This window comes from Lacerta agilis, chromosome 3 (assembly GCF_009819535.1).
Source record: "Lacerta agilis isolate rLacAgi1 chromosome 3, rLacAgi1.pri, whole genome shotgun sequence".
NCBI classification, from domain to species: Eukaryota; Metazoa; Chordata; class Lepidosauria; order Squamata; family Lacertidae; genus Lacerta; species Lacerta agilis.
The window spans coordinates 31,994,846-32,555,932 of record NC_046314.1 but is presented as its reverse complement, the minus strand read 5'-3'; the positions used below and the strand labels follow the sequence as shown (position 1 = coordinate 32,555,932).

The following is a 561,087-nucleotide window of genomic DNA, read 5'->3' as shown; positions in this document are numbered from 1 at the left end:
TGTTTTTTGTTTAAAGCTCTCACCCTCTCTTTTAAAGGGAACATTCTGTTTGCTCTCCAAAATTTTGGTGCTTGTTATGATTAGAAGGTAGGGATTGCATGTGTTTATATATTTCACATTCTCTCTACCTGAAAAATACTTCATAAGACAATATGAAGGAAAGCAACAGGGAACTTTGCCCCAGTAGCCCAAATTCAAAGAGGAAAAATCCGTAACTGATGTATCTATTTGACATAGATATGCCATTTAATATAATAATGATCTCTTATTGCTTTTAATAAAAGCAATAAGAATATTCAGTATTTTCTCCCCTAAAAAAACATGTAATCTCTCTCTGTCTGTCTCATCTTCCAGCAAGTGAGGAAGGAAGCCTTACTGCATCAGTAACCGTAAAGTAACTTAGTTTTGTTGTCTTCTTCAGCACTGATTAAAATCTGAGCTGAAGAAGAATTCAGAAAAAAATAAAGCTCACCTTCATATTGAAGGTGACATTTCAAGTTGGCAGGGTTTATATTCCAAACCAGAAATTACACTTTGGTAGCATCATTCGACTTTCCCCTGTGTGTCAAGCAGAAACATGCAAATGAAAATCCATTCTAATTTATGCTTCCTCTTATGTTTTAAACTTCCTTATCTCACACCATCTCTTTCCAGGTATTAACACACACCCCTCCACGCACAAAACTCCCATCACCCTTTCATGTATATTGAGCAGAAGTCGGGAGATTGAAGAGCAACCATATGCTGGTGTTGTGGTTTGGTAATTTAATGCAAAACCAAACCTACAAAGCACATACGATACAGATCACCTCCTATCATTGAATAAATGCTTAAATGCAATGAGATAATTCTAAAAGACAATAAAAAGGGATGACATAAGCAGCAGAACTGATGAGTTTTTCTAGCCCGTTTTGGGTTTTTTATTATTATTACTTTAAAAAAAAACCCTTTCTTTAAGGAGATGCATTACATTGCATTAACTTTTTTCCCCACACTGTGAATGCGTAAAGTTGGCCCTGATACTATATTGATTAAATAGCTCCTTCTCTTACTATTAAGGGCTTGAAAGTTTGTTACCTAATTTGCTAAATAATTGCAGCAGACGTGCCATTAATCATCCTGTTGGCGTAATTAACATTATCAGCACACATTTTAAAAATGAATAATAAAAGCATTTAGAATATCGTGATTTCTAATTTGCTCATGGATCTTTAGCAGGTCCTGCTTTAGATAGATTTATTATTTGGTCTTTTACAGTTTTCCAATTGTAGGGCTGCTAATCTGCATTAGGCATTTTGGCTTTCACCCCACAGGATGTGCCTGTTTGTTAAAGGTTCCATTAAAGAAGCAGGGGAATCTTAAGTTTTGCTTCTGTATATATTTGTGATATGTTGCAGGTCTGGGGCTGTTTGGTGCCTGACTTCCACGAAGCACTTGGGTTGCATGGTAAAATAAAGAGTATAAATGTAGGAAGGTAAATGATAATAAATTATCATTTACCTTCCTACAATAAATTTTTGTTTAAAAAAATGATAATTTTTCATGCCTTTATTTAGCAGAGTTTCCTTAAAGGTAAAGGTAAAGGGACCCCTGACCATTAGGTCCAGTTGCGGACGACTCTGGGGTTGCGGCGCTCATCTGGCTTTATTGGCCAAGGGAGCTGGCGTACAGCTTCCGGGTTATGTAGCCAGCATGACTAAGCCGCTTGTGGCGAACCAGACTAGTGCACGGAAACAGATTTCTAATATGCAGAAGAGGAAAACTATGGTCACCCTGATGCAGAGGTTTTTCAGACACTATTCTGGGGGAACCCAGCAAGATAGTTAGTTGTGCATTCACAAAAAGGAGGATTTTGATCACCAGAAAGACTTTGGGCAGCCCTCAAATAGAAGATACCTTCAAACCCTCTTGACGGCCCATCTAAACAAAGGATTGGATAAAGTAGGGCACATGGTTAATCTACAGCTCATCTATTTCTTGAAAACTTCCCAGAGGTTCCAAAATGAGAACATTAGTCATGGTGGCCAGGTTCCTTGCTAGACCCTACCATGCCTAACACACCCAATATGTTTCTAACAGTGGACAGCTCCATCCAGCACACTCAGCTAACAGAAGACAATAGGCCTGAAATGATTGTGTGCCCTAGATCATGCCTCAGTGTCATCTGTAATTAAAAAGTGATTCCTCAGCAGACGAATACACATGGAAATGGCTTTCTGAAGGCAGAAAATATGAAAACCACAGTTTTAAAACCCTTGGGTCAAACTTGACATCATACCAATAATACTTAACCTTCCAAACAATAGAAGGTGATATTATCTGATCACCACACACACACACACACACACACACACACACATACATATATGTGAACACATAGATACATGTTGTGATCAAATGAGTATGTTAAGAACAATTGGAAGGAATTGAGATTTGTCAAATTACTTAAAGTCCTCTATACCGAGCAAAACTTCTCACTGTTCAAAGTTTAGTCAGGTTCTCACATGGTTATAATGAGTGATGCCTTGGGCACTTTTCCCCAGAAGTAGCTGAAGGCAGGATTCCCTTTGTTGAACTCTGGTCTCTGGACCTGTTTGGGGAACTTAAATCAATGGAGAAGATCTCAGTTACTTCAAAGGGATTTGAATCAGGTACTCAGGGAGTGCAGGCTTTATATAATAAATAGCAAATTTACCTAAAGCCATTCAGTGTTTCTCAGAGTTTGGCAAGTCTGTTAAACCTTTTCCTGCAGGACTGGCTAAGCCTAATCAAGACAACTGACACTATCTAAAGCTCACTGAATATGCCCCCTAGCAGTCTTTTAAAGAGCTGTGCTACCTAAATAGGAACGAGAAAGACTGATGTCAAAGCAAGCTAAAACCTGTGGGTTGGTAGTCCCTCAAGGTTAGGTAGTAGAGATAATTTTGTCAAAATGAGAATATAATGCTTCTTTTTCTGTGACATCATATTGGCACCTTGGGGAGGAAAGGCAGGATACAAATTCAATAATAAATAAATTATAACATTTATATGTTTTCACACACGGGGCATCCATGGGTCTGTGGACCACAACTAGAACAAAGAAAACTGTGAGCCTGAACTCATGCGTCTCCAGAGCCTTCGTACATCCTTGCACAACCTTCCCAGAGCTTGGAGAGCAAGAAGAGAGATGGGTGGGTTTAAAAGCTCTTTCCGTGCTGGGTTTTCCTGACATAGAAAGAGTTTCTAAGTCCACCATCTTGCTTACTAGCGTCTATAAAGGTTATACAAGGGCTCTGGAAGGCCCTGCAAGGCTCCCATAATGTTGCCCATTCAGCATACTGGTGTCAGACAGGTAGGGATGGTTAAGCAGGGAGGGTTGTGGTTCTGAGGATCTTGCTGACTTTGCATGATTTTGATTTTGCATGCAGACCTCCAAAATGTAGTCACCTCACAAGTTTCAGGCCTACTGTATAAGTTGCACAGTCATAGGCTCTGTATGGAGGTCCAGCTGATCCCACTTGCTTCTTTTTGCATTCAGTGTATCTGCTTTGCTGTGATGACACTCAGTTCTATTTCTCCATAGCGTTTGGATCAGGTCTGGCTGTGCAAGAGGTGTTATCGCAGTTCAAGAACACATTCCAGCCAGGCAAATGCATTCGAAGAAAGGACAGAGCAGGGCTAGAGAGGCCTAGAGGGCTGCATTTGGCTCATGGGCCAGGGGTTCCACACCCTTTTCCTGAGCCTTAAATTTACCCAGGAAAATGACTGTTGAAAGCAGTGCTGCTTCACAGAAATGCCTTATACATTACATGCATTTTGCAAAGAAGGCTACCACTGAGATTTTAAAATTGACATCTTATCTTCCTGGAGCACACAAGCTACTGAAGGCAGAGGATGCAATTTACCTTCCACTGAGACTATTTATGTGCTTTTTAATTGGCTCAAAGTAGTTTTGTACAAGCAACCATTAAATCATTGTTGAAGAGAATGAGCATACTTGATGGGCAAGAACATCTGTGTTGGTAATTTCTAAATAAATAAATCACATCTACTTAACTGCTTGAAACGCAATATGAAAGCACCATGTATGAATAGGCCAGTGACTGTATTAACAATCTCCAATTGTTTATAATCCTGATGATTAGGTAAGCATAGTTTTGGAGAGAGATTTAAAGAGACTTCTTATATTCCAGTCACCTCGTGAAAAGTGAAGGCAACTTCCCTGCATATCGGGTGCTAATCTTGATGAAGCATTCCACAGAGACCATTTTCCAACATTGATCTAAAATACCATTGGGAACATTTGATGCAGCTTGTGCCGAATTCAGACACTGAAAAAACATCCGTATTGATAATTTCCATGAATACATCTTGGTGGGTAGAAATGGGAAGCTCATTGTTGAATCATGCATGTGATAGGGGCTGTACCCACAGATCAGGCAAGATGGTTTTATTATTCTAAGACCTCTGTGCTGGATTGGGGCACTGCTGTTTCAATACAAATACTGGCTGTCCATCTGTCTGCTTGGAAAGCAAAATCCTGAAAATTCGAGAATGCCAATGATATAATTGCACTAGCCTGAAACAAAAGACACAACAAATGTGTTACGATGCTATTAAGTCCTGGTATAACTCACAACTTTTGTCATCTACATTAGCATATGTTGAAACTGGGGTGCTGTTTCTTAATGTTGATTGTTGTGTTGGCTTTTGTGTTTCTCGAAGTGCATCATCTCGTGCATGTCATGCAGCAGTTTGCTTTGGAAATTGAAGAAATATTCTGGTTCTGACTTATCAGTTGAAAGAAAAAGTCAGATACCCTGCCCAAACCCTTGAACCAGCTCTTTCTATCCCAGCTTGCTTGCTTTTAAACAGCAGTTCAGAATGAAAGTTGTGACTGTGAACGAATTGTCAACAGTGCGTTTCCATACACGCATCTGATAGCAAGCCCCCATTGGACTTAGTGGGACTATCTTTTGAGTAGACATGTACAGGATCATGCTGTAAGGCTGCAATCCTTTGCACACTTACCTGGGAGTAAGCATCGTTGAACTCAATGGGACTTACATTAAGTAGACAATATAGGATTGCACATTGGTTTCAGTGTGTTTAAGTGTAGTTAACTCTCTCTGATAGTGGCATTTTATGCAATCAAATATTATGCAATGTTTAAAAAATAAATGTGAAATCGTTCTTAAATATTGTGTGGCATTGTAGAATACTCCAAAACAAAGAGATAGGAAAATTTGCAAAGGCTGTATATAATGTTGAGATATAATGCTTAGCTCGGCCATCACAACCGCAAACCACTTCAGGTAGATATTTCTTTTTCACATGGGTACATACCATTATTTGAGTGCCTGTATTGATTTGGTCCCACTTTTCAAAAAGTTTGCCTGTCTTCTTTTATTGCTTTTTGCAAACATCTTCCATCTCAACAAGCTCTCGCGTGCTACTGAATTCAGCTTTATTCAGTACGCCCCTAATTTGAGCACCACTGTTCCAGTTTTTGGAATATTAGGTTGTACATTCATTGCCAGAGTCATATATTTCTGATTTATACCACAAGTCTATAGGGGATGGTTAAAAGTCTACTTTAAAAAGGTGGGGTTTTTTGGTCTATAAGGAAAGTTAAAATATATACAATTAATCATATGACATAATTCATATGACCCAATAAGGGTCGGAATGAATACTGAGGCATCACTTTATGTCCTATATTTTTAGTAGTGTGGCATTCAAATTTAAGTTTAGGCTGCAGATTTCTGCATTTTAAACCAACGCTTCCAATTTCCAAGAGAAAAATCATGTTCTGGATACTTTGCTTATCGGGGCAGCTAATATAAACAGGCTTGTAACTTCCTTTGAATCAAGGGAGATGTGGAATGTTAATTTTCTGTTGAATTATTTATAATAAATTAACAATAATTTATTTCCTGTGAGATGTGCATTTGCAGAACTGGCATTTTTGCTGTGTCCCTGCTAGGGATGCAAGTGTACCAAAAGAAAATGTTCAAGAGTTATAGAACATCAAGAGAAAATGATCTTTTTGACTATAGTGTTTCAGTCTGGTACTTCATAGGCTCATTTGTCAAGGCTGAATGTATGGGAATTGATTGCATTTTAAAATGGATTGGATACATTCCGCCCTGTTGTACACTTGAACACCAAATACAGCAAAGTTATCAAGTGATTCTGACAAGTTCTTTGAGACGTGTAAGATTTTGCACTACCCAAGCAATTTTTGGATCATTGCTCAAAAGCCAAACTCAGGATGGCTGAGTCGGTAAAGCACAAGACTTTTAATCTCAGGGTTGTGAGTTCGAGCCCCACATTGGGCAATAGATTCCTGCATTGCATGGGGTAGGACTAGATGACCTTCACGGACCCTTCCAACTCTACAATTCTATGTTTTTTATAAACATAATCACTATGATCCAGTAGATCCTTCAGCAAGCAGGGTATCCTGTGTGCAAACAGAGCCATCATGTTTCAGTAAATTACTTCTTAATTCATATAATTTAGTTCAGAATCACTTTAAGGTTTCTGAGCTACCTATCATGGATTGGCTGGCCAAAGAGGAATGGTGGGAGGCACCAGAACCCCCAGAGGAGGAAGGCTCAGAGCCAGGGGATTGGTGTGGGACACTGAGGAGAGATCAGGGGGAGAAGCTTGGGAGGAGGTGGCGGATGTTGAACAGACAACAAGTTTTAGTGAGCAGGAAGAGCCTATGATATGGAGCAGTTGAGACTCTGAGGCTGAAGCAGAGGGGGGGGTCAAGAGACTGCTGGAAGGGTCAAGGCGGGGGTCAAGAGACGGAATCCAGGGAGTCTCCCTCTCCTGCTGCGACAAGCTTCCCTTCTGCCTGGTCTCCCAGACCTGGCAGAGCAATGAGAAGAGCAGAACAGAGGTCAGAGGTGCGTAGAGACAGTTTGAGACTGCTTGGGAAACATCTGGGAGAGGAGGAGCCTTAGAAAGGGTGGCCCTGGCAACTGCTCCATAGAGGCAAGATCTTCTGGGGAGTTTTGCTAAGACCACTAGGCCGAGTTGAATGTTCGTTTCCTTGAATAAACTGTTAACACTGGCAATGGAGTTCTGCTTTCTTTATTGCTGACCTGCATCTGACTCTAGCCCTGACACTGCCCTTTTTATTTTATTTTTTACATTTTTGACCTTTCCAAATTTCCATAAAAAACATATTTTATGTCCTTCCACAAAAACAGACTAATTGGATTTTTTTAAACAATCCGTAGTTCTGACACATTTATGTTGATGTAAAATTATTGTGTGCTAGTTGATCCCAATCATTTGTTTAAATATATTTATATTTTAACAATCAAGACTAAAATAATTCTGTTCCCAAAGGCAAATTGCTCCTTTCCAGATTGTCCTCATCCTAAGGACTCATCCCTGCAGTTTAATTGGCTAACAGTCAAAATCATGTAACAGTTTGCCTGAAGTTGGTAACATTAACTGAGCACCTGAGGTAATGGAAATAAATGGTATGTCCTCTATTGTTCTGGCTGCTGTGTTTTCTCTTGACCAAGAACACTGGGGACATTTGAATGGCAGATCTCCAAGACTTACTTAGAAGTGTGGTTCATTTGAAATTGTTGTGTTCTTCTCAGTGAAGAACAGCTCAAACACTTTCTGTTCTTGCCTTCTCCCTTCTGCAACCATTGTGTTAAATGTTTGGGAGGAAGGACAACATACACATGAGAGGGGAAGAGGGGAGGACGGCAGATGATGGATGAAAGAAAATTGTTTGCTTTGAGGCAAAGAACTTGGATGATTTCTAAATACAAAGTTCCAGGTTGTATTCTCCGTTACCCTCTCATGAATACTGAGGAACAGTGAGCTTGATAGGTAATAAATTTCCCCAAACTATCCAGTAAACTTCATGGACAGAAAGATTTGTCTCTGGGTTTTTCATGATAAAGAACATAGTGATAGGACTTTACCCAGGAACTATGAATGCAAGATAGTCTCATGGGAGTACAGGGCACTAACCAAATTTGCAAATAAACAGATTTATACCATGGGCTATACCTATTCTGCTTCCTTAGACTTCTCCAAATCTTAAACAATGTTGGCTGTTTCTTTGTGCTTTAGTGTTCTACTTTAGCTTTCAGATGCAGGAGAAGCGAATGTTCTTTTAGTTTGCCCTGGTATAAAAAACAGAATGTGAATGTTGGGGGGGGGGGGTTTGGTCATCTGAGAAATCCAGCGATCATCAGAGAAATTACCAGGATAAGAAAAGGATGTATTCCTCTGTGCCTGCTTGTTAGATGGATTCTGTAGTCATTTCCATGTGTTCTTTGAAGGGGGCAAGCATATGTCTCTCTATGTGTAATTCAGACACCATAATCCCATGGAATGAGCCCTTTATACATATAGTTGTATGTGTGTTCTAGGGTTCCGACTGCCCTGAGATCTTTGGATGAAGGGCGGTATACAAATTTAATAATGATGATGATGTAACCACAAGGAGATTGACGTGGGCACAGAATTGGTTGCTCCTTCAGATAGCTCAGCATGAGACTCTTAATCTTAGGGTCATGCGTTGAGCCCTATGTTGGGTGAAAGATTCCTGCATTGCAGGGAATTGGACTAGATGATCCTTGTGGTCCCTTCCAAGACTACAGTGCTATGACTCTATGTATGACATGTTCAAAGAATGTCTGAGAGGGGGGGAAACTTGTGTGACCATAGCTGCCTAGATGCCTGTGGAAAACACTAAAACAAAACCCCTTCCTGTGATTTCAAGCAAAGAGGTATTGAGAAGCATTACTCTCTCCAGCTGTGGAGGCAGAGCATAGCCATCACTGCTATTGGCCACTGATTGTCTCATCTGCCATGATTTTGTCCAATCCTCTCTGAAAGCCATCCAAGTTGTTGGGCATCGCAGCATCCTTAGGGGGCAACTTCCATAGTTTAACTGCATGTTCATTGTGGTTCATGTTCACTTCTGTCCATGTTCAGTCTCAAAGTTTGCTTTGCGCTCCTGAAGTTGTTGCTGCTTTTAACCTTTCACGAATAGTGGCCCTTTTGGGTTGCATTGTTTGTGCTGCACAGCAGGTAGGACTTTGAGTAATCTTGGCATTCTCATGGATTTGAATGGCAAAGCGTTTCAGGTATCTTCCCGGTTTGAAAAAAATTGACTTGGAATTAAAAATGGAATTGAAATTTAAGCCTTGCATGATTGCCCCTCTTTAATCTGATTTATATAATGAGGATTATTAATAGGTCGGCGTAAGACTCTTAATCTCAGGGATGTGGGATCAAACCCCACGTTGGGCAAAAGATTCCTGCATTTGCAGGGAGTTGGATCTGATGACCCTTGTGGCCCCTTCCAACTTTGCAGTTCTATGAATCTGTGAAATAATTGTGCTCCTCAAGTGGGCCAAAGACTCACATTGGACAAACATGCTCCTCCAGTCTCCTAAACTGGTGCTGTATTACCTACTTCCCAAGCTTGGTGTTGCAGGGGAGGAATGAGCAAAACCTGCTAATCACAGAAAGGGACAATCCAGCCTAAGTTAAACACTTTGAAGGCCCATTGATTTTAAATGGGGATGATTTAAGCACTCTGCCACTGGAATCAATGAGACATAAATGTAGTTAAATTCTACCACTTTATGCCGTGTATTCCCTTTGGCTAGAGGTGTCCCTGACCAGTTCAGCACTCCGAAAGAGCATGCCAAATCACTATACACTGACATTAACTTTGAGGTTGTTTGTTTTATTTCTAGCAGGATTAATCTGTATAATCCAACATTGGAGCTACCTGAGTGTGAGCTAACACCACACAATAATCACAATAAACCTTCAAATTTATGTAAGTTAAACTATTTAACTTAAAACACAGATAGTGCATAGTGCAATTAAGCGTTCCATTTTTAAGAATAGTCTTAAACTTATTCATTGATAAGAAATGCATTATTCTCTTTGCTCAATCCTATCCCATTAAGACAGCAATGGTTTCGAATTATACTTTAATGCTTTTAACAAATATTTTTTCTCTCTCACCCTTGTGTTGCTCAAACTGGTTGAGTGGAGGTTTGGAAACGATTTATGCGTATTCAAACATCATTAGTTGCATGCACAGCTTTTTATATTTATAGTTTAATACCCACAATCAGTTTTGTTGCTGAATTCTTGCTGCAATAAAAGCAGACCATTAATGCTTTTAAACATTAAATAGTGAGGATGCTGCATTTATTGAAATAAAGGAAATTATACTGTCTTGGTTTCTCTGCCTTCCTTTAAGATGAAGCATAAAGAGATCCCTGCTTTGCTGTGCTTTAAACCTATGCTCTTCCACTACATTTAAGTTGCAATTTGATTTTGGAGCAGGAGGTGTCATTTGGCCGCATACAAATCAACCACGGATAAACACAATCAAGGAACATAGTGTTTATACAGATAGGGAATTGTCTACTTTTAGAGCATCAAATTAAGATAAATACAAATTACTTTGCATTTAAATAGGTTTGTTGCTGTTGTTTTTTAGTTTGAAGGGTAAATTCTCTTAAAGTTGTAGTGGGGAAAAAGAAATCTCCAAACTATATTATTTCCTGTTGAATTTTCTAAAGTGGAGGGAGGAGCAGTTAGCAGAAAGGGTGCAGTTTGAACTGGCTGAGCCTCTGAGTGTCAGTCTGCTTTCGAGAGTGAATAATGTTCTGTGTGCTGAACGTTGATGTTGCTGGCTTCACCATTACACATCAGCAGACTATGGAACTATGCACTGGTAAGAGAAGTGGCCGTGCATGCACCCAGTGCCTGGTAGCAGATAATGGTGGGTCTGCACCATTTACTTGGCCCTCCTCTGCCCAAGCCACTGCTGCATACAGTTATGAGTGCTAGACACCCTAAATTCTAACACAGTAGGTGTTAGAATTTAATTTAGGCTTGAGGTGTTAAAACCAAGAAATAGCCCTGGAGGTGAGGTGAGGTGAGCTAGACCCTGTGTGTTCAGTTGTGTACTAGACCCTTCTAAATTGCCTGGAATCAGCTAATTAAGTCAGGCTAGCCTCCTGTATGAAGTGATAACCTGGGGAAATGCACCAATAGTACAACAGAGGATCAAACAAACTCTGTGAGATGGCAAAGGGGTGTGGCCTCTTTCACTCTGCAGATAATGCAGGTTAGAGAAGTTTGTGGGAAGCAATGTGAGCCAGAAACTTAGAGTCGGAGCTTTGTGACCATGAGATGCAAAGTAGCAGGCAAGGCATGATGACTGATGTCTGTTTGGATCCAGGGCTGAGCCTATGGACAAAGCAGGATGCTGGGAACCCATCCATTGTAGGCTCAGGCTGTATATATGTATAAATAAACCATATACCATGAAGACACCACAGTCTCCACTGTGCCTCCTTTCCAAAAGGAAACAGAGTGCCTGGAACCCCCTGGAATCTCACACCACTCAGAGATTGGGGGTGGCATGCAACAATACCATGAAGAAAAGGGGAGGAGCAAGCCAGCAGCAAAGTTGGCACAGTGCAGACATGCCAGTGAAGCCGATCCAATGGTTCTGCCCATGTGTTTGCACCACACTAACCTTGCTGCCATCTGCCCCTGCCCCTATCCATCATTGTATGCAGCAGTGGCCCAGCCAAAGGCAGACTGGGTAAGTCCTGAAGCCCCACTGTGCCGTCTGCTACTGCAATTACCACATGGGAGCAAATGAGCCTGCTGCGGATATAGCCATGGTGTGCCTGTAGAAGCCTTCAAGACTATCTGAAAGTGCATATTCCTATGCAGGGTTTGGTAGGCTTCAGATGACATGTGTTGGGTCTCTTCTTGCCAGTGCAGCTTCAATAACATGTACCAGGCTTGCATCACTTATGAACCACCAAGCCAAATGCAGCCCACCATCTCTGCAGCTTTGCTCTGATGGCATCCCTGCTTTTGTGGTACCAGCCAGAAAGCAAAAGCGGGGGGTGGCTCTATCAAGTACCCTGGTGGGATGCCATATTGCTGGTGGCCTCAGGGGACCACCAGTTGTACAGATCTAATATTAACTGATCCTAGAATAGACACATTCAATATATAATACTGTTTAACAGGGGTGGTTTCAAACAACCGTTTTTAAAATGGTGGGCACTAAAAAGAATAACAACAACAACAACAACAACAACAACAACAACAACAACAACAACAAATATAGTGAAGTGGTAACTGCAATTGTGTGCTGGAATGGTTCTTTAAACCCTCTGGCTAATAGTTACATATGTAGTCAGACGACAATTGCCACATTTTCCTGCTTTCCCACCTTGTACTGTCTTGTAGAATTATATCCATGACATTCATATCCATCTCTTCGTTTCAGAAAAAGCATTAGTAAAAGGAAGAATGTCTATATCTGAAAAGTCCTCATGCCTGGATTTCTCTTTAACATCTATAGCTTCTTTCTCATAGAACAGAAGATAATGGATCTTTTTCTTACCACCTTGAAGAAAGGGAAAGTGCAGGTCACCAGTCTTCTCTATAAATCCATGTTCTGACAGGAGGTGAATCACTTCCTTTCTCTGTTCTACTTCTGATGGCAACCTTTTGGGTTGGGCTAGATTAACAGTCATGTGAAGTATGCTGTAGACTGAAGGCTTTTTATGCAGTACATTTATCTGAGAATTTGGGATTTATAACATTGGTGCTGCACACCAAGTAGGACTTTGAACAATTTTCACATTCTCATTTCCTTGAATGGGAAACTGCTCTACATATTTCCCCAATTAAATTTTTGCTATATTAAACTGGGATTGAAATTTAAAACCCATGTGACTGCCCTTCGTTAATTTGAATTGTGTAATGAGGGTGAAAAAATGTGCTCATCAAGATATTAATTAATAATGCCCCATCTTTGAGAAACATGGAACACCACAAGTTAATCTTCCTTTTTCTCTCTTCACATCTCTAAAAAGAGATCTTATAAAGTACTTGCTAAAGTGCTACAGAGTATATCCAACTAAGTCACACTCAGACTACTGAAATCAATGTACTTAAAACCAATAATCTAAGTACGGTATGACTAACGTTAGATAACATCCTATGAAAACATATTCCCCCCCCCAAAAAAAAATAGAAGGGTGGGAAGCTCTGTTCATCAATCATATGACTCAGGTGGGATTTATCTAGACAGCCACTCAATCAGATAATCAACCGCAGTTGTGCAATGCAATCAGACACACAGATAAGAAACCTTAATATGATATTTGTGCTGTTAGAGAAGCCTGTTAGAAAACACGATCTCATTCTCATTTTGAGAACAAACTAGTCTCTGGGTTTTACAGCATCGGCTGGATCAGCTAGAAGAATTTATGTGACTAAACTTTATGTGTAGTTCTTGACACGAAATATGCATAGCACAAAGTGTTTGAGAATATTGGAATCCTAAATTGTCTATTTGGGGCAATTCCTGTAAAAGATAAATAGATAGTGGATCCATTAACTTGGTACTGTACCCATGCAAATATGTTACAGAAGCAATTTACAACAACAACAACAACAACAACAACAACAACAACAACAAAATTTATTATTTATTCCCCAGCCACTCTGGGTGGCTCCCAACCGAATATTAAAACACAATACAGCATTAAACATTAAAAAACTTCCCTAAACAGAGGGATAAGTGAGCCGGGCCTGATTCTTGTGTTTGCATGGAAAATAAGTTAATTTTCCCTGATCCAAATTTACCTTAGATAATCGGAAATAGCCAGGGAAAAGGAGCTGGTAAGACACAACATAGCCCTGACTCTCCCAATGTTCCATGAACTGGTCAGTAAATGAGTAAGGGTGCCAGTGTACAGTGTAAGGGTACTTGCTTGTGCCTCGATAAAGGTTTCAGGGGATCTCAGTGCTCATCTTAAGCAGGCGAATATTGCAAGTCCCAAATTCTTCTCCGTCTTGAATTAAAATCTGAACTGATGAAGAATTCCTGGTTTACCACTCTTTTCATTTAGCCTTAAATCCCAGGAATGACACCATGTGCAGCCCAGAGAATCCTTGCTAAGCCATGCAGAGCTTTAAGCTTCAGTTCCCACAAGCTTCAAGCTAGTGGTGCTTGATAATGATGATTTCCTTACATTTATAAATTTATAATAATTAAGCCAGCCATTGTTAGTTGGCTGCGTTCTGATAAAGCAAGGATTCCTTTTCTCGCTGCCAATATGTAGCATCACCCCAAGAATGTAGCACACTCCAAAGATTCCTTGGTACAGCCCTCACTATAACTGACATTTGTAGAATATTCCTAGAAACAGCAGCCGTGCTTAATAATTCCTTATCCTTCAGCTCTGACTGGGCAATGAGGGGTAGGTGGGACACAGGACTCCCCCATGGTTGCAAGAAATGTGCCTTCTCAGTTGTTCAGTGAGCTGTTAAAAAAATAAATAATATTAAGTCACATAAGAGTAAAGTATACCTCTAAGAGAAATCTGAGTGTGAGGACTATGCCCTGATTACGAGGATTTGGAGAACTACTGAGCTAATGCAGTTGTTGTTGTTTTTTACAAGCTATGTATCATCACCAGCTTCATAAAACATAGTTCTGTAGTTCATCTTGGGAGTCGTGCATTTTCGCAACAGCAAAATGTAGTTGCTGGCATTAACACAATATCCTGCCCTGTCTACTCCTGTCAATGATTTTTGATAGTTGAAAATAAGTAAAGTATGAGTGATAGTTTAAAATATGTAAAGCTAAGAACTATGTATGGTTAAATGGGGGAAAAAATTCCAATGTTTTTAAATATATATATATATATATATATATATATATATATATATATATATATATATTGCAGGTTTTTCAGGGCTTTTCTGTGAAAAGGAAGCCAAGCCATGTGACTCAGGGCCTTGCTTGAATGGTGCTGTCTGCGTGGATGATGTTGACGGGTATGATTGTTTTTGCCCCGAAGGTAAGTTGTTCGACACAATGCATTTTTATTATAAGTGACAATTTGCCAAGACTGCCCGAAGATTGCAAGGTTGTCTTCGCGACGATCTTCAATGCATTCAAAACATCCTTCCTATCAAAATAAGTTGTTCAGTCCCAAAGTTTCATTTGCATCTATATCCGTCAAGGCAGCCTATTCGCATGAAGGTTGTAAATAGTTATATCTAAAAGTGTGAATGTATGTCTGACACGCTGTCTGTGATTCTTAACTATGTTACAACAACAGTAGTAAAAATAAAATAAAAAATCCACACAAAAATCAACTCAAAGCCCAATGAACTGGTCTGCAATACCTGCCTGTTTCCTAAAAATATGTGCCCATAGGGTATAAGCACCTGAGTAAAACAAATAGTAAACTAACAAAGATTTAGGAAGCTGTGATACATTTTCAGCACAGCACTAAGCACAAAGCATTTCCTTTTTACTCAAGAGTATATTATTCCTTTATTTTTCCCATTGGTTATAAAATTAGGGACACACACTGTAGCTGATTTGTCACTATGCCTTTAGTCAATTAATGCCTGTTTTAATCAAGCATGAACATGTCTTATAACTGGGGCTGAGAGTTAAAGGCACAGTTTCATTTTTTGTTTTTTTTAAACAAAATTTTATTAGCATTTTCATAATAAAACACAAACCCAACCCCACACCTACAAATACAAAAACAAATACAAATACACATAAAGTCAGGATTCTTCTTCTTATTTATATACCTTACAAAAAAAAAAAATCTAGTTCTGAATCTTGACGTTTGACTTCCCCCGCCTTTTCACCTTCGGTTTTAATTCAATATACTATTTCCTTAACAACATTTCTCTATAAAAAGATTTAACTTTGCTTGAAAAAAAGAAAACATACTTATCTCAGTCTTTGCATTATAACCTAAATCATAACCAGATATTCTTGTAGCTAAACTTATTTCTTCTGTCCTTTATCATGCTGCTTTTAACTTAAAATTCAATATCTCCTTACTTATTTAAAATAAACTTGTAATTAACAGACTTCACACTCCGATTTCGGATACCATGGCAGACCATTTAGATTATACATTTAATACTTCAACCCACTCCCCCTCTATCCATTGTCTTTTTCTGTCTTTCTCCAAAACCAGATCTCCAATTGTCTTCCTCTGAGTGTCCACAGATCCAGGCAGCATCCACAACAAACCCAGCATCGAGCCTCAGGGCGTTCCTCATCTCCATTCTGGGCTCCTCCGTTCCTTTTTCTCCTTCTTCTTGTAAAAATCTTAATTCCATGTCCCTTGCCCCCGAGCTGCCACCTCGGAGTCTGGATATTGTAAATTTTCCCATTTCAGGTTCCTTTTCCCGGATTTGCCCAGCCATTTCAGACCATCGTCCAAGCGCCCCTCCCAGCTCTTTGCCAAGGCTTGATTCCATTGTGTAGAACTTTTGAAAAGCCTCCTCTGTGGAAAGTGAATCCTTTTTATGAATAATTCCACTCAAGACTTGTAGTTTCCGATTAAGCAATTCCATCTGCAAGACAGTGAGCATTTCCTCATCCTTTAAATCAGAGTTCGATACCAGTGCGAGCGCAAAGTCCAGCATTTTAAGAGAGAGGGTATCAGATTTCAGTTCCTGTCTCTTCCTTCCTTTGTTTCAATTTTTTCCCACGACAAACCAAGTCGCCGCCATTTCTCCGAAGCCGGGGTATAAAGACCAAAACTTCAAACAGAGATATTTTTCCCCCAGTTAACCCCCAAAGGGAGATCTCAACAGACTCAGTTTTCAAATTCCAAATACTTTCTATTGATTGTTGTAGCAGCAGTCACTTAAAGAGTTAATTTCTTTCACCACCCGAAGGGAGGGAGGCGGGCTGCCTTTCTTCTTTCCCCCAGATCGTTCCAGGAATACAAAGAGTCAATCAATTACTCACAGCCTCTGGGTTCTTAACAGCTCCTTAATGACAGGTAGAACTTAGACGCTCATCACAGGCTTTGTCGCCGCATTTACATCCCGGTTGGGGCATGTCCCCTATAGCCCGGCTCCATCGTCCCTTCACCCCCACCCCCCCTTTACAGGGGGAGCGGGGGAAGGGTTCGGAGCCACAACGGGCACAGCCGGGGAGCCCAGGGTTCGGGACGCTCTTCCCGCACCCCAACCGGAGCCCCGCTATGCGGCTGCAGGGCTCCTAACCCCCGGGATGAACTGGGTGCTTCGCAGCCGAAGCATCCCACGACCACCCATAATGGCGTCAGCCGCCGGAAGTCCACAGTTTCATTTTTTGAAACTGCAGTGCTATTGCAATGTGAGGCTTGGGGTGGAGAAGGAATATTAAATATCTTAATTTCTTGGAACAATGAAGAAGCTGTCAAACCAGTTCCCCCCTCCTTACCTTTGAAGGTAAACAATTTATCCAGACCCACCACAGCCTCATTTTACTCTCCACCTATCCTGCTCCATCTCCACCATACATTGCCAATCCTTAACCATATGCAACATCCCAGGACATTTCGTACTCTCATTTTAAAATGTGTGGGGCATGAATCTCTTCCCTGCACTGGCACAGCACCCACACATAGAAAGAACCCTATAGGGCATAGTGGAGTCCAGTGCCCTTCCTCAAGGGCTTGGCCAATTATTCTTCTTTAGCCAAGAGCACATATCCACCCACCCTGCCCCCCCTCTCAAGGAAATGGAATAGAAAGAGGCTCTATTGAGGCCTATGAAGATCTCCTCCCAGGTAGTGACTGAGAGCAGCACTTATGGATGGGAATGGCCTGGGCACATCCTCATCCAGTCCTCCACCACCTGCTCAGTCTAAGTGTGTGGGTGCTGAGCTCACTCTGCCTCCCAGTGCACCAAAAGGAAGGAGATTGGACTCCACTCTGCCCTATAGGGTTCTTTCTATGTGTGAATGCTGTGTCACTGTGGGGAAGGCATTCATGCTCCACATATGCAGGATTTATTTTATTTTTATTTATTTATTTATTTAAAAAACCCCTCAGGAAGTTGCGTTGCAAAATATGATTTCCACTTATTGCCATATGAAATTATATCTGATAATTTCACCAGACTTTGTTTCGATTTGTGTCCAAAAATGTAAGTTTGTGTCCAAAATGTAAGATTTGTGTCCAAAAATGAGGATGACGTTCAGACAGGATAACGCAAGTGGGTTGCTCTCTTCCATTGCTGGACTCTGGGGAAAATAAAACTTGGTATTCATGGCGATAATTTTTGTGGATTGGTTGTTATCAGGAACAGAGACATGGGTCTGATTAAAGTCTGTATGTGAATGAGATCTGTTACTGTATACATTATTAATGAACTCAGGGTAATTGTAAAGTTTTATGACTTAGGGATCAGTAGAAATTGGTTCCACGGTCATTTTGAGAAATTATGAGAATATGCCTTGCACTGTGGGTGCTGATAGCTTAGCATTAGTCATGGTCTTCCCGCAGCCATGGCCTGTGACAGCACTTAATGATAGTCATTTTGTAGCGTGACCATGCATTAGAATAGATTTACAAGAGCATAAAATGTCACATACCAAAGTGGAGAGTTCTTTGTCAGCTCCTAGAGCAAGAAAAAACCCTATACACCTGGGAGTGACGATTGTCTGCAACACGGGTGCAAGGCGAGCATTCAGCTGAAAGCAAGCCGTAGAGAAATAAGAAAACCAGAGCGTGAAACTTTGTTGGCAGATTAGGCTGCAGACTTACGGTATACAGGCTCTCTTGGTAGTTCTGCCTCCATTCGAAAGTGTGAGGAATGGTTGCCTGGGGGTTGGGCTTTTCCTGCGGTGGCCCCTAAATTTCAGAACACCCTCCCCCTCAGAGGTGCATCTAGCACCGTCATTGTACAATATTTTCCACATTCATTATTAATACATTTCCACCGACCAAAAGATTCATAGATGCTTCTGCCTGTCTCCTCTATTTTAGCCAATCAAAATAATCCCTACTAGTGGGCCTCACCACTGTCTGCAGCAATTCTTTCCCACAGAAATGGCTTTGATAGGGCAGTAGATTATTTTGTCCTTTCCCCTCCCGTGTGGGTGTGTCATGCAACCTATCAATAAGCCCACTTTAAGCCAATCTGAACCATGCGTTGTTTTTGTGAGGGTGTTCACAAACCCGTCAGAACCATACATTCTTTTGGAATCTGCAGAGAGAAATTTGCTTCCCAGAACACTCTGTGGAAGAAACAAGCTAGCCGGCCATTCTTACAAATACTGTAATAGCTTTAGATCTGGTGAAGGACAATAACAACCTTGTAAAATATACAGTTTTGGGTCTTCCCCCCTCACCCCTTTGTTTTCCCTTATGCGCGGGTTTTGTTTCTCTTTCGCTCTTTCTCTTTTTTGTTTGTGTCTCACCATGTTTGGTGCACATACAGTTATGTACTTTTTGAACTTTCAATAAAGATGTTACTAAAATAAAAATAAAAAAGCTAGCCAGCCTTGAAGAAGTAGCAATCTTTTAAGCTTATTTTTGAGGGGGAGAAAGGAGAGAGAGAGAGAGAGAGAGAGAGAGAGAAGGCAAAAAGAGAAGTCAGAAGATTGGCGGTTCGAATCCCCGCAATGGGGTGAGCTCCCGTTGCTTGGGCCCTGCTCCTGCCAACCTAGCACTTTGAAAGCATGTCAAAGTGCAAGTAGATAAATAGGTACCACTCCGGCGGGAAGGTAAACAGCATTTCCGTGCGCTGCTCTGGTTCGCCAGAAGCGGCTTTGTCATGCTGGTCACATGACCCGGAAGCTGTACACCGGCTCCCTCAGCCAGTAATCTGAGATGAGCGCCGCAACCCCAAAGTCAGACACATCTAGACATAATGTTCATGGGTCCCTTTACCTTTACTAGTGTCTGTATATTCCTGGGAAAACAATAACCTGAAGTATACATTTAACTGATGTTTTAAAATGTGTATTAATTGTGTTTTGATTTTAATTTACTGTTTCAACTGTTTTGTTATGCTTTGGGAGACTCCAGGATAACTCCTCTGTTTTAGGAGATGATATAAATGCAGCTAATAGATTAGGCCCACTTAAGTAGGAGTGAACACCATTGAATTAAACAAGTAGACACAGGGTGGCAACCCAGGGTAGCCCCCAGACCCAATAGACTGATTTGTTCATGTGCTACCTTCCCATGACCATCTATTTTGTGTTGAGTCAATTAAAAGAAGTGAGCCTGGTTTTCTTTCTTTTATCCTCACAACCCTGAGACATGCTGTTAAGTCATTACTATGCCTCTTTAGGGCGGTACCTGTATATTTCTCCCTGTCACACTGGAACAGAAGGACTAGAATAGAAGTTAATGGTTACTGAGGTCTTTCTTAAACTAAAGCAACACTTCATGTCATGACCATGTTCCAAGACTCGGCACCTTTTTTTTTGTGTACAGTAGACGCTTTAGCAACCTAGTTCACCGAGTTGTTGTGAAAATGAAAAATCTAAGCAAGAAATATGCTATAGAAATGATAACCATATGGGTGATTGTTTCACACACAGGGCTAGCCTGGTGTCATGTTCATGAAAACCCATTTACGTAAAGCACTTCCTAAGTATTTACAAGTTGTGGTGCTCTGACACAGCTTTATGCTTGCTGCCCTTGTTCCTTTAAATGTGATCCTTCTTTAAGGACAAAGGGGGATAATTTACTAATGACAGATGAGGAGCAAGGCAGCTTTTAGAAGCGTTCACTGTGAGCCATAAAAAGAGAATTATTTCTGTTTTACAGAGTAATTTGATAAGGATTGATTTATTATTTACGAAAGAGAGGACTGAGAAAGGAGACACAGGTGTAGGTAAAGAATATACTGCCCCCCCTCTCTCTTTCTCCTCAACCAAGGATTTGAAGGCCTGAACTGTGAAATCAACTTTGATGACTGCTCCTACGGCTTCTGTAAAAACAATTCGACGTGCTTAGACCTGGTTGCAGACTACGCCTGTGTTTGTCCTCCAGGCTTCATGGGTAAGGTGTAACCCAAGGCTTTAAATGAAACAATAAATATTTAAAGACTCCATTATATCTTGCAAAATTAAAAGTAAATAAGTGCCCATAATGACATTTTATACACTGCCACACTGCTAATAAAAACAGAATAAGTAACACATTGCAATAACTCCCATCAATTATATTCCTTAATCCTCTGATCATAAGATGAAAGTTGGAAATGCTGATGTTAAAGTTTCCGAGTTAATTAATAGGGATGTTAAAACATACTCACGATTTTTTCAACACTAACTCACCTGGTTTGGGGGGGGGAATAGTAACTAGTTCAAGTACACACTATACTCAGACAAGTAATGGACACTCCACACATTAAAAAGCAGTGGGGGGGTTTGCGACGGTACTCTCTGGTACACAGTACCACCACCTCTTATTTGTACTGCCCATGTCAACCGTTTTGCGCTGGCACCCATGGCACTTTTATCAAGATAGGACTACTGGCACCTCATTTTTACCTCCTGCTCTGAAGAACTTTGAATATAATTATTAGCTTCCATGCCCCACTCAGGATTGGGGTACAAAAAATGTGTTGATAACTGTTTCTAAGAAGGGTTTTCTGTTTTCTTCAAGGATACATACATACTGTATACATCAGCTGATTAGGAATTGCATATTTGTTGTTGTTGTTGTTGTTGTTGTTGTTGCTTGTTTGCCACGGCAACTCACAGCAGCTTGCAATATTTTAAGCAAGACAAACACATCCATACATTAAAACCAGCAAAAAATAAATAAAAATCTGAAAGCCAATTCTATTTACAACAAAACAAAACAAAACAAAACTACAGTTAAACACACACACCCTTATAATATACCATAGATAGTTAAAAGCCAAAGGCCATTTAAAAAGCAAGTTTTTGCCTGGCACCTAAAGATGTGTAAAAATATCTAATACTTTAGAATATAGGCAAGTTAAACAAGTTACCAGGTAGTCTTTGCAGCCGTGTCCGTGATTCTATTTCACAACAAAAGAACACAGAAGGCTTTTACAGTAACCACCCTCCTTGTAGGTTAGTTACTGTGGGAAAGAAGACTCTGCTGGACTAGATGGACCCTGATCCCATAGGGCTATTGTCATGTTCACAATGGAGCCTCCATTTCAAGGGAGGCACTGTCTAGCTCTTCTTTAAAGCCTACCCTCAGCCCTAGCACCTCTACCACCACCATGATTAAGCTATGTTCTCTTTGGAGTGGGTGACAGAGATGTAGAACTATGCCAGAAGTGTACGTTATTCAAGTAGCAAGTGGATAGCATTGGTGGGTGCTGATGTTCACCTGACCTTCTGAAAGCTGAATTGCTGCTGTTTACTGGGAAGGAGAGAGGAAGAGGTGAATCAGTGGAGGGGGCGGGGTTTGATGTGGTGCAAACACACCAGCAGAGTCAATCTGGTGCTGCTAGTGGCATGAACGCACCACACCAACTTCACTGCCACCTCACCCCTCTCCTTCCTGTTGGGAGGTAAGGTAAGCACTGCCATCATAACAACCTATCCACCACTGTACAGTAGTCATATTTTATAGACAACTACCTGGGGTCAAAGGGTGAGACTCATGTGCCTTTTGCTCTAAAATGCATATTGAAAGCACTGCACACTTTCTTTACTTGCCCCCTTGAAATCCTTCGCAGATGGGGAACCTCAGATCCTGAGCCCAGATGGAGTCCTCTCTATCCAGCCCCCAGGACTTTCTTCCAGCCATACCCATTCTCCCAAGGCCACACCCCTCATCACTTCAAAATGTCCTTTTACCTGATTGGAAGGAGTCCTTAAGTCATGATGCTTATCTAGAAGGGAAACTGTAGAAACTTATAGCTTTTTGCATGACTGGAACGTTGTCTACTGTAGTCACAGTCACAATCATTGTTCTGCCCAGTTTTTGCCATTTCCCCCAGCATGCAAATCCTGAAATGTTCACCAGAGAATACACCCCCTGGGCTCAAAGTATTTAGTAATGTAATTCATCAATAAAATTGTGGCCAATTGTGAAATCATAAAATGGATAGGTGTTTCCTTGCCAACCAGAAGAGGCGTGTAAGAAACTAGGACAGAGAAGTAATGTAGAAGTCCAAACAGCATCTACACAATATCCTGGAAATCTGAAGGCAGAATCTATTAAAAATGTACAAATGAGGGCTTCCAACTTAAGGCCCTGTGTTTCAAGGACCTTCGAGAGGCGTCATATACTAAACTAAACAGTTAATTTCTCTATAAAGGATAAAGAGTTGAGCTACCAGTGAGTTGCATAAAATTAAAGGGAAAATCAATTATGGTTCAACAACACAATTTTCTCTCCCTGTTAGAAATTAACCAAAGTGCCTTGTTTACATGAAATCAGAGGCATAATTTGCTGAAAGTTTCTCATCTGCAAATAATTAGCATGATTTCTTTAATTAGAACCAAAGCTTAAGAGTTGAAATCATCTGGAGAAAATGTGTTCATTCATCAACTAAGAATAAAATGAGATGAAATGAGACTTGTTCTTCCCTTTTGGTGGTTGGTGTTTAGGGAATGCTACCAAGCTTTCTTATTTTCACGTTTCAGTTCATGTCCTTTATTTTGGAAACAAGAAAATGAAAACAATGTTTCCACTTGAGACATAGTTATAATTTAATGCATTAAGAATTTCTTTAATGTCTTTTCTGATCATGATTGAGATAGAGAAAGGTAATAATAACAACCACCACTACAATCACAAATTTTGTTCTCAACTGAACAACAATAAAAACCCAGCCAAGTATTCTGGTTTTATGATTAAAACACAGGCTTAAAAGTCATTAAAATAGACTCATTTGGATTCATTCCTACTACATTCAGTTTCAATTCCCTCTATTTACTCACTCTGTAAAATGGGAATAATAGTGATTAGGCATTCAGGTCTTTTGCATATACATATAAGACTAAAGCATTTAAAACACATAATTGTGTGATTTAGCCACTGTTATATGTCTTAAAAAAAAGACCTGTATAGTTGTTCTGTTACTCTCATTTTACAGATTAAAATTAAGATTGACTACTAGTGACTTGCAAATAGTTGCTAGATCCATAGCTGATGAGATTCTAGGACCCAAGACCCTACCACATTTCAAGCAGGTTTGTCTAAGAGTTTTATACCATTAAGTTTCTTGTTTTAAAAGCAATGGGGGGAAAGTATTTTATGCCAGAACTAGATGCAATTTACAGGCATGATGGTCCATTCTGAATGGATGGAGGCTGCCAGCTTTCAGAATGATAGGTACAGTGAGTCTCCCACAAGCAGTGCAGGATTTACGTATAAGCTAAACAAGCTATAGCTTAGGGCCCCACTTTCTTTGTGGCCCCCCAAAAAAATTAAAGGAAAAAAACCTGGATGTACATTTCCAGTTGTATTTCAGTTCAACCATTACTTTGATAAAATACATATTTTGTTATGTCCAAATGGCTTTAGATACCTATTAGGTCCATAAATCACCATATAGCATATATTCAACACAAAAAACAGTGGCAATTTTTGTTGTTGACAGCTGGACATATAAATGGCCCCATTACCTTCAGTAGCTTAGGAACCCACTAAACCTAATTGCATGTCGAGGTTACCGTCCCAGCTCCCCCCAGTAATTCAGACATGACACATTATTTTTGGTTTGGGTTTTTGGCATAATTTTGGCCACAACTTTATTTAAATACAGCCAATGTGAGTGGTTGCTTAGGCATTGGAACCGACTACTGTCCCCCCAGCCATGGGACAGCTGACATTCGCTTTTGAGGGCGAAGTCAGAAAAGGGTGAACACCTAAGGCAGAAGCGGAGTCGGGCAACGACCCAGGCTTCTCCCCCAAATGCTCCCTAGGACTCCGCTTGGCCCAAGCCTCCCACCATTGGGTATGGACAAAAAGCAGAAAGAGTCCCTGGATTCTTTTAACAGAATACCCTTATTTTCAGGGGTAGGCCCAACCAATTTCCTACCCCTGCCCCGCGCATTCAGAGGTAGGCCCAGCCTATCCATACCTCTGAAGCAGCGTTACTAGGGGCAGGCCCAGCCTATCCTGACCCCTAGTGCAAGCAAATTTATACCAATGCCTAACCGCCAACCTTACAAGTTGTGACGATTTGCTACGCAGTAGGCAAAACCAGTGACAAAAGCCAATCAGCCACCGGATAAATTCCTACCAGGCTCCCGCTTCAAAGCAGACAACCCCATGACAGGCATAGCAAGGTCAAGCAGCAAAAGCGCCGTTCCCAAATTAGGGAGGGCGGGCGGGAGATCCGTTGCACACCGCAAAAGTGAAACCAAAGTTTCACAAACTTAGGTTATAAAGGCAAGAGCTGTCAATCAACCAACTAGCAACATGCTAAACTCCCCAGCAACTTGCCTTAACCAATCCTAGCTGTGGCCAGCCCAAAACCCCCTCCCATCAACTTGGAGCTGCTCCTTTAACCCTTCTGCAACCCGTGCTCTCTTCGATGGGAGAACACGCTATATGGCCCTGCCCACAAGGGCAATATTTTGGGGTGGGTAAAATAAAGAACCACTTAACCTCCCTTAATAATTTGATGGCAGTCAGTATGGAAACTAGTAACATGAGGGAGGTGCCCCTGAGTAAGTGGGTAATACTGTAGTAGGTTGGCAGTGAATAGCACAACTGGCAGCTACGTAACCTAAGGGGCAAGCAGAGTTAGTTGAGTGGGGAAGAAAGTACCAGTCATAGAGGAGGTAATGAATCACAGCTACCCTAAAATCTTAAAAAAAAATATATGATAATGCTTTGAACGAGCAGACTAAAACCTAGAGGAGGGGGGTGGAAGCAAACAAATCGAATTGAGTAATAACTGAAACACACATACAGCAGAAGCAGCAGGAGGGTGAACTCAAGAGAAGTTTGCACAGAGCTAAAGAAAAATAAGAGAAAACAAACAGGATGACTAAACAACTAAAACAGGAATTCGTTTATTGGAAAACAGAAAGTGATCGGAATAAAAAGGGACAAGTACATCGTACATGAGACAACCCACAGCTGAACTGAGCGTGGCGGGGTGACCCCATACTAAGCTCTCGTCAAAGTTTGCAAACCAATGTGAGTTTGGGCGGGAGGAGAAAGAAAACCCAGCAGAATGAAAACAACTTGATTTAAGTTTTCGCTTTTAACTGTTTGTAATTGGTAAGGGTGCCAGTAATCCAGCATTCTTCTAAATGCCCTGCTTTCCTTCAACATCCCTCCCACAAACCGCTGTGATTGGAATGCCCTGGGGAAAGAATTGACTGTGATAACCTAGACCTGACCATCAAAACAAAACATTCCCCCTCTCCACCTCCCAATCTCACTGTTTCTGTAAACTTTGTCCTATGGAAAGACCTTAACCACAGTTCCAGGTCTGGATGACATAGTAAGCCACACCTTACCTTGCCATGCTGTCTTGTGCCAAAAGGACTTGGGAGAAGCAAAGCAGGTATGAACTCCACCCCAGGAGTCAGAACATTTGTGTGGTCCTCACTTGGCCATAGCTTGGCTCACTCTGATGTGAAAACCAGGCCAGTGTGGTTACTGTTACCTATCTCTGCAATATAATTTGAAATCTTGCAGCTTTAATGTGGCTTCACTCATGCATTCTGGAGGGTCAGGTGGAGTTGTTAATGGAAAATGCTGCGATTAATGGCAAGCCGTAAGCTGGCTATGGAGGCTGTAAGAATGGTTGTACCTGTGTTTTGTATGTAATATTATTTTAGTACTTCAGGTTTGCTACTGAGCTGCTGCTGAGCAAGGCAAGATACCACTTAATACTTGGAGATGGTGCAGCTAGTGACTCATTGTCCGCCATTTTGATATGCCCATAAGATGTTACTTGGTCTTCACTGGGGTCCTTCATTGTTTGCTTATAGTCCTTACATGTGTTTAAGTCTGTAGAGACACTCTGCCAACTATAATTATATTGCAGCTAATTGGATGTTATAATAACCATTCAAAATATATTAGTAAATACTTTCTTATTTGCTTCATATAATCCTGCCTATAAAGATCTAATTTATTTAACTGCTATCTGTGATCTATTTTTTTAAAAAAAACCTCCTTCCTTTAAAGCTGTCAGGCAGACATAAAATACAATGTTCCCAACCAGGAAAAGTTAAATTATGTAGTTGTCACTTGGATTATGAAGTAGCCTTTTTGCTATCCCAAACCCTACATGATTTATAGTTTTAACGTTTCATTTTCTTTTCTGTCAGACAAAAACTGTTCAATGGACATTGATGAATGTCCCTTCAAGCCCTGCAAAAATGGAGCCAGTTGCCATAATTTGATTGGCGAATTTTACTGTAACTGCTTGCCAGGTAGGTGCTCAGGTGGTACGTGGGTGAAGAGTTAAGACAAATGTTCGGGACAGAAATAGAACTAATTTCTTCAGATGCATTATTTTAGATTCAAATTTGCTTTGTACATGCCCCTGCCACCCCCGCCCCCATCACCCACGCACAGAAGCTATACAAATGTTCCTGCAATGCACAGCACATTTATTATTAGGACAGCATCCTCTATTTTTATGAATTTGGTTGCAGACCATGTCGCTTGAATACCTATCTGAAAACAAGGTGTTGCATACTAATGAGGAGAGGTTATTTTATATGAAAATATCAACTGCATTCATAATAGATCCTGCAGGGTGTTCCAATTCTAAAACCTTTAAATATGATAATACACTGATTTGCAGGACACAATTGTAGAAGAATTCTGTTGTTGTGCATAGGCTCTGCTGAAAAAACAACCATCCATGCACCTTAGCCTTGCGGGGTTTAGAAGGTTTAGTATGATAAATAGTGTTTTCATTTCTGTAGTTTCTATCTTTATTTTTTTTAATTCTAGAAATTTGGTACTTCGGATTGCTTTAATTTGTTAATCACAATACCTACGGCCTTCTCCCTCTTTCTTTCCTTCCGTTTTCATACATTGATAAAAGTTAATATCATGTTTTGTTTGGTCATACTTTTTTCATTAACTCCTAATATTTGGCACAAACTGGAAACTAAGGCCCCCAATCCTAATTCTGCCATTTAATCTCTGTTCAAGCAAATCAGCATGAATGCTCAGTAAACAGGTCATCTGGAACCCCCAGATTTGCAGTGGTAAACTGTGAGTGAGGAACCGATTCAGCACACCAAGCAAACTGCAAGCACATTTGCAAAGCTAAGCAGGGTCCAGTATGGTCTCAAACTGGATGGGGAACAGCTTGTTGAGATTCCTGCATTGCAGGGGGTTGGACTAGATGACCCTCACGGTCCCTTCCAATTCTATGATTCTATTCAGTTGGCAACTCAAGGTATCCAAACTGGGTCTGCTGCCAAATGTCTGATTGAAGCTTACATTAAATACCATGAAATAAGGATAGCAAATATTTTTATACCTTGCCTATAACATACCCCAAAACTGTCCTTATTTGGCCAGGATGGCCAAACAGAAACCATTAAGCTCCCACTGTGCCTGCCTTCATCCTGGGGCGCCCTGATTGTCCCTGCCAGTGGACGGGGCCTGTGGCAGCGGCATTAGGAAGGAAGCATGAGAGCTCCTTCCCAAAGCCTAGTTAGCGATTACTAGGCTTTGGAAAGAAGATGGGTGGACTCTGGGACACTGTCAGAGCCCTCACGCCTATTGCCCAAAGCCAGACAAGCCCTTCCTCTTGCTGCTTTCTTCTTCAGGTAAAGGAGAAGGGGCTTGCCCAGCCATCACAGCATTCCCTCACCTGAGTATTTTAGAATTTTGTGTTGAACAAAATGCTTTTTGTTTGCGACTGTATGCGGAGATGGGCAGTGGTGCTTTACTTAGATCTTTCAGGAAATTTAGCAATTTGATTGGAAGTCGTCTTAATTTTTCCAGTTCTAGCAGGAAAACATAATAGGGACTTCATAATGTTTTATTGTCCGGTATTTTTTTTCATTTCACGCCTTTACTGCCTCATTTGGGCTCCCTTCTTCCTTTGGATATATATTCAGTACCATTAACTTTTAAACTCCTGAAAGAAAGTAGCGCTCTCATTCTCCCGCCACAGGCCTGGGCAGTTCCCAAGCCTGCGCAAGTTCTGTGCATTTCTCAAGCCTTGCGGCCATTGCTACAATAAGGCGTGCTGCAGTGCAGGGTCATTCTAGAGGTGAACGCCTGCCCTGGAAAGCCAGCAACCTTCCTCCCCTCCCGCTGCATCCACTACACAAGCAGGAAGCAGGTGTCTGCAAAAAAGCGCAAATTGATCAGTGGACTCCAGCAAGTGAGCTATACCATAAATGTCCCCATTTCCATCGGGGGGGGGGGGGAATGTTGGAAGGTATGCTATAAATGCCTTCAATGTTCCAGGTTTATATTTTTTTAAAAAACAACAACAACATGTAAAGTATAATGTGAGATTATTATTTTTTAAAAGTTTCACAACCAGTAAATTGGGGGGGGGGGGGGAAACCTACGAAGTTATCTCCCACGAATCAGTTAATGTTTATATTCATGATCTAGACAAGGCAGCAAGCAGTGAAGCAGGATTTGCATATCCGACACAGCTCTTATAGGTTGTTTGGCCTACAGAGGACTGACTGGTTTTCAGAAGTAAACAATGCTAGTGGAATAGGCAAATTGATTTCAAAGCTGACTAATGCAAAGTAACACACATTGGGGAATTATCGCCCATCCCATAGTCAACAGTGCATCAGTGACTTTCTATTCCCCCCCCCCTTCAAAACCGGAGTATTGTATTGCAAAGAACAAGGCTTGCACTATCCTCTAAGGTCTATCTTGCTGTTTCTCATTATCACTCTTCTCCAAGACTGCAGTCCTGCACATTGACCTCAGCGTGATATAAGAAGCCGAGCTGTGTGCAGAATTCCAGGCTGGGAGGCACAAAGCATTTATAACCTGAATACACATTTTGATACTGCTCAGCATTTCTTTTACTACGTCAAGCATTTCTCTGAACACCTTGGGTGGGATTCACCTAATGTCAGCAAAAGCCTTGTTGCAAGGACTTATGCGTGCAAAATGGGGATTTTCCCCACTCTCCACCTGTGTGCCCGCCTCCCGGGGTTGTCAGGAGAACATTAAGGTGGGGGGAGAGGGATGATTGTGCCTTCTGGTTAGTTCCAATGTTTGCGCACTGGCTTCACTTGATTTAGCTATTTTCTACCTCAGGGATGAGGGACTTTTTGCACCTCCAGAGCCTCATTGCCTTCTGGACATTCTTCCAAGGTCCACATGCCAGTGGTGGCTGGGGCTAGGAGCAGAAGTGGGTGGAACAATGAATTTACATGCTGCCTTTGTACAGTAGGCAAGTTTCTGCAAACACTCACACACACCCTCCTTATTCTCCATCGAGGCAAACGAGGAATTGTCAGAGTTCAAGGACATATTCTAGCAAAGGCACTCAAGGAGGGTACAAAGCAGAGCTTCTGAGGAGTATGGCTTTGGGTGGCATGTGGCCTGGGGGAGGTCTCCAGGGCAAGATAAAGGGGCCTAGATAAAGGACCCACAACCCTGTTGTATGCATTTCTCAATATAGTTGTGGCTCTTACAATTGGTATATGTTGCTTACACTCATCATGGCAATAAATTACCAGCCACCAAAAGCTGGGCTTAAAAAGTCTTCATCAAATGTCTTAGAAAGTGTGCCCAGAATGGTACCACTTGAGTCAAGAGTAAACCATGCAATGCCTCATGTGCATTGAAATGAATTTGCCTATCATCTCTCAGCAGGACACTTCACAGTGTAGGAGAGGCAAGCATACCAGACTTTGATTAGGTTTGGGGGGGCTGTGGAGCTTGTTGATGATCCATGATTGGAGATCAAGTTTGCTGTGGTGGTTAGAGAGTGAGGTTAGGGGCTTGGAGACTAGGATTCCAATTCGCACTTGGCCATGAAGCTCACTAGGTGATCTTGGGCCAGCCATTGCCTTTTAGCCTAACCTACTTCCTACAGTTGCTGTGAGGATTAAATAAGAATCATCATATGCCACCATGAGCTTGGAGGAAAGGTGGGATATGAATGTAGCAATCAAAATAAAAATGATTTTAGTGTGTGGCCTTTGAACAGGATGACCACAATCCAACATAGTTAAGTCGTCAGAAGTCAATGTTCTGCTAGCAGGGAGTAATTCTAAATGGCAGCCACCATCCAAATGTCAACAAAGATCACACCCACATCAGGGACCCTCATGCCAAGTTTGGTGATACCTTGATACAAGTGGCATATAAATTTTATGAAACAAACAGACAGACATCTATAGACTGTATGCTTCCAGGACTGTATGCAGTCCTACTCAGGAATCCTACATGTTTGCATAGAAGCAAGTCCCATTGAGTTCAGAGAAGTTTCCTCTTCATTAAGTGGGCATAAGATTGCAGCCCAAATGAATTTATTCACAGCTATTCCTTTCTTCAGCACACAGCACTTGTAGCAATTTTCCAGGTGTTCTGAAAATCAGTTGATAATGTTGTCTCAGCTCTTTTTATCCTTCAAAGTCATTTTTTTGTACGAAACCTCATAATGTTTGTTTTCAGTGCCATTCTCCCAGAAAATGTGTAGTGTGGAATGGTTCATAAATCTAATTCATGGCACATTTTCAAAATGCATACAGCCCTATAAAAGCAGTTAAAATAGCAATAGCCTAGGAACAGGGAAATAGTATATGCTTGGCATTAGAGACCTGCATGTTCTAATGAAAATCTCTGTTAGTCACTCATGCAGTCATTTTGTTGTTCAGAGTGGTTGGCAGCCCTATTCCTATTCATCATCACAGCTGACCCGTGAGACAAATCATTGCCCTGAGGGAACTGCCCTCAATACCTTATTTCAGCCACAAGCAAAAAGGATGGTCTTGGAGAACTTTCAGCTTCCGTTCCCTATCTGTAAAGGGGGCAATGATTTATATATATGAATGAATCCAGGAATCCAACTGAGACATGTCTTAAACAGGCAGCAAAGCAAACAGAACAGCAACGGGAGGATTCCTGCATTGCTTCCCTCACCTCCACATTTTTTTTTCAAAAAGTTTATCAAGCTGCCTATCGACTGTTCCATGTGGCTAGCTGGCAGCAAAACAAATTATTCCTGTGCTTCTTTTCCTACTGTAAAACACACATTTTTAAAAAAGCCTTTCAAGCAGCTGCCTGCTGGCTATACTATGTGGCTAGCAGGTAGCAAAACAAAACAAAACAAAAGTAGCAAGTGGGTGGAGCTGAGGACTATTAAACAAAACAAAAGCAGGAAAAGTGCAGTCTAGAGAAGCGAAAAATAACAGCTCTTTAGGACCCCAGGGGCACCTACTGCCTGGCGTCCAAACAATCACAGCTTTGACTTCACTCATTGACTAAAACACTGATAGGTGGGAGAAGCCAGGCTGGTTTCCCATAACACCCCCCCCCCCAGGAAGGCTAGATAAGTAGAAGAAAAATTCCTGAAAACAAGTTACAGGGATCAATCAGAGCTGCACAAATGCGGAAAACTCAGCACATAGAAATCTAACCCAGTATAAAATTAGTAAAGGTAAAGGGACCCCAGACCGTTAGGATATAAGGGTCAAGGCAATCCCTAAGGTCCCCTGGACCTAGGTTGTTTAAAGGTAAAGGTAAAGGGACCCGTGCCTGTTAGGTCCAGTCGTGGACAACTCTGGGGTTGTGGCGCTCATCTCGCTTTATTGGCCGAGGGAGCCAGGGTACAGCTTTCAGGTCATGTAGCCAGCATGACAAAGCCACTTCTGGCGAAAAAACAGTTTTGATGAATCTCCCCAGTCTTTCTGGAACCTGCAACATACAAGCTCTCCTCCCTTAATGAAAGGCATTTCTCTAGCATGTTCTTAATTTTATCAAGAGTTCTTGCTTCAGTTGACTGTTTTAACTTACCATGTTAGCAAATGTGATAACAGCAGTTTGAGAACTGTCAGAGATAGTTAATAGAAAAACAAAATTGTCCCGTTGCTAGAAAATAGCCAACTTTATTATAATGCTAATTACTCATTTTTGATGTCATTCATATTGCATAAGCATTAAGCGGTTACCTGACTAGCTTTAAAAGAAAGGGAGCTGGCATTATTAAATTATGATATGTTGAGTTTAAAGGACACATGTCCACATACGGACACTGAAGGAACACAACAGAAATGGCTGCAGAGAAGTTCTTTCAACCAAGCTCATTGATAATTGGTGCTGATAGGCACCTCTAATAGCCTGCCCTGGCATATTGATCACAACGTTTCGCTTTCACTCTCAATCTTGTTATTTGTGTTGCTTGTATTGTTTAAAAATAAAGCAAAGGAACAGAAATGACATTCAAGAGCAAGTATAAAATCAGTGTTTTTGCTTGTGCTTACAGAATTGTAATGGACACTTATTTTCAAAGCTTTCACATTCTTGTTCTGCTTACATCAACATTTCCTTCTTCAAACAATAGCCCTGTAAATAAGATTCTTTACAGAAGTTGAAACGCTAATAAACTCCGCTGCTGACAGTGGTGACGGTGTCGAGATTTTCCGGAATTCAAGGAATTGCATGCCTTTTGGCATCTAATGTAAGAGTTCTTAACCCCATTCCTCCCTCAGAAAACTATTCTGATGTGCCAGAATTACTCAATAAGTTGTCAGCGCATTTGCTTTGAAAATAATTAAAGCAAAAAGTCAATGCTATGTTCACTTACCTGTGAATAAGTACCATAAAACTTGGTAGTGCTTACTTCTGAGCAGACACATACAAAATTGCACTGTTGGAACTGTACATTTCAGATCTTTTATGAGGCTGTGCTAACTTGTCACATCGCTTCAGGATCTAGAGAAGGCACTGGTTCCCTCTCTGCAGTCCCTTGTTCTTCAAGGATTCTTGATTTAAATCGGGGAGCTTATTTTGTCCGTTTAAACAAGCTACTTTTCTACCTAAACAAAACAATTGCTTTCTAGTATTTTTTTTTTATAAAAAATCATCAAGCACCATAATACATGTTTTTAGATCAAACAAAAATACTTTAAAATATTTTATAAATGTTTTTGTTTTATTTTTAATTGTATTGCTTTGCCAGCTTTCTGCGAGACGTAAGTGTAGCAGGCAGCCAAGCCCATATCCCCGCATGCAGGGTAGTTCACCGACAACCTTTCAGTTTATAGCCAGTGACACCCATATATATAACCCTGGAATCGCCGCTGCAGGGGGGCGAGTCACCACTCTTCCCCCCCCCATTATAGGGAAGAAAAGACTAAAGGATTCCACCCAAGGCCATAACCACCAAAGTTGTCACAAATTGCTACAGGGAAGACAAAACCTGCTAATGCAGGAAAATTTCTTTCCAGTCCTTCAACAGTTACCAGTCAAAGACCATAGCTGAGCCCGCTAAACAAGAAGAAAAAGTTAACCTGCAAACAAGAAACATTAACCAAGGGAGGGTAGGGTGGGTGGGTGAATCTCCAGAGCCATCTGCCTGGCTAATACAGTGGTACCCCGCTAGACGAATGCCTCGCAAGACGAAAAACTCGCTAGACGAAGGCATTCGTCTAGCGGAAGGCTGCCCCGCAAGACGAAAAAGTCTATGGGGCTGCCTCGCAAGACGAAAAATTTTCGTCTTTTTTTTTTTTTTCGTTTTGCGGAGCGCAGCTGTCATTGCCGCTCCGCAAGACGAAAAACCCGCTAGACGAAAATTTTCGCAGAACGAATTATTTTCGTCTAGCGGGGCACCACTGTACCGGCTCCTCCCCCTATTTATAATGAGTCTGGCCCCACTTCCCAGGAAACGAAACTCAAAGCTGAGGCTGGGCATGAACCTCTGAATAATACACTGAGAAGCAGGCAAGTTCCCTGGGAACTGTAGCACCGCACGCAATCCTGCAAAAGGCACCCACAATATAGTGTGAGTGCTCATTAGAGTCGTGAATATACATTCATCATGAATTTCTCCTACCACAGTATATCATTTTTAATGCATTTTTGCCTACTGTACATATTTTGGTTATTTTCATGAATATATGTGGTTTGTGCACACTTTACCCTAGTATATGCATATATGTTACCTGAGTGTTATACCTCATTGCAAAATCTGGCAAGTGCAAATTTTGAAGGATGGCTTTGTTTCAGTTTGCACATTGTTTTGCAAAGTGCAAAAGAGGTAGATTTGCCTTTAAATGAGAACTGAATCAGGTTTATTCCCACCCCTGCTGAAGTATGGGACCTCTGTGATACTGGCTTGCACGTCTCCACCCTAATGGCAATTTTGCTTTCTTTTGCTAGGGTGTGTGTCTCTTAAGTGACTGGGGTCTTGCTTAGGTCTGGACTACAGCCTCTGATACATGTCTCAGGGTAAAGCTGACTCCCCACATGGACTGTGAATTAGTTTCACAGTGTCATGCCACACTTTCTCAATTACCTTAGGGTAACATCTTCAGGCAATGAAGATGTCAAGAATCCTTCTGCTGCCATCCCACATACCTGGAAGTAACCCTCATTGAACTCAGTGGGGTTCGCTTCTGATTAGAAATGTAGAAAATGGCAATGTTAGTCACTAATATTGGGAGGAGAAGCATAAAAATGATGGGCATTACTTTGACATTTATTTTTCTTGAGTACCAACTTTGAAATGCTGTTAAAGCATTGCAACTAAAAACTTTGAGAAATAATGTTGATAGTTTTTATTTATTTATTTACCTTGTGGAATATATATATATCTGTTGCGGGGATTCGGTGCTGGAGCTTCCCGTGCGTGAGTCTAGGCCACCCACGCACGAGATACCAGTTGCTGGGGATTTACGGCCAGCGTTCCGCGTGCGTACTGGCACGGGCACCGGCCAAGCCTCAATATCTGAAGGTGCGTGAGTAAGTCGGAAATGAATGGATGCCTCGAAACTAAACTTGAAACCACTTGCGACCTCCTGTACTGTTACTAAAGCAAAAGCGACTAAACCAAGGGCAAAGTTAAAGCATTAAGTGAAACCCCTGACTTTTTTCCCAAAATTAAATAAAAACCTTTTCCCCAATAAAGACAGACACCGATGTTTCTTTTATGGCTTTGGCTGACCCGCATAGGCTCTTACACTGACTTTTGACCTACCACTATTCTAATCTTCTCCCTAAGCTATCAGTCCCTGCACCGCCAAATCTTCCGCAATGCTAAGGCTAGCTAGATCTATACCGCCAAATCTTCCGCAATCTAAACCTGTGCTAGGTCTAAAGGCTATCTAACCTTTACCGCCAAATCTTCCGCGAACTAGACCCTAACTACCACCTGCACGCGCTTCCAACCCGTCCAACCCAGCCAACCCTCAGCCCCAAAAACCCTTAACTAAACCCCAAATTAACCTAACCGAACTGAGATCTAAATAATACTGAGATAACTGAACTGAGATCTAAATAATACTGAGATAGATGGAAACTAACCTGCCTAAGCGGGGAGCCTCAGCCTTTTATTGAGAACCAAGTATGACATCACGATCGATATATTAACCAATAAAACCACTGTTGCTGCCCCCAAAAAGGCGGGAAGCAGAATAAACGACCATTGATAACTTTGAAAACCTCTGGAACTACAATTTTAGGCGGAGGGATCTCAGAGGCAAAATGCCTCCTGAGTCTTACTTTTACTTTCACTTTTGTGAGGAAGTACACATAAAATAGTGCTTAAATAATCATTAAATTAAACAATTAACCGCGGGTTCAAAGGAACCCACGAAGTGTACTCCTATATATATATATATATATATATATACACACACACACACACACACACATACTTTTCTGCAGTAATCTTTACTTATTCACTTTATTTCTCTGCTCAACAGGTTTTACTGGTAAGCTGTGTGAAACAACTATTGGTGGCTGCTTGTCACGACCTTGTGGCGCTTTCAGTCTCTGTGAAGATGGATTTGATGGTTATCGTTGTTTCTGTGCACCTGGTTTTATAGGTAGGTTTCGATCTAAAGATACTTTAAATTCATTAAGCAGACCCCTTTTCCCAAACTGCTGCATAGCAGCTAGTATTTTGTCAATTCGTTGTCTATCGGTCCTATATGGCTCAGTTCAGGCACCTGTGATTCCTGCATGATCATTTATGGGAAGATGCAAGAATCTGCTGATGGATTCCTAAACCAGCAGGAATTATGTGAAGGTGCTAACTGCATAAACACATATGTAGTGGGACTTAAATAAATATATAGTCACTACAATTTTTATGAGAAGGCCCTTTATGAAACGGCCATAATAATTTCACAAATAAAAATGGTGTTATCCCTTGGCTCATGGAGTTGGTTGGATGGATTGTAAGTGTTGCTCAGTCCAGCAACCTTTTGGCTGAGAATTTGCTCGGTGTCTGAATTAGATCCCTGTTACAGAGCTGCCATTTGTTCTCTAGTACCAAACCGCACATGGGATGCGGGTGGCGCTGTGGGTTAAACCACAGAGCCTAATGCTTGCTGATCAGAAGGTCGGCGGTTCGAATCCCAGCTCCTGCCCACCTAGCAGTTCGAAAGCTCATCAAAGTGCAAGTAGATAAATAGATACCGCTCCAGCGGGAAGGTAAACAGCATTTCCATGAGCTGCTCTGGTTCGCCAGAAGCGGCTTAGTCATGCTGGCCACGTGACCTGGAAGCTGTATTCCGGCTCCCTCGGCCAGTAACGCGAGATGAGCGCCACAACCCCAGAGTCGGAAACGACTGGACCTAATGGTCAGATGTCCCTTTACCTTTTTTACCAAACTGCACATAGCATATCATGAGATATTGGCTAAAATTATATGAGAATTTTAAAATAACCCATGGGATCTTAATAATTTGAATTGTCTATTCATCTATGCACTGATTAAGGTAGGACCGTGGGAGGATAAGCTCAAACCAGCAGTTAATCAGGGCTTTGCTTGACCTGGATATTAGGAAGAGGAGACTGCAGCAAAATTCTCCTTGTCTCCATTCTCCATCACTCTGCCTCCAGGATTATCTTTTGCAATTCCCTTGTAACTGGAAATGCATAATACTCATTCCTCCCCCTGTGTCAGTTTGCTATCCTGTCAATCAGAAGTCAAGGAAGAGGACCACATGACCTAGTATCCCTGGCCACTGGAGTTTTCTTTTCACTGTCTACTTGTGCTTCAATATAATTGATTACTGCTCCTGTGAAACCTCACGTGATTGCTGGATGTAGCTACTTGGAAATCAAAACTACCAGGGTGATTTTAACAGGACTCTGCATTTAGATAGTAGTTTGTGTTGGAATTTCAGTATCGGAACTTTGGCAGGCAACCAATTATCCTGGCTTTTGTTAGATGTGGAGTCATTGTTCACCACTTCCAAATGAAATCATAATGACACCAAAAAGTGTTCATTTAAAGTAGACAGCCAATGTGATTTTTTAAATATATATTTGTAGATTTTCACACACACACACATATATTTGTAGACATATATATATTTGTAGAAAAATTCACACAGGTCATCTGGTTAAGCATCTGTGTTGTAACTGTAGCTGGTGGTTTTGTTTTGCTTTTTAAAGCATTATTTATGGGAGTCTCAGTAACTTGTATTATTCAACACCAGATTTTGATGTTGTAAATCACGCTTCTACAGAAAATGTCATCTCTTGGGAGGAAAAGGGTTTATCGTGCTCTGCTAAAATAAATACTTGCTGCAATTCTAACACAACTTACCTGGGAGTAAGCCCCTATTGAATTCAATAGTACTTTATTCTAAATAAATATGTATTAATACATTTATTAAATTTGTATACCACCCTTCATCCAGAGATCTCAGGGCAGTTTGCAGCATAAAAATACAATATAAAAACACAAAATAAAAATAAGAATAATCCCCCCTCCCAGGACACATTTAATAGGGTCTCGGGTGTTAATCAGGCACAGGCTGGTTTTCTCTTGCGGCCTAAATGAATGAAGGCATCAGCCAAACTTCCTGGGGGGGGACCACTGGAGAAAAGGTCCATACTCATGTTGCCACCCTCTGGACCTCTCGTGGAGGGGGCACACAAAGAAGGGCTTCAGATGATGATCTCAGGGCCTGGGTGGGTTCATATGGAGGGGTGAGTCCTTGAGGTATTGCAGTCCTGAACTGTTATAGTTAGAATACAGCATGATTTACTCCCGAGTAAGTACATATTGAATGACATTGTTAGTCTTAAGTCTAATTTGAAAGTTAAGCACATGCTTCATTCTCTCTCATTAAAATTAGGGTTTAAAATGCTTGACAGTTGCTGAGCCCTTTCCCTTTGATTGCAGAGAAGTAACCAGTCATGCCCACCATGATTACAGCTCTTAGAGCTGACTTTAAACATATTTTCAGATTGCTAAAGGGTGATTATTCCTTTTATCATTGACCAACATCTTCCTTTTAGAATATTAATTTCAGTGGGAAAGCTTTTATATTTTCAAATTCTAGGTTCTAAAAGAATTTCATTCTAAATACCTCTAATGGGTCTGCGTTTACCCATGAAAGAAACTGCTGAAAGCAAATGTTTTCTTGGCTCAATAAATCACTACAATCGCCTCAAGGAACATACATCATTCCTCTGCTTTATTAAGGGGAACTTGGAAAAAAAATCTGCAAAACAACCCCAACAAAACAAAATAGACACAGTTGAGCTTCAGGACCACTCAGTCTAAACAGTATTATATCTAAATTATTTGTTTAATATATTTATATCTCAACTTTATTCCATGTTGGGATTCAAGGCAGCTTACAACATTTAAAATTATAATTATATAATGCAGAGTAATAAAAGCAAACTAGTAAAAACAGCAATTAAAATACTAGCAATCAAAACAGTAAGCACAATCTAGCCTTGTTTACTTTTGCAGCTTTGCTCTATGGACTTTTATCCGATAGGTGTAAATAGCATTGCAAGTAAGCATGCGCATGAAATCTGTGTGAGAGTGAAGTATATGCTTAACTTTGGGTGGCTAAAGAATGGAACTTCAACATAATGTTAGAATAGATCAAGTTGATCGACTGGGAACTTTGACATACTGTTGGATCATTGTGGCAAATGCCCTTAGGGATGGCCAACTTCCTCAAAATTGCCCTCAGAGAACTGAATACCAAAAGGAGTTGGAAATTTATAGCAATTTGTATGAAAAATGTGAGCGTTTTGTCTTCATGAGATAATGTTGCTTGATGTTGGTTACCTTTATGTCAAAGGTAGGATCCTGTGCATGGAAATTAACTCGTATTCACTTGTACGTTTGATTTTGTTGTTTCCATTTGCGCTGCCCTATGAAGAATTTCTCAGAAATGTCCTCTTCACTTATTTCAAGGTAATAACTGTGAGACAGAAATGGATGAGTGCCTAAGTAGCCCCTGTCGCAATGGTGCTACATGTGTCGAACAGCTTAATGCCTTCAGCTGCCTGTGTTCTGATGGATTTCAAGGTAACCAGGAAATTATCAGCCTTTAAAATGCAGTGGATACAAATAATCATATACAGGAGATTTATGCACACCCCAGTGCATGTTTAATTCAGAAGTAAATCCCTCTGTGTTTGCTCAAGTAAGTGGGAATAGGTTTGTGCCATTAACTTCATCCAAAGCTAGAAATGTAGAATCATGTCATCTATCTCAAATCCTAAAAATAACTGTATTCACAAATCATAATATATTACTGTAAAAATCAACAGTAGCGGCTCTTTCAGTTACCTGGTTACGTCAGTTGAGTGCTTTCGTTATCTCCTGCTGATAAGTATGTGAAACAAATGCTAGCTTTATTTAAATATTGAAGGGTGTAGCTAGTGGGCATGATCCCATTGCTTGCCTCAGGTCATGAGATGTACGAGCACCCCTGTTGTCACCCGTTGTCCTGTTGTGAGCTTCAGAATGAAGGAGAAGATATAGCAAAATAATCAACAAATGATACTAATTGAAGGAAGAAATGCTAGAGGTCCAGTGGAGGTGTCTATAGCACTGTCTCTTCCACCTATACTGAATCAGTTTAGATTATGGCAGCCTGGGGATACGGACAATCTGGCCACCCACCTGCCTCCTTGACCCTTGTCCATCCTGGCTTCTTAGAACTAGCCATTGGTGGGCTGACTGGTTGGGAACAGAGAGTGATTGATGCTTCATTGGAGAGGAAGGAGGTACCAGAGGTCGAGAAGTGTTGAGGTGTATATTTTTAGAACCCACCTGGTTTTTGTAATTGTCAGTTAAAAAAAAAATACTGTTGTTAATATTGCATTGTAATTCTGTAACCCTTCCTGCGACTTTAGGTTGAAGGACAGGTAATAAGTGAAATAATAATAATAATAATAATAATAATAATAATAATAATAATAGAGTTCTGTTCCTAAAAACACACCCAAAACAGGGCTGGGGGCTTTGGGCCTCCAGATGTTGCTGAACTACAGCTCCTATTATCCCTGGTCATCAGCTGTGCTTGCTGGGTCTGCTGGGAGTTGTAGTTCAGCAATATCAGGAGGGCAAAATATTCCTCACCCATGCCTCAGCACATAATACCACAAACATTCTCAGGTTTTTAACTAGTATAATGTGTTTTTCGTGTTTGAAATTTCTCCTTTTATTTTGGCGAGCATTCATTCACTACCTTATCAAGAACAGAAGGAAGATTTCCCTTCATGTCACGGCAAATGCAGTCTATTATATTTGTGTCATTTCTTTTCTCTTCCCTTTATATTGATACAAATTGATAAGGAAATTGCCTGCCATGAGTCTTGAGAATCAATTCAGTGTCAGTGAGGACTTTGTTCTTTGTGTGCCTTCTTAGTAAACCAGTGAAATATCTTGAATAATGCTTTAGAGCGACAGGTTGAAAGTATAATAACGTTACTGACAGAAAGTTCTGAGGAGTAAGTGGCTTTCCATGGAAATGCAAAACAAAATCATAGTCATGATTAAATGTCTGGATGCTGCAAAATATTGTCTTCTTTCCTTCCACTACTTTATAGGCACACTTTGTGAAATCGACATAAATGAATGTCACTCAAACCCCTGTCTCCATAATGCGACTTGTACAGACCTTATTGGTGGATATGTCTGTGTCTGCCTTCCTGGCTTCACAGGTGAGTGGCATCCATAATGGATCCTGTTTTCTATGAAAGAGTAGCCTTCAAGATATTCATTAAGACTAATTTGCTGCTGCTTCCTTCTTGTTTCTCTTTATCTCCTCTAACTTAATGGTTCACTTGCATTCCAGATGAACTGGATTGCCAGCCACATCTGTGAACTTTTCCAAAATAAAAGGAGCACTGAAATTGGACTGATTTACTAACAGGGCCATGCCTAGAATGGACCATGACTGTTCTATGCAAAGGGGTGATAAATATGTGCTTGATAATTGTTGCCAGAGAGCACTAATCTGTCTCCATACTGTGCATTTGTTCATGAGCACCTTGGCTCAGAACGCTTCATTTTGACTGGAAAGGAAGGCTGGAGAGTTCTAGAAAGCTAGGATAAAATCCACTTGAAGATTCCCATAGAAGATGTCTATTGAAAAGGACAAAGAAGTCTCTTCGGCCTCCATACACTACTGTGGGGCCTCATGAGATAATTAACGGTCTGTATCCTAGACAGACCATGAATGGAGGGGGCTAAGTGGCCAAGGTAGCCTGCTCCATCCCCTTGCTTTTGTTATTCTCATTGACCTCCACGAGTTTCCTGAGGTTCTCTAAAACTTCATGAGTCCTCCTCAACCTACCTGGACCTTCCAAGTCTCATTTGTTAGCAGACATGCGCTTCCAGCTGGGTGCCAATTCTTTACAGTAGAGCCTCAAGTGATTCCAAAAGAAGGTTCTTGCTATCATAGCTATCCAACTAAGTTTTAATCAAAGTGCACCCATTAAAATTAATGGACCTAAATTTGTCATACTTATTAATACCCATGGGCCTACTCTGAATAAGACTAACATTGGACCCAACCCTTAGTCTGGAATGCTAGCTTCAAAAAGCAATCATACCATGTAACCTATGTGGCTTGTAGCCATCTCACTCCTTACCTCTCCTCCTTCCATTTCTGGGACAGCTAGCCATTAAAATGCTATTTGTTATACTTCCTTGATTAAATAATAATCTTTTTCTGAAAACCTCTCATCTTCGTCTCTGTTGCTCCCTGAGTACCTTACAAGGGCACTTTGCAACCTTGACTTAAATGAAACAAAGTTTTGCATGCTGTGCTCTTATGTTTCTTTCCATAAGCATACATGGTTTGGGCCAGGCATAGGCAAACTCAGCCCTCCAGATGTTTTTGGCCTACAACTCCCAACATCCCTAGCTAGCAGGACCAGTGGTCAGGGATGATGGGAATTGTAGTCTCAAAGCATCTGGAGGGCCGAGTTTGCCTATGCCTGGTTTGGGCCATACAGTAGTTTGTTCTCTGGCAGAATAGAGTCAGGGTTGCCGTAAGAAGTAGCTCCACTATAAGAAGCAGCTTCACTACACATTTGAGCTAAATCCTCCCCCTTCACATGTCAAATGTGTTGCAGAAGGGCTCATTCCCAAAATATTGAGAAGTTATTTGCAGAGCTGTATAGAGGCACATGTCACCAAAAAGTAACATAATTCAAGGGGAGAATGTAAGTCGTGAGAGTGTGAAGTAAATAGATTCTGACAATAATATACTGTATGTAGGTATAAACCCCAGAGTCGTCCGCGACTGGACCTAATGGTCAGGGGGCCCTTTAGCTTTACCTAAGGTTCTTATTTGCTTGATTTTGAGCAGATTCTCAGCATGGAATGGATTTGGAATCTTGCGGTACAAATTGAACAATTATCAACTGACACCTGCCTGTCTTAGTAAATTGCTGCATCTTCAATTATCTTTTCAAAGGTATGCACTGTGAAACTGATATAGATGAATGTGCTTCGTTTCCTTGCAAGAATGGAGGCACCTGCATTGACCAACCTGGTAATTACTACTGCCAATGTGTGACTCCATTTAAAGGTAATGAACACCGAGGGAGAAGGGAAAGTAAACATAATTAACTTTAGAAAGCATTTCTGTCACTTGTCTGAACTCATTTCACTCTTCCGAGCAGCATTATTAGGCCTTTATTTTCTCAGAGCGAGCTTCAAAAGTGACCAGCCAATTATCTCTGAGGCTGTGACTAATGTGAAATAAACTTTGTTTATTCATCTGCTGAAAGAGTTCAGTTATTTATTAGAAGAGATGCTAACAAACATAGGAGAGGATCTTGGTAGCACATGGCCTCTTGGAAGGAAGAAAGGTATGGGCCATTTAACTTACTGATCCGGGGCTCAGAAGAAGCACAGGAGAGGCTGGAGAAAAGCTGCTCTCAGCCTCCCTTCTCAGGCTGCCTGCTTGGATTGAGTTAAGCAATCCTGTTTGCTGCAGTTCCTTATGTGTTGAAGTTAATAAAGTTGTGACTAGCATATTTTTGGCCTTGTGCCTTTCTGGAGTGTGGGGACACAACACCCGTTCTATAATAGCACCAATTTCATCAATGTTATGCATAACAAAGACTAACCAACAAACTCCCAGTACTTTTAGAATACAATTAAAACTATGAAATTAAATCAATTTAAACTATCATATAAAACCAGCAGACAGTAAAATAAACACAGGGCACCTAACTAAGGAGGTGAAAAATGTTGACACCCTTCTGGATATTTACTCATGAGTAGGATATTGCCCTGGCCATCAATCTGAACATGTGGAAATTCAGCCTTTAAGGGGAAAACATAGAACCAAATCAGCTGGACCAAGTTGGATGGCTTTAAAAAAAGCATTAGGCAATTTTTTGGAGGATAAAGCTATCAATGGCTACTTGCTTAAACTTAAACAGTCCCCCAAAGAATTCTGGGAGTTGTAGTTTATTAAGGGTGAGGATAGAGTTTAGGAGACACTTATGCCTCCCTCCAGAGTTCCCTGTGAAGAGGGATTGACTCTGGGTATTGTAGCTCGGGGGGGGGGGACTTCTTAACAACTCTCAGCACCCTTAACCAACTACAGCTCCCAGAATTCTTTGGGAGGAAGTCATGACTGTTTAAAGTGCTTTAAATGTATGATGTGAATGTAGCCAATGCTACATGCCCCACAACCTGCTTATACAACTGAGCTTTCTTTTCACCTCCTTACCACTGCACTCATCTGTACCAACCAAACTCTCTTTGAGTTTTTTTTGGGGGGGGCACTAAGGAAAGGTCTGGAATGGGATGCTGAGGTTGGGGCAGGGGAAATCATTGGGGGCTGCCTTGCACAAATGAAAGTGCCTTTACAAGTTCCTTTGGGTGCAACACATAATCTCTGTTGAGAGTTAGAGAACAAAGCACACCTAGCCATAGATCAGGAGGTTGTACCCAGTGCTGTTTTTCTAGGAAAACAGGTGCTGGAACTCACCACAAACACTTCCCTTGTGGTGGACTCGTAATCTGGTGAACCGGGTTCGCTTCCCCGTTCTTCCACATGCAGCTGCTTGGTAACCTTGGGCTAGTCACACTTCTTTGAAGTTTCTCAGCCCCACTCACCTCACAGAGTGCTTGTTGTGGAGGAGGAAGGGAAAGGAGAATGTTAGCTGCTTTGAGGCTCCTTCGGGTAGTGATAAAGCAGGATATCAAATCCAAACTCCTCCTCCTCCTCTTCTGCTGGCAATAACACCCACCTGAGAGGTGAAAAAAAAGCCCTGGTTGTACCTATTTTTAGGGTCATATGTTGTGCTATATAAAAGATCTTAATGTTCACCCATCTAAGCAGAATGCCATGGTTTGTAAATTTTAGAATCTTCATTGTCTAATTTTGTCTGGGCATTGCCATGCTTTCCCCTTCCTAAAGGAGATCTGCATAAACGTAGTTATATCATTTCTATAGAGAGGACTAAGAAGATGTCCTTGAAAATGATGGGGTTCTAAACCTGTCACCTTTTTTAGTCTTCTGAACAACAAGAAGAAAAGGAATAAGTACATTTTTTCCTACCCAATGGCTACCTAATTGAGCTGTGCACATTTTTCAGAACTTCCTTTGGGGGCAATTAGCCTCTCTCACTCTGGATATAAGCCACTCACCCTTTCTTCTACTTCTTCTTTTTCTTATCCTTCACGTTTGTTGCTTCTTTCTTTAAGGAGATCTTGATGATATTTCCAGAGACCATATTTTATAAATCTTCCATTATCTCAGTTTTCTTGTCTATGCATTGGTTTTCTGTCTGTCCACCTCCCCCCCCCAACTCAAAATTGCTTCACTTTTTCTCTGTTAGACAGAGCTCTCTTGATAACTAGGCTTTTCATGTTGCACAGCACCAGTATGCGCATAGTCCCCCAGCATGTAATTTTTATATGTAGTGGGGCTCAGGAGTGAGCACTGAGCTCACTGCTCCACTCCATTGCATATTGAACTTGAACTGGGGCCTGCATAAACAAACCCCTCCAATGTCAGCCTAACACATGCAGTTAATTCACCATTAAAAAGGAATAATCAAAAAACAAATGCATTCAGGAGTATCTTAGTCCTAATGGCACAGAGATGTAAACACAATGCACCTTTTATCTCCAGAACAACTGGTGATCAGCTAGTAAAAAGTGATAGGTTTTGAAGTCCTGAGCAATTAAAATGTGTCAAATAGCCAGGCTGTTTGTTTAAGGAAAAAATAAGTATGAAAGGTGAATTCCTGGATGCCAAGATCCAGATTTGGGGCAAGAGAACCCCCCCCCCCCAGAGATTTAAAAATCACAAAATATGCAGCAAATAAAGTGTGGAAATATAGGCTTTAAAAGTTGTGAGTTCCAAAACTTCCCTCTTCCCCCAGCATAATAAAAGACCACACGTTTGGTAAATTAAAAAATGGTTTACTTACAAACTGTTCAAAGGTCAGGTTCATGCACTTTGCCATACACCCATCAGAAAAGTTGTGCAGGCAGTCAAATTTGGCTTAGCTGTAAATTGGTGAAAGCGCCTAAATTATTTGTATGGAAACTCAAGACAGGCTTGTCAGAGCCATGCAGCTAAGCTTGAGCCACCAGCTTACCTCTTCACATGTTGAGCTTTTCAAGTAGACTGGGCGAGAACAATAGGCCTGATTACCTAGTTCCTCCAAAGGTGAGGGGAAGTAGGCATAGCTAAGCCTGGCAGGACAGCTTACTCTGTGGTATTAACTTCTTCATGCATTAATTAGACTTAAGCATGGTGGTTATATGAGGCTGGTTATCCCACACAGGTAATGCAGCAAATGGCTACAAAGCCACAGTTGGGTTTAAGAAGAAGAATACAGCATCAAGTATGAAATGAAAAGTACATGACTAATGTATCAGCAAATCCAGTATATCTGGGGTGTGGTAAAGTTGAGAAGTATAAATTTGCTCTATGTAAGGCAGATCACACCTGGAACAATTTTTCTGTTCTGTTAGCCATTTTGGTTGCTGAAAGGAGACAAAGATTCATAGCATGTTCATGTCTGAATACAGCCTAGTACACTATTCTTTAACATTCAACAAGTGTAGAATGGTTGAGAGATTTGAGGTGATATTCTTTTAATTATTTCCATGATGTCAGACAAATAAAACTGCTCTTTGATCCTAAATGTTTTGTGACTCAGTCATTTTTTAAAAATTATTTTTGCTGTGCTTCAATTAAGACAACGTGTTCCTGTTGTCTTAATTATTATTATTAATTAATGTCTTATCTGATTACAGGTGGGTAGCCGTGTTGGTCTGCCATAGTCAAAACAAAATCGAAAATTCTTTCTAGTAGCACCTTAGAGACCAACTGAGTTTGTTCCTGGTATGAGCTTTCGTGTGCATGCACACTTCTTCAGATATCTGAAGAAGTGTGCATGCACACGAAAGCTCATACCAGGAACAAACTCAGTTGGTCTCTAAGGTGCTACTAGAAAGAATTTTCGATTTTGTTTTGTCTTATCTGAAGAAGTGTGCATGCACACGAAAGCTCATACCAGGAACAAACTCAGTTGGTCTCTAAGGTGCTACTGGAAAGAATTTTTGATTTTGTTTTGACTATGGCAGACCAACACGGCTACCCACCTGTAAGTGTTCCTGTTTGTTGCAGCCCCAATGACACGTGTCCCCAAACGTATACCAAATAAGATTAAAGCTGAAATTGTAATTGACCATTAAACATTTTGTAAAAAAAGCTAAGTCAACAAGAGCAGCTCTGAGGGGAAAATGGAGAATAACTAGAATAATAATAAGAGTTTTCAGTATAGGAGACTATTATGGGTTGTTGTTGTTCAGTCGTTCAGTCGTGTCCGACTCTTCGTGACCCCATGGACCAGAGTACGCCAGGCACGCCTATCCTTCACTGCCTCTCGCAGTTTGGCCAAACTCATGTCAGTAGCTTCAAGAACACTGTCCAGCCATCTCATCCTCTGTCGTCCCCTTCTCCTTGTGCCCTCCATCTTTCCCAACATCAGGGTCTTTTCTAGGGATTCTTCTCTTCTCATGAGGTGGCCAAGGTACTGGAGCCTCAACTTCAGGATCTGTCCTTCTAGTGAGTACTCAGGGCTGATTTCTTTGAGAATGGATAGGTTTGATCTTCTTGCAGTCCACGGGACTCTCAAGAGTCTCCTCCAGCACCATAATTCAAAAGCATCAATTCTACGGCGATCAGCCTTCTTTATGGTCCAGCTCTCACTTCCGTACATTACTACTGGGAAAACCATAGCTTTAACTATACGGACCTTTGTCGGCAAGGTGATGTCTTTGCTTTTTAAGATGCTGTCTAGGTTTGTCATTGCTTTTCTTCCAAGAAGCAGGCGTCTTCTGATTTCGTGACTGCTGTCACCATCTGCAGTGATCATGGAACCCAAGAAAGTGAAATCTCTCACTGCCTCCATTTCTTCCCCTTCTATTTGCCAGGAGGTGATGGGACCAGTGGCCATGATCTTAGTTTTTTTGATGTTGAGCTTCAGACCATATTTTGCGCTCTCTTCTTTCACCCTCATTAAAAGGTTCTTCAATTCTTCCTCACTTTCTGCCATCAAGGTAGTATCATCAGCATATCTGAGGTTGTTGATATTTTTTCCGGCAATCTTAATTCCGGTTGGGGATTCATCCAGTCCAGCCTTTCGCATGATGAATTCTGCATATAAGTTAAATAAGCAGGGAGACAATATACAGCCTTGTCGTACTCCTTTCCCAATTTTGAACCAATCAGTTGTTCCATATCCAGTTCTAACTGTAGCTTCTTGTCCCACATAGAGATTTCTCAGGAGGCAAATGAGGTGATCCGGCACTCCCATTTCTTTAAGAGCTTGCCATAGTTTGCTGTGGTCGACACAGTCAAATGCTTTTGCATAATCAATGAAGCAGAAGTAGATGTTTTTCTGGAACTCTCTGGCTTTCTCCATAATCCAGCGCATGTTTGCAATTTGGTCTCTGGTTCCTCTGCCCCTTCGAAATCCAGCTTGCACTTCTGGGAGTTCTCGGTCCACATACTGCTTAAGCCTGCCTTGTAGAATTTTAAGCATAACCTTGCTAGCGTGTGAAATGAGTGCAATTGTGCGGTAGTTGGAGCATTCTTTGGCACTGCCCTTCTTTGGGATTGGGATGTAGACTGATCTTCTCCAATCCTCTGGCCACTGCTGAGTTTTCCAAACTTGCTGGCATATTGAGTGCAGCACCTTAACAGCATCCTCTTTTAAAATTTTAAATAGTTCAGCTGGAATATCATCACTTCCACTGGCCTTGTTGTTAGCAAGGCTTTCTAAGGCCCATTTGACTTCACTCTCCAGGATGTCTGGCTCAAGGTCAGCAACCACATTTCCTGGGGTGTATGAGACCTCCATATCTTTCTGGTATAATTCCTCTGTGTATTCTTGCCACCTCTTCTTGATGTCTTCTGCTTCTGTTAGGTCCTTTCCACTTTTGTCCTTAATTGTGGTAATCTTTGTACGAAATCTTCCTTTCATATCTCCAATTTTCTTGAACAAATCTCTGGTTTTCCCCATTCTGTTATTTTCCTCTATTTCTTTGCATTGCTCGTTTAGAAAGGCCCTGTTGTCTCTCCTTGCTATTCTTTGGAAATCTGCATTCAATTTCCTGTATCTTTCACGATCTCCCTCGCATTTTGCTTGCCTTCTCTCCCCCGCTATTTGTAAGGCCTCATTGGACAGCCACTTTGCTTTCTTGCATTTCTTTTTCATTGGGATGGTTTTCGTTGCTGTCTCCTGTATAATGTTACGAGCCTCCATCCACAGTTCTTCAGGCATTCTATCCACCAAATCTAAATCCTTAAACCTGTTCTTCACTTCAACTGTGTATTCATAAGGGATTTGATTTAGATTGAATCTTACTGGCCCAGTGGTTTTTCCTACTTTCTTCAGTTTAAGCTGGAATTTTGCTATAAGAAGCTGGTGATCTGAGCCACAGTCAGCTCCAGGTCTTGTTTTTGCTGAGTGTATAGAGCTTCTCCATCTTTGGCTGCAGAGAATATAATCAATCTGATTTCGATGTTGCCCATCTGGTGATGTCCATGTGTAGAGTCGTCTCTTGTGTTGTTGGAAAAGAGTGTTTGTGATGACCAGCTTGTTCTCTTGACAGAACTCTATTAGCCTTTGCCCTGCTTCATTTTGATCTCCAAGGCCAAACTTGCCAGTTGTTCCTTTTATCTCTTGACTTCCTACTTTAGCATTCCAATCCCCTATAATGAGAAGAACATCTTTCTTTGGTGTCATTTCTATAAGGTGTTGTAAGTCTTCATAGAATTGATCAATTTCGGTTTCTTCAGCACTGGTAGTTGGTGCATAAACTTGGATTACTGTGATGTTAAAAGGACTGCCTTGGATTCGTATCGAGATCATTCTATCATTTTTGAAGTTGCATCCCAGTACAGCTTTCGCCACTCTTTTGTTGACTATGAGGGCCACTCCATTTCTTTTACGGGATTCCTGCCCACAGTAGTAGATATGATAGTCATCCGAACTGAATTCACCCATTCCTGTCCATTTTAGTTCACTGATGCCTAGGATGTCAATGTTTATTCTTGCCATCTCATTTTTTACCACATCCAGCTTACCAAGGTTCATGGTTCTTACATTCCAGGTTCCTATGCAATACTTTTCTTTACAGCATTGGACTTTCCTTTCACTTCCAGGCATATCCACAACTGAGCGTCCTTTCGGCTTTGGCCCAGCCGCTTCATCAGCTCTGGATCTACTTGTACTTGTCCTCCGCTCTTCCCCAGTAGCAAGTTGGACGCCTTCCGACCTGAGGGGCTCATCTTCCAGCGTCATATCTTTTATATGCCTGTTGTCTTTGTCCATGGAGTTTTCTTGGCAGGGATACTGGAGCGGCTTGCCAGTTCCTTCTCCAGGTGGATCACGTTTGGTCCAAACTCTCCGCTATGACCTGTCCATCTTGACCTGTCCATAGCTTGCCCGAGTAATTCAAGCCCCTTCGCCACGACAAGGCAGTGATCCATGAAGGGGATAGCGGTAATTAGAAATCGGATTATAAGTAAAAGGTTTTTAAGTGCTCATGACAGAGGCGAGACAGGAGAGTAAAGATAATGGACCAAATGAACAATTAGCTTTCAGTGAGCACAGACTACGCATTTTGTGATATGGCTCAGTGGAGAGTTGTAGCTATCATAACACCAATATCTCTCAGATCTGAGACTCTCCTGAAATATGAAAGCAATATCTCCCAATTTAAAACACTTTATCTCTGGTTGCTGCTGGTTTTGGTGCAGAATCACCAAATGATTTTGTTAAATCCATTTGGATATTGAATAGCAGGCATAGGCAAACTCGGCCCTACAGATGTTTTGGGCCTACAACTCCCATCATCCCTAGCTAACAGGACCAGTGGTCAGGGATGATGGGAGTTCTAGTCCCAAAACATCTGGAGGGCTGAGTTTGCCTATGTCTGTTGAATAGCCTTCAGGTCCTGAGCATAACATAACTTCAATCACACTGCTGAAATTTGCCGTGCCCCAGGCCTGATTTGTCAGGAACAGACATGTCAAAATCTGTTCATAGGCATTTTGATTTGTTTAATTACCATCTTAGTAATCTTTGGGCTCTCAAAAATACTTCAGCCAAGGTTGAAAGCATGTAAAATTGGAGTGGGCATAGAGCTGAAGGACAACAGGGACCATGAGTTACAAGGAGGATCAAATATCCACGCAGACTCCAATATTTTTATATAAAATTGGTCCATGCATGTTAATGTGAAATAAACCCTGGTTTTTTAAGAAAAGTTAAGCTAAGATTCCCAGGTGACTATATCCGTCTTGCCCCTCATACAGGATTTGTCATCCATGAAGGTGGCTCTGCTATGAAGTACCTTCAGTCCAAGAAAGATAGGAAAACATCAGCTGGTTATATCATTTAATTAACAAATGGCAGACATAGAGAAGCCCTCCAGGTGTTGTTGGAGTACAGTTCCCATCAGTCCTAGTCAGTACTGCTGGGGATAATGGCAGTTGTAGTCCAAAAACATCTGAAGGGCCACATATCCCCCATTTCTGGGAAAATCTGACATACTAATGATAATGAATTCAGCCCCCTCTCTCACCTTGATCACCAAGATCCAGTGTGGTGTAGTGGTTAAGAGCGGTAGACTCGTTATCTGGGGAACCGGGTACGCGTCTCTGCTCCTCCACATGCAGCTACTGGGTGACCTTGGGCTAGTCACACTTCTCTGAAGTCTCTCAGCCCCACTCACCTCACAGAGTGTTTGTTGTGGGGGAGGAAGGGAAAGGAGAATGTTAGCCGCTTTGAGACTCCTTCGGGTAGTGAAAAGCGGGATACCAAATCCAAACTCTTCTTCTTCTTCAAGATGCTGTTCCATTAATCCAGCTAATGTTTCCTGAATGTACTGGGTTCCCTAGTTGATATTTGAGAAAATAGCAGTCAAACACCCCTACTGGGAGCTCCAAATTAACTCTAATAATGGCCAACATTTTTAAGGACCACCCTTTCAGGGCAGCATAGCATAGTAAAACTATTAGGACAAGTTAACAAGTGATGCAATAAGCTTATGGTGGGTCCAATATCATTTTATGATAATGGTGAAACAGCAACAAAATGCCCACTTTGGATGTTTCCAGAGGGGGGCTTAATATTGTAAATGGGTTGCAAACAGGTCATTGACAATAGTTTGTTTTTTAAAAATAATAATAATCTAATTTTTGTTTCACCAGTTCAAGAATTTCTGCTTGCACAACATAACTCCCCCCTCCATATCTTGCGCATTCCCTGAAACCTTTTCTGGGTCTCCCTCCAACCCACTGGAGAATATTTGTGGAGAGAATGGGGTGCGCCTGAGGAGAGGAGGAACACAAGTTCTGTTGTGCAAGTGAAGATCCGGAACAAATCAGTTGCCTACCAGCCATAGGACTTTTCTTGAATTGGGAGATGGGGAGAATACACACTGGCATTTTGATGAAAACAACATCAAGTGAATTTTGCAAAGTGTGAATTATGCAAAGTGTTTGCATACATGAGAAGCACCCATAGGGGAGAACCCTGTGATATCTAAACTATTAACAATATACCATATTTTTCGCTCCATAAGACACACTTTTTTCCTCCTAAAAAGTAAGGGGAAATATCTGTGCGTCTTATGGAGCGAATGGTGGTCCCTGGAGCCGAATTGCCCAGGGGCCAAAAGCAGATTGTGCTTTCTTTTCTTTTTTTACAAAGAGGAAAGGGGGTGTGGAAAGGACCCACTCAGCAGCTAATCAGCAAGAGATCAGGAGAGAGATAAGAGTCCCTGGCTCCCTTTCGGCCCTGCCCCCTTGCCCAGGCCTCCATTGTTGAATGTGCTGCAGAGGGAGGTTGTTTGTTTCCCCAGCGACATGTGACTGGCTGATTAGATTATCTGTCTGGAAACTGTAGAAACGGCTCCCTTTCCTTAAGAAGCTGCAGAAATGTGAGTTGAACCCCATAAAAATGGGGCTTTTCCTCTTTGCTTTCCCCCCTTGCAAAAGAAGCTTTGCTTTACCCCCTTGCAAAAAAGCTGCAAAACTTTGAGCTGATTGTCAAAAAAACCAGGGCTTTTCCCTTTGCAAAAAAAAGCTGCAAAACTTTGAGCTGATCCTCAAAAAAACCCGGGGATTTTAGAGGAGGAAAACCAGAAAAATATTTTTTTTCTTGTTTCCTCCTCTAAAAATGAGGTGCGCCCTATGGTCCGGTGCGCCCTATGGATAACAATATAGGCTATTATCATAAGGTAGGCTTCAGTGTAGATATATTTCCTTCAGTTCTGAGGCATTTGCTCATCCAGTTTCTTAAAAGAAACTCCATGTTACAACAAACTGGATTACAAACCGGTACATGTGTGAATACATGTTGGTGCCATTTCTGCATTGATTCTAAATTCAAGCCATTATGTATTTTAATGGCACACTCAGAATAAACATACAATGTATTATATATATATCACAGCAACTCTTGAGATTTTTGCTTTCCTATATGTGCATCTTCCAAATATTAATCAGTAAAGTCCACTTCACAGTTTGATTGGGATAAATGGCTATCCTGGATTAGTGACCATGGATTTTACAAGATGTGGGGCCTTGTAAATTTATTCTTAATGATATCTGACCAAGTCATGCTCAGAGTGGACTCAGATAAGTCACTTGACATGACTAGCTTAAGTCTGTCTCTAAATATGTACTCTGTACTCTCAATTTGACCCAAACACTCTCATACTGTAAACTGTCTCTTAAAGAAACACTATGAAACATGAAATAATAAGCAAGTGGGGCAAACTTGGTTCATTATACAGAGATATTTTCTTCAGACGTGTTTGTTTCTTGGAATAATTTGGTATTTCACATCTGTTTTTTCCCCTCCCCACCCCCTCCAGAACTTTACGCAGGTATGGCATACAATTTCTGTTCTTTCTGCATGGTGTCAAAGAGTGCGTCCCATTTGTTTTTGGCATGACTGCATGGCTTTGTTAATGTTATTGATTTGTGACTCTCCAGGGTCTGTGCTGAAGGTGCTAAGAGCTGCTTTTTCCAACCACAGGTTTTTTAAGGGGACGGAGGAAGGGAGCTCATGTTCCTCACTCATCTTGTGGAGGAAAACAATTTACCTAATTTGATACCCACCATGAAACACAGCAAAACTGCCCTTTCCATGGAATATTTTAGGGCTTCCTTGATTCCAAACACATATTTTTATGACTGGATATGCTTTGAAAAATTAATTGCAAGGGGCAGTTTTTTTGATCCAAAGCTCAATGTGCACTCAACTGTGGTCCCTGAATTAGGGGGCGACTATTTACATTATAACATTACTCTCCTGTGCTGAGGAAACAGGAGTGAGTGAATCTTTGGATAACTTGGTTTGTGATGTGCATGCAGACTTGCTTCCTGGTGCAATGATTGCAGATGTCACATATAGTCTAGGCAGCCTGGTAGATAGTGCTGGAGAAGAGTCTGTAGTTGAGGTGCATGTTGGCACCACTAACATGGAAACATGTTGTTGTGTGGTTTGGGAAGTAAAATTTAAGTTGCTAGGTAAGAGGTTGAAAGTCATGAAATTCAAGGAAGATTTTTCTGAAATACTGTCTGTTCCAGGCAGGGCTGGCTAGACAGTCACAGCTGAGTGAATGAGGAGGAGGGGTTTGGGTTTGTTAGACACTGAGGAAATTTTGGTACAAACAAGGCCTGTACAAAAAGGATAGGCCCCACCTGAACCAGGATGGAAACAGACAGTTGGCACTTAAAATAAAAAGGTGGCACAGCTGCTTTAAAACTGATTTGGGGGAGGAAAGCTGACAACAGTATCCAGACTAAATCACACACACCCCACCAAGGATGGGGGGGGGGGAAGAGTTTATGATCATCCAAATCAAGGAGGGAAAGAACTAGGCACTCAAAGTGCAGGGACACATGATAAGTAAAGACACGAAAGAAAACATCAAAGAAATTGGAGAACGGTTTTTAAAGTAAAGGTAAAGGGACCCCTGACCGTTAGGTAAAGTTGTGGACGACTCTGGGGTTGTGGTGCTCATCTCGCTTTACTGGCTGAGGGAGCTGGTGTACAGCTTCCAGGTCATGTGGCCAGCATGACTAAGCCACTTCTGGTGAACCAAATCAGTGCACGGAAACACTGTTTACCTTCCTGCCGGAGCGGTACCTATTTATCTACTTGCACTGCGTGCTTTCAAACTGCTAGGTTGGCAGGAGGCAGCAACCGAGCAATGGGAACTCACCCCGTCACGGGGATTCAAACCGCCGACCTTCCAATCGGCAAGCCCTAGGCTCTATGGTTTAACCCACAGCGCCACCCGTGTCCCTGTTTTGGCACAACACTAATAGAACAAATCATCCAACAGATGCAACTGATGAGAATTTTAAAGCTGAATTTAGCCTTTGTCAAAGTCATCATAAATCATTTTACAATATTCAGCCAAAGTTATAAAAAGCAAATTGTAAGGGATTTTTTTTAGCACCAGTATTTAGTTTGAAAATTTCACATCAAAAGCAAATAAAATTCTACCTTACGTGTTTGACTCTTATTTTCTACTGTTCTCGTGGGCATAGTATTAGTGATGCATTCCAGAAAACCCATTATTTAAAGCTACTAGGCTGAAATGGAGATTGATTAAAAATTATGATGTAGATTTCTTATATGCGGACAAATAGAAATAATTGTGGTCATTTGCTTTAGAGGTGCTAATAGCCCATCATTGGGAAAGTCAATGCTTTTCCTCACAAATCACAGCCCTGTCTTCAAGTAGTTACAAAGTCTCAGCTGTGTGTGACATTAGTCAACATCTTTCAGTGGCATTGTAATAGGCAGGGAAAAAATCCCACGCAATAATTTTCATTAGATCTGCACCCCCCCCCCCATAAAACCTTGAGGTGATTCACAGTAACCTTGAAAAACCTTTTAACTTTGTTATTAGAAATGCAGTGACAGGAACAGAAAATGGGAGGTGTGGGAACACAACTATCGTGATACCAGACATGATGGAGTGCAAACACGGGGACCATTTGGGAAATTGGGGGGGGGTATTCCTTTGCTGAAGTTTGCTGCTATTTTTAAATTGTACAAAAATATGATTTATATTCCCTGCCACCCCACCCCAACCTTGGCCACTGGAGAAAATATAAACGGAAAGTGACTTTAAATGCCACTCTCCCCAAAAGAAAAACTAAAAGAGCTTTTATGACAGTTAACACTTAAAAATAAAAAAGGCAACACTTCTGTTCAGTGACAGTTTTGCATAGCTTACTCTATCATGCAAGCGGGAGCGTATCTGAATTTGTGAAATTTCACACCTGTACTTGGTCAATGTATTCTGTTCCAGAAACGTTTCTTTTTATCACTGTCCTCGGACACCAAATTTGCTGATTTCTCGTGAAGAGAAATGCCACATTTATAGGTACACAATGTGTGTGCTGACATACTTACAGATGTGTTTATGTATTTGTGTGTATGTGTGCTTGACATGTACACATAAAGGGGGGGGGGGTTGTATTTAATTGAATCTGTGAAGTATTCCCAGTGTATTCTAGTATAAATTCCCAGGGATAGCCAGTCCTTTTGCCATGTGTTAGTGCTGCTGGCTTGATAAAGATAGTGCTTTAAAAACAAACAGTTGCAGGAGAAATTATAGCACTTGATGCAAGCAGAGTAAAGAGGGAAGTGACAGTGTCTGTCATTTTGGGTGCACTGCGGAAATTCCCCACAGAGACATAGTTCAGGGAACATCATATTTTTTAAAAGAAGCTCTGTGAAGCTGACTCATACAGGGGCACTGCACAGCAGGAAAGAGATCAGCTGTTTACCCTTTGCTCTTGATTGCTTTGGTGCTCAAATCTCTTTGGAAACAGCTGACACAGGGCCTTCCCAACCCCACAAGACCCCCCGCCAAGGATTGTGATCCCCCGCCCCCCGTGGCTCCATTTCAGAGAGCCAAAACCACACGCAGGAAGCTGTGCACCGATTACTGTGTTAGAAGCTCCAAAAAAGAAGAAGGAAGTTTTTCTGGGACTAGAAACCTGACACAACCCCAAGCAGTTCTCCAGCAGAGCACAAGCGAGAAGAAAAGGTGGGCAGGTTATCGCTGGCTGCCCAGCTTCCTTTCCACTTTTACTCTATCAGGCCAGTACAGGAACGGCTGCTGGGCAGAGCTGAATGGCAACATCTTTTAGAAGGGGAGAAAATTAAAAGGGCCCCCAAATTGACTTCAAGTGTCCACTCCTCTTCATCCCAAGGGAGCAGGTCCTTAAGGGACTTTGAGGCAGCTTGCCTCGCTGATCTGATCCTGAAGACACAGAGAACCAGCACTTGCATTCCCTTTTTGTATATTGGAGGTATGTGTGCAGGATCCCAAGCCATGCTGAATGTTCCTGCGTACAAGAAATATCCCTGTGCACAAAAAACTAGTGTATCAGGAGAAACAGTCTAGAATGCTTCTCCCTGATGAACTCATTTTTAAAGGCACGTAACGATGATGGGGCTGTATAGGGAAGTGTCCCTTCATGTGACCCCCACCTAAAATCTAAAGTTGTACAGACTCTGCTACCCTAGAAGTAGTACCTCGGGTTAAGAACTTTACCTCAGGATGAGAACAGAAATCACATGCTGGCAGCGCGGCAGCAGCAGGAGGCCCCATTAGCTATAGTAGTACCTCAGGTTAAGAACAGTTTCAGGTTAAGAATGGACCTCCGGAACGAATTAAGTATGTAACCAGAGGTACCACTGTATAGCCTAGGCAAAGGTTTACCATCTCAGTGAAAACTAAGCATTTATTACTATTGCTGTTTGTGGCAAATGTCATCTGGTTTCCTTAGAACAAGCATCTGCTTCCAGTTAAGACTGTACAGCAGCGGTTGATAGCAATTTGAGTCCTGCTGTTTTTGATACTTCACTAATTCAATCACCTAATAGCATGGGGGGTGGTGTTTCTTGTTCCCCAATACTATCACAGAACAGTCATTTGACCCGTGGATAATCTCTTACTCATATACATTACAAATAAAACAAAGTAAGTGTAATTAGGAACTGTGTGAGGTATAATATTATTATACACAATAGAGGCAGAATCTGTTATTCTGCATTTTTTTTAAGAAGAAAGTTCTTAAGCTACCATTATTAACATAGCTCTATGCTACTTCATATTTCCCTCCCCTGAGGAGAATGAAATAAGCATGAAGGTCAGGGGGAAAATATAAATTACTATATGTGAGCCTTCAGAATAGTATGCGGTCTTCAGCTGTTGATTTTAAAAAGCTTAAGAGTTTGACAGTCTGATAAGACGGAAGATTAAAGGAGGCCAAGCAGCCTGTCAAAATCATAAGGCAAGGAACTGTGGGTGTGGGAAAATTGCAGTGCTGAACAAGCTTTGATTAAGTGGGGGAAAGGGGCAAAAACATTTAGATAGGCATATTAACTGCAAGCCTATAATGTAGAAAGCTGCAAGAGGATTTTAGAGGTTGGTCATAGCTGCACATGTTGGTCTCCATGCTGTTCCTTGAAGGCTATAATTTCTTTGGCTTATGTTATATGAGCATGAAGGTCTTGTTTTCTTCTACATAAGTAGGATTATTTGGCTTCTACCACCAGGCCAGCACTGCCTCCTATACCCCATGTTGATTTTTTAAAGTCCTTCTGGACACTGCAGTCCTATACACCAGCAGTGGGGAACATCTTTGATCCTCCAGATGTTTTTGAACACAAACTCCCATCAGCTGCAGCCAGCATGACCACAGGTGATAAGCACTATAGCTGAGGAACATCTGGAGGGCTTCATAGGTTCCCTACCTCTGCTATACGCACTTATCTGGAAGTAAGACTCGTTGTCCTCAATGGGACTTACTTGTGTTGTTGGCATGTATGGGGTTGTGGGGGGTTAATCTCTTAGTTCTGGAAGCTAATTGGATCCATCTATTTCCTTGGATGGACGACATAATTGGTTTGTCGCCCCGCTGCAGTAATTGAGATGCAAGAAGCAGATCTTTCAACCAGGTAATTATATATATTTATGGGATTTATATCTTGCACAAATGATAAGCAGGGCGGGTCACAGGTGCATAAAATACAGTTAGAAACATATTGGCACATCTAGATACCATATAACGCCCAACATATTGAGAAGGTTTGTCTAAAGGCCTGGAGTCCTGGAAGGAGGGAACTGTGTGCTCCACAAGTGGGATGCCTTTGCAAAGAAAGCTCTTCAGCCTTCAACTCATAACAAATATAAACTCTCGACCTCTAATCTATAAGCAGGACACTGCATGGGGTGGGGGGGCAGAACCAATGTTATGTGAGAATGGTATCTTTTCTTCAAAACATAAGGTTCAACAGTGGAATTTGTAGAATTTTGGGAAGTGACTCTCTAGGGGAGGGGAGGAGAACACAGGCGACACTGGACTACAACTCCCATCATCCATGTCCATACTTGCAGGGGCTGAATTTAACAGGTTCCCTACCTTCTCCGTGTAGCATGGATCTGCTAGGAACTTTAAAAGGTGTATGTATCATGAACCCCACCCTAAAAATCCCAAACACTGTATTTCTGTCGGGAGATATTGGGCTGCTAACAAGGAATCTAAGAAGTGCCATCATAAAACTACACGTCCCAGACTTCCTTGAGGGAAACCCATGGCAATAATGCTAAAACACATTTAGTTTATAGTACAGATGGAGCCTTAAAAGTGATAAAAGGTAATAAAACAGGGGGGGAAATGTCTCACAGAAGCATCATATGAGATAATATTGAACATGAAGATAATAGTATTCCAGTAATAAGTAGTACCTAGAGATTTGGCAGCATTAACTTTTTTTCCTATTAAAATTATTTTGCTAAATAATAACAAACAGAGTTCACCAGGGAGTGTGTCAGCTTCTTTTTAATTAGGTTTTTATCCACCAGGAGTGCTTTGATTCTTCATTTTTTTTCTATTGCATTATGCTTTCTGACTAAAGTGAAAATCTAATTTACTTATTTCATGTAACTCATAAATCACAGAGATGCTGAGGATTCTTTTTTTAAAGATAGAAGTACAATAAAAAGCTGCGGGGAAACTGAAGTTTTGAGAAATATCTCATTAGATCTTTTACTTTCATTTCCCTTGAAATATCCATCTTTATTGTAGTTCATATCCTAGTGGGTACAACCATGTATCTCTAAATTCCTTTGTCTTGTGAGGCGCGATGTTTCCATCTAACACTGAACTTGAGTGGCCTCAATTGTTTAAGTTTGGAACGCAGAGGGGATATACAAAAATAATTCAATGGTGTCTGCATACTCAGGGGGACTCCGCAGGTAGGCTGAACTATGTAGGTTTGTATATTAAAAGATATTCAATATTGTCTGACTTACATAGTCACTAAAATCTGCATATTGCGTCCTTAGGAAACTATAGCTCATACACAATGTGGTGGCTAAGTTGTTGACTGGTGACAGTGTCTGAGGACATAAAACACCATTGTTTAAAGGCAATGCTACTCTAAACAACTTGGGTCTAGATTATCTGAAAGAAAACCTTCTAAACAGATCTATGCAGTCAATAAGGTCATTAAGGTAGGCCCTCCTGATTGTGTCCATCTGGTGATGTCCAGGAAAGGGGCCTTTTTTGTGATGGCACCGACTCTCTAGAGTAGCCTTCCCTGAGAAATAGGGCATGTACCAAGATCAGTACAATTTCAGAAAAATGATGAAAAAAATTCTATTCACGGTGGCTATTGGCGTCTAACACTATAAAAGATCAATAATTTTTTGACTGCTTGGTAGTATTTGATTATTTTTATTTTATATTGTATTATAACCACCTTGAGATGCACTTGTTCATGATTATTCCATTATGCTCAGAGGATTTGCTTTCAGGAAGCGTGCATGGGATTGCAGTCTTACAGCACAAACCTAAGTACTGTAACTTGCACTGTTTACTTAGAATTAAGTCCCAGTGTGTTCGGTGCGGTTTTTTCTCAGGAAAACATGCATGTGATTGCAAGTTTAGCACAACTAAGAGGGTTTTCTAAGCTATGTCTAGTTAATAACAACCTGTCATGGGACAGTCAGAAAGGGGTTTGGAGCGGGGGGGGGGGGCGACCAAGAGACTGTGGAAAGCAGTAGGGAGGAACGAGGAGAGAGGGACGAGAAAGGGTTAAAGGGAGACAGTCAGGTGGAGGAGGCAGTCCCTGATGTTGCAGAGGGTCAGCACCGCCAGCTGTCCAGCAGCTCAGGAACAGAGGAGTGAAGGGAGAGGAAGCCACGTGAGCAACGTAGGCCTGTTGCTTTGCTGAGACTACTCTGTTGGAGTGATGGATCGGATGCGTGAGAACTGAGCTCCGGCTTGTAAATATGTACTTAATAAATATTACTCAAACCGCAGCCAGCCTAGCAAGTGCATTTTCTCGTGGGAGGCTTCCACACGATCCTGACACAACCCACTGGCTCTCACACTGAGAGCCAGTGTGGTGTAGTGGTTAAGAGCGGTAGACTCGTTATCTGGGGAACCGGGTTCGCGTCTCCACTCCTCCACATACAGCTGCTGGGTGACCTTGGGCTAGTCACACTTCTCTGAAGTCTCTCAGCCCCACTCACCTCACAGAGTGTTTGTTGTGGGGGAGGAAGGGAAAGGAGAATGTTAGCCGCTTTGAGACTCCTTCGGGTAGTGAAAAGCGGGATATCAAATCCAAACTCTTCTTCTTCTTCTTCAAAGAGAAAAAGGGAAAAAAATATTGTTGATAACTCTAATATTTTAAAACTTACAGGCAAATACATGTTTCAGCAGGAAATTAATTTCAAGTGCATAAACTCTGCTCATAGGAAAATGGTGGAATTTGGCAAAGTATCTTTCTGAGCCAATCAGATTATTGGGACCAAAAGCCACACACAGAACCAATGGAGGAGGACATACACCATTCCCGAGTTACAGGCACTCTGCTTAGGCTATGTGACATGTAGTGGTACCTTGGTTCTCAAACACCTTGCTACTCAAATGCCCTTGTTGCCAAACACTGAAAACCCAGAAGTAAGTGTTCTGGTTTTCGAACATTTTTCAAAAGCCGAACATCTGATACGGCTGTCGGCTATTGTTTCCAGGGTGCCTGCACCAATCAGAAGTCGCGCCTTGGTTTTCAAACTTTTCAGAGCGAGTTAAGTTCGAGAACCAAGGTACCACTGTATTTGGTGCTTTTGTTTTTGCGTTTTTCTTTTTGAGGCTTTTTCGGTTAATTTGTTTTTGTGACTACAAACACTGTCTTTTTTATTTTATAGTACAGTACATTGATTATTGCTGTCATTTTATGGATCAATGGTCTCGTTAGATAGTAAAATTTATGTTAAATTGCTTCTTTTAGGGGTTGTTTTTAAAAGTCTGGAACGAATTTGTAAGGTTTGTATGATGGTGCTTCACGAGTAACGGAGCAGGAAACCAAACAGTCTTTTGGCAGTTTTATTGTGCAAACTATTTACAGTGCAGAGCTACAAAAAGCATGTCTGTCTCAGTCGCTGGCAGAATCCGGGAGTGGCCCCTTCCGGCTCCTTCCACAGCATAAGAGTTTCGGCACCCCAAATCTCCTCCTACCCTCCTTGTGTTTCATCCCTCTGCGCAATTGGGGCACCGGAAATGGCATGCTTCCCTCCTGACCAGCCAAGCGAGGTGAGGTGCTGGGGCTCTTTGCAGCATCCCCGAGCCCTCTCCTCTCCCGGTTGGCCCCTTCCCCTTCCTCCCCGCTGGAGGTGTGGCTGCTTTTTGCACTGGAAGAGGTGCTGCTGCTCAGTTGGTGTTGGGGCTCTCTGTATGCTAACGGACCCTCCATTCCCCTCAGCGGGCCAGGTGGCAGTTCCCTGACAGAATTGATCCATTTTTGCATTACTTTCTATGGGGAAGCTTGCCTTGGTTTTGGAACGCTTTGGTTTTGGAACGGACTTCTGGAACTGATTAAATTTGAGAACCAAGGTGCCACTGCATTTGTCAGCCAGGGCAGTAAGAAACTCTTCTCCCACTCTGATTTCAGTCCAAGCTGGAAAAGAACATGGAGGTTTTAAAAGCTCCTCTCACATTTAAGGAGGAGTTTTTGTGACACTGTTTAAATGTGTGTTTATCAGATTTACAAAACAACAACCCATACATCTTAGTTTTGTATGCATAGTCTACAGAGAAAAGAATGATTTTCTTATTTCTAAAACTGAAGAGCAAAGAAACTTCCGAATTTGTATTTTATTTTTTGCATGAGGCGGGGGAGGTAAAAGGATTAGAAAAGATTTTGTTCCAAGTGTCTTTAATTAGTTAACTTAGTAGCTAAGAACTGGAAGTTGGAAGAATTACCCACTATTGAACAATGGCAGATGAAGATGTTGGAGTATATGGAGCCTGCAGAAATGACCGGGAGAATCCGTGACCAGAGAGACGAAGCGGTGGAGAAAGAATGGGGCAAATTTAAATTGTATCTAAAAGAATATTGTAAGATTCAAAATTAGGTATTTTGAAGAAAAAGGATAGGCTGTCATTTATATAAATAGAATTAAATGATTTGTATGTTAGGAGAATCTAGAATCTAGAATTAGATTTAGAAAAAGTTTTTCTTTTGAGAAAGATTAGTTTTAAAAGATGTGATTGAGTTAAATTGGGAAGTTACGTAATATGTTTGGCAAGGGACGCAATAAGGGGAGACAGGGGGAAGTCCAGTTAAAGATGTGAAGAAAGTCGACATTTTTATCAATAGAATATTTTTGTTTTTATTTTTGTAGAATGTTTTGTTTTTTTGTAGTTTTGTATTTTTCTTTTATGTTTGTTTTTGTTGTGGTTTTTGAAAATTTTTAATAATTATTATTATTTTAAAAAAAATATTAGTTAACTTAGGATACAATACGGCACAGGATAGGTAACAACCAGTTTATCAGTTAAATGGTGCCAACTTTTGTTTTCTTTTTCTTCCAGGTTTTAACTGTGAATTCAGGCCCTGTGAGGGAGGGAATCCCTGTGAGAATGGAGCTGTGTGTCTGAAAGAGACGGACTTGGCTGCCTTTCCCCTTGGATTCCGGTGCCAGTGTCTGAAGGGCTTTGAAGGCCCACGCTGTGAGATCAACGTCAATGAGTGCAGCTCTAACCCTTGCTTCCATGGATATTGCTACGATGGTGAGTTTGGCATTTGTTTCTCCTTTTCGTACAACCCTCACAGCTGCATTTGAGAGATTTCAGGGAGATCAGCAGATAACGCTCTCCAGTACATGTGCCCTGGAAACAACTTTGCATCCTATTCCTGAAAGAAGGGGACTTTGCCAAGATGTCTCATTTCCTGGCACAGAGGTTTATCTTTCCAGAGGTCACCATTGAAGCTAATGAGAAATTCTAATGAGATTTTTTTTTTTAAGTTGTCTCATCCGATGCTTCAATTAGCCCAAATGCCTTTTGTGCAATATATTTGATGTTGGGTAATTTTCAGGTGCTCAGAAACAGCTCCTCTGAGCAACGTGGCACTGTTTGCAGTGAGTTTAACAAATAGGTATGAATATTGCATTAAAATGAGATCAGGGCTGATGAAAAGCAGGGTGCTTTGTCCAATGGGGTGGGATGGAGAGAGAGAAAGCTCTGTACCATGTTTACTAGAGTTTGAATCATCGTGTGAATTTTACTCTCACATTTTTTAAAGAAATGGAAGGATTATAAGTATTACCATTAAATCTTCATTATGGGAACAAGCAAGGGAAAGCCAAATATGAAGGGCAGTATACTTTGTATATTTCACTTCATGAACTGATTGGAAATAGAAAAAAGTGTTCAGTTGAATAGAGTTTTATAATGCCCTGAAACACTTGCAACGGTTAGACACCAGCTCCCATTAGATCTAAGTAGTAGAATTTTAATGCCATCAAAATCAACAGAATTAAGGCAGTTTATTGTCCAAACTGCGGGAGGCAGTGAAAGATAGGCGTGCTCTGGTCCATGGGGTCACAAAGAGTTGGACACGACTGAACGACTGAACAACAACAACAAATTATACTGTTCAGCCAAAGGTAGACAGTGGACTAAGATGTTAGGTTACTGTTTAGAATTGCTTACTTTAAAGGGGAACGGCATGTCTGTATGTCCTCAGAATCTTCCAAAACCTTATCCCAAATAAATTATATTCTAAGCAATAATGTTGCCAGAAGCATCAGTCACTGTCCCTTATAGTATCTAACCATAGATTCAAGGTATCCATACTTTACATTCCGTGGGCATTTTAGTACAGTGCCCCATAAATCTGCCTTTGGTCAGTAACTTAGCCATTGTTTCTCTTTCCCTATGGGTTTTAAATAGATGGAGTGCCAATTCTGTTGTGAACTCTGTGGGAAAAGAGAGTAAAGAGAACCACAGAAACATTTGTAATGGTTAAACTCATGGCTGAGTCATCTGCCCATTTCTGACATGGTACAGACTGGGGTTGCCAGTGAACTAGGCCCAGAAAGCAATTCACAGGCCCTAATCAAAGGGGATGTGAACTTTTAAATTCCCCAACTGCTTCTCTTGTTTGGATGGAATAATTGTTGACCTCCTTGCCTGACAAAGGCTTTGCCTTTGATGGTGGTGAAGTCCCACATTCTTTAGCATTGGTTTGGGTATGGTCTCACTTCACTCCTCCATGACTGAATGTGTCTAAATTTTTTGGTGAAGAGGCTTTGCTAGTAGTATGATGTCATGCCATCATTGTAGCAGAGTCACAACTGCTAATGGTCTTGTGGTTATAGGTTCAGAGTTTTTCTTTTGTAATTTCACAATGGATGTGAGGAGTATTCAAGTTAATCAGTATCAAAGAAGAAGGGCCATAGCTCAGTGGTTAGAACTTCTTGAATAGAATAGAAGTTTTCCTTCTATTCCACTCCTCTCTGGGATGCTCGCCTTCACCAAGCACACTGATTTGCCCCCAGTGTTGGGCTCAGTAACACCTTCTTACTTTTTTCTGAAATAAAATGCCCCAAATCTTGCAAACTTCCCTCATTTTGACTTCCCCTATGTGTCTGTCGAGGTGGATATTTGTATGACATGGTCCATTTTCAAGTTCATATATATTGAAAGATTTTATTTAGCTAGGAACATAGGAAACTGCCATATACTGAGTCAGACTAGTGTAAGGTTACCAGATTTTTTCCCAATGAACCCAGGGACACTTTTCAACTTCAGTGGATTTTTTATGGGGACTGATTTGTAAATCCGGGGACTGTCCCTGGGAAACGGAGACATCTGGTAACCTTAGAATAGTGGTCCATCTAGCTCCCTATTGTCTACACCAGGGGTTGTCAACCTGGTCCCTACCGTACACTAGTGGGCGTTTCAGGATTCTAGGTGGATGGTAGGGGGTTCTGCAGCACAAGCTGAATCCTCCTTCCATTGAGCACTGGTGGGCAGTAAGGAAATTTTGCCATCCAGAAAAGTGCATTATTGGATGGTAGGTATAAAAAGGTTGGCTACCCAGGGTGTACACTGACTGGCAGTTGCTCTCCAAGGTTCTCTCCCAGCCCTACCTGGGCATGCTGGGGATTGAACCTGGTGCCTTTGCATGCAAAACAGCTGCTCAACCATTCAGCCCTTCCTCAAAAGCAGATTATTTATTTATCTAACAAAATGTATATACTGCTTGATTGTAAGAAAACCTCTAAGTGGTTTACAAATTAAACAAATTCATGGAGGATCAGAAAAAACAATGGTTACTAGCTGTGCAAAAAAGAAAAGAAAAGAAGTTTAGATTTCCATAGACGTGGATATTCAGCAAAAAAAAATTAATTAATTTACTTGAAAGCTTACCCTTCAGGTTCAGATCTGAGTATCCATGGAAGTAAATAACTGTTGAGATTTGATAGACAAGTTAAAAAGGAGGTGAAGTGCTTTGTTTTAGCTCCATCTTAAAACTGTGAATCAAGAAAAATCCAAGCATCTCCTAGTAGTTGGGGGGGGGGGAGGTATTGGAACAAAGGGCTCCAAGCATTTAATGAGAGTAATAGCAGTTACATGTGCTGAGACTGAGTGACAGCCTAGATTACATGGTAAATCTTAGAGATAATGAAGAACCCAGGGACCTGTGTGAGGCTATAATAAATCTATGCCTGTAAGAACTGCAATCATTGCTGTCACCGGGTCCCTTGTATAGATGTAACTCTCCAAAGATACTTCTCTCTTTACATCACTAATGATGAAAAAGAGGAAGGACTGATTGTTAGCTTGGGAGGGGGCAAGAATGAAACATGGAAACTCATGAGAGTAGCTGATCAAGGCTGTCAAACCTCAGCTCTTGAGCAGTTTCTTTTAAATAAAGTGGCACAGTGTGAAAATGGCAGCTCAAGATAATAAATGTTTCTTTCCCTGTCTATTTCTTTTAAAAATAACAAATGCAAAATATCAAGGGCACAAGTTTTTTTCTTTAACCCAATAGAAGAAATGCACCTTGGGGGGAGGGATTTTTGGTGTGTTGGGATAGCTGGAAGGGAAAGACAGACATCTGCCATCTAGGAAAACATCCAGGAAGGATTTCCAGCAACTGAACATCATGTTCTCTAAAGCAATTTGTGTTAGCTTTATGTTAGCTTTATATTAGCACTGTGTTGAAATCTGCCCTGTTGTTAAGTCAGTTGGGGCCATGTAGGAATTGGCTACTGTGTTGGGTTCAGAACATCACGGTAGATGCTCTCTACTCTGTGATTCCCGGTCAAGATACTAGATTCAGGTGTTGGTCTGATGCAGTCAAAATAAATAAATAAAATTAAAAGGGTGGGGTTTTTCTCAGAAGGGTAGTAGGAGATGGGTGATTGACTCAATGAGTATGGTAAATCTGTTGACGACTGTTAACGACTGCAATTAGTCCTACAGGAAAAAGCAAGGGATAGTATGCAGATGACAGTCATTAACATTCATCAACAGGTTTATCATACCCATTGAGCCAATCACCCATCTCCTACTACCCTTCTGAGGAAAAAACCCCACCCCACCCTCCCACTGTATCTGAAGAAGTGTGCATGCACACGAAAGCTCATACCCAGAATGGATAAGAGCAGTTAATTCATATGGGGGGTGGGTAAAAGTTGAGAGCATTTGGGAACATAACTGGTGTGGAGCTAAATTGCTTTTACACCTGATGGCCCTAATGCTGGAGATGGGGAGGAGCACGCGAGTGTACCCTCTTCTCAAATTAGGTGGGTTACTTAATTGTCATGAATGGCTGCTGATGTCATTCTCTCCTGTATCAGAAATCCAGTTTCCCCATGGTTAGATTTCCTGCCTGTGTATGACATACCTTCTTTTCATTTCAGTGATGATTACACAATACTGTTTCAATCCCCGCCCCTTGCTTGTTCTCTCTTTCCATTTCAATTGCCCTTTATATTTCTGGAGAAAATAGGACTGCATTTCTAGGATTTATGTGCTATCTTTATTTAAGTGTTTCGCAGTTCCAGTTACAATCTAACTTGGTACAAAATGTGATTGACCTGCTTCCCCCTTCAAACACTGCAGTTGTTGATGGGTTCTACTGCTTGTGCAACCCTGGGTACGCCGGACAAAAGTGTGACCAAGATATTGATGACTGCCTCGTTAACGCATGCAAACACAATTCTACCTGTGTGGATCTCCATTTGGTTAGTACACAGTAAGCATTTCATTTTCGCTTTTGGCGGAATGGGGAGGAATGTGCTATGGTGACCTGTTGTATGTGCATGTACAAAAAAAAAACCAGACTCCCTTTCTGCGTAGCCTTCCAAGAGGACAGGAAACAAAACACTTTTTCATACTTGTACTTCAGGGGCAGAGAACTTGTTTTCAGTGCAGCGGCCACATTCACTTCTGGGCAACTTTCTGGAGACAGGGATGGGAGGGGCACATTTCATTGGTGAGTGGGGTGAGTGGAGCAATTAATGTGGATTTTTACCAATGTACAGTAGGTAAGTTTCTACACAAGCTCTCACATCCCTATTTTACATCCAAGAAGGACATACTCCAGCCAGGTTAAAACAGTCAAGAATGATGCGAAGCAGGTCTAGTGTGGTCTGTAGATCAGGGTTGTGGATGGGGAGAGTGTGTGTCCTGGGAAGAGTCCAGAGAGAGAGAGATGAGATGGGTCACATTTGGGCTGCTCCATTGAGGCCCTCCACCCCCACTGCGATGCATGTTCTAGCTTTGATGCAGCTAGAAGAAAACCAGTTTGCAATATAATGTACGGCTGCAGTTGTTTGATGTCTTACCTAGATGTGTGTTCCACTGAATGCAGTGCAGCTTGTGTAAATATGCATAGGATTACAATATTTAAAACCCACCAGTATTGGGAAATAGATATGAAAATATGGCTTGTCATTGATTCTAATTGTTAAATGCGCTGTATATAAACAGCAGAATGTATCATTTGATGTAATAAACCAGAAATGGTAGCTGAGGGAAGTCAACAGGGAGGGGAAAAATTGGAAAATGTATGTTTAACAATGATATTGGATACAGGTGGGTAGCCGTGTTGGTCTGCTATAGTCGAAACAAAATAGAAAATTCTTTCCAGTAGCACCTTAGAGACCAACTGAGTTTGTTCTTGGTATGAGCTTTCGTGTGCATTCACACTTCTTCAGATACCAAATATCCAATGATATTTGTTTTGAGAAAAGAAAATTAATAAAAAAATAAATAATAAAAATAATTGTTAAATGCATAAAAAACTAATCATCCTGATGTTTGTGGCTCTTTTTGGGTGGTTGGGTGGGTGAGGGGTTGCTACTTCTAATTATGGAATTGTCTGATGGCTTACTTACCCAGAACAAACTTACTTACCCAGAACAAACTTAGTTGGTCTCTAAGATGCTACTGGACAAATATATATATATATATATATATATATATATATATATATATATATATATATATATCTCAATTGCATCAGACCAACACGGCTACCTACCTGAATCTGTTACCTACTTTGCAGCTCAAAATGGGGGTCATTTTTAAACAAGTAGAGATGTGTGCCTGTGGTTAGATCTGGGGTTGAAGAGTCTTGCCATTTGGACGGGTTGGGGAGAGGCTGACAGGGAGTAAAGAAAGGGTGGTTGTGTTTCAGGAAATTTGGTTAATACTTATTTCGGGCAGGGAAGGTGGGAGATTTAACAACAAACTAGGGATAGGAGGCCTGAGCAGGCCTCAATTTATTCCCCGGGAGCTTACCGTAGTGTTGCCTGCTGGCTCAGTTGTTCCTGCCTCCCAGGGAGGTCCTTTGCCAAAGCCTTCCTGTGACTGGTCAGTTTGCAGGCAGGCTACAATCCAATGTCCCGGCCAGCAAGTGGAGTCTGCAGGCCACGCTCGCAGGCCAGGCGTTCCCCGCTCAAACTGCTGTTGCCGGATCGTGATCAGGGACTTTTAACCCTGGCTCTGAGCCCACATGGTACCTAGAGGTTTTCCGGGGAAATGTAGATGGTGGGAAGCTTAAGGCATCGAGCCACCCCATGGGAAAATACATATCGGGTTTTAAAAAATATATATTGGTGGGGGTAGGAACCCTTCTGGGTGCCAAGGGAAATGTCCACAGGCACTGCGGCACCTGCTGATATCACACTGGGAAATGCAGCCTTAGACTTTGATTTATGCCAAAAATCACCAAATGATGCTTACATGATTTATCTTTCTCCTCTCTTGGGAACAGTATCCTGGTGAGAATCTACAAAAAAAAAAAAAAAGAACAGGGGGAAATTACTTGCATGAATGGTGCTTGCTTCTCCCTGTGCTCACAATCTCTGTTTTCTTCTACAGCTAAATCTTGCCATAAAAAGCCTAATTCACTTCCATTTACAGCATCATATCTTAGATTTGTTTTCTTCATGTGTCCTGAGAGGCTTTTTGTTGTTGTTTTCTTGCCATCACTCAAGTCTATCCGTTCTCTTTCTACAGTAATATATCATATTCCTCTGTCAAAAACATATACCATTTTGTTTTAAATGGACTGTGACATAGTTAGAAGATCAATAAAATCCCCACTGGGTCATCATTCCCGAGAAAGCTGGGCCAGAGGGGGGGGGGGGCGAGAAACATAAGAACACCCTCCCCTCAGAGCATTTTTTTCAATATAGAAATAGAAACAAACAAACAAACAAAAAACACACATGGTTCAGCTTTATTTGAAGTATGCCATTTATGATGCTTTTGGTTGGCTTTTGACCTAATAATGCTGTTTTTTTTCTTTTCTTTTTGTGTAGCATAACATCATTGTGCACTATAATCACTTTAAAAATAACTGTTATGGACAAAGAGCATTTAATTGTTTTCTTTTTGTCAGATATATCCTTTGTTGGGTATTTTGACTTTCCTAGATGTGCAATTCAATCGTAATTATAAATGCAAATAAATATCAAGACAAAAGCCTTCTCCTAGATCTGGCATTTATAGTGCAGCCCTATCCATATCTCGTGAGAAGTAAAAATAAAAAAATCCTTCCAGTAGCACCTTAGAGACCAACTAAGTTTGTTCTTGGTATGAGCTTTCGTGTGCATGCAACAAACTTAGTTGGTCTCTAAGGTGCTACAGGAAGGATTTTTTTAATTTTTTTATTTTGTTTTGACTACGGCAGACCAACACGTGGCTACCTACCTGTAACTGAATCCTGAGCAGTAAGTCCCTTTGAGTTCAGTGTTGCTTCCTTCTAAGTAAGTGAGTATAAGATCACATGCTTAAACACTAGAATGAATTGCATTGCTCATATTTGGTACCGCTACATACACCATAAAATCAGTAATGAACTAATGGAAGGTGAAACATTGTGATAAAAGGCAACCTTTCAAACTCTTGGGGATTCTTTGTGGGCTCGGTTTTGTTCAGTACTTTCCTTGGTGACCTTAAAGAGGGGTGGAAGAATGTGATAAAGAGAATAAATCTGAGAATGACACTGCTAAGAGCATTAACAATGAGGAAACCAACTAGGAAGCCATGCAGGATTAACAGCTTGTCCTTATGAACTAAAGCAACAGATCTTAAATTCAACAGTTCACAATATAAGGTCTGGGGACTGGGGACCAATAATGGTCATTTTCACTCTTAGCCAGACAGCCTGACTGAAGGCAAATGGGGTGTCTTGGTACTGCTTAATCAATAATAAGCAGCCACCAATATGATGTTTCAGCCGTGAGGGCAAAAGCAACTATTGCATGTGTTATGTAATGCATTTCTTGTTGGCATAGGGAAGTATATTCATACTTTTGAACAGGAGAAGGATGGGACCTCACCTGAAATGATATCACCCCACTGAGTGATTGGGAGCGAAGGCGACAATATTCTTCCTTTCTCATAACAAAAGAACTCAAGGCCTCTCAATAAAATTGATTGGCAATGAATTCAGGGCAGATAAAATAAAGCTCTTCACACAGAGAATCATTAACTTACAAAATTTGCTGCCATAGATGTGGTGATAACTGCTGCCTTATATAGCTTTAAAAGTGGTTTAGGCAAGTTTTGCTGATCCATCAGGGTTCACATTCCAGTGTTGGAAACCCAGTGTGCAAATAGGGCAGCACTCTTCACTGAGCACATATTAGTATCTGGTACCCATAGCATCGTCAAGAGCACAAAACTTACACATGTTTTGTGGGAAACAAATTGATGTGGCATACAAATTGAAACAATCCTCTGGATTGAGCAACAGAGTGCTGGTGTGTTGCCTTGCAGTGAGGGCTGTGCTTAATGCCTTTTGGCACAGTCCAACTTTGTGATTGTAACAGTGGTGGTCCTCAGCTAGCAAGATTTATCTGCTGTCACCTGCTATTTATAATACATAAGAGATAAAACAGAATGTGATGTTGGGAGAGTCCAGTAGTGCACTCTGCTGAGAAAGGGATGAGTTAATGCTCAGTTTATTTGTTTTACATGCATAGGATCCTTCCATGGGGAGGGGGGAGGAAATATTTTGGAATTGCTCTCCTTGCCTTTCTCCTGTACACTTACATAAATGTAAAATTTTGTCAACAGGTATGAAAATAAAAATGGTTTTCCAGCAACCAAATCCTTTGTAAATTTACTCAAAGTAAGACAGGCTGTTCAACTAGTCTTGCTTCTAAAAGAGGCTTGTAGGATTGTAGCTGAACCATTGTTCCGAAATCATTCATCAAGGATATACATGGCCCATTGTCTTTATGCTCTGTAGGGATACTAAAACCTGACTGGAAGGAAGAAGATCGATGCCACTGAGATCAGTCTGCCCACCTGTGTTTCCTATAAAGGGGGCAATGGTGAACCAGTGCAGTGGTGTTATTTTTGCAGCAGTAAGAACCATTTGTCTAATGCCTTTTAAAACAATTTATGGCATCTTGTATGTATGTGAAGTGCATGGTGTTCACTTGTACTGTCAATATGATGGATTAAGGCAATGCCATAGCTGAAGTATGAGAGCAGATTAAAGGGATGTAGTACTTTCATCTGGAAAATAGAGGAGTGGTCACCAAAGCAAGCTACTACATCATCCTGTGACAAAACACTATATGACACAGGCTGACTTTGCTATGTTTATTAATATCCTCACTGAAAAAAGAAATTGCTGAGAGATAAAATCCTGACTAGGTGAAGCAAAACCAAAAGGAGATAAGATGACCAAGTCAAGAGAGCAATTGATGGGGAGAGCCAGTTTTCCTCCATCTTGTGGAGGGCAATGGGAATGAAAGAATTTAGCCCCTAAATGCTGGAATAATGTGCCAGACTGAGTGCCCATTCTACCATTTTCCTCTCCCTAGTGTGAGCCACTGTGGGTGGGATTATTGCTTAGACTGAGTATATATGTGATGGAAGCTCATAAGTGATTGTTTTGTCATTGTAGCAAGGTCACAATTTTTTCCTTCATTCTTCCACGGAAATCACTTAGTGCTAAAAACACCAGTAACCAAGTTCCTGTTTCCTAGCCTGCACTCCTTGCATCTGACATATTACATATGTATGCTGCAATTTTTTTTAAAAAAAATGGTGTTCAGTTTCAGCCATGTGACTCCCAGAAATCCCTGAGAAATTGCACAGCTCTTTGAAATTTATCTCATGTAGTTCATTTTTGTAGCAAGAGCTGTTTTTGAAGACTTGGTGCTGGTGAGTTGTTGAATAGTAATGCCTCAAGGTGCCTTTATCTTACTCAGTACTATGGATTTATTTCACCCATCTAAACTGAAGCAAAAGGATCCATAGGCTCTTAAGACTAACATTGGAACACATTTTCTGTGACATCCAAAATAGTGTTTTTCTGATTTATTAGTTATAGTGATGATATTTTATTCTATAGCAAACTGTGCGATAAATGGAAAAAGAAATTGCATAAAATGCACATAGAAATCTAATAGATGACAGAATAACAGGGAAAATAAGAGGAAAATCAGATGGGAGCCTTGAAACTTTACCCTCTTCTCAAACTGCAGCATCCCATACATCAAATTGGTCATAAATAATAGAAGAGAAAATTCTACTCTCTTGGTGGTTTAGTCCAAGTTACTATCTCTGTTAAAACAGTCATACCTATTCAGCAATGTGGCACATTCTGGTGGACTGAAATATGTTTCCAGGGCAAAACATAAACGTGGACTGATGTGTTGTGAGGCTTCCTCTGCTGTGTGCCCTACAAGTTCTCAGAAACCCAACCTCTCTCAACACTGGAGCTAATGAACTCTTCAGATTCTGCTGCTAGAATTCTTTCTCATCATGTGGCTCTCTTGTTTAGTCTATGGCCTGCCACGGGTGTAATGAACACCAGAGAGACTTCAAACTTCTGCCTTTGTTCCCTCTCACCGAGGAAGTCCAGACCAACTAAAGCTTTGTTGCATAATGTTCTCTCCCTTCCGCTCCTTTCCTTGCCCAGCTTCTAAGTTTCCTCTTTCTGTACCATCTCCCAAACTTTCTTAATAGAGCTCAGCCAGTAGGCCTGCATCTCTAACTTCCAGCCTTACTGGTCCTCTTTACTAGCTGTTTCTGCCAATGGCCCCTCACCCCCTTGCACAAGCTTCTTATCTTCCTAGTTATCAGTGCTTCAAAGCCCACACAGTGGTCCTTCCCTCTTGTTACTTTCCTCCAGTCTCTCCCTCCCTCCCCCCCTCTCTCTCTCTCTCTGTGTGTGTGTGTGTGTGTGTGTGTGTTGCTATGACTTTGGAACCACCACTGCTGGCTGCCTGTGGTTATTTTATCCTTACATGGGTGAGGCATGTCAATGAGCTGAAAGTTGTTTCCTCAGCACTCAGCTTCCCAGCTGTGCTTCTCCTTTCCTAGGTCAATTAGCAGTATGCAATAGCAGCTTCTTTGTTACCGCCACTCCCGCTCCTCACACATGCAATGGATGTGCTGGGTAAATATGAGGTTAGTTAGTTTTTATTTATTTATTTATTTATTTATTTTTATCCTCAGTTGAAGCACTAGTATGCATTGTTTTAGGCTGAATACAAATTAGTTTGATTGAGAACACAATAAAAACAAGTGTGAGAGAAGTAATTATTTCATATATGGTGGCTGTGGCTTAAATTACAGAGATTTCGGAAGGATAGTTTAGATTTTTATTTTTGCTAAATCAACTAGATGTTGCCGTGTTTTAATAACATATACAAAACTGCATATACTAGGAGAGAGTGCACAGAAATGTATATATGAATAAAATAACAAAGAAAAATGCATTGTATTGGTCAAGACTGCATTATAAAATGTCTAGATTACCGGGGGGGGGGGATGCAATGAAGTGTTGACAAATATTCATGAGGGGAAAGTTCACAAACTGATGCAGAAAGATGGAGAACTGATAGGGTGGTGGGGGCGAGAAACCAAAATTGCCAGATTTCCCCATCCCCAACTGGAAGGACATTGTTCAGATTATTCTATGGCTGATGTGATTTTCCACTGACTATCAGCAAGGAAAAATATCTGTTGCCAGGTTTCAGTCCAGAATAAAAAGTCATTTGCCTTCTCCTCATCTTTTTCTAGTCCAAAGCTTTTATTTTGGTGAAACAACAGTGTCCATGTAAGCAAAAGGCTTTCACAGCCTGGTTCTGGCTTCACAACCTGCTCTGCAGGAGTCTCAAAGCCACAGCCCTACTGCACCGATAAGGATTAACACATTGACAATACATCCTAACCAGATTTCTTTATAGGCTGGGGGGAGGGAGCATTGTTCCTCATGCTTTAAACTAAATGCAACATTAAAATCATGAACCAGGTTTGACACTCGTGAAGCCACATGGCAATACTCCCAAAGCGCTCTCTCTCTCTCTCTCTCTCTCTCTCTCTCTCTCTCTCTCTCTCTCTCTGTCAAAATATGTTTGAATTCCAGATGTGTTATCTCTCCATGCAAGGAAAGACTGCAGAGAGGAATCACAAGGGATAGATTGTGAGCAGGAATCAATTTATGTGCACTTTCTTTTTCTTACCTGGCAGAGGCACCCCTGTTCCCCTGAAGAACTAATTTGTAGAGAGTTTCATTTATTCTCAATTTCTTCCTCAGGAAGCAGTAAGCAGACAATGTGGTGTTGTCAAGCAGCCAATGTTTTGTTAAGCATCTCCCAGTCACTTGGCATCTTTTCCCTGATTCTGTTAAATGGGCCAGTGATTTTTCAGTAGGCACTAACCCAGCTGAACATATGGAGAAAATTCCAGACCACTGGTATACCACCACAAAATCTGAACATCGAGACTGATTAATGAGGGAGGGAATTACAGCCAGCATATTCCACACTGGAGTAGGAATCATGCTTATCCTTCCTGCAGGCTTTGGCCAGGATAACTAAAACAAAATAACCATTCTAAATCTAATTGGTCTATAGGCCATGGCCCTGCTTACATTTTAGAAAATGAAAATCTTAAGAGCTTGATGGATTTTAAAAATTATTTTCTTACCTACCTACCAACCAACCAACCAAAGTTGCCTTGATTTTTGCAGAATGAGGTACTGTCAAATAGGACACACAGTTTGCACTGTGAGGTCTTGGTGTTCGTTTTACTGAATTAACTTGTAATGATTACATCATCTGTTACCACCTGCCATATTTACTACAGCCAGCTGCATCTTTCCCGAGTGCCTGTTACATTGACCAAATGGGCACCTGTCGAGATGGTACTTATGATCCAAGTTTAATCATAAAGATTCAGAGTAAGAATAGACATCTAACATGATCTATCTAGTATCTGCACTTCTTAGACTTGTTCCATTCTGTCTCAGACACAGCTCTAACCAAGGACGGTTCCCTGCCATGTCAACATGTTCTAGGTGGGTAGTGCACACTAGCTCCTTTCTTATCTTAACTCCCTGTTCTTGGCTTAGCACTCCCCCACCCCCAGGCAGTTGCTTTCCCTTCTTTAAGGTTTCAGGTGTGTTGTTTGCAGACCGATCCTCTGCTTGTTGAGTCATAGTAAACAATTGCTATTCCCTGAGCATATTAACACAGTTTGCCTGTCTAGGTCATTTTTCTTTGCCCAAATTGCTCCCTGCTGTAGGGTTCCAGTTAGGCTGTTTGAACAGGTGAGCATGCACCTGGAACGTTGCTGGGAGTAGAGATTTGGGCATAGAAAATGAATATTGACAGACCTCTGCTAATAGGCTCAGGGACTAACTGTGGTTCCACAGACAGAGGCATGTCCTCTGAGGCAGCATCAGAACCATCCTGCACACATCAAGCAAACCAGAATTGCTTTGCATCAGTGATAAAGCAATATCAAATTCCTTGGCATGGTTCTCAGGAGTATCAAGTGAAGGTAACATTTCAGAGACTTCTTTCAACCCCTTCGTCCAAATGACAAAGAAAGCAACACTGAGAGAGACCAGATTATATAACTGCTGACCTGATTGTTGCCAGAGAATTTCCTATGGGATCAAGCAAGTCTACTGGTGGGCTTGCAACCCAGTTTGAATCATGAGGAAGCACCAGTTGTTGAACTGGAACCTCCCTGTGGGAGAACATGCATGCAGTGGTCATAATTTCCACAAGATCTGCAAACCCCAAAAAGAGACCCCCATTCATGCATCGATTCATCTCGCACTTGGAGGTGCTACTAGCTTACTGAACACAATCTTGGCTTTTTCATGATTCCACCTGCAAGCGCACAAGAAGGGCTAAGTGTATAAGCCAGTATTGACCCATTTAAGTAAATTATTGTAGGCTGGAATGCTTCACGCTTGCTAAGGAGTAACCTCCACTGAACAATGGAACTTGTTTCCAAGTGGGCATGCATGGAACTGTGCTCTAGTGGTATCAGACAGCCATATCTGCTGACTATTAGCTCTATTCTGGAGTTGGCTACAATAATTTTGTTGTTGTTGTTGTTGTTGTTGTTTAGTCAATTATTTGTGTCCGACTCTTCGTGACCCCATGGACCAGAGCATGCTAGGCACTCCTGTCTTTCACTGCCTCCCGCAGTTTGGTCAAACATACGTTAGTAGCTTCGAGAACACTGTCCAACCATCTTGTCCTCTGTCATCCCCTTCTCCTTGTGCCCTCCATCTTTCCCAACATCAGGGTCTTTTCCAGGGAGTCTTCTCTTCTCATGAGGTGGCCAAAGTATTGGAGCCTCAGCTTCAGGATCTGTCCTTCCAGTGAGCACTCAGGGCTGATTTCCTTCAGAATGGATAGGTTTGATCTTCTTGCAGTCCATGGGACTCTCAAGAGTCTCCTCCAGCACCATAATTCAAAAGCATCAATTCTTTGGCGATCAGCCTTCTTTATGGTCCAGCTCTCACTTCCATACATCACTACTGGGAAAACTGTAGCTTTAACTATACGGACAATAGGGCAAATTTACCTGGACAGCATTTTAGGTTTATGGCTCTATTACGGAATTGTGTTCCTTTTCTTGCTTTATTCAGTATGAAGAATGAGGTTTTTTTCTGTGTAGTTTTGATAAAGGAATGTGATGCTGGAAACTTTTATTTTTGCTTAGAACTGAACTTTAGGCCACCTTTGACATTAGCATTGCTCTGGCAAAAATAAATAAATCACAACGTCTACAAAGTATCACTCCACCTAATACATCCACAAAGGATCTAAAGTGCAACCAACTGTGTACTGGCTTACACACACACTTCACTACAAGGAGGGCAGCTGGGTTTTTTTGTTTGTTTTTTTAAGTAATCACATCCTCAGGTGGACAATAGAACTTTCCTAATATCAAAACTTTGGACTCTGTACTCAGTATATTTATATACATGAAGCCACAAAGATGACCATTTGAGTTGGCACTCAAACTGGCTTCATGGCAAGACCTGTTATATGCTGGAAAAAATTGTTAATCTTAATTCTTTCTGAACTATTAAGCCTTATAGCCATTTAAGCCATTTTGCAAACATTAAGGGCATGGACAGAGCAATCTTAACCACTGGTGAAGATTAGTATTTGAAGGAATTGTCTCTCTGCTAGTGGCGTGGCTAGTGGAGGCCTCCTCTGCACCCATGAAATGAGACTCACAGTGCATGCTACCACTGGTGACGGCTAAAATAAGGTCACAAAATGGGGCACTTGGGGGGGGGGACAAAGCAGAGTTAGGGATGGATCTGCTGAATCCTAAGTCAGTCTAGTTCCTGAAGAGTACTGTGGCAGCCTGGAGCTGGCAGTGCAACGTAAGTAAAACAAAGGAAAACACATTCTACCTTGGCAGGCAGGAGTGATCAGGGCTCTGGGCGTAGTGGGGGAAAAATCTGGTCTGCCCCCCACTTCACCTCAATTAGGATTGTTTTGTAAGTGATTTACAACCAGTCACTAATCCTCTCTCCCCACTGCGCACACACACACACACACACACACACACACACACACCCGCCAATGCTCCCAGAATACCCACTCCTGAGGATTTGATGTTCCTCTGGAACAGCATGGCACATGGCAGAGAGGGCTGCAGTAAGTAGGGGAAATCCACAAAGGACAGGAGCAGAGGCAGATTTAGGGGAGTGCAACTGATTCGGTCGCACTGGGTGTGGCGCTGCAGGGGGTGCCACAACTATGATGTAGAATGGAAGGCAAAAGGCAGGGGGCACTGAATTTTGGCATTGCTACTGTCAGGAGCCTTGTCTTATGTGACTAGTGCAGGGGTCAGCAACCTTTTTCAGCAGGGGGCTGGTCCACTGTCCCTCAGACCTTGTGGGGGGGGCGGACTATATTTTTTTTGGGGGGGTGAATGAATTCCTATGCTACACAAATAACCCAGAGATTCATTTTAAATAAAAGGACACATTCTACTCATGTAAAAACACGCTGATTCCCAGACCATCTGCGGGCTGGATTTAGAAGGCGATTGGGCCGGATCTGGCCCCCGGGTCTTAGTTTGCCTACCCATGCACTAGTGCAAAGACACCATGAGATGAAATCATTTACAAATAACTTCCATCATTCTTTATGCCTCTGTTCTGGCTTCTCTCTCTCTCTCTCTCTCTCTCTCTCTCTCTCTCTCCCTCCCTCCCTCGCCCCCCCCCCAGCTCTCTCTCTCCGTGTGTTTGTGCAGTGGGAAAGAACAATTAACAGATTATTGAATTTGGGTCTGGTTCATTTCCCTGAAATATCATTGTCATCTACTGGGTTTTATTTATTAATAAACCCAATAGATGATGGAAATCACAAGCAATCCTGGCTTCGCCACTCCCTCTTCTTATCTGCAAACAAATGGTCTCTCTGTGTGTTTAATAAAATATCAAAACAGCAAGATGCTTCAGTGCGCTCCATTATCTCATGACTTCTCTGCTTACAATATGCTGAAGAGTTTCTTCCTGTGTATTAGCTTTTTAAGAGACTGTACACACATTATGTATATTATGAGGTAAAGAGCGAGTACAGTACTTGAAAGCATTTCGTGCTATATAGGAAAAAATTGCTTCTTTTGAGCCTCGGCATGCATAAGCAGACACCCTCTGTCTACCAATGCACTGCTCAGCAGCATTCTATTGATCAAAGAAAATTTTATGCAGTCACAATAGCGCCTGTATAGTTGAAGTGGATAGGTCAAACTTCATTGTACCATTGTAAAGCATGAATGCTGCAAAACTTAACAGAATGGAGATGATTTCTCCAACTTCCCAAAATTTGGCATACAGTAGCTACACGTCGAGCATTATAAGTAACCAAATTTGAGATGGATCCATCAAGAAATAGCTCAATTTACCTTTTAGGACACAAAACTTCCCTTTGTGCTGCATTTCTGGGCACAGCTCTGGGCTTTAAAGCTCTATGTCCAAGCAGTTTGCTTTGTTTAGTTTTGTTTATTTTTACCACTGAACAGGAGCGAACGGCAACCAGGTTTTCTGTGGGTTGCCATTTGTTCCAATTTAGCACTAAAGAGCAGGCTTTTCAGGGAAAAGTGGTGGGGCAAAGGCAAAACCACTCGGACCCATGATTTCTAGGTACGGGACAAGCAGAAGGGTGAACAAGCTGTTAGTAATAGTCCTAGTGATATTAAATAAGAAGGGGAAATCTTGCAACTCCTAAGTGCCCAGCTTCCTAGTGCTGAATTGGGGAGGAGGCTTCTCTCTGCTGTAGTGACCCTTTATCTTCCCTATTTACTTCCATACACTAACCACCAGATATCAATATACAGTACAACATCTGGGATGGGGAAGCAATGGAGCTCTATATGCATGTGTGTGTAGATTACCTGCAAAGTCTTGAAATAGATGGCATGTATTAACCTCTGCAGAGGTGAGTTTCTTCAAAGTGAAGAATTCCTTGTAAGTGTAAGACATCTGGCAGTTCTTTGGAGAAGTTATTTTCAGCTCTGAAGAGGCATTAGTTTGTCAGAGCTCCTTTCATGCCAATCCTGCAGGTGTTTCAGTTAGCGCAGTAAGGACTAATTTAGCTTGTATTTAAGCAAGGACATATGTTTTGCTACTGAATGAATTTGTTACCCAGGAAAACTCTCTTGCTTGACAAACATCTCACTTTGCAGTGAAGGTTGATTTCCTTCCTCGGGGAATATCTTTGTTAGGCAGGGAGGGAAATTGATGTTTTATGTGTAATGCAGATACCTAGTAGTTATGCTTGAATTATATACAGTAGCCAGGAACCAAGGAATTGTGAAACCAGTTACATGAGCCAAAGAGCACAGGGAAGTAAGTGTAAGCAGTTCTCCAACTTCACAGGAAAGGTCGGTTTAGATCAGTTTGGATTGGCCCTGAGTTACTCAGTAAACTTTGTGAGGATTTGAACAGATCAAATTTGTAAGCCCTTGGACCTATGCATCTGAAATTTGGCAGGTTTCTTAGGCAGGGTCACCTCTCTTGGTATGTAGTTTTCATTCCGATGATCCACAAAACACCAAGGGCAGGGGCGTGAAGTATTCCTATTTTACTCAGTCCAAAACTTCAGATTCTGCCTTTTGCAGAAAAACTTCTGCAGCAAGTATAAGAACTTCAACAATTCTCATCCCTCAGAATTTGATGCTTGGAAATTTCATGCAATTAAGCAACATTTTTAAAAGATAACATTTTAGAAGTGTCCAGTAAAAAAGGTCCCTGACCTATTTAATTTGGCAGGCTTTATTTGCTCTGGAGGACCTAGTATGCTTACAAATTTCACCCACTTCTGTCAAACATAAACAGTAATACCTTATTATTATTATTATTATTATTATTTCCCAATAGTGAACGGGGAAGCAGGGAAATGAGGCAGACTCAACATATGAGTTAAATTAGGCAATCTATGAAGCTCCTCAGTCTCATTTAGAACAGAGGCGGAGCTAGCTGCTCTGGCACCCGGAGTGGCATGCATGCTGTGCACCCAGGGGTGGGGCTAGCTGCCCGTGGGGGCGGGGCTAGCTGTCTGCGGGGTCGCCACCCATGATGCAAGGGTCCCAGGGGAGCGCCGTCTGCGGCAAGTGTCCCAGGGGTGTGGGGCAGCTGTGTCACCCCCCCCCCCGGGATGTCACACAGGGCGGGTCGCACCTACTGCACCCCCTTCCTCTGCCACTGCTTTAGAAAGCACCAAATCAACTTTGAAACTGAATCACCCCTAGCCAACACACCAAGCTGGTTACCCCAGTACACTGCCTTGGTTGTCTGTGCCATATAGAGTGTTGCTTTGGAAAGAGGGGAGACTTAAAATCAGTTTGTGGAATTTGCTCTGAAACCTTTCCAATGAAGATGACAGCTTTTGGGATTAGTATACCTCATTGTTAAGCACAGCAATTACCTGCCTCCATAGAAAGGGAGAAAGTTATGACCTTGAGCTGGGTGGGAAAGAAGGAGATGGGAAAGAGGGAGAGATCTATAAAATTCTAGATTTGTAATTTGTGAACAAAGCTATCCCATGTAACTGCCTAAAAAGGCAGTGGGAAGAGGAAGTGAAAAAGTAACGATGCACATAATATTCGTGCCCAGAGAAAATGACAAGTTTAACGCTTGGACCATTTAGGAGTAGTTTATTGGTAGATGACCCGTCTTGTCAATTTCCTGCTGATGTTTCTGACATTTATTGGTGTGATTATGGTAGTTTAGAAGACGCATGGAACATCAGTGCAACATCAGTTGGGTTTTTTAAAAAAAAGAAAAGCACAGCTCATCTGACAAAGGAAGCACGAACCGTATTTCAGAAATGGTAGGTATAACAGAAATAAATCAAAGAGGTTTGTGTACATGCCTGAAGCCAAGTTAAATGTGGTGAAGCAGCCAGATTTTTCCATTTAGCAGTCTGAGATTTCTTTCTTGAAACTTAATTGCAACAATAAGGGCCAAGTAGCTGGGAGGTTAAAGAGAGACATTGCAAATTTGAGAAAAGACCCCAGATAGTAGCAGTTATTTTTTGTGGGCATCATTGAGACCAAAAAATACAGTTCAAATTTAAACATTTTCAATTACCAGAAAAGTCATTAAATTGCCTTCATTTGAGAAAGAGTGGGAAACCAAAGCAACCATTTTGTATAAAATAGTAAACCACATTAACTCCTGTAGTCCTCGAAGAAAAAAATACAGTCTAATTTCCTTTCTTTCTTTTTTAAATTGTATCAATTACAATAAAATTGAATATGTATGTGTCTGGCTAGGGGACTTTACATTTTCATTTAATATATTATAGCAGAGAAGATTGGATGGGTTCGGACATCTATTTATGGTCCTATTTCTATTTAAGAAACATAATGCATTCCAGTATATGATGGGTTGCATTTTCTTTATACTGGATGCCATGCCATTTATATGTTTGTGTATCACATTCTTCTAGCCATGTATACGTTGATAGAAAACATCTTCTGCTCTAATTGTCCTGTCAGCTAAAATTAGTGTTACCAAGATATTCCTCCAAACATGAAAGTTTTCGCTGAAGTTTAAGAGTTCAGTCTTAGGGAATGGATCGTAGACAGGATTTCATCCTGTTTAAGTCTTGCTGGTGGTGATCATCACAGGCCAATTCTGTCTCCTAATAGAATACACAAAACCTTCATTAAATTGTACACGTTCTGTAACATAACGTAAAATATACACTTTTTGATGTGTTGATCCATAAAACACACAGTTTGTGTGCATCTTTTACATAGGAGACACATTTCAGAGCACTTTTTGTGCACTGGAGCTGCATTGCAAAATCTAGAAAAGTGTGTGCCAAGCTGACTGGAGATTGTGATTCGATATGCAAGCAAATTCAGGAGTGTTGGATTAGTCCAGAATAATTCCTCTTCCCTCTGTCCCTATTCACTCCACTTTAACCCCTTATAGAATGGACTCCAGACTGTCCTTACATGGTTCAGTCCATAGGATTACCTAGCTTCTGACATAGAGAGGTGAAGTCTTCTGTCCGTCCATCCATCCACACCCCCCCATAGGTACACTGCTGATGCACCAAATCCCTTCATTTTGGGGTGTATTTTTGGAGTGCCAGAGTAACAGGTTAATGCCAGTAGCAGCTGGTGCTGTAGAGTAGGCTTGGGCCGTGTTGATTACCTGCCTGCCAAATATGGAAGTCACTGCCAATAACTGAGAGTGGGAGAGTTGAGGTTAGTGCAGTGCCGGAACAGGAGTGGGAATATTGGTTAGCTACAACATTGCGTCTGCACAATGCCTACTTCCCTGTCACCTGTCCCTCATAGTTACCAGCAGCCACCCATCCAGGGAGCCATGCTTCAGGGATCTATGGGTTTGAAGGATTATCATCAGTGTTCTCAGAGTTCCAGCACTCCTTTTTATAGAATAATAGCGCTGATTGTTCTGTATATTCTGAACTGTCATGGTATACTTCTAAATCTTACTATGGGAGTGGGTGGTCTTCCTAGATTTAGAGTGATAAATGAATGGGAACTTAAGATTTGGTTTTAGATAACTGCAAACAAGTTTAGAAGTTTCTCACAATTATTTGAAACGTGAATCCGATTGAAACACATTCTGTAGGAAATGCTTGTTATTAAGATACAGCACATTCTCTTACATCTCCGACCATGTAGATTTGGGTCTGATGTTTGAGGACTTGATATTAGCATGTCCTGTAGAAGTTGTATGCAAAGGTTACCTGTAGGGGATATAGATATGTCTTCATGTTATAGATCTAATGGTTTCTATTCCAGACATAAGAGTACTAAAGGAAAGGGACAAATGGAATGTGCCGTCAAACAAAAGAGCTTTTCTGGAACACTGCTTTCCTTTTAAATCACTGCCAGGGTCAAAAATGTGGGAGCAGATTGAAAGGTTTGGGTGTCCTTGTATGGAGAAATGAATTCTTCTGCATTTGTGTTCAGCTGCTTATTTGTGTAGCTTATGACCTTTCACTATTCACTGAACAATCGAGGTAAATGTCATATCAGATACACTGATCAAAGCCTCGATATTCTAAAGGTCCTTCAGAATCGGACTGGTTATTTGGTTTATTTGAACAAATAGCTTGAGGTTATTGTTTTTATTTTGGTTTATTTTGCTATGCAGGACCTGCCACCTTGAAGCCAACCTTCTTGGCATGGTTGCTTTGCCCATCACTGAATGTGCAAAGGGACAAAAGTGAATAAATAAATAAATAAATACTGAAACTCAAAAAAACTTCAGTAAAACAATGCCTCCGCTGTAATATTTATGATCTGCAAATATGCTTCAAACTGTATCCATTTAATTAGTATAAGTCAAACACCATTTTTAACATTTATTTTCTCAGAATAGGCCCCCAGCCTACCTATTGATCCTAAGAATGGTCCCTTTAAGAGAAATTGCTTTCCTAAAGAGCAAGCTTTAAATGGTCTCATTTCCTCAACAGTTATTTTTATTATTGTTCTTAATTGTTTCCTGTGGTGTTTTTAATGCTTATATTTGTCACAAGCTTAAAATGTTTATTACTGTAAACCTATTATGCCTTCTGAATGTCCTTACTTTAAGCTATTCCCCCCCTTTAATTACTATTTTATTAATCCTATCTAAACGCAATGAAACTTAGCATATTCTACCTCTGCAGAAATGAAATCTGTAAATCTCTCCCTAAAGTCTTGTGTGGATTGAATGTTTTATGTGAGCTCTTTTCAGTCATATACCATATAGCTCTTCTTTCCAAATGAAATACATTTAAACATGGATTCCCTCCCCCCTCCAACGAGGAAAATACCATAAAAACAGAATATAATTGTTTCTTTCGTCTTCTTTTATTACATTCTTTCAATATACAACAACATTTATACATATAAATAATGAAATATCACACCCTTACCCAGAAGCTGTTGTTTAAACAATACCTACATACATAATGGCCAAATAACATAAGTTCTTATCCCAAACTACTATTTGGACAATGCAATAATCAATTTAAGTTAACCAAAATGTTCTGTAATGTGAGAGGAGTCCTCCATTTTCCTTATTAACCATGTGCATAATAAAGGTGTACCATTCAATTACAAAAGAGTCTTTGTGTTTCAGGCCTTGTGCCAATTTCATTTTATTATTTAATTTTCCACAAGTGATTTTTGCCATACTTTGCTGTGCCAATTTGTCAGAGAGGCACCCTCTAAATTATTCCAATATCTCATTATTATGAGCCTGGCTGCTAGTAGAAAAGAACTTATTGGAGGTTTAAACTGCTGCTTAATATTGTCTCCCATGAAAAGATTTAGGAGAGCCCTCCCTGCACATTTAGTGACATTTTGTCCAGTGATTCTTTTATTTGGACAAATACTACCACCCACCCAAGAACTAAAGAATTCTGAAGCACTGAGATAAATAATATCCAGTTTTGTAACTAAAAAATAATGTCCATTCAGTTCATAACATGCGTGTTCTTCCACCCATATAATATCCTTGATAAATTCCAGTAATCGTGTGACTCTTTCTCAAGGATAATCGAAATAATTTAGAAAGCTCTGTTCATCCCTTCATCTTCAACATGTATGAGTGTCATCTTATGAAGATGAGTGTACCTCTGCATTATACCTGATCACATAGGTGGACCAGAACTGTTTCCCCTGTATGGGCAATCTTGATAGCTACAGCTATCTATTCTTAGCAGATTGTAATGCCTGAAAGGATCTGGATGTGATTGCTTATGGGTTCAAGACAAAGGCCTTTCACTTCACTGTAAATAATTTGCTGGCTCCCTTTCCAATGCAGAGCTTATAATTAACAGTTCACCTCAACTAGTAGGTGCACTAAAGCCCATATCAACCTGAATTATTTCACCCTCTCTGTAAATGGATGATTGACAGATGATTGTAGAAACATAGAACTACCATACATTTTGACATACACACAACCACCAGTGTAGTTGTGTGTGTTTTTTCTGTTCTCTACAAAACACATAGTGTTGGAGCACCCTTGGTAATATGAAATGTCAAGGTCACCATAACCCAAAGTGTTAGTCCAAAATAAGGAAAAACAGAACATTTCTTCTTAAAATGAAAGCCCGGAGGCTCCTCATGAGGCCAGAGGAACATCGCCTGGCTATTGTTTTATTGTTTTATAGATTTAATATGCTGTAAACTGCTTTGACTGTGTCGACCACAAACTATGGCAAACTATGGCAAGTTCTTAAAGAAATGGGAGTGCCGGATCACCTCATTTGATTAGTTCAAGATTGGGAAAGGAGTACGACAAGGCTGTATATTGTCTCCCTGCTTATTTAACTTATATGCAGAATTCATCATGCGAAAGGTTGGACTGGATGAATCCCAAGCCAGAATTAAGATTGCCAGAAGAAATATCAACAACCTCAGATATGCTGATGACACAACCTTGATGGCAGAAAGTGAGGAGGAATTAAAGAACCTTTTAATGAGGGTGAAAGAGGAGAGCGCAAAATATGGTCTGAAGCTCAACATAAAAAAAACGAAGATCATGGTCACTGGTCTCATCACCTACTGGCAAATAGAAGGGGAAGAAATGGAGGCAGTGAGAGATTTTACTTTCTTGGGCTCCATGATCACTGCAGATGGTGACAGCAGTCACTAAATTAAAAGACGCCTGCTTCTTGGGAGGAAAGCAATGACAAACCTAGACAGCATCTTAAAAAGCAGAGACATCACCTTGCCAACAAAGGTCCGTATAGTTAAAGCTTGGTTATCCAAGTAGTAATGCATGGAAGTGAGAGCTGGATCATAAAGAAGACTGATCGCCAAAGAATTGATGCTTTTGAATTATGGTGCTGGAAGAGACTCCTGAGAGTCCCATGGACTGCAAAAAGATCAAACTTATCCATCCTTAAAGAATTCATCCCTGAGTGCTCACTGGAAGGACAGATCCTGAAGTTGAGGCTCCAGTACTTTGGCCACCTCATGAGAAGAGAAAACTCCCTAGAAAAGACCCTGATGTTGGGAAAGATGGAGGGCACAAGGAGAAGGGGATGGCAGAGGATGAGATGGTTGGACAGTGTTCTCGAAGCAACTAGCATGAGTTTGGCCAAACCGCAGGAGGCAGTGAAAGATAGGCGTGCCTGGTGTGTTCTGGTCCATGGGGTCACGAAGAGTCGGACACGACTGAACGACTGAACAACAGAACAACAACAAACTGCTTTGAGATTTGTATTAAAAATATAAAGAGTTATAGAAAATTTAAAAATAAATAAAATGTAGGGAGACAAAGGTTTCTATTATAGTGCTCACAAACAACACCAGCCTCTACATTTGAGTCTTACTCCTCTTGAAAATCCTGCCCAAGACAATTGGTTTCTTATTTCTTGTATTCCAGTGCTTCCTTCTTGCACTGTTGATTCTCCTTAATCTTCTTGATTGTCCTTCTTGCCTTGAACTCCCTTCTTGGGTGTAAATTGTGCTGCAAATTCTTATCTAAGGAAGTGTAGATATTTCTAAGCTGAAATATATTCCATGTCACCCTTTTGTCATATTTGCATCCATATTTGAAACCTATTACTTCCACAAACTCTTCCCTTTCCTTCTGTTTCATTCTGCAAATGGACGTTCAGGCTGTGGCGTGCAAATGGTACATGCTGTGTGGCCCTCTTCATGTGTCTCAATGGAAACACGCATTGAGGCCATACAGGGGGGGTTGTTTAAAAGTCTATTTTTACCCTTTCTAATGGTTATGAACCCTACATAAAGTTTAGAAAGCATTTGAAGGTGGAAACAAATAGGAAGAAAGACACTTTTCGGGTGATGCCAAATGGGGCATCTGCAGGAGATGTCAGGGGCCACATAAGATGTGGCAATGTATACCGTTTGCCTGGCTGTTCAGTAGAGACTAGCATTTATTTCATCATTTCTGCCTCATCATGTTACAGCAAGTATTCCAAACGCAGGGATACCTGTCAACTAGGAATTGGTTTTTGATCATTGCATCAAGGCTATATGGCAGGGTGCATTTTTCATTGCATAATAACTTGGAAAGGTAGGAGAGAATATTACAACTACCCAGTCATGTGAATTATCCAATTCTACTACTCAGTACTGTGTGAATTATCCTCCCCCACTCACATAAGACTTTCAGCATGTAACATTCATCAATATGCAGTTCTACAGCATTCGGCAGCAAACTGATTACATGTGAAATTCAATGTATTTGGAAGTTCAGTGGTCTAAATGTGTAATGTCAGCCAAATAAAATGACTACACATTGTTCCACCTATGCTCCCATTTCTATTTAAGTGCATACATTTTATCCCTATAACTTTTGAGTACCCATGAGACTGATGAGATAAATAAGTGTGTACGATTTTGGTGTGCTAGCTGATGTTCTGGTGCCACTTTGCAAAGCATTACATCCTTCAGACAGTGATGAGATAAACTGGAGATAAGAATGTTGGCACAATCTGTGCTGCAATGTTCAGTTCCTTGAGTTTTTAGGGCATCCTTTGATATGATCAATTAGCCTTTACGTGAACCAAAAATGAAACAAAAGAGCTTGTGTTCATGGAGCAGTCATCTTAAATAATGCATGCCATGGAAATAAGAGGAAAGTGTATTGACTGAAGCTTCATATGCTGACAGTGAAGGTGAACAATATTCATCTGTACAGTAGAAGCCTACAGCCAAATAACTTGCTGATTTGTTCAAACCAGTGTGTGAAATTTCAGGGATCCCACTGCTTCTTGGCTCTCTTTACCCTCTTAGCTTTGCCCAAACACCATGCCACAGTGTTAAAAGATACACAGCATTTAAAAACAAACTAAATTGGTTGCATACACTTGGTGTGAGCAGAAGCCAGCCAGCCACAACTATCAGAATTCCCTTCCTTTGCAACTCTTCATGGGTTTAGACTCCCAGCATTAACAAGCTGTCTGTCCCTGACATCCGTAGCTCCTTCCTAGTCCTCAGACAACCCCACAAAATGATGCTGTAAGGACCTGTGTGAGGTTTTAATCCTAGCTAATCTGACAGCTTTCACTTCCCCAACTGAAGTGGCCTACACTACACATCTGATGACACCTTCTTTTTTGTGATGGCCAGTAGTTTCTGGCAAACATATTTTACTGAGTTAACTGATGACACCTTTGTTGCCTGACAGTTGGAATGGCTATGAACATTCTGTGCTGTCACTTAAGCTCAGTCAGTAGCAGAGGCATTACTAGGTCTTTAAAAGACTTGGGGTGCAGTTCTGTGACACAAATTGTTATATAAATTTGCATTTGCTACTTTATATTTAGAGATGCAAATTTGGGCCAATTTTCAGAGGGAAAGCCACCAGGAAAGCAAAATATGTGGGTTTTTCTTTAGTTTAAAAAAAGAAGGGGAAAGGCGGGAGATATAGGATCCTGTGCAAAAGAGCCAAGACTCTTGTCTCTGTGACAAGTCCTTACAGCATCCATGGTCAGTAGATGCCTAAGGCTTCACTGCCACAAGTACAATAGACTAAGCTGTAAGCTTCCACTCTTCGTTGGCAGAAACCACCAGTGCCAAGCCAAGCCTTTCAAATTTTCAAGATATCTGGGGATGCCTCCTACAAGATACTTTTTAAAGGTTTTCTAATGTCAATCACTTCAATTGTCATTCCAGACTGTTTTTGTTAGGTATGCAGTGGTTAAAATAAGAATAATAGTTGCATAATTCACTACTAATATGTATTTTTCTGTATATCACGTTTTTGACAGCGTGAATTTCTGAAAGAAGCTTCTTGTTAAGACTTTGAAATGGAAATGATGAGGCCTCCTGGTATTTTAACTCATTTCAGAATGTATTGATTTCAGTGTCAGCTGTCTTAAGTGATGGAAATAATGGGGTTTGAACGTGACCTTTTCAATCACTTTAACAAGTTCGAGGCTTTGAATATTGCTGAAAGCAATGTGCATCTTAGGCACACCCATTGGAATTATGACACAGCACAAATTGGCCAACGTTGCAAAGTAAGACATTAATTGAATGCATTTTGTGTGTTTTTAGGAAGAATTCAACATGTAATCTTTTAACATTGCTATTCTTTGGTTTTTGTTTTTTTTAATTCAATGTTCTTTTTTTCTTTTGTATAGATGTAATAAAGTAAATAAATTTTTTAAAAAAGAAAAGGAATTATGACACAACACAAATTGGCCAACATTGCAAACTAAGTATGATGCTGAGTATTTAATATTACACACACACACACACAGTGTGTGTGTGTGTGTGTGTGTGTGTGTGTGTATAACTCTTACATACAAAGAGAGAGAGAGAGAGGTATAGCTATAATCTGACAATATCCAAGGGATCCTAGGTGTGTGAAATAGGGATGTGCACAGCCCACATCTGTCTTATAGTCCCAATCTAAGGTAAAGGTACCCCTGACCATTAGGTCCAGTCATGGACGACACTGGGGTTGTGGCACTCATCTTGCTTTATTGGCCAAGGGAGCCGGCGTACAGTTTCTGGGTCATGTGGATCATGATTAAGTCGCTTCTGGCAAATTACTTGCACTTTGTGCTTTCAAACTGCTAGGTGGGCAGGAGCAGGGACCGAGCAATGGGAGCTCACCCCGTTGTGGGGATTCGAACCACTGACCTTTTGATCAGCAAGCCCTAGGTTCTGTGGTTTAACCCACAGCGCAACCCACGTCCCAATAGTCCCAATCTACTGGTCCCTAATAAGGTCAACCTGCCCTGGGCCAATGTGGGGATCATCCACCCTTCCTGGGATCTGATCCTGAATTAGTTGGGGGCAGAGCTAATGTGTTTGTTTGTTTTTTTAAAAAACCTAATTAAACATACAGCTGGGAGGAGATAAAGGAAGGTGGCATTGCATCTCTTTCTCTCCCACTCCCAACTGAGAGCAGGTGGGGTCAATTCTGTGGGGTGCTCCTTTGCTAATGTCTTCTCTTATGGAGCCATTGATGCTGCATGATGCTGTTTCCAGTTTGAGCCTCAGGCAGAAAGCATAGTCGGGCAGCGGGCTGCTACCTTCTTCCAGGAAGACACAGCTGGTGGTCAGGATGGCTGTTTGCCTTTTCTCAGGGTTTTCCTGCCAAATGCCCACCTCTCGTTCCTCTCAGATGCTCCACCCTCTGATCACTTTGAGCCATCGAACCCAACCAGGAGCAATCCATGGCATTGGTCCAATGCCCAAACCCCTCCAAATATGCCTCATTTGTCCTAATAGTTGGGCCTTGGCTGAATCTGGTGCATGGTCCTAATTAGAAAGCATTGTCGTGTACCTGCCTAAAGAACACTTCAGAGCCTGCATTGAGGCACAGCCTGGTCCTTTTTCTTCTTGCTTGTAGCTCCCTGTGCCTCATTGGCTATTATTCTGCAGGTCCTTCCCATACTTGCTTCTTCAAGAAGGCTCAGAAAAGACCAGCAGCAGTAATGGGGAACCTGAACATGCCTCATGTGTTTACAGCACTTTGGATCACAGAACAGTGTTCAATTTATTTTAAGGATCACCACCTGGGTTCTGCACAAGTCCTCCTAGTTTATATAATGCTGGATATATAATGCAGAACTGAAGCCCTTAGTAGTTTAGTGCTAAAGCCATGCTCCAGCCACACTTGCACAGGATTAATCTGAAGATTTTGCATAATTGGGATGCAGACCACTTGTTGCCTGTGATGGATGTTTCGTACATTGCTCTGTTGGTTTGCCAGATGTTCCACAGCTATTCTCCAGTAGCATAACATAGTCTGAGACTTCAGAAATGATGAATCTTATGTCTGTAATATGGTAAGAGTAAGAGGGATGCAAGTGCTTGGAAAATAAAGCTTTCCTAAATGCTCAAGCACTTAATTAGATGAAGATACACAGGGACTTCCGGTTAGGTGCCGGTCAATGGCGGACGGGAGTCCGACGGCTCCGTCCTCCGCCAGGCTTTAGGGACTTCTGTGCCTGCGCCACGGGTCCCTTAAAGCCACGGGAAGAGCGTCCCGTGGACCTGAGCTTCGTGGGTCCCAGACGTGCCGTCTCCGTTCCCGATTGACCCTCGTAAGGGGGAAAATCGGGCGAGCGGAGCGCCGGCACGGGACTGAAGAAGCGTCTGCCTGCGGAGGATCAAAGCAGCGATCCCGCCAGACTCGAGCACCCGGCACTTCCTGCATAGAAATCTCCAAAGAAACTCTGTAAGTTAAAGAATCGGATTATTTTTACAAGTTTTAAGAGCACTGCTTGCAGAGGAACTGCAAAAGGAAGCCTGTTCCCTTTAAACTGTTTGCGCGAGCTTGGTAGCGCTAAAAGATCAAAGCCGCGACTAACGGAAAAGTTTTGCGAACTCTTTAAAAGTTGATTAAAAGTTGTTTAAAGGATGTTTAAAGACTTAAAAACAGTTGATATGGCAAAAGAAGATGCCCCTCACCCTCTGGATTAGGATTCCGGGTCAGTAGCGGGCTGTGATACATTGTTGCCATTTTTTTTTCCTTTGTTGGTGTTTCAGTGACTGTTTACCAGTGGAGACATTCTGACTTTTTTGTAACCAGATACAAGTTACTTTGTGGACTTTGGTGGTAACACTGCAAGTTAGGAACTGTGACTGACTTGGGCTACACGAAAATGGGCCCTTCTTGGCTTTAAGGAACTTATATTTTGGAAAATTAAAACCCTTTGCCTAAAAGTTGGATTTTCGGGACTGGTGTGGGCTCCTGGCTCAGCAGCCTCTTTGTTCTCAGGACTGAGCTGCTGGCCACCTGGTGTTTACTTTTGGGACTGTTGGCCTTCTGCTGTGAATGTCTGAGATTGTTACTACAGAAGCTGGAGTGACCTTGAGATTACAGTTACAGAGCCCACAAGGAATGGAACTTAGATCAAAAGGAACTGGCTCTGAAAAAAGAAAAGGCTCTGTTTCCCTAACTCTACAGGAACAAATGGAGAAATTAGTTGTTAGTGTTGCAGAAATTGCAGCAGGATTGAAAAGCGTGACTGACGGGTTGAAGCAAACACAAGATCAAGTTTCATTAGGAAATACAGCAGTGAATTCAGCAATAGAAAATTACAAGCTGATATAAAAGCTGACATTAAAAATTCTACGCAGACCCTAGAAAAATCCATTGGACAAATTGAGGAGAACGTAAGGAAGAACAGAGAAGAGATCAATAGGATTGGGCAAGAGGTGACCACCTTGAAAAAGGACTCAGAGGAAATTAAAGTGGTCAAGGAAAAAATAAAAAAGGTGGAGGAAAAATTGGATAATTTAGATTTGGAACAGATAGAGAGTATTGGATCACGACAGAGGTCTGTTGAAGAGTCCCTCGCGTTTCTGCAACTACATCAAAGAGAGGGCAACATCCGCCTAAGAAATCTTCCAGAACTGGAAGGGGAAGACCTAAAAGACTACATAGTGAAGTTATTCTCAGGATTTTGGGAGATAGAAGAAATCAACGTCTCAGCACGCATAGTGAAGGCCTTCAGATTTGGTCCAAGAGGCTCCAGAGGAAAGAAAAGCAGCAAAACAGTCAGTGACTGTTTGATTGTGCTACACGATCGACACGACAGAGACTACTTTCTGGACTTGCATTATAGAAACAACCTGGTGGTTGAGCAGAATAAAGTAATTTTTTATAAGGATATCCCCAGATTTTTCCTTGACAAAAGAGTTCCCTACAACGATTTGGCAACTGAGCTTAGAAAAAGGAAAATCCCCTTCAGTTGGGAATTTCCAGAAGGCCTGGCATTTACGTTTGAAGGAAAAAAGATAAGAATAAGGTCCCTGGCGGAGAAGCAGAAGTTTTTGGACAAGCACCTGGAACAATTTAAAGGCACACCACTCGACCCAGCACAATTCTACAGGTTTCCAGAGGTATTTCCACCACCGCCGGGACCACCACCAAGCCTACCCAGCCCAGGCAAGGATCCAGAGGAAGACAAGAAAGGAGAAGCAACTGGAGGAGTAGACTAGAGAAAGAAAAATGGCGCTCAAGTTAATGACATGGAATGTCCGGGGATTGAATCAGAGACCAAAGAGACGCAGAGTGTTTTACAGCATAGAAAAGAAGAATTTGGATATAATATGCTTACAGGAAACCCACATAGCCCGACGTCACAGAAGATTACTACAGAACAAAAAATTAGGCCAAGAGTTTATATCATCGGATAAGGCCAAGAAGAGAGGAGTAGTGATATACGTAAAGGAGAAATATAGCCCAAGACAGCTTTTTAAAGATGAAGAAGGGAGATACATCGCAATTGAAATTAATATACAAGGCGAAAAATTCTTGATTCTGGGACTTTATGCACCAAATGATGGAAAGTCAATTTTTTATAAGAAAATACATGATTTGCTGTTGGATTATCTGGATTATAAATTAGTTTGCCTTGGAGATTTTAATGGTGCAGTTTCCACATTAATGGACAGATCTCAAAGAACTAAATTAACGAACGATGGGAAACTCCCAAAGACTTTTTTTGAAATGGTGGATAACCTGAATTTGGTGGACTCTTGGAGATTAAAAAATCCCACAGATACAGAGGCAACATACTTCAGCGAACCTCAGCAGTCATGGTCGAGGATAGATTATATTTGGATATCGAATGAATTGGCTCCAAAAATACAAAAGGCAGAAATTGGCCCTAAAACTCTTTCAGACCATAACCCTGTACAGTTAAATTTAAAAATGATTTCCAAGGACTCTTTTAGATGGAGAATGGATGACGCTTTGATGAGAGATACCAAGCTAGTGGAAAGAGCGGCGAAAAAGATGAAAGAATATTTTCAGATAAATTGGAGCTCCGAAGTGGAGAAAAGAATTGCTTGGGATGCAAGTAAAGCTGTAATGAGAGGATTTCTCATTAGTGAAAAAGCAAAAAAGAAGAGACAACAAAATGCAGAGATGGAGAGATTGTTGAAATCAATCAAAGAAAAGGAAAAAGAATTAAGAGGACATCCCAGATGTGTCAAAATCCAAAAAGAAATTAAATACTTGCAATCCCAATATGCTAATATAATGAATCAGGACATCGAATGGAAAGTGAAAATGATGAAGCAAAGAACATTTGAATCGGCTAATAAATGTGGAAAATTACTAGCTTGGCAATTGAAGAAAAGACAAAAGGCAAATGTCATCAATACCTTGGTAGTAAACGGAAAAAACGTGGAGAAACCTGAGGAAATCAGATGGTGTTTTCAAAGATTTTACAAGCAACTGTACAAGGAGGAGAAGATAGATGAAGCAGAAATTGACCGATTTCTGGAAAAGAATGGATTGCAAAAGGTCCCAGAGGAAAAACTAGTTACTCTCAACCACCCAATAACGACACAGGAGATAGAAGATGCAATAAATAACATGCAATTGGGGAAGGCTCCAGGACCGGACGGTCTAACAGCAAAATATTATAAGACATTGAAAGACTGGCTATCGCAGCCACTAAGAGAAGTATGCAACAAGATACTAGAAGGAGATAGGGCACCAGAGACGTGGAAGGAAGCCTTTATCACACTGATTCCAAAACCAGATACTGATAAGACTCAAATGAAAAACTATCGCCCAATATCCCTTTTGAATGTGGATTACAAAATTTTTGCAAATATATTGGCTACAAGGTTGAAAAGAGTGTTGAAAGACTATATACATAGAGACCAAGCAGGTTTCTTGCCAGGAAGACAAATTAGTAATAATACGAGAATTATTGTGGACATTTTAGAAAAACTGGAGAGAAATATAAATACAGATGCGGCACTATTGTTTGTTGATGCAGAGAAAGCATTTGATAAAGTCTCTTGGACATTTATGAAAAAGAATTTGGAAAGGATGGGAGTTGGTCAAAAATTCTTGAATGGCATTAATGCCATCTATACAGAGCAAAGAGCTAAAGTAATAGTAAACAGTGTGATATCGGAGGAGTTTGAAGTTGAAAAGGGAACAAGACAAGGGTGCCCTATCTCCCCTTTACTTTTCATTACGGTCCTGGAAGTTCTCCTAAATATGATACGAAAGGACAAACAGATAAAAGGAATTCGTGTGGGAGAGAAGGAATACAAACTACGCGCCTTCGCAGACGATTTGATGCTATCCCTGCAAGAACCGGAAAGCAGTGTCCCCAGAGCTTTGAGAATAATCGAACAATTTGGACTTGTAGCTGGTTTCAAGTTAAATAAGCAGAAAACCAAAGTTTTAGGAAAAAATATGAGTGCAGAACAAATTCAAAGAATACAGGAAGGCACTGGCCTCAACTTTGTCAAAACAGTAAAATATCTAGGTATCAACCTCACAACCAAGAATTTGAACCTGTATAAGGACAATTACGAAAAACTGTGGATGGAAATAAAGAAAGACATGGAAATATGGACAAGATTGAAACTGTCGTTAATGGGAAGAATTGCCGTGATAAAAATGAATGTCCTACCAAGGATGCTGTTTTTATTCCAAGCCATACCAATTTTGGACAAACTGGATTGCTTTAAGAAATGGCAAAAGGACTTATCAAAGTTCATATGGCAGGGCAAAAAGCCAAGAATTAAGTTTAAGATCCTAACAGACTCTAAAGAGAGAGGAGGCTTTGCCCTGCCGGACTTAAGACTTTACTTCGAAGCAGCGGCCTTTTGCTGGTTAAAGGACTGGTTTAAACTAGAGAATGTGGATGTATTGGACTTGGAAGGGTATGATAATATGTTCGGTTGGCATGCATACCTTTGGTATGACAAGGCTAAGATCCACAGAACTTTTAAGTCTCATATAGTTAGAAAATCCTTATACCAGGTTTGGTCTAGATATAAAGACTTGTTAGAGAGAAAGACCCCTAGATGGATCTCTCCAGTGGAGGCCAAGGCCTACAAGAGACCGAACATGTCTGCAAATTGGTTAAGATATATGGACATATTGCAGCAGGAAGGGGACTCTTTTAAGCTAAAAAGCTACGATCAAGTGAAAAGTCAGGTCCCCGACTGGCTGCATTATCATCAGGTATATGAAACATTCAAAATGGACAAAAAAGTTGGTTTTCAAGTAGAAAAATCAAAACTGGAAACAGAACTGATAGAATCGAACTTCAAAAACCTTTCCAAAATGTATAATCTTCTGCTAGAGTGGCATACAAAAGATGAACTGGTTAAATCCTCAATGATAGATTGGGCAAAAGATGTAGGACATAATATCATGATGGATGACTGGGAGAGATTGTGGCAAAAAGGTATCAAATTTACTGCTTGTCATGGTTTAAGAGAAAACATAATGAAAATGGTTTATAGATGGTATTTGACACCAGTTAAGATTGCTAAGATGAACACCAAAATGTCAGATGTATGTTGGAAATGCAAACATGCGAAAGGTACCTTTTTTCATATGTGGTGGTTGTGCCCAGCGGTAAGTGCTTTCTGGGATAAGATTTACAATGAGCTTAAGAAGGTAATGAAAGTTACCTTTTGTAAGAAACCAGAGGCATTTCTTCTGAGCATAACCAATGAAGAGATACCCAGTCAGGATAGAGTGTTTTTTATGTATGCCACAACAGCAGCTAGAATCTTATTGGCAAGAACATGGAAAGGCGAAGAGATACCAACGGTGGAAGAATGGCAGATGAAGATGATGGAATATATGGAACTCGCAGAGCTGACCGCCAGAATCCGGGACCAGAGGGAGGAGAGGGTGTCAAGGGAGTGGAAGAAATTTAAGGATTATTTAGTCAAAACAGTAAAATTGAATATCTGAGCAGAATTAAATAGAATAGCGGCTTTAGTAGATATATGTTAGATAAAATTGTTGGTAAGATATTTTTGTGTGAAAAATTTAATTATTAGGAATTGTGTTAAGATTTGGTGTTAAAGTTAAGATATGATTAAGCAAAGTAAAGTGTATTAAAAATTGAGTTAATGTGAATAGAACAAGATACAAAGCTACCTTGAAGATATATATGATTTTGAAGACAGTGGAGGGAATGGGGGAAGTCCCTCAAAATAGAGAAGATAGTAACAAGAAAAGTAAGAGGATAAATGTTGGTTTAAAGGTTTGTATATGTTTCTTTTTATTGTGATTGTTTGATTATGTTTTTGTAATGTGTTTATGTATTGTATTTTGTATTTTTATATTGTGAATGTTGTTGTTTATGTTATGTTTTCCCTTTGTCTTAATAGAAAATAATAAAATCTTATAAAAAAAAAAAATAGATGAAGATACACAGGTGTCCCTATGCCATCATCTCTCTCTCTCTCTCTCTCTCTCTCTCTCTCTCTCTCTCTCTCTCTCTCTCTGTGTGTGTGTGTCTGTGTGCCCACACCTCTTCAAATTGCTCTCAGTTTGACCTTTTCTACTGCAGATTAACACTTTTTCTTCAATATGAAGTAAAGAACTGCTGTTCTCATAATTGCAAAATTACTGCACTGGGCATCTTGCTCAGTAAAGGCTATATACTTGGCAAAATAACTTGGCTTTATTTTCCCCCCACCTGCTGCTCACAGCAATTATCTTGTTCCTTTAAGAATATTAAAAAATGCTGATTTGTTGGACCACATATCGTTATAAGTGTATTGAAGTTTGCAGTGAGTAGTAGGGCATTATTATCTTCCTTTGTTTATTTGCTCACAGTTTCAAAACAGAAAGCACATTCAATTATTCTATTTGGCCTGGATGCACGACTTCAGAAGCACTTTCTCCCAACTGTTTGCATGCTAGGTAACAGTGAGAACCGCGGTCAGTGTGACTCTTCTGTATGTCTGCAGCACTTATAAGTACTGGATGCTTTTACAGGTACAACTCCCTTCATCCAAGCTAGCAAGACCAGTGGTCAGGGATGACGGTACCTGTATTCCAAAAACAGCTGGAGACCCATTTGGGAAACACTGGTCCAAAGTGTTGCATCTTGTGAGGTTGTCATTGAGTCCCAGGTTTCTCCCTCTGTGTCTCTCAGAAACAATGAAGACAGACATGTCTTGCTCTGTTCTTTAGAATAGAGGCAGACATTCTCTGGACTCCATCACTTTCCCCCCCATTTTGCTGCTCCTGCAAAAGCAAGTCAGGCTTCTAGAATGGAATGTGCAGTGGTGCATCTCTTTATATAAGTGATGAAAAGATGCTGGAATTCCTGTGACAGGCATGTCTGTGTGTATAGTATGTCTGCCAGGACATACAAGTGCTTAAGTGTTTCGGGAGGAGAGCAGTGGTCCGGTTAGGAGTCAAAGGTTGTGGTGAGGATGCACAAGGTTCAGTGTTTTGCAAGTTTCTGTTGTGATAGGTATGGCGTTGTGAAATGTGAGAAGATGAGTTTGTAAACCTTGACACATTTGTGATTTCTTGAGGGATTTAACATTTCTATTCCATAAGGACTAAGGATGAATAAGATTCAGACACACATGCCTGTTTATTACCCCCACATGCCAATATTGATTGAGGACTTGCTTGTATGAAAACGCTATTACGTATTATATGCCACATATGGTATTTAGCTTTTAATGTTAGCATAGATACAAGCAAATTCTAGCTTCAATTACTTTAGGCACTATTCTCACTGAATGAGACAGGCCTGTTCCCCTTCATTGGAATTCATGCCCCCCCATACAAAAATAAACATGCACATACAATTGTAATCTTGGAAATATAGATTTCAGGGCCATAACCCTTCCCTATAGCATGTGTTTTTTTATATGGAGGGACTTTTTTATATGGAGAAATCGTGATTTAGTAAAAATCAGAGAAAATTCAGACCACTTTGTTGTGCAAGTCTATATAAGTACATCTAGCTTGTCCTATTGACCTCCTTGTTTATGAATCAATACTAACAAAAAGCATTGCTTTATTTCCCCTATACGACAGAGAGCAGAAAGCTGTTAAAAACATATACTACCTCTTTACAAAGACCTTCACAGTTCTTAATAAAGGATGAGCACAAGATCTCTAAAATCAATCTCTTTAGATACGTCTGTGAGTCTGAATGTTCTATCTTTATTTCAGAGTTTTACAGCAATTGCCTCTACTTGATTAACTGGTCCATACCATTTAACAATCTCATACAGAGTTGGAGTTCTTTCCTCTATAATCAGGACTTGCACATTTTGTTCTTTTCCATTTAAAAGGGCTGTTCAACATGACAGATACAAAGCATGATAGATTATTGCTACATAAAAGATCTTTTATTCCAAGAAGTGGAGTTTTGAGAAAGTTCAATTCTAGCACACACTGCCTATTTTGAGAACAGTAATTCAGATGCTTTTAACCAAAACTCAAATTGGCAAACAATTTAAAGCAGAATTATTTGGCTACATTTTCTAGTGGGCAGTCATATTTCACCCCAACTTTTCTTCTTGCTGAAAGTGTTAGAATAAGAGCAAAAGGGAAATAGCTCAGCTCCATTTTTATACAAGAAAAGACAGGTCGTCTCTAACGGTTTTGGAGTTACTTCTGTTACTGGTACAGACTACATCTCTCTGTTTTCGTTTTTCATAAAGTGGTTTTGGATATTTCAGCAAAGACTGCAACAGCAGCTCATAGTTCTGCATTTTTGTACTTCTTATGTGATACCATGAATGGGACTAATTGTATAGGACCTTCAGCCATGGGGTGAGAAAGACACAATTGTCCTTTCCATGTGGTATCAGCCTTTCATACATTACTAGGGATGGAAGAAGCATCTCATTTAAATGGATTTATACATGGAATTTGGTGGTTCCAGTTTGGGGGGGGGGGGCTTGATTTTTGTTGAGATCAAGGAATGAGATTGGATTGAGTCTGGGCAGAATATGTGCAGATAAGCTCAATACCAAAACTATTGGAAAATCCCAACCTTAAACATTGCTGTCATGATTCCTGTGCCACTGTGGCAGCTAATGAATAGGTCCTATGCTGTTGTTTGGTCAAATATTCTTAATAATCATATAATATTTTCCAGTTTTGCATCAGTCCAAGTGGATAGTGGGGTTCAACATTTTCCCATGATTAATGGAACTAAAATGCAATAACAGTTATATTGTTAATTCAGTCAGCACTGAGATATTGACAAGGAATTAATTACCATGTTTCCCCCACCCCTACTTCCTTTCAGGGCTACCAGTGTGTCTGCCTCCTTGGCTGGGAAGGGCCATTTTGTGAAACCGAATCCAATGAGTGTGACTCTGCACCTTGTAAGAATAATGGCACTTGCATTGATCTCTTCAATGACTTCCGGTAAGGAGCATTCTTCTCCACCATCAAATAATTTGGATGTTCCAGTGGTGACTTATTTTATTTGTACATTTGCTGGATTTCAAAATTGCTGCATAGCAAACAGCTTGTGATATAAACTGGAGCAGTGGCATTGTGAGGGTGGGAGCTAGGGAGATCCATGTTTTTCCAGGGCACATTTGTTGAAGAAGATCAAGAGACAGTGTGTTGCAGGTAAGTGTGCAAGTCTGGACAGTTCTCCCAATTTTCAAGACACTAAGTGGCATCCAGGCTTCAGTATGCATATCTAGCTGAATAGGGGAACTGCATTCACAGTTATGAGCAGAATATGGAGTTGGTCTCTCCAGTCGAGGAAACAGAGATGTGCTAATGGATAGAGATGGGGAAGAAATGGTTTGAAAAAGTATATCTATTAAGCAAGCTTGCATACAAAAGCATATTTATTATGAGAAATGTGTACTGGTATGTTGGCAGATGTTCATAATCACTTTTTTTTAAAAAAAGATTGCAGACTTTAATAAGCACTTTAAAAAAAAAGATTGCAAACTGAATTTAAGATTGGAAAAATGAGAAACTGAAATTGATGGATGAATTCTTTCCCACTCACGTAATTGTTTTTAAAAAGCTAAACCCCTGATCATTGGTTGTTTGGCAGGAGATGTAAGAAACTGGATTCCATCTCCCTCTGCCCACTTTTTAGCTTAGTAATGATTGGTAGGATTTTAGTGTGTGCAACAAAACTCACTCTCCACACCCTCAAAATGTGGGATCAGCTCTATTGGGTTTGATCTCGAATGATATACCCAAAAATAATATTATTGTTCTTCTTTATGCCACAGCAGCGGCAAGATTGTTGCTAGCAAAGAATTGGAAAGGGAATCCCGACAATTTCTGAATGGAGAATTAAAATGTGTGAGATGGTAGAGATGGCAAAGATAACAGCAAATATTAGAGGTCACTCTAATCAAGAGTTAATAAAAGAATGGGAAAGAGTAAAAGAATACATGACCATATCTTATTCTGGAATTGATATTCTGTATAATAAGGAGTAAATCGTACAGGGGATATGAGAGAATTGGGAAATATAGAATAAGGATAAAGGATATAAGATGTAATAACATGATCATAAAAGGTAATATAAGGTATTGAACAAATAAAATCACGTACAAGTGAGGGGGAGTGAAAGGGGTGGGATGGGGGAGGGAATAATTTCATTGTTTTTACTGTTTGATTATGTGCTGGTATGTGTGTTTGTATATTATTGAAACCAAATAAAGATTATTTTAAAATATTTAAAAAAATGTGGGATCAGCACAACCACTTCAAAAATTCAGTCTTGGAGTGCTTGAATTATAGCTGGAATAGGTGTGTGCGTATGTCTTAATGAAACATCTTCCTGACTCAATATTAAGCAAATCACCCCCCCCCCCTTCATGGTAATGTAAAATAACACTACTTTAGACAACTAATAACCTCCTGAGCATTCATCATTGTTGCCACCAGTTTTACTGTTTTCTTTCCTTAAATATACTATTATCACACAAATGGTGTTACCTAAATGTATTCTATTACTTGGTGCCACTGAGCACAATAACAAAACAGATTTAAGTGCAATTTTTCTGAGTTTATGCATACTTAGCTCTGGAGTGGGTTTGTGGTTGTTACGTTCAGTGATCACACAACTTGTCAGATGTGTTGATATATTTTGCTGCCTGAAATGAAGATGCCAGTCAGGTTGGAAATGCTCACCTGGCTGTGATCCTTGTTTATGCTATGGGATCCAGTTACAGGTGGGTAGCCGTGTTGGTCTGCCATAGTCGAAACAAAATAGGAAACAAAATAGGAAGTGTGCATGCACACGAAAGCTCATACCAAGAACAAACTCAGTTGGTCTCTAAGGTGCTACTGGAAAGAATTTCCTATTTTGTTTCCTATTTTGTTTTGACTATGCTATGGGATGTAACTCTCGCAGTGCTGTAAGGGAGAAAGCAGTGCAACCGTGTTAAGGCGTTTTCCTAATGAACCACAATCTTTTTTTCTTTCTTTTTCTTTTTTCTTTTTTGCTCTTTAAGGACAAGCAAAAAGGCCATTTATTGTACCATCTCTGAATGTTTTCTACTAATCAATACAAATGAGTTGTTTTGGTATCCTTGGTCTTTCAGCTTCCTTTCATTTGGTTTCTTCTCTAAGAAGGGGGATGCAACTGGATTCCTCTGTCCATCCCAAGGTTTTAAAAGCAATGCTATGGCTTCGTTTTTGTGGTGTTGCAGATAATCACGTCAACCCACAGTCCTAAAAGCTTCTGTATTTGTTTACAGCTCTTTGATAAGCAGTTGTAGGTCTCTTTGTGCCAAGCTCTTCAGTGTCAGAACGAAAGGATTCAAAAGCATTCTAAGAGCGAATCTTTCATTCCTCTCATTCTGTCAGTGCTGACATGAAATGATCCTGCTGGCAGGGAAAGGTCATCATGGACTACTTGACTGCACATTTCGGAGTAAGGCTGAATGCAAAAGCTTTGTAAGATTTAATAAGCTAACTCAAATCGTCCTTATTTATTTAATTGCCCATCTATCACAAGTTGTTTGGTTTGCTGATGAAAAGTCCCCCCCCCTTTCCCATTTGAGTGTGTGGCCAGCTTTAAATGCATAAGATTTATTATTCCCTCTACAAGATTGGTTTATCTGATATGAAATAAATCTCATCATGAGTCCAATAGTGAGTTCAAGGATTATTTCAATGCCAATTACAGAAATTGACTCCGCCTCCTAGGAATGTCAATGGGTTTTATTACATTAGAGCACAAAAGGCGTACGACTGTTCATACAACTATGAAATGGCTTTTTTTCATGGAGGAAACAGAACCACTTCCTCAGTGCGGGCGTGAAGAAAAGCTAAGGTTCTTAAGCTTTTCCAGGCATTTAGTTGTAAATGAAGAAGAAGAGTTTAGATTTGATATCCCGCTTTATCACCACCCGAAGAAGTCCCAAAGCGGCTAACATTCTCCTTTCCCTTCCTCCCCCACAACAAACACTGTGAGGTGAGTGGGGCTGAGAGACTTCAAAGAAGTGTGACTCGCCCAAGGTCACCCAGCAGCTGCATGTGGAGGAGCAGAGACGCGAACCTGGTTCCCGAGAATACGAGTCTACCGCTCTTAACCACTGCACCATACTGGCTCTAAGTCTGAAGCAGTGTTTCCTGCCAAAATACTACTGGCAGAGTCTGAAGCAGTGTTTCCTAGACTTGGGTCTCCAGAGAGCCAGTGTGGTGTAGTGGTTAAGAGCAGTAGACTCGTAATCTGGGGAACCGGGTTCGCATCTCCGCTCCTCCACATGCAGCTGCTGGGTGACCTTGGGCTAGTCACACTTCTCTGAAGTCTCTCAGCCTCACTCACCTCACAGAGTGTTTGTTGGGGGGGAGGAAGGGAAAGGAGAATGTTAGCCGCTTTGAGACTCCTTTGGGTAGTGATAAAGCGGGATATCAAATCCAAACTCTTCTTCTTCTTCTGTTTTTGGATTACAACTCCCATCATCCTTAGCTAGCAAGACAAGTGGTCAAAGATGATGGGAATTGTAGTCCAAAGGGAAACTTGGAGACCCAAGTGTGGGAAACACCGGTCTGCAGGAATGCCTGGGTATAAGGCAAGTTCTGGAAATTTCCAGTGGCGTCCATATAGAAAGAGGGGAGAAGATTAGTGTATCTCTCCCATGGTATATTGGGAAAAGGGTAGCAAGAACAGATTCCAGTACATAGGGTATTCCTTTTGTGACATGTCTTTTTAGGTCAGGGGGTAGGGAACTGGATCCAGCTGGTGGACTGGATCCTGAGTGCCCCCCAACTTCATCAGTCCCTTTACCTTATGGCTATCATGGGATGTCACCCACAGGAAATAATTGAAGAATACAGTAATATATTGCACACTGGGAAATTATGTCAAAAATTACTGTGTGTGTGTGTTCAGATTCTGCCGGATTTTGGCAGCTGTGCATAATGTATGGGAAACTAATTTTCTAATTATTCTGAAAGGTAGTGATTGTTCAGATGATGATATAAGCTGCATTATTTGCATCTGTACTTTTGTATTATTGAGTTCTCAACCACCTGCATGCATTAGGGACCTATAGGTAACTTACGAGAGGCAGCTATACAAATATTTAAATGTGTTTTTCCATTTCTGGCAGCAAATATGCTCAAGCTCTGCTCAGCAGAGCAACCCTTTCCTTGGCTCCTCCACCTGATGGGGAATAAAATAGGGCTTTTTTAAGATTACTAGTTCTTCATGCAAGGTACTAGGGGTACCTATTCTGCTTTATTGGCAGATATAAACGGAAACATTGGCTTGAATAATGTTTACCATGTTTTGATAGCAGGTTTTTCTAAGTTTTATGTTTCACTAGGGTTTTTATGTAAAAATACCTCTGTTCTGTGGAAACAAGTGAAGAATGAAGAAAAGTAAGCTCTCTGGGCAGGCAGCAATATAGCAGTTATTTAATATGTCTCATTTTGCTTGGATGGGGAAGCCACAATCTTTGTTCAGAGCAGGCAAAACCACAGAGCTTATGCATGTTCCAGGGTATGCAAAATGCAGTATGCAGTATTTGCAAGTTGTGCTAAATTTGTACAAGGATGCAACAGTCCATTACAAATTGAAAACGAAAAGTGTTGGACATACCACACTTTTTATTTGATTGGATGTTGGTGAAATTTTTGAATGATTTAGGATGGTGATTTGTAGGGTGGAAGGGATCTTTTGAAATGTGTGGAAGTTTGCCCAGCCACCCAACCTGTGTGAAGTTCATATATTAAACAATTAACTTACGATACAATCAGCATCAAATTCAAACTGTTTTTCTTGCCATTAAAATGGTGTCTCATTTGCCCCTCTCTGAAGAGAAATAATACTGAGGGGAAGGGGGGTGGCTACTTGATGTTTGCAGATACAGATTGGTGTGTTCCACCGTTATTTGTTAACGCGCTCCACATCCCACACTGCAGGGATAGAGTCACACCATGGCATCAACTGCAGACTGGACTGGGTCTGACCTGAAGGAGAACTGTAATGCTTAACTCCACCTCTGAGCCATTTATGAAGAAATGGGTCTGAATCTGTGGTTTGGTCAGACAGCGATCTTTGTGCATCCTTATCTGTGGATCTGCCTGCCCTTGATTTCATGTTTGTAACACCACAGGCAAAAATAAATAAATGCTTTGATGATGATGATGATGATGATGATGAAGAGGAAGAAGAAGAAGAAGAAGAGGAAGAGTAGGAGTTTGGATTTGATATTCCACTTTATCACTACCTGAAGGAGTCTCAAAGTGGTTAACAATCTCCTTTCCCTTCCTCCCCCACAACAAACACTCTGTGAAGTGAGTGGGGCTGAGAGACTTCAGAGAGAAGTATGACTAGCCCAAGGCCACCCAGCAGCTGCATGTGGAGGAGCGGGGATGTGAACCCGGTTCACCAGATTACGAGTCCACCGCTCTTAACCACTACACCACACTGGCTCTCAATGAGGCAGCAAAGGAAGATTCCAGTTACTTGATGGGGTGATTGTAATATTTTTACATGCTTACTGTTTTAACTAAATTTTTGCCACTGCAGAGTGTGTAAGCTTTCTGATGTATTAGCAACAGCATAAACAAGTTATGTGGTGAAGCAGCCTCCCCAAATTTCAAGATGAACAGATAAAGGCAAGCAGCAGGCTCCTGGAACCTTCCACTTATCATTGTATTCTTCTGCGTTTGGGCTACTAACAGCCATGCCCAGCTCCCTGCCTACAATATGGATGTTCTCATTATCCTGCTACTGGTATAATGAAGTTTCAGCCTCATCCCTCCCTCCACCTTCCATTTCCACCATGGGCATAACTTTAGGCCAGACAGAAGTTTAACAGCCAAACTATAAAATGGTCTGAGAAGCAGCTCAGCACAAAACCCGAGGAAGATCTGGACATGAAGTGCTGATGGATTGCCAGGAAAACAGCCAGATGCTGCTAGCAAGAAGTGTTCCAGAGCCTGGCATCTGGGACCAGTAAGCACTATACAGATTCTCCATCTGTGGCTGAAGCTGTTGACTGCTGCTGGGGAAGGTGCAGTTGAAAGCAGTAAGGCAACAGCAGTTTATAGCCTTGCCAGTAGTAGCAGAAGGCAAGCTGAACTCAGCATAGAAATTAACATTTATATTCCAATTTGCTTTTTCCAGCTCCATACCAATGTGTGTGTGTGTGGGGGGGAATCCAGTCGTTTACAGAGATGCAAGGTTTAGGCACACTGATTTGCAAGGGAGATGACCAACTCAAGGCATTATGTATGCAAAGCTGCAGCCATGCTTAACTTGCACTTCTCTCAAGCCAGCCCTTTAATCGTAACTTGGGTGTAGTGGTAGTTGGAGTGACAAACACAAGCAAGAAACCACTTAACCATAAAAAAGGCATAGTAAATCACTAAGAGGGATGAAACAGAAATCTATGGCTTTCAATCCCCACAGGGTGGGATCAATTTATCTGCTTGCACTCACAGAAGGAGAATGTGCACTCATGGAAAAGGGTGCCATCCATTCATGGATGACTATAATGACCTGTTTATTCAGCATTCATTCTGGTTGGTTTGCATGGAGATTAGATGATCCTGGCTACTTAATGAGCATTCATTCTATTTGTTTACAGGGAGGTCAGGTGCTATTCCACACTTTCCAGTGCATTCCCAGGCATCCTCAAACTCGGCTCTCCAGATGTTTTGGGACTACAATTCCCATCATCCCTAACCACAGGTCCTGTTAGCTAGGGATGATGGGAGTTGCAGTCCCAAAACATCTGGAGGGCTTAGTTTGGGGGTGCCTGCCCCCATCACTTTCCACCTGATCCTTTCAGGAAGCAGATTTGTTGCTCAAGACACACCATTCAACTGAAATTCCACAATCTAAATTTGCTGGCATGTGATTTTACTCCCACCCAAAAATAGTGATGGTCTAGAATCATCCATAGTCATTTAGAAAAAAACAAGTTGTTTAACAGTTAGTAAGGAACCAGATCCTACCTACAGTCTTTAGCAACAGCAGTATAAGTTGTTATTTGTGCTACTCCAGCTAAAGTCAAAGTCTGTAGGCTAACATAGGTTGAAATGGCTCCAAGACCAGACCAAAATCCATAGATATTTAAGATAGTGAGTAGAATAACCTAGAATGAATACGACAAACACCCTGGTCACCTGTGCAAGCTATTGATGTAGTGGTAACAGCAACAGGCTAAATTCTGTGTGAAAGGGGAAAAAACCAGACATGCTTGCTACCTATGGGCAATAGAATGAATCTCATTAGACAGCCACAAGGAAATTTCGATTCAGTAATGAAGAAAATGTCATGTCACCTTTTATTACAAGAAGAACTATATATTTTTAGACTTTCTTAGTCTGTTGGCAGGACACTTTGGCATAGTGACTGATAGTGAGTGCTGGGATAACATTGAGTTGAAGTCTAGTTATTTCCCTGTATGGGTGCTGGATGAATTAGATTTTAGTGAATTCCCATGTGAAATGGCCTGATCCAAACGAATGCATTCCAGCATCAATTGCGCAGTGTGGAGGGACAGTGGTGTGGGAAGTATTCATGTGATCCAGCCTCCATTTTTCAAATGGAGTCGCAAAGGCAGGTTGCAGCTACACAATGTTAGGAGGACATGCATTGGGTCTAAGGTCCCCTCCATTGCAGAGGGCATGGTGGGGTTGTGCCATTCACCTGACTTTTGTCTGGCTGAGCCACTATAGCATACCAAAACCAAGAGGGGCAGGGATGCCAGATGGGCTTCACTAGCGCATTTGCACAATGCCAACCTCACCACTACCTTGTCCCTCCCTGTCTCCATCCCTGTATGCTGCAGCAACTCAGTTGGGCTGCAGTCAGGTTAGCAGCACAGCCCCACCATGCCACTTGTGGCTGAGAAAAGTTTAAATTGCAGGACGTATAAACAGAGAAAACTAAGAGAAGGTGCAAGAAAAGAAAAGAAAAAGAAACTTAGTGACCTCATTATTTCTAATCTAAACCCTTTGTAATACATGTCTGCTGCAGATGAGTCATAACAAAATCAATTTTGTTTGTTCTTTTGCCCTTGATTCAATGGTTTTCTGAAAGCACAGTGACATCTTTAGAGAAATCCTAGTAAAATATGAAGTTTAAACAAACAAATATAAAATGGTGCAGGCACTTTACAATGGCTCATTAGAAATGAAAGGAAAACCCATCCATCAGTGTTTGGTACAGATGAGATATTTCATGCATGGCCAATGTCTATGACATACACAAAGAAGCAAAATTTTGAAAGTATTATGGGAATTGCCACTAGCATTAAATCCCATTGAACCATGGAGAATGAGTAATAAGCAATTTCACATAAATGTACAATATGTAGAACCGCTGTAAAAGCCATACTTACTGTTTCACAAAAAGCCATTAATAAAAACTTGAGGTTGTGTTTCTGGAAAAGGGCATGTTGTTTCTCAGGAGGGGTTGACCACCAGTTTTCCTGGGGCATCTGCTCTCTCTTCACCGCCCCCCCCCATACAATTAGTTTTGGTCTCAGAGTGAAGGCACAGTCCTAATGGGATCTGTTTATGTTCCCTTGCACCCTAGTACCCAACATAAGCCTTTCCTGTTTTGTGTTTCCCCAAACTTTCCAAAATAGTGTATACACCTGTACAGTATATACCATATTGGCCTGAATATGAGCTTCACTTTTTTTTTTTTTCCAAATCCCGACCGTGAAAAGTTAAAGCGCAGCTTAAATTTGCAACCTTACAAAAATTGGCTTTTACGATATTGCTGCTGAAACAGACATACGGTAAAACAAAATGGGTGTGAGTGCCTGCGGAATTTTAAGGGAGAGGCTTATATTTGGGTATTGTCTCCCCCCCACCCTTGAATTTTAAAGGTGTGGCTTATATTCGGATGTGGCTTATATTCAGGCCAATACAGTAATGCATGCCTGGAGACGTCTTACTTTGGTGACTCTGAGCATGCAGGAAAATGTCCAGAAACTATGAGGAACTATTTTTCTTATGCAGGCAACGCCCCATTTACACGGGGGTTACATTATGGGTCATCGCGCGTGTAACCCTGCCTTTCTGCGTTACACCCTCTTTCAGTTCCACCAATGGCAATGGTAGTCTTAGGCAATTGTTTCCAATTACTATGTCTGCACAACACCAACAGCAATAATAGACTTAAATGTTGCAGTAATGGGATTTTTCCACCAGCACAAGCATTTCTGCTTGCCAGATGGAAGGATCTTATCTCTCTCCTTCCTGCCTAGCCCACATGTGCACAGCTCTGGGGCTTCTCCCAATTCTGCAGCGCCAGTTTGACGAAACATGGGGGAGCATGGGGACAGGAGAGTAGGAAAGGCCCCATTGCGTTAGCAGGAATAATTGCGCTGGCTACTGCTAGCACAACTATTTAGTTGAATCCGGCCCATGATTAATAACAAAAGCTGCAATAATATAATATAATGTCACCTTTGACACCCTCCTCAGAAATACAAATAATAGATGTTATCAAAAGCAAACTGATATGTCTTATTGCTTTGTGTCCAGCATATTCACCCACATTGATGTTTTATTTCACTAGTAAAAAGTCAACCGTTAAAGTACTCTATTCAAAAATTATTTTGGCAGAGAAGAAAAACCGTGCATTTAGGAAATGTACACATAACAATTGTATATCTTACTTTACTTTGGAAATTGCCTTTTTTAGGGGAACATGTTAGTAATGTGAAACTCTTTCAGTATAAGTGATTTAAAAAAACACCAGTATCCTCCCCCCCCCTTTCCAGGTTTTTACAGATAATTGAATTTTATTTTATAGCCATCTTGTTTCTGTGTGCAATTTAAATTCTTCTATTATGTTAGATCAATAAGTATTATAGAGAACGACTACTGCAAACAATGTCCTAGTACAGCTTTTTTATGAAAAAGAAGAGGCTCGTTTTTTACTAGGACAAAAGCGGGCACATTCAGAACACGTAATTATCACATTGGCCTCCATTAAACGCCTCTTTGGCTATGTAAAGAAGGTAATAAAAGTTTTTAAAAGGAGGACTTTATCTCCAAAGTTCATGAAGCAGAGAGAAAAATTTCACCTGTAAAAAATGTACATCTGCATAAGAGTCATGGACACTCCCCTCCCTCTCTACTTTAATATTTGGAAGGGACAGCAATAAAATATTTAGAGGATAGTTTTTCGGAAATTAGTCATAAAGTAAGCCCAGGTTTTAAAAAAATGGGTCATTTCTATTGTGACAGGTAACAAAAAAGAAAAGAAAAGAAAAAAAAGCTTAAGCTATAACTTGCACATGGAGAGTGAATGAATATGACAGTAAATGTTTTTCTTTGCTATTTTATTTTTGCAGGAATTATACCCATCAGCCTGGTGGAGGGGGGAATGTCGTCCTCCTCCCCCTTAGGCCACATCCACACCCTATATTTAAAGAACTTTTAAATCACCTGGTTGTGACTTCCCGCAATGAATCCTGGGAACTGTAGTATACCCCCTTACAGAGCTAGAATTTTCAGCACCCTTAACAAACTATAGTTCCCATGTTTCTTTGGAGGAAGCCATGACCAGAGTGCTTTAAACATATAGTGTGGCTATGACTTTATTATTTACCCTTGGGGCTGCAGGAATGCTGCCCCACCCAGGGTTTAACAGTTTGAGTCTTCACAGTAACAAACTTCGTGAAATCTGCCTCATAACAGACGGGCTTTTTAAAAAATATAAGCATTGCTCCCAATTTTGGATTTCAATATTTGTTAACACTGAGCCACATATTATACAACACTAATGTGATTAAAAAAAATAAAAGTGTTCATACTTGCATCTTTTACCTACTGTTTTATATGACCTGCAGCACTGTAGCTTTCTTTTTCGAACACTTCAGTTTGCTCAAATGGAAAATTTGCTATTAAAATTTTAAGTATCTATGCAGGCCCGAAAAGCTTAATTAAATATGAAGTTTTGTAAATCTTGTTAATGGTTGAGCTTAATCTTTACTGCACAGTGTGGAGAAAGATGTATTTTGACTTGAGCTTTTTAAAACGGGTTTGTTTGTTGCATCCAACTATGGTGCTGGAGGAGACTCTTGAGAGTCCCATGGACTGCAAGAAGATCAAACCTATCCATTCTCAAGGAAATCGGCCCTGAGTGCTCACTAGAAGGACAGATCCTGAAGTTGAGGCTCAAGTACTTTGGCCACTTCATGAGAAGAGAAGACTCCCTGGAAAAGACCCTGATGTTGGGAAAGATGGAGGGCACAAGGAGAAGGGGACGACAGAGGACGAGATGGTTGGACAGTGTTCTTGAAGCTACTAACATGAGTTTGGCCAAACTGCGAGAGGCAGTGAAGGATAGGCGTGCCTGGCGTACTCTGGTCCATGGGGTCACGAAGAGTCGGACACAACTGAACGACTGAACAACAACAAAGTGATATTCAGAGAAGACCCATTGAAATCGATAGTTTATAGTTAGTATCACTAATTTAAATATATTGATTTTAATTGATCTACTTGGAGTTGGGCTCCGCTGCCTACAGCCCTGTCTCTTTTAAGTGGTATCTTCAAAAGTTTAATAAGGTCTTTCTAGAGAGACACTGCAGCAGATGCAACCTGTGCATCTTCCTAGTCCTCTCTCCCAGGATGTCTAGCTTTGAGTTGAAGGACCCCCTTGGCCCTTCCTCTTTGCCCAGGTGCCAAAGATAAATATTGGCAGGAGTGGGGAAGGATGGGAGACCATTTGTGGCAAGGGGACAATTAGTCATGCCAAGGGCTCTCTGAAGTCTATTGCTGGCCATGATGCTTGAGTATTACAGAATATTAGGAAGTGGCTTTTATATTCATACAAGTGGGAGCTGCAACAAAATACTGCAGTGTTGATTGCTCCTGTTCAGGATTCCAGTAAGTCTGTCCCATCCCACCCAAACCTCAGGCTAGTTGGTGTATGCCCCCCCCCCATATTTTTGTATTTCTGCAAACCTTGGGGTTTCCCCAACCCTTGTCTCTCTGTGTAGATGGTAGGGTCATTTTGGCTACATAAAGTACTAGGTGGTAAGATTAGTCTTTCACCACATACTCAGGTCAGATGACTAATCTGCATACCAGAATCTTCACATAGGCAAAGCAACTCGCACCCTGGGTGCCGAAAATAGAGGGGATGATAAACATTGTCAGTCCTTACAGCATACGTAGAATTCACAGTGTCTGTGCCTATCTGTAACTGTTATGGTGCATTTTATTTGAAGTTCCGAACTATTGGTATAGTAGTTCTTCTTATGCGAATCAAATTATGTAGTAAAATAATAAATATTAGTTGTCTTACAACACCTGCGTGTCAATTCTCACCCTTTCGTTTGCAGTGGATGTTAAGTCTACACACACACACACACACACACACACACACACCAAAAAAAAAATCTAGAACCTTTTCAGTGCCATTGAAACATGGAGCATGGTTTCTTTATTATGTTGATGTAGTTTGTAATATTTGTTTTTTTTCTTTGTATGATTGTTATTATTTGTTGTTTCTCTGTTGTATTTGTTGTTTTTTGATGTGGAAAAGCAATAAATTCTTTGTAAAAAAAGAAGAAGAAACATGGAGCATAATGCTTTCAGTGTTAATATTCAATGTGCAGTGCTTTGCAAGATAAGATTAGGCTAAAGGGAGACGCTAGACAAGAAGAGAGAATGTGATATGCCTATATAGGATTCAGTGAGTTACTGTTTCTCTCTGTAGACAAGCAAAAGGAACAACTGTAATATTTTGAATGCCTGTAAAATAACCTCTGAGGGATCACAATCTATTTATTTGTGTATTTGAGACAATTTCACCCATCCAAGATGGTATCTACTTCATTTTTAATGTTCTTCCCAATTCCCTGCTTCTCTGAGAACTATAAAACAGGCACAATATGCAATGTAATCATATATTGGCCTTTAAAACATTGTTAAAACCAACATTTCAGTAAAATATGTGACATTTTTATCGCTGGGATTTATATTTAGTATGCAATTAAATGGAAGGGCAGTTGTTTCATGTCTAATTAATGTGGGCCTTTATGAGCTAGAGGCTGACCATTTCACTTTCATTGTTATATTTGGATCCCTTTAAAGCCATTCAGCATGATGCAGTAGAGAGCGAGAGCGAGAGCAAGAGTGCCCTAGACCAGCCTTCGCCAACCCAGTGCCCACCAGATGTTTTGGACTACAAATCCCATCATCCCTCAACATGGGCCATTCTGGTAGGGGCTGATGGGAGCTGCAGAAGGTCCTATTTCCTTTCACTTAGCTTTCAAACAACGCTTTGACAGGGTTTTCTTACTTGATAACAAAGGGGAAATTGACCGTGCATGTACTGCTGGATTTTGTTGGATTCACACAACATTCCAGAAATCAATTTCTTGTTCCACTGTAATTGTTTCGTTGATCCGGGATGTATGTGTGTGTTGGCTGGAATACAACCATATTAAACTGAAATCAAAACAGTAATTTAGGAGCTGGGGGTGTCCCCTTTCCTTCATATGCCATTTCTTCCATAATCTCTGGGGTGGGTGGTTGTCTTTCTTATCCTAAAACAATTAAGATGTGACTGAGTGGTGTGTAGTCTTCCAAGTATATATATATTTATTCCAGCTTCACAGTGGCCTTTTTGTGACTTTGTTTGCATCGTCCGATAGGATTTACTGGCATCCTGATACGCCTTAAATTGTAAGGCTGTCTAGACGTGTAATTGTGAAGAACTCTGAGGAATTGTTTTGCTTTTTTTGTTAAAGCAGAGTAATGTCGAATTTCTTTTTAAAAATAACTTAAATGGAGGTTATAGGTAGGTAGCTGTGTTGGTCTGCCATATACCACCATATACCAAGAACAAACTTAGTTGGTCTCTAAGGTGCTACTGGAAGGAATTTTTTATTTTATTTTGTTGTAAATTGAGGTTTTCACACACGCACACACACACACACACGCACATACACACATATATCCTCCACTGCTGTCTTTAAACAAAAGACAAACCAGATGTTTTGAGTTTCCACAGGCAACATTTTGGAAAGTCCATGGACCTAGAGAAACATAGAAATAGTATATACTAAAACCCACAGCGGTATTGACACAGTAAAGTAGAGGAACAGAACACTCTGTCGGGACCCTGATCCAGGAAGATTATTGACATTTCAGTTCATTTCCCATCACTTTCCTAACTGCAAAAAGTCCCTTTAAAAGGATTTGTTGCACTAGGATAACAGAACATTTTGACCAATTTAATTGAGCTAGTATGAGCCTGAATCCCTCCCACAAAATAGTGGCAGTCTAGAGGCACCTTTAGAATGGCTGAATTTTGATAAAATTCAGTAGATATGTATGAAAGTGGCAATTCTAATAAATTTTAGTGGATGTATTTTATTGTCAGACTAACACGGGGGTGGCCTTCTAGATGTTAACTGAACAATGTACAAGTTTTATGTATTTACTCCAGAGCTGTCTAATAATAATAATAATAATAATAATAATAATAATAATAATAATAATAATATATTTATACCCCTCCCATCTGGCTGGGTTTCCCCAGCCACTCTGGGCGGCTTCCAACAGAATGTTAAAGTACAACAATCTATTAAACATTAAAAGCTTCCCTAAACAGGGCTGCTTTCAGATGTCTCCTAAAAGTCTGGTAGTTGGTTTTTCTCTTTGACAGGAACTGGCTTGACTTGAAAATAAAAGTCTTTAAGCACCTTAGGCCAACAGATTTATTGTTCCTCTCTTTGTCTTTAAGGTGCCATAACACTCTATATTATGTTTACTGCATCAAACTAAGATGACTACCCTTCTAGAATTCATCTCTGTTTAAATGAGACTAATTAAGGATAAGTAGTTACGAGATTCAAAGCTTAGGATGTGAACAGGGACACAGTACTTAAATCCATTCCGCAAACTATTTGTGACTAGTGTTTAAATTGAGATTTTTTAATTCTGATCTTTCAAATATGATCACATGTGCTCATCAGTTTAAAGGGTGATGAGAGAAAGGTAACATGCACATGAAGTGAAATAGAAATGCATAATAATTAATGTGCCTCTGTCTCAGATATTTTGTTCCTTGTGTGCTGTGTCACTTGATACACAATGTATTAAAAATATGCTATTTTACTGCTATTATAAAAGTGATTATGAGTGGTGAGACTGTGATAAGAAATGCATAGAAATGGAGAAATGAATCATAGGAAATTAAAAAAGGAATGAGGCAAAAAGGGCTGAACCAATTAAATTGGAAGGAGTCAATTTGAATAGAACGAACAATATATATGTATATGTATAAATACATAAGCCCTCTAAGGTTTCCCTGTATAAGACTGCACATGCAAAGGCATATTCTTTCACTGTTAGGATAATAATAGTCTCCTTCCTTTATCTCTCCCGCCAGCTTTCTCCTATCAAATGCTTTTCTCCCCATATAGGGTCAATATCCTCTTTTATCTTCAGCTTTGCAAAGAAAGTGAAATGCTAGGAATACCTGTGTTTGGAGGAGTCTTTTTTTAAAAAAATAAATAAATAAAGGATTTTTGGGTGGACTTCAAAAGGGTTAATCCTTGAGAATTTTGGAACTTGAAGGAGGATAAGGGAGGTTTGAAAGGCTAGAAAGGAAATGAGAATATGCCCTTTTACCTTTGGTATGTGGCAAAGATCCATTTTCAATATACAGGCATCGATTTTTGAAACTGTAGAATGAGTATCAATCCTATTCCAAGAGATACTCCAAACACAAAAGTACATTATAAAATATAAGCAACAGATCAATAATTTATACTGGGGCAAAGGCAGAAATAATTAATATTGGGCCAAAAGCACAGTCTTAGACTGGATGTATAATACTGGAAATGCCTTGTTGGGGCATAAAACGAGGGCATGTCCAGATTCTTTTTTGGTCTTAAATAGTCCATATCAATTTTGTACTATCAAAATCTTTGATATTACAAGATGTCCATCCACTCTTGAATTAGATTCCTGTACGCCGGCTCCCTCGGCCAGTAACGCGAGATGAGCGCCACAACCCCAGAGTCAGACACGACAGGACCTAATGGTCAGGGGTCCTTTTACCTTTCACTAATGGGATTAATGGCAGGACAACAAATGTGGATTTTGTGAGCTGTCAAAATCCTTATATTTTGACCTTGGAAGGATAAACACCCACTGTCTACAACACAGTGGTTTGAGGATCTCACCATTCTTCTTGTAATGTGTGAATTCTGAACTAAAAATCTGGCACAGAACCACAGAACCCAGGAAGTCATCTCCTGGAGAGCTGGTTGAGTTGTGTGTCCTGACTAGAGAAGTTAATCGGGTCCTCCCTCACAGAGGGCACATGTTGCGGTACGACCTGGCAACCAGACCCTGTGTTGTGGGTGAGAATTGTTTGGATAGCCACAACCCCCATTGGAGGGTCCCTCAATGCTGGGTTCAATCTGGCCAATGGGACGCAAGTAAAGGACATCAAGGGACCTATTTAACCCCATGCAGGGATGCCTGAGCTTCCTCTTGGGGTTGCTGCATTGGAACACCCGCCCACTTCTCCCTATATTCAGGGCTTGCGCTTGACCTTGTTATGCTATGACCTTGTTATGTGGCATCTGTCGTTGGGGCAGGGGCACGGCAGGAATTTTCCCCACTTGGATGATTGTCTGTTGCCACTTGGGTTTCACCTGCCGTGTAGCAAATCATCACAACTTGTAAGGTTGCGGATAGGCTCTGGTTCAAGTGATGGGGTGGCAGAACGGTCTGGCCACTCCTGTGCGAAGGGTATTCCGGTAAAGGAATTCTAGGGACTCATTGGTTTCGTCAACCCTGAAAGGGGTTGTGCCCGTGCCTGAATCCGGGGGATGTCAGGTTGGCTGGCGGGCACTCCTGTCTGCAGCTGTCCCTGGTGTTCACCCTTGGCTGACCGATGATTGCGCTCTGGGTCAGCGCTGCCTGCAGGGGTACCAGGAGCTAGTCGAACCAGAGCCTATGCAACCACTCACTTGATTGTAATCAATAAGGTTGTGACCTAAATTCTGCCAAAAACCAAACCATATATCTGAGTCGTGTGAATTTATTTCTAGGGAATGGTTAAAAGGTCTAAACATGCAACTACTCTGGAGAGGCTCTGGGCTCATCAAGATTAAATGTTAATCTACCATTAACTCAGCTCACGGTAGTGTTTTCAAACATAAACAACAAAAGACAGGAAACTTGCTTCATTCGAACACATTTCTCTTTAACTTTTTTTCTTTGCTGAATTTGTTGTAGACAAAGAAACAAACAAGTTAAATAAATAAATACTGGGCCGAAAAGGTCTTGCCCAACTTGTGGGAGGGGGAATCAATGGTGGGGTGGTGGATGATGATGGGGCTGTTACAAGTAAGATAGATTTGCTTATTTTTAGGGAAAAAATTTACATAGCAGAACATGTGTGCCTTTATTTCAAATGGTACTTGTTAGGTTATTTAAGTATGATTCAGCCATGTATGGTTCTGATAGCCGGCATCTTGGATTTGTCCACAAGGGTGGCTTGCAATGAAACTTGATAGCATGCACAGGAAACCAAATACAGTATACAGTGAATGGTTGTTGAATGAGCACTTGACACAGTTACTTTCAGCAGCTTTGTTGTCCCATGGATGTGGCGAATGGATGGGTTGTTTCTCCTCATCTTCCCAATGCTGGCTTTTTGAGGTGCAGATTATGGAAGGATGAGGTGGTTACAATTAAAGGAGAGAAGTTTAACCCAGATACCTACTTTCTGCGCTTGGAATGTTTAAGAGGAGGCAGATTGGAGGTTGCATTCTAGCGCTGCAGCCTTGAATAGTTTGTATTGTGGAAGGGCCTGTAGCTACGCAAAAACAAGTCCTTTGATTGATCCTTCAGCAAGCTTGGAAGAAACATCAAACTTGAAAAAGCCCATTAGCTTTTGTTTATCTCCCACCAGACAATGGGATGCAGGTCGCTTTTCCAGAAGGACTTGGTACGGTCAGCTCTGCTGGCTACACAAGGACATTTTGTCAAAATCTGGCAACTTCTTTTTAATGTAAAACATCTTCTGCCGCTACCTGCAGCAGATTTTGTTTGGCAGGCAATTAACTGCATCTGCTTTTCAATCTGGGATTTTTTTTTATTTTAAAAGTGCTGAAAATTTCCAAGGTAATAAACACCTCGCAGCACTTTGTCTTAGCAAATAGAAATATGACATTATTGCAAACAACAAGCCAATGATTCATTAAGCAGTTCCAGCAGCTATGTGTAACGGTAAATTGCAGCCGTGGTGAAAGAAAAGGGGAGAGACTGGCATTACTTAGGAATAGAGAGGCAAGCAAAATGAAGTCACGTGGGGATTCTGTTAGGGAGGAGATCAGGGCTGAAGGCATGCAACTAGCCTAACTAGCCCCTGCTTGTTTTCTTTCAATCCCCAAATGATGCTTTGTATATGGCTGGTTTATTCATTTGTTAGAGCAGGTCCAGTGTTCTGTTTTGCATCCATGTTTTCAAGTGGTGCATTCAGATTGCAGCTGAAGATAGGAGTCTTCATTATGTCGCAGCTAGAAAAAGCAGTGGAGTGTTTCTTGTTGGCACCCGGGGCGGGTGTGCTGGAGGGGGGGTGCAATACCAGAGCGACCCCTGCTCACTGGAGCCAGAAGGAGATCAGGTAAAGGGTGCATCCCCACCACACCATCCTCTGCCACTTATGATTTGTGCTTATTTGGGGGCATCTTACCCCCACACGTTGATGGTGGCATTTATGGAGGAATAGTCCTTGCTAACTACTTAAATTTATGAACACATTTGGCTCACATGCACAGGCACCTAGGAGTTGAAAAGCAGTAACAACAGCAGCAGGAGCAGCAGCAGCAGCACCCTAGATCTCAGGCCTGTCTCATGCTTCACTTTGTGGCATCGTTTGTGACGCTTCACATTGGCTGTGGGACAAAAGGGCAGCGTTTAACTCCAACAGCATTGAGATAGGGAGGAGAAGAAAAATGCTGTTTACTTCTTCCAATATGGGTGACACACATGACATTTTAGTTGAGGGAAGCACAGAACAAAGGAAAAGATCATTTCCTTCTAAAAGGCATGCGGTATATCAATATGTTTATTTTGGCACACCAGACCGGCGACAAATGCTTCCAGATAGTTAGTGTTGATTAAAATTAAAAGAAGCCAAGTAGGGAAGTGCCACTTTTAAGCAGGGCCATGAGGGTTATTTGGAGAGGAAACACAGGTGCATCTCATTATCCTCATCTGCATCATTTACTGCAAGGCATCTTAGAGAAGGGCAGGCTTTGAAAAGCAAGTCCCCACATTCCATGCTTAAAATGTAGATATTCTGCACTGTAACTCGGCCCTCCACACTCCTCCTTTTCTCTCCCAGTGTTCAAATGTGGAGAAACAGCAGCCTTCTAATATGTAGGAGTTTCTGATGTGTCAAGTTTCCGTTCAAAATGCGCTGGAAATGTCAGTGCATGTGGCAACTTTCTTTTTTTTATTTTATAAGAATTTATTGACATTTTTTACTTATGACAACATACACCCTTAACCACACCTACATTTATACACATACAAAACAAATACAATTATAAATCAAATACATACTTTGCCAGGATTTTCCTTCTTATTTAAGCATCTCATAAAAAAATTCTTTTTCTTAATCTTGACAGTTGACTTCCCCTGCCTTTTCACCTTCGATTTTATACCCATAATCTACTTTTTAACCTCTTCTTTTAAAAATTAAACTCAATTATATATATAAAATAAAACATTCATCTTAATCTTGATCATCTTAGTCTATAGACTCAATCGGCTTATATTGACTTTACTTATAACACATCATCATAAATCTTCATAAATCATTCTTATCAAATCTACACTATCTCCTCTGTCCTTTAAACTGCTGCTAATAACATAGAAACTTCAAATATCTCCTTTCTTATTCAAACAAAAAATAAAACTAAATATAGCTGACAGTGTTCACCCTCCGATTTCAAAATGCCATAACAGACTGTTTTAGATTTTACTTAATACTTCACCCCACTCCCCCTCTGTCCATTGTCCTTCTCCTGGTGACGCCAGAACCAAACTTCCAAATGTCTTCTTTTTCCAAATATCCACAGATCCAGGCACAGTTCAGAACACTCCTTGTAACGAGCCTCAGGGTACCCATCTCATCTTCTTTCAGCTGCTCCGTTTCTTTATAGCATTCCTTTTCTTCTTGTAAATATCTTAATTCTTTGTCCCTTGCCCCCGAGCTCACACCTCGGGGACTGGATATAACAAATCTTGTCGTCGTCTTGGGGCTGCCACCCCCAAAAAACGAATCCTTTTCCCGGAGTAGCCCTGTCATTTCTCTCCATCCTTCCAACAACCCTCTCAGCTCCTTAGCAAGGCTTTCTTCCATAGTATCAAAGATTTTAAAAGCCTCCTCTGTGGGCAATAGATTTCTTTTCAAACCCCCACACAAGACTTTCACTTTCCGATAAAGCAGTTCCAGCCTCAAAGCATTGAGCCTTTGTTCATCCGTTAGTCCAGAGTTCAAAACAAGTTCAAAGACGAAGCCCAGCATAATGGTAGAGGGGGAGGGAGTGGGTGTCAGATTACTATTCCTGTCTCTATGTTCGTCGCCATTTTCCTAAGCCGGAGCGCAAATACCGCAGCTTTAAACGGAGATATTTTCCGCTAGTTTACTTCCCAAAAGAAAATTTCAACAGTCTCATGTATCAAATTTAGATACTTTGTAACCAGTTCTGTAGCAGCAGTCACTCAAATTGGTTAACTTCTTTCACTCGAAGGGAGGGAGGCAGGCTGCCTTTCTCCTTCCCCCCGGATCGTCCAAAAAGCACAGTATCTAGTCCAATCAAATACTCACGACCACCGGGTTTCTTTAAATCCATACATCAAAGGTAGAACTTAGACGCTCATCACAGGCTCTGTCGCCGCATTTACATCCCGGTTGGGGCATATCCCCTATGGCCCAGCTCCGTCGTCCCTTCACCCCCACTCCCCCTTTACAGGGGGGGCGAGGGAAGGGTTCGGAGCCACAACGGGCACAGCCGGGGAGCCCAGGGTGCGGGACGCTCTTCCCGCACCCCAACCGGAGCCCCGCTTTGCGGTAGCGGGGCTCCTAACCCCCGGGATGGACTGGGCGCTTCGCAGCCGAAGCGACCCACGACCACCCGTAATGGCGTTGCCGCCGGAAGTCCTCGTGGCAACTTTCTAACATGCTGTGGCTGTCATCAGGACACTTAAGTAATAAAGGTGATCAGTACACTGCATATTTGTGTCACTTAATTAAATTAGGGCATGCAGTCTCATCAATGTTGCCTTTCATAGATCTTAGGGAAACTTTTACAGTTCAGAAACCAGGCTACGTATACTCTGCTCTACATGCTCACATGCAGGGGTAGGTATGTTTGAGAATGAGATTGAAGGGGCTGGGGAACATTTCAGGGCCGTATCCAGTGCTGCAGCTCTGCTGACGCAAGGGACTTTCATTTGCGCTATGCAGTTTCATTTTCCTCTCCTGTCCCTTATGGCCCGTTGGGCACCAGCCAAATCAGCTATTGGGGGGGGGGAGACCATCTAGAGCAGACTCTGAGGGGCATGTGTGGGGGCAGAAGAGGAAACTGAAGTCCTGTTGCATTGGCAGAATCCTTTTGGCACAGCATAGGGTACAACCCACGGGATGCTAGGTCTGCTCACAGCCGGCCCATTGAAATGAATGGATGTGACTAAGGACTCAACTAGATTTCCACTTTCCCCTCTGCTTTCCCCTGGGGAAACCTGATCTTTACAGCTGAATTGGAGCAAACGTCAAACAGGTTTCCCGCATATTGTTGTTGGATCTGATTCTGCGCTAAATAGCAGATTTTGCCAAGGGAAGTGTCAGGGCAAAAAGAAAACCGCTTGGACAAGTGTGAGTGTAGACGAGCCATAACTTAGGTTCAGTCATTTCAGTGGGTAGCATTCACCGTTGCACTATGATGAATGATGAATAGTCTGTATCTGCAAGCATTTCAGCTCGGCAGACAGAACAATCCTCTTTCTTGTGCTGTCATTCTCCTGACCCCCCCCCCCACCAGAACCAATTGTGGGGGGCTTGCGGAGGGGAGTGTGGGGGTAAAGCCTCATTGTGCAAGTGGAAGTCCTTGCATAGGGCTTCCGCTGATGGAGCTTGTTAGGTGAATCCCACCCAGCTGGTCAGTTCTTAGTTGGATACATCTAACGATGAGAGAAAATGCAATCAATAGAAGGGGGTTTTTTTGGGAGGGGGTCACACACTCAGATTGAGGGCCCATACCCTTTGGCCCCATCTTTCCCATCACTTACTCTGGCAGTCCTGTCACCTTCCTATCTTCCAAGATTTGAGGTAAACCCTGCACAATCAGGGTTCCCATTAGCAGACAGAGCCTGTGCAAATTGGATTCCCCTTTACAGATGTTTTCCCCTATGCATGGCTGGCAGAGAACCACAAGGCAGGCTCACTTGGTGCAAGTTTTCTGCTTATTGTGTGAGTGCCTGAAAACAACTTGCATCTTTCCTGAATTATGCTCAAGTGGAAAAATAGCTGAACTTGGTAAAATCTGTGTTCAAATCCCACCTTTCTCTCAGACTACCTTTAAAATCTAATCTCAGCACCATGAAGGATGTGCAAGAAATATACATTGGCTTCCTAGGTAGCTTCTCGCAGAATCGATGAAACTACACAAATACTTTTCTTTCTTTCTTTCAAAATAAAAAAAAATTAAAAAAAACCAGGAGGCTACAATTCCCAGAATTCTCTGAGATGGATTGATTGTTAATCAACTTAAAGAATTGTAGCTATGTGAGAGGAATAGGACTCTTCAGTTCCAAGGATTCGTTTAAAGTGGTATGATACCGTTGTGCGGATATGGCCTATGTTGGAACTTTCTCTCCGAGCACATTTGCCTTGCACCATCATTGCTATATTTCATCTGACATGCTAAGCCTAATGGCCTTTAATGGCAGAAAATATTCATATACCGGTACTCTTAGCTACTGCCTATTTGTTTTCTTTAAGGCTGTGCTGCTATAATTGTTAATTTCTTGTTTTATTTGACTGATTATTGGTATTTTTCTACTGTTCTAAATTGCATTTGCAACTGTGAGCCATTCTGGGGTCCTAAATGATGGGAAAGCAAGCTATGCGCATTTTACATACTTATATATTTGTGCGGCCATTTCTGCATGTGGAAGTCAGTTAACACTGAGCATGATGATGGGGCAGATATTTTATTTGTAGGACACATTGTTCAGATATGAATTCCTTTGTTCTATGTAGCAGGGTTTATTTTTACTTGTTGAGGAAAAAGCCCCTGGGAAAACTGTAAGTCAGTACCGAAAACACAGATCAAAGCAAAGGGGCAGATATAGGAGACTGTTGCAAGAGTTTATGTTTTTTGTTGTTTGATAAGATTGCATTCACCACTTTTCATTATCCTCTCTCTTCCCCCTTTAGTTGTTTGTGTGCAGCAGGCTGGACAGGGCAGCAATGCAGTGAAGATATAAATGAATGCGATTCTGAACCATGCCTGAATGGAGCCACCTGCCACGAGTCCACTGTCTATGGGCAATTTCTATGTGTTTGCCCTCCATTTTATATTGGAAGGACTTGCCAGTATCGCTACAACCCATGTGATGACCCCTACAACCCATGTATCAACAACTCTACTTGTTTGGCGCAAGTCAATGGGAAGCCATTGTGCATCTGTCAAAAAGGTAAATGGCACTACTTATCAAAATGGTTGCATCCAAGTCACACTGTGGAATGTTGTCAATTTTGCAGCCTTCTGAATTACTGTTTAAAACAGTGTAAGCATAAAGTTTGGCGCAAGGCATTTCCCAGTCCTATCAATACTCGTTGGTGTGTACATTAGGCAGCCGGTGCCAAACGAGCTGCATTCTATTCTGAGCCTTCATCCAGCATACAAAATAGTCAATGATCAATCAGGATAATAGTGGGGACCGGCCAGAGGCAGTGTGGTGTAGTGGTTAAGAGTGGTAGACTCGTAATCTGGTGAACCGGGTTCGCTCTCCTGCTCCTCTGCATGCAGCTGCTGGGTGACCTTGGGCTAGTCACACTTCTTTGAAGTCTCTCAGCCTCACTCACCTCACAGAGTGTTTGTTGTGGGGGAGGAAGGGAAAGGAGAATGTTAGCCGCTTTGAGACTCCTTCGGGTAGTGAAAAGCGGGATACCAAATCCAAACTCCTCCTCCTCTTCTTCTTCTTCTTCTTCTTCTTCTTCTTCTTCTTCTTCTTCTTCTTCTTCTTCTTCAGCCTGGCAAAGGGGAAGCTGCTAACCTGAGAGACAAGAACAGCATGGTTTGGTTGCTGTGTGCTTTCATTGCATTTGACTACATGGCTAGAGGATTCCGTGGTTCCATTGCAAATCCCCCCCCCCCAGCTTTGGCAGTAATATGGAGCACGGGGATCATGGTCTGGTGGTTATAAAGGCCTTTTTGAATATAGCAGCTTGCTGCCCCTAGCTTCTCTGATGAGTCCTGATCTGGCCAGGTAGAGCATTTCAGCCATGGCAGAAGGGGAGCTGAGTATGATCTCCAGGGAAGCTGGCAGTCCAAGTGAAGACCACCAGCAAGAAAAGGGAGAGAGGGTGTGTGTGTCTGAGGAGTGAGAAGGAGGCTGGTGGTGCTATTGGGTGGGTGGGTGAAACAGAACATCCCCTTAATATGCCATGCTGGGTCAGAAAATGGAGCAGCAGCGGTTTTAAAGGGGGAGATGGAGGCAGTGTCAGCTTCGGCTTTCTTCTGTGCATGTGGACAAGTTCTTCTGTGCCATCTGCAATGAAGGCAATTGGATGCAAACCAGAAGGGAATGCTGCTACTTCTGTGAAAGCATCTCGAGACAAAAAAAAATGGCCCTGCCTGGAAGCCAAAGCAGCTTCAGTCACATCTTTGAAATTCTAGACTTGCTGCAAGTGGCGAAAAGAAAAGGTGTAAAGAGAAGAGCAGAACAAAGTAGGGCATGCCAAGGCGCTACTGTCTGACACTTTTCTTCAAAAAATACCACGAGCACAAGAAAATAAAAGGAAGGAGCCTATGAGCATGTGCAGGAAGCATTAGTCTAGGGATCCTCATTTGAATGCTATGAGATGTGCAAAGTTTTAGAAAGGAGGTTGGTTACCCCTGCATATTTGGAAAGCAGATTCTGCCAATGTGGCAACCTCTGTTGTTGGACTACAGTTCCCATCATCCCTGATCATTGGGCATGCTGGATAGAGGTGATGGGAATTGTAGTCCAACAACATATGGAGGGCCCTTTGTAGGGTAGAACTGATGTGAAATAGATGTGATAATAGCCTTCCATACAGCTGGAAAGGGGTCCTCGTAATTTTAAAATGGCAGCTATCATTTGCTGCTAGTCATCATGGTAATAAATTACCTCCAGTACCCAAGGTAGTATGCCCTTGAACACCAATTGATGGGAAGCACGAGCAGGAGAGTCCAATGAGAGAGATCTCTTGTGGGCTTCCCAAACACATCTCGCTGACTAACAAGATGCTGGGTCTTTGGTCCAGCAGAACTCTACTTGGGTCCTTTTGCAATTGATTAATACTGCATTGCTATAAAAGGAAGATATCAAGATTGATTCGCGATGCTCCTTGTGGGGAATATCCCATTTTAACATCAGGAATAAAACTCTGGATACTTCAAGAGGTATTTGGAGCTTTTCTCTGAGAAATGCAGTGTGTGAGAACATGAGTGGTATTTTGTCTTCTGCCAATGCTTTGCAAACAGTAACTTGCTATTTATTGTTTGCTATTGATTAGGTAAATATTTTCACGCAGAGGTTCACAAGGTTGGTGTCAATTCAGTAGGCAGTTCCTGTTTACTCACAGAAAAGGCTGCAAGGTCAAACCATCAGACACGCCAGACTGAAAATATCCCAGAGTCTCCTCTGAGCTATATGCCACTTTGCTGGGAAATGCGAAAAAGCCACTTTGTGTAAATAAATAAAAGAAGAAGAAGTGTTGTTCTCCAGGGCTGTATCAGATCATTTCCATGCACTATTGATTTATAATTTGTATCCCGAGCTAGACTGATTTGCATGACCACCAGCAGCAAGCAGTTGCATTTAAATGTGCCTATTATTCTAGTACACATGCTACCAAATATCATTACCATAACAATACATTAGCACTAAATGTATATTTGTTAGGCGCCCAATTAATATGCCAATTTACAAAACAGCTTGCTGAAAAATAAAAATCATTCTGTTTTATAACTTAAATGAGTGAACTTTCTTCCCAGCCCAATACATGAACGAGCATTTACACTATGATGCTTTTTGAAGACTTACTTTGTGCAAATACTTTGAACGCTGCAAATTGATTGCAGTTGATGATGTTAATTTGTAATAATGTTGCTAACATTTTAAAAATGTGTTAAACGGCTTTAAGTAGCATATAGAGACTTTTTGGAAAAGAGAGAGAAAATGCCCAGTCAGTTCTCATTTCTTTTTGCTAGATCACATTAAATTAACCTGAAACTTGGCTCTAGCTGGCTAGCCTCTTCCTAATTTCTGTATTCACCCAAGCGATCAGTAGTATTTTCCTTTAGGAATCTAAGGTCGCTTCCAGATTACCTGTTTATGAAGCGTTCATCTTGATTTGTTTGCTCAAAGTTTACAGGGAGTGTTGATGACTGTTGAGCATTCATTCTGATATGTTTTGGGGGTATTATATGATGTTACATCAAGCAGTTGACTCTCTACATTTGCCAGTGCGTTTTCCTGTCACTTCCCTTATTGCAAAAAGTCCGATTTTGGAGGGAAGTGGGCTTCGTTGCCCAGGAATGCCAAATCAACTTTAGTTGTATAATCTGAATTTGCCAGCAAGACAGTGAATCCCACCTGGAAAAGTGATAGTCTGAAAGTGCCGTAAGGGTCTTTTTTGATGTTGTTTTGAACCCATACAGGTAATTCTACGATTTTGTGAACTAGGCCACAGTCACTGGCATGGGTCATCTCACAGTTTATTTACTTGAACCCAGCATGGGGATCTTTCAGAACATGGGTCAAATCCATCCCTGGCACTCTCTACAGACCCCTCTCCTTAGACCACACCCTGTTTCACCTCGCTGGCTCATTGCTGTCATTCCACTCCTTCCACAGTTGGCCCAGCCACCATGGTCACTTGCCCCTGACCACTTTCCCCAGAGCAAATCCAGCCCTTGCCGGAGGGGCAAGCACTCCCCACCTTGTTCTAATTCATCCAGAAATCTGAGGAGGGACAATCGCTGTCTTTTCCAGCACTGAGACCTGAATGCTGTGGTTTAAAGGAAACACTCTTAAGTAAATAGGAAAATAACATACCATTGAGATCTGCATCCTGATTTCTGATGCCTGTGTTCAAGCCTTCATTCTGTGGGGCCCAGAGATGGAGCAGTAAATGTAACAAGTGCCTTTGTCTAAAGAGAAATGTGTGCCATGGGTTGCTGATAAAATAGCAAGAAGTAAATCTGCCATATTTTCCAAAGTTGCGGAGAACGAAATCTATTAGATAATATATATTGCTTTTCTCTGTGTGTGTTTGTATCAGAGATTGCATGCCTCCATGATAAGAATGGCATTACTTAGTTTTATATTGTTCAGAAATAGATTTTAGAAGGCCCACTTTAGATGAAAAGAACCTGAAGGAATGTCATTTCATGCTGAAGTACTGACTTAGTACTGGAGATTATCTCCCTATGTTTGCTACTTACCGGTAGTAACAATAAAGCACACTACCCTGAACTTTGAATGCTCTTTTGTCAATATGTTTTAGCTTCTCTGGCCCAGTCTCAGCTCTCTTTTTTTTAGTTAGACCAGCATCTTCCAAGATAAATTATTAGATCTCCAGCAGCTTTTTATGCTGCTGGAACTGATTCAGACAACTCTGAAAATGGCAGAGTAGTAGCAAGAATGTGATTGCATGGAATGGGTATCACAGGACTTCACTAGTCGTTAGAGCAGAGATGGCAAACCTCTGGCCCTCCAGAAGTTGTTGCACCCGACTACAGCGATGGGAACAACATCTGGAGGCCACAAGTTCCTCCTGCCTGGTCTAGAGCTGTCTTATTACATGAATGAGGTATCCAACATTGATGTCAAGTTTACCTGAGTGGTGGATTTATTATTTGGCACTTTATCAAACCACTAGTGTGGCAAAAGAAATTGCAGGATCTTCTTTTAGAAATGCAAGAGCCACTGCATAGATGCAGTTAATATCACTGCAAAAGGGCTCCATTTGGTGTTGTATTATTGATGAATCACATGGTCAGGTGACAGAACTCAATATCCTCAGTACATATTGTAAAAGCCATACTTACCATTTCCTTAAATAATCAAAGTGAGATCTAATGAGACTCTTTTAGCTTGCTCCCAAATAAGTCCGAATGACTGATTACTACTGCAGCGTAGCTGGGTCCCATGTCCCCCCACCCAGCCCTCCCAGTAACGTCTAGAAAGAAGAACCGTGTGCAACCTATGTTGTTCCTTCTCACCCCAGTTTCCTGGGGCTAGCGAAACTGGCAGTGGAAGCATTTCCCCAACCCAAGCCATGATTACTCTTTACAGATTTGTAAGTTGTAAAGAGTAAATATCGCTCTAGAGCTGATGCAGCAAAGCCCAACAGTGTATATAGGCTGAAGCCCTTCTCCAAGTTGCAATAAAGGAGAGAGCTTTCTGGGTGGTTGTGGAATGCCCTCCCTAAAGTGGTGTGTGTGGTTCGAACGTTCCATTTCCACGCACATTGTAATTTTTTTGGTGCCTTAGCGTAGTGTATGATTTTATCTGTTGTCTTTTATCTGTTGCTAGCTGTTGGTATCCATCTGTCTCAAGAGACATTGGTGTGTGCCTCCGGGAGTGAAGTCAAACTGCTGTGTTAGCAGCACCTAAGTGACCTCAGCAAGGTGCAAGCCTGTGTATGGAGGTCTTGGGCTGCCCAGCCAACAAGACCTCCCTGTTGGCCTTGCAATATGTTTGGCACCAGCTTGGCTGCAGGAGTTGCTGGAAGTATGGCATACAAAGTGCCATCCTACCGTCTTGGGGACTTCACTTCTGATTTGTGTAAGGTCTGCTCCCTGTGTAGGCTTTGCTCATTAGCCTTATCTCCTCCTGAAGATATCCTGCAAGGCAGTGGAGGTTTAAGATCAGACTTTTCCTTCTTCTAGATGGACTACCCTCCCAGATTTACAAGCCCCATCTGCCCCTCAATTCCCTCTGCAGCACATGCAGAAACCAACATCTTGACTGTTGGACCCAATATTGGTCTTGTCTGCTCAATCTGCCGGAGCTTGTCTTCACATGCAAGGGAAGTCCTTAACTCACTGAGGGTTTGAGACCCATCAGCGAGCCTCACCTGGTTGAGCTGGTCAGTTGATGCTGTTTCCTGGGGTGTGGCTGCTGTTGCATTCTGACAGCTTCTAGGAACCACAGGTGAGAGCTAAGTGCAGGGTGGGGACCAAAGGTTGACAAACTACCCCAGAAGGAGTACAATATGTCCCCCCACCAGAGGTGCTACTCCTCCCCTAACACCCCACACACCCGATTGTTGCTAGTATTATGGTTTTATTATGTATCTTAATGTTTCATTATATGTATTTATTATATATACTTAACACTTCTACCCTGGAATTATATTGTATGAGGGGTGGTATACCAATGTTCTGAATAGGTAAATATAAAAGCCTGAGCCTTCTGAAGATGAATGCATCCATCTATTAAAAGCTTGTGGTATCCATTTCAAGCCACTGTCCCTTGTGATGTTTAAGAGGAAATGGATTATGGAGCGGAGGAACAGAAATTTTGTTTATGCTAGATTAAAACTTGTCATGCAGTAGATTTGCTTTGCTTTTTGAGATAGTATAGCATCCCTCTTTTTGATAAAGCATTTCCAACCTTTTAAACCAAGCTCACTTCCCCAGTAGAGTTAACCAGATGCTCATTTCTTGCGTTCAGTCCTATTTGTGCCTCTGTGCTCAAGCATTATTAGATGTGCCGGCATTCTTTGAGGAGAAGCATTGCCCATTAGGTTTGAAGGATAAAAAATGCTTCGAGTGTTTTCAAGTTCCATTTGGAAGGCATTCACCTGGGCCTTTGTTATCACTGATCCTGACATTCAAACTGACTAGCTGAAATCACTGATCCATACCCGTTTCATCTATCTTTCAGGATTTGAAGGTGCTTACTGTGAAATTGACAACAATGAATGCATCTCCAGCCCATGTAAGAATCAAGGTCACTGTGTGGATGGGGTTAACAGTTACAGGTGAGGAAAAACAGCCCAAGGGAATGACGCATCTAGATGTGACTTGGGGACACTTTCAGACAGAGACAATGGATTGTAGCTCATGTGATTTTAGGTGATTTGTGAATTACCGGTATCCAGTGCATGACTGTGATCATTATAATCAAGCGTTCTGCCGCAAGAGCTTCCCAACTTGTCTCTTTTCTAAAATGGTGCACCAACCAAGGAAATATGAACAAATATTATACTTCCCCGCACACACCCATTTCATTCTCTTTCTTTATTTGGGTGTTAAAGATTCTTTGCAGCTCACTAGCTGTCATTCTTCTCTCCAGGTGCTTCTGCAGAGATGGCTTTTCTGGGACATTGTGTGAAGTGGAGATTAATGAGTGTGCATCAAATCCCTGTGCAAACAGCGGAACATGCATAGATCTTATAAACAGGTTTGTGAGTGAAATCAAGTTTTTTAAAAATAGAATAAAAATTGTTCTGCTTTTCAATTGACTGTTGATGTAGAACTGCATGAACAAAAATACGTAGGAAGCTAGATTCACCCTTCACTACATACTTAAACTCTGGCTTTATAAAGGGATTGTAGTAAGAGGTGTACAATCTCTGGTGCTAGGCAGCCCTTAAATTTCCAAAGCGCTCTGCAAGTAAGAATGGAAGGGGAATCAGGTTTAAATGGATTTATTCATGGAATTGGGCAGGTCCAATCCAATAGAGCTTTTCTCACATTGGAATATCTGAGCCGCTTGTGAATGATGCAAATTTATATTGAAAAGTATGTTACATTATATGTATAATATGCATAAGAGAGTCAAGCTCTCTGTGTTACTTATTTAAATTATATTCTGTATGTAGCATAATCTTATAAGTATTAATACAAAATACAAAATTAATACCAAAGTTGTAGACAGCTTTTTATGTTGTTACTTTAGGACATTTAGAATCGATATTCCTATAATATGCATGCAATATTATACACATAATGGTGCATATAATACTAGTAGGAACTATTACAATCAGCCCAGGACAGAAAAGTATAGTTACTTCATGCATTCCTTTTTCAGGGCCATATTCACTCTGGTGTGGAGTGAGTGTTTTTAGAAATGAATTCTGTGGTGGTGGTGGGGAATCAAAAATGGGGGGGAAATATCATTGTGATTATTTTGATGTGGATGTGGTATTCATGACACTTAGATATAACGAGCAGCTTGTTGCGTGTTTAGACCTTTAACCACCCCCTTAAATAAATTCAGACAAGACTCAAATTTTGGATTGGTTTTGGGCAGAATTTAGGCCACAACTTTACTGATTACAGCAAGTGAGTGGTTGCATAGGCTCTGGTTCGACTAGCTCCCTGTACCCCTGCAGGCAGCGCTGACCCAGAGCACAATCATAGGTCAGCCAAGGGTGAACACCAGGGACAGCTGGAGACAGGAGTGCCCGCCAGCTAACCTGACATCCTCCGGACTCAGGCATGGGCACAACCCCTTTCAGGGTTGACGAAACCAATGAGTCCCTAGGATTCCTTTACGGGAATACCCTTCGCGTAGGAGTGGCCAGACCGTTCTGCCACCCCTATCACTTGAACCAGAGCCTATCCGCAACCTTACAAGTTGTGATGCACCAGCATAGGTCAGCCTAGGGTGAACACCTGGAACAGCGGAAAGCTGGGATCAGGCTATTCCACCACCCAGATGTCCCCTGGACTCAGGCACAGGCACAACCCCTCTCAGGGTTGACCAAACAATTGAGTCCCTGGATTCCTTTAATGGAATACCCTTCACATAGGGATGACGAGAGCATTCTACCACCCCTATCACCTGTACCAGAGCCTATCTGCAACCTTACAAGTTGTGACAATTTGCTACGTGGCAGACGAAACCCAATTGGCAACAGCCAATCAGCCAAGTGGGGAAAATTCCTGCTGTGCCTCTGTCACAATGACAGGCGGCACACGACAGCATAGCAAGGTCAAGCGCAAGCCCTAAATATAGGGAGAGGTGGGCGGGTGTTCCGATGCAGTGGCCCAAAGAGGAAGCTCAGGGACACACGCATGGGCTTATATAGGTCCCTTGATCTGTTTGGCTACTGTCCCATTGGTCTGATTACACCCAGCATCGAGGAACCTACCAATAGGGTGTTGTGGCTATCCAATCGCACCCACCCCCAACACAGGGCTTGGTTGCCAGGTCGCACCACAACACGTGCCCTCTTTGAGGGAGGACACAATATCTAGTATAAAAGTGGTATTGTTCATTGCTCTCCACTGAAGTTATTCCTCATCCACATCATAATAGGTTCCTTTGCCACTGCCCAACTGGTTACTATGGGTCGCTCTGTGAGCTGGATGTGGATGAATGTGAAATTATTCCTTGCTTGCATGGAGGAAGCTGCTTCAACAAGCCTGGCGGCTATCAATGCGTCTGTGCTCCTGGTTTCACAGGTATAGTACATTTGGAGAATGCTGTGGAAGCAAAGCGAAACCGCTCTGTAACATCTTGAGAGTTGAGGATGAGCAAAAGAGGTCACAAGCATATTGGAATACAAATCAATGTTTACCCTAGTGATTGTTGGATCTGCATCTTGTTAAGTACCTCTGGACCTTATTTACGTCATTTCTGATTTATTGGTTCCTTACCAATCCAGATATTTAGCTGAATTACATTAAAAGAGAGGTTACACAGAGCAGAGCAAAAATCAATATTTTGTGAATTCAGCCAAGAAAAAATAATTATTAGTATAGCTACTGAATAAGTTTTTCAAATACATATATCACAGCCTCATTTTCAGTTGTGTCAGTTTTTATCACAGTCACAGTTCAGATACCTAGTGAATCAACATAAATCCTGGCATATGTAAAATAAATAATTCAGACTCTAGCATTTTTAAAAAAACAACATTCCTTTACATTGCTAATTACTGAACATTTGACTTCCTTAAAATGGACTGTTGATAATTTTGATCAGGTAGTGATCTTTAAACTTACACCCGGAATTAATGAATTATTTACTGAGGTTCACAAACGCATCTTAGTAATAACTTAAGTGTTCATATATAATGCTTAGTATGTAATCGATGGTTTAGAAATAATTACTACAAATGCATATAAAATAGTGCAGTTAATATACAAGGAAAATAGTGCAAGCATAGCATCGTCACAAAGAGACCAAAGTAATCTCCTTGTTAAATCTTCCCTCTACCATTAACTCACCACGAGGCCTTCAACGAGTTACTTAGATCTTCCACCTCTTGTCTCAGTCCCATGGGGTTCTTCCCATTTTGACAAGAGCTTTACAAACACTGTGCCTGGGCTTGACTGCAGTGAAGCTCCGACTTCAGACTCTAGTCTCTTCTCACAGGTCTGAAGTCGTAATGAATGTGCATGGAGAGAAAGCAGACCAAGGGCTGCTCACTCTCAGGAGCAAAGGGGAAGTTGTCCTTTCTACACCCAGCCAGTGCAGACTATGTGCTATGTTCATCACTGCCCTCTTCACTTTAATGTTCTCAATGTTACCTGCATTGCATTGAGGCTGGCAAACAGCACAGGGGAAATTGTGAGGAAACTGGTGCAGGGGTTGTATGTATGTTTTGCATTCAGATATTCAATATTTGACATTTCCCGGTAGGCCTTGGAAATACTTCCTACCTGAAACCCCTGAGAGCTGCTGCCAGTCTGTGTAGACAATGCTGAGCTAGATGGGCCAATGGTTTGGCTCAATAGCCTACTGTGTGATGCAGCTTCCTATGTTTCCCTGTGTGGAGCATTGTTGTTGTTGTTGTTGTTGTTGTTGTTGTTGTCATGGTGAATGGAACCGGAGAGCCAAAATAGGTTAAGCAAGGCTGGTTGGGAATAAAGAAAGCATACTGGGCCAGGTTCAGAATTTGACCATGTGGGTTCAGGCCAGGATCTAGGCCTTAGTTTTCATGCTTACACCAGGACATAGTATTGAGGGAGTGTTCTAACTCTCTCAATTGAAAATACACATTTCTGTTACAAGTAACAGAATTTGCCAAGCTATACATCCATTGATCCACACACAGCCCACCAGCCATTGTGCAGCCTTAATCAGCACAAAGGCTATTATTATTATTATTATTATTATTATTATTATTATTATTACCCCATCCATCTGACAGGGTTGCTCCAGCTACTCTGGGTGGCTTCCAATATATATAAAAATATAATAAAACACAACACATTAAAAAAGTCCCTATACAGGGCTGCCTTCAGATATCATCTAAAGGTTGTATACTGTGGTTACTTAGCTCCTTGACATATGATGGGAGGGCATTCCACAGGGCGGGTGCCACTACCAAGAAGGCCCTCTGCCTGGTTTCCTGTAACTTACTTTTTGCCATGAGGGAACTGCCAGAAGGCCCTCGGCGCTGGATCTCAGTGTCTGGGCTAAATGATGGGGGTGGAGACACTGCTTCAGTTATTGTACCTCCTATTGGGCTTCGGTATATGGCAGTTAGTATATGAGTTAAACTAAAGAATATAGTATTCAGCTTAGTGGGTCTATTCAGACCTGTTCTATGTGCATGTGTACTAACTATTAATCATAAGACGGAGGCATACGTGATTTCTATGCATTTGAATTCATTTTTGGGTCTGTTAACCATATCGTTTTGATAAGGTTTCTAGCCAGTTCCCTTTTTGATTGCTGCTGTAAGTATTAGTTCCTAAACAGCAGTTGATGTTGTTATTGAGTTCTAGTTTTTATTGCTTGTAACAAATTATGTAAAGCTTGTTATACCCAGAATGCAAAATGATCTCATTTGCCTGCCTGAAAAAAAGAAAAGAAAAACTATTTGAAGTAAGTTATAAGCTATCAGCCTGTGAGCAGAGGTGAGTTCACAATTCCCATCATGCAGCAGGCTGACGTTTGGCATTGGATACAATTTATCGACCGCTTGAAAATTTGAGAAACATGTATTTTTAGAAATGTACTATATAGCTATGATGATACATGACTACTTTCTGTGTTTTATTGGCTTTATGTCACCTAATTCATAGGAAACGAAAACATATTGTTTGCGAGAGTGCCAACCTTCTCCGTTTTGGATAATGAAAAAGACAATTTAAAAAGTCAATATGTCAGCAGTTTAAAGGCACTGAATTTATGGGGATATAACCAGGCGATATATTTAGCTGATTAAAAAGCAAATACATTTCCAACTGCTTGTCCCATATACAGTGTATATATATATCTGAAGTGTTACATGTTGCCATAAAACCACAAACAATTCAGGACAGACGTTTCTACCCTTGCTTTGCATGCCTGTTGGCTAGCATGTCTCATTTAGTGTGCAGAGCCCTGAATCTTCCTCCTCTGGGGGCAGGAGCATTGGGGGCGGGGCTGATGGGGGTGGGCCTGCTCCCCTCTACGCACACTCATTCCTCATTTCCTGAAGGAGTCTCTGGATACGTTCTTTGTGACCAGTTCTTTTGCTGCATACAGCCATGGGGAAAGGATAGTGCAATCTCTTTGAATTCTGTGGTTTTTATATATGAAGACATAATAACAATCATCTGTTTCTTAGCAGGTCTTAAAATAAGGTAAATACAACCTCAGATGAATAACAACGCATGATATATTACACTGTGTCATGATTTATTTAGCAGAAATAAAGCCAAAATGGAAAAGCCATGTGTGAAAAACTAAGTACACCTTATGATCCAATAGTTTGTATAACCACCTTTAGCAGCAATAGCACGAAGCAATTGTTTCCTGTAGGACTTTATCCATCTCTCTAGTCATTGTAGATGAATTTTGGCCCACTCTTCTTTATAACGTGGCTTCAGTTCATTGAGGTTTGCTGGCATTTGTTTATACACAGCTCTCTTAAGGTTGAGGTCTGGATTTTGACTGGGCCATTGCAACACCTTGATTCTGTTTTTTCCCCATTCTGTTGTAGATTTGCTGGTGTGCTTGGGATCCTTGTCCTGTTTTATGGCCTAATTTTAGTCAAGCTTCAGCTGTTGGGCAGATGACCACACATTTGACTGTAGAATGCTTTGGTATACAGAGGAGTTCATGGCTGAATCAATGACTACCAGGTTCCCAGGTCCTGTGGCTGCAAAACAAGCCCAAATCATCACCCTCCCACCACTGTACTTGATAGTTTGTATGAGGTGCTTGTGCTGATATGCTGTGTTTGGTTTTTGCTAAACATGGCACTGTGCATTATGGCCAAACATTTCCACTTTGGTCTCATCTGTCCAAAGGACACTGTTCCTGAAATCTTGTGGTTTGTTCAGGTGTAACTTTGCAAACTAAAGCCATGCTGCCATGTTCTTTTTAGAGAGACGGGGCTTTCTCCTAGAATCCCTTCCAAACAAACCATATTTGTTCAGTCTTTTTCTAATTTGTACTGTCATGAACTTTAACATTTAACATGCTAACTGAGGCCTGTAGAGCCTGAGATGTAACTCTTGGGTTTTTTGCAGTTTCTCTTAGCATTGCACGGTCTGACCTTGGGGTGAATTTTCTGGGACGTCCACTCCTGAGAAGATTGGCAACTGTCTTGAATGTTTTCCATTTTTAAATAATCTTTCTCACTGGACTTAAAATTGGTTGGAGATGGCCTTAGAACCCTTCCCAGTTTCATGGGCAGCAGCACTTGCTTCTCTAAAAGCATTGTCGTCTTTCCTCCTTGGCATTGTGTTAAAACACACCTGAATTCTCCAGACCAGCAAACTGCTAAAACTTTGGCTTTTACAGAGGTGGGCACACTTGCTGATTGTCAATTAAGCAAGGGCATTTGATTAGCAGCCCCTGACTGTTACTTAACCCCTTAATTTATATGGAACAACTAAGGGTGTAGTTAGTTTTTCACATATGATTTCTCCATCTTGGCTTTATTTCTGTTAAATAAATCATGACACGGTGTAATATGTCATGTGGTGTTGTTCATGCGGTGTTGTTCATTTACCTAATTTTAAGGCCTGCTAAGGAACAAATGATTACTATTATGTCCTGATATGTAAAACCACAGAATTCAAAGAGGGTGCATTTTATTTTTGTCATGACTGTACATCGCTAAAGTTGATGGTGCAAAAGTTGCAATTAGTAAAGATGCACCTTGTTAGTAAAGATGACAACTAGACTGCCTTTCTTTAAATGTTACTATCTGTAAAAGCTTTGAAGCAGACTTCCTCAAACTTCGCCCTCCAGATGTTTTTGGCCTACAACTCCCATGATCCCTAGCTAGCAGGACCAGTGGTCAGGGATGATGGGAATTGTAGTCTCAAAACATATGGAGGGCCGAGGTTGAGGAAGCCTGCTTTAAAGCAAAAAAGTGCTTATCTATGCCCTTTCAGAAGGGAAAGGGCATATTGTTTACTATCCACACCCATAATTAAGACAGTCATCTATGATTGTTTAGTCAAGTGTGCTTTGGTTACCTGCCAAGACTAATCAAATACATTGAAAGTGATTAAGACTCTAACTTAAATCCACAAACCCACATAAAGTTTTGTGATGGAGATTAATCCTACAGTGCATAGTCACAGTGGGGAGTCATTCTTGATGTGAAAAAGTTTCTTCCCGGTGCACGTAGGTATCCGAAGTATAATCCTTATCTGCATTTTTCCATATTTCTGGAGCTCAAAAGAGACACAGTGTCTTTAAGTGTGCATTGCAGAGCTTATTTCCCTTATCAGCTCATCAAAATGATTTCACAGTGGTTATATGCTAATGGTTTTCTCCAGCTTATTGTGGGCTGTTATATTCCAGGACAGGAAAACTATTTGACAAAGGAGGGAAGTGACAACAAGAATGAGAATAAGTTTCAGAGAAAAGTCAGATTTAGAGTAATGAGTCAAAGATGGAAGTACAATTTAGACAAAGTCATTTCCTTCATTGCTGGATATCAGTGCACGTGGGTTTAGCTCTTTTAAATGAGGATGTGTTCCATGAAAGACCACTTAACAGTCTCAGTAACCAAGCTTTCACATACTACAATAATACAGACATAGCATTAGAAGAGCTTTACTGGGGCTGAGCAAAGTCTGTCTAACAGTCCAGCCTACCTCCAAGGTTGGCCAACCAGATGCATCTGGGTCACCTTCAAGTAGGACGGGGATGGGGAACCTGTAGCCTTCCAGCTGTTGATGGACTACAGCTCCCACCATTCCTGACTATGAGCCATGCTGGTTGGGGCTGATGGGAGTTCAACAGGATGACAGGCTTCCCATACCAGAAATAGAACAGAAAGGCAACAGGACTCCCCTGTTCTTTGTCCCCAGCACCTAGTATACTATTCTAGAGCACAAACTGGACATAAAGACTGTGCTCTTGCAATGTGGTTCTGCACATGCAAGTGAATTCCTTATTGTCAGCTACAGAGAGGACAATAGTGCTGCATTCTAATGCTATTATTCCACCTATTGTGCCTATACTGTATCCATGTGGCTCAGGATGGTTTTCAGGGAGTATAACAAAATACGACTGAAAGGCAAAAGTCATGTCAGGAACAGGGGATAAACTGTTTTTAATTGGTGTTTTAGTATAAGCAAAATGTTAATGATATACCCAAAGACCGTTTTGCTAATTGAAGTTGCTGTTTCTTAGGGTTATACCTCAGCTTGTTTTTTGTCTTTCTCAAGGAAAGTTACTTTTTTTACTGGCTCGTTATCAGTCTATATACTAATTGATATAAATTCATATTCAGTGTGGTAAGGTAGAATAAGTTGCTCTTGTGCTTTCTGGCAAATACAGGGGGATAAATGTCATGTTAATAATATGCTGTTCTATTCCATTAAAAAACATAGGACCAAATTTATTCAGAAACTGAGACACACAAGATTTTATTATGTATTTGTACTGCACTGGATTTGTTCATTATTGATGCAGTTTTAACACTCAGGGAAGTGAAAACAGGAACTTGGCAGAATTGCTTCAGAGCCTACATTGGACATCAAGAATTGGGCTGCTGTAATACAATCAGGCAAAGGAGGTGTCAGGGTTGATCTGGAAGAGGAGGAGTGGAGGCAAGCCCCCCCCCCCGCAAGGCTGCACCCACGGAAGAATCTGGGGAAACTGAGGAATTCATACCTGGAGAAGACTGGTGGCAGCACTCCTCAGAAGAGGAAGAATCAGATAAGGAAGTGGAAAGACCAGATCAGTAGGAGGAACAAGTTGAACCAGAATTAGGCCCTTGTGAGGAGAGGAACCGGCGGGACCCCCTCTCCTCCTCTCTTCTCAGCTGCAGAACGTAGAGCTGAGAGATGTAGGGAACAATTAGAGGCAGCCGCAGCTCGTAAGAGACATGGTTATGAAACTGCTACTTAAGGAAGACCGACTGCTCCATTCACCAGCATCTGCAACTGCTGTGCTGAAGCGCATGGTTGTTCTTGCTCTTCCTGTTCCTGATTCCTGTGTTCGTGACTTCGGCTTCCTGACTCCTGGCTTGTTCCTGACCGTGGCTTCCTGACTCATTGCTCATACGTGACTTCAGCTTCCCTCACTCCTGACTCGAACCAACTTGGGCTACTCCTGACCCCTGTGCGACTGTCTGTCCTCGGCTGGCCTTGACCTGGACTGTTACCGACTTAGGCTTTTCCTGACCCCGGTACTGTTACCTGACTTCGGCTGACTCCTGACCCGGACTGTTGGACCTCGGCTTTACATGACTCTGACTGCTGCTCTTCAGTGCGCCAACCTGTTGGCATCCTAACAGGAGGCCACACACCTGATTACCAGTATTGTAATATCATGTTTCACAGGACAGTGATGACTTCTGACAACCTAGAAATAATGTAAACCATAAGAGAGCATGCATTGTTTCTTTGGAATGCTGCTGTTTCAGGAGGATATTATCAAGAATTGATGGACAGTTTTAGCAGGGCATGTACTGCTGAAGTGACGTTGGGTACCTATTGACCACTTTGCCAGTTGGCCTATGTAATGTTCTGCTACTGTCCAAAGAAATAGACCCTGAGGTCTGTTTCGGGGAAGTGTTATTGCAGAATGATGAAATTCCTTTTAGATATTAATCATACCTGCAGTGTAATATCTTTTATTCCATAGATCACAGTAATTTCTATTCCCTGTCATGGATCAAACCTGATTCTATTTTGTCTTTGTCACTGAACAAGAGATTGAATTGCAGTCTTTATTTTCCCATTTCTTCTGTCCATAAACCACCCTCTTGGCTTATTACTCCATCATGATCTCTGAATTTTTAGGAACCTTGCACGACTGTCTCCAGAATTTGACTCAACTGTCACAGGAGCTGTCTCTAAATCAACTCACTGGAAAGTGTTAAACTGCAGTGGCATCACAAATAATGCCATGGTGTGCTTGGATGTGCTTCTAGTAACTGCACTAAATTTGCCTTCATTTGCTATCTGTGGGGCCCTGAAGTCTCCAAACTAGCTCAAAATAAGAAGGCTTTTCAGTTGCATTTATCTGGGTCCTGACATATATCAGTTTTCATACGTTGACAAAATGGAGATGGGGTTGCTGAAATTCACTTCAGCAAATCAATGTCCACTGTATTTCAGACATTTAGCATAACCTATATAAATCCCTTTATTTAAAATGGGTCACTATTCTGTGACTTATGTTCTTAAAATACAGTAATTATTGTCATTCAGCCTCGAACACATCCAGTTTTGGGATTGCTCTTTCCAAATGAAATTTCTTTGTCATTCCTAGTTTTCCCCTGTGAATGTTGCTCCTAGACTACTCACTCACCCCCATGTCACTGTGCTAATCATTCACAACATCTTCTGCTTTAGGCCCACCTGCTTTCCTTTCAGTCAGCTGGAGCTAAATCTCTTCCCCAACCCGATTTAGCACACAAAAGATGACAGTGAGGCTTTTATTATGGCAGGTGCATCTCACTCCTGGCTGTACGTGAGGGTTCCGGTTACGCTATGGAAAGCACGCAGACATAAGACTAGTCATTGTGAAAAGGATAACACCGTCAAATCTCAGTGCCTGATATCTGTAAGCAGAAGTGTACTGCTCTTCTGAATTTCTAATTGTGAGGCTTGCTTCTTGGGGCTTGACAAGGTTATTTTTGACACTCTGGTGATTCACCATTTCCAGCAGACTGAGTAACCACCACTAGAAGTGTGGGCCTGGTTATACATTGTGACTAACAAGAAAGGCATGAATTCATGTAACACCAAATTAGACATGAAATACTGTAATGCTGACAACCTGTAACCTTTACAGAGTGCCAGCTGTCATGCCGTTTGGAGCATGGCTTGCTAAGAAGGAACATCTCGCCCCTCTTGTCAAATTTCATTTTTCTTTCCCCCACCCCCTTTAATATTAAAGAGGGTGGGCATAACTAGCTCACGGTGCTTCTCATTACATGCGACATTTTCACTGAGGGAAGGAATGTATGTTACAGTGCTGATACCAATGCGTGGCTAATGTGGGTTTGCAGTTTGCTGCAATCCATCCATAATGGCATGCCTAATCAGTGCCGTAGCGGGAAATCTGGACCCATCCACCCACCCATCATGCAAGGCAACTGCGTCGCTCTTATCACAACAAATGAGCCCTTGATTCCCCTTTTTGCACTAAGCTCAGTGACAGAGTGTTCTGTTGACAAATTCTTCTGGCATTTCTGAAGTTTGGTCTCCTGCTATGAGTGGGCTATATATATAGTAACCAAGTTTGGACACTCCTGATACCGTATTCTTATGTTAGCTTCATTGTCACATCCTGCCATCTGCAATAATCTCTTTACTTGCAAAATGCCTGTCATAATGACAGTGGAAGAAAGGCCCTTGATGTGCCACATAAAGCACATTGCAGTAATCCAGTCTAGACCAATACAGGAGCATGGAGTGTATTGGTGAAGCAATTTGTGTCCAAAAAGGGCCATGGGTGGCAAACCTGTTGGAGGTGGGAAAAGACACTCGTAGCCACCAAATCTACCTGAGGGTCCAGTGACATGGTTGGATTCAGAAGTTACCCTCCCCTTCCATGCTGTGGACCTGCTTCTTCCAGGGGAATGTATTCCTGTCCATGACAGATCATACCCCCACTTTCTAGGCCTGAAAACTCAGAACACTTGGCACCTCTGTCTTTTCTGGATTCAGCCTCAATTTATTGCCCTACATCCAGCTCATCAACTCCAAGCATTGGTCTAACACCTCAAGCACCTCTCCCAATTTTGATGGGACAGAGCAATAGAACTTTATGTCATCCACATCAAGGGCATTTCACTCCCAATCTGGTGACAGTTTACAGAAGCTTCATATAGATGTTAAATAGTATAGGGGACAAGATGGAACCCTGTGGGATACCAAAGTGGCATCCCATAGCTATTTTCATGAAATTACCTTGGAAATAGGACTGGAACCACTGAAGCACAATGCCCCCAACCTCCACTTCCTTGAGATGCTCCAGAAGGATACCCTGGTCAAGGGTATTAAAAGCCACTGAGAAAGCAAGGAGGACAAGCAGAGTCACACACCCCTTCTCTTTCTCTTTAGTCCACTAGGGTGATTAAGAGAGAATTTGCAGCCCTGACACTCATGCAAGATGAGGAGGAAGGGAGGAACAGGGAAATTTCTGACCCAGCCTAGGTCTAGTGCAGCACTGGTTTTGGTCTCATCAAGTGGTAGCAATGCAGTCAACTCAGGGCTTCTTACCAACTGCCTTGGAGGTGTGGGGAGAGGATCACACCTGCAGGTGAAATAAGGTTCTGTACTAGGCTCCATGGGTGGAAGCTGGGCTGGGTGGAGGAATGACTGCAGCCTAGGATGAAGGGGAGTTGGCTAGTAGCCTCAGTTTTCAGATTTTGAGAGGAAATTGATTGTGCAAACTGAATTTATCATATATCCATTGTGGATTGTCTAGGCAGTCACATTCAGTAGTTGGAGCAGGAAGATGTTGTCTTACTTCCACCCTGATATGTAGGAAGAAATTAGAGGAGAGTAGGCCTATTGCCTAAACCAGGGGCAGCCAGCTCCCAAGAGACTGTGATCTACTTTCAGAATTAAAATCTGGAAGTGATCTTTTTAGGGGTTCAGCTCAAAGTTGTTGAGCTTTCTTGGGAGGAGTAAAGCCCCCTTTTTAGGGGTTAAAGGTGCAGGCTTTTGGGGTAGAGTTCATTTTTTGGGGGGGGAAGGCAAGGGAAGTTGGGGTTAAGTCACTCACAAACACATTGCTATGGATGAAAACAGCTACACAGAGGGAGCTCTGTCTTCCCTTCCTGAGTTCAAACAATGGAGGGTGGGGCGAGGGGGAAGGGCAGGAGTCAGATTTACCAACGTAGAGAAAAGGGAGCCAGAGATCGACCACGATCTACCAAAGCATTGCGGGGATCTACCAGTAGATAGCGATCAACCTGTTGGACATCCCTGGCCTAAACCACTAGGTGGACAAGTTCAGTAGCTCTTGTTAGTTGATTATAACAGTTTCTTTTAAAAAATGGTTCACCTGCTTTCTTTAGCATAGCAGTGCCTCTAAACCTCCAGCACTTCCATGCAAAAGTTGCTAAAAGAGAATCTTCCTATAGTTCTTCTGTAACATCCTGTTACAAAATAGGTAAACAAAATTGATACGTATTTTTGTTTTGCTGCAAATTAGAGCATATTCTAACAAATAAGTAAATTGGATGTAATTTAGGATAATGATCAGTTTCCTGAAGATCATTTCCCTGATTGCTGAGTTAATCATGTCCCTTTTCATAATCTTAGTAAATTGGGGTGGCGAGATATTGGTGAAAACACCTGGGCATCTCTCACATAAAATGTATGTATTCATACAGGGGGGAAACTCCTATGGCAAGAACAATGTATATTAATGATGTATAAAAGGCGGGGGGGGGGCACACTCAGCATGGTATAGATATTACTGTCATCGTCACCATCATCATTTATTAGAAAAGAAAAGTTTTTAAAAGTGATTTGACAAGATAAAAACACAACAAACGAAAACATTTTTAATCCTTTTTTTTGTAAATAAACACTTCAAAGTACACAAAATGCTCATCCTGTGACTTTCTAATTAGGAAATGTCTAAAAAGGGTAAAAGACCCCTGACAGTTAAGTCCACCCCTCTGGGGTTACGATGCTCATCTTACTTTACAGGGTGAGGAAGCTGGTGTTTGTCCGCAGACAGTTTTTCTGGGTCATGTGGCCAGCATGACTAAGCCACTTCTGGCACAACAGAACACCGAAACCAGAGCATGGCTTGGAAACACTGTTTAGCTTCCCACTGGAGTGGTACCTATTTATCTACCACTCCCTTAAAGATGAGCGCCACAGTAGGCAACTTAATTACCAAAGCCCGAGTAGACTAAAAGGTCTTAGCCTTAAAGATTGACAAGGATGGCACCAAGAACATCTCCCTTGAGAGAGCACTCCACAGACAAGGGGCCACCACTGAAGAGGCCCATTCTTGTGTGGTCAACCTCCACACCTCTCTCGGGTGGGGCACATTATATGATTCAGGTGGATTTGTTGAAGACTGTTGTTGTTTTCCTGTTTTTGTTACTTAGCGAGTATGAGAGCACATCTACATGCTGCTGCATCAGCAAAGGAGCACTCAGAACATGTGTGGCAGCCACAAATATTAGGAAAGCAAATGTTGAGGCAGGAGAAGAACAAAGGTGAAGGCAGGTTTCCTGCTAATGACCGAAAGTAGTCATATTATGTGATTGCCAAATGAATGCTGTACTTTTATTTGTATAACTGACCTCCAGTGGAACTCCCCCCTTCCTCTCCTGCCCCCTGCCGGCCCCCTGTGCAAATAGCCTCGAAATTTGCTTCAACAGGTTGGGGAACCCTCTGGAGCAGATTGTGGGGCATGCATGGGCGAAGGGAAAGGGGAAGTCCAATCAAATGGGTGGAAATCTGCTTGTGCAATGTTGGATACACTCCTGTGTCTTTTAGTGTGTGGCTTTAACTAAAAAGATTTTTAAAAATTGGTCAACCTACTTAATTTTGCCCAGTTTTGCAATGGATCTTTTCAACCAAAAGTGACTTTGAAATAAATACCCCCCCCAAAAAAAAGTTCATAAAAGGCATATACCCATGAATATAGTATTTTTAAAACATGTATTACGGTTCTTTAGCTGTGATAAAATGTACTGCCAAGTAATTGTGCTTAGAGTTGTACTGAACTTTTTTTAAAAAAAAATTATTATAATGCATTATTCCCACCTGCCCCCAAACATATGGCTTATGCATGTGATATCTAATAAATTAGATAAAGTTGAAAAAAAGCAATGAACATGCCATATAATTGCTATAGTATAAATTGTATAGTATAAAACCCTGATGTTGGGAAAGATGGAGGGCACAAGGAGAAGGGGATGACAGAGGATGAGATGGTTGGACAGTGTTCTCGAAGCTACTAACATGAGTTTGGCCAAACTGCGAGAGGCAGTGAAGGATAGGCGTGCCTGGCGTGCTCTGGTCCATGGGGTCACGAAGAGTCGGACACGACTGAACGACTGAACAACAACAACATAAATTGTAATGCCAAGTTTTGGCTCCCTCAGATTAAGTAAGTGACATCAAATCTAAAACTCACTGGCTGAAACTCTTAAAGAGGCCAAGTGTCTAATTCATTAGCCAATTAGTAAAGTCTAGGGGAAAGTCAAGTATTTCTACATCAAATATGTGTATTCTGCACCATAGGCAACCAACAGACATATCAAACAACTAATCAGGAGTGTACCTTTCAGTTCCCCCTGCTGAAGTGGAGTGATTACATTTTCTGCCAAATTAGGCCTCTGATGTGTCTTCAGATGACACTAAGTATGCTTATGAACTTGTATGCCGAAGTAGTTACCATCGCATAGGGAACCCAAATCTGTTGCTCAGTCCATTGCTTCTGCTCTGGATATTAAAGAAAAGACTACCTTTTAATGCTGAAGCAGATTGCAGCAGCTGAACATGAAGTCATATCAGTAAATTCTCATGAAAACGTAATGCACATTGTTCTGGATGCACAGCTATTAGGAGACAAGGAACAAAATGAGCATTGATTGGATGTCACCACGAAAGTCCTCTGTTTATCATCCATACGTTTCCCACCGCTTAGGGAATTATTCTGAAAATGTCAATCTGTGTAGTCAAGGTTACCACCTAAAGGCTAAAGCATAATGCTATGCATGTGCAGGAAATAAAAGGAGGCTAATTGTTTCCAAGGGCCTCTAGACACAACAGAGCACATAAGTCGGTTAGGCCTATTCTGTCTCTGGGAGATTGTCAGCACTCCGCGGTTAAGTGATTATTTGCTAGTGGTCAAGCAACTGACCCTTAAAAGCAGATCAAAGAAGAAATGAGCAAGCCCATTCACTTTCATTTCAGGGCGACGTTGCATTTTCTGTGGGAGGTTGCCCTCAAATCTGAGAGCTGTGCGCAAATGTAGCATGTTCAGTATGTTGCTCTGCTTGTTACTGTATACGGTAATTTTCAAAAGAAAAAAAACCCACATGCAGACCAGTGGCAGAGCTTCATTCTCTGGCACCAGGGGTGGGGCTGGCATGCGACCTGGGGGTGGGGCGTGTTGCCCAAAGGGGCGGGGCACACATACTGGGGGCATGATGCACAGCCAGCAGGGGCGTGGCACCCAGCATGGGCGCAGCCGCGATGGAACCCCACCAGGATCGTGCCAATGGGGGCGGTGCGCTCACATCTCCCCCACCTTCTTCCGCCACTGATGGAGACAAGCAATTCTGTCAGTATTGTTAATTTTGTGGTTGTCTTCGCTTAGTGAGCCCAACAATATTGCCTGGGGCTTACTAGATGCATTTAAGACATAGGTCTGGTTCAGCAAACGGCATTGCCATGCGTTCTGGCACTCGTCACAGTGTCCCGTTGCACCAGAAGCGGTTTCATCATTCTGGCCACATGACTCGGAAAGCTTTCTGAGGACAAACAGCTAGCTCCCTCAGCCTGAAGTGAGATGAGCATTGCACCTCAGTCGCCTTTGACTGGACGTAACCACCCAGGGGTCCTTTTATCTTCACCTACAAATTACAGTTGCTGTGGCCAGGCACGCCAACTCTAGGGAGCTGGTGTGTCTCCAACCCCTCAGTCTTTGTTGGAAAGGGGCTAGACCCCCCTCAATGAGGGGGCCCAGCACACATATGCAACGTCACTCGTGGTGAGAGTTGCATGTGCAGCTGGCTCCTCCAGAGCGCTCAGCCTTCCCCAGACAACACAACATGACGTGTGATATCACACACGCCACACGCTGGGTCCCCTCAATCTGGCGCCTCTGACTGAAGCTCTAGGCATTGTCTATCCAGGTGGGTTGCTTTGTTTAAGTTTTTTACTGTCAGTAGCTCCATGCAAACCTTGCCAGGTCACAAACTTCCTGACAGTCTGCATACACTCGTCATGCAATTTTATGGAGGCTACAAAGTAACTGATGAGCTGAACTTCTGTGCTCCATTATCACCCAAGACATGGTGATATTAAAAGCCCAACACCTATGTTGCCATACGACCGAGGGGATATTGAGTCACCGGTGAAGAATTTCAGATGTGAGGCTTAGCAGTTATATGATTTTTTTTCCCCAACCACAAGGCATATCTCAGCGACACCAGTGTTTTGTTTTTGAGAATATGCTGAGAGATATTACTGAGCTCTTGTCTGTTGAATCAACCACAACAAGAACAACAAAAATGGCTTTGGGAAGTATGCTTATCATCATCCTTGTGAGCCTTTAATTGTTCAGACTTTATGATAATACTAACAAATGCCACTTTGTACAAGATGACATTTCATACAGAGGAGTAATTTCTTTGTTGGTGTTTGCATAAATCTGGCATGTAAAATCTTGTGTAACGAATGCACAAAAGTCTATTTTGCAATTTGCAGGATAGCCTCACTCTCCTGGTATTTTAAGCACAGGCGCAAATATAATCCAACCATAATTCAGTACCTTCTTATTTTGTAAGTCCTGGTGAATTACAGTGGAACATTTTCAGTGGAAGAGTTTTGAGCACATCTATGGGAGTTAACTCTGCTGATCTTTGTCTGGGTTGTGCCTTTTCGTAGTTTCCACTCAGCCTTGTGTAAAAAGAGGTGAGGGACAACCAAAGAACTTGACTAATAGTTCTTACCCACCAAATACAAATATCTAGATAATCTTGACATATTAGAGATATCCTTTTTTATTTTAATGTCGCACACCATGGGTGCTGGAAATAAAAGTTTGCAAGAGAATACATCAAAAAGTTTCTTGAAGTGATAAGGATCACATTGTTCATACCACCACTTTTCAGATTAAAGGACAAATCTAGCCCTGAGATGCTCCATAGGCAGTATTTGACATTTAACTTAAATCAATGTTTAAAAAATTATCACCCTACGTGAACCAAACTCTGTTGAATGCAAATATTTCTAGACTTTTTGTCCCCATTTCTGGCAAAGTTAGTCACTTTTTCATCTTGTTGCTGCAAGGCAAAATTGTGACCTGTGAAGTATTATGCTGTGTAAAAACAGGGCAAATATATTTACCTCCAAGCTGACCTAACACTTCAAATTTCACCCCTCCATACAGCAACCATTTAATTTGATTTAATATCACTAAGCTAAAATAATTCCTTGCAATAAATTTGTAAATGACCCCAAAATACAAATTCTAAGCCTTTAGAGTTGGCCATTAACCTGTAATAAATATTTCAAAGATGAAATCAATAGCATATTAGGTTCAACAACCTTATCAGCCAGGTTTTATTCAACACGTATATGAGAAAGGAAGTTAAAATCTTGCTGCCGCTAATATAGTGAGGCACATGGCAATGGAGTGCTGGAGCTGGAATAGAAGGTACACTAGTTTTAAAGGCAAATCTACCCTTCCCATTAAGAGGGAAGGAACAGGCACCGGGGGGGGGGGGGGAGAAGAGGCTGTGCAAGGAGCTAGTCCTAACCCTTTTGGGTGTCCTGGAATCCTTGTGCCTGTAAATATGTCCACTTTTAAGCTTCACATGAGTCGGATTGGTTGGTATGAATGAATTTAAATTAGAAGAATCCGGCACAAATCCCGACTTATGAAACTTACAAGGATCTGAATTGTCTGGCACCTACTGAGGGTCCAGGAAGGGAGGAAACGTACACAAGTTCCCTGGACCCGTTTCTTCTCTTCTTGGTTGAAACCATCTTAGTCACCCTCTCACTTTCTCCCAGAAAATGGTGGTGGTGATAAGGAGAAGTGCTAGATGCAGCTGCCCAGTTGCTTATCGGCTCTGTGCATCACAAACAATCAGGCTGTTGCATTGAAGAACTGGGAGAAGGAGCAGCTGGTGATAATGGCACAGTGAGGACAGGTCACAGAATCCCTGAAGGAAAGAGAGAGTGTTGTCCAAGGGCCTCCCACACCTGCAGCTGGTATTGAACTCAGTGCTCCAGTCAGGAAGTGGGGATTGACCACCCCTTCGTTTTTCACAGAGAGCAAAAACTAGGAATTTTATCATGTTTGGCTTGGTGGATCACAATTTGTGTACACCTAAATGAGATCAACATTCTGGTTGCTGCTGATGGCTAAGTGCATGATGCAATGAATTAACTGATTACGACCCAGTTATTGATAAATCCTCTTTTGCCAGCCCTTCAGAGGATGGAGCTTTCCTCGCTCTGATGATGCCCCTTTCCCATCAGAATTCTCTGTGGATCTCATGGAGTGCCAGGGAGAAGGAGGCACCTGCCTGATCATATAGTAATATGCCAGTTCATAAGCACCCTCACTGTATTTTATAGGCTAGCAAGGTCCAAGCACACAACAAGCTCATTTGTATGGCAATTGTCTTGTCTTGAGGACATTTTTGAGACTTGGCTGATAGAATGAACACAGCAAGATGGCTCCCTTCAGGCACGACTTCTATTAACTATTGTTTAACTGTTTCCTGGGGGGATTAGTGTGTTGCAGCAAAAAGAACAAAGAGCCTTGTGGCACCTTGAAAGACTCAAGACCTCATCCCTATAATACATTTAAAGCACCATTATATCACTATAATAGACATGGTTTCCCCCAAAGAATCCTGTGAACTGTGGTTCGTTAAGGGTGCTGAGAGTTGTTAGAAGACACCCCCCATTCCCCTTACTAAGCTACAACCCCCAGAGATCCCTGAGAAGAGGGGTGGTTAAACGACCCCGCTTTTATTTGGGCACCAGGTTCAAACCTGGTTATTAGTGTTTAATGATAGCCTCACTATGCAATGACTGCAGCTTGTGTTTTAAAAATATTTATTGCCCACCCCACCCCCCACTACTGAAGTGTAGTTGGATTTGTACCCAGCCCTGAAAATCTTTGGCTAGGGGGCGGGATATATAGTTATAAACAAATACATATACATGCCAACCAGTAATATTGCATTATTTCTTATTATTGATTTAAAGGGCTCTCTTTCATTCATTTCCTAACTTTTCTTTGTTGTCCTTGCTGCACTGAGGTGATTTCTGTCCTCTCTCATTTGCTGGCTTGCTTTGATGCTAAATGTTTGCTGTTTCTTGCAGAGGTTTCTGTGGAATGAAAGAATTCCAATTAAATGTCTCTTGGAGCATTTTTCCCTCCATCCCAATCACCCACCCTGATGCTTGCGCTATTTCTTCCAGCTCTAACTTTAATGAACATAGTGGACCTAATGGCATTGTAATCAGTTGATGCTACTACTTAACTCAGTTTGAAGCCCTGGAACGCTGAAGGGGGGGACGGGACATGTTTGTTTTATTTGCAGGGTTTTCAATAAGATGGTTGCCTGCTCAGAGACTTGCAGGAGGTGTGGTTGTAGCATAATGCAATAAAATAAAGCCAACTTTGTTCTTGTAAGACCCGTCTATAAAATTTAAGTAATTGCACAATTAATATAGTAACTTTCCCCCTTAAATTCCTTATACCCATTAAGAACAGAAAGTATTCTATGATTATTGGTGATTTGTAGGAATTAAGATGGTTCATTAGGATGTTTTCATAATTTTTAAGTGCACATTACTACGTTAAGTGCACATTACTACGTTACCTACAAGTTCATTGGTCCATTATTTGGACCAATATTTTGCCATTTTTGGAAAAATAAATGTACAAAGGGAACAGATGACATAAGAGGGAGAGTTTGGTGCATGGTGGCAGAGCTGATTTGATGCTCCTGCCACTATGCACCACACTGAGCTCCCAACATTTCCCCCTCTCCTTCTCAGTAAGCAGCAGCAACTTGCTGTGTTAGGAAGCCAGGAGAGCAATGGAGCCCACTTGCATTACCTCACCAGCCCCTACTGGTGGCACTTCTGCTGATAAGTTCCTGCTGTGCATGATTTAACTATAGGCTCTTTCACACAATACATGGAACACAGGCACAATCTGCTTCTACACTTGTGCAAGTGTTTGTGCAAAAGACTGCACAATTTTTTATTTGTATGGATCGCCTATTGTGTACAAAGGTAACAGACTATACACTCAATGAGCATTGCACGTGTATAACTATGAGGGCATGTCTCAACTATCGGTGTACATAGGTTTACAGACTGCACAGCTGCTGAATGTAACATGTGTACTATATGTAGGCTTGTTCACATTTTGAACACAGGTGCAAGCTCTCTCTACACATGTACAAGTGTTTCTGTGAAAGAGCATATACTTGTTCATTTGTACAGCTTAGTTATTTGATACCTAGGTACACAGACTGGACTTATTTACCATTATATGTGAATTACTGTACATGTGTACAGCTCAACTATTTGTGTGAACAAATAGTGCATAGATTATACAATTGTTGAATGTAATATGCAGACATTTCTTAATACCATAGAGTGATTTGGTCACAGAAATAATGTACGGGCAGGTCCTGCTATCCGAAAATTCCCTTATCTAAAAATAAGGAATTATACCAAAACCACACTACAAACATGGCTGATTCTGATATCTGAACAGCTGGAGTTTCCTCACTTTTGTACTTGTTTGTGCTTTGCTGGCCACCAGAAACCATGGAGAGAGGGAGGTGTGTGAATGACTGGACAAACCAGAGAGCAGGGGAGATCAGACAAATCAGTTTTTTCCTTTGTCTCTGTTTTGCTGGTTTGCTGCAGCCATTTTAGGAAGAAATCATGACAGGGGGTGGGGTCATGGATTACCCATAGGAGGTAATGCAAATTGTCAGCTCATTATGCGAATGCTCACCTAACGAACAATTTCCTTAGAACACATTGTGTTTGGTAAGCGGGATCTGTGTGTATAGTGAATGTCCTTTTTGGATATCCTTTTGTTCATGGGAAGGCAGGCGGCTCCATTCTGCAGTGCTTAAAGTCCCTATATTTTTCTTTCATTTACTCTCACAACACCATCAGTGAGAGCCTAGCTGCTATCGATGCACATTTTGCAAAGCCTGGAATGTTACCCCACAGAAGTGATTTTAGTTTTCTGATGTGCTAGATTGAATAGAAGGCAATTCTTGTTAGTCTGGGTACTTCAGAGTTCAGGATTAATAGCAACTCTGTAAATTCAGAGTTTCTCAAATGACCAGAGGCCAAATGTGTTAGATCAGTATCTTTAACTATATTGTCAGAGTGTTTTTCCCTTCCCATCAACACCACTTCAGGTTCCCCCTGTTTTTCTTAAAGCTGGCTGCTCTCCCTCAAATACAAATTTACTTCAGGCATTGTGACAACTTAGTGACAGTATTGATTGTGGCTTCCAAAACTCCCCTAGGAGGTTTCTTCCAGACATTGAAGAATAAGGACCTTACAAGCGAGGGAATTGAAAGACCAAAGGCAGCTCTGGACCAAAATAGTTGCAGCGCTGCTGCCGTGTCTGTCTGTGCTTTGAAAGCATGTAAGTGGCGGTGCTTTCATCAAATGTGGCGTGATTTATACCAGGATGGGGAGCTTAATCCTGGCATCCCAGTCATATTCTTAGCTCTTGCTATCAGCCAGCCAGCCAAGGGTGCTGGAAGTGAGGCTCTGGCACCTTAAATGGCCAAAGAGTGTGGCCTCTTTGCATGCATGGTTATGGGTAATGGTCATAGAGCACCTGCCAGGTTCAATCACTGGCATATTCAGGTAGGTTTGCAGTGACCCCTCCTCCCGTTTCTGAAACCTGGAGAACCACAACCAACCAGTGTCGACAATACTGAGCTAGATGGACCAATGGTATGACTCAGTATAAGACAGCTTCCTATGTTAATATGTACTAGTGTCATTGGAAGTACAGAGAGGAGGGCAAGGTGTGTTGCCAAACTGGATAGATTTAAAATAGCAATAGCTCATTTGCAAGGGCTAGTAGTAACAAGCCTTGGCTTGAACAATCTCACCCATGCTGATGACAGTTCTGCCCAGTGCATCTGAGCTAGTAGGAGGGCTAATGTAGGTCGGTCTCTTTTTCCTCTTTAATATATAGTATGAGTTTTCATGTCGTCAAACGAAGGTATTAAAACACGGGTGATGGCAGCACTACCTATGTGTACACCAAAAGGCATCTGTTAGCGATCACACCTCACAAGGGGTACAGATGTTGGAGAGCCTGTTTGCAACACATATCAACAGTAATGCAGTGCCACTGAGCAATACCGCCATCAGGACAAAATGTTGCAAGGGATTTCAGAAGCTGGAATGGCTTCTGCAATTCACCGTCAGCACACACCAAGAAACTTAACTTGGCTCTGCATAACTGTAGAAAGCTCCCTGATCCAGTGAGAGAAAAGTGTTTTCACTGTTGGTTGGTTAGGTGCTTTCTCAGCTTTGCAGACAGTTTTACATGACCTACACTTGTTGCCTTACTAAAACTCTGATTAAAAACCTAGTTTGTTAGATAGCGGTTTTGTTTGTTTGTTTGTTTTTTGCAGGGTGGCATTGGAATTGGTCTGAGGTCTTGTCATTCACTCCATGCCTAAGGGTCATACCAATCTACCTACCATAGACAGCAGATTGAGACAATTTAAAGTCCAAACTTAGCATTAGGAGCAGTGCTTTTGCTCCAGGGGTACTCAAGGGTATGCGGTTACCGGCACCTCTTTTTGTTGTTGTTGTTAAAAAGTGTGGCACTTACTGTCACAACTTCATGGTGAGTACTGGCTGGCACCTGTTTTTCTAGAGAAAAAGCACTGGTTGGGAGTCTGGTTGAGGTGGCTAAGAGAGGAATCCGCTTGGTGGTAGTGGTGATAACAAAGTGAAGGAGTTGATTGCTTTGTTTTCCTCTCTTCTCCCTCAAAGGTACAGATTACAGCCCATGCCATCACAGGTGGTCAAAGCATTTATTTATTTGAATAGTATGGCTTACCTGTTGCTCCTTACAAGTGACTAGGGCTATGCCAGCGAATTCCTCCAACCAAGCTTGTAAATGCGGTAGGGAAAAATCAATTCCTGATTATGTTAGTTTGTTTTGTGCCAGGGCTGACTTTCAGCTCCCATTCCCAGTGTGTAAACATCTTGTACCTTGGCTGACTATACTGTTGCCAACCTGTTTAGGTGGAACGTTGCCTGCTCACAAGTGAGCTGGATGTATGGCCTGGAGCTTGATTGCCAGAGAAGAATGAAGCAGAAAGGCAGCTGAGCTGTGAAAGTATATAACAACAGTTTGTGTCAAATTTGTGACTGCTGCCCCACCCCAACAGAGACAGTTTTATTTCTTAAGTAAGGTATGACCAGTGCTCTTTTCTACACCTAAAGGTGTTGGGATGCTCCTCCCTCAGAAGACCCACCCCAGACCCAAAAAGGGTATCTTTGGGCTTTTTTGGGGGGGGGTCTCCTCATGAGGCAGCCTGTGTCAGGCTCTGTTCGCATGGCTGCCACATGGGCAGGCAGGAAGTAGGCAGGCTATTCCATTCTCTCAGGAGGAAGAGGAGTCTGTGTCTGCCCCCTGCCTGTGCAGAGGCAGCTGAGGCACGGGTGGGCAGCTTCTTTATACTGCTCCACTGAGGGACATGCTGTTGTCCGCTGGTGGCAGGGGGAGTAAGGAACAATGGCAGTTTCACTCGTGATATACCAGCAGGTGACACCGCCATTGTGCTGTGGCCCTCATACTGGTGATGTATCGCCCAGGCCAATTGCTGAGAGTGCTCAGCTGAGCAGCTTAACAAGCTCCCACCCCCCACCCATCTCTCCTGCTCACGAGAGCAGGAGCAGCTGGGAGCTTGCTCAGCTGAGGCGCAGCTTTCCCACACATCAGCTGTTAGCTGGGAGGTTGAAGAGCCTCAGCAAAGCTCTGCTGCACCTCTGTTTGCCTGCGCCTCTCCAGAGCCCTTATAGGATGTCCCCTATAGCGAGGGTCTCTTTGTGATCCAGCAGTGCAGCGGGTCTCTCCCCCCACTGCCGGGGTCCAGCTGAAATGTGCCAGATAGCCGTTCTGGTGAGTTCTGGCTGAAAAAAATGCCCTGGTTATGACCCTCTTTCCTCCCTACCAGTCAGATAAAATTAAGAGAATCTCTCTCTCTCTCTCTCTCTCTCTCTCTCTCTCTCTCTCTCTCTCTCTCACACACACACACACACACACACACACACCCAGCCAACCATAGTATCTATACCTTCTCTATTCCTCCTCCCATGGCAAGCTCTCCAGAAACAGCAGCAGAATCCAGTCGCTGAACTGTAACTTCTTTGGGAAGCCAGAAACCTACCTGAATAACCTTCCTCCCTCCAATTTCAATGACTTGTTGTGTTTCAGGATTATAATTGGTATGGGCAACAATTCACTTACCTCCATGTTAAATGCAAATCCCACTGGGGTTGATAAGAATTTAGCAGCCTAACTCTGCATATTTTCTATTTTTGGTCTTTCCTTCATTTGCAAATTATTTGTCATTTCCAAATCATCATGTTAACATATGATATCTAGACTGTATCTTGATATATGTATAAATGTGTGTGTAAACACACACACACACACACACCACAATTAGAAACATAAAGTTTAGAAGTGCCCCCCACCCAGGATGACAAAAACTTGTATTAAGGTGAGATGTTTCAGAGGCCAGTTATTCCATGTAAAAATTAAGCTGTGAATAGTAATGCTACCCAAGTTTGGGGGAAAGTAATTTTCAACATTTTTTTTCATTTCATTATAAATTGTTTCCCAATATTCTTTTACCTTTTTACATTCCCACCACATAGGGAAAAAAAGTTCCCTTCATTTCTTTACATTTCCAACACAAGTCTGAGTCTACTTTATATATCTTTACCAATCTACTCAGAGTTAAATACCTTCTATGAATCATTTTCAAACAGTTCTCTTTCAGTGAATAACACACAGTAAATTTTAGGTCATCTTTCAGAGTTTCTCCCAGAGGTTAAGATCTTTAACTAGCTCATCTTTTGTTTCCCATTCTAATAAAAAGTTATATATTTTAATTATTCTTTTTCCAATTGTGAGCTTTGGTCCAAGAACCCATTTTTTAAAAAAATCTAACTGAAACCTGCCATATAACTGGTGGTATTGTAACTAATCTGTGACTTGGCTCCTTAAGTCTTCCAATCAGGTGCAATTGGTATTGTACAGTGGCATCTAAAAGATCAGTTGTGAGCTCACACATTTTTGCTGAAGAATGTTCAGGATTAATTTAAAGTAGCAGGATAGTGCAAGCCCAGCACTAAGCATGATAATGATTAATGATACTACAAATATTATCCTTAACAAGAGTAAATTAGTAGATTTGAACTCGCCATCCCCAATTCTCAATACACAGACCTTCACCTTGTACACGAGATGCTCCATTAGCTGGGCTAATGTGAAAGGAAAAAATAGTGTCTCTGCAAGGCTATATAGTAAGGGAACTTGATTTTTTTTCCATGATAGATCTAATCAGATATATTCATGATTTCCTTAATTATGACAGTTTATTCCAATCCATTTAGTGTTTTTTTGTAAGGGCTGCACTTGTTGAATTGCAGAGAGAGAAAGTTGTAGCATGTGAGAAATCATGTACACAATTCCTAAAACAATTCCTAATTAATATTAGCACTGCAACTAATTATAAACTATGAGATATATATGCTAGTGTGACAAATTGGAAGTCCAGTTAAAAAGAATATATATATATGGGAAGAGAGTGACATTATGACCTCATCAAAGCATGAGAAGTAGGATAAAATTTGTTTGCCTTAGGTTTGGAGCGTATATGCAGTGGGATAGCCAAAGACCAGAGAGATAGAGTGACTGTTCTTTTGAAGTCCCATCCCCTGCAAGCTTGACACTATAGAAGGATTTTCAACCCTCTGATGTACAGAAGTGAATGACTTCAAAAGAAAGTATTTGGAGTTTATGCAGGTGAAGCAGATGCTCAAAAGGAGAGTATTGTGGAGCTCTACTTCTTTGTCCGTATACTAACAGCATTTTATCACCTCTTCTTTACAACAACAGATCAAGAAAGCCTCCTACTGGAATTTGATTTATTTATGTATAGTATCTTCCTATTGCTGGCCTGCGGGGGAGAGAGTAGCTTCTTTGGCACACAAGAGAGCATACAGATGTGTTTTCTATACAGTAAGCCCACAATTTATGCCCGGTTAACTTGTGCACATTCAGCTTTACATGTGTGGCAGATCAATAAATAAATAAATATAAAAGGGTGGAAAGTGGGCAGGGTTCCATGGGAAATGATTTGGTAATCCCACCCACCATTGAACCCAATGGGTTTTGACTATACACAATTTTTGCCTTAGGTGCAATCCCTGGCACGTAACCCCCACCTAAGTTATGGGCTTACTTATCATAATAAGGTGTTTTTCCCCTCTGTTGGTTGGGATGCTATATGAAGCGCATTGTGTTCATACATACAGAAATATGTATAAAATCAATAACATTGGGTTTATTTACATGTTGTCTGATATGATATACCAATGTGTTAATGAGATAACTTGAAGAATTTTGCGAGTAAATAATACTGCCAAGGAAGAAAACTGCTTACCTGCAACTCAGTAAAATACATGGAGATCTTTGGAGTCATGCTGATTCTGTACATCTAGTTTACTGGCATCTGTCGTGGAATCATAGGGCAGGATTCAATTCATGAGTGCTATCAGCAGTGGTAGTGCTGTAAGGATGGTATTTTGCTTCAGCCAGGCTTTACTACATGGTCCAAATTCAGGGTGTGCTTTTGGATGGTATGATTTAAGTTAGAGGAGGAGAAAAGTATCTGCATGTTTGGGGTTCTCCTGTCATTATGCAAAGTGTATGTGGCATGTGATAGCATGTGAACAAAGGACACAGGTCATGCAAACTAAAATTGTCTTTTTCTGTGTGCTTAAGTCATTGCTTAGCACACTGCCCAGGAAATGTGGGAGTTAATACTGGAGCTAAAGCACTTGCAGGGGCGCTGAAAAGACCAGTGGGGCTGAACTGCATGGTGACAAGAGGGCCCAATTCATATATTAGTGTACCTACGGCTTCCCAGTGTCTGGATCCCACACTACTCTGGAAATGATCACTGAAGTTAGGTGTCTTAAATTGCCACAGGGGGGAACATTAGAACAGGCATAGGCAAACTCAGCCCTCCAGATGTTTTGGGACTACAACTCCCATCATCCCTAGCTAACTGGACCAGTGGTCAGGGATTATGGGAGTTGTAGTCCCAAAACATCCGGAGGGCCGAGTTTGCCTATGCCTGCATTAGAACATGAGCAGTTTGCATCATTGCAGCCTTCTCATATTCTAATGTTGCTTCCATGGTATTTTTGCACCTAAGAAACTCTACTGTGCTGCTGTAGCTTAATTATATTCATCTAGGCTAGAGCTGCAGGCTTAAATGCATACAATGTCTGCGCCCACCATATATAAATAAATATATGGATTTTTTTTTTTAAGTACATAGTGTTTTGATTGTACTGTTGTCTTTACGTGCCCCCCCCGCCCCAGGCAACCAGTGTGAAGTGGATATAGATGAATGCGTTTCAACACCTTGTCTCAACAATGGAAGCTGCGTCGATGGCATCAGCTACTATAAGTGCTACTGCCGAAGTGGTTTTATTGGAATAAACTGCGAAACAAATGCTGATGAATGTTTGTCAGCGCCTTGTCTTCATGGAAGGTGGCTATTTTCATCTTTTATTATTATTACCCATAAGAAAAGAAGGGGAAGGGGAAGAAGAACTAGCAACATTTAAGATTTAATGTCAGGGAAGGTTGCTTAAGATACTTCTAATTACGCTGTTCCATAAAGTAAAAGTACAGCCACAGTTAAAGGATGACAGATGTTGCCAGTTTAAGCTAATGCAATATAGTGGGTACATTATCTCATTTCTTCTTTCATTTGAGTGCAATAACATAAAGTAATTTTCAATAACTGTGCATTAATTAGACTTTAATATACTTGCAAGGAGTTCTTCAGCCTTTGCATGCGAGCAGGTTGAAAGAGGATTCTTCTTTGGAGCGCAAGCATATGTGTGGAGGTTTGAACTACTTAGGAACAAAGAACATAAGAAGCTTCTTTTTTCCAAGTTGGACTAGCCAACTCAGTATTTTCTGCAAGGATTGGCTATGGCACTCCAGGGTTTCAGCCCTACCTGGAGATACCAGGGATTGAACCTGAGATCTTCTGCATACAAAGCAGATACTGTACCAAAGGGTGTTAGGTCATGACACAATACAGTTATAGGGACAGTTTCTATTATGTCGAGTGGAGTACATACAGGATTAGCCTGAGATTTGGGTATGAATACAACAGATTAATGTGAATGGTGCTGTGTTGTGCAAGTGTGACAAGTGACCTGGATGTTCTTTTTCAGATGCATTGACCTCATTGATGGGTATCGGTGCAACTGCGAAGCGGGGTGGACCAGTTCAAGATGTGAAAATGATGTTAATGTAAGTCTTCTCATTAAAGCAGAGGCTATTTACACACACGGACCCAAGCTTTTTACAAAAGAAGTATTCCCTGAGTTCTCAACACCAAGGAGGTGGAAAGGGTACAAAAGTTTCAGTAGTCTGGTCATCGGGGCAACCATATTATTAGGTCCAGTGCCTCAGGGGGAGAAAGGCTGCAGTGTTTTCCCTCCATTCACCACAAAGTGCAGGAAAAGCATTAAAACTCATAGGACTGATCTGCAGAGATGGTGCCTAAAGGGAGCAAAGTGCACGTTCCAGGTCCTTTCATAGTAACTGCCTTCAGCATAAGGGTCACATCCACACAATGCATTTAAAGTTCACGACCAAAGAATCCTAGGCATTACAGTTCACTCCCCACTGAGCACCCTTAAGCCTGAGCTCCCATGATTCTTTGGGAGTGGGGAAGCCATGTGCTTTCAATGTAAGGTGTGGTTGTGACCAGAATGTGGCACTGAATACCAGTTGCTGTTGGCTAGCAGTGGATGAGGACTGCTGATTTCAAGTCCTTCCTATGAGCTTCTTTGAACCGCATGGTTAGCCACAATAGGAAACAGGATCCTGGCTTTAATGGATTGTTTCAGTTTCCTGCTTAAAGCATTAATTGACTCAATATGTAGCATATTTGTGCTAGAAAGCCTTTTGTTATAATTCTTCGTAGGGATATCATAGCGCTTGCTATATTAAACCATTCAGTAATTTGATAGGTCACTGGGGATTTACATTCATACTCTGTTTACTACCTGCAGTCAGCACTCTGTATCCTTTTGAACTTTTCCTTTGGTTTGGATATTCAGTAAGCATGTCAGTGAGTCAACCATGTCATCAGAGCATAATATGAACCAATTAGCCGTTTTAATTCATCATATTTCTGATGCCATGCGGGTTGTAGCATACCACAAGTTCAACACTTAGGTCTTGAAAACAAACAGTTGTTCCTGGACTCTTTTTGAGATGCCATTAGCAAAGTGAATCATGTCAGTAGTGGCTGGTTGTAACTGGGGCTGGTAGCACACAGGGCAAGGCAGCTTACTAATAAACAGAACCAGGACAATCCATAGGCAATAATGAACACTGCATTTCTGCTATCCTACTGTGTGTCTTCCTGCACTTGTGGTCTGAACACAGTAGCTTGACCAGGTTGTAGGTTTGACCGGATGCAAGCAACGCAACCAGGTAAAATCAAGTTTCTTTTCTCCGTGACGGCTTCTAGTAATGAATTTAAGAAGTGCTCCCTTTTCTTTGTTATTTTGTTATTGCTGTGGCTTTTAGTTTACTGTGCCCCCCACCCCGTATTTACATTATAATTGTTTATATTCTTTTTTTCTTTTTCTTTTTGGGTAAACTTCTCTGGGAATATCACTGAAGAGTGGTATAAAAATGCATTATAAAGATTCATACTGGCCCAAGTGGTTTCACCACATTCCACCTCAGAAAGTAGCTAGTTATATGTGGCAGGATGGTAGGAATCAGGAATCCTGAAGCAGTGTGACTCATCCCGGAAATGACAGTCATCTGCACAAGTTCTTCCACCTTGGCTTTTTTGTTACTCTTCCGAAATGTGTCCCTGTGTAATTATCTTTGGTTAATGTTTGTGACTTTTCTTTAGGGAGCCTGACTTATTTGATTTTCCATTCTCATTTGTTCCAAAAGAGGCATTAAATTTTCTGCAGACCTTGTAACTTAATTCATTAAGGAACAGATGCTGATTCCTTCTGTAGTACTAGCAGAACCGCTTTATGTTTGTGTTGTTTCCCAGATTAATGGTGCTACATTTGGGGAGCAGGGAGGAGAGATTTAGATTTTCAAAAGAAAAGGAGGAGGAGGAATTTTCAAATGTAGTCTACGTTGCCTTTGAGCACAAGTTTTATCTAAAATTGCCAGTGCAGGAAACCTGATCCAGATCGCAATCCAGACTTGGTGGGATAGAATGCCTTCCAGCCCTTTGCTCCATCTGTAGTAGTCTAGGATGGGCTAGAAGAATCAGGAGTAGCTGAACTGGGAGAACCTAGGCTGGAGGAGGATCTCCCCTTTCCACCCCAAATTCAGTCACTTTGGAAAGGGCAGCAGGGATAGTGGATCTCTCCTCTAATCTTCCTGCAGACTTGGAAGCCACAGCAGAGGCTGTGGAGTGCTTTGATCAGTCATGGGAGGAAGCTAGGTGGCAGTTACTGAACAGGAGTCTAAGCAGGAGAGTGCAGTCTTGTTGCTTATGACTTGGCGCAACCTTCACACATGGGAGGAGACCCACCTATCCCAACAGGAGTTGTTGTTGTTGTTCAGTCGTTCAGTCGTGTCCGACTCTTCGTGACCCCATGGACCAGAGCACGCCAGGCACGCCTATCCTTCACTGCCTCTCGCAGTTTGGCCAAACTCATGTTAGTAGCTTCGAGAACACTGTCCAACCATCTCATCCTCTGTCGTCCCCTTCTCCTTGTGCCCTCCATCTTTCCCAACATCAGGGTCTTTTCTAGGGAGTCTTCTCTTCTCATGAGGTGGCCAAAGTACTGGAGCCTCAACTTCAGGATCTGTCCTTCTAGTGAGCACTCAGCGCTGATTTCTTTGAGAATGGATAGGTTTGATCTTCTCCCAACAGGAGTATATGCTTCCAAATATGATATTCCCACAAGGCAAAAGCTTGGCAGGAGGGGTGGGGAATTTGTTGGGAAATCTGTATTGCTTCTGTCAAGTTCTGAACTTCTTGCCATGCTTCTGAACTCCAGGATTAGGACTCCTGAGCACTATGTCCACTGCTGAGGCATACTTGACCAAGTGGAGTTTTCTCTCTTACTTCCAAGTAAGGGCCTTTGTCTGCGAGTGTTGGGTGGAAGAAGCTGCCCACACTTCCTCATGTGAAAAAGCCCCATGGGAGGAGTTACCTCATGATATCTTTCCACAGGGCTTTAATCAAAGTGCATGAAGTCTAGCTACCAAGTGCCTGAAATTGGTGCGCTTGCAGGTTTTGTTCTTAAAGGGAGTTCTTCCTTTCAACTCCAGTTCCCCTTTCCTCCCAAAAAACACTTCTGCACTTGTTTCTTTAAAAGCAAAAATGGCTACACTTAAAACAACCACAATTAACAGCTGCTAGAAGCTTCTGTTGAAAGCCCAGCAAAGTGTGTCATAGGATCTTCAGGAATTGCTGACATCTGAGAAGGTTGCAGGGTACTGACCAGTAGAAAGATTATTTGTAGAAGGAAGGAAAGGACACTCACAAACACCCCTTGTCCACCAAAAGCTCATCAAAAGCTCCACATCTCACATATGAGAATTTTGCTGGCATTTTTCTTGCTTTTTGATAATTTTCAAATACATGAAATGTTGGGCACAACCCTAATAAAATTTTCAATAATTTGACATTTGATAAGAAAACAGCACCTTGTGCCTGTTTTTATTCTCAGCTTCTTTTTCAAGTTTGATACTTCCTGATGATTTTTATGCTTTCTCCTATGAACTATTATTTTAGTTTGATTTGTTCTCCATAAATTTTGTAAAGAGCATATAAGAGAACAAAGCTGCAGGAGCAGTTTGAAATGCTGACAAGCTACGGGGAATGCATGGAAAGAAATAAAAAGAAGTCCTTTGTTTTTGGCTAGCAAGCACAGAACACCTCTTAATTTCAAACAGCAGATTGTTCTTTTCTTTTTAATGACTTTGAGTTTCCCATTAAGTATTTTCATTAAGTTAGTGAAGGACTAATGTTCAAGCTATAGGTTCAAATTCTTTGGCAGTATCCAAAGTTTCCCATCCTTCCTATGGGATGCATAATTCAATTACTTTATGTAACGCTTTCTAATAAATCATCCTATACATCCCAGCTGGAGTGCTGATAGGAAAAACATGTTGTTTTCACACCAGTCCCCTTGGGTTCAGGTATTTGCATTTAAGTAAAAGTAATGAGTATATCGTAAAAGGAAATCTACTTATCATTGCTCTTGGTAAACTGAAAAGTGTTCACTAGTTTGGAGAAGTTAGCAGTAACCCTCTGCCCCACCCCTTCAAAATGAAGAACTGTATTTCAAAAGCCTGGATGACAGCAATTAACAAACCTTATTGAAGATGAACGCATTCGTCAATCAGGGAGTGGAGGAATTCTGATTCATTTTGGCAATTACACTAATTGTGCTTTCCTGTAGTTTTGACGCAGTAAAAGTTAATTTGCCACAAGGTTATGTTATGTAAATGTGACATGGTTTTCCATTGGATTAGGAGAAAGTATTTGTCACTATATTTGTGTTATTATTTGAATAAGGATCAGTACGTTTGCTCTTATACATTTTTTCAAACTTTAGCTTTTCGAAGCAATTGTAAAAGAATTGCCCTCATCCAGTTTTCCATGTGAGGGAAGAGAAGGCAGTCAACTGCATGCTCACACAGCCCAGTTGCTTCTAGAATTATTCATTAAATGCATATCCTACCTTCTCTCCCAGGAGCTGAAGGCAACATACAACATTCTTCTCCCTCCTCCATGTGAGGTAGGTTAGAGAAGGGGGAGCTCAGTGTCACCAGGTGAGCTTCACAGCTGAGTGAGGATTTTAACTGGAATCTTCAAAGTCCTCATCTGGCACTCTAACCACTATACAACACTGCCTCTCAGTGGGAGAGCACTTGCGTCTTAGCCACACTTGCGAAGTAGATGTTGCCTTGGTGCACCCACCATGCATCACTGTTGTTTGGATCTTCTGAGTGAGACTGTAGGTGCTGGCTGCCTTATTCTCCTTCCCAAGAGGCTATTAAGAGGACAGGAGGAAGTCCATCTGAGTGCTGCAGCAGACACTGACCCATTTATAGTTTCATGGGCTCTGTTGCTACATACTTTCTTGGACTAGGTCCAATGGGCTGGATTCAGCTAATGGATCCTGCTAAAGGAATCTCCCACAAGAACATTTGCTACAGCAATGGGGCTTCCCCACTTTTCCTCCACCCATACTCCCAAAATTGTTTGATGGAATGTTTGTTACGGAACAATGTTGAATTCTTCCCAACTTTTTATTTGTATACAGTCATACCCTGGAAGTCAAACGGAATCCGTTCCAGAAGTCCATTCGACTTCCAAAACATTTGGAAACCAAGGTGCAACTTCCGATTGAGTGCAGGGAGCTCCTGCAGCCAATTGGAAGCTGCGTCGGACATTTAGGTTCCAAAGAACATTCGCAAACCGGAACACTCACTTCCGGGTTTGCGGCATTCGGAAGCCAAAATGCTCGACTCACAAGACGTTCAACCTCCGAGGTATGACTGTGTGTGTGTGTGTGTGTGTGTACCAAGATGTGACAATCAAGAAATAGCTAAACATGTCATATACTCTTGCACTATTAACCATTGCTTCTGCTGCCTTGCCTTTTTCTTCAAACACGCTTAGTTCTCAGATACTGCATATTTAAATATTGTAGTAGATAATAATTTTATTCAGCAGCATGACTAATATTCTTAGGAAAATGCAACAAAAATTCTTTTCATTCTTTTTTTTTTTGCCGCCATTGATCAGTGGGTATTGGCTTCTAATGCAGAAACTATTTTTTATTCACCATCAAATATTCTAGTGTGATATATGAAATATTAAAATGTGTAGCATTTGTTACATAGTTGTTTTCAACTTCGTTAAAATTTCTCTCATCTGATCTCAGCATTATACCTCACAGTATCCTCTGTACCATGTAACAATAACCCCGCCACAAGCTGTAAAATAGTAGCATATAATTAACAGCATATAATTAACACTGCATTTATGAAGTAAGAGATCACATATAAAGACATAAATGATGCATGCGGAACTTTAGTCTCCCTACCCCCCAAAAGCTATTTGGAACAGACTGAAAGTCCCCACTGGGCATGCATAAGCCATTCTGCATGCCATACAGAACTCTTTGGATTGTGTCTGCTGAATGAATAAATGAGTAAAGATCAGCTCAAGGGAAGAAAAATCTATACGGCTCCTCAGATGGGACGTTAATTTTGAAATCTTACCATATTTAGATGATTAGAGTTGCTGATACCCTTTTAATCTCTCTCATTTTGTTAACTCTTGCCCTGATCTAGCAAAGGAGATCTGTATGTGGTGTGGTTTCAGTCTTCCACAGCGAGATCTGCTGCCTAGACTGGAAAATGGCAATCATGGCTAGCCTGAGGCATTGTGCTCCCTAGGTGAAGGGCAGGATGGAAACCCCCCACCCATTCCATGCACAGAAGCTGACTGGGGTGGCAGTTGACTCTTACTTCAACCCTTGTAATAGGCCACCACAATCCTACACTATGTCTGTAGGATGGAAGGAGAGGAAATGAAAAGTCCTGGTTTTTTTAATTGTAATGCTCCAAGCATTACAATTAACTTCACCATGTTACCATTGCTTTGAATAAGAACACTTACACTATGATTACTATCACTCGGAATGGCATAGCCAATACAATACACGGTTTCTGTTACTTTAATAGTATAGTTATCTGGGTTTCAACTCCTCTCCCTATTGAAGCCTAAAGCCAGTTTTCCTGTAGCACGTCTATCCATTTAACACTCAACAAGGCACTGAAGACTAGACTTGCAGTTTTCCTCCTCTCTCCAGATTCAGCAGCAGTCTTCCCTCTGGTCCAGCAACCACTGTTACCTCAGGCTCTTGACAATCCTGCTGATGCTCAGCTGAAGAACTTTGCTGAGGGCTGCTTCTGGAGTCACAACTCTGAGAGCCAGTGTGGTGTAGTGGTTAAGAGCGGTAGACTCGTAATCTGGGGGACCGGGTTTGCTTCCCCGCTCCTCCACATGCAGCTGCTGGGTGACCTTGGGCTAGTCACACTTCTTTGAAGTCTCTTAGCCCCACTCACCTCACAGAGTGTTCGTTGTGGGGGAGGAAGGGAAAGGAGAATGTTAGCCGCTTTGAGACTCCTTCGGGTAGTGATAAAGCAGGATATCAAATCCAAACTCTTCTTCCTCTTCTTCTTAGTCTTCCTCTTCTTGCACCTTCTCAGCTCTAGCCAGTAATGTCAGCTCTCGGTCGCTCTCAGGCTTCCTGAGCATCTCTGAGCCACTTATTAAGTCTGCTGTCTGACTCCAATGTCCAGCTTTTCCTTCAGCTTAACCAACAGCCTCTTTCAGTGATTCCCTCCCCTTGACCAGAGACTAAGCTCTTTGTTCTCTCTAGCTGGCCAGTCAGCCACTGCCACCTTCACCGACCAGTCATTTCAACTTGGGTAGAATTCTGCCGCCTCATCTTCATATAACTGCCCCATTTGGATGAGGTAAAATGTCCACCAACTGAACAATCGGATCTCACCAGTTTCTGATGCTGTATAAAAAGACAAAAGCCTTGCTCTCAAACACATTCCTAGGTTTAACACATTGTAAACAATGGCTGTTTAATTTGTCCCTCGGACCCCTGGTGATACAGCTAGGGTTACCATATTTTGAAGAGCAAACAAAAAAAGAGGATACGTTTGCTGACTTCTGCTTTTAACTATGGATCACTATGACGACTCTCATTTTTTAAAAAAGAGGATGTTTCCTGGAAAAAGAGGACATATGGCAGAGTTTAATCCTTTACATCCAACTATGTAGAAATCTTTTGTGCTTTTTTTAAAGTTGCCTCTGAAAGAAGATGGATTTTCACACTGCCACTCCTCATACCCTCCTCACATCTGTGGCTTGAGATGGCTGCCTCACTGTGCCTAATTGTAGGGTGCTGGCATGAGAATCCTTTGCCTAAATTTTCGTTCTCAGCAACTGGGGCTGCATTTAACGCCCAGCACATGTGAAATTCAAATGCTCATATGGCATTCACAAGGCGTAATTCTCATCAGTATATCTGTCTTTCAGTACAAATGGGTGTGTCTGTGTTTTTGTGTGTAGCTTTCTGCTATCTGGAGCCACTGAACAGTTATCACTTGTGACTAGCTGTATAACAACAACAACAACAACAATTTATTTGTACCCTGCCCATCTGCCTGGGTCTCCCCAGCCACTCTGGGTGGCTTCCAACAAATATTAAAATACATTAGAATATCACAGATTAAAAACTTTCCTAAACAGGGCTGCCTTCAGGTATTTTCTAAATATCAGATAGTTGTTTATCTCTTTGACCTCTGATGGGAGGGCGTTCCACAGGGCGGGCGCCACTACCAAGAAGGCCCTCTGCCTGGTTCCCTGTAGCTTTGCTTCTCACAGTGAGGGAACCACCAGAAGGCCCTCAGCACTGGATCTCAGTGTCCGAGCAGAACGATGGGGGTGGAGACACTCCTTCAGGTATACAGGACTGAGTCCGTTTAAGGCATTAAAGGTCAACACCAACACTTTGAATTGTGCTCGTAAGCGTACTGGGCTTTGTTGATATGCATGTGAAGGTCACTAGATCTTTATTTAGAGTGGCTAGAAATCTTCCACACTTGCCAACACCTGTACAATCACAGGAATTTATAACTCCTCATAAGCGTATGCTTAACCTGTGATCAGGGCATTACAGTTAACCACCAAGAGATTTACTGATGAAGACCAGAACCCTGAGTCCATTGTTGTGCAGATACCCCTTTACAGGAAACAATCTTATGCTGCTAAGGCTTTGAAATCAATTTATTGTCATTTATCTCCTCAGGAATGTGAATCAGCTCCCTGTCTTAATGGAGGTTCTTGTCAAGATTTGGTCAATGCCTTTGAGTGCATTTGCTTGAGTGGATACACTGGTGAATTTTGTGAAGTGGATATTGATGTTTGCGCTGAACCTCTTCTGAACTCATCCCTCTGTTTCAATGGAGGCAAATGTGTTGATGGCCCAGGAAGAACTTTTTATTGCAGGTCAGTAGTCTGCTTACCTATAACATGAGCAATCAATATACATCAAGTTGTTAAGAAAACAGGAGGAGGTTATGTTATAGAGTCTTTTCTAAAGCAACATGAATGTTGTGATGTTTTTAAAAGGACTGTTGGAATCTGCAAAGGTTTAGCAATATAAGAGTTAACCTTTGTGATCTGTTTTGAGTTTTGCCTGATAGGAAAAGGGGGGGGGGTATGTTATTGTTTTAAGTAAACAACTAACTGAATATCTGAAATGCCTCCTCCTTCCCTACTGGGGTGCTGAGATTGGCAGAGGTGGCCCTCTTGGTAGTTCCTCTACCTGCAGAGGTTTGAGGGGGACAGCCAAGGAGAGGGCATTATCTGTGGTGGTCCCTAAATTGTGGGACTCCCTCCAAACAGAGGTGCATCTGGCACCCTCATTTCACAGCTTCTGGTGACTGCTGAATACACACTTCTTTACTCCAGTTTTTGACGCTTGAAGTGTATCTTTTCAGAACTCTCCTTATTTTTGTGTTTGTGTTAAACTGTTTCTAATATTGTGTTTTAATGTTGTAACCCACCCTGGGACCATAGGGTGAAGGGTGGGTGGTGCTGGTTGTTGTTGTTGTTGCTGCTGCTGTTGCTAACAAACAAAATCACTCAATCCAATTGGGTCCTTGGTGTCATTTGCCCTTGGTGTCTTGATTCAGACACTTGAGTCAGAGGCTACAGTGTCACCAGCTAAGAACTGGACTTTTCCACCCTCTCATCCCCTTGTGCATTCCCTAAACTTGTTCTTGGGGTTTCCCCTACCCTCCAGAGCAGATTTCAAGGGTGCAGGAGCACGGGAAGGAAAGGAGGGAAAGTCCCATTCCACAGGCAGACCTTGTTCTGTGCATGCAGCAACTTGGTTGAATCCTGCCCAATTGTTCTGTGGTCAGTGATGCATGATGTTGCAATGAATATCTTGAGGGCAAAATATGTGTAACACCTTATGAAGTCACACTTTTTAATGTGCAAAAATCATATATAGTTATGAGATCTCACCCAAAATTACACTGTGTGTTTCAGTAGATGTCCAGACAATTACAATTTTTAAGGGGACAAGTTCACCCATCCCATTTGTTCAGAAAATAAAAATCAGACTGAGGTTTGTGATCTTGCCTTCTTCACTAACCATAGTCTAGCACAACCACAGCAGATCAAAATAAGAACTATTTTTAAGTGCATTCGTAATATGGTGTGGTAGTCATACTGAGACTATAGCAGCTCAGTTTCACCCAAGATGCCATTTGCCTGAAATTATAATCACAGGAAAGTTGAAGTACTTCCTATGACAGAGTACTTGTAAATAAGTCTTCTCTCTGGTTTGGTAAGTTTTATATATTTGCTACTCTTTTGCCCTATTCACACAAAAGGTTGATGAAAAGATGGGGAAAGGAAAAGGGCAGAAAAATCCAAATCTATGAATAATGTTACATTAAAATGGATATATTCAAACATATTAGACTTTTTAATAATAAAGATATAATGGGATCTGTGAAGGTGTATATATAGGTTGTAAAAACATGACTTTTTTCAACTGAAGTGATAGCAAATATTATTTAAATGTATGATTTAGTTGAGACTCCTGCATTGCAGGGGGTTAGACTAGTTGAGCCTTGGGGTACCTTCCAACTCCACAATTCTGTGATTCTATTATTCTGTGATTCTATGCTGAAGAAGGCATTGAATGGTGACTAGAATTTGCAGAGAGATTCAGCATAATGTGAGTTCTGGTAATGATTTAATTAATTCTCTGCAGGAATAAAAACTTGGATATACACAAAGCTTTCAACATTCTCTAGGCTGTTTTAAGGTGCATTTATCAAATTCTCTTTGTATTAGAAATAATACTCAGAATTCCACTTTGACTTACTCATCTATTGAAAAGCTTGATAAAAAGGAATTCTAATCCTTTGTGACAATTTTCTGTGTGAAATACTAATATCGTCTCGAAAGCATACATTTCAAGATATCATTGTATGTTTTGTAGTTGGTGGTCTGAAGCAAAGCTGAAAGAAGTTTATTAAGCATAATTATTAGAACATAATGCCAACCATATATTAGTGGATTGTAACTTTTAACTATGTGAGGTAAGTAACCTGGTTTGCAGCACAATCCTATATTTCTGCTTAGAAGTAAATCCCACTGAGGTTTATGAAGCTTACCCCCAAGTAAACAAACCACTGGTTCTGTTAGCTAGGGATGATGGGAGTTGTAGTCCCAAAACATCTGGAGGGCCAAGTCTGCCTATGCCTGTCCAAGTAAGATTAAGATTCCACCCTGAAACAACAAATAATAATAATGAAATTAATGAATAGCTGTCTGTGTGCATCTCAGAAATGATGCAAAGTGAACATCTAAGGGAAATACATTTTCAGCTAGCTGTGAAAGCTTCTTGGGACAAAACATTTCTTACTTACAGAAAGTACAGTAGTAGGCACCTGTTGAATGTCAGCAGGATCACCGTTCCACAGAACAGGGGCAGCCACACTGAAAGCCCTGCTCTTAGTTACTGAGGAACAGGCCTCTGATATTTTAGGGACTTGAATGAGAAACTCTTCTGCAGTGTGCAGATACCTACTTGGCATAAGATGATCTCTTAAGTAGCTTGGACTTGGGCTGTATAGGGCCTTAGTACCAAAGTCTCATACCAGTAGCAGATTGGAGCCAGTGCAAAACACACAAACAAGGTGTGATATGCTGGTGGTAGTGTGTCCCCACAACCTAACCACCATGTTCTCTGTTAACTGCAGCCTCTGGCCCAGACTCAAGGGCAGCCCCACGTAGAGTTAAGCAAGAACAGCACATTTCATCTTAAAACAAAACATACAGCACAAATCTGTAGATATGGTTGTATGAATATGGGGGGGATCAATTATTATTTTCTTTTAAAAAAATGCTGAATCCAAACCCATTCATATTGTTCTAATCTTGTTCTTTTCTGAGACATGTGCTTCTCCTTTGGCCTCTTAAGTCCTTGGCTTTATTAACCAACCCTACTATTCCATTCTCTTGGCTATGGTGATCTATGTGATTTTGCTGATGGCATCTGATATGATAGAAAGAATATGAGCCAGACCCAGTGGGTTGCTTCACAGTCAATCAAATTAAGCAGCAGTGTGGGAACTGGGAAATGAGGCTGAAGACAGTGAGATCAAAGATAGTAGTGGCAAAAAGAAGAAGCAGCCGCCGCTAAGGGAACAAACAGGTGCTGAACAGTATTGAAATAATGTGGATATTTTGCAAGGTGAATAACACACACACCCTCCATGTGTTCAGTCACAATAAGTGTGCCTATCAAGAAAACATTGAAATCAGAGGAAAATTTGATGAAATCCTAATTTAATCTCACAGGCACCACTCATACACGGCGGATTTGTACTTCTATGATGTAGAATTTGGAATTATGCATTGCGTGTTGAGGTCCCCAAGCCACCCCTCAAATAACACACACTTCAAACAGGAATTTAAGTTTGAGGTTTGGGGCATAATTTTGGCCACAACTTTATTAAAATACAAAATGTGAGTGGTTGCTTAGGCATTGGTTCCGACTATCTGTCCCCACCTGGGGACAGACTGACATCCGCCCACCTTGCGGAAATCAGTAAAGGGAAAACACTTTGGGGAGAGAATGGGAGATGGGGGTCTGGCCCTCGCCTCTCCCCTAATGTTCCCAGGGGTTCTTGCGTGGCCCTAGCCCCTGAGCAGGGGGTACGGACAAAAGCATGGTGAGCCCCTGGATTCCTTTAATGGAATTCCCCGTGCAGCAGCAGCATTGGAGGAGCAGGCACAGCCAATCCTTACCCCTCCACCAACCAATTTAATAACCAATGCCTAACCGCCAACCTTACAAGTTGTGACTAATTGCTATGCAGTAGGCGAAAACCAAATGGCACCAGCCAATCAGCCAGATGGAAAAATTCCTACCAGGCCCCTGCCTCAAGAGCAGACGACCCTATGACAGGCATAGCAAGGTCAACACAGAAGCCTAAATTATAGGGAGGGAGGGCGGGTGATCCGATGCACGCAGTGAAGAGGGGCTCACGCTGCGTGCCAGGAACATATATAGCCTCTGGGCTGTCCATCAAAACTTACAACATTCAATTCTCCCCAACAACCCACAGAACCCAATCATAGTCCTTGGCCATCTAAACAATCCCACCCAGCAACAGGGGGGTGTCTTGCTGGCTCCCACCGCAACACGTGCTCTCCATGAAGGAGAACCCGCTTTGTTAGAGCTGGTATTGGATCCTTGAATAACATTTTGCATTCTAGCCCCAGCTGTGTCTTCTCAGACTGTACCCAAACTGAAAAACAAAACAGTTCCTTACTCTTTATTGTTGGTAGAATTATCATGCTCATGTCAATGAATATAAAGAAATGTATTTGTAACAGAGAAGGCAAAGCTGTGTGAGGCATCTTTGATTCAGACATAGCAAAATTGGCCACGAATCAACTCAAGCCTGCAGGCAAAATTGTATCATAAATATGGAGCTAAAGAGTGAGCATGTGGTGAGCTATAGATCTTCTCAGATGCTAAGAGCTCAGTGTTTCAGCTCTTAACTTATTATACCATATAAATTTGCCCTTATCCTTGTGCCCCATTGCACACAAGTCCCAAAGTACTTTATGCAAGGTCACAAACAGCTGGTGTTAGTGTCGAGAGCTATTAAGCAAATCTTTTCCTTCAGAATGTGGAGAGAACTGTATTTATTGGGTTTTTTAAAAAAAATAATGGAGGACCTGAATGTAAGAAAAGAACAATATCCCCTACACAAACATCCGCACACAGTAAGACATTGATCATTGCAGTTTACATGACATTTGTATAACCCGCAAGTTAAATAACAGAAGAATGTTTTGTGTTTGACCTCTATGGATGCATGAATTCCTTGCCTGGGGCATCCTATAGCTGTAAGCAAGCAGGTGCTGTGACAATTTTTACTTTTTTTTTAATGATATAAGTATATGCAAAAGTAGCACCTGGATTCCTAGCAAGCTGAATCAGCAGGTCTGTTGTACATGGATGTAGGATATCTTTTTGGTCTGTTGCATTTTTCAGATTTATACTGAAGTTCACCAAAGGCAAACCTTTAATGCATTCATCATTCTCTCATATTCTCATACCTTCACCATTAAAAGTCATCCACACCTGTTCAAAATCACTTTGAGTCATTGGACGCTGGGGAGATTAAGGGCCCTGGTGTTGAGTGAACACTCCTAGTCTGAAAGACGTGTTCACAGCAAGAAAAATGCAAACAAATGGTTGGACTCAGTGCTATTTTTCTAGAAAAAGAGGTGCTGGAACTCACCATGAACACCCCCATCATTCTCTTAGAATGGCAATGGAGCCCACCTGGCAGGTGCTGGAACTGAGTTCCGGCGTGTTCCAACTGAAAAAAAGCCCTGATTGAACCTTAAGCACTTGTACATAACATGGTGAGGAGAATAAACCAAGAGGAATAACTCAATTATTATTTTTTTAAAAAGATTATTCTTAAGGGTTGTTTTGGAGGTTGGGAGAGAAAAAGCTGATAGGGATTTTCACAGCATGCTTTTTCTATAGAGCGAAGCAGTTATTTTATACCACAGACATGGCCTTGAAGGGGGGGTGGGTGTGTGAGAGAGAGAATCTTTGCCTTGTACACGCACTAGCATTGCATTATGTCTTAAACTCTGGTATAAATTTCAGCTCACACTCTACAGAGACATGTCTAGGGAGCTGTAATTCACTGCCATCCTGGGCAGATTGCCACTGGAAGGAAGCTTCAGGAAACAGACTCCCAGCTGAAGCCCACCTACCTTGTTTTGTATTCTAATCTCTTTAATTAAAGCAACTTGCTGCCGTAATGAGAAGCGCTACACAAATTAGCAAATTAATACTAAAAGCATCCTCAGTGCCAAGGGGGTCTCCTGAATGCAGGTCAGTATGAAATGTAGATACAGATATCATAAAAGCAAGTTGACCCAAGCCTTCAGGACCACAAAAAAGAGACAAAATTGCTTTTTAGAAGACACTCATTTTTAAAAGACAAGCACAGCACACTGGGTAAAGCGGAGATAAACTGGGAAGTGATAAAGTGAACCCACCCTCAATATATTTTCAGCTCAAATATTTGGAAAGTGATGAAAGTCTCTCTCTCTCTCTCTCTCTCTCTCTCTCTTTTTTGGGGGGGTATGGCTGAAATGTAGTTTTATACCAAGAGTCAGCAAACATGTAGAATTTTTCATGCTTTGGGTGCTGATAAATATTGATAAGGGAGGAAGTTGGTGACTTTATGTACAATGCTTACCTCTGTGGAAGAGCACATTTCACCATCTGCAATAGCCAGAGTTTGCCCTTAGTATGTTTATACACTTTGTTCTTACATATGTTCATAACATATATTAAAGTTGGATTGTTGTGGTTAAGTATGTGTGTGTATAAAGGTGTGTATTTCCTTTAGTGGATATATATGCACTTCCATAACCATGGGCGCCATCTTGCCCTCAGGACTGTGGATGCCCGCTGCCGCAACGCGGATGTGTGACATCACACAAACGTGCATGCATATAGTGTGTGTGACGTCACACACTCGCATTGTGGTGGCAGCAGCTCCTCTTCCTCCTCCTCTCCACAGCCAGCAAGGCACCCTTTCTGTGGGGAGGGGCTCAAATTTGGAGACAGAGAGACTGTGCCTCCGTGTCCGATCCCCACCCCCGGGAAAAGGGTGCCTCGCTGGCTGGCTGTAGAGGGCAGAGCCAATGCTGCCTGCCGGCTTTTCTCATTGACTTTGTGGGTGCCCAGCCTCCACACTTACATTATTGTGGGTGCCCAAGCATCCATGCCCACTTGGAGTTGGCTCCTATGTCCGTATCTCAGATATTTCAGGTTGTAGCCAACAAAGTTCCACTGTTAGTGCAAGAACTTGTGCAACAGAATTTTTCCTCTTTCTCCTGCCCCTCTCAACATGTTCTGGGAGTCCCTAATTCTGCAGTAGATTGGGGGACGGTGGGTGTACAAGAAGTTTAGAATCATAGAGTTGTAGGGTTCCGTTTAAATATGGCCAGCACAAAAACCCCCAGACATATTTGCTCGAAATGTGGCAGGCTTAAATCATTCTGTTGTTGCTAGTATGTCTGCAAATTTCATTCATTTCTGTAAAAGGAAAAAAAGGTATAAGCTTTTTATTTTTTCTTTAGTGAGAAAGATAGGAATGAATCAATCTTAGATATATGTAAGCTTACTTAAGCATCCTACAGAAGCATCTTGGACCAAAGTGGGCTGTTTTCCAAAGCACCAAATTGGGGGTCCAAACTGAATGTGGTTCACGCACACCTGTACTGTATATACAGTTTGGAAATTTATTTTATTCAACACAAAAGAGGAACTGACTGAAAATGCTAGATGGGTATAGGAGTTGCAGGAGCTATGTTGATATGAAAGCAGGCAAAAGCATAATCCAAATTTATAAGCCAAACATTTTTTGATTCTGTATGATTCTAGCAAGTATTTTCTGTACATTCACTGGGAGGGAAGGGACCATGCAGAGTGCCCTGACGGAAGGCCTACTGAGATTTGTTGGAGAAGGCAGAATACTTGCATTACTGCTAGAATTTTATGCCTTGACATCAGAGTTGTCAGCACAGTGTCAAACAAGCACAAAGGAAAATATCAAGCAGAGCATTCTATTGACAGTACAGCAAGAGAGGGAGAACTTTCAAGTTCATGCCACCATCCCAGTATGTCAAGATAGCATCAGTTACTTTAGTCTGTGGACCATAATCACACATTTCAATATGAAAGGGAGTAGGGCTGGCCCAACTCAGTTTGATGCTTGAGATGGGGGAGCCAAGGTCCCCTTCCCATTCCAAGTATGAAAGGATTTGCTGAAATTGATAGTGCAGCAAAAATTTACAGAGTTTGAAAAACAAAATCGGGCCGACCACCCTGCACATCTCCTCTTACCACAATATTTCCTCCCTGGTCCCCCCCCCCCTTCTATGCTAGTGCTTTAAAGGGTGGGTGCCTAGATTCCAGCCTTAGACATTGTACATTTTCACCTCTTAAAACTCCCCCTACCCCTAGACACAATGCTACAGGATTGCCACCAGCAACACACTTGTATGGCACTTATTCCACTACTTCTTGCCTCCAGAGGGCACTGGTAAAGACCCCTTCAAGACCATGCAGAAACACTGGCTATTTACTGCTCTCCATTCCATTTCTCTGATTGTTCCTGCTTCTCTCTCTCTCTCTCTTGTACTTTATTAGGCATTTTACAAGAAAAACTGCAAGAGAAAGAATCACATACAAGAACCTTAGATAAAATATATATATACAAGGAAACAACAATTAAACTCGTAGGCTGATTGTATGTGTATTTATGTAAAATCTAGAATTTCCTCCTGTTGAAGTACTCATTGAAGCACTGCTGCCAAAAACTCGGCTACCCCCGCAGTCACCCCTTTGTCAATGTCAGAGAGACAAAATCCAGCACTTCCACCATGCTGCGGTTTCAAACCACCCAAAAGGGGGGGGACAACACACATTCACACAGCGTACTGTGTAGTGGACAATAAAAGAGAATATGTTCTACAGTGTCCGGGACATTCAGGGAACATCTGCAGTATCTCTTGTTTCTGGGAATATTCTGATATCTACCCCTGACAAATGTCGAGGGAAAGATATTCAGTCAGGCCAGCATAAATGCCCTATGTTGGACTGGTATTATTAGTTTGGTAACATAGTTGACCCTGCTATCTAAGATATTTAAAGAGCAAATTTTATTTACAGCTGCCGCAAGATTTTGTCTTTCGACATCCTTTAGTCTAATTAGGATATTGAGAAAAATATGTTGCTCGCTTGAATTGTACAAGGGCTCCAGCTCGATGCCTATCGATCTGATTTTATTTTCTAGGAGTTGGTACCATTTAGATTTATAGGAGTCCTTGAGCAGGTCAGAGAGCAGGCTTGATGGTGGACAGCGGAAATGGAAGCGCAACCAGTATTTTATAGCGCTAGTCCAGGCCCAGTATTCCACTCTTGTAATAAGTTGGGGAAATTGCTTGTGTTGGTGCAAGAGGAGCCAGTGAGAAGTGGCAGCACCACAATCTGACCTCCCAGCTTAGGTGCTTCTGCCGCATATTGAGCGGGGACAGGACAGGGCAGTGTTAAGGTTGGGGTGGTGTGAGCCCTCCAGCAGGAGGCTGTGAGTCGGATCCTCCAAAGGACCACCCTAAATGGTTGCTTCTCCTTTGTCAGCTGCTGCAGTCATTTTCATCATGGTTGCCTTTATGGTCATGGTATCTGAACAGGGATGCAAGTCCATTTGCAAAAGCCACTGGCAGCACAGGTGAAGTTTTTGCATTCATGGAAACATTCACTGCTGCTGCTGCTCATGTTCACTCCTCAAGGCTGTTCCTTCTTCACTCAGGCACCCTTCCATTTCTGCAAAGCGTTCTGAAAGCAGGTTTGTAGATTAAATGAGGGCAAGCCTCTTCTTCTGACTCATCTTTCTTCACTGGCTCAGTGAAGGTTGATGGAAATGTACAAAGGGGTTTTTGTTTGTACAATTTGTGAAGACACAACCCTACTTCACAGAGCCGTTTGTAGATGCTGCAGACAACTCTCATGATGTATTCATTACCTGTTATACTGTCCTCTGAGTTCTCTGAAGATCTTTCCCTGCAGAAATTTCTAAGGCTGTTTGGATTGAAGTAGGAAGTGCAATATGACTGCTTTTATTCAGTGTTGTTCTCAGTTTTGCTCATTAGCTTGAAGTATGGGTAAAGGTGCTTCTTAAATGTGTCCACTGTCACTGAGTGTAGGTGCCCACTGTTCAGTGGAGGGTGGTTCACTAGGGCAAATGGACCAGTTCACCATCAATCCCAGTCTGCCCTCCGCCAGCCCCCACATGCCTGCCTTCCTCCTTACAACCAGCCTAGGGAATAGAACTGCCTGTCAGCTTCCTCCTCCTCCTTTAGTCTTCATGTTGCCCTTGTAGAACCCTGCAGGGAAGAGGATGGGGACAAAACTAGGATTAGTTGGCTCTGCCTTCCAATCTCTGAGTGGTGTGAGATTCCAGGGAGTTCCTAGTTGCTTACCTAGGGTTCGTGTTTCTTTTTGGGAATGAGGCACAGTGAAGACTGTGGTGTCTTTATGATATATGGTTTATTTACACACACACACACACACACACACACACACACACACAACCTCAGCCTATGATGGAGGAGTTTGCAGCACTAACACCCCCAAATAGTCTTGTTTCTCCCAGAGCCACAGCCTTAGATTCAAACAGAAATCAACAATCGCTCTGAGTCTCTGGTTTTCAAACTTGTTGCTTTGCTCCTAGGTCACAACACTGCAGACTCAACTCTAAACTCTGGCTTTGTCCTTCTAACTAAACACAAGCTTGGAGAAGGGCCCCACCCATTTGCTTTCTCGCAGACCCCCCCCCCTTCGCATTGTTCTTTTAATCACCCAGTTGATCACAACACAGGAAGCTAGCCTGGCTTATGTTTTAACATTTGCTCAGTCCAGGGGTTAGAAGGTTCTCAACTCCCCACCCCAAACTCAAAACTACACACACGCATGCGCGCACACTCTCTCACACACACACTGCATTTGACATAGAGTTTCAGCCTCAACCCTTCCTCTTCCTTTTAATTTTTATTCCCAGGCTAGTTTGAAAATGTATGTCGTTTATTACCCAGTACAGTGGTACCTCGGGTTACAAACGCTTCAGGTTACAGGTGCTTCAGGTTACATACTCCGCTAACCCAGAAATAACACTTCAGGTTAAGAACTTTGCTTCAGGATAAGAACAGAAATCATGCTCTGGCAGCGCAGCGGCAGCAGGAGGTCCCATTAGCTAAAGTGGTGCTTCAGGTTAAGAACGGACCTCCAGAACAAATTAAGTCTGTAACCAGAGGTACCACTGTAGTGCCACCCTTCTATGCACCAATAAAGGCAACACATATATAATGAGCTGGCAATGTCTTGGCATACGAGAGAGTGGGTCAGAAATCAAACCCACACCTCCCACATGAGCAGTACAGAGCACTTGGACAGTGTTCTTTTTATCATAAAATTTTCACTGCAGGTTGAACTACTACATTTATTCACATTTTTACAAATCCTGTTCATTGTACTCTATGCCCCGGTGTGACATAATACTTACACTTTTAGAATTTAGCCAAAGTCTCCTGTAATGCATATATTAATGCAGCCAAGACATAAAACATCCTTGCTCTCAGTGGCATTAGCTAAGATAGTTCATTCTTGAAGAAGCCTTCGTGCTGAAACACTGAAACTACAGCAGCCGAGGGTAATGGTAAAGGTCACTTTCCACTCTATGAGATTTCTGATCCACTACAGGACGAATTAATGCATTTATCTTGGAACTAATCCCACTGGGATATCTCTTTTTCTCTGCTGATGATATAGTGGTGGGGTACACTGAGTAAAAGCACTTGATTTGCACAGCGGAGAGTGTGTGTAACTTCCATTCTTTGCAATCCTTAAGACAAAAATCAATTTGCTTCCATCTAAATCTATGGCGTTCTGCGGCCACAGTCCAAAGCAACTTTAGACACATTTTTAAGAGCTGTCATAAGCAATAGGTCTTCAAAACGCCCTATTTGCTATCAGTAAATTTGCATTATAACTCTTGTTTGCATGTATGTGCATATGCAACCCTCTTCATCCCTTAATGTAAAAGTTCTCCCTCTCTGTTCCTGGTTGTTTAACTATATGACCATATGGCTTGGTTGGAGCTATGGGCACAAGTGATGTTTTCCACCAATAAACCCAGCCTTGCTGACTTCCTGAGTCCCCTTCCAATTCTTCTAATGAATGGTACCTTCAGTTGCAGAGACTCTGTGTGTCTATTCCAGTGATGAGGCAAGTCTAAGACCACTTACAACCACTCTACTGCAACTTAGTGGTGAAGCTCAAAGTAACCACAGGATATGAAACTATACCGTTTCAACATGTCGTAAATAACATGTCTGTTAAATGTGTGGCTCATTGGAGCTTGTCTGAGCATGGGAAGTTCTTAACACAAGTTAAACGGAAAGGTTTTCAAGGGTGCTTATTGTTGCTGTTAATTCAGTGCTACGTATGTACATGTATTTGCTTGACTGAATGAAAGCTACCGCTACAATTTAATGTTTATTTAGTACTGGAGAGAATTTATTTTCACATTTTTGCATGTAGTTTCACTATTGTGTGAATTTTGTACAGATAGTGTTCTTGGATAACTTGTTTATCTGGTTTTTATGCATGTGGACCATTTAAAAGCATATTTTGAAATTAAGCAATATATTTATTAATTAAATAATAATAATTGCAAAATTCAGAGAAATATGAATTTCAAAGGAGAGCTGTTTCAATTAGCTTATTGGCTCAGGGGAAATGTGAATTTGGTAGGCTTGCATTAAACTGAGAAGCATATTTCTCCCCCATCCATACTGTCAACTTCCTCCAACTTTATTGTTCTGGACCTTTAATTCTCCCATCCAGAACCCTTCATCTAATCATGTTAGTCTGAGAGACTGATAGTTCATTGGCATTTAATCAAGAGGCAATGAGAGTAGATCAGATGTTCACTTCTGAACCAATCAGTGTTTGACATTCTGCCCCCTCTGTAATTCACCTGTCCAATACAAAAGCAGGAATGTCTAATTCGGCAATGATATAACTGTAAACCATTTGAGTAACAGACACTTCCTTTTATACAGCAAATGATTCTTTCTTTCTTTCTTTCTTTCTTTCTTTCTTTCTTTCTTTCTTTCTTTCTTTCTTTCTCAAGCTGCTAACTGAAGCCCACACATACAACACATCTTTACTGTTCAGGTTAGAGACAAAGTGCCAACTTTTAAATCTCATATTTGAATTATTTACATATCAAATGATCGTATGTCACAACAAACATTTACAATTATAGGGTGTGTGGGTGTGTGGGTGTGTGGGTGTCCCCCCCCCCCGGTAATACTCTGCCATTTTTACCTCATATTTTTCCAGTTCTCCACAAGTACCAGCAGGTTGTTCAGTGGAAGACATAGACATCTTTGCCTCCATGTGGAAAAAGCTGTGAACTGATTGTGGTTATATTTTCTGAACTAGATATATAGATAGTCAATGTGACTACACCTTCTTGGTGGTATGAATATGAGATTCCTGTCCTGAGGTAGATTCAGTTGATACATGTTTTGTGTACTTCAGTATAATACCTAATTTCTGAAAAGCAAGTGGCTCGTTTTTAAGCACAGGCAACAGCTAAACCAGATAGCCTTTCGTCAAGATAACAATGGCCCCTTGAAAGATTTAAACGTTAGTACCAGTAGTGCTTAAACAAAAGCCTCGTCTACTATAAATAGAAAAAGCCAAGTAGCAGATCTAGTTCAGGCTTGTTATTTTAGACCCTGCATGTTGCTGAATATTTTAGGCGCTGCATCCCTTTCTGGTATAATAGGAAGACTGTGTGCATAAATTTTAGTTGTTTTAAGTCTTAAGAATTGGCCTCTATGAGCAAAAAGAAGTTCTCTTTGAAGCTCTGTAAAAATCTAGGATTGGTGGGTGTTTATTTCAGTTTGTACTTTTAAAGAGACCTTGACAAATCCTATTTGCAAATGTCTTATTTTCGTTAGCTGTGGAAGTTCCTTAGGCTGCCAGGATGCTACTTGATATTTTCAGTAAAGGATGTGGCTGACAGAAACATGTAAATAAGGAGAAAACAGACAACTTCAGCTCACTGAAAAGTACACAGCATTCTGTCAAATGCTCTTTTATCAGATCTAATTACAATATCTATCCTCAGAGTATAGTCTGGCTGTTCAGTTTATTTTGGTCTCATAAATATATTGCTTTGTTTCTGGATGCTTTGCCTGTTATAAGATTACAGACTATGGAGACAGAACAGCCTCCTCACAATACTTAGTTCCAATTCCACATAGCATTTGTTTCTTTGAAACAACTAGCAATGACTCAGAGCGCATCCCACAATACATTTAAAGCAGTACCATACCACTCTAAACAGTTTTGGCTTCCCTCAAAGAATTCTGGTAACTGCAGTCTGCTAAGGGCACAGATAATTGTTAGGAGACCCCTCACAGAGCAATTCTCAGCACCCTTAATAAACTACAGTTGCCAGGGTTCTTTGGGGAGAGCCATGCCAGTTAAAGTGGGGTAAGAGAGCTTTAAATGTAAGGTGTTGCTGTAGTCCAAGTCTGATCGCTCTGAATGCTCATGCATGCCTCACCTTATCAGGTGTATGGCGCTTTTAGTGTTCCTATGGACATTTATAATTGTTAAACTTATCAAAAATAATAACACAGTAGTAATAGCTACACCACCGACCTTGTCAGCCTTGCTCAGATTTCTTAACTTGCCATATTTGGATCAGGGACTCCTTAAAGTTGACATGTTTAATCCATTCTGAAAGAGCTCCTTTGCCTGCAAATTTCATTTACTTCTGTGAAGAGGGGGAAAGGTTATAGCATTTGATGAAAACAGAGCTTTGGATTTTACTGATTTGATTTGGACCCCAAATGCTACAGATACAGATGGCTCGTAACTTACATTCCAGGGTTAGTGCACAAAGCCATAATCGTGCCTGCTGAAAGGTGAGGTGAAGAAGCCCTGTGTGGGGAAGCATTGGAGGCAGAAAGAGGGAGCAGAAAGGCAGACAGGAAAAGAGGCAGGCAGAAGTTGTGGCTCCATCCCAGAGCCATTCCAGCATTTGTCATTTGCGTGCAGCTCTCTCCTCCCTTCTGCAGCCAGAAACCTGCTATTTCTTCTTACTCCTTCTGCCTGTAGAGTAGTTTTAAAACTGAACTAAGGGGAAATGTTGTCAAGTGATGAGGTGTATCCAATTTGTAAAGGCTTCTCTTTTAGGGTCAAAATGGACTTAACTTATGGAACTTTTTACCACAAGTTAAATCAATTTCTCACTGACTACATGCTCCAGGATGCAGTTGTAGTAGATTATATTAAAATGTAAGACATTTCTGTGTGATCTTAGAGGAACAGTAATACTGGATCTAGGTGGATGGTCTATATAACTCCTCTAATATTGCTACTTTTTCTATGTCAGAGCTCCTCAGACTGTTCTCTATAATAGGCTCAAAATGAAGCTTTTTCCTAGTGGGTTAATGATATGAAGTGCTTCAGGAGTTGAATTCTCCCTTTCCTTCAATTGCTAAAGGTGAAAACATGAAGGTAGCAATCCTGATATCTGATCAGGGCTAGAATGATCTTTAACTGTGTAAATGAGAATAAAATGAATTTATTCCTCTGCACTTTCCATTTAAAACACTTGGGACAACCCATGATTGAATGGATGCAGTGAGCATCCTTCAGTCATACTTGAGAATGTGATGAGGACTCTGTCAAGGTAAAATGGAACAGCAGTTTACTTCTTTTCTGAAAGGTAGATTTTTAAAGAAATGAATGATTCTGCATGAGAACACTGGATGACAGACAGAATTTCTTTAACCTGCAGAGATAAAGCTGTAATGCCAATCTTACTTTCTCAGCCATGACCATGGTAAACCAATTACTTATATTAAGTAAAAAGAGCAATTGGTTCTATGAAAAATTTTATCATTGAATTTCGTCTTTATTAAATATCTTCTGCAGCCACCTTCTTAAATAAAGTCAAACTGAGACCTCTGATAGCAAAGGAATTATCTCTGAGCACACGTTAAAATCACTGGATTTTCCACAGATATCCCAGTTTTTGGAACTTCATGAAGTAGTTGGCAAGCTACATTGCCTGCATCACTGCCAAGAAATACTATTTTGATACACATGAACACCAAGATTTATATAATTTATTTCTGTTATCAGAGTTGTGTGCAGAGATCATTTAATATTTTTTGAGCTAAAATAAAAATCATTTTATTTATAGACTATCTTTGTTCTATGTAATGTTGTTGCTGCAGCTTTAGAATGGAAACAAACTTAAGTGTGTTGTTATACTAAGTGGGGCAAATATTTTGATTTTAAATGAAAGAAAGTAATAGAGATTGTGGTGCAATGTTATATCCCACTTACCTAATAAATGTAGAAGAAACAGGAATACTACCATAGTGCAGCCATTACTAAGACAGATCGGTAGAGTTGATTACTAAATGTTATTTATTGCTTTAGGAAACTTAAAGACCACACCTTCATCCAAGCATGGATTCTAAGGCAATGTATATAAAAATTCAAAGTGTCAATACAATATTAACAGCAGAAATCAAAACAGCATAATAAAATTTTATAACAAACCAAAACTATTCAACCATCTAAAATAATACACTAAATTTAGTGCAACCCAGTCAGATGGGCAGGGTACAAATAAAATTATTATTATTATTATTAATTATTAATTATTATTAAGCCTGGGCAAATTAAAAATGTTTTAACCTAGCACCAAAAAGGTAAATGTTGGTACCAGTCTTACCTCCTTCATGGGGGGTATTTGAAAGGTGGGGTGTCCAATGCTACTATCTTGCAGATGGTACTCAGAGAAGCCCCCCCCCCATCTAAGCATTTTATTAAGGATAACTAGAAATGGAGATGTGACGTCTGCACTTACAATGTGTTGTTTGTTTCACTTATCCCCTTGCAGTTGTAGTTGGGGAGAGGGATGGACTTACCCCAGCTCTCTCCCCTACATTTGTGTGGCATGCACATTTGCACAAGCAGGTACAACAATGCATTTAAACACATTTATTGGATTATGGCCAGTACAGTTGCAGCACAGACATTAATGGCACTTAACTACTAATCCATGTACCTGTGCCGTTCATTTCCCCTGGACTTGCCCTGATTTCTCTCAGTATGTTGGATCACATATAGGGGCCATCTATTCCAGTATCCTGTTTTCAGAGTGGCCAAACAAATACCTATAGGAGCCCCACAAGCGCTCTCCACACCAGCAACTCTCAGCAACCTCCAACACTGGAAGTAAAGGTAAAGGTAAAGGGACCCCTGACCATCAGGTCCAGTCGTGTCCGACTCTGGGGTTGCGGCGCTCATCTCGCTTTATAGGCCAAGGGAGCCGGCGTTTGTCCGCAGACAGCTTCCGGGTCATGTGGCCAGCATGACAAAGCCGCTTCTGGGGAACCAGAGCAGCGCACGGAAACGCCGTTTACCTTCCCGCTGGAGCGGTCCCTATTTATCTACTTGCACTTTGATGTGCTTTCGAACTGCTAGGTGGGCAGGAGCTGGGACCGAGCAACGGGAGCTCACCCCGTGGCAGGGATTCGAACCGCCGACCTTCTGATCAGCAAGCCCTAGACTCTGTGGTTTAACCCACAGCGCCACCTGGGTCCCATCAACACTGGAAGTACTACACAGCTATTGTCATCAGTAGTCTTCTCCTCTATGAATCTAAGACCCCTTTAAAGCTATCCAAAGTGGTGTCCACCACTACACCTTGCAGTGGCAAACCCCTTAGCTTCACAATGCACAGTGTGAAGAACCACTGTGTGGTTTTGTCGGCCTTTCCATCCTAGCTGCTCCTGATTTTCCAGCATGCTCTTCCCTAACTTCTCAGGTTGAGATCAGGCTAATGGTTTCCAGCACCTACCATGCTGCCTTTCAGTTGGTAAACAACAGATACTATAAATTTGCAAACGATCCTTGACAGTTGTTGTTTTCTCCTGGAAGTGGTTTCCAAGTTGGTACATACTGAGGCTATTGTTTTACCTATCGATAAATTGGGTGCTTTTCTTTGGATGTTTGCTTTTACACTTATATGGTATGTTCAAGCCACTCTTTGGTGGGGGGGGTGGGGGGAGCTGCACTTACGGAGTGTGGTTGTGCTGTTCATCCTCTAGCATCTTATAAATAGAAGTGCTAAAAGCAAACAGCTCAGATAATTGAATGTGAAAGGTTGTAGAAATATAAACTCGGTCCATGATTATTTTTATTTTCTTTTTTTGCTGTCTGCCACCACAGTACTTTGCTTTCTTTCTTAAGAAAGCAAGTGAAATGAACTACTTTTGATTTACAGCCTGTTGCCATTTATGATATTTTAGCCATATAGAAAATCTTCTCAAATATTTCTTTGAGACACCTCACATATGTCTGGGACTGTCTGGAAGGTGGGGTGGGGGGAAGGTATTATGAAGTTTGATACCTTCTGATACCCTTATTGTTTTTTGCCATGCACCTCTTACTTAAAATACAGGACCACAGAAATTCCTGCATTAAGTGATTTAAGGAAATGATGCACACAAGATGTGCAACTTTGTCATTGCACACATTTAATTTACCTATCCTGACCCAGGATCAGAGGCAACATGCCTTTGAATACCAGTCACGGGGGAACTACAGTGGGAGAGAGCTATTGTGCTCATGTCCTGCTTGTGGGATTTCCATAGGCATCTAGTGAGCTCCTTCGGTATGATCAGGGAGACTCTTCTTACGCTCTTATATTCCTATTCACCAGGGCACCTGTTCCTGGTATCCTAATGCCACTACACACCCACATGGTTTCCTACCCAAAGATAGTGATAGTTGTGGCAATGGAACACACTGGTTCTAAATTTGGTGGTTCAAGGCCCACCACCCCCATCACCTTCTGAGTGGTCCACTTGTAGAAGTAATTGCTGACCAGGGAACAAAATGAATTATACAAAATACTGCCAAGAATTTGGCAGTATTCTTTTTTCTACAGGAGCTCAAGGATTCCTCCTTTCCATCTCTTCTCCAAAGGGTTGAATGACTGGGACCAGTGACTGAGCTTGTTCATATTCTGATTTGCTCCATAACATTTTGCCTGCATTATCTGATATAATGAATTCTCCCAAACACAGCTGGTACAGCACGACAATGACTTCTTCCCAGTAAACATAAAGGGATATGTCTTAAGCTATGTCGCTTTCTCAAAATTTAAGGTGACCTATGATTCCAGATGCATTAATATTGGATGGAACCAGTATGTTGTTTATGCAAACTGCTATTGCCTGCTGATTTTTGAGTGAGATAGCATTTTGTATGCTGGTTTGTCTAAATGAGGCTCTGTGAAGCAGCTACAGTATATTGAGTTTAAATAAGAAAAAGTACTACCGTATATACTTGAGTATAAGCCTAGTTTTTCAGCACACTTTTTGTGCTTTAAAAGCTGCCCTCGGCTTATACTCAAGTCAACCATTCCTTAAGAAGTGTACAAGAACGGTGGTTCTTTACTCTCCCCAGGCAGCTTGTTCCATTCCTGAACTGCTCACATAAATGCAAACTTTAGACCCCAGAAGACAGAAAGCCTATCAGTTAAGGAAGTATTAAAACCCCACAGGTGCTCACTTTCCCTGGCTCCTGCTTAAACAGGACAGGATCCCAGCCTTCTCTGTATAACACAAGGGAACATTGCGCTGTGAGTTAAACCACAGAGCCCTAGGGCTTGCTGATCAGAAGAATGGCGGTTCGAAACCCTGCGACGGGGTGAGCTCCACAGCAGCAAAGGAGGAAGAGGAAGGAGCAGCCCAAAGGGCTGCTTTGGGCTGCTCGTTCCTCCTCTACCACAGTGGCAAAGGTGAACCGGCTTATACTTGAGTCAATAAGCTTTCCCACATTTTTGTAGGGAAATTAGGTGCCTCGGCTTATATTTGGGTCGACTTATACTCGAGTATATACGGTATATCTGTTTGTCTATTTCAAATCCCCTCTTTCCTAATGGCTTTTGACAATGTCCTATAAAAGTGAAAGAAGCAAAAATGGAGGAAGGGAGTAAAAAAATAAATCAATATTTCCTGTCAGAAAAACCTATTGGATAAGCACAATGGAGAGATTTCTAGATAAAATGTCACAGCGTATGTATGTGCCTGTGTCTGTTTGGGAATGATCAGTATGTGCCTTTAGGCTGGCAAAGTATAGGGTCTGAATATCATACTAAGCTTGGACTATGTCTTGTGGCTATAGTACTGAAAGAGAAAGATGCCCTCTCAAGTCCATCTGTTAAGTCCTTATTTCCTGACATTTATGTAGCTGCTCAGGAGATGACAAAGGTTTAGTTTTCTGTGAGGAGCTGAGCCTGTGAACAGGGGCAGGGGGGAAATGTGCTGTTGTTCCAACTAGCAGTTGAAACTTCCAGTCAGGATGGTTGCAATGGGTGTACAGAATGAGGTGCTGAGGAAAGAGGAAGGCAGGCCCAGACCACTAATGAGATAAGTACCCTAAGGGATGCCACCAATACAAGCCTTTCCCAGAGACCTGAAGCAATGTGTGAGGTGCATATTGCAGAGATTATTTGAAAATGGAGTGCAAAGCTTGAATGTGTGACTGGCATTCAAATGAGGATGCAGCTGGCTGCTGATAACTCTGCATTCTGCTTCTTTTAGGTTTGGAGTTGATTGCTTCAAGACATACACAAGAGAGAGAGAGAGAGAGAGAGAGAGGGAGAGAGAGAGAGAGAGAGATCTAACATTCACAACACAGGGTGGCAACTATTGCTGGCTGTGGATAGAAAGATATTCTTCCACTTTTATCATAACGCTCTTCTGCATGATGAAACTTGACTGTGTTTTCTCTCAAATCTCTTTTGGATGCTGTTGTTGGGAAAGAATGCAAATAAATCTACTTGGGTGCATGCTGTTGGGTTTTGGTAGTCAGGGCTGAAACTGACATACAGTCTTTCTAAAAAATGAATCAACAGGGGGCATTTTTAGGCATCCATTCCCCAATTACAATGAATGTGTGGAAAGGTCAGCCTGACTTCTCCCCTAAATCTAAGTGTATTAATCCGAATGCCTTAACTGAGCCTTCTGCACATACAGCTCTCACAGCAGTTTGAATGTGTGTTCATTCAACATGGTGAATCAATAAGTGGAAGGCCTGAGAATGAATAACTGAAAGGGGCTAGGGTCTTTGACTTATCTAAATGCATTTTTTTAGTCTGTATGGCCAAAAAAAAGGGGTCTTCCTTATCTTTCTATCAACATTCTAGTCCATAGGATAATGCACTTTAGCGTAACGGCACAAGAAACAAAGGTGCCTACAGTTTAAAAATAAATAAATGAATCTTCTTCTTAAAAACCTCATTATATGTAAATGTGGCAGGCAACTAAGCATTTCCCAACCACATTTCACACAGCACTCAATAATCAAATTTAGGTAGCAATAACATGCTGTAATTTTCTAGAAAGAAAAAATAGTGCAATATTTCCAAAGGAAGAACGACTTAGAGATTCTGGATCTGGCACAACAAGTGAGTAAAAGCTCTAAACTGATAATCCCCCAAAGGGCTAGTTTACATAATCAGATACAGTGGTACCTTGGTTCTCAACCAACTTGGAACCAAAACACTGCAAACCCAGAAGTAAGTGTTCCGGTTTGCGAACTTTTTCCGTAAACCGAACATGCTCTGTTTTGAGTGTTACGCTTCCAATTTGAGTGTCACACTTCCATTTTGAGTGCCACACTTCCGTATTGAGTGTTACGCTGAGGTCTGTCTGTTTTTGCTATTTATTTTGCGTTTTTATTTTTGCGACTTTTTTTGTTTCGTTTTTGTGACCATGTGGAACCCAGTTCAGCGACTGACTGATTGATTGTGTGACTGGAGTACATTGTTTATTGCTTTCATTTTATGGATCCATGGTCCTGTTAGATAGTAAAATTCATGTTAAATTGCTGTTTTAGGGGTTGTTTTTAAAAGTCTGGAACAGATTAATCCATTTTGCATTACTTTCTATGGGAAAGCACGCCTTGGTTTTGGAACGTTTTGGTTTTGGAATGGACTTCTGGAACGGATTAAGTTTGAGAACCAAGGTACCACTGTATGCCTAGCAAAGCTGAATTAGCAAGGGGCCCCATACTTTGAGTTCTTTTGTTTAAGTAACTATTGACCTCCTAGAAAGAATGTTAGGAAGCAAAACTAGCAGGCTGCTTCCACCTTTCAGTGTTTTTAGTCAATGAGTGAAGTCAGAGCTGTGATTGATGAATGAGTTGTTTCAACACTAGGAGATAGGAATCCCGGGTCCTAAAGAGCTGAAGAAAGCAGTCATGTCATTTAAAAAATGATAAATGCAAATGATCAAACACCCACATGGAATACAGATAAAAGACATAATGAGTCCACTTGATTTTTGACTGGATTGGTAATGCTCAGATAAATCATTCATCCCCAGATTTGATTGTTTTTCATGTAACTGCAGGATCACAATACTTTTTACGTAAAAAGTTAACTGAAATGCAGAAAGATATAATAAATGGAGTTGCAATGTTAATCACTTACATTACTAGAAACCACTTTCTGAAAAATGTAATGGTTAAGCTGTACTAAAAGCCTTAAATGATACATCCCTTGATTCTTGTGTTCCCTATACTCTAGGGAACTGTAGCAGAGAAGCCATAGTGCTTTGATTTTGCTTAGAGAAGAGCTTCATTTCATGGATTTCTCTCCTCTGTTTCCTGAGACGACTGGCATATTTTCTCAGGTAACAGAGCTCGAAGTGGTAATTAAACTCACATTAGTTCTACTCCGAGTTTTACAATAGCTTCCAAACAATATGCTGAGGAACAAATAAGCACCTATCAGCTTCCTAATGAGAAAGTCAGGCTGCCTTAAAATGTTTTTTAAAATGCTATTTAAGTTGAATTGTGGATGAACACATCCGACTTTCAGAGTCATTCATATAAGTGAGAGGAAACATAAACAACACCCAAGTGGGGTGCATTGCCAATATAACTTCTGCTGAGCATTAGGAAAGGAAGGGATAAGTTAGGGATACTTTGGTGATTTTTCGGTAACATACCTCAGCTTCAAACGCACTGATTTGCAAGCTTTTCTACAAGACAACTCATGTGTATAGCCAAACTCATATCTGCAAGGAAAACTCATGTCACTGTAATTTGTTAGGTCAGGGTCCACCAACCTTTGGAGGCCTGTGGTTATATGTGCAAACCGAAGAAACTGTCCTGGGCACTACACACACACACACACACCACAACCTATTCTGTTAGCTATAACAGAATGGTTCTTCCAGACCACTGCCAACATAGGAATATTCTCAACCCACATGGAAGTAAAATAGCTCATGAATTAAAAATGGCAAGAAACCACTTACCTGTGAATAGTCTTGTGAATGCTAGGCACACGGGGACTAGAACATAAGAATAGCACTTTAAATGTATGCCTGGTCTCACCGAGCCTCATACAGGAAAGTGCTCATGTAAATCAGCTTGTGTTTTCATATTCTGTACTTGTTCCAGTCACTCATATAAAGGGTTCCATTTAGACAAACTATTGATGCTCCTTTTAGATAACTACCTATGATTGAGGGAGATGAAAGTTGTTATATTCTCTCTTTCCATTCATTTCCTATCTGTCCAAGTAACTTTATTTTATATATATATAGAAATAGTATATAACTCCAATACATCCTCTTCTCACTTTCTGTCTAGAAGTGAACTTTTCATTTAAGTGCAATTTAATCTTTACATTATGTAGATTTAGAGATTTAATAAGATGCCGAGAGAAAATGGCAAACTTCACGAACTGCCTCTTTCACATATGAGTGTATTCTTTTTTAACATTTTTATACCTTGAGGTAGAAAAGCTTATTTATCTTTTCACCAGATATCTGAATACCAACATCTCATTATGTCCTTGGGGTACCCGACCATTTCTGATAACGCTTCGCAATTCCTGTCCTTCTCCTACATAAAGACACTCAGTGCATAATTCATTTCCTCATATCTGAAGAAAGGTGCAAAGGAAGTTATTTTGGTGCTAAGGTTAGCATTGGCTCTGAAGCAGCCAATCCTGTACTTCTTTGAGAGGCGTTGTTTGCATAATATACATACATAGAAACACCATGGTGCTTGCAAACCAGGAACAACTATCTAACTTTCCAATAATTGGTAAGCAGAACCTTTTAGTACAGTGGCAGTGTCCATCAACTTGGGCAGGGGCTACCAGAACTAACCAAAATCTCCCCTCACTGTAGTTATCGACTCTTCAGGAATGAAGAGTAAAAATGATTCAAGGTAAAACAAATAAAGAAATCTGTGCCCTTTAGAAGATGCCCCTATGACGAGTGCAGTGTGATATGAGAGAGAGAGAGAGAGAGAGAGAGAGAGAGAGAGAGAGAGAGAGAGAGAGAGAGATAGTACCCCTGCAATGAAAGTATTCTTGTCCTTTCTGGCATAGGTTATTAAAAGTGGGTATAACAATGTTCATGAGAGTCTACAGAAAACAAAGAGCAAATTCCGGGATGGCATTAGCGTGTGTTGACATGTGGCTAAAGGATTTCAACAGCTGGAATTCAATTAGCTACATGGGGAAATGCCTGCTTTCTGGCTGCCTAAAATGCCGAAATGCACCAGTCCTGCTGTGTGATTAGTGTTTTAGTTTTATTCATTCACATTTAAGTAGTCCCCTTCTGTGTGGAATAGCCAGTAACAACTTGGTTTCATGGCAACATAAGACCAAAATAATAAATAAATAAATAAATAAATAAATGCCCCCCCCAACTTGTTAATGCTTGTTTTTGTTAAGGCGAAAGATTACCGGTATGCATCCTCTGTAGGTAAGATTATGATCCTAAGGACATTTAGTTGTTGGATGTAAATTCTGGTGAAATGCATGGAACTCTCTTCCAAATGTGTGTGGAAAGGATTAGGCTGTAGAACTTTTCATCCAGCTTGGAAAGAAGGTTAACCAAAGGTTAATATCCTTAGAAGTGGAATTGATATTAAGGACTTATGACTACTACAGGAATCATTGGACATTTTAGAGTGTCTCTATTGCACTAGAAAATATCATTTTATAAATACACATCTATGTTATGAGTGCATCAATTTTATGAGCACACTTTGTCCAAAAAAAAAGTCCAGGAGAGTATCAAAGTTTTTACAGGTTATGAGTTGTTGTTTTTATCAGTGCCCACAAGACCATTTATTTGATTATGTATCCATGGTTAACCTTGGCACTTACATCATATATTCTCTTGCGTTTATACCAAAAGCAATCATAAATCACAAGACCTGGGAAAATGGTAGTGGGCAAACTGGGGACTATCAAAGTTCACCAGCTCCTTGTCAGAACAATTTGTCAAGCAATCACTCCTCTTGAACCCCTTGCAGGCGCTACTTTTCAGTAACCTTCCAAAGGCAAAAAAATGAAAACATGTATTTTGCTGGGTTGGGGGTAAGGAGACAGGTTTAAGTTGAGACAGGTTTAAGTTGAGTAGCCAGTCCCTTTAATGATTACTTGTATTGCTTTTAATAGTGTTTTAAACTTGTTCATTGCCCTGATGATATTGATGATATGGCAGTATAGAAATACTTCCATAAATAATCAATATAAGTTTATTGTTCTAGCCAAAGCCATGACAAACCTTCAGTGACAGTACAAAATAAACTGTACTGATCATACACCCATAATATGAGCCAACGTCTGTGCTGTAAGAGAGAGGTTGCCAGAGGCACCAACAAGCACAAGTCCAGCTTGATTTCAAATTAAACCTCCAAATCACAATTTATAGAAATTTTATCTAACTCCATTTTCCTGTTTTGTTGTTGTTGTTTCTTTTGCAGCCAGTGCATAGAGGGCCACACTCTGTGTTACAAAGATACAGTGGAACCTTGGGTTGCGGACATAATCCGTGACGGAGGAATGTCCGCAACCCGCAGCGTTCGCATCCTGAAGCGCCACGCCTGCACTGGCACGATTTAGCCTTCTGCGCATGCGCAAAGCGCGATTTAGTGCTTCTGCACATGTGCGAGTGGCGAAACCCAGAAGTAACCCGTTCCAGTACTTCCGGGTTTCATTTCCCTCAGTCCACAACCCGAAAACCCGTAACCTGAAGCATCCATAACATGAGGTATGACTGTATTATTGTCACTCAAAAGAAAATGGAACATTTCTGTCGGTATGTACTGTTCTGTTGGTATGTTTGTGTGAACAAAGGTTTCAGAGGTCTCCTGGGTCTCTCTATATAAGGCACAGGCTAATAAACAATGAGTGATGTCTCCCACCTGAGGTTGACCACAAATACAAAATCTTTCTGTGGGACCTTGTTGTACTGGCCATCCAAGACTGCACTGGGCATCATTTGGAAATACACTTCAAAAAAGTCATTTCTTAAGACAAAATAAAAAATAAAAATCTTTCCAGTAGCACCTTAGAGACCAACTAAGTTTGTTCTTGGTATTAGCTTTCGTGTTCATGCACACTTCTTCAGATACCATGCACACGAAAGCTCATACCAAAAACAAACTTAGTTGGTCTCTAAGGTGCTACTGGAAAGAATTTTTTTTTTTTTTTACTATGGCAGACCAACACGGCTACCCACCTGTAACTCATTTCTTAAGGAAACTGGTGAGGGTTTAGTCAGATAACTAGCCCCCAAATGCTCTGTTCTCAAGAGTGGATACAAAGGTGAAAATTTGGTGTTTCTGATTAGTTGCAAGTCCTTTCTGGATTTTTATCCAGAATCCCTTAGTTGACACTTTTTCAAAGTCAAAGCTGGAAAATTATGATAGTCTAAAACATTATGATAGTCTAAAACATATTGACAAGCTGCTTTCCAGAGTTTGTTATCACCTAATTCCATATAGCACAAAGCAGGAAAATGCTCAATAACAAAAACTGGTATTCCAAATCTTTGATTCTGGACCCTCATTTTGAAATTCTATACCTCTTCCTGGGAGCTCCTCAAATTAATGCTGGTAAGGTCCTGAAGCTTCCAAGTCAAACTCTGAGACCTTCTAACACAATTTGCAAATGTCGTAATGATAGGTAAATGCATTATGTTGCTTAACATTCTCAACTAACGTTCAAAGCAGTGTGTTTCTTATGCTGCGTTTTTGATAATTCACTTCAGGTTCACAAGTACTTTGCATTTTATCAAGTGTATTTGGTGTCAGCAAGTCTGTTTATAGCTCTGAAAATGAAACAAATTTGCCTGACGTTTTATCAGCAATCCCTTGGAGATTAGACAAAGTGAAGTAGTAAGGTATCATTGTGGAACATTCAAAAATGAACAAAGGCTTCGGCAGGCATCCTAAATAATTGCTCTCTCAAAGATTAAACGTTGCTGTGAATTTCAACCATATTTTCCACAGCTGATCATGCAGCTAGAGTGTCATATACTAATACTTAGTATTTCTAAATCTGTACTGCTATCATAAACCCGTTTACTTGGAATTAAGCCCATTGAACTCAATGGGACATACTTCTGAGTAGGCATGCATACAATGGTGCTGTTAGGAAGCTAGTTCCTGTGCAGTGTCTCAGGAAACTTGGCAGCAACCCTGTAAAAAAAAAAAAGTGAATAGTGCCTGCCCCCTCCCAGTGTCACTTCGAATGAAGCTACCGTGTTTCCCCGAAAATAAGACATACCCATAAAATAAGCTGTAGCAGTATTTCTAAGCGTTTGTGCGATATAAGCCATACCCCGAAAATAAGCCATAGTGATAGGCATGGCTATGCAGCGTACCGATGCGGAGCGGTTAAGAACACGGGCAGCAACTGACTTAATAAAAATAAGACATCCCCTGAAAATAAGCCATAGTGTGTCTTCTTGAGGAAAAATAAATATAAGACAGTGTCTTATTTTCGGGGAAACACGGCATGTCAGAACAAAGCATCATTTCAGGGCTGCAGGACACTGTAGGAGTGTCAGTAAGCTTCATCCATCCCAAAATCCCCCCCACCTCCCAAGTCATAAGAGAAGATGCTTTTTCAAACTTTCCCTGTTTTGCCCCAGCATCCCATCCAATTTTGGTTGAACTTTTAGATATCTGAAAGTGAAACCCAGTCCTGTTTTTTCTTCTTCTCATCATATTGCAAATGAGAGGCTGAGACTAAAATAGTGGCTTGCCTCAGTTGTCAGTCACACTAAGGTTTCACATTTGGAATATTATTTTTAATCCACCATGCTGTACCCTTTTTGTTGCCTGGGTTGATGATAGATGGATGTAGCTTTTCCCAGGCACTTAAAATGCTGTGCCCCCCCTCCCCTCGTAAAGACACTTTGTGTGGTTCCTCCAGAAAAAAAAGGTATGCCAGCAAGTGCCAGCACAGCAGAGGCAATAAGTGCTGCTGTTGTTGGGCCAGGACAGCGGACAGCTCCTCTTACATGAGTACTGGAAGTCTTGCACATATTTCTTGTAATGCAACATTGAAACAGGTTTTTGCAATATTTTATTTTGTGATAGCATCAGATGCAATCTCAAATCAACCAGCGTCCATCCAATCTGACTGGTTTCTCCTTGCTTTGTTCACATGTTCAGAAAATCTCTGTTGATGTCATTGGAGTGTTACTGGGGGATTTGTGTTGTTTCTGTAAATTCTTCATGAGACCCATTTGGTTTCTTGCTCTGACATGCACATGTGTAAAATATTTTGATTCTAGTTTCAATTTATGAATTAATTGGCATTCGAATGCTCACAAAGAACAAGGCATATTATTGTATACTTCTAAGAATATTGAAATAATTTTTAATAATTGCTATTGTCATAGAAACTGATATGGTGGATGACATGGAAGTATAAATTGTTCAGTGATAATGCTGAAATAGAATATAATTGTTTTTACTTGTATACATACCAGCATTATATTGTTTGAAGCAAATGGGTTGTGCCCATTATTAGTTCTACTCCGAGTAAACCCCTGAAATTAATGGATGAGAATTAGTCCTGCTGGGGGTTGGGTGAAGGTGTAGATTGGGTTGGTAAGCAACATGAGTAAGGGCAAAGCCCCTAGTATGAACATAAGAAGTGCCCACTGGATCAAACCAATGGTCCATCTACCGTATTTTTCGCTCCATAGAACGCACCGGACCATAGGGTGCACCTCATTTTTAGAGGAGGAAACAAGGGAAAAAAAATATTTTTCTGGTTTTCCTCCTCTAAAAGCCCTTTTTTGTGTTTTTTGTGTTTGTTTTTTGAGGATCAGCTAAAAGTTTTGCAGCTTTTTTGCAAAGGGAAAAGCCCTGGCTTTTTTGAGGATTAGCTAAAAGTTTTGCAGCTGTTTTTGCAAAGGCGAAAGGCTTTTTTAGGATCAGCTAAAAGTTTTGCAGCTTTTTTTGCAAAGGGAAAAGCCCTGGGTTTTTTTTTCCGAGGATCAGCTAAAGGTTTTGCAGCTTTTTTTGCAAAGGGGGAAAAGCAAAGCTCCTTTTGCAAAGGGGGAAAAGCAAAGAGGAAAAGCCCCATTTTTATGAGGTTTAACTCACATTTCTGAAAAATCTTAAGGAAAGGGAGCCATTTCTACAGTTTCCAGACAGATAATCTAATCAGCCAGTCACATGTCCTGGGGAAACAAACAACCTCCCTCTGCAGCACATTCAACAAAGGAGGGCGGGGCTGAAAGGGAGCCGGGACTCTTATCTCTCTCCCGATCTCTTGCTGATCAGCTGCTGAGCGGGTCCTTTCAACACTCCCCTTTCTCTTTGTAAAATAAAAAGCATGATCCTCTTTTGGCCCCTGGGCAATTCAGCTCCAGGGACCACCATTCGCTCCATAAGACGCACAGGCATTTCCCCTTACTTTCTAGGAGGAAAAAAGTGCGTCTTATGGAGCAAAAAATACGGTAGTTCAGCACCCTGTGGGAAGTCTGAAATCAAGACCTGAGCACAACAACCTCCTCTCCCTCCTGTGATTTCCAGAAACTGGTATTCAGAAGCATACTGCCTCCCACCATGGAGGGAAAAAATAGCCGTGGCAGCTATTGGTCCATAGCTACTGGTGAGTAATCTGCAATATATAGTATTATGATACCTGATGGCAGCAAGTGATAAAGGATTGGGGAAATTAAGTAATAAGTCAAAGCTAAGGAAAACACTGATGTGTGAGGCACCTCATGACAAAACAGAATAAGTGGAGTTGTTGATGTTGCTATCATAATCAATAATAAGGCTAGTTAACTTTTCACCATTCTAAGAGCTTGAAGCCACATTTTTTGGTATATAGTTGTGGAGTGCTTTGAAAGGTAAGGTGGAGGCCTGGTCTTTAGCTGCTCCACATTCCCACAGACTTTTCATTATACACTCATATATACTCTTTCAGTACTCGAAATGTGACATTTCTCAAGTGTTATTGAGTGTCATGTTGGGGAAAATGCATTTTGTCAAACTTACATGAGAAGTCAACATTTCTGCTCCTAAGCCACATACCCTTTGAGTAAGAGGCTTTCTGTGTTGCACAGGGCAGAGTTGAGGTGCTGCCTTGACCTGCACATTTTCAGGACACACTCGAAGTGCTTTCTTCTTCTTCTTTTTTTCCTGTAGAGAGAAATGGCCTCATTTTTCTTTCTTTCTTTAGATAAATCCTAACTTCCTTGTGAATAGAGAAGAATAGTACTAGTAAACAGATTTGCAAGCATAAATATACTGTTGACTAAAACTGCTAATCCCTCCTCTTTGAGTTGAAACTCTGTGAAGTGTGTAAAGGTGAACATTTCCACACTCTTCAGTTCTTTACACATGTTCCTTGCTTGTGTCATTGATGTATGGACTTTTCTGATTGTACATGCATGAGCATCATCAGTTGGTTGACCAGTCCTTGCCTGTTTCAAGCACGGATAGTGAAGCACATTCCTTTTACCCACCGAGCCAGAGTGGAGAGAAGAGCATAATACCAAATGAGCGAAGCTGACTTTGGCCATCAGTGAGCTCTAGGTTTCGCAAATGTCTTGCATTGCTTCATAGCATTATAGTCCGAGTTGAGTGGTGAAGCAATCAAATTACTAATTCATCAGGCAGCCAATTTTCATAAGGATTCACTCCATCTAACATTTTGGGATAAAAGGGCCCAGTTAAAAAGTAGCTGTGATTGATGAGTAATCCTACAATAAGCTGAATAGGCTATGGGTAGAATCGACATAAACAATCAACTCCTTTAAAAAAAATAAATAAATGGATGTACGGTGATGTCATTGTAGAATAATAAGAACACTTTATATAGAGACTGGAAAACAACAGAAAACTTTCTAGGAGATGTTTTCTTCTAGGGGGCAACTTGTTTAGATTGCAAATAGATTTTTGTTCCTGTTCAAAAGCAGAGAACCTCATTATAATGTCTGAATATTGTTCCAAATACCTGAAGGGAGTTTCAAGTGGTTCATCTTCAACCTTTGCTTGTCACCTGTGGTCAAACACTTCATTTGCTTTTTGTGAAAATAATGCATGCTTTTGTGCACAGTGAAAGAACTAAGAAGCAGTTTATTATTATAAAAACACAAGTAGGTTTCCTGTTTCATGTAATGGGTAGAGTCTGTTATTCAATTTGGCTTGTTTTAGATATGCTACTTAATTGTGTGTCTCTGCATGCTTTGTACAATGTATTCTTGCTATATTCCCAGGTGAAATATTTCACTTTATTTGTTTTAAATGCATCCATTTGTTAATGTGTTAGGAATGCTGCAGTATAAAGGGAGAAACTAAGCATAATACACAGGTCTGTGTACTATTGATTCGAAGCTCCTTTTTAGATAGGAAATGCTTCTTGCAGAGGGGGAGTTACAATTGAAACACTATGGGCAGAAAACAATTATGGGTGGGTGGATAATTTGGGTAAGGGAAGGAACAGGCAAGAAAAGAGGTTTGTGTGGGAGAGGGAGAGAGAGAGAGAGAGACCTTGTTGCTGCATTTGCATCTCTAATCCCAACTGCCCCTTGGGAAGTGACTTTCTCCCTCTTACATGGTAGTTCAACTAATGCTACACTCATCTGCATTCATCTAGTGGAGCCCCAAGTCTGCCCACCCCCACCCTAGAACAGTTCTATTGCTTCTTTTGATGCTCTGTTGTTCTAGATCGATGGGATGCAGAATATTAATGATGCATCATCATAACACACTCAGTTATCTTCCTTTGACTGTGTGTTGCTGGGGTTCTGATTTGGAAATCTTCAGATAAATCTTTTTTCTTGTCAAAATATATTTTGACTTTATTGCATGCTGCCCAAATATCTGTCAAAATGACAATATTAATATGTCCTGCTTTTTTCAGACTGTCCCAATTGGTTATTGTTTTGTTTTGTTTAAATGACTTTTCTGCTTAAGCTTTATATTTAGAAATAAATCAAGTGCTGCAGAGAAGGAACTAGTGTTTGTTTTGATTTCATTTCATATCTCCCATGTTGATAAAATCATTAGAACCAGAGTGACAGGTGTCTTCACCCTAAACCAATGTCTTGCTTCAAAAAGAGTATTCTTCCACTAAAATTCTGTGAGGTTCGCATAATCCAACATTGCTCAAAGCTTTATTATGTTGTATTACTGGTAGCGGACATGATGCTGATAGTGTTGCATCGTATATAGGAAGCTGTCATTCATTTGGGTCAGACCATTACAGTGATGAATTCTCTTGAAGCTAATCTGCCAGCAGTGGGTGGGGCAATAAATGGTAGTACGTGGGACCAAAGAGGTACTTCACACTGCTGGGGAGTGAAGGCCCAGATTGCATACTCCTGAACTTAGATTTTAAAAAAGGAAAGTTCCTAGGAGATTATGTATAAAGATTGAAGAATGTGTATATTGGCTGGGGAATGTACAAAATGCAGTGCAGATGTGCAGAATCCCATAGGCTTGTTGGGCATTACTGTTATTAGCCAAACAATGTACAAAATTCAGTTGAACAATGCACATTCCCCAAAGCCCCTTGGAGATTATGCCTAGTGGCTGAATAATATATAAAACATAGTCAGTATATGCACATTCCTCAAGGCGCTTTGGACATTGTGTATATTGGCTGCAAAATGTGCACAGTTCTATCTTCATGCAAGGATTATGTGCACATTATCCATGAGAACTGGTAGACATGCAGAATGGACAGTTGTTATACATTAACCACATTAACACATACAGTTTAGGGAATTTGCATAAGAGTCAGATGGGGTAACAGAGAGATTCATATTTCCCAAGGCCTGTTGGGGGTTATGCATAACAGTCAGAGAATGTATGTATATTGACTGGAAAATGTATATAATTCTGTCTCTTTTTTCATGGAAGGATTATATGCACATTCTCTTGAGGCCTGGTGAATGTGCACAATGGCTGGTTTTTATGCATGTTAGCTGCTAAATTTACATATTTATTTACACAGAGAGTAGTTGTATGCCTCTGTTCACCTTTAAATAATTCTTGAAGGACAACCTCAACCCCCTCAACCCCACAATATTTATGTGTTTGCGTCTGTGGGAGCATACTCCTATAAAGTCTGTATGTGTTATACTTGTCTGGACACCAATTTGAAGATACAGCCTTCAAATATAAATTCTTTCTTTCTGAAGAATTAATCTGATTGAATGGTGTGGGTTTTTTTCCCCAGGGAGCGCCAAGCCAACCTTTACAGAATATCTACAGAGCAGTATCTTGCACATAGGCTAAGATACCTGATGAAACACTTTAGAAGAAGTTTTTGATATCTCTCCCTGTTGAAGGGCTGATCTTTTGCCTGTCACCCTCAAAGGAACCATTGACACTCGTTATTAAAGATAAGGCATTTGAAATGATGCCCTCTCTACATTTTCATGCTTTTTAAAGATCAGTTCACAGAAAAGCTCATTGAGTCAACTGAAGTTCAATGTGTTCTCCCCCCCCCACCCTTTTAATCCTTATTTGCAGTTCCCTAATCCAAGGTTGAATGGATAACTTGTTTTCCTTTGAAAGAGCTGGTCTTGGGCACTGGCTGGCACGATCACAGATTTCAAGTAAAGTATCACACTCCATAATGTTTATCTCAATTGAATCAGTTTCAGTCTCAGAACCACTTGATGATATTCAGACTTCTATATTTCCAGTCACTGCAATGCTTTGCTGCCTGGGATTCTTTTTCATGGGTTATCTGCAAAAGGTACTTAAAATAATATCACTATCTCCCCATCACCAGTGCCCCCCCCTGAGTTTATGAGTCTTTATTATATGCTTCAGGATAACATTTCATATTGCAGGATATTCGGGGCATGACATTTACCTTCACAAATACTTATATTTGGAGGCTAACAATTACTCTAGTTTAAAAAAAAATTAAATTGTAAATTTCCATGTGTTTTGACGTTAGCAATTTGCTCTTTTTCCTGCTCAGTTATAAGGGAAATTGTTTGACCTACTCTTGCAGAGTGGCTTTTATGTTTCATCTTTCTGAGCAGTATAACCATGTTAAAGGTGACATACTCCTTAGCATACTTACTTGGAAGTAAATTCATTTGAAATCAGCTCCTCTATCTTCCAAGTAAATGTATCTGGAACTGGAATATAAATAGAGATGCTTGAGGAATTTTATATTAGTGAATTCCAGTGCAACCGACATTATCTGCACCTGTAGGACTAATGTATAGATGATTAGATAGTTATCCACCAGCTTTTGAACTTCACAATTTTTGTCTCAAATAATGCACCAGAATATGTTTAAAAATGGATGTTGTTTAGACAAAAATACATTTGAAATATGTGTTTAAATGGGGGGAAATCCTGCAGATTTTTTTAAAATGCAGGAATGGAATGTGATGGCCATATTAGTGAACACATGTGAAAGAGGAGCAGACTAGAAGTAGATTGATTGATTGATTCATCCATCCCTTAATATAACATACCTCCCCTAAACCCCATTATATGGATAGCGGTTCCGCTGAAATTTATAATACATTTCAGTTACATTATAGCCTTATAAACTTAGGATAAATCCCAGGATATATGATGGCAATTCTTCTTCATGTGATATGTACCTGAACATGAGTGCAGTTGGCTGTCCATTGCAAATCATGCCCCTGATTACCATTCCATTTTTGTCAACCATCTTCTTGCAGTTCCAGCCAGGTAGTACAAGCAAGACATTTCTGCAAGACATTTCTGCAGGCCCTTGTGGGTGCATAAAACTGGTATATCACAGATTGTGTAGCCTGGTCTAACTACTTTGTTTTACCTAGTGTAGAGGGATATTGCACATCAAAATCTTAATTCCTTTAGAACTAAAAAAAAAGAAACAAACAAAAAACCATCCAGATCAGTGAAGGTTGTCAGGCAGAATACTTGGACGTGAAAAAATCTCACAAAAGGTAACAGGATGGAATGAAGAAAATCTGCTTACCTCTTCTTCAAAGTTCCAAGGCTCAGAGAGATGTGAAAAGTCGGGGCTGAGCTGAGGCTTGTGGAGTAGAACCCCCAAGACAACCAAGGGCATGTCATCAACAGTGAACTTTTGAGTGTGTTCTGGAAAAGAACGAACGAACAGAAGCACTCAAGACCCAGACCTGACACTCCCTCCTAGCAGTTCACACTGGGGTTGACAGATTGACATGATCCGCTGTACAGAAAGCTACACACCAAAGGTCCAAGCATACCAGAAGGGAAGAGTTGCCTCCATCAACTTCTAGGAATGTGTGTGTGTGTGTGTGTGTGTGTGTGTGTGTGTGTGTGTGTGTAATATATTCCACCAGGACTACTGAAGCTGCTTCAGTTCAGAAGCCTATGTTATACTGCAGCCATGAGTAGAGTGCTCAAATAGACACATGCCTTCACACCGTGGAGAACTCGTTCAAGCAAGTGTGTGCAACGGCCCGTAACAAATACATTGTCACCTAAGGCACAGGAGAATTCTTGCATTGTTCAAATGGTCTTGCGGGTGCCCTTAACTGCCCCACAATGACACCAACTGTGCAAAGAACAACTAAGATAGTCCGACAGGAGCTGGTTGTTGTATATCTGCTTACCTGGCTTCACTATGATGTCTGAAACCACTGCCTGCTTCACCGCTTGGCGAGGGATCATAAGCAGGTTGACCTGTCATTTATGTGTAGACATTCTTGAGGTACTCTGAATGAATGGTTTAGTTCAACTGAAGTACAGGCTAATGCAATGTCAAACCAAGGCATATTTACAAAATAAAAAATAAAAAAGCATTTTGATGAATTGCTGGGAAAGGAAAAACAATGAAAATGTCATCAGAAGCTCTCCTTATGCTAATAACTGATAATTCATAAATGATTATACTGGAAAGTTACACTGGAGAGCCTGTCATCAATGTGAAATAGTATAGATTTCAGTAAGAATTACGACTTGCTATTTACAAGTTTCTCCATGGCAATTTGTCATACTTGTCATTCAACTAGATAGCGACACAGGCTTTATTGGAATGTGGAAGAGGAACGTGCAAAATGATGTGTATTCAGTTTGACTTCTATTAGCTTAGAAGAAAATCTAGATTCAGACTTTTTCCTATTTTTTTTTTTACCACAGAGCTAACAAGTGCTGGAGCTTTTGCATGCAGTATGTGTGAATGTGTATGTGTGGCATGCATTAAAAATATTTATAGTCCGCACTTTATTATCATCCAAAAGGCATCCCAGTTTCAATTGTAAAATTACTAAAACACTAACTTAATAACAGGAAATAAAGATAAACACCCATAAGAGCAGTAAAAATAAAAATAGCAGAGCACAATGCACGGACAACAAATCATTGAGGCAAATCACAATAGTGTCAGCTTTATTTGGTAGGGAAGTTTTGATAAGTAGAAAAACTCACAACATGGACCACCTACTGCTAGGGGTGGGGTGGGGAATCCTCTGGCCTGTAGGCCTAATTAGACTTTCCCACAAGGCCATTTCACCCAAGTCACATCCACCTGCTCCATCCCTGGCATTGTACATGATGTCAGGTGTGAGGCAGGTAAGGGGAGGGCTTGGTGAAAAGGGTATTTGTAGGAAGTACCTGTCAGCTGATTGGTGGTGCCTACAAAATCCATTTCAAAGTGCAGGGCAACATGATGTTTTGAGAGGGGAGTCTCAAGACATCTACAGAAGCCCCTCTCAGAGTTCTCTACCTTAGCCTGAATTTTCAATGGGGATTCTGAAGGTCCAACAATCATCCAAAGAGCTGACAATCAGCATTCAAAGCACTGCACAAAACTGGGCTTTGAAAGGGGTTTTTGAACACACCTATGATGTTAGGTGATTGACAGGTGAGCAGCTCCAACCTCCTGTCAAACTGGGCCTGGGTGGGGTGAGGAATATAACAATCCAGCCAACCAGGCTAGAAAGGTTCTGCATCCTTGATCTATGGAGACACCAGAGGATCAATTTGCTACAAAGCATGCAAACTGCCCCTCTGTCTCAAAGGTCAAGTCCTTCACAGGAACTTTTGTTGCTGTTATTTTCTGAGCAGTGACACAGATGGATTGTTTTCTGCTGCCAGTGGAAGTAGGTTTTAAATATTAACTGGGAGTTCTTAGCCTACTATGCAACTTTTACATTCTGACTGCACAGCTGACAGTCAGAAATGCAACCCAGTAAAGGTGTTTGGTTTTTTTCTCGCAGAAAAAAATAGCTTCCCTTTCTTTTTGTTTTAGCAATGATAAAAGGCGGGAAAGGATCTGTGAAAATAACTGCTGATAATTATGCCAATTACAACTGGGTTTTTACTCCTGTGCCAATTGCTAGAGTGCCCATTAAAACTGACAAAACAAAGCAAAACTTTCGGGGGGGGGAGGCAGATGTTTGTATTTATTCAGCTGTAACTTGTTTTCTAATGTTGATTAATGGCATGCATTGTTTGTCAAATGCGCTTTAAGGCATTGGTGTGAGACGTACAGTGTTAGGCCTAGTAACAAATATGAATTATGAATTATTACCTCTGATTGCCTCTGCATTTATGTCAGTTAGGATAACATCAAGTATATATCCCTCCCACGTGACGGTGGAAAGAGCCTCTGCATACAATGATGCTGAATTTTGTTAGTTCTCATTTGGCAAGTTTTAGATTATTTCGGAATTCATGCTATTTAAAATAATCCAGGATTATTTTAAACCGGTGGGAGAAAATTGGGTAGTAGCTGGGTTCCCCCCCCCCCACTGATTTTTCTCTTTTAAAAAGAATATTAAGAACTTGTAGAAAGACGGCAGTAGGAGCTGCAAAACCAGAACACTGTAATTTTATTTGGGGAAACATGGCCTCAACTTTTTTTTATCTTAACATCAAATCACAATGCTACAGTTCCTATTCAGAAATAATAATTAACCACAGTGAGCTTTTAACTCACAATATTTTAAAATGTCTCTTAATGCCTAAACAAATTAGTTAGCTCATTTGCGCATTTAGACCTTTAACCCTCCCCAAATAAATTCATACAAGAGACAGATATTTGGTTTGGTTTTTGGCAGAATTTAGGCCACAACTTTATTGATTACAACCAAGTGAGTGGTTGCATAGGTTCTGGTTCTACTATCTCCCTGCACCCTTGCAGGCAGCCCTGTCCCAGAGCCACGTTCATAGGACAGACAAGGATGAATACCAGGGACAGCTGCTGGTAGGGGTACCTATCAGCCGCCCTGATGTTCCCTGGACTCGGGCACCGGCCGGACCCTTTTTGGGGACTGACAAACCAATGAGTCCCTGGATTCCTGTACCAGAATATCCTGCATTTGCATAGGCATGGCCACATCACGTGCCACACCTATACCTGAACCAGAGCCTATCCGCAACTTACAAGTTGTGACTAATTGCTACGCGGCAGGCGAAACCCAAATGGCACCAGCCAATCAGCCAAGTGGCGAAAATTCCTACCGTGCCCCTGTCCCAACAACAAGACAACACACAACGGCATAGCAAGGTCAAGTGCAAGCCCTAAATCTAGGGTGAGGTGGGTGCGTGTTCCGATGCGAAAGGCCCCAAAGAGGAAGCTCAGCAGCCTCGCATGGGCTTAAATAGGTCCCGCGTTGCTGTATTTTACGATGCCCCATTGGTCAGATTTCACCTCAGCAACACGGGACCTATTTATCAGGTTGTGGCCATGATTTCCAATTACCCCCACAACACTGGGTCGGGTTGCCGGTCGCACCGCAACACGTGCCCTCTTTTAATGGAGGACCTGATTTCCTATAACTCAGCTGTATGAGTTAAACAGCATGAGTTTAATAAATAATTAAATATGGTGCTACATTCGATACTGGATTTCTTTCAGTCAACATCAGAATTGTTCACCATCTCAGATTCTTTGAATGCCAACCCTATCCAAAGTCCATAGAAAAAGTTTTATATGAATAAAGCCTAGATTTCTCTGTACAAAACACTAGTAAATCTTCTTCATGGGGGGGGGGAGAAGTGAGAGATACTGAATTTTTCAAAACCAGGCGTAAAATTCAAATGGAAGCAACTGAAACCTCTGAAAAGTTGGTTCTTTGAAGAGTAAACATGGATTTCAGTTTTATAAGTTTGCAGACATGAAGGAAGCCTTCTGTACCTCCCTTCAATGTAGATCCGTCCCCTGCAGCTTGGCAAAGGGACTGGTATTTTACCCAGTGGAGGGGATGTTTGTAGTTCATCTGAGTTAATGGAATTAATTACAGAAGGCTTTCAGAAGGAACAAAGATAGATGACACTGCTGTTTCAGACTACTGAGGCAAAAAGTAAGCTTTTTATTGAATAGAAGAGAGCAAGCGTGTTTTTATTTGTCTGAAAAAAGGCGATACTTGAAAGCCTAATCAAACACTTTCATAAACTAAGGATTGCATGACAATAAAGAAAGGGATACAGGAGCAATAGAAATTGTGTGTGTAGAGAGAGGGATTTGTGAAAACAATAAGAATTTGATGCTAGAAAATATATTGGTCCTCCTGAGGCCCCGAATATAAGATGTTTGGTGATCAGGGCCAACAGAAGACATATGGTGCCCTCAAATGGTTGCTCTGAGAGAGATAGCATAGCATCTTCTGTGACAATGTATGATATACTGTGACACACACTAGTGCACTTCATTGGCACAAATGAAAATATTGGGTTGGCGCATCACTAATGTTATTCCTACTTATTTCAACAGGATAAAATGTGACCCTTATGGTATGAATCAAATCCAGGTAACCACTTGCATTATTTTTGCATTTGGGATACCTTGCTGCTGCTGCTGCCTATTTCAAATAGACAAGAAATGATTTAAGAGCTTGCTCACAGGTTTTCTCACTTCAATTCAGGGGAGGAAGTGTGTCTGGACTTGCTATTTCTACTGGGGCATACAGAGTAAGGGCTCATCCACACCTCTGCTTTCCCCATGCTTAGAAAGCATGGGTCCAAGCGGTTTTCTCCTTGCCACACTCCTTTTCCAGGGAAAATCCACTCTTCAGCTCTAAGTTGGAACATACTGCAATCCACAGAATACCTGATTGTCGTTTGCTCCAGTTGAGCACTAAAGAGCAGTTTTCCCCAGGCGAATACAGTGTGACAAGAGGAAGTGTGGATAAGCCCTAAGTGGTAATTTTTAGGGTAGTATTATAGATGGCTGTCCACATAGTTGGCTCTCTCCTCCACAGTGCACACTGTTGACATACCCCCTTGAAGTGTAGTCACACACCACATGGGTTAGCAGAAAAACTTTAGGCAACTGCACTAGTAAAATACCCTATTGCAGTCACCTGGATCTTTTTAGTGTCTTCTTATTCAGGGCATGAAATATCGTCCAATAAAACATCCGTGATATTTCTGTCATCTCAGTTTGTGTTGAGGTCTCATAGAATTGCTAATTCCAAATGATCATGCAACTTTTCAAGGCATATTTATACTTCTTTGGAAGCATGTAGAAGCCTCTCATTGGAAAACTTAGGGGATCTCCTTGGAGATCTTAGGAAACTGTTGCGTAAATCACAACATATGGCATCCAAGCCAGCCAAATAATGGTCTGCCTGGGGCTTGATTAATCTTGTACTGTTGCTTCCTGCTGTGGATTGTACAGAAAAGAGGGTTTTCAAGTATTCCATAAGCCACAATACATGAACACCAAGTTGTGTATTCCTTGGTGGCTCACCAGCTGCAGGGGGCTATGCTAAGATCTCTTTTCAACCAAACCTCTAGTCCATTGTTATGCTGGTCTATGACTGTAATAAAGATTTGATTGATTAATCCTTTGCTTTAGTGAGTGGCAGTAATTATGAGAACTATGATAAAATTACATTGCATATTAACATCAACCTATGGATGGTTGATGAAATGGTTGGACAGTGTTCTCGAAGTGACTAGCATGAGTTTGGCCAAACTCAGGGAGGCAGTGAAAGATAGGCGTGCCTGGTGTGCTCTGGTCCATGGGGTCATGAAGAGTCGGACATGACTGAACGACTGAACAACAACAAAGCATGTTAATACAGAATTTGGGACTTAAGTGTGGGAGAGAGGAACCTAGGCTGTTACAAACCAGCACAAGTTGTGAAGTTAAGGGGAAGAACCCTAAGGAAAGCACTTCACAGAATCTTTTTTTCAAATTGTCAGCAAGCTCCCAGGCATCCTTCCATTTGGTTCATTTGGCTGAGAAGGTGAAGGCTGGCACCAGGCTAAGGTTTACATTTCCCCAAATGTCAACCTTATATAATGTGTCATATTATTGGCCGTGTTTCAGGGTTGTACTTTGGGAATTAGATCTTCTCAGCTCCATGTACTTCAAAGGACAATTTTATTGTGATGATTATCATTTTAAGAGTGTCGTTAGAATAAATATTTGGGGCAGATACTTGCCCTTCTAGTGTATGTATGTTCTGTTGGAAGCAAATGGTAATGGAAAATGTCATGAATGAATTCACATAATCTTGCACCATGTACCAGGGATTGTTCAGAAGACCCAATTCTCTCTTTTTTGAACCACTCAGTGGAATTGCAATGGGGAGAAACATGCACTGTAAATATATATAAGAATATATGCAATAATCTTACAAAGCAGGCATGGAATGGAAGCAACAGACAACAGGCTTAAATTCCTTGCTCGAGATGCTGTAAGACTGTCTTTGAGGTTCCTTGCAATATTGAAAGCTTTGTACATCCTGATAAAAGGACTGCTGCTTTATAATGGAGCTCACAATCTGATTTTTATATTAAAAGGATGTTGGCAATTAGTCTGTGGCTGGATATAAAGAATAATAAGGTAACAAAAAAAATTAGGCAGGTTTGAAAGAAATCAAAAGCGCTGAAAGAAAACCCCAGACTTGAAACATTTCTGTGTAACTGCTGAAAGCATGAAAGAGCTTTCAGCTTGTCAGATGCATGTTTGATGGAGCTGAGATTTCAAACATCTACTGCATTTTTATATTCGAGAACAATGCTCTTTTTTATTATTTTGCTAAAGAAAAAGCACTTGTTTCATTTATTTTGCCTGTTAGTAGTGCAATTCTTTGAACAGCCAACCTACTGTATTTCTACCAGCTACGTCTTGTCTCTGTACTTCTGTTTGTTTGTGTGTGCGCGCTTGTGTGTGTGCAAAATATTGTTATATTTGTACATTAATTTAGCACTATAGCTTGATACTTGGGTGATATAATGGAGGTGTTCATAGGATGGGATTGGAGTATCACTCTCAATTATGAAATCCACTCCCCTCCCCCTTTTAAAAAGAAATACATCAAGATTTGTTCTCTCTCTTTGGTATAGTTCAGCCAGTGGCCTTCATATAATAATGGTCATGCTTTGCACTGAATGTGGCTCGGATAGTTAATGTGATCCCTTTGAATAGCTGGACCAGCATGGTGGATTTCTACCCACTGCTTCGTGCCTCTGAACTGCAAAAAGTGAAGAAGAAAATGCTTCTTATTAGAAAAATGTGATTATATTTGTACATTAATTTAGCACATTAGATATATATTTGGTGATATAACAGAATGATTGTAGGATGGGATTGCAGTATCACTCTCAGTTACAAAGCCCACCCACATTTACCCCTCCTCTAATAAGAAATAAATCAAGATTTGTCCTCTCTCTTTAGTATAGTTCAGCCGGTGGCATTCATGTAATAGTGGTCACACATCGCACTGAATCGTCCTGCAGGTGCTAGAATTATCAGCTGACCTTGCTCTACTTCTTTAAGCCTGCATGTGAGCATTGATTAAATGAACGATAAGGTCCGTGATAGATCGATTTTTCCCCACATTTTTAATTTAGGAGGTAAAACATTCTATCACTGCCGAGACTGAAAATTATGGCTGAGATAATAGAGGTCTGACTCCAGTTGAAGTTAAAAAGGAAAAAGTTGCCCCTCAAATGTCAAGGCACCTCGTGGTCCAAGATGATTAAAACTAAACTGTTTGCAATATGAATCCCAAGGTGCTGCTATATCTCAGCTGCCATGACATTTCGCCTGTGACTTTTCATAGCTTGTTAATAATGTATAGCCACCCCAATATAAATTTCCAGTGACAGAACTGGCCTGTTAGAGTGGAGTAGTTAACAAGATTTATTCTGCACAGAAAATGCAGATTTGAATGGGGAGGAAATCAGGACGAATGTCAAAAGAACTTTTCACTGGGCTATCTTATTTCACGGGAACTCGGAAGCAACGTCTTTCATTTTGATTTGTTACTCTCTTCGGAGCCCTAATTATTAGAGGGAGAAAAAATATGCTTCCAACCATTTTCTTACTATCGAGGATTAAGATGCATTCAGACAAATAGGAACCCCAAGCAAACGTAGTAATAGGTCCCTGCCCATTTATCTAGACAGAATGTGCCTAGCAAACAGGTAAACGTTTTGGTGCAAGCATGGTCTCAGTAACTTCAATTGCTGTTAATTGCTCCCGAATAACCTCAGCAAACTCCTGCGTTTGAGGAAGACTGTTTTTGAGATGGTAGCCTTCAACCTGGCAGTTATACAAATTATTCATAAGCTGTGAAATGTCACCAGAGAGATGAAAGGAGATGAGAAAAGGGTACAGGTGAGAAACAGAGACAAAGAACAATGGGCTACGGCAGGATATGGATTAGAATTGGATTGGGGGGAGGTAGTTTGACATTTGGAGAGTCGCAGGTCCAATATAAGACTGAAGGGAGTTGTTCAACCAGAAGACAGGTAAACTTTGTCGATAACCTCTGGATATATGAACATATGAAGCTGCCCTACAGCTGGGGAAGAGACTGTGCTTTCATTCTCAGCCTGATTTGGGGAGCAAATAATGGCTATGGCCATAAGATCTATAGCTTTCAGATTGGTGTTTTATCAGTAGAGATGCAAACTTATGTTATAAGCACATTATTGACTAAAAAAGACTTTGGAAATAAACTTAAAATCTGTCACTGTGTTCCCTGTTAAATATTATACTATGGAATTTGTTAAATCTTTAGATGCCCGGATGGATTCTCTGGTCAGTTTTGTGAAGCAGACATTAATGAGTGCATCTCATTACCTTGCCAGCATGGCGCCACCTGTGAAGACCTTATTAATGGATACTTCTGCAGGTGTCAGGAAGGTAACCACTGAAATGAAATTTTGAATTAAAGCATTTTCATGTCATAAAGGATTTAACTCCTGAAGGACTTTTGAATGCAAAGAACATTCTTTTTTTACATACCAAGATAAAGCAGCACATACTGGAAATTAAGCTCTGGAGCTAATGCTTTTCTGTAAACAGAAAGTAATGCATCCGGAAACTGCTATTGTCTTGCTTCCAGAGTGATTCTGAGGTGCAAATTGATGTAACCTCTTGATAAAAATAGACACTTTTCAAGGGAAACCACTGAATGCACTTAAAATATTGTCTGAAGTCCAAAGGTAGAATGGGGTGTTTTAATTTGCATTTTAAAGTGGTTAATTGTGCCATGGTTTGGACAGAATGATTAAACATTACTGTGAAAGCAAATGGTGGAACAAATTGTTTGCACTTTGAATTAAGACAGTTCTTGGAATTGGGTTAGTGACTAGACACATCTAATGGGATCGTTTCAGACATTCTTCTTGCCTTCAAACATATCATCAGGTGGGAAAAAAGTAGTGGCTTTCTGAAAATAAATGCAACTAAATAAACATGTGCTTTGGATTAATACCCTTGTTTAGAACATCCCTGGCATCATGTGCTTCCTCTTTCCCTTCACTTCCTTGCGTCTTCAGCTTGGCTGGAATGCAAATAACCACACAATTAGTTCTGCCAATTCAAAGGACTTCTGGACCACTGTAAGGCAAGCAACTTACAAAACTGAGGGGGGGTGCTTTCGATAACATATTGTGCTATAGTACAAGGGACCTGCCAATCAAAAGTCATGTCTAAGACAGCTCCTTGAATTCTGGCCTTCCATGGCCGTATGCCTTTTGGCAGCATTTGACCCTTATTTTTGCAGCACACTTGGGATGTGAGGAATCTGTAACCAGGTATGTCAGGGGTGCCAACTTGAATAAAATATTGGTGGTAGGACAGGTAAACCCCACCACACATAATAGATCACCTGATGCAGTGTGCGCACACACCATTTGAATGGCAATGCCGCTAGGAGTTGACTCCTTTGAGATATGCTGACATTTTCATTTTCATCTTATACCAGGCACTGGTGGTTTGTAGCATCTTTAGAGATTGAGATTGGAAATATAGCATTGAGGGGAGGGGATCCAGTTTCTTCAGAGCCACTGCTGTGATCAAAATGGGAGCTTCCAGTGGCTGCTTTAGAAATGACAGTGTTGATAGTTTGCCTCGCTGTTGTTAGATGCTTAATGGGCACCATTGAGCCAGCATTAAGCACTTGGAAAGATTAAGAGGAGAGAGATTTAGACACATATGATTAACACTCTTCCATTGAAATCAGTTAGACAGGGGTGTGTGTATGTATTATATTAATATATCTCACATATTGCATGTATGATATATTTGAGAAGCATGTCATAGTATTTTTTTTTTCTATCTTGGCTTTCTGTTCTTAGGGAAACACGTTTTTTATTACAGGTAGGTAGCCATAGTCAAAACAAAATAAAATAAAAAATTCCTTCCAGTAGCACCTTAGAGACCAACTAAGTTTGTATTTGGTATGAGCTCATACCAAGAACAAACGTAGTTGGTCTCTAAGGTGCTACTGGAAGGAATTTTTTATTTTATTATGTTTTTATTGTTTTTTTAGGACTGCATACCCACATGTAAGAAGCATAAAGCTACACATGCCGACCCTATCCCCCCACCTGCCCCCCTGCCTCCCCAGTCCTTGACCTTCCCGTGTTGAGCAGAGGTCTGAAGTTTTTGTTTTGTTTGCTCACATTCACTTGAATACCAGCAGAATCCTCTGCATTGACCAGGGATCCATGTAACTTTGGGTTCTCAGTCAGATGGGGCAGAAGGCAAATGTGAGTACAAATTCCCTTCACTTCTCCCTGCTCAACACAGGACCAAGCAGGCATGGTGATGCACACTAGGGAATTGGAAAATAGGGACACTTGGTCAGTGTTTTATTTTTTACTATTTTGTTTGAATGGTGGGGGAGGGGAGGAGAGACATATCAAGAGATTTGGATGTGTACACACACAGAGAGAGACTTTTAACATGGATTTTACAGTAGCAAAGGTCAATGAGATTCACTTTTTTATTCTAACAGGCTGGGAAGGCTTCCGTTGTGAAGAGGATATCAATGAATGTGCATCAAATCCCTGCATGCATGGGATCTGCATCCAGAACGAACCAGGCTTGGGCTACACCTGTTACTGCAAACCTGGATTTGTGGTATGCTATTGAAAATCTCGCTAGATGTGTTATGATTGCACATACCCACAGTCCTCTCTGCACGTGGAAAACTATGTATCAAGGAAGATGGATTTTGCCTGCTCTCCTTCTTGAGTTGTTCTGTTTGAGTCCTCATCTGTTGTCTAAAATGGTGCAGTCACACAGGTGTCCACCTCTTTATCTATTATTTCTGGGAAGATGCTGAGTGTTTCTCTGGCAGGGGTATATCTGGATTCTTCCATGCAGTTTGTCAAAGTTAAATTTGGAGATTTAGGCTTATATAAGCCCCAATTGAAAATTACCTTTGTGCTATAAACTGGCTGTAGCAGCACCAGTCAAGTGTTTAGTGTGGCTTAGGTTTGCTAAGTGTGGTGTTGAGGTGTGCGTGTGTCACTCTTGAGCTGTGACACATGCACACCTCAACACCACAACTCTATGGCTGTGTTGTAAAAAAAAAAAAAAGCAACTGTAGAAGAGGAAAAAGCACCCTGCATCCATACCCCAATCAAGTTGCAGAATATTCTGTTTCCTAAGGGTGCTCTGTGTACATCCTCCCTTCCCACTTCATTAACCTTTTTTACACTTGAGCCAGGAATTGTGTCCATGTATACAAACCTGTTTCTTTGCCGTAGTGATTTTATCCTGCCTGTTCTACTCACACCAGATCTTATCCTGTTACCTTGTGCAGATTGCTCTTGCTGAATTTGGATTTCTGGCTAATAATGCACAACAAATTTCCTGTTCAGTAGATATGCATTATTTATTTGTCAGCTTTACAATAAATCTCCCAAGACATGCAAGCAGTTATTCAGATGAATCCCATTCTTTTCCTACTGTTGGGGGGGGGGGAGAGACCCGAATAGGGAAGAAACTGCTGTTTGAAGAAGAAGAAAAACAACGGTTAAGATCAAAGTGATTTACGTATGTGGTTTATTTAGTATCACTCCCCAATAGTTTAATTATATAATACATCAATTTGAAATCTCAGAGAGCTGAACAACTGCATTATTTCATCTCTGTCAACGCAGAACTTGGACTTTTTTTAATAGAAAAAGATGTCTTGGATAAATAAAAACAAAAGGAAGGGCCGGCTGGAATTATTTTGCCTGATAGTTCTCATTTGAAGCTTCAGACTGGGGCTTTCAGGGGACATTAGCCACATATTTTTGAGCAAAGATAAGCAAGGATAAGGGGAACTTTTACAGAGCAGGATATTCATGTTGGCCCAAGGTTTTCTGGACCAAACACCATAACATCGGACATGTGGGCTATATGGGTGGAATCCAATTGTTCCATTCCATGAGTAGAAGGACTTTTGACCCAGCAAATCCCTCCTGCTCCTCCGTGCATTCCCTTTCTGCCTCTTCCTGACAATCTGATCTGGATGGTTGAGGAACCCTCTAGAAGGAGAAATCTGAATATCCCCTCCCTGCCTCTTCCATTATTGGATGCCTTCGCTAGTTCAAAGACTCTTCCACAAATGGAAGGAGTCTTTCTATTTGCATAAAGGTACAACTGAGCAGAAGCACACAAACACACATACCTTGAATACAGAGAGAAGAAAAGGTCAAACAGGCCTAGTGCTAAATCGGGTCCTCCCTCAAAGAGGGCACGTGTTGCGGTGTGACCTGGCAACCAAGCCCTTGTGTTTTGGGTGGGAACTTTTGGATAGCCACAACACCCTATTGGTTGATTTCTCGATGCTGGGTGTAATCATACCAATGGGACGCTAGCTAAACGGATCAAGGGACCTACATGAGCCCATGCGCGTGTCCCTGAGCTTCCTCTTTGGGCCAGTGCATCAGAAAACACCCGCTCACCTCTCTATATATTTAGGGGTTGTGCTTGACCTTGCTATGCCATTGTGTGTCATCTGTCGTTGGGACAGAGGCACAGCAGAAATTTTCCCCACTTGGCTGATTGGCTGTTGCCATTTGGGTTTCGCCTGCCGCATAGCAAATCGTCACAACTTGTAAGGTTGCAGATAGGTTCTGGTTCAGGTGATCGGGTGGGAAAACACTCTAGCCATCCCTATGCAAAGGGTATTCCGTTAAAGGAATCCAGGGACTCAATGGTTTGGTCAACCCTGTGAGGGGTTGTGCCCATGCCTGAGTCCAGGGGGACATCTGGGTGGTGGACTAGCCTGTCCCTGGCTTTCCACTGTTCCAGGCGTTTACCCTAGGCTGACCTATGCTGGTGCCCTGGGTCAGGGCTACCTGCCACGGTGCAGGGAGCTAGTCAAACCAGAGCCTATGCAATGACTCACTTGCTGTAATCAATAAACTTGTGGCCTAAATTCTGCCAAAAACCAAACCAAAAATTTGAGTCTTGTCTGAATTTATTTAAGGGGGAGGTTAAAGGTCTAAACATGCAACTGTGTGTCGAGACCAAGATGCAAGGCAGGAATTGGGGGAAAAAAAGTCTGTGTGCACAATGTTGATATTGAGATTTTCAGAAAATTCCATCCCTACCCACAGTAGTATTTGCAACTCTTGCAATGTTGCTTTGACTAGTAGGCAGACTTTTCAAAGAGTGCATACTCAATGGAAAGAAAGAAAAGATCTGCATGCCATAGCAAAGGCCATCCTGTGGCTCCTTAGACAGGCAACACATTTCTTGATTCCCCAAGAGCTAACTTCAATTTCAGTGTATTGCAACCTGCTTTGTAAGGATGTGGCATCCTCATGCTGCACAAATTAAGTTAAAGTGTGGAATAAACTGTGTACTTTTCAGACAGTACAACATAAAGTAATTATAGCACCAGAATATATATATTTTTGTTTACACCCTTGTATATCACTTTGGTTCAATCTCCGAGAAGCATATTGTTAACTTTAAGAGGCAGACAACTTGGGAACAATACTGTTTTAGGTTATAGAATGTGATAGGGACTGTGAGATGTAATCTCTATTTTAATACCAGTAGTTTGCTCTTTGAACTGATTGGAAGTCAAAATGCCATAATTAAATTGCAATTGAAAAGCCTGGGTCTCTGTCATGAAATCAATAAAGGGAAAAATCTCAGTGGGGTTACATTAATTTTGGGAAGTGCAGTCTGCCCAGCTGAAATAAGACAGTATGTCTTTCTTTTCTTTTTGGGTGGGGGTGGGGGTGTGGGGGGAGACGGAATCAAAAGAAAGCAATAATTTGAACTATTTAATGTGACAAGGAAATGGAAATGGCCTTCATAATGACTTTTTAAAAACTTCTCCTCTAGGGCCGAAGCTGTGAGCTTAATTACGACGATTGCTTAATACGTACTTGCCCTGCTGGGTTTCTCTGTGTGGATGGAATAAACAATATCACCTGTTTACCTGCAGTCCCCCAAAGGGGACAAACCATCATCAAAATGGAAGGAGTGCCCCCTAGTGAGCCATTACAGAGAGGCCTCGCATCAGCCCATCCAAGCCTCCCGCCTTCTGACCTTTATATTTTTCAAACTTCCACAGGTAAGAAAGTATAAGTATTATGAATAAAAGACTTAGAGGTTCTAAATGAAATCCTGCCCTTTCAGTGTGTGCAGTTTTAAATTATTTTTCTGTGGATTAATGTCTTCTGCATTCTGTGTTCTCGTCTGTATTCTTTCAGGGTCCCCCTCCCCAAACTCTGAATTCTGCTCCCTTTAACTAAGCACCTGTCTTGTCTCTGTCATTTTGAATGCCATTCTTTGATTATTAGAACTCCTGGTTCTCCCTCTCTCCACTCCAGCTGTTGGCCTACACTGTATAGAGAATTGCATTTTTTTCCCCATAACTTGTTTGGCTTTTCATTTGAGCTTGGCTAATATGTGTGACTTCATATGCTCCCTAAATACGTCTCTGCCCCCTCTGTTAGTGCAATCCTCTTCAGACTGGAAGGCAGATGACGGCGCTTTGAGAAACTTGCCTTTCCTTTCCCTTGCACGTATCTTTCTTGTGTGCATCTTTTCCCAACCTCTTGATGTTTTCATACATAAGAATGCCTGTAACAAGCTCCTCCGGGTTTCGCACATTTCCACTTTTCTTCTCACTCCTTTGTGCTTCAAATTCAGAAAGGAAAAGAATCCGCTAGCATGGAAACCATTAAAAATGGAATAGTATCTTAAATGCAGTGGCCTGTTTTGAGTGTCATGTGTCTGAGCCCATTCATTCAACTACAGCTCTTCTAAACACTGTGCTATTGAATAGCAAACTTCAAAATGCATGCTTCGTTCCCTCTTTTGGTCTGATCTTTTTGCTGTTTTTCTTTCCTTTTTTTAAAAAAAGTAATATTTCTTCTTGATGTAGATAAGCAAATTAAATGTGACCCAATTTGTAAATATAATTATCTTTGTAACTTTTCCAGCTTATCGTGGCAGCCCCTCAAGTTCTCAATGGTACAGATCTGTAATTTATCCTTTTTATATTGATTCTCAGGGGGGAAATTGATTTAGCAAATTTAATACATCTCTTTCAAGCAATGCTATTTGTTCTGGCTACAGCCCCCACCATGTGAATAATGTGAGGCTTTGCATTTAGTCAGCTCTTGAGGTCACTAAAATTTTTCTTACACTTTTATTAAGAATATGATTTACGGAGTTGTATTTGTCTGCTCTGGGATGCCTGGGTGAGAATTAATGGTTTTCAGGTAGCAATGCAATTTGCTGCCGATCCAGCCTTGGGCCAGAGTTGTTCATTTTTTATTTTCTTCTAACTGCCCCCCTTACTTTTTATCCTCTAAAGGTCTGCGAAAGACAGACTTTCTCAACCATGGGATTCTCACAACCTCTAGCATGGCTAAATTAATGTCCAGCATACCACTTGAAGGCACGGGACTAGGATCATTAACCACCAATAGTGAGTCTTCAGCAGCATTCTTGCTCACTTCCTCAGCAGACATTCCCACCTCACAGTTGTTGGGATTTGCAGGTCCGTTTGCAACAAGAATAATGTCCGACATAACAACTGAGCCATGGGCAATGATTGATAGTTCAGGAGATTTAACACTAGTCTCACTTTCACAAGATGAGTATGATATAACCTCATTTATCACAGACTCGTTAATGAAGGTTCCAGTTCCCTCTGTGCAAAGTTTGTCAGTAGGGAACCATAAGGCTCTTGCTTTATCTGCTACAGACGTGAGTTCAGTAATTAGTAGCATACCAGAGACCTTGATTGAATTAAATAGTCACTCATTACTCTCCCCCAGATTCCAGCCTGCCACTCTGGCAATTGCATTTTCAGTTCTCTCCATGTTGCCTCAAGAGGATACTAGAGAGCAATTGGCTGCTTCTCTAATATCGACAGGCAAAGACTGGATTTTACCAAAGCCCTGTGTGATATCTGTTTTCCCTCTTGAAGCAGCCATTTCAGAAAAGGTAGGCGGCTTCAGCTCATCAGTTATGCAGCAATCCAAAAGGCAAACATCCTTTGACCTCAACTGGCAAACTGCAGGTTCTTTAAGCAAATTAAACCAAACATGTTCAACGGGTTCTTCAACTGACATGAAACTCTCCAATGAATTCTCAGATCAGGTTCTGCATAGCAAAGAGCCTCTCCTTCCTGAGGCATTCTGGATGAATTTGGTGTTATTAACCAGCTGCTCCACATTAATGAGATCTACTGCCGGTACTTCTGGGCATTCATTTGTTTCAGCTTGGGGAACAGCATCATCGGCAAAATTCACAGAAGTATCTTCCTTGCATCCTACTGAACAAAGCAGATATAAATTCACTACAGAAGGGTATTTTCTAACTAGGCCCTTGGAGGAACCAAGCACTGAATTCTCATGTGTTTATTTGAACTGCATAGCAACTGTTCTTTTACAAACCGTCCATTTAGAGCCATCGTTTCCGACCATCTCAGCTTCTCAGAGATCAAACATGTATTTGAGTCGGAAATTAACTGACGTGGAACAGCTGGACTACACATCACATGATCCAATTATGGAGATGTCTCAGTCATTGACTCAGGATACATTGTTAGCTTTTCATCTGAGCAATGCTCTTCAAGAAGAAAATGGTGCCCATGTTGCATCTCGATCCAGTAAGTCCACATCACATGAACCAAGAAGTTCAGAGAGGGTTTTTGATTTGCACCTTGAGCATGCAGGCACTTCAAAAAGAGGCTCAGTGGTTGCTTTTCTTCGTGGGCATTTATCAGCCTTTTCTGGTATGGCATCCTCTTCACTACTAGCTGACCAGCCACTCCCTACACAAACGTACTTTGCGAAAATCTCAGCAACACAGTACCTTTCATTTTCTGATGAAAACCAGGCTTTGACTGTAATAAATGGTACTTCACAGCAGTATTTGAAGTGGACTGATAGTACAGATGAAGAACATATGGCAAGTCCAGACATCCCCTTATCACAGTCACACAGCATGTCAGTAGTAGCTTCAACTGTTACCCCTTACCAGCTGACATTGTCTGGTGAGTTGTTGCTTTTTTAAAACTTCTGTTTGATAGATGCATTGTTGGCTGAAGGTTTATGGCTATTTTTTTTTTTTTTTGAGAGGACGGTTCATATGAAAGTGTGCATAACATATACAGTGGTACCTCGGGTTAATAGAATAATTCGTTCCAGAGGTCTGTTCTTAACCTGAAACTGTTCTTAACCTGAGGTACCACTTTAGCTAATGGGGCCTCCTGCTGCTGCCACCGTGCCACCGCCGCACGATTTCTGTTCTCATCCTGAAGCAAAGTTCTTAACCCAAGGTACTATTTCGGGGTTAGCGGAGTCTGTAACCTGAAGCATCTGTAACCCAAGGTACCACTGTACAGACCTGAAAGATCCGGTCATGTTTAAAATATTGGGTATTTTATATGTCACAAGCAGTTGTTATTTTAGAACTGCCATTTAAGCCTCATAGTCATTCGGAGTAGATGAGGTACAAAACCAGTGTTTGGGCTGTTCCAATTTATACTTCAGGTGAGGGTTCATATGCTCCTACATAATTAGAAAACTAGACCTCAGACTGATGAATCAGTGGCAAAATATGCTATAGCTGGATGGTATCTTACTACTAGTGGGAGTGGATTAACCTGGGTTGAGCACAAATTACTCTTATTGTAAACAATTTTTTAAATGCTAGAAAAGGGCTCCCTTTGCAGTGATATTTTTTTCCAGTATGTTTTTGCAAATATATACACTTGGTTGCTTAACCTTCTTTGATGTAAAGCAACAACACTTGCAATAAGTTTTATATGAACCAGCCATGCCGTGGAGATAGGAAGACAACCTAGTCTCCCCCAGCGTTACCTAACTTATAGTAAATACTTGTTTGTAATATAGATTACTTTCTTTCTGGCTTTGGATTTCCTCCTGTTTCCTCTCCAAGTTTGTTAGTCCACATATGAGCTGGTGTGTGCTAATGTCTCCATTTTGGCAAGCCTGTACTCAGAATGGCTTGGTTTGCCATAACTTATAAACTTTAACTTTTCTTTATTCTTCCAACCAGCAGACTTCCTAGACTTTTTCTTTCTATGCACCACTGCGATATATTTACCAAATGCCAACAAAACCGACTTCACTTCCCATCTGTAATGCTCATTATGTGTCCATTCCTGATTTGCTGAATCTCATTGTAATGCAATCCCATCCAGTACATTATCCCTAAATATGTGGGGTCTTCCAGGCAACAGTCAGAGTAATAACAATATGGTAAAACAGTGACTTCCAGGGAAAGCAATACCCTTTTGTTTCATACTACATGTAAATTTATTACTCAGTTGGGTGGCCGCCTCACTGGTTCTACGCAGGAAGTGGATATGGTTGTCAGAAATTAAACGAGTTTGTGAAATAAATAATGAAATAATTCTTTATGTCTGCATTTTTAGGTGGGAGATTTTCACCTGCTCTTCCATTTTTATTTTTATTTGCTATTTAATCTTCAGTAGATCCAAGTGTGAACCTTTAGATTTTGCTGCAAAGTTTACACAGATGGTGAAATGAGCAATAAGCAACCTGCTTAGTTCATCATCTAATAGCTGAGATGGGCACTATATTACATGCAATGGTTTTTAGCAAGAATAGCAATAATGACTCTTGGTGACATTGTCCACTCCAGGTTTTTCGGCTCCCCCGCCCCCAAAGCAAAGCATTTTCAGATTAACCACCACCACTGTTGCTGATTTAGCTCAATCCCTACCAACAACATCCGAAGGGAGCAGGCAAAATACATGAGCAGCAACTTCTGCTCCACATCCTCACTGCTATCACTGAGCAAAGGTGAATGTGCAGTAATGGCAGTTAGGAGGGAAAAGGCATTGGCCTCTACCTGCTTTCTCTCTTGTCACCTGCTGGCTCTGTTTCTTCGAGAGGGCCAGTGGATGGCAAAGGAAGGCAGAGGAGGAAAGCCAGAGGGCTTTGGCAGTGGACCAATAGCACAGGTGTGGGTCTTGCCCAGTGCCGCACAGCTCAACCCCTAGTGCAGGCTCTCATTGAGGTTGGTTAGTGTACCAGCAGAGGTGTGGGTCTTGCCCAGTGCCGCACAGCTCAACCCCTAGTGCAGGCCCTCATTGAGGTTGCTTAGTGTACCAGCAGAGGTGTGGGTCTTGCCGAGTGCCGCACAGCTCAACCCCTAGTGCAGGCTCTCATTGAGGTTGGTTAGTGTACCATTTAAGCTGTCTCATCTTACACTCTCAAAGGACAATGTGCCACTTTGCTTGTGTTTATCTTTTCCAGCACAGTGTGAATGCTGTGTGTGTGTGTGTGTGTGTGTGTGTGTGTGTCAGAGTAAAGTTAGTCCCTCTTTTGCCTAATCCAAAGGATTCACCTAAATCAAACATTTGCAGCATCAGATGTCATTCAACTACCATCATCTTCACCTAGCATGGTCAGTGGGCAGGAATTTTGGACGGTTTGGTCCAACAACATAAGGGGACCTAAGCTTGGGGAAGGCTGCTTTGAAGCAAAGATGTGATTTCTTGAATGTAAACGTTGTAGATTCTTTGCAAACTTATAAATAACAGAAAAATTCACCGCTCACCCCCCCCCACATACACACACATTCCTTTTGTTGTTCCTAGCTGCAGATACAGTTTCAGCTTTTCCTTTCTTCATGTACAAGTAATGTATGTAAAATATTCTGGGCAGAGATTTATAAGGGATATTTTCACTTCAGTGACACCTTTGCCTTCTAATGCTGGTTTATCACATGTTTTGTGGGTGTCAGCTTCTTTCACTACAGCTGCTATCACGCTTGTTAGTCATTTAAGCCTTGTCTTTATCAATGCTGCCAGGTATGTCATTATTATTCATCTCATATTTAATTTTGTCTCCAGGAGCCATGGCCAGGTGCTTATTTTAAAGTGAGCCTTGTGCTACCTATGCTACACTGGAATTTAAATTTATTAATTGCCAGGATCAGCAGACAGTGTTTGCCTACACAAGTGATCACTCCCCCCCCCCCCGGTCTCTGTTTCTCTGAGCTTGGCTTGGGCTTCTGGATTTCAACTTTGTAAGTTAGGTCATGGCCTCAATGTAGTAGGTTTACAGACCTCACTTGGAGCAGCCAACCTCCTCCGTGATATAGTGAGCAGCTGCCACAGCAAAGAAAAAAGCACTAGCCTAGCATGCTTTTACTTTGATTTAGGGAAGAACCGCTGCCCCAAAAGGCTTTTTGATGGGTTGTGACTTTGAAGCACACATTGCACTTCCACTGCTTCATCCTTAGTCTCTCTCAGTTTTACAAAGTACGCAAGTGGGGAAAACCATCTGATGTCCTTTGTTAACTATGGCCATTACACTAAAAATAGGACGCTTCTGCTGTTTTCAGATTTGAATACAGCCTGGCCTCACTTATGGGGGAAAACACTCTTCTGCTTAGGTAGGTTTTTTGGGGGGGGGGGGTATTATGTAGCATGTCCATGATGTAACAATAGTGCATTGGTGGGTGGCCATATACTGGACCCTCCACACATCCTGCAGCTTTATTTGCCGGTTTGAGGTGCCTTCCCAGTATTACTGCAATGTTATTGTAATCTGGAAGGGCATTCTTGTGCTATAGTGCAACAAAAGTAGGATAAAGAAACCCAGAACATTTGCATTGCGAAAGCTTAAAAGATTTCAACGGGTTACAGGACATGCATCGATTGGAAATGAAGCAGTATGTCCACCCTGAAATATTTGCAGGTGGAAACAGTATCGGAACAGCATATAACTGTCCCAATACTATCATGAGCACAAACATCATGAATGTACAATGAAAAAAGATGTTTAGAGGGTTCCTTAGTTGAACTGTGTCTTCCTGTAAAACAGGCTTTGATACATTCAGAATTCAAGATCAGAGAGGCTTTATAACCACAAAAGAAGTGTAACTGAGCTCCTCCTTAGCCAGATGTGTTTGAACATTTCATAGGTCATATACATGTGCACAATTTTTAAAGAGCGTGAATTTTATATGGACTGTTATACACCCAAGAATGACTGTTATACACCCAAGTATGTTGTTTGGTTGATTTCGTTAACTTATATTACTCTGTTTCTCCATGTTGCATGTGGACTGACATTTGGTGGTGCTTGGAAGATATGTACAGTATGTAGTTAAATAGATATCCCCCCTCACATACAAAATGGATCAGATTTTCCCACTGCTGTCATTTATCCGCCTAAACATATCATTGCTCAAAGACCATTCAGCACATTGCAAAATCAATCTTCTGTTTTTACAGAAATATTTTTTTTTTAAAAAACCAACAACATGAAATATACAGAGTTCTTCTTTCTTCTTTTTGAGATCTATTTTACATTACCAGTGCTCTAGCCAACTGCACAGAAATCTAGCTCACCACTTTTCCACAAACCTATACTGCATACAAAATATTGTCTCACAAAGAAATGTAATTGATCTGTAGGAAACACAACCGGAAAAAGAGACAACGCATGTGCTTCTTTAAAACACAAAAAATCTTTAATAAAACATATTTTATTTTTTTAAAGATGAAACTTTGATAAGAGATGCTACTGAGTTCTACCACAGACGGAATTTAGTGGCAAATCTTAGGTCATTCTGTTACAGCTCTGCAATTAATTACACTTTGCCACCGATATGCAAAGGCCCCGTGTACAAAAGTGGTGTCATCTGTTCTTGCACGAGTTTCACAGTTGTCATGTTGGCTCCTGGTTTGGAGATTTGAGGTGAGAAGCAGAAGCATGAATTTTGTGGACTGGTTCCAGTATTTTAAAAATATAGACTGACTAGGCACATAAGTAGTGAGTTCATCAAGAGCATTACAAGAAGTAAACTCAACAGCTAGATTGATCTATCAATCCCTTCACTTTTCCAGATGCCCACCTCAAAAACCTAATTAGGCACACCAGGTCTCCCCGTTAGTCTTTTGAGGCCATCTGACCAAGTCATGCCCATCTGCCCAATACCTGATGTCAGATGCGGGACAAGTAGATATGTGGCTTAGCCAAAAAGTGGTTTGATCAGGACTGGCATAGAACTATATGTAGTGCATTGAAGCCCTGGCAATCAGCTGATCAATGGGATGTCAAAGAACAGTGCATATCTATTTGGAAGCTGTGATGATCAGCTGATAGTTGGATTGCACAGTGATTTGAAGCCTCAGCAATGCTTGTGGTGCCAGGTCATCATCAAGCACGCAGCTTGTCAAACATGGCCTGTGAGGAGTGCAGGAAATACTGGCTGGATCCACTTCCATACTCCTGCACTATAAGAACTAAGAAGAGAGAACTCAACAAATAAAATGATGTATCTCACTTCCCCCTACCCGAATGTCATAACATTCTCTTTGGTTTTATTATTTTATTTTAATCAGCCAGCGTGAGAGGTCACTTATCTTCACATCAGAAAAATATCCTTCTCTGGTTCATATATATATATATATATATATATATATATATATATATATATATATATATATATATATATATAACAAAGAGCAAAGCACATCCAAATGGCACACACAGTCATGAAAAGATTCCATCCACCACATATCTAGTATCTGTTCAAATATTTAATTTTTTTTTATAAGATTTTATTATTTTCTATTAAGACAAAAGAAAAACATAGCATAAACACCAACATTAACAATACAAAAATACAATACATAAACACAGCACAAAAACACAATCAAACAATTACAATAAAAAGAAACATATACAAACCTTTAAACTAACACTTATCCTCTTACTTTTCTTGGTACTATCTTCTCTGTTTTAGGGGACTTCCCCCATTCCCTCCACTGTCTTCAAAATCATATATATCTTCTAGGTAGCTTTGTGTCTTATTCTATTCACATTTGCTCAATTTTTAATGTGCTTTACTTTACTTAATCATATACCTAATCGCATATAAATCTTAACTTAAACACCAAATCTTAACATATTTTCTAACAAATAAATCTTTCACACAAAAATATCTTCCTAACAATTTTATCTAACATAAACCTGCTAAAGCCGCTGTTCTATTTGATTCTGCTCAAATATTCAATTTTACTGATTTAACTAAATAGTCTTTAAATTTCTTCCAGTCTCGTGACACCTTCTCCTCCCTCTGGTCTGTTCAAATATTTAAAGTGCTTATTTGGATTGTTTCTCTCTCTCTGCACCTCTCTGGTGCTGGAGTTACATTAAATATTTCCTTCTGTTCAAGGTTAACAAGGGAGTTATTCAACAATGTTCATCACCAGCAAGAGCATGTGAATGTAGAAATATTTATTATATTAATTTTCTTGAGGATGGTGACTCATGGACAGGCATGCACATGTATTTTCCCCAAAAGAAAGATAATGGATTGCTACTAATGACAAATGAGGCATTTTCTGGCATAAAGGGAGATATATTTAGACTTTATGAGGAACAATAAAGTCTATAAACAATTGTGAGTACAATCCATCTAAAAACAGGAACATATGAATCCTATGATCAGTCTTCTCTGATCTTGGAGTACTGTCCCCATGCAGGGATAGGTCATGTGCTAAATTTTCCAGGACACTGCACCCTCCAAGCCTTTCGCTCTACTGTTCACCTTGGCTTTTATCCTTTCATTCATTCATCTTCTGGTTGCCTTCCTTTGCCCTTCCCTTTTCCTTAGCTCCATTCACCTCCTTGTTCCTCCTTCCCCCTTCATCTCACCCTTTTTATCTTTTCACTACTCTTTCCCCCCTCTCTGTCCTTCCCTTTTTCCTTTTTCCTTTTTCCTTTTTCCACCTTTCTCCTCTTCCTCTTACTTTCCCCTTAGATTTCTTCCTCAAAGGTAGACCCACATTGTGAATGTCCAGTCCCTTTTCTGATCTTTGTAAGCAACTCTGGAGGGGGGGGAGGTGGAAGAGAGAGTGTACAAAATGTAGTCTAGGCCTGCTGGGGATCATGCATAATGACTATTAGAGAATGTACAAAATTCAGTTGATATATGCACATTTCCCAAGTTCTGTTGGAGATTAAGGATATTGACCAGAAAATGTGCACAATTCCCTCTTCATGGAAACATGATGTGCACATTCTCCATGAGGCCTGGTAAATGTGCACAATGGTTGGTTGTTATGCACATTAACTACTCCACTTATACCCCATATACATATACACATAGAGGGATGTATATGTACATACACACATAAAGAGAGAGAGATATATTCTTATGGTTGTAATTCTGTGAATGTTTACTTAGGAGTAAGTCCCATTGAAATCAATGGCACTTGTTTCTGGGTAAAAATACATAGTTTTAGGCACACCCTTTCAGTTCTAGTCTGAGGCCTGAGGAGGACTCTTAGAATAAAGTTATAAACTCAAAGCTGGGGTGGGGTGGGCTCTGAGGCCTGGGCAAGTGTACCCAGGTGCCCTCCCATGAGCCTGGGTTTAGCTGATACATTTCATTTATCCTACTATTTTATTTTAAGGCATTATGTGCCAAAAATTCTATTCCAGACTTCAAGCTTCTTTCAATCTCAACAGAAAATAATAAGATAAACTGAAAATGTCCCATGGGCATTTTTCAGGCTAGTCTTATAAGTTCCTTTGAATTTTCCCCCTCTTAACAATACAGTACTTCAATTATGTGTAAATAAGTGGGAACAAATGTGAACCTTTTGTGCTTGAGTTAGAATATTATCTCCGTAATAAGGGAAATTGTCAAAACAAGAAGCAGCATAGGATCGTTTCTAAACTTTAATATTTCAGCGATACACGATCATTTACAATAAAGTCTTTGGGTAAATAATTTATGAGGAGAGCTTAACTTTACACCATTAATATTAATAATTACTTATACAGCAGCAAGCAAACAACCAGACTTCAAAGCAAATGTGTTGTTCCTCTCCATTTTCAGCTGAGATCTGACCTAGATTGTAGGTTAGAGAATGCTGTCAACATTAATACAAAACTAGGATTCCAATTTCTACAAAGCAGCATGATGATCTACCATCTTGCTTGAAAGTCTGAAATAGAATACTCCAAGTGATGTAGAACCAGAAGGCACTCTGTGGCTTATTATTACTACTGTACAGGAAAGGATCTGAAATATTTATTGCTTCAGCTGGACCACCAAAGTTTTCATCTAATGGTATGTGTATGTAAGCCCCAATCTAGCAGCTCTCTGGATCTTTCAGGAGCTTCTAATGCGTGCACGGAACCAGGGGTGGTGCATCCCGTTTTGCTGCCTGAGGCAAAATAGGAATGTGTTGTGCCGCTGCTGAAATCTCTCTTACCTGGGTTGTGTGGCAGCACCTGCATAGCAACAATGGGGAAAGTGGGTTCTGCCAAGATGTCATGTGCTGTGCAAGATTTCAGTGACATCTTGCCAAAAGCTGCTGCCAACACTGCTTCACCACCAGTGGTGGAGGAGATGTGGGTGCCACTTCTGGAGCTCCCACTGCCCAAGGCCTCACCCTACTTCCTTGGCATGGAGCTTCCACTTATGGAGAGGCCTTTCCATTCACTGCACTATTAAGTCACCATCCAGCCTGCTTCAGTGCCTGAGCTCTTTGGTGAAACATGGACCCAACTGCACAGCGTAAGAGAGCAACAGGCATTGGGTTCTCGGGGGGGGGGGACCCAAAGAGCCTCTGCCAGTTGTTGAAGGCATTTCTGAGCTAGATGGGCCATTGGTCTGATTGGCAGTTTTATTTGTTCCAAGGCAAGATTGCCTTCTCTGGTTTGGCTCTGGACTTCATGGCCAGCCATGACAACAAAAGGGCTGTCCCAAAATGTCATTGACCCAACGCACATGGTTGGAAACCATTTTGATAGAGGACAACGAGCATGCTGAAGCAGGGCTAGGAAATGAGAATACAGTTGCACCTGGATCTCTGCATCTGGCAACTCAGGACCGTAGACCCAGTTCCAAATTGGGGAAGAAGCATTTGCAGTGCTAGAGAGATGAATCAGAAATGGGGGGGGGGTCCTCGGACCTGGGGGGGGGCAAATGAAGCCCTGTAGCCCTCTCCAGCTGGCCTTCAGGACTCTCCCTAGGCCACATGCCCTTTCAAGCTACATCCCTCACCAGCCCTGTTTTGCTTGAATGATTTTAGCTCACTGGAACATTGCCTTGAACTGTGCTGACATTGCTGTTTGCCTTATAGAGGATGGAGAGGAAAGCATGAGTGTGAAGAACTAGGCTACTTTGTAATGGCAAAGTGCCCCTTTGATGCTCTGCTCACTTTTCCCTCTGACCATGGCCTTGTTTGCCTCTGGCCCCAAATGCCAGGGCCATGTGGCCCCTGAAACGTTAGCCACGAGCGAATGTGGTCCACAGGCTGGGAAATCTTACCCGTTCTGGTAGGGTTGATGGGCTGATTTTGACAGCCCTTTGGCCCTCCTTGGGTTGAGAACATACACACACTCACTTGGAATAAAAACAGATTGCACAAACCATCCCTCTCGTGCATCCAGGCAGGGTTGGAGTATGACCAAATTCTGTGGAATGATTGCTAAGGTAGTAATAGTAGTTGTTTTATATATATACTAATTTCAGCAAAACAAAACAAACAAACAAACAAACATACAAACCTGTCAGTATATGAAAGCTAGTGGAGTTTTTTCCACCCTACGTAAAGCATGGGTCAAATTTCAAATTAATTAAACAGACTATTTTGGTAAAAAAAAAAAAAAAAAGACAACAGGGACATTCATATCATTCCTTTCCAATAGGTTGACTATTTTTACTGCATGTTATGGAGAAAATGGTATATTGACTCAATATAACATTTTCTTTTTTTTAAAGGTATTTTATTATGTTGTATAAAATCAGCAAAGATAATTTTGTTAAAATCCAGATTTTTGGTAACTTAGTTATTTCTGGAGTTGTTTTAGAAAATGAGAAGCAAAGTAAGTAGTAAAGCCTGTGTAAGATCAAGATGGCTAGAATCCAATTTTCACTTTTTACAGGCGCCTGAATATTTTTTTCTTGGAGACAACAGCAGCTTTAGGGTTCTACAGCACACTATTTTCAGCACTTCGTAGAAATCATTTACAAACTCAGTAGGAAGTAGACAAGGTGATCTGCCCCAATTTAAATCTTAGTGTTTGCAGTCCATTCATAGATGCATAGGTGAATCTCTGAGTCTGAAATTCTATATACACTTACCTAGAATGTCCCATTGACATCAATGAGGCTTCCTTCTACATGTCATCTCAAGCCAATGTTGTATAGGGAGACTGACTCCTATCTGCTTCCAAGAGAAATAGCTATACAATCTAACAACCGAGTACAGTGATACCTCTGGTTGCGAACAGGATCCGTTCCAGAGCCCTGTTCACAAAATGAGCAGTGCACAACCTGAAGCACCGCGCCTGCGCATGTGTGCGGTGCGATTTCGCGCTTCTGCGCATGTGCAACGAGCCAAACCCAGAAGTAACCCGTTCCAGTACTTCTGGGTTCAGCGCGTTCATAACCCGTGCCAAACACAGCGAATACAACCAGAGGTATGACTGTAATGGCTTTGCAGGGCAGCATGTGTGTGCATGTGGTACCATGGTGTGAGGCTAGTTGATCAGCCCACTTTTAATGACATGCAATCAGCTAATCCTGGCTAAATTCTGAAAGCTGGTTTATAGTTACACATTAATAGGTATGTACCCAAATTGTTTGAAATGAGAACGTTGGTGATTCATAGTTGTATATCACTTGATGCAGCTCAAAGGAAAACATGCTGATTTTAGTAACAAATAATATTTCCCTAATGTCAGAGGGGACCTTTTTATGAGAATTGTGCTGATTACTTAATACACTTCAAATGATTAGATCTGATTAGCTATAGGTTGTTATTTTCTCTCCCCTGTACATCTTCATCCTTCTGGGTTTTAGATTCCCTGATTTCATGTGGTTTTAAGAATGTATCAAGGAAGAAAGGAAGGAAGGAAGGAGGGAGGGAAGGAAAGTATACTTGGTATCATATGTGTTAGACACAAAAGTGTAACTTATTAAGGTGTGGCTCTGCTGTGCACTTTCACATTGCCAGACAAAACAAGCAAGACCCAAGTGATTCCTATTCCAAACCAAGGTCATGCTAAATTGATTTTACAGTCTGGGGAGGGGAGAGGGGAACCATTGACTATCATCTTATGATTAGGAACTCAAATCAACTTCTGTGATCAAAGGTCTTACTATTGCGAGCGCATGTGCAGACTGCCCCAAGGAAAATGGGGGAGGGGTGCTGAAAGGGGGAACAACTCACACAACAACGCTTTGGAATTGGAAATGGCCACAACTTTATTGATTACAGGTGGTGGTAGGCTTTGGCTCAGGCACTGGGCATGTATCCTGAATCAGCCACATGTCAGAGGGGGATGATGTTGAACAGAGTCGTGCCTGGGTTATGGGTCACCCCAAGATGCAGGCCAGCTGAGCTGACCCCGATCCTAGGCCACCACTGGGAAGATCTATGGCCTCTCTACTGTTAGAATCATTGGCCCCAATCCAGTTCTCAGTACAGATAAGTAGTAAGCAAGGTCTCCTCTTATATTAATTGAAACCTTACCAACTGAAATCTAAGGAACAGGGTGTTACAGTTTGAGTGCAGGGACGCAGGTGGTGCTGTGGTCTAAACCACTGAGCCTCTTGGGCTTGCTGATCGGAAGGTCGGCAGTTCAAATCCACGTGATGGGTGTGAGCTCCCGTTGCTCTGTCCCAGCTTCTGCCAACCTAGCATACTAGTGCAAGTACATAAATAGGTACTGCTGTGGCAAGAAATTAAACAGTGTTTCCATGCGCTCTGGCTTCCATCACGATGTCCCATTGCACCAGTAGCAGTTTATTCATGCTGGCCACACGACCCGGAAAAGCTGTCTGGACAAACACCAGTTCCCTTGGCCTGAAAAGCGAGTTGAGTGCTGCACCCAATAGTCACCTTTAACTAGACTTAACCATCCAGGGATCCTTTACCTTTTACCTTTTTTCTTTTCCTTTCAGTTTGAGTCATGATCTGATGTGCAAGAAAATATCCTTTTGGATTTTCCAGCAGTTTGAGTCTGGAAAGGCACATTTCTATTCAAAGAGTTAGGAGAAATCTATAAGGCAAGAGGCTCCCCCCGTGAATTTCTGAATGAAAATGTCCAGCTACCACAGTATGTGCGCAGGTCCAATGGTCTAATGTGTGCGTGCATGGGGGGGGTGAGAGAACATAAATGGCTGCTTCATCTCTTAGATTTATGGAGTTTTAAATACTGTGCTGTTTCATTCTAGTTTAAGACTTCTCTGTGCCTTGGCTTACTTACATCGCCATTTCATTTCTCAGTGCTTTCAATGACTCTTATATAACTACAATAGATCCCTTGCATCCACTTGACTTCTAGCTTCTCATTTTCCACCTTGCAATAAAGATATGTGTAGAAATAGGACATGGGCCATTGAACGCATGCTAATTAGACCTTTGCATGCCCTTTACACTCTTAAGTCAATCCCTTATTGTTATGAGTCATAGTAGTGGAAATGAAACAATCAAAGAATGGTTATAATGGGCAGACTAAGTTGCAGGCTACACCTAATATTTTCATCACTGAAAGGCATTTTAACCTGTCAAGCCAGTGTTCATTATTCCCCCTCTCCTGATTGTTTTGTTTTGAAGAAGAGAACACTAATTGTCTGGATCATGTTCCTTTTGAGGACAGCTCTATACTTTCTGTATACAGTACTATCTAGAACACCAGAAACTATACTGGTTTGGGGGGTAATTTGCAGGGAAGAACCTGCAGGCGGAGGAATTATGCTTAACCTTTCCTCTGCTCTTACCTCTAGCCAAGGTCCTGCTCGATCCAACGGTGGAGGAAAAGCATGTGGGGGAATGGTTGCAAAAGAAAAGCAGGAGGGAGGTGAAGGGTTAGGCCAATTTGCCTGAATGAGCTGCTCACTTAAACACTATATGACCTGGGTGGAATACAGGGAAGGTTGTAGATCCATGATCAGAACACATTCCAGGTTTTTTTAAAAGGATGTTTAAATTATTGGTCTGCCTCCTCATCAGATGCTACAGTGTTCATGGAACTACATCACTCTTTGTATAGATAAGCCATATGAGCAGACTCTGTGTGTGTGTGTGTGTGTGTGTGTGTGTGTGTTTGTGTAATATATAAAATAATACACTGCTTATTATGGATCCATTACATGATAAAACAGATGTGATGGATCTGGCCAGTGCTAGCCATGATTGCTCATGTCTTGCTAGCTTGACATGACTGGTTTCCATTTTAAGTGCTAAATACTGGGGAACAGTGGGAAAAACTAGCTTGTCTTCCTTGAAATCCTTATTGGTTGCCTGTTGCATAGGAAGCAACACATAACTCTATACATACATAACCCTTTCCATATATCACCTTTAACTATCTGTAAATGGTCTGAAGGAAACTAGTTTGCCTATCCTAGGAAGGTGCAAATTTATTAGACATTCTCTTCTTCTTGGACTAATGATTCAACATTTGCACAGCTTCAATGGAACCAGCCTTCATTAACACTACCAGGGGAAAATTCATGTTACAATAAGCTTCCCTGCTGATGAGCTTTTCCCAAGCACTGCCTCTTGCAGTCTCAGTTATGTTATTTATTTATTGTAAAAAATGATCATTGGTTATATAATTGCATAACTTTTAAAACTGAAGTACAAAGGACAAAAGACAATATTCATATACAGTTTCGGGGGGGGGGGTAAGAAAGACAAATACTTTCAATGAAAAGTTTATGATGCTCTGACAAAACCCTTTCCTATCAAATATTAAGGATTAATTACCCCATATTATTATTATAGAAGGGGAGATCTTTACAGTTTTAAAGATTTGCTATGCATTTCTTAACCAGTCTTCCATCATAAGGTAACTGTCCTTTTCCTTATACATTGGGCCCATTTGCCCTACATATTTAAAGTAGTACTATACCATTTTGAACAGTCATGGCTTCCTCCAAAGAAAAGGGTGCTGAGAGTAGCTAGGAGGCTCAAGGCAGGATCAACAGTCCCTCTTTTCAGGGAACTCTAGGAGTTGCAGCTCTGTGACAGGGACGGTGGTCTGCTAACCACCCTCAGAATTCTTAGCAGACTACAGGTCCCAGGATTTTGGGGAGGAAGTTTTCATCTTTAAAGTGGTATGATACTGCTTAAAATGTATAGTGCTGATGGGATCATTGGCACTAAAATATAAAAAAGATTAATATAGCATTGATCATTTTATAAAATATATTGTAGTAGTAGTAGTAATAGTAGTAGTAATGTTATGTTTCAGTGATATTACTATTTCCATAATATCCTTACTTCTTTTGCATTCTGACTAGAAAAATGTGTTTAGGATCAATGGTGAACAGTTACCTGTTTCCTAATCTCTAAATTAATTAATGCTCCGCTTTGGAAACTAAGATTTTAGAAGCTGGCTAACTAATAGTATAAAGCTGCTGTGCTTTTATAAATGTGTAGATAGGTATATAGATGGTGTTTCTTTTTCTAGGAGTATTGCAATTTATTTAATAGTAAATTGATTTAAATTAAACTTTTTTTAAACAAATAATTATGCTTTGGACTATGGCTTAAATGGTAAGGCTAGCTTTTGGGTAGCCCATTCAGTAGCTTATTGTTTTGTTTAAATAATAATAATTCAGAACTCAACAGTAGACAACGGAACATATTAAGTTAGTGCATTTTATATGAATTCATGTATGGAACTGAACTGCAGGACTGGAGTGTGCAATTACAACCCTGTTCGATTGTTCCGAAAGTCCCCTTCTTGTGCTGTTTGCAATAACTTCTAAAAATTATGATGAAAGAGGGAATGGTTCTTTGGTTTTACCAACATCAAATTCATATTTCATGAAATCACAAAAACTTGAACACAAAACGGCTTCTTTCCCTTGTACTACACAAAGACTACTATTAATTTCACTTGACTATAGATAAATCATAAGTGAAGTAGAATTAAATATGATTCTAATGTTTGGGAGGTTTTTTTTAAATAAATAATAATAATCTACATTTGATTCTCTCATTCTTGGTTATGAATGAAGACATTAGAAACAATAAATACACTTACTATAAGGGTGGCCATTGTTTTCCTCTAGATGTACAGCTATCACCACAAAACACCCATGCTTTCTCTTTCTGTCTTCATAGAAATAGTTTCTATGGCAATCTTCATACCTATTGTATGCATTTTTTTGTATTCATGTAGTGTTCCATCTGAAAAGGAAGTACTGAAAAATGTACCAGTGTCTTTGCATTCTCCTCTTTAGAAACGCAAGAAAATGAAATATATTGTGTGTGAGGGAAGGGCTGTAGTTCAGTAGTAGTATGTCTGCTTTGCATGGACAAGGTCCCAGATTAAGTCCCTGGAATCTCCAGGTAGGACTGGGAGGGATCCCTGCCTGAAACCCTGGAGAGCTGCTGCCAGTCAGTGTGGACAACACAGCTAGATGGACCTATAGATCCAACTCAGTATAAGGCAGCTTCCTATGTCTTATGTTCTATGAAACCTTGAGCAAGCCTGTTAGTAAGCTTGCTCAGTTAGAGAAGGTTCAGTTCAGTCCATGGCTGTTGTACATATGTGGGTGTTTGCTTGTTCATATCTATTCTAAATCACTGCACTGAATCTGGAACTTTATGTTAAAAGACAACACATGGTGCCACATTGTGTGAAGGTGCTATTGAATATTTGAGGGCTCCGTATCCTTTATCTCTCTCATATGAGGCAGCTGAGGGATAGAAGATGGAGGGGTATGAGTATAGCAAGAAGGGAGGGACATTGACATATCCCTCTTCCTTTCCCCCAGTACCCCCTCTCACTTCTCCACAGCACCCTTTAACTCCATCTTGTTTCATCTGTCCCTCCCCAATTGCTCCTCCTCTCCAACTTTCTTCCCCACAGTCATCTGAGCTCTAATACTGTCTTTCTTGTGCACACCTCAGTTATGTCTGTCAAGAAAATCTTTCTGCCTGTAAAATATTGTGACAAATAGGGTCATACCGGTGTCCAGTGAAGTCTTCTATCAGTGAAGGGGAAGGCAGGTGACCCATGTGAGTTGCATGCAACACTGTTTCTGTTCATCTGCATTTTGGCTTTCAACAAATACTATATTATTTGCTTTGCTGTCTACTGTGGCAGAAAAGTGAGATTATTATGTAACTGCATTACTTTTATGATATTCTATATCGTTTCTTTTAATGCAAAAGAAGCACAATGCAGGGGGGGGTTCATCAATTAGGTAGCATTTGTGCACTGAAAATAACAGAACATACCCATGTTATTTGCAGGATCGGTTTCCATTACAGATATGGGATGAAGAAGTGAACATCAGCAATTTCTGCTTCCTTTTCAATCAGAGTTCCCTAGACTCAATTATGCCCCATGTTACTATTAAACACAATATGCCCTGCCACATGGACACAAAAGAAAAGTGGTGGGAAAACTCCTTTCTTGTGTTACCCAACACATATAGGCTTTACTTCAGCACCTGCCACTTTCCCTTAGATTTAGACTGAGCAATTGCAAAACGGTCTTCTTCCTTACAAGAATTCTCCATTAGGGACCAAATTGCTATTGAAGTTTCATTGCAATGCATACGGTTAACTGTGAATACTTGAAATGATTTCAACAAAGGTACCTTTTTCCTATTTAAGAGTAATTACTAGGTTGTTGCTATAGCGATTGCTAAATGTATTATGCACCATTTGCAGTGTAACCGACTGTGGGTACCATACAAATGATACAGATGTTCTTGAGCCTAATTTGAAAAAGAAAAGAAAAAGGAAAAAAAGCCCTGCTAAAGCACCGATTCCACTGACAATTTTAGGATATAAAGTGTATATTTTATATATGGAGGGTGTGTGATTAACATTTAATCTGCTATATTGGTAATGGGAGAGTAATCAGAAGTTTCCTTCCCTTCCCAAACTCTAATGGCATAATTTGAGAGAGAGCAAGATAATGTAGTTAAGGGCACAGTAGTTTTGAAAGAAAGACAGGAGAGAGAAGGAATCGTCAAACATCACCTCCCTCCCCTTCCCACTGACAGAATCCTCTGCTGGATCAAAGAGCCTTCCCTCATTGCAAATGATACCAATGAATGCAACCCATAGCCCACATCTCTACTGCACTGTTGCCACCTCTCACACTGTTCTGAAGATCCCCTACCACTCCGGAGCAGATTTTGGGGTGCACTGGAGCACATGTTTACATGTTCCAATGACAAAGGTTCACTGTCAGTACAAGTGGGCACCACTGGATACAACTAAGATTAGGGAGGAATCTGGTCTGCTCTGCGTTTTGGAGTGAACTTTCCCATTTCACCCCAATTGGAACCATGCATGGATTGGAACAAAGTTTGGTAAATTAAGTGACTTAGAGCCCTGCTGGATCAGCAAGTGGCCTATCTAGTCCGGCATCCTGTTCTCACAGTGGCCATGCAAATGCTTGTGGGAAGCCCACAAGCAGGATACAGGCACAACAGCACTCTCTCCTATTGCAGTTTCCAGCAATTAGTATTCAGAGCAGGGGCGGGCTTTGGTAATACGGCACCCTGAGCAAGGACAAAATTTGGCGCCATTCCCCTAAATATTTATTATTTTCACAATTAATTCCTTTTGGTACAGTTGCTTTTTCAATGGATCTTCTCAAAAGGGCCAGCTTTGAGTTGGTACCTGCATAAATATAGGTGTTTGCTGTTGTTATGCACCCCCACAGTTGGCGCCCTGTGGGGAAAAACCGCCTGTACAGCCCTAAGTCTGCCACTGTTCAGAGGCATACATAATGAATTGCACATGCACACACACAGACACAGACACAGACACATATAAAAAAATTGCTGATTGTATGTAAAATTCCCAGTTAGCTTATCTTTTATTTCTTTTCTTTTTTTCTAATATCCCTGGGAAGGGGGCTTAGGATTACAAAAAAAGAACAGGCATGGGACAGAAATATGCCAATCTGTCTATCCCTAGCAAGCCACAGCCAGTAGCTCTGTGGGTGGTGGTGGTGTTTGTAAAGTAGTCTGGACTAACTTGAAAGCTTAGATCTCTCTTGTGCCCACCTCAAAATCCTCAAGGTGTAAATTGCATGTGCCTTAACAGCTAATGTCTTGGGCAACCCTCTCTAGCTTTCTTCAGCATTGCGCCTTTTATTAAGCTTAGTCCAGGCATCCCCAAACTCGGCCCTCCAGATGTTTTGGGACTACAACTCCCATCATCCCTAGCTAACAGGACCAGTGGTCAGGGATGATGGTTTGGGGATGCCTGGCTTAGTTCCTCCACTTCCTATAAGGCTCTTCCCACTTCCAGCATTATGTGAGCAGCCAGCCAGCAGTGAACCAATCCCTTTTAAGGCTCTCCTATGTCACAGATGTGGGTGGTGCTGTGGGTTACAGAGCCTAGAACTTGCTGATCAGAAGGTCGGTGGTTCGAATCCCTGCAACGGGGTGAGCTCCCATTGCTCGGTCCCAGCTCCTGCCCACCTAGCAGTTCGAAAGCACACCAAAGTGCAAGTAAATAAATAGGTACCGCTCCAGCGGGAAGGTAAACGGCGTTTCCATGCACTGCTCTGGTTCACCAGAAGCAGCTTAGTCATGCTGGCCACATGACCCGGAAGCTCTCTGCAGACAAATGCCGGCTCCATCAGCCAATAAAGCGAGATGAGCGCAGCAACCCCAGAGTCAGACACGACTGGACCTAACAGTCAGGGGTCCCTTTACCTTTTTATGTCACAAATATATTACAAGACACAAACTTGACAATGCTGAAGACACTGGTGGCTCTTCAAAAGCTGTCGATTTTATACTTAGACACTGGGGGCATCACTACACTAAATGGATTTTTTTTTTAGCTTAATTATCCTGCTGTTTCCCCACTCAGCAGATCTTATTTAATTCAGAGTACTACATAAAGGTGGCGGAGGGAGCATCCTTAATAATTCTGTGTTTGACACTTTTCATTTAAAAGCACTTGATGGCTAACACTTAGCATTGTCTTCAGGGTTTTCAGTGAGCTTCTGGGTTGGCCTTAGGTAGAAGCAATGCAAATAATAGCTTTTAGGGACTTGTTATTTCCATGGTAACACACTGGGAGCATTGACATTTCTTTTTAAGCAACGGGGTGCTCCCATTGCCATGGTGATGATGGATGTATACATTACCTGGAGAGATCAATATACATATTCACCCAAACTCCTTATGAGCAATCGGTGTGGAAGGTGAGGCAGTTCTCAGAGCCTCATTTCCCAGAGCCCTAAAGGCCTGGGAAATATGATGCTGGCCACAAATGCACAAACCTATTCTTTTCCAGATGCCAGTTTGCAAGGCTGCTCACCTCAGGCATTCAGACTCTTGTGCCCTGAGTAAATCAAGCACAAGTTTGACCGTCCTAAATCATTGAAATACACATTGAGAAGGTAGGAGCAGGAAAAACTAGGTCTTTTAAAAGCTTGCTTTCTTGCACTTTCAAGACTTCCGAAGTACAGACATGTTATATGGGTGGGCCTTGCTCAGAACTCATGACGGTTAGGGAAATGGCTTTGAAAAGTTCGCAGAACTGCCTGTAACTTGACCAATCAATCAATAACAATTTATTCGACCGTCAGTCAGAACACAATCATCCATACAAATTTTAAAAACCTGAGACAACTCAGGTTTTTAATGCAAGTGGAAGGACTCTTTCCATTCACCGAAAGAATTGGGATCCAGCAGAAGTGCATAAGGTATCCTCATTCTGGATCTGAAGTGCCACAATCTTGCCTCACTGAATGTCATACCTGTACACTATAATGGTTGGAATATCAGACTAGGACCCCACTCTACCACAAAACTCATGTTAATCCCCTTTAATTGTACTTTAATATGGTCATGCACTTGAATTCCTCCTACAAAATACTGACAGTCAGGAGGTGACCATGATGGTGAGATGCTCAAACTGAGTCAAGCCGTTCCCTTCCTTATTCATTCCAATGGCGAAGAACGGAGAGCTGATTTCAGTACCACACCCTACTTCTCCAAACATTGCTGACCATTCATCTTGTGTTGTGCATATAGTTCCTATCTGGTACTAAGAAGAATAGAACACTAAATAATTGGATTCACAGAATGTTATTTTCACAGTTTCCAATCCACCAGTGTTTGTCTTCATAGAAGCCTGCTGCTGTATCAAACCTGGACAACTGGGACAAAAAATGTATAGTAATAGTGACGCTTGGGACCATAGCCTGGTTATCTCAAGTTGGAATACTCAAAGCCCAGTTAAACAGAAGCAGACTATGTGTTTCATTTGCATATTAAAACAAAGTTATGGTAAGTTAATTATATATTCAACTTGATTGTTTAAAGCTGGGTTTTAATGGATATGCAGATTATAAAACCTGGCTTCTATACAGGACAATTATGTGAAAATTTCTTTTATTATCAATGTAAATTACATTGTTATTAGTACATAAAATTTGCAGTATTTTTAATGTACTTAAGAGAGGATATTTAGCCATTTAATTGGTATAAAGCATTATTGCAGTTATAGTTAACTTGTGCTATCAAATTCTAATTCTATTAATTTATTTATTGTATGCTCAGTAGTGTTATTAGCAATTTATTTAATTAGCTTGTTACAAGTATCCTGCTAAATCCCAGTTAAATATCTGAGCATTCCACAGAGATCAGATGTCTTTTCGGGGATGTAATTACATTGTTAATTTACTGCTTATGTAACTTTGGGGTAATTAATTGGGAAGTCAGTTCTTTCTTATATTTATCTAATAAAACCTTAAGCAATAACATCCCTTCATATACAACAATGTTAATATCCGAGTCTGAGGCCTTTGATAACACTCATCAAAAGTTGGGTATACAAAAAGTTAATTTTGATCATAATAAAAGTAAATTTGGGGGATAAACTAAATTTGGGGGCGCTGGGCGGATCTTTGCATCCCTGCAGCACATATGCTAAAGACTGCGCTGATTTTACTACATCTGTTATGTAAGATCTGGTTCCTAGTACAACTTGGCTTAGGTGAACAAAAACACATAGAACATTTTGCATATTTTAGAAATGCAGTTCAGTGAAATCCCAAAGGAAATCCATCCCCTAATCCTACTTAATTTGTTCACTAAAAAAAATAGATACAAGGGGAGCAGGGGGGGGTCTTGGACCTGGTGTACACCTTCAGTTTGTATAAATATTTTATGGATGTACTGTGCCCTGGAATCACTAAGATGAACAAGCTAAAAATGCTCTAAATTTTTTTTTAAAATATCCTATAGCTTAAGCTGCAGCAACTGATTTTGGTGTTCCTTTCCTTGCCTACTTTTCAGTAAGACAATACTAGATATAATGAGCTGGGGATAACCTATATTAAGTTCTTTCAAAGTTTTCATTTGTCAGACTTTTTTTAAAGGCGGTAAACCATCTGTAGATGTTTCAAATGCGGCAGTATAAAAAGATTTTGGGGGGGGAGGGTTATGTGCAAAAAAGAAGCAGAGTGCTTTCCCTGAGCTTTAATGCACTCCTGAAAGAGCATGGAAGTGCTGTGTTCTATACCAATTCAAAAGCTCAGCTCAGTCCCAGGAGGAATTGAGTCTCTGTTGGCTCACATTGTGCTACATTCCACTCTGTGTAAACACAAGAGCACAGAAATAGGTGGACAAACATAACAGCTTCTGGTGACAGGATGAACAAAACATTCCAAAGCCTCCAACCTAGAGGTTTCTGCTAGGGCATCTTTACCCCAAAGTGCAACTAAGTATATTCAGAAATGGATAGTGAACCTTGGCTCTTTTGAGATACGGGATCTGATTACTTCTAGTTGTCATGCCGTTGCGTTTGCTAGCTGAGCTCTTGCTCTGTTTAGAGACACCAGGATTTACATGCAAGGAAGTTCTTAGAATAGGACTCAGAATGCCATATTCTCTAGCATTCCCCATCCTTCTTATTTCATGCAATTTTGCAATTGAGAAGTAGAACTTGGTGCAAGCAGGAAAGGCTGAGATTTCAGCTTATGATTAAGGGCACTGTTGGGCATTGTTGGGCACATGAACAAGGACCCTCCCACTGCATGGCCATAATACCGTGAGTCATTGCTGCTTGGCATCACCACCTGTTTGCTCATCCACCTTTTTCCTTCAGTGATAGAGGGAGCAAGCAAGTGTGGACAAGGAAGAACATTTGTCGTCATCTACTCATTCACTTATTGCCTGTTGCCTGGACAGGTGAGTAGGCAATAGTGGTTGGAGAGCAACAGAAGGAGGGGATGGGCATATAATCAATATACCCATCCTGAAATAATTTATTGAATGTTTTTGGGGAGCACAAGTCAAAGAGCTCTCTCCTCCCCACTTATAACAATGTATAAGGATCCTCAGGAGAAAGGTCGAGATCCCTTGTCTGAGGACTCCTGGGGAAATGAAGTTAAAATCAGGTTTTGGCTAGGAGGGTTGGAGAGTCAGCATAGGCAAGAGGAAGAGAGTCATGGTTGGGGCAGAGTGTGACAGGATTTGACAGAATGTGTGCAGATTAGGAGCTCCAGGGTCAGTCACAAAACAATAGATACTGCTTCATGAAATGGACCGCCTCTCCCAATATGAACTGATCTGGACCCTGCAATTATCACCTAAGGCCCTTCTTTGTGTGCCTCCTGCATGACAGGCCCGGAGGGTGGCAACAAGAGAACTGGCCTTTTCCACAGTGGCTCCCCATTTGTGGAATGATCTCCTCAGGAAGTCTTGCCTGGGCAACTTTGTTTCATATCTTTAGGCGACGGGCAAAAATGTTGCTTTATAACCAGACCTTTGGCTAATTAACATTTCATGGCTTTTTTAATATGTTTGTGGTAGGTGGGGTTGTTGGTTTTTGTTTTATTATGTTTTTTGTATTCTCATTCTATATTGTTACGTTGTGAACCGCCCTGTGATCTTCGGATGAAGGGCGGTATAGAAATTTAATAAAGAATGAATGAATGCATGCATGCTCTCCCCAAGAAAACATTCCTGGCACCTACACTGTCAGCCTTAGACACCAGGCTAAGAAAGATGTTTAGTGAGAGCTGTTCGGCAGTGGAATTTGCTACCAAGGAGTGTGGTGGAGTCTCCTTCTTTGGGGGTCTTTAAGCAGAGGCTTGACAGCCATCTGTCAGGAATGCTTTGATTGTGTTTCCTGCTTGGCAGGGGGTTGGACTGGATGGCCCTTGTGGTCTCTTCCAACTCTATGATTCTAGGTAGGCTTCTAGTGAATTGACTGGGATTGCATGAACTCTGTTTTCCATGGTGTTCATCTCTTAGCTGAGAGGAGTAGGCTGCGTACTTTTTACAATGTTGCTGGGTGAGCACTTCCTAGATGAAATCTGTTTGTTTGTTTGTTTGTTTGTTTGTTTGTTTGTTTCTATTGTATTTTTTGATGTTTGCTTTTGAATATTTGTAAGCTTTTTGTGTATTATTAAAAAAAAGCTTTGAGACTTCTTGTGAGGAAAGCCACAAGTGAAATTAATAATAACGATACTATTAATAATATTTGTAAGGTTGAGTCTAAAGATGGCAACCTTTTCTTCTCTTTTGACACCTTTTCTGTGTGTGATTTGCTTTACTAGGTTGAAAGCCTGCTGGTAGGGCCAGGTTTGCTTTATTATTTGCATGTTCAGGACAGTGCACAGGGTAATAGTGGTGTAGATTTTCAGTTCCTAGTATGGGCTACCTGCCAGAATGTGGCTTTTATTAGTCAAAATAACAGAATAGCCAGTGAGTGATCCTCTTCGCCTTTCCCCCTACACCAGTTTGAAATTGTAACTGCACTGTTGTGCTCTGAGACTATCAAAAATATATCTCATGATGCAACTTCTGCAAGAAAACAAAATATTAAACATTCTCTCAAGTCAAAACAAAATAAAATAAAAAATTCCTTCCAGTAGCACCTTAGAGACCAACTAAGTTTGTTCTTGGTATGAGCTTTCATGTTCAGCTAGACAAAATATTTGTTAAATCTTCATACAAATTGGCAGGTGTCTGCAGTTTTAAATTACACAAATTAAGCAAAAAGGTTAGGTTCCCCTGCACCCCACCCCCCGTGTGCTTTCTGAAGACTGCAGATTGTAGAGTACGTTTTGCAAAATAACACATCAGAAATAATACATGATAATGCTGCCTTCTTTTTGGAGTGTGCTTTCCTTGAAGGCACTTTTGAGTCAGTGTCATAATGCTTCCAGGAGAGCATAACAGGTTGGTATGTAAAATCCTCAAGACAGTGTTTCACCACAGTTCCCATCAGCTAAATGTTTGTGCAGTTAAAGTAGCAAATACCAGTTTCTTCAATATACAATGTTCCTAGTGGGCAAAGTAGATTACTTAATCGTCTTAACTGTATCCTACTGGTTTTCATCTCACTCATTAAGCTTGGTGACTTTATTTTTTTCTGGTAGGCCTCGTGTGCCTTGAACAGTTTTCTGACAAGCAGACACCTGCCTAGTGAATTCCATACTTGGCAAAGGTATTGCAGAATTAACATACTCTTCTGATGCCTAAGACCATCCTTCCCTGCCCCAGTGTTGATGGTTGGAGAGGGGTTTATGATGCAGTACTGTTGCCTCTGCCAGCCACCATTGACTGAGATTAGCACTGGTGATATGGGAGCTCCACTGTGGCAGAGGCCCAGCCTCTGCCAGAGCAGGCAATAATCTTCCACTTCCAATAGTCAGTGGAAAGCTCCAAAAGGGAGCATTTAAGGACAGGGCACTAGTACGTGCCTTGGCCAGCAGTGATAGCAGTTTGAAAAAACTGTATGTGCCAGATATATGTAACATTGCGATGGGCTCATGTTTCCAATACTGTTTTCTCGCTTCCCCAGTCAAACTGAAGAATACATGTTTGTTGTTGCAAGCAAGAGAAAATGGCATAGATAACATTTATTGCTGAAGAATATTGATAAAGAGCTACTGTGTGTGGTGATTTCAAGGCCTTGTACAAACCACAATGGGGATGTTTCAGATATCTGAAACTTGCAAATGTCCTTTCTGTAGAACTACCTGTACTGAGTTTGTATCCTTTGTTACACACTGAAAAAAGCCTTGTACATTCATTGTTTCGTTCCCTTTGGTCTTAGCAGTAGTAAGTTGAGGCCTAGGCAAACAGTTTTTCCGAAAATACAGTTCAAGTGAACCAAAACTGGCCTTGGAAATTATTTATTTTTAAGCCTTTGTTCTAATGCATGGTAATAAATACCGTTAATTGATATTAGATTAATATCTGCCATGATGGTTTATTTTGTTCAATGAACTAGCACAAAATACAAAATCTAGAATCTAATGTTTATTTTCTTCTTAACTATAAGGATTTTGGTCAATATATTGAAAAATTGCACAGTGCTAAAACAGACCAGTACAGGACCAGTACTAATTAACTGATCAGGAATAGGACTGCATAGCCCATGTTCTGGTACTTGCGGCCAATCTCAACATTATGTTAAATGCATGCTTTCAAAAATGCACATGGCATCTACTAGGCTAAGGCAAGAAGCTAATAATTATCAGGATCACAGTGTGCAGGGAGAGAAGATGTGCTGTGGTACTGAGGAAAACGGTTTCTACTGAAGCAGTTAGGTTGCATTAGAACAGGGATCAGCAAACTTTTTCAGCAGGGGGCCGGTCCATTGTCCCTCAGACCTTGTGGGGGGCCAGACTATATTTTGAAAAAAAATGTGAATGAATTCCTATGCCCCACAAATAACCCAGAGATGCATTTAAAATAAAAGGACACATTCTACTCATGTATAAACACGCTGATTCCTGGACTGTCCACGGGCAGGATTGAGAAGGCATCCGGCCCCCAGGCCTTAGTTTGGGGACCCCTGCATTAGAAGATAATCAAATATTGGCACCAGTGGATGATTTCCTTTCAGTTAAAACAGCAGCTTCAGGGAACAAATTTCCATCAAATTGCAGCAGAGGAGGAAAAGATCAGTTCCCCCTTTGGATGCAACATTCATTTTTTTAAAGCATGCACAATTAAATGCAAAGTAGAAGCATGCACATTTAAATACATGTGAAATGTAGTTTGGCCCTTAGTGTCCTGGCTGATTTAAACTCAGGCAGTCCTCTCTTAAGATTAGTCCTTTTTTCCTTTAGAAACTGACTGCCATCTTTAAGGAAGTGTAAAGCGCAGGGAATAGCACACTGGAAAACAACGCAGCCTGTTTCCAGTACTTGACAAATCTTTAAAGATGGTTGTTTCTAATAACAGAAGTGACTTAAGTTTATGAGTAAAGTATCTGAGCTTCTGTCTGCCATTTTGTTTCTAATAACATTTTAGAAACATTTTGTTCTAATAACAGAAGCGATGTAAGTTTATGAGAAAAGTATCTGAGCTTCCGTCTGCCATTTCCAACATCTGGAAGCCTTGGTCCCTAATCCTAGATGGAGTGTTGGAGTTGACTATACTCAGTGAGTGAGATGCACTGTGATATGCCCAGAGGCATTCTTTATTATTCAGATATGTATTTCAGTACTGAATCCTCATGTAAGGGGGGGACCCTCTAGGTTTGAGCCCTAACTCAAGCCTTGATTAAAAACTATTTCTAAGTTTGTTTTAAAAAGGTGAGACACACCAGGGATTTAATTTGACAAGTGAATGCAATTAATTCAGGAAATGTTGAAATGGAATTATTCAGAGTCAATTGCAGCAAATCTTCAGCAATCTATAAATTTTGAACACACTTTTTTGTTCATTCTGACATTATTTCATAATAAGGGAAGTCAAAAATGTACCAATGGAAAAGGAAAATAAAATAAAATATGTACATATTATATCAGAAAAACCTAATGTTTTGGTTCATAGAAATGTAACTTCTAAAGTGTCTTGTCATTGTTAATTTATCAAGTAGCTGTTGTACCAGCATGCAAATAAGTTAATATTCTATAGTGCAGGTATATTGATATTTCTATCTGAATTTTCTTTGCTCATTGTGAAGCCATTATATCAATTCAGCTAGATGCCTTTTAGGGCTATTTCTGCTATTTGTCCAGGGTTGTTAGCTTCCTGTTGCTCTCATAAATTTCTTAGGAAACCAATGAAAATCTGTATTTTCATTTTATGTGGAGAAAACAAGGGTGTATCCTACATACATTTATTGCCCGGGCCTAATGTCTAAACATGAGTTTTAGTATTGATTCAAAATCCAGTAGTCAATGTGCCACTACTGAACATCTAAATTATAATGAAGTATTGAGTAATCTTGTATATTACCATCAGATTTGAGATTATCAGATTCCAGCTAAAGATAGATGTTTGGTTCTTTTTAATTAAACAAGCTTATCAGCACGCATAGCTGACCCCCCCCCCTTTAATGGAACAACATATTTTCTGAAACCCAAATAAAAATATAAATTACTCAAATGGTTGTTTTGCCATCAGATGAATATGTTTGGCACATAATATGTCTGATCACATGGCATTCATTTCTAAATGAAAAATTTGTTTTCTTGCCAGCTAAAGTGCACAACTTTGAGCAATATTATTATGCACACACACACACACACACACACACTGTATATTCTGGTGTATAAGACTACTTTTTAATCCAGGAAAATCTTCTCAAAAGTCGGGGGTCGTCTTATACGCTGGGTGGAGAATCTGTGGACGAGTATATCTCAAACTCTGTATTTTAACTGGGAAAGTTGGGGGTCGTCTTATACGCCCAGTCGTCTTATACGCCGGAAAATAAGGTAGGTGTGTGTGTGTGTGTGTGTGTGTGTGTGACAAAACACTCAATTCAGTGGTCTTTCTGCTGATTAAACCAGTGTGGGAGAGAGCCACAGCTCAGTGGAAGACCACCTTCTTTGCATTCTCTGGTAGGTTTCGGCAATATCCCTGGGGAACTGCTGCTAATTGGTGTCAACAACACCATTGAGCTGGTTTGGATTTGGTGGATTTCTAGGTTCATATGTATGTTGTGTTTCAGTGCTGGATTTTTTTCCGTGGGCGCGGGGCACAATTACCAGTAGCTTTCATTTCATTCAACATTTCTAGCCAACCTCAATTTGAAGATAAGCAAAGGATATTTGCTTGACAAAAAGGCGAGCTTATGTGGCTCATTTCTCTAAAATGTACAAGAGTAGCATGGGACTGGACCATAAGTAAAAAAAGCTGCCATGCAGCCCTGGTGATGTAAGAATTGGGTCTAGGAAGACAGGAATTAAGCTTAATTGGTACATCAGTATATACACACTAATATAGTGGGACTCAGTTCTGAATAAACGTACATAGGACTACTTACCTTTTCCGTTCTAAAACATGTTTACATGCTTAATTGTTATACAGCATACTATGTTTAGCTCTTTATCATTCAGACAGCCTTAAAAATGTAAAATGCGGAAAAAAATAATTATTCTGTGCTGTAACACTTCAACTCCAGAGGTGACCTGGCTGGAAAACAGATGTGGAATGGCTACAAAGTGAAGCATTTGACATTTTCTGCACTATTATCAAGCAGTTTTCAAAGTATTTCTGTTTTCGTGCTGAAAATGCCATCTCTTCAAGGTTGACATTTCTGACATTATGCTTAGGAATAAACTGCATACGTTTAATTTTTCAAACAACAATATCTGCTGATCACAGCCACTTTAAACATTTAGCTTTGTATAATTATCCCGGTCTGTGCTACCTGATCGTGAACATTTGCCCCCTTAACCCGCCTCCAGTGCCACCATTATGACCCCTGCAGAGTGATGGCTGTCGTGCCAGTATCGCTGTTGAGGTTGGTCTATTTGGGAGAATATAGTTTTGTGGAATAAAAATAAGAAGTAAAATAACAGACCATATCCGAAGTTTCCATATACAGTATTGTCATAGCAAATCTTATAGTTAGACCAATGACACTGATCAGGAACTTCTGCTGTCTTGCAGTTGTTGCTTGAGCTGTTTTAATGGTTGGCTATGTTTTGTTACTGGATTAGATTGTCCTGCCCTCTTCTCTTAAAAGCATCATCTATTTTAAGCCAATCTTAATTCCTTTAAGAACAAAGGAAGAATGTTAATGGACTACTCCAAGTGTTTCATGCTGCTCCATAGCACTTCCCCCCCCCCCTTCCACCAACTGTAGCTGGGCCAAGTACAGGTAGAATCTTAACTGGTGTATTTTCAACACAGCCAACATTCTATATGTCACACTAGGTCACTTCATGCACTCTCAGATGTGGCAGATTCAGTGGAGGTTAACTTGCCGCCTCAGTGAACAGGAACCTGGTTTGGAGGTCCCTAAGGGATGGAAACTGTAGATAGCCCAGTTAGGAGAAAGGAGCAGATTTATAACCATCTCATGCATGGCCTGTGTTGCAACAACGGCCTGCATGTCCTATATCTGATTGCTCCTAAGCCTAATACAGTGAACCCAAACTAACAAACCTAGCAGCATTCTGCTACACGCTGGAGACTTGTGGGGCATATAGACACTGTTTGCAGCTTTGCCCTGCTTTGTTGTTCACTAAATCTGATGTATTATCGATCTCTTCACATTCATACAAAGACTGCTTTCTGGTCTGAAAATCTCAGTGGGAAGCTGATGATAGAGACTCAGGCAATTGTGAGTGGAAGTAGAACTTTTTTTTTAAGTTCCAAAACACCTCTCAAAGTGAAAATAAGGTTTGCAGCAACCCCCTCCCCAAAATTTCAGAGATTCACACCCACCCGCTTGAATCTTTTGGGGAAGAGGTGTCATTTTGTCACCACCCATAGAATTAACGTTCAAAAAAAGTCTTTTTCTCCCTCCCAAGTTTCATCTCACCAGAGCCTGCTGGGTCAAGGAGTCTCCCATCAGAGTGGAGAAACTTAACTGGATGCAACCCAGCAGTCTTTATTGCCTTGCTAACTAATACAGCACCTTTCTTGCTCTAACTTCAGCAACTCTTGAGTGCTCCAGAGAATTTAATTCTTTATCAAGTTTCTTGATTGAGAGCAAGGTACACATTCCTACTGAGTGGCTATATATCATTTAGTCACCTCAGTGAAAAACAGCCATTTCGGCAAGATTTAAAATTAAAGAAGTCATGGATTCAGGAACTTTGTGGGCCTCCCCTTTGTCCATAATGGATAAGAAAAAATGACTTTCTGATCTAGATGGAAGCACTAAAAATAGTGCTCTGTGCAATGGAAATTGTATAGTTATATATCTCCTTCCTCTGACTGACACATTCAATTAGCTTGTCAGTTCTTGGTAGTAGATAATTCACCGATGAAAGCTTTATATTGGCCATGAGACTTTTTTCCTTTCCTTTTGCTTTTGTGTACTTGTAAAAATATTAATAGTTTCCAGACCAATTAATACGTTCAAGTGCAAGATACACACATACATATCCTGTGGAACAAAAAACCAAAACTGTGCCACTGGAAGAATATAGCTATAATAATATTGAAACATAATTATCCCAAACATGGTAGTTGATAGTGATGTTGCATGAAATATAAAAATGAGTAAAGATGTGCCACATTATTCATCTGCCTTGATCTGAATCAAGGACTGCAGTGTTGAAAAATACTTTTCTTAAGTTCCCTTCCCAAATTTCTTGTGAGCATTTATTTCTTTGCTGCAGATGGATATGTTTCAGCAGGGTGTAGGATTTATGGGGCTGCATTCTTGGGCTGCATTAATAAGGGCCTTTGAGAAATCTGCAAAGTATTTGAAGAATAACAGTTCTGTTTCGACTTTTGATGTTCATTAACTTGGAGCGCTTCCATCATATAGAAAATGGCATCAGCACTAATGTATAATAAGAGAGGAGTCCCCCAGGATACTTGTCATCATGTTATTCATTAGCTGTCTTTTTGCAAAAGTTGCATGTACAATGCATGCTGTACTAAACAAAAGGGGGTATTAAAAAGCAATTAAACAGGGTGATCTTACGTTTTAGAACTCCATTTTTTAAACTCTTCTCACTGTTCCAATGATTGGAAGCATTTTAAGTTAGAATTTCATGTGTACTTAGTACGTGGTTATAACTACAGCAACAAAACAGAGTTTAAAAAATAAAATAAATAAAGCATATGGTGAAGGGATCTGAAGATGGTTAAAAATCCTTGACCAAAACCCTATCAGATCCTTTTTAGAATCTGGACTGAGAGTGGAGGAGAGCTCTTGCACCCCTCCTTCCTTCCTTCCTTCCTTCATTTCTTTTTTACAAAATTCATCCCATCGGAAACATGCTGGAACATAGGAAGAGTCTTGGTGGACTCTGCCAAAAGCACATATGGTCTAACACTTTTTTCTCACAGTGGCCAACCAGATGCCTATGGGAAGTTCCCAAGCAGAACCTGAACACAACAGCACTCTTGTGTATGATGATAGGCTTGGAAGCATTCATAAATTCCAGATGAAACTTCAAAAGCAAGAGGCTCAGTGAGACTAAGTTGTCAGGAGGAAGAGCTTCTGCCCTTTGCTTTTCCCCATGACTAACAGCATCATAATAAATTGTAATTAATGCCAGTTATGGTAGTCAGCTTTCTTTGGGTGGGGTGTATATACTGGGTATATACCGGGTGAGTCCTTTAAAAGAGGCCCCATGGATACAGAGTACACATGTTCCACGGGGCCTCTTTTAAAAGACTCACCGTGTGTGTGTGTGTGTGTGTGTGTGTGTAGGACTGGTTAGCAGCACATACATATATTAAAACCTTTCCTTACTACTCATCAGCCATCACTATCCTGATTGAGCCTTTGACAAAAAAAAATGCCTATAATGTCTCAAATATGAGTAGAACTGACCTAAATTTAAGAAACAGTAGAGTTAGCCACCATATATATCTCAAACAAATTACTGAACTGTGTTACATAGTAACAGCAAAAGCAGAACTCAGGTCAATGTTCTTGAATCTATCAATAATGTCTAGGAGTTATTGCTACATTGCAGAGTGTTGTTGTTGTTGTTCAGTCGTTCAGTCGTGTCCGACTCTTCGTGACTCCATGGACCAGAGCACGCCAGGCACGCCTATCCTTCACTGCCTCTCGCAGTTTGGCCAAACTCATGTTAGTAGCTTCGAGAACACTGTCCAACCATCTCATCCTCTGTCGTCCCCTTCTCCTTGTGCCCTCCCATCTTTTCCAACATCAGGGTCTTTTCTAGGGAGTCTTCTCTTCTCATGAGGTGGCCAAAGTACTGGAGCCTCAACTTCAGGATCTGTCCTTCTAGTGAGTACTCAGGGCTGATTTCTTTGAGAATGGATAGGTTTGATCTTCTTGCAGTCCATGGGACTCTCAAGAGTCTCCTCCAGCACCATAATTCAAAAGCATCAATTCTACGGCGATCAGCCTTCTTTATGGTCCAGCTCTCACTTCCGTACATTACTACTGGGAAAACCATAGCTTTAACTATACGGACCTTTGTCGGCAAGGTGATGTCTTTGCTTTTTAAGATGCTGTCTAGGTTTGTCATTGCTTTTCTCCCAAGAAGCAGGCGTCTTCTAATTTCGTGACTGCTGTCACCATCTGCAGTGATCATGGAACCCAAGAAAGTAAAATCTCTCACTGCCTCCATTTCTTCCCCTTCTATTTGCCAGGAGATGATGGGACCAGTGGCCATGATCTTAGTTTTTTTGATGTTGAGCTTCAGACCATATTTTGCGCTCTCTTCTTTCACCCTCATTAAAAGGTTCTTTAATTCTTCCTCACTTTCTGCCATCAAGGTAGTATCATCAGCATATCTGAGGTTGTTGATATTTTTCCGGCAATCTTAATTCCGGTTGGGGATTCATTCAGTCCAGCCTTTCGCATGATGAATTCTGCATATAAGTTAAATAAGCAGGGAGACAATATACAGCCTTGTCATACTCCTTTCCCAATTTTGAACCAATCAGTTGTTCCATATCCAGTTCTAACTGTAGCTTCTTGTCCCACATAGAGATTTCTCAGGAGACAAATGAGGTGATCCGGCACTCCCATTTCTTTAAGAACTTGCCATAGTTTGCTGTGGTCGACACAGTCAAATGCTTTTGCATAGTCAATGAAGCAGAAGTAGACGTTTTTCTGGAACTCTCTGGCTTTCTCCATAATCCAGCGCATGTTTGCAATTTGGTCTCTGGTTCCTCTGCCCCTTCGAAATCCAGCTTGCACTTCTGGGAGTTCTCGGTCCACATACTGCTTAAGCCTGCCTTGTAGAATTTTAAGCATAACCTTGCTAGCGTGTGAAATGAGTGCAATTGCGCGGTAGTTGGAGCATTCTTTGGCACTGCCCTTCTTTGGGATTGGGATGTAGACTGATCTTCTCCAATCCTCTGGCCACTGCTGAGTTTTCCAAACTTGCTGGCATATTGAGTGTAGCACCTACATTGCAGAGTACATTCCTTTAAACTGATCTGCAGTCTCTCTCTCTCTCTCTCTCTCTCTCCCTCCCTCCCTCCCTCCCTCCCTCCCTCCAAGTATTTTCACACTTACTCGACTATAAGAACTGTGGCCTTTCACTTTTTTGTACAGTACTCAAAGCGTTAACAAGAAACCGAACATCTGTACTTTTTGGATCTATGGATTTTCTTAGACGAATTGCTGTATCTCCAAAGATTGACATTCGGCATACAAGCTGTGATGGATAAAGGAAATCTGTAGTTTCACATTACATCTCTAAATAATTCTCCATCCTAAGCACTACAGAACATTGGCACACATGATTGTTGAAACAAATCAGGGATTAGCTTGGAAGAAAAGCATCTGAGACTCATTTTATCCTCAGCAGTGCAGATCAGACAAAAAACGGTTTGGGGTTTTTTAATCAGAACTCCTGCCTCTATTACCTCATGGTAACTCTTTGCATAATTCTGAGCAATATAGATTCCTCTTCACTGCACTCTCATTCCTTCCTTTGACCAATCTGAACATCAACCAGCTTTGTGGTTTAAAAGTTGAATTTAATATGATCATGTTATGTGCTCACAGAACATGAAATAATATGATAATCTTACTATGTTTTTGATCAACAATTTGTCCCTGTGAACTAGTGGGTCAAAACCAGTGTCAGAGGTTGGCATCGTCAGGCATCTGCTGAGGCCAACACCTTAGCAGGACCTCAGAGGTGACCTTCAAACCCAGCCCCCACCCCAAATACCCAACACATAAATGTAATGCACCTGTTTACACTACAGAGAAGAACGAAGCGATGACTTGTAAGGCCATTACGAATCCAGTCAGAGAAAGGGTAATGATCACTGCCATCCTTCTGCTTTGTGGGAGGAGACGATGGTTCAACATTCCATTCTCCTCCAATTTCATACCTTTTGAAGGGTTGTGAAAAGTAGCGGGGGTTGTCATTGGAGCTCAGTGCTAGCCAGAATTGACTCTTCTGCTTGGATTCTAGTGCATGGGTTGTTGTTTTTTGTAATGGACTGACGTCCAATTAATTGAACAGTTTCCTACAGTCTGAAGAGGTGCAGCACAAGCACAGGTTTATCATCTCAATGAGAACAGAAGCCTCCATATCTGAGGCCTTTTTGTGCGTGTAAAGAACATTGGATGCCCTTGAAAATGACAAATATTCTGCCTGACACGTTCTGAAAGACAGGCTTGGCACTAAGATTGTTCTTTAAAATGGCATGAAGCCTCTTTGGGATTATAGGAAAATATCACTGATTTTGGTGGGTTTAGCTGACATCTTCAGTGGGTATAGAAGCAGAAGTTAAATGTCAGCTCTATTTCTGAGCTGCTGTTTGAACCTTTGTGGTTTCTCAATGTTCCTGCAAAATGTATAAATTCTAGCTGACAAATCACAAGCAAACTGCAACAGTGAAGGCAATGCACTGTCTTGTGCAGCTGCAAGGCTTTGCAAATAGTGGGCTGGATGTCGTGGTCATGATCCTGAACTGCAGTGTGCAAAGCTCCTTAAAGAAACTTAACTAATGCAATTCTGTTTACATTTAAATAAGAAGTGACCTTAATTCACACTTCTCAAACCAATGCAGAAACTGAAACCTAACTATCCTTTGAAATTTGCACTTATCCTAATGTTCCAATACAGTTCTCCAACAAAACAGCATGTACAAAAATGCATGTCTTTGGGGAAGGATGTGCATAAATATGCATATATTAGTTAAAATTAACATACAAAAATATGTTATATTCCAAATGGTGAGATCAATGTTGTTTGAAAGCAGAACAGCTGATGGAATGGAGGCATGGGTACAATAGCATTGATCAATATATTCAAAATAAAACTTGTATTTTCTGCTTCAGCATTTGTCCTCAGAGGGGCAAATCAACATTGTTTCATTTTGATCATCTTTTGTTTCTCAACACATTGCTGGGCAATTGAAATTAAGTTCATAACAATCAGTTAGCAATCAGATGCATCCATGGAAATAAAACATCTAAACATAATTAATCAAAATCGTAGTTCATCTGGGAGAGTTCAAGGTTGATACGAGAAGGAAAAGTACAGCTTCAGTAGCCTGCATGGTGTCCTGCCAAGGGGCAGGGTTCTTTTGGGGTCTGGATTCAATGAACACACCAATGGAAGAACAACAAATTTGCTTTTATTTCAAGATACAATCAGCAGCAGACAAATGTAACATACCTGATAAAAGCCCAAGCACAATCTCCCCTTCTGCCACCCGGGGCACCAAAGGAGCGGTGAGAGAGACCCCCATGCCAGGAAACCCACAGTACCTGGTCTGTGGCAAAGCCCAATCGGTCCCCTCCATTCCTTTGTTTATATAGTTAACTTAATAGGTTTGGGTTACAGGTGGGTAGCCGTGTTGGTCTGCCATAGTCAAAACAAAATCGAAAATTCTTTCTAGTAGCACCTTAGAGACCAACTGAGTTTGTTCCTGGTATGAGCTTTCGTGTGCATGCACACTTAATTCCACCTGGCTATCAGGTGCCATTCCCAACTGGTCAGGCATCTGGGTGTGGCTTGGCTAAGATCATTGGCAGCTGAAGGTGTTCACAACTAATTGTATCTTCCTCACCAGTAACTTATTACAGCTGGACATCTTCCTTTCGGCATATACCATAGATAAGCATTACTTTGCTAATTTCAAGACTGAGGATGGAAAAGAGAGGAGGATATGCCACCTGACTCCTCGTGATTACAAAGATCTTCTGCGAGTTTCCACTACATGTGGTAAGGAAATTAACAAAGATAGATGAGATGGAACATAATCTGAATTGGATTTAGTTCATGTCAAACTGGCCATCCATTTCCCCACCCCACCTCCCAAGCTCATGTCAATGGAAGAGAGCATGTGTGGAGGCTGGACTGAACCCTGCATTTATTTCTTTAAGTACACTTCATATTCAAAAAGCTTCATAAAATCACTTCGACATGAACATAGGAAACACCTGATTGCCTTCTGTATTTCCATACTGCTCCTTATTTGCAATAATAATAATAATAATAATAATAATTTCATATTATTGGATAAAATTTGTCCTTATTTCATGAATTCCAAATGGATTTATTGACTTTCTGTTCAAAGCTTGCTTCTGTCCTTATTTCTCTTGTACACATTACATTTTTTTCATGCCACTCTAACCTTTTTCTCAGTTTGCTTTAAAAAAGTTTCTGAAATGTAGCTCTATGCTTTTCAAAATCATTTTTATTATGCATGGCAGCTAAAAGTGCTCGACTCAAAGCACCTGGGTTTTCTGAATAATACAGCCACGTCAAAATCTGTTTCTATGCCTGGCTGGCAGTGGGGAAGAAAGGGGAAGAAAGGAACTGCCAGGTTCTTAGCTATACAGCTGGAAAGTTATCCCTATTAAGATAGGGATCCCTATCATTTCTCAAACACTAGGGATGGATGAATTTGTTGATTTTGGCTCTCTCGGTGTCTCATTTTTTCCAATCTTAAATTCAGTTCTCCACATTTCTGCAGGTGGGGGGGACGACACACATGTAAATTCATCAGCGTATTAGTGTGATTTCCCCCCCCTAACAAATTATTTTTGTATGCAACTTTGCCTAATATACACAATTTTGCAAAGATGTTTCCCCAATATACCGGTAATTCTTTTCCATATGCCATTTTCACAGATGTATGCATTTTATGCACACTTTACCCTACTTTATGCATTTTTACTGGGATGGGGAAATTAGGAGAAATGTAAATTTCAAAGGACAGCTGGGTGTCGGTTCATGTATTCTTTTAGAGATCATAGATTTGGTAGGTTCACCTTTAAATGCAAACTTAATTTAATTTCCCCACCCCTGCCATCTTTGTCAAATATTTAAACAGATTGTTTGCTACTTTGTATTGTTTGACCTAAATTTACTGACTAGAGAAACTTGCATGTGAAATGTTACCCCATATAGAAAATTAGATCCCATATGCTGTAGTATGGGATAAATAAATGAAGTAAATGAATAACTAAATAAATGAAATAAATGATGATCATTTGCAGGGCTTTGAGACACAAATGAAAGAGCCAAGGCTATTCCCCTCCCCCTTTATTTGGGGTAGGGGTGTATTTGATGCCACTCAAAGACCTTTTTATTTTCGCTGGCTTTTAAAACCTTAAGCTTGTTTAGCATTTTGCTTTAAAATAAATAAATAAAATCTTTCAAATCTTAACCCAGAGTTGTTTCAAAGCAGTGTTGTGTGTATTGTAATATGCATTTGGTGGTTGTTTTAAATTGCTTTTATTTTGTGAGCCACTCTGAGAACTCTTTTGTTATAGGAAGGCAAATGAGTCATGCATGCAAGTAAGTTTTTTTTAAATACATAAAATAAAATAAATCAGTTCAGACTGTCTCAGATGACAGGGGAGATCTAAAACACCCATTGAAGCAGCTTCCCAAGCCTGACATCCTAATCGCATCTACCGTGGAGTAAGTCTCATTAAACTCAGTGGGAATTACTTCTGAGTAGAGGTTCTTGGAAACTGAGCCTTAAGCCCTGTCACATATTTGGAGAATCCCTTGATAAACCTTCTTTTAACTTTGGTTCTGTGAATTTTGGCTTTGAACTTCACAGCATCCATGTATGTTCATCCATTATTTCAACCAGAGAGTGATTCAGATTCTGTCTGATTAGACCTGGTCTGGGGCTATGGCAGGAAGCGCACATTCGTGCCCACACATTCAACAGCATATCATTGAACAATATGGTGATTTATATCCACCGAGATATCAGTTGAGTTATGCTACACCAGGCTGGATTGTTGCAATATGCTTTTGTAGTGCTACCTTTAATTTGGAAACACATGCACCTGAAGTTTGTATTAGGGTAAACAAGGAATCTTTACCAGCATACATGTACCATGGGCACATACAGAAGTGCATTTTCTGAACCCCTGGAGAGCTGCTAAAAGTCAGATAAAACTGAGCAGACAGTACTGCACTAAATGAACCAATGATCTTAGTATAAGGCAGCTTTATATGCTGCTGTGGCCCCGCACCAGCGCAATGCATTACTGTCCATAAGCAGCATTTAGTTATTATTCCGGAAAAGAAAAGTATTCTGTCTCCTCCTTTCTTCTGTGTGCCATGGCAAAGCAGGAGGTCTCTGTTCCTGATGATATAATACCCCCCAATTCTACTACGTGTCTTCAAGTACTGCGTGGCATATTGATGCACAGCCTTTTTTTTTAGGACACGATTTTGATTTAACACTATATTGTAACAGTTAAATTAACTTGTAGAGAATGAACAAAGATAAACAGACAGGTGGACAAATGGGAATAACTATCAGTGAATCTCTTTATTTTATGTTCTCTGATTTGTGTTCCGAGTAATGCTTTTGTATCGTTCTGGGCCTTGGAGGAGCATTTGGATGCTTCTAGAAGTTAATAAATTTTATTGCTTGTTTAAACAGCACCCTTGCCATTATGAGACCTGCTCCTGTAAACTACACTGAGGAAATCTATTAAAGAAAATCCATTCAAGTGCAGATTGTAAATAAACTCTAATTTTCTCTTGAATCAAACGCCACAATCTTATTCCCTTTAGAGTCTTCGTTTTCAAGTTGGTGATCACTGGACAATGCTCTTTTCTTTCACTGCAATCTGAAAGAGAACAGATGCTGGGGAAATGCCGCTCCCATTCTAGAGCGGGGCTAAATTTGCCACACACCCCACCCTCCCGGGTGAGGCCTTGTGCAGTTTATACTGGAACGGAAGCTGTTATGAGGGAAATGGGCTTTAGCATCCAACAGGGAATGGGTGGCTGCCCTCCAGCTCTGCTTCTCTATTCTGGCAGCACCTTCCCGCCCTGTATAGTGTAGGCTTTGCTAGTCATTGTTTATAGGGCTGAGTAGGAATTTTTTTTTTGGGGGGGGCTCTGATTGGCCTTTGGAACTCCTCTTTTTTTTGCCTGCATCACACTGTAGGGTAATTTTAATTGGCTTGGAGTGACTTAAGTTGGCATGAGCACGTGAAGAAATTTTGATTGGTTATACCCAAGGTATTATTGGGTTAAGGGCCGTCTTTGGTTACCTCCCACAGCCTTTGGCTTAAGTATTCCTTGGAGATGCCATTTAGGCATGTACTGGACTGTGCTGTAAAACGAATGCCTTGAACTGAATCCTGAAACAAAGATATAACTAGTGAAGCTGGCATGAAATGGTTATTATAATACCTGTCTTGGTTGTACCAGATAGTAGCCACCTAGCTGCTGCATTCTTGATAAATTTGATGCTTTATTTTCTCCTTTTAAAAAATAAATATATCTTAAGCATGGCACACAATTAGGTGTGGTGTTGCTCGGTCCCAGCTCCTGCCCACCTAGCAGTTCGAAAGCATGTCAAAGTGCAAGTAGATAAATAGGTACCGCTGCGGCAGGAAGGTAAACGGTGTTTCCGTGTGCTGCTCTGGTTCACCAGAAGTGGCTTTGTCATGCTGGCCACATGACCCGGAAGCTGTATGCTGACTCCCTCGGCCAGTAATGTGAGATGAACGCCTCAACCCCAGAGTTGGACACGACTGGACCTAATAGTCAGGGGTCCCTTTACCTTTATATTATAGAAGAAGGCATTTAGCTTTATTTTGCTATGGGGAGCCAGCCACAAACATGGAATGCCTGCATCTGCTGCACACTGGTGTGGACTTGTGAAAAACCAGCAGAGACTAAAGCTGCAGTCCTATACCCACTTCCCTGGGAGTAAATGTATGGAACTCAATGGGTTTGTTGAACTCATTGAAATGCTATACGTAGGCTTGCACTGTAAGGCTGCAATTCTATGTATATAACCTGGAAGTCAGTGAGATGTACTTTTGAGTAGACACTGTATTGCATCTGTTCTTGTCTTCTATAGGGATTAGATTTGTGGAAATAGCACAAAAACCTCCTTAACTAGAATTGCCTAAAAGTTGCTTTGCACACTGATATTGCATCTCTGCACTGACATCTCTTTCTGCAGTGTCAGCATAATGCTGTTATCTTTTGTGATGTCATGTCAACACAGGTGTCTTTGTACTCTATCTTTTATACATATATATTCAATCCTAGGTGCAGAAAAGCGTATCTAACTTCTTTATGGTACTTCCTTTGGTCTAGTTAGTTCAAGTGCTCTGGCACAGTCAACAGAGCAAATTACACACTGTTATGTCACTAGATTCGTGCATACAATTAATGGAATTCCTCAATATAAATTAGAGACCAACTGAGTTTGTTCTTGGTATGAGCTTTCGTGTGCATGCACACTTATCTGAAGAAGTGTGCATGCACACGAAAGCTCATACCAAGAACAAACTCAGTTGGTCTCTAAGGTGCTACTGGAAAGAATTTTCTATTTTGTTTCGACTATGGCAGACCAACACGGCTACCCACCTGTAACTCAATATAAATTGTTCTAATTATATTTGAAGGAGGAGTCTATTACAGTTGGCTTATTTGTGTTTTGTGTGTATCTTGAAAGGCATATTGCAATATTGCATCTTGGGTGGTATTGGTGAATAGTCTACCTTAAACTAAGGCTGTGTACAAATTACTGTTTACTCTGACTTCAGTGCACTCCTACATGTACACATTACACACAATCCAAAGGTACTCTAGTTTCTTGTGAAATATTGCTGTTTAACGTGCTCCCAACCCCCTCCACCAGCTTTCATCTAACTTGAGAATTGTAGCCATGTTGAATTTGTAGTAATGCACAGGTGTGTACATTTGAGAAACTGACCTTTCCTTTTAGTAGATGATGTGTTCAACGTTGTGTCTACCCAGCTACTGGCATCCCCACCCTAGCTGTAATCCATGTCGCCCCTTTGGCTCTGTCAGTGTCAGAACCCTGATGTTGGTTGGGCTAAGGTTTTGGAGGATCGAGAAGCGGCAGGGATGGTGGTTAATATCCAATACTGGATTTTGATCACTGAACTTCATCCCTGATATCAGAGGATAAGTGATTATAGAATTGCAGCCTCAATCACCATGATAATTATGAGAGGAGAAGGGAGAGGAGGGGGAAGAAAGAGGTAGAATTACCACACTTTTCTTTTCCCTGATGTCAGAGATGGAGATCCCATCTGTACTATGGCCCCCAAGATGCTTTTCCAAGGACCATTGGATGACACCTTAAATTTCCAACTAAACTTAGACAGAATTCTGTGTACGGTTTTCCGTAAATTTCAGTGATAACCCATCATTTCTTCATTTATTGGTCATTCCTCTTTTCCACAGCAGTTGGCAACATTTTTTTTAAAAAAAATCAAATATAAAAAAACCAACCCAAAGCATGAGGTGGCATTGTGCATAGCAGGACAACAAAATGCACAAGTGCCTTTTGTCTTTGTTTGGTTGTTTAAAGCTGACATTCCTGAACATGGGAAGTTTAGGTTGAAAACAGCCATTGCTTATTTTGTATAAACAACCCCCTAGAAATGCTTGCACATTTAAATGGTCTAGCAGTAATGCTGAGCTGCAAGAAAACTAAATAGCAAATGAAAAAGCAATAAGGCTTTAAAATCTAGTTCGGGGCCACCCTCTGAGCTGCAGACAGTACAATATTAAGGCCAAACTACATATTATGTGCGAGATCTCTGATCTCCCAACAAATGTATTTTCACTAAGCAGCCGCCTTGGAGGCCCCAAAATTGGATTGAAGCAGCAGTGCTGGGGGAAAGGGATTTAACCCTGTCCTATCTACTGTCTAAATCCCCCTCAGCTGCTGTGTAGCCCACTGTGGGAAAATACAGGCACCTGCATTTTTCTCCCCGAGGGGGCGAAATTTAGATTCAGAAAATGGTGGGAAGGAAAGGTTGCCCTTCCTTCCCCCTGTAGTGCTTCTCTAATCCAATTCACAAAAAAACCTGCACACACCCACACCTACCCAGCAACACACCACCAGCACGACTGTGCTAGCTTTTAAGTGAAAATGACGCTTTGGGAGATCAGTCAAAGATTTCCTGCATAATGTGAAGTTTAGTGCCTTCCAGTGAAGTGAATGAATAAGGATACGCGAGAAAGTTAGTGTATCTCGTCTTTCCAGGTCGGTTTTAGATTCATTTAAGCTTTCTGCCCAGCCTGGCAATGTGAAAGCATCTAACCCTTCCTAATCTTGCCATGGCTTTCTGTTTCTCATACAAAGTCGGCTGGTGGTTGCTAGGCAACCAGAACTGCCAAGTTCCATATGGAGGCTAGATATTAATGGCCATTACACACTTCCCTCACACCAAAATTAATAGGGAAGAAAATGTTACAGCAAGGTTGGCTGTGTGTGTGTGTGTGTGTGTGTGTGTACATATGATAGAGAACTTGTGAACAGGGCAACAATAATACAGGCAAAGGAGTTAATACTAGCAAGGATGTTCCTAGTTTTGTGTGTGCATAAGCCTGTGCCACTAAGAAACATTCGGGAAAGATAAATAGCATTAGGTCAGCATGGGAAAGATTTTATTTATTAGTCCTAGATATCTATATTGATTATTGGATTGTTTTTCTGCCTGTCAAGAGATAACAGACAAAAAATTGCATAAAAACACGTTGTTTATAATAATAATAGTAGTAGCAGCAGCAGTAGTGGTGATACTGTCATTTCTATTATTTTGCTTAATGTTCCTGCCTGTTTTCAAGAACTAAATGTATGGGAATGAAAACGTATTTCAGCGCTGTGGAATAGACACTTTCCCTAACGCTCCATTACCAGACCAGATAATCTGGTAAAGCAGTTACAACTAGCGAGAGGTGGACTGAGTTAAGATTACCTTGCCTCTCTAACAAAAGATGAAGTCGTTCTGTCTCTGTGATGCAGAGGAACCAAGTCTCATTAAAGCACGGATGGTGAATCTCAGGGGCCAAATACTGTCCTCAGAACTATTTGACCCTCAGATGGCTCTCCCTAGTCTTCACATCCACTGCACCACCTACTTTTGCATTGGGACCTAGAAGTTGCTCCTGGTGGAACTGGGACTGAAAGAGGGACCCCACCAGTGTATTAGGGTTTTGGTCCCAAGCAGTTGGGAGTAATAGAAACCATTTACAAGAAAGCTGCCCTATTTTGAAAGTTCTACCACTGTGTGCTCTTTCTGACCTATCCCATTGGCTATTCCCACTTAAAGAGTGGTGCTGAACGCTGACTTTTTGGACTAGTTCAATTTACACATGCCATCAGTAGTTGGCATCATTGGACACTTCCCAAGGCCCACCCTCCAGCAGAAGACCCATTGTTGGATCTACCACTAACTGCAGGTGATTCACAGAAGTATATCAACTGCAGTGATAAAAACACACAAAGTTCCACTGCAAAATGACTTTCCAAGGAAACGAAACATAGATGGCTTTGTAGATCGTGATGAAGTCACCACATTTCGTACTGTTTACAGTCCCAATCGTACAAACAGAACCTAATATAGCAAGGTTGCAAAAAACAACAACTGTGGTCATGTTACAGGAGACAGGTCTTATTTATCTTCGGTTGTATTAAACTTAACTTACCAATATTCACATGTCCCTCTTTCACATGGAAGAAGGGATGTGCAATCCTTTTACCAGTCAAAGACAACAGCAAAGAAAAATCAATGCTGCCAACACCAGTTATAATTGGTAGTTGCAAAACTGCTGGGAAGTTCATTGTAGGCAATACAGGGAATGTATAGTGCCATACTGTATTCCAAATGTGTACATATATTGAAATTGTCTTGATTACTTTTTGGAAATGTTTGTACCCCCAGGGTTGTATCCTTCTTAATCATGGATTACTTTCAAATGCTTGTGCTGAAGAATTATGCCAGAAGCTATACTTAGAATGGGAGCTATTACACAATAAGCTGATAGAGAATTATCTTAGACACATTAATTTCTATATTGTTCAATTGACCAAATAATTTCAAAGTGTTTTGCATCCACTTATGCAAATATTGCAATTTCCATATGTAACAGCAAAGCCCCAAACCTTCCTCTGCCTTAAATATTTCTTATCTATTGATTTATTTATTTTTGTCTTTCACCCAGCAAGGTGTGGAGGGATCTTCTCATCAATGATTCAGTTGATAGGTGGTGGGATCTGCCAGGTTCAGTACACTCAGTTTCTCATTTTCCCAGTCTTAAATTCAGCTCTTCATTGTGCAGCAATATGCATTAAAAAAATAAACCCTTAAGGGCTAAGGAGAGGAGTTTTAAAAATTATTATTACAGTTGGTATTTGCTGAGTTGTTTGTTTTATTTATTATTTTTTAGAAAATGTATTTCATTTGCTGCTTTATTGTATCTTTTTCTTTGTGTGACTATATATTATTATTTTTCTTGCACAAAAGCAAACAATAAATTCAATCAATAATAGTGAAAATATTATTTTTCAGAAATATTATAGGAATGTAGCAGTAATGGTTGACAGAATTTTCTTCTGCATTTGTGAGCCTAGAGACAATCTGTTTCTATTTTGGTAAAGCATGATGTGAAAGAAATACTATGTTGCTGTAAAAGAAAAAGGGAAAGCGTAGAGCATCATTTCAGGTTTTGGTTCTTTTTGCATGCTGCTTTGTCCATTTTTATATCTTACGAAAGCATTCTGGTTATCCTTGCTATGCAATATTTAAGAAGGGACTAGGATTTTGATTTTATTTCCCCTCCAGTAATCTTTATTTGAACACAACAGAGATAAAGAGTTTCTGTGGCTTACTTTCTCTGGGTGTTTCATGCAGACTCTTTTTTTTTTTAATCCAAAAATTAAAAGTTAGTAGTTGAGGGGCTCTGTTTATCAGCTATTTCGACATAAATTAATCTGCATCACTATCAGCTAGTACCACAACACAATTAAGCCAAACCATTTCACTTAAGTCTAATTTAATCCTATTAAATTCAACAGAAATATAGCATTTTAAATCTACATCTCCACCAACATCCAAACTGAATGTTCAAAAAGAAAACCAGTTAATGGAAACAGTCCCCCCCCCCGTCAGTGCAGTCCCCTTCATTTAAACAGCCTGTGCAGCCTATTCCACAGTGACATTTTGCTGCATGGTTGTGGGGCTGTAAGGAGAAGCTGTAAGGGAAACAGCCTCAGACTCCAGCAGTGATGGTAGACCACAGTAGCCCATGTGTTGGTAACCCCAAGACTGCCCTTGGGCTTGGTCTGGTGAAGAGTGTGTCAGCTGGTGAAGAGTGTGTCAGCAAGACTTCTAATGGGGGCACGTAACTGCCAACATGGGACACCATTGTTAAAACAGTTGCACTGGTTGACCATCTACTACTGAGCCAGATTCAAGGCCTTTGCATTAATTTACAGAGCCCAAGACAACTTAGGTCCAGGATAACTTAGGGACGGCCTGAACCCTTATATCCCAGCTAAGTCACTGAGATCATCTGTAGGAGCATGGCTGGTTGTTCCATGAATTGATCAGGCTCATGTAACATCAACATGAAACCAAGCCTTCAGGGTTATGGGGAAAACGTTCCTCCAATAGAGATTCAGCAGGCATCTTCTGTATTGACTTTCAAGTGTTTGCTGCCATGCTTATTCAAACAATTAAGGAGGGGGAAACGTTTTCTGTAATAGTCAGCTGGTAATGATTTTTTTTCTTTACTCTTATTGTGTTTTAATGGTTGTGAACCACATTGATTTGGTGTTTTTTTTTTAATGAAATTGTGGTACATAAATATTGTTAATATAAATAAACAAAACAAGAACCACATATGCAGGCTGGGACAGTGCAGAAGTGCTACCGTGTTTCTCCTAAAATAAGACACCGTCTTATATATTTTTTCGCTCAACAAAACACAGTATGGCTTATTTTCAGGGGATGTCTTATTTTAACCGTGTCGCATCGGTACGCTGCATAGCCACGCCTCTCCAGGCTGTTTTAATGGGAGGTACCAAATCACTATGGCTTATTTTCGGGGTATGGCTTATTTTTGGGGAACGGCTTATATTTCGCAAATGCATAGAAATCCTGCTATGGCTTATTTTATGGCTATGTCTTATTTTAGGAGAAACAGGGTATATGTGTGCTGAGGGCTCGGTTCTCAAGTGGGGCAGCTGGTGCATCAACTGAATCAGAGTCCTGCTCAGTCCGACACTGGGCTCCTCAGGCAGATGGCATGTCAGAAATGGCCTAAGCTGTCTTTGCATTTATTTATTTTTTAAAACCCAAATCAAATTGTTTCAGCATTCCTTTGTTTGGCTCTTTTTCTTCTTCTAACAGCAAGTTGTAAACGGAGCCTTCATCAGCATATATATGGCACTGAAGGCTATTGAGTGTAATCATGACTCTTACTGTTCTTCTCTAAGAGACAAGGGATAGAGCTCCACATGAGTTTTTAAAATGCAGAGGTTCATTTTCTTGCAAGGCGAGTAAGACATGTTTGTTCCATGGCAGATATTTGCATGGGTAGAAAGGCGCTGTGTTGTGCAAGGCGGTGCTTTTTTCTGGGGGTACTCAAGGGTATGTAGTACCAGCACCTTTTTTCAAATGTTAAAAGTGAGCACCTTTTCTTTCTTTCTTTCTTTCTTTCTTTCTTTCTGAAATGGGCACAAGGTAATAACAACACCCTCAGTGCCTTAGCACTCTGCTATCTTCCAAAGTCTTTGGGCTGCTCTCGGTTATGACAAAGTGAGTGCTAAAGAGGGTTTATTCATAGCTGTTGCTTTTCTTTGCCCAAGAGCCCCTTATGGGCTCCACTGAAAGCAGTTCTGGGTGTTAACCGCACTTTATTGTTGGCATAGCACGCCACATTAGCACGTCACGCGGCACAGACTCCTCTGGTTCCTTGTAATTCTGGGTTCATTGTGTGGAACCAAAGGTGAGGAGTGAGAAAGTTTCAAAGGCTCAGGGGGTTGTAACTTCTTCACCCCCAAGAGACTGCAGACAAAAGTCGTAAATTTTCCAGCCCGGCACGTTTCCCGATCCTTGCTCCGATTGGCTAATTAGCAGAGTAAACGCGCAGTGTGATTTATGTCTGAAGTGAGTAGATACAGTCTCAATAAAACTTCTGGAGACAGGTGCTTCTGGAGCACCCAGGGTCAGAAAGCATATCTGGTGTTCTGTTAAGCCTGTGTTAACCAGTAACCTCCACAAGGAGTATTATATCCAAGTAGCACTGTGTCTGGAAACACAGCAACTGAGGACCATTCCACTACTTTTATTGCAGCTAGCTGAGCCAGCATGGCTATAAGTACATTCTGTTGTAAAGCAAGAGGCTATGCTGAAAGCAACCTAAGAATTCAAGTATAAAGGGGGAAAGGGGGCATGTTCCAAAGTGATTTGTATGGACTTCTGAAAAGTGGAGCCACAAAAACCATACTTTGCACCGATGGTTGTTTGAGCAGCTGTGAAATATGTATTTTCAATGCCCATCTGAGAATGTTAGAAAGAATGTGGATTTCTGTGCACTTTTGGCTATTTTGTGTTTCTTTAAATTTATTTGTATGTGTGTGAGAAAGAAAGAGAGGCAGATATCTGTATTTTTGCGATCTGGAGATGGAATAGCTGGTTCTGTGCTCAAGTGCAACATTCATCTTCATGTGGCTCCCTTTACAGCTACAACTAGCCTAAAAGGTGTGGGAGGGGGATATTGATGCTGCAGCATTTAGTGTGCAATCCTGTGCATGTCTACTCAGATGCAGCCCAACTGACTTAAATGGGACTTACTCCCAGGTAAGAAACTTTCAGATCTAGTCAACCGGTTATAATAATCAGTGTGACAGTCTTTGAGCAATCAAAAACTGTCTCCAGTCTTATTTTTTAATGCTAATTCTTTTAATGCATAATACTTAGAAAAAGCACCATATTAGAAGAGGTATTTCTCACACGGGAGAATTGTTTCACTCACATGCAAATATTTTGCAGTGTAGGCTGCTATCCTATGCCTACTCACCTGAAATCACATCCAGGAGGACTCACTTCCGCGTAAACTTGCATAGGGTTATACTGCTAATGGATTCACTGTGCAGGAGTAAGTCCTGTTGAGTTCAATAGAGCCTACTTACTCTGTAGAAAGTGTGCTGAGATCTGCACTGCACAGCATGCAATTAGATTTCCTTTACCATCTGAGAGCCCTAAAGCCACTCTGGAATACTATGAAAGTTTGAGAAAATATGGGTTGTATTCAACATAGCACTAAGGATATTGTTCCTTCAGTGCAAGCATTTATGCTTGCCTGACAGAAGAATCTCTCCTCTCCTTTCCCTGTGAGCTGTTCTGTAGGGTCTCCCAACCCTCTGGAGAAGGTATGGGGGAGTTTTGGGGGGGGGAGTCCAGTTGCCCTAGTGGTAATAATTGCACTGACTAGTGCAACATTTTATTCAAATGCAGTCCTTTGCTGCTTTCAGTCATGTATCCATAAAAAAGCAATAATGGCATGTGGTCACAGCTACAGGTATTCTACCCATTGGTAACACTAGGATTACAAAGAAAGAGATCATATGTAAATGTGATCAGAAATGCTTTTATGGTCTAATTTAAAAAGTCTTGATAATGCACTTTAGGAAAAGAGGTGTTAAAACATTTAAAAGTAGAGTTCTGTGATCTGATAAGAGGGTGGATGTTATATATCACTGTAGACCTATTTTGGTCTTATTTCTGTATATTTATTTTTATTCAGATATTTTGCTTAATAATATCAAATGCGACAAATATTTCTGTGGCATTCTATAGTACTTACTTATCCTGGGAGCTATTTATTTCCCTGGGCCTTACTGAACAGTTTAAAGTGCAGATGAAAAGCTTTGATGAACCTGTTGTACCATTATGAACCTGTCCTTTCCCAGACCTCTTCTGCTCTGAAATAATAATATTCATAAGCATGTTTGCAAGTACTACTCAATCAAACTGGTTCAGAAGCTAGTTAAAATGATCGAGAGAAAAGCACTTGTTTAGTACACATAGGCCCCACTCCCTATTTGCATATGATCTGCAAAGAGACTGCAAAAATTATGAATTGTTTACTAAAGATTGATTGCTGACTTGGCACATGTAGACTATTCCCTGCCCTTGTTTGTGTTGTGTGATTGCTCAAGTCATCTCATTAACATGGTGGCCTTTTTCTTCCATCACTGAAAACATGGATGAAATGTCTACAAATTTGAAGGGGGAAGAGGGTAGCCAAAGACATTTAGCAAATGGAGCATGGTAACACTTGCAGCACAGGCCTCTCCCTAAACATGTTCATAGGGATATTCTTCATGCTGCCCAACATAAATAAGTTGGAGATGTCACTGAGGATTTTTTGTTTGTTTGTTTGTTTTTGCCTGAAGAGATGTAATATTTTGTGGCATTTGACCTTCAGAACCACTAAAATTTTGCTTTTGTGTAAACGGAAACTGATCTGTGCTTTGCCTCTGGTTCTGTGTAGAACCAAAATCTGCCTGTGCACAACCATGTTTTTATTGCTGAGGCTTAGGTCCACAGGCTTTCACTGAAGGAGCACAATAGGTAGTTGTACAATATAACTCAAGACAAGTTTGAGGTTGTCATTTAAGCAACAAGAGCAACCAATCATTGGTAGTTTACATTTTATTTTCACTTCTTAAAGGTCTTAGTAAAAGGGAATGTTTGATTTAATGCCAGTCATTCGACTTTAAAGCATTCTCTCTCTCTTTCTCTCTCTCAGCATTTTGTGAAGCCATTCTATTTTGCATCATACTCTTTTTGCCTCTAAAATTTAACATAATCTGACATACACTGTGGGCCCACCAAGCAAAAGACACATATTACCAGCCACATATTTCTAGCCTGCTGCGAATGTCACGGTCTCTTCCCCCTTCCCTCATTTTTGCAGTCCAGGAAAGAACAAAAACAGTACCATTGTGATAGAGTCTAGTGAGCTTGATAGTGTAGATCTCATGAATGCCATCATAGTATACCAGCACCGTATATAGTGCTATCTGCAGGTTAGGAACACAGCAACACCCCTTCCCTTGGTTCATTTAGCTGAGTCTGCACTCATTGGCAGCAGCTCTCCAGGGTTTTCAGGTAGGGATTTCCCCCAGTCCTACCTGGAGATGCCCAGGATTTAACCTGAGACATTCTGCATGCAAGGCTGGTGGTCTGCCATGGATCTATTGCCCTTTCCACAGTTTCAGAGGTCCCATGAGCCTGGTGTCTCTGGTGGGTTCTTTGCTACTGCTGCTGCTGCTAACACCAAATTAATCCCTTCTTTGCCTTTGGTCCCACTCCACACCATCGCCCATTGCGAGAGGGTATGGTGGGCAGGAGATGCTGTTCCTTCTCCTTGCTTGAGTAGGGCAGGAGAACAGGCAGTAGTAGCAAGGAGGAAGGGGATCAGAAAACTCCGGAGGCCTATAGTGCATCCCTTGCTGGGGGGGGGAATCTCTGCACATTACCAATGATGCCTACCTGTGATGTTGCTTTGACTGTAGCCTCCTGACCTCTAGGACATTTAGGCATGGCAACTAAGTATGGCACCGTATGCAAGGAGCCCTGTGTGGCTAGGTTTCCCCTCCCCACCCCATGTGTTTAAATCAAGCTGTGCCTTCTTCAGACAGTGGCAGTCACTGCTACCAGCTGTGTTGATGGCCACCAGTTAATGGTCATTTAAAGAGGATTAGATAAATACATGGTTAAATGGGTTTTTTGGGGGGGGGTTTACTCCAGTGATTTTATTAGACCTTTCAGTGGTGGCCGATCCAGGTTGGTTTTAGATCAGCCTGGGAACTGGGTGTTTCCATGGCTTCCACAGTTTAGTATCAGTTTTTCTGTAGATGTGTTGAAAATGGGTAGGCTGTTTAGTTTGAATTTCTGCATGTAGGAGTTCCAAAATGCCCAATTGGCTTTATTTTGTTAAGTCAGCTTTTTATTCAGTTTCTATCCAGTTTCTTAATGAGGACTGGGAGTAAGAGTTAATAATAGTTTTTTTAAAAAAATCAAAAACACAAAAAACTCCACCGAATAATAAAAACAAAACTGAAAACTAAAGAATTACCGGTGCATGTGTGAACCAGCTAAGATAAAAACTGTCCTGCTAAAAAGAGGAGGGCATGCTTATAGGGCTACTCCTATATTTGTAGTTTTTCCTGTTCTCTGGTTTTAAGCAAAGTGCTGTTTTCTCTCCTGTTTCCATTTGTAATCTACTCAGGTAGAAGCAGCTAGATTTTTGAACATTTAATGTACTGTGAAATTCTGCTCAGTGCTACTTGGGTGACTACAATCCATATATGCTTTTATCAAGCACCTTTCGTGTCCTCCTGTGATATGGGGTGCAGGGAAATTAAAATGTCAAAATAAAAAATTCGTTGTTCAAATAGTCATGAAGCGTGAGCCAGAAAGCCACTACTTCACATATCATATCATTCATAAACTCGGAAGGCGGTTTTAGGCAAATTCGGCTTTTCTGCAGCCATTTGCAATCATAAAAATGAACTACCTTACAGGGCTGTTGTAAGTATTACTTAAATAAAGTATGTAAAAAACTTGCATGGTATAATACCAACAATAAAAGCAGTGAAATTTCATGTTGAAAAAGTCACACAAAATATTCACCTCATGTAAAATCACAAACACAAAGGGAGATTACTTTTTTTTTTTTTTACATACTCGAAAACTGTAGCAATTGATCCCATAGAAAAACCACAGAGCTATCCTTCTGAAATTTGGGGAGATTGTTGCCCTCAGAAGAGGCAACTTTGCCTGAAATCTTCCTCCAATTCCACTCCCAAATTTTAAAAAGTTATGGACATTTCCTTTTTTAAAAAAGGACATCCCTGTCTGCACATTTCATCAAAAGACAGAAGACTCTAGCTAATTTTCATTAATTCCCAGTAGTAGAGAAATGAAGTAGCCTTGCATGAACCCTTAGCTGAATTGGGCAGCCTACGAAGCACCTCAAACCAATGCAAACTGCTTCCCAATACACCAAATCAGGGCCCAAACAATATATTGAAGTCTGTGCACACCTCTATATCTGACATAAGTCAATATTGTCCAGGGCAAATGGACTTATCCATTCACCATTTAGCTGTTTTCCAGTGTTCCAATTGCTTTGTTCCAGATATTTGTTTTCCTTGCTCCAAGCTACCAACTGAGAGTGCTATGTAAAAGGTTAGAGGAAATGCTAAGGGTTTTGATATGTAGAACAATAAACTCAAGGGCTTGTTGAGGACAATTTAGAGAGCGATTAGATGCTACTAGAGGGCAGGGCTTGTCAACCTTAGACGCTGTGCAGAAGGAGAAATTGCAGCAGGTGAAGCTTGTAATTGCATAGTCCTACAGGGCTGAGAAAACCTACTGAAATTCCCTCTTCTGAACAACTATTATGGCACAGAAGCCTTTGAACTTATTGGAGCTCTTTTCTTCTTGCTTTGATGCTTGAAGGGAGCTGAGACTGCCATTTGATTCCAATGTATACATTGGGTGATGGCTTCAATGATGTGAGTTCTGAAAGCACAAGGGTGTGTCACTTACATTTGGTTGGTTTGTTAAATACCAGAAATACTTTCATTGTGAAACAAGGGGGCAGTTGTTCCAATTGTGAAATAAGTGGTGCCTTTTTAAACATGAAATGTGCCACGGGCACCATGCTGAAAAAGAGTGGCATGCAAAACAGTGGCAGTAATTGAGTGCAGAGAAATTTATTGCAAGAATGTCTGGCGCCCCATGTTTTGAGCAATAGCTCTTCACTGGGATAGTGCTCCAACAAAAGATAGTGTGTGGATCTCAAAGCATGAGAATCACAAATACAGAATACAATATAGAGCAATTGTTCAAAAGAACTAAAGTATCATTCATTATCTTCTCAGATCTATAGGAAGAATAAAATAGACCTTCAGTAGGTGCATTTTGTAGTGTGGGTGACAAAGAGCTGTATGCAGCTCAAAACCTCTTTAGGTTTTATATATTCTTCTAATAAACTTGCCTTTGCATGTAAATATCAGCTATGGGCTGGATCCAGAATAATCCAGTTGTGGACAAGCTGAAAACAACCTCACCATTTCATTGCGGTTTTCACAGCTGGTGAGCTGGAGACTCAGAGAACAGCTGTGCAGGCACAACTTAGTAGTGAGCCGTGAGGGTGACATCTACATTGTGTAGGGATCATAGGAGCCAATTCTCAAGTGCCAATGTCCCTTCGGCGCCCACAAAAAAATATTAGAGGGGACCAGTCCCCACCCCAAGTTGATGGTGTGGCCATTCAAATAGTGTGTGTGTGATTGATCATCTTGTGATTGATTACGTGGGGTGGGGCTTACCTGCTCCTCCCCATGTATTTGAGTTAGCACCCCTGCTAGGGATTGCAGTTGTGGGTGGGTTGCAGAAAGTGAAGGAAAGTTGTAGTCCACAGTTTCTACATTACTATTTTCCCCATCACATTTTGGCTAGCTCTGAAAGCATGAGTACAGTTTTCCTATCTGTCCTTAGGTATTTTCCATAAGTTTGTCCTCAGTTTGCCCTTACATGGGGCCTTATAAAGTTCTCTGGTTGGAGAAAAGGGAGTGGCGTTTAAACCATAATGCTTTGTAATTGAATTTGGAACGAAAAGGAACTTGCCTCTGTGTTTGCCTTGCTCCAGACTCTTGGCATTGCTGCTCTAAAAATTGTCATCAGTGCTGATGTTAGAACCAAATGTGCTGAAATCTGTGGACTCCTTTGAAGCCTGAAAGCCAGACATGCCCTTCAAAAGGCAGTCAATTTCCAGTGTCACATATTGAAGAGGGCTCAGTTAAATTCAGGACAATTTTTATTTATGCATATGTATACCTCATACATAGTGGGATTTTCAAAGATCATAGGAATGAAATGTATGAGGAAATGCATTGATACATATTTTCAGAACAAGAAATGTTCTTTCTATTTTGTTATCTTTCAGCAACCCTTGAACATTCTTTGTGAAAAGATCTAAATAATTCTAATTCTATGTAGTTCTTCCTATGAAATGAGAATATTTCCCTGCTTGAATAAACTGCTAAAACGATCATGACTGGCCCATTGACCAACTGATACTCAGTTGTTTAACTCAGTGGTGTCAGGTCTGAAGATGTGCCTGACTATATATGTGGCCAGGTCATTGGTTTCACTGGTGTTATCAATTTGACATTTTACAAAAAGAAAAAGGAAACATTTAATACTACGGATGCTCACATTGGTCAATATCCACAGTTGCTCAGTTTTCTCGCATGTGATTAATGGAGAATTCAGTACTAAAGGAACCCTATTGTGTTCACCTATTGTGTGCAACCACCATGAACAGGCAGCTCAGGGCAGGTAGTCCAAGGATGTTGCAAAGAGTGCTGTCATCCCTGCTGCATAATAGGCAGTAATCAGAAGGTACCATTCTTCCCCATCATTGAATCTCTCTGCTTGTAAAACAACCCACTTGCTGATTTCTGCCTGTTTTTCAGTGCTGAATGCACAGGAACTCTGCCAACAAAACCTTCAGAGTCCTAGCTTCTATTTCTTTGCCTCAGTGGTAGGTAATCAACTAATGTGCATTCTTAATTCTCCCCCCCCCTCCACAATAGATTCTAGCTATATCCAATACCAAGGGAATTCTTACATGGAATTCGAGGGTTTTCGTTTGCAACCGCAAAACAACATCAGTTTAGAATTCCAGACCTTCAGCTTCGAAGGAACCATTCTTTATATTGAACAGAACCCAAGAACAGTGGGACATTTCGTTATTCGACTTTCTGTCAAACATGGGACCTTGCAGGTAATGTTTCAAATTATCGTTTAAAGTACGGTTTGAGCTTCCCCACACCACACCATCAGCAGCTAATACATTTGGGTACCCATGGATGCTTTTAAGTGTTTAGAAACAGTTCTTTTAAAATGGTGGTGGTGATGTCACTGTTTAAATTGCCCCCTTTCCGAATCCTTTTACAAGTGATAATTATGACACCTGGGGATAATATTCATGCATGATAGGGGAGGGAAGCTATGTGGGCATTGATAACAACAGTTCTCATGGAAAATGTACAGGAATAGAATGTGGCAGAAGAATGTGGCCCTGCTTCATGATCACTAGTTCATGATAATAATAATAATAATAATAATAATAATAATAATAATAATAATAATAATAATAATATTTTATTTATACCCCGCCCTTCCCTGCCAAACCGGGCTCAGGGCGGCTAACACCAATAAAATCACAACAAGAACATAAAACAATTCATTAAAATACAGATTAAAATACAATTTAAAATTTAATTTAGACTGCAGCCTCATTTTATGTAGTCCACCAATCACACCAAAAGAATGAAACATCAGGGTTAAACTAAAACCAACCCAAAGGCCAGGTGGAACAACTCCGTCTTGCAGGCCCTGCGGAAAGATTCCAAATCCCGCAGGGCCCTGGTCTCTTGTGACAGACCGTTCCACCAAGTCAGGGCCAGTACTGAGAAGGCCCTGGCCCTAGTTGAAGCCATCCTAGCATCCTTGTGGCTTGGGACCTCCAAAAAGTTATTATTTGAGGACCTTAAGGTCCTACCCTGGGCATACCAGGAGAGGCGGTCCCTTAGGTACGAGGGTCCTAAGCCATGGACTCTCAGGTGAAAACAAAATACCAGTAATGCAGTGAGTTAACCTATTAGGTACATCATAAATACATCCAAATTATTCAAAGTTTTAATAAAAAGTACATCCACATGGTTCTAATGACCCCCCCCCCCAAAAAAAGCCCATCTTGAGTGCCTTAATAGAACTATCATTCCCAGGACTCCCTTATAGGGGAACCAAGACAGACAAACTGGTTTCCATTTCTAGTGTGGATTTGCCTAAGAATGTCTGGCATTATCCGATCTGGTGCTCTCCAGACATTTTGGATTACACCTGGATGGTACCAGTTTGGCCTAATTGATCATGTAATAAAGGGGTTTTTTGCATTTGGCAGAACACAGAAATGTACACTTTTTCATATCATATACACATTTATTTCTTCCTGCACATAATCCACTGAAGGGACTTGCTTTAAAATTATCTTGCTGTGCAGCAGTAGCTATAGCACTGAGCAGTATTTATTTGCAGTATATTTTTATTGCACAGTAAATGGGTAGAATTTCCAGTTTTCCTGGATTGAGACTAAAAATCATGTCTTCTCATGGTTCATATGTATAAGAACTGCTCATTATCTTTACATTTATAATGAAAAGATTAATAAATAAATAAGCCCATGTAATTGCGGAGATGTGGCTGTTCCAGAAAATTTTGAATTGAGGGAAATTTTGTATCAGAAAACTTTCTGATGCCACAGCAAAGAAAGCTAAATACTTTGACACTGCTAAGCTCGCCTGATATTGAAGTCATCATCCATTCATTGTAACCCATGAAGTTATTCCTGTGGGAAAATAAACCCCTAGAAAAACATCTGCCTCATGTCACTGTGCGGATGTTAAAAAAGGAGTGTGCAGTACTGAAAAACACATAAAACCTACAGGAAGCTCCCAGTGTGATTTGTGTCTGTATGAGAAGAATCATGGCTTCCACAAGCATTGTGTGAAGGAAGAGACTTCAGTCCCCAGATCCTATTTCAGAGCACTTGTGATTTACTCATTGGCACACAGATGAATAGATCAGCTCCTGCTTTTCATTAATTCACATTAATGGATACCACAGAGTGCAATTAAAGGCATGATTCTACACAGCACGCATTGCCCAATGACGCTTTCCCATTTGCACAATGGGGCTTCTGCTTTCTCCTTTCCCAACCAACTGGAGCAGATTTCGAGGGCATGCAGCGGGAGCCGTAGAGGGGAGGAAAAGGAGAAGGCAGATGCCCACTTGTGCTATGTTTGCTCTCACCCAGTATATACAAATAAGCTATACACCACACAAGTATGTAAAGTGTGGATTAGCAAGCATGCTGATTGTCAGCACCGTTAATGCTGAAGGTAATAGTCTACGAATGGATCATCAGAAAATGAAGCTGATTTACTCATTCCAAATCTTATTTGCAGCAAAGGAATATTATTCATGCATTTCTTTTTCAGTTACTTTTTCAGTTATTTTGATCAAAGTTTTTTGGTGCTATCTGGCATGGCCCGGAATTGCATATGTACAGGAATTATTCTTCTCTGTCCGTTAAAAATGTGAACTTCACAGATGAACAAGAGAAACCCCTGCATGCATATCTGACATGGGCCATGGGAAAGGGAAGCATTTCCTCTTTCGCCCTGATTTCACTCATTCGTGTTTCAGCTTTTAAAAATTACTGATGCTTTGCAATTACAATAAATTATCTCCCCTCCTCGCTTCCTTTATTCAGTACCAATTTGTATGCGACAGCATAGGAGAAATTAGAAACATCAGTACTAATGTGAGAGTGGATGATGGACAGAAATACAGAGTGCACGTTAGGTAAGTTTATTCACTTATTTCTTTGTTTTGCCATTCACAGTGTCTGAGTTTGTCTTGGGGGATAATGGGCCAATTGATCAGTTCAGTCTGCAAGGTTATCCTGGTTCACACCCTGAGATGCAGACCTAACATTAATGAAGTCAATTGAAACTTGACCTCGACTTCAGCGAAGTGCAGTACCAATTATCATGGGAATGATGTAATTAATTAAGATTTGTGACTTGTTCCCATCCCAGAAGGATCACAGCAAGAAACAGTTATTTTCAAAGAAACAATATTCAGCTTGTAGGGTTATCTATAACCTTCAGCGGCTACTGGCTATTCCAAATAAATGGGCAGTTGATTTACAAGAGTTTTGCAGCCCTAACTAGGATTTCCATCCAAATCAGTGGTGGGGAACCTGTGGCCCTTCAGATGGCATTGGACTCCAACCCCCAAGTGCTATATCCAGCATGACCAAAGTTGAGGGGTAGTGGAAATCACAACCCAGGAATATCTGGAGGGACACAGGTTCCTCACACCTAATCTAAACTATTGTGTGAAACCAATAGTTTTATTGTACTTATCATTAACCATTGTTCAAGTTGATGCAGAACACTGGACTGGGGTTAAAGTATAAAGCCAACAATGGAAGAAAGGGACAATGTGCTACACAGAGGGGAACAGAGGAGCAGAGGAAGCAAATGTTGCTGAGGCTGGCTCCTGATGCACTAGCACTATGCTTGCACCAGACCACAGTGTTGAAGTCCTGCTGACAGCTTGATGCCCCTTCCCCACAATTAAGCACATGGTGTCATCTTATTTATTAACCTGGGACAATATGGTACAGTGAATTCCAATGGAGCAGAATACTTAAAAATTCAATAAGCAAGTTAACTGAGCAATAAGATATGGCAGGAGCGTATTGTTCTTTTTTTAAAAAAAATGGCAGTTTTGGTGCCTTAAGACTGAGACCATAAGGCCAGGTGCCTTTCTCCACCACTGCTTATCATTAGTAGACACTATCACACACCATGAAGTTTCTTATTGGAATTATAAAATGTTAATTTTGAGAGAAAGCGTGCAGGGCAGATAGAGCTAACAGCTTTTAAAGGTAAGACATGAACTCTCTCTGGTTAGATTAAAACCATCTCTACTAGTTTCAACATGCTAATGTTGATACTAATGGGTTTCATTCAAAAGAATGAAAAAAAGCTTGTGCTTTTCTTTAGAAATTTGCTGCTTGTGTGCTAATGCACATCTCATCCTTGCGGTTGCAATAGATGGTTGCCCAGACAATGAGCACAGTGACATTTAACACTCTGCTTAGGGGCAAATCTCACTTTCTACTTACGTGCCCCAAAACCATGGCTCATCCTCATACCTCCTGGCGCCAGGTAAAGGCAACTCTCTTCCTCCAGGCCTTTGAGTAGGTTTAGTGACTATTTGAGAAAGCAACAACAGACAGATGAGTTAATGCTATGCATTAATTGTGGTTTATTGTTTCTACATTATTGCTACCCACCCCAGGATCACTTGTGAAGAGAGGTGAAATATAAGTGTTACACAGTTTCTAAAGAATAAAAAAGATATAAGTGAATGGTTATCTCCGACAATACAATTGCGGATACATAGTTAGGAAAAATCCTTTCTGAAAGATATGCAGGCCTTTGATTATTGGGCTCATTCACTATCGTGTGATAGTGAAAATGACCAAAAGGACCTTCTATGGGGGTGTGTTTCTAACCATTCATCTGAGCACAAAATCCAGCAAGCTCATGTTCATGTTCTGGCAAATGCACATACAAAAAAACTAAGCTAGATTGAAACCAATTAACTCTTTCTGAATAGTGCAAAGTCATTCTTCGGCAGGCTATAGACTCAGCCACTGGTCAGTCCTCCCAAATTCATTCCTCCCAAATATCAGAAATCGGTTTCCCAACTAACTGAAATGGATGGGATGACACAGGCTTGCCAACTGAAAATGGTGGCCTTCACATGCTTACAATGTGTAGCTATGGAAACATGGTGGGGGGCGGAGGTGGCCCTTCCATGAGGTGGGGAAGAAGCAGGTGCCTCAGATGGTAGACATGCAAGAGACAGCACTCTGCCTGCCTGCCCGCCCCTCCACTCCTACTACTGGTGAAATGCCCCCTTTCACTGGGAGTGTTCCGGCAGGCTACTTTGCCGCTCCTCTTTAATGCCCCTGGGATGGAGAAGGTGAAAAGCCATGGTCCAACTTGTTTCATGGTTTCTTACATCTGAACATGGAAAAACAGTTTAAAATTTGTAGACTGTACTTGATGCTCAGGAAACATATATATACAGCACTTCAAATTGTTCACAATGCTCCACTTGCATTGTCTGGGTAATGTTTTTAACAGCACAGCAAGGGAGGTCCGTATTTTTTTCATTCATACAATGCAGATGGGACAGGGAGAGAAAAAGAGAAGGGGGGAGGTTTACCTGAGGCCAGCTGGTTAGGTTGTGGCAGAGCTGAGATTTGAACAGGGCTTCTCCAGGATCTGCAGCTCACTCACTTAGTCACTGTGCTAGACTAGTCTCATGACATCCATGTAATGCAGTGGATTGATGCATAATTAGACTGATAAGTGTAATTAATTTGGAGTCTTTCTCTAATTAAGCAATGGTTTAAATGGATTGACGTAGAAGGTAAATAAATGAAAGCTAATATATTCTGGGTGTGCATCAAGATCAAATGGGAGCAATCAAGGAAGACGGTTAACTGGCTTTTTAAAAAAGAAAGAAAGACTGCTCAGAGCAGCTGGTTCTTTCAGATTATAGTGCAAGAAAAAAACTTCTGCTACAAGGTATTGCTTTTATGGCACACAGGAAAATTATGGCACATTATTCAATTTGATGTGGCATTATCATGTATGAGAATTAAGCTGCAATATTATCTGGGCATTAAACATGCTAATACCAAAAAGAAATTGCTTTGAAAGGGCCTTCAGAAAATCATGATAACCAAGTCACTTTATTCCCAATATGTCTATTTCTATATTTTCAATTGACTTGATTAACCTGTGGAGTAAATTTTGGAAGTGTTATTTTGATCTTAGTCTTTTTTTCACAGATGAATGGATTAGCAGATGGGCTAATAACCTCACTTCCTGGGGGTAATGTCACACATTAGTAAATGTCATAAATACTTCATCCTCCAAGAATAGTTTCAAGTATCTTTTTATTGGGGGTTGGTGGTGAGTGTACACAATAAAGGAATTGGATTTAATGGCAATAAACCCTTAAGCAAAGCCATCATTTCACATTATGCTGATTTCCTGAAACTACCCAGTCCTTTTCTTTTAGAAGTGTTGACAACACACCAGCAACAATGAATTCAGGGTTACCAGAGACAAATAACCATACAGATTGATTTGGGAAACAATGTAAATTCCCTCACCATGTCACGGTGATTATCAAAATAATTCCAGTTACAGGTGGGTAGCCGTGTTGGTCTGCCATAGTCGAAACAAAATAGAAAATTCTTTCCAGTAGCACCTTAGAGACCAACTGAGTTTGTTCTTGGTATGAGCTTTCATGTGCATGCACACTTCTTCAGGTATCTGAAGGTATCTGAAGAAGTGTGCATGCACACGAAAGCACATACCAAGAACAAACTCAGTTGGTCTCTAAGGTGCTACTGGAAAGAATTTTCTATTTTGTATCAAAATAATGTTATCTGATGCATAGCTCATAAATCTTGATGCTCCTGGAAACATTTTTCCACCACCAATTACATGGCACAGTCGAGGTTGGCAGGCTATGCTGATACAGTTCCTTCAGGTGTCAGATTAACAGAATATATGAGCCCCATTCACACTTGCTTCCAGCACTGTCAAAGAGTTTACTTCCTTGGGATGTCTTCCTATGGCACTCCTCTAAGCATTTTAAGAATCATATTAGTGGGGTCAGGAGTGTGGTACTTTCAAAGTTCATCCTTGCCGGGTTGTGAAAGGGACCCCGCTGATCACTCAGTATCTGTAAATTCAGTGTCCCCCCCCCCATAGCACAGTCGTACCTCGTGTTACAAACGCTGTGTGTTGCGTTTGTCACAGGTTTTGAACCCGCTGAACCCGGAAGTACCGGAACAGGTTACTTCCAGGTTCGGTGGTTCGCGCATGCGCAGACGCATCAAATGACATCATGCGCAAAAGCGCCGAATCGCGCAGCGACAATGCGCAGACGCGGCGCTCAGGATGCGGACTGCTCATGATGCGAACGGGGCTCCAGAACGGATCCTGTTCGCATCCAGAGGTACCACTGTACAGTCCACAATAGATGTATTTGCCTTAAGCCTTTTCTTAGGCTATATCTTTGTGTATGTATTCAGTATACATGCATTTTAAAATCTCCACTATACAGTGGAACCTTGGTTCTCAAATTGACTCCCGAATGCCAAAAAACCAGAAGTGAGTGCTCTGGTTTTCGAACGTTTTTCAGAAGCCGGGTGTCCGATGCGGCTGTCAGCTATTGTTTCTGGGGCCTGTGCCAATCGGAAGCCACGCCTTGGTTTTCGAACGTTTTGGGAGTCAAATGGAATTCCAGAACAGATTACATTCAAGAACCAAGGTACCATTGTATAGGGATTTTAGGGAGTGCAGAATAAGATATGATGATAGCATTGATCCTTGAGGGCAGTGGCAAATTGCATAACCAATACTGTGTGTGAGGATCTCCCTGACTGATCAAAAGTTCAGCGGTTATCGCCTTTGACAGTGCTAATCTTACATGATAGATGATGGGAGGGCTTGTGAGGGGAGCAGAATACAGTTTTATCCTACTAAGCCTGATTCAGAGTAGACTGATTGAAATTAATGAACCTAAGTTACTGTAACCCTGTCTATTAATTGAAATGGGTCTGTTCTCAGTAGGTAAAGATAAAGGACCCTGGAGGGTTAAGTCTGGTCAAACCTAACTGTGGGGTGTGGCGCTCATTTCACTTCAGGCCAATGGAGCCAGTATTTGTCCGCAGACAGCTTTTGGGGCCATGTGGTCAGCATGACTCAACTGCTTCTGGCGCAATGGGACACCGTGACGAGTGTCAGAGCGCACAGAAACACTGTTTACCTTCCTGCTGCAGCGGTACCTATTTATCTACTCATGCTGGTATGCTTTTGAACTGCTTGGTTGACAGTAGGAACACCACTGAATACAACCTCAAACACACTTGACACCAGACAAATTGGAGGGCCGGTCAGATCTATACTGTGGCCCCGGGACACATTCCCGGGACCCAGGCCTTAAAAATAATGCATCTCAGTATTATTCAGTTCCACAGTTTCCATCCAGCAACTCCCACACCTTTGTTTTCTTATACTATGTGGTTCTAAAAATAGTCTTTATAAAGAGTTGTAGGGATTCATTAGAAGAAAACCCTGTGTGTGAAGTGCTTTTTATTATCATTATAATATCCCATAAGTAATTATTGGGAAAGTTCATTTGAGTTGAGGAAGAACAAGCAATTGCTATTTCTACAAACTTAATTGAACAAGATGTATGTAATTACATTTAATTGATCATAATGGAGTTAATAACAACCTAATAATGCCAATTAGTTGATACTATCCATTGTTTTATCGCCTTTCGAAGATAAAAGCTTAATGAGGCTATTATGCTATATTTTGACACAAATCACGTAATAGATCTTTTACAAATTGGGAGCATCAAAAGAGGAGTTTAGGCCTGAAGATTCAATATCATCATCAGAACAAATCTTTAGGCTAGCATATATATTTTTCTGGATCAGGATTTATCATTGAGAATTAACTCACTTCTGGAATATTTCTGTCATAGTTTCAAACTTTACTTTGTATCAACAATCGATAATTCATTTCTATTATAATTAAAGTTCTGCCACTACTAATAATGATTAATATGCAAAATTCTGAAATTTTTATTTCATTAAAGAATTTCAGTTACAGATTTATCTCTGCAAACGTTCATCTTCAATTAGGTTTCATTTTGTCATTCATAGCAAATTACACTACCTTGGATCAGAATGCACAATAATGTCACTTCTTAGTTTTCTTCAAAGTTCTTTTTAATAGACAAAAGAGTATTGTCAGTATCCTGTATGTTAACAGCAAGGACTCAGTTACATTAGTAAAGAAATATTGATATATGTTACACCGCTGTGACACCAAATCGCGCTGTGGAGTTCCGTCTTTTGCCAATGTGATTTCCCACTTTGAGGTTTACAACGCGTTTTCCTAAAACACTTTTTTGATGTGTCTAGATCCAGCCTAAGTATGGATCCTTTTTTGCATTTACATCCCATTAAAATGAATGAAACATTGCTGTAGTAATAATAATAATAATAATAATAATAATAATTTCAATGTCACTTAAAGTGCAAATAACTTCATATGGATTGGGACAACACTGTGTACTGGATGGTACTTCAAGAACATTAAGCTAACTTTGGTGGCAATAAATAGTTGAGAATGTGAATGACCAAGAAAAGTGAGAAATAGTTGAGCACAGGACCAGTTTGGTGGATCATTGTCTTCCTTTTTATGGAGTCCAATTGATACTCTATTCCCAGCATGAGTAACATTTAACAAGCTTGGCAGTAAACGAGATCTGTTTGTTTCATTACCTTTTAAGTTATTTTGCCAGGCAATCCAAAAGATGTTTTCAGTCATTGCTGACAAATGTCACTCAACAATAGAAAGACACCACATGCAACAGTTTGGGGACACTTGCAAATGCACAAACATTATTGTTGTGTTAAAGTCACCCTTTATCCCTGTGGTTCATCAACTGATTGTCTGACCTTTCCATCCATCCAAATTTGAATGGCTTTGGGCACCAAATCCAGTTCTACACAGACCGAGCTCATCATCCAGGTTGCAATTAGCCAGCCAGTTTTTAATGATTATACTTGTGGAAGCACAAAGGATAAAATGACACAATTGCTACTGGGTTGGGCAGTGGGACATAATTACCAGCAGCTTAACCACCAGGGGGCACTTGAATGATTGTGCATGCATTCTACATTTACAATTATGCAAAAATGGTGGGGGGGGGGAAGAGAGAGAGAGAAGGAAAACCTGTCTTCTCACTTGACCTTTAAAACACCCTATGTGCTGATTGTAGAAAAAAGCATTTAGAAACCTTGATGGAATATTTATACAGTATATGTACTATCAGGCAATTGTGTTAGCGGCAAATGTTAAACAATAATATCTTAAGGTTGATATTTTAATTTAGCCAGTCCCTGGAAGATTCAATCAAGCACAATCAAATGGTGCACGGCAGCACTCTTAACAAGCACAAGGAGAAAGCTGCTCACCAGCATGCTGAATTGCTAACAACTTGTCCTGCAAACATAAAACACCAGGAAGCAATTCCAGAATATTATTAGCTCATCGGCAAATGCATATATAACAGCTGTTATGGTGGGAAGTTATCGTGCCAATGGCTGTGTCTTATATCAATTGGAGGCCTGCAGCCAATGTCTGGATGTCGATCCCAACCCTCCTAACACCGCGAAGCACATAGTCAGTAGGATCTCTCTCCACTGAATATTCACCCTTTCACCCTCCCTCAGTTTCTTATGGGTTGCTGCATACATACTGTCACAAATTTCTTCTCCCTTTCCCTGCCTCTTTCTCCCACCCATTTATTTATCTGTCTTTTTTGTGTCTCTGCCCCCCTTTTCTCTCTCCATTCCTCTTCCCAGGCTGACCATGTACTGTTTGTGGACTGGGTTCAAGCAGCATAAAATGGCAATACTGATATCTTGAGGGTTATCAGTGCAACTTTAAGTCCTTCAAACATAAAAAGGCCAGAAACTGGGGAAGTGTTTCTTGGGAGCATTGGTGCCTTATATCTCCTGACTCAAGGTGACTTCAGCCAACTCACATCCCTCTCTTTCTCCCCTTCTCTCCTGCCACAGACAACTTGTTTCTCTGACCCTCTCTTCTCAAAACTACTGTTTTTCAAGCACACCTGCCCACTCCCTCTAGCTGGAAGGATATCACCTTCTCCAGGCTTTCATTGCTGTGTCCTTGAAAACACTGAAAAGACAGGGTGAGGCATTGAGAGATGATCATTTTGTGTTTTAGGGAGGAGGGAGAAAGGAATCATAATTTTGTTTGTTTCAACAGCTTTATATTTCATAACTACATTATTTCTCTCTTTTTTAACAATATCTACAGCAAGCACTTATTTCCTTCTTATAAGCCTGTAAAAGATCAAACAGATGTTGGACTAGAATGCACTTTATTAATCCATTCATTCAGTCAGCAGCGTCCATGTGCAGGACACTTTACAGAGACCAATTCTCTGGGTAAAGGAGCTTACAATTTGGCAAGTGAACTGAAGCTCTGTGCCAGAGGGTTCATGGAAAAGGTGGACTTTGAGTAGGAATTCAGAGGAGGTCATGGAGGTGGCATGTGGGACAACAGGATGGAAAGGGTGCAGTCTTTCAAGGGAGAGGGATGCCTTTGGATGAAAGAGGATAGTGCAGCTCAAAGAACAACACTTTCTGTGTTTCTGTGATACACAGAAAATAAAGCAGTAAATTTACATCACACACGTACTTAAATAAGTGGAAAATCTAAGGCTGTCCCTGCAGGACTCGACTTACCATGTGCCATGCTGAGCTGTGTGGATGAAGGGATGGATGGGGAGGTGAAGAGGATTGTACTCTCATACATTGCCCACCCTCCCAGCCAGTAGATTGGCTGGTCACCATTGCCACCACAACTAGCCTTCTCCTGTCCATTCATTGCTTCTGCTGCTGATCTCCTTCCAAGCCAGTTGAAGATTCCTGGCTGCTGACTAAGCCGTTGACACACTAGGCACTCCCTTGTTTAAGGTATTGTGGGTGAGGCTTGTGCTGCTGATAATGAGCGTTCACACCTTACACTGTGGGCACCTTTTGGGCTCCTGGGGACCTACCGGCTGATTGGGCTGGCCTGCCTCTCAGTGCTATTCTTTGGATGTTCCTGCCAAACCTCAGTTAGTCATTTAGCACTGCTGGAGGTGGGGTCAGTCGCATAAATAGGAGGCGGAGCCCGCAGCAGCCAGGCAGTTGGCTCAAGAACTTCACCCACCCAACCCTCCCTTAGTTTAATGTTCTTTTTGCAGGTTAACCTTTTTTCTTCCTGTTTATTGGGCACTGCTACAGTCTTTGACTGGTTGCTGTTGAAGAGCTGGGAAGAAATTTTCCAGCATTGGCAGGTTTTGTCTTCTCCATAGCAATTTGGCACAACTTTGGCGGTTTAAGGCCTTGGGCAGAATCCTTTAGTCTTTTCTTCCCTATAATGGGGTGTGTGGACATGAAGTGATGACTCACCTCCCCCTGTGGTGGCGATTTCAGGGTCCCCTCTTAAAGTGGTTGTAAATGGGTATCTCTGGCCATACACTGAAAGGTTGTCAGTGAACTACCCTGTGTGTGGGGATATGGAGTGGGCTGCCTGCGTACACATGCGTCTTGCAGAGCACCCTCATATCCCATTCATCCTGAGGAGCCCCAGTTCCCCCGGCTGGGGGACTGGGAGGGATACATGCCCAATGCCTAAGCCAAGGTCTTCCAACATTTGAAAGTTTAATAAAGTTGTGGCCAAAATTTTAATTCCATAAAACGTTGTCATGGGTCATTATTCATTCTGGTAGTCCCTGGGGGCTGGGTGGGGCTCCACCTGGTCATGCAAAATACTTTTTCAAACAACACTTTGAATTATAATAGTCTAAATTTTTCTGTTTTTCTAAAAAAAAATAAGAAGTAATTTGTACCATCATGGCAAAATGGTAGCAACACAGGTTTTCTCTGGGTGGCTTTTCCCACAATGCCTCACTCTGAGAAAGGACCCCCTCCTCCAGGCAAGGAAGAACATGCTTTGTCAGCTGTGGAAAGCAGCCAGGTAGGGAAGACAACGATAAGAGGGCAGGTTAGGCAGGAAGAACCATGTCGCTTCATTTGCCAAACTGAGGTGCCATATTGTCTCGAGCCGGCCCTGGCTATTTAAGAGGAATTCAGTTGCACTTCAATGAGAGTGAGGATTGTGGACAGGAGGAGACACACTGGAATTAAAAATCCTCTCATGAGTTGACATGGGCAACCAACTAGGGTTACATCCACACCATGTATTTAAAGCATTCTTATACCACTTTAACAGTCATGGAGGATCCTAGGAAGTGTAGTGTGTTAAGGGTGCTAATCTCACAGAGCAACAGTTCCCAGCACCTTTAACAAACTACACTTCCCGGGATTCTCTGCAGTATGAGAGGGCTTGCAATGTGTGGTAAGGACCAAGTGAAAACTCTGCTGTCCAAAGGCGACTGAATTCACACCTTATTTGCTCACAACAGCCTTGGTTACATGGCAGGGCCTTGTTTCCCCTCAATAATTTTATTTTACTTCATTTTGGTTACTGCTTTTACTTAGACATCCTGTTGCCACCAAAGCGTAAGAGTCTGAATCTTTTTTAATCATCCAACTGATCAAGCTTTAGTGATTTGACCTTGCTCTTAAGCAGCCCTCTGCTTTCTTGCTGTGCAGGAAAAAGGATAACCATAATGAAACACCAAACAGAGAGGCTGTTGCTTGATTTTCACGGGTCCTCACTGTGCTTCCTTTGATTAAGGGAGAACATTTCATGCGAGCTGGCTCAAGGAACATGAATTAGAGTTGTATTATAAAAGGAAAGAATAAAAATCACATCATTTGCCTTGTGCCAAGCATTTTCAGTGAAGAGTGTTTGTATGTTTGCCCCTTAGCGTTAAGCTGGAGCATCACACACACTGTTCTCAGATGTACATACTAAACAACTGCATATTAATATTTAAATTTTAAGTTAAGAAAAATGGTTTACAGAATGGATGGAAAAAATCCAGGAGTTTTGTTGTACCACCCATCATCAAAAAGATGTCAGGGCAGCATACACAGTGGCGTAGCGAGGTGGGGGCGATGGGGGCGGGGCGCCCCATGTTCCACTTGAGGGGGGGTGACACTCGGCACACACACCCCACCCCGCGACACCCAAGCCGAGCCCCGCCGGCGGGCCCTGAGCAAGCCACAGAGCGAGGCAGCCTTGCCCCGCAGCCTGCTCGCAAACCTGCTCAGTGGCCTGCTCACAAGCTGTGGAGTGAGGCCACTCCACCCCACAGCCCATCCAGGGCCCGCCGGCCGGTGCCGCTATGGAGCATGCATCGTGAGTCATACGCAGCTACACTGTGCATCCACGCCGCCGTCGGGGCCCCGGGTTTGCCACCCTGGGTGACCAAGCGGCTTCCTCCGCCACTGAGCATACAGCATATTCATATTATATTATTCTATGTCGGTGGCATAGCATGGGTTGCTAATGCCTGGGGCCACATGGATGGATGGGTGAGAAAGAGGGAAATGGATTGAGTATGCATGGACATTCAATGGCCTGACTGCATCTGCATCACCCAGGAGATTGCAGCTGCAGAGATAAGAAAATAAGAGTTGTTCCATTGTCTGTAGAGGTCACTTCCTGGTTCACATGGAGAAGCCGTTTTCAGCAGAGCCCAGTGACGGAAGTGTTGTTTTGAGGCAGCACTGGGTGTTGAAATTTTGCACCCCCAACAATTTTGGACCCATGGCAACTACCTCACACCCCTGCCATTGTTCTGTGTGTCTCGCTAGACGAATGCCTTGCTAGACGAAAAACTCGCTAGACGAAGGCATTTGTGCTGGCCCCAGGGGTTTGTCCGTGAAGCGAGGTCCAAGTCCAGTCCTGGGTCTAGGGGTCCAAAGGAGGTCAGTCCGGCGGGGAGCGAGGCAGGGAGCAGGTCAAGGTCCAAGGCAGGTGCAGGCACGAGGTTGCAGGTTGAGCATACGCTTACAACTATGTTGCTCACGCAACTTGGGCTGGGTCTGGCTGGCTTTTATCTGACCCTATGCTTAGGGTGGCCCCGATCCTCTGGAGACTCACCTCTCCTCCGGGCCTGGAGGCGAGCACTCCTCCTGAAAGCACTTAGCTCTCTTCGCCTCTCTGTCCTGAGCCTCTGCAGCTCAGGAAAGGCTGGTGGGTTACTGGACCCAGGGGCTGCCTCAGCTTCCTCTGAAGAGGCTGGGAGTGGAGCACCTGCAGGCAATGGGTCCTCCCTCCCATCAGGAGCCAGAGCAGACTCTGCTGATGGCTGCACCTGGGGATCCAGCACAGGTGGGGATCTTCAGGCTCAAGCCCTGGCCCCGGCTCAGCTGGTTCTGGAGGCGGGGAATCCTGTGCAGGCTGGGATCCCTCAGGTTCAGCATCAGAGTCTGACTCCCAGGCCATCACAGCATTCGTCTAGCGGAAGGCTGCCCCGCAAGACGAATTTTTCTATGGGGCTGCCTCGCAAGACGAAAAAAAAAATTCGTCTAGTGAAAACCGCGGTTTGCATTGCCGCTTCACTAGACGAAAAAACCGCTAGACGAAAATATTCGCAAAACGAATTATTTTCATCTAGCGGGGAACCACTGTACAGTCACTCCATTCCATTCCTCCTCCCAATGAAAGTCAGTTTATTTATTTATTTATTTATTTAGGAATATTCATACCCTGACTACTGACCAAAGTTCTTAAGGCAGCTTGCAAGATGAAATAGCCAATGCTGCAATACTCCCTACAGAAGTTCCCCACTGCACCCGCCTTTGTTCTCAGATGCTCCAGCGCATGACATTCAGCAGCTGAGTCTCCTGACCTAGAACTGACTGTTGAAGTGGCTAGATGTTAGTCTCACAAAGGCCAGGACTTCTTCACTGGGTGGCTTCTTCTTCTTCTGTGGGCTCATCCAAACTTCTGTTTGTCTCACAATTTCTTCTGTTTGTTCCATGATTTCTAGTCATGGACCTGAGAGGTCTTCCTTTCGCCCCACCGCTTTCACCAGGAAAACTCACGGTTTACCGCTGAATCAGAACAAACGTCAATCTGCATAAAACCCGGTTGATTCAGTGGTAAACCATGGGTTTTCCCAGAGAAAATGGTGGGACAAAAGAAAAAAAATCTGTCAAACCCATGCGGAGAAACCACAGGGCAAACACAAATGTGCATAAGCCCTCACAGATGCTCCACAACTGAACTGCATCCCATCCCCTAACAGAGACCCTTATTCTCCAATATGGAAATATACATTCTAATGGTATATTAATATTTCATTTAGACATTTACCAAGGAACAGCTACATAAGCATTTTATTTAGAAATATTTATTTAAAGAATGACTTTGAGTCATTCCCCCTTGCAACTGTTAAGGAGCTGTTCTGCACTTCCCTTTTCATACAGTGATTTCATTGTAATTACAATTGCACCCCAAAGACATGACAGCTTACAGCCTGATCATCAAATAGTTTATGTTTATGGGGTTCAATATAAGGTGAGCTGCTTGCCTCGTTTTCATTCCTCCTTGGTTTGGCAACACTCCAGTTTGTTTGCCTGAGAAGCGTTTATACAATGCATGGCTCATCTGCAAAACTTTCCCTCTTTCTATATTTACGTAGGCAAGACTTGGCAATGTGCGAGGCTGAAGTGACTATCCTGGGAGTAGCTACAAAAGCAAGCATGTCCAGCAACCATTGGTCGACTTTCATTTGGGATGCAACAGGACCAATATTTGTCGGTGGTTTACCGCATCCTTATGCAACAAAGCAGGTACAACATTATACATCTTGTTGTTTCAACACAGTCTCCGGGCTTCCTTGCTCAAATTGTCTAGGGGTGAGTTTCAGCACTTCACTGCGGTTCACCTAGAGTTCCCTGTGAAAAGGAGAATTAGACCGTTAAGCTACTCTGCAAATTGTAGCTCTGAGAGTGGGACTAGGGCAGTGGTTCCCAATCTTTCTTTGGCCATGCCCAACCTAAACATCCCTAAAATCCTGGTGCACCCCCTCCCCACCCTGTGACATATAATTATTATTATTAAAATGTGAACTCATATTCATGTGGAGGAAGCCTAAAAGGCAATTAATTGGTCTAAACAAGCTTCTAAATTGCCTCCCTTAAAAATCAAATTGCCCCCCCCCCCGTGGGGCATGTGCCCCATGTCGGGAACCATGGGACTAGGGTCTCCTAACAATGTTTAGCACCCTTAACAAACTACAGCTCCCAGAATTCTTTGGGGGGAAGTCATGACTGCTTAAAGTGGTATCATTGTGTTTTTACATGTATGGTGTGAATGTGGCATTCTACACAGGCCTCACTTGTTAGGAATTAATTTCAGAAAAAAGGGGAATTTTTTGCCCCTCTTATTACTCAATCATATCAGGGAAGACAATAGTTTAGATTTACATTAATTTTGATTTTTTTAAAAAACACAACTGAAGAGACCTACCTATTGAATATTATGGTTTTTGGATTTGCTAAAGTTGTAGGTGAATGCCTCTCCATCTGTTCAGCAACTCATTTGCATTCCCCACCGCTCTGATGTAAGCCAAACATCTCATGCACAACTTGCTGGCTTTTGGGATGTATTCCCACTTCTCCCTCAGATCTCCACCAAGGCCCTCAAGGACAGAGCCACGTACAGGAAGCTGGCATGCCAGTCTGCTGAGGCAAAATGAAAGGGGCCACCTTCATATAATTATTTATCCTCAAGGATGATCTGTGTATGTGCAGCCAAAGGTAAACCTACCTATCCTGCCAAAGGGGTTACTGATGTACTCTTAATGGGTTTAATTTGGCATAGTAGACGCAGCTGCAGTACTGGCAAGCCAAACATTATGTTAGATGCAACAGCAATTTGTTTCCAAAGTCTTCACCCAAGTCTAACTCAACGTCATTTGTGTGCCCAGTGTCCCTGATTCAGCTGCAAATGCAAATCTGGAAGGAAACTCCTCAAATTGATGCGGCTCCTTTGACAGTAACAAAAACAAACCGAGCCCTTCAGTGTCAGCAGTCCAGTCCCGTGCAATGCTCTGCCATCAGAGATTCAGCAGGTGCCTTCCTTTTCAACCTTCAATCACCTGTTGGAAATCGTTCTATGCTGCCAAGATTTATGCTGGCAGTTAAGAAAATATCCTTCTGCAATAGTTAGTTGAGTTCTGATTTTATTTTATTTTTATTGTATGGTTTTACGTATGATTGTTAAAAACAGCTCTGAAGTTTTAAATATATAAATAAATGGCTTAATTTGCACAATGATCCCTTGCAGGGCTTCCATAGGAGTGGCAGGAGCCAAATGAAGTTCATAAGATCCATAGTATAGCATGCCAAAACCAGGTCACATATAACCCTGTCAGTCCATTGGGGAGAATTCTTCTGTACCCCTTTCTAAATATGTTTGTTGCTTTTGGTGCCTCTAGATGTACATAGAAACCCCAAGAGGGATATATTTGTTTTGGAAAATGAATCTTCATGGAATGCTGGGTTGGTGGCATGGACTATTCTGAGTAAAGGGGCTAATTTGATATTGTTTGCACCAATTTAACTTTGCTATTCCTTACACAATACATCACACTGAACCGCATTGATGTGTGCCAGCAAATAAACACAGGGAATAATCTTTGACAAAGCATATGTGCTATCCAATTAAAACAACAAGACACCTCCTCAAGAAAACAAAAATCCTTAGCAATTTGATATTTTGTGACAGTAGAGTTCTTCATTAGTGCAATTACAATGCTGCATAGAACTATAACAGGTCAATAGTGCAGTCTTGGTGGCCAAAATCATATTTCTGACGCCCTCGCAGTATTCTCACCCTGTATCCAGTTTATAGAAAAAAAATGAATCCTACTCAAACCATCCCACGTATGAAAATTAGAATTGTAAGAGCGAGAAGCTGGGTCTAGCCCTACCACCATGTCTCTGTAAACTGTCTGCCCTACGAGTTGGCCCATGATGTTGAACCATAACCATACAGAGTTCTATTTTTCTAGAAAAGAGGTGCCAGAACTCACTGTGAATGCCTCCCTTGTTATCTTAGAATGATAATGGCGCCCACCTGAGAGGTGCCGGAAATGAGCTCTGGTGAGTTCTGGCTGGGGGAAAAACACACCCTGCTTCTACATCTTGGGAAAGGGGGCTACATGGATAGAGCAGACTCTGCTCTACAGACTTGCACCCTCAAATGTGGACAGTGGGAGGGCAGGGCTGATGGAGACAAGATGACTGGATACAGGTCATGAGTGCATCAATCACACAAAGAAGACTACCTGAATAGGCTTTTCCGCTTCTCAGTATCTAGATTTGAAAAACATCTGAGAGATACCTTGCTGCCCAATGTGGACAGAACAAGTAACCCACATTAGCAGCGTTTCCTCAGCCCTGTTCTTTCAGCATTGTTCTTTCAGCAATCACAATGGGTGTCGGCAATGGTTATGATTTACAGTTAATGTTGAACAGTAAAAGTGGTTTCATACAATGCAGGAAAGTAGTGGTGAGCTGTAGGAATGCAGGACAAGGAATAGTAGCCGTGTGAAAACATACTCAGGCCACATAGCTTGACAACTCTAAGTCCTAACCCTCCCCTGCTCAACTGAGATTTTTCACTTCCACGTCCCTCTCAGCTGTTAAAATGGCCGAAAGGTTTATCATGAGATGTTGAAATCATAGCATGTTGGATCTCCAGAAGATAAAGACAGCAATTGCATAGAATGCATGTAAGTCTAGCATCCTGGTTTTATGAGCAATGCTCTCTAAAGCAAGCTTTTTTTTTTCCTTTTCTCTTGAGTTTTATGAGAGTTTGACATAGCAAATGCATTTGTTTATTGGAATGGAAAATAAATTAGCCATTGGAGTCATTACAATTTTAAAGAAATCTAATCATGCTAGCATCCAAGGAAACACGGAGGTGGACAACATTGTGGTCAAAGGTACCTTCAAAGTCTCCTAAACTGCATTATTGTAGATGCACAATATTTGCTTTGCCTGCCGCCCACAGTATCTAAAGCAAATACAAGGGCAAGAGGGCTATGGCTGCTCCTTGAGGCAGAACCTCATCTGTTGCTGTTGCTGTTCTGTTTGAGACATGTGAGTTTCATTTAATGCATGGGAATGTTACTTCTGTTCTGCAGAAGCTGACTTAAGCTTGTGGTGGCCTGCAGTTATGGTGGTCTCAAAAAAAATTGACCGCAAGTTATGATGGTTTATTGTGTTTCTTTTTGTGGGTGGGGACTTATTAAAATTTATTCATGTTACATCATTGGGCATGCCATAGGCACGATCACCGCGCCCTCTCCAGGCTGGCAGAGCAATGTGATTGCCACCTTTTCCACCTTAGGGTTGCGATTCCTCATTCTTGTTAAAGGTAGAGCATGGAGTGTGCCTAGCAACAAATAATATGGGGAGAGGCAACAGGGTGAGCGGTTCTAATCCTGTGGGAATGGAGCCATAGAGGATAGGAGACATGGGCTTCTGGTTAATACTTTATCAGAATGCCATATATTTGCTGCACCTTTCATTATGACACTAAGCTTCTCTGTTGGTAAATAATGTAAATTCTATGCAGCTTAGTTTCCTGGTCTGTAAAATGGGAAGATGGAGAGAAGAAACACTACCCACCCAACCACCCACCTCACAGTGATGTTGAAAATACCTGAAGATGTTTTAATATAGCTTTGTGATGAAATGAGTTGTGCAACAGCAATAATTTCTAGCTTGACTAGAAGGCAAACACCCACACTACCTTTATCATCGCATGTTTCTCATTTCATCTTATCCCCCCACTTTCAACAGAAAATTACTACTGCAGCACCTGAGTTTTCTTTTCTTATGAAAGATTACGTGTTTGGTTTCATTACAAAGTTTAATTGTGCTGAGGAGTGGAAGGGTATGAAATAATGACAGTTAACATCTTCAGTGCTGTAATAATAAGCAGCCTAGACATATAAATTACTGCAGCAATTACAGCAGCACAAATAACACCATTAATGCAATCAACTGTTAGTGTGAGTATTTGACAACAACCTTTAATCTTCGTTCAGGTGCAGCTATTTCACATTCTCTGCACCAGAATGAAACCTAATTAAACAATTAATGGTACTGTAGTTAGCGTGAAGGTACTGCACTGGAATTTCAGAATTCAGAAATAAGACATTGCATGCTTTAAGCTGGTATTCAAAAGAACATTTCTCTTTGTGTCTGTTCATTTGCACCCATATAATATTGAATGTGTGTTCATGTACATACATTTAAAGAAGGGGTGGAATCAAAGGTTGTTAAATAGTTTGAGGATGTGTTGCCAGGATGGCAAAAGTAATAAAAATTGCTTCAGATACCAGAGTTAAGAAGAGCTGCTTGGATGAGGTCCAAGGCCCATCTAGTCCACCATCCTCTTCCACAAAGGCCAACCACATGCCCATGAGAAGCCCACCAGCAGAACCTGAGCACAACAGAAGTTGTGGTTACTAGGAGGGGGGAGCCTTCCACCTTCACAGTTCCTCTGAGCTAGGGTGCATTAGCAAGCTGTTTCCTGCATAGCTTGAGCAGATCACAAAGATATCTTCCAAATTATTGACAGCTCAAGACACATTTTGGAACCATCATCTAAAATGACCCACAAGGCCGGAGACCGCTGGTTCCATGCCAGATTATGCTTTTAAGGGGTGATAGTAGCAGTAAGGATGTCATGTGGCACACTTTACAGAGGATAGTCCTCTATTTGAAAAGCTGTCTAGTCCAATCCTGGCTTAAAGTTGTAGAACCCAAAAATGGGCCTTGAAGTTACCCATCTTTCTCCTGATTGCAAATGTTGCCACACACTCCAAACAATTGCCACCTCTGCCACATTTCAATCAGTTTCCTTTTCAGCATTGAAATGACATTCCTCAGCACCTGAAAAAATTGAGGCAGGAGCCTTGTAGTTTTTCTGAGCAGCTCCAGATTCCCATTATGTGGAAATCAGTCCCACTGATTTCAGTGGAATTCAGTCAGTTGAAGTATCTGTGCTTAGGACATAGCCAGAGCTGCAGCAATTTGCATATACATTGAAGAGGTCCAGACTCCTTTCAAAGAAATACACTTACATCAAAGTAAACCAGACCAGTAGGATATCAGATGGCTCCTTAGAATGCTGAAATTAAGTAATGGAAAAGAAATCATTTGGAAGGATCTTTGGCAGTCATCAACTCTTCGCTGCACTTAAGACAGCTTTTTAAAATGTAGGCAGAGTAGTCAATCGAAAATTATTCCATAACTTGTGTCTTTCATTTCTGGAAATCACTTTGGATTAAGCAGTTAATGTGAGAGTGGCTGGAAGAAATGAAGCTGGACAGAAATGGGCATAGCCCTGAACTCACTCAAATCCTCCTTCATTTAATTAATCAGTATGGATGTATGAATGTAGACTTTTTTTGTTTCTGTGTGTGGTTTTGTTTTGCCTTTTGTGACAATGAAGAGAGATTGAGGCTACTTCCAGCCATGTTATTGCTGGTTATTTTGGTGACTTCCTTGGTTGGGTAGGAGAGATGTTTTCAAAATCTGTTCTAGGGAACTCTGGGGTACCTCAGGATCTTTTCAGGGATTCCTCAATAAGATCAATAATGGTGAGCAGCTTATCCTCTACTGCCTATTTCCTCCTACCAAAAGCTTGACCCACCTGAAGCCCTCCAAATGTTTTGGACTGTAATTCCCAGCAGCCCCAGAGTTCCCCTGAACACAGTTTGAAAATCCCTGATCTGTATGTTGAGGAAGTAACCATGACACAATGACCAGAACATCCAGGATTACGGATTGCATTGCGGGGTATTGAACTAAATGACCCCTGGGGTCCCCTCCAGCTCTATAATTATATGGTTCTAGGAGTCTGGAAGGTGCCAGGCTAGCTAAGGCTACCCTGCAGTGTACAGTCATATGAGGGGACTAAGGGTGTTCTAGGTTGCCCTCTCAGGGTTAAGACAGACATTGCATAAAAGCACATTGCCCTGGGTTCTTCACCACCTCCGTGATACGATGCCACCTTCACGGTGTATATAGCAGAAACAATCACATGCTGGTTCGGTCCGCAAGTCACCAAGTCACCAACACTGTAGCATCTTGTTGCATGTCAATATCCCGACCCCTCCCGTGAATAAATAAGACACAAGATACCGTAAATAAGGTTAAATGGACAATAAAAGGCCACAACTTTATTGGTTCCGGATGTTGAGCGGTATTGGCTTTAGGCATTGGATCTAACTAGACTATATCCGACTCCAGTACGACGTGCTGGCAGTCCAGGAAGGGATAACCACTGTTGGGTGAGCCCTTGCTGCTGCACATCAGCTAAGGACTCACCCTGTGATCACCGATCTGGGGCGTGCCTTAGGCCCTCACCACCCACGGCTCCGGACACGGACACACCCCCCCGGACTCCTTTACGAAGTACCCTTCAGCGCTTGGGGGGAGGTGTTGGCCCGTCCTCCCCCCCACCTCCTAACCTTCCTGACCTTATCCAATGCCTAACCGCCAAACCAAAGTTGTGACGAGTTGCTACGAGGTAGGCGAAAACCACAAGGCGGAGCCAATTTGCCAGGTGGAAAAATTCCTACCAGGCCCCTCAACGGCGACCAACCGTGGTCCATAGCAAGGTCAAGGAAAACCTAGCCTAAAGGGAGGGTGGGAAGGGAAAGCAGGAACGAACGGGAGCCCAGGAAAAGAGGGCGAGCTCTGGCTGCGAGCCCACTTAAGTGCAGTGGGCACGCCCTAGCCGACTGCACCGGTTGGCCAGCCAGCTGGGCACCGCACCCAGAGCTCACCCAATAGCGCCAGGGGATGCAAGCATCCCCTGTGCACGTGGAGGGCTCGTGCTAACTGCAACCCCCCCCTCCTTTCTAAGGGCGGAAGGGGCTTTCTCAGCTGAACATGGCTATATGCACAGTTCTTCATAATGTTTCTCACCCACGTATGGTCACATTCAGCTGGGAGCGAGAAATGTTTCTACAGCTTTGTTTTTTTAGTATGTCACTCATTGTGCAAAATTACTGTGGGAATTGGTTGGAAGGGGATTGTGGCTGGCTTTAGATAACCAGTGCTGCCCATGGTCAACTTCTGCTGCTAATTTCTTCAGAGCTTGACAGTAGTGTGAGATACACACTTCGAAACCGAGGGCAATAGTTCAGTGGCAGAGCACACAAAAAGTTTCCAGCTTCAATCTACCAGTCTCTTAGGTAAGAAGCTCTCATTACCTGAAACCCTAGTTAGCTGCTGTCACCAGAGATCATGCAGAATTAGACCATTTAAAAATCAAACGGACAAATGACTTTAAAGTAACTTTTCATTCTGTTTATAGACACAAAGAATTTTTTTTAAGTGTTTAAATGTCATTTGTTTATAATGGTCACAATGAGCAACGCAGTTCCTTCTATTTTTCCAACAACTGCCCTTTTAATCAGCCCTGGGTAGCTGCTTTACATTGGTGTTTGTGCCCTAAACAGGACTCCCAGGGGACAGCCCATAGGGCATTGAAGATGACTACTGTGGAAAATCAGTGGACCAACCAGAATTCCATGCTGTAGCAGAGATTCATTTTGGATTTCTATTTCACAATCAATACAAGCACAGGAAATTAATAGTGATTCAACCTACCATATCTCCCCCCCCAAAACGCCGCGGCCCCCACCAGCCAATTTTTGGTATCCATGCTGGCGCAAACACAAACTCTTTCAGGTGATATTTGTTAACTGTATTCCTACAGTTTGCTGTGTGGGAGATGACTTTGTTTGATGCAAGCAGCTGCGGGACAAGCACATAATGAATGCAATAAATGCTGTAATGAATCAAAATATTTCCAGGGTTCTTCCTTCCTAAAGAGCTGGCAAAAGGCATTGCAGTAAAATGGCACACAACTGTTAGATAATTGGACATCTAAGAAAGAGGTGATTATTCATGGGATGGGGGAATCAACAAATCCTATCAAGATCAGTGATTCAGTGTTAGAAAAAGAGAAGCTAATGCACGTTGATCTTTTTTTAAAAAGCAATGAAAGCCTATACATACCTGCTCAGAAACCCCAATGCACAGAGTTCAATGGGGCTTAATCTCAAGTAGGTAGGTTTAGGATTGAAGCCTATGAGTTGTTGTTGTTGTTGTTCAGTCGTTCAGTCGTGTCCGACTCTTCGTGACCCCATGGACCAGAGCACGCCAGGCACCCCTATCCTTCACTGCCTCTCGCAGTTTGGCCAAACTCATGTTAGTAGCTTCGAGAACACCGTCCAACCATCTCGTCCTCTGTCGTCCCCTTCTCCTTGTGCCCTCCATCTTTCCCAACATCAGGGTCTTTTCCAGGGAGTCTTCTCTTCTCATGAGGTGGCCAAAGTACTGGAGCCTCAACTTCAGGATCTGTCCTTCTAGTGAGCACTCAGGGCCGATTTCCTTGAGAATGGATAGGTTTGATCTTCTTGCAGTCCATGGGAGTAGAGTAGAATAGCCTACAGAAGGGATGTGGAACCTGTGGCCCTCCAGATGTTTGTGGGTTCTGTCCAGCTTAGCCAGTGGTTAGGGATAATGGGAATTGTAGTACAACATCTGGAAGGCCACAGGTTCCCCAACAATGGCCTACAGAATTAGTTGGTTAATGGAGCCCAATCTTATATTGGGCCCTGAAAGGACTGAAGTGGCAATGAGACTGCTGTATACAAAAAAAATCCAGCTTGTGCCAGCCAGGATGGAAAGTGTGGGAATCTGTTCTCATTCTCTCTCTCTCTCTCTCTCTCTCTCTCTCTCTCTCTCTCTCTCTCTCTCTCTCTTTCATTTGCCCACTCCAAGCTGGCATACCAGAGCCTTCCCCTCCCCCTCCCTGAAACAGCCATCTCTTTGGATCCAAGGGACTTTGGCTCAAAAGTTACAGTGTCCTGCTGCCACCTTTCCTCCGAAACACCCTGTTTGGGGCATTTCTGTATTGAAGAGCAGGTGGTAGCTTACCACCTGCCTGGGCATAGCTCCAATCCTCAGGTGCAACAGAGCCACCCCCACCAGTAAAAATGCTCTTCCCTGCCAGCAGAGACCATTGGGAAGAAAATGTTACTCATACTCCCAGCCATTGACTTGTCATGGGTAGTGGTAGTAGGATCATGCCGCATTAGAAGATAAAACATATATAAACAAGTATACCGGTATATAAACAGATGGTGGCAAATGCCAATTTTGTTGTGTTTGCTGCAAAGCAGGATAAGGATCAGCTGCAGAAAACCTCCTGACCGTTTCTGATTCTATCGCAAAATGATCTCTGGATTTGGAAAAAAAAGGTTTCCAGCACCCTGCATGGAAAATGCTGGCCAAGAGCTGTCAGAATGAATAAGAACTTTTACCTAAATGAAAATGGTGCTTGAAACCCAGAATGGAGTCACTGGCTGCAAGCTAGACTTTCCCCAGTGTGAGCCGTGCCTTTGACCTGCTTCTGGTTGACAGGAATTTCAGCACTGTGGCACTCTCTGCCAGTGACTGCATTTAACTTGCACAGAGACATCTAGCGAGTGTTTCTGGAAACAATTCTTAACAGGTTTAAATAAGGAAGAAGTCAAGCTGCTGCTGCTTTCAAACCCCAGGCTTGAGGCAAAAAAACCTGCCGAGTCCCCCTGCTGACCAGAAATCATTCTGATTGCCACTGTCCAAACGTAATCTTTGCGGTAAGGGTTTCATTGCAGTATTTTACGCAACAGGGTTTTAATTGCTTCATCCTTTACAAATGCAGGGGCACTTGGGTGTTTGAGCTAGGTACCTGAGGCAATTTGAATCTCTTCTTTTCTAGAGTAATATGGAGCTGAGAATCATTTCTAAAAGGGAGCACTATATTATTTTTTACATGACAGCCATTTTTTTAAATGCAGAATTTATAAAGGAGTACAAGGGAAACAATACTTTCATTAGGGCATTCACATAATGAGAAGAGGCAGTGTGCTATGCTGTGCTGTAATAGAAAGAGTGTTGGATTTTGACCTGGAGGATCTGATTTCAAGTCAAAGAGAGTGATTTTTGAGCATATATTGCCAGCCCCAACTACCCCTTTTCATATTTTTTTTTTCAGTCTTCAGTAAGTCACATTTCCACATCACTTTTCATGTGCATTTCTTCCTCCCTCTACACATACCTTTGCGAAGAAACTTCCCTGATACAATGCATTTTTGTATGTGATGTTCACTAATATGTGTGTTTTAATCTGCACTTCCATCTAATCTATATATTTTATTTCTTGGGGTCAGAGAACTGCATCACTAACTTCAGATAAGGGTACATTTCAAAGATTGGTGTCTTTTGATTTATGCATTGTTTTGGGAAGGGTGGATTATACAGATTCACAGCGAAACTAATCCCCATGCAGGGTTAGCCAATCTTGCCCTTCAGATGGTGGGAAGTACAGCTCCCATGATGACTGATCATTAGCTTATGCTGATGGGAGTTGCAGTCTACAACTGGAGGGCAGCACATTGGCTCCCCTTTGACTGAAAAAGAATTCCATTAAAACCTTTTTATCCAGGCCCATTACCCAATGGAATTTAATCTATTAACAGCAGCAACCTTTATCTTTGGGGGGGGGGGAACTGGAGGAATGCAAAGACTCTTGCCTGTAAAGACTGGATAAAGAAGGTTTGGTAGCTCAGGTCTTAAAGAAATAAGTGAACAAGTAAGATTATGGGATGGCAGACAGAGTAACAAGGGTAGTATATATATTTTTTAATCAATTATGGTAAAATAAATTGTTGCATTCATATATATTAATGATTTAATACTTGATTTTGTGTGTGAAAAGTGTAAATGTTATATAGATGCAGATTATTGGGTTGTTTTAGTTGGGTTCTTGGATCCCGTTGAGGTTTCCATCGATAGAGTGGGGAAGGAAGCAATTTTTGCCAGCGATCTCTACAGCCCACTTCTGATGTGACTTTCCGCGTTGTTCTGAACAGCTCTCTGGAGCATATTTTATTTTTACAAGTTAAAGCTACTGGCAGACCAGTCCTAAATAAAGGGTCAACCCACCACTTTCCCCTGGGGTAACCTACTTTTTACCACTGAATTGGAGCAAACGTCAGTCGGGTTTTCCACAGATTGACGTTTGCTCTGATTCAGTAGTAAAGAGTGGGTTTCCCCAGGGTAAAGTGGTGGGTTGGACCTATACTTTCTAGGTGTGGGACAAGTGCAGAGTGAATGAGCCCTAATTGTGACAATATATCTGCCTCTGATACTAGCATAGTATTATGTTTTCGTCATATTGGGCAGAGTTAGTGATTACAGTACAGTCATACCTTGGATCCCAAATGCTCTGGAACTCGGACGTTTTAGCTCCAGAATGCTGCAAACCCGGAAGTGATTGTTCCGCTTTGTGAACGTTCCTTTGGAACCTGAACATCCAACAGCTTCCTGCAGCCAATCAGAAGCTGCGATTTGGTTTTCGAACGTTTTAGAAGTCAAACGGACCTCTGGAACGGATTCTGTTTGACTTCCAACATACGACTGTAATATTCCCAGGAACAAATGTAAAAGGTTGTCCATTAGTTGTTGGGTTTCCCCATATCTCGGACCCTCTTCCCAGTTCCAAGTCTGTCATTGTGTGAGTTTTTCCTCCCAGCCAAACCAACAACTTATCCACCCTCACGAAAGCTGACCTAAAAACTTATTGTGTCCTCAAACACCTGAACATTCCCTGTCTCTCCTCCGCGTCAGCAAGGACGTGGCAGTTTATTAGACTATATGTAGGAAAGGTTCATAAGCTACTGCAAATACATGTTGCAAAGATTTTCTAGTTTTGGTTCATGCAGTAATAATAATAATAATAATAATAATAATAATAATAATAATAATAATTGTACCATGCCCATCTGAGTAGGTTGCCCTAGACACTCTGAGTGACTGTACTAATAGCAATGTACTTAAATTTTGGGGAAAAAGAAGTACCTGGCTCCCAACCAGGATTTGGAATGAGAGAAAACCTGAAGGAAGCCCAGAGTTAGCAGGAAAACATTAGCACAATTTCCGAAGAAAAAGACATTATATGTGATTTGTTTTGAGGCCTACAACCCATCTGCCCAAGGAATGAGAAAAAGCAGGATGTAGGAACATCAGCAAGTGGGCTGATCAACAGAAACCAGATTCTGAGTGAGTAGTGGGTTAAGGAAGAAGAGGCCTAAAAACACATTTGAAAGAGGACAACCATTTATGTGTTAGTATCTTTAAGGGATTGTAGCAACATGCTGGTTAGCATTGTCCTCTAAAGACTGCTCCAGATATAAAAAAAAATTATTTGAGAATGTACCTTTTCAGCATCTCTGTAGAATAAATTAAATTGGAATAATTGACACCTTCTTATGTAGTTGAAACCATCACTTAACACAGGCACCTTCTCAAAACTGCATCACAAGACACTTGGTTACACTTTCACATGCTTTATCTACCCTAATTATGTGAATAAGGCTGTGATAAATGTGCACAAATCGGCTTTACATGATCTTGAGCGGTGCCCTAAAGTGCAGTTTTAAAAGGGAGGATTTATTCCACACTTCCAAAGCCTTTAGCATGAATGTTCTCACAGCATGACATTAATAAGTCAGTCGTTCACATACACAGCCTTGGGAACTTTTCAGATACGTTGCTGTGTGTGAAATACGAAGTTGTGACTGTATCAAGGTGTGCACACACTTCGTTTGTGCTGTCTGGTAAGAGCTGCACATCATTATTTGCTTTGGATGTAGACTGCCTTTGGTTGTTCATGCCTTGGCCCATGATTAAAATATTGCAGTGTGCTTCAGACAGGGCTATGTCTTGATGACTGGAGATAGGAAAAGATGGCCCTCACAGACTTGCAGGCCACAGCTCACATACATCCAGCGTACTGCACCATACCCTCAAACATCCTGAGTTCCCAAACCAGGACATGCACCTTCCTGCATGAGCCACGTGACCCGTGAGAGATTGCAGCCCCAAAAAAGCGCCTTTTCAGGAGGAAGAGCTTTTTTTCAGGGCAAGATCTTGGCATGAAATTGCAAGAGAGCATAGTGGCTGTTTTGGATACCATGACCTTGAAAGAGAAAGTAGGATGCCCCCCCCTTTCCAGGACACTTGTGGGGTACTCGACCATCCATCCATCTGTTCTGTACAGACCCTACTATGTCTGAGATCTGGGTTGTGAAGCCCTGGAAGATGCTTGAGTGAATGAAAGCCTTTGGTCCTATAGCTATTGCCAAGTTCATCAGGGAGAGTGTGGGAAGCAAGAGGGAAAGGGGTGGTATCTGAGAGATGGGTTTGCACAGGTCTCTGGTGGTGCAGCAAGAGAAAAGTGTTCATAGATTAATCACTACTCTCTTGAAACATATGCACCCAGTCCTATGCATGCCTACTCAAAAGTGAGATCTGTTTAATAAGGGATCCGTTTAACTTTTTTTCTGGTGAAAAAGGATGGTGAGTCCATTTTTTTTGTCTTAGTGTCCAGCAATATATACTTGAGTAACATGCTCAAGCATAACAAAATCGAAAATTCTTTCTAGTAGCACCTTAGAGACCAACTGAGTTTGTTCCTGGTATGAGCTTTCGTGTGCATGCACACTTCTTCAGATACACTGAAACAGAAGTCACCAGATCCTTAAATATAGTGGGGGAGTGGGGAGGGGTATTACTCAGAAGGGTGGTGGGAATGGGTGATAGGCTGATAAGTGTGGAAAACCTGTTGACGACTCTAAACGGCTGCAATTAGTCTTGCAGGGAAAGGCAAGGGGTTTCTGTTGACCAGCCCTTCTAATTCAAAGAAGAAACAAAGCTAGAGTGCTTCGCTTCGCTTTCTTTTAAACATAAGATAAAAAAAATCTTAAGATGTGGCTCTTAGGAACCGGCTTTTGAGAAGTTAGAATATGGGGCAAGGGTGCTGAAAGTGGCCCCTGCCATTTTATGCACTCCAAAGTTAAAGAAGAGTCAGTACCGCGAATATGGGGGGGGGGTTACATTGTCTTTTAGGTTTGGCTGGGTTAGAAGAGGTTGTGCTACTGGTATGGATACTAGTTAAGAGGGAGTTTCCTGTTCCTCAAAGGCAATGTATTCCAGTTGCATTTATTCATACGTTCATGTGCTAGCTGACAAAACTTTAAACAAAACTTTAAATAACTTGAGAATGAAAAGATAGTTGACAATGACTAATCATAATGTATTGCATGTGTATGCATTTTGGAATGAAATGTGACTCATCTGGCTACTCTTTTTTTATGGAGAGAGAGAGAGAGAGAGAGACCATCTTGGAGGATAAATTATTAACACTGATTCTGAAAGCTTTCAATGGAACAAGTACTTCTGTATGTCCATGTACACCACTAACAACCATCAATAAAAGCACTGATGAAGGAAGCCCTTACCTCAGTTGGTTAGAATGTGGTGCTGATAACACCAAGGTTGCAGGTTCAATCCCCACATGGGACAGCTGCATATTCCTGCATTGCATGGGAATGGATTACATGATCCTCATTGTGCCTTCCAATTCTACAATTCTATGTTTCTGTGGGCTGTATAACACTCCTGTGGCACTTCGGTAGCTATCTTTCCCCCAGGAGGTCAAAAAGCATCCACTCTATTTCCGCCCCCCCTTCCCTCACATTAGCTGGCCTTATTCATAAACATCTTCTGAAATATGTGTTTGTTCTGCAGTTCATTTAGCCTAGCGCTCACCATGTGGGTGGGTGTTGTTTGACAGGGATGCTTGTGAGACAGTGGTGCTCAGGGCAAGAAGGCAAGGCTCATAATTATTTTATTTTTATCTGAGAGGAAGAACATTATGTCTGAAATAGACTGATCACAAATCCAGAGGAAATGACCAGGGACTCAGTTGGCGGATTTCTGTCTTCTGGCAGTCATGATATAACATAAAATATTCACTAAAAATACAATTTTCAAGAGAATGCAGATTACTTTTCCTCCCCCTCCCCCCTTTTTTATATTCCCAAACTGCATTGTTAATTTGCACGTCAGTGTGCAGTATAGATTTCAGGTTGCTATGGCGATGGTTTTGCCCACACTAACTTGACATTAGCAATGCTGAAAAGAGCTCCGATGAAGACAGCAGCTGATATAAAGGCTGTAATGATGCAGCTTTTGACCTTTGACTGTTTTATCAGCAGCTATTGTTTTCCTTCTTAGGCTAACAAAAACAAGGATTTGATTTTAAATATTAGCACTCATGTGATGTAGAAACAAGGACGGTCAAAAAAAAAATTCATAAAGCCACACAGAAGGTTAAGGCAGAACTTCTCGAAGAAACCCAGTTATATCACGGGGAGTGATAAATCATTTGGCAGCTTTATTTGCGTCAGGAATCAATGAATAATTTCTCGCAAGGTCCGTGTCAACATTACACCTCTGATCGGATTACAATATAAGGTGAAGCCTGTCTCTCTGTGTTAAAATTTAAGAATAATTTTTGACCCTGGTCCAGAGACTGTCACTCACATTGGTAGGTTGCATAGATGCTGTTATGCACAAATATCTCTACCAAAAAGACAGCGCCTGTGCTTTGCTGGTGCTGATCACCTGCCAGGAATAGTGGTGTTCCTATAAGCTGATATCACCAACCATCCTGGGATCAGTTTACTAAAGGGATTGCCTTACCCCATACATGCCTGCTCATTCATTTCAATCTGCAGAACGTGCCACACATTTTTTTCTTCTACATTTGTGAAGAGTGTGGCAGCACCTGCATTCTACATCCCCCTGCCTATTGACATTAAGCAGGTACATTCACTATTTTGTTTTATTTCATTTATTTTCTGTTTCAGTACACCGATCCAGACATAGGGTTTGTTTAAAATATTATTGGTTTTAATTATGGTTTGATACACATTTGCTTTTGACTGGTCTGCATATTTTAATCATGTTTTATGCATGATTGGACTGCTTGGAGATCTATCTTGAGCAGTGGTTTATAAATTTACTAAGGGGGTGGGGTACTGGTGCATTGTGTGTGGTTCAGGAATATTTTGAGTGCTGAGTGGTGTTCCTACCATCCCCCCATCTCCATCAGAATATTCGCTTGCAAACTTAGATCATACTAAGAAGGGGAAACTATGCATGGAGCACCATTTTTATTACATAAGTGGCCCTTGCTTATATTGGGACCTGTTATTCTAGTTCTCAAAAGATTGAAGTCTGGGAACGTTGCGGAATACTGAAGCTGACACTATATGGTTGTTATGTTGCTAAATAAACCATACAGAAGTCTCAGGTCGAAACAGGTTCATGATTACCAATAGACCAACTCTCTGTGTTTGTGAGGAGAAGACAAAAGAAACAGAACTGGTTATGATGGTCCCTAATAATCTTGATTCTGCATTTGTACAGCAAAAACATGTTCAACACTAATCTGTCATATTGGAAACCATCTTTCCTTGGATCATTACCACGATTTTAAGTAAATAAATAGCTGTATAATCTGATTCCAGTTCAGGTTATATCATGAATTAGGTCAAACTCCACACTGCAGGGAAGTGTGTGGTTTCAGAACTGAGTCCATTTTGCATTCCAACAATGAGAGATGCCCAACTCTTGATTTTTCCACTTTCCTTTTTAGGTGACTGAACCCACCTACAATTTTACCGGCTGTATAGAAGTTACAGAAATCAATAACTTGGGACCCTTCACCTTTGCTAATGCTGTGAACAAAAACAATATTGGCAGTTGCAGGTAAATCACATTCTGTATCTTTTCCAGTCAAGAGCAACTGATTCTTTAACACTGTTGTGGCTTGAGGTACAGTTTCTCATTTTCAGACTGGTCTAAAAAACATGTAGGGGGGGAAGTATGTGTGCATTTCTCTTGATATACCATTTCTCCCCTTCTATATGTGGGAACAAAGTGTGGTGGTGGGGGGTGCAGAATAGTCCAATTAAGCCTGACAGCTTACATATTCTGGGCTTAGTGACAGTTTAGGCCTTTCAGGTTGAACAACAGAATGCAAGATAAAAATCAAGGTGGGGGGAATAGGTATTCATAATGGGTTTCTCTTCACTGTATTAGAATTTCCATCAATGTGTGTGAAAGGCAAGAAAACTGGTATCGTATGTAAATGAGGCCACCAAACTTTAAAAAATATTGGGGGGGGGAGAGTATTCCCGTTGCTAGCTATTTAGTAAGGTATTCATTTGGAAGTGGAGCAGTAGCCTAAAAACAGTCTTCCATGAAAGCCTCCTTCTAATATGGCTTTGTGGATTAAAATTAGCTGGACCATGTTCGCTATCCAAACCTAGTTACTATCTCTCATGCAAAAGGTAAACTTGTGACACCCAGTGTGTAATTCATGATGTCATATTGCTTCACTTGTTTCCTTCTAATTATTCAGTTCAGCTCATTTTGCAACTCGTTCTCTTTTGTAATTTTGACGCTGTTTTTTAAGATTTGATAAATTATTTTTGAGAATTTCATTGTGTGTTTTGGTTTACATAATTTTTACTACAGGCCTATGATAAATGTGTATCAGGAAAGGAGATTGCTTGCATAAAGTGGGGCTTAATGTAGCAGGATTTGGTGTCTAACAGTAAACAAAAATAAACAGAACATAATGTAGAAGTAACACTCACTAAATTTCTCTCCCAATGCAATGCCATGCAATTCTCAAGTAACTTTTATGTGCGTATGACATGAAGGCAAAATTTAATGTCATTATCTTTGCAGTCATTTATGTGTGTTTGTGTAGTATAGATCCATTGTGTTCTCTGAACCTTGTCTTACAACGCAGTCTTCTTCTTGTATTGCATTGCGATACATTTTCTATCGTATGCTCATTATTTTATTTTTAAGAAAGACGTTTCATCAAGTACTGTCATATTGCCTCAAATGTACTAGGTGGCAACACCCCCCCCCCAAGCTCAACTCTGTTGAAACCTTAGATAGATTAATGGAAATTCTAAAACTGTTTCAGAAGTGTCAGCAATTTATTTATTTAAAGAAAAAGAAAAATACCAAGAGGAATGTTGCTCAGCATTCAGCAGGCGAGGCCTTTTATACTCCTCAATTCTAATATCCTCTCCTTTTATGGTGCCAACTTTATCACCAGTGAAATTGGGTCTGCCTGATTCAACATTAACTGTCTTTTGTAGGTTTAAACCTATGCAAGCAAGCATCTTGTATTATGGTGTTAATTCTTGGTTGAGATGGAATGGAAGCTGGATGTGGTTGTTGGCTTTTGCAGTCGTGTATGACTTTTAGCCTGCAATAGATAGATAAACAAAAAATTTAAATGAAATTTTCAGATTTAATGGAATAGAGACACATAATTTACATTCTGGAAGCCTCTGGAAGTCTATAATAGTTTGTTTTTACGAAAAAAAAGTGTGGTTCCGTTTTTGTAGTACTGTTTCTGTGGGGTTTTTTAAACCACTGTATTAGCATTAAATAATTTAACTAGTGAAGATTGTCTCAACACTTTGTGCAGCATTCAACTAAGCTGTACTCAAAAGTTGACCTACTGAAATAGGCCCAACTAAATCATATAGGCATGTATAATTGTGCTTGGGAGCTGATTCAAATGCCCAGGGTGGCCATAGAGTACTTTTTAATGTGACTAGCACCACTAGTGGGTACAATCACACGAATAACTGTTTCACACATCCGCTCAAACATTGCCTACAGATGACTAGGTATGTAAACTCTTTTTTTAATAGAAGATTTTAAAGAAATAGAGAACAATAAAATGAATAAACAACAACACAGTCCCCATAAGCATGCAAAGGGATGAATACATTATTGCAATATAGCATCCCGTTGAATTTTACCCTGGAAGGAAAGCTGGCAAGAAGATGTCCCTCCAAAAAGACAAATTGTGATTGGGGTCCATGTCTTTCCACTCCTCCCTCAGTGACACAGCAGATAAATGGATGCCACATTTTGATAAATTTATCTGTTGGAGTTACCCCATAGCCTTTTTTGCATTCATGGGCAGGTTTATCATCAAAGCACCAATAGCCAAACCCTAGTGTACCTTTCAACAACAACAACCAAACAGAGGCGTTGTCCACCCACTTCCAATTTTGTGCCACTTCTCATCTGGCCACTACCAAGGAAGTTGGTCATCTTTTTGCATCCATTTCCGTAGGACTCATGTATAACTAACTTAGCCCAGTGTCAACTCTTATTTTGAGAGCTGCCCAGGATGATGGCACATACATAGGACTCCCCAGGAAGACATGAAAACAAAGAATCTTTCATTTACAGTTTCTAACAAACACTTGGACTTTTGCAGCTGACAAATTCTTAAATCCTGCCAAACAGTTCAGATGTTGTGGCCAAGGTAGGCCCACAGAGAGGTCAGTCCCTCCACACTGATAGCCTAGGCATCTGTCCATGATGGAGATACTCAAGTTCCTCTTTGCTGCTTTGCACACTACAAAAGAAGCGTTGATTCTCTTGTGCCTCTACTCTGTTGCTGCTGCTTGTAACATGTGAATTGAGAGAACTGAAGCTTTACTTCATTTGTTCTTTCTTTCTTTACTTGTGATCAGTGGCCTATATAGAACAAAAGCTTTCTACAGCGGTATTTCAGAATGCAATACCAAATCTGTGTTAGCTTGTAAAAACATTTTAGTATGTGGGGAGGGAATAGTGTGCAATGTTTATTATTATTATTATTATTTTAAAAAATGAGTTCTTTTTTAAAAAACATTCCATACTATTCCTACAAAACTTTGTGCAAACTTATCCCACAATCACACCGACCTCATCTTCTGCCTGTGATTCCTCTAACAAGTTTCCCCAACACTCTGAAGAGCTCCAGCTATCTAATCATTCTTTTAGCTCAAATGTGAATGAAAGCAAGTCCACATTCATGAAACACCCCCTTTTTTAAGGCACAGGTTTGTGAGTATATTTTAAACTTATGAATATTTAAGCAGTTTGGAATTTACTCAAAGATGTTCTGCCATTTCTATAACTAGATCTGTTTGGATTTCAAAATACCAAAAGGAAAGCTAAGGCGTGTGCAGAATTTAGTGAGCTTTTGAAAACAAACTCGATATGGGAGTTCATTAACCTTTTGAAGACTGTTTGCTTTCCTTCTTTAAAACAGTTCTGCTCAAGAGACAGCACATGCTATAACTAAATTTCAGGCAAAATGCCTGCAGCTATAAGGACAGCCAGACCTTGCTGGGGAAAAGGAAGACAATTCCTTCTTCTCCCAACCACAGCCTCACCCTGGAGGTGATAACGGAGGCTTTCCTCCATCACTCCCCTTGAGACCCAAAACTGTGAGCGGATGAAGCAAGTTGGCCTCAAAGGTGGCCTGTATCCTGACCCTGGGCATTGTAACCCTGAGCTGCAAGCCTTGGGAGCCACCCATCACCTTCAAAGGTGCCTAGGGTCACCAAGCTGACCTAATTGTTTCCCTTCCTGCACCTACCTGCCAAAGTAACCATTTAAACCAATCTATTTAACAGACTACCATCTCACCCCACATGATGCAGAGTAGCAAAAAGACCAGTGTGCCAAGCCAAATAGCTTTCTGGACAAAAATTCCTACTTTGCCCAGAGGCAACCACCATAGGTAAAGGTAAAGGGACCCCTGACCATTAGGTCTAGTCACGGATGACTCTGGTTGTGGTGCTCATCTCGCTTTGTTAGCCGAGGGAGCCAGCGTACAACTTCCGGTTCATGTGGCCAGCATGACTAAGCCGCTTCTGGCGAACCAGAGCAGCGCATGGAAACGCCATTTACCTACCCGCCAGAGTGGTACCTATTTATCTGCTTGCACTTTGACGTGCTTTCGAACTGCTAGGTTGCCAGGAGAAGGGACCGGGCAATGGGAGCTCACCCCGTTGCGGGGATTCGAACTGCTGACCTTCTGATTGGCAAGCCCTAGGCTCTGTGGTTTAACCCACAGCACCACCCACGTCACACCATAGCCACACTATTAAAGAGGGTAGCTAGGTCATTATTGCCAAATATGATACTTCTGTTTCCTTTAAGATCAAAAGCCTCAGTTCTTGGTACATAGTTCCACATATTTGTACAGAGGGTTGCTGTGCATATCTGTGGTTTTTGTGCCACAGTAAAAAAATTATATTCCCACTTGTAGACAAGAGTTCAGCACAAAACAACATGTTCTGATGGATCTGAGAGAGTAAGGGAGAGCAGTAAGATATTGGAAAATTGAGCTAAATTGTACAAAATTAAACTAACTGTACAAATTGGGAAGAGGTGAAATAGTGTGGTTTGTTCTTCTGAATGATGCTGATACATTCAAAGGGGGGGCACAAGTACAATAACCAGATTGGCCTTTCAGATGACGTACAGTTTAGCCAGATCTGCACTTTTTAATGGAAACCTATGTGAAATTATGCACTCTACAGACCTGGGGCTACTCTCCCAACAATTGGGAAGCTTTTATGCTGTTGGCGTATTTGTGGTTTCCTGCATCTTAAAATGAGAGGACAATGCAGCTATGCTAGGATGCAAAATCACATCCGCAACATGGATGCAAAATAACAATTTGTGAATTGGTTACCCTTGTGGGTGCTACACATATCTCTGCATATAGGATTTTCTTTTAACTGCTGTGCCCTTTCTTGCCAGTTGATGAAGCTCCGTAATGTGTTCCTATGCTTAGAATGCTTATTATCTTCATTGTAATTTGATATCCTATTGCCAGTCTTCTCCTAGGTTTTTCTTTTTAGCAGCAAACATTGGTCAGGTGGCCATTTATTTCCATACAACAAATTAGACACCCTCTTCAACCCTATCAGCATCATTACTGAATAACTGATTCCCATCACAAGTTAATGCTAGACAGATACATTAACATTTACAGTTGCACCTGCTTCAGCTGTTTGTTGACATGCATTCCAGCAAGCATTGGTGCAGTTTGTACCACGTACCAGATTATTTCCCCTCATTTGCATTTTTTGAGGGGCTTCAGTGGGTGGCAATCCTTTCATAATTATCCTAGTCTTTCAGCAATGAGACCATCTGAGGGAGTAATGGAAATGTTGACATTTTCAAGGTAAAGCTAGAAATACTTCTGTTAAGGGTGGCATATGCTAGGTCAATGAATAGCTCTAACGGGGGTCCACTTAGAGGATGATTTGGAGGCATGTCTGCAAATATGAGTTCAGATTTGTACACAGCTTGATCAATCAATTTCTAAATCTTCTAAATAAAATTAATAAATCACATTGCCACAGCTACCGCTCCTTCCACACGACTCACTTGCCTGGCTCTCAACTGTCCACTAGGAGGCCAGCTGTTACACCCTGGTTATAACTGGACTGAATTTGATCCTAGTGGGGTCACCAGTTGCTGATCACTGCAAAGTTTATCCAGCCTTAACTCAGGGATTTAAATTAAATAACTTCTTAAAAGCTATTTGTCTGCAAATTAGGTGGTGCTGTGTTGCAGAGGCTACATGCCATTACATATACAGGAAAGTTTTCTGTGCAAGAAACATAAAATATATGCAACACCCCTTGAGCATCCTTCTTTGAACCTTTTGCTAAGCTCTGTTCTATTTCTGTGATCCCCCCCCCAGTTGTATCCTCTGTGTTTGATTTTCCCTCTTTGATTTTCTTCATCTTTTTTATTACATTTGTTTTCAGTGTGCTCTTTTCTGCGTAGCTCCTTTTCTCCTGTGCAATTTCCTTTCTGCCTTTGTGCACATCCCCCTTCTACTGCCCCTTATTATCCTTTTCTCTTTGGTGTTCCTGTTGAAATGATGCGTTGCATTGATAATGTTAGAAAAGGTGGCAGGCATAATCCTACCTTGTATTTTAAATGTTCAGAACCATTGTAAACGGTTTAAGTCTACGGTGCTGTCTTTTATGAAGGGAATTGGTGAATTGGTTTGGACACTAAGCAAATCCTTTTGAGATACACACACACACACACACACACACACAATACATATAAGTAGGCACATGCAGAGCTTGTCTGAGACCTGGGGTGGGAGACGTATCCATGAGGCACACCACTGCAATGGCACTGCCTAATCTGATCTGATGCTAAATGCTAGTAGGCAGTAACACAGGCCCAGATTTTACTATCAAAGCCTTGAAGTGCATGAGGACAGGCATGGACATTTTGCCCATGACCTTCCCTGATTGGCTGGAAGGCACGGGGCATTATTGGCATGACAGCACTAAGTCCGGCAAGCCCCTGGCAGGGCCCTCCAGCCAGCTTAGCCCTTCGAGACCCAAGGCACGTGTACCCGGCTTCTCCCCTCCCGCATGGGTATGTGTATATGAATATATAACTTTGTGTGCTTACAAATACAATTTCCAGCTCATTTATGAACAGCTTTCCTTGGTCGGCATGCCATGAGCAAAGGCCCGTCTCCCTCTCTTGCTTGTTTTCTGTAACCATAGGATTATTATTTGTAGCAGCTACATGGTTTCGTACTTTAAGTAGCACAGGCCAAAAAGATTGCATAATTCCTATTTTGGTCTCCTTAATTATTCTTGACTCACTGTTAGCATGTTGTTGGCTGTGCAAGAGTTCACAATTTCTGTGGAAATAAATGAACCAGACAGGCTTTGTGCTGGAGGCTTTAGAAGTGCAGTCAGTTACATAGGATTCCGCTAAAATGTCAGATTCTGAAGTCTTTAAAATATACGTTTATGCATGCAGCTTTCACCAGTTTAATGATGTCAGTTCAAGTTTTCCCCACCATAGAGTTGGTAAAGTATGAAAGCCAGATGTACATTGATTCAAGGGGATGGGAAGGGAGGAGTGAATCCTTGGTTGTTGGTTTGTTTGTTTTTTAATCCTTTTTAAAAATTGGAGGTCCCTGCACTATTTCTGCTCCTGAATCGTTTTGCACCTCATAGATGAGCATCCAGTAATGGTTTTTATCTGAGCTAAGGTCCAGCTCAACTCAACTCCAGGATCTGGTGGATCAGCTTCAGAACGCAAGATTATTCATAGCTGGTGACATGATTACAATCTGTAGGATGCATCAAGGGACCATTTCATTAAGGACTAAGTAAGGACCCTTTTTGAAATTACCTTCACAACACTGGAACTATCAAAGTATGAATCCCACAACAGCTGCCCTGGTAAAAGTTGCATGAAAGTACTTTAAAAATCATTCAAAGGAACTGGAGAAATGCCGGTTTGGGAAGGAGCCAGTGTCAAAGGGCTAACATCCAAAGGGGGCTCTGAATATTCACAGTTTATTCTACATCCATTTAAGAATCAGGGGCTAAAGTGGCTGTAAGATCAGTTTGAGTTCTGGCTTCCCTTAATCTCTAGCATTTAGGAATGAATGAGTATTTCACTCATTAGGTGTGCTGCAAATGATATGGACCAAATTATAATACAGTCATACCTTGGTTGTCGAACGCCTTGGTACTCGTATGTTTTGGCTCCCGGACAATTGAAACCTGGAAGCAAGTGTTCTGGTTTTTGAACTTTTTTTGGAAGCCAAACGCCAATGCGGCTTCTGCTATTGTTTCCGGTGTGCCTGCACAATTGGAAGCCAATTGGAAGCCGTGCCTTGGTTTCCAAATGTTTTGGAAATCAAACGGACTTGTTGAGATGAAAATATTTGGCCCAAATTAGCACATTCTGATAGCAGTGAATAATGCATGAAATTGGCTTCTAAATGTGATGGAAAGTTATCCTTCCTCTCCCTCCTCTCTGCCTGATGCACATCATGGTAATAGTTTTCATAGACACAACTCATGCCCTAGTCATACTCTAGAGCAACATTTCTCAACCTTGGCTCCCCAGATGTTTTTGGACTACAATTCCCATCATCCCTGACCACTGGTCCTGCAAGCTAAGGATGATGGGAGCTGTAGTCCAAGAACAGCTGGAGACCCAAAGTTGGGAAACACTTATCACCAAAAGCTTGTCATTTATCCAAAGCATGTACTCTAGTACATGCTTTGGATAAATGACAAGCTTTTGGTGATAAATCTGGCTACCATAATGGGGCCTTTTCCACTAAGAAACTCAAATATTGCATGCAGTTGGGTTTAAGGGATAAGTGTAAAGTGGCAAAAATACCTGTGGCCACAATCCTGTACACACTTGCAATATGGGATGGTCTAATCCAGGCATGGCCAAACTTGTCCTTCCAGATGTTTAGGCACTACAATTCCCATCATCCCTGACCTCTGGTCCTGTTAGCTAGGGGTGGTGGAAGTTGTAGTCTCAAAACCTCTGGAGGGCCAAGCTTGGCCATGCCTGGTCTAATCTGTCTGTTTCAGTTTTTCTCTGTTTCTTATTTTTCCAGTGTTAAGTTTTGGTTTCCCTATGTCTTCATTGATTTGTTTTGGGACTCTGTTGGCACCAGGAAAAGCCTGAATGTGCATGTATATAATTTCATTGTGTGAAAGGGGACCAATTCCCCTTTAAGAGCTTGTTAGGAGTAATCAAGAAAATCATTGGGTTGGCTTGAGTATCTGGGATGGTCTTCCAGTCATGTAGAATTCTCAACAGTTGATATTGTGATAAACTTCATCAGTGAAGAACATTCTGGAATCAAGCTATAAGCTTTTTTCCAGGAACCACTAAATGGGCAGAATGAATGGAGTAAGTGAATTTCTTTCTTTCTTTTTTCTTTCTCCCCTTTCTTTCATCAACTATTGTAAGTAGGACAGAGAAGGATGTCTCTCCTTTTAGCCTTTGTAAAGCATGAAATTGTTGTTCTAGTGTTATGCAATTATGACCATTATATCAGCACAAGCATTTCTGCTTGCCAGATTAACCTTTCTCCAAGCTCCTCCCTCCATGTGCTTTTTAGGGGTTCTCCCAACCCCTCCCCTCCCCCCGAGCCAATTGGGTGGGCCTAAAGAATTATAACATGGGGAGTGGCTCTAGAAATCTACATGCCACCCTTCTTCCCAAAGGAGCCTAGAGTGGGAAACTTATCCGTTGTTTAAAAAAATCACAATTAAAACTTCTAAAAACATTTTTAAACTTCTAGTACTAGTTGTACACCTAAGGATGGGTATGCATGTGTTTTGCACTAAAGGTGTTTTCCTTATTTTTGAGCTGACTGGCATTGCCATGATTGAACATTGCACAAACTGTGGATGACAGACTACACAGCAGCTGAAGGGTGTGTTTTCGGCTACAGTCCTGTATGCTCTTTCCTAGAAGTAAGCCCTATTGGCTCACTTCTGAGTGGAAATGCATATATTAAGAGACGTGTGTGGGAGATCAGTCAAATATTGTCTTGGGGAAATAAAACATGTTTTGGAATACATCAGATTTTTGTTTTGCTTTGCTTTACGTGTGTGTGTTTTTAAGCAGAAGTCCAAAGAAAGGGCTGATCAGCACAGGATTGTTTACAATATTTAAAGTGGGTGCTATGTTCCTTGTAAATAAGAAAAGAATGTATTGTTCCATATTAGTATGGAATATATTTTTTGTGTTGCCACTTAGCTATTTGCAAGTGTAAAAGAACACTCAAGAGAATTACTCAGATGTGTAGATGAACCTTTTTCTCATTATTACAGGATTCAGCTAGCAAAATATTAGCAGGAAAGATCCAGCGAAGTCCAATACACAAAATACATCCTCCCTACCCCCACCTCAAAGTAACTGTTAAAGAAAAATGGTGGTAGATGTTTTCCTTCCTCGGTGTTTCTGATTCCGCTGAGATTTGAAGGCTACAATCTGATGCCTTACCAATTACAAAAACATGTAAATAAAGGGAAATTGTTTTGTTATGCATTCATAAATAATTAAGAATTTCACAGCAGGCTTCCACCATCTCCATGTTATCTGCTGGGAATGTCTCGTAATGGAGATATAGTTGCTATTGTTACCGTAGCAGATTGCATTGCTATAAAGCAGAGCACATTAAAGAAAATGGCTAAGAATGCTAAACATACTGAAAGGAGAAATTCGTCTTCTGGGTGTTTTACTGTATGGTTTTCCCCATTGGTGTGAAATGTTCATTATTACCACACACACAAAGAACACAAATGCAAGACTTGTTGAAACCTCAAATGTTGAGCAAGAAGTCTGAGAATTCATTTTGTATTTTCTGCTTCTGTGTCTTAAATCTCATTGTTTACAGAGCTTTAACAAAATATTTACAACACTGTATTGTGTTTAATTGTCAGGGGTAATCATTATACCTCTGTATGATCCCCTCTGATTATCTCAGTTTGGGAAATACACTTTATGGCAAGATTTTTAATGTAAGGGTTTTTTTGTATTGAACCAAGTATGACACCGAAATAATCTCACTCGGGGAAAAATTAACATTAATGTTCAGAGCTGATCTCCCGGAAACTTCAAACTATTGCTCATATAATCTTTCTCACTAATCAACCTAGTTGACATACAGTTCCTGAGATTATGTCACTTTTTGGTACTTATGTAATTCTGTTTGGTATTATTCTTCCAGTGGGAGTTGGGGTGGTGGTGGTAGAGATGATGAAAACAGACAAGAGCAGGGGAAGCCAGTACGGTGCCTTCCAGATGTTCTAGACTCCAACTTCCATCAGCCCCAACCAGCATGGCCAATGGTCAGGGATGATAGGAATTGCAGTCCACCACATCTGGAAGGCACTAGATTTCCTACCACTGGGTTAGGGTGTCAGTGCAAAACCTTTCCTGAGGATGGATGTTCTGCACATCAATTCACAAACTAGCTAGAAATCCTCTGAAGCAAGGACTCCCATACAAATCTCCCATGAAAGGTGTTTGCCTAAATGAAATAATTGCTCAAAGCTAGAAGGCTAGGATTTTTAATGGTTTCTGATTTGTATATCAGAGGACCATCCATGTTATTCTCTTGATCTAGAATGCCCTGAGACTTTTAAAGCTCTCCCTGACTTTCCTAGGATGGATACATCTGCCCATTTAAAATACAACTACACAACCAAAATGCAGGCAGCATAGTTGCATGATATTACACCGCGCTTATTTCTCAGTGGTCTGAATGAGCAGGAATCAGAAGGTTATTCCCACTGCATCATCATTGCAAACAGATTCCTTTTGCCACAACTCCCTTCAAAGCAGAAGTACAAGAGCAACACATACACTGGAGCCTTGTACAACCGCCACAGATCATTTGCTTTCAGATGCAGCAAATACAGTGAATCATAGGCCATGAATGGGTTGCACAGCTTGCCGATGATGATGGATTTGAGGAAGGTTGTACCTTAAAAGAAAATCCTTGCACTTGGTAAAGGAATTGTAAATGATGAGCTGATATAGAGGTCCTTATACATGTCATGTGAATTGCATCAGATGTGTGTTGTTGTTGTTTTTAAGGCATTTGGTTTAACTAGGGCTGCAGTTGAAAATCACTTACCTGGGAGTAAGTCCCATTGAATTAAATGAGATTATTTTTTTTAGTAGACAACTATACGATTGCACCGTTCATAATTCTGCTCTATAGCTACACATGTCCCATATTATTATCGGTTTAATTATAACTTAATTCATATGTTACTAGAGCAGCTTGGGGGCCACTTTCACATGGCTGGATCACACTCTAGAAATGTAGGAAGTTCTCTTACCCTGAATCAGACCCACTGGTCCCTCTATAGCTCAGTATTGTCTACCCTGACTGGCAGCGGCTCTTGGGCGGGGCGGGGGTTCAGATAAGTCATCTTTGCCAGCCCTGTCTGGAGATGCTGGGGGTTGAACCTGGGACCTGCTACATGCAAGGCAGATGCTCTACCCCTGAGCTATTGTCCTTCCCCACCCTGCTTGAATAACAGAGGTAAAGATCAAATGACACAGTTCTTTTGTTGTTGGCTGTGGTGGTCTTTCCCCCTTTTCTTCCTGATGTCTCGACAAATGAAACCGATTTGTAAAAAAAATGTTACATTGGAGGGGGGAAATAAGAGAGAGAGAGATTGCACTTTTGTAAATCAATAAAATCTTTAATGAAAATACATTTTTTAAAAAATAAATAAATGACACAGTTCTTTCTAATGGCAACAGTGCAAGCCCTGCACAGGGTTGATTCCAAGGGAAAAGGAAACATATAAAGTACCTGATCCACATAGATCCTTCTTTATGACTTCACTGGAACAGCTTGAGCTCCAGCTGTACAGCAGTGACTCCTGCAGCATTCCAGAGATTGGAAATCTGTGGTCCTTTTGATGTTGATGAACTACAACCCCCATCATTCTTGGCCACTGGCCATGTTGGCTGGGATGGATAGGAGTACAATAGTCTCTGGAGGGTCATAGGTTCCCCATCCATAGTATATGTGATGAAGATCAGAGCAGGTAGATTTGTGTGGCACGTTGCTTTCTAAGATGCCCATCGCATAGCCTGCAGAAACTTCCCTATTTCTCTCTGGCACAAGTGATTTTCCTGGTAACAGGAATATTTAATCAAATTGTAATTCGAATCAGGAGATGAAAGCCTGTAAGGCTTTCTATTTTGTTCTATAAAAATCGGTGTAAAGTGTGGTGCCTATTGAGTGACTTGAGTGGCTGTGCTATTCTGGTAGCTAACATGGCACATTTCTGAGTTTGGCTGGCTTAGGCATGGAGAGCCTCTTCATGCAACATACAGATAATGGCTTTCACATTGCCGCATTCAAATGTGCTTTGGAGGCCTTGATTTAGCTCATGGGTAAGCAAACTAAGGCCTGGGGGCTGGATCCGGCCTGATTGCCTTCTAAATCCGGCCCGTAGACAGTGCGGGAATCAGCGTGTTTTTACATGAGTAGAATGTGCGCTTTTATTTAAAATGCATCTCTGGGTTATTTGTGGGGCATAGGAATTTGTTCATTATTTTTTTCAAAATATAGTCTGGCCCCCCACAAGATCTGAGGGACAGTGGACCGGCCCCCTGCTGAAAAAGTTTGCTGACCCCTGATTTAGCTCCTGAAGTGTATAAAGCAGTCCTAGGTGAGATCATTTAGGGATATATTTAACAAAGTCAGCCTATGATAGGGGAGGGTGGTTGTTTGGTGGAACTGAGTAATGCATTATTCTAAAGACAGGGTGACCTTTAGGAGACCTTGATTGCAAAAAAAGTTAAGAAAACAGGTCTGCCCTCTCACACTTGCATAATGCAGCAAGCAAACAAGCACATTTTGTAATAACAATGGAATTGTATTCTGAAAAGATTGGAGGAGAACATTGCATATAAATATTTTGCCTTAATTTCTCAAACTTTAAATTGATTTTTAAATAGTTTATGTGCTTTCCCCTACTGTATCTGTAACCCACAGGACTCCACGTCAAATTATGCCTTAAGTATGACACAACTGCAATTTAGATACACAGTGTACCAGTGCCCCCTGCAGCTTGGATATGTTAATTATTTGTGAAAAGCAAATGCTCTTGTTTGAGTTCTTTTTTTTTTTTAATCTGCCTATCAAGAAACATGTGATGATGTAAATGCATTTGGATCCGCATGTCTAGCTATAAACCAAATGATTTGAAAGTATTGGACTTATGGTTGTTACCTCATTATTTAAAATGTGAAAGAGCAGGTATAAGGTGGACAGTGATTTTTCTTTTTTTCTATAAAAAAACCCAACAACAGACGTTTCTTATAGGCTGATTTATTGGGGCATGAGGTTTTTGCAGACAGTTAGCCACTTCATCTGCAGTGGACTAAGTCTATGTATGAAGAGAGACGGTAATTCAGTAACAGATCAACATGCCTCGCTTACAGAACATCCTTGGTGTCCCTAGAGATAATTAAAAGAGATAGCAGTGCAAGGAGCAAACAACTGCAGAGTAATGGTATATAAGGGGTGGGACATCTTTAGGCTTGCAGATCTGCTTTATCTTTTACTATAACCTGATATCTCCCTGGTGCAAAATAGTGGCTCAGGAGGGATGGCATAAATAAACTAAGAATTAAGGACAGGGTGCCTCTGAGCACACACTCAAACTAGGACAGAAATCACCTTCCAACCTCCTTTCCACACACACACACACACACCCCAAAAAACCCCAGCAACCTAATTTAGGATGCAGGGAGCCTTTTAGTTATTGATGTTGGCAGAGTGTGACCATAGAAAGCAGGGATGGAGAAATCTGTGACCTGCCAGGTGCTATTGGACTACAGCTCCCATCATCCCTAACCGTTGGCTCTTGGGAACCGGAGTCCAGCAACACCTGAAATCCCTGATAGAGAGAGAGAGTCGCCAATGCAGAAAATTCATTTTCCTCTCGCTAAATACATCAGCATGACCCACCTGGTACTAGAACATATGGTGCTTTTGCAGAAAAGGTTTCCTTTAACAATACAAAATGGTAACAAATCTTCACAATACAAGAAAAATGTATGAAACTTTAAATTGCATCTTCATTCCATCTCAGAGTAGTGAGAATTTTAAGCAATCTCAGAATGGGGACATGAACCTGGATGACTCAGAGACGTTTTTAAAAAGTATTTTGTGCCCATCCTTTTCAAGACTTCAGCAGTATGTGATGTCCCAAACAATCTGGCGCAGTGACTACACATTGTATTTCTATCCCTAATTTGTCCCAGAGGGAAGAAAAGCAATCTATAGTACCATTATGAAGAATTGCCAAAAGGATATAAGATCCTTGTAAGAATGGGATGCAAGATGATATCATATAATAACTGTCCATGTACCTTCAACTTCTAAAACTGCCTTGCTTTTATTAATAAGAGATGACAAGCAGTGACTCAGGCAAATACAGCTCAACTTGGGTGGTAGTATATGGAATGAGGAGAGAGGCCAGCTGACATTAAATGCAGCACCAATTGATCACTTGGCAGGTGGCCTGAAAAAAGGAACTACCTGAAGCGGGTGGTTAGAATTAAGCAATTTAAAATAATTGTCTCTGTAAATAGATCTGTTCAATTTCTGTGCATTATTAACACTGGAGTTATTTCATTATCATTTATTCTGCAGTTGCAAGTTGAATTTGCCTCTCTGAATCTGATTTTAAATATGGAAAATTGTTGAATCAGAAAGTTGTGTTGAGAGAAGGTGCTACTAACAATAAAACATGCATTTTTATTTGCAGGCGAGAAAGACCTGGGTGGAACAGTTCAAAGCTGTCCCAGATTTTGAAATTAAGTATTACCCAGCTAATTCAGGAAAGGCAAATATAGATTGCTGTCTACTCAGCTATGAATTGGCCAGTGGAATAATCAAATTGCAATTATTGCAGCAATCTGTAAAAGGGGTGAAAGAACTACAGCAGGGGTAGGCAACCTAAGGCCCACAGATGGTCTAGGAATCAGCATGTTTTTACATTAGTAGAATGTGTCCTTTTGTTTAAAATGCATCTCTGGATTATTTGTGGGGCCTGCCTGGTGTTTTTACATGAATAGAATGTGTGCTTTTATTTAAAATGCATCTCTGGATTATTTGTGGGGCCTGCCTGGTGTTTTTACATGAATAGAATGTGTGCTTTTATTTAAAAGGCATCTCTGGGTTATTTGTGGGGCATAGGAATTTGTTCATTTCCGCCCCCCGCCCCCCCCCAAAAAATAGTCCGGCCCACCACATGGTCTGAGGGATGGTGGACCGGCCCATGGCTGAAAAAGGTTGCTGAACTACAGTATATAACTTATCCATGTCTGTCACTCTAAATAGATCTATATTTAGTTAAAGAGATGGTGGAAATGGAAACACTGCCCTCTGATACGGAAATGTTTCCTGTGCATTTATAATTATTTATTTAAAACACATGGAGTGGAGTGTACCTCGAGTTACAAACGCCTCAGCTTACAAACGCTTCAGGTTACAAACTCCGCTAACCTGGAAGAGTTACCTCAAGTTGAGAAATTTGGCCCAGGATGAGAACAGAAATTGTGTGCCAGTGGCGCAGCGGTAGCAAGAAGCCCCATTAGCGAAAGCACACCTCTAGTTAAGAACAGTTTCAGGTTAAGAACGGACCTCCGGAACGAATTAAGTTCATAACTAGAGGTACCACTGTAATCCAAAGCGATTCAGGTCCTGCAGGATCTTTGGAGATGTTTTTAAAAAATGGTAATCTAAGTCATACAGTCAGTAGCCAAAATGGTGGGAGGGGGTGAAATGTAAATATATAAAGGAAATGCCAGGGTGGGGAGAGGGGGAATGGGGGATCTGGCATTCACTCACTGAGAGGACTTGTCTTCCAAACCATCACTGGAAACTTCCCCAACATTCTCCAGGCACAGTGCTTGTGGGGTGGGGTGTTGATTCTATAAAACCAAGTGGACAAGGTGATTTGAGAGGAAGGTGGGCAGCTTTCTGACTATCAAGACCCATTCCAGTCTGATCCCAGACCTGGTTTTGTCAGCAAAACAGACTTGGGCACCCTGACTGATGACCTTTATTGGGAGAGAGGCAGGGGTAGTACAACCCTGTTGGTTCTCCTTGACCTCTCAGCAGCTTTTTAAACTATGAACAATTGTGACTATCTGGGGTGACTCAAGGAAGTGGGTGTTGGCGTTACAGTATTACTGTGATTCCATTCCTACCTGCAAGAGTCAATACCAGAAAGTATTACTAGAAGACTGTTGCCCAGCCCCAGCTTTTGAGTTGTGGTGTCCCAGACAGGTCTATTCCAGGGTTACCCAATATTGGGTCCCCAGTTGTTTTTGGACTACAACTCCCATCATCCCTAGCTAGCAGGGCCGGTGGTCATGGATGATGAGAATTGTAGTCCAAGAACAGCTGGACACCAAAGTTTGGGAAACCCTGGTCTATTCTGTCTTCTATGCTGTATGAAACCATTGGGAGATGTCATCCAGAGTTTTGGAGCAGTGCCATCAGTATTCTGTTGACGCACTGCTCTGACTCTCCATTCTATTACAATCAGGAAAGGCTGTGAAGGTGTTGTACCAGTGTCTGGAAGCAGTGATGGGCTGGATGGGGGCTATAGGCAACTGCCTCCCCATTCAGTTAAAGCTGCCACATAATAAGTTTTTATATAGCTACTTTGTGGCTCCTGATTGTACCCCAAAATTCAATGTTGCCATTGGAGACAACATTCCAGTCAGCATGACTAGCCAGAACAATCTGAGCAAACACCCACACTTTCTCTAGATAGCACCAGGCAACCACAAAAAAATGAATTGTTCTGTTCCCTACTGATCACTGTATTTAGCAAACACATTAAAATGTCCTTTAGATATGTGGGCTGAAAAACAATGTATTGGCTCAGAATCTCCAGTTGGGAATAAGCCAATGGAATAGTAAAAAATTATAATTTGTCTATATAATCACACCACAATGCATCTGGAACCTTTGTTATTCAGCTTTCACCTTTTCTGAAGAGGCCCCTCTTCATCGTAACCCAGGGGTCAGCAAAAATTTTCAGCAGGTGGCCGGTCCACTGTCCCTCAGACCTTGTAGGGGGCTGGACTATATTTGGGGGGGGGGATGAATGAATTCCTGTGCCCCACAAATAACCCAGAGGTGCATTTTAAATAAAACGACACATTCTCCTCATGTAAAAACATGCTGATTCCCGGACCATCTGCAGGCCAGATTTAGAAGGTGATTGGGCAGCATCAATCCCCCAGGCCTTAGTTTGGGGGCCCCTGTCCTAACATTTGACATTTGAGATATATATTTTAAGGACCCACTCTAGTTGTGATTGAAATTTGTTTTAAACTATTTTAATGTTGCATTTTGCATTGTTATGCCTTACCCTCATGGTGTAGGGACCTCATCAATGAAAAAACTTTTCATTGCAGAGTTGTGTCCCACCTTGCCTTTCCAATTTTCTTCTCTTTTTCCAGTTAAAAATACCATTTCCCATTCAATAAAAACCCATCAAAGTCTTCCACAACCTTCATCACTGTTGCTTTCTTTGAAGGGAAGCGTCTGATTTCATTTTACTCTTCCAGTGGTTACGGTGTTGTATTTCTCTTTCCAGTTTGCCAAATCATTTTCAACACAAAAGGAAGGCCACCTGCTATTCATCAGGTGTGTTCAGGTGATGTCTGCCCCCAAGTCTCATCCTTTCTCACTCCCTATGGTGGTTTATTGTTGGCTGAGGTTCCCCCTTTCACTGGAAGAGTGGCATGTAACTGAGGAGAAGTATGAGTACTGTTTGGAGCAAACGGGTTGTTAAAAGCACTGCTCGAGTGAAAAAGTATTTGGAACAGCTCTTGCCCTGTTCCAGACAGGACAAAGAGAATTACAAATCGAGCTATACTTGCCCTATGGGGGCCACGCTTATATGGCTCATTAGCTGAATGAAGGATTCTGACAATTATTACTCTCTGCGGATAGGCAGAGTTATCAGGCACAAATGGCTGTAAAAGAAGGCTTTTCCTCACCATAAGCTTTAATTAAAATTGCACAGAAACTTCCACTATGGAACTGAAGTTACAAATGTGAAATGTCAGCCCAACCAGAAGTCAATGGGGCTTACTCCCCCGATAAGCATGCATAGGGACTGCAACCTAAGGCAGATTTTTTTTTTTTAAAAAAAATGCATATGCTTATAAAAATGCATAATGATGCTTATCCATTCATGATGACTGCTTCAAAACCCACATAAATGTGACTGCTCATCAGTTCCTGTATTAAATGCAAAACATAAACAGGCGGATCTGCCTGTTTGATTTTTCAGAACTGTATCAAGTTCTTTGAACTAGTAGATACTTATTACATTGACACAAGTAAAGTATGGTGAGTGGTATAGATGCAGTTTTTGTGGACACGACCAAGATTCCAGAAGTACTGTCTTGTTGCTGTTCTCACCTAATTAGAGCAGGCATGGGAATATCCAATTTTCACAACTCTGCTTCAGTTCTCCTTGCTGGCTTGACTCCAAGAAATCGTAAACTGTACAAAGACAAGTACAGAACCTCCAGGCTAAGCATAATTCCCCCCTGGGCAGAGGTGGCCTTGGAATGCCAGCTCCATTTTGTGGAATCTTACACACTATGCAGAAATAGATCAGAGGGGCAATGCATGATGTTTCCCCATCTAAAAACAAATTCACAGTATATAAACTAGCCTATCGAGGAGAAGACTCTCTCCCTGTTGGGAATTTGGAATTTTCCACACGCAGGGGAAGTTTGTCCATTTTTTAAATATCAAATATTATGAATGCAGTCATACACCTGTATGCTGAAGAGGTATAATCTAATAATTCTGCTAGCTCCCTTGACTACTACTCCCTTTTCCAACTAGTGTAACAGACGCAGGGGGGGTCACCTCACCCTTTTTTACTGGTTCGGGAGTCCTCTGTACCTAGAAGAACTCTCTCCTCCTGGTTAGAAAGAGACCCAGGTAGCCTGAATTCCCACAGGTTCTATCTCTCCTGGCTCAGTCACAGCCTTCCCTGAACACTCCTGTCTGTATACCTTCCCAGACCTTCAACACAATCTCCCTATCTAAGCTGTGAGGCTCTGTCCTCTTGCTATAGTCTCCTCAGTGTAGATGTTCAACTCAAATCTGAACCAGTTCTCCCTCCGTCCAATCCTATCCTACACCCTATCTCACTCCCAAACTCCCCATCTCAAAACAAGCCCTATCTCTTAACCTGAACCTTATCTCTCAACTCAGTTCCAGCCCTAGCTCTTAGCCTGAACCCTGTCTAACATCTCGAATCAAGCCCTATCCCTTAACCTGAACCTTAGCCCTATCTAACTCTCTCCCTCAGAAACTGCTCCTTTTATTCTCCCTCTCCCAAAGTGTTACTCCTCCCTGCTCTGTGACTAGCTGGCTTTGTAGCCAATCAGTGAGAGGCTCCAGCACTCTGCTGGAATTTCTGGGGGTCTGCATTGCCAGACTAAAGTCTGGCTTAGCAGTCAGTCACAACTATGTTGTTCTGTTTAACATTAAGAGTGGTTCTCAGTTTCCCTAGAATGGAGACACAGAGTATGGAGAAATCTGAGCTGTTTTTATCCTGTGCACTGTGGTCTAAACCATAGAGCCTAGGGCTTGCCGATCAGAAGGTCGGCGGTTTGAATCCCCGCTACGGGGTGAGCTCCCGTTGCTCGGTCCCAGCTCCTGCCAACCTAGCAGTTTGAAAGCACGTCAAAGTGCAAGTAGATAAATAGGTACTGCTCCAGCGGGAAGGTGAACGGCATTTCCGTGCGTTGCTCTGGTTTGCCAGAAACGGCTTAGTCATGCTGGCCACATGACCCAGAAGCTGCACCCTGGCTCCCTCGGCCAGTAAAGCGAGATGAGCGCTGCAACCCCAGTCATCCGCGACTGGACCTAACGGTCAGGGGTGCCTTTACCTTTACCTTTAACCATATCTACTGGTATGTACCTGAGGAAGAAAACTGTGTTTTATTCTGTGGAAGAATAAGTAATAAGTCACAGCAAGAAAAAACTAAAAGTGTGAGTTACCCCCTTAATAATAATGGTGAAGAGTCTCCGCATAGAGTTGTGACAGTTTACTTGTCAAGCATACAAGGGAACTGCCAGAAATCCTAAATTGGAGACCCAGCACACCATCTTCACTGTGCATCAATTTAATTTATTTAATCTCCATAGCTCAGGAAAGCGTGTGCGATTTGGACTTGAATAAGTATATTTTGAGAGATCTGTTTCAAGCATCTTTCTTAATTGTGTCTGTAAGAAGAGTGATGTAGTTGCCTGTTCAGAGGTCTCGAGAGTTACATCTGCCCTCAATTTTCTGCATGGAATACATGAGGGAGCACTTCGTTGTTAGGGACATGTAAACATGAAGGTATGAGGACACTATCAGCAGTGTTAGTAACATTGGTAGATTGGCTATGATTGATGAACTTGCTGTAATCTAGCTACCTGAACAAAAAAAAGGGGGGGGGTTAGTATGCATTAATTTTCCTCCCAATAGCTGTAGGACTAAGTGCCAGATTTTCTTACATAAATTTTATGCTGGTTACAGAAGCCAAATTTCCATCAGCTACAAACAGAGATTACAAGCATCTGTTCATGTGATTACAAACTTGATATAAAGTGACGTTTCTCATTCTGTAAGCAATTCCTAGAGAGGCACTGCAGAATGCCAAAACTCTGCTTTTCTCTCTGGTACAGCTGTTGTTAGGAAATGAGAAGATGTTATCACTGGTGTAAACAGTCATCAGCTATTTTAAATTCCCAAGGGCCTAATTTTTGGTTTTGGATCATTTGATGCTACCCACTGTGTCTTAAACTACACAAAATCCCATGTGTCTGAAATTACAGTGATCAAGCCAAAGAAAGGAATTGTAACCCCCTCTTTAAAAGACTAGTAGCATATATGTCTTTGATTCTTAAAGATCCAGCAGTCACTTGAGATGTGCTCTGTAATGAATCTGCTAAACTAGCCAGATATTTGCATAGCTACTACTGTATGAGCTGGCCAAACCTTTCAGATTTACACTTGCCTGCCCCACTTGAAAACCTTGTCTACTGTACAAAAGGCCCTTTCGATGTGGTTGTGCTTCATGTTTGAAATAGCATCCTTTGGCAAATCCAGGAGACAGCCTTCATTGATGTTTTATTAGGTGGGAAACACATAGTTCAGGGCTTTTCTGTATAAGGAAGACAGTGGCAGGGTGACTCCAATAGGTGGCAGTTCCTGAAAATTCATGTCCTATGGGTCACCTAAAATATGCACACCCAGAGCCGCAGTGGGTTGAGTGATGGATTGCTCCACTTGTCTCTTCACAATTCCATTAAGGAGCAGTGCAGCAAGGCTATTTTAGACCCTGAGCTTGGTGCCCCACCCTGGTTGTCATCTCTCTCTCTCTCTCTCTCTCTCTCTCTCTCTCTGTGTGTGTGTGTGTGTGTCCTGGATTTGCAAGATGTTAAGGGGGAGCAAAAGAGAAGGGGGTGGGTTTAGGGAACACAAAGAAAACTGGTGGTTTTATACAACAGCAGAGGTTTGAATAAATGGAATTAAAACAGAGGTGGAAAGTGGTGATTTTAAACAATGACAAAGGTTTAAATAGAGTGAGCAGGGGGTAACACTGGGCAGAGTGGCACTTTAAACAAGATCTGAGAATAGCAAGTAGAGCATTGGGCAAGTCTCTCCTGTGTTAGCTTTTTTTGGTGCTAGCTTTTCTTTCTTGTCTATCTCTGCTGTTTCTCCTTTCTAAAATTGTTTCATTTGTGTTTTTTGTGTGTTTTTAAAAAAGCAAGCCCCAGTGTCACTCCATCCCTGCTTTACTCAAACCTCTGCCATTGTTTAAAACCACAATTTTCATCTCAGTCTCCCTCCACCCACCCTCCTTACTCAGACTTCTGAAATTGTTTGAGAACAGTAAGAAGGGAGATATACTAAAAGGGGTGGGGGGTGAGGGAAATGGCTGTTTTAAATTACCAGTATCCCTCTTCCATTCCACTGAGAGATAAAGCCTATGTAGTCCTCAGATACTCCATAGTACTTTCCCACAAAATAGTTTATTCCTGGTATGATGTGTTGTCTTCCACATGAAGTTCCAGATTCAACATAGTAGTTTAGAAGAGCTATTTTATTAACAACCCATATATGTACAGCATCCATCAAGTGACCTTCACCTGCTCTAACTGAGCATGCTAGATGACAGGCTTACTCTTGAAATTCTATTTGCTTAAAGATACAGTGACATATCTGCATGGGGGTGTGTACAAAGGGGAATGCATAATAAGAGAGAGGACGGGGCATGGAAATGAGGGGCGGACTGTGGGCAAGGGAGAGTTGAAAAAAGGAGGAAGGAAGTGATAGGGGAAAGGGGGTGAAAGTGATAATTTTGTGTGTGTGTGTGTGTGTGCGTGCGTGCGTGCGTGCCAGAGACTTTAGGATAGTGGAAAAGGCATGTAAATAGGGGTGATCTGTGTGTGAGGGAGAGTTGTGAAACAAAACAAAAAAAGAGAGAGTGGAGGAAAAACTACCAGGTGAACTCCTGCAGTGTGAATCTAAAAAGGAAATTTGTTTTGCATTTAAATCGTTAAAGATCTGGGCACAATTTAATTACAATTCTTCCCTTTCTGCTACATTTTATGCCAGCAATAAGCTTGAGCTCCTAGGGTATGAGATCCTAAATACCAACCTTGTATGTACAACAGGCCACATTTCCCTTTTTGCCCATTCTTGTGCATATTCACTGGGCAGCAAGTTCTTTGTGTGAAGTAAGTGTGCACAGCATAATAGCCTTAATTCTTCATTGAGTTATTTAAAAATAAAAATTAACACAGCTGCACATTAGCCTAAACATTAACCTATAGCAGCCCTAAAGCTGGCTGAATAGCATCATTTCAGTATTGCAGAATAGAGGGGAATAATGGGAGGAGGAAGGAAAATCAGTGGTGTCCATTTTGTGCATTTTTGCTGTGCACTGATGAAGCTTCCAACACCTCAATTACTAAATGCCTTTTAAACGCTTCCTAGCTCTTTATTCAAATAAGCATTTTAGTTAAACTGTTTGGAGTCAGGAGTATTACTTATTCATAACAATTGGAATGAAAGCAGTTGCAGATATTAGCTCCGTTAATGATCTTGCACAGGAAAAAGAAAAGGGGCTAACCAAAAGGAGGTCTGGAAGAAACATTGTTACATTAACAATTGGGCACCTTTTAGAAGAAAGATTTTGAGAGCAACAGATCCCTAGCTGGCTATTTGGAAAAATCAACAAAACCAGACAGTAGCAGAATCCTGTTGTTGTCTTCTTCAAGGTAGTCTCCTTTAGACTCTCAGTAAGGGAATTGAGAAACTATACAAGTAAGATGGAGATGATTGTGGGAGGGGGGTCTATCTGGTTTGCAGTCTGTGAGGAACACTGAATCCAGCTTTGCTTCTGAATTTTCAGCTGGTGCCCATTGCCAGGAGTGCCTGAGTGGTGTAGGTGCATTTGAGCTGGCTCTCTTATTGTTTATTTTAATTGATATTCTTAATTATTTTACGATGTCTCAGAGCTGTGGCCCTCCAGGTGTTGTTGGACTACAACTTCCATCGTTCTTGACCGTTTGGGATTGATGGAAGTTGGAGTCCAACAACATCTGGAGGCTCACAGCTTCCTCGTTCCTCTCTTAGGATGTAAGCCACTTCAAATTTGTCAGCATGGCAGAGCACAAGTTTCTAAAATAAATATGGCAATTTTGCGCACACTTGCTTGCAAGTAATTTCTGTTGTGTTCAGCAGAATGTGCTTCCAAGAAAACATGAATAGCAATGATCTATGGCAAATAATTCCAGTTCTGCGCCCATCTAAGCACCCATGTTGGCTGGTTCCAGAGACAATTAATCCTCAATTAAAATGATTACAATGGGATTAAAAGGCATCTTTGTATTTAGGTGATATGGCCAGATTTGCATACCCAACTGGTACATCACTTCCCCCCATTTCCTATCTTGACTGATTTCTTTTATAAAAAGAAAATGTTTAATTGGCTAGATGTTTATAAATTAGATGAACAAGTTGTGCTCACAGTGAATACTGTTTTTAACACTGATACATTTAGTGTTTAGGAAAGTTTTGCTGTGCTTAATGTGTTTCATTTGTTGGGCAACCCAGTCAGATGGGCGGCATATAAATAATAAATATTATTATAGTATTGCTCAGATGTGAACCAGACATATTTTCATATCAATATAATTTAGGTGTTATTAATGTCTATATAACATCTATTTATTATTTATTTTACTAGATTTATATGCCTCCCTTCATCAAAAGATCTCAGGGTGGTTCACAAGATAACTTCTATCCAGATACGCTTCTTAAAATAGCAGTTGTTTTTATTTGATGTAGTTTTATTAGATCTTGCTAAAATTATTTGGTTTTGATGATGTATAAGCAAATTACTGCAGAACTTACAATGTCTCTTTACATAAAAAGGTAAAGGTAAAGGACCCCTGACCGTTAGGTCCAGTCGTGGACGACTCTGGGGTTGCAGCGCTCATCTCGCTTTACAGGCCGAGGGAGCCAGCATTTGTCCGCAGACAGCTTCTGGGTCATGTGGCCAGCATGACTAAGCCGCTTCTGGAGAACCAGAGCAGCGCACGGAAACGCTGTTTACCTTCCCACCGGAGTGGTACCTATTTATCTACTTGCACTTTTTGGCGTGCTTTTGAACTGCTAGGTTGGCAGGAGCAGGGAGCAAGCAACTGGAGCTCACCCTGTTGCGGGGATTCGAACCGCCGACCTTCTGATCGGCAAGCCCAAGGCTCATTGGTTTAGACCACAGCACCTCCCGCATCCCTTGACATTTGTTGTTGTTCAGTCGTGTCCGACTCTTCGTGACCCCATAGACCAGAGCACGCCAGGCACCCCTATCCTCCACTGCCTCCTGCAATTTGGCCAAACTCATACCAGTTGCTTCGACATACAATACATTGAATTCTTTCATGTATTTGGATATTTTGCTGAATATAGCATTGTTTTAAGTTTAGAAAAAAAATAGTATAAATATCCCTTCCTTTCAGTATTTGTCCCTTTTTCCTTTGGAGGCCCATATCACCTTTTTACTACTATTCTAGATATTGTTGCTATTATTATTTGAATTTATATAATGCCCTAACGGTATATCCTAAATTTTCTGTACACTTATATGGAGGAGGGCTAGCATCCCCCTTTAACATGGCATCTGTTGCAAAGAAAACTTGGGTGATAAACTCAACTTTCAGACCCAGTGTAGAAATCAGACTTAGTTCTCTCTTTGAACAGAGCAATTTGTCACAGAGCTGGCTATGCAGAGGGCATTATTTTAGTGTCTGTAATAGAGGCTCAGTATTTTGTGAACTGACCACTGATTCTTTAGCAAACAAAGCATTCCTCACATCACCAAATGGATGCAATACCCCCTATCTATAATGCAAATAATACTTTTTTCCACTGGGTAGTTTTATTAAAGGCCTGAATCTCCTGAAGACATCTGGCTTTATGTTAAGTGTTCCATGTGTTTTGCTTCGATAAGGGCATCTCAGTGTTTTTGTATTTCTTGCTAGCTATCCTGCATGACATTTGTTCTGTCCTCATAATCAGCCACAGATTATTTTGCATGCTGAGAGTCTGGCAGTTACACTGGAGCAGATTTACAACTTCTGCTTTCAAATATGATTGGAATACTGGGGCTGCTATTCAAGAACCACCAGTGCCATTTCCAGGGATTCTGAGAGAAAGCTTAAAAAAAAAAATCTGTCCAACATCCAGTGGCGCAGCTAGGACTGGAACTTGGGGCTGAAGTCCAGGCCCCACGGCTCAGAATTTTGAATCCATAGTGCTGTCAGAGCAATGCAATATATGTAGTAATCTTCCTAAGAGGATGGGGCTTGTGTGTATTTGTGGGTGTGGGTGCTTTATGCTAGCCTGCTTGAAAGGAAGTGTGGAGATCTTCTTTGTGGTGGAGACTGAGTTACTGCAGTGTGTTCATAAGAAGAGCCCAGCTGGATCAGACCAAATATACACCCAGTCCAGAATCCTGTTTTTCACAGTTTTGTGTGGCTGCCCTGTGCCCTCTGAGCTAGTCTGCTGTCCTCAGGTGCAATGGGAGGCACTGTCCCATTTTTAGTGCTGAAGTAAGATCTGACCAGGGACGCGGGTGGCGCTGTGGGTTAAACCACAGAGCCTAGAGCTTGCCGATCAGAAGGTTGGTGGTACAAATCCCCACGACGGGGTGAGCTCCCGTTGCTTGGTCCCTGCTCCTGCCAACCTAGCAGTTCAAAAGCACGCAGTGCAAGTAGATAAATAGGTACAGCTCCGGCGCTGCTCTGGTTTGCCAGAAGCGGCTTAGTCATGCTGGCCACATGACCTGGAAGCTGTAAACCAGCTCCCTCGGCCAATAAAGCAAGATGAGTGCCACAACCCCAGAGTCATCTGCAACTGGACCTAACGATCAGGGGTCCCTTTACCTTTACCTAAGATCTGACCAGCTTTTATATGTGGAATATGTATACTATATTGTAATTCACCTCAGGCAGGAAGGTGTCTTGAGCCTACCTTTCACCATGGCCAGCTAGGTTCCTGTGCTAAGCTCTTCAACCTGGTATGGCAGCAGTAGTCACCCTCCTGACAGCTGGCACCCAGCGGACCACTGCCTCTGAAGCTGGGGGGGGGGCTTGTTCAACAAGTCACAAATGTTTCAAATAAAATTAATATTGTCTCACAGATTTCCTCTATCTGAAGAAACACCGATGGATGTCTCTGGCACTGTTTCTGAAGCACTCAAGTCAGCTTTGCCCTCACCTGCTCGCCCAGTCTCGTTGTCAGTCTGCCAAGAGAATTTGTGTCATAATGGAGGAACATGCCATCCTATCAATCTTCCTGATGGCATCAACTCATTTCAGTGTGACTGCCCTCTGCATTTTACTGGACGCTTCTGTGAAAAAGGTAATTGTGCTTCACACTTTTCAGCTGAGAGAGGGATATTTTCCTGGCTCTGTTACCATTCCTCCCTAGAATGTGTGGAGTAAGTTCACTGGCATTTGAAGCAATATGGTTGTGTAGAATCACCGCCTAACTTGGATCAGGGATGCACCAGCTTCTGCCGTTGAATTGTTCGTGCTGGTTTCATCCTTGTATAACTGTGACTATAGATGCCTAACCTGTATTATTGGTGTTTCTCATTGTACTAAAATTAAATCTTAAGTAGGGTTATGTCCAGAAATATATTCCAGTCACACAAACTCTTGTCTCCCTTCAAAGGCGGAAAGGATTATTTATTTATATCCTCCTTAAAGGCCCAAATAGGGTTTATGTATTTACACATACAAAATCAATTATAAAATCCATCCATGATTAAAATACTCAATAAACAATTCCATCAAAGCATTAAAAACATCCATAATTTAAAAGTGCAGTAAAGCAAGTCATTTAAAAAGCGTAACAACTAGAAAGCAAAATGATTAGACCAAAAGTTCTAAGTTCAGGGGAATCCTTTCCTAAACAGGTATGTCTTCTACCAGTAGAAGTCATGGAATGCCAATACTGATGGGGCCTCTCATATTTCAGCTGGGAGGACATTGCACACGTGTGCTATTACAAGCCAAAAATAATAGGCTATAATCAGGTTTTGAAGTGTGGACAAATGCAGGGCATCTGTTAAAAAAAAACCTTCTGGCATGCAAGTGGCTACAGCAGTGTTTTTCAACCTTTTTTGGGCAAAGGCACACTTGTTTCATGAAAAAAATCACGAGGCACACCACCATTAGAAAATGTTAAAAAAATTAACTCTGTGCCTATATTGACTATATATAAAGTAATTCTCTTGAATTTTTCAATTTTTCCCACGGCACACCAGGCAACATCTCGCGGCACACTAGTGTGCCGCAGAACAGTGGTTGAAAAACACTGGGCTACAGATCTGCTTCAACCTTGAAACTGTGCCAATGGACAGAACACAAGCTAGAGGATCCTAAATATCATTGATTTGAACAGGGCATAGGTGCATTATTATTTTTTTAATCAGTGGATATACTCATTGTTCTCATGTGCAGAGTAAGCAAGTTCTGCTGACACTTAGCTACTGCAGGTGCTTCACATACAGGTGATATTTCTTGCACAGGTGCTGTACATGCACTTAGGTGAAAACTGCTTTTGTAAAAGGTAAAGGACCCCTGGATGGTTAAGTCCAGTCAAAGGAAACTATGAGGTGCAGTGCTGATCTTGCTTCTCAGGCTGAGGGTGCCGGCGTTTGTCCACAGACAGCTTTTCAGGTCATGTGGCCCACATGACTAAACTGCTTCTGGCAGAACGGGACACTGTGACAAGTGCCAGAGTACACAGAAATGCCATTTACTTTCCTGCTGCAGCAGTACCTATTTATCTACTTGCACTGGTGTGCTTTCAAACTGCTAGGTTGGTAGAAGCTGCGACAGAGCAACGGGAGCTCACTCGTCGTGGGGATTTGAACCACCAACCTTCTGATCGACAAGCCCAAGAGGCTCAGTGGTTTAGACCACAGCCTCAGATGAGGAAAGTGCTTGTTCCACAAGTTTGGAAGCCCATGCTGCCCTGCATCATATGACTGTGCACTGGGTAAATAAAATCCTTGTGCAGTTTTCACATGTGACGCTGTTCATCTTGTACCTCTCTGCAGTCATGTACACTACCTAGGTGGGGGCAGGGGGGATGTTTAATGTAAAGCAACTCTTACTAAGATCCAGGGGAGTAGTTTGAGGGGCTTTACCTGATCTTGGTAGCTTTTCCCAGCTCAGGGTAAGCCGTCTGTCTGATCTCTATTGATGGAATGCCAGGGGACAGAGCTCTTCTCAGTCCCCCTTCAAAAAGCATCGACAGAGGGGGAGCGGGCTGGAGATAGTAGAGACATTCTGCTTTACTTGTTTTCATTGCACAGTTGATAAAAATGCCACAAATCTCTCTCATTTATTATTGCAGCAGCAGCAGCACACCAGTCTAACATAGCTATGCTAACATACCTAACATATTGAGACACACAAGTTGCTGGTGGTGGGTGTTGTAGCTCTGGGAATGTGCTGCAACTCTGGAAATCCAACCTCTGCACTGCACCTCGGCAGTCAACTGCAGCAATGGGGATATCAAAGGGAACATTCTGCTGGCCCCTCCTGAATAACAGATCACTCCAAGATAATATGGATTCGAATGATCCAGCCAGAATATTTGGCTTCTTGCTGGTTTCTGTGGGAAGGCATCGGGGGAGAGGAAACCTTCACTGTAGAGTCAGAATGGAAGGACATTGTGTTGAAAATCCTCCGTTCCTTGCACCTATTCTAGACAGGCCAGAAGTAGAGGGGAAATGGATGAGCAAATGCAGAATGACTATGAATACATGTGAGTTAAGAACCCCGCCCCCGTCATCAGCACCATAAGCACATTTCTCATTTATGTGGCAGAATAAGTTTGATCCGCTTGGCCCTTGTTTATCTCAAGCAGAGGAAACAAATGTGTCATCCCCTTTATCATTGTGGTATCAAAAGTGACATTGGATGCAGTTATATATGCTTAGACGGACAACGGCTAGCATCACAAAATATTGGGGGGGGGGACTTAATAATATAATAAAGAAATACTAATCCATGATGAATACTGCCTGAGGTGGGTGTGGGGAGGTGTTAAGGTAGGTTAAAATTGCTCTTCTGCTGGTAGAGGGGAGGTCTACTGGCAGGGATACACCCATGAAAAACTCCATGGTCATGGCACTACTGCCAGCAGTGTTTCTGCAGAACTGCAGAGTTACTGCCAGAATAGCATCCCTTGCATCCAAAGCTCCCTCATCCCCCTGACCAACCAGTGGATTGGGCTTGACAGTCTGTGCCACCCTGGAGCTGGGGAATGCATTTTTCCTCCTATTGAAGTCAGTGGGAGGGGAAATGGTAAATAGCAATAATTGCCAGGGAGATTTGAAAAAAGAGAGAGAGAGTTGATCATCTCTCAACTCCTGTTCTGGCTGGATCAAGCTGGCAGGGCTTTGGGTGCAGGGTTGGCTCTGTCGCAGATCTCTGCACATGCAGAACAATCCTAAGGGTCAGGAAAGCAAGAGGAACATTCCTTTTTTAAAAAATACCAAAACTATTCAAAGGTGCACACATGCCATTCTCTTCTTGATCCAGCTTTTGACTTCAGCAGTTTGCATTCTATTTTTCAATTATATTTAATTACGCTGCCCATCTAAGATCCCTGTTCACTTTTAGTTACTATCAGGAATAATTTAATTTTGGAGTTAAAGTAAATTAAATATTGGGGAGATTATGGGTGTGGGTGTGGGTGGGTGTAAGTTTTTTTTTTAAGTCAATATCCATTGCTTCTCTGTCTTGTCATTCAACTGTCTTTTATTCATTTACTTCCCAGAACCTTCATTTCTCTGATATGTTTGGTTCTTTGGCTGTTAGCATCTAAGGCACATTCTTTTGTTGACGCTGGATAATTTCCATTAGCTTTATTGGGAATTACTAGTGTGTAGCAAAATGAAAGAGTGCCCATATTATAATTAAAGCTCTAATATCCTTCTAATAGACTTTCTATTGTATGAAATAAGTACAGGGAAGCCAGAGCCAAAAATGCACTTGCCAGATTGTCAATATATCTGAAAGGAATGGAAACCCTGCTCACAACACTGACTGAAAGTGGGTCATTATACTGTATGTGAATCCAATAAATGACTAGGCTGAACACTATGAGTCTTAGTTAATGATGCCTCAGATGTCAGTATCTATTGGGTTTTTTTAAGCCCCTTTTCCCATGCTTGTTGTAAACTACACAGCATTTGTGTGGTTTAAATTGCACCTGGTACCAACACAGTCTGCAGGAATTCATCTTACACATTTCTGTGAAATGTACTGAAGTTGGGGAAACTTTATGCAGAAAGTGTGCAACTGGGAACATATTGCAAAGAGAGGGGAAAGTGTACTTCATTGCTCACTCAGCAACTATTTTTTTCTTCAAGGTCATTGTCAGATACCTCCTTCTTTAGATCCTCAGAACCCAATATGTCCTCTTAGCCTCAGAGGCTTCTTAGAGTGGGATCCTTACTGCTGGGTCACTAATTGCAGCCAGTCCAGTTTTCTTCCTGCCTTTGCTGTCTTGTCATTTTCCCACTTCCAGCATCTGTTCCCCTCTACTCATAAATTTCCTGGGGCCTCTCTCTCAACCTTCCCCCATCATACCTTTTGCAAAGCTTCTCTGGGTATCTGATTAATGTTCCACAACTGCTGGCATGGAGCTGCCCCTCAACCAGCTCACCTGCATTTTCATGTGAATGAGCTGAGAAGAGGAATGTCATGGGAAGCATCTCCTTTGTCCTCTGGTTGGTGAGGAAGCAATTTGTGGGTGCTGGACCAACATAACAGCTCCCACTCTCCAAAATACCCTGTCCTGCTGCCATGATACCAACAAGGTGGGGACCAAGCAGCATTCTTGGGGGGAACAGGACAATTCTCCCCGCCCCACATGCAGTGATAGGGATGGATGCAACTGTTGCATTTCTGCCTCACATATTCAAAGCAGAAGTCAAAAACTTTGTCCGGGGCGGGGGGAGAGAATTCTTGCAATTTCTTGTGTGGAACAGCTGGTCACTGAAATCCGTCAACCACCAACCAACTTCCAATCAGGGCTTTTTTTCAGCCAGAAGTCAGTTCCAGCACCTCTCAGGTGGGCACCATTGCCATTCTAAAAGAACGAGGGATGTGTTCATAGTGAGTTCTGGCACCTCATTTCTAGAAAAATAGCACTGCTTCCAATATTATGTAGAAGCTTCTCTTTTATGTACTTGAGCGGATGCTGGAAAGAAAACAAAGTGCAGGTTCCTCACAGTTGCCAAGTCAAATTTTTTACCTTTTAAAAGCGGTGCTATTTTTTTCTAGAAAAAAAAGAAGTGCCGGAACTCACCACGGACACCTCCTTTGTTCTCTTATAATGGCAATGGTGTCCACTTGAGAGATGCCAGAACTGACTTCTGGTGAGACCCGGCTGAAAGAAAGCGCTGCTTAAGGCTCTTCAAAAGTGATGTCCAAAAGTTTCACAATGGCTAAACAACACAAGGGCACCTCTTTTGATCAACCTTCATTTTGAAAGTAAAGCTTTATTGCTTTTGAGAATGTGGGAAAGATGCAATTGATTTTATTCCATTTTCCCCTCTCCTTTAAAGCACAACACAGTATCTCTGGTTCTTACCTTTCATCCAGTGCCATCACTAAAAATAAATAAATAAATGCTTGGGACATTTTTTTAAAAAAAAAACTGACTTTGTGCTTTTATAGCAGAGGCTGAATAAAGCATTTCTGTTAATAATCTCCTCATCAGTGTTAAATGATTTGGAATTAAGTACTACCCTTGGCTTTTTGTTTATTGTCTTTCATGCTGCAACAGATTTCCAATCCCTAAAGAAAAAAAGAGCTTTGGTCTAAACTGTAATACAGATATATATTTGCATGTGCAAAACATCCCCCCCACACACAAACACACTCCGATCTGTTGCTTTTTTTTCTTTAAGCCACGGGGAATAGCAGATGGTATGGGTAGGACTGAGCAGAAGGTGTGTATATTTATTGCAAATGATAAAGAAAGGTCCAGAAACATCAAGCCATCTATATAATACCTTTGCATTTGCATACCAAAGAGAGAAAGTGCTTCCAAACCTTCGCCCTCATGCTTGTTGTAACCATGGTATTTAAAAGGCCATCTTAAGCTTTCAGTTGGCTCTGAGCAAAGCCTGTGGCTCCGTTAGTGGAAATTGCAGGCACCTGTGGTCACTTTCTTTTGCTACAGAAAAGCCCACATTTGGCCCTGCTTAGTGAATTAGTGAGACTGGCTGCAGGAAGCTTTTTTGAAACAATTTCACCCTTGAAATATATGTCAAGGTCTACAAGTAAATTTATTGCTGTTGTAGGCAGCAGCTGCCCCACCTTGAATAGAAATCTCCAACCAGGTAATATGTGAGGGATATTCATAATCTATGCAGTGACATGGTGTGTCTTTATCTGGGGTTGTATCATTTCAGAATGCATGTTTGTGTGTGTTTTATTTGAATTCTGTTCCAGAGGTTTTGTGTGTGTGTGTGTGTGTGTGTGTGTGTGTGTGTGTCTACATACAGATTTCATTTAGCCTAGCTTTCTATCTGATATGCTGGTTTTCTATGTATAGGATTTTATTATTATTAGTAGTAGTAGTAGTAAAGATTTTCTTGATTCACAAAAGTATGTGCAATGTCTCTCTCTCGTATTTTTTCCAAGTAACATTTTTACAAATCAGTTTCATTTGTTGAGACATTAGGAAGGAAAAGGGGGGAAGAGGTGGGCGGGGGGGAAGATGGTTGGGGTGGGGTGGGGTGACTATGTTTCTATTTTACTTAATGTATGTAGGGTTTGGTGTCAGTGCTGTTTGTGCAGGTTCTCTGTTGTTTGCTTGTGTTCCTTTGGTGGTGAGAGGTTGGGGTTGGCCTAGGGTATGATTGTTCATTTGTGGTTGTCTGTGGTGGTTCAAACATATGAAACACCCCCGCCTCCATAGTCTAAGATGTTATAGCCCAGTCCAAATGTTAAGGTACCCATTACATCTGTAGAGCAGCGAGGGTGGTTTAGAAGCATATTTTCTCCTGAAATACAACCAAATACACATTTTCTCTCATGGAGTGAGTCTTTAACTAAGATACATAGTCTGCACCCAATTCTGGCTAATGTAAATATGGGGACTAAGCCTAAAATTGGCTACTTGTGCAGCATTCTATGTAGCTATCTTCATGCCCTTGACCCCTCTAGTCATTCAGTTTTAATATGTCTGGGGTAGACCCTTCCAGGCCACAGATTCATACCTTGCTAATATGGCACAGTCACACAAGACAACTTGGTTTTAACCAAAGCATCTGCCAAGTGAAGCGTCGTACAGGTGAGCAGTTTTGAGTCCCCAGTCACAGACTGAGCTTTGTTGAGTTGAATATGGAATTGGCTTTTCCGCTCTGTAACTTTCCTACATTTATGGCCCCCGTACTTTGTCTCATTTCTCCAGTGAAGGAAGCATAAGGGCATGCAGACTTACTTTTTGTATGATGTATGTATGCAGATGGTTGTCTGCTACTCTAAAGTTCAGCATGACAGATTTAGATTATCGGTGTTTGTTGCTGCACGGGAAAGCATACGTCTGTGATTATTAATTGTGAGATTAACATTTTTAAACTGGCTCAAAGTTGTAATGATGTTATACATTTTTCCTCTAATAAATAGTGCAGTGAAGCAGTATCTAAATATTGTGCAGTACAACTCAGATGAAGCTTTTGTTTTAATATGCTACGTTATCTGTGTACGTTTTTACCTGGCTAAAGTTCAGTGGCTTGCTCCAAATCCTGAATGAAGTGAGCAGTATTTTTAAGTATATGTAGATTGTTCAGGTTTAAACTGTGCAAATATGTATGAGTTTAAACATTCTAAAACGTTCATACAAATATGTATGAGCTTGAATATTCTAAAATGGTTGAAGGTAATTAGGGTTTATTATCTTGTAAGTAACTTCAGGATTGCAGCCATAATAGACTCATTACTATTATGGGTTGAGTTCTATGCACACTTCCTTGGGAATAATTCCTACTGAAATCATTGAGACTTCTTTCTGATAGACATAATTAGGTGTTAGATAGGGCTGCAAAAGTTGTCTGGTGGTGTAAGGTATATAGCTATTTTTGTTTTTTGTTTATTTGAATCTTTTCCTAGCATCTTGCATGTTGCCATCATTATTTGCATTTTCTTTGGGGTACTTTCTGAAGTATTGAAAAATGGTGCCAGGCCTGATCCAGTGATCAGACATTATATATATATATATATATATATATATATATATATAATGCCATATAACAATTTATATTCTTGCATATTTCTGTCACTCTAAGACAGGGATAGAGCATATGTGGTCCTCCAGATGTTACTGGGTTCCCATCTCCCTTCAGCTCCAGTCAGTATGGTCAAAGGCCAGGAATGATGCAACCTGAAGTCCAACCACATCTGGAAGGACATAGGTTCCCTATCCCTGCTTTTAAAAAAAGAAAAGAAAGAAACTCGCAGAGATTGGAAGTGAGGACTAGAAAGAGGAAAAAATAGAGAATTGTGTATAGAGCCCTATACAATGCATTCAGTAAGGATATCTTATTTGAAGCAACTGTAAGCCTTTGAGCTGTTCTTTCCAAGCTACAATAGGTGAAATGTAATACTAACAAAGCAACGGAAATGAAAGGCAAGCAAAAAAGATAGTGATGATCAAGACTGCTGTAGAACAGTACAAATCAGATATATAAACTGTCAGTATGGATGTAAGTAGAAGTCATTTTCTGTTCCACCCTGTATTCATTGCATGCAGCACTGTTTCAGTTCCACTGCAATTCATCCTTTTCCAAAAAGCTACATTATTCATCTGGCTGTCCACTGTGGTGAAATTATGTAACTTACATAAATGGTGTTGTCACTGTGTTATTCCACCCCATTCATTCATTGCAAAGGAAACAAAATGCAAATGAAGGAGGACATAATTACTGTATATTCTGGCATATAAAACTACCTTTTAATCCAGGAAAATCTTCTCAAAAGTCAGGTGTCGTCTTATATGCCAGGTGGAGAATCTGCGGTCGAGTATATCTCAAACTCTATATTTTAACTGGAAAATTTGGGGGTCGTCTTATATGCCCAGTCGTCTTATACACTGGAAAATATGGTACATATTGTTTGTGGACTGAAAGCAAGAGCAAGTAGCATATACCAATAATATTTCCGGATTGGTATCCTTTCTGAACATGGGACATATATGCTTACGATAGCAATTTCTGTTCCTGTTTCTCATTCTGTCTGATTCTCTGACATCACTGCCAGTGTGCCTTTTTCCAGTTCTAAAATGGCTGCTCAATGCCTGCCAATGTTCCCTTAATTTGAAATGTGTGCAGTCGATGCTATAGATACAGAGACTGTAAATCTTAGTTGGTGTTGCTGGTGGTACCAAGAATACAGTTTTACTGTTGCAATATGCAGGTGAAGGTATTTATGATAAGTCTGACACACCACCAAATGCAGGTGACTTCCAGGTAGCTCCAGAGATTATTTTAATTCTATACACACAACTAATACAGACAGCAAACTAAAACAATTCTTTGGATGGAAGACACTGACAATACAATTGTTTTTATAAGCAGAAACGTTCTAGATGAAGCAACCTTTCTGGATCCCTGCAGGAGTGTCTTTCACTTCAAGCTTGATAGTAACCTTAATAGTTGAAACACTTAGAAAGGGAAAGAGAAAACCCAAATAGCAAGTGTGAAACCAAGCCACGCCACACATTATAGCAGGCTTCCTCAAACTTGGCCCTCCAGATGTTTTTGGGCTACAACTCCCATGATCCCTAGCTAGCAGGTCAGGGATGATGGGAATTGTAGTCTCAAAACATCTGGAGGGCCGAGTTTGAGGAAGTCTGCATTATAGCATAAGCTGTATTAATTTTCAACAGAAACATTTGGACCTAGTTATCAAAATGCTCCTTTCAAACACAGAATGGGTTTGACTTCACAAGCGACAAGGTGAAGTTAAAAACAAAACTCTTTACAGATTGAAAACACAATGCCCAAGAGACCTGATCCTATTGAAGCAAAAAGAGAAAGAGAAATTGTCTACTCTTTTCAAAGCAAATCTAATGCTAACCCTCTTCAGCTGTGCTGCTAGCACTCTGAAATGTGCTCCCTGGAGAGATCTACATGGCCTTATCACTGTGTGCCTTCTAGTGCCTAGAGAAGACATGTGTGTTTGAAAGTCTTTGCTGTTAGCATGATAAAATATCAGTACAGTAATGGGGTTTACTATATGCTCGTACATGCTGCTCAGAAATTCCCACAGCACTTCTTCCCTGCACCTACTGCTGCCATGCCATGACTGAAACAAGCCAGAGTCTGGTTTATTTCTTTTGTCTAAACTTGGGCTCATGGTTTGTTTGGGATGTGGGGTAATGTGTGTTGTGTTTGTGCAAGTATATTCATTTATTAATTTATACACAACCTTTAAAAATGAAAACCATTCCCTTTTTTGTTTAGGCTTTGGGAAATCAATAAGGTCAGGTGATAGAATTGCTTCTTACCAGTTACTGAACAATCTCAGCTCTTTGTAGGATGGCTTATTCTGTGTTCAGAGCAAATTAGGGCATAGCTATAAATTATATATCTGGGTGTTCACATTCTGGCTATTTTTACTCCTGCTGCTGTTCTAGCAGTTTTACAAGTAGTACACAGGGAACACTTAAATATTCTAGCAAAGCTTATTTGATACTATGTGACTCAACAAAAAAATGTGGAGTTTGCTTTTATTTGCTTTTATCCACAATCTAAACAGTTTAAGATTCTTGACTCCACTTTCATGGCCTACGTCCTAAATTCCTGGTGCTTGTTTAAATCCCTATCAGTAAGACTTCTTTAGAGTGCTGTGTAGCAGAGAATTGCTATGCAGAGTACTGAAAGTGGGGGGGTAGGGGTTTACCTCAGACTTAGCTGACTGACAAAATGTCTATTCTAACGCCACACAATAATGACTTGTGCCTAACAATAATATTTACACCAATCAAAAACTGCAGCCATGATTGCTACGCACTGGGGATGTGGAAGTCTCCACTTGTAGAAGGAACCATGTTGGCTTCAGGGATTATTCTTAGCAGACTTTATACTGCTTTAATGAGCAATAGAGTGGGGCAGCACCATGTGCACAAACTTAAGTACCAGTAAATGGGGGAAGACCCACAAGCACAGCTTTCGATCACAGTCTCTGTGTCTTTCCACACTTTCAAGTTAGATATCCATCTCATGGTATGAAGATGGTCTTGTGCTAAACCTCATTCAGTGAGTTATTCTGGAGATGAACTTTTGATGGTCCCGAATGCCCCTGAAGTTTAGCTGGCCTTTACCAGGAGCTGAGCTGGCAGGCCCTGCCCTGTGAAATTCCTTGCCGATAGAAGTTTGGCAGACACAATCTCTGCTCTCTTTGAGACTTCATTTAAATGCTGTGTTATTCAGACAGGCTTCTGGAACCTGAGATTCTTTGCCAGCCAGATTTTTCTGATGTGTTTGACATCTCAACGTTGTTATTACTGTGTGAGGGTTTTTAGCATTGCTTACCACCTTGTGATGTTTTGTACGAGAGTGCAGTTTATAAATGTTTAAATAAATAAATATTTTTTGACTGGTTTTTCCTCCCAGTTGAGTGCTTCAGATGCTGTAAAGCTGGAAAGAAAAGGAATCTGTCTTAGGAACTATAAATTGGCAAAGGCAAACCATAAAAGTAGCACGTTGAAGGCCACCACCTTGAAAATACCATTCACATATTCTCTGGATTGTACTGTACCCAGCTTTGAAAAATGTTGTCTCCCTTCCTGAGAAGCAATATACATAACGGCAGAGGTCACATCATTAATAATGTATCAGTAATGCATTGTGTCAGGAATGGTTGCAACTTCTACAGCAGGCCTGTGTTGCTGTTCTGATATTCCAAGAAGGACATCTGAGAACAAGGAAGTTGTGGCCTTCCTTAAAGTAGCGCAGGGAGTTTCTGGCTGGCATGAGATACGAACTGGCACACACATTCTTAGTCACTATGCTACACACTACACCATGTACAGAAATCTCTATATGGATATTATGATTAGAAATCAAATACAGTAACGGAGCAACTTCAATTTATTCATGTATTTAAATAAAATGCTGTAATAGTTAATACATGGCAAGTTGAAGCTAAAACCAAATCACTTTCTCTGGTGCCTAAAGCCAATCTCTATCTTATCCCAATTTTCAATTTCTACCATTTTAACAACTGCCTCCACCACCCCCCACAATCCATTTGAAAAGCTCAATGCAGCCTGATTTTATTGATAAGAGACTTTAAAAATATTACACCAGTGTGGGGGGGGGGTTGACTCTTCTAGCTCTATTCTCTCTTTTCAACACTTAATCTGATTATTTTTGGACTGCCTCAGGTGCCAGCTTTTGCTTTGCTTATGTGCAAAGAAGAAACTCAGCTCTGTGGTTCTCTTGGAGAAACAGGAAAAGGGTGGATGGATGGAACCACGGGTGAAGCAAAAATAGGGTTGCCCAGCATTTACCCCTTCACCGCAACTATAATTCCATCCTTTGGTATCACTCAGCCATAAAAAGGTAAAGGTAAAGGGACCCCTTACCATTAGGTCCAGTTGTGGACGACTCTGGTGTTGTGGCGCTCATCTTGCTTTACTGGCTGAGGGAGCTGACGTTTGTCCGCAGACAGTTTTTCCGGGTCATGTAGCCAGCATGACTAAGCCGCTTCTGGTGAAACCAGAGCAGCGCACAGAAACGCCATTTACCTTCCTGCCAGAGTGGTACCTATTTATCTACTTGCACTTTTATGTCCTTTCGAACTGCTAGGTTGGCAGGAGCAGGGACCGAGCAACGGGAGCTCACCCCATCGCAAGGATTCGAACCGCCGACCTTCCTATCGGCAAGCCCTAGGGTCAGTGGTTTAGACCACACTACAATTTTCATTTTGTGAAACAAAGATATTGCCATTGAAGGGAGGGCATATTTGTGAGCACCACTAGTACCCTGCAACCCAAGCACATGCTGCAACCTCTTCTGTTGGCTGCAATAGAATGCTTCGTTCCAACCTAATTTCAGTCGGGGGGGGGGGAGAGGTGGGAGTTGAGGATCCTGTGGGTCCCAAAGAAGACCTCTGCAGGTACATCCAACATGCACCACATTGACAACTCCTGATTTTGAATTCTTGGTTCTTGCCTGGGTATTTGCCTTCTGAAAGGAGTGGCTTAAATGAAAACGTCGGTTGGGTCCATTAATTTAAATGGTTCTGCTCTGAGTAAAACTTAGTTGAACACCACCCTAAGTGCAGCTCAGGTTCACCAACTCCTGGGTTCAAGGCAGTCTCCCCCCCCCAAAAAAAGTATTTTTTTAGGTGGCTGAGTCCCCTTAATATTCAGGGCATTCAGCTCTGCCTCCTGGTCACATGATGTTGTGTGCATGACGTTATGATGCTGTTGCTTATGCCCCCCCCTTCAATGCTCATAAGAAGATGGCACCTTTGGTGCACCACTCATACAAGGATGCATTCAAACCACCGGCAACTAGTTACATTCTTGCCAACTGGCATTATTGAGAACATGGTGAGACCTATAGTTCAGAATAGAGCTGAGTTTGAAATGAGCTTAGGCCTGATCCAATTTGACACTATATTTAATTTGTTTTAGAGAAACTACTTCTGAATTAATTCCAGGTAAATTCACCCAGCACTAATCCTCAATGCTGAAATTTATGTTGGAGATTATAGGATTTGTTCCCAACGACAATTCCCTAATAAGCTAATATTACCCTGTTTTAGGTGCTCATCGGGCTGCTTTCAAATATTTTGCTTGCCTGGTACTGTTTTTTTTCCCCCACAGAAGAATAAATTAGTCGTCTGATCTGTTAGCTCTTTATGTAATTTTGGACATCCCCAACACGATGTACCACCAGGAGGAGGGTAGGGAATCTCTGGTCCTACCAATGTTGCTGGACTCCAACTCCCATCACCCATGACCACAGCCCATGCCGTGTAGAGTTGATGGGAACTGGAGTTCAACGACGTTTGGAAAGCCATGGGTTTCCCACCCCTGTTTTAGGATCTGGAGGGGTGGCTCTTTGGAACTGCTCTTTAGTCGTCCCATTTGTTCACAGAGAGGGGTGCTATGCCCCATTCCTTCTTTTCTTTACTCTTGTTCAATATGCATACAGATTGATAGTTAATCCACTGCTATTTTTCTATCCTCCCCATTAACTTTATGATAGAATATTTTATATTTGCATCCTAAATATTTTTTTATTATTGCTTACTAAATTAGAACTTGCTAGTCCGAAGAAAAATACAGCTTTTCCTAGTAAGAATTATTCCAGTCCTAATTTCCCTATGTTTTGTTGGATGCTGAGAACATTCACCAGTTATGATCACTCTAAGCTTGTAGCCAGATTGTAGTATGTTTTGTAATGCTGTTTTTCTAAAATCCTGGAGTGAAAATTTATAATTTCTTATGTTCTTGAAACTTCCCACGTGGTTGACTATATATGGGGTTTGTGTAGCTTGGCCTCATGCAGAATATTAATTACACATTGATGTGAGCTTTCACATGTACTATGAGAGATTTTTCACAAAGGAATTTGCTACATAACAATGAGCAATTAGTTATTAGAAACCCAGCTGAGAAAGCAGAGGCATTAAATGATAGCTTTAAGGGAACTTTGGAACTATGAGACTTTTAATAGTCTGCTGGCAATGTCAATATAATTCTAGCTTAATTCTTAATTACGTCTACAATGACAGATATTCTGGATACTTTTTTTTTTTTCAAGGGCATAAAATGTCTGGTTTTCCCTGGAACTGAGATGCTGAGCCATACACTTGTCCATACACTTCTGAGGAGGGTAGAACGCCAGGAGAGTCCCTTGTGCCTGGTGCCTGGTGACAAAAGCTTTGAAAATGTTGGTAGGAATGCAGATAGTCTTTTAGATATTTGCAACTAGCAAAACTAATGTGAGCACCTCGAATTGGGCCCAGAAAGGAGTTGACAATGGGTGTAACTGTTTTAAAACTGGGGTTATAAAAGTGCAAAATGAAACCCCAGCCTGTAAGCTGGCTGCTGCATCAAAGTTTCCATGTCATCTTCAAAAGTTGCTCCACCTAGACCACATTGCAATAGTTCAGTCCGGAGCTTGAAGCTTTCGTACAACTTCAAGCATTTTGAGGTGGGTAGGCATGTGCAAAGATACGAATGTTATTGCAGAAAAACAGTAACTAATGATACATTATCTACCTTTGCGGTAAACATAAAATGATGATGCTGAGCTATAATGATGGGAAGTCACTGTGAGGAGTTTAGGTCTGCCCTTGGTTTGTTAATTCGAAGAAGCCCACTGAAGACAGATGAACATATTATGATTATGAGGCATTAACTTCCCAAGTAAAGGTAAAGGTAAAGGTACCCCTGACCATTAGGTCCAGTCGCAGACGACTCTGGGGTTGCGGCACTCATCTCGCTTTACTGGCCAAGGGAGCTGGCATTTGTCTGCAGATAGCTTCCAGGTCATGTGGCCAGCATGACTAAGCCACTTCTGGCGAACCAGAGCAGCGCACGGAAACGCCGTTTACCTTCCCGTTGGAGCGGCACCTATTTATCTACTTGCACCTTCTGGCGTGCATTTGAACTGCTAGGTTGGCAGGAGCTGGGACCGAGCAACGGGAGCTCACCCCGTCGCGGTGATTCGAACCACCGGCCTTCTGATCAGCAAGTCCTAGGCTCTGTGGTTTAGACCACAGCACCACCCGCGTCCCAAGTACTTCCCAAGTAGTGTGTTTCTAATGGAATGATGAATACCTAGATTTAGAACAGTGCTGGCATTATAAGCTAGATGAGACACTATTGTAGATATACTATCTCTTTATGAGTTTGCAAAGATAGTGGCTAAATTCACTGATGATCACACATATCAGTACATCAAGTTAATATTCTAAGTTTGATATACAGTACTCAAATCTGTTGTGATTTCCAGGGGCAGCATCAGCACCTAACATCCATGGACAGCTCCCAGGACTCCCCACCGATGCAACTCCTAGACCAGGCATAGGCAAACTCCGGCCCTCCAGGTGTTTGGGACTACAGTTCCCATCATCCCTGACCACTGGTCCTGTTGGCTAAGGGTGATGGGAATTGTAGTCCCAAACATCTGGAGTGCTGGAGTTTGCCTATGCCTGTCCTAGACTCTCCTTTTAAAAAAGTAGTGTCAGGTGCCTGCCATTTCCCCCTCAACAATACACTAGGCAGGGGGTCAGATTCAAAAGCAACTCAGCTTCCCCCATGCCTGTTTTCTGTTACATTTCAACTGGAAAACTGAATGGGCTATGGGCAAGCTATAATTTGAGCACGCTTTCCACACGGAGATTGCAAACCAAGATCAAACTGTGGCTTATCCCAAATTTTCAAATATTGCACACTCACAAAGAAATAGTACAGCTACAGTCCTGTCCTACCTCCTAGCTTATCATGTCAGGGATGTTCTCAATGTAGGCAGATCTCAGGGAGTCACTGTTAGCAGATCCCATTTGAAGGTGGGGAAATCACAATTGGGAAAACGTCTCTTAAAAATAATTGAATGTGCTCATAACAGAAACATATACGTTGCTGTTCAGGTTCTTGCATAAGCCCAAGTGCCTACCAGAGTTTCTGCTTTACCATAGTGGAACTTTGATGTTTTATAGCAGCAGATATAAAATGTAGGGTCACGAAGAAAAGAGAAAATGAAGAATATAGGGAAGCAGCTGAGTCACAAGTTGCTATAGAATATTATTAAAAAGCTGCTTGAAGGCAAGCAGTTTGTTGCAGCTGCTTCTGGATTCATTCATTCATTTATTGTTTTAAATGGAGATCTCTTTCCCCAAGATCTGCTAGAATTAGAATGTCAGCATGTGAGGTGAAGATTACCAGGTCCTTGGTAATCACAGAGTGTTGTGGCTGATTAAATTGCACCAGCACATACTGCCTTAAATGGTAATGAATACTTGAAGTCAAAATTTTCCTAAGGAAAAGTGGGACATCCCAGGATCAAATCAGAAGCAGGGACGGCTTCTCTAAATCAGGGACGTTCCTGGAAAATAGGGACACTTGGAGGGTCTGAGATTTATACTCCCCAATCATTTCTTAGGAGGTTAGTTTAGTTGGTTGAGGGAGTTACTTGCTTTCATTCACTAAGTGAGCATGTTATATTATGTTATGTTATGGGTTTTGTTTTGTTTTGTTTTTTTAATGCTTGTTTGCAAAATCAGTGACCAACACTTTGAGCAATTTGCCATTTAAAGCATGCTGGTCTCTGTAGCCTTTGCTCTGAAAGTGGCAAATGCATACCAAGGTGTGTGTCTCTCTCTCTATCTCAAACACACACGCACAGAGAGAGCGCGTTGCTTTATAGCATTTTCCGAGAAAAATAGGCCCTTTCAGACTGCTTAATATCCTACCGTTTTTTCCTGCTGTTGGAACTAATTTGATGATAATGAAGTCATCTGCAGAAATGTTATATGTGTCCGCTGGCTATATGACAATACAATCACTATCTTTGTTTCTGAGCTTGACTCATTTGCATGCCTCCGTAGCAAATAACACATAATAAGTCAGGTCAGGTATATTAAATAATCTTTGAGCTTTCTTATATAGCCTGTAACAAAATGACACCACTGATCTGATTCTCTTTTACAGCATAGAATAAATACTAGTGGGCAATCAGCTTTCTGTCTGTCCACTGCCATAAATATATGGTCTACATTTTTATATTGATGACATGGAACACTGAGTGGGTAGAGGGAAAGGGCATGGTGAGGACTGCTGTAAGCCGTACTTTAAGGAAGGTGTAGGGAAACTTTGGTGCTCTAGATATAGTTGAACTACAAGTCCCATCAGCCCTTTCAAACATTGCCAATAGCCAGAGGTGGTGAAACTTGTGGTTCAGCAACATCTGGAAGGACAAACGTCCCCCACATCTGCTTTAGGGTATTCAGTAGCTATACAACAGGCTCATTTTCATGTGATGCTTTTATATATCTGTGGTGCTTTGACCAAGCATGACTTTTAAAATAATTGTGGGGAACATTAAACCATCCTGTCAGGGCTGGGTCAGGCCTATTGAAGCCTAAATCTGGACTTGGAAGTTGCTTTATCCAGCAAAACGTCCCTGGAATAAGTCAATTGGAACCTGACATACAGCAGTCGGGGGGACAGACTACTGCTGTGTTGACCAGGGAAAAGCAGAAAGCCAAATCCCCAGGCCTGGTCAGTCTGGAGGCTATATACTGCTTGCCAGTTGCAGGGACCACTGTTGAATTCTGTGCTGAAGAGAAATATAATTCATGATGTCAAGCCTTGACTCTACTGATAATAGGCCCATGCATTTCCTGCTATGAAATGGTATACGTAGTCAAAAAAGACCTGCTGCATATGATTCTGCTGATTGTGTAGCTCAGCTCTTGAGACTCAATGGCACAACCTGGTACAATGCTAAATAGAAAGAATGCCTTCAGCGTTGAAGAATGGAAATTCATGGCATTCTTTAAAAAAAAGCTAATCATCCCAAAAAAAGTTTAGGATAGATATATTTTTTAGAGATAACTACTGTTTTCTAATGATTATATTCCAAATTATTTTTAAAAATACCTGTGAAGATATTCAAAGTCTCTTGAGAGCAACTGGAAATATTCCAAACCTGAGAAATTTTACAGCAAGGATACTATGTCTGAAGTGTCAGCCTTCAGAATAGAGCTGATTTTCCAAATGGACAGCTAGAAAATAGTTTTGGTCTTTATTCTCATATTGGAACAGAATAGGTCTAATATGCCTGCTTGAGAATTGTACTGATTCTGTTTTCTGAAGAGAAAAAAAAAGTTTTTTCAGACTGGAACATACTTTCTTATTCCATTGGCCTTTTTTTTTTCGTAAGAGTGTTTGGGCGACCCTCTCAGTCCACTGTACTCATGTGAACAAATGTTTTCAGCTACTTATTACATCAAACCTGACATCAAGCATGAACCACATTATGTGAAAGCTCCAAGTGCTTGCTGTGAAAAGTCTGAGAGGTGATACAAGAATCGTAAAAAGCTTTTCCATAAATGCAGCAGTAGAAACCTTTCTGACTGTGAATAGGGTTGCAGATGCCACCTTAAGAACTTACTTATCCTGATGCTACAAGACAACAACAACAACAAACTTTATTTGCATAGCCCACAGGCCGTTGCATTAAAAAAAAAACATATTACAGATACTAATAAAAGCCATATATAACCAATAAAATGAGCTGAATCGGGATTCGGCACAATTAAAACAAGAATAAATGAGATCTTAATTATGAGGGGGCACTGTTATTCAGCTGGCAGCCCTCAATTTCATGGCCCTCTCAACAAATCTGGCTACCTTCTCCGTTGTCTGGGTATTCTGGTCTGCCAGGAGGAAAAACAGTATGTCCTCAGGCGAGCGGCCTGGGATGGCGAGTATAAGCGGCATGATGATCTCTTCCCTCAAGTCTTTATATAAGGGGCAAGACAGGAGTACATGTGATACAGTCTCCACATTACCGACTCCACAGGGGCAGAGTCGATTCTGGAATGGTGTTTTTGAGAATCGGCCTACAAGAATGATGCTACAACAATGATCTGTGCATAGATGACTTTGTTGGGTGCGGTACCTGCACACAAAACGAAACCCAGACCTAGTCCCTACACACAGCCCCTGGGTGTCACAGGGTCTAAGTGAACTACACTTAGCTCTGTTGGGTCTGCAAGCCCCCTGTCTGACAGCTGGTGATGTCAGTTTGACAGTTCTAATTGCTTGTTGGGTGGTTGCTGGGGGACAGAAACCCGTGCTGCCCCAAATCTGACACCACTAGTGCTTGTTCAGCAGCCATTCTCAGATGCAGCAGTGTGTAAGCAACTTCTTCTTAAGCAAAAGGATATGGGGATAGGGGCCAATTCCTCTGAAACTAAATAATCTACAAATGTGAAATTGGTCTTTGTAATGATACTTTTTAAGTACTTTTTGATACCTAGCTTACGCTGGACTGTGCTAATGGCACCAGCTGTTACATGAAGGATGGATTGTTGCAAAGAGCTCGTCTCTGCATTTTCCTGTGATGCATAAATAAGAAACAGATATCCAGTGCAACCCTATGTTTATGCAGAAGTAAATTCCACTCTGTTTACTCTCAGGTAAGAGTGCACAGGATTGTAACTCAAAGCACATAGCACATCTGAGCCATGCAGCCAAAGAAGAGGGAGTCTTCGGGAATAGCCTGAGCATCTGAACTCCCTTTGTGTTCTGAGTTTGGGTGGGGTTAAGAGAGGAGTCGGAGTCAGTTGCTTGTTGAAAGGAACAGGGATCTGGAACTTACACTTAGAGCGGCTATTGCACTATATTTGTTCTGCCATTCTTGTAGCTTGTACTTCCTGTTCTGCTTCTTGGATCTGTAAGCATTCTGTCAGGCCCAGATTCCCTGAAGCTTTTTGCCATCACATCTTTGATTATCAGATCATTCCAAGCATCCACCACCCAGGCCTTGGCTCAGCTCTATGCACACGTCATATTAAATCTTCAAATAACAGTGCAATGGGGACAGAGCAATGTTAATAGAAGTTTCAAAGAGGAGCAGTAAATGTAGACAGCAAGCATTGCAGGAATTGCAAGAGGCAGGGAGTGAGGGGGTTCTGATTATGAAAATGGTTGCCCAAAGCAGTGTGTGCTATTTTTAGCTTGGGATCTTAGGGTAGTATTTCATCCATGGGTAACCAGATGAACTCTTGGACTGGTGCTGATGGTGATTTGTTCAGATCACCCTGTTGTAATGCAGCTCTTCAGTCAGCATCAGAATTGAATTTGACAAGGTGCGGCAGGTAGATGGAGGGAGGCTAAAGGGAGGAAGCATGGCAAGCTATGCCCAGTGCTTGATAATTTACAACAATCCACATGAGAATGTCCCGTAAAGGTACCTTTTTGTGGAATCAGCTTTTGTGATGGGAGCTTCTCTTTGGAAGTGCTTTGTGGTGTCGGTATATAATGCGCTGCTCATCACCACACACAATGTCCAATTTAATGAAAAGGAAAGAAAAAAGCTGGCACACAATAGAAGAGGATAAAGATGGCTGTGGGAAATCAAAGCGAGTTGCTTTCTCTTCCCAGGTGCTGAGTGCATTTTTGGGCAGGGGGAGAAAATGCAATTCACTTCCTGCAGCAATGTGACCTATCTCGTGCTCCAAGTACAATAATTTTGCCGAGAAGAGCTTCTCAGATAAAATAGGACAAGTGTCAGGGGGCATAACAGGCCAACCACATACACAAATGAGTGACTGATTTTCCCATTGTGTTTCTTTGACACAGCTTCCAACCCAGACACCCCACTACTACCTCATAGTAACAGCCTGTGACAATGTCACTGTGCGCTGCAGTTGATATGGCTTTGTGTAGCAGACAGGGTGCATTCTGTCATCAATTTATTTTGTATGAAGCTCCTGTCTGTCAGGCAGTACCTCTGCCAGTGACTTAAAAAAAAAATGTGAACAGCCCAGAGCCTGCTTAATGTTTATGCCTGTCAAACAGTTGAGAGAAATTGTATAAACTCATCTAGTGCCTTGCACAAGCAAGATATGAGTTAAACTCCCAACCAGATGTGTCCCCAATATCATATGCCTATGGGCTTTGTTTAGCTCACCACTTTCATAACCTTATGATTGACCAATGAAAGTCAGCTATTTAAAAGTGGGGTGGGGGAAGAAATAGGTACAGTCTTCTCAGAACTATAATATTTCAGAATCTCGGAGAGATCCGCCAAACACCTAATCTTTCACCCCAGAGACACTGAAATGGAAAGCTAGCTTATTTATTAGAGGTAATGATTCTGGCCTTTTCCCTCTCCTTTATGAGCTAGCTTTCTACGTGCTGGGAAAATTTCACAGGGTGGAAGAGAGAATTCTCACCATATGCTGTTTCTGAACTATTGAATGGGTTCTGAGGCTCATCGTGCTTGCAAATAAATGCTTAGGATGCAGTAAACCATTGACTAACACAACACTAACACAAAATAACAAGCTATCATGGCACTTTAAAATTGCAGGTAGGTGTGTCATGATACCAGAACAAATTTGAGGTTGTGGTATGATTCTGACACATTGATATAAGAAGAGCCCTGCTGGATGAGGCCAGTGGCCCATCTAGTCTAGCATCCTGTTCTCGCAGTAGCCAACCAAATGCCTATTGGAAACTTGCAAGCAGGACAACAGCACTCTTCCCATGCCCTTTAGCAACTGGTATTCAGAGGCACACTTCCTCTGATAGTCAAGGTAGAACATAGCCATTGTGGCTCGCAACCATGGTGATATAGTAGCTAGTAGACTTGGTGTTGAATATGCAGTTGAGAATGTACTGAAAGTAATATGGGAAATTCGCCATAGGGAGCACATACAAGTGTTTCATATTCCTTTCTTTATAGAGCACATACTCAGTATACTCCATTGATGCCACTGAAGTTGGGATAAGTCCTGGCTTGAAGTGCAAATGTATTTTAAGGCAAGGTCCATTACCTTAGAAAATAGTCATCTGTTCACAATATGAACTGAGAATATTGCCAGCATGTGTTTTTGTATTTGTATATACAGTATATACAGTATGTATTTGTATATACTGTATATACAGTATATATACAGTATATACATTAAGGGACCCAGGTGGCGCTGTGGGTTAAACCACAGAGTCTAGGGCTTGCCGATCAGAAGGTCGGCGGTTCGAATCCCTGCGACGGGGTGAGCTCCTGTTGTTCGGTCCTAGCTCCTGCCCACCTAGCAGTTCGAAAGCACGTCAAAGTGCAAGTAGATAAATAGGGACCGCTCCAGCGGGAAGGTAAACGGCGTTTCCGTGCGCTGCTCTGGTTAGCCAGAAGCGGCTTTGTCATGCTGGCCACATGACCCGGAAGCTGTCTGCGGACAAACGCCGGCTCCCTCGGCCTATAGAGCGAGATGAGCGCCGCAGCCCCAGGGTCGGACACGACTGGACCTGATGGTCAGGGGTCCCTTTACCTTTTACCTTATACAGTATCCAGGCATTGCAAGGCACATTTAGAGGATCTCTTTATGTACCTATTGCATCTGGAAGAAGAGGCCTTTTTGTTTTTATATCTTGCAAAGGTGTACTCATAGGCTGTTGTTTTTTCCTCGGGAAAATCAAGGAAAGTATACAGATAGTCAAGGGGTTTTTTGCCAGCTCTTATGAAAGGTGTGAATCACTGTCTTTAAATAAGATTTTAAATGGAATTGTAAATGCCTTTGTTTTAAGACTATTGATAGTTTCTTCCTTAAATGCTCTATTAGCTGCCAATAATGCATCATTTGTAAGCACTTCAGGGAACGGAGGTTGATTGCTTGACTATATAAAATTGGCAGGTTAGTTTACACAGACCAGCAGGGTAGCTAAACTTAGTTACTTGTTTCCACCTCTCTTGTACAGCTGCCTTTTGCAGTATGCCTCTGCCCCATTCTAGGATTTATCCTATTGACTGAGCTCTGAAAGTTGTGGGTGTGATTTGTGTGCATTTGATTTAAAAGTTGGGGTTCTTCGGGGACCACCAACTTCCCATCCCTGTTTAAATGAAGCTGTGCACATTTCTTAACATTCTTTTCTGTAAGAGAACAGAAAGGTCTGTTCCAAGTATGACTAATGTTGGATACCACTGCAAGACCTTATTAATGACAGCGCAAGACGTCTCAGCTCTTTAATGACCTTCATTCCTCTTACTGTTTATGAATAGCAAAGTGTAACATGGGATAAGGTTCAAGTGTCTTCTGGAAGGATCACCTCCCTCAGCCGCTGTCATCATTAGCTCTACTCTTTGTCCCATCAGCAAGGTACGCATGGTTAACAGTGACACAGGCAGGGTTTTCTCAGTGGGAGCACGCTGATTCTAGAACTCTCTCCCAAGGGAAGTTCACCTTGCCCCATCTATGATTGGTGTTAGGCAGACAGCCAAGGCATTTTTTTTTCCAATTCCACCAAGCTTTACATTGTAGGTTACAACCTTTCCATTTCTAATTCCACAGTTTAGGGTGTGGACATAACCCTAAACTATGGTTAATCAAAAACAAGAAGCAAGAACTTCCAATCGCCTCGTTGCAGCAGTTCTGGAAGAGAAGGGAGGCGTGCAGGTCCAAAGCTCACTGCAGCTTGATTCCACTGGGATAAACCATGGTTTATCATGACCTGAATGGAATGCTTAGCAAACCTTCATGACACATACATTCTCTTTTATAATGTTTCAAAAAGGTAAATGAAAAGCTATTTGAGCAGTGCCACTTTCTGAATGCTAAACTGACTTATCTCCATGGATGAATTCCAGAGGGATGTGTTCTGCAAAATCAGTCTAAAAGAGAAACATTTTTCTTATTATTGTCAGCCAATATAATTGGATGGGGAAATGTATTGGCTGTGCCAGTAGATCAAACTGACCTTGTACTGTGCCACTTACCCCATTGTCAGATTCCAAATGAGTCCCATTTTTGTGAGGAGGGTGGATGCTTCTCATGGTTCTGTATCTCAGAATGCATGAGACAGTAATTCACCATTTTATAGGCAGTTTTAGAAATCGTGTATTAAAGTAACTCTGAAACATTTTGTGCCTGATATTGCTATGTACTGATGTAGTGCTCTCGTCCAAAAACTCATACTTGCATCTGTTTTTTAATATATATAGCCAGATTGCTGCAGTTTGGCTGACTATGTTCGACATTTCCAGAATACTGTATTTATAACGAAGTAGTGTATTTATAGCTATCCATCTTATCATACACAGCATTTCAGTTCTACATGCATGATAGCCATTTACAAGCAGACATAATAATAATAATAATAATAATAATAATAATAATAATAATAATAATTTATTTATACCCCACCCATGGCTGGGTTTCCCCAGCCACTCTGGGTGGCTTCCAACAGAATATTAAAATACAATAGTCTATTAAACATTAAAAGCTTCCATAAACAGGGCTGCCTTCAGATGTCTTCTAAAAGTCTGGTAGTTGTTTTTCTCTTTGACATCTGGTGGGAGGGTGTTCCACGGGGCAGGTGTAAACAAAGATGCCTTATTGCAACTCCTCCTGTGGTTGTTACTTAATGGGAGTTTCTCTCCCACTCCCCCCAAAAAAAATCCAATTTGCTGCACAGAGAAGGATTTGTTTGTTTGTTTTTTCAAGATAGTGACTGTGGAAGAAATGCTTAAACCTCCCCTTCCCTCATGTTGTAGTCCCAATCATGGTCCTCCCACCTGCTGGACACATTGTATTGATTTTTCTTTTAAACAAGGCATGAATCCTAATCACAATAATTCAGCCACCACCAAGACCCACATACATATAAAATGTGTGTATTAAATTATCATTACATGTGGACTGCACCCAGTCGCAATGGATTTTTTCCAATACTCTGTTCTCCCTGCAAACCAAGCAGAGTGGATGATCAATACGGTTTTCCTCCCTTTCTCATAACACTAAAACTTGTGGACATCCAATGAAGCTGGATGTTGGGTGATTCGGGACTGATAAAAGAAAGTACTTCTTCATGGAGTATATAGTTAAACTATGTCACTTGCTCCCATAGCTGCTGGTGGTGGCCACCAACTAGGATGGCTTTAAAACAGGAACTGACAAATTTATGAAGGATAAGGGTATCAGGGATAAGGGTAACAGGGGCTACTAGCCATGATGGCTGTGCTCTGCCTTCGCAGTCAGAGGCAACAACGCTTCTGAATACCAGTTGCTGGAAACAACAGGAGGGGAAAGTGTTGTTGGGCTTGGCTCCTGCTTGTGGGTTTCCTGTTGGCATCTTTTTGTTGGCCATTGTGAGAACAGGATACTGGACTAGGTGAGCCATTGGCCTGATCCAGCAGGCTCTTCTTTTGTTCTTAATACAGTACATGCTCATCTGGAAGTGTCCTCAGTTCATGGTTGGTTGGTTGGTCGGTCGGTCTTTAACTCTTCTCTCTCACTTGGTTTTGCTGGTTTGCTTTTGGTTTCTGCATCATTAGCCACCCATTTTTGAGCAGGAAGAAATGGGCATAAGCTTTCTATTGATAAAACAGTAGCCTTGTTTGAGGAATTATCATCCATGCCATCATAACACTGTGAATAGAGATAAGAAGAGTCTCTTACCTTGTATCTTGCAAATCTGGCAAGGCTCATTTCCTTGAGTCATCTAGATTTGTTAGAAATGTTCATCCCTTTTGCCTTTGGGTGCAATGCACTTTACTATGCATATGCATCCTCCTCCCCCCCCCCCCCGGCAATATGTTGCTCAAACTGAGAAACCAATGATGTAAGGTGCCTGTAACCTGCTGCCAAGTTATCTGGATCTAATCCCTTAGGGCTCTCCACTTAGGCTCCCAACATGTTACAGTAGTTAGGGAATGTGGGGTCCACTTGCCTGAAGGAAGATGCCTCTTTCCTTCCTGTGGCACAACAGCCATAGGATGCAATAGAATTCATACCCCACCTTTCTTCCATCATGGAACCCAGGACAGCATACTTAGTTCCCCAGTGGTCCCCCATCCAGGCACTGGCCAAGCCTAAACCTGCTTAGCTTCAGCAAGGTGGTGGCCTCATACACTTTCAGATGACATTCTAAGTATCAGGGGACAAAGATACTACTGTTTATGTCTCGGTCTAGCCATTCCTGTTTCATTGTTTTTGTAGCACAGCAGCAGCACATACTCTTCCTATACATATATGTTTTATTAGCTTGGCTTTGAAAAGGAACTTCAGTATATGTGCCCTCTACTGACAGTGTTCCAAAACCACAAAAGTGTGACATTTAAGATAATGCCAATTAAAGGTTGTGTGTGGAGCAGAGACAGCAATATGTTGGCTCTTTTGTATGACATAAATCAGATCATTCTCTACCAACTGCATGCTGATGGCATTGTTTTTATTGGAAAATGTGTTCCATCACTAGGGCACTCGACCATAACATATCGTAAGGGGGGGAATTATGACCTCCCATTTTTCATTCTGAACACTGACAAATTCCGCCCACATCTTTTCTTGTATTCTGAGCTGTACACATACAAAACAAACCCACAATATATCATATGCAGGAATATCCTCAAACCACATTTTTATTCAGCCAAGAAATTTGGTAGGTAACATATGTAAATAATATTTGAGCACAGATTTGTGAGCATTAATTGTTGTAAGACGTGGTTCATATACAGTACTAATTTAAAGTGGCTTAGAACTGCTTCATGCCAAAGAAGGTTGTTCCTTTTATTTTGAAATAATCAGAAATTGGCAGGTTTTGGAGACTTGTAACAATGAAGTTGTTAGGAAGAAAATTATTCCCATACACACAAAACTACTGAATTGTACAGTACTTTGGTTTGTCACCTACCTATTGAAATTCCAAAAGCATTGTCTCATGGATACTTTTGTAGAATACAAGGAAAACAGGAGTCCATTTGTTCTGGGGCTACTAATTGTAAGGAGAAATTGAGTCTACAGATTTAAAAAAAAAACCATACATTATCTTCTTTTCAGGAGTATGAGAAAAGGTTTGATGAAAGCTAGGGAACTTGGGTTTACATTTCTTCTTTTTTAAAAAAGATCTGTTCCCTTAAAAAAAAGTGACTCAGTTTTAGGGACTTAGGAAGCTGCCTTATGCTGAGTCAAACCTCGGATAAGTGTAATAAACTGTAGTGTGAATGCAGTCCTGGAGTCCTTCCCCTCCATTCCTAGAACGATTTCACACTCTACCACTAGAAGACATTGAGAAGGACATGACTTGAGTCCTGAGCAGCTCCTTCAATTCTTAGAGGGCTGACGATCCATTGGGGGCTGTTGTTGTTTACAAAAAGAGGAAAGGATGTGATTTTTGCCAAGTCCTCTATGCCAGATTACCTCCACCACTGCAATTTACAAAACCATTTTCTACGTGGACATAAAATCTAAAATGTTATTGATGTGGAACTTTCCTTCCTGTTGCTTTCTCCCTAAAACAATGCAAAGTTCCTTTTATAAACATCTGGTGCTCATGAATTGAACGCTGCACTGTAATAAGGGTTTTAGTATGGGTTGTTTGTCTGTATAAAAGTTTGCCAAGAGAAAACATTAACAAGGCTGTGGTAATGTGGCTCCAAAAACCAGCAGGGTGGAGCAGAGTTGGTGGTGGAGAGAGAAAACCAGTTCTCAAAAGATGAGGATATTTGCATAGATAACTTGCTTACTAGCAGTGATTATCATACTCAGCTCACTGCTTTGCAAATCAAATTCATGGCTTCAGACTAATATCCTGTATCTAATATTGAGAAGAAATGTAAAGTGGCAGCAAAACAAGTAGCTGATTTCATTTTTTTTAATTGACATGAATAAATTTAAATCAGCTAAAATGAAGCTGCCCATTTCGTTTCTGACTCTGTTAGACATTGGGAACAAACAACAAACCATGCAACTTACAAACTTCTTGGTTTGTTTGCTGCCTGTAACAAGCTGTGCTAGCTTTTCCAATGAAACAGCATGAAGCAAGACCGTATGTGGTTTCTGAGTGTTAAGCAAAGTTCATGGGATAACTAGGGATGGGGGAGAAATTTGATTCTATTCACATTTAAAGGTGAACCTACCATTGCGCTAAATGGAATTTACTTCCAATTGGGCTGCAGTCTCCTAATTTGCTAAGACTGCCAGCCTGTACACACCCACAGTGCCAGTCCCACTGAATTCAACAGCATTGCTGAAATCTTATGCATAAGATTTTGGTATGTATTCACAATTTCTGAATCCCATTAGATTCAGTAGCTTCATCTCCAGACTATCGGTAGTTGGCAAGGGGTTTTTCAGCTGCTTACCAGGAAGTTTAGGTTTGCACAACTGAAGTGGATTAAATCTGCTTAAATCTTCTTCTTTTTAAAGAAAGAAATAGACCTTTTGCAGTTAGGATAGTGATGGGAAATGCACTGAGTGTGGGATGAATGGGAAGACACAAAACACCCTGCAAGCAAATCTGTGTGGATGCTCATTTGTGGTCTAACCTCCCTGCAAACCAATCGGAATGCACGTTCAATAAAGACCATGAAAGCTCTGCGCAAGCAAATCTGTGTGAATGCCCAATAAGTGGGTCATTTGGAGCAACCCTGGAGTTACTAAGTAAACATAGCCATGGGTTGCCTGTTAAATTCAAGGTGACTGTTTCCATGCCTTTGCTATATCCAGTATGCTCTTTCTTTAGTGGGCATATTAGCTAAGTAAGTCACACAGAAAATGCAGAAGGGAAATTTGCAGGCAATAGAGCTCATTTGGAGATCACTTGAGGTATGGCTTAGCAAAATCTGTGACACAAAAGCAGAGCAGATGGAAGTGCAACACTAAAGGAACTTTTGTTTAATAAATAGCTCTCTGAAGCTCAAAGGGGCAGCTGTGCCTTTTCCTGGGGCGTATTCTACTGAGCATATTTTTGATATTATCTTCCTTGCAGCAGCCTGTCTGTGTGTGCTCTCACTTGGGAAAGAATATGCATAACCAGTAGAGAGCTTTGAAAGCCCGCCTAGCTCCTGTAAGTGTTAACTCACTTAAGGGTGATGGGACCTCCCTCTTCCCCTGTCATGGTTTTTCGTTTTGTAGAAAGTCAGAGCTATCTATAGAATTCAGCAGATCATTCTAAATAAGCTTTTAAGCAGAGTTGTGGGGAAGATGCATTCGGATTCGGTAGGCGATATCCCATTATTTTTTGAATCTTCTTCCTGGTTTCCTTGCTATGTGCATTCTTGGGGATGATAACGTCCTTGGTTGATCAAGTAGACTTTTTTTTTACATTGCTGCAAGATTGCTTTCAACAATTTGCTGTGGGGGATATGAATATATTGGCAGCACTGTAAAAAGAAATTGATAATATTACTCAGGAACCTACAAACTTTGCCTGGTAGCCCATCTTTTTTCTAGTCAGCAGCAAGGCTGACAATGTGTGTTCAGAGAAACCCACCATTAGGCAGAGTGAGGTGACTGCCTTTGTCAGTGGATGCTGGGGGCAGCGAGGAGGGGCAAGTCATTAATATTATCAGTATGGATGTACCAAACCAATTTTCTCCTCCCTGTGCCTATTCCTCTAATGAGAATAGGGAAGGGGGTGACATAGCCAGACCAAAGGAACTTTCTGTGGTGGTTGGGTGGCAGTTGCCGCTACTGATGTCTCTTACTATTCCTTTGATGAGCTATTAAGAAGCAAGAAGTTGTATATATTGGTGTAGACTACTGGTAGCTGCTAATAAGCTACTGGTAGGAAAATCCAGGCAGTGAAAGTATAGAGGTCTTGGGAAAGGTGGGAAAGGATATGGGAAAAAAAGGCTTGTGGCAGCAGGGCTTTGAAGAGAAGCTTTATTAAAGCTGTGGTCTTATGTATTTGTGTGTTTTGCTGCAAGCTGCCTATTAAATGCCCACATGCTAAATACTGGGATAGGAAACTAGAAGTTGCTCATGTGAGCATCTCGTATCATGTACATGTAATTAAATATTGAATGTGCATTAACAGAAGATATCCTATCCTGTTCAAAAAGAGGGTATTCCATGAGCTCCATAGCACAAAATCTGTTTTTGAAAATTGAGCTTAACAGTTTTTTTTGTGGAGGACGCATTAGTTAGCCTTGTCTAGGGCACAAAATAGTCTGCCACCAGCACTAAGGGCAGGCAATCCTTGTATACAATGTAGTTCAACTAGATTCTGCTCTTAAAAGAAAAAAGAAAAATGTCTGATAGCCAAGTCTTGAAAACAGAGCAAGAAATCAAATGCCATTCAAATGTTTCCAGTAGCCAGATCAGTCATATACCATTATTTGAGCCAACTTTGACTTTGCGGAAACGGAAGAAAATCCAGATGTCATTACAAATTCACATTTCAATTTTCTAGTACCCATCAGCATTTTTTTTGAAATGGATCTTGCTGCTTGATTGGTTGCATTCATGCAATTTATCAATGTTTTCCTCTCTGCCTTGACCAGCAAAATAGGTAGGTTGCTGACAGTTGATAGTTAAGGAAAGTACTTTCCAGGTTTCCCGAATCAGCATATTTGATATATGCACAATTGCAAACTAATACACCACTTTACCAGCGCAACGATCCCAGGTTTTACAGACACCTCCTGTACTTGTGGGGCTCTGTATTTATTTTGATGGAAGGAACCATCATGCACACACATGGCAATCCAAAACGGATGGCTGGTAAAGAGGAATTCTCACAGTAGTCGAATACTGTACTGACATCAGGTGCAAGTGACTGCATGTTAGTGGCAAGGAAGGGAGGTGCAAGGTGATGAGTTAGATGCCCTGTTATCCCAAATAAACCAAACATAATGTACTTTTGACCTTCAGCATTTCCCACATAATCTATAAGTACCCACACTGTCTACTATATGCTAGTGAGGCACTGATATATTCTTCCAATGTTTCTCAAAGCTTTTTTATTTTTTATTTTAAAAATCTATTATCTTCTAAGCACAGACTGCAGAAATTGATTCTACTCGTTTCCAGCTTTCTTTACAATACATAACAATTTTGACATAGACTTACTGGTTATGTTTAAGATCAATAAAAATGTAGATTATGATGAATTTTAATGCACTGCTGACTTTTAAAATCTTTTTGAAGCTTCCCTATTAGTGTTTTGTAAAATATTGTGGTATGTCTGGCCGTAAATATATTTGATCCAAATATACTGGAGTTAAGGAAGGAGAAGGAGTTGTCAAATCTACTTTTACTTTTGATAAAAGGTGCTTTTCAAAAATACTCAGCATAATTAGATAGTCATATTTATGAGACAGTGTTCTTGAAGTGACTGGCATGAGTTTGGCCAAACTGCGGGAGGCAGTGGAGGATAGGGGTTCCTGGCGTGCTCTGGTCCATGGGATCACGAAGAGTCGGACACGACTGAACGACTGAACAACAACAATTTATGAGACAAGTGCCATAGAAAATGAGGAAATCCTTAGTAGTCACATAAATACATTACATATTGTGTGCTCTTAAGCTGTATTTACACATATTTGGTTTATGCATTTCTGGTGGTTATTATTTCTTGATATATTGTTTATCGCTGTACTTTACCACCAAATTCCCACTAGTGCCAAGCTGAACTGGCAGAATTCTCAACAACAGCAGATGCGGCAATTATGGGCAGGAAAAGTGAGACTGAAGTCTGGTCAATACGAGTTTTAGGGAGCATAGCATGCTAAGCTGAGCTCCCAGGGGAGGGCAGTTGAAGAGCCACAGGGGGCCATTGACCACCCTCTCTGCTGCCCCATCTTTCATGAGCTGGCAGAGTTTAGAAAGTGGTGGTTTCTCCACTCATCCCAGGATCTCCCTCTCCCAGGACTATGCAAAGCCAGCAAATGCTGGTTCATAACTTGGGGAGAGAGGGAATTAGGTAGCAAAATGTGGCCTGACTGAATGCAGCTTGTGTTTCCCTTCAGGTCTCATGGTCATAAAAGTTGCCTTGCTTGATTGAGCAAACCAAGACCTGCCTGGCCCTACTTTCTCCTTCTGACAATAGCTAACCCATCAAGTAGTCACGTGATTGCTTTCTGAGTACAGCGAGCCCTACTAAACATCTTCCAAGACAATAATGTCCATTTACATCACAAAGAACTCATAACCCACCTACTTTCAGCAGCCAGAGACATCATAACCAGACACTGGAGAGAGCTGTCAGGAGTAAGCATGGACCAATGGTACAAAATAGTATGGGAAACAGCCCTACTAGAAAAATAAACCAATAAACTGAAATTGACACGGGGACAAATAGAAGAAGACGCCACCTTCACACTGGTGTGGCTCCCCTTTATCACATACACAGCCCAACAAGACAATGACAAAAATCCACCAACAGCATATGCACATACTTTTGTAAACCAAGAAAATCTTTAATAAAAATACATTTTTTAAAAAAATCAATACGTTCCCAAGTAATAATGAAGCAGCTGCCCTTAAATGCACTAAATTTGTGGATTAACTTCTACAGCACATTGTGGATAGACCACAGTGCTGATTTCAATATCCAACAATACTAATGTTGTTTAAAGTGAATGCAAAAAAAAATAAGGACACCATTTTTAAAATTCCAAAGAACCACAAGAGCCCTGTTGAATTCATTTATTTTTTAAAGAAAGAAAATTAACGGTTGTTCCGGTCACGTGTATAAGGCAAGCAGATGGATTGGGGGGGGGGGGATTTTGCTTTATAGGAATTCCACCTGAAAGTACAGCAAAATACTGCTTCATCAGCTATGCAGGCATTTAAGCTGAGCTGTCAACCACATTTCTAATCTATGAATTTGTTTCATTAAAGTATCTGGTACAATTAATCATTTTGATGGGCAATATGTGGCAACAAAGAGTAGCTTTTTCAGACATTGAGATTCTTTTATTATTCCAGCATCTGTACCTCTATGGAACAAGAGTGCTCTGCTGCTGAGTCTGTCTTTGGATGACGGTTCTGTCTTTACATATAGCCGTTTTATAGTTTTGACTACATCCCACCATCGCAATATATGCAGATAATATGCTAATTTATCTTTATGGCAGCTCTCAAGGGTCATTACCAAGGCGTAGTAAAATATACTGAGGACATTAATAATGATTGTAATAAAACTGGCTTTGGAAAGCATTAAGAACAACATAATGATGCTTGCAGAGCTGCAAATATCTTGGTGAAAGGATGAATGTGCATTAAATGGACTTTCATTTTGGTAGCATTCATTTTGATTCAGATGAGTGTATAAAACAAGTTAATTTACCATTTGCCAAGAACCGGTTAAAGATTTAATCATGGAAAGTGCATTTACTTTGAATGTGTTATTACTGCCAAACTTGCACCTTTACAAATTGGATTGCTTTTTGCTGGAAGGTGCTTGCAGATTAAGAAATGGAAGGGCTACTGACCCAGCTGCTATGAGATCTGATTACTAGCGTTTAAAAGCAGGGGTGGGTGGGTTTGTATATAGAAATTGATATTTTAAAAAAGAAGCATAATTTAAAGAAACACAAGACGGAAGATCCCGAGCCAACTTCATCAGCAACATGTTTGAATGCTGTATATTCTATGGATGGAATAGTTCTCCATAAGATTTGAGTCTCAATTTCAACCTCCTAGAGGCCCGTTGTTGTTGTTGTTGGTTATATTCCTATACTACTGTTATGTACTGAGTTGAATAGGATCCAAACTGCAGCAGTCTGATTGGTCCTAGAACAATAGGATTGAGATTGCAGCAGTCTGACTGGTCCCAGAACAATAGGATTGAGATTGCAGCAGTCTGATTGGTCCCAGAACAATAGGATTGATATTGCAGCAGTCTGATTGGTCCGCAGGAGCCACCCAATCCAGCTCCAGGTGGAAGTGAATCCGCACTCTGATTGGCATACAGGAGTATCCCGGAATTAGCCAATCACGTGGGGCCCATTGTGTAAATAGTGTATATAAAGCAAACGTTTTGGGGGAACTGCATTCCTCACTACTATGAGCTGAATAAAGAGCATGAAATTCACACTTGACTCCGAGTATATTTCAACTACCTTTCATCCAAATATCACAGATTGGTTCACAATATAAAAAGAAACAATAACCCTCCCTAAGAGCTGTGGCTGGGCCCAAAAAAGAAAAGCACGACCAATAATGTTTCCAGTGAGCCTGGAAGCCTCTGTACAGGGCACCATGTACCTTAGGAGCACACACATGCTTCCTTTCCTGCTAATATGATAGACAAAGTTACAGAATGGAGTGTAGATCTATCAGCAGAGGAGCAGCCAATCAAAGTTACTGGAGCATTTTAGATAAGGCAAAATAAAAAAATAAAATAAAAATCCCTTCCAGTAGCACCTTAGAGACCAACTAAGTTTGTTCTTGGTATGAGCTTTCGTGTGCATGCACACTTCTTCAGATACATGCACCAACACGAAAGCTCATACCAAGAACAAACTTAGTTGGTCTCTAAGGTGCTACTGGAAAGAATTTTTTTTGGTTTGTTTTGTTTTGACTATGGCAGACCGACAAGGCTACCTACCTGTAATTAGATAAGGCAGAGACTCAATAACTCCCTGCCAACATGCCTAGTGGTCAGGGATGGTAGGAATTGTAGTCCAGCAACATCTGGAGGCCTGCAGGTTCCGCTCCCTTGCTGAGCAGGATAGGCCACTTGCCAGTTTTCCAAAAACCAAGCCAAAATCACCCTAACTTTCAGATCCTTTTCTATTTGAATGTGTGTCTGTAATATTAACTAAGTGAAATGTTATTTTGTGGTCCCAGTTCTGAGGAATGTGACTCACATGCTTGGAAGCTAGTATAGCGGTTTCTTTGATTGTTTGTGTGTTTGTTTGTTTGAATTTATATACTGTCCTATACACGGAGGTCTCAGGACAGTTCACACAACAAAATCAAAATATAAAACCACAAAATATATAATCAAAATAAAAACCCACCCAGAAATCTGCTTCTGGTTCTTAGTAATACCAGTACTTTTGATATAATTTTAAATAAGGGTGGGCAAACTTTCTGGCTTGTTGGATCTGGGATATAGAGATCTATCTATCTATCTATCTATCTATCTGTACAACTAGTATTTAGGATTGCAGCCAGTATACATACTGGGGAAGAATACAAACCAGGCAGCCAGAAACATAATGAACTTAAACAAGAGGAAGTAAAATAAGCTCAAGGATACTAATCAAACCTCCCATTTTTGAAAACCAGTTTGTCCTTCCTTGCCAACCTTTCTAACCAGGCAAGGTATCCTGGGGGGGAAGGTTGGCCTTAAAAAATTTCTTTGACTTGTAGTAATTATCGGTATGCTTAGGGAGTGATGACATGAAGACGTTCTGCTGATGAAACTTCATTTAATTTTATACTGACTGCCCTTTTAATATTTTGTTCTAGATACAACCCTATTTTTCCCATCGTTCGCCGTGAATTCATATTTGGAGCTACCTTCTCTAACATCTCTGTCTAAGGATAGACATGCATCAGGACCACAGTGGAACCGAATGATGATCCACTTGACAGTGAAGACTACTGCTTTGAATGGCACCCTCCTTTACAGTGAGTAGCCTAGGGTTTTGCTTTTGCTATTGTTGCACAAATTGCTTCATCATTATTGTTTCATTTCACTCTCACAGCAACCCTGAGCAACTTTATTGAACAGGGGGGAATGAGCATGACTTAAACAAATTACTGTTTTATCTCTGTTACATATATTTAAGCACTTTTTCTTTAAAAAAAAGTTGATGATAAAAAGAACAGTACATTAAAAAGAGAAGACAAATCCTTTCAGGTAGGTTAGGCTGATACTTTGACACTTTGGGTGACGTAATTATGTGAGCAGAACAACTTCCACTCGTGCACCTGCACTTTTCCCCTGTATGCCCTCTGCTTTCTCCCCGGATCTTTCTCATAAAGAGGAAAAAGTAGAACTTTAAACTAGAGATTCAATGTGTAAGAAAATCACACTGGAGCAGGTAGGGAGTTCATTTAGTGAGAAGAGAGAATGGCAGCTACTGAAGACCCTAGGGATTCCTGCTGCCTGGTAACCAAACCACTGACATGTCAGTCACAGCTCTGACTTTATGCCTTGGCTAAAAATGCTGAAAAGCATCCAGGCCAGCTCATCTCAAGGAAATCACTTAGAAATTTGCTTGCACGTTTTCCTTCATATCTTCCCTTCCATGAGGCCTAGTGACTTACTTTTTTATTGAAAAAGTGAAAGCTCAAAGAGTCCAGGCCTCCTGGTGGCTGTGGGCCTGGTACCTCAGCATTTCTTTTTTTGGTATTACTTGGCAGACCTGCACATAACTAAGCAGCGACAGAGGAGAAACTGGAAAGACTAGATAAACCATAATGACACCAGTGCCTATTTGTGAGTAAATTGACTGGACCAGTGAGTACAGCAGCAGGAAATGACGCTCTGCCATGCACTCATGTGAAATGACGCTTACTCAGCAGAGAAATCTGATTCGTACAGTATTGGCATGGAATATTGTGCCACATAGTACAATTTGTGTAAATGTTACTGGAGTACCACAAGACCACCATGGAGGTGGGTCTAATACTTCAATTAGTCAAGGGTGAGGTTGTGTCCAGTATAAATAGATTGGGCAGAAAAGCTTTTATAGTACTGTCAATCTGTGATTCGATCACTACATTCTCTGAAATGATCTAATTCCAAGCAGGAGAAGCCATCCATGCCTGCTGAAAAATTACAGTGCCCAGATCAAGGAGGGCACTCTGTGAGGCACAAGAAGGAGAGGATGTGTGGGCACTTTCTGCTTGTGCAGGGGGAAGATCTGGATTGCACCCCATAAAGCTCTCTTTTAATTTGGGATTTGATTCAAATGAAGTAATATTGTTTTTCCTCTAATATTTGTTCTGGACTGGGGGAGATATATTCTTCTAGCTATAAGGGGGGCAGGGGAAAATAGTCACAAACGGATACAACAATAGTTTTGAAATGTAAGTAGACAGCTTAAATTCTGTATACTTTCAAAATGGGAGAGTGAATGGTGGTATATATAAATATTTTAAATAAATAAAATAATGCCAGGCCAGCAAAGAGTAAAACAGGGAAAAACCTCTTCATTTAATTTTGTGCCATTTCCCTCCTGGGATATGATGACTCCTGCTGAAGAAGACAGGCAACCCGCCTATAATAATTTTTTCTTCCATTGGTTTCTTGATTATAAAAAGAGCAAGGAGTCTTATAGCGCCTTCAAGATGAACAGGAATGCTAAAGTGTAGTAGAAGCTTTTTGCTTCTTTTGATACAACCTTGCAAGACTTTGTTTTTGCCGTGGCAGTCTAACATGACTATAAGTTGTTGGCTGTAGATTGCACACATTCATGAGATATAAAGAAACATCAGGAATTAACAGTGGGGGTGGATTCTAATATTGCTGCATTGGACGGCAGTACAGTACCACAAACTGCAGTGCCTTGTGTACAGTGACTTCCTTTGTTATTTCACTCCACTGTGCCACATGCCTTTGGACTAGTGGGTCGTCTCACCATGGAGCCTTGAGTCTCATGTGCATTGCTGTCTTGTATCCAGCTGTTCCCTGTGGAGCTGTCAGCCTGCAGCCCCTAGGCAAAGCCATAACAGCTGTCGGCTCTGCAGGGATCCTGCATTTCTCAGGATGACTCCACAGCACCAGTAGAGTACTAAAAAAAGCACAATAGAGCCAGATGGTGATTTCACAAACTGTACACACAAACTGTTAAAGATTACACAAGGTGGTTTCTGAGTTTTTTCAGCAAACGCTTCCTTATAGGTGAAACATTCATGTGACACTCTCCCATTATGCACTTAGTCATGAGAATTATTGCGTGGACCATCGTGTAATTGGGAAAGCAGGTAATGTGGGAGAGTCTTCCTTGTGAATGTTCACTTAGAAATAGGCGCTGCAAAATCCAGTGGGGCTTACACCAAAACACGAGCATAGGATTTCAGCCTAAGAGCCTGATCCTGTACTGAGTTATTTGCTATTTATCAGCAGCATTATTTGTCTTGGCTCCTTTGGGTGAAGTCTCTGACACTCAATAGCTGAGCTGGTGTGGGGGCATGGAATGTTCATTTGCAGAGGAAACCACCAGTGTTTGCAATTGCAGGCTATATCCATGTGGGAAGGGGCAGTTGTCGGCCTGGCTGGGATGAAATGCTCACACTGAGGCAGGCTGAGGTCCAGAAGTGACCTTGAAGTCATGGGAGTGGGGAGACTAAAGGCAGCAAGGCAGTAGAAAGGGGCCGAATGTCTTGAAATATTGTTGGACTCCGACTCCTATCTACCCCTGCCAACATTGATGGTGGGAGTTGTAGTCCAACTACATCTGGAGGGCACCATGTTAGCCACTCGGAGGTATACAATGAAAAGTGAGGGAGGAAGATAGGAATGCTGCAGAGACTGATCAAGAGACAAGACAGCCAGAGGAAGTACAGTAGGTACTAGCTCTGGAGTTTGGAGCATTGTAGGGGAATCTTTCCAGTTGTTGCTTTCCTTTGTCTGTATGTTTCTGGTTTACTTCATCTAAATAAATAAATAAATAAATCTTCCAAAACACACAGTTCAACCAAAATTTGTAACCTTTTATGTCTTGCATAACAGGTCCCCGTAAAAGAGCTATATTTTCCTATAAAATAATTATGGGTGTGTGGGGAGAATAAGGACAGAGATGTGGAGAATGAAAGAAAAATATACCTTATTAGAAGAATCAACAGAGGAGGGGAAGGATAAGTTAAAGAATGTGTCAGGTGGTGAGCATGTTACCTTTTTTATGAATCTGCTTCCTTAAAGTAACACCAGTTGAAAGTTTTTTGGCATGGGAAGTAGAACCGCGGAACAAACGTTTAACTTTTTTGTGTTTCCTTTGGAAAAGAACTGAGGCTCTGCCAGAAAGCACACAATAAAGATTTTAGAGCAGATATCTGACCCCATCCCAGGTGCTGAATCATACCCACTCTTTTAAGAAATGGTGGTTCAGTGACAGCCTTTTCTGCTGATGGAAATGCCTCATAGTTGGGATCAGAAACTAGAATACCAGAAGCAAACACCCTCACCTTCTACTTTTTATGGCCATGAAAGGCAGGTGTGGCTGAGCTGGAGGACCAATTTAAAACAGCCAAGTATTTTTTTCCTATCCATGCCACGCACCATAAGTCATATTTCTGCATATATTATTTTTAATGGGTTTATACCATGCCTTTTCCAAAACTATGCAGTGTGACAAAACACAAAATGTAATGTAAATGTGTGTGTGTGTGTGTTTATGTGTTATATTTATACACTGGGGTGCAGGATGATTCAAATATTTCTAATGGAATTGTTATTCAGATCCCAGCTTCTGAATTACTATATTTATGACTCAGCTCAGTCTCAATGCTGGTGGCAGGTTTTGGGAGGCCTCTCAGTAGACTGCTCTTCCCACTTCTCCTGCAGAAATGTTGTACAGCTCTGTAAGTGTAAGAAGATTCTAATTTAATGGCTTGTAAATTGGCCTTTCATTGTAATTTCTCTGGAAACACAAGTCCAGGCAGTTAAAGGTCTTCATGAGCTTTATCAGCTGGCCAGCTAGTACCTCTTTATGTTTCTGAAGTCTGTGTCTAAAAAAGTATCACTTTTCCTTTAGAGCAATTGATGGTGAGCTTTTCCTGTGAAGGCTAAAAACTAACTTATCTTGATTTTCAAAACAAAATCGAAAATTCTTTCTAGTAGCACCTTAGAGACCAACTGAGTTTGTTCCTGGTATGAGCTTTCGTGTGCATGCACACTTCTTCAGATACACTGAAACAGAATCATTATCTTGATTTTGATCACCACCCAAATGGCACTGCAATGGCCCACTTGGCCTAGGCCATTTAAACTATTACTCCATTCTGCTCAAAGTACAAGCTCAGCAGGAGTGGAACACGCTGAATAGATTTGACTGATTGGTTTAGCACTTTAATTTTCCGGTTGTTGGTGTAAAATTTTACAAGTGTATATATAAAAGTAAATGACTTTAAAAAAACATGTCACTTTTACTGACATGGTAGACAAAAGCCTTCTCAGCTAAATAATCATTGTTTTAAAGGAGACCATTATTGACTGTGGGCAGATTATCACAACAATAAATTGAACTGTGCCACTTACCGGTAACTCAGCAGCTCCAAATCATTGTTGAGAAGCAAGCACTTCTTTATATATCTGAAGGCTTTATTAACATCGAGCTAGTTAATCAGTTACACAATATTAGGAGCCTTAAATGATGGTTGTTTATAGACATTTATACTAGCTGCCAGCAGAATGGACTATTTTTTTATTTAAAAAATGAGGGTGGGGAGGATAGAATTGGAGGTATACAATTCATAGACAATTAATTTGGGGCCTAGAAACTAACAAGAAGCTGACTTTACCAAGAACAGCTGTCACAACTACTCCAGTAGACTTATCACCAGGTACTTTCTAAAATGCAAGTACATAAATACCTTGATTCAATTATTTATTCATAAGACTTTCCCCTCCCAATGATGTGTTTATGTGTACTTACATTTATATCATGCCTTTCTTTCATCACAGAATACAAAGCAGTGTACGCATGGTTTCCAGGCAAATACCTTTCATATGGGCAGAACCATCAATTCTATAATAACAGTATGTGCTGGGGGCTTTCTAATGTGCAAGCAGCATTTGTTTGTTTTCCTGTCATTACTGCATAATCATCATGCCTGATAGCAGAAGTGTCCAAAGAGAATACTGTTTGCTGAGCATCGCGGAACTCTCACTGAAAACATATAATTAGCAACCTGTGTGCATAATTTGATCTTTCAGAAATTACTTTTTTTCCTGTTTGGCTTCTCCGTCTTTCTTTCCTTTTCTCCTTTTGCTTTCAGCTATTTATGCTCTTTTCCCTATATTACTTTGTCGTCTTTTAAAGCCGGTGATGAGCATGCCGGAGGACATTTTCTTCACCTTTACCTTGATGATGGCAGACCAACAGCTCAGCTTGGCTGTAGCAGTTCATGGGACATTCTGACGGCAACTGTCAATCACTCCATTAGCAGAGATGCCCTTGTGCCGATCACAGTCAGGTATGGATTTCCTATGCTTTGTTGAAGTGAGACTTGCACAGTATAACTTGTTGCTGAGAAACCCAAAAACATTAAATATAAAGGTCAAGCATGCTTCTAAATAGAAAAAAAACCATTTCTTTAGGTTGGGATCGTAAGGATCAGTGGTAGACATGTTACCGGTACTTTGAATGCAATAGTTTCCTGGTTCCACCCCTGGCCTTTCAAGTTAAAGGAATGAGTAGCAGATAATGTGAAAGGCTCCTTGCCTGAGACTCAAGAGTAGAGGAAGGGAACCAGCAACCTTCTAGATGTCATTCAATTCCAATTCAACTCCAACTAGCCCTGCAGATGTTGTTGGACTCCAACTCCCATAAGCCCCAGCCACCTTTGCCAATGATCAAGGATTATGGGAGTTGTGGTCTGATAACCTATGGAAGGCCACGGGTTCGCCATTGGTCAGAACAGACAATAAAGGGATAAATGGGTATGTGGTCTGACCTGGCATAAAGTAGCTTCCTTTGATAGATATCACAGTCAGGGTGATGGCATAGGGGTACACGTGGACAAGCTTTCTCCAAGTTTAGGAATGTTATTCTGTGATTATATTATAATTTCCTTGCTGAAATGTGCCCAGGCAGATAATGTAACTTGAAAGTCATGAAAATGAACAGCTTTGAAGTAGAGACTGGACTGCCTTCAAAATAGACCACAATGAGGAGAAACTCTTTCCTCAGCACTCTCTTTTCACCTTAGAAATCATACCCTGCAAGCCATTTTTACTTCGGGATGCATGACTACAGGTTTTTCAAAGGATACATTTAAAAAGCAGCTTCTTTTACTATTTTATTGTGTATTAGGCTAATCGGTTTACAGGCTTCCATTACAGCTTTCTCAACCACCTCTTAAATCTGTAGGAAAGCTTTTATTTGGCGCTGTGTTGCTTTGCGTGAATATTATGGTTGTGTCCCAGATAGCTGTATTGGAGCAGACGTTTGGAGTGCTAGACTTTGATTAATCTCTCAAACTGAACTGCACAGGGCAGGTACAAAATTTGTCACCATCTCTCACACACACACCCCTGACATCAGATAATACGTTTAGCTAGGCAATGTTGAAATTGCATGGTCTCCATGATTGTTGGGGTTGTGTCAGTCACTCTGCTCCATTGCGCCAATAGTCTCTGATGAGCAGGGCACTTGATGTGAGTGTCTGTTAGCAGGAAGATACAGTTCTCTTGATTCTTCCGGGTTTGTTTGATGGAGAAAATCAGGCTCTGGGAATCAGGCACTCACACCTGACCAGTAGAGTCTAGCTGCACAGTAAACTCTATAGCTTTGCAATGCTACTCTACCACCATATTTCATCCCCATTAAGTGCATGAACCAGAGTGAACAAAGGACACAGTGTGCAACTGAGAACATTATAAGGCCTTCAGTGCAGTGACATGGATTAGCTGAGCTAGTAAGTGTTTCCCACACTCCCCTGCTAGCATGGTTTGTAGGGACAAGAGCTAATAACCCTACTTATGATGTACTGTTTGACATTTTTGCTTCTGTAAGCAGGCCTAAAGCAGGAGTAGCCAATGTGTGTTCCACTCTAAATGCTGGACTGAAATTCCCATCAACCCTAGCCAGTGTTGCTGTTGGTCAGCGTAATGGGAATTGTAGTCCAACAAATGGAGGGCACCATATTGGTTACTGCCCCCGAACGTAGAGGTAGAACCAGGGATACTCCCAACACATTTTGTTGGCAGAAAACCTATGTGGCATACCTCTTGGTGCTAAAACTGCACTTATAAACACAAGAAAGTTCTCAGGCAGGCTAGTGCACTCTACCTAATAACATAAAACAAAAATTATACTCATGAGAAATAATGGCTTGAAGACCTAAAATAAAACCATGTTGCTTACAATTAATTTTTGTGCAACCTGTAGACCCATTTTATTTAACTTGTGCATTTACTTACTGGTTGCTGCAGATATCTGCAGTACAGTAAAAACTGAATGCAGCTTTTTATTAAATTAATCTATATTATCATATTATTTCAATTTAAACAGTTTCAGTAATGAGTAGCATTGGCTGGAGTGGTTTTGTTTTATAATCATGTGTACAGTCCTATAGCTAAACACGCAAAGCGGGATATTGTGTGCAATAATTAAAATCTTGATTTAATTAACAGAACAGATTTTAAGGCAGACAACAAACCAGAAAACCTTTTATTCTAATGTAATAATTGTTTTTATTTATTTATTTATTTATTTATTTATTTAAAAAAAACCATGTACCATATCATATTGTTGTAAATCAGTAGACAGATGTATTATTTGAGTTTACATGACTGACACAAAAGCAATGTTCTGAAGATGACAATTTATTTAGAGGGCAATATTTACATAACATATGTCCTGGAAATATTTCATTACACCAGTGTCTTTCACATTGTGCCATGTGTTCTGAGACAGTGTGAATTCAAGGAGAAGATAAAGTTCAGCTTGCTGACAGCAATCCCTCCTTGCATGATAATGACATCTTAAGACAATGACATTCCAAGAACAGTATTTATCCTTCTGAAATAATCAACCATGACACCAAGAGCAGAACACAGTCTTTTGATGACACGTGTCAAGTATTCTACAAGAAAGGAAGCAGAAGCGCTTTTATGTAGGTGGCCCAGCTATTTTCATCAGTGTCTATGAAATTTTTCAGAGCATCAGAAGATCTCTGTTCCAAGGATCTTGTGTAGATTGTGGGCTGGGAGTGGAGGGTTGTAAATTACACAAAAAGGGGAGGGGATCCTCACTTCAGGTCTTTACCCTCAGACCCTCATGTGTGAACAGGGTAGGGCTTGGCAGCACACACACCCCACTCACCTTCACATGTTTGCAACTGACACTCAAGAAGAGCTCTTGTGTGGCTGTAGATAACTGTTGATACCACAAATCTGTCTCATGTATGGGGGGGGGAACAACCTTCACCATTTGACAGGATGATACAGGTTATCAAGTTATCCCACAGTAAACATAGAGCAATTTTGATCATTAGAAAGGCTCAGTGAATATTTACGGGATTCTGGTATCTGTTGTCTCAAGTTGAGATAGCCATGGATCACTGCTCATTAGCTTGAGTGATCCTTGGCTGTCAGCGTATTAGGCATGAAGGAGAGGCAGGCATTGGGTGGGAAAGCCTATAAAAAGACCTGATTGCCAACTGCATCTTCCCAGGAGAAGGTAGGAACCTGCCACCTCCCTGACTTTCCTTCTTGCCTGACACCCCATCCCTGAAGCAGCACCTGACAGGATCAATGGCTTTGCTGAACAGAAGCCTTGGCTTGGTCCTGCATGGTGCAGCATTCTCCTTTGCAAGAGGCTTCCCCACAGAAAAGTTGCTTGCAAAGCAGCACCCAGTAGAATCGATAACTCTGCTGTGCAAATGTATCAATCCTGCATGGTGCAGAGTGTTCCTTTGCATGCAGCTTCCAAAGAAGCACCGAGAATTGACCCCTCGTCCTGCACACAAGCATGCTTCCGGTCAGGAGGGGAGTAACTGCAAAGTCTCATTCCCCCATCTCTTCCCCCACCCCCCGCTGTGCCTAAACACAACAAACAGAGGCTGAGAATTCCCCCAGCCCACTACATGGAAGTTGTTGCTGCTTTTCCCTTTTCAAGCCCCTCCTGGTTCTGTAGGTTGGGGAAAGGTGGGGAGTCTACTGACCCATGCGTGAACCATCCCTCCTTTTTCCTCTACTACATACTGGGCACCCTCCTCTGCCTCAGACTGCCCTGACTCTCCCACCTTCCCTGACTCCTGTCTTGCAGGTGGTGTGACACTCCATAAATCACTGGTCGCCTTTCCTGGGTCACTCCCCTGGTCCCCTGCCTCTGCAACACACTCTTTGAAGCTGTGCCAGTCCTTGACACCACAGGGGCAAATTAGACATTACATTAATGGGGTGTCTGAATTCCATACTCAAGATCTGCATTTTTCAAAAGTAGCTTAGTGAGGGCCCTGATCTGAGTTGGGACAATTGTGTAAGGTGAGGAGAAGTTTAATTTTTTCCTAACATACCACTTTCTCCAGGCTGCTATTGGCAGTTTCAGGTGCAAATAGCAGCATTGGTGGGTGGCCACCGTTTGTTTAAAGAACAAGCTATAGGTAGGGAAACCAAAGCATGAGATTCAACTCTGTCGTTAAAGTAGCATCTAGTTCAGGGGTTGGCAAGGTTTACTGGCCATGGGCCAGATCACTCCCATGGAGTGGCGCAGTGCGACCCCGGAAATCGCATCTGCGCATGCCCAGATGCCAAAAATTGCACCTGTGCAGAAGCTATTTTGGGCATCTGGACATGCGCAGACGCGATTTCCGGTATCTGTGCATGTGCAGACACGATTTTCAGCGCCGCTCGGCAAGTCCCCGCACTGCGCCGCACCGGTTTAGCGCAGCGCACGGGGGACGCACAGAGCGGGCGGCTCAGTTCGAGGACAGTTCGTGGGTTGGTAAAACGGTCTTCGTAGGCCGCATCCGGCCCATGGGCCGCACGTTGCCGACCCTAAATCTAGTTGGACCCAGAGAGTCTCAGTTAAAATCTGGAGACCCTTACACATAGCAAAGATGTTCTGTGGTCATGTTTTAATGCAAGTATTTTGCAGAAACCCAGTTTCAAGGCACTAGGTTTGAGAGGTTTTCCCTTTTTCCTTTTGTCAGGAGAGAATGCATGCTCATTCTGTACATGTTGAGAGATAATGACACAGGTAGGCTCATTTGTAACCTTCTGTCACTCTCCATATTAAACTCGTATCTTAAAAACTAGAAAGATTACTCTTGCCCAGTATATTGTAAAGATGATTGAGTAACTAGCAGATGATTGAGGAAGCATTGTAAAGTATTTTGGCACTCATCTGTTGTTTTTACCTTCCATGTTCAAAGTAATGGAACTAATTAAATATATTTATAAGCCTTGTCATATCAATATATATATATATATATATATATATTTAAACAACAAGGGCAAATGAGAAATGACCATTATACATCCTTATATATAATCAATATTACATCATTAATCTTCAACGTGTATAAACAGGAGGTAATTACGCCTAGGATGATCTTACCAATTTGTCATAAGCTGCAGCCTTCCCAAAGCATTTATTTAAAGGAGTGCTCAACTCTGCCTGCAATTCAGAACAAATATTGTTTGAAGGCATAATGAATGTACCGGTAAACTGTGTGAACAAATTATATGCACAGTAAATAGCGACCAATAAATTCATTTTGGAGAAGAAAGGGAAACTTGTAAAATAATACATCAGCAGGAAACTAGGTGCAGAATTGAAACATCTTGGAAATTTGTTCGTTTGTTTTACCTATATTAAAACATAAGAAACTGAATAGTCTTTATTTAAGCTGTTCAGTGTCTTACAAATACATCATGATCAATCCCTATATATATATATATATATATATATATATATATATATATATATATGAGAGAAGTGGACATAAATGATCTATCGAAAATATTTACATGTTTCATTCAGTCTCCATCAATATGACCATATACGTAAGACTATCCTAGGCATGGATAGCCAAATGGCAGCTCATGGGCCAGCAGTTTTATTTGGCCTGATAGTTATATCAAATGTTTCCACTCCTGTCTACTCAGAGTAATCTGCAATGGAGCTTACTTTCAGGTACAACATAGGAAGGTAGAAAGCTGCCTTGTCCTGTGTCAGATCTTTTGTCTGTCTAGCTCAGCAGCTGTTGGTGACCCTCTGGGGTTTCAGACATGGAACGTTCGTACTTGGAGGTGCCAGGGAAGGCACCTGGGACCCTCTTCATGCAGCCATATTCAACTTGTGGTAAAGGCTTAAATCTAGGGGTCGGCAACCTATGGCCCACAGGGGTCATTTAAACAGCCCATGAGCTGCCCCCGAACCGAGCTGCCTACTCGGCAAGTCCCTGCACACTGCGCTAAAGCAGCGCAGCGTGGAGAGGAGACTTGGTTCTGCGGCACCGAAAATCACATCTGTGCAGATGCCAAAAATCACAATCTGGCCCACGGAGCAATCTCTGTGGGAGTGAACCGGCCCAGGCGAGGTAAACCTTGCCGACCCCTGGCTTAAATCCAACGCAGGAGTTAGGCTCACTGATTTCATTGATTCCATTCTGTTTTGCATTGCAGGTATATGTATTTAGGATTGCAGCTTTAGTGTTGTATGTATGTTTGCTTAAGGACTTCCACTTCTCCTTCCCCTTCCTTACCTCATCCCTGCTCCAAATCTGCTCCAGAACAGAATTGTTAGTGCCTGCGGGGAGAAGTTCCGTTGTGCAAGCGGAAGTCCTTGCGTGAATGGAACAACCTGGTCGGGTACAAGCCTTTGTTTTCATTTGCACAGGAGACCACTGGACACCTATGGAGCTTTTTCCGAATGAAAAGATATTCCAAGTGCACAAGTGATGTATAAGGAAACAGTGAAACGCCCAGATAGGCAGCACCAGTCTGTCAAGCGACAGAAATTCCCCATGAGCAACCTGTGTGCTTTTGTTTCCCTGTAACGTGGTTCTTTCTTGCAAGCCAGCTGCAAACATTCCGACCTGTATATCACCTATTAGTTTCATCCTGACTCATACTGCTCCTCCAGCTACATGCACACACTGGCAGAATGCTGATCTCAGACCAGAAGGTAGAGTGCCTTTTGTGGAAACTTACCTGGCTGTTAGCTAAACAAAAGGATACAGCAGGGATGGGGAATGTGTTACCCTGCAGAGGCTGCTCAACTACAATTCTCATTATCCTTGACCATTTGCTATACTGGCTGCTGCTAATGGGCCTCCGCTTCCCCATCCTTGTGCTACCATGCTTCTTTTTATTACATCTTTCCCCCACCATTCCTTCTAGACATTCAGTGTGGTGGACATTAATCCTGACCTTGGAGGTGAGAGAGGCTCAGAATGAGTAATTGGCTCTAGGTCACCCAGAGAGCATCATGACTGAGGGAGTAGTTAGACCTGGGTCTAGTGACCCTTGCCCAACACTCAGTCCACTGCATTTATTCCTCTGTTTACTAAATAGCTCAATAGTACAGGTTCTCAGGGAAACTCACAAGGACAGACTACAATATTAAAATACAAAGGCGGCAGGAACCAAAGAAGAACAAGCATTAAATACATGTTAACTCCAAGAAAGGCAAAACTTGTGGAGTTACACCGTAAATTGCACCTTGGATATTAAACGTGCAATCTTTTATATGTATCTACTATAGGGTTGCCATGTTTCAAAAAATCAAAATCATAACACAAAGGTTGTTTTCCCCATATGTCCGGATTCCCGCCGCGCCCCCCCCCCAAAAAAAAACTTAAGTGATTTCCGGCAATCCAGGATGTATGGCAACCCTGATCTACTCAGATACAAGCCCCAGTGAGTTCAGTGGAGCTTACTTCCAGATAAGTGGATATCGGATTGCAGCACAATAGCTGAGATTTGAAGGCAAATTATTTCAAAGGCCTGTGTGAATAAGAAGGTATTCATGATGTGCCAAAAACACACACAAAGAAGGAACTAGATGAGCCCCATTTGGGAAGCAGATTCCTGATGAGGATGCCACCACCAAAAAGGCCCTGTCATTGGTGTCCACCTGCCTTACTTGACTTGGCAGGGCACTCAGGCCTTTGAAGAGGGTATTATGTTTTGGCTGGGTATATGCAGATTAGCAATATTATATTAGCTTTCCCAGTAACATTCTCTCTTTATGCTCTAAGCACATTCTCCACCCTAGCCACATGATGCTTCTCCTCTCTTAACTCCTTCCACTTTCCATATTCTGTACTATGCTTTCTTTGGGCCGTGACAAGACAAGCAATCGGGCAAAAGCAATGACCTCACCATCCACCATGCTACCAGTACATTCTACTTGTTTGCTTGTACAACAGGCAAGATATTGATTTGATTTATTTCTGTCTTCATTGCGTTTTCACAAATAGCAGCATTTGCTTGCTACCTTACAGTAGATCTGAGTTGAGGCAGGATGGGAGCTTATTATGAGCTTAAAGGGGGAAAGGAACCTGAAATGTCTTTTCTCCCTACCTTGCACCCCTCACACATCCATCCTTGCCTTTAATCCTTTCAAAAGATGTGGCTTTTTGGTGCTTCCATTCATTGCGGAGAGCTGAAGAGCGGAATTTCAGCCTTCCACCCTACTGCATATACTGCATAATGAGGTGACCATGCGCACACATGTGCCCTGAGAAGCCCTCTCTGGCACCCATGGGGTCCCATCCCTTCCCCACTAACGTTAGGCTTGGTAGTATTAACTCTGGCCTTCCCAGCTGCATTCTCCAGGAAGATCACCCCCCCCACACACACACACATTTTGTACCCTAAATGCTGGCAGAAAGGGGGGGGGATGAGTGTGCATGCATGTGCAGAATCACAAAACATGGTTGCACGACTGCAGCATCTGTATGGTGCCCACAACAGTGTCTCTCTTTTACAAATGAGCCCAAGAAAGTCAGTGGTCCCTGGCACAATACTGTTTGTACTGCCCTTCTCTTCTGTCTTGTGTCACACCCAAGTTGTAAGAGAAAGGAGCAGGAGGAAGACTCTTTTAAGGAAATGCTGAAGGGTGTTGGAAATGCTTTTGCCCAGATTTGTCTGGGTCTTTTGTTGAACATAAAATTCTAACAATGTTTTCCCTAGTTTATTTGCTATATAGCGCCCTATTTAGTGCTAACCCTGTTTTGCCTCCCTAGCCTCAGACCTTCTTTGCAATGTATAACCTTCATGTGTTTGTCTAAGAAAAAAAAAGGAGTAAGCCAGCTGATTATTTTAATCAGCAGCCAGATACAGGCAACCCTGATTTTCTACTCTATCAAATACTTTTGTCTGCCAATGGCAAAGCATTAAATATTTTACTTAATATTTACTTACTTTAATATGGGGCACTGTAGTAGCAGGAGACACATTGAAAAATGGAGCAGTGGAATTTCTGTGGTCTGGCTGTAAATTAAGGCAAACAGAATAGAAAGGAAAGCCAATCATGGTTTGGGATCTGACTAACAATACACATTGCCACTCACAAAAAGCAGCAGACATAGTGCCTTGTGTATACCCTGTAAATCCTGGGATCCTGAACTGAAGAGTAATGAACCAACTGAATGGTTTTCCTTGATAATGAACATAAAAAATAATAATCCAGTACAGAATTTATTTAGCTTCAGTCCAGGTTAATGGGACTGAAGTAGAGAGCTCTTACAGAGACTCAGGAAACACTCAAGATTTTTTTTTTTTTATTGTATGTTAAGGCTTTCTTGGAAATTCACTGTAATCTCTTTTTTTTTTTTAGGCAGTTAGAATTATTTGCCAGGGCTTTCTGCATCCTGAATGTCAACTTGTCCTCATTATCTTTTGCTCTTTAGTTGAGTCACACCACTGACAAGGCACTGTGCCAAGATGTAAACATCGCCTTTAGGACTTCTTTAATTTCTCACCTTTTTCTGCCACTTGTCTATTTTTTTTTCCTTTTCTTTTCTGGTCATATTGGCACCTTGAGCCTTTTCTTTGTGTTTACTAGAATCATCGGTCCCCCTCTGCAAGTAGTAGGTAAGCCCCGAGAGAACGCCAACGTTGATTTCTGCGCTGCCGCTGTTTTAATGGTATAATGATTGAAAGCCAGCACATAACATGAGTGTTAAAAAGATGGAAAGAAACAGAGGATCATTTCCAACAATATTTCAGTGGACTGCTTGAACACGCACACACCAAACAGCAACCCTTGTTCATATGAAGGGTCTGTTTGTATTACCAGCATAACATTAGAATTGGGTGGTTCTACTTCCGCAAAAAAGGAAAACTGCAAGATGTGGATTTTCTTTTTACAGAAGACTGTGATCTTGCACGAGTTTACAGTGCCAAGGTTGCACTTCTCATGTGAGTAGACCTGCTCTTTGTATTTTTGCACAAAGCAGTGGCTGGTAGATTGCTGAGACTGAGCTTCCATTTAGGAGGAACAAAAGAAACACTTCAGATTTTTTAAAATCAGGGCGTGAAAGGCATGTTGTACTAGTTACTTTATGAATTCAGTGCAAAAAGATATGAATTATTAATATTTATTACCTGCCCTTCACCATTAGGTCCAAGGGCAACCTACAATTTTAAAAAGGCAACATTAAGAACAGTTGATACGGACTGCAATCAAGAGAATAAGGCGAGTCCTAAGATATAAATTCAGGTGCCAAAGGCCAGGTTAGGAACGTGCATTACTAGCATATAGCAGAAACTTTATGATGCATCTCTGTGTGGAAGGAATTGTACAGCTTAGGATCTGCCACAGAAAATGCCGTCTCCCAAGATTCCTTCCCCCTATTTATGAACGACCCTCTAAAATGTTGTAAGTTATTTAAAGTTGTGCTACCTTGAAAGATGTAGGATCATCCTGGGCCACTCTCTGTAGATAGTGCTTTTCAAATCAGGTCCTTTGATTACCAATATGTCTAATCCTGTAATTTGCTATAGGGTGCTTGTTGCTCGACGGCAGCTCAAATAATCGAGTCTAGACTTAGATTCAGTGCTCAGTCTTTAGCATATCTCTGTAATGGATCTTAAGGGTCAAGGCTAGGGGGGAAACCCCTGCATGAAACCTTGAAAGCTGCGCTAATCCACGGAGAACCAAGCAAAGATGGGCCATCGGTCCAGCAACTTACATTTGGTCCATGCCATATTCTGTAGCATTGCTGATCGTCTTTTACAGCATAACCTCCTCTTTTAACTTTAGCTCTGGTTCTTACATACAACACAGTTGTGAAAAAAGCTTGGCCGGCTAATGATCCACAGTGTAATGAAATGGAACTATTTGGATTTCAGATGTTTAGTCTTTAGGTACATAGTATGAAACTGTAACTCCGGCTTCATTGGTTTGTAGTAGTTTCAAACTTTGGATCACTTGCCCTTATTGTCCAGGGCAGAGCTTTCCAAACTTTTCATGCTGGTGACGCACTTTTCAAACATGGATCATTTCGTGACACAGTAATTCAATTTTACCAGCAAACCCAGAGGTTAAACTAACCCCTTTCAGCCCTGAGAGCAGCATGGGAAGAATTTGTGCGACACACCTGCACATTGCAGCCGACACACTAATGTGTCGCGACACAAAGTTTGGAAAGCTCTACTCTAGAGTCTAAAAACCTCCCCATACAACTAGTTCCATATGCATCAGGGGACTTTGGGCTTCTGAGTTTTGAACACTCACCCTCTGTGGCACACGTCACTTTTTTCTTAGTCACATACAAATACACGCTGTCTTTGTTTTATACGGTTTCATTTTAATGGGATAAAACCAACACAGAAATTTCCATGAAGGCAGGCAGAGCTGCGAAATGTTGCCCTCTTTCCCTCACTGACTTGACTGAAATAGGAAGAATCTTCAATAACCTGAAGGTTGTATTGCGAATGTGGAAGACCAAAGGGCCAAAGCACCTTTACAGCTACATTAGGTAGTAAATGGAGCTGCACAGAATTGCTCAGCTCGAATTCAAGCTGAGCTGCACAAAGCCAATGCACCTCATCTCACCTCACACACGTTCTTGAGCTACAATTTGAACTAACATTTTATCGCCGACAAGTTTCACAGTGCTTTGCCGCCTCATCCAGCATCTTATTATTTTGTCTTAGCAGACATGGGCAAAAGTTGAGAAACTCATTTTGAAATTGCTTCAGGTAACTGGGTAATGTCACCTGAATGTTACCTGGACAGAGTATAGAGTATATGTTTTATAATGCTCAAACATAGCTATGATGGTTTGATCTAGGAAAAGGGCCAAGGATAGAAGTAAGTTTTGAAACTGACAAATGAGTGCGAAACTGACATAACCCCAATTTCCCCCCACTGCTTCTGTTGTTTTATACAATGTTGTGTAGATTGGTTTATTTGTGTTTATTTATTTCTTTATTTTATTATTATTATTGCTAGTTGTTCCTAATATGGATACACTCTCTCTCTCTCTCTCTCTCTCTCTCTCTCTCTCTCTCTCACACACACACACACACACACACACACACACACTTAGAGTTGTTGATTTATGTTGTGAGCCACTTCAAGCACAATTTTATGGGAAAGTGGCACCAGGTTGGCTACTCTTGGGAGTCAAAAGCCAAAAGGGCTTTGGCTTGATCTAGCAAGGCAATTATTATATCCCAGCAAAAGAAACACATCTTCTGGAAAACCTCTGGGGTCTACTTCTGTCACTACATTTGCTCCTTCGCAACATCTCATTTTGTGCTTGCATTGAAATAATAATAAATTACCACAAACATACAGTGGTACCTCTGATTATGAACTTAATTTGTTCTGGAGGTCCATTCTTAACCTGAGGTACCACTTTAGCTAAAGGGGCCTCCTGCTGCTACCGTGCGATTTCTGTTCTCATCCTGAGGTAAAGTTCTTAACCAGAGGTACTATTTCCAGGTTAGTGGAGTCTGTAACCCGAAGTGTTTGTAACCCGAGGTTTACAAGAAAATAAACAGCCTAGAAACAGTGCAATGCAAAAATATAAAAACCACTACCTTAATTTAACTCAAAAGGATGTAGCAGTGTCAAACAGTTACCTCCTCCCAAAAAAAAGCCTGTGCAAAGAGGTGTGTCTTCACCTGTTTCCTAAAATATAATGATACACAATGATCACAAGGCAGGGCAGAATCTCAAAGAAAGCTGTGCTCTCCCAAGCCCACTGTCTCAGTGACATCGGAAGGAAAAATGGCAGGATCCCAAAGGGCACGCTCTACGGCAGGCTTCCTCAACCTTGGCCCTCCAGATGTTTTGAGACTACAATTCCCATCATCCCTGACCACTGGTCCTGCTAGCTAGGGATCATGGGAGTTGTAGGCCAAAAAACATCTGGAGGGCTGAGGTTGAGGAAGCCTGCTCTACGGGGGAATTGGCTTCAGACACCAGGCCTGTTGGCAGACCAACTCTGCTTTACAAAGATGGCTGAAAACATGGCATGAATGCTGGCAACATTAAACCCTGTCATGTGGGACAACCGCTGTGCCTGGAGACAGTCAGGTTGTGTATCCAAAGCAGTGACCAGAGAAGGCATAATCACTAGGAAGAGCTCAGAAAGAAGAAACACCAATGGTTTGACTTCACCCCTGAAGGCACACTCTTCCATTGTCTCCCGAGGCAGGCAGATGCCAACTCCAGTGATACAGCTAGGTGCACTTCAGTGTGGGGAGTGTTTTAAAGATACTGACCCACAACCGAAAAGACTGTTCTGCATGTCTCAGACTAACAGATGAAACAGAAAAAGGAGAAGGAGGGGAAACATGGAAGTCACAAAAAAGAGAGTTGGAGTACTCTAAAATGTGTATTTTATACCCCACCCCACCCCCTGAGTCACTAGATAAATGGAGGACTGCAGCTGCTGTGAAATGAATCCTGTAAGACACACAGAATAAACCACACTGGAGCAAGAAAACTCACTCACTCTTCTAGGAAGGAGAGGTCGGTGGAAAAAACACCTTTATGGTATTTTTTTAAAAAGGACATTGGATCTGGAAACAGAACTCAAGTTCTGTGAATTGTAGAAGGAATTTAGCTACACGGTTTCTCAGATCTGCAGTCCTGAATAGCATTCACATCAGAGAAGCGTGAAAGGTGCCAACATGTGCATGTGTGCCTTGGGCCATAAGTGATGGTGAAGAAAGGCGGGTACCACATCCATTATCTGGATGGGGCCTGGGGTGTACCTATAGTCACTATCTGCTGAAAATGAATGAACTCGCTTGTGTGTGTTATCTGGGTAAAGATTGCCACATACAGTATATCACTATTTTTTAATGTACTGCCTACCAGCAGAATGTTCTGAAAGCTGTACACCTTCCTTTCATTGGTAAATCCATGCCACTAAGGCATTTTCATTAAGGACAAAAATTTATGGGTGCTTACCTGGCTCCAAGTGCCATGAAAATGTTGCTTCTAAGTCAACATAGATGCAACTAGGCTGTACTTCTAGAACTGAAGTAGTGGAACAGTCAGCCTTCTTTATTACGCTTAGTGCTTCTTTGTATTAAGATGGCAATACATTGATGTTCACAGTCTGCTTTGTAGCAGCAAATCACTACAGTGTGCTTGATGCTATGCTAGGCTTTTTGTTTCGGGCTTTGCCATTATGCTACTATAGATTTGTGAGAAGAACTGCACCACACAGTCGTCTTCACATATATCTAATTCTATACCAAAAAAATGGAATGTGCTATATAAATTGTTCACTTTAAAGGTAAATAAAATCAAGCCAAGTGCGATTTAGCTTTGCTGTGAAAAACAAATCCAGACTAATTCTTGCTAGCAGGCAGGGAGTTGGTGATTCCACATTATTAAATAGAAGCAGAAAAGTTAAATTGACTCTGATTAAACTTCTGCATCTAGTCCAAACACAGTTGCAAATCAGAAAGAGGCAGTTTAATCTGAAATGAATTTTTTTGTCAGTTAGAAATATTTATTCAGATAAATTGAAACCTTGCTCTGGGTACTGCATTGTGCTTAAAGTATCTACATGATTAATGTCCCCTAAGCATCCTTGGGAAATGAAAAATAGCATCTCAACTTTTTTTCTCTTTAGTGAAATATTCTCCAGTAAATCCAGCTATTAACATACATGGTACAACAACCATAATATTACAGAGAAAACTGAAAATTAATTTCATCTAAAACCCTGAAAATGTGAAACCTGGGGATTTTAGTCAGTGTGAGCATGGCATGTGATTTAGCAACTGCAATCCTAACTCCATATACTTGAGAAGAAGCCCCTTTTTATTCAGTATGATTTACTTCTGAGTAAACATGGGTAGGATTACAGCCTTTCTTGGTGAGCACGTAACAGTAAGCCAGTACCCTGTTTGTTTTTTGTTTTCTTAAAACTTCAAAAGAATTGTATACTTCAAATAATGTTAATTTAAGATTATGGGAAGAAGGGTGTTTGATGCACAATTAAATATCCTCATTAAGAAATATATTGCATTTCATATAGCATAAGGGTGACTTTTGCCAACAGTGCTTTTATTTTGACAAACCTAATATCCCCTGCTTAGAAGGAGAGCATTCCAGACAAAACTATGCATGTACATTTAGTGATCCATGTTAAATGTGTTACATATTTTTCTCCCATCTATTAATATTCATGAACCTTCTGTACTGTTTTTCCCCTGTGCGTTTTGTTCAGCTACAGTATTTGTTTGGATGACATGTTTTTAGAAGATGACCTGCTGTACTTACATTGTACATACATAGGCAAACAGAGAATCTGGATTCCTACAGGAAGGTGTGTTTTATCTCCATCTTAGAGAACAGAAAAGCATAATGAGACTCCTTTACATGAATTCATTATTAATAATAATATAAAGTTAGCAGTAACATATTTCTCAAGAATGTGGGAATCGTATGTTCTCTAAAACTGCAGAAAATATATTTCTGGAACAATGAACTGGTGCACAGATTCATTTCAGTCCAATGGTTTGTATGCATGCCCATTCAGTCCAGTGAGGATCACATATCCTCTTATGCAACAGAATCTGTGCACACATCAGAATCTTCCACTTAAAATGTAAACAGACCCATCACAGGCAAGGGAACCCCCAAATGCACATTCAAACATCCTGCGCCCATCAGAAATCAACCAAGTAGACAAATCATATTCTGTGATTTGGTTGGTCTTTCAAGAAGCAACTGAGTTTACTTTGTATCATGCTCCCTCAATATGGTGCTCTTCAGATGTTGATGGACAACTGCAACTCCTCTCATCCCTGACCACTGGCCATTCTGGCTGGGGTGATGGGAGTTGGGAGTCAACATCTGGATGACACTATGTTGGGGAAGGCTGTTCAGGACTAATAGTAATCCAGTAGAGGTAAGTTAGATGCTACCAGGGATCACTGCAGCATTTCTCTAATTTAATATGGGCAAAGAGAGCAACTAGACCACTTAAATGACTGTTGAGTAAATGTTGCAAAATTGTAGGCTGTGCGGTCAAAAATGGAAACCAAGGAGTCACGTTGAGCATTGTTCTTGTACAGCACAGCAAAAGTTTGTTTAAACTGCTTCTGAGAGCTAACTAAGATGTTCATAGATTGAAAACATGAAGTTGTGGCATATTGAGGCTATGGAACAGGTTATCTGCCATATATGGAACATCCGGAATCAAGAGAAGCCAGAGACATTTTATTCAACCTGGTATGATTTTATTACATAGAATCAGAGAGCTGTAGAGTTGGAAGGGACATATGTATTTACCAGGGATGTCCAACTGGTCAATCACGGAGCGTTCCTGGTCTATCCTGGTTGATCGCGTGATCGCGACAGATCGCTCAAAAAAGAAAAAAAGCTCAACAACTTTGGTCACTCCAATGGGTAGATCACTGCCAGCGTTTTTATCATGGGAGTAGATCGCAGTCTCTTGGGAGTTGGACATCCCTGCAATACGCAAATAACAAGCAAAGTCCTTTCATGGTGTAAGCTGTTTTGGAACACACTGTAAGTCTACCTTTCTTTCCTAGATTCAATACTACCCCCCACCCCATGCTCTGATTATCTCCAAGAAGTAGTAATTCACATAGTAGTTTCATCATTTGGGTGTTGCTTGGACCAATGCTATTTAGATTAGGCCAATGACGCAATCTAATGAACTTGCTACCATTGTTTGTTTTGTATTTTGTTATATTTTTACATACAAACAACAACAACAGAAATAATCGCTCCAGAAGCAGTGGCCTGAAATGCAATCAAATGCAGGAAACAACCAGACTCAACATATCTGTTTAGGGAAGCTTTTAATGTTTGATGGATTATTGTATTTTAATATTTTGCTGGAAGCTGCCCAGAGTGTCTGGGGAAACCCAGCCAGATGGGCGGGGTATAAATTATTATTATCTTGGACACACCCACGATTTCCTGGCAGCCATTTTTATCACCGGGATAGCACATTTCAGCTTCTGGGCTTCTATGAATGACTGCTGGGAAATACCCTCCTCCTTTTTTCTTTTCTTTTCTTTTTTAAAACAAAGCTTGAACAGAAAAAACAGAATTTCTGGACAGTATTGTTGCATTAAGGTTTCTGTATATTGCTTTAATGGGCTTCTAGAGTTTTTGTCCTATGACGACATAAAAAGGAACTGAAAATAGCAATTCCTTTTATGTGCAGACACAAAAAATCCATGAATTAAAAATCCTCAATAAATGTTTGTAAGTGTATTTTGCCAAATTGACCGCTACAAAAGAGATTTCAACATCTTACGTTTCTTGAGGACACCCTTTTCTGTGGAATACATTGATCTATTTTCTTCTAGTTTTTAGAAGGCAGAGTCCAATAACATCATTTTTGTCATAATCAATGAGTGCTAGTAATGAAGAGTCAGGACAAAGTTCTGTATGGATAATGGTAGATTTTGAACATACTTTTGGACAAAATTTCAGTCTAAGTAGTCCATTACAGATCGGTTTTGCTGTATTATCTTTGATATACCAAATATTGGAAGATTTTAGTGTTTATGATTTGTTTTAGCAACTGATTTGCCAGCAAATCAGCACAATTAGTTAAGTACCACATTTTCTAGGTTATATGCTGGTGTTTAGCTGTTTGTATTATTTATTTCTTTGGCATACTCTAGGTCTGATTGTTTTTATCTCACTCTGTTAGATGGGTTTTTTATCTATAGACTATGGAAGAGTGTGTGTGCATACTATTGTGGAAAAAAAAATGGTAACCAAGATGTGAAATATCGGTACTAGCAATCTGATGCATAAATAGAATATTGTCTTCAATTGCCATGCAACCAGAGCTGTTTAGCATATGAAAAGATGGATTAGTCTGGAGGAATTTGACAAGGGCCTGTATTCAGAGGAATGAAGCCTGCTGCTTGTTCTATTACAGTTCTCAGCTTGGATCAAGGATATATTGCATACTGCAGTTGCTGAAAGTGTGGTTGAAAAATAGCAGTGGCTGTAAGTTCAAAGGCTGAGTACTGACCGTCACCATGGTAGTTCCATTCACTCAGATTGGATTAGTACTAAGAAAGAAACACATTTTTATTTATTAAAAGACTTATATATCACTTTTCACAGAGGTACCAAAGTGGTGTACAAAATATTAACCACATCAAAATTACATAAATTTATTAGAGCAGGAAAAAAATGCTTGGATAAACAAAAATGTTTTTAGTTGCTGGCAAAAGCATCACCCTCAGGATACTTTCTGTGTCTCTTGGGGCAGACTGCTCCAAACTGTAGACAATACCATTGAGAATGCCCCCATTCCTGGTTGCCTCCAGATAGACTAGTGGACTAGTTCATGTGTCAGTGTTGTCCCACTTGGCCTGTAGTCCACCTATTCTATTCCGAGCCACATGGTAAACATAGGACTTTGGTCACTATAACAAGTGAGCAGACAAAAAGATCTGTGGAACAAAAGGGCAGGACAATTTGTGGCTGCTCCCAGGTCCTTTGGTAATATTTAAGTGTAGCATCAATTTCTGGGTTGCAAGTTGGCCGCTTAGTGCACAAAAATGATAGAAGTGACAGAGGCTGCAGTTTATTCCATCTTACTGATGTTTTCCTAACTGTTATTTTGTGCATTATATTTGCAACTTCACGCAATGTAGAAACCACTTCCAGAAAACAAATGGAATGGAATGTAGTGCAAGTTTAGTGCTCATTGATGCGTTATTTGATTGCAGGGAGATTTAAAAAAAAAACTGTAGTCCCCCTGAACCTGTAAAATCATGTTTTGTGTGGCAATTTCCCCACTTTTTTTACTGGTTCATACTGAAACCACTCAAGAGGCAAGTTGTGAGGTGTGCACTGAACTCCCTGCCCATTTCAAGGGACACTCTTTTTTTCTTTTCTTTTCTTTCTTTTTTGCCTCACAAGAAAGCATGTCAGTATCTCATCATAGAAAGGTAAAACCTAGAAGAATGGCTGAATATAGAAGGAGAGAGAGACAGTATGGAGGAATGACATGTGTGAATGACATTTACTGCAACATGGCGGTATAGCGGTCAAGATGTGATGGAATGGGCTTGTGCAGTGTGAAAGGAAAGTTACAATATGGAAATATCAGAAAGCTCTAGCCTTCTGATAAGTTAAACAACAAACCCCATATGTGAATGCAGCCTAATACCTTTCAAATCATCTTTGGAGGCCCATTTCTAGGTGTTTCTACCTTTAGAGGTTGAGCAGGTAGCATCCAGTTATACAGTGGTGTCCCAGTTATGATACATTCTCTTGTATTCCTGTGCGGGCTTTATGGTAATTTTGTACTTCTTTTCTGCTGCTTTCTGTTCTGTTGCTTATATTGACTATTTGAAGCTGCATTAAAACAAAACAAAACAAAACAAAAACTGGAAGGCCAGGATATAGATGTTGTGAAGCAAGCAAACAAATAAATACTGTACAATATACCAGGAGCTGTTTCTGTTGGAAATTTGATGTGCTTGGAATCATATGAAACTAGTTGAAAGCTGGGAGAAACAGCCTGTCTCTCTAGACCACCATTCAATGCTTTAATTATTATTATAATTATTACCGGTATTTTTTAAAAAAAGAATTCTGAACATTTCCAAGTTGAAGTGAATGAAACATAGTTGCCTTTTCTTAACATTATTATTAGAAAACTGACCTTGCTGCATACAAAGCACTTAATGTCAAAGCCATGATGAAAGGAAAAGAGCTGATTGCCCAAAACATTTTTTTAAAGGAAGGTCTGCGTTGGATGCTAAAAATAAGCATCACTGCTAGTACAGTTATCAGGAATGGTGAGTTTCTCATGGCAGGTCCATCAGTCTCTTGCTGGTATAAATCCACAGAATTCTCATATATTCCCTATCCTCATAATTAAGAAACCATTTCCCCTCAAACCCAACGCATAACATCTGGTGTTAAGGGGAGCTCCAGCCAACTGTCAGTCTCAAATTGTAGGTGGCAATTATTTTATTAGTGTAGTGTAAGTGAAGTATAATGATGAGCACTAATTTAGCTACACAGGTCTGTGCAGGCATTAACAATTAATGTTCACAATGTCGCAACATTGAGATAATTACCATTTCCTCTGCCCCCCATCCTCCTCCACAACACACCTGCTCATTTTTCCTGGTGGGGAACTGAGTCAGAGTGCATTCTGTTCTTGGGTGATCCAGCAGAGATGTTAAGAAATGTGTGAGTGGGTAATGGTAGAGCTAAGAAAAGAACTGTTTCACTATCCATTGGATCAGTTCTTACAAAAGCCTTCCTTATGTCTGTAAGAATAAGAACAGAGTTACATAGGCAACATAAGCAAGTGCCTGTTCCCAAGGAGCTCCCAGTATAAAGTGTACAGCAACCCTATACAGGCAACTCCCCATTTACACACATTCAAGGCATGCACATCACTGTCAACACAAATGTGGCATGAAAAGGGGCAAAAAAATGCCCTAAAAGAGCAGAAGAACAAAAATAGTGTGATAACAGCCTCTAGCAATCCCACGAGCCTTTGCAAGTGCAATCCCAGGAACCCTTGCACCCAACTTTGATGCCTGTGGAGAGTTGGTGTTTGAGCAAGGAGGTTTGGAGAGTGTCTGCAGGCTTTTTCAATGGGTGTTCCCAATATATGTGATTTCACATAAATGTGTGTTGCATCGGAATGTAACCCCTGCGTAAACGAGGTGTTGTCCATATATACTTACCTAGGAGTGAGCCCCAATGAACTCAGTAGGGCTAATAGATATGCACAGGATTGTGTCGATAGCGCAGAAACAAGGGCAGAGTGTGAAGGATACAGGCAAATGTCTGTAAGGTTGTTGTAGAGGTGGGATAAGCATAAGCTGTATAAGGCGCAGTAAGGAGGATTGTAGAGAATACAATTTTCCCAACTGTGTACATTATTCGGCAGACCACACAGTGTCATTGAGAGCCAGTGTAGCATAGTTGTTAGAGTGCCAGACTAAGACCAGGTTTCAGGTTAAAATCCTTGTTCCGCCTTGAAACACATTGGTTGATCTTGGGGAAGTCTCTCTCTATTGCTCCACCACCACCACCACCTACCTCACAGGATTAAGACAATAAAATGGTGGATGAAAGGGGGGGGATATTCCATAATGCTTGTAACTCCTTGGAAGAAGATAGTCTGCTCCAGAAGATAAAGCCTCATCACAGCCAGATGGGATTCCAGTCAGTACCCTGGATAGCTCCAAAAGGAGCTCAGACTGGAGAATTGCATATGCAGCACAAGCGTTATGCCAGGTATAGGCAAACTCCGGCCCTCCAGATGTTTGGGACTACAATTCCCATCATCCCTACCTAACAGGACCAGTGGTCAGGGGTGGTGGGAATTGTAGTCCCAAACATCTGGAGGGTCGGAGTTTGCCTATGCCTGCATTATGCAAACATCCATAGACTGAGATGTTAAATATGGCTGCAACTCAGTCTGAGTGTCTCCTCCACTTCTGCTCGGGAAAGCCCTTGGCAATTAAAGGAGCCTTGCCTGTATTAGTAGCCATTGACTTCAGTGGTGCTAGGGATAATGTGGTCCAGTGTGGTTTCCAGGCTGGAATGCTTGTACCCTGAGCGAGGCAACCCAGCCTGCTTCGGCAATTGATGTGGTGTCAAAATGAGCTGCTTATGCTCCGAGGCATCAGAGGAAGTGGGGCTGTCTATGATCAGTGCTGAGGTTAATTCCCACCCTCAATCAGGGGCGTAGCAAAGTAAATTGGTACCCGGGGGCAAAAAAAAAAATTGGCACCCCCCCCAGAGGCATAGGAAGGTTGGGTGGTACCCGGTACGGAAAATTTCTTGTCAACCCCCCCCCATTGATTTCCCCCCCCAAAAAAATGGTTTTATGTTATTTCATATTTTCTTACAAAGGAATAATAACAAGTAATAATAATAATAATAACTTTTATTTATATCCCACCCTCCCCGGCCGAAGTCGGGCTCAGGGTGGCTAACATCAGATACATAACATTGGTATAAAATCAAACAATAATTAAATTACCTCCTAAAAACATCTCAAAATCAAATTAAAGTCTAATTAGATGGCTTTCCACAGGGTTAGGGTTGGGAACAGTAAGTGCTCCACTGAACTGAAATTTCAGCCTTCCTGACATAGGAAAACAGCCAAGTGAACAGCTATTTTGGTGGAGGAGGGTCAAGATATTAACCGATATGCATGAAATTTCATATATAGCTATATAATCCCTAGTATAGTAAGATAAGACCTTCGGAGCAGGCATTTTGTCACCCCCTCCATTATGGAACCTGGGGGGGCCACCCCCTTGCTATGCCCCTCCCCTCACTTCATTGTCTCTTAGAGTCCTTGACACAAAAAAAGTCATTCGAACAGTGTGGAAGATTGCTGAACCCAGGGCAGGATAAAAATGTAATTTGGGGAAAGCAAAATAAATGCCTGCATGTGGGAAGGAAACAAAAAAGAGTAAGCATACAACAGAACAAATGACTCTTTGCCTTCCATTCCTTATAAAGAGATTGTCACCACAGAAAGGTATCACTTCTCTTATTATTTTTAATGGAGCCAACTAGGGGGTGATACCTCCAAGAGCTCATTAATACAATGAAACAAAGAGAAACAAGTGACTAGACATGCACTAGATCATTATGAAACTGGCACAGTGTATAAATTGCAAGTTTACACTGACAGCTGAAGTATTTCTTTTTTGACCATAACAGTCCAAAGCGGTGGAAGAGGAAGGTGCATCTTGGCTAATCACAAGATGATAATGATGCTAATCACCTTCCACATGAATGTCTCAAGGTGATGCACAGAGAATAATAAAAAAGCTAGGGTGAAAACAGCAATTAAAACCAGCACAGAAGAGAATAGCAAAACAGTAAGAAGAGATACCTATGCAAAGACCTACTCACCCAGAACAAAAATGTCCTCCATTGTTTCTGGAAAGTGCACATGGTAAGGAGCTGCTGTAGCATGACAGGAATGTTGTCCTAGGGCAGCCACACTAAAATCCCTGCTCTGAGTTATTGCAGAGCAGGCTCCTGATGATTAATAATAATAATAATAATAATAATAATAATAATAATAATAATATTTATTGTTTGTACCCCGCCCCTCTGGCTGGATTTCCCCAGCCACTCTGGGCTGCTTCCAACAAAAATCAAATACATTAAAATATCTTTGGAACTCTTCCATTAGGCAGCTTCTCAAGTAACCTGTTCCTCAGCTTCATAGGGCCATGATTACTATGATTATGATTACTGTGTCATGGGCTTTGAAGACACTCAAACTCAGGATGCAAGGGAGAAAAGTGTTAAAAGGAAGACACACTTGGCAAATCCACACCGTGATCAACTCCTGCCCGGAAACCAATGTCCCCACCGTGGAAGGACATGTGGATCCAGAATTGGCCTCCACAGTCACTTACGGTCTCATTGTTAAAACCATGTTTATGGAAGACTATCTTACTTGGCTATGAGTGATTGCCAAAGAAGAAGATTACTATGAAATGCCAATATGAAGCAGTTCCACAGATCCAGACATTTTTCTTTTATGTGTGTTTTAGATGACATATTTGAAGTGCCAATAAGGAAATATCAGTACTATTCTGCAAGGCATAGTCAAGACAACATCTAGATGACACTGTTTCATTTGACCATCCATATTCAGGAAGGTTGGCTCTAGACCAGAATGGGTACAAAGGAAGGGCATTGCTAGAATGATTACTAGCAATATATATATATATTCACTACGAAACACATTGGTCCTCTAATTACATTGGCAAATTAAGCCCCACAGCCTTGGTTTTTTCATTGTTGTTAGAAAGTATGAAAGGTCAAGACAACAACACAGAAAAGAAGATTAAAAAAAATTAATATAATGATCTACACCTCAGGCCACTCTTCAGTGATTGTTAGCTAATTAACTATCTGCGTATTTCAGACAAAAGAGCAAAAGAATGTCATGGGAAAGTAAGAATGAAATAACTTAAAGGGGCCAGCAATGCAGTATTTAAAATGAGTAATATAGGTAAACCATAAGAAGAAATATCCCCCCCCCAAAAAAAAATACAGTCACAAACAATGCATATGAACTTTGGTTAAAACCTGAAGGCAAGTAGGCAACTTACTGCATAGACTCCTGGGGCATTTTCACAAGAGGCAATAAGCTGCACATTTTTCACTTGCATTAATTGTGTGTGGTTTATACAGCACCATCAGTGTATAGAACAGTAACAAAAATGGGAGGGGGGACCATTGTGACTGTCACTGCCGCATGAGGGTCTAGCTCGAGGACCTGTCCTGATAAACTCTCCTGTTTAAATTCAAACGAAAGGTTTATCTATCTGTTTGAATTTAATTTGCATTTCTGTCTTTAAGGGATGATACAACAGCCTTATTATCTTGCTAGAGGTTGAGCTCACCAAGTGGAATGTATGCAAATAGTTGTTTGTGAGTAGACTCATTACACAGTGCATGAAGTTAGGGATGGAGTTTTGTTCGGTCCACGTTTTAAAGCAAGCCATGCCACTTCACACCTCCCAGACTAAGAAGGCAATCCAAAGTCCTATCCAGCAGCGATAGACCTTTGGCCAGCTACTACCTTTGGCCAGCACAGAAGGGAGGAGGCAGTGACAAATGCGCATTCACAGCACCAGCTCCCAGACAGCACAGCAGAGAAGTCCAAATCAGACCCATTGCTGTCACGTGACAGCAGCAGCGTTGGCACAGAATCCACCCAAAATGCTAGCATTATGCCCTCCATTTAGCCAAGACAACAGCAGAGCTCCATGGCAGTGGAGATCAGCAGTGCAAGGCAGGGTTGGGTGGAGGGATCCAAATTGCTTCCAGCATGGCAGATCAGAGGCTTAGATTGCCGCGTCAGTTTTCTGGTTATAATGCTAGCTCTTCTGTCCTGGTTTCTAACATTTGTTTTACACGGCATTTACCTGTGGAACTGTGTGGTTTTTCGATTAACAGGCTGCCATGTAGCACTAAATTTCATTCACACTGGCGGGCACAGTATAACAGAACAGTGGACATTGGACATATTGCCACATTGCTCATGTGTGTGTCTGTTCCCCCATGACCCATCACCCCCCCCCATGAAAATTGGCAGGGAATAAATGTATGACAGAATATAACCCAGCACTGTGGTGCAATGGGTCAGTGTATCTGGCCTGTTGGTGGTTCAAACCCACCCAGAACTGTTCTTGAACTGCAGGGGGTTGGACTAGATGACCCTGGGGGTCCCTTCCCACTCTACATTTCTATGATTCTATCATCCCTGAAAACAACAGGAAAACTACAGTGCAAAACTCTTGTGATTTTCCTGCTTGACAGGGTTTCCCCACCCACACCCCACACCCCCTGCCAGAAGTGATTAACACAGGAAATGAGTGCTAAACTCCCATTAGATTCTGCTACATTTCCAGAAGTGGGTTTTACGCCATGTGGAAAATCATATAAAACACATACGTTATCAAGTAAAGAAATGCAGGGAAAGCAGAATTAAGTCCTGTCTGAATGTACACTTTGACCAGAATGGAAAGACCACCACACTGGTCTAAGCGTAACCTGGTGGTGAAAGGAAGGTAGGCTATGAACCAGGCAGTTTTCCTCCCCAACAGCTTTACCACCAGAGCACTGATCTGAGGTGGAAAGGAGACCCAGACCACATTGTTCTTCATCGTTTGGGTTAACTGCTCATTTTAATGTCTATCTGTATCTGTCTAGTTATGTAGCCCTCTCCGTTGCCTTGCTCCCAACTTGGTTCCAAAAGGGTTTGGTTGTCAAAGTTCTGCAGACTTCTCAGCTGCCTTGAAGATGGTGGCAGTTCTGTGCACACAACCCCAGTGTGAACCTGAAGCTGACACTGAAATTACTTAGTCTGCCTGCTCACGTATCATATCCACACGAAACAGGGCATGATGGACCTAACCCTGTATGTCCACACAAGAGCTTCCTTTTGCATATTGCAGATTTTTAAGATCCTGGGAACTTTGCGAAACACATTTTGCCTCTTAAAGAAAATGCCAGCCATAAAAAGAACACTTTTCTTTTAATGGCTTAGCTTTAGTGTAATACTTGAAGCTGCCAAAGTATGCTGCAAAGGGGGCTTGCCAACACCTCCAAAAAGACAAGGAAAGAGAATGATGGTTAGGGCTGGCAAAAATAGTGCATTTGTAAAATGATAATAATCATCATCATCATCATCATCATCATCAAAGCCTGTCCCACCAGTCCTCAAACCATCAGAGAGGTGCTGTTTTTATTTGGAGTGGGGGGGGGCTAATGTGAAGTCACTGTTTTAAATCATCATGGCTCTAGAGATTCGAGGGGGAAAGCCAAGAGGTTGTTATATCTGAAAAACGTACCTTAGATCCTTATACTCCTGAACTGGATGTGTGCGCTCAATAGAAAAAAAATCGCAGTTCTTGAAAAATCTCGCATATTACTTGACAGCTGGTTAGATGTACCCTTGACAACTGCTTTGGCTAATCAAGGGTGTAAATGAAGCTACTGCTTCGGTGTTCCACGGCAGTCATTTCAAATTCTCCCCTTAATATCAACACTTTACAGGTAAAACCATCTTGATTTTTGAGCCCCCAAGTGATACATTAAGCAGATAGAGGTTGTTTTTGTCACGCAAGAGTGGGAAATTAGTGTGTGAGTCTTAAATTTTAAACGCCTGAGCCTTCTGATTCAAATGACAGAGATACTTGTAAGCAGTCCGTGTTCTTATTATTATTTGTCGAAAGGCTGGGTGCCTTCATTTTATATATATATATGGTCTAGCTGGCTGTCAGTGTGAAATCCCTCTTGGTGCTCAGCACAAGATCATGCTGCATCCGTTCTGCCTACGCAAGGTCAGAGCCTTCCACCACCGGGTGTCTGCTTGACTTCTTATGCTCCCTGATTTGACATTTTAATTTTGTTGGGTCTGCTCAGCAATCCCCAGGAAATATGGCTGGGGTGATAGCATTGTATAAAAAATGTAATTGATGTAAACAAAATTTCCCTAAGTATGTTTGCACAAGCATGAGTGCGCTGGTGGTGGGTTTTTGTTTTTTTTACATGATTACATTAAGGTAATTATAATGCATGAGTGCAGTTAGGAAAATCGTATGTCTCAGGACCTATCCTCATCCATATTGTCAAAAGTGTAATCAGTTTAAAATACTTTGCCATGTTTCCCTTGATATAAGCAGGAAGCTGAAGCAATCATGCTGTCAATTAGGGCTTAAGTTAGACTTTTCAATGACTAGAGAGATTTGGCAAGGGTGGTGGTAGGAGCGCCAAGGAAGGTGTTTTGCATTTCCCTTTTTTTGCCATGTGTCTTTACTGCCACCTGGTGGTTTTGGGAGGACAGAAAGACACCCTCGCAGAGAGCCATCCGTCGCTCATGTTGTCGTTTGCAAGCTGAGACATTTTGCCTGAGCAGCATTCCGAGAGCTAGCATTTGAGTTTTAAGATGCATTTATATGAGTTGGCTTAAGCAGATTCTGTTTAATAGCAGCTGTAAGCCGATGGTAATCCACTACATCTCAATAAATACCTACAGTTGGTGACAAATGAGGCTGGGAGGTGGGGGACAGTTGGTGAGTGGGTGAGTGTTAGGTAAATATTAGGAGTGCTCATTATTTAGGAGCTCAAATATGAAGTGGGAAAGTGATTAATCAGGAGGTAACCCGAAATGAAATTAATCAGAAAGCAATTCTTGGTTTATCTTTCATTTACTTGAGAAGGTCAGAGATTTGGCAAAGACGTAAAACTTGCAGGGCTTACTTAGCAGAGTAGTTCTGGTTCTTATATAGGACCCAGAGCACAGCAGTGCTGTTGTAAATATTGGAAGTACAAGCACTCGTCAAGACAAACCCCTGTGGCGACACCACCTACGGAGAGTCCATAGCCATGCCAGCCGTATTGATCAGTGCAGTCAGGCTAGAATCAGTGCAATGTGCTCAGACTATCTGATGCCAGTTAGTAATCTGGCCACTGAATTCTGAACTAGCTGTCATTTCTGAAATGTTTTCAAAGGAAGCCTAACACATTGCACAGGGAGTGAAGGAAAGATGCCGGCTCCATAGGAAATGCCCACTGTGTGGAATAATATACAGAATGTGGGTTGCTTCCCCACCCCCACCCCCGATGACACTGTGGTGTGGGGTGGAGGGGAAGGACCCAAAACACTCTCTAAATTAATGTGAATTGTGTGAATTCAGAGCTGATTTGATGGGAGTGCGTATTCTGATTTTAATTATATTCCGCATCGATCCAGTGCGATACTTAGAAGACATAAAGCGATGTGATGCGAAATGTAAGACTGCAGGAATGTAAGAAGAGCCTCGCTGGACCAGAAAGATCAATTATCCATTTGTCCAGCATCCTGCTTGCTATAGTGACCAATCAGATGCTTCCAAGAAACCCCACCAGCTAGATAAGTTGGCAGTACCTATCTCCCAGTAGCAAGTGGCATTCAGTCACTGTATAAGATTCCATGTGGCCATCATGGCCAATACACCTATCCCAGTGTTCTTCAGCTTTGAGTCACCAGATGTTGTTGGACTGTAACTCCCATCATCCCCTGCTAGCTTAGCCAGTAGCCAGGGATGGGGTGGGAACTGTAATCCCACAACATCTGAGGACCCAATGCTGAAGAACAACTCCATGAATTTGTCTAAATTCCCTTTTAAAGTCATCTAAGCGGATAAGAAGTGTGTTCTGACAATGCACAGCTTGAAAACCATGACAATATATTCCTTTTTGGTGGGAGAGGAGGCAGGAGACGCTTGTTTTGGTGGATAGAACACCCACACCATAATTATTTTAATTTGTTTGTGATTTTTCATTAATTGCATAAATTAGGCTCTGTACTTGACACACAAATCCCAGTTTAGATATCACATAATGTGCCTTTTTGTGGTTATCTCCGGAGGGGGGAATGGCAGGACGCTGATGAGTGTGGACCAGGAAAAGGGGGGCTGGAATCTGATTCAGGAGAGGAGGGCAGTAGTTTCTGGGGACCTGTACCAGCCAGGAGGCAGGAACCAGGGGCAGGGGAAGCTTCAGAGCTGGAGGGGGCTGGAGCACAGGATGGGTCAGAGGAAGAGGACGAAGAGGCTCTTCCCCACCCTCTCCTGCACCACTTTCTCCCTGTGTGATGGCCTGGACTCGGGCTTGGACTCGGAACCAGAGGAGTCTCAGTCTGCACAGGGTCCTCTGCCTCAGACACCATCTGAACCAAGTCTGGGGCCTGATCCTGAAGAGCCCCAGTCTGCACAGGTTCCCCTGCAACAAGCACCAGCTGGGCCGAGTCAGGGGCCTGAGCCTGTCCTGGCTCCAGATGCAGAGAATACTTTGCTGAAGGAGGAATGCTGGATTTCAAATACAGTTAAAATTTCTAGCCTAGGTGTGTGGCCTAGGAGTAACGGAAGAAATGCTTCCAAACATCAAAACAAACCAACAGGGTAAAAGCTATTGTTTGCTGCGAGGAAGGCGATTAGGCATTGCCATCACTGTTTAGAGCATAAGGGCAGGTTGGTATCATACGGTATGAGGTTAATTATGAAAAATACAGCTTAAAAACATCTTGAGGCTGCACCGCTGGATTCATCATTGTTCTTTCTGATGTGATCTGCTAGGCTTCTGGTTACAAAAAAAAGCCGGAATGCTTCAGTCTCTCTGCTGAGTTAATAGGCAGGAACCCTGCCCAATTTTTAAGTTGTAGAGAAAATGTTTCCGTATCAGTTTCAGGCATCACGTGCACAAATATTTATATGCTGTAAAATGCAAGCTTCTCTGTACAAGTGCAGCATGTCCCATTATACCAAACTTCATATATTTGTAGTCAGGGCAGGGGGAAGAGGCTGCATTCATAGACATTGCTAATCAAAGAAAATATAAAAATGTGTAGCTAGTAGTCGCATGCCTGCTCTAGAGATTCTGTCTGTAGGAAGTGGTGGATCTGCAGAAGAGTTCATATATTTTTGATTAAATCTGTGTCATGCTTACCAGTTGCCTAAGGATACCTTGGCCTAGTGTGTTGCCTTCTCATGTGGGTGGTAGCAAAAGAAAGACCATTCCATGCAGCTTCTTAAGACAGTGCTACTCTTGCTGATAGGAGGCCCATGGTCTCCCACCCTGCCTTCTCTGAATTTGTTAAAGTAGCAAGTGGTGGAGCTTCATGCTCCGGCACCGGGGGCGGGAAGCAAGCAGGGCTGGGGCTGGCGTGCGTTCTGGGGGTGGGGCGTGCCGAGATGGAACCCTATCAGGATCCCACTGCCTGGGGCGCCCTGCCCCCTACACCCCGCCATTCCTACGCCAGTGCAAGTGAGGCCACAGAAAGTCAGGTAGGAGAAAGTACACTCTGCTCAGGAGTATGGAGAGTTGGAATTGGAGTGGCAGTGAAGGCATTATCCTCACACTGTTCAAATGGCTACTTCCCCCCTCCCCCCACAGTCCAGGCTGCAACAGTTGAGGAAGTCTGTGGGTTGAGATTGTCCATTTCCTTATACAGCAGATGTACGTACTTCAGGCTTTGCAAGATCTGGGTGTCATAGAATCATAGAGTTGGAAGAGACCACAAGGGCCATCCAGTCCAACCCCTTGCCAAGCCCTCCAGTCTGAACTGAGGCCTTGGCGACCTTGAGCCATTTAGAGAGCACCATTAGAATCATGCCAGCCATAGCACCTGCATGGCCATCAATCAGCAGCCATTTTTTTTTACCACTTATAAGATAGCTGGTTGCATCTAAAAGATACACCCAGTTATTCACATTGTATAAAGGAGAGGGGAGTGACCTCTGCCACAGAGGAGTTAAGTGTCAGGCTCTAGAGAGGGTTCACAAGCAAAAAATGGGAACATGAAGAAACTACATAGTTGCACTGGTAGGAGGCAGGACAATGAGTCCCACTAGAAAAACAGGGCTGCAGATTTGGGGGTAGCAGGGGAGGAGAGGGGAGATGGTTGCATCAGACAAGCTTGGTGCTTTATGCTGATGTAGCCATCTCTGTAACACTGCTTTGAATTCCACCCAAAGGCAGGAAGCCTGGAGACAAGGATGTCCAGAGCCATTAAGTGCTAGCATGGTGGTTGATAGCATCAAGTACTGGAGAGGTGGCTCTAATGAGGGCACTTCCTAGACATAGATACAGTGGTTTGGTCTCATATGAAGAGCACTGCTGGATCAGACAAAGGCCTGTCTAGTTCAGCATCCCATTCTCACAGTAGAGAACCAGAAGGGCCAGCCCTCCCATGAGGCAAGATGTGGCAACTGCTTTGGGTGGCATGATCCACAGGGGCAGCAGATCCAGGCTGGAAGGAACACTCTGCACGTAGATCCGCCTTGTTCCTGATGTAGAGCTTCTTCACTCCCTGCCAGTGTGGTGTAGTGGTTAAGAGTGTTAGACTCGTCATCTGGGGAACCAGGTTCGTGTCTCTGCTCCTCCACATGCAGCTGCTGGGTGACCTTGGGCTAGTCACACTTCTCTGAAGTCTCTCAGCCCCACTCACCTCACAGAGTGTTTGTTGTGGGGGAGGAAGGGAAAGGAGAATGTTAGCCGCTTTGAGACTCCTTAGGGTAGTGATAAAGCGGGATATCAAATCCAAACTCTTCTTCTTCTTCTTCTTCCCTGGCAAGGAACCGCCATGTTGTGTGTGGTTTGACTCAGGTGCCCAAATGTCAACCAGATGTCAACAAGTGGGACATGTGTGCTACAGTGCTCTCCCCATTTGTATTTCTCAAAAAAAACAAAAAACCCCACCTCACAGTGCAATCCTGCAAACTCCACCCACTTTAGCCTATGGGTCAAGCCACCATGGGCCCCCAATGTTTCCCTTGGGTGACTGGTCCTACAGCAAAAAAAAATTTCCTCACTCTTGGCTTGAAACTTATTCCATGGGCAGGGCAGCCTCTTCCCAAACATTCTGCAAAAGTCCAGAGATAAGATTCAGCACTGATACTTGCTATCAAGGATACTGTTGCATCTGTTCCAAGTGCAGGAAGTTCAAAAAGGTTATGGCTCCCTTTATCTTTGGAGCTTTTCTGTATTACAGTGTGGTAATAGATGCTCAGTGCCTTCTGTTTCTCCTGCGGACTAGCCCTCTTTACTGGGTTGAGCAGGGACCCCCAGCACATGCAACAGATTCCTGCCTGCCTCTCAGCACCAGTGGATGCCTTGATTGGGGTGCGAGTGTTGACATTAGGTTGCCAGGCGCAAATGTTAAGTGGAAATTCAAAATGAAGCATGGGGAGAAAGGATGATTTCACCAAATTGAGTGCTCATTTTAATTAAGCGCTTTCCCATTATGTTCTCACATTTGACAACCGCTGAAATAATAATTAGCACTCATAGAGGGGGTTTTTTTCCCCACCCTCACAAAATAATAATTTAAAAACAATTATGTGAAAGCTATCCTTTGGGAATGGGTTTTTTATTGCTGATAATGTACATGACGTTCTCCCCTCAGATTTGATCACATTGAAAAAAAGCCCCAAAGAGTTCCCAATAGCTTATTTGACATCCCTTGCATTTATTTTACAAATTCCCTTAACCTTGTGTCCTGCTTTATCTCCAAAACTCTGTACCAGTGTATACGTTAATAGCATCCTTTGTGAGTTGTGATAACTCTTATCGCAGTGTAATCTTGATGCTCGTAGGTACAGCCCTTCGTTTTCCAAAGCATTTCTATTTCCCCCGTAGACCAGCAAAAAGGAAAACGTCTGTCTAGAGAGTTCACTATCATTCAATACTGATGTTACTCGTTCAACAATCACCTACACCAGGGAAAGTATATGTCAACCACAGTTAGTAGAATTCATCAGTATCTACAGTGCTTACACATGTAAAAAGCTCCCCCCCCCCACCCTCGCTCTCTTTTTTCTGTGTACATTTCAGATTCTCATACAATAGGCATTAGGTGAGTAATAAAAGGGGATGCCTTAAAAAAGAAAAAAGAAATGAACTTAGAATTTTGGTCTGCTTTTGAAAGTCTATATAACCTGCCTACTTTCCATATTTCTCTTTCCGAGTTCATACACATGGAGACCACCCCTTATAATCTGTGTGTGTGTGTGTGTGTGTGAGAGAGAGAGAGAGAGAGAGAGAGAGAGAGAGAGAGAGACCAATGGAGGTACTGGCTTTATTATTTATCCACTTAAATAATGTTTAGGAACATAGTAAGGTGCCTTACTATTGGTCAGACTATTGATCCATCTACCTCAATATTGTTTACACTGACTGACGGCAGTTCTCCAGGGTTTCAGGCAGGAATCTCTCTTAGCCCTACCTGGGATTGAACATGGAACCTTCTGCATGCAAAGCAGATGCTCTACCACTGAGTCATGGCCCTCACCTATTCCACTTTTCAGCCAAAAAAAAAAGTACTCCCAAAAAGCTGCAGATCACACAAAAGACAGCCTGTGTCCTGAAGTTTTGCATTCTCAAAGGACATGACACAAAAGGAAAATGAATTCAGAGGAAGGAGGAAATAAACAAACTTGGGGGCAATGTTCTTAGCTGGAATGACCAGCTGGGGTGGAAAAGATCAAGAAGAGGAGCCAAAAGTTGCTGCTTTCTCAGCTGTGCCGGTGGAGCAACCCTGCATCTTTTCCTCTTCCCTCCTCCGCTGCAGCCTGATGGTTCTTTATAAACCAGCACTTCCCTGCTTGGCCTATACATGTAGCCACCACAATTTGTGGTGGCCACTTACAGTTATGTTGGATCCAAGTGTTGGTGCTGGTTCAAAACAAGCAGTTTGTCCACTCATTTTCCTTCTGCAGCCATGCACTCTTTCACATACATTCATTTGGGGGCTGTCACATATAGGAACCAGGCCCATGCCAGATTTTACTCTCACGCTAACAATCCATTTTCATAACAATTCCTGTTCCCATCCTAAACAATGAGTTCTTCTGCTTCCTTCCAGCTATATGTTGCCTTCTGACAGTCCCGAAAGCTATTGCCTGCTTGAAATGACTGCAAATGAAAATCCTCCTGTACGTCGGGGGCTCTTCCTGCCACATCGGTTGACTCAGGTGAACTTGCAAATCACAACCCAAAGTAACCCAACTATTTTAATTTATCTCACAAGTCATTGAAAGCGTGATTTATTAACTTGCTCTTTTTATTATTAGTTGGAGCTAACCTGGTTTCATTACGATGCCGATTCACAGTGGTACCTTGGTTTAAGAACAGCCCTGTTTACGAACTGTTTGGTTTATGAACTCCGCAAAACCGGAAGTAGTGTTCCGGTTAGTGAACTTTACCTCGGTCTGCAAACGGAAGCCGAACGGTGGAAGGGCACCGGCAGCAGGAGGCCTCATTAGGGAAAGCGTGCCTCGGTTTAAGAATGGCTTTGGTTTAAGAGCAGACTTCCGGAACGGATTAAGTTCGTAAACCAAGGTACCACTGTAGATACAATCCTTCAGGTATGCTGCACATCCAATAGAAATTAGAGATAATACTCGTGTATTGCTTCGCTTTATGTCAATGGGACATGTGTTAATGAACTGGTAGTTGTCTGGAGCAGCCCTTATGCCACCCATACAGTCTTTGGATTACTTACATCAGCAGTAATCAACATGGCGGTGCCCTCCAGATATTGTTGGACTACAAATCCCACCAGCCACAGCCAGCATGGCCCCATGGTCAAGCATAATGGAACATGGAGTCCAGCAACACCTGGAGATCAGCAAGCTGTCATGAAGTTAGAATCCCAGACACTCACGTGGATGAAGCAGGAAACATCTGTACACTCATGAATACAAAATGAACCACGTTTCTGTGTCCTATTCCCTCAGTTTCCTTCATGAATAGAGTCTATAGGCAGTTGCAGTAAGGGCTGGTTTTTGTGTGTGTATGTGCATATTTATTGTGATCCTTTTCAGGTTATCTTTGGGCCAATATTCCTTGGGAATGTCCCAGGTCACATTAAGATTCATCCGAGCTCTGGGTGGATTTATGGCTTCAGAGGCTGCATTAGGGAGTTCCAGGTGAACAACAAAGAACTCTTCATCATAGACGAAGCCTTGGGAGGAAGGAACATCGAGAACTGCAATGTCCCTGTTTGTGACTACCATCCATGCCGCAATGGTGGCACTTGCACCAGGTAGGCATCAGGTCCTTATCTTCTATCTTTAAATTCATTCGCTGCCTGATTAGCTTCCCTCATTAAATCATTGCGCTGTGCGTGTGTTTGTGTGCATAGTTTGTTTATTTATTTGAGGCATTTTTAATCTGCTCTTCAATTAAATCACTACAAATGTTGTTTTTCTTCCATGTTTGTAATAGCCCAAGTGGGAGTAGAAATTGTCCCTTCTGGAAAAACAATTACATTGTTTGTTTGATTGTTTGTTTGTTTGTTTGTTTGTTTGTTGATTTATCTGAAGCATTTTTAGCCCACTCTTCAGTTAGAAAGGCCCCCCAAAGCAGCTTGCATGAGTTCAATAATAGCAAGATAGCTTCCACATACAAGACTTTACCCTTTAAAAGACAAGGCACAAAAGGGAAAATGGGATGGGAAGGGAAGAGGAAAAGAAGAAAACTCAGGCACCACTTAGTAGTTACATAGTTGTTCTGGTAATGGAAAGGAAGCCATTCAGGAATATGAAGAGCCAAGTGCAGTTGGTTTCTTAGTAGAGCCAAAGGACTGGTCCTGCTTCCAATTTCTCCCTCTGCCACAGCCAAACAGAATGTCTGCTGCCAGGTGACAGTTGAGGGAGGGAAGAACCTAACAGGGTTGGTGCCTCAGAAGAGCAGAGCCCTGCGTCCAACTTCTCCCTCTGCTTCTATATGGGAGAAGAGACAATATTTCAAAAACAAAACAAAAACACCTACAAATGAAGCATGAAATATGAGGATTTCACATATTCCCGGTGGACCTGAAATCAGGGAGTTGACTAAGGTGCTTCTCCCTTTAATGAACAGGAACTATTATTTGATTCACATATGCAGTGATAAAGCCACTTCATGTGGGATTAGTGAGTCTAAACTATTCCATCTGGGAGTTGCGGAAGGCACCAATCAGAGCAAAACTATGCAGTGAACTTGAATGCAATCTATTCACCTCATGCACAATTCATTTTTTTAAAAAAAAAATAAAATGCATTTTAAAATAGTTGAGGGCTTTTAAAGGTTTTTTTTTGATGGAGACCATAAAACATGTCAAGATGCTGATTTATTACAACAACAGCAGCAGCAAAACACCACCACAACATAGAGCCTTGTTTAACAATCATGCTTGCCACATAAAGCAATTAAATAACCATTTTGACTCTGTGTACAAAACTGAAGTAGTTCACAGTCATCTAAAATGCTGCCTGTCTTTTAACTTAAGCTGCTTTAATAGCAGTTACAAATATCTTTCTCTTCATTGCTTGGTGATACCGGAACATCGGAAAAGCCTTCCCAGAGATTTCATCTCTGAAAAACCACAGGCTGTTAAATCAGCAATTAAACCACAAGCTAGAAACTCAGATCTCGATTCCATAGTTTATGATAAGACTACTGGGAGATAAAGCTGAGTGCTGAAAGCTCTAATATTTTGCTTCACTGCAGGCGGAGGGCATTGAAGGCTAAGCCTCTTAGCACCAATATAGAAACATAGTGGCTGTGAATGACCGAAAGTTTGAGTTTCCAAGTTGCTTTCAAAGTACAGCGCAGGAATCCCATTCAAGAGCTCCCTCATGCAGGAACTCAATTCCCATTAGTGCACATTCCCAATAGGAAAGGACAAACCTGAGAAAGCAACTGGTTGTTTAAGGTGAGGGGATGAGATAATGCAGGGGATTCTCCAAGTTTTCTTCTAAAGCAGGATTGACCGATTTGCCACTGCAGTCTCTTCATTACTCACATTTGGATAAGGAAACCCAGGCTGAAATCTTTGCTCAGGCTTAAAGCTCAACTGGGTTGAATGAGTAGCCAACTCTCAGACGACCCTACCTCACAGCATCATGATGAGGGTAAAATATGGAGTGCCTTGAATAATAATAATAATAATAATAATAATAATTTATTATTTGTACCCCACCCACCTGGCTGGGTTTCCCCAGCCACTCTGGGCGGCTTCCAACAAAGATTAAAAATACATTAAAATGTCACAGGTTGAAAACTTCCTTAAACAGGGCTGCCTTCAGATGTCTTCTGAATGTCAGGTAGTTGTTTATCTCTTTGACATCTGGAGGGAGGGCTTTCCACATGGCGGGCGCCACTACCAAGAAGGCCCTCTGCCTGGTTCCCTGTAGCTTTGCTTCTCGCAGTGAGGGAACCGCCAGAAGGCCCTCGCCGCTGGACCTCAGTGTCCGAGCAGAACGATGGGGGTGGAGACGCTCCTTCAGGTATACTGGGCCAAGGTCAGGATGAAGAGTAGGATAAAAAATGTAGTAGGTGAGTAAGTGAAATTACCTTCCAACCCTGTGAATCTGTTCACATCACTCCCCTCTTCCCTTGGTGCATGCCGCTACATCAGTGATTTCCTCATTTGTGGCAAGCCATGGTTTGTTTTTACATTCGTATATGCAAATTGTGATTTGCACTTGCCATCCAAACCAGAATTACAAACCAGAAGGCATAAACATGTGACTGATCCTGTGAGTACAATCCAGACCTGTTAGAATTTGTAGGATTGAAATGCTCTCAAGATGCATTCTGTGCCTGGAGTAAGAATTTTAGCTCAGAGAAACTGTGTTTAGTCTGCCAGTTGAGTGGTCAAATCTCTTCGGACGCCTATGGTGCAGAGGGTTATTTTTAAAAAAGCAGAGAAGAGTGAGCAGATAATGTGCCACATTTTCATCAGGGTTTGGCAGGAATTAAAAGGATATAGTGTTGTGGAAACAGCTCATAGAATTCCCATATCAATGATCGTGTCAAAAGCACATGGGTAGTGGTTGATGATTTAATGTATTTCTGGCTGCTTAAAAGCTTGTCAAAATGTAAACATACATGAGCTTAGTTTTCGTAGTGCTGAGCAAAACCAGAAAGTTAATTACACCCATACACGAGTGTGTTTTCAACGTCCCGAACTATTCTCATAAGCAATTATTCTTACTGTTGTTGTTCGGCAAGTATTGGAACAGCAGATGGCTCCATTAATGTTAATCAATTAATTAAGACCGGAAAATCAAACTCAATTAACAATAAATTTCAATAGAGAGTAGCTTATCTTCAGACTTCAGAACACTGCAAACAGTGTAATTATCAAAATCTCCAAGAAGACTGGTTTCCCAAGGATGAACTAGTGACTTTTCAAGTACAGCTTTCCTACAAAACAAATACCAATTTTTGTTCAAGAAGGAAGGTAGTAACGAAAAAAATACATTCCTTGCATTTGAAGAAAATGCTGCAGCTGTAAGGACATCCCGCACCCCACCCCACATGCTATTTGTAAATATGCAGGTATTGCAAAGCCGCTATACAAAGTCTCTAGTACTCTTTCCTTCCAAGAGAAAACTGACCTTGTAGCAGCTGCTGTTAGAAGTTCTTACTTGCTCAGGGACAATGTGAAGCAGTGGGATGACATTTTTCCAGCGCTCAAATCACACCGACATCTGTGGGCTCAAATTGGAATGTTTTTTTTTATTATTTCAAAGTTAATTTAGGCACACTCCAGATTAGGCTTGAATGAACTCACTGAAGTTCAGCTTGATTCATATCCAGCCTAGGGGAGCTTCCAGCCCCACCTTCTTCCCATGAGACAAATATCAGAGGCAACCAGGGGAACTTGTGGGTGGCGATGAGGCTTCCATTAGCCCGTAAAAATGTTTGGGATCGTCAGGGACTACATTCTGCCATGGCACTGGGGATGGGGGAGAAACTTGATTAAGTTCGCATTTGAAGGTGAATTGGCAATATTTGAACTTTCTGAAATAAAATGCAAACACAGCTATCTTCGTAATGCACATGTCTCTCAATCTTGCAATGCGGCTCACCAGCCAAGTAAGGAGTACAAAAATGCATATGCTAGGGTAAGATGTATGCAAAAATGTGTATACCCCTGAAAATAACATGCAAAAAATGAATTACATTAGGGAAAGTTGCTTTGCAAAATGGTGTTTGTTAGGCAAAATTGCATACAAAAATACTAAAGTGCTGGTGAATTTTCACAAGGGTTTTTTTCTGGAGGGCGATGCAAATTGCTGCAGAGATTTGGAGAACTGAATTTAATATGGGGTGTGTGTGTGTGTGTGTGTGTGAGAGAGAGAGAGAGAGAGAGAGAGAGAGAGAGAGAGAGAGAGAGAGAGAGAGAACCAAAATTGACAGGTCCTTCCATCCCTTCCAGGCCCAGCCTAAATGCTCCCAGGTTATCCTTGGAACTCCAGGATATGGCTGTAGAAAGTACAAGTAGCAGTTAAATTTCCTGTGGGTCCTGGCAATCCTAGATGTTGTGTACCATTATATAGGCCCTAATGGAATCTCCAAACACCATCCATGATACCTCCATGCCACTGCAACAAAGCATGTTTAGGTGGAAAGGGATGAGGCAACAGGAAGCAGGATTTGTGGCAGACTGAGCCTATTACAAGCTGAGGCAAAATTATGCATGGGGTTTGGGCTTGTAATGCTTTTTCAAGCTCCCTTTTCTGAACTTTAGCAGCAGTATTAATTACTGTTGAGTTCATACAGTTCTTCCCCAGCAAGTAGAGCTGTTGTGATTTGAAGTGCTATCTGGATCATGATGGCACAAGTGTGATGGGCGCCTATTGAAAAGCCAGCACCATCACTGATTGTGAGGGACACATATCACATAGCCATAGCATGTTATGCCAGTCTTGTGCCAGAGCTTAGCTGGTGAAGAGGAGTTTTGCACCATTGCCAAAGCTAACTGTGAGGAAAGCCTGAGCTGTTTTAGCAGTGACGTTGAGTCTTTAGACTTTGTCTTGACACTGGCTGGTGATGTGAAAGCACTGAGGAGACTCTGCCTTGATTTTAAAAAAATCAATTTCAGCTTCTCTGGGCATCACTTCTTTGAAGAATAAGCACTCCCCCCACACACATGCGCACGTACACTCATCAACCAGCCCACAAAAAGTTAGTGAGGGCAATAGCTAAAGCTATTCTCCCCACCCAAGGAGACTCCCTCCCCACTTATCACATGTAGAGTAGCTGCTGCCCTATCACATTTGGTTAGCGCTTGTAAGACAACTCTGCAAAGGCCATACTCTGGCACCAGAGGCATGCTTTGAATTGATTGTTTGTATAAGCCTTGATCTGAATTGATTGTCTTGCCTTTTCATTTCTACAAAGCTATTTTTTGCAGGTTAGCTAGCAGAGTTAACCTTTGCAATATTTATAGAGGTGGGAAATAAATAATTTGACTGTAACTAATGGAAATAACTTGCACTGCAATCCTAAGCATATTTTCCAGGACAGAAGCCTCACTGATCTCACTGACACTTTATTAATGGATAAACTTATACAGGACTGGACTGCACATGACACATTTGTATAGGTGGATTAAAACCCCACATTTTGCATAGGTCTAGGGAACAGAGCAAAGGACACCCCCCCTGCATTTCTTATTTCTGTAGGATTCCTCTGTCAGGTTGAGCTTTTCCTATCTACAGCAATCTTGAAAAGGAAGACATACTGTGTTCCATTAAAAAAAAAACCACCCAAAATCCTTCTAGGGCATAAATGTATATAGAATCAAGTTCTAGCCTGCCTGCATACCACCTTTGGGATTTTAATATTACAGTCCTAGGCATGTTTACTCACAAGTAAGTCCCACTGTATTGTATGCTAGTGTGCACTGAAATCACTTATCCCTCACTTAAAGGCACAGGGCTACCATTATGGCATGTTGTTTGGTCTTCCCTTAAATGAGATAAAGAAATGACCTAATTCTTCAAGGTCACCTCCATACACTGTCACTATTTGGTAGAAGGGATTCAACAGTATACCAGACATGATGCATCCTGTTCATGCAAACACTCTCATTGGCACAATGAAACTTCCCTTTTCGTCCTTCTCTCCACCATCCCCCTCACACACAAAATCTGTTCTGGGGATTTTCCCAACCTTCTGGAGCAGATTTCTGGTGATGGTGAGGGGAGCACTGAGAGAGGAGAAGGATGGGAGGTTCTATTGCACAAGCAGGACAACTTCATTGTATACAACTCAATGTGGGTTAAAGTGTTCCCTTGGTCTGATACAACAAACCTACTTTTTCTCTCCTCTTTTAAAATGACATTTTGCAGTAAGGAAAGTGACAGGGAAATGCACCAAAAAAGAGTAGGATTACGACTGCACAAACAAATCAGGATGAAGGTTTCATAAACAGGTCATCTGGAGGGGTCCTAACAGTTAAGCGGTTCAAATGTAAGCCAGGGTTTAGTTTAGCTTCTGGGTACATTTGGGAATTTCTGAAGTATAAGTTTCTAGCACTATGCTACCAACAGAGATCTTGTGTTAGCATCTCTGCTTTCCTTTGGTCTTAATTGAGCTTTCTAAGCACAGTAAGGAAAAAGGCTTCCAACTAGGAAAGAAAAGTACCAACACTGTATATACTACGATGCCCGAGAGATCTCTTTTCATGAGAATGAGGATCACTTTTGGAGTAGAACATATTTCAGTGGGGATAGAGAGCACAAATATTCTCCAAAGATGAGTCTTTATCCATTATTATTTGCCCAATTATCAACACTAATATTGCTTTCTCTGCTTTTCCACGTTCGAAAATTCGCTTTGGGAGTCAAACTCTTTTAGAATGCTTGCTCTGCAAAGGAGAGGGTGGCAAGCACTTACAAGCATTTAAGCTCTTCGGGCAGCAAATCAGATCTTTGGAAAATGCATAACTCTTCCCAACGTGTATGGCAATGGGGCTTTGGTGTAGTCAAAGAGCCGTTTACATTGTTTTTTCTAACAGATTAAATTACCAATGCCCTTGCCAGTTGGCACATGTGAGCGATTAGCTTGGAATGTGAAGAATCCTTTTGGACCTTCTGGGAGCCTCTTTATAGAAATGAGATTTCTTCTTCAGTGAGTTACGGGAAAGTCACCTGACTGTCATGCAATTGCAGGGCCAGATTGGGAAGGGGTGGGGGGTGGGGAAGAAACATTAATATTATTGAATGTTGTCCAAGGAGTAGTTTGAAAAGGAGTCTGAGAACTGTAAAGAAATTAAAATGACTGGATTGGTAAAGAGCCCATTGCAGGCAGTCATTGCATCACACCTTTGCAGCAAGGTCAAAAAGCTGGTGTGCAGAGAGGAAAGAAAAGGCTCATCTCCATCTGCCTCTCGCTTGACACAGATGCAAGTCATTTTCCCTGATCGATCCTTCTAGGCACAGGAGACCATTTTAACTTACATTCTATCTTCCCACCAAGGCTCTTTGAGGAAAAAGTGGCATTTTTAGCAGCACAGGTATCTTTGGAAACTCCTACACACACAAAAACCTAATCTGACATTCTTTGGCAATTGCTGTAAGCATTCCAGTTACTTATCCATAAAGGCTCAGAGCAGGCAGTAATGTAAAGAGCCCATTCCTGGCATTCTGTTTCTCCTGGGAGTACTCAATAGACATGACTACATGAGCCAAATGATATTGCCAGTGATTTTGAGGGAGTCACTGCCTACCAGACCTTTCACCACTAATGGGGGATACCAGAACAGTGGTTCTTGCACCATTTGTAACATGTGCAACATTCTTTGACACGGAGAAGGTTGGTGGCGTTAGGGCTTGTTTGGTCATTCCCAAGAGATCAGAAGCTGGTATCGGGTCCCAAGCACATACGTTCCTTCCCCCTCCCAACATTAGAAAGTATGAGGTTCTAAGAATTGATGTATTTCCTCTTCAGTGATTTACTTCTGCCTGCAGTAGGGGACGTGTGTGAGGATGTGCCTGAGCATAAAATCACTTCCCTTCTTACTGTGAGTTCAGTCCAGAGCAGCATAGTCGTTGTTTATCCTTGGCTATCTCCCATGCTACTCTAATAGCAATAGAACAAACACTGAGATGGAAAGGGTTCATTGCTTAGTGGGAAAGCAGACATTTTGCATATGGAATACTTCAAGTTCAGACCTTCCACAGTACCTCAGGTTAGAAGGTTCGGATTGCAGCTGACATCATCTGCCAGAAACCATGAACAGCCACTACTGGTCAAAGGAGACATTAATGGCCTAAGCTATCTCACACAGTTGTTAGGATGAAACGGGGAGATACAGAACCACGAATGGCACTTTGACTTCCTTGGAGGAAAGTTGGGATATCAACATACTAAATGAGGGGTCACCAACCTTTTGGGGCCAGTGGGCACAATTGGAGTTTTTGAGAAAGTGCCGTGGGTGCCAATCACAAAATGGCTGCCATGGTTTGTGTGTGGCATAACACAAAATGACTGCCACCTCTGAAAAAACGCAGGAAAAGATACATCCATAAATAATGTGGTCATTCCCCCACACCTACCATTAGTTACCCCCATCAATGGGGGAATGACCATCATCACATTTGCTCGCTAAAAGAAGCTCTTTGGACCACTGCTCTTTTCAGAATGGATGGAGGGTGACTGACCAGTCCCAGCATCTGATGAAATTTGGGCATGTTTAAGGGGCCAAGTTCAATGTAGGAGAGGCTAAGCCAGTGCAAACATGAGCTGAGCAGGAAGAGCAAATAGTCCCTTGTGTGTTGTTGATTTTTGAATAGATACTTACTGAGTGTTCTTGCAGTGGTATTTGCATGTGCTACTATATAATATATAAATGGAGAAATAGTCTGGTGTAAGAGAGCTTATGTTTCTGTGAAATTCCATACACCATCAGTTCAGGGATAGTTGTTTTTCCCCAGAAGCAATATTCTTGGTGAAAACTGCTGTATGATAGAGCCAGCATTTTGGGGCAATGTGGGACTTCTTCTTGCTAGGAGTTAGTAACGAAGACCCAGAGGAATTAACACTGTTGAACTTAACTTGCATGGTTCTGAGTTCCCTAATATAGAAAAAAGGATATCCAGGATGCCTTTGGCTGAACACCAAGGATAGTTTCCACACACACACACACACACACACACACACGTTAGAAATGGAGTATGATACTCCCTTGGTTGCTTATGATGTAGGTGTTTGTTCACATGCCCCAAGTAGCATCTTTGATCAAAATATTTTGCAGGGTTTAGGCATGCTTCAAAACCCTGCAAACCTATTTGACCTGAATATGGGACAAAAGATATGAATGTACACCAGAGGCAATGTTCGCTCTACCCCAGGGGTCAGCAAGGTTTACCTTGCCAGGCCAGTTCACTCCAGCGGAGATCCCTCTGTGGGCCGGATTACGCACACATGATTTCTGGCACCTGAGCATGCACAGATGCTATTTCCAGTGCCACAGAAGCAAGTCCCTGCGCTGCACTGTGCTGCTTTAGCACAGCGCGCAGGGACTCACCGAATGGGCAGCTCGGTTCAGGGGTGGCCCATGGGCCAGTTAAATGACCCCTGTGGGCCGCTTGTGGCCCATGGGCCTTAGGTTGCCTACCCCTGCTCTACCCTACCGCTTGTTTATCTCCAGTCCCTTTAGTTGCTCATCTCCAGACTTTAATTCTCAGCCATGTCCTTTAGTATGCATAGCACAAACTTGCAATGTATTTTCTCGCATGATGGAGAATAATGTTTCTGACAAATCCAAGGCTGCCTATTGCTTGCCCAGAAATTTTATAATCATGATCACCATCTCTTTTGGGTTTGTTTTTGTTTCTGTTTTTTACTGAAAGGAAGAGTACAGTGTATGCCAGAGGTCACCACACAATACAGTTTGTTATTAGAGTTTAGAGAGGTCTCTGATTATGCCTTTGCCTTTGGCTCTTTTCTGAACAGAGGTCCTCACAACAGCCAGGTAGTCATAAACTTGGTACACCTTTGCTGCCAGGGGCGGAGGCAGGAATCACCTTGGCACCTTGTCCTCTTCCTAAACTTGTTTGGGTTTTTTGTGGGTTTAGATCATTTTTTCTAGACAAGAAAGGAAACTAAAGAGTGGGGGAGATTTCCCTCAACTGTTAGGTATCATCATGGCAAATCCTGCTGACATTATTTGTTGTTTGAAGAATTTAGTGCAATTGCTTTCTAGGATTCAGAATATCTGTTTGCTTGTTTTGTCATGTTCCTAAATTACATCGAGCTGTCATAGTAAGTAAAAGTAACTATTTTAGTTAGAAAGACATTTGAGTCCTTAAGATGAGCTGGATGCTGCAACAGCAGCTCTCTTGGGCTTTGGCGCTGTTCCTTCACGGATTCCATTCCTGAATCTGCGGTAGACCTTTTTGAGATGCCTCATACGCCCAGTTCCGGTAGTATTGCGTCTCTTGGCCTTAGCACTCCAGTTATACTTTCTCTTGCATTTAGCAGGATATCCACATTTTCCACAGGTGGACTTCTGGAGAAGATAGGCCTTGGACCCACATCGACGGCACAAAGTGTGCATCTTATTGCGACGCTTTCCAAAGGAGGATGTTCCTTTCGTCATCTTCCTTCAGCCGCCACAACGAAAGTGTTAGGTTTTTGGTGACGGACACCAAGTTCAAGCATTCCTGATCCTGCCATCTCAACTGCAGTGAGGCTGCGCAGCCACTGCAGCACCTTGTTCCCCCTGCGCTTTTAGGATGGCATGAGAGGTCCTGAGCCACATGAGAATCATCCAGCACTCTGGCTTCTCCCATGTGGTGGGGCTCTCTCATGTTGTCTGGCTGCACAAGAGGAAGTAGCACTGTTGCGGGTCCCAGGCACATGCTGATTTGCATCTCCATCCACATTTCCCCCCATACTAGTAAATTCATAACTATGTGCAGCTAGCCACACAGCATGGCCGAAAGAAAACTGCCATTGAGGCTTTCAAGACATTTGAGATCTAGTCCACTTCTCTCTCTTATTTCGTTTATAGAGAGAAGACAATTGAAAGAATTGATTTGTTACATTAATTGCACAATCGCCACTTTCCCCAGCTTGGCAGCTTCCAGATATTATGGACTCCAGCTGTCATCCATTCCAGCTAGCTTGGCCAGTGGTCAGGAATTATGGGAGCTGTAGTCCAAAATACCCAAGGCCCCATGGTTGAGGAAGTCTGCATAGTCATAGAGGCAAATATTATTGGTTATGTGGTGCCGTGACATCATCAGTTTCCCAAGTGATTCCTGACTGGCTGCAGTCACAGCGAAGAACTCTGTTAAAACTTTTTTATTTTTTTAAAAAAGTAGGAGTGAAAGTAAAATGAAATTGGTGCCAAAATACATCAAATTGAGGAACAATGACTCTGAACAGGTGCAAAAGCAGTATATATTTGTAGACCTTTTCACCTCCACCCCCAATATAGCAACTTTTGAATTGAAAATAGAGTTGAAAAGCCAGCAGAACGTTATCACAGCCAGTATCCAATACATGACCCTGCCATACATTTCAATATTTCACAGATGGAAATAGGCACCATTGTAAATTTGCAGCGTTTATTCCCATGCCATGAGTCACCAGCTGAGCCCTCTTCTCCCATCACAGATTGCTGATGGCTCTTCTCCACTTGCTGTATGTTGCGTTCATTTACTCTGCAATAGCCTGTCCCTCACTCATTTTTGTAGCAGGATGATGAGAACAAGAGACAAAAGAGAATATTTTAATAGAATGTGCAATCTCCCAATGGATCTGAAAGTACTTTTTTATAAAGCAGTTGCAACACAAACACATTCAGCAGTATTTTCAATCGGGCTAGAAAGGTACAAAGGTGGAGGGAAAGGAAGAAATATACTGGCATTCTGTGTACATACACATTCATTTTACGCATGCGCACAGGAGACCTCTATCCTTTACACTACCCCAATATTTTGAAACCTATGGTACACACATAAATATTGCTTTCAGCTCTGTCTTGCCTTGTTTGACCCTGTACAACAGGGGTGGAGAACTTGTGGCCTTTCAGATGTTGTTAATGCTGTAGCTCCCATTATCCCTAATCATTGGCTAGGCTGGATGTGGCTGATGTAGCCCAATAATATCTGGAGGGCCACAGGTTCCCTACTCCTGCTGCATGATAAGTGAGTGAGCGTACCAGTGGGGTGTGGAAACTTGTTGGGACATCTTCATTGCTTCCATCCCATTCTGAACTTCTTGTGCTGCTCTTTAACTCCTGAAACATGACCCATGAGCCTTGTGTCTGCTGCTGAGCCTTACCGCTTTGTGCCTGAATAAGGGTGTTTTTTGGTAAACATAAGAGCCACAGCTTGCGTGCCTTGGAGCCAGAGTCAGGACAACCTGTCTCAGTACTTTAAATATTTGAATACTTCCCTGAGAGGTAGGAGAGAACATGAATGTAATTAACAATAACAGCAGGCATCCATATGATTTCTACCAGCTTTTCATGATGATCACTGAAAATGTATTTTGTCTGGGGAATTCTGAATTGTCATTTTCAGTGTATATGACCAAGAGAGAGAGAGAAAAGACTATGAGAACCAATTGGGGAAAGTAGGACACCTGCATGCACATACTATAATGGCAAAGCCTCTATCCTCCATTTTGTAAGTTTTGATATTAATTTTGTCTTCCTTTCGAGTAATACTATCATATTTTTCATGTTTTAAATGGATGGGTTATCAAGTCTTAATGATGTCAGGCTTTAATTGCTTTGCGGTTGCATCCTCTTAGTGAGCTAATGCAATAAATAATAATGAAATCTAATTTTAGAAACAATGTTTTGTGAAATGGAAAAATGCAAAGTGATAAATTTTTGTTTTATTTCTTTTATGAGCTTTGTATGTCGGTATATAGATCTATAGTGCCATGGTTTATGCCAGTTCGAGACTCCAAGCTAAATTATAAAGTCTGCTTTCAGCTCCAACAAATCTTCCCAGGACTGTGCTGCATTTTACTTAATATCAAGGACAAGTGGTTTCTGTGTGTACAATAGCATGATTTGTTTATTGTGCACAGCTAAAGACAAGGCACGGACTGAGCAATATTTTTTACCTAAAAGCAGTTTTCCTATAAAACCAAACGCCTCCAAAAGACGAAGCTTGTCAAAATTTTCTGACTATGATTTAGGTCAAAACAGTGCTTTAAAATGCTCAGAATTGACACAGGAGGGTAGTTGTCCTTGAACAGTTATTTGATCTGCTTCATATGCACAGAGCTGAAAGTGCAGTATCGTGATTTGATAGAAACAAGTGTAGTATCCTCAAGGCATGAACTCATCTTGCTAAGTGCAACTGGAAAGTGTAAAACAGGCAAGCTGTGGATGAGATTGTGACTTGGAAGGATGAAGGGGCCTAGTTTGCAGTGTCATAGTGGGGTTAACCTTGGACTTAAACAAAAGGAGATGGATTAGTAGCTGGCTGAGCTGGTGGGCTACCATCCATAAACAGGGGGGCTGAAGGAAGTCCTGCATCTGAAGCAAACCAAATCTTGGCTTGCTAAAGGGGTTGTAGAGATTGCTGAGCCTATTATGGGCTGTGCTGTTGAACCTTAGTATTTTTTTTCTTATTTTTACCCCACCCAATAAGATCGTGAGCCATCATTACAAACATAATTTTTATTACCAGTTCTGAACTCTGCATTTTATCCAGGACTGATGCCAGCCTTCTATTGCCAGCTTAGTCTTTCTCCTGCTGCTGCTCCTCCACCTCCTGCTTCTCTGCTTGCCAGAATCATTTCAAGCATTAAAGGAGAGCTCAGGTAAATGAGAGGAGAGAGAGAAGCAGAATGAAGATTCTACTTGGCAGATAGGTCAATGCAAGCACTCAATAGATGCTCCCACTATTGGAAGTGGGGAGGTTTTTCCTCTGCAGCCATCTATACACACACCCAAAGAAAAATATGTTACAAGGGATTGATGGATCCTATAGAACAGGGTTTCCCAAACGTAGGTGGTCTCTGGCTGATTTTGGACTACAGTTCCCATCATCCCTGACCACTGGTCCTGCTAGCTAGGATGTTGGGAGTTGTAGTCCAAAAACAGCTGTTGACTCAAGTTTGGGAAATCCTGCTCTAGAAAAAGTAGGTTGGTAGAGATATTTAATACCCACCCCTTTTCCTTCCAGTGCAGCCTAAATTTTAATGACACCTGTAGTTCATGGCTAGCCTGTAGCCTAGGTTCCTTGGATTTTTGTGAGAAAACACTGCATCTCTGAAGAGCAGCCTTTGAACACATGGCTGGTAAAAACCTTTAGAAAGCGGAGCTGGCATGGAAGTCCTTTTGCCACAGAACAGGACACCTCTGTGCTTAATTTCGGCAAAGAGGTGCCATCATTTTTATGATATTTAAATAAAAATAGCATTGTCGATAAAAATAAGGCTCTCTCACCGAGTGTGTTTTCCACCTAAAACTGGTTTCAGAATGTCAGAAACACTGCAAAGTTAAAATTCCTTAGGTGAGCAAGGAACAGTCTGCAGATCATCTGTATTTCAAGCTGGCATTTGAAATAATTCAAGGCTTACCGGAGGAAAACTCCTGCTGTGCCGTGGGCTGTTTGGCCGCTTGGCACCTATTTGAGAGGGCTCCGGATGTTTCTGGCTTCCTCTGCCTGTCTATCCAAAGAGTCTGTACCACGGCACTTCAAAAGGAAGGAGGAAAATCAGGGGGGGGAAACTATTTTCAGCAAAGCCTTTTGGGAATTGGAATAATCATGCATACCAGCATTCTCCTGCCAATGCTTCTCCACCCCACTCCCATTATCTTTGCTACTCACTGCATTTATTTAATAGATCTTTTTGTTCCCAGAACATACACAATTGTTTAAATAATGGTTCCTATTTGGTGCTGCTTTTTCAGCAGAGACTGTCATTAGAGCTAAACCCCCCCCCCCAAAAAAAGGTAAATCCCATATTCTGTAGGCTCTCCCCCCCCCCATTTTGTTTTAACACCAACCTTCACAGTGCTTTGCCACGTCTTTTTCCCGTGCCCTTCCAATTCTTTTTTCTGTGAAACAGAGGGAAGATATTTGAGGGATAGCTCAGTCAGTAGAGCATGAGAGTTTTAATCTCAGGGTTGTCGGTTCAAGCCCCACATTGGGCAAAAGATTCTTGGATTTTCCAGGTTGTTGGACTAGATGAGCCTCACGGTCACTTCCAACTCTATAATTCTATTATTCTACCCATGCCAATTAAATTGGGCTACGTCACTCCCCCAGTATTAACTGCCAGAGCCTCAGGTAGCTGCAGTAGGGAAGATTCCTCTTTAAAAATAGAGGGGTACGTGTTCAGCACAGAGGGGGATGTTCATCTTTAGAAAAATTGAGCTTATGCAAGGGTAAGGAACAATTCCACTTAAAGGTAGATTCAAAGGACTTGTTCAGCTGCTTCTTTTTAAATGGTGACAGCAAATGGAAGATACATGAAAAACAACAGTGTAGTTGTTTCATGAAGTCTCTAAGCATGCATCTCTTCCCAAGGTTTTGAAGCCTACACCTGTTTGTAAGCAGCAGCAACCAGCTCCGTTGAAAAGTATTACCTTGGCCATTGTACATCCTAGCAACCCTTTGATGATAGAGTCACAATCGATGAGCACACCTGCATGTAGCAACTGCAAGTCTGCACGTCCTTTGAGAATGTTACTAGATTCTGGATCTAGATACTAGATTCAAGCCTGTAATCCACTTACCTGGGAGCAAGCCCCCCTCTGGAATTCAGTGGTACTTACTTCAGAGTGAACATGCAAATCTGTTTGCCTGGCTTCTCTGGACTGGCAGAATACGTATGGGGGGAAACTTGACTATAAAATAAGGAACTTTTTTATTTTATTTAGAAAAACTTAATTTATCTTTCATACCAGGGCTTAGAATGTTATTTGTATGGTATACCTTATAATTTGTGCCAATAAAACTGAAGTCACGTTTAAGCCCAAAGCTGTATAGACTGAGCATCTATTGGGTTTCAGAATTGAAATGACAGAACTATGCAGATTGCAGCATAAGGGAGAGATATCTCGCAAGTTGATATGAAGCACAGAATCATTTAGAAGGTAACAAATGTTGTCTGGCTGGTCTTTGTTTCCTTATTTCTCTTTTTTCTTAAAGCAGGCTTGTCTTGAGCTACCTGCAAACAGCCTGCAGCCAAAGAGACATGCAGGGGAATAACTTGAATTTGTAAGACAGAAGGAATCACTTCACCTTTTACTCCATTACTTCATTTCAGAGGGGATGCAGGTCCAGATTTAGAAGAGAGTAGGAAGCAAAAGAAGGTCACGGGCCAGAATTAAGGGGTAGGGAAGCAGAACAAGCACAATATACCATTATATTCACTCCGAGCTGTTGGATCAATGGTTCTGCTTGAAGGCAACTGTAACGAGCTCGCCTTCTTGCTGTTACCAGCAGGCGTCCCTATAGATGGTGGTACCCCTAAAAGAAAGAATATCTATTTGTTTCACATTTAAGGAAGATAAAACTCTGGAGGTGTACAATACCTGTGGTCTAGTCATGTACAGCACTCAAGGAGGGGAAAGTGAGTAGAAAAGAAAATGTCTTTTTCATCTTGAAGTAATTTAGCAGACAAACTCAAGTCCATCCTTACAGTCTACTGTGGTTAAAAAAAAAACAGATTTTGGATGACTGGAAAAAAAGATCATGGCACGCTGTGTTTATTTAAGATCTTCCTTTAAACAGCATTTACTCTTAATGAAGTTTGTGCCTTGTTACTCGTGCATAATTACTGTGGAAATCGATAGGATTTGTTTAAACACAAGTGGCAGTAGGATTCTGCCCTAAGGGTTAATTCAATGTCATTTATTGGGATGGTGGTGTATTGTGCTCTGAGTGTTTTGATATCCTATTACTACCCTTTATCACCCCCTGAGTAGGCCACTTTCAGACTGTCTCTGTTTCGCAGGTGGAATTCAGTTGTATTCTAGCAAATTCAGGCTGCGCAGCTAAAGTGGATACAGTGCACTTGAGCAACAAACCCACTGACACCACCCACCCACCCCCCCAAAAACCTAGACTTCGTGTGGTAAGGAAAATATGGCAGGAAAAATCACTGGCAAGTGTGAGGTATCAACTCTTTGATGTGACGTCATATAACTCTGCTCCCCACAAACAAATCAGAATGAATTCTCAACAACCAGCAGATATTGCGTTGGTTCCTTGCAAACGTTTTTGGCAGTGGGAATAAGAAAGAATGGTTGGTCAACAAGTCATCTGGAAGCAATCAGTGGCTTCTCCACATTTCTGCATCAGTTAGCAATTTGCTTATGTTTTAAATCACTAAATGTGAATTTCTCCTAATAGACACATTTTTATATTCGGTTTTTCCCAATATGCACATTTTGCAAAGCAACTGCCCCTACAAAAATTCATATTTTATGTTATTTTCACTAATATATGTATTTTAAGCATACTACTTCAGTGTGTGGATTTATTTATTTTTGCACGCATCCTGCAAGCTCCTTAGCTGCACTGTGCTATTTTAACACAAACTTGAACTATGCAGTATCAGGCAGCTGGACGGTTTTCTCCTCAAAATGTCTTTGTGTTTACTGGCATTAATTTTTTCCTGGATGGAATCACTGGATGCTGTTTTAAATAAGTGGCAGCAATTACAATGAGATTAGATGCCATTTACCTGGTGTGGCGTTGAGGTCACATTCAGACACTAGAGGCCATTCAGAATTTTATCCTGACACCTCAGGGGTTTGCCAGGACCCAGAAACAAAAGGCACGATCATTTATTTCTCATCTATAGAGATCAGATTTTCCAGGCATAGCAAGAGTATTTCGCCACAATGTAATTAAGCACTAATGCATATGTACACGGTTCATTATTAAGAACTTAACAATGATTTGGTGAACTGAGAATGGCTAAGGCCCACTGAAACATGATCTTCATTTAGCGAGCATATTCATCTTATCTATTGATTTGTGCTCAGATGCCATTGCCTTTATATAAAGCTGAAAAGGCCGAATACTTCTTCAGTACGGATTTATTTTCCAGCAAAGCAGAATGCCGTCACAATTCATTCTCAATAATCTAATGATTAATAATAATAACAATACTTCTCTCTCTTTTTCTTCCTTTGTATCAATTTTATTCTCAGAAATACAGCCTTTTTGAAAAGATATTTTTTTAAAGAGTATACAGGGGGTGGGGGAACCCAATGCTATCAAGAGGAAAGATTGCATAGCTCTATACTAGGGTTTCTCCAACTTAGGTCTCCAGACGGTTTTGGACTAAAATTCCCATCATCCCTGACCACTGGTCCTGCTAGCTAGGGATGATGGGAGTTGTAGTCTCCAAAAAAAAAAAAAACCACAGTTGGGGAACCAAGTTTGGGAAACCCTGCCTTGATAGAGCCCTTCAACCTGGCTCAGCAACATTTATTTATTGTGTTATTTGGGAAATATTTTGAAAAATAGAGATGCAGAAGTAGGCTTTCATGTAAATGACAGTTCTGGGCTCTTACCTTCTCCTGCATGTCCTTCCCCACCCATAGAGCACATGGTCACTGATGCTTCCTAGTTGAGTCAGCTTCCAGCCACCAACAAGTCCCTCATTGTTGTGACTGCTATTAACTTTGACCCGAGATCTTCTTGTTTACTGCCAATAAGGAATGCTGGTTGTGTGGTACCATCTGGTGAGAGACTGCAGCTGAATAAGAAAGGACTGAAAACATATATGCTAGATGACAAGTCCTAACTGGAGGTGCGATTCCAGCTACTGCACAGAGGGAAGGACAGTCAATTTTTATTAGTTGCTGATTCCTCCTGAGGACACAGTAGCTCTGGCGTGTTAGCAATCAAACATTACAGAAAGTTAGCGCTTGACTTGAGGCCCTGCAGATGGCAGCTTCTTACAGTCTGTTGATCACTGCTTATGTGAGTGAGTGAGTGAGTGAGTGAGTGCGTGCATGTTTGTGTTTTTATCAATTTGATTGCGGAGGCTATATTGTCTGAGAGTAAAGCTTGCCCAAAAAATAATAATGTGAAAATCAGATTGGAAGCAGCTCACTTCCTCCGATTCCATTTTCACTACAACATTTTAAATAACTCACTGGCCCTTAGTTCCAGTTACAGGTATCTGAAGAATACCTGTATTTTGTCACTGGCCCTTCTACTTGAAGGCAACATGCTGATCCCATTCTGACCTGTCGAGTTTGACTGTGCCCTTGCTTACTTGGGGTGTGGGGGGGGTGCAACTTTTTGATTTTAATGAGAAACTGCCCAATTCGCACTTCTTGAACAGACATGCGAAGCAAAACACAGCTAACCTTCAAATTCTGCAGTTCTCCAGATTTTATGATGCCGTTCTCCATATATTAAGCAAAATTACAGCATACAAATCAATATGGCTAACTTGACCCAACAATCCTTGCCCCCCACAAACAAATCGTATCAACGAAAGACAATCAACCATGCTCTGCCCCCACCAATCTCTCTCACTGCCAAGTAACACTGATGCAAAAACCCCACACAGAATCATAGCTGTCAACTTTTCCCTTTTCTTGCGAGGAATCCTATTTGGAATAAGGGAATTTCCCTTAAAAAAGGGAAAAGGTTGACAGCTATGCACAGAATGTAAGGTTTACCACCCCTTCCCCCTCTCCCCCTTCTCCTCTCCCCCAACCTTATACTGTATATAAAATTAATGTCTCACGTTGAATGTAACTGATCAGTAGAAATGATTCCATGACCTGAAAAAAATAGACAATGCACATACTTTTGGAACCCATGAAAATTATAAAAATTATAAAAAAGGAAATATGTGGCTCTTTGGAGAAATTCATACTAAAATGATGTTGTGGGTTTTTGGGGAGGGGTGCTAATTGCTGCAGAAATGTGGAAAGCTGCATTTAAGAATCGAAAACTGAGAGAGAGAAACAGAAACAGGTAGATTAATCCGTCCCTACTAAGAACCATGATTTTGTGGGATAAGGAGTCTCATGTAACCAACATGCTTAAGTCTAATTAGTGTACGAAGGAGTTAAAAACAAAGAGTAAGCTGTCCTGCCAGGCTTAACTAGGTCACTTCCTCTTAACTTGAGAGGAAATAGGTAATCATGTTTATTGTTCACCCCCAGTCTTTCTGAGAAACTCAGTATATGAAGAGGTTTGAGCTGATTGCTCCAGCTCAACAGCATGGCTTTCACCAACCACTCTTGAGTTCCTATACCAATAATCTAGGACCTTTTATCACTTTGTAACTAAGCTAAATTTTACTGCCTTTGCAACTTTTCTGACTAACGTATGGGAAAAGCACATGAATCTGACCTTTGAAGAGTTTGTAAGTAAACCATTTTTTTAACTCAGTGTTTTTCAACCTTTTTTGGGCAAAGGCACACTTGTTTCATGAAAAAAATCACGAGGCACACCACCATTAGAAAATGTTAAAAAATTTAACTCTGTGCCTATATTGACTATATATAAAGTAATTTTTCAATTTTCCCCACAGCACACCAGGCAACATCTCGCGGCACACTAGTGTGCCGCAGAACAGTGGTTGAAAAACACTGTTTTAACTTACCATATGTGTAGCCTTTTTTCTATACTGGGGAAAGAGCATAACTTTGGAAATTAACCTTTTAAGGAGACATTTTGTAACTCACTTAGAGGGTTATATTTTAAAGGTCTAATTGCCTATATTTATGTTGCTAAATACATTTGCTTCTTATACATATTTATAGAATAAGCTATATCCTGAGTAGGCATCATAAATTTAATAAATTATCCATGTGCGCCATGTGTCAAAATTCATGGAGAAATCATTTGCTCCAAGTTCACCTTATGAGTTGAATCATGACAGGAAATAATTATTTCCTTGATGCACATTGTTTGTCCTAAAAAGTGTGTGCATGCGGTGTTTTGGGTAGGGATCATGAAGTTATTTGTTATTTCTCAATAGAGAAAGACTCGGGACTATGAGAAAAAGTAATACTCTATTAAAGAGGCCTTGGAAAATCATTGCAATGGGAAAACACAAAGCCTTATTTCATATAAGAAGAGGTTCATTTTTAAGAGCGGCATGCTATTGAACATGAGATATAAAGATTTTTGCCAGCTGCACTTCAAGTATATTGCATTTTCACTGAATTAAGATGGTGATAGTGGAGGAGAATGCAAACACTTGAAAGGTTGTGCGGGCATTGCCAAAACTCTTACTGAAATAGGACGGGGTTCTTACAGCTCCCCAGCACATGTTCCTGGAGTGTATATGATCATGTATACAGTAGGGGAGAAAGATACACAGCTTGAAGTAAGTGAAGTTAACTCTTTATTAGAAAAACCGATCTGCTTGGGAGTGCCAAGCCTAATGAGCACCACAACTCTTCTTCAATAGGTCTTGCCCCTATGAGGCAATTGTGGAGACAGAAGGTTCCCGCCTTCCCACAGCTGCATAAGTTTCCTGCTTTCCCAGGTCTTTCCCAAGCAATCTGAGACTACACTTGCATGGCTACCTTTGCTCTTCCCACTTCATTCCTCTCCTGGTCCTGCGGGAGGAGAGCTTGTCACAGCAGAAATGGGAAACAGCTTGACTTCTTCACCTCTGCCTCTTGGCCTCCACTCCTGCTTCTGCTTCTGTTTTTGGAATTCTCTCTTCCACAGATTCTCCCTTTTCACTTTTCACTTCTCACTAAACCCTGTTACCTCTTCAGCTTCCAACACCACCTCCTCCAAATCTTCTCCTTCGTCTTCCTCTAACCATGCATTGTCCCACCACCAATCCCCAGTCCCTGACCCTTCTTTCTCCAGTGGTTCCTCAGCTAGTGTCCCCCACCACTCCTCTGTGTCCAGCCAGTCCATGACATCATCCTTCCCAATGAGTTTAGGGTGGCATACAGAGCTGCCTCCCCGCAGCTTCAGGCTTCTTCTTGTGACAATTATTTTTCTCATAATTAGCTTTTTATCAGCTTTTTTGTGAAGAACTATCAGAGAAAACTCCGGGTGGTGGTGGTTGCTGCTGCTGCTTTCCAGCTAACAAAATCCCAGCCTAGGAAGGCTTCTCTGCCAGTACTAGCCTTCCAAAATGCCAGCTTTCCTCATCCCCTTCCCCACATTTTCCCCATGGATTGTCTGAAATGAAGGTCCCTTGGTTAAACTTCAAGCCTCTGTAGCCAACAGGAACTCCAGGGAATTTAGTTTTATTCTTCCTCAAGAAATGACCACAGAGGTTCCCAAGGTTTGTTTTGGTGGTGTTGGTTCTGATCCTGTGCTTCAGGCATGAACGGTCAGAGTTTTGGCAAAAACACCCAAGAGATAGTCCTCTATTCTCTCTTGCTCATCTTCCACCAATGTCTAACAACTTGGTGTTAGAGGGGAAGGCAAAGCAAGGAAGACTGGCACCAGTGCAAAGCCATTGCAGATCAAATCTGAGAAGTGGGTTCAGATCAGCTTGGGGTGGCTTGGGGATCTACAGACTGGGGAAACAGGTATTCTGGAAGCCTTCTTGGTGTCTCAAACAGCAGATAGTGAGCTCAAAGCCTCCCAGCTACTTTTATCATTCCAGACAGGCGCTCGTACAGTTGCAGACAGCTTTGCTGTTTTCATATAGCAGTCATTCCACTCCCACACTCCAAAGGGCAAGCTCCTTAGCTTAGCAGGGTCCATTATCTCCCAGACTCAGCTATGTGCCCACAGTGAATCTGGAGGAAAGGAATCGGCTTAAACTGAAGAAGAATTGTAGAGAGGCTTGGCCCATTCCTTTAATAAGAAGTTCTGCAATAATAAGCCTGGCTTGAGGATTTTTATTGGTATTTAAGAGGTAATGAGAATTCTTCGTCCCCCATGAGTAATTTTACACCACTGGGGAAATTTTAGTAAAAACCGGCTCTTGTTCTTATGGTTCATTACTTCAGTGGTACATTTCCATTGCTTGTCTAACATTCAGGTTTTCTGTTTGACAAAAAAAGGAGGGGGGGTGATTCATTTTGATGTACTTCAGTCACATATGGGGAGCCAAAGGAAAACTGTGGAAATGGATATCACGACTTCATCTCCAATGCCCTTGCCTCTCTGTCTAGCTCAATGAGAGCAGTTCAACTCCTCATTACCCCTGTCCTTAATCCATTAGCTTCATTTATGCTTGAAATTAGGCCATATGAATGAAATCAAGAGATTATTCAGCTGTGTGCCAACTTTTGATTCATGCCATTCCAGGACTATGGCAACTGCCTTGGTGAGCTCAAAGTTTCTGTCCAGTTGATAGCGAAAGCCTTCCTTCCTTCCTTTCACAATCTGCAATTTAACTGAAGGAAAAATGGGAAATGGAGAGATTTCTCATCTTTCTCATATTCATATTCAAACATCAATGCAGAATTCTGTCCTTCATATCAGTAGCATGTCATGCAGAATAAGAATCGATGGATTAATTGGGTTACAAAAAATGCTTTTCTTCATCTCTGCCATCATTTAATCTCCTGTCAAACGGCATGTGTAGGTGGCAATTTTATTTTATGGACAGATGCACATTGAGGGGACATTCGTGCCCCCCCTAGTTCACATCACCTGGTTCCATCTCTGATCCTTACCTATTCATGGGGCATGCTGTGTCACATGTTTGGACAATGTGGGCTGGGTGGTTCACAAAGCTGCATTAGCATAAGAAGCCTGGCAAGACTACGGCCACACTCTTCAGGGCCGTGGAAGGCAGGAAGGTGGAGGCTACAAATGAGGGAGACGGTCTAAGTCGCTAGGCTTAGACCTACCAGCTGTCCGAGGGAGCAGGGACAGTGGAGAGCCTGAGGCAAGCTCAGCGTCCACAAGATCAACTTTGATAGCTTTTCACCATCAGCTCTTGGCCACGCCATTTCAGAAGGACAGCTGGGGAATCTACTTCAAATGCATTCATTGCACTACCCTAAGGCAGTCTTGATTATGTTTTCTTGTATCCTACTCTCACATCTGTTCACTTGACATAAAACCCTGTCAAGTGACTTCAAGGGAGGGGGACATTTTAGCACCATCAGTGGCATTACTGCATTTCCCCCCACTGATCCTGAGAGCTTTCATGAGTTAGGAAAAGAACTACATTTGATTCCCTCGGCCCCTGTAATTACACCTAAGCTATCAGAGGAGGAGGACATACTGGAGCAATCCAGGCCTGGTGGCAGGCTGCCGTGGAAATACTTCCCTAGAATAATTGGCAGGCTCCACATTATTAAAAAAAGAAAAAAAGAAAAAGACTTTTTTTCCCAACCACCACAATGTAAACGGAAGAATAGAATTTTATGTCACTGAGTTTTCCTTCCCACATAGTCCCATAGATCTGTCAAACAAAATCTCCATCTGTGCTTTAACTTGATGGTTGAAGGTACAGTATATGTGGTTTTTGCTGCCATCTAGTGCACTTTGGTATAAATGACAGTCGCTATGGGAATCTGATCTGATAGCAAGAGGCCAAAAGGGAAATCAGATGGAACGTGTACCTGAGAAAGGAAAGGAACACTGTTCTTTGAATACACTGGATCATACCACTCCTCCTTTTCTTCCCAGTTTTATTTCCAAGCTTTTCCAAAGATAGGTAGGTCCCATCTAAAGCCTCCTTCACTCATGGTGAACAGGTCCATGTCCCAGGCCTCTTCTCTAGCTAAGGATGGGGGCAAAATGTGGTTTGGTTTAAGCCTACCTAATATGAGCCTACCTAATTCATACTTCCTTTGAAATTCACGCTACTCATTTTGTGTGGCATTCTTCCAACCAAATGCGTACATTATATTAGGGGAATATCCAAATAATAATAATACGTTAGTAAAAACACATTATATTGCAGAAAATTTGCTAGCAAAAATGTGTATATTAGGCAAAACAACATTGATTGATAGATGTTTATTAAAATGCTGGTGGGGTTTTTTGGGGGGGGACTTTAAAAAGAAATCGACCTTCCCCCTTACACACATACTATACTACAGTGGTACCTCCGGTTACAAACTTAATTGGTTCCAGAGGTCCGTTCTTAACCTGAAACTGTTCTTAACATGAGGCGCGCTTTCTCTAATGGGGCCTCTTGCTGCTGCTGACATGTGTATTTTCTTCTGTAGACAGCTCTTATTCTTGGGACTGTACTACATTAAGAGGCATGTCTATTCTGAATCCAATATTTTTCCTCACTGGTCGCTGGTTTTCCAAACAGCAAAATATTAATAGGAATCATTTTCAGTCTTCAGTGCATCTGGGGTGGTGCTGTCCAAGGTTCTGGTTGCAACAGCCTCTAGTGGCAAGACATTACAGTAATTTTGGGTTATCTCTTGCACAGTGTCTGAGAGGGAGTGGATACTTTCAGAAAGCTAGCAATTTAGCTTCTCGTCTATGCAGCGTAAATCAAACAGCAATGGGCACTGGATTCTAATTCAGGGTATAAGTATATTTTTAGGTGTAAACTGGACTGTTTTGCTGCATGAAAAGGTGCTTGAATCTGAGTTCTAAAGTAAAGCATAAGTTTTTCAACTGAGTTATTTATTCCATTAATATCTGTACCTTTCCTCCAATGAGCTCATTGTGGTAGATGTTTTCTGCTCCTCATTTTATCCTCATAGCAACCATGTGAGTTAGGTTTGGCCAAGAGAAATTGACTGCCCCAGAGTCACCCATTGACTTTTATGATTTGAGTGGGGATTTGAACCCATGTCTCCAAGGTCCTAATCCAAGTCATTAACCACTCCACTACTGTGGCTCAGAGCAAAGCTTTACCTAGCTCTTACTGTATATTGCGGGAGGAAAAATCATATTAAAAAGAGATTGTCATGCAGAGCCATTATCCTTGGTCGCTGCTTATGTAAAGAATAAACTCTACATTGAAAATAAATAATAAACTGGTACTTCATTACATCTGTGGTCAGTGTGTAAGAGAAAGAAAGAATGCTCAGATTTTTACATTATTATTATATTGCCCTGGCAGAGAACTGTTTGGATAATATAATATAAGAAGAAGAAAAACAAACCAGACAATTTACCATATAATAGTAGTATAATGTTAAGATCCTGCAGATTATTATGTTACTTCTAACTTATATTGCACCATTGTTTTAAAGCATATGCAGTAATACTGTATAATATTATTTCAATAAAGCCTTTGAGCTTGTGTTAAAAATCAACAATACATTATTGCAAATGTACAGTGGCTTATTGCAGTAGAGTCCATTAAGATATCTTTAAATGAAAGGAGCAAAAATCTAAGAGCTAAACTCCATGTGTAGTTTTGATTTACTGTATTAGTGTGAGGGCATTATTTTATTCTTATGGCTACAGCGTTTACATTAGAGGCAGTTGCCAGAACCATAAACATTACAAATTGTCATAAAACAATTTTGAAACCTGATGGATGAAGCCACTTGACTAGGCTGCCTAGAACTTTTAACATTTGCTTCGTCTACTGATAGCAAAACTTGAAGTAGCTCAATGCACCCTTATAACAAACAGCACTCACTAGACATTTGTAATATGCTCTGCACGCTTTGAGTTCTTACAACCGTTCTGTAAATAGGACTTAGGGAGCAATTTGTAGGCTGTAGTGTAGCTGCTATGCCTTTTGCTGGAACAATTCCTTCCCTAGAATTTTTTTAACCCTGAGGAAACAATTTATTGTTCCAAAGAAAAGTCACCTCATTTTTTAGCACACAAATGTCTTGGGCCTGCATTTCTTGTACTATGACCCCATGTATGCCCCATGTATGCCTTCCTGCCTTATAATGAGATCCTTGTGGGAAGACTCTGTTTTGCCAGTGTGATAAACCTTTGGTCCTCCTAATCTGGTCTTGTTACCTAGGATTCCTCCAAAGGTGAAAATATTCCATATTTTCGTTTCAGCGCTTTCCTTTCCTCTATCCTTCCCTGTCTGAATGTTCTTATTTCTTGAGGCCTGGTCTATACTAAGTCTAGCTCCGAAGGCTTTCTGGCAGGGTTCCCTTACTGCAAGAAGTGAAGTTGCAAGGAACCAGGCAAAGGGTCTTCTCAGTTCTTCCCTGTGGAAAACCCTTCCATCAGATGTCAAAGAGACAAGCAATTACATGACTCTCTGAAGACATCTGAAGGCAGCCCTGTATCAGGAAGTTTTTTATGCTTGATGTTTAGTTGTGTTTTTATATTATGCTGGAAGCCACCCAGAATGGCTGAAGCAACCCAGTCAGATTGATTGATTGATGTCACATAGTTCTGAGATGAGGAATAAAAAGGTAAAGGTAAAGGACCCCTGACAGTTAAGTCCAGTTGCAGATGACTCTGCGGTTGCGGCGCTCATCTCACTTTACAGACCGAGGGAGCCGGCATTTGTCCACAGATAGTTTTTTCCGGGTCATGTGCAAAGCTACATACCTGACTACCACATACACCACTGCAGCTATAAATATGCCCTAGAAATCCAGCACATTAAGTCTCCCACCCAAGCACTGGATCTTCTCCTGGCAGAAAAATTGGGGCAGGTGTTGCACTTGGTAGGTGAAAATATATGGCTGGTGAGCTATTTCAGTTCTAGTTGTCCTTATAATGTGGATTTATTGGACATCAATAATCAAACCATTAGCAACATGAAACTGACTATAATTAATCTTAGGGGTGGCTATATATTTTATTCACTACATTTAGTATAGATGTAAACCTCAGTCTCTCTGGTCCCAATCCAGCACTCTAACCACTACACTTCAATATCACTAGAGGAAAAAAATGCTCTATTAACCAATTTGAGATCCTTCTGCTATAACTGGGATTTTAACACTGGCCTAGATTTGCAAACCCAGGAGATTGCTTCCCCCCCCCTTTCTCCCAACGCCTGAATGTTAATATGTTGTGCAATCCAAGTAGCTATAAACATCACTCCTTCTGCAAAGAACAAAATAAGAACTGGCACATATTGCAATTTTCATATTCTTTCCACTGTTCCAAATCATGTTGCCTTTAGAACAGAATTACATATCGCTGAACTTTCATCAAACCGAAATGAGACTAACGTAAGAAAGCTAAGCTGGCATACTGGGCAAGGCTTCACATGTTTTGGTGACGGGCTTGTTTGTCTTTCAGCTTTGCTATTTGGAAATGTAATGGCAGATATTTATCTCTGAAGAATAATGCATTTCACAGTCTTGAAAGCAGAAACTATTTACACCTCCAATTTTAACACTGAATCTAAAATCCTGGTGTTGCTACTGACACTTAAGGGAAGAAAACAGGAGGGCTTTTCTAGATGTTTATCAACTTAATCTGCTAATGGATGTGATTAAACTGATTCTTGTGAGGATTGCCATGATAGAGATCAACACCATCTAGCAACAAAGCTAAGCAGAAACACTTGATTTTAAAAACTGGATTCTGCTGAATTTGGCCCCACTGAAATTCATGGTACTTAGTAAGTAATTCCCTGGGTGGCAAGCTGCCCAGGTAGAGATGGTGCAAAGGAGGAAGAGGAGCAACCCAGTGTGTTTCACTGCCTGTGGAAATAGCAAATGGTGTCCCCACTCGCCCAATTCAAGATGCATATGATTCAAGACTGCATAGTTCTGTTTGCATAAAAAGGTCTGAAGGCCCAAAGCATCTTGGCTGGAAGAGTGTTCCACAGCATGAGACCAGTGACACTAAATACCCAACATCTGGGAGGTGATGCCATTCGGGCCTTTGTAACACAACTAACAACACTCCTCTGGATGCTCTCAGTGATAGAGCTGCGATATAAGGGCCCACGTTGTTCAGGACTTTGGGTAACAACACAAGACCTTTAAACCTATCCTGATAGTATATGGGCAGCTAGTGCAGAGGTCTTACAGGCTGCTGGCTGTTTGTTCCCAAGTCCAGCCACTGCATTCTGCAACAGGTGGAGCTTCTGAATCAGGGCCAAGGGCAGTCTCCCATAGAGCACAGTGCAGCAATCTAGTCTCAAGTTTACCAATGTATGGACCACAGTGGCTAAGTGAACATGAGAAGATAGGCAGGAAAAACCAACTTACTGTTACTGTTGGCCTTTTTTTTAAAAAAGGAAAGCATGTTAAGTTTTCTTGCTTGTTCTTTGGGAAAGTTTGTGTGTCTTTGTATTTTGTTCTGGCAGGGATTGTCGTAAAATGATTAAAGCCGACCCTGAGTAAAGGTTATTGGATAAATATTAGCTTGAACTCCCCCCCCCTTGGTTTTTCCTATGTGTGTACTTACTGGCTCACAGGCGCCCTGAAGGTATGCCTTGTGCAGATTAAGGTATCTTCTAATTGGGATTCATTTTGACAGTCACCTCTTGGCCCTGTGTGAAGGTAGTAGCAAGGAAGCGTTTGAACTAGTTGAGCTTTCCATCCCTGATAAGCACAAGCGACATGTACAAAGAATGAAAGCACTTCATGTATTAAGGAGAAAGCAGGCCAAATCTCTGATCCCATCAGGCCAGCAGCTTCCGTTTCAAATATTATTGACTCCCGTCTGTAGGGTGCATAGCTATAGCTGAAAGGAGAGCTTGGCTCATTAGCTGTATTGTTGTTACCAAAATCTGGGTGCAGCAAGAAGAACAGGATTACAGCCAAGTCCTCAAAAAACAGAGCTGGCTTTCATTTTAACACTGTGGGCAACATATCTTATGAGCGCCATCTTTCCCCTCATATATACTGATACCAATTTATTTATTTTATTTTATTAAAGACCTAGGGGTTAAAGACGAGCCTTGATGAATTGGAGCAAAGGTTTACAACGGCCAAACAGATGTCTGATGCCCACAGGTACAAGCAGGTTTTAATAACATAAAAATGAAATGGGAGGAGACACTACTTATTACTTATTTGAAACCATTATAAACCAGTTACAGGTAGGTGGCCGTGTTGGTCTGCCATAGTCAAAACAAAATTAAAAATTAAAAAAATCCTTCCAGTAGCACCTTAGAGACCAACTAAAGTTAGTTCTTGGTATGAGCTTTTGTGTGCATGCACACTTCTTCAGATACACTGAAATAGAAGTCCATTTACCATTTTAAAATATCTCTTAAGTGGAGTACAACATAAAAACAACCATTGAAGTTTCATTGAAACAAAAATACAACATGAAACCAGTAAAGTATTAAAAATGAATAAAAACAGGAATTTAAAAAATCAGGGTCTGACCTTATGAGTCAGGGAAAGCCTGGGCAAAAAAGATATGTCTGAAGCAACTGGTGGTCACTACAGACTGAGATAAGGTGCAAGAGTAAGGACTATGAAAATATTCTGTATTTTCTCCAATATGTGGGATATTATGAAAAACTGAAAAACAATATACTGAGGAGGGAAAGTCCATGAGTAAATCATGTAGGCAACAGCTCTCTTCTTGCTATTGCTCTCCAGCAACTTATATCAAGTGCTGTACTGCCTCTTCTCTTCAAGGTTCCTTACAGCTTCCATGAGTTGACTAGTGCGGATCATGGCAAAATGTTGCATTGCGAAGTACTCTGGTTCAGAGTTCCACACCCACCCACTGTGCCCTCCTTCCCCAGTTTTCTGCATCTTTCCCGCTGACAAACATTTGTAATTCCATGGCCACTTACAACATGCAGTCCTTACATTCATCTGAAGTGTTTATAAGCCACATTTCAGGAGCAAGACCTCACCATGCAAAGTACCTGGAACAAATGCTACATGATACATTAGGGTTGCCCTGTTAAGTGGCTTCCTCCGCTTTTTAAAAATTCTGCAAACTTTGGGGTTCCCCTAAGTTTGCTCATGCCTACCTATTGCGTGTGACAAGTGCTTTTGGGGCTTCAAAAGGATTGGCACTCTCCTCCAAATGTCGCCAACAGAGGGAAAGACAAGCCTCTCCATTCCCATGAGTCATCCTGCAGCAGCAAATTCCACAAATTAATTACGCATCTTGTGAAGAAGCACTTTCAAACTAGGCCAAGATGTTTCCGTTTAAAAACAATTAAACCAACAAAACCTGTTTTCCACTTCTTTCAGCAGGTCCTTTCATGATTTTGATTACATTTCCCCCCCTCTATTTTTTTGTCAGACAAATTTGAAAAGAGATGAATTTGAAGTCCCTTGTTGACTTTTCTGCTGGTTAAAAAGAAGAGATAATTGCACAGATCCATCACTCTGTACATGGTGCCTATAAATAATTATACCTGCCTTCGAAATGGGAAATGTGCAAGTTTCCACATGGCTAAAGATTAACTTGCCCTGCTCAGTGTGGAGCTGTGGGTTTTCTCCTGTATTGCCACCAGCTTAGTATGCTGGTCCCTGCACACGACATTCCACGCACCCCTTTCTACACATGCAATCTTATTTCTGCGCAAAGAACAGCTTCTTTGGATGGCTGCCAGTGTAAGCAGAAGGGACAAACTGCAGGCCCAGGAAACTCTGCAATGATAAAGCTGCAGGCACCTGTTCAGTATGCAATGCATGATATTAATTACTTCCACTTACAAACCTATCAGAGCATATTCTCTGTGCTTCTGGGGAGGAAAACAAATTAATAAGGTCTAGTAAACAACTCTCTTCTCCCACCCCCCACCCCTCATCCTACCTGTCCTTAGACATTTATGCAAGCAAATAGTGCTCCTTCTGCGGCACACTATGCTAATCCACAAATAAACCATCCATGATAGTAATATAAAAAATACACCGTGCACTTAGCCCTATTCAGCCTTATAGCTGACAGCTGCTTTAACCAGGAAAAGGTTAATTTACCTGGCCAATGTGCTGTTGTGTTTTACCTAGATTTAATGCATTGGACTGTGCTAGAGGCAGAGGGTAGTATTTTTAGTATTTGAAGAAGGTATGAGAGAGACCATCATTGCCCAGGACAGATACATTCATCCCACTCTGATCTCTTTCTAGAGATGACCGTAGGAAAGAAGAAATGTATATGTGCGAAAAAAAGAGACCACAGCTCAATGGTAGAGCACATACAGATCTCAGGTTCAATCCTGGCATCTCCAGTTTAAAGAGTGGATCACATAGAAGGGAAGGGCTGCACTGCCAGTCAGAGTAGATCATATTGGGCTTGATGGACGAATAGTCTGGTATAAGGCATGGTTCCTACATTCTAACAGTACAGTACCTCTGCCTTGCTTCTTTGCTAGCTATCAGCACTGTGTGAGGTTAGCAAATGCATGGTGTGTGTTTTTGCATGTGTTCATTCTTTCAGAAACTTCCTCTGTTCCCATATATGGCCTTCTCTTAGTCCAGACATAGGCAAACTCGCCCTCCAGATGTTTTGGGACTACAATTCCCACCATCCCTGACCACTGGTCCTGTTAGCTAGGGATGATGGGAGTTGTAGTCTCAAAACATCTGGAGGGCCAAGTTTGCCTATGCCTGTCTTAGTCCATTGTTCCAGGTATTTGTTGTGTCTGTTGCCAACTCATGTAAGAGCCCTATTGGATCAGACCAATGACGCATCTAGTCCTTCCTTCGCTAACCCACAGTGGCCAACCAGATGCCCATGGAAAGTCCACGGGCAGGAGATGAGCACAGCAGCACTCTCCCACTTGTACTCCCCAGAGGCTGGTATTCAGAGCCATCTCATAGGGATCCATTTGGCTACTGTGAGAACAGAATGCTGGATGAGTTAAGTCTTTAGCCTGATTCAGCAGAGCTCTTCTTACTTTCTCATGCCTGTTCTTGGAGGTCACATGCCTGTTTCTTGGAGATCACAAGAAAGGAAATTACAAATAAGCACAAGAAGAACTTTCTGACAATAAGAGCTGTTCAATAGTGGAACAGACTCCCTCAGGAGATTGTGAACTCTCCTTCCTTGGAGGTTTTTAAGCAGAGGTTGGATGGCCATTTGTCATGGATGCTTTAGCTGAGATTCCTGCATTGCAGAGGGTTGGACTAGATGATCCTTGGGGTGCCTTGCAACTCCATTATCTCATTATTTGAATTGTGTGTGTTATTTTTGCCTAGTGAGCTCTTCTTGCTAAATATGCACCCTCTGATAAAATACAAGTTTAACATGTCTTACAGAGATGATCTCATCAAGTAAGGTCATATTCTGAAGAATCTTTCACCATGTTATGATGAGGGAGCAAGTTCCTATTTAATCTAATGTCCTAAATGCCTAATCTAACAAAGTCTAGTCCTGTGGGAGTCTCTTTAACCCAATTCCATTTGGAAAAATGGAGAGCAAGTGACCTTTTGTATCAACGGAAAAGGTCAGGCTGTAAGGCAAGCTTTTCTCCCCCTGTTAACACCGTGAATCCATTTCATCTGGCATATCATCTGGTTAGGTTAATTTCCAGTGCTTCCAAACTCTCAAAATCACACTTACTGCATATTTGAAAAATGTCAGCATTGAGTTTTATAGCATTAGATTTCACACTTAGGGGGGGCTTTTTGTAACTTTCATAATTTATAGCCATCACCGAGGAAATACACAAAATGCAGAGCTGAATCATCAAGGGAAGTAAAAGGTCAGCCTACAAGACTGGACAGCCCACATAACAGAGAAAGATTATGTACAGAAAAGGGAAAATATGAAGGGACAGAGTAATTGCTTTCTTCTGCATGACCTCCAACTACTGCTTAGTACTCTACCTTCAGTTTCAAACAGTAGTGCATGCATGAATCAAGAACTTTTGCAATGTGCTATTAATTGAATTATGGTGCTGGAGGAGACTCTTGAGAGTCCCATGGACTGCAAGAAGATCAAATCTATCCATTCTTAAAGAAATCAGCCCTGAGTGCTCACTAGGACAGATCCTGAAGTTGAGGCTCCAGTACTTTGGCCACCTCATGAGAAGAGAAGACTCCCTAGAAAAGACCCTGATGTTGGGAAAGATGGAGGGCACAAGGAGAAGGGGACGACAGAGGATGAGATGGTTGGACAGTGTTCTCGAAGCTACTAACATGAGTTTGGCCAAACTGCGAGAGGCAGTGATGGATAGGTGTGGCTGGCGTGCTCTGGTCCATGGGGTCATGAAGAGTCGGACACGACTGAACGACTGAACAACAAATTAATTGACCTTCCACTTTCTCATATGTCCCCGTGTATTTATGTTCAGAATACTACAACTTGCTTAATTTTTCTTGCTGTACACTACAGTTACAGACTTCCATGCATGCAACAGAACTTCCCGTTCCTCCAGTACAGTAGTATTGATTCCTACTTCCAGCCATTAGTGGGCAGCAGGGCGGCACAGGCAGGGCATTGCTCCTGACCAGCGAGGGGGTGCAGGGAACTTGGTGTAGTTCTGGTGCCAATTGAGGCTCCTTTCGCGATGCCCACACTCCCCCTCTCGCCTCTCCCTCCTTCAGTAACTGGCAGGAATACTTGGCCTGTCCGATTATGACAGAGTAAGGGAAATAATAAAAATAAAACCAAAACCATCAGGGGGAAATAACTAAGGAGCCCCAGCACGGCGTCCTGTGAAAAGAAAGCAAAGGGATATTTGAACTGCAAGTGTTTGTTTTTAAGAGGGAATAGCTATTTCCCCAAGCGCTCACAACTTAACTTTCAAATGCAGAAATAAATATTTGCAGCCTAATCCCATGAATGATTTATCAGATGCAATGCCCTCTTAGTTCAAAGGGGCTTACTTTCCCCTCACTTGCAATGCTTTGAACAGAACCCATTGAGAAGTTTCCCACCAGAAGCCCCATTAAAATGAGCGGGAGCTGTGCAAAAACACCGCGCCATCCCATTCAGCGGGGATGGTGCCGATAAATTTCTGAGATCGTGTGCTTAATGACTAGCCATTGAGAGACTGGTGCCCATGTGATCAGATGAGTGGCATGCCACAGTTATCAAAATGATTGAAAAGACAGGGCATTCTGTGGTACATACCCATTTACATTCCTCTTTCTGGCTCTCCTCTCCAGCGGTACCTCTATACACACAAAAGGCTATTCATAAGAAATGTATTATTGCAGCTGATAGCCATTTCTCTTTTTAAAGCTGTCTGGAGGCATTATTCAAGCGGATTCAGTCTGGAAGGCTTCCCAGCTGAGATTCTCTGCGCCTTGAAACTGTGGGTGGGCTCCTTTGAAATACGCTAATGAACTGTTAGGCACAAGGAGTGTCAGGAGGGGTACTCATTTTCTCTTGCTAATAAATACAGCTTCCATGGCTAATAAATACAGCTTCCATGGCTCTGGAGCTTTTTCTCCTTATTATCTGGTTAGGTGTTTTGTTTCATTGTCTATGTCGCAGACTCTTTTCCTTAGCTTTTATCAGCTAAACCAGAGGCAGCCAATGTGGTGCCCTCCAGGTGTTGCTGAACGACAACTCCCATTAGTCCTGCCTAGGAGGCCAAAGGCTAAGTAACTGGAGTTGGGGGTAAAAAAAAAAACCACATCTGGAAGGCACCATGTTAGTTACTCCTGATCTGTGGCCTTGCTTCAGGCCCCACCTATCAAGCCCAATCCTCCCAGGGCTAAATTAGGCTTAAAAACAGGGCTTTTTTTCAGCCAGAACTCACTGGAACTCTGTTCCAGCCCCTCTCAGGTGGGCGCCATTGTCATTATAAGAGAACAAGGGAGGCATTCATGGTGAGTTCCAGCACCTCTTTTTCTAGAAAAAAAATGGCACTTCTTAAAGGTAGTTTAGAAAGTATTAAAAAAAATTACAAACATTAAAATACAACCATCTATTATAAAAATATACAATAGAGCAATACCATTGAAGTAATTAATGACAATTAAAAACAGGAGACTTGGGTCAGGAGATCATGGGAATGCCTTGACGTGGTTTCAAAAGCTGGGGGAATGCCAATGCAGATTGGGCTTATTGTATTTTAGCAGTGTGCGTTCTGTAGGTCTACGTGGGGCTGCCCCTGAAGCTGACCCAGAAACTCCAGCAGGTGCAGAATGCCACAGCAAGGCTCCTCGCGGGGTCTTTGCTGCAGGACCACATTCATCCAGTGCTTTACCAGCTGCACTGGCTCCCGGTGCAGTATAGAGTCAGGTTTAAGGTGCTGGTTTTGACCTTTAAAGCCCTATGCGGCTTAGGACCCTCGTACCTAAGGGACCGCCTCTCCTGGTATGTCCCGGATAGGACCTTAAGGTCCTCAATAACTTTTTGGAGGTCCCAAGCCACAAGGATGCTAGGTTGGCTTCAACTAGGGCCAGGGCCTTCTCAGTACTGGCCCCGACTTGGTGGAACAGTCTATCACAAGAGACCAGGGCCCTGCGGGATTTGGCATATTTCCGCAGGGCCTGCAAGATGGAACTGTTCCACCTGGCCTTTGGGTTGGTTTCAGTTTAACCCTGATGTTTCATTCTTTTGGTATGATTGGTGGGCTACTTAAAAATGAGGCTGCAGTCTAAATTAAATTTTAAATTGTATTTTAATCTGTATTTTAATGAATTGTTTTATGTTTTTATTGTGATTTTAGTGGTGTTAGCCGCCCTGAGCCCAGTTTGGCGGGGAAGGGCGGGGTATAAATAAAATATTATTATTATTATTATTATTATTATTATTATTATTATTATTATTATTATTATTATTATTACATTGGTGCTTCTAGTGAAAAAGCCTGCCACTAACCTAGCACAAGCTGATATTCATCAGGCTGGGACAAAACTAAGTGGGTTCTATTTTTTTTTAATGGTCATTATCAGGGCATTAAAAGGAGAAGGGGAGTGGGTCAGACTTTCAGGTAACCTGATCCAGAGTTGTAAGTAGCAGGACCTTAAAACTAGATCAAAGTCTAATAGGCAGCCAATGTCGGTCCCTCAACACAAGTGTTATATGTGTATGGTATGGGGCAATATTCACCACCTGAGTCATGACATAGAGTGCCTTGAGTCATGACATAGAGTGCCTTGAGTCATGACATAGAGTGTCATGACATTGAGTGCCTCTGTTTCTCAGAGCCAGTGTGAGAGCTAAATTTGGAAACTTTCAAGACCTTCTCATCATTATCCATTTTCATAAGTAATTTGTCTTTTGGGTGCCATATGCTAGGGAACAGAAAGTGGCCATTACTGTCACTTCTCTCACTCATGTAAGTCATAGCACTAGTGCGGTTAGAATGTCTGACAAGGACCAAGAAGACCAAGGTTCGAATACCCACTCAGTTATGAAGCTCACTATGTGGTATTTGTCAGGCACCATCTCTCAGACTAGCTTATCTTAGGGTGAGCAGAAAGGACTTAAAACTCTAGGAAAGCCCCATGCAACAGTGCTGTGCTCTTTGCAGAGTGTCTTCCAGACTGGGGTTGCTTTCTGCTTTGATTATGTGGCCACACAATGTTGCTACAAAGCGAACACTGGGCTTTTCCAAAAGTTTTAAGTGAAAAGAAACATGCACTGTAGTAAAGTGGTTAGTGCAACCCTCCTGTCTGTGCCCTGTTTCTATGCATGCTCACTTTCCCCCCCATCTTGCTTCATATAGTCAACAAAAAGTAAAATAAAAAATGAAGGTTCTGCACAGCACTGGTTTGTACTAATCAGAGTTTCTCCAAGTTTGGATGTAACAGGAAACTCTGGTTTGTTTAAAAGCAGGAGCAAATGTTTCTGACATTCTCATTGGCACACCAGAGGAAGAAAGGAAAGGGTGCAGGCCCCCATCTCTGGTTCCCGTATCGCTATGGCCAACGTGTGATGAGACATCATTGCATTGTGAGTTTCTCTGTCCCCACAACAGAGAGACAAGTGGTGTGGGTGTCAGAGAAACTGCCAATGTGATATCATAGCATAGCATAGGAGAAAGAAGGAAAGAGTTGTGTGGCTGCTTCTGAAAACACCACTTTGCCATAATATCTGGTTACATCAGATGGTGTTACAGGGAGAATGTTGACTGCTGCGATTCAATTTCCAGAGGGGCAGCCATGTTATTATGTGGTAGCAAAAACAAGAATCCACACTCCGCACTTATAGCTCCCCCCCAAAAAAAAAATCATGAGAACTGTAGCTTATCCCCTAACCAAGCTACAATTCCCAGCACACTTTTGAAACTACACTTCCCTGGATCCTTTGCGAAAGTAATGTGCTTTAAATGTATGGGGTGTTTGCAACTCCACTGGACGCTCCAATTCAGAATCACTTCCATTACGGCTGATATGCAACAGAAGAAACATCCCCCTCTTCTCCCTCACACTTTCTTTTGGCCTTGAAGGCACAGCAGTTGTTTCATGCATTTTGCTGAGACAACACAATGGATATTTGAGCAGAAGCCCTCAGAGGATTACACACACTGAGGAAATGAACAGCATGGAAAAGCTGGGAATATTTTTCAAGGGTTTGAATATTATTAACTGAATTGTATGAACCATGAAGCAGGGACTTGTGCTTAAGAACAAGGGGTTCAGGCTTAGAAATAAATCTGAACCAGAAGCAAACAACCAGGTTTGACAGACATATTCTGCAATATGAGGTAGAATGGTAGGTAAGATTTTCACCTCCCCCTTTCAGAGGCAGATTCTGGTGGAAATGGAAACGGGTGCAGAAATTATTCATTCCGTATCTGGAACTGAAATTAATCCAGCAAATGCAACCAGTATTCACTGTTGTTGTTTTTGACTCCGCAAACTGTACAGGTGAAACTCGAAAAATTAGACTATCGTGGAAAAGTCCATAAATGTAAACAATTGTTTTCATTAGCTACTGGAGTTTAATATATGAGATAGACTCATGACATGCAAAGCGAGATATGTCAAGCCTTTATTTGTTATAATTGTGATGATTATGGTGTACAGCTGATGAAAACCTCAAAGTTGAAATTGTTAATTTGGGGTTCTCATCAGTTGTATGCCATAATCATCACAATTATGAAGGCTTGACATATCTTGCTTTGCATGTCATGAGTCTATCTCATATATTAGTTTCACGTTTTAAGTTGAATTACTGAAAGAAATGAACCTTTCCACGATATTCTAATTTTTCGAGTTTCACCTGAATATAATTTATCACTCCCCCCCCCCCCAATTTGTGATAATGGGATCGATCACGCAATTAATCATGCAAAATTCCTTCACAGGGAACAAATGAGTTGAATAATGTAGTCTTTGCTGGACGCTGAACTGCAGCCAAATGGAAATGGCGCTGCATGAAATGAACACTGGCTGCAATGGGAATTGATACATACCTTCTTACATCCCTCTTCATAACGAATGCTATTTGGTAACCTTGCTCTTCTTTTAAATTTTAACAGTGATACAGAGAACTGGTTCTGTGAATGCTCTGTTCTCTACTCTGGGAAATTATGTCAGCTTTCAACCTGTGAGGAGAACCCATGTGGAAACGGAGCAACATGTTTTCCAAAATCCAGCCAAGACACCGTGTGCCTTTGTCCCTTTGGAAGGACTGGAATCCTTTGTAATGATGGTAAGAGAAGAATGCAGAACTTAGCAAGTCATTTGCAGAGATGGAGAGAGAAAAGAGAGAGATAGACTGAAGCTTCTTTGTGTTAAATGACCAAAAAAGCCTTTTTGTTGCCAGGCAAATTGACTTCATCACTTCTCTCTGCTTCCTACTTTTCAGATGTTCAAGAACATACAATTTAGTGCACTGGATCTATAATCCTCAGTATGCCTCTGTACTGGACTTGTTGGTGTTTTTTTAGATGTTTTAATTGGTTTACAGTTTTTGCGTTTTCCATCCTGTGCCCCTGTCAGAGGATGTGGGGGCATTATATATTTAATAAACAAACAAATAATCAATGGGAACATTCCCTCCAGTTCATTCAGTTGAATTGGATGCATTTAGAATGTTTGAAGTTGCATCCAATTTTAAATGGGACCCATTTAAGTCAGCCTGGGGACCTCCTGCCACACCCCTAACCTACTGAGAGCCCCACTTCTTTCCCTGCACTTACAAGGGTGGCGGAGAGGGACTCCTTGCAGTGTCAGGCATCAACCAGGGGATGCTGCTTCACGTATGTGTACCAGCACCCAGGGTGATGTGTTTCCCATGGTTTTTGATGTTCCTGAATGCTGCTACAAACATGTGCGGCCATGCCCAAGATGGCTGAGAACCAGAAGGCATGTAGCTCCCGTGAATCCCTGTCTTTCTGGACATTGCTTATACTCCCTCGCCTTGGTTAAGCGTGGAAGAGAGAAAGCATGAGGCAGGCACCAGGGCACAGGTAGTGAGTTAAAGCAGATCAGTTTAGTATAGACCTCAACTTTACATTGGACCTGGAGAGGCAACCCTCTTCAAAATTGGTTTCAGACAGACACAAGAGACATATGGGTGTGGAAAGAAACAGGAGCATGTCAACTATGGACGGTGGAGGTTGGTCCATTAGGGCAAATGCAGCACTGCCCCACCGACCTCAGACTGCCCTTAATCAGCCCTCATTTGCCTGCCTCCTTACATGCTACCAGGAGTGGAACCAGTGACAGAGCTTCATACTCCGGCACCGGGAGCTAGGAGCAGGCGGGGGCGGGGTGTGCCATCTGCAGGGGCGGGGCATGCCGCCCGCAGGGGTGGGGCGCGTGTTCTGGGACGGGGGGGCAACCGCGATGGATCCCCACCAGGATCGCGCTGTCCGGGGCGGTGCACTCCCATCGCCCCCCCTTCCTCCACCCCTGAATGGCACATTGGCTATCAGCTTTCACTTTTGTTTCAGTGTTGCCGTTGTGGAACTCAGTAGGGAGAAGGATGGGGTCAGAACTGGAATTAGTTGACTCTGTCCAGCAATAGCTGTGCCTCTCCCTGCCATTGGCTCTAGCACCCCCTACTGTTGGACTCCCGGCCTTCTGCACCACCAGTCTCAGTGGTCATCAGCTACCACTGATTATGGGGGAGAAGTTTATAGCAGGGGTCAGAGGGTTAAAGCCCCCCCCCTCCCACCTGCCATACAAGGGTCTGGGTTTGTGTAATGTTTCATCAATTTGGCCCTTAGCCTATAGTTCCCTGTTATGTGCCAAATGGGGAACTGTGGTTTAATTTCAGTTTACTAACCAGGATATCAAACCATAGGGAACAGTAGCTTAAGCTAATCAGGGGCAGTTGATATGCTGAAACTGGCTTGCAAAACAAAGGAGAAATGTGTGGAGAACCCAATCCTAGCTCTGAATTCTGGATGCCAAGAAAACGTACCGTATTTTTCGCTCCATAGAACGCACCGGACCATAGGGCGCACCTCATTTTTAGAGGCGGAAACAAGGAAAAAAAATATTTTTCTGGTTTTCCTCCTCTAAAAGCCCTTTTTTGTGTTTTTTGTGGGGTTTTTTTTGAGGATCAGCTAAAAGTTTTGCAGCTGTTTTTGCAAAGGCAAAAGGCTTTTTTTAGGATCAGCTAAAAGTTTTGCAGCTTTTTTTGCAAAGGGAAAAGCCCTGGGGGGTTTTTCCCCGAGGATCAGCTAGGTTTTGCAGCTTTTTTTGCAAAGGGGGAAAAGCAAAGCTCCTTTTGTAAAGGGGGAAAAGCAAAGAGGAAAAGCCCCATTTTTATGAGGTTTAACTCACATTTCTGAAAAATCTTAAGGAAAGGGAGCCATTTCTACAGTTTCCAGACAGATAATCTAATCAGCCAGTCACATGTCCTGGGGAAACAAACAACCTCCCTCTGCAGCACATTCAACAAAGGAGGGCGGGGCTGAAAGGGAGCCGGGACTCTTATCTCTCTCCCGATCTCTTGCTGATCAGCTGCTGAGCGGGGTCCTTTCAACACTCCCTTTTCTCTTTGTAAAATAAAAAGCATGATCCTCTTTTGGCCCCTGAGCAATTCAGCTCCAGGGACCACCATTCGCTCCATAAGACGCACAGGCATTTCCCCTTACTTTTTAGGAGGAAAAAAGTGTGTCTTGTGGAGCAAAAAATACGGTACATATGAACTAGGCCATTGCTTGCTGTCCAGCTGTGCTTCCCCCAACGGCATTTTCCTTTTCTGTGTTTTTCAAACAGTTATTAATATTACCTATCCTAACTTCAGTGGGACAGATAGCTTTGGCTATACCTCATTCCTAGCCTATTCAGCGATTCCAAACATCAGCCTCTACTATGAATTCCAACTGAAATTTCAATTAGCAAACCACAACTCTTCACTGCAAGACAACCTGATATTTTTCACTGGTCAGAAGGGTCAAGGTAAGTTATTCGTGTTTCTCTGGGGAGGGGGTGTTATTCAAATGGCTAAGACAAATGGAATATAGATATATGGATTCTGATTTCTGAACCGTTAACAGAAGTGCACATAGCATTTGTTATATTTTTATTACATAGAAAATAATGTTTATTTTGAGATCTTGATCGCTAAATTCCTTATAGTCACTTTTTAATTTCAGAAAAGACAGATATTCTGTCTCAATGCCACACCTGTACAACCCTGGATGCTGGTCACCCTGGATAACTTCTACCAGTTAGAAACCAGTTAGAGTAGCCTGTGTCTAGAGCAGCCTTTATCAACCTTGAATCCCCAGAGATGGTTGGACTACAACTCCCATCATCCCTGGCTAGCAGGACAAGCAATCAGGAATGATGGGAGTTGTAGTCCAACAACATCTGGGGACCCAAGGTTGAGAAAGGCTGGTCTAGACAATACAGAGCAGGATGGATAAACAGCCTGACCTAGTATAAAGCAGCCTCCTGTGTTACCGTGGAAAGGGGTTTGTGTAGGGTATCATGCAAATGCTAAAATGTGATTGTTGATTACGGAACTAAAGTAGAGAAAATGTCTTGGCACTTTCATCAAAATAATCTGTATACAAATCTATGTAAAGCCACCAGGGGGCATCAGAACACTAGATGGAAGGAACATGAGAAAGTTTAGGAAGACCAGTTTGCTTTGCACTGTGACAATTGGCTGAATATTTCTATATATGTGTACTCAGAAGTAATCCCCACCTTGTGTGTGTGTGTGTGTGTGTGTGTGTGTGAGAGAGAGAGAGAGAGAGAGAGAGAGACCTGCTATCCTTTGATTATCAGCTGTGAGGAAAGAAGAAAATCAGTCCTCTAAGGTTTCCTGGAACAAAATCTATTCACATGTTGTTGTTGTTGATATATATATATATATATAAATATGGTTAGATTAAGCAAAGCTTGGAAAAAAGAGTTTGCCGGGTATACGCCTTCCAAATAATCATCATCATGCAGAAGTGGGGAGATACGTGTGTGTGTGTGTGTGTGTGTCTGTGTGTCTGTGTGTCTGATCACATACAGATAATTACAATAAAAAGAGCACAGCACCAGTCCTTTCCTCAAAAACGGCCATTTCTGTTGGAACAAGAAAGTCGTCACCTGCTGACAGAAGGACAGCAAGGAGGGAGACAGTCTAGCTTCTCTGGGGAGAGATTTCCAAAGCCTGGGAGCTGCCACCAAGAAGGCCCTGTGAGGGTGGCAGGACTGAGAGAAGGACCTCACCTGAAGATCTCAGAGCCTGGGCAGTTTCACATGAGGAAATAGGCTTTTCAGATAGCCTGGACCTAAGCTGTATAGGGCTTTTTAGGTAGCCAGTGTGGGAGCTGCTCTAGCAAGGGGGGTTGTACGTTCCCAGTCAACAATCTGTCTGCAGCTCTTTGAGCTAGTTGGAGTTTCCGAGCACTTTTCATATGAACTTTTAATTAAAAATGCAAATGATTTGGGAAAGCAGTGTTACTGTGTCATGTGCCAGCATGAAGTAGAAAATCCATCAAAGGAAAGAAGTATCCAGCCTCTGCTTGTGTTTTGCAGAGTTTGATTTCCTCTGTGCTAATCAACAGACTGGTAAAACTTGAAAGCCCTATTTATTCACTAGCCAACATCATTCACTAGCCAGAACAAGAAGGACCTGTTGGTCACCCTGGTCCTCCAGCTGATTGTGCCATCAGCCCTTCTCTGGAAGAAAAAAAAAAATAGCCCATGAATCTTCTCCCCAGATTCCTGTTTCACTCTGCCACCAGACTAGTTTTTGAGTGGGATTAAGAATAAGAGCAACGTAGAAACTGAGATGCTGCCTGCTTTTCTGGAGAGGTCTGAAGTGGGAGCTGTGGACTTTGGATGCCTTTGCTCAAACTGCATGTTAATAACTAAACTAAAACATTACAAAATGCCATAAGCCTGCAATGACCTCCTTGCAAAAGAAGCCAAACTCTGGCTTTGCACGCAGTCCTGTTTACTCTGCATCCTGTGCACTCTCTCAACCGCTGGCTTGGGAAGCAGTGGGCACATGGTGTTAGCTGTCATCCCTCTCTGGTATCTAGGCCATCATTTCTTGCATCCTGTCATTTCGTTTTGGTAATGTAACCCAAGACTCACTCCCTTAATGCATCCCCTTGCGGTTATTCTTACTCCAGGTCTTAATGGCGATGATTTCTTAGTGCTAGGCCTACGCCGTGGCCGCCTGGTGTACAGCTACAACCTAGGATCTGGAACAGCCACTATCATTAGCGAGCTGCTAGATCTGACACGGCATATTCACGTGGTCAGTCTTGGCAGATTTCTTCAGGATGGCTGGATGAAGGTAACGCTTCCTTTGGAAGAGATGCTTATAAAATTCTTCTTTGCATCCACAAAGCTCACTGGGGGTGGGGTGGTTGGGGGTGGCTTCAGCCTGGTCCCTGCCTCCCAGCCTAACCTACCTCACAAGTATCTGAAGAAGTGTGCATGCACACGAAAGCTCATACCAAGAACAAACTTAGTTGGTCTCTAAGGTGCTACTGGAAGGAATTTTTTATTTTATTTTGTTTTGTTTTGACTATGGCAGACCAACTCGGCTACCTACCTGTAACTACCTCACAAGGTTGCTGTGAGGATAAAATTAGAAGAACCACATATGAACTCCTTTGCAAGGGGCAGGATATAACCTTTGTTAAGCTTGTCATACAAAAAAAACTTTTAATATATACTCTTGAATCCTAAGAGTTCAATATGTTCATGTACAGTGGTACCTCTAGTGGTGGACTTAATCTGTTTCAGGGTGCCACAACTAGAGCGCCTCTTCTGCGCATGCGTGTGGCACGATGGAGTGCTTCTGCACGTGCGTGAAGCATGATGATTGCTTCTGTGCATAGATGGGTGGCGAACCCAGAAGTAAACACTTCCGGGTTTGCCGCGTTCGTAAACTGAAAGTCCGTGACAAGAACAGAACGCAACACGAAGTATGACTGTACTGTGTCCTGAAGTCTTCATACGAGGTTGTTGAAAGCCCCTCTCCATTTTCAAAAGCAGTTCTCTCACCCACCACACACACACACACACACACACACACACACACACACACACTGCCCCTTATGAATTGCTCTTGAAATTCTAGAGCACTCTGAGAAAGAATACATAAGGATGCTGGAGTGGAAAATGGGGGTGGGAGGAATACAACTTGCTACATCAGCAGACGTACTTGCACACCTCTGGAAGCCCTTTAAATGACCACCCTGGAAATTCAATGCCCTTATTTATATATTTACTATTCAATTGCAGCAGTGCCTTCTACCCTTCACAGATTTGAAGCTAGCCTTAGACTGTAATACAAAACATGTTATTGGTGGTTTCTTCATGTATGGAAGCTTGTGGGGACGTAAGAATGAAATAAGAGATCTACTCAATTAGCTCCACAAAATAACAGGTTTTGGTTTTGTTCCGCTTTTGTCTGAAAGGTGGATGACCATGAAAACAAAACCATCACATCTCCAGGAACTTTGGTTGGGCTCAATGTCTTCAGCCAGTTTTACGTAGGAGGTTACATTGAATACATCCCAGAACTCTTACCGAATGGATCCAATTTTAAGAACGGCTTTCAAGGTAACTAACAATTTTAGTTGCATTGCATTTGATTTACTCTGAGCATGGCTAATGTTGGGTGCAACTCTTCGCATTTACATTAAACGTATTATCACACACACCCCATACCTCTGTCTGCCCCATTGTCGGTTGTTCCCCTGTGTCTGTTTTAAATTATAAGCTTATAGAAGTAGGAGCCAGTCTTGCCTGTTCTTTGTAAAGCACATAGATGGCATTATAGAATTAATGTGATATAGAAGAGCTGGGCGGGTGGGGCTTCAGCAGACTGGGGCTGATGGGAGTTGTACTCCAGCAACATCTGGAATGCCAAAGGTTCCCTAGTCCTGAGATATAGGAATGGGCAACGTTATTGGGATAAATTCTACTGTTGGGAGGTGGTTTTCCACAGAATTTCCAGCTCTTCGTCTGCATTAGGTTTGAAGCTGGGTTGGGTAATCAGGAGACATCCTACTGGTTCTGGGGATAACCTAGTATCCTCAGGACTTGCCAAGCTTCTGTCCATGTATGCAGCAAGACCCCCTCCCATATCACGCTCCCTTTTGCTTCTCAAAATTGAAACCTGCATATATTTGCAGTGCAGTTCTAATTACAGTGTTACCTCTGGTCACGTACTTAATTCGTTCCGGAGGTCCATTCTTAACCTGAAACTGTTCTTAACCTGAAGCACCACTTTAGCTAAAGGGGCCTCCTGCTGCCGCTGCACCGCCAGAGCACAATTTCTGTTCTTATCCTGAAGCAAAGTTCTTAACCTGAAGCGTTATTTCTGGGTTAGCGGAGTATGTAACCTGAAGCGTATGTAACCTGAAGCGTATGTAACCTGAAGCGTATGTAACACCACTGTAATGGAACCTACAGTGCCTCTGATTTAGAAAGGGAAACATATAGCAAATGGGAGAATGGCAGTTTTTCCCCAAACAAAAATAATTGATGGGGATGGGGGTAAAGTGAGTCTGAACCATAGGTATAGTTTTAGGGCAGGCATAGGCAAACTCGGCCCTGGAGGTGTTTTGGGACTACAATCCCACCATCCCTGATCACAGTTCCTGTTAGCTAGGGATCATGGGAGTTGTAGTCCCAAAACATCTCCAGGGCCGAGTTTGCCTATGCCTGTTTTAGGGCATGTGTTTGCAGTTGCAACATGTACACAGTACCCATGACAGTTAGTTAGTTGGGTTTGCAAATGTGCCCATTGGCCCCGAAAGGTTGGTAACCTCAGCCGTATACAGACATCCGCCACTTTTGCATCATGTTTAAATTAACCTCTTTCTAGAGCCTTACAGAACCACCCATGACTAAATGAGATTAAGACTGAGCCTGTGTACTGTCTTTTGCCTCCTAATTTCATAGAAAAATATTTATAGTAAGGGTCTAGTGACTTCTGTTTCAGTGTATCTGAAGAAGTGTGCATGCACACGAAAGCTCATACAAGAACAAATTTAGTTGGTCTCTAAGGTGCTACTGGAAGGAATTTTTTTTAAAAAAAATTTTTTTGTTTTGACCTTTAATTAAGTTAGTTATACATAGCATTGTGGCAAATAAATTCCACCTGAGCAAGCCCTTACTACAGCAGTGAAAATCAAATACATCTGTTCATCTTTTCCTTTCTCTTCTTCCATAAGCTTCTTGCTGAAATGCATTGCCAGGCGGGTGGGGTGGTATTGTTGTTGTTATTATTGTTGTTGTTGTTGTTATTTCTTTTGAGGTTGCATTTTTGACATACGAGTTCGCACTGGGAGGGACCAGCCATTTAAAGCCCCAGGAATCCCAGAAGGCCACCCAAATGCTGGTCGCAGCGTAGGACAGTGTGACGAGTCTCCGTGCCGCTTCATAAAATGTGGAAATGGGGGGACGTGCGTGGAAAGCGGCTCTACCGTTTAGTAAGTGCAAATGGGTTTGGGTGAATTATTATTGCATGAGAAATTTGTCAAGCCCGTGCTGCCGTAACACCGTGGTTCTCATGGGCATTAGTCAAATGTAAACTAAGACGTGGGAAGCTGCCTTATATTGGGGCAGGCCATTGGTCCATCTAAATCAGTATTGTCTACACTGACAGGCAGCACATCTCCAGGATTTCCAACAGGGTTCTCTCCCAGCAACTCCCCGGAGATGGCAAGGATTGAACCTGGGAACCTCTGCATGCAAAGCAAATTCTTTACCACTGAGCTATGGCCTTAACCAGACTTTAGATGCACATCCAACCCTGGCTCCCCCCCCCCCCGTTCTACCACAACTACCATATCTGGGTTTGAAAGGGGGTAAAGTTGCATGTCGAGCATGTGCTTTACATCCGGGGTGGAGAAACCTGTGGCTGTCCAATGATACACATCAGGATCTGCTGCCCCTGTGGATCCTGCCGCCCAAGGCAGTCACCTCACCTTGGCTCATGAGTGCGCCGGCCCTGTCCTTCATATGTTTTTGATCTCCATCTCCCATCCTCCCCAACCAGCATGGCCCAACCGTCAGGGATTATGGGAGTTGTAGTCCAACAACATCTGGTGGCTCGCAGGTTCCCCATTCCTTCTTTACATGCAGCATGGCTGCAAAAAGACTTCCTCCTCCTCCTCCTCCTCCTCCTCCTCCTCCTCCTCCTCTTCCTGCTGTTCTTAAAAGCTCTGTTCCTCAGAGATCCTGGGTTTGTTTTCAGACATCATATTGGCTCCTAGGAATCATTTCCTCCTAGGGGCTTTTCACTTTTTGAGAGATTGCTTCAATGTGTCAGAGAACCTCCGTTTTGACATGATGTGCAATGCATTTAAATTGGAGAGCCTGTTGCCATGGGGACAATGCTGCTGATTTAAATAGGTACAGCAATGCACACCATTTCCTGTAGATTATTATTTTATTTTATTTTTGGGTAAACTTTGCATTTGGCTTCTCGGATGGGTAAGCCCCTATTCTTCATCTAGGTAGAAATACAGTATTTGAAATGCATTCCAACAGGCATGCAAAACCTCTGGTAATAAGTTTCTAGGACCAGCCGCCCTTGATGTGGAAAAATAGAAAATGGGTTTCTGCTGGGCAATAACTATTTGGGTATCTATCTAATGCTTGAGTTGAAAATAATATGCACAAGCTCCTGGCATTTGGTGGTTCTTTTGAATTGATTAGAAACTGGCGCATTGCTGTGCAGTCAGAGGTACGTTTTGGAGTCAAAACAATGCAATGAAGCCAAAATAGTATTCTACTCACAGGAACATATGCTAAGTCAGACCACCAGTCTTTCTTAGATCATTGTTGTTTAGATTGATTGGCAGCAGGTCTCCAGGGTCTCCGCCAATGGTCTCAGGACTGGGCCACCCCTACCTGGGGATTAAATCTGGAAAATTCTGCATGCAGAGCAGGTGTCCTATCACTGCACTCTAGCCCTCCCCACCAGGTGGCACAGATCTGTTCTTGCTCAACCAAACTAAAATACATAATTATGAAATCATTGCTTATATACAGCAATGCACAGGGCTTCTGTGAATGCTGTCCGTGGACCAAATAAGCTTCTATACAGAGATCTGCCTTTCCAAGCACCTGAATGGCAGTTGGGCATAGTGGTGGTGAGAGATCATAAATCCAGTAGCTGGTGGTACACATTCATGTGCACTATCTTGGTACCCCCTCCTACAAGGAGGAGGAAAGTGGGCTTCATGGTGTTCACCTTAGTGTCTAAAAGCGGAAGGGGCCCTCTTGGTAGTTCCTCTGTCCTCGAATGTTCAGAGGGTGGCCAAAAAGGAGAAGGTATTCTCCGTGGCAGCCCCTAAGAAATCGAATTCTCTCCCCAACAGAGGTGTGTCTGGCACCTTCATTGTGAAATTTCCATTATATGCCGAAGACACACCTCTTCCCCCTGACCTTTGATGCCCGAGATAAATATTTTTAGGGCCTACCCTTTTTTGTTTTTGTTTTAATGAGAAAAGCAGTTTTGGTGGGGGAAGATTGGAGCAGAGAAGCAGCGGGGGGAGCTTCCCTTAACCCCTTCCCCACCGCCCTCTGCTCCATATAACCTCCCACATGGTTTTCACAACGTGCTTGCAAGAGGAAGTAAGCGCCTTGCATTCTGCATTGGGAAAAGCATCTGGAAGGATTACTTGCAGAGGCTGGGAAAGGGTTCAGCTCATCGTTTCGCTTCTTCAAATACTTTTCCTTAAAAAAAGAAAAGGGCATAGGGGACTCTCTTATACACAGTGGCTTGTAACATGTAGCTAGCCCTGTGTTAATAATATCTCGTGGTTTTCTCTTCTTAGCTGCCATTGCCCCACTGGCTGGAAAGGAGCATTCTGCATGGAGACGGTTTCTGTGTGTGATCCTGAGCACAAGCCACCCCACAGGTGCAGGCAAGGTTCCACCTGTGCCCCACTGCCTGGCGGCTACACCTGCCACTGCCCACTAGGAACCACTGGTGCCTACTGTGAACAAGGTAAGGCAAAGCTCTCCAATATAGACCACTAATGATGGCATTACCGGGGAGTTTTCCTTTTACCTGCTTCTCTTAATTTGGGTATGACAGTTCAGGGAATGTGGTCATGATGATGCAGGATTCAACTGATGAGTCTTATTAGTGAAAGTTCTGTACAAGGACTTCCACTTGTACAATGGGGCTTCCCCCACCCCTCACTCCACATACCCCACCCCCACCCCCAAAATTGGCTGGGTTGGGGAAAATCCCCAGAACACTCTGCAGGAAGAAGAAAGTGGGATTGTTCCATCTGGTAAGCCAAAATACTGGACCTGATGGAATTAGAAGAGTGAAACATTTTTGTTGTTGTTGTTTCCATCTAAAATGATAATGATAAATAATAGTAATAATGATAATGATGATAATGATAATAATAATAATAATAATAATAATAATAATAATAATAATAATAATAATAATAATAATAATAAGGTTTTGGTTCGTAGCCTTGGTCCTTAGGATTGGAATAAGAAAGAAGATAAATTTGACCTGCCTAGGTGCACATGATTTCTGGAAGATCTTAGTGGTTGTTGGCTGGGGGGAAATGGGATGCATGCTCCAAGAATGTATTTTTACTAGTTAAACAGTACTATGGGTGTAGATTTCATCAGGAAAGCCCTTGATCCCTGCTGGTACAAGTCTGCTTTGGTTTGTTTCAGTTACTCATGTTATAATAATTTAAGGTCTCAAATATATAAATTAAATGTTCATAAATTTACAAGGCAAACACATACGTAAGTATATATACCACGTGTCTGAAATAGTACAGGAGAGCAATCCTGAAACCATTTTGACTCTCCCAAATTGACCTCAGATGTTTCTCTGCAAGGATGGGAAAGCCTCTCCCTTGTCTTTTGCTTACCTGTCTTTAGGGCATGAATAAGGTGAGCCTGTGACCTGTATTCAGGATTTAAAGTATTTACCATCACAAAAGAATGGCCGGGCTGCCCAAGTAAAGCAACCACTAGCCATTGTCAGGTATCCTGGCAGACAGGATTTATGTTGTAGACCGCCTCTTTCTGTGATGTATGTATGATGTTTTGGGGTGGTGGTCTTGAGCTACAGGGTGGGCAGTTTCAAAAGTCTATATAAGGGCTTGCACACCAATGTTCTGGGTTCTCCTCCCTCCTGCATGTGGTGAGTGAGGACCCTGTTGCAAGAGTTTAATAAAGGTCTGGCTTACTTAGCTGCTTTGCTTCTCAATATTCTCTGGTTGGCCTCTGTTATTTTCTCCTACTGATAGGGAACCCACTTAAGGACTCTATATGGGCTCTTGGATACCCCAGAAGGGAAAAGGAGCATATTTTTTCTACATCACTCACATCAAATAACATGGATATCATCTTTGCAAAGCCCCAACATGGAGGGAGACAGTAGGTTGTGTTCAGTCCTACTCAGAGTAGATCCACTAAAATAATAGACACAACTAACTTAAGGTTAGACCCAGGCTGTGACTTAGGACTTCCCAGAAAATGGAAGGGGAAGCAAGATCTGTCAGGGTGTTAATTCTGTGAGCCCTTCTATCGTATGCTCAGGTTGTGCAGATGTGTAAATCCTAAAGACACTAGTCTTCACTGACCTTCATTCCAAGGCAACCAAACCCTGTAAGTGCAGGAACCCCTTGCGTCTCTTGCTGCAGTGAGATTGAATGTGTGCAACTGTATTTATATTTCCTGAGGATAGCGGTATTGCTTGTTTATGTAGAACTTTTTTCCTCAAGTGCTTAAAGTGTTGATGTATGTTAGCTCAATCATCCTTAGAACAATTTTGTAAAGTACACCAGTATGAGGGACAAACTATACAGGGCGGTGAGAGACATATCACTTTTGGTAAGGGGGTCTCTCCTAATGTGCTATAAACCAGAAGGAGGATCCAATTTTTAAAAGGAAAAAAGGGAATGGCCATGGGATTGCTGAACCCTCTCTGTGCTTACCACTTGCCTCTCCACAGCCCACCACCCGCCACTTTTCTCCCAGACTGGCTTACTTCTGGTATTTAAATCCAGGTCATGAAAAATGCTATAGGGAAGTAAGCCATACTCCCCGTTTTATACATGTTTGTTGCGCAGCCAGTTTTAAAAAGAGACGGGTTTGCCGCAGACACGTCTACTTTGGTTCTTTTTATCCCTGCATTACATGTGCAGGGTTGTGGTACCTTGTGCAAGACCACGCAATACGTTCATTATTCCAGCTGGAAATAATCCTGTCTCATAGCTCGTGCCATAAATGCACATTATTCAGCTGAAATCAGCTACTACAATTACCTGCCCTGGCATCATGCCCCACTTAATTCTTTCTCACTGGTTTTTTTACCATTGTAATGCCCTCCTGGCATGAACTGAGAATCAACAGCCCTTCACACACTAGCAGAAAACCGAATTGGCACAGGGCATCTTTAATTAGTGGCAATCCATCCCCCTCATGTGATGTGTCACGAGTTCAAATTACTTGAACCAGACCCCTGAAAACAGGCAAGGAATCACTGTCCTTGCAGTAAACCCCAACAGTAAATAACTCCTAGAGGGGGCATCAGAACAAAAGAAGTGGAGACTTCGCCATGAAAAAGCCTACTGTGTTCTGCCTTAAAATCCTTGACCTCCATTTCCCCTTCTGTTGGCAGCATAATGAATCATCATGAGATTTTTGCAAAGTACAATTTTCCTTTTCTTTCCTGGTAAGTGAGCCACAGCCTGTAAACAAGCAACTATTTATCCCCCCCCCCCAAACATCCTTCCGTCTCTGGGTTGATGGCAGGCATAGAAGCAGAAGAGAGAGCAGCATGTAGCCCAGGAGAGTAGGAAACAAAGGGGAGAGGGGTCGTCGAGAGTAGTAACTATTCAAGAAGGAGATATGTCAAAGAATACCCCAGACACAAAAGGACCTTCGAGAGATAACAAGCAGTAAGGACACCAATCAAATTTTGCCAGCAACCCAAGGGCAGCAAACAGAACGAAATGTCCTCAGGGATGTGGAAGAACAAACTAAAGTCAGGTTGTCCTAGGCTGATGGGGCGGGGGGGACAATCTCCCTGTATTTGAGCAACAGTTCAATATAGCTTAGCTGGAATGACTCATGGCCCAAAATAATTATTTGCCCAAGCATTTAAGAAAGCAGGAGTCATTCTTATTTTTCAGATGAGTGGCATAGCTTGGAGAAGGCATAGGGATGGTTGCCCTGGGTGCAAAATTGCCTCAATGCAGCTGTGTGCTTCCATTGCTGGGCTCTGGTGAAAATGGCTTCTCCATGTGAATCAGGAAGTGACCTCTCCAGACAATGGAACGACTCTTCTTTTCTCAGCTCTGTGGCTGCAATCTCCTGGGTGATGTGGTAGCTGTTGAATGTGGATGTATATTCCATCCATTTCCCTCCCTCCCTCCGACTCACCCACCCCCATGCGCTTCTTGGGCACTGGCAATCCATGCTACGCCACTGTTTCAGATTCCACAGCAGTATTCGGATGAAGCAGTTTTACTCAGCCATGTTGAGGCCACCATAGTTCCATATGGGGCTGCTATAGAGCAGTGTTTTTCAACCACTGTTCCGCGGCACACTAGTGTGCCGCGAGATGTTGCCTGGTGTGCCGTGGGAAAAATTTGTTTATTTGATTCCTATTCAAGAGAATTACTTTATATATAGTCAATATAGGCACAGAGTTAATTTTTTTAACATTTTCTAATGGTGGTGTGCCTTGTGATTTTTTTCATGAAACAAGTGTGCCTTTGCCCAAAAAAGGTTGAAAAACACTGCTATAGAGGAACACCACCAGCATACATGAGAATCCCCTTTTATGGCAACTTCCCATTCCTGGCAAGCCATATATGGGAAGCAGGTACTATGAATGAAGTCTGGTGGTTTTGCACACCAAACAGACCTGGTGTTAGGTGCTCTGTGCTTTGTCAGCATGTTTGTGGATGAAAATTAATCCACGTGTTCATTCACAGATATATCTGACCTTATAGTTTTTTTTAATTTTTTTTTAAAAAAGTTGTTTTCCTTATGGCTGAGAGAGGAAGGGAAAGCATCTACAGTCAATCAGTATACAGAAGTTGCTTTGTTGCTTAGTGGCCTGACAATGCAAGGATAAAGTAAAAGGCCATTTAAAACAATAGGTCCATGAAGAACATGGGCACGGCCTTCGCACTTGCTGTTTGTAGGATCCAATAACCGCCAGAGTTGATTGATACCGGATAATACACAAACCTGCTAAATCATGGATTTCAGATAACTTCTGGCTCCTGAGAGATGAAAACCACAATCAAAATAAAAATGAGATGGACATTTTGGATTGGATCCAAAATCCCCTTCTTCTGGCAGAAGGAGTCTTCCTTTGATGGAAGCTCTTCCATCAAATAAAAGCAGCTTTTGGATCTAATCTAGTATTCGATAGCAAATAAAACAGTGTTTAGGAGGTGCAAATTAACTAGTGTGTGAATAGCAAATCTGGGTTAGCTTGTTGATGGTAACAGGAGTGACTTGAATTGGATTTTATGAGACTAAAGTATTTTCTTAATATTGTTAACATAGTCCTTATGCTTCCTCTCCCAGTTAAGGTTGTTATGGCTCAAATGTCAACAGATCCTTTCTTCATCCAGTGGCTGCAAAGGTCATGGCTTTCTCCATAGCAACAAAATATTCCAGCCCCACTTCTAGAGCACAACAGGAGCCAACCTAGCACTGTGGAAAATCTCCATTAAAAGAGAGATAGAAATCAGCCTAGGAATATGAAAAAGGCAATTATGTAAACCTAAAAAGAAAATCAAATAGACTCTGCATGTTGAAAGTGACTTTTCCCATATAAAACAAATGAGCAAGCTAGGCATAGTTAGCAAATACCAATGATACATGCAAATAATTTCAAAAGCAAGGAAGTGGGGGGGGGGGACTCAGTACAGAGTCCATATATGTGTGTGTGTGTGTGTGTGTGTGTGTGTGTGTGTGTGAGAGAGAGAGAGAGAGAGAGAGAGATGCTGCCTCCCTTTCCTCCCCCATCCCACTTAAACGCCCCTCTCCTGCATCCAGTTAGCCACCTCCTTTCCCACACACACCCCATGTGCGTCCCTCGTCCCTCCAGTTTGAGTGTTTCCACAACACCCCATTTAAACTCCCCCCTCCTGTCTTGTCCCTCCAATGGCAATTGGTAGATCACTGCAGTGGGTGGTAAATTGAAGCCTGGTTTATTGCTTTCATTTTATGGATCAATGGTCTCATGAGATAGTAAAATTCATGTGAATAGCTGTTTTAGGGGTTGTTTTTAATTGTCTGGAATGGATTAATCCATTTTGTATTACTTTCTATGGTAAGGTTACCAGATTTTTTTCAAAGAATCTGGGGACACTTTGGGGGGGGGAGAGATAAAAAGTTACTTTAAAAAGTTACTTTAAAAAGAAGTAGTATCTTCTCTTCTGTGGTCTCCTCTGTCGCATGGCCTTCCTCTGGGCCTCACCTGCTCCCTTGGAGCGCTAGCCGCCGTGGAGTAGGCTCGGGTCGGGTCTGGGCTTGGCCCTCCTATCTCTCCTCCTCAGTGGTGGCGACGGCCGTGGTGCGGCAAGGTCGGGGCTCCCCTCTTTTTCTCCTTCCTCTTTCTCTCTCTTCCTTCTCCTTTCCTCCTTCTCCCTGCGTCAGCTCCAGGGTTTTTACTGGCCCCGGAGTGCTGGTGGGCAGTCGCCAGGCGCTCTCACTCCCAGCTCGATTTGGGTTGCAGAGGGGGGCGGGTGTCAGTGGTTCCCCCAGTTGACACGGTTCCCCCTCAGCAGTGGTGGCGGCAGCGGCAGTCTCAGCAGCCTGGAGCCAGCTTGGTAGCACAGTTGGCTCTGGCTGACTTCAGGAGCTGCTCACTGTTGTGGCGCCTGCCATTTTGCCTCACTGGAAGTCCCCATATGATGCGTCTTGTGCCGTCGAATCAATCACGCAACATTCATTCCCTACTAATAAATCCACAATACTTAAAATATAAATCTGGGGACATTAAATTAAATCCAGGGACGGATTTTGTCCAGGGAAACGGGGACGTCTGGTAACCACATTCTATGGGAAAGCGTGCCTTGGTTTTGGAATGCTTTGGTTTTGGAATGGACGTCCGGGGTGAATTAAGTTTGAGAACCAAGATAATAGTGCCATAACAGAAGGCATTCCCTAGATGGCAGCACAGGACAATAATTTGTATGAGTAAAAGCACCGATTAAACTGTGTACAGTAGCTGTTCTCCCTATACTTATAAACAAACACTTGGGCTGTGTGCATGCGATGCATTTAAATCACATTGCTTCCCTCAAAAGAATCCTGGGAATTGTAGTTTGTTCAGAGTTCTGGGAATTGTAGCTTGGTGAGAAGTAAACGATAGTTCCTGGGACTCTTTTGGGGGAAGAAGCCATGTGCTCTAAGCGTGCTTCATAGGCATGGTGTGTACGCAGCCTTCAGGAAAGTACTGCTTATTATACCATTCAGCACATGAGCAATAAAATAACCTGGCTAGAGATGTTTAACAAAACAGGTAACTTCACAGGAGCCCTGCTGCTGGATTTGGCCAAGGGCCTATGTAGTCTGGCATCCTTCTTCCCACTGTGACCAATCATGTGCCCCATGGGAAGCTCGTAAGATGGACTTGAGGGCAAATAGCCCTCCTCTGCTGTTATTCTCTAATCATGCTGTTTTGATCCTCAAGGTAGCACACACCTATCCTCACCCATAGCCATTTAAGCCTTACGCCATGAATTTTACCTTTTAAAGCCCTCTAAATTGCTGGCGTTCACCACATTGTGGCAGTGAAATTCCACATTTTAACTATTGCATCACGGGAAGAAGTAAATGCTTTTGTTCCGTCCCGAATCTCTCACCATTCAGCTTCATTGGATAACCCCAGATCTAAGCGTTATGAGAATGAAAGGTTTGCCATCTTAAGCCTGTAATTGCTTGGTTTGCTTATAAGGGATTTCATCAAAAGCTTTATGAAAGTTCCAACGGGGCTGGTCCTACCATGAGGCAGAGTGAGGCAGCTGCCTCAGGCAGAAAATTCTGGTAAGTGGCTAGAAAAGTATGCCATGTGTTCTGCCTTGCAGCGCCTAAGCTCTCTTGCTGCCCTAGCACAGCCAGTGCACCAATGAGGCAACCTGCATCAGGTGGCATGCTCCTTCCACCCCACCATGGTATGGGGCCAGATCAGGGGTGGGTGGAGGTGGGACAAGTGTCTGTAACACGTCTTGCCTCAGGCACCAAAAGCTCCGAGCCCAAATAAACAACATCTGTTGGATCAACCCTATCCACATGCTTTTTTATACTTTCAAAGAACTGTAAAATGTTACTGTTATGTACTGAGTTGAATAGGATCCAAAATGCAGCAGTCTGATTGGTCCTAGAACAATAGGATTCAGAATGCAGCAGTCTGATTGGTCCTAGAATAGGATCCAGAATGCAGCAGTCTGATTGGTCCGCAGGAGCCACCCAATCCAGCTCCAGGTGGAAGTGAATCCACAACCCGATTGGCATACAGGAGTATCCCAGAATTAGCCAATCAAGTGGGGCCCATTGTGTAAATAGTGTATATAAAGCAGACGTTTTGGGGAAACTGCATTCCTCACTACTATGAGCTGAATAAAAGCATGAAATTCACACTTGACTCCGAGTATATTTCAGTTACTGAAATAGTACTTACCCTTGTGGAAGCCATTTTGATTCTTCAGCAAGATTTCTATAAGCTTATTAATTATATCTTTAGTAAACCTTTCCTGGAACAGACGTTTAGCTAACTTACCTGCAATTCCCTGGATCCCTTTTTTAAAACCTGGCGCCACATTGATGGCTCTCCGGGCTTTTTGTTCAGAGGCCAATCTTAGCGACGAGGTATGTGTTCTTGTCAGAAAACTAGCTTTTTCACATTTGAGCTCTTTAAGGACTCTCAGGCGGATATGACCTGAAGCCAGAGATTTGTTGGTTTTTAATTTGTCAATGAGGCCTAGAACTTTGCCTCTTGTTGCACTGTTTCTTATTTCTTCAGAGTTCCTGATGAAGGTAGCTCAGGTTTAATTGTTATGTAGCTGAAGCTTCTGCACTGAGGTCAGTGGGGCTACACCTGAGTAAATATATGTAGGATATAAGCCAGGTTGTTTCCTGTAATAGTTTTGCCTTGCTGTTTGATTATGCCATACCAAACAACAACAAACCTTACTGTACTCCATTCACACTGATTGCTATTATTTTGTTTTACAATTTCCTCTAAGCCACGTAAGGTGCCACATATTGGAAGAAACTGGGAGGGAAAGAACTCAGTTCTGCTTTGCTCAGCTAATATTTCGACAACTGAAATGAAATAAACCGTAGGGACTTATTTGCCAGGTTTTTGAAATGCTGTAAATACTGTGTATCTCGTAGGAGCATTGCCTTAGGAAGAATTGAATCCCTTTCTCCTGCAAATAATATAGAAAACACTGAACAAATACCTTTCTGTTGTTGCTATAGTGATTCTGTTTGCTAAGAGCAAACTATATTTTTACTCCCGAGTACAAGGAGAAAACATGTAAACTTTCAATTCAACATAAATCAGCACTGTATATTGGGAATATGCAAAAGGATGCCACGAAGGGCTCTTGCTTACACAAATTACACAACATACTAGAGTAAAGCAGGGGAACAACAAAACCCATCAGCCCTAACCACTGGCCATGCTGGCTGGGGCTGATGGGGCTTGAAATCCAGTAACCTTTGGAGGGCCACACGTTCCCTCATCCCTGGTGTAATGCATGACTCGAAGAAGCATTGCATTTAGCAGGAATCTGGCTAAAGGCACGTTATGCTTTTGCTGAGAACCTTTCCCTATAGATTTGCACTAAATTTTAATGGCAATGACAAGAGACATTTTGAAGTAAGATAACATGGTTTCACAGAAAGTGAAAGAACTCTAAATGGTGTCTGGAATACTTTCAGAACTGCCCATTACAAACAGAAAGGCAAGGAAACACAAGGGCCTAGTATCTGAAGAAGTGTGCATGCACACGAAAGCTCATACCAAGAACAAACTTAGTTGTTCTCTAAGGTGCTACTGGAAGGAATTTTTTTATTTTATTTTGTTTTGACAAGGGCCTAGTGCGAGACATCCCTAGATAACAAGGCAACAAATTATGTTGTTATAGCTTTACAGGGCACTCAGCCTGTGCACAAAGACAAACTCTGTATAGAGTAACTGCCAGGGTAGTCAAGCCAGGGAAAGCAGGGTTCAAATCCTCACTCAGCCATGAAGCTCACTAGATAAACCCACATAACCGACCTCTCAGGGATGTTGCGAGGATAAAATTAGGTATAAACTCGGGACGTGGGTGGCGCTGTGGTCTAAACCACAGAGCCTAGGGCTTGCCGATCAGGTGGTCGGCGGTTCGAATCCCCGTGATGGGGTGAGCTCCTGTTTTTCGGTCCCAGCTCCTGCCAACCTACCAGTTCGAAAGCACGTCAAAGTGCAAGTAGATAAATAGGTACAGCTCCAGCGGGAAGGTAAACGCCATTTCCGTGCACTGTTCTGGTTGGCAGAAGCGGCTTACGTCATGCTGGCCACATGGCCCGTAAGCTGCACACCGGCTCCCTCGGCCAGTAAAGGAAGATGAGCACCGCAACCCCAGTCGTCTGAACCTAACGGTCAGGGGTCCCTTTACCTTTATGTATAAACTCCTTGGAGAAAGGCAAATTACAATGGAACAAATAAGTAAAATAAATCTCTTTGCAGTAGGACAGTAAGCAAGTATTAAGAGTATTTGGGATTCACACAGAGAAGGCTACTGAGGAGCATCTTCCAAGCTGTTCCTTGGCCTTGCAGTCAGCAGCAGTGCCAGACTCAGCAGCCTGCCAGAAATGTGTTGTTTGGGTTTTGTGTTGGGTTTTCAGACTCTGCTGATCCTTGGATCAGGCTACCAATAATACTGTCTAAAGTATAGTGGTGTGAGCTCCCATTGCTCGGTCCCAGCTCCTGCCCACCTAGCAGTTCAAAAGCACGTCAAAGTGCAAGTAGATAAATAGGGACCGCTCCAGCAGGAAGGTAAACAGCGTTTCCGTGCGCTGCTCTGGTTCGCCAGAAGCAGCTTTGTCATGCTGGCCACATGACCCGGAAAAACTGTCTGCGGACAAACGCCGGCTCCCTCGGCCTATAGAGCGAGATGAGCGCCGCAACCCCAGAGTCGGACACGACTGGACCTGATGGTCAGGGGTCCCTTTACCTTACAGGTATGCAGATCCCAGAGTGAGCTGGTGCTTTTGACTGGGTTGTTATTTGTTGATAGAAAACAAGCTATGGACTTCTAACACAATCTTGTCATCAGGCTGCATGGGGAGAGGCGACTTGTTCTCATCCAGATCTGCTGCTAATGCTTCCTGGCAGTTATATAGATGCTGCTCACCATTCTTAGTAACTTGAACAAAGTTGCATGCTCTTCCTCGTCCACCAAACAAGCACACTTCACCTAGATGACATCTCTACAAAGCTTATATATATATGGCACCTCCTATTTCCCTATTTAATTAGACAGAGCTGGAAAGCCAGTGTTATTAAAAGCTCGAATTGAAAGAAGCTAGAGACTGCTAATATGGCTATCTTGTACGTTGTGTAGTTTTGTCCCTGCTGTATAGATTCAGTAATCTGGGGGGGGGGGGGAGAGAGCCTGGTGGTCACAAGTTGTCAAGAGCATCTGTAGTAATGAAGCTGAACACAAAGAACACTGGGAACACAAAGAAGCCATGTGGGACTTGTGGAGAGCATGAAAAGAATTGCCTAGAGAGGTGGTGGTGGGGCATCCATGACAACAGTGGCAGATAGGATGGGAAGGCAATGTTAAGGCTGGTAAAGTGGGTTGTGTTCTATGGCACCTAGCAGAAAACATAATGAGTGCAAGTGGGAAAGAGGAATGTATTTCAGCAACAGAACTTGCAAAGACAACATGGTCCCATGACTTTAATTGGTCCGGGGGGATTAACACTTTTAAACTCTCCTTAGGTTTAGCAAGTTGGTGGGATCTTTGTATTTGGTTGTTGTTTTTAGCACACGCTCCATTATTTTGAAAAGGGGGCAAAAGGAGGGTGTTCCTTAAAAATCTACCGCAATGCATCAAATCTCTTGCAGCGTTTGCAAGATACACACTTTGTGGTACAACAAAAAAAAAGGCATTGCTATGACTAATGTTTACAGTCAATGGCATTAAAAAAAATTCTGTTATTAGTGTTTCCTGTGCCTGGGCTCAGAGCATTCTGGCATCTAACGCTCCTTTTCGATTTGTTAAAAAGGGTAGAGAAAAATGAAGTTCATAAATGCAAAAGTTGTTTTCAAGAGAGGGCTGGCATCCCTTTATAAAGTATTCAGATGAACCAGCACCCTGATGACTGGTACCCACCAACAACACATATAGATTTATGGGGAAATTGACTGTATTAGTAATCTTCTGGGGGAATGGGAAAATCAAATTGTTTTGATAAAGTTATGCTTATATCCTGTTTCTTGAAAATTAAAAAAAGTTTGTTTGTTTGTTTAAAAAAAAACAACCCACAGTGGGCTGGATCCAGATTGAGTCATGCTTTGAAGAGGCCCATGAGATCACTAGTCATGACAAACTGAAGGCCCATTGATTTCACTCTCCCACCGATTTCAATCGATTTACTTTAAACATGACTCAATTTGGATCCAACCCAAAGTGTTTACTAACCAGATCTGCATATTGCTTTCAGACAGGGATTGCTCACAGGGAGATGATTCATCCTCCTGAATCCAACTAATTAAGTAACATAGTGTGGGGACACATCTTTTGAATTGTTCCTATTCTGGGCATTATCAGCATGGATTCAGAAAAGTGAATGGTTTTGAGTATGGTTCCAACTTGTGTACCCTCCAAATCTACCAAAAGATAGCAGAACCATCTTTCATTTTTATTCTTTCTTCCCTTTTCTAACTTCACCCTGATCCAGTAAGGGACTTTCCTGCATGGAAACTGCTTTCTGCACCCAGCAAGTGTCCATCTGTCTTGTAATGCTCATCTGCCCTTCATTTAACAGGCTAGATGTACCGTAATCATATCTGGGGCACCAGATGCTGCATGGAACTAGCTGCCCTTAGGCTGCTCTGTTTAATGTAATTTACCCAATAGCCTATTTGGAACATGGTATTCCCTTCTCTTAAACTAAAATTAAAGTTCACCATTTAGGAACCCTGCTCTGTAATTATTTAGGGATGTGTGGGTAGAGATATCTTGACTAGTTTGCAGAAGGAGCATGTGAATGCATTTCACCTAGAAAACTGCCCTTTTCACGATAATAATTTTATGTATGGCCTTTTCACCCAACCACCTGGGTACATGGTGGCTTCACAGAAGTCTGAGTGCGCCAGCAGTTGTCTCAGGGCAAAGCAGTTGCATGCATAGAACCACCACCACCACATACAGAAGCTTTCAAGCATTTCCAGTTGCATACCAAAAGCCAGATCCTGTCAGCAGTGATGACAGGTACACAAAACTAGTTTAGCATGGGCTTGTAAGAGAGACAGAGAGCAAGCAAATGTGTTGATTGCAAAAAAAAAAAAATCCCTCACTTCAGATTTGTATTCAACATGAAATATTAGATTTATGATGAAGTATTGCCCTACATATCACTAGTGCTAAAGTAATGATCTGTCAGCATCTACTAGAGAGATGAGATTACTTCCTTGTTTGTTTTGTTTTGTAGCCCTAACCATAAGCGATGCATTGTTCAGTAGCAACAAATCTTCTTGGATGTCATTTGACTCCTTCAGCATCCGACGCAAGGTTCATATTGAGTTGCAATTCCAAGCCCTTTCAGCAAACGGCATCCTCTTCTACACTGCCCAACACCTGAGCCCACGATCAGGTAAGGGGCACTGAGAGGGACTGTATTATACTGCTTTATTATATGGACAAGGGGAAATGACCAATGCAGACAAGGGGAAATGACCAATGCAGACATACGTAGGTTCATCAGTGTGTCTCGTGTTTCAGCATCAGTTGATCAAATCAACCTAATCCTTTAAAAAAAAAAGTTATGTAGTGTCTTGGACTGAGTAAAATGGCTGCATTGCACTCTTGACAAAAAATGCATTTAGATCGGTTGGATCGTTTGTCACAGGCAGTGCAGCACTGAGTTTTAAGTGGAATTTTGGTTGACCTCCCATACTTTGTAGGTATAACACTCCGCCCGCCCCCCATTTTTGGGAGGTGCACCTATGTTCCAATCACTCAGTTGGCATGATACAGCTATGCAGAGAGCATCTGTCCCTTCTCCTTTCACACCCCTGGTAGCTTTAACTCTGAAGCCACTGCTTTGTTTTCTGAAGTTGTTTCTTCAAAGCCATAAGGGAAGGCAGCAGTTGAAACTGGCAAGCTGTGTGTCAGTTTTGTCTCGCTCCCTCCTGTAGCAACCACAGCTTTTGTTAAAGTCATTCTCCTCTCACTCACACCCTCTCCCCAGATTCTGAAACTGCTGCTTCAAATACTGTTTCCTCCTCCTCTAAGCTCACAGCCATTTTAATGCTGGGTTGGGAGGCTTTTGGAGTTGTGTTTTGTTTTGAAGTAGCACAAGTAGCCTTACATGTCCCTTAAAAAGAAAAAATACTTTTCACTGAAATCCAGCAATTTAAATAACACTGGGAGTGCCTGCAGCAGGCACTTAGTACAGTATATGCATGTTTGGACAAATTACCTGGTTGAGGAACTGCCTTGCAAAACGCAGAGAAGTGCAGATTTCTAAGGACACTTGTACTTTGGTTATCTTATTGTGTAGGGGGTGGGAAACAGAATATTTGCTTAATCATGAACCCTTCCCCCACCCACCTGCCCTACACCTGGCATCATATATGACATCTCGTGTGCTGCAGGTAAAGACGTGGCCTGGGTCCCAGTGGATAGCCCTGTTTGCAAACCTTGTCAATCAGCTCCATACAAAGGCCTGCACATCTTCCTGTCTTGCATGCACACTCTTTGAAAAATGAGAAAGGATACTGAGGCATCTGACCAAAACCTGCCTTTAAAAATGAGCTTAAAGATATATTTGCAAATGTTTGTGTTTCGTTATCATCCAAGCAGTCTACCATTAGTAAAATATCAATTCAAATGCATAGCACTCAGTGTAAAGACTAAAGGTAATTATGGGGTGGAAATGCTCATCTCTCTCTCCCTGACAAAGAAAGCCAGCATTTGTACACAGATAGCTTTTTTCCCCTGCTGCTTTGAAAGGGGGCCTCTGGAAGATAAGGATAGGGATCTCTCTTCCAGACATTCAAGGCTGCATACCTAGATAAAATGCAGCTGCAAAGACTATTTGGAAATATATTTAGTTTTACCTTTTAGATTCCTAAGAAAGAAACATTATGAAGGATAATTCCCTATGCTCCCCCTTATAAAGGATTTAGCAATATTTTCTTAAAACTTCTAAAGTTTCTTAAAAGCTTAAAGAGGGGGTGTCAAACTGAAAGCCCTTTTCCTTCTCCTTTTTTTTTAAAAAAAGCCTCTTTTAAAAGGTTTTTCTTCTCCCCTATGTTATATATATTATAATCAATTATATTTGCCTTTGCATAAATTCTGTTTCTGTATAAAATGTGCTTGCTTAGTGTAATAAGGTAAAGGGTATAGAAAGCAAAATATTAGTTTGTAAAGGTTTTAATTCCTTATTTGATTGAGCTGTCTGAGAATGTGTACTCGAGGTCCCTTGTCTGGGTAGAATTTCTTACTTTGTATTAAATTCTCCTTATCAAGCCACCTGCTGTTGAATGAAGGAGGCAAGGATGCTCTGCTATCAGGGAAGCAAAGTCTGGGCTTGATGAAAGACTTATGGCTCTTTGTCTGCCATATATTGATAGAAGAAAGTATAGCTCTTTGTCTCCCATAAAAAGCAACAGGAAATGGGTTTATCTTTTATGATTGGTCCTAGCAAACAGCCAATAAGAATTTAGACCATGTTGATTGGTCTGGGTAGGCAACCAAAGGAGGAGCAAGGGGCTGGGTTGAGGAAACAAGTGCTGACCTCTGGTAACCATATACCACTGTGTCTCATTTGTCTGACAAATAAATTTTATTTTTGTTTCTCAATTGCTGCGTTGAAAGATTTTATTCCAGCTAAGGTACAACCACAAGGGGGCGCTACAATACTAGCACAGATTATGCCCAAGATTGTGATCTTAGGTGTAGTTACTTGTAACTAAGTGCTACTTAACACATTGGATCTTACCTCCAATTGTATTAAAACAAGGGTATATTGGTAACAGGATGTGATAGAGCAGTTTCTTAGAACCACTTACCTACTGCCACAAGCATTCATTTCAATCACACCTTCTCCCCTCTAAGTATCCAGTCTCTGTCAGTGGAGTACTCTGCTTAACTTACAGCATTCATATTACCTATTTGAACTACACTGTCATGGAAGTTGGGGGAGGGGGTCACTGAGGACTGTTGCTTGCATCTGCTGTTCGCCTTGCAATGAGCCTGTCAAAGCAGACTCAAGAGTGCAGGGAGATCCTGGAGTATTCTCCTAGCAGCTGCCAAAAGAAATGAATGGGGTTTCTGTTGCTTAAGTTTGCAAAGCACCTTATGTAAAGCTTTTCCTTTAGCCAGCGTTACGTAAGACTTAACAATCCCTTTTGCCAGTTACGAAAACTTTAACAAACATTGCTCACGCCTAACAGCCAATTGGCACTGGAATTTCACATTGCTGGGTCATAGTAATAGTAATACTTTTACCTTTAAAAAACCACACCAATTTTGAACTGAAGTAATGCATTGTTTACATTTATGTATTTCACTGATAAAAGAGAAACCATAGCCTCCCTTATTTGCCATTTTACAATAACTATCCACCTCCCCCCCCAAAAAACCTACTGGATTTGAAAAGAACTGGTGCCCTGTTGGTCAAGGAAGTAGGAGTACAGAATGTGTTCGTGCTGCGTGTGCCATCCCAACCTTCCCACTTTGGAGGTCCAAAGGAAGCTTCCAAGACTGTTTGGATGAAACCTATTTTCTTGCATCCATGCAATCAGAAATCCTGATAAGGCAGATAATCTTTGATCATATGGAGACTTCCAATCGCATTCCCCTGTAGCCACCTTCACAAACTAGCATTGAATGCTTGTAGCTCATCTTCATATTTTCTACTACACCTTCTCAACCTTCCACACACCAAGCTGAATGCAGCCTCTTAGCCAGGCATGGTGCAACAACAGGGTTTTGCTAAATCTGTTCTTGCTCCCTTCCCTTGAACCGCAAAACAAGGTGGTTGTCGAGCACCTGCGAAAACGGTGTGCATGGCTGGCGGGCTACATTTGGCTTGGTGAGTCACAAGTTGTGCAATGCAGGCCTGTTCTGCAGAGTGCAAAGGCTGCTGTCTAGTAATGCTTAGCCAAAAATATGTGTTATCAGCTCATGGAATGTTGAAGCATCTTTCTTTTTCTTTCTCCATAGGCGATTTCCTAAGCATCTCCTTAGTAAACTGGTATGTACAGCTGCGCTACAACCTTGGCGACAGAACGGTAATTCTGCAGACTTTCCAAAATGTACACAGCACAAGCGGTACGTGGTATTTAATTAAAGCAGGAAGAGTTGGCAATGAAGGCTACCTCGACCTCAATGGCATCAATATAACCCGAGAAGCTAGTAGTGGCATGACTGCCTTAGATACACGCACAGACTTCTACGTAGGTGGAGTCTCTTCTTTAAATCTGGTTAATCCCATGGCAATCAAGAGTGAACCCATCGGCTTCACAGGCTGCATTCGAGAGGTTCTTGTCAACGGCAGAGGGCTAAAACTGAATGAGAAAGGAGCTAAAGGTGGCGCCAACGTGGGCGACTGCGATGGAACTCCTTGTGGGTATACAGTGTGTAAAAATAATGGAGAATGCAAAGTTGAACCATCGGGTTTCTATTGCTTGTGCCCCAAGCATTGGATGGGGAAGACATGTGAGCAATCTGCTTATTGTTCACATAGTAAATGTCTAAATGGAGGCATTTGTATACCTACCCCAGCTCTACTTTCATATACATGCGCATGTAAACTTGGCTGGTCAGGTCTCCGTTGTGAAAAAAAGATCTCATTTTTTACTGCAAAATTTACAGGCAATTCATACCTCAAATACATAGATTCCAACTATAAAAGAAGGGACCTCAGATTCACTAGGATATCTTTCAATTTCACCACTGATCATGAGGATGGTTTACTTGTATGGTTAGGGAAGGCTGAAAATGAAGACAATGATTTCCTTGCAGCTGGACTTGCTAGTGGAATGCTGAAAGTTATGGTGAACCTCGGAGAAAGCATTGCTGTCCCTCTTGTTCTGCAGAGCAAGTCTCTATGTTGCAAAAAATGGTATTTTGTCACTATTGCACAGAACAAGACTCTCATCAAAGTGTACCTTGATGACCAATTAGTTCTCTTTGAAGATCTAGATCCACAAAGAAAATATACTGCTCTCAATTATGGAGGGACTTGCTATTTTGGAGGATTTGGGCTTGATAGGAGAGTGAACACTGTCACCTCAGGGCTCTACAATCAGGAGTTAGTTGGCAAAATTAAAGACGTCCTGTTTCAAGATTCTAAAAAGATCCTGCTGATTAAGGCAGAAGGCTATAATGTTTATAGTGGAGATAAGGATTAACTGTTGAATAAGAACCTTTTTATGTAAGTACAAAATATGAATCTTTACTTACAGTGCATGATGCATTATAGGAAACCTTTCCTTCAGGCTCCTTGGCTGTCTCTGAGTGAGGTTTTAATCCTAGCCAAGCTATTTTCCCTTCTCTCTGAGAAGTTCGACTGCAGAAATGTTTAAATTCCCCAAGCAACTAATAGTTGAAAGAAGGCAATTCTTTTGTGTTAATTTAGGTGTTTTAAAACAGAAAATGATTTTATTTTCTATATCATAGGTAGCTTTTGTATATGAAGTGAGACTAATGTATATTCAATATAGAATTATATTAATTTTCTGTTAGCTTATTCTCATAGAACTTTGCCTCCAAGTTTTAGAGCATACAGTATTCAGAAAATAAATGCCAAATGAGATAGAAACACAGTGGTAAAAGTATTTTTTTAAAAAACCAAACGTGTTTACAGTTCGCAACATTTTATTGACTGAATGTCTGTGTATAACACACACAGCTTTTTACCCCCAGCCAGAACTTCCCAGAAATGTGGGGAAAGACCTGACCAGCCTCAGCAAAGCCCCACTGTGCCTCCGACTCATGAGGAGACCCTCAGTGGATCCCATACATCATCTACAGTCTCTGGAGAGGCACAGGTGAGCCTGCGCTTTGCTGAGGCTCTTCAATGTCCTAGCAAACACATGACACACAGAAAAGCCGCACCGGAAGTGTGTGGGGGGGGGAGCAGGTGATGACAGAAGTATTTCCATTATGATTGCTAGAAAATACCACTCACATCTCATACCCATGTAGCATCAGGCTGTTTGGAAAAGTGCTCAACCATAATTTATTTTGTCATTAACCTCCATATTTCATGATGTTAAAAATGGAAAACACAATCCAAACTGCCACCTCCTGCCATGGGGCTTTGCAAATTGGCAGAGCCACCACAATCACAGCTTTCCTGATCATGGCAGCTGCTAGGACCATTGCAGTCACACAGTGGTTCCAGCAGATCCCAGGTCAGCACAAGCCCACCACTCTCCCTGGGAATAGACGGTTTGGTAGCTTTCCTCTGGCTCCAGCCAGCAGGCATCCCAACCAGCCATATACTGGGTGGAAGGGGGAGCCTGGCTGAGCCAAGGGGAAGGACGCTCCACCTAATCCAATTGCCCAACCCCAGCCCAGTGTCAAGTGCAGGGGGAATTGGTCTGCCTCGTTTTCCTCAAGTGAAACATAAAGGTTTCCAAGGAAAACGGTAAGGAACGTTTTATGCTAGTAACACAGCTTTGTCATGCTGACAAAGTTAGCGCCATGTAGCAAACATGTTACCTTCATAAACATTTTTCAACTTTTCTCTCCATCAAGTTGCGCCTCAAACCCTGACCTTAGAATGATTAATGTAGAAGCTGTCATCATTTACCTTTGAAAAGCACTCAGGATTGCAGCCTCTGAAGAGCTGGTGTTTTAAGCAGCAGTCAATCCTCTAGAATAAATGTAGACTTGCCCTATTGATTCTGTTGAGACACTGCTTTGTAATAAATGAAAATTGCGACACTTCAAAACGTGTACCATATAACGATATATAAAAACTATATTTGTTCCATAGCCTTCAAATAAAATTCTCACTAAAACCATCAGTGTCTCCTTTTGCTTCTTGTTCTTACTGTCTAATAAAATGTTTACATCAAATGCACACTCACACCCCAAAGAGCTGATATGCCACCTACTCTCAGCAGCCAGGAACATCAGAGCTAGACACTGGAGGACCTGTCAGGAGTGAACATGGACCACTGGTACCCAACTGTATGGGAAACAGCCCTACTAGAAAAGCTAAGCTAACCAACAGACCAAAACTGACATGGGGACAAATAAAAGATGATGCTTTCTCCTCGGTGTGGCTCCCCTTTATTACACACACAGCCCAACAAGACAAGAACCACTCACCAACAGCATATGAATCAATATGATTAACTTGACCCAACAACCCCTCTCTTTCACACAAACAAAACCCACTGCAGTCAACTAATGGCAACCAACCATGCCCTGGGCCCCCAACTTCTCTGTCAATGAAAACTACTGTATTTACTGGAATGTAATCCACACCTTTTTTGGCCAAATTATGTCATGACAATTAGCGTGTGTATTAGATTTGATGGCGCCAGCAAATACTTTTTTGGTTTCAAAGTTTTGAAAATGTAGGTGCGGATTAGATTTGATGGTGTATTATATTCACATAAATACGGTAATAAATGAATAGAAAGAGAACCTACCCACGTGAAGCTGACAAAAAAACTCGCACATACACTATGTAAAAGAATGAAAGTTTACTTACCCCTTCTCTCCCCTGCTCTCTCACTCCACCCTTCTTCTCCCCCCAAGCTTATACTGTATACAACGTTAAAGTTAACTAATCTGTAAAAAGGACTTATCTGAAAATAGAGACAATATATGTACTTCTGTAACCCAAGAAAATATTTAATAAAAACAATAAAAATACTCAAATCAACACTAGCAGGTTTCATCTCCATTTTTTTTTAACTAGGGAAAAAACGGAGTTGCTTGCCTGTAACTGCTGCTTCCCCAAATGTTTATCATGCAGGCACATATCTGTGCCTGTGGACTGCCTCCCACAAAGGCGTCCTGTTCATACAAGGACTTCCATTTGTGCGACAGACCTTCCACTTCCTCTCTTCTCCCCCAATCTGCTCCAGGGGGTTAGGAGAAAACTCAGAGCAGGTTTGGGGGCTGCATGCCCAAGTGGAAGCCCTTGCATGAACAGGATGACTTTGTTGGATGTATGAGCAGTTCATAGGATGACAAAGATCAAGGGAAACATACCTGAACACGAACACCAGCAACTTGCAAGTACTTTCCCACACAATTTTCTCTCACAAGTCAGATGTAGAATTGGGCATGCCAGTGTTTGAATCCACGAGAAGACTGGGGGGAGGGGGGAGAATCACACAATTTGAAACTTACTAGAAAGGTACATCTCTGAAAAATGACTGTCCTCCATATGGAGAATCAACTTAGAATTTCCTATGAACCTACTGTTTTCCAGTTTCTGCAAGACTTCATCTATTTACACACCAGTGAACATCTCACTGTGAAACAACTTTCCAATCCTTGCTTGCTCTCAACTTGCAAAATGGTGATTTAACCCAGAAGTAGCATTTCACTGATTGCCATGTCAAGGACCTTAAAACAGTGCAATACCTTTGCAGTCTTTGACCACATTCTCTTTGCCTCCCCAGGAAACAAAAATATTATTACAATACTATGATTATGATTCTATGTTTATGTACTGCCCTTCCTTCCAAAAGCATCCAAAGTGCTACCAAATACCACTAGAAAACAAAATCAGAAGCAAAATACAACAAGCACAATGTCTTTGATTTAGAGATACCAAGGCAAATTCATGTCCCAAAAGCAAAGCAAACAATACACCTCTAGCTGATACATAAAAGACAGCAGGGTGGGAGCCAACTACACTTCCTTAGGGAAGGAATTCCATCGCCAAGAAAGCCCTGTCCTAGGTCACCATAATCATGGGCCACCATATTCCCACATTGGCAGGATCAAAAGCAGGATTTCAGAGCACAGGTTGGCAGGTATTCAGACACAGTTACTACTACTACATTAAATATTAGTAGCTGTACTCATGCAAGTCTGATAACTGCTTGCCCAGAATTTCAAAGGGAAATTCATCACATGGCCCTCAGTACTCCAATACCACCTACCAGACTTTATTCTAAGCCTGCAAGAAAACACAAGAGTATAGAAGGCATGAACATGAAGAGTATAGAAAGGTCACTGCTTTGCAACACAGGCACAAGAGGAAACAAAAAAGAGAAATTGCTCCATTTGTACAAAGTTAACACAAACTCTACTTGAGACACGAGAGCACGAACAAACATGACTGGTTCCCCTTTGCAGATTGCTCAAGGAAGTCAGATTCTCACCAAACAAATTCCGAACAATCCCCACCCTGAGAACTATTCAAAATCAGCACACTTGAATATTCATTAATAAACCTATCTGTGCTTCTTCCACTCACGGCCTTCATTAATGGTTATGCTAAGTCTAAGATGATCTGCTCCTATGTAGAATAAACCTCCTTTTCTACTTTCAGTTGGGTGGGTGGGTGGGGGGGAGACAGCAAGAGGATTCCCAGCTGGTCTTGGAAGACAAACTAGCTGAGAAGTCCTGTTGACCAGAGTGTGTTCACAAGTGCTGGGGAAACAAACAAAGCTCAGTTGCGGGATTGAGGGTGATACCTTGGTCCCAGAAGGTGACATTCTACATTCGCTTAGACAACTGTGCTGACATTGTTGCAAATGTTCCCTCCTTCCCCAGCAATAATTTACATAAGAATTACTGTGATCTTTAATTTCTATTTAACATATACATTGTGCTTAAAAAAATGTGTTTCTTAAAAGCCAACAATCTGGATAGTCACATCTTTAAATAAAAGCTACCATCAAGCATTGTACGGTATAGCATTTTTAATTTGACTATATAAAGCCATGTGCAAGGTTTGCAAACCGGCTGTTATATTTAAATAGGATTTCAAAATAGCCTAACGATTTGCTTTAATCACATATTATTGGAAGGAAGTTTATTTTGATACCAAAGTGCAAAAAATTTATGTTCATAGGTAAGGCGATCTTACTCAAGAAGGTTCTTTATCCACAATGCTCTTAATTTTACTAAGTACTTCAAAACAGGATGTTGAACAGAATAGTGCAATGGTATGCAACAGAAACAACAATATACTATAATTTTCCACAGAAAATCACAAAATTTTACTGATCTATTTATTAAAAGCCCTAGGGTTGTTAAAAATTACCAGTCAAGCCACATTTATACATCTTTCTGTTATATCAGTTTAGCCTATTGCTTCACATCTATTAAAACCAATCAAACAACAGCTGTGAGAAGGCTTTATCATTTGTAGAATCAAAATATCCCTTAAAATATTTACATTTTACAATATAAAGGATAGTAAAACACAATGTCATGTACAGGCTTAGGTATTCAAGTTTTTGAAGCAAGAGAAATGGTTGGGAAATTAATACAAATTATAGCATAAAGGCTAAAAGGTGTAAAAAAAAACTTATTAAAATGTGTACCCTAAAAGCAATAAAATTTGGACCATGCAGCCTTCTAATTTCTGCTCAAAGACTGTTTCAGATGCATGGGGGTGGGAATATGATGATAAATACTGCTCTTTTTTCATTTTGCTTGTCTTTTGAAAGTCTTCAACATCATTCAAGTATGCTGTATATTGCATTCAAACTTGGGTTTCTGAGAGTGTGTCCCAGTCTTTTCTTTTCTTTTTAAGTCAGTGTAATCTCAGAAGAGTGAATGAAACAAAATTCTCCTTTATATTTACTGGAGCATCTTCAAACAGAGAGCACAAATCACCAAAGGCTGCAAATATGTCAACTGAAGCCAAATCTGACAAAGAACCTTTATGCACTTTTTATTGCATATTAAAGGAAAACCCTTAAATTATTGTCTATACAAGCAACGTAAAATTTTGAACAATTCAACCTCTGCTCCTAGGGTGGCTGAATGTAAAAGTAAATGAGCAAGCGGTACACCAGTTGGTACCCAACAAGACTTGTCTCTACAAAACATTAAACACTGGATATTTTTTAAAAAAAGAAAGAACTGATGGCACAACTGATACCCAAGCATATATTTTACAGAGTTTTAGGACATATTTAAAACAGATTATTTCCTGTTTATTAAAAACTTTAGAAGATAGGCTATGGACCCCTTTCCCCGCTACTTTTACCTTTTGTTTTTCCCCCGGTCACTGTGGTCCCTGTCTTTTTGATGTCTATCTCGGGGCTTGTCACTCTCTCGCTCTCTGTGCCTCTCCCTACTTTTCTCTCTCTCTTTCTCCTTCTCCTGAGCACGCTCTTCACTTTTAGGAGCTTCCTTCTTGTCAAGATTCCTACTGTCTCTGGATTTGCCTTCAGAGTCTTTGTCGCTATGTGAAAGCCGCGACCTCTCTTTGTCCCGATGCCCTTCCTCCCTGCTTTTCCTCTCTCTTTCTTTTTCCTGGTTTCTATCTCTATGCCTATTTCTTTCGGAATCCGGCTCCCAGTCATGCCTGCCCTTTTTCTGGTGGTGGGTCTCACTGTAAAACCTCTGCCTGTGCTGGTCGCTTTTCCTCCTACCAAATGCCCTCTCCACATGGGGACCCTGCCGACCCCAAGGATCGCTATGACGCCTCTCTGGCCTCCGGGTGTCTCTACTCTGATAAAAGTGTTCCGGCCCCGAGAATCTCGGCTGTTTCTGAGCCAGGGGTGGCACTGGTGTAACTGGTCCAACAAAATGTGGGGGCTGACCTGACAGGTGCAAAATGGGGGGCCAAGGCATCAGAGGGTTCTGAGCAAAGCCAAAGCCTGGAGGAGGGAGGAGTGGAGGGGGCAGATGAGGAGGAAAGCCAAACACAGGATTGTTTTGAGGAGGAAAATTAGGGGCAACAGCCCCTTGAAACTGAAAGCCAGGTGGAGAAGTTTTGGTGTGCTGAAAATTTGGCTGCGGAGTCCTGATTGGTGAAAAGCTTCCACTTGCAACAGGGCTGGGCATTTTGGTACTGAATTCAGAACCGCTGGCATTATCTGCTTCAAACTGAGATGACGACGGCGGTGTCAATAATCCTCTTCTAACAGGATGTCCTGCCTCAATGCTTTGCATCAGCGCTTCTTCACACAACGGATTTGTATTTTCCGGCTGTGAGGAACACACACTGTCTGCTGTAGATGCAGTTGAAACCAGCAACTTCTTACACGCTTGACTATCGCTCCGATCTGAAGCTAGGTCATTTCCTGACAGTTGCTTATTATCTACTTTAGCCTTTTCGGTTTCTAAAGTGTCCGGTTGTTGACTATTCTGCATTTCTTCGTACTTAATACTGTCCCCATCGTTTTCTGAAGCATTGTTCTGTAGGCCTCGTCCCGCTGCTTGCCTTGGATCCCTTTTAAGATTGATGAACTGTGAACTATTCATACTCATACTATCAACAGATGCTACGCCGGCGTTATTGCTCCCAACTCCTTTCCCCGTGCTCAATGAGATGGGGAAATCTGTGGTCCTTTCCTGAGAAACATTATCACCCTCACCCAACCTTAGATTGCTTTCAGGAGTCTCTTTGGTTTCCTTGTTCTGTGACAGAATAGTTAGGTTTGCTAGAAATGCTTCTGTAGAAACATCTGGTGGTTTGCCCTTAAGACTTATGCTTGTCAGATTTTCTGATGAGCATGAGACTTCGGCTACTGGTGTATCAGCTGCAGAGAAATTATCAACGGGTTCTTTTGAACTGTCCTTTCCCCCCTTCGTTTCTTCAATTCCAGCAGTTACTGTAGGAATGTCCCTTTGTTCTTCTTTTATGCTTGCCTTTTTATCTAATAAAGGCAGATCTCCACTAGCAAACTGGCTGACTGCTGGCTGGATATGTTCAGGCATCTGCCCCGTAGTGCCCAAAAGACTTTGAAGAATGTCATCAACTGGGAGTGGCTTACTTGCTAGCTCAAGAGCAGATTGCTGATTTTCCCATCCAACCAAAACTCCGGGAAGGAACCGCAGAGGCTTTGGTGGTTCAAGTTTGATGCTTTCCACAGCAGGCTCACTCACAGTTGTTTCTTCGGTATTTGATAGCTGCGACTTGATCCTTTGTTTGTGCAATACAGCTGTGAAGGAGTTGAAAAAGTCATTCTCGTCATCATTTTCCACTGATTCAGAATGAAGGACTTCAGGTTTGCTCAGTTTACTCTTCTTTTCTGGGGGCACATTCTCAGGACTCTCTTCGGCAGGACTAGGGTTCATACTGGTGGCAGAACTGGCCTGCCTTTTCAGCTTCTGACGAATTATCAACCCCAGCAACAAATTGGGTCGGTGCACTTCAATACCTGCATTTGGAAGGTGGGGAACCACAGTGGTATAATTAATAAGATACACATACACTTCAGGAGAAGAAAAACATATTTCTACCAAAAAGCTTATCCATGCCTCTGCAATCTCAGAAAACTCAGCTGGTCCAAGTAGTCAAATTTCCCCATGTCTCTCTCAAGAGCTGCTCCCTGTAAGTAGAATTCCTATACACTCTTAAATAATTAGTTCTTGTTAAATAAAGGTAAGTTTGCTTTATTCATGAGCAATAGGGAGCACTAATGCATGCTTGTTGAGGGGGAAAACTGAAAGGCAAGGTTTCTCAATGAGGGTAACTTCCTACATTTACAAGCTTCATGCACGTTCTCAAAATAAAAGCTTCAAGCTATCTGGTTTTTGGGATAATCAAAATGCACCTCGACAGTTTAAATGTCAAAAACAAGATCTCCATCATTAACATGTGAAATGGCCAACTTTTGTTACCTACCAGGACCATCAAAAGGCACCAGCTGATGTGGAATTTTATCAGAGGCACCTAAAGGGATGATATATAAATCCTTGATTTGCTTCATGTTATTTGCAGCTACACCATAACGCTTTCTGCTGCTGAAGTATGCAAACAGCAAAGTGTATGAAATCTGATCCTCTTCTGTCACGGGGGTAAAACGAACCACACAGATTTCCTATGGAGAAGGGGGGGAGACAAATTAACTTACAATTTGTCAACTAGTTCTCTAAAGCAGAATTCAGCACTTGGTGGCAGGGCAGGGCAGGAGAGGAGAGGGGAAAGTTAGCAATCATCATCTTACTTTCAGGTACTTACTGCACTTGAAAGAGTTGGTTTTTCACGCAAGGAGAATTTGACACGGCAGAGACTTCCAGTTCCAGGTAAAGAAGGGCAGTCTTGGTTATTACAAGCTGCAGCCAAGAAGAGGAGGCCTCTCCACAGCTTTTGGCAAAGCTATTGAAGGATTTTTCAGCAAGTGGCAAGCCCAGCAAGCCACTTGTGGGTGTGAAGAAATCTCAAAACAACAGTACTTATGAAGGAGGGAACTTCAGCCATTTGAACCAACTTATACAGGGGTTCATTTTTGGAGGCGTGCAGCCTGCCTTTTGAATAAAGCAGCCCTGAAATGTATACACTGTATAAAGTCTTTGCTTCTTATAGATAAATTAAATCCAATCCAATCCAATCAGTAGACTAGCTGAAGTTCTCTGTGCAGAAAACGTTCAGAAATTGCACATGCCGAATCTTGTAATATAGTTAGTATTAAAACTAAGTAAATAACTCCCCACTCCAGCACTATGGAAATATTACTTTGGGAAAAACTACCAGTATGTTAGAAAGATGGGGAAAATTATGGATAAAAGATATAAAATTTACACCAAATTATGATCTAAAAGAAAATGTATTCAAAATGCAATATAGGTGGTATCTAACCCCGGCGAAATTGGCAAAAATGTACAAATGTTGGAGGTATCACAGAGAAATTGGTACATTCATACATATTTGGTGGCATTGTAAAGAAATTAAGAAATTTTGGGAAATAATTTACAGGGAATTGAAAACGATACTTAAATATTCATTTAAGAAGAATCCAGAATTATTCTTATTAGTAATGTTAGATGAAGAGATCAAAGAAAAATATACATGCATATAAATGTACGCGACAGCAGCCGCTAGACTCCTAGTAGTGAAAAATTGGAAGTGATAAGAGTACCTAGTAAAGAAGATTGGCAAATTAGAATGATAACATACCAAAATTTGGCGAAAAAAACGGGGGAAATCAAAGGAGTAAGTGACCAGAAAATAGATAAAGATTGGAAAATGTTTAAGGATTACGTGACAGGTTTTGTAGAAAAAGCTGATCTCTTTAGCAGACACGTGAAGGGCTCAAACAAATAAATAATGGAAAGGAAGAAACATAGATACAGGTGTATATATATAAGAACCAAGAATCACAAAAAGCAATACAGAAAAAGCTGGAACTCGTCACAGGGTGGTGGGGGTGGGGGGAGGGAAGTGGCTTTTTCGTTAATTTTTTCTTTGTATTTGTGTTTTTTATCGTTTCTTTTTGTAATCTGCAAAATAAATTTAATAAAGATATTTTTAAATAAATAAATAAATAAATAAATAAGGAAATATTACTTGCAGAGACGCCATTGTATCTGCAAAATATTTTTAGGTCTATGAATATTTCTGCATGGCTGTCCATGCTTCGTAGCCAGCGTGCCTTCTACTACCACTTCACTCCAGTCATCTGGTCTTCATATCAAAGGAAAATGTGCTGAAAATGTGCTAAACATCCACATCTACTCATGGCTTTATCATTTGGAACGACTAGGTGTTTCCATAAGAAGAGCCTGCTGGATCAGACCAAGTGTTTTGGGGCTACAACTCCCATCATCCCCTAGCTAACAGGACTAGTGGTCAAGGATGATGGGAATTGTAGTCCAAAAGCAGCAGGCGATCCAAGTTTGAGAATCCCTGATCTAGTCCATGTTCTGTGCTGCATCCTGCAAAAATGGCAGTAGTGAATTTAAGCCAAATAGCAGGAGGAGGAGGAGGAGGAGGAGGAGGAGGAGGAGGAGGAGGAAACTGTGCCTTTAAAAATATTTAAACTGAGTGGGGACGGGGGAATATTAACACCATACATTTCCAGGACCAGAACAAATTTGGTTTTACCTTTGTCCCCATGGCTTTTATTTTTTCAACATATTCCCAAACAGTCTGGGGTGATATCCTGCCACCAATTTGGATGCTATCTGGCAAATCCTATGGGAGGGGGAAATAATTATGCATTATTTATAACACCGTAAAATAATAGCTACTCTTCAAATACTTAATATACTTTTAAAACATCTTAAAGAAGTTACCATAGAGAAGTACTGCTATAAAAGTACAGCTAAATGAGAAAAATCAATACCACTCATGATTCATAAAAGAAGGCACATTATTTAAAATGCTGAGTGAAGGGAGAAAGTAAAAATTTCTACTGCCTTTCGAGTGCATGGGAATTTATAGAAACAAATTTATAGAAAGCCAGTATGTAAAAAAGCTAGCTAAAAAGTGTACAGTGTCGGAGATCTTCATTTAAGTCGCTGATACACCTATTGATGTATCACCACAAGAAAAGTGGGCATGAGGGATGGAAGTATCTGTTAAACAAAGTGCTATGACCGAAACCCTTCCTAAAATAAGAGAGAATGAACAACATCTCTTGTTGTTTTTAAATACTCTGCATTCACAATGCCATATTCAAATTTTAGTTGTTCGCAATGAAAAGAAAATTTGAAGAAGTTTCCAAGGCAGGTGACAACACAACATTGAGTGTATACATACTACCTCTGTTAAACTTTCAAAAGAGCCGGAGATTGGGTATGCCTTGATAACAAACTTTGCGACAGATGGCATGTTGATAAAGCCTTTCCAAATGAAGTTCAGACGAGCCAGAAATAGTGCTTCACTTTCAACCATGCCAGGCATTTCTGATCTGTAGGACAAAAGTGTGGAAAAAATAATTAATGCAAAACAGTCTAGTCTACTGCAAGGGCGGTGGGGGGAGGACAACAGCAGGGACACTGGCTGGGGCAGCAACATTAACAGAGAGGAATATGTGCAAGACTAGTAATAATCTCAATCTATTTTCTTCCATCTTTGCTACAAATGTAACGGCAAGACCACCAAGACAGTTGGTAACAAAGAAAACGCAAAGACCAATACAGTGGTACCTCTGGTTACGTACTCTGGTTACGTTCCGGAGGTCCGTTCTTAACCTGAAACCGTTCTTAACCTGAAGCACCACTTTAGCTAATGGGGCCTCCCACTGCCGCTGCGCCACCAGAGCACGATTTCTGTTCTTATGCTGAAGCAAAGTTCTTAACCTGAAGTGTTATTTCTGGGTTAACGGAGTTTGTAATCTGAAGCGTATGTAACCTGAAGCATATGTAACCCGAGGTACCACTGTATTTAAAAACAATCACATTATTTTTAAAAAAGTTATAACAAGCACCGGTTTTTCAATGCCTCTGTGTATTTGGAATACACACAGGTGGGTCAGTAAGCTTCTTTAAAAGTACACATGAAGGCTGCTTTTTTTGTGTACAGTGGGGTTCCGTGCAGCAGTTTCCACTTATTTATGCACATAAAATTAACTAGGGACAGCAGCCACAATTCTCTGTGACTGGCAACAACCACAAAATTATTACCTAGAGCTTGAAGCAGAGGCAAGTGCTGGATTTGGCAATTCTGTGTCTTCCTCTAATAATTCTGAAGCCAAAATGTTTGTTGTTGAAGAAAGTGCATCCGCTATGCTTTCAGCTTCATTGTCTGATGGTTTACGGGCAACTCCAACAGACACTTTCACATTTTTCCCAGAAAGGTCATCACTAGGTGGTGCCATTCGACCTTGAAAAAGCAAGTTAGAAAGCTTCGCTGTTTAAACCATACCAGATTAGGAAAAAACCTAATCTTAACACTAAATTACAATTCTTACTATAATGCTTAAAAATCTTGCTAACTGAAATTAAGCCCAGAGGCTTTGTACATTTCTCTAATTTGCCCAACTGTCCAACCGTTTTCAGATAATTATTAATGAAAATATAGATTTCCTAAAGAAATACAAAGTATTTGGATGCAACACTAAACCAGGGTTTAGCATTATGAGAACAAGTCACAGGAAGCCTAGGACTTGTACACTGCCCTGTCTCTTATCTGGTACAGCTGTGTGGAAAAGGTCACAAGCTCTTGCTTACATTTTAAATAACCTTCTTGTGTCATTTGAACCTGGACAGGCTGCAGTTATTCTTAATTGCAGTTAATTTGCTTCAACGAACTTCCAACAAATTTTTGGCTCGATTCAGCTAGCTACACTTAAGATTAACCAAAGTTTAGAATTCAGACTAAATATAAAACAGAAGTTTCTGATCTCCTCCCTCCAGCCACACCAGACCATAGGGAGGTTGGCAAAACAAAGACTAACTGAGGTGCAATCTTCTAACCATAGTTTAGCGCATTATGCCAAGCTGCACCAATGTGATAAAGCTAATGGTAGAGGAAAAGGATCTGATGGTCCCCAGTCAGAAGCAGGATGAATTTCCAAGATCACACTGCATGGTGCAAGAAAGCATAGGTACCCGAGTGGTATATTAGTTAACATGCCTGAGTAGAACAAGGGAGACCAGTTCAAATTCCCACTCAGCCACGGAAACTCACCAAGTGACCTAGGACAAGTCACTGTCTTTCATCCTAACACCGGGGTTATAAGGATACAATGAGGGGCTGACAGAAAATAAATTGAGTTTATCAGACTGTGCCACTCCCATTGCTACTCTCACTGAAATTAAGAGCTAACTATCCTTAACGGGAGCTGTGGGGAACCTGTGGCTCTGCAGATGTTCAACTTCTGCAGCCCCAACTTCTCAACTGGTTTTTAAGCATGCAAAACTTAACACTACCTATGCAAATTTTACAGTTGAGGTCAAACAGATGGTTCTTATGTTGACTTGTTGTATCAGGAGTGGCAGATTCATCCACTTCTTTATCTTTTTCAATCTGTTCCGTTTTCTCCACAATCTTAACTGGAGGGGTTTCCTAAACAAGGAGAGACAATTTGTTGATACAATTTTATTTTATATAAAATAAAAATACAACTTTATTATCAGAGTTACAACATACAGAGGTCCAGCTCACAGGTAACGCTAAGCCAAACCATAGCTTAATGCAAATGAGTAGGTGCCCAGATCGCAACTGCTACACTCCTCCCCTAGTCCTGCTGCTGCAGTGCTTCTTGGGGCTAAGACATGGTTTGGCTTGTTACACCCAAACCCAAGGTCATGGCTTGTCTCAGCCCAGACATTTTATCTATCTTAACAGAATCAATGCATTGTTCATTTTAAACAAATACGCAACAACTTATTTAGTTAAAAAAAACAATTTTTGCCATGATACCTGAATTTCCATTGGTGCTTCTTGCTCTTTTACTGGTGCCTCGCTCTCAATTTCTATTTCTCCTTTATGAGTAATTTTTGTGATTGGTCGCCTTTCGACTTCCCTCTGCTCTTTTTCAATCATTTCAATTGTCTATCAAGAAACAACAAAGAACAGAACAGATATACAGTGTGAAAACCTATGAAAACATCACCAGAAGGAGCCCCAAAATATGGGTGGAAAGGTTGCTTAATTGCAACTCCCATAATAATCCCTGAACACTGGACATGCTTCCCTTCAACTGGAAGCTCCCATTTCCATTTTCAATTAATTTCACATTATGCCTGAATCCTAAATTGTACTTAATTACGGGTTACTGAAACAGGACAACTTCTTTTCACCGTTTGAAGTCAGTATGCGTTTGGGGCATCATGCAGTTAGCTAAAAACAGAAGCGAAAGCTTTCAATCTCCCACAGCCATACCAGAAAAAGAGAGAGGTAAAGGAAGCTGACAAGCCTGAGGCTTGCTCTCTGCTAAACCACAGCAAACCATCTAAATTCAGCCGTTATCTCCCAATTTCCTCAGCTTCCAAGAATGGAATGGCTACACGTCTGAAAGCATGGCTCTTGTATTTGGTTGAAGCCGGTCACTGGATCAAGGATGAACTATTTCAAAACCATGCACTGATAAGCAAGTTCCAAACCAATAATAAGAGCCACACTGAATGGGATTTAAGCAGCATCAATGGGAGGACAGGTTTGGAATACACTGCCACCAAAGACTTTGGTTTTATTTTTGTAGGTATTCACTTCTTTGGAAGAAAGCAAAGGCTATGATAGCGACAGAGGTGCAATAGGCCCTACCCAACACATCACATTCTTGTCAAACGCATCCCTTTATTTTCCCCTGGAAAATATTCACTTCTATAGGACTAATTGAAGGGATGTACTTGGCAATACGGTTGGGGGTGAGGAAGCAATCTGCCCCAGGCTCAGACACAAGTTGGTCTAGCCTCTACAAAGAGAGAATCTATCAGGTGGGAAAGAATGTACAATAACTGTATGAACAGAGAACACATGTATCTATCACATCAATTCTTTGCAGGGATCCTGGCAATCTACAGGTCTGCTTGTAATTTAGGAACAGTAAAATATTTTCCCTTTGCCACTTTGTACCAGTCCCACAGATCAACGTTTTTTGATCAATTAAGCTCATGTTTTACAAAAAAAAATTGTGCTGTAAGCCGCCCAGAGTGGCTTGGGAAATGTTGTTGTTGTTGTTGTTGTTGTTGTTGTTGTTGTTGTTGTTGTTGTTATATTTTCAAAAGCCTTTTAGCTGTAAGTGATTTAAACAAGCCCTTATAAATTCACACTTAAGTTAAAACACAACCAACCACCTAAAATTAACACTGCGGTTTCTCATTGGAGAAAAAAGCCATTAGACTTCAGATGGTGAACGGGAAACACAGAAGTGGATAGTTTTGAAATTTGTATTGATTAGCACTATGAAGCAGGTGAACCATTACATAAATAACTGTAGATTAAGCGTACATGTCTGTTTTCTCTTTTCCTCCATGCAGCTAGTTCTTTGGAAGCCAGCTCTTCCGGACTCATTCTTATGAGATGGTCTGGAGTTACTTCACCTTTCAATACTCTTTTGAACAGTATCTGGAAAAACAATCAGTAATTAGTTATAGCTAACAATTTTTTAAAAAAAATATCTACAGGCTTCTAATTCAATTTCAACCAGAAAAAGAAAATTGGGTTTTTTCAGTCTCACCTATACATCATTTTTTAAAACTGCACTCTCTACACACAGATACAAATAGTTGTACATTAATGTCCTTAATGGATCTGCTGAAATGTTATGCTCACCATTTCACAAAGTCAAGTCGGAATTCTTTAAAAATCCTTAGCATGTTTTAATGGTTTCTTTAACAAAAAATGATCTCTTTGCTAGCCTGAAGGACACATCTTGAAAAATTAAACTCGGGTGAGTTTTCAGTGGCTGATTTTTCAAACAAGAGTTATTGAAAAATGAAATTCTCACCAAGGAAAAAGATTCGAAGAGGTGCTGGTAGCTTAAATTAAGTGAACAAGGCAATAGACATATGGGTCCTTTGTAGAATTTTGTATAGTTAAACATAACAAGAAACATTAGAATGCAGGAATGGAAACTTCCCAGAACACACAGAAAGTTGGAGATTTATCAGACAGCTTATTGCATTGGCAGACTTGATCAGCAGGCATATCTAAGTACCTTTCAGCAATACTTTAGTTTTAAAGAAGTCAACAGAGAACAACAATAGTAAGGAATCATAAAGAAGTGAGCTTATAGATTGGGCTGACCCACGTTTTTTCAGGTGGAATCCAATGCTGCTGTTCCACTCACATAACAGCTTTTGACCCACAAAATTCCTCCACTAACAGAAGAAGAAATGTTTTAGAAGTTTCCCCATCCCATTGCAGCCCCTTCCCCACCCCCAACCACCAGGTTTTACCAGAGAGTGATACCACAGAGGATCCCAAGAGGAGGGAGGAAATAATTTCCACTCCTCTATTACATTAGCGGACATGCCTGCTGAAACAAGAGTTATTCCATGGGTCAACACAGGGACTGGACTCTACCCATCGTCAGTCACAAGCATTATTCAATTTGGATATGCTACTAAAATAACTGAGAGACAAACACTGCCAGCACTTTTGGGGGAGGGGAGAGAAGAGAACCATAAGCAGGCTCTATTTTATCACACTGACCCCGTTAAGAAAGTCAAGCACTAATGGAAAGATTTCAGAATGCGTATCAAACATAGATAACATCACATACATTGTTTTTGGGATCTTTCAGATTGAATATCAAGCTTCTGTACTTATTCTTATACTTGGAATCAGTATCTCGGAAAAAAGAAAATAGTTCTTTTTCAATTTTAGTTGCAACTTTTGCTGCTCTTTCTTCAGGAATCTTCAGTGTTGAGTCTGCAAGCCTGAAAAATACACATATCATATGTTTTTTGTTTTGTTTTGTTTTGTTTCCACCAGGAATCAATAACAAATGAAACATTAACAATTTGTTTATCTCGTTGGGCGGACCTTTTCTCCAGTATTTCTTTAAGAGACTGCCGAACACTTTGCCTTATTTGATCAGCGGAAGGTTTGGATGCAGGGGCAGTAGCTGGGTGTACATTACTGGTTGCTCCCCCTTTCTCCATTTTCTTTTTCTTTCCTTCCTGTTTATCCTGAACACCTGTATTAAAATATAAATGTCACATCATGGGATAGCTTTACTAACTTGAATTTGAAATTTCACAAGGTTGAAGGGAAGGAGTTGTTACATTTGAAGGAACATACAATTATGTAATTTTGGATTTACACAACTGATTATCTTGTTGGGATTAGTACAAAACAATATAGGCACCAGAGGGTTCTATGCATTGTCTTATAAAAAAAACACCCTGTAATCCAAGTCCATCTCTAATAGAAATTGATCGAATTACTGGACAGACAGCAAATTATTCAACTGCTCCGAAATACTTTCAATTGAAAGTCAGCCTTCTTTAATGAAATTTACGTTAAAGCATCCAAATTGTAGACCATAGCTTTGTATGCTTTATTAAAGACCTGGTTTGTAGGATCCTACAGCCTGCATGAGGAAGCAACTTGCTTTCTCTTGTCACTATAGGCACCAAAGTCCAGTGAACCCTTAGTGGCCATCCCCCTTCACATTATTTACTTCCAGCAATGAAAGCAGTATTTTAAGAGTCCAAATCTTCCATTATCAGGTTACGCTGCAACCCCCCACAACAGCATTTAAAATGAGCACTTATATATTTCATTCCATGAAATATATTAACATTATATTTTAAGTGTGGTTTTGTTTTTGTTTGTTTGTTTGTTTTTTAAAAGCCACTTCACAATATTTAGTTACCGGTTTTTGTTGTGGTTTCACTTGAACAAGAGACATTAAGATTGTCTTTATTCATTCTTTCGTGTTTGTCTTCCGAGGATCGCTGAGGACATGCAACCATTTGTCCTGTTTTCCTAACAGGAATTTGCTGCCTTTTTTTCATTTCAGAATCTCTGCATTCTGATACTGGTTTTCCATCACCAGATTCCTGTAACAAATGTTAAGAAATCTTAGAAAGCATTTAATCTAACAGAATGATCAGTTTTATATCTATACATTTACATGTGTGTGTGTTAATTAGATGTAGATTAAAAAATAGAGGAAATTATGCACACGGAAGTTTCGTTTAAATGAACATAAATTTCTGGCATCTCTGCCTATGAAGCCCAGCAAAAGGCCCCAAAACAGACTATTAACAACTAATGCACTGAAACAAGAGGCCACAAGTTTATTTATTCATAAAAAATATTTAAATACCACTATTCATGAAAGCCTCACCAGAGCAGAGAACCTTCTGTGAGGTTCATATTCACACCATACATTCCTCTAAGAATTCGGAGAGCTGTCGTTCGTTATTTTTCTCTATGTTGGGAGTGCAGACAGGCAGAATATATATTTTTATGTTAGGGGTAATGCAAGTTGAGTGGTTAAAGTACATAACCACCAGACATTCTGCACATTCACCAGGGTTCAGACTGCATGTGCTCATAATCCATTCATGAGGATGGAATGATGCACATTTCCCAGTCAACAATCAATATACATAATCTCCAATGAGCCTTGCTCAAAAATTGTACAGAATTCAGCCAATATATGCAAATTCCCTAAACCGTGTTAGAAATTATGTATCCCCTTGTCTTATAAATCGCATAAAAAATAAGTTACTGTTGTTATTACCATCATCATCATCATCATCATCATCATCATCATTATATAGCAACTGCAATAGCATTTCTTACCCTCTTAAAAATTTTGACCTTGTGCTTCACAGTCTCTTCTCCCTGCTTTGTTTTATTTTGTGGACACATGGAGATTTGTTTTGCTATTCCGGGCTTTTCGCACTCCATCATTCTACCTTCTTGTGTTGTTTCTGGTTTCACTTGTGCATCCGGTATATTTTGATTGACTGGGTCGGGTTTTTTGTCTTCTGCAGCACAACATTTTATACATACGTATTCTTTGTCTTCTTCTGCCATTTGCTGTGCTTGAGAAAGACTCAGACCAACACAGTCACCATGAAACCAATCATCACACCTGCCACAGCCTACCATAAACCTGAAACAAGACAAAAACAAATGACTTAATGTGCTTAAGATTTTACATGTCCTTGACAGTAAAAACATCACATCTTAAAGGGAGTATATTGCAGCACTGGCTCCACTCAGCTTGTTGGAGATTGCATCCACTGCTCCAGCCTTACAACATGGTAGGAGTTGCCAAGGTGACACCAAAATTGGATCTTGTCACACTAATTTAGAAATGTAGCAGTTTGGATATCAAAGAATTCTTCGGCTATCAAATAGACCCGGAAAAGAAACTGATTACTGGTAAGTTGCTTATACACCTTTAAAAGTTTATGTGCCCCTCCAAATATGCTATGCCTCTCATAGTATGAAATGATGCAGCACAACAGAAAAATATAATCAAATTGTCATACATCACCAAAATATTAGCAAAAGAGGACCTAAGCTGGCCAATTGGGCATCACATGACATTTTATATCCTTACATTATTCAAAATGCAGCTTTATCTAGACCATTTTAGTGAAGCTGAAGTTCACAATTCCAGTGCAAGAAACAATTTCATTCCTAAATAAGTTGGTCTTTTTATAGATCTATTCTATTTTGCAATTAATCTCCTAATATATATTTGTGCTAACGGGCACCTTACATTTTTCATAATACTGAAACTTTAGATAACCCAAACCAAGGAATAATCTTAACTTCCCCTTGCACTCATCAGTAGTCTTTACTTTCTCTATTTTCTAGGGAGGGAGAAGGGTGTACCATTTTATGGACATCCAAGCTCTTGTATTTTGAATTTCCCCTTAAAATGATATAGAAAACAAGGTGGCATTGAACCAGTTGAGGGAAACTTAAGGGCATTTCTATCTTTCAAGCATTTGGCAAAGACAAGAATCCAGAAAATCAAGGATGGTATTCAACTAAGTTGTTGCATGCACAAATTGAGCCCAGCTCATGCAACAGGACTTTTCACACTGCTTCTCTGCACCACCTAAATCTGCACTGGAGAAACCATCAGAACAGGTGGGGGGGGGCACAGCTGTAAGGAGTGAGCCAAAACTCACTGCACAAGCAGCCTTCGTTCCCCCACCCCCAAACACCAAAATTAAAACCATGTTAAATTCCCTCCCCATGTTTTACCAAGACTGAAGTACTCACTAGAGAACAAAAATCAATGTTAAAAGTACTCTGTATCAGCTTTGGTAACTTTCCCCCCACAAATTTACTTGTTATATAATATAAATTATTCACAAAGATTTGTAAGTTCTAGTGTTACGATCTTATCAGGAAGATGCAAACACAGACGACCTTTTTGTCAAGATTCACTAAGGCAATTCCTGACAAGCCTGCATTACATGCTATGAGTCCAGCCAATAGTTTGTTGCTCCAAGTAACTGAAAGCAACCATTCTAATGAAGTGAGGAACAATGCAGTTCACCCAATAACCTTAATATCTGTTTTGTTCTACACTGCTAACTCACATTCCCCTAATAACAATAACAGTAACAATAGACCTGCCTGATACTTGATAAATCCTATTTGGGGGGGGGGGGTGTCTGCTGAGATACACAATACATAGCCAGAATGCTATATAGAGCATTGGGTCATAAAGTATGACTGGCCTTTTCTAAACAATGTCAAGTAAGAAATAAGTAAGAACAGTGTACTTCACTTCCTCTTGCACCACTAAAGACAGCTCAAGCTCAGAGGGGTAAAATAACTCCCAAGTACAGATTCACCTTCATATACTTGTTACTTAGACTAGAGTTTTACCATATGGGTTTCTAGCCAATAGTTACATATGTGACTATTTGGCTTCTAACAATCAGAGGAGGGGTGTGTGCGCGCGCGTGTAGTGTTCCATTAACAATTTCTTTATGCTTCATTCAAGCATAAGAAACAAATCTCAGCTGTCAGCTCATACATAAAACTTATAAAGTATTTCAGATTATCTTCTAGGCTTTTTTAGTCTAGCCTATTACTAAACATATTACCTGATAATAAGCACTAGTGGTTTCAATCAAATTTTCTGTCAGGTAACTGTATCTGTAATTTGAGCCTATCACAATTTCCAAGTTGGCCATAAAAACTAGCATATTTGAAGACCAGGAACTGATTTTGCTTTGTTTTCTATGGCGGGAGAAATCATGGCATTTTCCATCACAACCAAAACATTCTAGAATGTCATGTTCCAGTTTAAGGATCCCAAAACGTATTGCAAATCTCATTGTGACAATATGGAATATGTCTGATAAATCCATATACAAGTTATATTATGTAGATTCAATCTGCAGCATGCTGAACTATGTGGGGGACTATGTTATGTTCAGGTTTAGTGTGAAAATACTGTATATTCTTCCGTATAAGACTACTTTTTAATCCAGGAAAATCTTCTCAAAAGTCGGGGGTCGTCTTATACGCAAGGTGGAGAATCTGCAGTTGAGTATATCTCAAACTCTATATTTTAACTGGAAAAGTTGGGAGTCTTATACGCCCAGTCGTCTTATACGCTGGAAAATACGGTAATTGTATTTATTTGCTTTAAAAATCTGATAGAAATTAGAAATTGAATGTCTAAATATAGCAGAAGGCCATGAAATAAAAATGAGAAAAAGTGCTCTTCCTCATAGAAACGTGGATATTTAAAAGATAAGGAATTGGCAGACAAATAGACTAGGCCGAGTAGCCAATATGGTGCCCTTGGGATGTTTGTGATTACAACTTCCACCAACCATAATCAGCAAGGCCAACTGTCAGGGATGATGAGAGTTATAGTCCTCCCGTCCTCCCTCCCCCTCTGCCAGGCACCACACTGCCTATCCCCAGACAAGTGAAAGCACTTTCAGGCTTTATGATCTTGCATCTCTGGTATGCATAAAGAGGACTACATTTGCACTGTAGGGAGATCATATAGAAACAGAAAAGTGTTCCCTTCATCCCATGCCCGAAAAGGTTATGGGGAACTCCTGCCCATTTTGGGTTATGGACATTATGTTTGGAATCAGAATTAATTTCATACTTTTGAAATACTAGCAGCAACTACTCCAATTAAGAAAGAAATGCTCAATATGGGAAAGTGTACAGAACAGCAATATGGGGTATTTTACTTTCAATAGCAGTCACTCACTCAGATGCTGAGCACACTCAAGAGAGGAGAAAGGTGTTCTAAAACAACTATTGAGCACGTAAACATAACTGCTGATCAATCACAGCAGTGCTCCCAGTGTCCTGAATGAAAGACAGCGGCTGCCACAATCTTTCACGAAGCATCTGCAATTTTGTTTAGGTAAATTAAAATGAATCTTTATTTTCTGATTTATTTATTTTTAAAAAAGGGCAAGCCTGCTTCTGAATTTGTTTCAGCAAGAGCATTACGGTAGAAAAGCAAAGAAACAAGATAACATCAAGCTGGACTCCCTATGGCTCAGTTTTTCATTGACTGGGATGGGGGGCAACAAACAAGGAGCAGGCCTGGCTATCAAGATGGCTCCCAAGTTATCAGATCTGTACATCACTTTTGTCAAGTGACTAAACTCAGTTAAACACCAACTGAAATAAATATTTATGAACACAGGCTTAAATTATGTAGACACATCCTGACTCTTTGCTATGTAATTTCTGTTCCAATTTAACTCTCATTTTTCAGACTTAAGTGTTAATGTCATACAACCTGTAAGCATGTTTTTTGTGTTGAATTAAAAAAAAAACATGCCTACAGGTTGTATATTTACAATATAAATTTATTGTGATCCTACCCATAAACAGAAATTTGATTTGACAAATACACCAATTTATGGCTTGGTTTGCTACATGAAAATTCAAGCCTATAGCACAAACATGGGAATAGTTAACAGATAATAATAATTTATTATTTATACCCCCCACCCATCTGGCTGGGTTTCCCCCGGCCACTCTGGGCGGCTTAAGATAGCTGGCTAGCTATATTCTGTATCAGCTTACAAAGCTCTAATTTAGTTCCACAAATACTAAATAAAGGTATTTAATTTACTCTCCAAACAAAACAGGCATTTCCTTGTCTTTTCTTTTCATCACTTTGATAAAGAGAGTATGAACATGGTGGGGATAGACATGCTAGCCAAAAATGGAAGTTTACAAAAATGAAAGCAGGTATTTTCCAAGTAAACATCAAGCCCCAATTAGCTGTTCTGAATTCATTTAAAAGTTTTGTCAATTAGAGACTGAATTTTAGTACTGAAACTAGGAATACTGTGTAGATGTAGGATAGATAACAAGCATGTAGCAAAGTTAATAAGAGAGGAATGGGGAACCTGCAGTACTCCAGAGATTGCTGGATTTCAACTAGCCATGCTGATTAGGTTGGATGAGAATCCAACAACATCTGCAGGGCCACAAGACTCCACCCCACCCCACCCGCTACCTCTGTAATAAGGAACCTCACTTGTCAAGGGGCAAGGGAGATGCCCCAAATATCTAAAAGGAGAATATCATTTATGAAGAGCTGAAGACGGCTTTAAAGGCCAAACAATTTCTTTTTCCGTGGCTTTTGAAGGGGTGTGTAACTGAAGCTAATACTAAAAGTTCTGGCTGCAGACAGCTTCACAGTTTGATGTCCAAGCGCTACTCATGTTGTAAGGCTGAATTAGCAGGTGTGTAACTGCAACAGAAAGAAAGAAAAAATCATTTAAAAATATTAATAATTCAAAGTGTCAAAGTGTTTCAATACGCTTTACATTAAAACCAACATGCTGCAAACATTTAAGAAAACAAAATGACGTACTGGTTGTATACAGTTCACTTAAGCACCAATTTTTAAAACAGATGTTCTGATTGCAACAATGTACTGCCTTCTGCAAACAGAGTAAAGCAATAAATGTATCTGAACCATGGTTTTGATACTGTAAATACAGAGTCTCTTAAAATATACTAATACAACGTCCAGACTATCTTTTTCAAATAAGCAGTCACCCAAGTGGAATGTGGACAATCAAAATAATTTTGTTGGGTTTGAAGACAAGTTTTTTAAAAATGATACACCAACTCAAAATTGACTTTATTTAAAGTACATAGCACAGATTGCTCTTGTAAACAAATCGAGCAGCATATTCATGAACTAGAAATTTATGTTAGTAAATGCAAAAAGTAATTCTTCACTCCCCTCTCCATTCTTCAATGTGCAGCAAGTTCATGTAGGGTGAAACAAATACTGTCAACTGTATTTTTAGTAACTACTCTGTTGAAAAACATTTTCAGATTTCTTGATATGGCTATATAAAATACATGATTTCAATTTAGCATATATAGCCATTTAGCATATTTTAAATTATACCCTTATCTAGCATTTAGGGGGAAACCATCCTTTGTTTTTACAGACACAAAGAAGGGAAGCTAATTCTTAAAACTTTACAGGAATGAAGTACAACAAATGTACCAATATTTAAGAAGTATATGTAGCTAACTACATAAAGATAAATTGTTAATCCACTGTAAACACAGATGAACTGAAGTAGGTATTGTAAATTGGCAAACATGGAAGACCCTGATCCTACAACAAATTCCACACTAAGGGCATAACTGTAAAATTTTCTCATGTCAAAGACAATCTGATCTTCAAATTCTAAAGAAGAATAAAGCAGGGGCAAGGGGAGGAAAAAGAGAATTACCTTCCAAAAAAGTAAAATGTTTAAGTGTTGGACAGAGATGGGGAACCTGTGGGAGGGCAGTAATTTTTGGTAATACCCCCTCCACCTGCAACCCCACCCCCACGCCCTTCAAAAATATGGTAGCCCCAAAATCCTATGAAGCAGATTTAAGGAGGGGCAAGGTGGACAAGGAATCACTGAAAATTTCCTCCCACCCCAATTCCTCTTCTGAATGCCTTCTGTCAGTAGAGAGGACAGCTCTGGATTCCACTCTTGGGCTGCAACATGATACACAAATGCATTGGAGGACAAATTCTTATGATTATTTTGTTAGTATGGATCCAATGCACCGTTTAATGTGCACATCTGTACTGCAGCAATATATTCCTATGCAGCTTTTAATGACATAGTATGACCTCTGTCCACATCATTCTTCTGAAAAGATACTTCAAACATTTCTCAGTGAGATACTCATAATTCTCAGTAGGATATTTGTAATTCTAAGAGAAACAAGCCCCTTTCACACATTATCCAAGTAAACAGGCTACACACAATTAAAGTGGTTGGCCACGGCCATTTCCCCCGCTTGCCTCGCTCCACTTCCACCTCTGAGCATCAAGCAAAGGTCTGAAAGGGAAAGCCAGCTATATTTGTTGAGGCTTCTCTACATGATCAGAAGGCCCAAAGTACAAGCTGACAATCAAATGGAAGGAGACTCCAGAAGTGCAACTGCCTACCCCCTTCAGGCATTTGTTCAAATGCAGAGATAAGAAGTGGAGCTGGGTGAGTGGACCAGCAGTGTGGCCTCCCTGTGGTTTCATCATGTGGATCCACTTTACAGAATGTGAAGGGCGCTACAGTTTTAAACCACTGCCAAGAGCCCCGGTACAAAAAGGAATGCTTCAAGATGGAATTGAGCCTGAAAGGAAACTAACGTAACTGGATTAAAAAGAAAGTAGTAGTATCATTGCAAGTACAGACTACTAGATGTACTTTTCCAAAAACGTAAAAAAAATATTATTCTACAATGTGAAGTTATTAATGAACTAACTTAATTATCAGGTGGCAAACAGTACACCGTAAGTGAAAGTGGCTCTATTCCAAATGTAAAAAAAGAACCAAACTATAGAAAGTACAGTGGTAAGCATACTTCAAAAAGTACGTTTTTATATACATGTTTCCCTTTACACATATATTTTCGGCAAGCAGAAGATCCCCAGACTACACATTTAAATTCATTTTAAATACAACATATTACATTGTTTAACCAAACTCAGCATTAGTTTTAACAACCAAAATGAACACATATTTCTGTGTAAATGTTATTTTAATGATTCCCTGCTGCACACATGAAACACTACCCAATATCAATAAAAATAAGGCAAACTCCTGAATGCAAAATTTATGCATGCCCATTAGGGCTGCTGGGATACAGCTTTATTCACCCTGCTGAAAATGCCAGCTTAATTTTCCTACACTCCATAATTTCTACTTATCAGAACCCATATTATTTGAAGGAAGAGTCATCAAATTATGCTTATAATGGCAGGGACTAATTTTACATTTTTCTAAAGTCAGGCATCATTTATTCTGTCAGTAGCACACTATAATGCATAATAAAAAGCTACTAAAATTTAGGCAATGAAGACCCAATGACTTCCCCCACCCCACACACACACTTGAATTCTATTGAGTGCATGGTTAGATGATATTCCAAAACAGTATGGGAGGTAGTAAAGGGAGGACTTGCCCCTTTCTCTAACAGAAAGACCCTGCTGCATCCCAGATCCTAGCATGAATGGAAACAGCCTTTCAATTTACGCAGGGACAAGTCTGTGTCCAATCCATTATGTTGCTACCAGTACCAACAACCTGAACAAGATCATCATTTTAATATGCAGTAGGCAACTGATATCTCAAAAACCACGCTGTATCCAACTAATCAGGGGTGGCCAACTCCCAAGAGACTGCGATCTACTCACAGAATTAAAAACTGGCAGTGATCTACCCCCTTTTGGGGAGTTCAGGTCAAAGTTGTTCAGCTTTTTTTAGGAAGGAGGAAGGCCCATTTTGGGGGGAGGGTCGGGTCAAAGTTGTTGAGTTTTTTCAGGGAGGAGGTAAAATATTCAGCTTTTTAAAGGGGAACCACAGTTGTTCAGTTTGTTTGGGGGCAGCCAGTGATCTACCAGTGATCTACCGCAGACATCCAGTGATCTACCAGTAGATCACGATCTACCTGTTGGACATGCCTGAACTAAATGATTGCATAATGTCTTCCATAAGTGCAACAGAACTTTCCCTTCCTCTCCTTCCTCCAAATTCCAGAGGGCAGATTCGTGGGCACAGGGGGGAAGAAAAGTTGTTCCACACATGCAATTATTTTAGTCTAATACAACTCCACAATTTTAAACAATACCCACAAAGAAAGTTGGCAAACATTTTCATCAGAAGAATGAGATACCACTGTTACCAACAGTTAGGTATCTATTAAATTACAGAAACCTTTTTTTAAAAGAAAAGAAAAGAAAAGAAAAGAAAATTTCTATGCACAGAATTGCTCAGTTCAGACATCATGTTAAACCACAGTTTAGCATAACAAGGAGGTGGTTTAGGTTCACACTCTCTCGCCCCTCCTCCTGTATGGCCATAGAAGAGTTCAGAAACTCTTGCTTCCATTGTTGCTTTTCTATCACTTGCCATGTTGCCCAAACCAACACACTGATTAAGGTCTATTATGCTTGTTAGTCAACTTCAAAAATGGGATGTGAAGATATTTGTTTAAATGAACTACAATATAGTTAACTTCATCACAATTAATGGTTAGGACAACACACTAAACTGTTATTAACAGGAACCAGAAGTGAATAAGTTTCCAATCTCCTCAGAGCTACACCAGATTTTTATCACATTAAACTATGATTTGCATGATGTCCAAACAAAGCCAATGAATGTTTCCAGATGCCAGCACTGATGTGATAAATCCATTTCTTAAAATCCATTCTTTTCATAAAATGTGAGTAACACAATAAAAAGCTAAAATACCAGGCAAAATGAGCAGTTTCAATGTGTTAATTATTATTTTAGATGATTACAAATAAGAATGGGCATACAGAGTTCTTTGGACCTATGAAAATAATATCTTTAAAGGTTTTTGTTTTCAAACTTATTCTTTTAATAGGCTCATGCTGTTTTTATCATGTGACACAATTAGTGATGAGAAATACAACTCCCCAATTCTTTAACATTTAAATAATGTCAGGGAAGCATAAGCCACTAAGTCATCCTGTTTAAATTTTTACAACTTCAATACAGTGGTACCTTGGTTTAATAACAGTTCGGTTTAAGAACAATTTGGTTTACAAACTCCGCAAAACTGGAAATAGTGTCTCGGTTTGAGAACTTTACCTCGGTCTAAGAACGAAATCCAAACGGTAGAAGGGCACCAGCGGTGGGAGGCCTCATTAGGGAAAGCGTGCCTCGGTTTAAGAACGGTTTTGCTTTAAGAACAGACTTCCGGAACAGATTAAGTTTGTAAACCGAGGTACCACTGTACTTGTAAAGTATGCCATTTTCAAGTAAAGCTTTGAATATAACATTTTAAAAACACATTAAGTGAGCTTGATTTCCTAATCAAACGTAAGTGAAGTAATTTTTTTTCCTGATCAAATATTTCAATTCAAATACTTTTCACTACTGGGGAAAAAACTTTTTTGAGATATTTAAACACCATGTAAAATTATTATTGTATACTTTTGGTTAGTTTTGTTTACTAAATATAAACCAAATGTATTAATCAGAACCCAATTATTGGAACATCAGAAAAAGCCAATTGCATTCTTCCAAAGAACACACATCAGTGGATAGTATCAATAAGCTAACAATATATCCCAGAGAAAATTACATACCTCCATCAAGCAAACATCAACTGTCACTATCCCCCCAAAAATTATGCATCTTGTTTATGCAGCATGTTATCTATTCAACCAGTTGGAGCTATCATTTTTCTTCACTGCAGCTCCCACAGAAGTTGTTCAAAGTTGACCAGCGGATTGCCTTGTCTTTTGTGAGAGGGGCAGCAGGAAATGCTCCAGAGAAACTTCTTCTGCATATCTATTTTGCAATGTTGCAACATGAAGTACACTTACTATGCCACAGATGGCACAGAACACAGCAATTATTTATTTCAGTGTAAACATGAATAGACTCAAACTATTACGCTGGGAAATCACAGCTCATCACTGTTTTGTTTACCCTAATTTCTTAAGAAAGTGTAGCTCAAGAGCCTATATTGTTGGAAAGTTGACAGGGTGCTTTTGTGGTTAATTTAAAAAAGATAGTCTGGGTGCTAGACTCCAGGACATGAGAAGCAGGTATCTGATTACTGAAACATCTGAACAACAAAAACATATACCTACACACACACACACACACCTGTTGCCATGCGGTTTTCTGCAAAACCCACACTGCTTACTAGGTACCCAGAGACTTTTGCTCTCACTGGGAGATAGGTGATCCGAGCTCTCTCGTTTTATAGTAGAGATATTATCTGGAATGAACAATGGAGGCTCATCTACTGAAAGGCTTCTACTACTTCTCCTCTGTCGAGGCTGAAGATTCCTCTCTAACTTTCTGAGTTTCAGTTTCTCTTTTTCATCCTCTTTCAAATTATCCAGAGGCACACCTGTGGAATCTCTTTTCCCTCCTTCTTCTTTAACACAATTATTGGTTTTAAGAAGGGGGTGTTTCGGTAACTGCTTCTGGTTGTGGTGTGCTAATTGCCCCTGTTTAGGATGTGCTGGTCCCGACACTGTGTGTGATATTTCTTTTGAACCCGCATGATGGCTGGAAGACTTGTTGCTTGCTCTATCTGTGGACATCTTCCATACCTGTGGTGGGATTTGGCCCCGTGGAATGTTTTTTCCTAACAATTGCAGAGGCTTCTTTAAGGCCATTCCAGATTCGCAGCCCTGGGCCTTCACATCTTTATCTGCATGTTTTTTCTTAACTTTCACTGGCTTATGAAAATGCTGGAGATCCCCATGCTCCTCCACTTGATGTTTCAGACTTACTGAAGACTGGCTGCGAACAGCTGACATAGTATGTGTTTTGCCATGTAGCTCTTGGTTTACGGAAGCTGTTTTCTGCTGGGAAGCTGTCGTTTTATTTTGTTTAGACTTGGGGTGCTTGGGCTTCAAATTTTTTACACATTTTGATGAAATGCCAGTATGCCCATCTTCCTGCAAGCCTGGTGACTCATGCACTCCCATTTTAACACTGTCAGCCTCCTGATGTATAGCTTGGGCTGGAATGTACTGAGCAATACCATCTTCTAAAGTATTTGTTTCTGATTTGGCAGAAGTGATATTAACACCTTTCGAATCAATCTGGTCAAGTTCCATGCTACCTAAAGGAGGATCTTTCACCTCAGCCTTTCTAGAGTCCTCTGAGGGCTCTTTTTTGTCATCTGGCAAGCTGATCTGATGAGCTGGCAAGCTTGAGCCACAGGCAGGCTTTCCATCTACAAAACTGGGCTGAACTGAAGGGGTTTCCTGAATTTCACTTGCATTCTCATAAGCTGTTGTAACAAAAGGAGTATCAGCCTTCCCTGTTTCCTTGCTTTCCTCATCCATTTTAGTTTCATTCAGCTCCTCAGCTTTATTGTTTGCCTTTTCATCTGAAGGCATTTCAGAAGTGAATTTATTAACCACGGTCTCATTCCCTTCATTTTTAACTTGACTGTTATTTTGTATTTTATTAGTTTCTGTAAAGACAGGTGCTTCCAAGCCTACTCCATCATTACCATAGGGTAGCACAACTTTTGTCACACTTTCAGTTTCTTTAGTTGGGGAACTGGTCCCTGGTAAGTGAGAAGAATTCCCTACTTCATTAGCTGCTTCCTCTATTTTTGCCTGATTAGGAATTTTATGTTCACTATCTGCTTCCACTTCATCTGAAGTTGCACAACACGCAACCCATTCAGCATTGCTAGGTGGTGGTGGTGGTGGTGGTGGTACTTCCAGTGCCTCTTGTTCTTGGCAGGATTCATTACGACTGTGCTCAGTATCTCTTGAATGCTCTTTGGCACCACTATTTTCCCATTTAGTCTGCCCTTTATCCTGCTGTTTCAGTCCTCCCTTTTGAGCAGATCCAGACTTCACAGCTGATTTTTTGGGGTTAACAGATGGTGACGCATTTGAACGTTTGGCTAGTGTGCTCTGCCGCAGACTTCGTACTGGTTCTATTAAAAAGACAAATGAAGTGTTTAGTATTTTTATCTATCTGCCAAATAACAGACAAAAGGAACAATTCTGTACCTGCTTACCTGGAATGAGCACAACTGAACTCAATGGGACTTACTACTATGTAGACATGCATAGGATTGCATCGTAAACTAAAAATAAGCTTATTCGTATAACTTAACATTGTGATCATAAGTTTATCTTAACACGTTAACAATTCCTCATTATCTCTGTGAAGACTGTTGATAGCAAATAATGTACTTCCACTTAAAATATAAATCTGAAGCATTTATAAGTGATAAAACACATGAAGAAAGAATATATATAACTACATTTAGGTATCTGAATGTGTTCACTCAACAGTGAACCAAGACTCCAATACACTGATGAGCCCACACTAAATTAAATGCACAGATTTGCTGTCTATAAGTGTGAACTTCCTCAGAAGACCTACCTTGTGTCATTAGACGTGGAGATTTTCTTGGCGATTTGACTGACGTTCCATCCATTTGGTCCCTCAAATTCCTGTTAGGTGAAAGATCATCTTCATCAATGGTACGGCAGGCAGTTTCCTTAACTCCTTCATCCATAATATCATCAAGTCCAACAACTAAAAATAGAAATAAAAATCCTAAACCTTAAAAGTATCTATTAGGGCCACAGTCTCATGAAAGTAGCTGGGAGACTTAGACTAACTAAAGGGAAATGATGCACAGGGAGGGGGCACAGAGAGAAAATAAGGCTGAAGGGAAAATCAGGAAGCATGATATACAAACTATCCCACTGGGCAGGTAAATAAGTAGTCATCCAGAGCAGTATATTTCTCATACATGGTCCTTGAGAAAGAGTCATAGCCAATTTTAAAGGACTCACATTTTATTGATTTGCCACAGGAAGTTCTCAGTCCTTAAATGATCAGCTGTCCCCTCACTGTCCCTTCCCACCTAAGAGAAAGAGAATTTAACAATGGAAAGAGCTGATCCAAAAGTGACAATCTCCTTTACCTTTTTAATTTTAGAGATTTGCTTTTAGATTTTTAAAATCCAGAATATGTTAGTCTGCATCATGAGAACTATTAATAGATGACTCACCTGCTAAGCTCCCAGTCAGAGACTGAGAACCATAGCTGCAGCCCTCTGCACACTTAACTGGAATATGCCCCACTGAACTCAGTGGGATTTATTTCCATGTAAAAATGCACAGGATCAACGTTAAATGCCATATTCCTACCACCTTACTAAGGCCAGTTCACACATGAAGAGTGTAAGTCAGGCCTGCACAACTTCTGTTCGGCCAAGCTAAACAGCCCTCCAGTTATGTGACCTGCAAGATACTCATCAATCAATTCATTTCTAGGATTGAACCTTCAAGCTCATCCATGGAGTGACTAGACCCACTCTGTTCCCTGTGGTGAATGCACTGGTGAAGCAGACCCCTCCCTCAAGAGTCAACTTTAACAAGTGGGCAGGATTGCCCATGAGGCAGGTGGTGGAAAATAAAGGTCTGTGTTAGACAGATGCTCTGAGAGTACATCAAAAAGTTACTTTACTATCCTGGGATGCAATTCATCCAGCCCTGATGACATAAACTCGTTCAAAAGTAGCTGGTGCTTTTGTCCTTATGTTTCTTTTTCCTCCTGGCTCGTTATTTCTAGATAGCCTAACTACATAATCTACAAAATAAAAGTCCTGTAAAAAAAAAAGTAGAAGAAAAAAAACATACCCCAAAACAACAAACTAAAGGAGACATCAGAATATCACACTTTCAAATATGATTACGACTGCCAATTCATCACAATGCCCTAAGAAACTTTTAATTCTAATCCTTCTCCAACTTTTCTTCCCCTACACGCGACAAAGCTGTAGGAGGTAGTGTGAACATTTCAATTAGCACCCATACAAAAATCTGTTTCACTTTGGCATCTTCCTACCTACACTAGGATTCACAATTTTATTTAAGAAAGTCGTAACAGCCTTTGCGGGCAAAGCTAGTCACTCAGTATCTCCTTAATTTGTTTATTTGAATTATTTATATACTGAATTTAATGGGTGATATCCAACCCCATCATCCCATTCCCCCCCCTCCTCCCCTCCCCAAATCTGGTTTGAAGTGCTAGGGAAAACCCCAGAACCCATCTGGGGGCAAGCAGGGGGTGGCAGCGGGGAAGTCCTTTTGTGCTAGTAGAAATCACTGTGCTTACAGGGCAGTTCCTTAGCGCTTCATTGGATACAAGTCTTGTACACAAAGACAGTGTATACAAATACATTAAAACTCATTCAACTTCAGGCCAAAATAAATATATTACGTTATAGTGAAATATGCAAAAAATCTATACTTCTCTACAAACTGCCACTTTAAGAACAGTTTCAGCATGTGTATCTTTCCAGTTATCTTGACACCTGCAGTCATACTCCATCAATGTCATATCTACCCTAGGAATCAGCAACTGAGAAGCCCTAGGTTAAAACTGGCCCCTTAAGGGATGCCCCTGCTCATACTTCTATTCACTTTGACCTACATTTTTAAAAGAACTACCCACAAGGACAAAAGGAAAGGAAGGAGAACAGCATATAAAAGTGGTGGCGGGGAAGGATCTCCCACATACAACCCCTTCTATCTCCCTTCACTTTCATCTTTACCAATCTGAAGACTCAGAAAAAAGAGGTAGACTTTGTAATATGGCAGCAGACAAAAATACTTCTGCAAGCCTCCACTATCCAACAAGGAAGGGTGAATGGAGTTCTCCTCACCGTGCCCTACTGTTTCATATACTGTGAAGTAAGCGGGTGAACAGACTTGTCCCCAGGCATCCTACATTCCTCACCATAACCTCCATTTTCATTCACAAGAACATCAGCTGCTATCTAATGTTCTGCACATTTTTGTAAAAAAATCAAGAAGATACAGGACGAAAAAAATCAAAAGCAACTGTTCTGAGACACCAGAACAAATGCCTCCTAACTGCAAAATCCCGCACATGACAGCGACTTTTAAATAAAAGAGGAATTTCATAATTTCAAGGCCTTTTGAGATGCAACAAGACAGAAAAACATAATGGGTAAGAAGCACTTGCCATTATTATCTTCTAGAATAAATGAACAACAAAATGATTAGGACAATAAAGTAAATTAGTTGGATTAGGAATCACCACATGCATAATGTGGAAATATTTAAAATACAGTACAGTGGTACCTCTAGATGCAAACGGGATCCGTTCCGGAGCCCCGTTTGCATCCTGAGCAGTCCGCAACCCGCAGCGCCACTTCTGCACACGCGCGGGTCGCAATTTGGCACATCTGCGCATGTGCGTGATGTCATTTGACACATCTGCGCATGCGCGACCCGCCAAACCCGGAAAGAACCCGTTCCAGTATTTCCGGGTCCGGCGCGTTCGTAACCTGTGCCGTTCGCAACCCACAGCGAACGCAACATGAGGTACAACTGTATCTTCCTAATTAAGGAAGTAGACAGTGAACCTGATATTTCATCAGCTCTGCTGAGAGACCAGCTCCACTGAGCTGCTCCTCTCCCTCAGTTATTTCCATTCCAGCGGGTCTCATAGGAACTACTATATAACTTTTAAAATTGGTTCTGAGCTAACTTGTTTTCTCCCCCATACCCCAATCCATTTTATATGTCTTTTAAGTGTAAACCTACTGGCAATGACTACTGTTATTTTTTTTATGTCATGTAAGTCACTATAGGAGGGGACGCGGGTGGCATTGTGGTGTAAATCACTGAGACTTGGGCTTGCCGGTTGGAAGGTCGGCGGTTCGAATCCCTGCGATGGGGTGAGCTCCCGTTGTTCAGTCCCAGCTCCTGCCAACCTAGCAGTTCAAAAGCACATCAAAGTGCAAGTAGATAAATAGGTACTGCTCCGGTGGAAAGGTAAACGGCGTTTCCGTGCGCTGCTCTGGTTTTGCCAGAAGCGGCTTAGTCATGCTGGCCACATGACCCGGAAAAACTGTCTGCAGACAAATGTCGGCTCCCTCAGCCAGTAAAGTGAGATGAGCGCCGCAACCCCAGAGTTGTTCGTGGCTGGACTTAACTGTCAGGGGTCCTTTGCCTTTACGCCACTATAGGAGCCTTTTGAGCTGAATAAAAATGCTTTAAATAAATATACATGCACACAAATGCCTTTATATTATGCTTCTATACAAGCTAATTAAAAAATGGGGTTGTAGAATTGAAGGGCAGCACACTCTGCTATGTACGATCAGGCAGGATATCAAAGGCCAGTGGGAAGGTGTTCCTCTAGCATCCCAGGAAGAACATTATGTTAAGGAGGAGACCAGCGTCATCACATCCATTGAGAATAGAAGGGGCAGCTCAAGGGTAAATGCTTTCCCCACACCTGCCAAAAGAATTATCAGCTCCAGCTACCAATTGCCCCAAGACTGCAGAAGGAAGGGAAAACAGAAACTCAAACCATTGGCCAAAGGAAAAAGAACCGCCATCTGCTATTCAACCAAGAACACCAGCAAGATAAGATCAGGCAGGCCCAAACTGGAGACAGATGCTTATAGCTCAGCACAAAATAGATTTATGAAATCTACATGTACAAATGCCTCAGTGTCTTTCAGATCAAATACCCTGCACTATACCCATGGATACTCAACTATCTATTAGATTTTGCCCATTGGAAAATTCAGAAAAGCGTAAGCTGACAATGGAAATTATCAATGCCACCTGCTAAGTTATAATATAATGCATGTCAGGTTCTTAAAAGAATTTTGTTGTATCCAATAGTGTCCCTCACACTAATCAAAGGCTGTTTGATCCAGCAGTGCTTTTATCAGTGGAATGGGAAAGGAAATAGTTTTTGCTGATTCCCGCTCCACTATGCACACCCCCAAACCTCTGTTCCAAAGGACTGAAAGACCTTCTACAATAGCATGGGAAATGGAGTGGGGTAGCTGCAGGGGGAGCAGGAAGTGGCAAGATTACCTTGCTCCTCCCTACTGATTAAAAATCTATGCAGGATTTAATTTAAAAAAAAAAAACCTTTCAGCATGAAGGACACCACTAGATACAAACTACTAGAATTAAGTTTGATGCATCAGATATAAACTGTGATGTGCCCCAGCAGCTTCAGAAACTTCTATAAACTGTATCTCCCTAACCCCAGCATTCCAGGGAGTTGGCTCAAGCATTCAACAAGGGTTACTTCCGGGTTTCGGCGTGCACGCATGCACAGAAGCACTAAATTGTGCTTTGCGCATGCACAGAAGTGCCAAATCGCGACCCGCGCATGCGCAGCAGGTTGCAAACGCTGCAGGTTGCAAACGTGCCTCCCGCACGGATCATGTTCTCAACCCGAGCGTCCACTGTATGTTCAAAGGGAGATCAAAGGGAGCACAAATGGTGTAGTCACACTGGGCACAGAGCTTATGGGGCAACTATGAGGCACCACAACTATGACATCCAATAGAAGGTGAGAGGCGGGGAGGGGGGATTGGGGGGGAGATTTTGGCAGTGAACAGGGTGCCACTGAAATTTGGAACACCAAGGTTTGCCACTGCTATGTTGGTTACCGCCAATCTATTTCTGGCTAGGACTGTGACTTTTCAGACTAGACATCCAACGCTTGCTCAGCATGCACAACTTAATGGGGAAGAGGCGGAAGTATAAGCCAAACTGCTAGTAAAATTTTTGATCAATTCCCTTTTTACAAAATCTGCCAAAGTTAGTGATCAAAAGATAAAAGTCAACACAGCTACTACTAATTTACAACAATATTTGCAAGTAATTGTCAGCGTCTACCAAAAAATTAATAATGGGGGGTTGCTCTTTCTGCATCTCTGCATAACTGTCCCCAACCAAATCCCAAGTGTAAAAATACCATTATTAAGAGCCCACCATGGCCATAGCACAGGCATGGCCAAACTTGGCCTTCCAGATGCTTTGGGACTACAATTTCCATCATCCCTGACCACTGGTCCTGTCAGCTAGGGATGATGGGAGTTGTAGTCCCAAAACATCTGGAGGGCAAAGTTTGGCCATGCCTGCCATAGCAGGAATCCTGGACTGGAAAAGTACTCAGTAATTTTCTACTAAGGCAATTCAGTGTAAGGTTCATTGATTACAAGATGATAAAAACATAGTTAAAGACTGGTTTATTAAACTGTTTCTTCAGAACAACAGCATTTGCTACACTGTGACCCATGAAAACAAATAAACAGTAGTGTGGCACCATAAAGATTAACACATGTATTATGGCATAAGGTTTTGTGGACTACAGTCACTTTCATCAGGAGCCAAGTTAGTCTTAAAATGGTACAAAACTGTTGCTGCAACAGACTAACAGAGAGATCCTATACCATCTTACTCAGAAGTAAGTCCTACTGAGTTGAATGGGCCTCATTCACTCCCAAGTAAGCAACTACAGAATTGCTGCCTAATGCGGTTGGCCCTCTGGAAATCATTATGCCTGACCAATGTTTCTTTTAACAGTTTTAAACACATTGCCTTCAGATGGAAGTTCAATTTTCATCAGTAGCCACTTTTAATGCTCAACTATATGCAAAACTTTTTTCCTCTCCCAGGCTTTTTAAATTCCTTGCTTTTAGTTCTTAAAGCTATCTTGTCTACTCCTTGCTAATTTTGAAGTGTTGCTTACTGATTTTACACTGCTGTGTGGGTTTACACTGCTTTTTTATTAATTCTGTACTGTTGTTTTTTAATTGTTTGCATTTGTATATTAAATTAACCAGTATAGAAATGGTTAAATAATAAATAAATAAATAAATGCCATAAAATTCCTCCTATTATTTTCCGCACTAATATTCAAGGAGGAGTTGGGTGAACAGGGGCTGCCCGCAACAATAACAAGGAAAAAGCAGGATGTCAGGATCATGTGGTGGCTAAACACTTCCTTAGAATGCTTGCATGGGTTTGAAAAAGATGTGTAATTATTTGCAAAAAGATGTTAAAACTTAAAACATCCAGGACCTATATATATTCCAATATGTCAGTAACCCAAATAAGCTACAATCTCTGATCTGCCCCGTTGGAGGAAGTTAAGATACAGCAGAGGTGTTCCTTTGTGGGAAGGGCTGCAGCTCATTGGCATAACATCTGCTTCTCATATATAAAGTCCCAAATTCAATTCCAGGCATCTCCAGGTAGGACTAAGAAAGACTCCCGCCTGAAATCTTGAAGAGCTACTGCCAGTCAGCGTAGACAATACTGAGCTAGATTGATGACCAATAATAAGACAGCCTAATAACGGTGGAGTGGAAAATAGCATTTCCACTGTACCTCCTACCTCCAGTCCTGACCACTGGAAGCAGAAAGGCCTAGTGGCTCTGCGCTCCATTCAACCCCATTGTTCCTGGCTGGCAGTCAACTTGCTCCATAAGGTACTATTACTTATGATGACATTACACCAGGAACCACCATAGAATGATCAAACTTCAACATTAAAAGTACTTAACATAGTAGGCACCCCAAACAAGAGAACCATTTTATAGTAAATACCCTAAAAGTCATCCAAAGGAAACTTTCTGCATTGAAACACCATCTACCTGATGAATGCATAGCCAATCTGCTCTGTAAGAGAGGTTTCCAGATGAAGAACTGTGAGGGGAGAGAGCTTGTGCTGGCCATCAGGCAATGGCTTTTTCCACCTGCCTTGCCCCACCCTCCAGCCCTAGGAGCATTTTCCAGACAATGACTTTTAGAGAAGAGCAGAAACAGCAGGGAAGAGAGAAGAGGAGTTCAGGGCTTCTTCTTTTTAATAGTTTTATAAGTTGTGTGTCCTTGTTTCCCGATTTGATCCTTTTACATGGTGCTGTATGTTTTGTGGTATTTTATGCATGGTAACTTGCCATCATTTTTATTGATTATCGTTTAGTAATTCTTTATTGTAATTGTTAAGTGCAAACTATTTAAGTATTATTTGCTGATATTTAATTTTCTTATTTACTATTATATTCTAATGGATTATTGAATGTTGCTTTATTCAATGTAAGTTGTTTATTTTGAAGTTATGCTTTTATCATGACTTTTTTGTATTGGGTCAGATGGTTAGGTGTGTGATCTTTGCTGTCTATTTTGTTGCTTCTTCAGCTTGCAAACCGCCTTGTGTATAGGAATATAGAAAGGCGGTATACAAATTAAAAGTTAAATGAAATGAATGTACCTCAGTCAAATCAAGAGGTACGCTTTCTGAAATGAGTGTAACCTAAAACTGCAATGCTATGCAAACCAAATCCCTATTTTAGTAAGATAAACACTATATCAAAATAATCCCAAGTATTCCTCTCCACAACTCATTTTAAAGCTCCTCAATAAATATAATGGTTACCTCAAGTGAAGTGAAGGAAAGCTAGTGGTTTAACCTTAGTCTCCAAGCCATGAAGCAGAGCGGGGGGAAAGGATTCGTGTTTTCAGAGCAAAATGGAACAACACCAGCTCCTGCTCTATTCAAAATTGTATACTTGAAAAATATTAAGATTTACCTGTTGAACAAGGCATCTGGAAATTGGGATCAGTGCTATCCAAAACAGGCAAACAGAACTGAGCACTTGCAGATCCTAGCATAGGGTCCTTATCACTGAGCATGTTCTTCAGCGAATCCTCTAAGACATTTTGACTTGTACTAAAATCCTCACAGACTTCATTCTCCAGGTTGGATCCTAGAAATAGGGCATCATCTAAGTGTTCAGTAGGAATTAAATGATTAAATGTATCAACTATATCCATGAAGACTCCTGTGTGTCTTTAATCCCTATAGAAAGACAAGAAAAATACCATAAGAAAAATAAGCTATGAATTATAAAATTACCTAAAAACTAATAATAAATTTGATCTGCAGCTTACTACTATTTTGAATACCTCTTCAAAAATTGTTTCTTTCTCTTTTTATTAAAAAAAATGGTATTTGCTTTATTTAAAATATTTTTCAACAACAAAAAACTTAGCAATTTACTTTTAGGTTTGGTAAACTTTATATATGGGTCAAATGCACACACACATGGTGACCCCAGCTGCGGAGGGGGCCATATACAAAAACACTGTAGTTTCTCCCCACCTGCTAACTTTCCAAACTTTTTTTGAGAAGCCTGAAGTAAAATAATTATCAGAACATACCCTTGCCCACTGCTTTTCCCCTGAAACCCCCTCCTGCACCTCTTTTCTTTCAGTAAAGTTTCCCAGGTATGGGGTCTCCCACATAATTAAGTACCTCACACCCACCTGCTTCTATTCCCTTAGAAACTGAAACCCCACCCCTAGCTAGCTGCAAGGAGCAGTCAAGCTTTGCAGACCCATATTTGCCACCAGAAGTGTACATCAGCCCTAGATTTACATTAAAAAGTAAAGCATTCAAATCTGGATGATTTTTATTTGATCATCTTGCCAAATAGGCAGCTAATCTTTTTAAATCCCCACTGAAGTTGACTAAATTGTATATTAACTTGAAAAAACTGTAATCTGAAGGGAGAATCAGTATCTCTGATATGTCAAAATCTTCCACCATAATGTGACAGCCATCTTTCAATCCAAAACAAGATATGTGTTCCTATATTAATTCAATTTAATACATGAAAAATAATATTAAGCCTTATTATAAAAGTTACAGAGTAGCTTTTATGAGGCTCTTATCCAATATAAAACAGTATCAGCACAAACTAACTTATCTCTCCAGACATAAGTTGTCACATTGTAACCAGCCTCAATTCAAAAGACCCTTTTAATATGAAGAGCATATAAAACTCTACCATTTAAAGTTATGATAGGCAACTGCAACAAGTCTAAGGAGGGCTGGATTTTAGCAGAGTTTTATGTCTGTATACAGAAAACAGTAAACGCTATGGAAATGTACAGCCGATGGATGAACTTCCCCTTATAAGCTTCAATTTCAACAGTCAAACCTTTAATTGTTGGGCAAGTTTTTAGAATCTCTGCAAACTAGTTTAGCTGAAAGACTCAAAAGCATCATGGCCACCACACTTTTGGCAAAGCTTCTAAAGCGTTGCCTGCTGAAAGAAAGCCATTTTCTAATTAGATAAATGTGATTACTTCAGGTAATTGTTGCTTTTCAATTTGATTATGCAGAAGTCATAACACTAACTGCACTGTCATAGAACTGCTTGACTGAAGCCACCAACTGTCAGGATTCAATTCAAGTTTAATGAGAGTTTGTTGTGCTTGAGGTCTGCCACAAAAACCCTTGGCAGTAATTACGATATACCACAAGGTACACTGTTGTTTCCTATTATAAGGATGCTAGGAAGCTGTTTCTGTTCACAAGACATTTACAACTCTGGAACCAGCATTGGTTATTTCATCTTGCCTATTTAAAGGGCTACATCCACAAGGCATCACCTGTAAAGGACTGTTATCTGAAACAATGTATCATTGTAAAAATCTTGAAGTCTCTAAATGCTCTAATGAGGATTTGTCTAATCAGCAGCTTTGTATCTGTCTTATATCACCTCATATCTCTGTAGAAGCTGGGTCATTTTTCAAATAAAAGCATTCTGTGTAGTTAGCTGATGTCTGCAAATGGGAGTCTTTGGCAAAAGACACCCCCATTCCCTTATGCGTTCTCTGCCACCAGTATCCATCACTCAACACTAATGGGTAACTCCTAGGAGGAATGGTAACTTCTAGTTGGAAAAATATCAAAGCAATCCTCCAAACTCAAAGAGTGACCAGTCCCTACATTTTTTTTATATTGTGCACTACATATTGTGCATTGCAACTGCTATCAATATAAGGAATATTAGAGAATGAAAAACAAATATTATTCTCCACTCAATTTAACACTAGTTAGGTGTCCCAGATCATCTGCACAGATCAGTCCAGGAGATTCTAAAAGATATGCAAAAGGCTTATGAGGTCCATAATCTTCAAGGTACCATTTGCAAGTTATGGACCCACTATTGGAGGAGACCCAAGCAGCCCAAGCTCATATGAAGAAGCTATCTCTCAACAATCCTCAGGAAATCACAACAATTCTAGATAATTTCTGCTGTTTTTAAGTGCCTTAAGAACACAAAAAGAGTACTGCTGGATCAGAACAAAGGCCTATCTCCAGTGTTCGAAATTAGCAAGGTGCCAAGGACATTTTGTGACTGGCGTGGGTCCAATTGCAACCACAATCCAGTATCCACAATCTCTAGATGCCAGGGCAGAGCCAGAACACAGCAGAAATGGAACTTCAGTGATTAATATACTTATGCCTCAGTTAGTTCTAAATTGCTTTAAAAAAGATGTTGCCTTCTCTTTGATTAGAATGTATAAGGATTAAAAATACATTTCAAAATGTCAAGGATAAATTGTGAACATTAAATAACAACCCACCCACGAGTCTGTTTCAAAATATTTAAGCAAATATCTGATTTCAAAATCCACCTTTACAGATTCCAAAGTGTAACATTAATTTCAATCTCACTAAAGGTGTTTTGTGCCTTCCAAACCCCAGACAATTTCACTCAACAAGTGCTTAAGCAAAACCACAAGAAGTAGGTCATGTTTTAATAACTTCAGCCAGTACCCATGATTTGTGGAGGACTGCACTATGAGTAAGATTTGCCTATGCCGAAAATACCCAATATTATCAATGTAGTCTCACAAATTGTATTTCAAGTCAACAAGTTTAATTTCCAAAATTAAGGAAACAACACTTCCAAGCTAAAATTTCTTCACTTGTTCAGCTGTACTTTAAAACAATACTAGATTACTCTGCCATGTCCCTTTTAAAAAAGCACACACATAAACAGACTGCAACCATAGCTGAAATTTCAGTAACCTCAACCAAAGTAAGTCAGGCTCTTTCATATGGGGCAGTTTCCCTTGTTCCTTAGCACACTTACTTGAAGTAAGTACCATAGAAGTAAGCTGAATTTCTATGTAAAGAAATTCAGCTTACTTCTATGGTACATGCTTTGTCCATTGCTCATGCACAACTGAATTGTCTACACTTCCAAAAATTGAGGGTAATCTACCAAATCAGAACTTTTAAGGAGCTATGTCCCCACTATGGTATACCCACCTATGTTGCTTTGGGGGTGCAAAAAACATGTTTATAAGCCTTCCAGTAGGCTGTAATTATAGGGCCACCAAGTTTGGCATGCCTTCCTGAAAGGCTAAAAGAAGCCATGGTGTTCATATGAAACACTTCATCAGTCATCAACATAATCAAGCAGGAAATCAAAAGCCGGAATACAAGGATCTATGGCTAGAACAACTCAGTCAGGTGTGCAGTTTCATTTGGTCCTCTTCCAAGCTAGCCCAGACAAATCTGCCATACAACCAGGATACTCCTTCCAAACACAGAATGAACTGTTTTCATCTCAAAATGCCTAAAAGCATGCAAACATATGTAGTTTTTAATAGTGCCCATTTTCATTTATTTCAATGAATTTCTGTCTCATTCATTATCTAGATGTCAACACACATATTGATGATTTAAAAGTATGACACTGTGAAACCATCAGAATAATATAACAATGTTTTTAGAAGTACAGTCATACCTCGTGTTGCGTTTGCTGCGGGTTGCAAATAGCATGGGTTACGAATGTCGCGCACCTGCACGCAGAAGCGTTCTGCGCAGGTCGCGCATGTGCAGATTCGCAAAAAGTTGATGAGGAACGAGATGGAATGTTGAGGGGCAGGGGGCTCTGCAGCCTTTTCACAGCAAGTCTGAATGCTGCAACCAAACCAGTTATCTATATCATTAGATGGATCAGAATATGTTTTAGTAAAGGTAAAGGGACCCCCTGACTGTTAGGTCCAGTCACGGACGACTCTGGGGTTGCACGCTCATCTCGCTCTATAGGCCAAGGGAGCCAGCGTACAACTTCCAGGTCATGTGGCCAGCATGACTAAACCACTTCTGGTGAACCAGAGCAGTGCACGGAAACACCGTTTACTTTCCCACCAGAGCGGTACCTACCGGTATTTATCTTGCACTTTGACGTGCTTTTGAACAACGGGAGCTCACCCCATCGCGGGGATTCGAACCGCCAACCTTCTGATCAGCAAGCCCTAGGCTCTGTGGTTTAACCCACAGCACCACCCGCGTCCCTCATGAATATGTTTTAGGCATCCCTAAAAACCGTGCTCTTAAAGTAACCATAAACCAGCAACATTAAAACACATAATACATCATGAAGAACTACATCATGAACAAGCGCTAGAAGTTATTGTAAAGCAAGTCTGAAAAATGTTATACTATAAAAGCATATCTTACATTTGGTGAAAGATTTATAAGTGGCTGAGCGATTCTGAAACTTATACTTGAAAAGTATAAAAAAGTATAAAAATCTAATCATTCTTGCGAAGGTTCTAAATATGCACATTTCAAGTTGAAAGGCCAGAAATACTTAGGATGCAATCAGTAAGAAATATCAGTGAAAACATCAAGGTTTGTTAGAGAAGCTAATCTGCAGATGATTAAGAAAAAGACATCAACGCTACTGTAGCAAATTCAAAAACCATCAGGAACAAGCATATGAGCAGCTGATCAGTATGAGTGGGAGGGTAAAGATAGGCTTGGGTAATGTAATAAAAGTCAGGTGATACTACTGGCTGAACACTTTGAACGTGCAGACAGTTTTGGAGCAAGGCAAAGGTAAGGGTGTATACGCAAGAACATTTGTTGCCAATTAGTTATTCACCAAAATACTCAACCACCCTGTCAATCAGCATGAAAGTCATAAAAGGTTATTTTCTCTACCGTTTCAATGCATGCTTAGGTGTAAAGTGTGATAATGCAAGTCCAAGTGGTCCTGAAGACCAGTAGTTATTCTGGACCAACACACACACACACCGCACAAGCATGTTAATAAATAACCATCACCAGAGGAATGAAGGCTGCAAGGTGGACACAGAGGTGGAGATTCTGTGCCCCTCCAAATGTTACTACACTACAATTCCCTTCATCCCTGGCCTGGACAGCTGACCATGCTTGCTAGGGCCAATGGGAGCATCCAAGGGAGCACAGCTTCTCCATCCCTACTATACACATGAGAGTTAAGTTCTATGGAGCTCAAGGGGACTTACTTCTTCTGACTTACAGCACGTTTCTGTGTGACAGCATTTTAGTTGTCTGATCTGCCCTGCTGCGTTTTAAAGCTATTATGACGGGGTCTTATGGTTGCATAACCACTGGGAACCACCACCCCTTCTTCCCCAACCCCCAAGCACAATATATCTAACTGATTAAAGGCAGTTTAACAGATACTTTAACAATTATACACTAAAAAAAAGGCCGAAATCCTAAAACACTTACCAAGGAGGAAGTCTCATTGGACTCAGTTGGCCTTACTGCTGAGTAAACCACCATGGTTTAAAAAATGGCTAGCTAACACTGTTAAACTGGGAGAGGGCAGGGACGACAGGGAGAATCGGGATGAATTAGCATTCCCAAAAGAGAGGTGATACAAGAAGCAGCGAAGTGGGATTCGGAACAGCAGGGAAAGGGATGGGGAGGCTGTGCCACAGGCCCTCCAAGGGGAGCACGAGGGGCCCTCGCTCCTGGGGGAAGAGTGACAGGGGACGCACGAGGAAGGGGGCGGGGTCAGGAGAAGAGGCCCCGCGGCGTGGAGGGGGGGGAAGGCGGTGGTTAAAACAGAGGCTACGAATGCAAGAAGACCCGGATGACGGGGGTTCGGGCGGAGGGTCGTTCGTGCGGGGGGGGGGGCGGTAGTGCTGCACGCGCGAGGCCGGGTCCGTTCACTACGAAGAGTAACCCCCACCCCAGCCCCCGGCGCGCGAAGCTTCCCACTTAGGCCGCGCTCCTGACGCGCTCCTAACGCCGCCACCCAGAGATTATATTTACCTGCCTCGGCTAGGGGCACGCGCTCCCTCTCTTGGCCGGCTACTGGCTTTCTCTCTTCCCCCCCCCCCCGCTCCGCGCTTCTTTTTCTCCCCTCCCCCTCCCTTCTCTTACGTTTCTCTTCTTGCTCCGCAGCCCCAGGCCGGGGAGGAGGGATTAGGGGGGGAGGAGGAGGGAAGGAAGGAAGGAAGGCTGGCTGCTGTGCGGAAGTGGAAAGGGCACGCGGGAGACGCGGAGGGGGTGGGCGTTGGAAGTGGGCGGAGACAAGAACGGCCGGCAGGCCGGTCGGGACTGCTTCGGCTGGCTAAAGGGGAAAAGAAATACTACTCCCTGCCACTCCCGCTCTCCCACCCCCACTCCCGTCCAGCAGGTGGTCTCTCCCGCTTGTGGGCCGGCTGGCCGCGTGCCGACGCTGGAGGCCCCGCGTGCCTCACTTGAAAGCGACGGAGAGCGCGCGGGTCGGGTAGTGAGAACTGGAGGCCGAGGTCACGTGACGGCGCAGTTTTACCCTGCGCGTGGCTTTGCGCGTGCGCGTTGCTCCCCTTGACCCTTACCTTCTATCTCCCGTAATAAACAAACATATTTCGAATTTTATGAGCGTGGGACGGTTAATTTGTTTTGTTTCTTCTTCTCTTGCGTACAGACTTGTGCTGCTGGCTGTTGCTTCTGAATAATATCTTCCCCTCGTGCGACCCTCTCCCCCAGGTTTCACTTTTCTTAACGTTTACGGTGCACCACCTAACGCACGCTTTACTCGGAAGTAAACCCTATTGAGCAGCCTCAAGAGCCTTTCACTATGACATGGAGCTTGTGTACGCAAAAGGTCTCCTAAGGAAATTAATTTATGTGCCGCCTCCACCCCTGCCCTCCTCCTTTTATATATTTTAAATAAATATGTTTTAAAGAGAATGTATGTTATAACCATCGAAATAGGGGCACAGCTGTTCTTCCCTGTGTGCTGCTAGCTTTAAGATGGCCTGTTACAGAATTTGAAGGTGCTTGGTGAAGTGCAGGATTTAAAAAAAATGGAGATAAAGATATTAAAAAATAGTTTAGAGGTGCTGAGGCTCAAATAGTGCACAGAAAGTCACACACTTTGATCTAGAAGCTCTCACTTAATCTCTGTGGGGCCTGCTGTTACTAATGGTGCAATTCAAAACATGTTTACTCAGAAGTAAATTCCTCTGAGGCCTACTTAACAACAAAACACACATCTGGGTGAGATGATAAAATTGTCCCTGCACTGCACAACTATATGTGAGGGAGTGCATGGAAAAGAAGCATCTGGACCAGAGCATCTGATAAAGCGGGCTGTAGCCCACCAAAATTAATCCAGGAGCAGTTTTACCAATGTGTGGGCAAATTCATTGGCTGATTGTGAATTAGTGCCTGAGTCTTCTAGGAATTATTCCCCCATGAAAGAATAGCTTCTGATTTAATGGTGTCACATGGGGAACATCTGTAACATCCAAAATGAAACTTTTACATCTGTTCAAAGAGTTACAGAGGCTTTGTTTTGTGGGTGGCAAAGATGCATAGAGACTGAGAATTGTAGGTTTTCTACTCTTTCTTCTGATATTGTTTTATGGTAATATTTATAGTTACAGGTGGGTAGGAATCACAAGACAGAGAAACCAGTAGGAGAACACTTCAATCTCCTGGACATTCTATAAAAGATCTCAAAGTAGCTGTCTTAATACAAAGAAATTTCAGAAATAGACTGGAAAGAGAAGTGGCTGAATTGCAACTAATCACCAAACTTAAAACCATGGAGAAACCTGGTCTGAACAAAGACATTGGATTCTTATCTCATTATACATGACAAAGCTATCTTTAGCCATCTCGCCTTTCCCTGCAAGACTAATTGCAGCCGTTAAGAGTCGTCAACAGATTTTCCACACCTATCAGCTGATCACCCATTCCCACCACCCTCTTAGTAATACCCCTCCCCACTCCCCCACTATATTTAAGTATTTGGTGACTTCTGTTTCAGTGTATCTGAAGAAGTGTGCATGCACACGAAAGCTCATACTAAGAACAAACTTAGTTGGTCTCTAAGGTGCTACTGGAAAGAAATTTTTATTTTGTTTTGGTAATATTTATGTCTTTGTTATATCTGTACTTTATTATTAGTTTGAGGGGGACAGACCCCCCCTCAATAATCTCTACATTCGTGAAGGGTTAGAATTTGAGCAAACACATACATTTGTGAAGCTGTAAACCAGTGAGGGCCTTTCAATATATACATGATAGTGAGGGCAAAGTGGAGGGGCAAAACTTTATTGTAAAAGATGGATTCTCATTTATATCCATCATTTGTTCAAGTCAATGCATTCTATAAGAAATGAATAACCACAAGCAACATACTGTTGGGACACTTACTACTTGTCAGTAAGTAAAGTCCACAATAATTCATACAACTCACATCTTGCAGTTTAGTCAGACATTGATCCCAAGTAAGCAAGCATAGGCCTTCAACTACAGTATACATTTCAGTAAACAATTCGATATTGATTGATGTAATTTGTGTCCTTGTTTCTGTGATTATTCCAGTAGCTGTGTTCTCTTAAAGATATATATCCACATTAGTAACAAGAGCAGGGGTTGAAATGGCACATGAGAGAAACAGTTTTAACACAATTATTTGCATGTTTTCTATGAAGTGAGTTCCATTGTTTCCAGTGGGGCTTGCTACAAGGTAAACATGTATAGGATTGCATCCTAAATTATGATGACAGTTCTAGGACTGTAACTTCTACTCCCAGGTTATGAATTTGAGAATCAAGGTACGGCCTTCAACAAGAACTTTCTAATACAAAATTGACCTCAGCACATAGCAGGAAAAATCATTTGTACACGTTACCAAATAAGGACCAAGCTGGAAATATTTGCAACAGATTTACTCGGGAATTCCCCAGTAAGGAGAATGCAACAGCCTGGCTTCGTGAACTGTGCCTGTTTAAAAGCCCCAGTATCTCAGAATACAGTCATTGTTTCCTTATCACAAGATACAAATTGGAGACATATTCACAGTTGAAGGACTTCACTGTGTGCTTTGTTAGTAGTTTGTCCATTAACATGGCAATCCCCTCAAAAGATATAATTTTTTACTGTTTTGAATACATACGTAAGTCATACATATATGTTTGATTGTAGGCCGCCCTTCCGTAGTTCAAACCATGCTGAAGGGAGCTTGCAGCATGCAAATTACATAATTACAAACATAACAAAACTAGTCATAAACAATAAATAAAATACATCAAAAAGTACACAGCCAAAAAGAAAATACAGTGGTACCTCCAGTTGCAGACGGGATCCGTTGTGGAAGTCCAGTCAAATCCCGAGATTTCTGCAACCTGAGGACCACTTCTGAGGACCTCAGTGTCTGGGCTGAGCAATGGGGGTGGAGACATTCCTTCAGGTATACCAGACAGACACAGTTTAGGGTTTTAAAGGTCAGCACTAACACTTTGATTTGTGCTCAGAAACATACTAGGAGCCAGTGAAGATTCTTTAGGACCAGTGTTATATAGTCCCAATACCTAGTCACCAGTCTAGCTGCCGCATTATGGAATAGTTGTAGTTTCTGAGTCACCTTCAAAGGTAGCACCACATAGAGTGCATTGCAGTACTCCACGTGGGAGATAACCAGGGCATGCATCACTCTGGCAAGACAGTCTGTGGACAGGTAGGGTCTCAGCCTGCATACCAGATGGAGCTGGTAGACAGCTGACCTGGACACCGAATTGACCTGTGCCTCCATGGACAGCTGAGAGTCCAAAATGACTCCCAGGCTGCGCACCTGGTGTTTCAGGGGCAATTGTAATGTACTGTGCTAGATGCCATACGGTTTTTTATTGTATTTTATAACTTCTTTTTTCTTATATATTTTATTGCATTGCAATTTGAATTCCATAGAATGCATGTGACAGCCCTTTAGATATTTGAAGATGGCTATTGTATCTCCTGTCTCCTATTGTCCAGGCGAAACATACCCAGCTCCTTCAACCATTCCTCATAAGGCTGTTTCCAGACCCTTGATCATCTTGGTCATCCTCCTCTGCAGACATTCCAGCTTCTCAATATCCTCCTTCAATGGTGGCATCCAGAACTGAGCACAATACTCCAGGTGGGGGGTCTGACCAAAGCAGAATAGAGCAGGTCTCTCAATTCATTGGGTCACTATCTTTATGCTGATGCAGCCTAGAATACCACAGCTGCTTTTTCTGCTGCTCCATCATACTGTTGACTGATGTTAAGCTTGTGGTCTAAGACGCCTAGATCCTTTTCACACACACTACTGGCAAGCCAGGTGTCCCCCATCGTATATTTGGGCAGCTGAATATTTATGCCTAAATGCAGAACCTTACATTTGTCATTTTGTTAGTTCTGGCCCAGTTCTGTTATGGTCATATTGAATCCTTAGTCTATCTTCTGTGGCATTAGCTACTCTGCTCAGTTTGGTGTCATCTGAAAATTTGATGAATATCCCCTTACTTCCTTCATCCAAGTCATCTGTAAAGATGTAGAACAAGGGGCCCTGGACAGAACCCTGTGGCACCCCATTTGTCACTTTTTTTCCAGGATGAGAAGCCATAAGTGACCACTCTTTGGGTATGGTCAGTCAATCTTCCTCTTCTCCCCCTTGCTATCTGAGCACATGGCTGGGCATAGGTAGGTACTGCTAAACTACAATCACTGGCTTTTGGCCACTGCAGGCATATAATCAACCCAGTACACTACATGGCTCAGCTGCCTCCTTTGCTGTGCCTCTGCTGGTAAGCAGTGCCCTCATAGCTTCCTCTTCTACTGGGCCATTTTTAAATTTATTTTTTGGCTTTTGTTCATCCATAAAGTGCGTTGCCTGCCCTTTGCCAGGTCCATTTATTGTACAATAAAACACAAATCGCTTCAATCATTCCATCGTCACCACTGTCACCAGCAGGAGGGTAAACAATCATTGAGACATTCCCAAAAGTTTTTTTTTGGGGGGGGGGGAGTGCTCCTTAGAAACAGTTTGCACCAGTCACGTATCTAAAGGTAGAGACTTCCTAAGAATGGGAGACTTTCAAGGATAGTGCAATTGCTAACAATACCTCCTCTGCAGTTCTTAACTCCCAAAGTTGTCTGTATAACAGGCAATCTTTCAAGTATTTGGGACTCAGTTAATGTAGGGCAGGCTTGTCCAAATTCCAAGAGACTGCGATCTACTCCCACTATAAAAAAAAAACTGCCGGTGATCTACCCACTGGATTGGTCAAAGTTGTTGAGCTTGGGGGGGGGGGTTGAAGGGGTCCTGCATCTATCACAATCTACCAGTGGATCATCCCTGTTGGCCATCCCTGATGTAGGGCTTTCTATGCCAAAGTCAAAACTTTGAATTACACACAGAACTTGTGGGTTTCCTAAGGATGTTTGGTCCTTAGATCCAACATGTCACTAAAGAACTTGCTCAAAGTACCCAATATATTAAGTTGCTTCCAATGCATTTGTCCTGGTAAAATAGTGTTGCTGCCTTGTGTGTCTTGGGAAAAATACTGTGGATATACTGAAATAGATGGTAAAATGTCACTTGCACGTTCATGATCCAAGCAGCGAGTTCTGAAGAATGGCGTGTACCTTTTACAGTTAAATTACTGGTTTTTTAAATACAGAGCCTAGGGCTTGCCGATCAGAAGGTCGGTGGTTCAAATCCCTGTGATGGGGTGAGCTCCCATTGCTTGGTCCCAGCTCCTGCCCACCTAGCTGTTCGAAAGCATGTCAAAATGCAAGTAGATAAATAGGTACCGCTCCGGCGGGAAGGTAAACTGTTTCCGTGCACTGCTCTGGACTCTGAGAAAATAACCACTCACATGAGGTTTTGTCCTGCAAGACCTCAGTGTGTGAGAAGAGTAGACAAAAAAGTGATATCCCGCCTCTCCAGCTCAGGTTGTTTTATTAACCAAGAGAACTGCAACACAGATTCAAAAGAACCAATCACATCTACACACACACATCAATTGTAGGAGCCAATCAGATTACTTCCAGCATACCTCAAGAAGTCTTCACGTGGTTGAGATCAGGAATGCCAAAGTACCATTTGGTTTAGCAGAGACTCTTGCTCTCATGATAAACGTGACTTGCCAGCCTTTAGGGAGACACACAGCCTTGTGGGATTTTATCAGAAACTCGTGCTTATGAATCAGGCCCAGTAATATGATTCATATTACATAATTCCTCAATCATAATCCCCAAGTGACTGCCACAATGAGGGCCGAAACCAGAGTCGTCCACGACTAGACTTAATGGTCAGGGGTCCCTTTACCTTTATAAATTATTAAGTAATAATAATCCCATTTTATGTTACAAATATAACATGTTTACTGAAAAACGCTTAATGCTTCTGTGTTTTTCTGAAGCATGTTACTTAAAACAAATTGAGTTACACCACACACATACACAGAACCCATTATGTATTTACGACAGGGAAATGAATATGCTTCTTGAACTGTAATTTCCACTTAATATATTCATCGAAGCTGTAAATCAGAGCGCTTCCCTACCCTCCCTTGCCCCAAAGAGAAAATTCCAGGTACACTGCAATGCAGTTTTGAGTTTATTTAGATGAGCTCTCACACTAGATTTTACAAGCTGGTGAACACTGGCAAATTATTTCTCCCACAGTACTATAACCACACATTCCCAAAACAGTATAAATATATGGTTTAACATTAATACACACCACCATTTTATCAATTACATAACAAATTATCAAGTATTCAAATATTAAGTTACGCAGGTCAAAAGGCATACAAAATATTACAGAGGTCTGCCAAGTTCATGGCAGAAACTCAAGAAAAAACAAAACAAAATCACTTCTAACAAAGCAATAGTTGGTAAACAACTTTCAAGAAGTACAATAAAAGAAATTACAAGATCTTCAGAAATGTATGATTGAGTGTTCAGCTACAATAAAGCATTTCTACATTAAAAAATTATTTACTAAAGTAAAGGGCATATTCTATACTTCCTGCACAAGACAAAAGGCAACATTTTACTAGAAATATTTATTAGTCCCCTCTCATCCTTTCACAGGCCCTCTGCTAAGTTGCACGTTTAGTGCCAATATTTATTTAACTGTAAGGCTTTTTTGTCTGGAGACATTAAAGACTTGTGTGCTTCTGTACAGCGTGAAGGATTATTTTCTATGACTTAACCAGAGAATGTAGGTGAATGAAGAGGGTTAAATAAAAAAAAGTTTAGGGTACCAGAAGTAATTGACAGTTAATCGTGTGCAAGTCCTGATACTCATTCTAGTGTGATTGTGAGAGACAAAATATAGTGAATCGGCAGATTATTCTATGAAGCCCTACCCACAAAACAGAAGACAGCTGCTAATAGGGCAAAGGTCCAGATAGGTGTAGTTACTAAGAACTACACTGTGGTATACAGAAATAGTGTGCTGGGCTTTTGGCACCTAATCTCGACACATATCATGGTAGATTTGACTACTGGGACTGTGATGGAAAAAAACCCTCTGAAATGCATGATTAAGGATAGTTTAATGATACAAATTACTAATAAGACATTTTGAAAGGCCAAGTATATTTCATGTTCTAAAAAAGATCATAATCACCATAATCTAAACGAAGTTGCTCTCCTGCCAACACTGTGGCCTACACCTATAGAAGCTTCATGTAACTTGGTTTAAGACATACATGTAGTTTTCCATGTAACCTGCCCAATTATAGATTTCATCTTCTACTTCCAAAGCCAGAAACATAGGCAGCTTGGTTTTTACTGAATACAACAGTTATTACGGTGACCATTTGAATCTTTAAAACGCAGTCGCATTTTCGGACGATATTTCTCCAAATATAGAAGCTGCTTGCTGTTAAAGGCTCCACGGCGCTTCCTACAAAACATTCAAGTATTGAACATGTTAATTATGAGTGCCAAAAGTAACACTACTTCACTTGTGACCAAGTATCATATGCTTAAGATAGGTTTTGTTTCTTTATAATAGTCCTAGCAAGGACAGAGTTCCCCCGCCTCATTGTAAAAACAAGTTTTCACTTTGTACTGAAAGCCTGCCTTCTGTCATTCATCTGACTCTTCCTAGGACCTGCGCTTGCTGAATGAAGTGAGCCAAGCAACTGCTAGGGAGAGTCATTCTAGTAGTACCCAGTTATGGAATAGACTTTCCAAGGAGGCGTGTCAAGTTGCCATCGTTGCAATCTTCTTTGGCACCAGGTAAATACTTCACTCAGGCTTTTAAAATAATTTAGGTAATCTGAGACTCTTTTTGAACTATTTTTAACTGGGGGGTGTAGAGTTCTGTTTTGTTATTTATGTTAACATCTCTTGCCTTTAATGGTTTTGTTTTACTTTTTCAACTGTTCACTAATTTGTTATAGAGAGACATACAGATGTACAAGCCACACCTACAATTAAATAAATAAATAATTTTTATTTATACCCCGCCCTCCCCGGCTAGCACCAAATATAAATACAGTAAAAACATTAGAAACAAAACACACACACACACACACACACACACACCCCAAACAGTTGATTAAAATAGAAGTGAGAATACAGTTTAAAATGCAGCTTAAAATGCAGCCTCGCTTTAGTGGTGGCCTATAGATCAAAGCCATAAGGGGAGAAAACGTCAAATATTCACTGGGGCCAACTATCCATGCTGCTCCTGTGCTATATGGGCCAGCAAAAAGAGCCAAGGGAAAATTTATACACCAAATTCCATATAAGGGGTTCCATCAAAAAATAAATAAATGAGGAGGCGGGTTAGATTGAGTCCAGCCCAAAGGCCAGGCAGAACAGCTCCGTCTTGCAGGCCCTGCGGAAATATGTCAAATCCCGCAGGGCCCTAGTCTCTTGTGACAGAGCGTTCCACCAGGCTGGGGCCAGAGCTGAAAAGGCTCTGGCCCTGGTTGAGGCCAATCTAACCTCCTTGGGGTTTGGGACTTCCAAAGTGTTGTTATTTATGGACCTTAAGGTCCTCCATGGGGCATACCAGGAGAGGCGGTCTTTGTAGGTATGAGGGTCCTAGACCGCATAGGGCTTTTAAAGTCAAAACCAGCACCTTAAAACTGACCCTGTACTCCACAGGGAGCCAGTGCAGCTGGTAAAGCACTGAATGAATGTGATCCTGCAGCAAGGACCCCTAAGGAGTCTCGCTACAGCATTCTGCACCCACTGGAGTTTCTGAGTCAGCTTCAAGGACAGCCCTGCGTAGAACGAATTACAGTAATCAAGCCTGGAGGTGACCATCACACGGATCACTGTGGCCAAATTGGGGCAAGAAAGGTAAGGGACCAACTGCTTAATACGGCAGAGATGGAAAAATGCCGCCTTTGCTGTAGCTGCAACCTGCGCTTCCAGAGGGAGGTGTTGAAGGTTACACCCAAGCTCTTGACAGAGGGCACTGGCACTAACTGAGCCCCCGCAAGAGATGGGAGTTGTCCCCACAACCCCATGTCGTCCCGACCCAGCCAGAGGACCTCTGTCTTCAAAGGATTTAACTTCAACCGGCTCCCACACAGCCATCCAGCCACAGCTTCCAAGCATCAACTGCATCTATTTCTACTGTAGCTTCAGTCTTCACATTTCTTCTTTTTGCCTTCTCTTGTACAATCCACTATTAGACTAGGGCTTTAAAATCTCTCCTGGCACTGGCCGATTCGCAGGAACACAGCATTCATACAGTGGAAGAGGGGCTTGAGAAGTATTAAAAATAGCCAATGTTTAGGCCTTGTGTTGCATGTGGTCCTAGCAACAAAAAGCAACACTTTTTGAAGTATGGAATTTAAGATTTTCCTAATCTTGCAGGCATGTACAAGGCAGATGCTTAATACTTACTGTCTTATGAACTGCACTGCATCCTCATACTTCATTCCACATTCAATGAGTGCAAGGGCAACTAATACAGGTGCTCTGGTGGAGGGGAAAGAACACAAGTTGCAGTGGTTAGTCATTTTCTTCCATTTTGCAGACCCAAACAGCTATGTCATAGCATTTATACTTGTGCCCTGCAAACATCTGATGGATATAGTGAATTTTATTAATTGCATATGCAAACTGTATATTACCCAAAATCATAAACTGGTGCTTGAGGAACACAAAAGCTGCCATTCACTGTTACAAATAGTGATCTCCTTGCTCAGATTAGTGCAAATTTACAGGTTCCCTATTAACACTCTGTTCAAGAGCTAATTCACTAGCTATATGGGCTGCTATCTCTCATTAGTCAAAGCTTCATTGATTTGAAAAGACAATTATTACACATACAGCTATAACTTGCAAGCCATTCCCCAACTTAGTAAGACTAGCTAATGGAATCAATGTTTGATAGAGAGGTCAGAGTAGATAGCCTTTAGGAGTTCTGTTTACCTTCCAAGACCAGCAACACAGTGTACAGCAATGCAACAACCAGGCTCTTCACGGAATTTAACTTTTAGGAGGTTTAGCCAATCATCAACAATCTGGATAGATGGTGGTGCTCCGTCATCAAAGGGCCAATCCTGGAATGCATGAAGTGAATAATTTCTTACCTAAACTTCCATATATCCTAGAATAGTACTTCTTAATTTGTCTTATAGTTAGCAAATCACTGCCTGATTTGAGTTTCTTCTCTCGCTTTAAATCATCCATAGAAATCTTAAGGCCAGATTATCACAACCTGCATTATTTCCCCCTCCATGTTCACTCACTTGTACCATAGAAATTAAAAAATCCTATGGCTAATGTTATCTTTTTAATAAACTACTCACCAAAACCTGAATGCCTTCCTTCTCTACTGGAGCAGTATCATAAGTGGCTTCACATACTCTTACTACTGTAGTAACTCCATACTTCTTAAGTTCCTAAGGAGAGAGATACATATCTTAATGTTACCGTGTTGATGTTCATGCCCAGACTATTGCAATTTTGTGAACAATTTCAAATACAGAGCTTGTTCAGAAGACCTATAATTATTGCATTACCTATAATTATTGCATTTCACCTCTTCAAGCAGCACTACTTAACAAATATCTTGAAAGACCAGAAGTATAGCAGAGCAATTCAAGTGGGCAGGACGATCTTTAAGGACATAAGAACCACCTGCTGGATGAGGCCACTGGTCCATCTAGTCTAATATCATGTTCTCACAGTGGCCGACCAGATGCCCATAAGCAGGACCTGAGCTCAAGAGCATTCTCTTCTCTTGAAGTTTCCAGCAAGTGGTATTCACATATTACCTCTGAAAGTAGAGCTCTATCCACTTGATCATTCTGGTTGCCCTCTTCTGCCCTGTAACATTAGTTTAACACTTTCAATGGTTCAAAGTGCTTCATTTGCATTATCTGTTTGTACCCCTTATTATAATCTTGTAAAGTAATCTAGTTCCTCCCATCCTCATATGCAAGATAGATTTGAGATAATACTGACATTTGAATGTGTAGGGCATATTTATGGTAACCTAGAGTTCATGGGAGAGCAGAGGCTTGAGCTAAAAACTGACTCACAGCTCAGTCTCTTAGTCACTATACTATAGCAGCTCAGAGCTTCACCTACATGTACCATGGTGCAATTGCAGCACACTAAGCAAAGCTGAACACCCCTGCAGTCATCACAAGTAAAAACCCAAATGCAGTTTTGAGGAATTCTTGAACATGCAACTACTATGCAATAAGGAAATCTGTATTGAGAATGACTGAATGGTGGTGTAAAAGAAATAAAGTTAAATGAAAGTTGGTAGTCAACTCAATGGTCAGAGAAAAATTTCAGTAATACGTCATTATTCTAAGGCAAATTTCAGTAATACTGTTATATCAAACTTTTCAACATTACAAAAATTAACATAAGCATCCCACTCCAGAACCCTTACCTCTATGAACTTGTTTAAGGTTGCATTGGTTGGATTGTGAGTGATAAGGAATCTCATATTCTTGTAAGTGATTTCCACAGGAGCTGGGCGGTTCATTCGGGCCATGTTAATTTAGTTAAAACGTCCAACAAGACCAATACTATTTAAAAAAAAAAAAAAAAACCTAGCAGAATTGATTGGGAGAAACTGAAGTCTACTCCACTAAAAGCCACTTGAAGTTTCCAGTGCTGACAAGCATCAAGTTGGGAGCAATGGGAAATGAAATGAACCTCCTAAACAAGAAGCAGCAATTCTTCAATCCTGTAATACTGAGGCAAAGAGAAAGGCAAGGCTACCCCATCCAGGTCTGAACTCCTTTGTAAAATGCTCTGCCAATTTCAACTCAACACGTCTTATTCTGGTAACCACTCTTAAGGGGGCTTCTTGGTGGAGTAATAATCAATTTCTATAGTTCACTTGTCTGCATAGAGGCCGTGCTGTGCCTGGCAGTAGTCCCCACTGCCCTTCAGAAACTCCATAAATGTGTGACCAAGAACACCACAGAACTGCTGCAAAGAGAAGAAAAAAGAAGAGCATATTTGTCAGTGACTGAGCAGGTATCTTTACAAATAGCTTATTCTTGGGTAAAGGTAACATAAAGGAATGAACCAATAATATTGAGAATGTCCTTAATTTAGGCAAGGCATAGGCAAACCACGGCCCTCCAGATGTTTGGGACTACAATTCCCATCATCCCTAGCTAACAGGACCAGTGGTCAGAGATTATGGGAATTGTAGTCCCAAACATCTGGAGGGCCAGGGTTTGCCTACGCCTGATTTAGACAAACTTGTTTCTTCTAAAATAAGAAAACCTACTTTCCTGTATTGCAGATATTTTGATCATCCTTGCAATTCCTCAGGTTAATTTAAAAACAGCATTCAGGAAGACTGTCAGCTCTCTGTCTCCCAAGAGGTAGCAAACTCAAGTGATTAGTATCAAGAACAGACCTTTGTTCTGGATCACTTTCCATTCTGCAGGAGGTGCAGGAAGTTTTCCTTCCAAACTTAAAGAGTGTAGAGATCTAAAGATGCCTGTCACATGGCCTCCCAAATGAAACCCTCTGTATTACAGGTAGGTAGCCATGTTGGTCTGCCATAGTCAAAACAAAATAAAAAATAAATAATTTCCTTCCAGTAGCACCTTAGAGACCAACTAAGTTTGTTCTCGGTATGAGCTTTCGTGTGCATCCACACAGGTATCTGAAGAAGTGTGCATGCACACAAAAGCTCATACCAAGAACAAACTTCGTTGGTCTCTAAGGTGCTACTGGAAGGAATTTTTTTCCTGTTTATTACAACATGTATACATTACACAAATTCTAAAGGACTTGGGGGCAACATTTGTGGTGTTTTATGATTAACAATCCTGTGAATAAGGTGTATGGTCATCCACTTAGCCCTATGGTAACTCACAAACCCACAGATAACCAGAGACCTGAATTCTGGTCACTGTAGCCCCAAGTGAGCATTACATTGGCTATTTAAGACAGGAACTATCCTTTACAGGTTACATAGTTCCTTTGTGTAGGAAATGGCAGCTGGTGTATAGCATTTGCCGAGTTTTCAGAGGAGGGAGGAGGAATGGCACAGGTGAGTGAAACAGGATGGATGACCATCCCGTGAAATATTTGCAAGAGTGGCATTAATAAGGTTTAAAAACAAAACAAAATCCAAACTGGAATGTGATATGCAACCTACTTTTCTAAGTAAAACCAGCATTAAACCTAACTAAAACTTAATTCAGAAGACAGTTATTAAAATGATGAAGTGCTTAATAGAGGAAAAATGCCAATGAACTCAATTTACTTAGGTTGGGAATCAGCAGCTTGTATAAAGAGTTTGCATGCTGAAGGAGGACACTTCAATGATACATATTTAATGGCAAGGAAAGCACTAGATAGTGCATCTACTAATGAGAACCCTCTCTTCAGGGTCCTGCCTATGAGTCTTAAAGGGCTTATCAAAATCACTTGTTTGCATGCTTAGAAGCAAGCCACCTACAGGAATTTCAGTATGATTATAACACTGTTCATGATACAACTGTTACCATTCAGGGGGTTTCATGGCCACTGGCAGTTAAGCCAGTAAATGGCAAGTTCCAAGTAGCCTCCTCATTCAAGATGAGGAAAGTAGTTTTACTAAAGCAATGTTCATTACTGGGAGAATTACCAAATTTTTCAGTGTATAACACCCCCCCCCCCCCGTGTATAACACAAGCTCTCTTTTGGGGGACTCAAATTTATGAAAATGGGGGAAGATGACCCCTGTGTATAAGACAACCCCCGTGTATAAGAGAACCCCTATTTTTAAACATTAAAGAGAAAAACCTAGTCTTATACACAGCAACGTATGGTAAATCTTTCCTGCAACAACTACAATTATAGCACAGAGGTTGAATCAAAGAACTCCAAGTAAACAAGTTTTCCCACTGCAGAGACACACACTGGGATGGTTAACCAGGGATTGCAAGTTAGCAACATACTACTGTGGGGATAAACTAGGCATGCTCCAAGGCATACCGTACTTTTCCATGTATAAGACTAGGTTTTTTTTTACTTTAAAATAATGTTTAAAGGGGGTAGTCTTATACATGGGGGCAATCTTCCCCCATTTTCTTAATTTTGAGTCGCCAAAAATAGGGGGCGTCTTATACACGGGAGCATGTTATACATGGAAAAATACGGTAATCTGATTGTTTCATGTAAGATTTTACGGAAGTTTTAAAGCTTGATTAAATTAAACAAGTTCCATTAACACATGCACCTAAAGAATTATAAGCTATACAGGTCACTCACAACATGCACAATTTCAACTTTACATGGTTGAAGGCCATTCAGATGAAATCACAAAAATTAAACACAAGAACTCGCAAAAACCTCCCAGACTCTTGTAAGCAAGGCGGAGAACTTTAAAATTCTCCGCCTTGCTTTGTGGGGGTGGGGGGTGAGGATACCCGTTTGGCATATTAGCTCTAGAAGGCAAGATTGCTTGTGTGAGGGTGGTTCAAGTATACACGTTGCATATACAGTACAGTCATACGCCAGGTTACGCACGTTTGAGAGTTAAGAACGGCCGCAACCCGGAAGCATTTCCGGAGCGTGCACGACCCCTGGATGCGCAGAACGCTTCTGCGCACTTCGCGCATGTGCAGAAGCGCTCAAATCGTGCTACTTCTGGGGTTTTTCTTTTTTGGGGGGGTGTTCGTGTTAAGCACACCTGTGTTACGTAGCGCGATCCAGAATAGATCGCGTGTGTAACACGGGGTACCACTGTATGCACCATCCGCGGATGGGTACAAACTCAGTTTAAATACAAGGAGTCCTGCCAAATGCCGCAGCTGAAGTGTAAGAACAGAGGTCTGACTAGTTTAGGGGAGGCGCTTATTCAGCAAATGTTTGGATACAAAACCATTGCTTGTTGGTAATTTAACATTAAAAATGATAAACCAGATGTGATCTGGATTCTATAGACACAAGGAAGAGGACAGCAAGCAGGGGGCATTTGAAGTTGAAATCACTAGATGAGAATCAATTAGGACTGGTAGATCCAAGAGCTATGGAGAAAAGAAATGGAATGGTCATTTTACAGTTTACACAGGGCCAGTGCAATTATTACTGAGGAAAGGCCATGTAACAGTATTAGTGAATACATTCAACCAGAGTGACATTCCACTAGCATAGCTGTAACACCACGCAGGTAATCCTGCAGTCTCTACACAATTACAACCACTGTGATAGTGGACAGTGGACTTTAAACCAAAACCAACCATGATCCTAACCCACAATTTACTAAAAAGCTGATCTTCAGTCAGCCAATAAACTCTGAGCCAAATATGCCTCACAAGATTGTTTGTGCTAGGACAAGATAGGTTTGTGCTACTTTTCTCACATACTACTGCAGCTGAAATTATGAATCAAAATTGTTCAACAAACACATAGTAGCTTCCTTAACCTGGTGCCCTTCAGAGGTTGTTGAACTATAACATCCCTGATCATGCTGGTAGAACCCAATGCAAGTTATAGTCCAGCAACATCTGGATGGCACTGTATTGGGGAAGGATGCTTTAGACTGCTTCATTTTCAAACCGTATCTTATTCATGAAGTGTGATTATTCCCCCCCCCCCATTTAATAAAACAATTTACTTATTTTTGCCAAAACAATAACTACCCTATAATACTACCATGTCAATTCTGAGCCACAAGGTAGGGCTTATCTGAAAGAAGGAGGCAGGGTGAAGGGAGTGCAGATAAAGGAATTAATATAAGCCAACACCAAACAGCTGCACCCACAGATGCTCTTAAATATAACTCTTTTTCAGGCCAAGGCAGCTGAGTTGTCATGGTTATAGAAACAAACCAAAGCAGCATTGAATTCTCATCAGTATACCAACTTTATTTTGATGAAACTCAAGAATGCTCAGCTTCCATATATCATGAAACTTCTCAAAACACTGTGCATTGTACGTAGAAACAAAAGATGCTACATTTTAAAAAATACTGTCAAGCCTGAGATATTCTACAACAGAAGACTAAATAATTTGCACATGAGCTGCCCATCATCTAACACCATCCAAACCACATTCTTGGCTTTTGACTATACAGAGAGATACAGAAAGAAGGAATCCTGGCTCTTTCCAAATAAGCTAATCCAAGAGATCAAATTTTGTCTTCTCTAGTAATTCTCTAGTAATGACATCTACAGGCAATTCTCAACTCACAGAGCAAAATTTATACACTTTGACGTACTGTGTGCTTGAAAACTTTATGTTCTGATATGGGGTGTGGATCTAGAACTAGTACAGTCTGCTTCTGTGTTTTAATTTGAACATCTTGCTACTTACATATTTTTCGAAGGAACAAACTGACTCAGATAAGACATATACGCGCCTTAGAATCACAGCAATTGTGAAACTCCAAAAGTTGTTGCATTTGTCTATTGAGAAATGATCTTAGAACTGACATTCTCTCCCATCCTGAAATGCTCACTGGCCTGCAATGTTTAGGATCACCAGTCTGATTAAAGACAATGAACAAGAAAGGAGATTCCTAATCAGACAGATTTATTTAAAGTAGTGTTTGGAAAAACTGCAGGAAGCATTTCCCCATTCTCAGATATAGGAAGGAATGGTCCCAAGATGCTGTTTTTAAAATGGGATCCATGCCTGTCTTCTATGTGTATGCCTCTTGTTTAAGATTCTGTTTATTGCATGTGTTGTCACCTCATTACAGTGGTTCTCTGGGCAATGTATGATTGCACACTGTAAGCAATATAAAATAGCCAATTCATATAATATTGAACATTACAATTAACGATAATGGTAGGATCCAGAGATGCCCAGGGCAGAGTTCTGCCCACTGACGTGTGGGAGCAATGCATTTTTTGCCTACTCCCCAAATATGCTCTCGAGAGTAGGAGGATCCTCTGGAACAGTATGAGAACCTCCACAGAAGGAACCTCATTGTAGCCAATGCAGTCCTTCTGTTCACTGGTAGCTCTGATTCAGCATAAATTCTTGCCCCTTAAATGCAATGGTGAAGGTGGTGCTTCTATTTGATTATCCTCCCCATTCCTCTGGAGTTCCTGTCCCAATCTACTCCAGAGGTGTGGGGTGGGGGTGTGGCTTTAGGTGGTGAGGAGTGCTGCAGAAGAGCAAGGGTTAAATCACCAGAGCCTTCTGTTCATGGAAAGACATCCCTGGAGACAACCCAGTACTTTTAAATACAGGTACAACAACTTCTTAAATGTACAGTTAAGATAAAAGGGCAGCACATAAACCTAACAGAACAACTTTTAAAAGAACACTGTAGCAATAGAAGACAAAGGAGAGAAGGAACTGAAGGCTATGAAGCTAAAAAAGAAATTGGACCACAGCAAAATTTATCTATTCTGTAATCTGAGAGTTCACTTATTATAGTCAACACGTTTTAAACTTAGTACTTGTTCATTCTTCTTTGCACAAGATGCTCTCTTTTCAAGACAAATTAATCTCCTCTGGATGATTGGGGGAACTGTAAAAACTAAGGGTCACACACGGGTAAGCTCCACTGTGTATCAAAAGTTATTGTACTATCAGAACTGTTTATTACATAGATTCAGCCCACAGTTGTAAATTAATAGTGGTTGTCTCTGACAAGCAAACTGACCACCACTAACAGTTGTCACTGAAACAGAGGAATATATTGTGGCTTAATTAGTAATTTCATATGTGCCTACTCTGCATGGCATTTGCCTACCTGAACTACATGTTCCAAGTGTTACCGCAACAGGGAATCTGTTACAAACAAGTCCTACTGAAACTAAAGTTGCTATTTTATTAAGACAAATGACAACAACTTTGGGCTTTGTGCAGATTTTTGAAGGTAAAAAAGCTTATGCCATTTTGCAAAGAGTGCTAAAGTCTTTCAAACTAAATAGCATATGCATTTATTGAACCCAGCCACTTTAGGTTCTTCCCGTTTCCTCCCCACACCCTATACTAGCAATGACACTCAAAGTATCAGGACAAGAAAGTGAGCTGTAGAGCATGACATGGCTAGAAAGCCATTGGAAACTGCCTAGAACCATAGGAAGAACCAAGATTAGAATGCTAGCCCTGAGAACTGCAGAAAAGTAGCCTGGTTAGCAGTGTGTGGGAAGGTGCAAGAAGTAGATGAAATGGGAAGAGAAAGTGACAAATGACAAGAAGGAGGAATAACAGAAGGAACTTCTGAGGAGGTGGAAGCTCTGGAATTGGGATGGGGCAGGTGCCTGAATCAATGAGCAGGTATGGTAGCCATTTCATGATACATGAATAACTGCCTCCTCCAGTTAAAAATTCAGGCTACAGCAAAAGAGAGGCGGCAGTAGAAACTCCTCCAGTCTCAAAGGATATTTTAGATTTAAGAACTGTTCAATGTGTCTTTACAAATCCCTACTGATTTTGATCAGGTTCCAATTTCTGCTTACAAAATGAATCTGGATTGATTATGGTGACCCTGTTCCACAAAAAAGATCATTATCACTGTCCTGTAGCCAATTATAGCTTTTACCATTTTTCTTAAGTAGCCAAAACATTTGTATGGTGTCTCAAAAACAGCTGAGCACAGGATGTGGACATCTTAACTATTTCAAAAATTTATTGGTTATTGACTTTAGAGATTACTTTGAAAAATATGCAAACCAACCATTCCCCAAGTGTGTAGAAAATAACTAGATTTTTCCCTGGGGGATACCTTCATAAATTGGGGGGGGGGGGGTTGAAATCCTCTTTTGACTTACAGCACATCATGGCCTCATATAAAAAAAACTTACCAGGTTGTTCCAAATTGCAGTAAATACAATCCTGTGACACAGCCAAAAGATTGATTGCCTTGTTAACTCAAAACCTATAAACCCCATAACCTTTCTTGACACTTAATATGCTTCTCACATGAGACACAAGTACATGCTTCCTCAGCCCAAATGACAGGGTCTCCCTAGCAGACACGAGGTCCTATTCCAGACTGACACTCTCTTCCCACCCTAGCAACTGACTGCGCAGGAAACATGGCAAAATAAAAAATTTCTGCCCCGATCGTGTCCTTTTTGCGGTTCCCCCACCTTCTTCCAGCATGTGACTGCAGCGTGAGCGGGAAGCAGCGTGCTCGTCATCTGCATGCAGACAGCAGTGAGACGGGAAAGCCACGCTGACCCAGCCTCGCCAGATGTCCTCTCCACTCTCCCTTCACACACACACACACACCCCCGCACGCCCCAGTGGTGAGTCACACTCGGAAGCGCAATAGCCTCCCCGTGGCCAGGTAGCGGCCGGGACTTGTCTCGACTTGTTTCCTTTCCTCACCTCAACAAACTGAGCCACGCAGCATTGGGTGTAGAGAAACGCCCCCGCTTCCCTTCCCAGACTCTGGTGTAAACGGAGTCACGACTCACAGCGAAGCCGTAAGCCAGGCACCCCCAAACTTCGGCCCTCCACATGTTTTGGACTACAATTCCCATAATCGCTGACCACTGGTCCTGTTAGCTAAGGGTCATGGGAGTTGTAGGCCAAAACATCTGGAGGGCCGCAGTTTGGGGATGCCTGCTCTAAGCCCATGGATACGATTCGGGTGTGTGTGTGGGGGGGGATAATCAGGCGTGCTTCATTCGCGCTGCCTAGGATCGGGTGCATCTCTTGGGCACCAAGGGCGGACTGGCCTTTTTTAACGCAGCTGCAGTCACCCAGAGTATGAGAAAGGAGGCGGCTAATGACTACTCATTAAGAACTGTCCCAAAGCTTTTTGCACGCGGTGTCCCTTCTAAAACCGCTTTAAGACAAGCGGAGGCGGAATCCGAATTGTTGAGGCTGGCGTTTGCGATTGAATACACTTGTTCCCCTATTTAAACACGCACGATTTCACCGTGTGTGTGTGTGTGTGTGTTCCGTGTCCTGCTTCTCCCCCACCCGCTATCGGCAATCCTTGCTCTGTTCCCTTGGTTGCATCCTTCGCCTCCCAACTGGCGGCGGCTTTCAGGGGTTACACGCGGCCCGGTGGCGCAAGGTGGGGTCGCAAAAAGCAGCGCGGCGCCACCCCGCGAGCAGACCGGCGTTAAGAGAAGGGGGCATCGGGCAAATGACACGTCGTCGCGACGGGGTTTAAAGGCCTAAAGACACGCCGCAGACACAACCCCCGAAGGGCTGGGCACGGATTGATAGGAAGCGGGGGGCACGTGGCGCGCGCGACACGGCCGTGTTAACCCCCCCCCCCAAATGGCAGTGGGGCTTGCAGGCTAACCGACGCTCTCCCCCCTCCGTACCGACCGCAAACATCGAGGAGATGCTTGTTGCTGCTGCTGCTGCTGCTTCGCTCCCTCCATCTGCGCGGCTCCTACTTCTCTCTCTCCCCCCCCCACCCGCCGCTTCCAGACAGTGGCGGCGACGCCGACGCCCCCTCCCGCCCAGACGCCTCCTTCGGAAAGGGCGTCGAAGCCCCCTTCTCTCATTCTATGCCTCCCCTCCATGGCCACGTCCCGCGCGCCAGTCGAGTCAGGACGCGGCCATCTGCCTCCGCTTTCACAGCGACGTGGGGGAAAGGAGCCCAGAGAAAGAAGAACAGGCTGAGGGAGCGGCGTCCTCCTCCCTTTTCTAGAAGAGAATGGAGGGCTTTGTGCGCCGCCGCCTCGCCTGAGAGGACGGCGCCTCAGCTGAGAAGGGGGGCTTCCACCACATGCCCGCCCCGCCTGATGGAAACGCCGTCGCGGCCCAAGGAACAAAGAAACGAACATGGAGGGAGAGAAAGAGAGAAGGAAGGGGGGGGGGAGAGAGAGAGAGAGAAACGGCGATTAGAGGCGAGAGGGTCGCCCGTTACTCACAGGAATATGGTTACTCATTGAAGACTGTAGCCTGATCATACAGCCTGGGTGCTGAGGGCGCCACCGCCGAGGGCAGGAGGAGCTGAGCCTGAGGGAAGCGGAGGCGGCCGCGGAGGTGGTGGTGCCGGAGCAGGGCGGCGACGATGGACCATGCAGGGCGGAGGAGGAGCCGGAGGGGGAGAGAAAGAGAGAAGGGGGAGGGGGGAGACCGAAGAGGGGGGGCTCGCGCAAGGACACGAGAAGGAGGAGGAGGAGCTCCTCTTGCTCTCGCTGCTGCTGCTGCTTCTGCTGGTGGCGGCGGCGGCGGCAGCGGTGTTGCTAACGCGGCTCTGACGGCAGAAAGGAAAGGCGGCAGGGCGTGGGAGGGGTTCGGGGAGGAGCAGCGGCGGCGGCGGAGGGGCCTCTGCTCACGCGCTCTTCTGCGCAAGGCAAGCAGAAAGGCGGGGAGGCCGGAGTGGGCGAAGGTGTCTTTAAGCACCGCCCCACTCTCCGGCGCGCGCGCGTGTCATGCGACGCCCCGCCCCGTTCCTCACCACCCCTAACCCGTTGCCTTTACGAAAAGCAGCTTTGCCGCGTCACAAACGCCTTCCGCGAGCGGCGGCTGCGGCGCCCGGCCAATCGGAGGCGTCGGAAGGGCGTGTGCGGCCATGGTCAGGCGTGTGGCGGTGGGTGGGGATTTAGAATAGGAGAAGGGAGAGGGGGAGGAAAGGGCGGGGAAAAGGAAGAGGCTAAAGGCGGAGGGAGCCGGTGAGAACCGGTTTGGTAGAAAGTCGGCCTGCGAGCAGGCGGTGGCCGCGGGCGGGGAGGTGGCGCCAGCAGAAGGACGGAGCAAGGCAAGCGCCGGCCCTGATTGGTGTCCTCGCTGCAAGCCTCCCTTGCGCAGTTTGCCTTTGAAAGGCGAGAGCCGGAATTCTTCTGATAAGCGCCCGCATGGAGAGGCGGGTGCTTCTGACTGTATTGAATCCCTTTGAGAAGGACTCAATACTTAATAAACCTTCTTAATACTCAATAAACCTTCTTAGCGTCGCAGTAAAGCGCGCGCGCACACGCCCCACCTGCTCAGAAATAAATAATGTTGCAGACCCTCACAAGTTTAACAGGTGTGGTGTATTGCTGCGGCATAAACTCCGTGCAGGTTGATAAGTTTCCGTTTAATGAACTGCCTTCCACGGGAGCAAATCAATGAGTCGCACATAAGAGAGAGCAGAGGTTGCCAACGTGCTGCCGTCGCAGACGTTAGGGGTGACGGCTGCCGTCAGTCGCCAATCCCCGGCAGCAGCAGAGCCAGTGGTCGGGAACGGTGAAAGCAGCAGCGCGTCGACGTCTGGGTCTGTAGGGAAGGCATGTGTTGGGATTATCCCTGAAATAAGTTTTGTGGCGCCACAACAGATTCATTGTGGTCCTCTTCTGAGAAGGTTGTTTTGTGTTCTTGTGTCAAGAGGTAAAAAGGTGCCGCAAGACTTTGCAAAGTTTTTGTTGAATTGAAGCAATGTAAATTTACACTGCCCTGTTGACAGCGGTGACCTTAAACAGCTGCTTGGTATCTGGTTTGTACAAGAAGAGTTGCAGCTCAAACGCACTTCAGAGCAAGTCCCGTTGAGATCCATGAAACTTAACATGCACAAAACCAGAGCTATAAGGATTGCAGCCTGAGGGGGGAAATTTTTCAGGTCTATCCACAACCTAGACTGCTTATTGTAGCAACTTTGTTTCAACTGCAGTACTGTATAATTCTGGAAGCATGAGCATAGCCGGAGGGGTGGAGCAGAGGAGCAGCTGCTAACTGACCAATTGACCAATCACATTGATTATGCTCCCCCTAACAATGTCCTGCCCCCCCCCAACAAAAATCCGGGCTACGCCCATGTCTGGAAGTATTGCTGAAATTCTAAAATGGGAGGTGCCTGGGGCTCAAATCGGATGCCACACGCCCTCTTCACAGGAAACTTTGGGTTGCACTGGATGCCCAATCTAGGGCAGGGGTAGGCAACCTAAGTCTAATAAAGGGGGGCACTTATTGGAAATCAGTTTTGTCACCTCTTCCCCCCAAACCCTGAAACAATGAGCCCAGCCACCTTTTATTCACACTACACTACACTACAGCATGGTCTGCACCCAATCTTGTTTTTGTACAATCTTGTTTGTCTTCAGTAACCAAAATTATATTATCAACGTATACAAGCAGAAAAGTTGTTTTCCTTCATTTGCAAGGAATCATACAAAACAAAGTGGCACTAATAAAGAAACGTTCCAGTGTGACAACAGAAAGCAAACTAAAAATGCGTTTGCAGTTGATCAAAACTATCCAGCAATATCGAGTTATAGGAAAACTGGTGCTATTAATAGTAATCCTTCTGGTTGATTAATTGGTTTGGCAACTTCCAGGCACATGAGGTGTGATGCTAATTATTTTCCCCAAGGGTTAAATGATAACTGATCAGAGGCAGCTACCAGAGAGCTATGAGATTCATGTGAGGGTCAGATGACTTGTCAATCCCAGCAGGTATATAAGAGGGTCAGATGACTTGTCAATCCCAGCAGGTATATAAGAGGACGACCTGGCCTGTCCAGGCCTAGCCCATCTATATTCCCGTACGTTGTCGCCCACGGAGCGCAACTATGCTCAAATTGACAAAGAGGCACTGGCAATTGTGGCAAGAATCAAAAAGTTCCATGACTATGTATATGGTTGCCATTTCTCCATTGAAACGGACCACAAGCCACTGTTAGGGTTGTTCAACCTGAACAAACAAACACCGCAAATTCTCTCCCCCAGAATGTTGCGCTGGTCTATAGTCCTGAACGGGTTCCAGTACACCCTGACCCATGTGCCGGGGAAAAGATTGCCGCTTCCTGGTGTGAGCAATGCGGATCCTGACCCAGCGGAACACATTATGATGCTAGAAACGCTCCCAGGAGGCCCTGTAACGGCTACTGAAATAGCTGAGAGAATGAGGAAAGATGCCGTTCTCTCCCGTGTGCTCACTTGGGTGGGAAGGGGGTGGCCAGGTGGCCTGCATGAAGAAAAATTCAGGCCTTATGCAACAAGGCAGCACGAGTTATCCCTGCATAAGGGCTGTCTCCTGTGGGGAGACAGGGTGATCATCCCAGCACCACTGAGAAACAGGGTTCTTGAGACACTTCACATGGGACGCCCGGGAATGGTCAGGATGAAGTCGCTAGCCCGGTGTTATGTGTGGTTGCCTGGGATGGACCATGATGTTGAACAATGGGTACGAACTTGCAAGGCATGCCAAGAGGTGCACCCGGAAGTGGCCAGAGCACCAGTCCACTGGTGGGAGCAGCCCCAGACCCCCTGGAGCTGGCTGCACTTAGATTTTGCTGGCCATTCCAAGGGAAGGTCTTTTTGGTTATCGTCAATGCATATTCCAAATGGTTAGAAGTAGCTATGGTCCCCAGCATGTCATCAGCCGCAGTAATTAAGGTGTTGAGACAGCTGTTCGCGACCCACGGGTTGCCCGAGACCATCGTATCAGATAATGGAGCAGCTTTTGTAGCCCAAGAATTCAGAGTATTCTTGGCTGATAACTTCATAAGAGGGGTCACACAAGCTCCCTTTCACCCATCCTCCAATGGGCAGGCTGAGCACATGGTAAGGACAGCCAAAGGATCCATTGCGCACTTAATAGAGGGTGACTAGTCGGCTCGCATCACACGAATGTTGTTTTTGCAGCATGCAATGCCATGTACCGCAACGGGCAAGTCGCCAGCCGAGCTGCAATGTGGGTTGCCTGTGAAACTGCCTGGACCTTTAACTTTCCAGTCATGTGTTACTCCATGTGATCCTTTATTTTCAAATCTGAAACTTGACAGCTATGGACTTCCCTTGTTCCAAAATTGCTCACTGGCATTGAAATGGAGACCAGCACTAACTCCTGGTGAACTTTTACACAGTTGATTTAGCTTCCTCTATGGAATTTATATTTCTTTTAATTGGAAGGAAGTGATCCTAGCAGTAACTCGAGCACTATACAATAGGACAGCTAAAACTGTTTATAGATACAGGTTAACTATTGTACTTATTTTTTTGGAGACTGAAACAACTAGACTCCAGGTCATTGGTCTTCATCTGGTGGATCTGCACCCACTGGTGGATTTAGGTGGCCTGACCTAAGGTGTGGGTCTCTCACTTACAAATATATAGTGTAAAACTGAAAAATTTATTTTTAGATACAGTACATGTCTGGACTACAAGTTGGTCCTTGGTCTGAAAAGGTTGAGAACTATTGCTATAGAGCAAGGAACTGGGAACCTTTGGCTTTTCAGATACTACTGCACAACAACTCCCATCAACCCCAGAAAGTATGCCTAGTGGCAAAGGGTCCCCACACCTGCTCCAGAGTGACCTTTGCCAATGCAACAATCATCCCATCACTCCCTGTCTTTCATTCCTTACTTTACTCTGTGTTAAATGCATATTGATTGCAAACAATGGTGGTTATTCCTGAAGGTCCCATAAGAATAAAGCTAGGAGGGAGAGAGGATAACCTTTCGTTTCCAAAACAATCAACAAAATGCAGTCAAGGAATATACTGGTACTTTGAAAGGGATTTTGCTACAGAACTGAAAGGTGGCATTTGTTGTTGTTCAGTTGTTGTTCAGTCGTTCAGTCGTGTCCGACTCTTCGTGACCCCATGGACCAGAGCACGCCAGGCACGCCTATCCTTCACTGCCTCCCGCAGTTTGGCCAAACTCATGTTAGTAGCTTCGAGAACACTGTCCAGGTGGCATTAAAAATACTTAAATAAACAAAACTGATGGATAAACTGCACATTCTTAATTTGGGGAAAGGGGGGGGGAGCACAAAAGTGCTGCCACAAGCTAGATAAATTTTGTTCACATTTAAAATAAGAAAGGGTTTTCCAAATCCACCCACAGCATCACCCCCAAGATGCTATTCAATGCCAGATAATTTCTTTTAAAATACCTTTCTATTGATATCAGGCCTAAATAACTGCAGTTCTGTGAACATGAGACCAAAGGCACTTTGCATTTCAACATCTTCAGATCAGAAAGCACCTGAAATCATATTTAGAAATGTGTTTGTTGGGTTGCCTCTGATGTCCTTTTACAACCTCCAGACAGGCATCCATTTTATAGATAGAATCTGACTGTAGGAAAACATGTTTGGCATTACAGAAAAGAAGATGCAATGGAACCTGTAGCTGTTTACAGGAAACATATTGACCTACCTGTTGGAAAACAGCCTTTACCAAACATGTCACAGATTTTGAATACACTCGAACTCAGAACGCAAGGGAGAAATGTGCTAAGAGGAAGCACGCTTGGCAAATCCACACCGTGATCAACTCCCACCCGGGAATCAATATCCTCACTGTGAAAGGACATGTGGGTCCAGAACTGGCTTCTATAGTCACTTATGGACTCATCCGTGTTTATGGAAGACAATCTTACTCAGCCAAAGATCGCCAAAGAAGGAGAAGTTCTGGAAACAATGGAGGGTTTTGGCAAGGAAAGTTCGCTAATTTGATTACTGTACACATTTTGCTTAGCATTGCAAAGAAATGGCTTCAGGCTCTAATGACAAAAAAATACCCTTTAGGATCTAGAGGTGAAAGGAGCTAAGGCTACAGAGTAACAATGGTGTCATTTTCAGTTTCATTTTAGATACAATGGAGGCATTTTTATCAGTGGTTATTCTAATGGAAATTGTAATGAAAAACGTAAGAAATTCTTACAGAGAATCAACAGCTGGATTTCCCTCCCTCTATAAAGACTGCTGCAGAGACATTCCATAAAATTTGACCTGGGAGTTGAACTAGGGCAGAATCGATATAATCTATCAAAAAGTATCCTTTGAACTATAATTATTTGCAGTGGGTTGTCTAGCTGTTTTGAAAAACAATTATTGCTTGTTCATACTGATAAGCGTTTGTGACACTTCATAATCTCTCCAGCATTTGCCCACCCCCATTCTTAAGATCAGAATCTTTAGATTTAATTTGGATCAGATATCATATAAAAAAAAACCATTATATAGAAACACAAAGAATCCCTTGTTTTTTAAATTGTGCAGGGCTTTTGCAGTTAAAAACCACTCCTGGGATTTTTAAATGTATACTGTTTATTGGCTTTTATATCTTTTTACATAACAATGCAGTTAATGAATAAGAATAAGAACAATAAAAATAAAGGTCAATAAAGGATCCTAGTAGGGCACTTCTATATATTTAAAGGGAACGCAAACAGAATAGAACATAAAGACATAAGAAGAGCCTGCTGGATGAGGCCAGTGTGGCCCATCTAGTCCAGCATCCTGTTCTCACAGATGCCTGGCCTGGGAATGCAGGACCTGAGTGCAGCAGCATTCCCTCCACAGCAGCTGCCTTCAGCATTGGAGGTAGAGCAGGCTTCCTCAACCTTGGCCCTCCAGATGTTTTGAGACTACAATTCCCATCATCCCTGACCACTGGTCCTGCTAGCTAGGGATCATGGGGGTTGTAGGCCAAAAACATCTGGAGGGCCTAGGTTGAGGAAGCCTGAGGTAGAGCATAGTCATTGTGCTCATGTGATTGGAAATGGGCATCCTACTGTGTGCTTGCATGCTCATTCCTCCTTCCTTCACTGCAGGAAAAACTTAAGGAATAACCCAGGGAGATCTTGCATTTATTTCCCTCCCTTGACTTTACAAAGCACAATCTTCTTAATTGCCACATGCAATAGTAATGAACGAGCTGACAGTGAGGTACTTTGCCACGCAGGTGAGTAGACCTGTGACAAAATTGAAAAGAGCCCCGAAGGATCTCAAGGATCCTGTGCCAATACAGTTGTTACTGGACTACAACTCCCATCACCTCCGACCAACATGATCAATGGTCAAGGATGATGGGAGCTGGAGTCCACCTCTGGTATATCTAGTCTAGCACTGTGCTCCTCACCATGACATTCTGCTTCTGAGCTTGGAGATTGCACATTGCTATCACAAGTAACAGATATATATCAATAGGCCTATGCTACATTAATTCATCTTTCCCAACCATGTGCTCTCTAGATATTCTGGACTACAACTCCCATCATATCTAGTCAGCACAACACCTGGAGGGCACCAAGTTGGGAAAAGTTTGTCTGAAGCAAAACTGGCCTGGCTATCTTTTTAAGACCAGGATATGCCCATTGACTCATGCCTTATTTCCTGTTGTTTAACAGGTTTAACTCTAAAGACTAATACTGTAATCCATAAGAGAGGCTCTTCCTACTGCTTCAAGATGAAGGTGTACTAATTCTGTCCATGTTGTATATTAAGGTTCTTAATAAGGAATTTAGAAATTCCAACATTATATATAACGTAGAAATGAAAGAGTGAGATTTTCCAATAAAACAAATCTTAAAAATCTTCCCTACTCCTACAGATGCTAATGGGTAGAAAGTTCTCAAGAGAAAATAGATACAGAACAATTTACACAACACATTTAAATATTAGATTGTAAGTAGTTTGTAACCTATAAAACATTAAAAAGACACATATTTGGAAATGACATTAGGATTCAGCCTAATTCAAAATTGCCACTTACCTGGGTGTAAATCTCATCGAATCCCAAAGGACTTACTTCTGAGTAGGCATGGATTGGATTGCACTGTTGTACTAACTTCTAATAAGCTTGTTATACCTGGAAGTTTTTGTTGTTTTGGGTTAAAAAAGTTTTTATACTGTCTATCCATTCCTGCATGACAGAACTTAAATGATTAGTTAAACTTTCAAAATATTTACCATACCATTATATATGAATAATGTTGGGTGCAGTAAGTAGTTGGCAAGATCATATTCAAAATAACCAGGAGATCCATACAAACAAGCTCTTCCTTGAGAACAACATGCATTACAAACCTGGATTTCAGACACAGCATATCAGTGTCAGCAAGCTGAAGCAAGGCATGAACCTTGTGGTACTCTGTGTTGATGCTCCCATTAAAAACCCTCACGAGGCATATAATTTGTGGAGGCTCTTGCACTAGCCTTGCAAGTTCACCTTCCACCAGAAGCTGCCAGAGTTTGTTTTTATATAAACAAAAGGTACAACAAGCCACCTCCAATTCAAATAAAGCATAGGTCAGAAATCCCTCTATAGTAAACAATGCTCTTGTTTGTGGAACTTGCCACAAATACGGCTGTGTGTTTTCATGGGTTCAGAATACAATTATTCTCTCATTAACAGTGCTATCTTCCTATCATGCCCCCAAATCATGTTTTTTTCGTTTTTGTTTTTATTAAAGCCAAATGAATTCCTAAAGTTTTTCAACTGCATTTGATCATCACACTGCTAGTGTGAATGTGATTGGATGGGTGCAGCATGCCCTGTAAAACTGTACCTGGTTAACATTAATTTACTTTCTTTCTCTATTACATTTCTATCCCACCTTTCGTCCAAGAATCTCAAGGTGACTTACACAGTTCTCCCTTCCCTAATTTTTCCTCATGACAGCCCTGTGAGGTGCGTTAGGTTGAGAGAGAGCGATTGGCCCAAAGTCACCCTCTGAGTTTCATGACTGAGTGAGGATTTGTACCCTGGTCTGACACTCTTTTAATGTGAAGCTTTGAAAACTGTTTCTGATAGCTGAGTCTTATTTCCTGTATTGTCACCTGAGGCCTTTATCTATGTCCCTCCTCCTAGAGAGGTTTGAAGGGTGGCAACAAGAGAACAGGCCTTTTCTGTGGTGGCTTCCCAGCTGTGGAATGCTCTCCCCAGAAAGGCTCGTCTGGCGCCATCATTACATGTCTTTGTTGTTGTTCAGTCGTTCAGTCGTGTCCGACTCTTCGTGACCCCATGGACCAGAGCACGCCAGGCACGCCTATCCTTCACTGCCTCCCGCAGTTTGGCCAAACTCATGTTAGTAGCTACATGTCTTTAGGCACCAGGAAAAAAGATTCCTCTTTACCCTGGCCTATGGCTATTAAATAATCTATGGCCTGTGAAAGAGTAGGGGAGAGGATTGTTATTAACTATTTTATTATTTGTCTGCCTGTTAGTGTGCTTTTTCATTATGTTTTTATTATTGTTCTGTAATGTGTTTTAATGTTGTACACCGCCCTGGGGTCTTTTGATAAAGAGTGGTATATAAATTGAATAATAATAATAATAATAATAATAATAAATGCTACACACTCAACATTTATTTCAGGTTTTGCTACATATTTTATTTGAACAGGGAGTCACAAAAGGAGAATTCTCTACCTTACTAGAGTATCCACTGAATTAAGATGAATTAGCTCCCTACATCATTTGGCCTATGCCTTCCATGGGATGTTTAAAGTTTCAAAGGGGGAAGGTAGCATTACCGCAAGCTAATCGTAGTGGCTAATCTGATTGCAAACATATTGCTCATACTATCTATTTACATGAGAGTAGCAGGGAGAGGTGGGTCTGCTTTTTCTTTATAATTCAGATGAAACTCAGTAGAAAGGGGTTTCTGCAAACTTTACAGTTTCAGGGCTTGAACTAAGGACTGTACACTTTGGGTGGGAGAAGGATCAGCTATATTTAAAAGGTCAAATATTGAAGGTTCAGCTCAGACACAGAGCACGGTGAGAAATTCTCCCCCGCTTTTCAGTTTTCCTTAACACTGGTTCCTAAAAACTCATTGTCTTCTTTTCACTGCCATATGTTCCCCACAATCTACTTTTCTCATTAAAGGCAGTGGCATAACTGATATTTATTAATTCAGTGGAATTGATGCTGTATTAAAAAAAAAACCCGCCTCTTCATAGTGGCTCACATGTGTGTCTTATGCCATAACAAAAAGATTTCTGGCACTTTAAAAATAAACTGGGTTTCTTTTGGCGTCAAACCAGTTGTAAAAACTGATTTCCACATGATTCACATAGACAGACTACATAATAGTTTTGCAGAATGAAGCGATGCTGGTCCCACCTTAGAGGGACTTCCC

The 561,087-nt window shown here is 41.5% G+C and overlaps 5 protein-coding genes across 15 annotated transcripts; 2 read left to right on the top strand and 3 right to left on the bottom strand.

Annotated features, from left to right (window-relative positions):
* The first annotated feature begins 14,791 nt into the window (after nt 1–14,791).
* Nucleotides 14,792–165,156, top strand: LOC117044556 (protein eyes shut homolog). Its single transcript, XM_033145374.1, has 17 exons — nt 14,792–14,900; nt 20,745–20,867; nt 27,098–27,202; nt 36,647–36,769; nt 40,120–40,233; nt 41,763–41,876; nt 43,640–43,753; nt 64,637–64,834; nt 69,182–69,303; nt 103,357–103,478; nt 127,009–127,268; nt 133,719–133,815; nt 134,130–134,237; nt 136,101–136,246; nt 162,573–162,744; nt 163,442–163,520; nt 165,148–165,156. Exons 2-17 carry the CDS (start codon nt 20,864–20,866, stop codon nt 165,154–165,156), a joined length of 1,887 nt encoding a protein of 628 aa, XP_033001265.1. The 5' UTR covers nt 14,792–14,900; nt 20,745–20,863.
* Nucleotides 165,157–218,566: 53,410 nt separating this feature from the next.
* Nucleotides 218,567–484,986, top strand: EYS (eyes shut homolog). Its single transcript, XM_033143208.1, has 19 exons — nt 218,567–218,687; nt 221,904–222,135; nt 279,837–280,027; nt 282,581–282,672; nt 296,131–296,281; nt 313,080–313,192; nt 340,418–340,638; nt 376,209–376,370; nt 381,731–381,884; nt 415,773–415,881; nt 416,734–416,954; nt 455,756–455,928; nt 458,451–458,633; nt 460,817–460,983; nt 462,116–462,260; nt 463,963–464,137; nt 466,493–466,665; nt 479,385–479,546; nt 483,125–484,986. Exons 1-19 carry the CDS (start codon nt 218,619–218,621, stop codon nt 484,312–484,314), a joined length of 4,083 nt encoding a protein of 1,360 aa, XP_032999099.1. The 5' UTR covers nt 218,567–218,618; the 3' UTR covers nt 484,315–484,986.
* On the bottom strand, nt 426,979–427,314 carry LOC117043495 (60S ribosomal protein L37-like). Its single transcript, XM_033143209.1, has one exon. It carries the CDS (start codon nt 427,290–427,292, stop codon nt 426,999–427,001), a length of 294 nt encoding a protein of 97 aa, XP_032999100.1. The 5' UTR covers nt 427,293–427,314; the 3' UTR covers nt 426,979–426,998.
* Nucleotides 484,987–488,790: 3,804 nt separating the features above from the next.
* PHF3 (PHD finger protein 3) lies at nt 488,791–530,123 on the bottom strand. Of its 11 annotated transcripts, none has more exons than XM_033143197.1 (16): nt 530,045–530,123; nt 523,605–523,873; nt 515,597–515,752; nt 513,335–515,141; nt 502,998–503,313; nt 502,060–502,246; nt 501,225–501,378; nt 500,962–501,118; nt 499,686–499,802; nt 498,156–498,287; nt 497,663–497,798; nt 496,415–496,613; nt 495,549–495,699; nt 494,892–494,981; nt 492,693–492,888; nt 488,791–492,225 (listed from the first exon to the last, which is right to left on the bottom strand). In XM_033143197.1, exons 2-16 carry the CDS (start codon nt 523,846–523,848, stop codon nt 490,100–490,102), a joined length of 6,168 nt encoding a protein of 2,055 aa, XP_032999088.1. In that variant the 5' UTR covers nt 523,849–523,873; nt 530,045–530,123; the 3' UTR covers nt 488,791–490,099. The 11 variants fall into 11 exon arrangements, with proteins under 11 accessions (XP_032999088.1, XP_032999087.1, XP_032999091.1 ...); XM_033143196.1 differs by lacking the exon at nt 530,045–530,123 and adding an exon at nt 529,934–529,988; XM_033143200.1 differs by lacking the exon at nt 530,045–530,123 and adding an exon at nt 529,934–529,988 and having other exon boundaries at nt 495,552–495,699.
* Nucleotides 530,124–536,507: 6,384 nt separating this feature from the next.
* On the bottom strand, nt 536,508–551,373 carry PTP4A1 (protein tyrosine phosphatase 4A1). Its single transcript, XM_033143195.1, has 6 exons — nt 551,164–551,373; nt 541,797–542,344; nt 540,700–540,792; nt 540,320–540,450; nt 539,789–539,863; nt 536,508–537,824 (listed from the first exon to the last, which is right to left on the bottom strand). The coding sequence occupies exons 2-6, from the start codon at nt 541,899–541,901 to the stop codon at nt 537,707–537,709; spliced, it is 522 nt and encodes a 173-aa protein (XP_032999086.1). The 5' UTR covers nt 541,902–542,344; nt 551,164–551,373; the 3' UTR covers nt 536,508–537,706.
* Between the last annotated feature and the right edge of the window lie 9,714 nt (nt 551,374–561,087).

Bases quoted from the DNA above. Each gene is read 5' to 3' on its own strand.
- LOC117044556 (XM_033145374.1), top strand. The intron at 27,203-36,646 runs GTAGGTGCTCAG...TCTGCTCAACAG, and splicing joins TTACTGTAACTGCTTGCCAG to GTTTTACTGGTAAGCTGTGT. The intron at 69,304-103,356 runs GTTAGTACACAG...ACTTCCTTTCAG, and splicing joins CCTGTGTGGATCTCCATTTG to GGCTACCAGTGTGTCTGCCT.
- EYS (XM_033143208.1), top strand. From the start codon at position 218,619: ATGCATGGGATCTGCATCCAGAACGAACCAGGCTTGGGCTACACCTGT. The intron at 282,673-296,130 runs GTAAGTTTATTC...ATATTTACGTAG, and splicing joins AAATACAGAGTGCACGTTAG to GCAAGACTTGGCAATGTGCG. The intron at 376,371-381,730 runs GTGAGTAGCCTA...CGTCTTTTAAAG, and splicing joins GAATGGCACCCTCCTTTACA to CCGGTGATGAGCATGCCGGA.
- LOC117043495 (XM_033143209.1), bottom strand. From the start codon at position 427,292: ATGACGAAAGGAACATCCTCCTTTGGAAAGCGTCGCAATAAGATGCAC.
- PHF3 (XM_033143197.1), bottom strand. From the start codon at position 523,848: ATGGATATAGTTGATACATTTAATCATTTAATTCCTACTGAACACTTA. The intron at 501,379-502,059 runs GTAACTAAATAT...ATTTTAATACAG, and splicing joins TGAAACCACAACAAAAACCG to GTGTTCAGGATAAACAGGAA. The intron at 498,288-499,685 runs GTACGCTTAATC...GTTTCTTGATAG, and splicing joins GGAAAAGAGAAAACAGACAT to ACAATTGAAATGATTGAAAA.
- PTP4A1 (XM_033143195.1), bottom strand. From the start codon at position 541,901: ATGGCCCGAATGAACCGCCCAGCTCCTGTGGAAATCACTTACAAGAAT. The intron at 540,451-540,699 runs GTGAGTAGTTTA...CATGCATTCCAG, and splicing joins AGGAAGGCATTCAGGTTTTG to GATTGGCCCTTTGATGACGG. The intron at 539,864-540,319 runs GTAAACAGAACT...CCCCTCCACCAG, and splicing joins TGTGTTGCTGGTCTTGGAAG to AGCACCTGTATTAGTTGCCC.